Source organism: Dryobates pubescens, chromosome Z (genome assembly GCF_014839835.1).
Source record: "Dryobates pubescens isolate bDryPub1 chromosome Z, bDryPub1.pri, whole genome shotgun sequence".
Lineage (NCBI taxonomy): Eukaryota > Metazoa > Chordata > Aves > Piciformes > Picidae > Dryobates > Dryobates pubescens.
The window spans coordinates 585518-1147522 of NC_071657.1; the positions used below are offsets into that span (position 1 = coordinate 585518).

The 562005-nt window shown below is 53.1% G+C and overlaps 6 protein-coding genes across 7 annotated transcripts in view; 3 read left to right on the forward strand and 3 right to left on the reverse strand.

The window, feature by feature from the left end:
- MAPK4 (mitogen-activated protein kinase 4) overlaps nucleotides 1-11054 on the reverse strand; it is a 78912-nt gene extending 67858 nt beyond the window's left edge. Inside the window, exon 1 of one of the 2 annotated variants that reach the window (XM_054178831.1) lies at nucleotides 10938-11054. The gene's annotated coding sequence lies outside the window, so the exon portion shown is untranslated. Of the gene's footprint in view, nucleotides 1-9556; nucleotides 9654-10937 lie in introns of those variants that run through there. The other variant, XM_054178832.1, reaches the window with a different exon arrangement.
- Nucleotides 11055-52384: 41330 nt separating this feature from the next.
- SKA1 (spindle and kinetochore associated complex subunit 1) lies at nucleotides 52385-71366 on the reverse strand. The gene is made up of 6 exons (XM_009903620.2): nucleotides 71174-71366; nucleotides 69456-69580; nucleotides 69085-69173; nucleotides 64242-64379; nucleotides 55997-56166; nucleotides 52385-52533 (listed from the first exon to the last, which is right to left on the reverse strand). Exons 1-6 carry the CDS (start codon nucleotides 71364-71366, stop codon nucleotides 52385-52387), a joined length of 864 nt encoding a protein of 287 aa, XP_009901922.2.
- Nucleotides 71367-75080: 3714 nt separating this feature from the next.
- LOC104303044 (uncharacterized) lies at nucleotides 75081-103293 on the reverse strand. Its single transcript, XM_054178682.1, has 9 exons — nucleotides 103019-103293; nucleotides 85980-86187; nucleotides 84535-84609; nucleotides 83370-83465; nucleotides 81920-82072; nucleotides 79806-79889; nucleotides 78951-79006; nucleotides 76102-76162; nucleotides 75081-75326 (listed from the first exon to the last, which is right to left on the reverse strand). Exons 1-9 carry the CDS (start codon nucleotides 103291-103293, stop codon nucleotides 75081-75083), a joined length of 1254 nt encoding a protein of 417 aa, XP_054034657.1.
- Nucleotides 103294-122625: 19332 nt separating this feature from the next.
- Nucleotides 122626-144311, forward strand: CFAP53 (cilia and flagella associated protein 53). The gene is made up of 8 exons (XM_054178490.1): nucleotides 122626-122711; nucleotides 123475-123704; nucleotides 127838-128011; nucleotides 134128-134431; nucleotides 138765-138983; nucleotides 140437-140653; nucleotides 140845-140947; nucleotides 144024-144311. Exons 1-8 carry the CDS (start codon nucleotides 122649-122651, stop codon nucleotides 144259-144261), a joined length of 1548 nt encoding a protein of 515 aa, XP_054034465.1. The 5' UTR covers nucleotides 122626-122648; the 3' UTR covers nucleotides 144262-144311.
- A 21271-nt stretch (nucleotides 144312-165582) lies between these two features.
- MYO5B (myosin VB) lies at nucleotides 165583-421091 on the forward strand. Its single transcript, XM_054178698.1, has 42 exons — nucleotides 165583-165667; nucleotides 166400-166410; nucleotides 198286-198396; nucleotides 210964-211135; nucleotides 214493-214637; nucleotides 242926-243082; nucleotides 246719-246862; nucleotides 248309-248390; nucleotides 257937-258044; nucleotides 263050-263159; nucleotides 266723-266988; nucleotides 275783-275864; nucleotides 278022-278162; nucleotides 284360-284482; nucleotides 287121-287204; nucleotides 297408-297557; nucleotides 298224-298321; nucleotides 307799-307885; nucleotides 327347-327458; nucleotides 331292-331503; nucleotides 338676-338832; nucleotides 341887-342126; nucleotides 348624-348863; nucleotides 357048-357132; nucleotides 359402-359550; nucleotides 360172-360291; nucleotides 363287-363424; nucleotides 365846-365908; nucleotides 376959-377204; nucleotides 380288-380385; nucleotides 391963-392040; nucleotides 397959-398157; nucleotides 399765-399858; nucleotides 401691-401711; nucleotides 402503-402625; nucleotides 410775-410926; nucleotides 411015-411104; nucleotides 413235-413385; nucleotides 414633-414918; nucleotides 416221-416395; nucleotides 419725-419805; nucleotides 420683-421091. Exons 1-42 carry the CDS (start codon nucleotides 165583-165585, stop codon nucleotides 420833-420835), a joined length of 5619 nt encoding a protein of 1872 aa, XP_054034673.1. The 3' UTR covers nucleotides 420836-421091.
- An 8149-nt stretch (nucleotides 421092-429240) lies between these two features.
- On the forward strand, nucleotides 429241-455116 carry ACAA2 (acetyl-CoA acyltransferase 2). The gene is made up of 10 exons (XM_054178980.1): nucleotides 429241-429320; nucleotides 434642-434808; nucleotides 435788-435916; nucleotides 437257-437373; nucleotides 439011-439158; nucleotides 441799-441974; nucleotides 446635-446764; nucleotides 450445-450515; nucleotides 452019-452173; nucleotides 454513-455116. Exons 1-10 carry the CDS (start codon nucleotides 429305-429307, stop codon nucleotides 454595-454597), a joined length of 1194 nt encoding a protein of 397 aa, XP_054034955.1. The 5' UTR covers nucleotides 429241-429304; the 3' UTR covers nucleotides 454598-455116.
- Nucleotides 455117-562005: the final 106889 nt, after the last annotated feature.

Here is a 562005-nt window from a genome sequence, read left to right on the forward strand (position 1 = left end):
CCCAGCTTGGTTGCCCTTCCCTGGCCCTGCTGCAGCTCCTCAAGGTCCTTCTTGCAGTGAGGAGCCCAGAGCTGAGCCCAGCACCCAAGCTGTGCCCTCCCCAGTGCCCAGCCCAGGGGCACCATCCCTGCCCTGCTCCTGCTGCCCACACCATTGCTGCTCCAGCCCAGGCTGCTGGTGGCCTTCTTGCCCACCTGGGCACCCCCTGGGCTCACCTCCAGCTGCTGGCACCCAGCACCCCCAGGTCCTTCACTGCTGGGGCAGTTTCCAGCCACTCTGCCCCAAGCCTGGAGCATTGTAGGAGGTTGCTGTGACCCAAGGGCAGGACCCAGCACTTGGCCTTCATTCCCCCTGCTGCACTTCATTTTCTCATAGGAATAAGTTTCTCTTGGGGTCTGGAGACTATCTGCAGAGCTTCCTTTTGGGAAGGGATTTTGGCTGGAGGGTTTAAGAAGCCTCCAGGGGGAAGCAGCCTGCACACTGGAGTTAGGTCAGGCTTTTAACCTTAGTTTACATAACTAAGTGTTGCAGGTTTATCAGTTACTGCCTAATTAATGCTGTTGTAACACCAGGTGTAGCCAAGAACTGACTTGTGCAAACAATCCAAACAGCTGGGACAGATGGACACCAAGCCACACTAGCCCAGGGGGTTGTTTGCTCTTCCCTGAGTCTGGATGGAGCTGAAGCACATCTAAACCACTTCCCCATGGATTCATTTGGACTCCTACAGCTTCCCAACACTCGGTCTGGGAGTAAGGGCTCAGCACAGCGCTCCTGCTCCTGTGAGCATCCCCACCAGTGACAATTCATACCACCAAGGAAGCTCACAGCAACACCTAGAATCACCTAGAATTGTCAGGGTTGGAAGGGAACTCAAGGCTCAGCCAGTTCCAACCCCCCCTGCCATGGGCAGGGACACCTCACACCACAGCAGGCTGCTCACAGCCACCTCCAGCCTGGCTGCAAACACCTCCAGCCAGGAGGCTTCCACCACCTCCCTGGGCAACCTGTGCCATACCCTCATGGGCAACAACTTCTTCCTCACATCCAATCTCAATCTCCCCACTTCTAGTTCTGCTCCATCCCCCCCACTCCCTGACACCCTCCAAAGTCCCTCCCCAGCTTTCCTGCAGCCCCCTGCAGATCCTGCAAGGCCACAAAGAGGTCTCCTGGGAGCCTTCTGCTCTCCAGACTGAACAGCAGAAAGCTTCAGAGAGCTTTTCCCCCTGGAGTTCCCCTGCTCCCTCCCTTCCTCCCAGGAGCAGCCCGGGGATGGGAGGCATGAGGCAGGGCTGCTGCAGCGGCGTGGGCTGGCCAGCTTCCTACAGAGATGACTGCGGTGTATAATATAGAAACTGAGCTGCTTGTTCCAGGCACAACCACGCTGGATGCTTTTTAAAGGCAGGCTTAGCTGCAGGAACAAGCAGCACTAATTCCCACTGCAGCCCCTAAGACAGGGGGAGGTCTGTTGTTGGTAGGGAGATTTGGGAGCTTGTCCTGCTCCTGACCCCGGTCCTGGGCACACAGGGAGTGCCTGCAAGGTCACCCTGGCACCTTCCAGCGGGGCTGAAGTTGGCTGCTGTAAATCCTCACATGCAATTCCACCTGGAAAGCCCTCAAAGCAGATCACTGTTTAATCTTGCCCTGGCATGGATCACAGGATACAAGCCATGGCTACCCCCGGTGCCAAGCCTGGGCTGCGCTGGCACAAAGGAGGACAGCGTCTTAGAGAACCATTTCAGCTGCAAAAGACCTTCATGAGCATCAAGTAACAACCAGTGCCCAACTCTGCCAAGGCTGGTGCTAAATCACATCCCTCAGCACCACACCTCTGTGTCTTTAAACCCCACACAGATCCCTGGAGTGCCAGGCTGGAAGGGACCTCAAGGATCACCTCGTCCAACTTTTCAGGGTAAGGATATAGTTTAAATGAGGTGCCCCAGCACCCCGTGCCTCCAGGGATGGGGATTCAACCAGCTCCATGGGGAGCCTGTCCCAGTGTTTGAGAACCCTTCCAGTGAAGAAGTTTCTTCTAATTCATGAGGTCTGTGGTGCCAGGTTGGACTTGATGATCTTTGAGGCCTCTTCCAACCTTGGTGATTCTGTAATGTCCAACCTAAATCTCCCCTGGTGCAACTGGAGGCCAATTCTTCTTGCCTTATTACTTGTTCTTTGGGAGAAGAGACCAAGCCCCACCTGGCTCCAGCCTCCTTTCAGGGAGCTGTAGAGAGTCAGAAGATCTCCCCTCAGCCTCCTCTTCTCCAGGATGGACAACCTCAGGTACTCCTCACACTTGTTCTCCAGACCCTTCACCAGCTTCATTGCCCTGGACCTAGTGCTCCAGTACCTCCAACAGGCACGAAAGTGAACCCAGGATTCAAGATGTGGCCTCACCTGTGCTGAGCACAGAGGGACAACAACTTCCCTGCCCTGCTGGCCACACTACTGCTGACCCAAGCCAGGATGCTTGACCACTATTTGTCACATACACACACACCCCCAAAGAGGCAAACAAAAAGACCACATTGATGATAATCAATAATGAATAATCAATAGGAAAACCAAGGAACACACTGGTGAGTCTTTCAGCTGAAAAGCCACTGCTGCCACTTGGAGTAGCTCACATTTCAGCCTCCCCTGACCATGGAGCAGCAGCAGATCTACGTGACAAGGATGGAGGAGCAAAACTGAGCTGTTGTGGCCTCTTTCATTAGAGCTTCTCTCTGCTTCTGTGCTAGGCACAGAAACGAGGAGCTCAGAAGCTAAAAGCAATCATTAATCCCCACTGAGAGAGGGACTCACTTGAAGCTTCTACCAAAAGATCCTAAAAATCCCCAGCCTGGAAAAGCAGCAAGAATTAAATCAGGGAGGAGGGAGGGGACAGGCTCTGCTCACTTGCTCCCTGTGATAGGGCAAGGAGCAATGGATGTAAGCTGCAGCACAGGAGGCTCCAGCTCAAGATGAGGAGGAACTTCTGCCCTGGGAGGCTCCCAGAGGCCTGGAGCAGGCTGCCCAGAGAGGTTGTGGAGTCTCCTTCTCTGGAGCCTTCCCAGCCCTGTCTGGATGTGTTCTGTGTGCCCTGTGCTGGGTTCTCTGCTCCTGCTCTGGCAGGGGGCTTGGACTGGAGGTCCCTTCCAACCCCTGACATCCTCTGAGCCTGTGATCCTGTGAAAAAAAACCCCATTGTGGTAAAAAAAAAGAAGAGATGAGGAAAATTCATGGGAATGTGTGCTCTCTAAAAGGCAAAGGGAGAGGGAGAGGGGGGAAAAGGGAGAGGCAAAAGAAATGGCACTGAAAAAGGAAGATCCAGGGTTGGTGACTGATGAGGGCCTCTGAAGGAATCCATTAAATCCAACAGAATTAATTGTGAAGGAAGGCAGGTTTTGAGCACGCTGGGAGCAGAGAATTAGATAATCAGATCATTAGAATCAGTAAAAGTGGAACTGAGTCCCCGTGCTGCGGACGAGATAAAGCACCACAGAGGGTGAGAGAAACTCGGTCTAGGGATTGGCCATGTGCACAGGCAAGGGCTTTCCCAACAACCCCCAGCACCACCTGCCTTGAAACCCCCTGCAGGACAGAGATCTCAGTCAGAGAATCAACAAGGATCAGAGCTGGGTCCCATCCTGTTCAATATCTTCATTGATGATCTGGATGAGGGCATGGAGTCCATCATCAGTAGATTTGCAGGTGACACCAAGCTGGGGGCAGGAGTTGATCTGCTGGAGGGTAAAGAGGCTCTGCAGAGGGACCCTGCAAGGCTGGGCAGAGGGGCAGAGGCCAAGGGCAGGAGATTGAACACATCCAAGTGCCAGGGGCTGCACATTGGCCACAACAACCCCAGGCAGTGCTACAGGCTGGGGTCAGAGTGGCTGAGAGCAGCCAGGCAGAGAGGGACCTGGGGGTGCTGGGTGATGGTAGGCTGAACATGAGCCTGCAGTGTGCCCAGGCAGCCAAGAAGGCCAAGGGCATCCTGGCCTGCATCAGGAACAGTGTGGCCAGCAGGAGCAGGGAGGTCATTGTGCCCTGTGCTCAGCACTGCTCAGGCCACACCTTGAGTCCTGTGTCCAGTTCTGGGCTCCTCAGGTCAGGAAAGAGGTTGAGCTGCTGGAAGGTGTCCAGAGAAGGGCAACAAAGCTGGGGAGGGGTCTGGAGCACAGCCCTGTGAGGAGAGGCTGAGGGAGCTGGGGTTGCTTAGCCTGCAGAAGAGGAGGCTCAGGGGAGACCTTCTTGCTCTCTCCAACTCCCTGAAGGGAGGTTGTAGCCAGGTGGGGGTTGGTCTCTTCTCCCAGGCAAGCAGCACCAGAACAAGAGGACACAGTCTCAAGCTGTGCCAGGGGAGGTTTAGGCTGGAGGTTAGGAAGAAGTTCTTCATGGAAAGAGAGATTGGGATGTGCTGTCCAGGGAGGTGGTGGAGTCACCATCACTGGAGGTGTTTAGGAAGAGCTTGGATGAGGCCCTTGGTGCCATGGTTTAGTTGATGAGATGGTGTTGGGTGATAGGCTGGACTGGATGATCTCAAGGGTCTTTTCCAACCTGGTTAATTCTATTCTATTCCATTCTAAGGTTGGAAAAGACCTCAGAGATCATCCAGTCCAACCTATCATCCAACACCTCATGACTAACTAAACCATGGCTTCAGGTGCCACATCCAATCCCCTTCTGGCCAAGCACCTGCCAAAATAAAGCACTTTAAAACCAGAGGGAAACTTGGTGTTGTTGCAGTGCCTTCCAACCACAGAAAAAAGAGAAAAGGACAAAAGGTGAAAGGCAGGAGGAGCTCAAGCAGCAGGACAGAAACCTCAGGTAAATACACAAACTGGAGGCTGGAAATGCAATTCCAGTCAGCCAGCTGAGTTTCCTGGAATCAGAGCTATTCAAACAAGTTCTCCTCTTCCCTCTGGCAGCCAACAGGGCTGCAGGACACAGGCAGATGCCTCTGCACAGTTGTTCCTCCAAAGCACATCACATTTGGAGGATGAATCTCACACCAAAACCAACTCCACAAAGCCTATGGGTTGGGGGTGCCAACAACAGCCCCAAGTGCGGCTGGCCACCATCCCTGGAGGTGTTTAGGAAGAGCCTGGGTGAGGCACTTGGTGCCATGGTTGAGTTGATCAGATGGTGCTAGGGGATAGGTTGGACTTGGTGATCTCAAAGGTCTTTTCCAGCCTGGTTGATTCTGTGTTCTGGTGGTTGGGGTGACACCAGGGAAGGAAGCCCATGCATGGCCCTCAGGGATTTTTCTCCCTCCCCAGCCTCCTCTGTGATTCCTTCTTGGGGGATTATATTAAGTGTAAAAATAAAAACCCCATTAACTAATGGGTGGCTGACTGGGGAGACAGCTGCATGGAGACCCAAATCACCTTGGTGGAAGGCACAGTCCAGCAGGCAAAGTAATACACATTCCTGTTACAGGAAGGATCTGGAGGGGCTGGGAGGTGTCCAGAGCAGGGCCAGGAGCAGGAGCAGAGGGCTGGAGCTGCTCTGCTGTGAGCACAGACTGAGGGAGTTGGGGTTGTGCAGGCTGGAGAAGAGAAGGCTCCCAGGAGACCTCATTGTGGCCTTCCAGGATCTGCAGGGGGCTGCAAGAAAGCTGGGGAGGGACTTTGGAGGGTGTCAGGGAGGGATAGGACTGGGAGGGATGGAGCAGAACTAGAAGTGGGGAGATTGAGATTGGCTGTCAGGAAGAAGTTGCTCCCCAGGAGGGTGGTGAGAGCCTGGCACAGGCTGCCCAGGGAGGTGGTGGAAGCCTCCTGCCTGGAGGTGTTTGCAGCCAGGCTGGAGGTGGCTGTGAGCAACCTGCTGTGGGGTGAGGTGTCCCTGCCCATGGCAGGGGGGTTGGAACTGGCTGAGCCTTGGCTAGAGCAAAGCCAAGCAAGACTGGTCCTTGAAGGTATAACAGGAGATCAAATTATAGATTTGTTTTGGTTGGAAGACACATTTAAGATCAAGGCCAGCCATCAACCCAGCACTGCCAGGCCACCACTAAACCACATCCCTCAGCACCACACCTTCATGGCTCCAAAAGCCTTCCAGAGATGGGGACTCCACCACTGCCTTAGGCAGCCACTTCCAGGGCTTGGCAACCTGTTTGGGGAAGAAATTGTTCCTCCTGCCCAACTTAACCCTCCCCTGGCACAACTTGAAGCCATTTCCTCTTGTCCTATCGCTTGTTACTCAGGAGAAGAGACTAACCTCCACCTGACTCAAGGTGAGGAGGAAGTTCTTCACAGAGTCATTGGCCATTGGGATGGGCTGCCCAGGGAGGTGGTGGAGTCCCCATCCCTGGAGGTGTTCAAGAGGGGATTGGATGTGGCACTTGGTGCCATGGTCTAGTCATGAGGTCTGTGGTGACAGCTTGGACTTGATGATCTTTGAGGTCTCTTCCAGCCTTGGTGATACTGTGAGACTGTGCCTCTAACCTCCATTCAGGGAGCTGTAGAGAGCCAGATCTCTCCTCAGCCACCTTTCCTCCATGATCAAGAACCCCAGCTCCCTCAGCTGCTCCTCACCAGCCCTGTTCTCCAGACTCTTCACCAGCATCATTGCCCTTCTCTGGACCTGCTCCAGCACCTCAATGCCTTTCTTGTAACGAGGTCCTTCAGAAGCTGGAAAGCAAGCTGACACCAACACATGACATTGCAGAGGTCACAGCTGCATCTAGACCTGGAAGATGTGGTCACACCAGCAAAGTCCCAAGGGTGGCCACAAAAACCATACACAGCAGAGCAGGAGCCTCTCAGTGTGAGGCTGTAGGGCCTCAAACACTTCCCCCTCCCCCCTGAGAAGCGGGTGAAGAGGTGACCTGATCACTGTGTGCAAGGAGCTGGGAGAGACAACTCACCTTTGTGACAAGGGCACAACAACATCCCCTCTCTGCAAGTCAAACCTAAGAAGTTCAACCTTGAAACGAGATAGCATCTCCCCAGAGTGAAAGCAATTAACTCTTGGCACAAGGTATGGGAGGGAGGTGGGGGGGGAAGGGGAGGAGGGGCTCACCATTGCTTAGAGCCACTGAAACAGAATTAAACAGGCTGGTTTGCAACCCAGCCTTCTGTGCCTGCAGGAGGATGAGCTGCAAGCACTTCCCTGCAGTTGCATTTCTGCAACACCTCCCACCTGGGGAGGTGGAAAGTTTCTGAAGCATAATTTATGGCTCCAAAAAGGCCTGGATGGTAGTAGGACAACAGGGTCATGCTAAAAAAAACCACCACCACCATCACCACCAAGGAAAAAGCTCAGTGAAAGGACTGAAAACCGAGGTCTGAAAGCACTGGGTGAGATTCATCTCAAATTCAGACCTTTCAAAATCAAATACCCGAAGCAAAACCAGCACCCTGAAAGCCATTTGCCTGCTCTGTGTCCTAGATTTACTGCAGGGTGAAAAAAATCAACCTCATTTTGAAGGTGTCTGTCCCCTCTGCTTTGAGGGAAGGGGCAGCTCAGGCTTTTAGATGCCCAAGTGGGGGGCAAAGAAACTGTAGACACCAAGACAGCTTTGACTCCATGCAAGCTGCCTCACACCACCTGGAAGATCAAGAGGCAATGTCAGCTGATAATGCCAGCCTGGGCAATTTTGCCTCCTTCAGCACCCAGGAGGCAGAGGCAGGATGAGAAGCTGCTCCAGCACCTGGCACCAGGTCTTCATAGCTCTAGTATGAAGAACAGAGGAAACAGAGACCTCCTCCACGAAGCACTCCACCTAAACAGCTCGAGGGTGGGCCAGATGCTCAGTGCTCTGCATCCTTCTGAACATGAGTTCGTGTTTAGTTGGGATTTCAGCCCTCACCAGTCCTCACTAACAGGCTGGGTTCATCTGGAGGAGGGACAGGGCTGAGGTGACCCTGACTTTCCCCTGCTTTGTCTCCAAGGCCAGGCAAGAGGCTCACTCCCAACCACAGGAGGATCAGTGGCACAGGGGTTATCACCCTTTCACCTCTCACCTTTGACAGGGAGGGGGAATGCTGATGCTCATCTGCTGAGCATGAGATTTATCCTCAGACTATTCAGGGCAGCTCCAGCCTGTGATATCCTCACTCTAGCCCTCATCTCTGTTTCACTACACACCTCCAATGTGGTGTCCTCATCACCTTCAACCTGATGGGCATCCATCCATCCATCCAAAAGTAAAGGGCACTGCAAATCCGAGCCTCAGCTGCATGCCTTGGTCACGTCCAAGGTGGTGAAACAGACGTCACTGTCCCCAGGCCACGTTCTGCAGGAGGCAGAGCTCCTGCTGCAGACCAGGAGAGGCAAAAGCGCTCTGCCCCTCCCGGGAAGTTCCCAGCGCTGGGTAGGATTAGATGTGCCTAATTAAGAGCGAGCAGCAATCAATGCAGAGCTCAATGCCGGGACCGAAAGCCCTCTCAGCAGGATCCAAGCGGTGTTATCTCCAAAAGCCACGCCAGCTGCTTCATCAAGAGAAAACCTTGGCGCTCCACATCACCTTCTCCGGGCACGGCATGCCCCCCCCCAAGCAGGCAGAGACCAGACGGGCTCAGGGGATGGGCAGCAGAGGTACCTGAACACCTCAGAAAAGCTGAGTGCCGAACATCAGACTCGTGGGGACCCCTCTCCCCTAACCCACTCCACACCTTGGGGCCAAGCAAAGGTGCTGTGCAGGGACAGCCTGTCCGAGCTGCTGGGACTTCGGGGTTCTCTTTCTGGTACACTCACACTACACCCACCAGAGATAAATCTTCCCCAGGCGCTGCGTTCACCACACATGGAGCATGTTTGATGCCATTAAAGCCTGGACCACTGCCACCTCCCATCTCTAGCGCACACTCTCAGACCCGAGAGGCGAATAAATCACGAGGAGTAGATAAATAAGGAGTAAATAAATAAGACCAAGAGCAAAAGCAGCCTGTCTTGGAGGGCGGCGGGGGGGAAGACGAAGAGGAGCAGGTTCCACTCTCTAGATGCGGGGAAGGGAGTCAGGGACCCGCTGGACAGGCTGACAGCAGCTCGGCTGCGAGCAGATGGAGCGGTGCAAGCCCACAGGTCTGCATGTGTGAACACACAAAGCACGTATATAAAGCACGTATATAAAGCGCCTATATACACTTAAAGCACATAAATCCTCAGAAAGCACCGATACAGATACATAAACCTGGGGAGCAGCAAACGTAGATGTGCTCGCTCGCCCTCCCGGGCATCAAAACCCGGCTCTACAGAGCCGCAGCCCCCCCCCCCCGTTCCAAGGAGGGGGTCTCCGGCAGGCCAGGGGCCGGGCTGGGCTGGGCTGAGTCCCGGGGAAGGGCGAGGCGACACCGGCAGGGGCACCGGCACGGGCTGGGCGCTTCCAGGGAGGGCTCTCCCGGCGCAGGCGGGTCCCGGCGAGCTCCTCACCGCCCACGCCGCGCTCCGGTCCCGCATGGGGCAGCGAACCCGCCTCGTCTAGCTCCACCGTAACCGATCCCCCGCAACAAAAACCCCACCGCCGGCGCCGCCGCCGGGCTCAGCCCGAAGCACCGGCTCGCCGCAGGGGAGAGCGAGGAGCGGCGGCGGAGCGGGGCGCGGACCAGGGGGCGAGCGCAGGGGCCGCACTTACCGGGGTCGCTCCGCTCCCGCTCCTCAGCGCCATGGCCCGGCGCGGCTCCGCGCACCGGCACCGCACGCCCGCCCCCGCCGCTGACGTCACCCACCGGCTCCGCCGCTGCGCGGGGGCCACCTGCCGGGGGAGGGGCTGGGGAGGGGGCGAGCCCCGGGGGAGCTGCGGGAGGGGGTTGGCTTCCCCCTCACCGTGCCCGGGAGGAGCCGCCCGAGGGGGTCTGGTCTCCCCTTACCGTCCCCAGGAGACGCCTGAGGGGACCCCCTTCCCCCTCATCATCCCCGGCAACAGACGCCCGAGGGGGTCTGGTCTCCCCTTACCGTCCCCAGGAGACGCCTGAGGGGACCCCCTTCCCCCTCATCATCCCCGGCAACAGACGCCCGAGGGGGTCTGGTCTCCCCTTACCGTCCCCAGGAGACGCCTGAGGGGACCCCCTTCCCCCTCATCATCCCCGGCAACAGACGCCCGAGGGGGTCTGGTCTCCCCTCACTGTCCCTAGCAGGAGCCGCCTGAGGGGGTCTGGTCTCCTCTCACTGTCCCCAGGAGGAGAAGCCTGAGGGGAGCCCCCTTTTGCCCTCACTGTCCCCGGCAAGAGCCGCCCGAGGGGGTCTGGTCACCCCTCTCTGTCCCCGTGCGGAGCCGCCCGAGGGGGTCTGGTCACCCCTCTCTGTCCCCGTGAGGAGCCGCCCGAGGGGGTCTGGTCTCCCCTCACTGTCCCCAGGAGACGCCTGAGGAGACCCTCTTCCCCCTCATCACCCCCGGCAACAGCCGCCTGAGGGAGTCTGGTCTCCCCTCACTGTCCCCGTGAGGAGCCGCCCGAGGGGGTCTGGTCTCCCCTTACCGTCCCCAGGAGACGCCTGAGGGGACCCCCTTCCCCCTCATCATCCCCGGCAACAGCCGCCTGAGGGGGTCTGGTCTCCCCTCACTGTCCCCAGGAAGAGAAGCCTGAGGGGAGCACCCCTTTCCCCTCACTGTCCCCGGCAAGAGCCGCCCGAGGGGGTCTGGTCACCCCTCTCTGTCCCCGTGCGGAGCCGCCTGAGGGGGTCTGGTCTCCTCTCACTGTCCCCAGGAGGAGAAGCCTGAGGGGAGCCCCTCTTCCCCCTCACCGTCCCCGGCAAGAGCCGCCCGAGGGGGTCTGGTCCCCCCTCACTGTCCCCAGGAGGAGAAGCCTGAGGGAACCCCCTTCCCCCTCACTGTCTCCTTGAAAAGCGACCTGAGTGGATCCGTCTTCCCCTCACTGTCCCCGGTAAGAGACCCGCTGAGGGGATCCAGCCTTCCCCGGCTACCCTCTCACTGGCCCCAGGAGGAGCCTCCTGGTGGGCTCCGCTTCCCCCTCCCCGTCCCCGGCGGAGACGCCTGAGAGGGTCCGGTCCCTGCTCACCATTCCTGGCGGAGGATGCCTTGAGCGGATCCGATCCTCCCAGCGACTCCCAGCTGTGCTCGGGAGGTGCCGTCTGAGGGGACCTGGCCCCTTCGCCGCCGTCCCTGGGAGGAGCTGCCTGAAATGGATCCATCCTCCCGGCTACCCACCGCCGTCCCATGGGAGGAGCTGCCGGAGGCGACCCGGTCCCTCCCCACCGTCCCCGGCAAGAGCCACCCGAGATACCGTGTGCGTGGATCCCGCTCAGCCCCTCTGAGGAGCCTCCGGAGCGCGATCGATCCCGCCTGCCCCCCGCCCCCCACCTCAAGGCATCCCGCACCGCATCGGGTGAGGGACGCGAGGTAAATCCTCTCGCTGTAAATACTGCCACCATCCCAGCTGGATTTCCTGCCCTTCCCTGCTCAAGGCCAATTTGTATTTTGATGGGTTACTGTGTGTCCTGCAAGAAGTCACCTCAGCAAATCTGCTTCCCTACCCAGCATTTTGGTAGGTTAATGATGAGACCATGCCAAGGTCTCCTCCTGCTCCAGGAATCCCTGGAGTGCAGCAGCATCCTGGTGCATATCTGCTCCTGAGCTCAGTCCCAAGCAGCAAGGTGTCAAGGACCCTGAGTGGTGTCCCAGGGAGCTGAGCTCTGTCCCCAGCAGCAAGGTGTCATGGATCCTGAGTGGTGTCCCAGGGAGCTGAGCTCTGTTCCAAGAAGGAAGGTGTCATGGATTTGGAGTGGTGTCCCAGGGAGCTGAGCTCTGTTCCAAGAGGGAAGGTGTCATGGATCCTGAGTGGTGTCCCAGGGAGCTGAGCTCTGTCCCCAGCAGCAAGGTGTCATGGATTTGGAGTGGTGTCCCAGGGAGCTGAGCTCTGTCCCCAGCAGCAAGGTGTCATGGATTTGGAGTGGTGTCCCAGGGAGCTGAGCTCTGTCCCCAGCAGCAAGGTGTCATGGATTTGGAGTGGTGTCCCAGGGAGCTGAGCTCTGTCCCAAGCAGCAAGGTGTCATGGATCCTGAGTGGTGTCCCAGGGAGCTGAGCTCTGTCCCAAGCAGCAAGGTGTCATGGATTTGGAGTGGTGTCCCAGGGAGCTGAGCTCTGTCCCAAGCAGCAAGGTGTCATGGATTTGGAGTGGTGTCCCAGGGAGCTGAGCTCTGTCCCCAGCAGCAAGGTGTCATGGATTTGGAGTGGTGTCCCAGGGAGCTGAGCTCTGTCCCCAGCAGCAAGGTGTCATGGATCCTGAGTGGTGTCCCAGGGAGCTGAGCTCTGTCCCCAGCAGCAAGGTGTCATGGATCCTGAGTGGTGTCCCAGGGAGCTGAGCTCTGTCCCCAGCAGCAAGGTGTCATGGATCCTGAGTGGTGTCCCAGGGAGCTGAGCTCTGTCCCAAGCAGCAAGGTGTCATGGATCCTGAGTGGTGTCCCAGGGAGCTGAGCTCTGTCCCCAGCAGCAAGGTGTCATGGATTTGGAGTGGTGTCCCAGGGAGCTGAGCTCTGTTCCAAGAGGGAAGGTGTCATGGATCCTGAGTGGTGTCCCAGGGAGCTGAGCTCTGTCCCCAGCAGCAAGGTGTCATGGATCCTGAGTGGTGTCCCAGGGAGCTGAGCTCTGTCCCAAGTACCAAGGTGTCATGGATTTGGAGTGGTGTCCCAGGGAGCTGAGCTCTGTCCCCAGCAGCAAGGTGTCATGGATCCTGAGTGGTGTCCCAGGGAGCTGAGCTCTGTCCCAAGCAGCAAGGTGTCATGGATCCTGAGTGGTGTCCCAGGGAGCTGAGCTCTGTCCCCAGCAGCAAGGTGTCACGGATTTGGAGTGGTGTCCCAGGGAGCTGAGCTCTGTCCCAAGCAGCAAGGTGTCATGGATCCTGAGTGGTGTCCCAGGGAGCTGAGCTCTGTCCCCAGCAGCAAGGTGTCATGGATCCTGAGTGGTGTCCCAGGGAGCTGAGCTCTGTTCCAAGAGGGAAGGTGTCATGGATCCTGAGTGGTGTCCCAGGGAGCTGAGCTCTGTTCCAAGAGGGAAGGTGTCATGGATCCTGAGTGGTGTCCCAAGGAGCTGAGCTCTGTCCCCAGCAGCAAGGTGTCATGGACCCTGAGTGGTGTCCCAGGGAGCTGAGCTCTGTCCCCAGCAGCAAGGTGTCATGGATCCTGAGTGGTGTCCCAGGGAGCTGAGCTCTGTCCCCAGCAGCAAGGTGTCATGGATCCTGAGTGGTGTCCCAGGGAGCTGAGCTCTGTCCCCAGCAGCAAGGTGTCATGGATCCTGAGTGGTGTCCCAGGGAGCTGAGCTCTGTCCCCAGCAGCAAGGTGTCATGGATTTGGAGTGGTGTCCCAGGGAGCTGAGCTCTGTCCCCAGCAGCAAGGTGTCATGGATTTGGAGTGGTGTCCCAGGGAGCTGAGCTCTGTCCCCAGCAGCAAGGTGTCATGGATTTGGAGTGGTGTCCCAGGGAGCTGAGCTCTGTCCCAAGCAGCAAGGTGTCATGGATCCTGAGTGGTGTCCCAGGGAGCTGAGCTCTGTCCCAAGCAGCAAGGTGTCATGGATCCTGAGTGGTGTCCCAGGGAGCTGAGCTCTGTCCCAAGCAGCAAGGTGTCATGGATTTGGAGTGGTGTCCCAGGGAGCTGAGCTCTGTCCCCAGCAGCAAGGTGTCATGGATTTGGAGTGGTGTCCCAGGGAGCTGAGCTCTGTCCCAAGCAGCAAGGTGTCATGGATCCTGAGTGGTGTCCCAGGGAGCTGAGCTCTGTCCCAAGCAGCAAGGTGTCATGGATTTGGAGTGGTGTCCCGGGGAGCTGAGCTCTGTCCCAAGCAGCAAGGTGTCATGGATCCTGAGTGGTGTCCCGGGGAGCTGAGCTCTGTCCCAAGCAGCAAGGTGTCATGGATTTGGAGTGGTGTCCCAGGGAGCTGAGCTCTGTCCCAAGCAGCAAGGTGTCATGGATTTGGAGTGGTGTCCCAGGGAGCTGAGCTCTGTTCCAAGAGGGAAGGTGTCATGGATCCTGAGTGGTGTCCCAGGGAGCTGAGCTCTGTCCCAAGCAGCAAGGTGTCATGGATCCTGAGTGGTGTCCCAGGGAGCTGAGCTCTGTCCCAAGCAGCAAGGTGTCATGGATTTGGAGTGGTGTCCCAGGGAGCTGAGCTCTGTCCCAAGAGGGAAGGTGTCATGGATCCTGAGTGGTGTCCCAGGGAGCTGAGCTCTGTCCCAAGCAGCAAGGTGTCATGGATCCTGAGTGGTGTCCCAGGGAGCTGAGCTCTGTCCCAAGAGGGAAGGTGTCATGGATCCTGAGTGGTGTCCCAGGGAGCTGAGCTCTGTTCCAAGAGGGAAGGTGTCATGGATCCTGAGTGGTGTCCCAGGGAGCTGAGCTCTGTCCCAAGCAGCAAGGTGTCATGGATTTGGAGTGGTGTCCCAGGGAGCTGAGCTCTGTCCCAAGAGGGAAGGTGTCATGGATCCTGAGTGGTGTCCCAGGGAGCTGAGCTCTGTCCCAAGCAGCAAGGTGTCATGGACCCTGAGTGGTGTCCCAGGGAGCTGAGCTCTGTCCCCAGCAGCAAGGTGTCATGGACCCTGAGTGGTGTCCCAGGGAGCTGAGCTCTGTCCCAAGCAGCAAGGTGTCATGGATCCTGAGTGGTGTCCCAGGGAGCTGAGCTCTGTCCCCAGCAGCAAGGTGTCATGGATCCTGAGTGGTGTCCCAGGGAGCTGAGCTCTGTCCCCAGCAGCAAGGTGTCATGGATCCTGAGTGGTGTCCCAGGGAGCTGAGCTCTGTCCCCAGCAGCAAGGTGTCATGGATTTGGAGTGGTGTCCCAGGGAGCTGAGCTCTGTCCCAAGCAGCAAGGTGTCATGGATTTGGAGTGGTGTCCCAGGGAACTGAGCTCTGTCCCCAGCAGCAAGGTGTCATGGATCCTGAGTGGTGTCCCAGGGAGCTGAGCTCTGTCCCAAGCAGCAAGGTGTCATGGATCCTGAGTGGTGTCCCAGGGAGCTGAGCTCTGTCCCAAGCAGCAAGGTGTCATGGATTTGGAGTGGTGTCCCGGGGAGCTGAGCTCTGTCCCAAGCAGCAAGGTGTCATGGATTTGGAGTGGTGTCCCAGGGAGCTGAGCTCTGTCCCCAGCAGCAAGGTGTCATGGATTTGGAGTGGTGTCCCAGGGAGCTGAGCTCTGTTCCAAGAGGGAAGGTGTCATGGATCCTGAGTGGTGTCCCAGGGAGCTGAGCTCTGTCCCAAGCAGCAAGGTGTCATGGATCCTGAGTGGTGTCCCAGGGAGCTGAGCTCTGTCCCAAGCAGCAAGGTGTCATGGATTTGGAGTGGTGTCCCAGGGAGCTGAGCTCTGTCCCCAGCAGCAAGGTGTCATGGATTTGGAGTGGTGTCCCAGGGAGCTGAGCTCTGTCCCCAGCAGCAAGGTGTCATGGATCCTGAGTGGTGTCCCAGGGAGCTGAGCTCTGTCCCCAGCAGCAAGGTGTCATGGATCCTGAGTGATGTCCCAGGGAGCTGAGCTCTGTCCCAAGCAGCAAGGTGTCATGGATCCTGAGTGGTGTCCCAGGGAGCTGAGCTCTGTCCCAAGCAGCAAGGTGTCATGGATTTGGAGTGGTGTCCCAGGGAGCTGAGCTCTGTCCCCAGCAGCAAGGTGTCATGGATCCTGAGTGGTGTCCCAGGGAGCTGAGCTCTGTCCCCAGCAGCAAGGTGTCATGGATTTGGAGTGGTGTCCCAGGGAGCTGAGCTCTGTCCCCAGCAGCAAGGTGTCATGGATCCTGAGTGGTGTCCCAGGGAGCTGAGCTCTGTCCCAAGCAGCAAGGTGTCATGGATTTGGAGTGGTGTCCCAGGGAGCTGAGCTCTGTCCCCAGCAGCAAGGTGTCATGGATTTGGAGTGGTGTCCCAGGGAGCTGAGCTCTGTCCCCAGCAGCAAGGTGTCATGGATCCTGAGTGGTGTCCCAGGGAGCTGAGCTCTGTCCCCAGCAGCAAGGTGTCATGGATCCTGAGTGATGTCCCAGGGAGCTGAGCTCTGTCCCCAGCAGCAAGGTGTCATGGATTTGGAGTGGTGTCCCAGGGAGCTGAGCTCTGTCCCAAGCAGCAAGGTGTCATGGATCCTGAGTGGTGTCCCAGGGAGCTGAGCTCTGTTCCAAGAGGGAAGGTGTCATGGATCCTGAGTGGTGTCCCAGGGAGCTGAGCTCTGTCCCAAGAGGGAAGGTGTCATGGATCCTGAGTGGTGTCCCAGGGAGCTGAGCTCTTTCCATGCTGAGCATGCCACGCTGAGCAGCCTTGATGTGAAGCAGTTCCCCCTGCACTGTATTTACTGTGTGCAAGAACAATTAGAAGCAGCTGCTCCAACAGGCTAAGTGGAGGAAGCGCAATCGTTCGATGGTTATTGATCGCCTCCAGACAAGCTTTGTTAGAGCAGGAGGAAATGAACCTCCCTCATCTTGTGCAGGGGAAATTAAGCCCCCAGGGAATTAGGCGGGGGGGGGGGGGGGTAAATGAAGGTGTGTGACAGTTTTTTGGTGGTGTGGTAATCTCTGACAGGACCACTCCGCTGCTTCATGAGCGTTCAATTGAGCATTCTCACCCGGGAGCAAGAGGGGACTGAATTGGTGCTTGTGCCTGGGAATGCAAGGGGAAAACAATCAGAGGGAAGAGGAGCAGGAGCATTAGCAGTAATTGGCAACATCTCCCAGGGAAACTGATTTCGTGTGCCCTGCATTGCTGTGAGTTTCGGTGCTGCTTCCCAGAGCCTCTCAGAGGGAAGTGTGGAGGTGATTCATGGAGTCGTAGCACACAGCCCTGGAATCGCTCTAGCTGGAAGAGGCTGAGGGGCAATGCTTGGAAATTAAAAGAGCAGCTGAGGCTGAATGTCAGGGGGAAGTTCTGCACCATGAGGGATCACTGGAACAGGTGTCCCAGGGAGGTGGTTGAGGCTCCATCCCTGGAGATATTGAAGGTGAGGCTGGACAGGGCTCTGGGCAACCTGATCTATAGTGGAGGATGTCCCTGCTGACTGCAGGGGGGTTGGACTGGATGAGCTTTGGAAGTCCTTTCCAACCCAGACCATTCTGTGACTCTGTGATTAAGCCCAGCTGTTAACCCAGCACTGCCAAGGTCACCACTAAACCATGTCCCTCAGCAGCACACCTGCACAGCTTTGTAATTGCTCCAGGCACTGCCCCGGGCAGCCTGGTCCAGGCCTTGACAACCCTTTCAGGGAAGGCATTTTTCCTAATGTCCAGCTTAAACCTCCATAGGTCCAACTGGAGGCTGTTTCCTCATGTCCTGCTAAGACACAGCCCACCAAATCCTCTCCCACTGACTATCCTGGGCTGGTGTTCAGCACTGAGCAGGCTGTCAGCTCTGCCCAGCTCCAGTGCCAAGGGCCATATGGGAAGGGAAAAGTAATGAGAACCCCAGCTGTGGGGTGGGACCACCCTCTGCATCCACGCTGTCTGAGAGCAGCCTGGGGATTTGAGGGCTTTGCTTTTGCAGCTCTGTACTGATCCTGCTTATCAAGTAGGCCAACCATCTCCCTCTTGCAAGGAAGCAGCCAGGCTATGCCCACGCACACAAACACACACACACATTAAACTGGGGGGAGTGGCTGGCACACTGTCAGGCTGAGCTGCCATTCAAAGAGACCTGGGCAGGATGGAGAGCTGGGGCCCACATCCTCCACCATGCTGGGATGCTGTCACTGGAGACAGAGCAGCATGAGCAAGTGTTTTGCAGGGAGTTGCAATGGCATCATTATGCAAGCTGAGGAGAGAGCCATACCTGGGCAGGGTGTCAGCCCCCCCACCACAGGCTGATTGCCACCCTTGCAGGTTCCAGCCTCTTTACCTGCAGAAGGGGTGAATTAGGCTCTGCATTACATGTGATTAGGCAACAAAAATGCCTCTTTCTCTCTACAGAAATAAGAAGTGCTAGGACAAGGGGTAATGGCTTTGAGATGGAAGAGGGAAGATTGAGACTGGAGGTGAGGAAGAAATTCTTGACAGTGAGGGTGGTGAGACACTGGAACAAGCTGCCCAGGGGGGTTGTGGATGCCCCTTCCATGGTGGTGTTCAAGGCTAGGTTGGATGAGGCCTTCAGCAGCCTGGGCTGGTGGGAGGTGTCCCTGCCCATGGCAGGGGGGGTTGGAACTGGATGATCTTTGAGGTCCCTTCCAACCCAACCCATTCCATGAAGTGCTGGACAAGGAGACAGCTGCACTTTGGCCACGGCAACCCCAGGCAGAGCTACAGGCTGGGGTCAGAGTGGCTGAGAGCTGCCAAACAGAGAGGGACCTGGGGGTGATGATTGACAGCTGCCTTAACATGAGCCAGCAGTGTGCCCAGGTGGCCAAGAGGGCCAAGGGCATCCTGGCCTGCATCAGGAACAGTGTGGCCAGCAGGAGCAGGGAGGTCATTCTTCCCTGTGTTCTGCATTGGTTAGGCCACACCGTGAGTACACCTCCCCTGGTGCAGCCTGAGACTGTGTCCTCTTGTTTTGGTGCTGGCTGCCTGGGAGAAGAGACCAACATCTGCCTGTCTACAACCTCCCTTCAGGTAGTTGTAGACAGCAATAAGGTCACCTCTGAGCCTCCTCTTCTCCAGGCTAAGCAACCCCAGCTCCCTCAGCCTCTCCTCATAGGGCTTGTGTTCCAAACCCCTCACCAACTTTGTTGCCCTTCTCTGGACTCGTTCCAGCAAGTCACACTTGGAGGTGTCCAGAGAAGGGCAACAAGGCTGGGGAGAGGCCTTGAGCACAGCCCTGTGAGGAGAGGCTGAGGGAGCTGGGGTTGCTTAGCCTGCAGAAGAGGAGGCTCAGGGGAGACCTCATTGCCCTCTACAACTACCTGAAAGGTGGTTGTAGCCAGGAAGGGGTTGGTCTCTTCTCCCAGGCAACCAGCACCAGAACAAGAGGACACAGTCTCAAGCTGTGCCAGGGGAGGTTTAGACTCGAGGTGAGGAGAAAGTTCTTCACTGAGCGAGTCGTTCGTCATTGGGATGTGCTGCCCAGGGAGGTGGTGGAGTCCCCATCCCTGGAGGTGTTCAAGGGGAGATTGGACGTGGCACTTGGTGCCATGGTCTGGTTGTGAGGTCTGTTGGGACAGGTTGGACTTGATGATCCCTGGGGTCTCTTCCAACCTTAGTTATACTGTGAGACTGTGAGACTGTGAAAACCACCTCCACCAGAGGGTATCCAACAGCCCAAGCCTGCAGTGGGAAGGCTGAACTAAGGCTGCACCTTTCTGCCTTTGCCTCACCTGTGCCTTCAGCTGTCTCACACGGGGAAGGGAGAGAGGATCAACAGCCACAGGGTGGTGGGGTGAAAATAAAAGAGATCCTTATAGCTGCCATCATCGGCACACGCTCCGGGCAGCAGCGCTGCCTGCTTTGATCGAGCGCCCCCAGCCCCTCCGCACCAATCACCCGCAAATTGATGCGGGCGCTCCGGCAGCTTTTGGAGCGCAGAGCCTCTGCCTGCCGCAGAAGAGACACAAGTCCTTGTCCGTGGAGGTGCAGCTCAGGCCTCCGATTACCTATTCAGGCCCCGTAGTGTTTAACTAAGTCACTTATTATGTTTGTCATCCCGGCGCTCCCCAGCCTGCTCCCAAACCCTCAGCCTTGCGGCCAGCTCCTGCCGGGAGCGTTAGCATTCGGGACCGGCCCCGCCGAGCCGCAGCACTTGTTGCTAGGCTGGCTGGTGTGCGAGCTGCTCCGGGAGGCCATTCACAGCGCTGCCAGGCTTTGCCGTTCCCCCAGCGCCGCTCCAGGGACGACTGCCAAGCTCCTGCGGGACACTGAGTGCTGCCCTGGTTTTCTGAACAGACCTGCAGGCTCTTCACCAAACCCAAACCCTGGCTGACCAAACCAGCACCCACCCCTCAGCGAAAGTCACAGCATCCCAGCACGGTGCCTGCTGGGAGGGACCTGCTCTGGAGCTCACCCAGCCCAAGCCCCCCTGCTCCAGCAGGGCACCCACAGCAGCTTGCCCAGCACCACAGTGCCCAGGGGGGGTTGGAAGCTCTCCACACCAGGACACTCCACAGCCTCTCTGGCAGCCTGCTCCAGCCCTCCAGCACCCTCACAACAAACAACTTTCTCCTCCTGGATTCCACTTTGTGCCCCTTGCCCCTTGCCCTGTCCCTGGGCACCACTGAGCAGAGCCTGGCCCCAGCCTCTTGCCCCCCAGCCTTTATCTCTTGCTGAGCATTGCTCAGCTCCCCTCTGGGGCTGCTCTGCTCCAGGCTCCACAGCCCCAGGGGCTCTCAGCCTTTCCTCCTCACAGAGATGCTCCAGGGTCCCTCAGCTGCTTTGTAGCCTCCCCTGGACTCTCTGCAGTAGCTTCTTGTCTCTCTTGAACCAGGGAGCCCAGACCTGGACCTGGGACTCCAGATGTGGCCTTGCATGACTTGCTGGCCACTCAGTGCAATAGAATGCACCCCAGGAGACCATTGGCCTTCCTGGCCATGAGGGAACATTGTTGGCTGATGGGCAACTTCCTGTCCACCAGCACTCCCAGGTCCTTCTCCACAGAGCTGCTTTCCAGCGGGTCACCCTCTCAGCTGTACTGCTGCTGGGGGCTGTTCCTTCCCAGGCACAGGGCCCTACACTTGCCCTTGATGAACTTCATGGGGCTCTTCCCCACACAGCTCTCCAGCCTGTCCAGTTACTTAGCCAAAACATTTAGGAAGTCTAATCAGAGGCTGCTGAAACAGACAGGGCCTGAGTGACCCAAGTGCCTACAGGACAAAGGAGTTTCCTAAGTGCTCTGCCAGCACTTGGTGGTGGTGGTGATGTGATACAAGTCAGCCTGGCACTGTCCTTCCCCATGGGATACAGGTTGCTGTGTCCACCAGTGACCTGCAGTAGCACAGCCTGGGATGAAGCATTGCTGCTTCCACAGATCCCTACACAGCAGGCAGAGAAGAGAGCCTCTTTTATTTTGCCTTTCCCCCCATAAAATTCCATACAATGAGGAGCTGGTGTGGAAGTGGCCACATTCCAGAGGTGCTGAGATCAGCTGCTGCACTTTGAGGGCATCTCAAAGTGGAGCTCCTCAGAGATCTGTACTGGGTCCAGTGCTGGTTTAACATCTTTGCCAGTGGCATGGACAGTGGCTTTGAGAGCACTCGCAGCAAGTTTGCCAACAACCAAGCTGTGTGGGGCTGGACTCAGCTGAGGGCAGAGATCCATCCAGAAGGATCTTCACTGGCTTGAGAAACAGCCCAGTGATCATTGCATGAGGTTCAGCAAGCCACAGTGCAAGGTCCTGCAGCTTGGGCCAGGCACAAATCCAGGCTGGGTGCAGAGTGGGTTGAGAGCAGCCCTGAAGAAAGAGCCTTGGGGGTGCTGGGTGCTGAGCAGCTCCCCAGGAGCCAGCAGTGCCCTCAGGCAGCCCAGCAGGCAGCTGTGTGCTGGGCTGCAGCCAGAGGAGTGTGGGCAGCAGGGCAGCAGAGGGGATTCTGCCCCTGGACTCTGCTCTGCTGAGACCTCACCTCCAATCCTGCCTCCAGTTCTGCTGTCCCCAGCAGGAGAAGGACACAAAGCTGCTGGAGGGAGGCCAGAGGAGGCCACAGAGATGATCCAAGGGCTGGAGCAGCTCTGCTGTGAGCACAGGCTGAGGGAGCTGGGGGAGTTCAGCCTGGAAAAGGGAAGACTCTGGGGAGACCTTAGAGCTGCCTTCCAATACCTGAAGGGCTCCTGCAGGAAGGCTGCAGAGAGACTTGGCTGGAGGGTGTCCACCAACTGGACAAGGGGGAATGGTTTGAAGCTGAGGGACAGCAGGGTTAGGCTGGAGCTGAGGAACAAGTTCTGCAGTATGAGGGAGGTGAGACTCTGGAACAGGCTGCCCGGGGAGGCTGTGGCTGCCTCCTCCCTGGGGGTGTCCAAGGCCAGGCTTGATGAGGCCTTGAGCAGCTGAGTCTGGCTGAGAGGAGTCCCTGCCCATGGTTGGAGGTAGATGGCCTCTGAGGTCCCTCCCCACCTGAGCCATCCTACGATCCTGTGATCTTGGGACCCACATCCAAGGATGGAAGGCTGTGTGGCAGGGAAGGGCATTTAGCAGAGTCAGGTTTCATGTGTGAGGCAGCAAAAAGAGAGCAGTTTGCTGCCCCAGAAGCCTCCCCTCCCCGCCGCGGGTGTACACACCGCTCACCAAATTCCAGCCTCCCTCAGCACTTTGAGCTCGCAGCCCAATTCCCTTCCCTCAGCTGCACCTATTAATCAGCAGGCTCCAAATTATGCTGCTCTAACCCATGTGCTTTTTTTGTGTTTTCAGCTGAAAAGCAGATAAATTGGTGCATAGTAAACAAATCCCAGCTTTAAGGCAGAAAGCACCCAACCGCCGCAGCGGAGCAAGGGGAGCCGTGGGTGCTGCAGGGCCAGGACAGCCAGGAGCTCATGGGCAACGACCTTGTCCAGGCTGGACCATCTTTTCATGGGATCACTGAAGTGTTTTGGTTGGAAAAGACCTCTAAGATCCTCCATTCCAACCTTCAACCCAGCACCACTGTGGCCATGTCCCCAGGTGCCATGGCCACAGGTCTCTTGAACACCTCCAGGGTTGGGGACTCCACCACCTCCCCGGGCAGCCTGACCCTGCCAACCCCTGACCACTCTTGCAGCAAAGGCATTTTTCCTCATCCCCATCCTAACCCTCACCTGGCACAATTCCAGGCCATTTCCTCTTGTTCTAACACCTGATACTAGGGAGAAGAGACCAACCCCCACCTGTCTCCAACTCATCTGCAATGCCTTTCAGGGAGCTGTAGAGATCACTGAGCTCTCCCCTCAGCAGAAAGCACTGAGAGGCTGGACAGAGCTACTCTTCCACCTCCACATTTCCTATTCAAGCAACACTGGCCTTCATAAAGGTCTGTTTCTCACCCTAGATCCAGTGCAGAACACACCAGTGTTGGCCAAGGAGAGAAGGAAAAACGCCTGATGGTGTTCAAGAGGGGATTGGATGTGGCACTTGAAGCCATGATTTGAGTTAGTCATGAGGTGCTGGGTGACAGGTTGGACTTGATGATCTCTGAGGTCTTTTCCAACCTTATTGATGCTGTGCTGGAAAAGCAGCTTGCTGGGTGTGGTATGAGCACAGCAAAGCGCTGCTGGAGTGTGGCCTGGCTGCACCAGCCACAGCAGCTCTGCTGACGTTACCCTGCTCGCAGCGGTTCCACCAGGGAAAGGTGGATTTCCCAGGGGGGATGTGTGACAGCAAGTGTCTGACTGGCTGCCCTGGACTCGCATTAAGGCACAAAAATGAAGTGGAAATGAAGCCCAGCAGGACAGGGAAGTGCTGCGAGGGGCAGGCTGGGGAAATGAAACCGCGCTCACTCACGGTGTGCGCTCTGATTTCTCCCCAGAGTGTTAGGAATCAGAGAGAGACCCAAATGTCGGAGCCAACAGAGCAGCTGGGCAGGCAAGTCCTGGCTGGTGGGGGCATGTTGGTGGAGGGAAGCAGCTCTCCACACACTGCTCACCCTGCAGCAGCTGCCTGCGCCCATGGAGCTGCAGCACCGCCGTCACCACCGTGCCCTTCCCCTTCCCACTGCACCTGCGGAGGTCAGGGTGAACGCAGACTCTCTGACGCAGGCACCACGCCTTCCTCCCGGCCTTGGCAGGTCAAGGGTTTGTAGTTTATATCTCTTGGAAGGAATAAGAGGCTGCTGCAGCCCTGGCTCACCTTTGTTCTCATGTAGGAGAGCTGGCTGGGCACAAACCCGCTTGCGCGGCCACCAAGCTGCCTGGTCGCCCACCGGGCTCTGCTGGGGGATGCCCAATGCCAGCTCAAGTGGTGGAAGCTCAGGCAGAGGAAGTGCCATGGAAACAGGAGGGAAGAATTATTTCCCTGTGAGGGTGGCAGAGCCCTGGAGCAGGCTGCCCAGGGGGGTTGTGGAGTCTTCCTCTCTGGAGCTATTCCAAACCCACCTGGCTGTGTTCCTGTGTGACCTGCTCTAGGTGACCCTGCTCTGGCAGGGGGCTTGGACTGGATGAGCTTTGGAGGTCCCTTCCAGCCCCTAACACTCTGTGATTCTGTCAAGCTACCTGTTTGCCCTCAAGCTGTGTGCTTGCCCACCTCACCCTGCCCACAGCATCAGTGAGTCCCTGGTTTGGGGCACAAGCTGTTGCTGGACACCAGAATGTCAGCCAAGGACACAGCAGTGAGTTGTCTGCTAAGGAAATAACCCCTAATATCCACCTCCTTGAAACAGGAGTGCTGCAAGGAGGAAGTCATAGGACCATAAAGGTTGGAAGAGACCTCCAAGATCATCCAGCTGAACCATTACCAAGTGCCAGAGCACGGGATCTACTGGGCTCAAGTGAAGCCTGACCCCAGACACCTCAGTTCCTCCAGTGCTGGGTGAGGAATGGAGGATGAAATGGAGGAGGAAGAGTCTGAGATACTTCAGAGCTGTGCTGAATCCAGGGTGGGATAACATGGCAGGAGACAGCATGGAGCAGCCATGTGGAAGAATGATCAAGCAGCTGAGCAGCTGTGACACCCTGACATCAAGCTCTTGGGGATGAGTCCCTGTGAGGACAGTGGTGTCAGCAGCACAGGCCATTTAGTTCCTATTGATTGCACATGGTGGGTCACCAGCTGGTGCCTGCAGAGCCTGTCTCAGCTGATCTCCCTCCATACCCCCAAGCAGGTCTCAGCAGCCTCTTTCCATCCTGAGATCACTGAATCATAGAACCACAGAAGGGTAGGGGGGGACCTCTGGAGATCATTGAGCCCAACCCCCCTGCTAAAGCAGGGGCAACCCAGGGCAGGTCACACAGCAGCACCTCCAGATGGGACTTGAAAGGCTCCAGAGAAAGAGGCTCCACAACCCCTCTGGGCAGCCTGCTCCAGGGACCTGTCAGCCTTACAATGAAGAAGTTCTAACTCACATTGAGGGGGAACCTCTGAGTTCCAGTTTGTATCCTTTGCCCCTCTACCACAGGACAGCACTGACAAGCCTGGGTACTGTGCCCAGTTCTGAGCCCCTCAGGTTAGGAAAGAGGTTGAGCTGCTGGAAGGTGTCCAGAGAAGGGCAACAAAGCTGGGGAGGGGTCTGGAGCACAGCCCTGGGAGGAGAGGCTGAGGGAGCTGGGGTTGCTTAGCCTGCAGAAGAGGAGGCTCAGGGGAGACCTTCTTGCTCTCTACAGCTACCTGCAGGGAGGTTGTAGCCAGGTGGGGGTTGGTCTCCTCTCCCAGGCAAGCAGCACCAGAACAAGAGGACACAGTCTCAAGCTGTGCCAGGGGAAGCTTAGGCTGGAGATGAGGAGAAAGTTCTTCCCAGCCAGAGAGACTGGCCATTGGAATGTGCTGCCCAGGGAGGTGGTGGAGTCCCCATCCCTGGAGGTGTTTAGGAAGAGCCTGGATGAGGCACTTGGTGCCATGGTTGAGTTGATCAGATGGTGCTGGGTGATAGGTTGGACTTGGTGATCTCAAAGGTCTTTTCCAACCTGGTTTGTCCTAGCCTAGCCTAGCCTAGCCTAGCCTAGCCCATTCCATTCCATTCCATTCCATTCCATTCCATTCCATTCCATTCCATTCCATTCCATTCTTGACACCCACCCTTCAGATATCTCTATCCACTGCTCAGGTCTCCTCTGGGGCTGCTCTTCCCCAGGGCTTTCAGCCTTCCCTTTACCAGACAGATGTTCCAGTCCCTTTGGCACCCTTGTCATCTCCATTGGACTCTCTCCAGCAGACCCCTGTCCCTCTTGGACTGGGGAGCCCAGAACTGGACACAATCCTCCAGGTGTGGTCTCACCAGGGCAGAGCAGAGGGGAGGAAGATCCTCTCTTGAGAACACTCTGAGGCAACACTCTTCATCCACTTCTTCCTCCCTCTTCCCACATCACATCTGATTTCACGCCGGCGTCGGAGCACCCACCCACAAAACTGCTCCCCCCAGCTAGGAGGGATCCCAGCCTGCTCCTCCCAGCTCCCTGACAGCTCCACCAGAGTCGAGAGCAAAGCTTTTGATTTCCCAAACTGTCACCAGTTTGGCAACAACTTCTTGAAGGTTTCCTCTCTTCCTTCTGCCGTATTCAGCTGACCTGAAACTGCCAAAGCAGAGAGAAAAGATGAAGCCTCTCTCGTGTCGTAGGCAGCCACCTTTGAGGATCCTCAGGATGAGCTGTCACAGCTCCCTGGTACAGGGGGATCCTGCTGGAGCTCTGCACACCCACATTTCCCCACATTTCCCAACATTTCCCACCCCCTGCTATTATTTCTCACCGTACGCCGCCGGCAGCCTGCACAGGCTGTGAATCTCACACCCAGGAGTGGAGGCAGAGCTGATCCCCAAGGAGATGACACCCACCCTCGGCTGCACCTGCTGAGGGGGCTCCAGGGATGGCCCTCAGAGAGCTCAGATTTTGCCACTGGGATTCCAAGGTTCTCTGCCAGCCCAGAGTCAGTTTGTCATGAGCAAGAAGCACTGGGACCTGCACACCAAACCCATCTGGTGCCCAGAGTGGTGTAATCGTGGAATCATTGACTGGTTTGGGACGGAAAGGACATTTAAAGGGCTCCAATCCAACCCCCTGCAGTCAGCAGGGACATCCCCAACCACAGCAGGCTGCTCACAGCCCCAAACCACCTCACCTGCAATGGTTCCAGCCATGGAGCATCTCCCACCCCTCCGGGCAGCCTGGCACAGGCTCTCACCACCTTCAGCATCAAACATTTCTGCCTTCCTTCCGCTCTCAGTCCCCTTCTTGCAGCTCAAACCATCACCCCTTGGCCTCTCACAACAGGCCCTCAGGAAAACTGTCCACAACTTTCTTCTAGGCCTTCTGAAGCACTGCAAGGCCACCAGAAGGTCTCCCTGGAGCCTTCTCTTCTCCAGGCTGCCCAAGGCCAACTCCTCAGCCTGCAGCCTCCCAGCAGAGCCCTTCCAGCATTGCTGTGGCCTCCTCTAGCCCTGCTCCAACAGCTCCAGAGCTGCCCCAGCACTGCAGGGGGGGTCTGAGCAGAGCCCAGCAGAGGGGCAGAATCCCCTCCCTGCCCCTGCTGCCCACCCTGCTGGGGATGAGCCCAGCACAGGGCTGGCTCTGGGCTGGCAGGACACATCTAAGCTCATCACCTCAATGCTGCTGCTTCTACACCCCTCAGGACGAGTCCCCTGCAGCAGTGGGATGCAGGCTTGGCTTTACCAACAGGAGCTGCCCCAGGAACAGCTCAGCTGCTCTCGTGGCTGCTGAAGTGTTTTACCAGCTCCCAGCCTTTGCATTCCTGCTGGTCTGCAGGACTGAGCCTGCAGAAGACAGGCAGCCAGGTTACTCTGCGCGGACCTTCGCAAAGCCCTGCTCCAAACTACCTGGGAGAAGCATGGGAAGCAGAAGGGAAATCAGACAAACAAAAAAAGTAAGTTAGCCCAGATCTTCTTGTTGAGAGGCTGTTTTACCCCTTAATTACAGCAGAGCAGGACGGGAGCAGCTTCCCTGAGGTCCCAATTAAGCGGGACGGCTCCGCGCTAGCCGCGGCGTGGATCCGAGGGCCTGGGCGCGGAGGGAGGGGGTGGTGGAGGATAATGAAGGAGCTGTTGGAACATGTGCAGGCAAAGTTCTCAAGTGACCTTAAGCAGCCCTCCTTGGGAAAGCTGGGCTGCCTGCACCAGCAGATAATATCTCCTCTGAGCACAGCCCAGCTGAGGCATCATCCAGCCCTTTGTGTCTCAGAGCCAGCATCCTGGGAACGCTTCAGCCCGACGCTGAGCGCACAGCCGGGCAATTACTTTGTTCCCAGGACCAGGCATCTCCTTGCCTTCCCTTCTAATTGGGCAGCCTGCTTTTGAGCTTAAAAAGGTGGTTTGGAAGTGATGCAAAACTGTCCAGCCCCTCAGATCCCAGGGAAGAAGCAGGAGGATCGTCCTCCTGTACTCAGCACCGGTGGGGCCACACCTGGAGCGCTGGGTTCAGGTTTGGGGCCACCACTCCAAGAAGGACATTGGGGAGCAGGTCTAGAGAAGGGCAGCACAGCTGGGGAAGGGTCTAGAGCATGAGTGTTGTGAGGAGCAGGTGAGGGACCTGGGGTTGTTAGGCTTGGAGAAAAGGGCAAAGAGGGCAGACTTCCTGGGTCTCCACTGCTACCTGAAGGGAGATTGGAGACAGGAGGAGGATTGGGCTCTTCTCCCATGGAATAAGATGAAATGGCCTCAAGTTGCACCAGGGGAGGTTTAGCTTGGGCATTAGAAGAAAGTTCTTCACTGGAAGGGTTCTCAGACTCTGGAACAAGCTCTCCAGGGAGGTGGCTGAATCCCCATCCCCGAAGTGATTTGCAGAGATGTGGTGCTGAGGGATGTGGTTTAGCAGCAGACTTGGTAGGCTTTGAGAATGGCTGGACTCAATGGTAGAATCATAGAATAGAACCACAGAATGATAGACTCACCAAGGTTGGAAGAGACCTCAAGGATCATCGAGTCCAACCTGTCACACAAGACCTCATGACTACCTCATGGCACCAAGTGCCACATCCAATCCCCTCTTGAACATCTCCAGGGATGGGGATGCCACCACCTCCCTGGGCAGCACATCCCAATGGTCAATGACTCTTTCTTTGAAGAGCTTTCTCCTCACCTTCAGCCTAAACCTCCCCTGGCACAGCTTGAGACTGTGTCTTCTTGTTCTGGTGCTGCTTGCCTGGGAGAAGAGACCAACCCCCACCTGGCTACAGCCTCCCTTCAGGTAGTTGTAGAGAGCAAGAAGGTCTCCCCTGAGCCTCCTCTTCTCCAGGCTGAGCAACCCCAGCTCCCTCAGCCTCTCACAGGGCTTATACTCGAGGCCTCTCCCCAGCCTCATTGCCTTTTCCAACCCAAATGATTCTCTGACAGACTGAAGCTGGGCAGCATTTAGCTGAGTTAGCTTTTTTACTGGGAGGTCATCTTGGGTTCACAGCTCAACCTGAAGCCCTCCCAAAGCTGGGAATGTAGAAGGGTGAGGAGCAGACGCTGACAACAGCCTCCTTGCGGGGATGTTTGGCTGGGAGCAGCATCTGGATGTCACACAGGGAGCACATTTGAGATAATGCCCAAGGTGGTTTGGGAAATTAGCTTTTAATTAACACAACTGTGCCTTTTCCAGAGGCTCTTAGCTGGGAGTTCAGCAGGGCTGGGCTGGCAGTAATGGGGCCAGACTCTGCTCAGTGGTGCCCAGGGACAGGGCAAGGGGCAAGGGGCACAAAGTGGCCCCCAGGAGGTTGGATGTGAGCAGGAGGAGAAAGTTGTTTGTTGTGAGGGTGCTGGAGGGCTGGAGCAGGCTGCCCAGAGAGGTTGTGGAGTGTCCTGGTGTGGAGAGCTTCCAACCCCCCCTGGGCACTGTGGTGCTGGGCAAGCTGCTGTGGGTGCCCTGCTGGAGCAGGGGGGGTTGGGCTGGGTGATGCCCAGAGGTCTCTTCCTACATCTATCCTCTATGTTTCTGTGATGCAGAGCTGCCCTCTTCCACTTTAAGCTGAGAAGATAGAGAATGCCATGAATCTGATGTGCTTATGATGCCTGCTTGGGGAAGAGCACTTCAGAAGAAACTCATTTAGGCCAAGATTACTCAGACCTTCACTCTGGTGGCATCTGTGCCACCTCAGACTGTCTCTGACACTCCAGGTTTCACTGCTCTCCCAGCAACAGCCTGAGGATGAGATGGGGGGCATGAGGCTTGTGGCTCAGTGGTGCCTGGCAGCTGGTGGCACACTGACCCAACATCACAGGCTCCAGGTCACCAGCAGAGCAGGAGACCTTGGTTGCTCACCAGGTGCTGTTGATAGCAGAGCTGTGAGATCCATCTCCCCCACCAGCCAGGTCCCCTCTGGCCATATGATGCTGGAGAAGCCTGCCAAGCCCTGGTCATCACTGGGGGTGTGTAGAGAGGGCTTTGTATGCCCTCATTCACCACAGGGTCATCCCAGCAATGCCACTGTTGGTGGAGATGTGTGGACTGCTTCTCATCCTCTCCTTTCTTAGGGGGCTGCAGGCAAAGGTTTGACCATGTTCTGGTGGGAAGCAGATTTCCCACACCCACCTTTTTCTGGTGGTCCCCAAGAAAAGGCAAGGCCTGGGTGGTTTCACCAGGATGTCTCTTTCATAAGGCTCACTGTGCTCCATGGCTGGGGAAGAGTCTGGATCACACACCCCTGCTTTGATGTGAGCTGCAGGAAGCATCAGCCCCAGCTCACCTGGCCATGCACAGCACTGAAGGCTTTTCCCATGCTGCTTTGACCTCCCTGGCCCTTCCAGGCCTGCAAGATGGGGAAGATGTTTCCAGCTGAAGGACAAAACCACAACAACCAGTTAGGCCTCCAGTCCCTTTGGGCTGCAGAGGACTCCAGCTGCCAGGCAGCTTCTGCAGAAGCAAGTCCTTGGATGATGGGAAGTGGAGCCCTGGCAGGGCAGAGGCAGCAGATGATGATGCTTGACCTCTGTCAGGCCAGAGGCAGAACCAGCTCTGGGCCAGTTCTTGGTGGCCCTGATGAAGGCTCATGTGGCTTCCTTGCAGAGTAATGCCCCAGGATGTCTGGGGGAAGGAGCAACAGCAGCACTTTTGAAACAGAGACAATCTCCTCCTCCCTGAGGTGTGGGGTGAAGGCCATCCTCTGGCACTGCCCCTCACATCCACCTGGAGCACTTTGAGCCTCCAGCTTTCCTCCTGAGAGGGCTGATTTGAGGGCAGAGGCCAGCAGTGAGTTTCATGCACACCCAAGGAAGCTCTGCTGGGGCTCTGCTGCCCCTTGTGCTCTTGCTCAAGGTTTCATCTCAGGAAGGCTGAGGTGGCCCCAGCTTCACCCACACATCCAAAGGGCCACCTCAACCCAAGCTGAGGCTGTTCCCACAGCCCCCACTACTTTTTTTTCTGCATGAAATGGGGCTGCAAACTTCCATCTGAATGACATCTGCCACCAGAGTCAAGCCACCTCATCCTGACTGTTCCCCACCACTCAAGAGCTGGTTGGCATCACCAAGACATCTTCTGGAACCCTGCCCTGTCATGGCACAGGTGTGGGCAGGGTAGGCAGTGGTGAAGGTCACACTGCAGCAGACCTTCAGGCAGGAGAACCTGCAGAAGGTGCAGGAGACATTGAGTGTCACACCTCAGTGTCACTGGCACTGAAGACCACCAGTGTGAGAGACAAGGCTTGAGAAGGAGAAAGAGGAGAAGGAGGAGACAGAGGAGGAGGAAGGTGCTGCAGGGTTTCAGAGGAGGCCTCTAAGATGTGTGCAACAGATGAATCTGATGTCTTCAAACAGGGAGATTTTGGTTCACCAGTTGAGGAGCTCTGTGGCCTATTGGTACACTGCCTGTGTGGTGGAGGGTTGTGTGCTCCTGCCTGACAGCTGAGACAAACAAAAGTCTGGCTGCAGCAAAAGAGAAGGCTCAAAATGCTCCCATGGAAAAGAAGGCTTGAAGAGGCTGAGGAGTTTTGTGTCTGGGCTCTGTCCTTAATCAAGCTAATTCAGATAAGTGGAGCCACTCAAGTGATATCAGCACCAAGAGCCAGAGCAAAATAATCAAGGATAAAGAGGTCTCTTGAAGATAGAGACCAGATTTCTGCTGTGAGCACTAGGACAGAGCCAGAAAAAACCAGAGGGGTTGAGGTTCTGGAAGCCAAGGGTGTGCTTCAGAGTGCAAGCACAGAGCTGCCCCCCACAGAGCAAGGAAGACCTTTCAGGGGCTGGATGTGGGGGAAGCCTGCCTGGGGCAACAGTGTCCCATCAGCCTGGTTAAGGAAATGAAAGGCTGGAGTCTCCTAAGCACCTTTCCTTGCCCCCTGGTCATTAGGGATTTGCTTGTCTGCATCTGGGCTCAGGAAACAGGGACAAGCTGTGGCTGGCCAACTCTGGAGCACCCCTGCAGCCAGTGCTGACACCATCACACTGGTCCCCTTCCAGGCATGGGCCCAGAGAAGAAACAGCATTTCAGTCTGGCCCTTTGCTGGACCTCTTAGGGTGAGGAGATGTGTAAAAGAGCCTTCAGAATAGAATAGACCAGGTTGGAAGAGACCTTCAAGATCATTGTGTCCAGCCTATCATCCAACACCACCTGATCAACTAACCCATGGCATCAAGCACCCTGTCAAGTCTCCTCCTGAACACCTCCAGTGATGGTGACTCCACCACCTCCTCAGGCAGCCCATTCCAATGGGCAATCACTCTCTCTGTGTAAAACTTCCTCCTGACCTCCAGCCTAAACCTCCCCTGGCACAGCCTGAGACTGTGTCCTCTTGTTCTGGTGCTGGCTGCCTGGGAGAAGAGCCCAACCCCCACCTGGCTACAACCTCCCTTCAGGGAGACGTAGAGAGCAAGAAGGTCTCCCCTGAGTCTCCTTTTCTCCAGGCTAAGCAACCCCAGCTCCCTCAGCCTCTCCTCCCAGGGCTGTGCTCCAGACCCCTCCCCAGCTTTGTTGCCCTTCTCTGGACACCTTCCAGCAGCTCAACCTCCTTCCTAAACTGAGGAGCCCAGAACTGGACACAGGACTCAAGGTGTGGCCTAACCAGTGCAGTGTACAGGGGCACAATGACCTCCCTGCTCCTGCTGGCCACACTGTTCCTGATGCAGGCCAGGATGCCCTTGGCCCTCTTGACCCCCTGGGCACATTGCAGGCTCATGTTCAGCCTACTCTCACCCAGCACCCCCAGGTCCCTCTCTGCCTGACTCCTCTCCAGCCACTCTGACCCCAGCCTGTAGCTCTGCCTGGGGTTGTTGTGGCCAATGTGCAGCACCTGGCACTTGGATGTGTTCAATCTCCTGCCCTTGGCCTCTGCCCCTCTGCCCAGCCTGTCCAAGTCCCTCTGCAGAGCCTCTCTACCCTCCAGCAGATCAACTCCTGCCCCCAGCTTGCTGTCATCTGCAAACTTACTGCTGATGGACTCAATGCCCTCGTCCAGATCATCAATGAAGATGTTAAAGAGGCTGGGGCCCAGCACTGATCCCTGGGGCACACCACTGGTGCCTGGCTGCCAGCTGGCTGTGGCACCATTCACCACCACTCTCTGGGCTCAGCCTCCAGCCAGTTCCTAACCCAATGCAGTGTGCTCCCATCCAGGCCAGGGGCTGACAGCTTGGCCAGCAGTTTTGTATCATCCCCACACCAGGGTTAGATGACAAAGGATGAAACCAGGAGAAGGGGTGATGCTCAAGCCACCTGATGGTCCCTCTGTCACCTCTCCAGGCTTTCTGTGCCTGGAGGTGGTATTTTGTGTTTTCCTCTGCCACCAAGGGGAGATCACCCCATGGGAGCTCTCCATCCTTCATGCCCCAGCTTTTCCCTGTGCTGCCAAAAAGCCAGGATCCATCTTTGAGTGGGGGAAAATATCCCAGCTGAAGGCAGCTACAGAGAAATAATGAAATTGGTGTCAAACAAGCAGCACAGAGATGATGGCATTTCCAACTTCTTCCCTGTTTCCCATTTCCTCCTTGCTTCTGGGCACAGGCAACTCAAAGCCCAGGCAACCATGGCCAGGAAAAGTATCCCAGCAAGGGGAAAAGCTCAGAACTGCAGGAAATGCACATCCCATGGGCTCAGACAAGGACCATTGCCAACCCAGAGGAGCTGGTGGAGTCATAGAATCATTTTTCTTGGAAGAGACCTTTAAGATCACAGAGTCCAACCATGAACCCAGCACTGCCAGGTCACCACCAAACCATGGCCCTCAGCACCACAGCTACACAGCTTCTGAACACTTCCAGGGATGGGCAGCCTGGGCCAGGCCTTGACAACCCTTTTGGGGAAGAAATTGTTCCTAAGTCCAACCCTAAATATCCCCTGGCTCTTTCCTTTTACCTTATCAGTTGTTTCCTGGGAGAAGAGATCATTCCAAGCTCCTTCCAGGGAGTTGTAGAGACCTAGGTCTCCCCTCAGCCTTCTTTTCTCCAGGATGAACAACCCAGACCCCTCAGCTGCTCCTCACCAGCCCTGACCCTTCATCACTTCCAGTCTGGGGCCCATGGCCATCAGTCCACTCTGTAATGCTTGACCCTACTAATACTGTTCCCAGATCCCATGGAATAAAGGGTGCCAATGCATGGCACTGGCACCCCTGACTGAGAAGATACCAAGTCAGAGCAGAGAATGAAGCAAAACAGGAACCAGGTCTTGCACCAAGCAGCTCCCAAGGATGGACACAAGGACAGGAGGGTTTTGCCATCTGTGGCTGGATTTAAGCTGGGTATTGGGAGAAGTTAGGACACAGTCTCAAGCTGCACCAGGGGAAGTTGAGGCTTGAGGTGAGGAGAAAGTTCTTCACAGAGAGAGTTGTTGGCCATTGGGATGTGCTGCCCAGGGAGGTGGTGGAGTCCCCATCCCTGGAGGTGTTCAGGAGGGGATTGGATGTGGCACTTGGTGCCATGGTCTAGTCATGAGATGTTGGGTGACAGGTTGGACCTGATGATCTTTGAGGTCTCTTCCAACCTCATTGATTCTATGATTCTAAGTTTCTTTCCATTCAGGTGGAAAGATCCAGGCCTCCCAAGCTGAAGAGACAAAGGTGAAGCCAAGTGGGTTTGACACTGAGCTTGGGAAGTCAAGACCAAAACACACTGCTCCTCAGAAAGGCATCTGCAAGGCAGGAGCTGGGGGGAGCACGGGGAGGTGAGAGCCAGGAGCGAAGCACTTGGCACTGCCACCTCCTCTGTCAGCTCAGGATGTGAACTGAGGAAGTAGTTCAGTGCCCTGAGGACTCATTTCCACCACCACCCCCTTTTGTACAATAGGAATATCAACACTAATCCATGCTTGGGAACCACTCCAGACACTAACATCAAAGCATAACCACAGGAGAAGCCTTCCTGCTTGGTGTTGCAGCACAAAATATTAATCACTTCTAGTCGCTGGTGGCAATTAGTTCAGGGTGGAAGGCAGAGGATCTCGTACAAGTGCTTGACAGAGAAGCTCAGCCCATGCCAAAGCAGCCCCATGAGCATGTCACTGCAGGTGGTGCAGCAGCCAAAGCACCTCACAGCTTCTGAACCCCAGGGTGAGGGGCTGCAGGGATAGAGGAATCGTAGAATCATTTTGCTTGGACAAGACCCTTCAAGGTCCTGCAGCTCAACCAGTCCCTGACTGTGAGCAGGCTGGTGCTACAACCATGCCCCTCAGCACCACAGCTCTGCATCTCTTAAACCCCTCCAGGGGTGGGGATTCAACCACCTCCCTAGGCAGCCTGTTCCAGTGTTTGAGAACCTTTCCAGTGAAGAACTTTCTTCTAATTTCCAACTTGAACCTCCCCTGGCACAACTTGAGGCCATTTCCTCCTGTCCTATCATTTAGATTAGAATAGATAGAATAGATCAGATCAGGTTGGAAGAGACCTTTGAGATCATCGAGTCCAACCTATCATCCAACACTATCTAATCAACTGAACCATGGCACCAAGCACCCCATCGAGTCTCTTCCTAAACACCTCCAGTGATGGTGACTCCACCACTGAGGGCCTAGTCCAGCCAAGCTGAAATGTCCACGAAGATAAGTGTCCCACCCAGCCTCTCCAGACAACCTGCTCCAATATTTAATTGCCTTGACTGTGAAGATTTTCCTCATGTTTGTTAGGTATGTAAAATTAGTTTTCAGATGTAGTGCTTGAAAGAACATTGGGAGAAGAGACCAACCCCCCACCTGGCTCCAGCCTCTCTTCAGGGAGCTCTTGAAGGTCTCCCCTCCTTTTCTCCAGGCTGAACACCCCCAGCTCCTTCAGCTGCTCACCACCAGCCCTGTTCTCCAGACCCTTCCCCAGCTTCATTGCTCTCCTCTGGGCCTGCTCCAGCCCCTCAACGTCCTTCTTGGAGGAAGAGGCCCAAAACTGAGCCCAGGATTCAAAGTGTGGCCCCAGCAGTGCTGAGTGTACAGGGGAACAATCCCTGCCCTGCTCCTGCAGCCCACATTGGAGCAGGAGTAGACTCAGGGCCGGGCACCACCAGCACGGAGACAACCCTCCGAATCTCCTACTCCCTATTAACAAAGCAGAGGTCCTGCCACACGGGGCTGGGCTCATTCTCCACATCAAAGTCTCTTTAAATTTTAATTGTCATGTGCACAGAGATCCACATCCCAGCAGCAACAGTCTGAGATGTTGCCATGGCATCCCCAGCCCCAAAGCACCGGCGTGCAGCTGCTGGATTGTTCGCGCCCGGCGCCGCTCAGCGCCAGCGGAGGAAGGCTCACGGCCAGGATGTGCCAAGCACAGGGGGAGGGGGAAACCAGCCCCTTCTTTACATTTATAGGGCTCTAAAGAATCAGTGGAAATTGCTGCTGTTCTGCCTAATTACCCACTTCATTAGCAACATGGGGGGGGGAAAGCAGCACCGAAGCTCCAGCAGCTTCCCAATTTCCCGGCTGCTGGGAGGGGAGGTGTGAGGAGCTGGGCAGGAGAACGTTCAGGATGCAGCCTGTGATGAGCTCCTGTGGGGTCAGCACTTGCCCAGCTGCCCACATATAGGTCCCCAGGACAGGTGAGGAGCTGACCTGCTGGAACCTGGGAGTGCTGGGGGACAATATTTCATCATAGGCCAGCAAGGTGCCCTCACGGCCAAGGAGGCCAACAGTGTCCTGGAGTGCACTAAGAATGCAGGCAGCAGGTTGAGAGAACTTCTCCTCCCCCTCTACTCTGCCCTGGTGAAGGCACACCTACAGTATTGTGCCCAGTTCTGTGCTCCCCAGTTCAAGAGAGACAGGGAACTGATGGAGAGAGTCCAGCAGAGCCTAGGAAGATGCTGAGCAGCTCTGGAGCAGCTCTGGAAGTGAGGAGCAAAGGCTGAGAGCCCCTGGGGCTGTGGAGCCTGGAGCAGAGCAGCCCCAGAGGGGAGCTGAGCAATGCTCAGCAAGAGGTAAAGGCTGTGGGGCAAGAGGCTGGGGCCAGGCTCTGCTCAGTGATGCCCAGGGACACAGCAAGGGGCACAAAGTGGTCCCCAGGAGGCTGCATCTGAGCAGGAGGAGAAAGTTGTTTGTTGTGAGGGTGCTGGAGGGCTGGAGCAGGCCGCCCAGAGAGGTTGTGGAGTGTCCTGGTGTGGAGAGCTTGCAGCCCCCCCTGGGCACTGTGCTGCTGGGCAAGCTGCTGGGGGTGCCCTGCTGGAGCAGGGGGGGGTTGGACTGGGTGAGCTCCAGAGGTGTCTTCCAAGCCCCAGCAGTCTCTCATACCACATCCTGCTGGGTGCATGTGGGGAGCAATCCAGAGCCTTTCTGTCTTTAGGCAACTGATCAGCACCCAGAGGGAAATGTTGCACAGAGCAAACACAGCAGTTGATGTGCTCCCAGCCTGTGGTACTTGTTTAATCTAACCCCCCCTGTTAAAATCAGTGTGATTTCCCAGAGGAAACAGGTATTTTAGTGACTCTGGTGGCTGGTGCTCACTGCAGCTCTTGTCAGGCAGGGAGGAGGCTCTGCCCCAGACCCACCTTACCCAGCAGCGATGAGAGGAGGACTATGGGAACCTAATTCCCTCTGCAGACTGACTACAGGGCCACCTTTGCTTTGTTGAGCCTTCCCAGGAGGCCACAGGAGCTGGTAACCCACAGCATCTTCATTCAGGCAGGCTTCAGAGTGGAGCCTTTGCACCCTGGGTGAAGTTCCTTGGGCGGTTCAGAGCCTTCAGAATCCTAGGAGAGGGCAGAAATACAATCCCTAGGCTTTGGGAAAGAGGCAGAGCATGCAGCTTGGATTGAAGCTCCTCTGGAGGCATTGTCTGCAAGGGCAGTTTTCCTCCTCACCTGGAGGACACAGTCCTGAACCACGGACTCAGTTGAAGGTGAGCAGGGTTCACTCACAGCATGTGTGGGTCTTGGGCAAAGAGAGACATCAGTGGCTCTCACAGCAGCAGGGTCTCACCACTGCAAGAGAGACAATGAGGGGCTGGAGCATGTCCAAAGATGGTTGAAGAAGCTGGGGAAGGGTCTGGAGTCCAAGTCTGGTGAGGAGCAGCTGAGGGACCTGGGGATGTTCAGCCTGGAGAAAAAGAAGCTGAGCTTCTGGCTCTCTACAGCTCCCTGAAAGGAGGCTGGAGCCAGGTGGGGGTTGGGCTCTTCTCCCAAGAAACAAGTGGAAATGGCCTCAAGTTGCCCCAGGGGAGGTTTAGGTTGGACCTGAGGAACAGTTTCTTCCCTCAGGGGTTGTCAAGACCTTGACTAGGCTGCCCAGGGCAGTTGTGGGAGTCCCCCACCCCTGGAGAGGTTTCAAAGCTGAGTGCTGCTGAGGGCCATGGTTCAGTGGTGACCTGGCAGTGCTGGGCTAACACTTTGGACTCAGTGATCTTAGGTTCTCAGGCTGCAAGAGACCTTTAAGAGGAGCATTTAAATTTGATCCATTACCTTACATGCTGTTGAGGCTGCAGGATGGGGCCATCAGACCTTCAGTCCAGGCTGCCAAGGTGCCCAACACAAGCATGCTCGTTCCAGATGGAAGCAGACAAGAGACTAGCAAAAAAACCCACCCCTGCTCTTAATTAAACATTTGTCTTGCAATTACATACTTCTGAGCAATTATCACCATCCAAGACAAACACCAACTGGATTACACAGAGAAAAGACAGATGGTAAAGGTTAATGGGTCTTTCTCTGCCTCTGCAGTTACTCCTGAGGTCTTGCAGGGAGAAGGGCAGGACATCCAGAGAGCAGCTCCTGCCACCAGGGAGGGACAACCTCACTCCAGTGAGGGACAAGCCCAGCCAAGGAAGAATTCATAGCATCACAGAAGGGTCTGGGTTGGAAGGGGCCTCCAAAGCTCACCCAGACCAACCCCCTCATGCAGTCAGCAGGGACATCCTCCACCAGATCAGGTTGCCCAGGGCCTCTTCAAGCCTTACCTCCAGTATCTCTAGGGATGGGTCCCCAGCCACCTCCCTGGGCAACCTGTTCCAGTGTTTCACCACCTTTTACTATGGTGAAGAATTTACTCCTAACACCCAATCTAAATCTGCTTCTCTCCATCCTGAAGCCAGTTCCCCTTGTCCTGCCCCTGCAGACCTTTGCAAGCAGTCTCTCTCTATCCTTCCTGCAGCCCCTGCAGGCACTGGGAGGCTGCTCTGAGGTCTGCCTGGAGCCTTCTCTTCTCCAGACTCAACACCCCCAGCTCCCTCAGCCTGTCCTCAAAGCAGGGCTGCTCCAACACCCTGATCATTTTCCTGGCCCTCCTCTGGACCCTCTCCATCAGGTCCAGGTCCTTCCTGTGTTGAGGGATCCATAGCTGGACACAGTACTCCAGGTGAGGTCTGACCAGAGCAGAATGAAGTGGCAATTGGCCTGAGCTGGCAGATTCAGGGGGGCTGAGAGGATGGGAGGTGATTCTTTCAAGGTCTTGCTCCTGGCTTGGCACAGCCTAGGCCATGGTCAACAGCCTCCAGTGGTTGTGCATCATCTCCCTGTAACACCTTCACGTGTTTTATTGTTCCCAAGCTCCATGAAGGTAAATCTAAAGCCACCACCGAGGGCCCACAGTGTTGCTGCAAGGTTTTGGGCTCTACAGACAGCAAGGTTGGAAGCCCTCAAAAGTGGCTTCTAATTACTGTTCTTGTCCCTCCTCCCACCCCTGTCCCTCTACCCTCACAGTGGGGTCAGCATAACAGCTTAGAATCACAGAATGTCAGGGGCTGGAAGGGACCTCCAGAAACCATCCAGTCCAACCCCCCTCCTCAAGCACCCAGGGCAGATCACACAGGAACACATCCAGATGGGTCCTGAAAGCCTCCAGAGCAGGAGACTCCACAACCTCTCAGGGCAGCCTGCTCCAGCCCTCCAGCACCCTCACACACAGAATTTTCTCCTCCTGTTGAGATGGAACCTCCTGGGTTCCAGTTTGTGCCCCATTGCCCCTTGTCCTGGCACAGGGCACCACTGCAAAGAGCCTGATCCCATTTTTTGACAGCCAACTTCAGGTGTTTGTGAACACTGACCAGATCTCCTCTCAGTCTTCTCTTTTCCAGACTAAATAGTTTCCTCAAACACAGCCTTGTCTCCCCTTGCATCATCTCTTTCTACAGTAAGTAACCCAAATTCTCCTCTTTGCCCTTAGACCAAAAGAGTTTCTGTTTGGTATACCCAGTTCTTATACATAGTTATTGGCTCACTGTGTGGTGGCCACACAACCTGATCCCTGCTCTGCTGGGATCACAGGGCCACAGAACTGTCAGGGTTGGAAGGGACCCCAAGGCTCAGCCAGTCCCAACCCCCCTGCCATGGGCAGGGACACCTCACACCACAGCAGGTTGCTCACAGCCACCTCCAGCCTGGCTGCAAACACCTCCAGGGATGAAGCTTCCACCACCTCCCTGGGCAACCTCACCAGGTCTCCTCCAACATATCATTAGAGTAGAACAGAGCAGAACAGAACAGAATAGAATAGAATAGACCAGGTTGGAAGAGACCTTCAAGATCACTGCGTCCAACCCATCAACCAATCCAACACCACCCAAACAACTAAACCATGGCACCAAGCACCCCATCCAGGCTCTTCCTAAACACCTCCAGGGGTGGTGACTCCACCACCTCCCTGGGCAGCACATCCCAAGGGCCAATCTCCCTTTCTATGAAGGACTTCTTCCTAACCTCCAGCCTAAACCTCCCCTGGCACAGCTTGAGACTCTGTCCTCTTGTTCTGGTGCTGGCTGCCTGGGAGAAGAGCCCAACCCCCACCTGGCTACAGCCTCCCTTCAGGGAGCTGGAGAGAGCAATGAGGTCTCCCCTGAGCCTCCTCTTCTGCAGGCTAAGCAACCCCAGCTCCCTCAGCCTCTCCTCACAGGGCTGTGCTCCAGACCCCTCCCCAGCTTTGTTGCCCTTCTCTGGACACCTTCCAGCAGCTCAACCTCTTTCCTGACCTGAGGAGCCCAGAACTGGACACAGGACTCCAGGTGTGGCCTGAGCAGTGCTGAGCACAGGGCACAATGACCTCCCTGCTCCTGCTGGCCACACTGTTCCCGCTGTATCCCTGCTGGCCAGCTCATCTCCATCTTGCTGTGGTTCCTGCTCCCTGTGGAGGTCTGCCAGTGTGTCAGTTTAGGCTGTGCCTTTAAGGAAAGGGTAGCTGCAGAATTCTCTAGCTGAATGTTTGGGCCTAAGAAGGAAAACAAAGATTAATTCTAAAGGGATTTCATTGGTCAGATGTGAGATGCACCATAGCAAATATCTCTCAGATGGTTTTCTCTCACTCACTCCAGCTTCAGCCTGTTCTGACTTTTCCTTTCTAGGCCAGAGAGCATGCAGCTGACTCTGGACTGAGACTGATAAGATAAAATAACTTTCTTAATAACTGCTTTGAGCTAATGAGTTTCCCTGGATATCCTTTTCTCCCTCTTTCTCCTTTCTCACCTGATTAACTACTAGGGGAAAGGGAAGGAGTGGGGGGGAGAGGTTTGGGGGGCACCTGAGGTGGGATCCCCCTGCAAAGGGGGATTCCTGTGTGTGTGTTATTCCCTGTAAACTTTGTATGATATTGCAAACACTGCATATTTGGTATACATTCATTGCACCATTGTAAGACACAGCTTTGCATTCCCTTCTCCAGCTGGGTTAGGCTGTGCTTCACTGTTGGTGCTGGTGGGGGCTAAAGCATCACACCACTACAGCCTGTCACCACCCCCATGGCAGGAGGAGAAGGTGAGGCAGCACTGGGTGCAATTCATCAGCCCAGCACCTTGACCTTGTGGATAATGCACAGTATCACACAGTATCACTAAGGTTGGAAGAGACCTCAAAGATCATCGAGTCCAACCTGTCACCACAGACCTCATGACTACACCATGGCACCCAGTGCCACACCTCCTCTTGAACACCTCCAGGGATGGTGACTCCACCACCTCCCTGGGCAGCACATTCCTTGCATCCAGCTGCAACTGAGGAGAAATGGATGCCCAGAGATGAGACTTCTCTGAGCAGACTAAGGTGAGATGCAGACAAGGAGATACTGGAGATACTCCTGGCCAAGCTGTCAGCCCCTGGCTTGGGCAGCAGCTCTCTGAGCTGGGTTAGGAACTGGCTGGAGGCTGAGCCCAGAGAGTGGTGGTGAATGGTGCCACAGCCAGCTGGCAGCCAGGCACCAGTGGTGTGCCCCAGGGATCAGTGCTGGGCCCCAGCCTCTTTAACATCTTCATTGATGATCTGGATGAGGGCATTGAGTCAGGCATCAGCAAGTTTGCAGATGACACCAAGCTGGGAGCAGATGTTGGGCAGTTAGAGGGAAGAAGGGCTCTGCAGAGGGACCTGGACAGGCTGGGCAGAGGGGCAGAGGCCAAGGGCAGGAGATTGAACACATCCAAGTGCCAGGGGCTGCACATTGGCCACAGCAACCCCAGGCAGTGCTACAGGCTGGGGTCAGAGTGGCTGAGAGCAGCCAGGCAGAGAGGGATTGTTGGGAAATGGTTTGAACATCTGTGCAAATTAGGCCTTGAAGGATTTTCTGTTATTAATATAGCAATGGAGTAGGAGTTGTAGAAAAGTTCTGATGCTTGGTATGATGAAGTCAAGCTGCCCTTGAGAAGGAAGGCAAACAAGATAAGAAGTAGGTGAAGATCTGGGAAAAAGGGCAATTAGGAAATTCCACAGAGTAGTGAAAATAATGATGTAACCTTTTAGAAAGTAACCAATAGTGTGTGTTAAATTAGAATAGAATTAACTATGTATAAGACTATAAATAAGGAAGTGTGGAACAATAAAGTTGAAGCTTGCTTATCGATCATATTGATTGCTGCGAGTCTTTCCCTCACCCCCCTCGCCGATGGATTTCTCTTCCCGACAAGGGACCTGGGGGTGCTGGTTGAGAGTAGGCTGAACATGAGCCTGCAGTGTGCCCAGGGGGCCAAGAAGGCCAAGGGCATCCTGGCCTGCATCAGGAACAGTGTGGCCAGCAGGAGCAGGGAGGTCATTGTGCCCTGTGCTCAGCACTGCTCAGGCCACACCTTGAGTCCTGTGTCCAGTTCTGGGCTCCTCAGGTCAGGAAAGAGGTTGAGCTGCTGGAAGGTGTCCAGAGAAGGGCAACAAAGCTGGGGAGGGGTCTGGAGCACAGCCCTGGGAGGAGAGGCTGAGGGAGCTGGGGTTGCTTAGCCTGCAGAAGAGGAGGCTCAGGGGAGACCTTCTTGCTCTCTGCAACTCCCTGAAGGGAGGTTGTAGCCAGGTGGGGGTTGGGCTCTTCTCCTAGGAAACAGAACAAGAGGACACAGTCCCAGGCTGTGCCAGGGGAGGTTCAGGCTGGAGGTTAGGAAGAATTTCTTCATGGAAAGAGAATTGGCCATTGTAATGTGCTGCCCAGGGAGGTGGTGGAGTCCCCATCCCTGGAAGAGCCTGGCTGAGGCACTTGGTGCCATGGTTGAGCTGATCAGATGGTGCTGGGTGATAGGTTGTACTTGGTGATCTCAAAGGTCTCTTCCAACCTGGCTGATTCTGTCCTCTGTAATGCAGTGAAGCAACTTCTGCCTTTAGTGAGATTTAGCAGCTGCATGCTCTGCTGTGGGAGTACCACAGAACTGCAGCAGCCTCCCTGACATCCCCAAACAGCTCAAGGTGGAGCATCACATAAAAAAACCCAACCCAAAATCCAACTGTTAAAACAAGCAGGAAACCATGGATTATGAAAACCAAACAGCTGGAATACATCTCACACAGCAACTGGCTTTAAGTCAGGATTACTGCCAGCTGCCTTGCTCAGGCTAACCACCCAGAAGCAAGCTGCAGGTCTCTCCCCTGCTCTGAAGAAATGATTTTTCTACTCCCAAAAGAAGGGCTGCATCCTTCCCAAGGGTTAGGGCTGGGCTGGCCACCAGATGAGTGCCAGAGACTCTCCTTGGACCCCTCTGGCTTCCCAGAGGGAAGAAAGGAGAGAAAGACTGATGGGGTTGGAAAGAAACAACCAAATGGGATGGAAAGAAGAGCAATGACATGGAATAAAGACACAGAGACACAAACCAGTGTGGAACCCAAGCCCTGCTGGCAATGGTGGCACCACTGGCAACACTGATGCTGGGGCAAGCACTGGGGAAGTCCCAGGCTGGACTCAGCAGCAGCAGATGGGAACTGGGTTCAGGAGCTGGGTTCTGGAACAGAGGGAGCAGGATCAAAGGCAGAAGGCACAGAGTCCCCCTGGGATACCAAAAAGAGGCCTGACCCTGGGGATGCCTCAGCTTGCTCCTGAAGATGCCACCCGTGGGCTGCAATCAGTCCCTTGCTGGGCAGCTGAGGGTCACCTCTCCTGTCTGCTCCTCCCCACAGCTGCCTCCTCTGCCTGGCTGCCCCCCAAGGTGTGGCACAAGCTGTGGTGTGCCCAGGAGCAAGTCTCAAGCAGAGCTCTTCTGCAGCCAGCCCTTGGCAGGAGCTCTCCCCCTCAGTGCGGTCACTGCCAGGAGCAGCCTCTGGCTGTGCCAACCTGCCCTGAGCTGCAGAAGGAGCCTCAGTGAGCAGGGTCTGGGCTGGGAAGGGACAGCACTGAGCAGAGCTAGCTCTGGCCCAGCTCAAACCAGGACAGACAGAAAAGCAAGGCCAAAGTTTCATGTGAGCTGCTAAGCCCCATCTCCATTACTAATCAGGGCTGTGGTTTCTGCTTGGGAATGAGCTCACAGCCACGGCTGTTACGTCAGCAGATGCCTCAAGCCAGCACAGCTCACATCCCTGCAGAAGCTGAGTGACTCCTGGCTTGCTCAGGCCACTGGGAAATTTAATTATTTAGGTTTCTCAGCTGCTGCATAACTATGAAACATAAAACACTGGCTGGTAATTGAAGTGCTGCTGCTCAGCACAGGGCGCAGAGACGCTGCGTCAGCAGGGACGGGCGAGATGAGATCTGTGGCAGCAGGGGCTGGGCTTTGCCCAGGAACCAATTCCATCTGGCACTGGGGAAAAGAGAAAACAGAAAAAAAGGGTGAAAGAGCTCATTTTGGACTCCTGCTCAGCATGAGGCAGGCTTGAAATGTTGACAGGAGTGCCCACTGCAGCTAGAGCTCACAGAGGGATGTATCGGAGCCCAGCACTGGACCCAAGACTTCAGATGAGGGCAGAGAAGAGGGGGAGGAGACCCTCCTGGACATGCTGGCCACACCTTTCTTGATGCCCCTCAGGACACTATTGGCCTTCTTGGGTACAACATCATATTGCTGGCTCATGGTGAACTTCCTGCCCACCAGCACTCTCAGGTCCTTCCCCACAGAGCTGCCTTCCAGCAGCTCAGCCTCTCCCCCATCCTGTGCAGCTTGTTCCTCCCCAGCTGCAGGACCCTACCCTTGCCCTGGTTGAATTTCATAAGGCTCTTCTCCACCCAGCTCTCAGCCTGCCCAGGTCTCACTGCATGGCAGCACAGCCTGAGGGGTGTCAGCCACTGCTCCCAGTGCTGTGCCATCAGCAGACTGCCTGAGGCTCCACTCTGCCCCTTCTCCCAGGCCACTGATGAAGGTGTTGAACAAGACTGGAGGAGTCCAGACCCCTAGGGAGCATCGCTTGTCACAGGCCTCCAACTAGGCTCTGCATCACTGATCACCACCCTCTGAGCTCTTTGTCCTTTATCCAGCCCTCAACCCACCTCTCTGTCCATTCACCTAACCCACACCTCCTAAGCCTCTCCAGGAGGATGTGATGGGAGACAGTGTCAAAGCCTTGCTGAAGCCGAGGTAGACAACAAACCTAAGTTAAGCTTTCCTGCTCCTCCATGCTGCTTCCTCAACAGGGGAGGTCCCTGCAGAGAGCTGAATGGCTTGGCAGCCTGCTCAAAACACAAAACCACGCTGGCCAGGTCCTGGATGCCAATTACCTTTGTCCTCACATGCTTACTTACTGGCCTTGCTCTGAGCAGAGCCGATCCAGCGTGGATGGCACAAAATGCTCCTGCTCACACCCTCCTGGTGGGCACTGTGAGAGGCAGCGTCTGAAGGAGCCTTCCGATGGAGATGACACCTCCTGGAATGACAGCTGAACACCCATCTCAGCACTCAGGGAAAGGAGTGCTCTGAGCACTGATTTCAGCTGGTATAACTATTTCCATCAGTGCTGCTTCCAAAGGGGAGTTAGGAGAGCAAGGACCAACAAAAGCATAACTGTGCTTTAAACCAACAAAACAACAAAGCCACAGGAACAAAGGACCCTTTAAGAAGCAGTTTTGTTTTGTCTCAGCATGTGTGGGGCCCCTGCAGGCACAAACCCTAACTCCCCTGGGACCTTCTGAGCAGTGCACTCAGGCAGCTCCTCACTCCTGCTCCTGCCAGGCTTGTGCAACGTTGCTTTATCGTTGTCAGATGGCATCTCTGTGTCCTCCAAACCCCACACAGGGCAGCAGGGTGCAGCTGGATCTCTGACCACCAAGGACATATTTAGGAGATGTTTCTTTCCACCTCTGCTCAGGACATTATAAGATCATAGACTGGTTTGGGTTGGAAAGGACCTTTTAAAAGTGTCCAACCCAACCCCCTGCAGTCAGCAGGGACATAGAATCATAGAATCAGTCAGGGTTGGAAGGGACCACAAGGATCATCCAGTTCCAACCCTTCTGCCATGGGCAGGGACACCCCACACTAGATCAGGCTGGCCAGAGCCTCATCCAGCCTGGGCTTAAACACCTCCAGGGATGGGGCCCCAACCACCTCCCTGGACAACCCATTCCAGGGCTCCACCACTCTCATCTGCAACTACAGCAGGTTGCTCAGAGCTGCCCAAACTCCCCTGGAATGCTACTAAAGATGGAGCATCTCCCACCTCTCTGGGCAGCCTGGAACAGGCTCTCACCATCCTCACCATCAAACATTGCTTCCTTCACTCTCAATCTCCCTCTTTCAGTTTAATCACCTCTTGTCCCCAGAAAAGCTCTGTCCCCAGCTGGTTTCAAGGTCCATTTGAGCACTGAGAGGCCACCAGAAGGTCTCCCTGGAGCCTTCTCTCCCCCAGGCTGCCCAAGGCCAACTCTCTGAGGCTGGAGCCTCCCAGCAGAGCCCTTCCAGCCCTGCCGGCATCGCTGTGGCCTCCTCTGGCCCTGCTCCAGCAGCTCCCTGCCTGTGCTGAGCACTGCAGAGCTGCCCCAGCACTGCAGGGGGGGTGTGAGCAGAGCCCAGCAGAGGGGCAGAATCCCCTCCCTGCCCCTGCTGCCCAGGGGCTCAGCCCAGCACAGGGCTGGCTCTGGGCTGGCAGCACTCAGCACTGGCTCATGGCCAGCTCTGCACCCCCAGCACCCCCAAAGCCTTCTCCACAGGGCTGCTCTCAATCCCATTCACTTGATATTTAACACTTCACACCAGATTATCACAGTCTCAGAATCACAGCATCACCAAGGTTGGAAGAGACCCCAAGGATCATCCAGTCCAACCTGTCACCACAGACCTCATGACTAAACCATGGCACCAAGTGCCACATCCAATCCCCTCTGGAACACCTCCAGGGATGGGGACTCCACCACCTCCCTGGGCAGCACATCCCAGTGACGAACGACTCGCTTGGGGAAGAACTTTCTCCTCACCTCCAGCCAGAACCTCCCCTGGCACAGCTTGAGACTGTGTCCTCTTGTTCTGGTGCTGCTTGCCTGGGAGAAGAGATCAACCCCTTCCTGGCTACAACCTCCCTTCAGGGAGTTAGAGAGAGCAAGGAGGTCTCCCCTGAGCCTCCTCTTCTGCAGGCTAAGCAACCCCAGCTCCCTCAGCCTCTCCTCACAGGGCTGTGCTCAAGGCCTCTCCCCAGCCTTGTTGCCCTTCTCTGGACACCTTCAAGTGTCTCAATGTCCTTCTTAAACTGAGGGGCCCAGAACTGGACACAGTCTCTGTTTTGTCCAGACCAGCCTGAGGAGGTGCCTTTGCTCACCAAATTCATCAGCCTCTGCTGTTCCTTATGCCTCCTGCTATGTACAGGGGGTAGAGAGCAACAGGTGTGAAACCATGAACCAAGCCCTGTCCTGAGGAGAAGAGACTGAGGCAGTGGGAAGATCATGATTCCTCTCTTGTGCATCAGGCACTTAATTAAGTTTGTGCTACCTCTGTTTCCAGGAGCTGAAATAACAAAGAGGCTGGCTTTTGGAGGGGCACAAGTTAGCACTGGAAAGCCCAAGTTAGCTCTGTTTGGAGGAGCATTACATTCAACCATCTGGCAGGGATAGCAGAAACACTTCTCTCTGATGCCACTGCCAACTGTGTGCTGATGAAAGATATGGGGAGCACTGGTCAGAAGGAGAAACAGGTAAACATTCATCTGGAGATAACCATCTTTTGATGCCACACCTGGAGGTGAACATTTTGTCCCTAGAGCACCACAGTGTCAAGCTCAACAGAGGAGACACAACTTGCTTGGCTCCTAGGACACCAGCAGCATTCTGCTCTCCCAGCTCAGGGTGAACTTTGTGAGGCAGGAAGGGGAAAGGGATGCAGCAAAGGACCACAATCCACAGCCAGCCTTCCTCAGGAGGAGTAGAACACAGCACTTAGGACAGGTGATTAACATAACGAGCCCACTTGTGAGAATCTGCCCCCGGGGGGAAAACAGTGGAGAGAATTAACAACCTCCACAGTAACAGCCTGAAAGCTGTTAACCAGCAGAGAGCTCATCACCAGCTGCAATCCCCACAACAACAACAACAACAACAACAGAGGAGTCACAGGCAGGAGAGAAATATTCCTGCGGCAGTCAAATGTAGCCAGATCCAAACAAGTACTAAGGAAATAACCATGAAAACCGACCACAGAGATACCCCAACAGGACAAAAACCCCAAAGAGCTTGTGATGGAACCCTCAGGATTTGACTGTGACCAGTCAAAGCCAAGGATGCCTGTTATACTCTCAGGTCTTGGGTTTGAATGCCTAGCAGAAGGCAACCTGTAGGATCCCAGCCTCAGCCTGAGCTGGCAGCAAGGGCTGTGGTGGGCACCATCATGGTGCATGTTGGTAGGAGCAATGCTCAGCCATGTTAGCAGCACAAGTTAAGGCTTTGGCTGCTGTTTGCAGCCCACAGATTCACAGGGTGGTTTAGGTGGAAAGGACCTTGAGGATCATCTAGTTCCAACCCCCTGCCATGGGCAAGGACACCTCCCACTAGACAACATTGCTCAGGGCCTCCTCCAGCCTGGCCTTGAACACCTCCAGGGAGGGCACATCCACAGCCTGCTTAGGCAACCTGTTCCCGTGTCTCACCACCCTCACTGGCAAGATTTCTTCCTGGTCTCCAGCCTAGCTCTCCCTTCTTACAGCTCAAAGCCATTGTCCCTCATCCTGTCACTACAAGCCTTTACAACTTAAACCAGTTGTAGAATCAAGCAATCACAGAACTGTTTTGATTGGAAAAGGCCTCAAGATCATCGAGTCCAGCTATTGAGCTAATCCTGTGCTGCCTGGTCAGCATTAAGCCATGTCCCTCAGCACCTCATCTACACAGCCTTGAAGTTCCTACAGGAATGGGGCCTCCACCACTGCCCTGGGCAGCCTCTTCCAGGGCTTCACAACCCTTTGTTACAAAGCCCAACCTAAACTTCCCCTGGCACAGCCTGAGGCCATTTCTTCTCCTCTTGTTACTTGGGAGAGGTCATCAACTCCCAACTAGCTCCAGAGGTGTGGAGAGCCAGAAGCTCTCTCCTCAGCCTCCTCTTCTCCAGGCTAAGCAACTGCAATCACTGCAAGATTGCCCAGCTTATGTTGCTCCTGCTCTGCTCCAGCCTTTAGATCTGCTCATGCTTGGCCAGAAGGTCCTGCAGAGTTGCTGCAGCTGTGTTTCTTCATCTAGAGAAGCCATATCAAGCCCAGGTACCACAGGGCTTTAATGATCCAAACCCCTGCTCATTGGAATAGTGAAGAATCAAAGCTTTGGGGGCAGTAACCTTGAAACAAAAGGCCTCTCATTCCCTGTTTATCATAACTGAAACATTAGATGAGTGTACCTCACTCTCATTTGCCCATCCCCTCCATGGCTTGGATGGGAGCACAGTGTTGGTTAGGAGCTGGCTGGAGGCTGAGCCCAGAGAGTGGTGGTGAATGGTGCCACAGCCAGCTGGCAGCCAGGCACCAGTGGTGTGCCCCAGGGATCAGTGCTGGGCCCCATGCTCTTTAACATCATTGATGATCTGGATGAGGGGGTTGAGTCAGTCAGCAGCAAGTTTGCAGATGACACCAAGCTGGGGGCAGGAGTTGATCTGCTGGAGAGTAGAGAGGCTCTGCAGAGGGACCTGGACAGGCTGGGCAGATGGGCACAGGCCAAGGGCAGGAGATTGAACACATCCAAGTGCCAGGGGCTGCACATTGGCCACAGCAACCCCAGGCAGTGCTACAGGCTGGGGTCAGAGTGGCTGAGAGCAGCCAGGCAGAGAGGGACCTGGGGGTGCTGGTTGATGGTAGGCTGAACATGAGCCTGCAGTGTGCCCAGGCAGCCAAGAAGGCCAATGGCATCCTGGCCTGCACCAGGAACAGTGTGGCCAGCAGGAGCAGGGAGGTCATTGTGCCCCTGTACACTGCACTGGTTAGGCCACACCTTGAGTCCTGTGTCCAGTTCTGGGCTCCTCAGTTTAGGAAAGAGGTTGACTTGCTGGAAGGTGTCCAGAGAAGGGCAACAAAGCTGGGGAGGGGTCTGGAACACAGCCCTGGGAGGAGAGGCTGAGGGAGCTGGGGTTGCTTAGCCTGGAGAGGAGACTCAGGGGTGACCTTATTGCTCTCTCCAACTACCTGAAGGGAGGTTGTAGCCAGGCAGAGTTTGGTCTCTTCTCCCAGGCAGCCAGCACCAGAACAAGAGGACACAGTCTCAGGCTGTGCCAGGGGAGGTTTAGGCTGGAGGTTAGGAAGAAGTTCTACACAGAGAGAGTGATTGCCCATTGGAATGGGCTGCCTGGGGAGGTGGTGGAGTCACCATCCCTGGAGATGTTCAGGAGGAGACTGGATGGGGTGCTTGGTGCCATGGTTTAGTTGGTTGGGTGGTGTTGGATTGGTTGATGGGTTGGACATGATGATCTTGAAGGTCTCTTCCAACCTGGTTAATTCTATTCTATTGTATTCTATTGTAGTCTATTGTATTCTATTCTATTCTATTCTACAAGTTCCACAACTGCCCTGTATACTTTGACCTCTTCTTGCAGAGTGTTGCCTTGGACATGGTTCTTCTGGATCCATTTGAGGTTGAACTTCTGAAGTTCAGGCCACATAATCACAGAGTAAATCACAGTGGAAAGGAAGTCGAGGTGTTGTAGATACTGAAAGAGCTTCTGTCCAACAGACCAACCTCCCTCTCGGGGCACCTAGACAAGGGGATCTCCTCCTGGTGCAAGCTGGAGGTGGTGCTGAGTGAGATGGTGAGAGGAGGGCAGGAGTAAACAGGGTAGTTTGGAGCCAGCCACACCTAACCATGAAATAATAGGCAACCCAGCAACAAAAAACTCCTTCGCCAGATCTGTCTTTATTAATCAGAAGTCTGCAAGCGCTAAAACTCAAGAGATTCTTAAGAGTACATGAAGATAGGAAGGGAAAGCACAACAAAACAGAAAGACATGAGGGTCCACAGACCCAAATCAACATCAAACAAGCTTTGGAGGAAACAGATGGACTCAAGTGACACCTGTGGAGTTCAGCATGTCCTGCTCTGCTGTGTGAAACAGCTTCCAACACCACGCAGCTTGGATCGAAGCACCCCAGAGGAGAAGACTAAAAACCACCCCAAAACTCCACAGAAAAAGGGAATCCAGGATTATTTAGCACTCAACAGGATCTCTTTAGTGGGAAAGTTCAGGGTTCACTCTGGGGGTTTTTGCTAGTTAAATTGTCACCAAGACTGACAGGGAACAAGAGGAGCTGTGTTAGATTAGATGGTGAGGATAGCAGCAGACAGAGACTCATGGAAGTTAAAAAACACAAGACCAGAGGTTTTCTTATCAAAATGGGTTTGATTACTCACTGAGTTGATATTCATCACAGTAAATCTGTTCTGGTGCTTACCACACTCAAAGCAACCTTCTCTAATGAAAACTGTGATGAGTCTGGCCAGCATTTTCACTTAACAAACCCCAGTGCTCTGCTGTTCCAGCCCTGAGAGTTGGTCTGAGGGGAAATCCTGGCTGCATGGTGAAGTCTGAAGGCCACACGGCTCCCAGAGCTACTGATCCTTGGTCTGGAAACATTTAAAGCACCTCAGCTCTTCCTGTTGGAGCCATGCAGGAAACTCCAAACCATACAATTAGGCTAAGAAAAAAAAGATGAAGAAGGAAAGGAAATCTGGAAATTGGTTGGAGGGATTAAATGCTTCTTGTGAGTAGCTCCAGAGGCTTCGACAGCCTCCGAGTTGTAAACACGAAGAAGGAACATTATTAACATGGGGAGAATTTAAACTCTCAAGAGCTGGCCTAAAAAATGTGATCAAAACCTCCTGTGAACACAGATGCACCGATTCCAATCTGGTTTCCATTTGTCATGCACTCAGGGACAGGAGTTCCTCAAACACACCACAAATAACCTCACGGTCATTTGACGTCGCCACTCCGAATTTCACAGAGAGAGAGAGAGAGAGAGGGAGAAAGCTCTGAGAAACACCTCCTGGTGCTCAGAAAATAAGAGAGACCCTGACCTGCAGACAGCAAACCCTTGGTGTGCCTCACAGCAACACTTCCCCCTGCTGCATCCTTGGGCAAGCAGAAGGTGGGAGGCTGCTCAGTAGATGATGTAGTGGACGAGCTTGGAGCTGTGGACTTCTCTCAGCCTGCGGCAGTGGCGCAGGATGCTGAGGATGATGTGGAAGCGTTTGTCCATCTTCAGCTCGGTGAACTCCTTGATATCAGCCTCCACAATGAAAAAAACACCTGCAAAACAAACAGGGACTGTGCTGTGGAAAGGGAGGGGTTTTAGGATCAAAGGATGCTAGGGGTTGGAAGGGACCTCCGAAGGTCATCCAGCCCAAGCCCCCCTGCCAGAGCAGCACCACAGAACCCAGCACAGGGCACACAGAACACATCCAGACAGGGCTGGGAAGGCTCCAGAGAAGGAGACTCCACAACCTCTCTGGGCAGCCTGCTCCAGGCCTCTGGCAGCCTCCCAGGGCAGAAGTTCCTCCTCAGCTTGAGCTGCAACCTCCTGGGCTGCACTTTCCATCCCTTGCCCCTTGGCCTAGCCCAGGGTGCAGCTGAGCAGAGCCTGGCCCTGGCCCCTGCCTCCTGCCCCCCAGCCCTCAGCTCTTGAGAGACATTGCTCAGATCCCTCTCAGCCTTCTCCTCTGCAGCCTGAACAGCCCCAGGGCTCTCAGCCTCTCCTCATAGGGCAAGAAACACTTCAGCACTTTACAACTACAGCAGAGCCTCTTCTGAACAGCCACAGACAACGATGGAACAACACAACCAGCACCAAGGCAGCCTCACAGTATCTCAGGACTTCATTCTGCTTTCTCAACTTCTCCCCAGGAGGCACCAACCTTCCCATTCAGATCACCCCACAGTGCCCACAGGCCCTGCACAGCGAGCTCCATCTCTTGGCAGCTCCATGAACTAACATCTCTCAACCCCTTTGTCCTCCTCTGTCAGGGCTCAGAGTCTGTAGGGGTCCCAAGCCACCATCCAGAGCCAGATATCAGATGTGCCACTGATGATGGTGCCAGAAGACATGAACACTAGAAGGTCATGGAAAACAAGTTCTCCATGAGGCAGCAATGTGGTCCTGTGGCCCAACAGAGCATTATCCTGCAGTGTATTAAGAAAACTGTGACCAACAGGTTGAGGGAGGTTCTTCTCCTCTACTCTGCCCTGGTGAGGCCACATCTAGAACACTGAGTCCATTTCTGGGCTCCCCAGTTCAAGAGAGACTGCAGAGAGTCCAGCAGAGGCTACAAAGCTGCTGAGGGGCCTGGAGCAGCTCTGGGAGGAGCAAAGGCTGAGAGCCCCTGGGGCTGTTGAGCCTGGAGCAGAGCAGCCCCAGAGGGGAGCTGAGCAATGCTCAGCAAGAGAGAAAGTTTGAGGGGCAAGAGGCTGGGGCCAGGCTCTGCTCAGTGGTGCCCAGGGACAGCACAAGGGGCAAGGGGCACAAAGTGGCCCCCAGGAGGTTGGATGTGAGCAGGAGGAGAAAGTTGTTTGTTGTGAGGGTGCTGGAGGGCTGGAGCAGGCTGCCCAGAGAGGTTGTGGAGTGTCCTGGTGTGGAGAGCTTCCAACCCCCCCTGGGCACTGTGCTGCTGGGCAAGCTGCTGGGGGTGCCCTGTGCATCTCTGTGAGGAGCAAAGGCTGAGAGCCCCTGGGGCTGTTGAACCTGGAGAAGAGCAGCCCCAGAGGGGATCTGAAGTTGTGTGAAAACTGGAACAACTTGGCACCAGGAAGAGGGAAAACCTGCAAAACTGCTTAAAATGTGGTTGAATACAGTTAGACAGAGACCATTTGCCATCTCCAGTGACAGGGGAGCACACCTACACCTTGTTAGGAGCCCAAAGAGAATGTGTGCAGTGGTTTTGCAGCCTGTGGTATCTGCCCTGAATCTGTGCAGAAATATAAAACTACTTCTTCTCTGTTCCAAGATTGAGGGCAGCAGCATTCAGCACAGCAGGATCTCCTTTGACAGGGAACCAAGAGCTGGATAAAGGATGGTGGTTTGGTTGGAAAAAAGTCAGTCCCTGCACCAAAGCAACTGAACCACCTTCCTGGCTGGAAGGTTACCCTGATAAACCAGGCAGCATCTTTTCTCATCTTGAAATCAGAGGACAAGGTCAGCTGGCAATAAGCCCAGGCTGAGAAACTGCAGGAATCCTAAGCAGGGAGACACTCACCGTAGAAATGCAAGCAAACAAATCAATGGATGCACAACCTCATCCTGAGAAATGCAAGGGATAAAGACATTCAATCATTCTGTGCTGGCCAGATAAGAACAGCCTGACAGGCTGACAGACTTTTCCTCTGGACTTCCCAGGTGATTAGTCACAACAAATGAAACAACAAACAAAAAACCCCCTACCACACAGACACACTCTCAGGTGCTGAATACCCTGGATTCACACAGTCCCAGCAGGGTGGAAGGGACCTCTGAAGATCATCCAGTCCAAACCCTCTGCTCAATCAAGGGCACCCACAGCAGCTTGCCCAGCAGCACAGTGCCCAGGGGGGGTTGGAAGCTCTCCACACCAGGACACTCCACAACCTCTCTGGGCAGCCTGCTCCAGCCCTCCAGCACCCTCACAACAAACAACTTTCTCCTCCTGCTCAAATGGAACCTCCTGGATTCCACTGGTTCCTGTTCAAATGGAGCCTCCTGGGCTGCACTTTCTGCCCTTTGCCCCTTGCCCTGTCCCTGGGCACCACTGAGCAGAGCCTGGCCCCAGCCTCTTGCCCCCCAGCCTTTATCTCTTGCTGAGCATTGCTCAGCTCCCCTCTGGGGCTGCTCTGCTCCAGGCTGCACAGCCCCAGGGGCTCTCAGCCTTTGCTCCTCACTTCCAGAGCTGCTCCAGGGCCCCTCAGCATCCCTGTAGCTTCTGTTGGACTCTCTCCATCAGTTCCCTGTCTCTCTGGAACTGGGGAGCCACTCCAGATGTGGCCTGACTAGGGCAGAACTGACCAGAAAAGGTGACTGGATTTTGTAATATCTACCTATTGCTGTATACCTTCATGTTTCTTATGGCATGTAATCTGAGCTGCAGACAGCTCTCATTGCTGTTCTCCTCCTCTTACATCAGAGGAGAACCAGAATTTTCATTGCTCCAGAATGTCACAGAATCACAGAATTGTCTGGGTTGGAAGGGACCTCCAAAAGCTCACCCAGTCCAACCCCCCCTGCAGTCAGCAGGGACATTCCAAACCAGATCAGGCTGCCCAGAGCCCTGTCCAGCCTCACCTTGAATATCTCCAGGGATGGGGCTCCAACCACCTCCATGGGCAACCTGTTGCAGTGTTGCACCTCCCCCATGATGCAGAACTTGTTCCTCACATTCAATCTCAACCTGCTCTGCTCTCATTTCAAACCATTGCCCCTGGGGCTGTCCTTGCAGGCCTTTGGGGACAGTCCCTCTGCAGCCTTCCTGTAGCCCCCTTCAGGTACTGGAAGGCTGCTCTGAGCTCTCCCTGGAGTCTTCTCTTCTCCAGGCTGAACACCCCCAGCTTCATCAGCCTGTCCCAACAGCAGAGCTGCACCAACTCTCTGATCATTTTCATGGTCCTCCTCTGGCCCCAATCCATCAGGTCCATGCCTTTCCTGTGCTGAGGGCTCCATAGCTGGACACAGCCCTGCAGGTGAGGTCTCACCAGAATCATCTCTGTGAAGTGTTTAGAGTTGGGTACCAACAACAGAAAACCAAACTACCTTTGGTGCCCTTTGTTTCTTCTTCCTTGAACCTGTGGTAAAGGTTTCTGGTTGCTGCATTCATGGATTTCAAAGGCTGCTGCAGGATCTTGCACTTCCTCTCCACAGCTTTGTTGATCTCATCCACAGTGGTGTTAATCTGCTCATAGGTGATACGACCTCTCATATACCTGCAAAGGAAAACACCAAGATCAGAAAGCCAGGAACAAAGTTCTGGGTTGATTTTTCCTCCTGAGCTGAGTGTGTTATCCCCCCTTCTCAGAGGCAGTTTCTCCTGCTTTGTGTTAATGAATAAACCCAGCAGCTGGTTTTGCTCATTTCCTCAATGCTGTAATGACCTGGAAGCCACAGCACAACCTAAACCAGAAAGAGGAAACACAGGGAAGCTAAATTAAGTAAAGAATACCCAGTGCTTAAGCTGTGAGGAGCATCCAAAGCAGAGTAAAGGTTGTTTTTGCAGTGTAACCTTAAACTACAGGCTCAGGGAGGGGAAAAAAATCAAGTGACTTTGCAGAAAGCATGGCATGAGGCAAAACTGAAGTGATCCTGCCTGAGAGTGCAGGTGGGTTTGTGTGGTAACCATAATTCACCTCTGTTTCATCTCACAGCTGCTCCTTGGGGGCTGTGTGAAGACAGACCCATTTTCAGCTGCTCTCTGCACGTCACTGAAGCTGCACAGACACAGTCTGGCACTACCAACTTCCACTTCTGAACCTTTCACACAGCAAGGACTGAAGCAAGATTTGTTGGTGACAGCCTGGAGGTGATTCAGAAAGCACTAAAGAGGAAAACAAAGGGCTGTGGAAGTAGTGGAAGGCTGGAATATTGGCAAGTGAGGTCCTTCTGAATTTATAGAAGGGATGCACTGAAGGAGAAAGGAAAGACACAGCCAGCAGGCTGTGAAGTCATGGCATGAAAATGAAACCTGAAACTCCTGTGCCAGGCCATAAGCTAAGCACAAAATCAAAGTCCAGAAGAACTGGAGACCTGCAGCTTCTTGTGCTTCCCAGGGGTCAGGACTGGGTCAAGTCTTCTTTAACACCTTCATCAGTGGCCTGGGTGAAGGGGCAGAGTGGAGCCTCAGGCAGTTTGCTGATGGCACAGCACTGGGAGCAGTGGCTGACACCCCTCAGGCTGTGCTGCCATGCAGTGAGACCTGGGCAGGCTCAGAGCTGGGTGGAGAGGAAGCTCATGAGGTTCAACCAGGGCAAGGGTAGGGTCCTGCAGCTGGGGAGGAACAGCCTCCTGCACAGGATGGGGGAGAGGTTGAGCTGCTGGAAACCAGCCCTGTGGAGAAGATCCTGGGAGTGCTGGTGGGCAGCAAGCTCAGCATCAGAAGCAATGTGCCCTCATGGCCAAACAAGCCAATGGTCTCCTGAGTTGTATGAAGAGTATGGTCAGCAGGTCAAGGGAGGTTCTGTTTTGCCTTGGTGAGGACACATCTTGACAATTCTGTCCAGTTCTGTGCTCCCCAGGGACAGGGAACTACTGGAGAGCTACAGGGATGCTGAGGGGCCCTGGAGCCTCTCTGTGAGGAGCAAAGGCTGAGAGCCCCTGGGGCTGTTGAGCCTGGAGCAGAGCAGCCCCAGAGGGGAGCTGAGCAATGCTCAGCAAGAGAGAAAGGCTGGGGGGCAAGAGGCTGGGGCCAGGCTCTGCTCAGTGGTGCCCAGGGACAGCACAAGGAGCAAGGGGCACAGATTGGAACCCAGGAGGTTGGATGTGAGCAGGAGGAGAAAGTTGTTTGTGGTGAGGGTGCTGGAGGAATGGAGCAGGCTGCCCAGAGAGGTTGTGGAGTGTCCTGGTGTGGAGAGCTTCCAACCCTCCCTGGGCACTGTGCTGCTGGGCAAGCTGCTGGGGGTGCCCTGCTGGAGCAGGGGGGGCTGGATGATCTCCAGAGGTCCCTTCCAACCTCCACCATGCTGAGACTCTGTCAAAACACTGCAGTAAAAGCCAGGGCAGCCTTGCCACTGGAATTATCAAGCACTTTTCAGCTGCTGGAAGGCAGCAACATGGTTGGCTGCTCATGTTGGGTTCAATGTCAGTTTGCAGATGGGTGAAATTAGATCAGTTCCTTCAAGAAAAAATGTTACAATTCCTTTTAAGAATCAATGATGTTCTTTAGGTGAGGCAGCTAAAAGCTGTGGTACAAAAAAAGAGTGAAAAGATCAGTGAACAGGACATTGACAGTTCAATTAATCCAGATTTAGTGTCAGGGGTGCAGCAGCTTCAATAAAAACTCAGCTCAGCACACTTCTGCTCAGACAAATGCAACGTGACCACCCCTGAGATGAGCCAGGCTCAGCATCAAGGAGCAACCCAACCCATGAGCACAGAAGGGCTTTGCCTGTGTGTACATTAACTGCTCTTTAATGCTCTGCCTGCCTCCCTCAGCCTGTTTATTGAGCCACAGGGGAGTGTGCAGAGCTATGAAGATTAAGGCCAGAGGTATAAAACTCCAGAGTTTAAGCTCCTGTGCTCCTGCTAGCAACAGAGATACAGTGATTCCACTTCCATACAGAGTGCAGCCTTGCTGAGCCTGCAGACAACACCAAATGAGGTGGGAGGGGTGGCCTGGTTGAGGACAGAGAGGATCTGCAGAGGGATCTGCAGAGGCTGGATTGGTGAGGGAGGCCAAATGGATGGGGTTCAACAAGGCCAAGTGCTGGGTCCTGCACCTTGGTCACAACAACCCTAGGAACAGTCCAAGCTGGGACAGAGTGGCTGCAAACTGGCAGGCAGAAAAGGACCTGAGAGGGTTGGTTGACAGCTGTTTGAAGATGAGCCAGGGGGTGCCCAGGTGGTCAAGAAGGCCACCAGCAGCCTGGCTTGGTTCAGCAGCAGTGTGACCAGCAGGAGCAGGGCAGAGATTGTCCCCCTGTGCTGGGCACATCTCAAATCCTGTGTTCAGTTTTGGGCCACTCACTCCAAGAAGGACACTGAGGGGCTGGAGCAGGTCCAGAGAAGGACAACAAAACTGGGGAAGGGTCTACAGCAAAAGTCTTGTGAGGAGTAGCTGAGGGACCTGGGGTCATTCAGCCTGGAGAAGAGGAGGCTAAGGGGAGACCTTCTGGCTCTCTACAGCTCCCTGAGAGGAGGCTGAAGCCAGGTGGGGGTTGGGCTCTTCTTCCAAGGAACAAATGATAGGAGAAGAGGCAATGGCCTCAAGTGGCCACAGGGGAGGTTTAAGTTGGGCACTGGAACAATTTCTTCCACAGGATGACAGAGCAGGCTGCCCAGGGCAGTGGTGGTGTCCCCAACCCTAAAGGGATTTCAAGGCTGTGTAGATGTGGTGCTGAGGGACTTGGCTCAGTGATGACCTGGCAGTGCTGGACTTGATCTTGGAAGTCTCTTCCAACCAAAGTAATTCACTGATTCTACAGGAGAACACCTTATCTCATCCAGAAGCAGAAGCACTATTTGGTTGCAGAAACCTGAGAACCAAGCTCTCCTAGAGAGGCCTTCAGGCATGCAAGATGCTCCCATGGGGCTAGCAGATGTGCTGGGGTTTGGAGAGCATTCAGCAACCAAAGATCTGGCAGCAGACACTAAAGCAGCTGCAGCAGAACCAGATGCTTTCTGTTGTCCCTGACTGCACTGACCAGTGCCAAGAGTGGCAGTGGGGCCATGGAGACAGCCTTCTCACAGAGCTTTAGATGCAGGCACCTGGATCTGAAAGCAAACTCTGTCTAAAGCAACTGGAAATGTTTTTTTCCTTCTGTGCACAACCAAGGATCACAGAAGCTCCAGGTGTTCCTGTCTCCTCATCTTTCTGTCTAGCCAAGGCCAGCAAACCTGTGAATGCTGACACCTACTTCAGCCCATGGATACAAAAACAACAGCTGAGAAGTTCCAAATTCAGTCCTTCAGGTTTAAAATAAAGGTAAAAAACAACACCCCAGCTTCCCTGCACCAAAAGCAGAAACCATTCAGAACTACCTTTCAATTTAAAACCAAGTGTCCCATTTTCCTTGTTTAAAGCCACAGAAGCCCTGTTCAAAATAGCCTTTCCCCACCCCCCACCCCCATAGGTGTGAAAAGCAAAGCACAGGGCTCTGTGCTTCAATGAAGTAACATCAGTGTATCACATATAATAGGTCTGGAGAAGAGATAAGCCTCTTAATGGCAAATGCTGCTCCCTCAAACATACATGAAAGAAATCTATGTGTCCCCCCGCCAGGTCACCCTCTCCTGAGACTATAGAGCTGGAACCACTGAATCACAGAATTGTTTTGGTTGGAAGAGACCTCTAAGACCATCCACTCCAACCCTGACCCCAGCACTGCCAGGGCACCACTGAGCCATGGCCCTCAGCACCACAGCTGCACAGCTTAGAAACCTCTCCAGGGATGGGGACTCCACCACTGCCCTGGGCAGCCTACTCAAGACCTTGACAGCTCCTGAGAGAAGAAACTGTTCCTCATGTCCAACCTAAACCTCCTCTGGGGCAACTTGAGGTCATTTCCTCTTCTCCTCTCCCTTGTTCCTTGGGAGAAGAGACCAACCCCCACCTGGGTCCAGCCTTCTTTCAGGGACTTGCAGAGAGCCAGGTGGTCTCCCCTCAGCCTCCTTTTCTCCAGGCTCCTCCCCAGCCCTGTTCTCCAGACCCTCCCCCAGCTTGGTTGAATGTGCAGATCCCAAGTGGTGAGGATTTCAGGGACAGAACAAAGCAAGTGGTTTCCTTTGCCTTGAATTCAAAGGTAACTCAGACATCTAGTGTGCCACTTCCTTTTTCTTCCTCCAGAAAGTGTCCTTTTTGCATCGCCAGATCTGAAGGCCAGAGACAATGTGCAGGTTTCTTACTGTGCAGGAGTGTTCTGTTTGATCAAGGCCTCCTCATCCCCACCTCAGTGCAGCACATGTCTTCATTCAGTACCTGCTGCAGAGTTCTGAAACTCAAGTCACTGCAGACTGTACTTTCAGTGCCCTGCTGATGTTAGGCAGAGATTCTCCTGCATAATCAGCTGCTCAGAATGAGTGAAAACAACCAGAATTTTCCAGTTCCAGCCTGTCACAGCTGTGGCAGGAAGGGAGAGAGGAAGGGGACTCAGATGGAAAACCAGGCAGGCACAGCTGGTGAGGGATTCAGACACATGGGAGGCATGGTTCTCTGTGAGCACAGCCACATGGCTCCAGGAGCTGCAGCAGAGTGCAGTTGTGTCCATGTCACCACTGCCAGCAGAGATGCTGCAGCAGGACCTGTGCTGACCTGGACAGCTGGGGGAGGAACCTTCTCCTCATTCTCCTAAGGGAATGTGTTAGGTGGGAGAAAATGTGGGTCACAAATATTTACTGCACTGATCTGATTGTGTCTCTGTGTGATGGTGCTCTTGTACTGGGCCCTGGTGAGGCTGAACCTCAAATCCTGGGTTCAGTTTTGGGCACCTCACTCCAAGAAGGACATTGAGGGGCTGGAGTGTGTCCACACAGAGGCACCAAAGCTGGGGAAGGATCTGGAGAGGAGCAGCTGAGGGAGCAAGTGTTGTTCAGCCTGGAGAAAAGGAGGCTGAGGGAAAACCTTCTGGCTTGCTACAGCTCCCTGAAAAGAGGTTGGATCCAGGTAGCAGCTGGTCTCTTCTCCTCTCTACAGAAAGATAGAGGTTGGAAAGGACCTCTGGAAATCATCTAGTCCAGCTCCCCACCAGAGCAGGTTCAACTGCAGCAGGTTGCACAAGGTGGGCTTTGAATGTTTCCAGAGGTGGAGACTCCATCAGCTCTCTGGACAGAGTGCTCCAGTGCCCCACCTCCCTCAGCATAATGAAGCTCCTCCTCATGTATGGAACTTCCTGTGCTCAGCTTTGTACCCTTGTCCTGTCCCTGGGCACCAAGTGATGGGATGAGAGGAAACAGCCTCAAGTTGCCCCAGGGAAGGCTTGGGTTGGATATTAGGAAAAATGTCTTCCCTGAAAGGGTTGTCAAGGCCTGGCTTAGGCTGCCCAGGGCACTGGTGGAGTCCCCATCCCTGGGAGGGGTTTCAAAGCTGTGCAGCTGTGCCTCTGAGGGACATGGATTAGTGGTGACCTGGCAGTGCTGGGTTAATGGTTTTACACTTGATCCTGAAGGTCTCTTCTAACCAAAATGACTCTGTGATTAAATAATGTGTGTGAAATCACAATCTTAGCAGACTCACCCCATCTTGTATTACAACACTGCCAGGCAACAGGGGGAGGAAAAAAACACACCCTGGTCCATGAATAGATCCATTTAAATTCATCTAACTCTTCCTCCTCAGAATGAAGATGCCTTCCCCTCCTCCAGAAAAACATTCCTGCAGCTCCCAGACACCACCAGCAAAGCACAGATCCAGCTGGACCCAGGCTCTCAAACCTTCATCTTTCAAGGAAAATGGAACACTTGAAGGAGCTACTGGCAAGGATCAAAGCTTTAACTGGAAAACAAAGCTCCCATTTCACTGGAATGGCTTCTGACTGCAGAGATAAAGACCAAAGACTCCTGTTGCTCCAGCTTGGAGTGTTGTCAGGGAACACACTGAACCTAGACTCTAGGTAACAATTTTGCCTACAGCTCCAAGAGATTTTTTTTCCCCTCCCTTTTGCAGAACACTTTGTCCTTGTCCCCAAAATGTCATTTGAGCAAAGTTATTCTTACATGACAGGCCTGAGACAAGGAGTTTTATCAAACAGGCCCTGGTGGCAGGGGAAAAAAAGGCCCACAGGGTTTTATGCCAGACACCAGTGATGTCTCAGTAGCTAGGGGGTTTATTTGGTAATGTGGTGCTTGCCTTTTGTTCCCCTCTCCCAATCAAGTCAAAACTTCAAGGGCTGTTTCTTATGAAACCAATAATTGGGCCAAAGAAAACCAGCACTTGTCATTATTTTTTCCTTCTAAGATGAACCACAGCTTTCCTCTTAGAAGGGGATGGCTCTGTTCTTTAAATGCCAGGTCTCAAAACAAGAGGAGGATCCAGCTGTTAGCCAATGTACTCCTGCATTTAAGCAGCCTTTGAGAGAAGAGGTTTGGATCTTCTGCATCCAGAGAAGGGCAATGAAGCTGGTGAAAGGTCTGGAGCACAAGTCTGGTGAGGAGTAGCTGAATGGAGTGGGGTTGTTTAGGCTGGAGAAAAGGAAGCTCAGTAGCAACCCTCTGGTTCTCTACCACTCTCTGAAAGGAGGCTGAAGCCAGGTGTAGAAGAGAGGAAATGGTCTGAAGTTGTGTCAGGGGAAGTTTAGGAACAATTTATACATGCAAAAGGTTATCAAGGCCTGCACCAGGCTGCCTAGGGCAGGAGTCCCCTGCCCTGGAGGGACTGAAAAGCTGCGTGGATGCTGAGGGACATGGTTTAGTGGTAGACTTAGCAGTGCTGGACTCAACAACCTTAAAGTTCTCTTAACCAAACTAATTCTATGATACACCTAAAAAAGGAACATCATTAGGTCAGTTAGTTTCATTTTCAATAGAACCAGACAATTATTTTGGTAGGAAAAGGCCCTTAAGATCATTGTGTCCAACCATTCTCTAGCTCTACCAAGCCTGGTGCCATGTCCTTCAGCACCACAGCTCTGTGTCTTTCAAACCCCTTCAGAGATGGTGTCTCAGCCACCTCCCTGGGCCCCTGTTCCAGTGTTTGAGAGCCCTTTCACTGAAGAAGTTTCTTTTCATAGAAACATAGAATTGTCAGGGTTAGAAGGGACCCTAAGGCTCAGCCAGTCCCAACCTCCCTGCCATGGGCAGGGACACCTCACACCACAGCAGGTTGCTCACAGCCACCTCCAGCCTGGCTGCAAACACCTCCAGGCAGGAGGCTTCCACCACCTCCCTGGGCAACCTGTGCCAGGCTCTCACCACCCTCCTGGGGAACAACTTCTTCCTGACAGCCAATCTCAATCTCCCTATTTCTAGCTTTGCTCCATTTCCCACCCGTCCTATCACTCCCTGACACCCTCAAAAGTCCCTCCCCAGCTTTCTTGGAGCCCCCTGCAGATACTGGAAGGCCAAAAGAAGGTCTCCTTGGAGCCTTCTCTTCTCCAGACTGAACAGCCCCAACTCTCTCAGTCTTTCCCATCATCCTAAAGAGCCTCTCACCAGCTTCCACGTCCAAGCTAAACCTTCCTGGGTGCAACTTTGGGTTCACTCAGCATCACAAACATGTGAAGCTGCTGTCATCCTGTGGAACATGTGATGCATCAGAACACCTCTGCCAGTCTCAGGGGCAAGGGCTCACTGTCTGAAGCTGACATTTGCCACCCCAAGTGGCATGGCAGGGTCTAAGAGCAGCCATGGTACTTACTCAGGAATGCCTCTGAATTCTTCTGCTGTTATCAATCCCACTTTTTTAGTGACCCTTGTCTCTTTGGTTGGCTTCTTTGCTTGCTTAGGGTTGACAGCTTTTCTTTGCTCTTTGTTTTTCACAGCTGGCATAGCAGTGCTGCAAAATGAATGAATATTAAGTGTGTAAACAGCAAAGGAGTAGTAAGGAACACCACCCCCACCCTTAGGTCAGCAGCTCTGCCTGCTCACAGGCTGGAGACCCAGCCCACCTGTGAGGCTTGGGTGAGCACAGTCCCTGCTCTAAGGAAAAGAAGGACAATGAGCCTGCTCTCTTTCAGACCCCACACTGGAGCTGAATTCATTCCTCTGCCACCAGGTGCAGTCCAGCTGCAGCAGGGTTCAGAGCTCACCGTGCTGTGACATCTCACAGGACATGAGGCCTTGTCTCTTACCAGATGAGCCACAGTGCAGAGCTGCAGACCAACAGAGGCAGACCTGAAACACTTCCCAAGCTCAGATCTTGTGAAGCCTGACTCATCCATTCAGCCTCTGAAGTGAAGAAATTCAACAGCATCCAGCAGCCTGGGATGTGTAATGGACACATTTTTTTTCACACAAGATCCCAGAAGCTGAGGAATTTCCTCTTTTGAGCATTGCTTTTAACTTCCTCCTTCCTCAACACCCTCACCTGAGAACTCCAACACCGAGTTACTTCACAGAAGTCCATCATGGTGGGGCTTGGGACCTCTGGAGCTCACCCAGTCCAACCCCCCCTGCTCCAGCAGGGCACCCCCAGCAGCTTGCCCAGCAGCACAATGCCAAGAAAGAGTTGGAAGCTCTCCACACCAGGACACTCCACAACCTCTCTGGGCAGCCTGCTCCAGCCCTCCAGCACCCTCACCACAACCAACTTTCTCCTCCTGCTCACATCCAACCTCCTGGGGGCCACTTTGTGCCCCTTGTGCTGTCCCTGGGCACCACTGAGCAGAGCCTGGCCCCAGCCTCTTGCCCCCCAGCCTTTCTCTCTTGCTGAGCATTGCTCAGCTCCCCTCTGGGGCTGCTCTGCTCCAGGCTGCACAGCCCCAGGGGCTCTCAGCCTTTGCTCCTTCCAGAGCTGCTCCAGGGCCCTCAACATCTTTGTAGCCTCTGCTGGACTCTCTTCAGGAGCCTCCCATCTCTCTTGAGCTGGGCACCCCAGAACTGGAGACAGTACTGCAGATGTGGCCTCACTGTGGCAGAGTAGAGGAGGAGGAACACAACTTCCCTCAACCTGCTGGCCACACTCTTCTGAATGCACTCCAGAACTTGTCAGCCACCCACCTCCTACTCATCTGCAGGACAGCAAGGAAGGTGCATTGGGCCAAATGCACTGACCTCTGACCACAAGGACAGGGCTGGGCTGAGAGGGACAACAGAAATCACTAAAGCAGTACCTGTCTACAAAGAACTGATCCTCTTCTTTGATCTCACTTTCCCCACAAGAAGCCACCTTGGTTGGAGGGCACCCCTGCAGGCATCAGCGCCCCATCTGCTGCCCTGAGGGCAGCACGGCTTGCTGTGACACCACTAAAGCCCCCTCCCCCTGTCCCCCTTTCCAGGGATGTGGAGGACAGCCAGTGCCACCTGCTGGGCTCTGCAACTGCTGCATGACACAGGGACAGGGCAAGCTGCTCTGGAGCCCTGCTGAAGTCTTGGACACCCACAAGGGAAAGTGTAAACACCTGAAAGACAAAGTGAGGCCCTGCACCTGACTCAGCTTGGCACCAGTCACAGGGAACACGAGCAAGGACGGGTGGGGGAGTTGTGGTGGTGGGTTTGGAGAAGAGGGATACACACAAGGAGGGAGGTGGTGTTTGCATCTTAAAACATGCTCCTCACTGCAAGAAAGCTCTTATCTGCTCTAGATAACACCACAGCCTGGGCTATTTCTGGTTTGGGGTCCCACCCACCCCACATTGCCTGTTGTTCTGCAAGCTGGCCTGGGCCATGAAGGCACCAAAGCCTGATTTTCAACCTGGCTGTCAAGCAGTGACAAGCTGCTCTCAGGGAACACCTGGAATCCAAAGCACTCAAGACACTGGACTTGATTTTTCACTGCAGGGAGGTAAGTAAAAACATCAAGGACACAGGAGTGAAACAACAGCTGGAGCCAAGTGTTTGTCTGTGTGGGCACTTTTGACCCCTCTGAGATATCAGCAGTGCTCAAGCACTCACTCTAGAGAGGGGTTCTGACCCTTTATGGCCTTCTCCTGCCCTTGCTTGATTGCCCACCCCACACCAGAGTGACCACCACGAAGTGACAAGATGGGGACAAAGGGTGCTGTGAGAATGGGCATTAACATGGAGTGGAAAACCCAGCAGCAAAACCTGGCACTGACAGGACAAGATTAGAAGGGAAACCAACATCCCAAAGAGTCTTTCTGATGCCAGAGGTGACATAATCACTCAGCAAGGTCTACCTCCATCTAAGCAATTCTCAGGAGCTAACAGACATAAGGCAGAGTTCTCCCACATGAAGGTGAGTTATCAGAGTTGTTGGGGTTGGAAGGGACCTTTACAAGGTCATCTAGTCCTACCCCACTGCACTCAGCAAGGACATCCCCAGCCAGAGCAGGCTGCTCAGAGCCACAACCAACCTCCCCTGGGATGCTGCCAGGCATGGGGCAGCTCCCACCTCTCTGGGCAGCCTGGCACAGGCTCTCACCACCCTCAGCCTCAAACATTTCTGCCTTCTCTCCACTCTCAATCTCCCTCTGGCACTTCAAACCATCACCCCTTGGCCTCTCACAACAGGCCCTGCACAAAACTCTGTCCCCAGCTTGCTTCCAGCCCCCTTGAAGCGCTGCAAGGCCAGCAGAAGGTCTCCCTGGAGCCTTCTCTTCTCCAGGCCGAACACTCTCAGCCTGACCTCCTATCAGAGCCCCTCCAGCTCTCCCAGCATTGCTGTGGCCTCCTTGGGCCCGACTCCAAGTTATGGAAGGAAGGCAGAACCCCAGTGATAATTTCTGAAGAACTTCTGTTCTTTCACACACAAACAAAAATGCAGCATCTGAACTGAACAGGAAGCTGATAAAGGCACAAGGCATCACCAGACACATCTCAGGAGGCTGTTTCCTAAACTGAGGGTCCATGTCTGAACAGGGGCATTCAGAAGAAAGCTTCTGCACAAGGCATCCCTTGACCAGCTGGGAGCAGCCCAAGCACTAGCCAGCACCTACTCACATGAGACTATTGCTACACAGAGTTCACTTTCATTTCTGTAACTCTATTCCCACATCCTTAGACTTCTACTTTGCTGGAACACATCCTGGAATGCTTGCAGCCTGAAGCCTGTCTGGCACCAGAGGCAAGACCAGCTAAAGCTGACAGACAGAGAAGGGGATCAAGAGGGCTGGGGCAGCCCCAGAGTGAATCTGAGCAAAGCTCAGCAAGTGTTAAAAGACCTCTGGGAGAGCAAGAGCCTGGGGCCAGACACTGCTCAGTGGTGTTCAGGGACAGGATAAGAGGCAAGGGGCACAAACTGCAACCCAGGAGGTTCCAGCTGAACAGGAAGAGAAACTTCTTTCTTGTGAGGGTGCTGGAGGCCTGGAGCAGGCTGTCCAGAGAGGGAAGCTACAGAGATGCTGAGGGGACTGGAACCCAGGAGGAGAAATTCTCTTCTGAGCCTGCCCAGAGAGGTTGTGGAGTCTCCTTGTGTGGAGAGATTCCAACCCCCCTGGGCACTGTGCTGCTAGGCAAGCGGCTGTGGGTGCCCTGCTGGAGCAGGGGGTTTGGACTGGGTGAGCTCCAGAGGCCCCTTCCAACCCCCTCCATGCTGGGGTTGTGGGGTATTTCAAATCCCCACAGAAAGATGGTTGAGCTAGAGGATTTTTATGTTTTCAAATGAGATGTGGAAGGGCACAGCCAAACTTCAGCTCTAGTGACCCAGCTCTTAGGCCACCAACTCAGCCTTCACTTCTCAGACACTGCAGCTCTCAAGTTGGTGCCTTTGCCATTCTAAAGCAAAACCAAACATGCTCAGATTAACCACAGAACTGACCTCCTACTGCACAGTCACATCTACCCCTCGAAGCTTCAACCTGGATAGCTTGGTTTTACCTGAGGGATTTGAGTGACCTGAGGTGCTGGCAGCAGCTTGGCAGTGAACACTCACAGAATCACATAATTGTTTTGGTTGGAAAAGAGCTTCAGGATCCCTGAGTCCAATCCTTAACCCAGCACTGCCAGGTCACCACCAAATCATGTCCCTCAGCACCACAGCTATGTAGCCCCTACAGCAGCAGTGACTCCTCTATTTCCCTGGGCATCCTGGTCCCTTGGCAACCCTTTCCATGGAGAAATTGTTCCCCATGTACAATCTAAACTACCCATGGCACAACTTGAGGCCATTTCCTCTTGCCCTATCCCTTGTCTCTTGGCAGAAGAGACCAATCCCCACCTGGCTCCAACCTCCTTTCAGGGAGTTGTAGAGAGCCAGAAGACTTCCTATCAGCCTCCTTTTCTCCAGGCTGAACAACCCCAGCTCCCTCAAATGCTCCTCCCCAGCCCTGTTCTCCAGACAGGAGGCCCTTCTCTGGACCTGCTCCAGCTCCTCACTGTCCTTCTTGCAGTGAGGGTCTCAGATTTGAAGACATAGCCTCACCAGTGCCCAGTGCAAGGGGATAATCCCTACCCTGGTCCTGCTCACCACACTATTGCTGGTAACAGGCTAGTAGAGAGCAAACTCCAGTATCAACAGATATAAACACCTGGACTCTCTGAAGGTCACAGTCAAGATAGAGTGGAAGGAGTAGAGCTGCAGAGTGCTGCAGCTGGGCACTGCCAGGAGCAGCCTCACAACTCCATGCCCAGGCAGCACCTACCCTGTCTGAGTTCGTTTAAGCGGCTGGGGAATGTTTTCACACAGGTGCTGTGCTTCCAGCAGATCTTTCTCAGCAGACTTCTGGAGGTCCTGCAATTAACATTTAAGACTGATCAGCAACCTGGCACTACTGAATGCCAAGCAAGTAACATGACTAGGGCAATACTAGAAGAATTTTTAACTTGATTAGGAAGTGTTCATCCAGTTAAACCAAGATGTGGTCCTCAAGTTGCTCTCTCCTCACCATCTTACATCCCTGTTCCACTTGTAAGCAGCCTCACACATTCCAGGCACATTGCTGAGGATCTAGAAGAGAACAGCTTACCAAAGATCCCCTTGAGTTAGGTTTTTAATAGCAGGAAAAATAATTACTTTTAGCATATCCCTCAGTTTTTCCTGATGGTAAACTTCCATTTCCAGTTTAATCAGGAGACCATGCAGGATAATCAGGTCCTTGCCTATTTTACTGAACACAGATTTCAGGACAGGCTCTTCAGCTGCCAAAGACAGAACATTAAATCAGAAAGCACACAAAAGAACTCCAACACAAACCCCAAATCCCATTTCCCTCCTCTCCATGAGCAGCAATTGTTTACTGAGTCTCTGCTCCCCAACCACCAGATCTTCCCAGGAGAGGCAGCAATATTCACTGCTCAAACAGTCAATATCCTACTCCATAAAGCACTGAGCTGTACCCACCACCACTGCAGGCTGCAGCTGGAGGACATGGGTCTCAGCTGCAGCCTGCCTTTCACAGCTGCTTGGCTGCAGCTGGAGGACATGGGTCTCAGCTGCAGCCTGCCTTTCACAGCTGCTTGGCTGCAGCTGGAGGACATGGGTCTCAACTGCAGCCTGCCTTTCACAGCTGCTTGGCTGCAGCTGGAGGACATGGGTCTCAACTGCAGCCTGCCTTTCACAGCTGCTTGGCTGCAGCTGGAGGACATGGGTCTCAGCTGCAGCCTGCCTTTCACAGCTGCTTGGCTGCAGCTGGAGGACATGGGTCTCAGCTGCAGCCTGCCTTTCACAGCTGCTTGGCTGCAGCTGGAGGACATGGGTCTCAGCTGCAGCCTGCCTTTCACAGCTGCTTGGCTGCAGCTGGAGGACATGGGTCTCAACTGCAGCCTGCCTTTCACAGCTGCTTGGCTGCAGCTGGAGGACATGGGTCTCAACTGCAGCCTGCCTTTCACAGCTGCTTGGCTGCAGCTGGAGGACATGGGTCTCAGCTGCAGCCTGCCTTTCACAGCTGCTTGGCTGCAGCTGGAGGACATGGGTCTCAACTGCAGCCTGCCTTTCACAGCTGCTTGGCTGCAGCTGGAGGACATGGGTCTCAACTGCAGCCTGCCTTTCACAGCTGCTTGGCTGCAGCTGGAGGACATGGGTCTCAACTGCAGCCTGCCTTTCACAGCTGCTTGGCTGCAGCTGGAGGACATGGGTCTCAACTGCAGCCTGCCTTTCACAGCTGCTTGGCTGCAGCTGGAGGACATGGGTCTCAGCTGCAGCCTGCCTTTCACAGCTGCTTGGCTGCAGCTGGAGGACATGGGTCTCAGCTGCAGCCTGCCTTTCACAGCTGCTTGGCTGCAGCTGGAGGACATGGGTCTCAGCTGCAGCCTGCCTTTCACAGCTGCTTGGCTGCAGCTGGAGGACATGGGTCTCAGCTGCAGCCTGCCTTTCACAGCTGCTTGGCTGCAGCTGGAGGACATGGGTCTCAGCTGCAGCCTGCCTTTCACAGCTGCTTGGCTGCAGCTGGAGGACATGGGTCTCAGCTGCAGCCTGCCTTTCACAGCTGCTTGGCTGCAGCTGGAGGACATGGGTCTCAACTGCAGCCTGCCTTTCACAGCTGCTTGGCTGCAGCTGGAGGACATGGGTCTCAGCTGCAGCCTGCCTTTCACAGCTGCTTGGCTGCAGCTGGAGGACTTGGGTCTGGCTGCAGCACCCTGTTGTCCTTCATGCCCTCCCTCTGTTTAGGTTCCCCTTCCAACAGGAGGTTAGCCTGGGTGATCTCTACTTCATGTTACACTCCTTGTCTAATGAGAGCATTCCCATTCTCTGCAAGGAGCTGCAAACCCAAAGCCACTCTTAGTTTCTTTTACCTATCCTTCTTAATTGAAGGGTCCTTGCAACAGTGGAAATCTTTGTGTTGATGAGAGAGCACAAGCTTGCCAGGTCTGAGGATGGCAGGTCTGAGGATGGCAGGCCTGAGGATGGCAGGCCTGAGGACGGCAGGCCTGCGGACGGCAGGCCTGCGGACGGCAGGCCTGCGGACGGCAGGCCTGAGGATGCCATGTCTTCTGTTCTTGTGCTGAGGAGGAATAAGAAGGAAATAGTTTAAGAAAGACCCAAGCTGCAAACAGCAAGTACAGAGGTAGAACTCTGTAAAGGACCCTGATCAGCAAATGAAGAAGTAGATGTAGCAGCTGCCTTCTATCTTACTGTGCTCAAAACAGGACTGAAAGCACAAAGGGACTGGCATTAGGCAGGACAAAACAGCTCCTCTAAACTCTGACGTATAAATCAGGATTTGTGAAACCAGATAAGTCTTTATCACAGAACCACAGACTCCCAGGTTGGAAGGGACCTCCAGGGTCATTGTGTCCAACTGTTCTTGGCAAAAGCACAGCCTGGACAAGGTGGCCCAGCACCCTGTCCAGCTAAGTCCTGGATATCCTGTGCTGGGGACTCCATCACTTGGCAGAATCATAGAATGGGAGGGGCTGGAAGGGGCCTCTGGAAGTCATTAAGTCCAACCCCCCTGTCAAGGTGACCTAAAGAAGGTCACACAAGATGTCCAGGTGGGTTTTGAATGTCTCCACAGAAGGAGACTCCACAACCTCTCTGGGCAGCCTGCTCCAGCCCTCCAGCACCCTCACAGCAAAGAATGTTATCCTCCTGTTCACATGGAATCTCCTGGGTTCTAGTTCATGCCCCTTGCCCCCTGCCCTGTCTCTGGGCACCACTGAACAAAGCCTGGTCCCATCCTCCTGACACCCACCCTTGAAGTATTGATCAGCATTGATGGGATCCCCCTCAGGCTGCTCTTCTCCAGACCCAAAAGCCCCAGTTCTCTCAGCCTTTCCTCATCAGAGCTGTTGCACTCTCCTCAGCATCTTTGTAGCCCTTTGCTGTGGCCTCTACAGCAGTTCCCTGGGGGGCCCAGAACTGGAGACAGGACTCCAGATGTGGCCTCACCAAGTCACAGCAGATGGGGAGGAGAACCTCCCTTGACCTGCTGGCTGCACTCTTCCTGATGCAACCCAGGATGCCATTGGCCTTTTGGCCATGAGGGCACACTGCTGGCTCATGGTCATCCTGTTGTGCACCAGCACTTGCCAGGTCCTTTTCCCCACAGCTGCTCTCCAGCAGTTCAGCCCCCAAGATCCATAGGGTTGTTCCTCCCCAGCTGCAGGACCCTACTCTTGCCCTGGTTGAACCTCATGAGGTTCCTCTCTCCCAGCTCTCCTCCTGCCCAGGTCTCACTGCATGGCAGCACAGCCTGAGGGGTGTCAGCCACTGCTCCCAGTGCTGTGCCATCAGCAGACTGCCCGAGGAGGTTATGCTCATTGCTAATTGTTAAGTTGCTCACTACTAAAGGAGTGGGAAATTCACTGCCATGTACAAGAAATACCTGGTTTACATCAAGCACTTCTAAAAGGCTCTCTCTCAGGGAGATTGCAACAGGTGATCAATATTTAAAGATATGTAATTAAGTAATTAGACAGGGGAAAAATCCTATCCTTGCTGGCTAGCTGAGCATGAGGTGGGGGCACAAAAGTATCATTAGATGATGGTTAGTGATATTTACAGGACAGTATTGACTCTGAGGCAGGAAATAATTGATAAAGAAAGCAAAACCCAGCTGAAATGCTTCTTCCCCAGGCACAGGGCAGCAAATCTCCTATGAGAGCCACATTGTCCCAGGTAGAATAGAATAGAATAGGTTGGAAAAGACCTTCGAGATCACCAAGTCCAACCTCTCACCCAGCACCATCTGATCAACTAAACCATGGCACCAAGTGCCTCAGCCAGGCTCTTCCTGAACACCTCCAGGGATGGGGACTCCACCACGTCCCAAGGGCTCAGGTCCAGCCAGCATGGATTCAGGCAGGGCAAGTCCTGCCTCTCCAACCTGATCTCCTTCTATGATCAGGTGACTGTCTGGTGGATGTGGGGCAGGCTGTGGATGTGGTCTACCTGGACTCCAGCAAGGCCTTTGGCACCATCCCCCACAGCAAACTGCTGGCCAAGCTGTCAGCCCCTGGCTTGGACTGCAACACTCTGTGCTGGGTTAGGAACTGGCTGGAGGCTGAGCCCAGAGAGTGGTGGTGAATGGTGCCACAGCCAGCTGGCAGCCAGGCACCAGTGGTGTGCCCCAGGGATCAGTGCTGGGCCCCAGCCTGTTCAACATCTTCATTGATGATCTGGATGAGGGCATTGAGTCAGTCAGCAGCAAGTTTGCAGATGACACCAAGCTGGGAGCAGATGTTGGTCAGTTAGAGGGCAGAAGGGCTCTGCAGAGGGACCTCGACCCACTGGACAGATGGGCAGAGGCCAACAGGATGGCATTCAACAAGTCCCAGTGCCAGGGGCTGCACTTTGGCCACAGCAACCCCAGGCAGAGCTACAGGCTGGGGTCAGAGTGGCTGAGAGCTGCCAAACAGAGAGGGACCTGAGGGTGCTGATTGAGAGCTGCCTAAACATGAGCCAGCAGTGTGCCCAGGTGGCCAAGAGGGCCAATGGCATCCTGGCCTGCATCAGGAACAGTGTGGCCAGCAGGAGCAGGGAGGTCATTGTGCCCTGTGCTCAGCACTGCTCAGGCCACACCTTGAGACCTGTGTCCAGTTCTGGGCACCTCAGTTTAAGAACTGAGTTCAAGTTTGAGACACTTGAAGGTGTCCAGAGAAGGGCAACAAGGCTGGGGAGAGGCCTTGAGCACAGCCCTGTGAGGAGAGGCTGAGGGAGCTGGGGTTGCTTAGCCTGCAGAAGAGGAGGCTCAGGGGAGACCTCATTGCCCTCTACAACCACCCGAAAGGTAATTGTAGACAGGAGGGGGTTGGTCTCTTCTCCCAGGCAACCAGCAGCAGAACAAGAGGACACAGTCTCAAGCTGTGCCAGGGGAGGTTTAGACTCGAGGTGAGGAGAAAGTTCTTCCCCGAGCGAGTCGTTGGTCACTGGGATGTGCTGCCCAGGGAGGTGGTGGAGTCGCCGTCCCTGGAGGTGTTCAAGAGGGGATTGGATGTGGCACTTGGTGCCATGGCCTAGTCGTGAGGTCTGTCGAGACAGGTTGGACTTGATGATCCTTGGGGTCTCTTCCAACCTTGGTTATACTGTGAGACTGTGATACCCCCAGGTCCCTCTCTGCCTGGCTGCTCTCAGCCACTCTGACCCCAGCCTGTAGCACTGCCTGGGGTTGCTGTGGCCAACGTGCAGCACCTGGCACTTGGATGTGTTCAATCTCCTGCCCTGGGCCTCTGCCCATCTGCCCAGCCTGGCAAGGTCCCTCTGCAGAGCTCTCCTACCCTCTAACAGCCCAGGCAGGCAGCGCACCCCCAGGCGGCCCTGTTGTGGCTACCGCCTCTCAAAACGAAGCTCTGATCTCGCCTGACTTCCATCACACCACAAACTGGCTGATAGCTGGACGCAGTCGTTAGAGATTTGCCCCTTTCCGCCGCCTCCCGGGCCTCAGCGGGAGCCGCTGCGAGCCGCCGCGGCCCCCGCCCCCACCCCCACCCCGCAGCCCAGTGCCCAGCTCTCACCGCCCCGATGACCGCAGCCCGTCCGATCGGAGCAGTGGAGAGGAAGGAGGCTGCCTGACGCAGAGTCCCGGCTGGCGCGGTGCGGCGGGACACAGGCCCCCGGGGGCCCTGCCGGAGGGCACCGAGCAGGGCGCGGCAGCCGCTCCGGTTTGAGCAGGCCGCGCTCTGACGCCCGTTGGAGTGCGCAGGCGCGGGAGGCGGGGCCGGGCCGGAAGGCGCTCAGGGAGGCGGGGAGGGCGGGAAGCGCTCAGGGGCGGGGCCGGGCCCGGGCCGGAAGGCGCTCAGGGAGGCGGGGAGGGCGGGAAGCGCTCAGGGGGCGGGGCCGGGCGCGGGCCGGCAGGCGCTCAGGGGGGGGGCGGGGCCGGGCCGGCAGGCGCTCGGGGGGGGGCCGGGCCGGCAGGCGCTCAGGGGGGCGGGGCGGGGCCGGCAGGCGCTCGGGGGGCGGGGCGAGGCCGGCAGGCGCTCGGGGGGGGCGGGGCCGGGCCGGCAGGCGCTCAGGGGGGCGGGGCGGGGGGCGGGGCCGGGCAGGGCGGAGTCGAGGCGAGCGTTGGGGACTGTTTAGGCTGCTCCCTCAGAGAAGGACATTGAGGAGCTGCAGCAGGTCCGGAGAAGGGCAAGCAGGCTAGGGAGGGGTCTGGAGAACAGGGCTGGGGAGGAGCAGCTGAGGGAGCTGGGGGTGGTGAGCCTGCAGGAAATGAGGCTGAGGGAAGACCTTCTGGCTCTCTACAGCTCCCTGGGAGGTTGGAGGGAGATGGGGGTCAGGATCTTCTCTCTAGTATCAGGTGAGAGGATGAGAGGAAAGGGCCTGAAACAGTGCCAGGGGAGGCTTGGGTCGGAGATGAGGAAGAATTTCTTCGCTGCCAGAGTGGTCAGGAATTGGCACAGGCTGCTGAGGGAGGTGGTGGAGTCCCCATGCCTGGAGGTGCTGAAGACATGTGTGGTCATGGCACTATTGGGATGTGGCTTAATGGCCAGGGTGGTCTTAGGTCACTGGTTGGACTCGATTGGAAAGGCTTTATTCCAGCTGAAACAATTTTGTGGTGCTGTGATTTTTATCCCTTTCCCCCTGCCCAGAGCACTTTTCAGCCTTCTTCATCCTTTTCCTCTCGCAGAGGACTTCTTTCTTTCTCCCCTCCAGGAACTGGGATGCCCCCAGCCTAAGAACCCACCACAGCATTTGTTAACTGATTATACAAATCCAGTTTATTCAGGCATTCCACAGAAGACAAAGCCCTCAATAAAAATCAGGTCACTTTTTAAACACATACAGGGACTGGGTATGTCTCATACAGAGTATCAACATCATACATGGTCTTTGCTTTGTTATCTCTAGGGGAAAAGGAAGATAAGCAATTTACACTAAGCTCAAATTCCTTTTTTTTTTTCTTTCCTGATTTGCTGCAAATATAAAAGTTCATTTTTTATTGCTTTTAAAATAGAATTGAAGAGGCTGAAAGAGACCTTAGAAATCATCCAGCACGATCTAATCACTGTTGCTGTTTCCCCATTTCCTAATGAAGGAAAGCTCAGTTCCCTCCCCTCCTCAATTCCAAAACAAAGCCCTTAAAGAACTGAGAACTAAACTAACACAGCCACCAGTTAAAAGACCACTTTTAAAGCAGTGATGCAATCCAAGGCCTGACTGTTCAGAAGAACTTTAAGGAGAAGTAAAAACCAAACACAAACCCGGAGTGACAGGCTGCTGCTGGACAGTACAGGTCATTGAAACTTTTCATTACTGAAGCAATTTCCACATTTTCAGTGGTGAACTGCAGTCAGGGCATGAATGGATGCAGGAGTGGCTGCTCTAGCCCCTCCAGCAGTCCTGTCAATACAACCACCTCCAGCCAACCTGCCTTGTGACTCCCACCTCCTAGCTGGTAACTCTTTTTAACCTCCACAATGAACAGAGACAGAGGACATCTCTCAGCCAAACCATAAACACATCAGTAAGTGAAGAAGGATGCTTCAAAACCCTGCTTCATAAGCAAGGTTTGGTAGAAGACAATAATTAAGAGACAAAACCACAACACAATATGTCAGAGGTGTCCCAAGCACTAAAACTTGAAACATATATCCCCCTCGTCACCTGAGATTGTTCACATTTTGCTAACTGCCTAAAAATTAGCAACTCAGATGTCTGTTCTAGAGTTTTAACTTGGGGTTGTCTTGCACTAAGAGCCCCTGCAGTAACCTGAATTACAATGTAGGACCACAAAGGGGAAAAGCCACACCATTAGATATGGGGGGGGGGGGGGGGAAAACACCCCAAACAAAAACCACCCCAAAATACCCCAAACAACAACCAAAAAAAAACCACCCAACCCCACCCAACCAAAAAAACACCACAAAAAAACCCAAAGAAAATCCCAAACGAGACACCCAATCAACCAACCCAAAACCAACCCCCCCCCCAAAAACCCACCAAAAAAAAAACCCCAACCAAAAAAAAAGGGAAAAAAAGAACCCCAAACACAAACAAACAAACAAAACAACCCCCCCACCCCCCCCAAAAAAAACAAAACAGAAGTTATGTTAACTCCCTACAGTGATGGAACCCAGGTGAACCTGGCACTCCAAAGTTGCTGCTTAAGCACGTCATGGGAAGGGTCTGAGCTCTGTGCAGACAACTGGAACACCCTCCTGTGGTCTCAATCTGTTTAGTGACTAAAAATAACATTTCTCCCGCTGCTGCCTGAAGTCACAATATTCACATCAACAACAACCTGACCCCCAAAAAAAACCCCAAACACACAGGAAAGAAGGAAATCCCCAAACTTGCAGTATGCAAAAAACCAACCATCAGAGCGTGGTGCTGCAGGGCTCTGAGCAATGAAACTGCCATTGGTGGCAACTGCAAGGACCTTCCCCCTCCCCAGCCCCCCAAAAACCAATGCACAATGTTCTTTGTTCCATGTACACAGAATATTCAGCCGGAAGGTCACACAAGGTCCACTTAGAGTTCATCTTTGCAAGTCTTCTCATCAGGGAAGCAAAAATTTAAAGGTAACTATTCTGGATTAAGTGAAGACCACAGAGTGAAGAGGCTGATACCCAGATTCTTCTTTCTTGCAAGTAAGCACACAGACACTCAGCATGCTAAAGAACTGGAAAAGAGAGAGAGAGAGATTTAATTGAGTTCTGGCTGCATTTTCTTTAGAACAATGGAATTAAGCAGGTTGGAAAAGACCTCAGAGATCACCAAGACCAACCTATCACCCAACACCATCTGATCAACTCAACCATGGCACCAAGTGCCTCAGCCAGGCTCTTCCTAAACACCTCCAAGGATGGGGACTCCACCACCTCCCTGGGCAGCACATCCCAAGGGCCACTCTCTCTTGCTGGGAAGAATTTCTTCCTAACATCCAGCCTAAACCTCCCCTGGCACAGCTTGAGACTGTGTCCTCTTGTTCTGGTGCTGCTTGCCTGGGAGAAGAGCCCAACCCCCACCTGGCTACAACCTTCCTTCAGGGAGTTGCAGAGAACAAGAAGGTCTCCCCTGAGCCTCCTCTTCTCCAGGCTGAACACCCCCATCTCTCTCAGCCTTTCCTCATAGGGCTTGTGCTCCAGACCCCTCCCCAGCTTTGCTGCCCTTCCCTTCCCTTTCAGTCATCAGACCCAAGGTTCATTGGACCTTTTCACCATAGCAGGGGCAGTCTTTGCATACTAAAAAACACTGAGGAAACACATCTAAAGAAAGTGACTTTTTGCATTACAGCAGTAGCTCCAGCTAGACTTTTTTTCCTCTCATTAATTTAAGACACATTAATTCCAAAGTTATCTTACTGTGGGGAAAATATAGAGATGATGACAGGCAAGGTCCTGGTGTGAGGGTTCATCATGAATAGTAATGGGATGTGTAAAGGGAGTGTAGAACTCACCACTTCCACAGAGGGAAGGGAAATGAACAATGCTAAGGCCATGAGATCAAACAATCACCTCCCTGCTAGGGCCCAAATGAAAAGGGAAGTTTAATTAAGCCATGGGGATGACATTATCTGGACAGATCCTGGCTTCTGCATTGAGCTCAGGAGCAGGATGTTAAGCTGTACAGAGTGTTCTGCCCAGGTTCAGGTTACAGCTGCTCTTAAACAGAGGCCAGACAAAAACAAACTGCTTTGCTGTAATTAAATGGTTCAAATCTGTGTCAATGAGGAACAGGTTGTCAACCTGGGAGAAGAGGGAACAAGGACAAACCACCAGGTTCAAACTGATGGGTCAGAGCTTCACCAAGCTGTGCTGCTGTTTCTTGGAGGTGTCAGCTGTGATGAGTTTGGTCAAGGGAGGTGATTCTCCCCTTCTACTCTGGTGAGACCCCACCTGGAGCACTGTGTCCAGTTCTGGAGCCCCTAGTGCAAGGAGGATCTGGACAGGCTGGAGCGTGCCCAGAGAAGGGCCAGGAGGAAGAGCAGAGGGCTGGAGCTGCTCTGCTATGAGGACAGACTGAGAGAGTTAAGGCTCTTCAGTCTGGAGAAGAGAAGGCTCCCAGAAGACCTTCCTGTGGCCTTCCAGTATCTGAAGAGGGCCACAGGAAAGCTGGGGAGGGACTTTTGAGGGTGTCAGGGAGTGATAGGACTGGGGGGAATGGAGCAAAACTAGTAGGGAGATTCAGATTGGATGTTAGAAGTTGCTCCCCATGAGGGTGGTGAGAGACTGGCACAGGTTGCCCAGGGAGGTGGTGGAAGCTTCATCTCTGGAAGGTTTTAAGGCCACTCAGCTTATTGTAATACATACCAAATGACCAAGATGGATTCTCTGTTTACTCTCCATACCAAGAACCCTTACAAGCATTTTGGATCACTCCCCTTATTGCCAGACAGAAATGGAGACAGCTGAAATAAAGTGGGGGACAGAATACTGGGTCTAATTCAGAGCCAGAAAAAGGCTGTAGACTAACAGGACGTAAGAGAAGAGCCTCCAGATCGAAGGGCAAACAATGTTCCATCAGGAAAGAGACACAAATATTTACCTTCACAATAGCAAACCCCAGGATTACAAGCATAGCATAGCTGAAAACGCTCTGCAGGCCAGACTCCAGCTCCTCTGCACAGCCCTGCCAGGAAAGAGAGGTGAAAATAAGTTAGAATACAGCCCAAATTAACATCTATTTTTATCCTTTCTTCCTCCCTGACCCTTTAAAGGAAGAAGGACCTCATAGCATCTGCATACCTAAGGTCTTCCATGCTTGTCCTCCAGACCTCCTTCTGCTTAAGGAAAGGCACTCACAAACTAATTCACTTACATGTGCTGCTTCTCAGTCTTATCTAGCTGAGGTCACCTAAAGAAGTGCCCAAAACTCAGAGCCAGGAAGACCAGCAATGGTATGTCTAGAAGCCAACTTATGGGCAAGTATCTCAGGCTGAAGAACCTGGCACTCAGCTCTTCATTCACAGTCAGTCCTACTGAGTCTCTTCCCCTCCCTCAGTTCTGTTTGAACTAGGTGCCCACAGCTAGTGCTCTGGCCTTGCCATGGTGATTCTGTGGTAACATGAAATGGAAGCGTTATCATCAGACAAACAAGACCAAACATCAGGCTGGTGTCCCAGCATGGTGTAGGAGCTCTCACAGAACACAAAGAGAGAGTTGTTAGCCATTGGGATGTGCTGCCCAGGGAGGTGGTGGAGTCACCATCCCTGGAGGTGTTCAAGAGGGGACTGGACGTGGCACTTAGTGCCATGGTTTAGTAGTCATGAGGTGTTGGGTGACAGGTTGGACTTGATGATCTCTGAGGTCTCTTCCAACCTTATTGATTCTATGATTCTAAAGGAAATGTATAGGGAGAAAAGGGTTTGGGAGACCTAGGGTTAGATAAGTTCCAGCAGGAGTAGGGAAGCAATTCTACCTCTGTACTCAGCATTGATGAATCCACACCTCAAATATAGGGTTCAGGTTTGGGCCCCTCACTCCATGAAGGACATTGAGGTGCTGGATGAAGCATGTCCAGAGAAGAGCAACAGAGCTGAAGGGTCTAGAGGACAAATCTTATGAGTAGCACCTGAGAGAACTGGGGTTGTTTAGTCTGGAAAATAGGGGGTTGAAGGGATACCTCCTCACTCTCTACAGCTCCCTCAAAGGAGGTTGGAGCCAGGTGGGGTTGGTCTCCCTTCCCAATGAACAAGTGATAGGACAAGATGAAATGGCCTCAAGTTGCACCAGGGGAGGTTTAGGTTGGACCTGAGGAACAATTTCTTCCTCTCCCCAACCAGGGCAGCAGTGGAGTCCCCACCCCTGGTAGGATTGAAAGGCCACACACAGATGTGTAGCTGTGGTGCTGGGGGCCATGGTTCAGTGGTGACCTGGCAGTGCTGGGTTAGCAGTTGGACTGGATGATCTTAAAGCTCTCTTCCAACCAGCATGATTCTATGCTTCTATGTTATCCTTAAACCCTGCCTGAAGCACTTTTCCTCATTGGCTCTGTCTGTTTCAGAGCACAACCATGTTCTGTCTTTAAGGAGTGGAGAAAGAGAGGCTCCTTGATTCTCCTCAAAGGAACTGAGGAAAACTCCACACAGGATTGGATTGAAATACAGAATACACAGGAAGATTAAATGGAAGCGCTACTCATAAGCTACATGCTAGAGTGCAAAAGCATACTGAATGCACAAAATGCATAGCCTGGGCTTAACACAGAAGCCCACTAAGCCAAAGCTCTCCCAGCCTCCACCAAACCAGGCCAAAAATTCAGGCCTCAAATGCCCCCCCCTTGCCCATACTAAGCCTCTCTGCACCCTCATTACTGAACCCTTGTGACGCAGCTGTAATTTGGGTCGCCAGCTTCAGGACCCTGCCAAGGCTGCTCCAGACCAGGCTCCCACATGTTAGCAAGGATAAGGGAACCAGCCAGGAAGGGAGGAAGAGAGGGAAAGGGGGGAAAAGAAGAGAAAGGGGGAAGGAACAGCTTGTGCTGTCCCCTTATAAAAGCTAGCTGCAGGCATTCTGGGAATGAAACAAAAATCACGCTTCCCAGTCCACCTCCCGGACCTATCTCTGGACCTCCTGGAGGTCCTCTCTATGGTTCCTTAAAGGCACCCAGTCTCAAAGCCTGGCATGGCTCCACTGTGAACCTGTGCCCTTCATCCTCACCTGTGTATTGAGCTCCTGAGGCTGGTCCAGACGCCCTGTGCAGTTCCTCAGCTCCTGCCTGCAGCAGCTCAGGGGAACGCTGTTGTTACCGGTGGAATTGAACCACTGGGTGGTTGTCCAGTCGCTGTAGTTCTTCACCCCACAACAATGAAGCTGCCAAACACAACACAGTCTCAGGCACGTAGGAAGACACACAAACATAGATGCTGGATGTGAGGAAGAAGCTCTTCAGCATGAGGGTGGTGAAGCCCTGGAATAGGTTGTCCAGGGAGGTGGTTGAGGCCCCAGCCCTGGAGGTGTTTCAGCCCAGGCTGGATGAGGCTCTGGCCAGCCTGATCTAGTGTGGGGTGTCCCTGCCCATGGCAGGGGGGTTGGAACTGGATGATCCTTGTGGTCCCTTCCAACCCTGACTGATTCTATGATTCTAAAGTTGAGTTGGACCCCGCTCAGGAGGGCAAGGTCCATCTCCTTCCATACATTACTCCCTCCTGTGCCAGGTTACACCCAGCCCAGGAGAGGGTGGGCTAAAAAGAACCTAGCCCCCAAACAAAGAGACCTGACCCAAGTCAGCAGACAGGCTTGGTGCTCCCTCCCAGGTGGAGGGGTCCCCAGGTCCAAGTCTATTCCACTTCCTGTCCACAGCCTATTTAAGGGGAGCCATTTCCTGTCTCTCTCTCTTGCTCCTGCCCTCCCCTGCCCAAGATGCTATTCCATGCAGCTCCTGCTGCTGCTGTAACCACGTGGTGGGGCCTGCTCCATGCTGCCCCAGACTCCTAAGGACTGCATCTAAAGAGAATCCACATTGCACCCAGAGAATCCTTTGCCAGCTGAGCCTGGCTTTGTATGCATTTTTATTTACCCTCTTTCCTTACCCCTTTCTAACCTTCCTTTCACTCAAAAGCTTTTCATGTCTGGTCAAACCTACCTTTCTTTTCACTTCCAAATCAGTTCAAATCTGTTTCTTTTGTAGTTCTACCTCTCTTTTCTCCTGCCAAATTTGCTTTCCCCTACTAGGGAAAAAGGGAGAGGGGAGGCAATCTGGGTCTGTTCCACTTGGGCTTTTGGACTCTGGGAAAGCTTAAACCACATCACCTCCTTGTTCTCTGTGGAAGCTCCAATACTAAAGCAACAGGCTGTGGGACAGAGTCTTCTCTGTTTTACAGCACAGGACTGTCAGCAGCAGTCACTCATGTGAGCTCATTTGGGTTGATCCAACTGGCAGTGTCTACAAGGCCATTCATCTACAGCTTCACAGCAGGAGCCCAAGAAGGCCAAATCTGCAAATGGGGAACACCCTCCGTGGCCTTGGAGAGGCTGAACCGCTGCAGGGCCAAGCTCCAAGATACACCCATAAAGATCTACTTCCCCTTCTTTGCCAGGCAAATTCCTTGGCAAGGGCCCAGCTGTTCTTTTCTCAGCAACTCTCAGGTCAGCCAACATATTTTCTTACCTGTTCTTGCAAGTAATCCACAACAGTAGACTCAGGATTCTTCCCATCGTATCTCTCAAAGACTGAGCTCATCGTGCCTTGAACATCAGTTTTTACCTGTTCAGGGAGAAAAAACACACCCAGATTGGTTTAGGTGAAGTGTCTGTACCTACAAATGCAGTATGCTGGACCAGGCCAAGGTCAATGGCATGAGGTTCAACAAGGCCAAGTGCGAGGTCCTTCACTTGGGTCATAACAACCTCATGAATGATCCAGGCTTGGAGCAAAGCGGCTGGAAAATGCCCAGCGGAAAAGGACCTGAGGGTGGTGGTCAGCAGCTGTCTGAAGATGAGCCAGGGGGTGCCCAGGTGGCCAAGAAGGCCACCAGCATCCTGGCCTGGATCAGCAATGGTGTAGGCAGCAGGAGCAGGGCAGGGACTGTCCCCTTGCACTGGGCACTGTGAGTACTGGGTTCAGTTTTGGACCCTCATCCCAAAGTGCTGGTTAAGGTCCAGAGAAGGGCAACGAAACTGGTGAAGAGTCATGTGAGGGACAGCTGAGGGGACTGGGGTTGTTCAGCTTGGAGAACAGGAGGCTGAGGGGAGACCTTCTGGCTGTGTACAATTCCCTGAAAGGAGGCTGGAGCCAGGTGGGGGTTGGTCTCTTCTCCCAAGGAACAAGGGATAGGATGAGAGGAAAAGGTCTCAGGTTGTGCCAGGGGAGGTTTAGGTTGCTCATTAGGAACATTTTCTTTCCAAATGGTCCTAAAGTATTTATTCCTAACATTTACAACCTACATGACTGCACAGTTCCATTTATCTGATCTGGTGGAAAGTGCACAGGTCTGGGTCCCCACCAAGCCAGGGGAAAACAGAACTAAAAAGCAAAGATGATTTAGGTAAACTTCAGGTAGCACTTGACAAGAATCACATCTCTGGATCAAAGTTTGCCTCCTCTGATGCAAAAGCCTTCCTCTGTGAGCATCAGGAACTGGAGATCGTTGCCAGGTTCCTAATGTATCCCACATAGGCTGATCCATGTGCTGGGTGGTGACATCCCCCCTCCCACTTGCCCCTGCAGACTGCAGGATGGATGGAGTGCAAGAGCACTGGATGTACTCAGCTCTGACAGCACAGGACCTGTTCTTCCTTTCAAGTTAGCACAGAGAAGCTGATTCTCCACTCACCTTTTCTCTGTAAACAAATCCCAGGACGAAAGCAGATACTTCAGCAACAAAAATAACCAGGATAATAGCCAAGAACTGAAATTAAAAGAGAGAGAGAAACTCTTAAGGAAGAACTCCACAGCTTTTGAACTCCACAACTGCACATTAATTGATCATGCAAAGTTATCCTTATCTGCTCTTGTCTTTACAATCAAAATTGGTCCAGAAAACAATTTAGGAGATCACTGTGCATGGCTGGGACAGAAGCTCCCCAGGACCTGTGCCCAATGCAGGCAGCATCCTGAAAGCTGCTGTGATGTGAGCTGCACAAAGAAACACTCCACAAGGTGGCCAATCACATTTGCATAAATATGAGAACTGAAGTCAGCTGAAAAATAGATGGGAAGCAGCTCTGTGTGAAGGACCTGGGAGTGCTAGTAGACAAGGTCACCATGAGTCATCAGTGTACCCTTGTGGCCAGAAAAGGCCAATGATCTCCTGGGGTACATGAAGTAGTGTGGCCAGCAGGTTGTGGAAGGTTCTCTTCCCCTTCTACTATGCCCTAGTGAGGCCACAGCTGGAGAACTGTCACCACTTCTGGGTTCCTCAGTTGAACAGAGAGAAGGAGTGATTGGAGAGAGTCCAGGGGAGGCTAAAGATTCTTAGGAGCCTGGAGCAGCTCTGTGAGGAGAAAGGGTTGAGAGCTCCTGGGGCTGTTGAGCCTGGAAAAGAGCAGATCCCCAGAAGGGATCTGGGCAATGCTCAGCAAGAGATAATGGGTGGAGGGGAAGAGGCTGGGGCCAGACACTGCTCAGTGATGCCCAGGGACAGAGCAAGGGGCACAAAATGGCCCCCAGGAGGTTGGATCTGAGCAGGAGGAGAAAGTTGTTTGTTGTGAGGGTGCTGGAGGGCTGGAGCAGGCTGCCCAGAGAGGTTGTGGAGTGTCCTGGTGTGGAGAGCTTCCAGCCCCCCCTGGGCACTGTGCTGCTGGGCAAGCTGCTGGGGGTGCCCTGCTGGAGCAGGCGGGGTTGGACTGGGTGATCTTCAGCCTCTACCATTCTGCAGTTCTGTTTTGCTTGCTTTGGAAATTCACATCTGCCCCTTCACCACCAGCTTTCTTCTCTAAAGTGACTGCTCTCCACACTCACCTCCAGCAAGGCAGCCAAGGCAGAGCCACAAAACTGGCCATGGCTGTGGGTGTTTTGTTTCCTCAAGGCACAACTCATCATTTAGCCTGTGCCTTGCTCACCATCAAGCAGTGCCTCAAATATAACTCCCTTGAAGGAGCAGTGCTTCAGCATGGAATGATCTTGTACTTTCTGTTCTGTGCACCCTCAGAAGCTCTAGAGGAGCACCTCCCATATCACCCAACAGGTTTTTGTTTGGGAAAGACCTCTAAGATCAAGTCCAGAAGAGAATGAGGGTGGTGGTGAAGAAGAGGACGTGCAGAAGCGGGCAACACTCACCAGACCCAGGCCAACTCGAGACTCCCGGAAGGTGGCACAGCAGCCAATCAACCCAATGATGAACATCACCAGAGCCACACAAAGGATGATCACAGCTGGCAACAGAGCATACTTGTCCTGCAGAAAGTTGTCATAGCTCTTGTAGGTGTTGATGACATACCCTCCCACATAGCCGAGACCAGCTGATGCCGCCTGAAATGCAATAGAAGGAAGTTAATGACAGTTATTTATTAATATACACAGAATACACAGAATAGACCAGGCTGGAAGAGACCTTCAAGATCATCGTGTCCAACCCCTCAACCAATCCAACACCACCTAAACAACTAACCCATGGCACCAAGTACCCCATCAAGTCTCCTCCTGAACACCTCCAGTGATGGGGACTCCACCACCTCCCCAGGCAGCCCATTCCAATGTGCAATCACTCTTTCTGTATAGAACTTCTTCCTAACATCCAGCCTGAACCTCCCCTGGCGCAGCCTGAGACTGTGTCCTCTTGTTCTGGTACTGGCTGCCTGGGAGAAGAGACCAACCCCCACCTGGCTACAACCTCCCTTCAGGGCGTTGGAGAGAGCAAGAAGGTCTTCCCTGAACCTCCTCCTCTCCAGGCTAAGCAACCCCAGCTCCCTCAGCCTCTCCTCACAGGGCTGTGCTCCAGACCCCTCACCAATTTCATTGCTCTTCTCTGGACACCTTCCAGCATCTCAACCTCCTTCCTAACCTGAGGGTCCCAGAGCTGGACACAGTACTCGAGGTGCGGCCTAACCAGTGCAGTGTACAGGGGCAGAATGACCTCCCTGCTCCTGCTGGCCACACTCTTCCTGATGCAGGCCAGGATGCCATTGGCCCTCTTGGACCACTGGGCACACTGCAGGCTCATGTTCAGCCTACCATCAACCAGCACCCCCCGGTCCCTCTCTGCCTGGCTGCTCTCAGCCACCCTGACCCCAGCCTGTAGCACTGCCTGGGGTTGCTGTGGCCAATGTGCAGCCCCTGGCACTTGGATGTGTTCAATCTCCTGCCCTTGGCCTCTGCCCATCTGCCCAGCCTGTCCAGGTCCCTCTGCAGAGCCTCTCTACCCTCCAGCAGATCAACTCCTGCCCCCAGCTTGGTGTCGTCAGCAAATTTACTGATGATGGACTCAATGCCCTCATTCAGATCATCAGTAAAGATATTGAACAGGCTGGGGCCCAGCACTGATCCCTGGGGCACACCACTGGTGCCTGGCTGCCAGCTGGCTGTGGCACCATTCACCACCACTCTCTGGGCTCGGCCCTCCAGCCAGTTCCTAGCCCAAGCACCTGCCCAGGGAGGTACACATGGACCAACCTGGAACACAGCAGTCAAACAGTTCACCTGTAGAAGCAATGACTAGAGCATGCAGACACTCAAGCTTTAACCCAGAGAAGGCAAGTGAATCACTCCTCTACCCCTGAAACACCACCAAGGTGAATGTGGGACTCTCCTGACACGCATCAGCCACAGCCTCCCCATACCCAAGACCACCTACCCTCAACCCAAGACCACCTACCCTCAACCCAACACTGCACTTGAAGGAATCAACTCCTGAGATGGGCACCACAGGGATGAGCTGCTGGTCTTGGGGGCTTTTTCTGGGTTTGAGGATAAAGAAAGCCTCGACCATTTGGCTCTGGCAGCAGCTTTAACCACTGAGGCACAAATGTTCTGGATCTCAGGAACACAGCCCCTCCTTTCCCTGCAGGAAACAGATTGCTCTGTCCTCTCAAGCTCTCCTCCAAAAGGAAGTTTTGCAGGTTGAGGCCAACAGAGTGCACCAGTGACAACTGCCCTGCAAGTAACACTGATAAGACTCAGCAGTGCCCTGCCAGGGCCTCAGCAATGGCTTGAAAAAGGTCCCTGAAGAGTTGCAACAGCTCATCCCTGCTCTGCAGTCCTGTAGCAGAAGATGACATCTGTACAATGGAAGCATGGCCCATAACCATGTTCTGGAAGCTGGAGGGAGACCAGGCTGTTTGTTTTCCAGAGGCCTCAGCTGGATTTCATCATGCAGCTCAGGAGCAGTTCACTGCTTCCCTCAGTGCTGCACGTTTCAATTCAATCAAACACTCCTCACACTGGAGCTAGGACTTGCTAATTCCTTCACCTCCTTTGGCTTCTTCCCCTCCAGCCAGGTCTGGTTCCTGCCCTCCAATTACCTCCAAGCACAGGGGAGATATTTCAGACAGCTCTCACGTTCCTGGACACTGCTTGTAGTTTGAAATTACCAGGATCAGCTGCACCAAGAGATGAAACCAGGACCAAACTAACCCTTAGAGACATTTAGCACATAGAACCACAGACTGGTGAGGCTTGGAAAGGACCTCTGGGAGATCATCCAGTCCAATCCCTCTGCTCAATAAAGGGCACTCACAGCAGCCTGCCCAGCAGCACAGTGCCCAGGGGGGGTTGGAAGCTCTCCACACCAGGACACTCCACAACCTCTCTGGGCAGCCTGCTCCAGCCCTCCAGCACCCTCACCACAAACAACTTTCTCCTCCTGCTCACATCCAACCTCCTGGGGGCCACTTTGTGCCCCTTGCCCCTTGTGCTGTCCCTGGGCACCACTGAGCAGAGTCTGGCCCCAGCCTCTTGACCTCCTAAAACAATCTCAAACACATCTAAGATTATATACAAGGTTGCCAGGGTAATCCCAATAAATTCACACTAGAAATCGTTACTGACTTTTGCCTCCTGCTTGAAGTCTCCTTCTGGAGAGTTCAGTGCAGAACAGGATCCAGCAATGCAGGGTAAATAGAACAGAATTAACCAGGTTGGAAAAGACCTTCAAGATCATTGAGTCCAACCTATCACCCAACACCATCTCATCAACTAACCCATGGCACCAAGTGCCTCATCCAGGCTCTTCCTAAACACCTCCAGGGATGGGGACTCCACCACCTCCCTGGGCAGCACATCCCAATGGCCAAGCTCTCTTTCTATGGAGAACTTCTTCCTAACCTCCAGCCTGGCACAGCTTGAGACTGTGTCCTCTTGTTCTGGCACTGGTTGCCTGGGAGCAGAGACCAACCCCCTCCTGGCTCCAACCTCCCTTCAGGGAGTTGCAGAGAGCAAGAAGGTCTCCCCTGAGCCTCCTCTTCTGCAGGCTAAGCAACCCCAGCTCCCTCAGCCTCTCCTCCCAGGGCTGTGCTCCAGACCCCTCCCCAGCTTTGTTGCTCTTCTCTGGACACCTTCCAGCAGCTCAACCTCCTTCCTAAACTGAGGAGCCCAGAACTGGGCACAGGACTCAAAAGGCTTGGCCCGGTGCAGCTGGCACAAACCCTAGGGCAGGCAGCCAAGGGGTGGCAGGAGGTTGGTAGAGAAGAACCAGTTCACCTGGCCTGTGGGTCCCTGCCACTCCCTGCCCGTTGCTGGGCTCACCAGGGGTGGCCAGAACAGCCGCCTAACCCCGGCACTTCTGCCCCAAACATCCCCGACTGACTCATCGGGGCTGCAGGAAGTGCTGCTGGTGTTTGCTGACAGCACTGCAAGACAAAGGAAAAATGGAGAGATAAGGCAAGTGGAAATTTTGCAGGAAAGCCCCTGCCTGCAGCTGTGTGACAAAGCTGGCCCTGTCCCTGCTGTCCCTCCCACAGCTCGCATCCTTCAGGCGCCCCGCACCAGCGTTACATGCTCTTCTCATACAGAACCCCAGAAAGGAAGGGGGTGGAAGGCACCTCCAGAGATCAAGCCCTGCTAAAGCCTCCCTGACAGAGAGCAGAGGTCTTCAGTTGTTTGTGAACAGCCAGCTCCTTGCTGGGGACAGGTGAGAAGAAAGCACAGCTGTAACAACCTGGGTTCTCTAGACTGCTGCTCAGGCAGCTCCTGGGCTGGGTTACTCATGGAGCTGACTTCCCAGAATTATCAAATGGTTTGGGTCAGCAGGGACCTTCAAAGCTCATCCAGTCTGACACCCTGCAGTGAGCAGGGACTCTCTGGGCTCAGCCTCCAGCCAGTTCCTAACCCAGCTCAGTGCTGCTGGCCAAGCCAGGGGCTGACAGCTTGGCCAGCAGTTTGCTGTGGGGGACGGTGTCAAAGGCCTTGCTGAGGTGCAGGCAGACCACATCCACAGCCTGCCCCACATCCACCAGGCAGTCAGCTGGGCATAGAAGGAGATCAGGTTGGTCAGGCAGGACCTGCCCTTCCTAAACCCATGCTGGATTAGTTAGAGCACTGAGAAAAAATGAAAGCTCTTCAGAACAGGGGAAATTCACCAAACTAATGTGCTCAGGAAGACACAGCCTCTCCACAGTGAGATAACACAGCTCAAAAGATAAGGCCCTTTTTTTTTTGCCACATCAGTAGGGGACTTTCCCAGGGCCAGCTCTAACATCCTCCACAGCACAGAACTTGGACCTGGCTTGACTTTGCCCCATATCATTAACTTCTTATGGGCAAAGGAAGATAAAGAGTATTTATCTTTGAAGGCTAACAGCAGTTGTTTCCTGCACTGAACTACTACAAATACACACTCAGTATCCACACAAAGACTCTCTGAACTACTCCCCTCAAGGTCTTCACATGACCATCAGCTCTCAGAGGTGCTTTAGTTCATTTTTAAGACTTGGGGGAGGGGAGGAGGGGGGGGAAAAAAGAGCAAAAAACCCCCAATCTTTTTTCTTCCCCCCGCCCCCCCCCCCCAGTACCATTGCACAGTAGTGATTTAAGTCAGAGCACCTCTAACCCAGCACAACACCTGATGTATTTGAAGGGCTTTGCTTGTACCTCCACAGGTAAATCTTCTGCTTAAAAGGGTTTGCACAAGGTTTCCTCCATAAATAATTTGTTCTGTTACCCAGCAGCCAGCATTCATGACAAGGGGAATTGCTCCTCCTGGCCCCCTCGCTGCTTTATGGTGCTGCAAGTTGGAGCAGGGCCAGAGGAGGCCACAGCAATGCTGGCAGGGCTGGAAGGGCTCTGCTGGGAGGCTCCAGCCTCAGAGAGTTGGCCTTGGGCAGCCTGGAGGAGAGAAGGCTCCAGGGAGACCTTCTGGTGGCCTTGCAGTGCTTCGAGGGGGCTGGAAGCAAGCTGGGGACAGAGTTTTGTGCAGGGCCTGTTGTGAGAGGCCAAGGGGTGATGGTTTGAAGTGCAAGAGGGAGATTGAGAGTGGAGAGAAGGCAGAAATGTTTGAGGCTGAGGGTGGTGAGAGCCTGTGCCAGGCTGCCCAGAGAGGTGGGAGATGTCCCCATGCCTGGCAGCATCCCAGGGGAGGCTGCTTGGGGCTGTGAGCAGCCTGCTCTGGCTGGGGATGTCCCTGCTGACTGCAGGGGGGTTGGACTGGAGGAGCTTTGAAGGTCCCTTCCAACCTGAAGTATTCTGTGATCCCCTAAATTTCATTCTTCCCATTCACCACCAGTTTTCCAGGTCCTCCCTACCAGTTCCAGAGTCAAGGTGGTTTCTAGTGACTTCAGGGGGAAACAAAGGCTCTGAGCACTTCCCAGAAAGCTGCTTTCCTTCAGTGCTGCCATTAACGACTTCACAACTCCCGTTTACAACTCCACTCTGCCTACACACAGCACCCTTTGTCCTGACTGCCTCCCTTGGCCCGAGGCAGAGCTGTTTTTCCCCCCACTAGCCATAAGGTCCACCATAAGTCACCACTTCCCATCCCACTTGCACAGGTTCCTCTCCTTCTTCCTGCCCCAGCCAGCTGGGAAGGACCTCCTGGCTTCGGCTGCTGTTTTCCCACCCTGCTGACAGTGTTCATTTCTCTGAACATTAAATCAGTTATGGACTCATTTCCCTCATCTGGCTTCATCCAGGACAGGCTGGGACCTTCCACCAGTGGCACAGAGATGCAGACAGGCTGCAGCATGCCCATCAGCCAGCCACACAAACAACAGCTGTTACAAAGGGACTGTACCCACCAAGTGCTGCAGCTTCTGCTTCATGGCCACCACAGGCAGAGAAGGAGCTCAGAGAAGGGTTGGGGTGGGAAGGAATCACAGAACTGTCAGGGTTGGAAGGGACCTCAAGGCTCAGCCAGCCCCAACCCCCCTGCCATGGGCAGGGACACCTCACACCACAGCAGGTTGCTCACAGCCACCTCCAGCCTGGCTGCAAACACCTCCAGGCAGGAGGCTTCCACCACCTCCCTGGGCAGCCTGTGCCAGGCTCTCACCACCCTCCTGGGGAACAACTTCCTCACAGCCAATCTCAATCTACCCACTTCTACAAGTCATCTGGTCCACCTCATGACAAGCCAGCTAGAGCTGCTTGTCCAGGAACATGTCCAGATAGCTTTGGAGTATCTCCAAGGATGGAGGTTTCAACACTTTCCTGGGCAGCCTGTGCCAGTGCCCTATCACCCTCACAGTGAAAAGGTGCTTCCTGAAGTTCAGAGGGAACCTCTGGTGTTCCAGTTTGTGCATGCTGCCCCTTGCCCTGTTGCTGGGCCACCACTGATGAGAATCACAGAAGTCTCTTCCAACCTAGAAGACTGCAAGAGCTTTGGCCCATGAAGCCACCACCAAACCATGTTCCTCAGCACCACACCTCCAGGGCTTTTGGACCCCTCCAGGGATGGGGACTTCACTACTGTCCTGGGCAGCCTGGGACAGGCCTTGACAACCCTCTCAGGGAAGAAACTGTTCCTCATGCCCAACCTAAGCCTCCCATAGAGCAACTTGAGGCCATTTCCTTTTGTCCTATTGCTTGCTCCTTGGGAGAAGGCTGACACACACACCCCCTCTGGCTCCAGCCTTCTTTCATGAAGCTGTGGAGTGTTTCAGTTCATGCCCATGCCCTCTGGTGCTGCCACTGGGCACCAGAGAGAGAAGCCTGCTCCCATCCTCTTGGCACCATCCCTTCAGCTATCCAGGTATACAAGTAAGACCTCCCTGAGCCTTCTCCAGGATGAACTGTCTCAGCCTTTCCTCACAGGAGAGACCACAGAAGAATCTGGGCTGTAAAAGACCTCATCTAGTCCAACACCTCTGCAGTGAGCAGGGACATGTGCAGATGGTGCAAGATCCTCAAAGCTCCCTCTGACCTGGACTTGAACCCTTCTGAAGAGGAGGCATCCACAATCTCTCTGGGCAGCCTGTTCCAGTGCCTCACCACCCCCCAATGAAGAATTTCTCCCTAATACCTAATCTAAACCTACCCTCTTTCAGTCTGAAACCATCCTTTCAAGGTGCTCCAGGTCCCTTCATCCCCTTTGCTGCCCTCTCTCCAATATGTCTCTCTCTTCTCATGGGAACCCAGCACTGGATCCAGCCCTCCAGACATGGCCTCACCACTGCTGAGCAGAGGGGAAGGACCACAGTATCACTAAGGTTGGAAGAGACCCCAAGGATCATCGAGTCCAACCTGTCACCACAGACCTCATGACCAGACCATGGCACCAAGTGCCACATCCAGTCCCCTCTTGAACACCTCCAGGGACGGCGACTCCACCACCTCCCTGGGCAGCACATCCCAGTGACGAACGACTCGCTCAGTGAAGAACTTTCTCCTCACCTCCAGCCTAAACCTCCCCTGGCACAGCTTGAGACTGTGTCCTCTTGTTCTGGTGCTGGTTGCCTGGGAGAAGAGACCAACCCCCTCCTGTCTACAATTACCTTTCAGGTGGTTGTAGAGGGCAATGAGGTCATCCCTGATCCTCCTCTTCTGCAGGCTAAGCAACCCCAGCTCCCTCAGCCTCTCCTCACAGGGCTGTGGTCCAGACCCCTCCCCAGCTTTGTTGCCCTTCTCTGGACACCTTCAAGTCTCTCAATGTCCTTCTTAAACTGAGGGCCCAGAACTGGACACAGGACTCAAGGTGTGGCCTAACCAGTGTTGAGCACAGGGCACAATGACCTCCCTGCTCCTGCTGGTCACACTGTTCCTGATGCCATTGGCCTTCTTGGCCCCCTGGGCACACTGCTGGCTCATGTTTAGGCAGCTGTCAATCAGCACCCCCAGGTCCCTCTCTGTTTGGCAGCTCTCAGCCACTCTGACCCCAGCCTGTAGCTCTGCCTGGGGTTGCTGTGGCCAAAGTGCAGCCCCTGGCACTGAGACTTGTTGAATGCCATCCTGTTGGCCTCTGCCCATCTGTCCAGTGGGTCGAGGTCCCTCTGCAGAGCCCTTCTACCCTCTGACTGACCAACATCTGCTCCCAGCTTGGTGTCATCTGCAAACTTGCTGCTGACTGACTCAACCCCCTCATCCAGATCACCAATGAAGATGTTAAAGAGGATGGGGCCCAGCACTGATCCCTGGGGCACACCACTGGTGCCTGGCTGCCACCTTTCCACCTTTCCTCCATCTGATAGCAACACTTCTCCTGATGCTTCCCAGTGTGCTGCTGCCTCATGGTCAGTTTGGTGCCCAGCAGGACCCCATCCAGGAATTTCTCTGCTCAGATGCTTCCCAGGAAATACACAGCTCTGCTCCTCAGTGTCCCACAGCTTCTTCAGCTTCCGAGGTCTTGGAAGCCCACAGCTTCAAGTCTGACCTGGCAGTGCTGGGTTAACTGTTGGACTTGATGATCTTAACAGCTGCTTTGGTTGTAGGAGGCCTTTATGATTTTCTAAGTCTTTCCCCACCTTTTTCTAGTGGAAAAAACCCATAAAGGCAATGAAAAACAAACCAAACAACAGCCAACCACACTTTCTGTATTCCCACAGACCCTCAAGCTGTGAAAACACTGAACTGCCAAAACAGTGAGAAACAGCTCAGGGAGCTGGCTTTGGATTGGAGCATGAAGCACCCAAACTGTGAGCTCCCACAACGCTGTCCTCCACCGCCAGCAGCACCAGCAACCCTAGGAGAGACTGCCCACTGATGCTGTGAGGGTCATCAGCCACAGCTTAGAAACCTTTGAACAGCCTCCTCCTGCGAGGTGCAGAGGTGGGACCTACCTGACAGAGCTGTACTGAGCCTACAAAGCCATGGGAGGCTCTTCAGAGAAGCTTCTCTCTCAACATTCAGCCCCCATGCGTGGCTACAGGGCATGTTTCATCCTGCCTTCAACACACACCACAAAGCTGCTCAGCAGGTACAGTGGGAAGAGTTTGCTTTTTCCCTTTCCTTCCTCAAATCAAAACAAGCAGCAGCAGCCAAGAGGCCCTGAAAACCTGTGGCTGTCTTTCAGGGGGTGGTAGTAAATACCCAAACCAACATCCAGTTGGAGTTTTAACATGCTGCAAACCCACACACCCAGCAGGGGATCCTGGTTGCAGTGGGTTTGTTTTGAAGCTATGTCAAATACATTTCTCCTTAGAGTTGCCCAAACATGTATTGCCCTGCACCAGGCACTGGTGAGGCTGCACCTAGCATCCCGGGGTCAGTGTGGGTCCTCTCACTCCAAGAAGGACACTGAGGGGCTGGAGTGCATCCAGAGAAGGGCCACAAAGCTGGGGAAGGGTCTAGAGCACAAGTCTTGTGACAGGCAGCTGAGGGACCTCAGGGTGTTTAGTCTGGAGACAAGAAGGCTGAGGGGAGACCTTCTGGCTCTCTACAGCTCCCTGAAAGGAGGCTGGAGCCAGGTGGGGAGTGGTCTCTCCCTGCTTTTTCTTGGAAAGAAAAGTGTAGGTTGGACACAAGGAAGAATCCCAAAAGGGTTGTCAAGGCCTGGCCCAGGCTGCCCAGGGCAGTGGTGGAGTCCCCATCCCCGGAGGGGTTTCAGAGCTGTGTAGTTGTGGTGCTGAGGGCCATGGTTTGGTGGTGACCTGGCAGTGCTGGGCTAGTAATTAAGACTCAATGATCTTCCAACCAGAATATGTCTCCTTCTGCTCCCCAAGCCTAACTACATGGTTATTTTCCATCCCTAATAGCCAGCACACATCCTCTGGTGGGATGTCCTCATGCTGACACCACACACCAGCGGAAACAAGGGATCCTGCCCCAAGTTCTCTGACTCCTAATGCTTAAACCTCTGCCCTGGGGTCAATGTGCTGCTGCTCCTCAAAATCATGGGAGCATCACACACACCACAGGACCACCACGGGGAGAAAGCAGCACCCCCCTCTTCACCCTTCCCCTCAAACACAGACTGCAGGGCAAGAGGTTCCTGTGAGCACAACTTCAGCTCAGCACAAATGGATTTAATCAGCTGCTGCCAAGCTGTTTAGGATCAGAACAGCCAGTTCTGACACAGGATCCCTTCAGTTCAGTATCTGCCTTCAGAAACACCTCCTCCTTTCTTCAGAAGCTGTTCCTGGCTCAGATACCTGACTGCATCAAACAGCCAAGTGCACTGCAGGCACAGCAGAGCGAGTAACAAAGCCTGGGGAAAGTTCTGGGGAGGTGGTGACAAAGCAGACACCTCCTTATCTACCCTGACACATTGCCAGGTAAACAGGGTGGGGGATATGGGCAGGGAAGCCACATGGTTGTGTGCCTCCTCCTGCAAGGAAAGGCACAGGCTGAGGTTCTCCAGACACAAAAGGACCCTTCCAGTTCCATGGTAAAGCAAACCCAGCTTGGTGGTGCCACGCTTTGGGGGAAAACAGAGGAAATGCCCAGTTCTTAACTCTGGAACACACCAGTCTCTGCTGCCCCTGGATGAAGAGTCCTCCAGCTCTGACCTTCTCACAGAGGGGCAACAAAACAGGACCTCTCAAGCAGCTGTAATCATCAGAGGCAATTCTACATCAGACCTCTGGTTTCAGAGATATGCAAACTCTCAGACTTGTGATGAGACCAACATGAATTACAAGCCAGATCCACAACCTGTCCATCCAGCAGGTCTCCTCACAGCCTCAGGAACTGCTGGGGACAGCCAAGGCTAAGCTTGTTTCTCAAGAGGTGAGCAGGGGAGGGTAAAGCTTCTCACAGCACAGCTGCATCACCAGCTGAACGCTTCCCTTTCCCTGACCACACTGAGCCACACCTTGGTCTCATGCAGCCTGGGAGGCCCCTGACACACAGCAAAGCACATTTTCCTGGAAGTCACTTAAGTTCTGCTTCCTGGGTCTGGGCAGAGCAGCTCTCAGTAAGGAGGAATTGCAGAACCACAGAATGTCAGGGTTGGAAGGGAACTCAATGGCAGGGACACCTCACACCACAGCAGGCTGCTCACAGCCACCTCCAGCCTGGCCTTCAAAACCTCCAGGCAGGAGGCTTCCACCACGTCCCCGGGCAGCCTGTGCCAGGCTCTCACCACCCTCATGGAAAAGAATTCTTCCTAACATCCAATCTGAATCTACCCACTTCTAGTTTTGTTCCACCCCCTCCCCCAGTCCTATCACTCCCTGACACCCTCAAAAGTCCCTCCCCAGCTTGCTTGGAGCCCCCTTCAGATACTGGAAGGCCACAAAAAGGTCTTCGCAGAGCCTTCTCTTCTCCAGACTGCACAACCCCAACTCCCTCAGTCTGTCTCCAGGGCACAGCAGCTCCAGCCCTCTGCTCCTCCTCATGGCCCTGCTCTGGACACCTTCCAGCACCTCCAGATCTCTCTTGTACTAGGGGCTCCAGAACTGAACACAGTGCTGCAGGTGTGGTCTCACCAGAGTGGAGCAGAGAATCTTGATGCACACCCAAGTGGATCACACCAAAGCACCAGCTCCAATACCAAGCCCTGGCATCAAGCCCTGGCATCAAGCCCATCCAGTGCCCACTCTGGCTCATGTAGCTGTTTTTACCCCCTCCGTGGTTCAGCAACAAGTTCACAGCAGAGCTAGAACAGAACTCACCACAGCCCACCCAAAGCCCCCCACACTGGGTCAAGACATCCCATAGCTCTTCCCAGAGGATCACAACCAGTGCCATGACTCCCTCCAAAGGGGCATAATCAAGGAGCCTGGGAGAAAACCTGTCCTGAGCTCTTTCAGAAGTGGGTGAACAACTGTTACAGGTTTAAGACCAATGTCTTAATTGTAAGCAAGAGTTTTCTAGAGAATCCTAAAGTCCAGGGGCCTCAGTGTCTTGGAGGGGGGTGAAGAGCATGTAAGAGAGATCTTCATCCCATTCCACTGGTCTGCAAAACCTCTCCATAACCTGAAGCACAGCTTGCTCCTGCCCTCTTCTGCTTTCCCCTCCCTGTCTCTTCTGACCTTGCTGGCTTGGCTTCCTCACCTCTCGTTGGCTTATGGTGAAAAACAGTGGTGGGGATGAAAGAGAAGCAACCTGTCAGCTGGCAGTAGCCCCCTGGGCTTTGTCCAGGGGGGCTCTGAGCTTTGTTGGAGTCTATGTATGTAGATGGATACACTTACTGCCTTTCATATTCAGTGTACTTCTGTATTTAATCTACTTTTGTAAACATGACTTTCATGCAGCTTCCAAGTTCTGAGCACCTGTGGTTATTGACCCTCCTGGGGCTAATTCCACATTCTGGTGTAGAAACAAAAAAGAAACACCAAGCAAAACAGTACCACCAGCACAGCTTTACTTGCTGGATGTGCTAAAAATAAAGCAAAGCTCTTGATTAAGCAGCTTTTTCCACTGCTGTGAATCAGACTGACCCTGTGCCCCACCAGCATCATTTCACAGGGTCACAGGATGTCAGGGGGTGGAAGGGAGCCAAAGACATCACGCAGCCCAACCTCCCTGCCAGAGCTCAGGTCACAGAGGAACACATCCAGATGGGCCTTGAAAGTCTCCAGAGGAGACTCCACAACCTCTCTGGGCAGCCTGTTCCAGGCCTCTGTGACCCTCACAGTAAAGAAGTTCCCCCTTACGTTGAGGTGGAACCTACTGTGCTGCAGCTTACATCCATTGCTCCTTGGCCTATCCCAGGGAGCAAGTGAGCAGAGCCTGTACCCTCCCTCCTGACCCCCAGACCTCAGATGTTTATACAGATTTATTAAACCCCCTCTAAGTCTTGAGACTAAACAGACCTCAGCCTCTCCTCATAAGGCAATGCTCCAGTCCCCTAATCACCCTCGCAGCCCTCCGTCGGACCCTCTCCAGCAGATCCCTTGTCCCTCTTGAACTGGGGAGCCCAGAACTGAACACAACCCCTCCCTGACCTGGGGCTTGGAGGAGACCTTCCCCAGCACTCCCACTTTGCTGTCAAGTAGCAACCCCAGCAGACCTGCCTGTCCCCCACTGTCACAGCTACAGGCAGGATTAAGGATTTGCCCAAGAACACATGGAGGAAAGGTGAGAAACAGGTCACAGGGCTACTGATGCCCAGACATCTGCTCATGCTCTGGAGACTCTCTCCATCCTTTGCTCCTCACCACAACTTTAATCTCATTAAGGGATTAAAAATTTATCCTCTCCACTGGGATGGATTTTTATGATTGTTACTATTTAAGCTGATTTCCCTCTGACTGAGGTTTAAAGGACACCCATTACCAGCACAAGTGATTTCAAACCACTCAGCAGAGATTGCAGGAACCTTGTTTTTTCTTTTTTAATGGATAAATTTATGCCTCCTAGTAACTAATGATGACTACAAAGTGACACCACAGGAATACTGTGATTGCTTGAGCTTCCAGTGTGCTCACAGCCTCACACATCTTGTGCCTCTCGCAGCACTCAGCACACCACCCTCAGTTTGAAAACAGGTAGCTTTGGGTCTTGGAGGCAGCAAGGACAAAGGAGGCAAGATTAAAACACAGAGCACACAGACATCTAGACTGCCTCTTCTCAAAGCAGGCATGACAGTAGCACCCCAAAATACATTTAATTCATGCTCCTTGGAAAAGTCCTGGGTCACAAATCCAAAGATACTTGCCAACAAAAACCCACCTGAGGTAAGCTGGTGGAGAGGGTGGAGAAGAGAGATGGGGGACACCATGAGCTGAAGGTCTTCTCACCAAGGAGCAGGTGGAAAGGCAGCACCCATCTCTACACTCCAGCAACCATCTGGAGGCAAATCCCCACACAGAAACTTAGCAAAGGGGCAGAACCCAAGTGAAGTGCTCTTCTAAAGAGCCTTAAGAACCCTTCTGGAGAGTCAACAAAGCTCCTGAAGCACCTGTGACAGGCTCCAGCGCACCCCAGGAGCGTGTGGATGCAACAGGAGCCAGGGACAAGCTGGGGAAATCCTAGTCCTGGCTTCATCTCCCACAGGAAGAGCAGGAATCTTCCACCTAGGTTGAGGATTCTCAGTCTCTTCCCCTTGACCAGCAGGCACTTCACCTGCCTCCTTCAACAAGCACCATCCTGCCAAGAACACTGGAGCCTCTTCCCTCCCTCCCTCCTCTCCCCCTCTTCCAGGTGATCAGAGTCAAACCAGCACCCCTCAGTCTTCAGCTCCAGCAGGCCAGCACCCAATGACCAAGATAACCACACACTTGGACCTAATTAGTAGGTGCTGAAAAGCAACACAGGAGGTGGGCAGGTCTCCCCCAGCTTGAAGCAACACCTTTGGTAACTGTGTAGTTGAAACAGCCTCAATCCATGTCCCATTTGGGGGTGGGGGGAGGGTGTTACTCACACACCACTCCCCCAATCTACCCTAGATATGATACTGAGCCCTGTAGATAGCAGAGAAGTTGCTTTCCCACTTCCTTTAGAAAGCCCCTACTTGTTGTACAGCAAAAATCTGTCTTCACTCCTGCACTCTGATAAGGATCAGCAATCCACAACAGCTTTTCTTTACCTTTTTAGGCCATTTCTAAGCAATAACCTTTGTCAAAGCAGCAGAGCCACACCAGGTGGTGAATGGTTTTCCATAAACACTTCCAAGCTGGGCAAGATTTGCAGCATGTGATGCCCCAGCACAAGCTGCTCCTCAGAGAAAGGCTCTAATGTTCTTTGCAAACACTGTGTTTTGATAAGGATCTGGAGGCTCATAGAGCCCCAGCTGTTTAGAAATGCTCTGAAAGAGTGCAGAAATAAGCCAGTTCCACCTTCCCCACCTTCCTAAAACCTGAATTCCAGGTTCTGCAGTTCTGCTGCAGGAATGCAATTAACAATGGTAATGGTAGTGGGCAGTGCCTGAACACCACAAGCTTGGGCAGTACCTAGGATAAAAACACAGGGCTGGTCTGGGTCACCCCAAACTCAAGAGGCTACAGGCAGGGAGAAGGGTAATTACTAAAGGTCTGTGGATCCAGAATCTCTGGCCAGGCTCTGCTCAGCGGTGCCCAGGGACAGGACAAGGGGCACAAAGTGGAAGCCAGGAAGTTCCACCTGAACAGGAGGAGAAAGCTGTTTGTTGTGAGGGTGCTGGAGGGCTGGAGCAGGCTGCCCAGAGAGGTTGTGGAGTGTCCTGGTGTGGAGAGCTTCCAACCCCCCCTGGGCACTGTGCTGCTGGGCAAGCTGCTGGGGGTGCCCTGCTGGAGCGGGGGGGTTGGACTGGGTGAGCTCCAGAGGTCCCTTCCAACCCTCACCATGCTGGGACACTGTAATAGCTTCAGTCATGACCAGAGAGCTCCCCTACAGCAGAAGAAAAGAGACCAGAGACACTTCTAGGAGGACATGAGGCACTTTCACAAGCCAAGCAATGAATGCTAGTCTGAACCACAGCTCAGGACACCTCCACACACAACCAGCAGGATTCCCCCCTCAACCCCGTGTTTCTCTCCAGGTATTTCAAGAAACCTTCACCAAACAAAGGGAGTGAGAGCAGGTCCCCCGAGGTCCATCAAGCAAACACAGCCTCCAGCACTGCAAAGGCTGGGGATGCTTTCCAGACTTGCCCCTTTCGCTTCCCAGAGTCAACCTGGAAGCCCAGCACAGCAAAAAGCGGTGCTGAGGACCCCACAAAAGGGTGCACAGGACCGGAAGGGGACAAGCTCCTCGAGGGCACAGCACCCAAACCACACGCCCAGCACGCACAGGGTTTAAGCAGGGCCCTCCTCCAAGAGCAGCAGCAAGTGCTTGGCTGATGACAGGGTGGTTGTGCAAACTTCCCCAGGCAGGAGGAAAGCCACAGCCTGCTGAGCAGAATAATCTCTCCTGAGCAGCCTCCCACCCCAGGCCCCACTGAGCACCCCACGGAGGTGCTCAGGAGTCCACAACTCCACCGTCCTTCCTTTCGATTTCACTGATTGCTGGCAAGTGTTCATTGAGGAAGCAATCTGGAAGAGCATCAAGAGCAGAAAAGCGTCGTGGGAGCAAAGTTCTCTGACTTCTCTGCCCCACAGCTGGGGAGGGCAGCCCCTGCCCAACTACCCTCACCCCACCGCAACCAAACAGCTCCGGGCTCCCAGCCACAAGCAGGAGCTTCTGGGATCTCTTAACAGCCTGTCCTTTAAAGGCTGTCTGAAAGGATACTGCCCCCCCAAACCAGCTGCTTACCACACAGACCCCCCCCAACCAAGCTGCTTACTACCCCACACAGACACCCCCAAACCCAGCTGCTTACTACCCCCCACAGACCCCCCCAAACCAAGCTGTTTACTACCCCACACAGACCCCCCCCAAACCAGCTGCTTACCACCCCACACACACCCCCCCCAAACCAGCTGCTTACCACCCCACACACACCCCCCCCAAACCAGCTGCTTACAACCCCACACATACCCCTCCCCAAAGCAAGCTGATTCCTACCCCACACAGACCCCCCCCAAACCAGCTGCTTACAACCCCACACAGACTCCACCAAACCAGCGGCTTACTACCCCAAACAGACCCCCCCCGCAAAAAGTTGGTTACTAAGTGAAGCAGACACTCGCCCCCCCCCCCCAAACAAAGCTGCTTACTATGTCAAACAGAGCCCCCCGAAGTTAGTTACTACATCAGGCAGACACCCCCCCCCGCAAAAAAAAGACCTGCTTACTACGTCAGACTCTCCCTGAAGTTGGTTACTACGTCAGACGCCCCCAAAAAAGCTGCTTATGACGTGAGGAAGACCCCCCCCCAATAAAAAAAGCGGCTTACGACGTGAGGCAGACCCCCCCCAAAAAAAGCTGCTTCCTAAGCCAGACCCCCCCGCACAAAAAAGCTTCTTCCTACGCCAGACCCCCACCCCAAAAAGCTGTTTCCTACGCCAGACCCCCCCCAAACACACCCTGCTATCTCCAAAATACTCCCCCCCAAAAAACCCCCAGCCAGACTCTCAAGAGGACACCAAAACCAATCTCCTGTCTAAAAAACACCCTAAAAACCCAACCCAACACAGCCCCAAAGCAAAAGCAGCGGAAAAAAAGGCAGGCTCCAACCCCGGGGGGGTTTAACACACAAACATCAAAAAGCACCAAAATCGGAACTTGTTGTGCTTTGAAGTGCATCGGGGCGGGGAACAGAGCGGCACAACAGCAACTGAAGGCTCGGGCCGCTCCGCACACCCCCGGCAGAGCAGAGCCAGGGCCCGCAGCACCGGCCCCACCACCGCCGCCCCCCGCCCGCCCTTCACCCCAGCCGACACAAGCCCCGCTGCCTGCCCCCCGTCCCGCCCAGCCCCTCTCGCTACCCAGAAGCCGAGGCTCAGCAGCAGCAGCACGCTCTTGGAGGTGACGACGCCGCAGTCCATGTCGCCGACGGCACAAAGCGGCTCCGCACCCCCCGAGCGCGCAGCGGCTTTGCAGCCTGCCCGGGGGCCGCCCCCGGAGCCGCCCGCCGAGCCCGGACCCGCCCCGCCGCTCCCCGGCCAAGGGGAGGAGGGTGCTGGGTCTCCCCCGGAGGACAACCAACTACTTTCCCAAGGGGGAGGCTTGCCAAAGGCGAAGGCAAAACGCCGAAGCCACTTAGTTGTTCGCTTCGCGGCTCGGGGTCTTGGCTTTGCTTTAGTTTGGGTTGGCCTTGGGTTTGGGGGGGTTTGGGGGTTTTGGGGTTCTTTGCTTTTTCCTTTTAACTTTCAGGCTCAGGGAAACGGAGCTGTGTGAAACACTCCCAACAGCTTTGCATCAAGTCTGCCTTCCAAATTCTAGACCTGAGCTGGCAAGCCCAGAGCCAGCCCTGTGCTGGGCTGAGCCCCTGGGCAGCAGGGGCAGGGAGGGGATTCTGCCCCTCTGCTGGGCTCTGCTCACACCCCCCCTGCAGTGCTGGGGCAGCTCTGCAGTGCTCAGCACAGGCAGGGAGCTGCTGGAGCAGGGCCAGAGGAGGCCACAGCGATGCTGGCAGGGCTGGAAGGGCTCTGCTGGGAGGCTCCAGCCTCAGAGAGTTGGCCTTGGGCAGCCTGGGGGAGAGAAGGCTCCAGGGAGACCTTCTGCTGGCCTCGCAGTGCTTCCAGGAGCCTAGAAGCAAGCTGGGCACAGACTTTTGAGCAGGGGCTGTTGGGGCAGGACAAGGACTGATGGCTTGAAACTAAAGGAGCAGAGTTGGAACCTCTCAGAGCAGAGAGAAGAAATGTTTGATGCTGAGGGTGCTGAGAGCCTGTCCCAGGCTGCCCAGAGAGGTGGGAGATGTTCCCATGCCTGGAACCACTGCAGGTGGCATTGCCTGGGGCTGTGAGCAGCCTGCTCTGCGTGAAGATGACCCTGCACAGACCCCCCCAAACCAAGCTGCTTACTGCCCCACATAGACCCCCCCAAAGCAAGCTGCTTCCTACCCCACACAGAACCCCCCCAAATCAAGCTGCTTACTACGCCACACAGACCCCCCCCAAACTAGCTGATTACTACCTCCCACAGACACCCCCAAAATGAAGCTGCTTACTACACCAGACCCCCCCCCAAACCAACGGCTTAATACCCCCACAGACCCCCCAAAGTAAGCTGCTTACTACCCCACACAGACTCCCCCAAAATGCTGCGTACTACGCCACTCAGACCCCCCCGAAACAAGCTGCTTACTACCCCACAGACCCCCCCCAAACCAAGCTGCTTACTACCCCACTCAGACACCCCCAACCAAGCTGCTTATTACCCCACACAGACCCCCCCAAACCAAGCAGTTACTACCCCACTCAGACCCCCCCCAAACGAAGCTCTTACTACCTCACACAGACCCCTCCCATATCAAGTTCCTTACTACCCCACACAGACCCCCCCCAAACTAGCTGCTTGCTACCCCACTCAGACCCCCCCAAACTAGCTGCATACGCCACTTAGACCCCCCCAAAGCAAGCTCTTTACCACCCCTCACAGACCCCCCCAAACCAAGCTGCTTAATACCCCACACAGAACCCCCTGAACCAAGCTGTTTGCTGCCCCACTCAGACCCCCCCCAAACTAGCTGCTTACTACCTCACACAGACCGCCCTCAAACCAAGATGCTTCCTACCCCACACAGACCCCCCCAATCCAAGCTGCTTACTACCCCCACAGACCCCCCCAATCCAAGCAGCTTACTCCCCCACTCAGACCCCCCCAAACCAAGCTGCTTGCTACCCCACACAGACCCCCCTCAAACCAAGATGCTTCCTACCCCACACAGACCCCCCCCAAACCAAGATGCTTCCTACCCCACACAGACCCCCCAAACAAAGCTGCTTACTACCCCACACAGAACCCCTCAAACCAAGATGCTTACTACCCTAGAACCCCCCAAACCAAACTGCTCGCTACCCCACACAGACCCCCCCAAACCAAGCTGCTTACTATCCCACACAGAACCCCTCAAACCAAGATGCTTCCTACCCCACACAGACCCCCCCCAATCCAAGCTGCTTACTACCCCACACAGACCCCCCCCAAACCAAGGTCTTGCTACCCCACACAGAACCCCCCCAAACCAAGCACCTTACTTCCCCACTCAGACCCCCCCAAACCAAGCTCTTACTACCCCACAGCTGCTTACTATGTCAGAGCCCCCCAAGGTTGATTACTACATCAGACCCCCTCCCCAAAAGCTTAATACGTCAGACCAGCCCCCCCCAAAAAAGCTTACTACGTCAGACAGAAACCCCCCGAAGTGAGCTACTACGTCAGGCACACATCCCCCTCCCAAAGAAAAATTCTTACTGGGTCAGACCCCCCCTGAAGTTGGTTACTACGTGAGACGGCCCAAAAAAAGCTGCTTACGACGTGAGGCAGATCCCACCCCCCACACAGCTGCTTACGACGTGAGGCAGATCCCACGCTCCAAACAAAAAGCTGCTTCCTACGCCAGACTCCCCCCCAAACACACCCTGCTATCTCCAAAATACTCCCCCCCCAAAAACCCCCAGCCAGACTCTCAAGATGACACCAAAACGAATCTCCTGTCTAAAAACTAACCACCCCAAAAAGACTTGCTACGTTACACAGCCCCACCCCCCAAAAATAGCTGCTTACTACGTCAGACAGAGCCCCCCGAAGTTGGTTGCTACGTCAGACCCGCCCCCCCCCCAAAAGCTTGCTACGTCACACAGCCCCCCCTCGAAGTTGGTTACTACGTCGGATGCCCCCAAAAAAGCTGCTTCTGACGTGAGGCAGCCCCCCGCTCCACAAAAGGGTAACAGAGGCCCAACACCAACTGAATGCTCGGGCGGCTGCTTACCCCCCCAAACCAAGCTACTTACTGCCCCACACAGACCCCCCCAAACCAAGCTGCTTACTACCCCACACAGACCCCCCCCAAACCAAGCTGCTTACTACCCACACAGACCCCCCCAAACCAAGCTGATTACTGCCCCACACAGACCCCCCCAAACCAAGCTGCTCACTACCCCACACACACCCCAAAAGTAAGCTGCTTACTACCCCACAGACCCTCCTTACTATCCCACTCAGACCACCCCAAACCAATCTGCTTTCGACCCCACTCAGACCCCCCGAAAACTAAGCTGGTTAATACCCCAGTCAGACCCCCCCAAACCAAGCTGCTTACTACCCCACACAGACCCCCCCCAAACCAAGCTGCTTACTACCCCCCACAGACCCCCCAAAACAAGCTGCTTACTATGCCACACAGACCCCCCCCAAACTAGCTGATTACTACCTCCCACAGACACCCCCAAAATGAAGCTGCTTACTACACCAGCCCCCCCTCCCAAACCAACGGCTTAATACCCCCACAGACCCCCCAAACCAAGCTGCTTATTACCCCACTCAGACCCCCCCAAACTAGCTGCATACGCCACTCAGACCCCCCCAAAGCAAGCTCTTTACCACCCCTCACAGACCCCCCCAAACCAAGCTGCTTAATACCCCACACAGAACCCCCCGAACCAAGCTGTTTGCTGCCACACTCAGACCCCCCCCAAACTAAGCTGCTTACTACCCCATACAGACCCACCCCCAAATCAAGATGATTTCTACCCCACAAAGACCCCCCCAAATCAAGCTCCTTACTACCCCACTCAGGCCCCAACAAACCAAGCTGCTTACTACGCCAGTCAGACCCCCCCCAAACTAGCTGCTTACTACCTCACACAGACCGCCCTCAAACCAAGATGCTTCCTACCCCACACAGACCCCCCCAATCCAAGCAGCTTACTCCCCCACTCAGACCCCCCCAAACCAAGATGCTTACTACCCCACACAGACCCCCCCCAAACCAAGCTGCTTCCTACCCCACACAGAACCCCTCAAACCAAGATGCTTACTACCCTAGACCCCCCCAAACCAAGCTGCTTACTACCCCACACAGACCCCCCCCAAACCAAGCTGCTTACTACCCCACACAGACCCCCCCCAAACCAAGCTGCTTACTGCCCCACACAGACTCCCCCCAAACCAAGCTGCTTACTACCCCCACAAACCCCCGCAAAAGTAAGCTGCTTACTACCCCACAGACCCTCCTTACTATCCCACTCAGACCACCCCAAACCAATCTGCTTTCGACCCCACTCAGACCCCCCGAAAACTAAGCTGGTTACTACCCCAGTCAGACCCCCCCAAACCAAGCTGCTTACTACCCCACACAGACCCCCCCCCAAACTAAGCTGCATCCTACCCCACACAGACCCCCTCTAACCAAGCTGCTTACTCCCCCACGCAGTCCCCCCCATACCAAGCTGCTTACTACCCCACTCAGACCCCCCCCAAACCAAGCAGCTTACTACCCCACACAGACCCCCCCACAAAAAGCTTACTATGTCAGAGACCTGCCCATAAAAGTTGGTTACTAAGTGAAGCAGACCCCCGCCCCTCCCGCAACAAGCTGCTTACTACCTGAGGCAGACTGCACCCCCACCTCCCCCACCCCCCAAAAAAAAAGCTGGTTATTATGTCAGAGTAACCACCCCAAAACAGCTTACTGCATCACACAGACACCCCCCAAAAACGCTGCTTACTACGTCCGACAGAGCCCCCCGACGTTGGTTACCACGTCAGACACCCTCCCAAAAGCTTCCTACGGCAGACCCGCCCCCCCCAAACAAGCTTACTACATCAGACAGCCCCCCCCAGAGTTGGTTACTATGTCAGACAGACACCCCCCCCCCCCCCAAAAAAAATCTGCTTACTCCGTCAGACCCCCCCTGAAGTTGGTTACTCCGTCAGACCCCCGCAAAAAGCTGCTTACGACGTGAGGCAGACCCCGCCCCAAAAGCTGCTACGACATGAGGCAGACCCCTCCCCCCCAAACGCTGCTTACGACCTGAGGCAGACCCCCCCCAAAAAAGCTGCTTCCGACGTCAGACCCCCGCAAAAAGCTGCTTAAGACGTGAGGCAGACCCCGCCCCAAAACTCTCTTATGACGTGAGGCAGACACCCCCGACCTTAAAAAATCTGCTTACGACGTCAGGCAGACCCCACCCCTAAAAAAAAGCTGCTTGCCACCTGAGGCAGACCCCCCCCCAAACAGCTGCTTACGACGTGAGGCAGACCCCAGGCCCTAAACAGCTGCTTACTACGTGAGACAGACCCCAGGCCCCAAACACCTACTTACGACGTGGGGCAGACCCCACCCCCAAAACGCTGCTTACGACCTGAGGCAGACCCCTCCCCAAAACTCTGTTTATGACTTGCGGCAGACCCCCCCCCAAAAAAGCGGCTTACGACGGGAGCCAGACCTCCCCCCCAAAACGCTGCTTACGACGTGAAGCAGACCCCACCTCCCCAAAAAAAAGCTGCTTACGACGTCAGATCGCCCCCAAAACAAACTGCTTACTACGTCAGACCCCCGCAAAAAGCTGCTTACGACGTGAAGCAGACCCGCCCCCCAAAAAAAAGCTGCTTCCTACGCCAGACGCCCCCAAAAAGTTGGGTTACTACATGTGGCAGACCCCCCCAAAAAAAGCTGCTTCCTACGTCAGAACCCCCCCCCAAAACACACCCTGCTATCTCCAAAATACTCCCCCCCCAAAAAACCCCCAGCCAGACTCTCAAGAGGACACCAAAACCAATCTCCTGTCTAAAAAACACCCTAAAAACCCAACCCAACACAGCCCCAAAGCAAAAGGAGCGGAAAAACAGGCAGGCTCCAACCCCGGGGGGGTTTAACACACAAACATCAAAAAGCACCAAAATCGGAACTTGTTGTGCTTTGAAGTGCATCGGGGCGGGGAACAGAGCGGCACAACAGCAACTGAAGGCTCGGGCCGCTCCGGACACCCCCGGCAGAGCAGAGCCAGGGCCCGCAGCACCGGCCCCACCACCGCCGCCCCCCGCCCGCCCTTCACCCCAGCCGACACAAGCCCCGCTGCCTGCCCCCCGTCCCACCCAGCCCCTCTCGCTACCCAGAAGCCCCCACGCAGGGGGGTTGGAGCTATACATGATCTTGGAACTACATGACCTTGAAGGTGCCTTCCAAGCCACTCAATGCTATGTGTCACTCACTGAAATGGGAGGCTGATCAGCTGCAGGTGACTCCAGAGGGCTGCAGCTGTTGCTTTATTACCTTGAGCTCAGCCTCTTGCTGTTAAAAACACACCACAAGAGTTAGGGTCATCACTGAGGGGCTGTTTAGCAAGGCAGACCTCTGCCAAGCCAGACTGAGCTGAAGCCAGCTCTCTGCTGAGCTGCAGGATGCAGCAATGACAAGTTTCCCATCTTTGCCCCCTCCCAGCAAAAATAGAGGTGAGCTGGTTTCCTCTGGGGGTGTGGATTTGGGGGGCATGGTGCTGAAGCTGCATTGCAGCAGGATATCATGGCAAGTGGGATTGTGGACAAACCAAACCAAGCTGCTTACTACCCAACACAGACCTCCCGCCCCCGAACAGCTCCTTACTACCCCACACAGACCCCCCCTAAACCAAACTGCTTACTACCCCACACAGACCCCCCACAACCTCTCTGGGCAGCCTGCTCCAGCCCTCCAGCACCCTCACAACAAACAACTTTCTGCTTCTGTTCAGGTGGAACCTCCTGGGTTCCAATCTGTGCCCCTTGCCCCTTGGCCTGTCCCTGGGCACCACTGAGCAGAGCCTGGCCTCAGCTTCTTGCCCCCTACCCTTTCTGTCTTGCTGAGCATTGCTCAGATGCCCTCTGGGGCTGCTCTGCTCCAGGCTCCACAGCCCCAGGGGCTCTCAGCCTTTGCTCCTCACAGAGATGCTCCACAGCCCCTCAGCAGCTTTGTAGCCTCCTCTGGCCTCTCTCCAGTCCTCTCCCAGTCTCTCTTGAACTGGGGAGTGCAGAACTGACATGAGGACTCTAGATTGTGGCCTCACTAGGGGGAGAAGAGAACCTTTCTTCTGACCTGCTGGCCACACTCCTTAATGCGCCCCGGGAGACCTGGGACCTTACTGGCCCTGAGGGCACATTGCTGGCTCTTGGTGAACTTGTTGCCCATTGTCACTTCCAGCTCTTTGTCCACAGAGCTGCCTTCCAGCAGGTTAGCCCCTCAGCTCTACTGGTGCAGGAGGTGGTTCTTCCCCAAAGGCAGGACCCTACACTTGCCATGGTTGAACTTCATGAGGTTCCTCTCTGCCCAGCATTCCTGAAGTTAAAGCCCAAGAGAAGTGGATGCAGAAGCACAGGCAACAGCAAGCATCAGGTGACTGTCTCTGGGCTAGTCACCACTCCTGACAGGCAGAGGGCATGAAGCTGCCATGTGGTGCAGGGAGGTGCTAAAGGCCTCCATCACATGCCATTCACTTCTTCTGTCCTCACTGGGTCTGTGATGCATCACAGGAGGAAATGAGGTTAAGTGAAACCCTTTGTCCCTGACCAACCTCTGCTGGTTGGCCTTCATCTCTGTATTCTGAGTTGCTTACAACTGATTTCACACATAGTCCACAGTCCTGATTTCTTCTTTTTCCCCAGGGGCTGAACTGAACCAACTTCTAATTCCCAGTTTAAAACTGAGCCTATATTCCACCTGTCTCAGCCTGCCAGCACCTCAACTCCCTCCCTCCCTAAACTCGCCCTGCAAACAGCTCCGCGGTGGCTGGAAACACTCTGAAAGCCCTCCAGGATGAAGTCCATCACCCCAAGCTCCCTGGAGAGCCATCAGTTCATAAAAACTCAGCATGACCTTCCTTATCCTCATCATCCTGTTGACTCATCCTGTTGAATATAACCCCATGCAGAGCTACAGGCTGGGGTCAGAGTGGCTGGAGAGCAGCCAGGTGGAGAGGGACCTGGGGGTGCTGGTTGATGGTAGGCTGAACATGAGCCTGTAGTGTGCCCAGGCAGCCAAGAGTGCCAATGGCATCCTGGCCTGCATCAGGAGCACTGTGGCCAGCAGGAGCAGGGAGGTCATTGTGCCCCTGTACACTGCACTGGTTAGGCCACACCTTGAGTCCTGTGTCCAGTTCTGGGCCCCTCAGGTTAGGAAAGAGGTTGAGCTGCTGGAAGGTGTCCAGAGAAGGGCAACAAAGCTGGGGAGGGGTCTGGAGCACAGCCCTGTGAGGAGAGGCTGAGGGAGCTGGGGTTGCTTAGCCTGCAGGAGAGGAAGCTCAGAGGTGACCTTATCACTCTCCACAACTCCCTGAAGGGAGGTTGTAGACAGGCGGAGGTTGGTCTCTTCTCCCAGGCAGCCAACACCAGAACAAGAGGACACAGTCTCAGGCTGTGCCAGGGGAGGTTTAGGTTGGATGTGAGGAAGAAGTTCTCTACAGAGAGAGTGATTGCACATTGGAATGGGCTGCCTGGGGAGGTGGTGGAGTCGCTGTCATTGGAGGTGCTCAGGAGGAGACTTGATGGGGTGCTTGGTGCCATGGGTTAGTTGATTAGGTGGGTTGGACTGGTTGATGGGTTGCACACGATGATCTTGGAGGTCTCTTCCCACCTGGTGTGTTCTATATTAGTATCTTTATCCCTGATTCCCCTCTGCCAGCTGTGGCAGACGTTTTGGAGAGCGCCGGTGCAGCGGAGAAGGAAGATCTCCGCTCCTGTGGTTGGCATGTGAGGGTGACACCAGAGCAGCTTTCACAGGGGATGATCTTATTTCTCAGCATCAGTTGGGTCTTCTGATAAGCCTTGTGCAAAAATGACAGGAAGGAAAGAGCAGTCAGCAGAAAGGGCTTTTTAGTTAAGAAACACTGAAATAGTCTTTTAGGCAGACCACAAAATTAGCAAAAGTGAAGTCTGACCAACTGGAACTTCAAACACTTTCAGTTCCTCTTGAAATGCTCCAGCTGGTGACTCCCAGTGGTGAAGAAATGTGATTCCCAGCGTCAAGGTCAGGGTTGGGCTGGCCACCAGATAACCAGCAGAGGCCCCACACATCCCTCTGCCTTCCCAAAGGGAAGAGAGAAGGAAGAAGGGAGAGAGGCTGATGGGGTGGGAAAGAGACTAACCCAGCTGGGATGGAAAGGAGATCAATGCCATGGGATAGAGACACAGAGACACAAACCAGTGTGGAAGCCAACCCCTGCTGGCAATGGTGGCACCACTGGCACCACTGATGCTGGGGGCAGGCACTGGGGGAGTCCCAGACTGGACTCAGCAGCAGGTGGGAAGCAGATTCAGGAACACAGGGAGCAGGATCAAAGGCAGAAGGGACAGAGTCCTCTTCTGGCAATTGAAGAAGAGGCTTGACCCTGGTGATGCTTCAGCTTGCTCCTGAAGATGTCATCCATAGGCTGCAATCCCTTGTTGGGCAGTTGAGGGTCACCTGTTCTGTCCTCTCTTGCTCACAGCTGCCACCTCTGCCTTCCTGCCCTCCAAGGTGTTTCACAAGCTGTGGCAGTGCCCAGGCACTGGGGAAGTCCCAGACTAGACTCAGCAGCAGGTGGGAAGCAGATTCAAGAGCAGGATTCAGGAACACAGGGATCAGGATCAAAGGCAGAAGGGACAGAGTCCTTCTGGGCCACTGAAGAAGAGGCTTGACCCTGGGGATGCCTCAGCTTGCTCCTGAAGATGCCACCCATGGGCTGCAATCCCTTGTTGGGCAGCTGAGGGTCACCTCTCCTGTCTGCTCCTCCCCACAGCTGCCTCCTCTGCCTGGCTGCCCCCCAAGGTGTGGCACAAGCTGTGGTGTGCCCAGGAGCAAGTCTCAAGCAGAGCTCTTCTGCAGCCAGCCCTTGACAGGAGCTCTCCCACTCAGCGTGGTCAGCCTCTGGCTGTGCCAACCTGCCCTGAGCTGCAGAAGGAGCCTCAGTGAGCAGGGTCTGGGCTGGGAAGGGACAGCTCTGAGCAGAGCTAGCTCTGGCCCAGCTGAAACCTGAACATCCAGCAACAAATATTCACATTTTCTTGTTTTTCCACTGGGGAAGTTGTTCCCATGTGGAATTTAATTAGGAAGGCAAGGACTCAGCGTGGCTCTCCATCCTACAGCAGCAGAGAGCCTGCCACAGCAGCTCCATTCCCTGGAGCATCCATGTGCAGCTTAGACCTTGCCATGGCACAAGACATGGCATTTGGATTTCTGCCATAGAATCAGACTGGTTTAGGTGAGAAGGAACCTTTAAAACTCACCTAGTTCAAGCCCCTGCAGTCAGCAGGGACTTCTGCAACCAGAGCAGGCTGCTCACAGCCCCAAACAACCTCACCTGGGATGCTGCCAGGGATGGGGCAGCTCCCACCTCGCTGGGCAACCTTGGCCAGTGTCTCACCACCCTCACAGTGTTTCATTTCTCCCTTCTCTCCAGTCTGAATCTCCCCCTCCTAGTTTAAACCATTACTTCATAGTCTGCTGAGTAGGTTCTACAGCTAACAACTGCACCAACCCCGAGACAGGAGCAGTTCCAATCCTCACACTCCACTCCATCCACCCTGATGTGCTGGGTCCGGGTGTTTGGACCAGACCATCAGTCTTACCTCACTTGCTGATCCAGGACATCCAGGTGATGAAAGCCTGAGACATGCCTGGTTAGTTCCTCTGTCATATTTCATTACAGTCACAAGATAGAGCTCAAGCAACTCAAAGATGTTTTGGTCCCTGGATCTCAGTGTGAAAGTTTGACACCTACAAGCAGGTGAGGGTCTGGGGGGGGGAAGTCCAGCTCAGGACTCAAACCAGTAGATCAGAAGGGATAGGCATGCTGGCAGCAGTGAGCACTGGCAAGCCCAGGCAGGAGGAGGGAGGACAGAGTCTTCCCAGTGAAACCTGGAGGAGAATTTTGTTGAGGAGAGCATTGGCAGGTCAGCTCTTGGGGCAGGGAGGGAGAGGACAACAGGTGGAAGTGCTGGGTTCATCACAGGGTGTAAATCAGCTGGTGGGGAAGCCCTGAGATGCACTGTCCATGTTCATGATGAGATTATTCACCCCTACTTCGCTTTTCGTGTGTGTGTGTGGTTACTCTTTGCTCTTTCAAGGCTGAGAGAGAAAGAGAAGAACATGAGGAGAGGCTGAGGGAGCTGGGGTTGCTTAGCCTGGAGAAGAGGAGGCTCAGGGGTGACCTTATTGCTCTCTACAACTACCTGAAGGGAGGTTGTAGACAGGCAGAGGTTGTTCTCTTCTCCCAGGCAGCCAGCACCAGAACAAGAGGACACAGTCTCAGGCTGCACCAGGGGAGGTTTAGGCTGGAGGTTAGGAAGAAGTTCTACACAGAGAGAGTGATTGCCCATTGGAATGGGCTGCCTGGGGAGGTGGTGGAGTCACCAGCACTGGAGGTGTTCAGGAGGAGACTGGATGGGGTGCTAGGTTGCATGGTTTAGTTGGTTGGGTGGTGTTGGATTGGTTGATAGGTTGGACAGGATGATCTTGAAGGTCTCTTCCAACCTGGTTTATTCTATTCTATTCTATTCTATTCTATTCTATTCTATTCTATTCTATTCTATTCTATTCTATTCTATTCTATTCTATTCTATTCCATTCTATTCTAATTCCACTCCATTCCATTCCATTCCATTCCATTCCATTCCATTCCACTCTACTCTACTCTATTCTATTCTATTCCATTCCATTCTACTCTACTCTACTCTATTCTATTCTATTCTATTCTATTCCATTCCACTCTACTCTACTCTATTCTATTCTATTCTATTCTATTCTATTCTATTCTATTCTATTCTATTCCATCTCCTAGCCCATGGGTGTGGAGAGAGGAGAGCAGCTGACATTTTCTCCCACTCACCTATGCTCTGCAAGGTAGGGGTGAAACAAAGAGCATTTTTCTGAGGGCACCTGGATCAGGTGTGCTTGGGGAAGCACTCTCTGGTCTTTGCACCTCAGCAGGTACACCACAGTGACCAGGCATGGCCCGTGGCACCACCAGCCAAGGCCAGACATGGGTCAGACCATCAGCTGCCTCCTCAGGAAGTTCAGAGATCTCTTTTCAGCTGCTCAATATTAGGAAAAAATATTAAGAAGAAATTCCCCCTAATGTCCAACCTAAACCTCCCCTGGGGCAACTGGAGACCATTTTCTCTTGTCCTGTCTCTTGTTACTTGGGAGAAGAGCCCAACCCCCACCTGGCTCCAGCCTCTTCTCAGGGAGCTGTAGAGAGCCAGAAGGTCTCCCCTCAGCCTCCTCTTCCCCAGGTCCCTCAGCTGCTGCTCACCAGAGCTGTGGTGTAGACCCTTGACCAGCTTTGCTGCCCTTCTCTGAACACACTTTGCTCCCTGAAAGTCCTTCTTGGAGTGAGGGGCCCAAAACTGAGCCCAGGATTTGAGGCACTGGAGGCATGTTTGTGTGGCTCTCTCCCCATTCTTGACTCAGCCAGTCATGTGGATCTGAGCCAACAGTAAACCCTTGAAAACAACAAAGTAATAGCTGTACCCAAGAGACACAAACTCCACAAGTCATGGTTTCCCTAAGCAAGTATTCTGAGGATTGCTTGAAGGTGCTGGCAGGAAGGATCAGAAGGGAGCATGACTGGAGGAACCTGATGGAGTCTGGAGTGTGACTGGTGAGGAAACCCCAGGGGAACTCAGAACCAGACAGGAACTGGCAGCTTCTCACAGCCCCAGCCTGGGAATCCCAGGGCACCTGCTGAGGGAGAGAAGCATGTTTGGTCCTGTAGAAAGAAGGGGCCTGGCACAGCCAAGTGCTGGCTCCTGGGGCCACCACAAACCCAGACAAAAGAAATGGCCACTGCAGGCAAAGGCTTGGCTTTTATGAGGGGTGGGGATGACTTCAGTTCCCTTAAATGGAGTTAATTGTTATTCTGCAAGGAGAAAACGTTTCTTCTGTTGCTATCAACCAACTTCTTGCACTCCCTCAAAGAGCACAAAGGTCCCACTGTCCTTGATGGATTTTCCCACCACAGATTTGCTGAGGTGCTCTTGCTCATCACATGGTGCTGCCCTGTTCCTGACTCATTTCCAGCCCTTCCCTCGTGCTGACCTTACTGTTCTTACAGCTGAGCCCAGGCAGATCAAGCCTGAGCAGCCTCTTTCTCTCACTGGTAGGGATTAGCTACAGTACTGGGCCCCATCCTCTTTAACATCTTCATTGATGATCTGGATGTGGGGGTTGAGTCAGTCATCAGCAAGTTTGCAGATGACACCAAGCTGGGAGCAGATGTTGGTCAGTTAGAGGGCGGAAAGGCTGTGCAGAGGGACCTCGACCCACTGGACAGATGGGCAGAGGCCAACAGGATGGCATTCAACAAGTCCCAGTGCCAGGGGCTGCACTTTGGCCACAGCAACCCCAGGCAGAGCTACAGGCTGGGGTCAGAGTGGCTGAGAGCTGCCAAACAGAGAGGGACCTGGGGGTGCTGATTGACAGCTGCCTAAACATGAGCCAGCAGTGTGCCCAGGGGGCCAAGAGGGCCAATGGCATCCTGGCCTGCATCAGGAACAATGTGGCCAGCAGGAGCAGGGAGGTCATTGTGCCCTGTGCTCAGCACTGCTCAGGCCACACCTTGAGTCCTGTGTCCAGTTCTATAGAATAGAATACATAGAATACATAGAATAAACCAGGTTGGAAGAGACCTTCAAGATCACCGCGTCCAACCCATCAACCAATCCAACACCGCCCAAACAACTAACCCACGGCACCAAGCACCCCATCAAGTCTTCTCCTGAAGTGATGGTGACTCCACCACCTCCCCAGGCAGCCCATCCCAATGTGCAATCACTCTTTCTGTATAGAACTTTTTTCTAACATCCAGCCTGAACCTCCCCTGGCGCAGCCTGAGACTGTGTCCTCTTGTTCTGGTACTGGCTGCCTGGGAGAAGAGACCAACATCTGTCTGTCTACAACCTCCCTTCAGGTAGTTGTAGAGAGTAATAAGGTCACCCCTGAGTCTCCTCTTCTCCAGGCTAAGCAACCCCAGCTCCCTCAGCCTCTCCTCGTAGGGCTTATGTTCCAAACCCCTCACCAACTTTGTTGCCCTTCTCTGGACTCGTTCCAGCAAGTCAACCTCCTTCCTAACCTGAGGGGCCCAGAACTGGGCACAGTACTCGAGGTGTGGCCTAACCAGTGCAGTGTACAGGGGCATAATGACCTCCCTGCTCCTGCTGGCCACACTGTTCCTGATGCAGGCCAGGATGCCATTGGCCCTCTTAGCTCCCTGGGCACACTGCAGGCTCATGTTCAGTCTACCATCAACCAGCACCCCCAGGTCCCTCTCAGCCTGACTGCTCTCCAGCCACTCTGACCCCAGCCTGTAGCTCTGCATGGGGTTGTTGTGGCCAATGTGCAGAACCTGGCACTTGGATGTGTTCAATCTCCTGCCCTTGGCCTCTGCCCATCTGCCCAGCCTGTCCAGGTCCCTCTGCAGAGCCTCTCTACCCTCCAGCAGATCAACTCCTGCCCCCAGCTTGGTGTCGTCAGCAAATTTACTGATGATGGACTCAATGTCCTCGTCCAGATCATCAATGAAGATGTTAAAGAGCAAGGGGCCCAGTACTGATCCCTGGGGCACACCACTGGTGCCTGGCTGCCAGCTGGCTGTGGCACCATTCACCACCACTCTCTGGGCTCGGCCCTCCAGCCAGTTCCTAACCCATCGCAGTGTGCTCCCATCCAAGCCATGGGCTGACAGCTTGGCCAGGAGTTTGCTGTGGGGAACGGTGTCAAAGGCCTTGCTGAGGTCCAGGTAGACTACATCCACAGCCTCCCCACATCCACCAGGCAGTCACCTGATCATAGAAGGAGATCAGGTTGGTCAGGCAGGACCTGCCCTTCCTAAACCCATGCTGGCTGGGCCTGATCCCTTGCCCATCCTCTAAGTGTTGTGTGATTGCACTCAGGATGACCTGCTCCATAATCTTTCCTGGCACTGAGGTCAGGGCCCCTCAGTTTAAGAACTGGAGAAGAGAAGGATCAGAGGTGACCTCATTGCCCTCTACAACTACCTGAAAGGTGGTTGTAGACAGGAAGGGGTTGGTCTCTTCTCCCAGGCACCCAGCACCAGAACAAGAGGACACAGTCTCGAGCTGTGCCAGGGGAGGTTTAGACTCAAGGTGAGGAGAAAGTTCTTCACTGAGCGAGTCGTTCGTCATTGGGATGTGCTGCCCAGGGAGGTGGTGGAGTCGCCGTCCCTGGAGGTGTTCAAGGGGAGATTGGACGTGGCACTTGGTGCCATGGTCTGGTTGTGAGGTCTGTTGGAACAGGTTGGACTTGATGATCCTTGGGGTCTCATCCAACCTTAGTTACTGTGATACTGTGAAGAAGGAAACTGAGAGACTTGAAGGTGTCCAGAGAAGGGCAACAAGGCTGGGGAGAGGCCTTGAGCACAGCCCTGTGAGGAGAGGCTGAGGGAGCTGGGGTGGCTTAGCCTGCAGAAGAGGAGGCTCAGGGAAGACCTCATTGCCCTCTACAACTACTTGAAGGGAGGTTGTAGCCAGGTGGGGGTTGGTCTCTTCGCCCAGGCAGCCAGCACCAGAACAAGAGGACACAGTCTGAAGCTGTGCCAGGGGAGGTTTAGGCTGGAGGAGAGAGCTCTTCCCCGAGCGAGTCGTTCGTCACTGGGATGTGCTGCCCAGGGAGGTGGTGGAGTCACCATCCCTGGAGGTGTTCAAGAGGGGATTGGATGTGGCACTTGGTGCCATGGTCTGGTCATGAGGCCTGTGGTGACAGGGTGGACTCGATGATCCTCGGGGTCTCTTCCAACCTTAGTGATTCTGTGATGCTGAGCTGATCCATCAGAGTGGGGAGAGAAAGGGGACATGACTCCCTCTTCTTAAAGTGGTTTGAAACCTCAGGCTGCATCTAAAGCTCTGATTGTTTTTTGCAGTTGTTGACACCCAAGTGTCAAATGGAGGGGTTTGCCTTTAAAGTTCCTCTTTAGAGAGAGGTTTCAGGAAGGAGAATCCAAGCCAGAGGAGGCAAAACACTACATATATCCTCCCTATATATATCCCCAGGTGAGGAAGCCATGGAGAATACTGCAGTGAACAGGATCCTCTGTGGCACATAAATTAAGGGGAGTCTGTGGAATAAGCTCAAAGCCAAAAGCCACTTGTCAGACCTTGGGAGCCAAATGAGCTTTTTCAGGAGGGGATGGTTTCAAAGCTGGAGGTTTTGTGTCAGTGTTAAGATAAGGCAACAATTCTCATCCACCATCCCATAAAACACTAGGTAAGACTGTAATATACCCAGACATTCAGCCCACCCAACACTGAAATATCAAAGTTTTCAGAGGGAAAAGACACAGCTCCTGGCTGGGAAGTCATTTCCCTCTCCCAAACACCACAGGGGGTCAAAAAGGACCTCTGGAGATCACCCAGTCCAACCCCCCCTGCTCCAGCAGGGCACCCACAGCAGCTTGCCCAGCAGCACAGTGCCCAGGGGAGGTTGGAAGCTCTCCACACCAGGACACTCCACAACCTCTCTGGGCAGCCTGCTCCAGCCCTCCAGCACCCTCACAACAAAGTTTCTCCTCCTCTTCAGATGGAACCTCCTGGGTTCCAGTTTGTGCTCATTGCCCCTTGGCCTGTCCCTAGGAACCACTGAAAAGAATCTGTCCCCATCCTCTCAACCTCTGCCCTTTAGCAACTGATGAGCTATTGGTGACAGATGCCTTCCAACCCCACTGTGAAGGTTCCCTCTCAGGCTGCACTTCTACAGGCTAAGCAGCACCAGGTCTCTCAGCCTTTGCCTGTCACTCAACCCTATAAACATTGACCTTCCTTTATCTGGATAATTTGTTTAACTTGCTGTTATCCAAGTCCTGATCATCTGCAGTAAGCTAAGTTCTTAGCAGTATCCTGCTAAGCATGTTCCTGGGCTTCAAAACATCAGCAGCAGCTTTGTTCCTGTGACTTCTTTGTGGAAAAGGAACTCAGAGCAATTGCTGCCCCACATCCAATGCTTCATTCCCCATTTTTCTTCACCCTGGGCAGCTCTGGAGTCCATCACCAAGACAGGTACAGAGGCCTGTTGATCCTGACCAGGGAGCTGATGCTGTGGGGTTCACACAGGGACCATCAACCTGTAGGCATGGGGAAGGAGAAGAGGAAGAGGAAGAGGAAGGGGGAAGGGGGAAGGGGAAAGGGGAAAGGGGAAAGGGGAAAGGGGAAAGGGGAAAGGGGAAAGGGGAAAGGGGAAAGGGGAAAGGAGGAGGAGGAGGAGGAAGAGGAGGAGGAGGAGGAGGAGGAGGAGGAGGAGGAGGAGGAGGAGGAGGAGGAGGAGGAGGAGGAGGAGGAGGAGGAGGAGGAGGAGGAGGAGGAGGAGGAGGAGGAGGAGGAGAAGGAGGAGGAGGAGGAGGAGGAGAAGGAGGAGGAGGAGAAGGAGGAGGAGAAGGAGGAGGAGAAGGAGGAGGAGAAGAAGGAGGAGAAGAAGGAGGAGGAGGAGGAGGAGAAGGAGGAGGAGAAGGAGGAGGAGGAGGAGGAGGAGAAGGAGGAGGAGAAGGAGGAGGAGAAGGAGGAGGAGAAGGAGGAGGAGAAGGAGGAGGAGAAGGAGGAGGAGAAGGAGGAGGAGAAGGAGGAGGAGAAGGAGGAGAAACCTCCATCTTTAGCAAAGCTCCCCTGGGTTTACACTAAATGTAACATTTACGTTCTGGGATCCATCTGAGAGCCAAAATGGGTCAGCTGCCCTGGCTGACTCCAAACTGTACTGGCCTGTAGACCAAGGCTAGCCTAGGATTCTGTCCCAGCAAAAAACCAGAACATAACTCAAAGCTTTTGCAGTCTTGTACCCATCTGTGCCAGCTTCTGCTCCCACTAGATGTCACCAGCTGCATGAGCTGGCACAAGGGAAAACACATAGCCATGGATGAAACACAGAGTAATCACCTTCTCCTTACAACAGAGTCTGGGGAATCTCCTCAGCAGCCCCAGGGTGGAGGCACACAAGTGGGGATGCTGGAACTGTGGGGCTTGGTACATGCTGGACAGCAAAAAAGGTTTCAAATGTGTTGCTTTTGCCTGTGAAACAGGGATTGTTGAATGTGTGCTTTGTGACTGTGTGCAAACGAGTTCAAGGGTGTTGGCTGACAGCCAAGTGGAGGTGAAACAGCTTGTGGCCAGGAGGACATAAAGGCCACCAGCATCCTGGCTTGGATCAGCAAGAGTGGCCAGAAAGAGTAGGGCAAGGATTGTCCCCCTGTACTTGGCACTGGTGAGGCCACAACCTTGAATTCTGAGTTCAGTTTTGGGCCCCTGACTCCAAGAAGGGCACTGAGGGGCTGGAGAAGGGTAGACAAACTGTGAAGGGTCTAGAGCCTAAGCCTGGTGAGGAGCAGCAGAGGGACCTGAGGTTGTTTAGTCTGGAGAAAAGGAGGCTGAGAGACCTTCTGGCTCTTGACTCCCTGAAAAGAGGCTGAAGCCAGGTGGGGCAGGGGAGGGGGCTTGTCCCTTCTCCCAAGGAACAAATTATAGGACAAGAGGAAATAGCCTCAAGTTGCACCAGGAGATATTTAAGTTGGACTTGATGAACAATTTAAAGACTGTGTAAGCCCTGTCCCGGGCTGTCCAGGCCCGCAGGGGCAGTCTCTATCCCTGGAAGGACTTCAAAGCTGTGTCCACGTGGTGCTGAGGGACGCGGTGTAGTGGTGACCGGGCAGTGCCAACGGTCGGGCTTAATCGTGTTAGAGAAACGACTATGTGACCCTCCCCAGAGCAGGGCAGGAATCTCAGGCGTTTGGTAAAGTGCCTCCGAGTCTGTCACAGGCCTGAACACGGATGCGTTCTCTCTCAGTCACAGAAGGCTACGCAAGGACAGCATCTGTGTTTTGGCCCAGCTGCAAGACACTCCACCGTGTTTACAAACTCCCTCGCCGACCTTCCCTGAAATTCTCACGGCAGCGCCTCACACCGCGCTAACGCTACACTTACAGGGGGGGCACCAGGCGCTGCGGGGCCCTTACCTAACGCGCGACCGGGCCAGAACAGCGCGCGATCTACTATGCCCGGAGGACCAGCATCCTCAGAGCCCAGCGCCCACACAGCCGCAGGGCTAAGTGCCAGGACAGAACGCAGACCGAGGCCGAGAGCCGGAGCCGAGGCCGAGAGCCAGAGCCCAGGCCGCCACAACAGCGCCACCTGCCCCCTCAACCCGCCCTCAGCGCTCAGCACTTCCTCCCTGCGCATGCGTCGGTGGCGTCATGCGATCACTTCCGCCGCTTGCCGTCGCTATAGCAACACATGGCGAGTCCAACAGGCACGGCCCGCTGGTAGAGGCCGCGGCTTGGGCGTCATGAGATCACTTCCGCCGCCCGCCGTCGCTATAGCAACGTGCGGCACGGCCCTGCCCGCTGGTACAGGCCGAGGCGTTGTCCTTACAACGTCACTTCCGGCGCTCGGCGTTGCCTTAGCAACGCGTGGCGCGTCGCGGATGCGCTGCTCGCTGGCGCAGGCCGCGGCCATGGCGGCTCAGCGGCAGGTGTTCCGGGAGGTGCCTGGGCCCTACCCGCACTTCTTTGCAGTGGTGAGAGGCTGCCCCGGAAAGGATGGTGCGGGCTCCTTTAGCCTCAGCGGGTGGCGGTTGGGGCAGGGCCCTCTGAAAGGAGCAGGGAGTGCTGCGGCGTGGTGGGCTTCCCTGGCGATGCTGGTGCCAGATGGGCTGAGGAGGAACTGCCCCTGAAGGAACTGATTTAACTGTGGCCGTGAGGGGCAAAGTCGCGCCTCTGGGGGGCTCGGGGGCCCTGCGTGTGTGCAGTGGGGTGATGCTGTGCATCAGGACCTCCAGGGAGCTGTGCTAGAGATGGAGGTGGATGGAGGTTCACAGGATTACAGGATCACAGGGTGTCGGGGGTTGGAAGGGACCCAAAGAGATCATCAGAGAGGTTACCAGTGGGGAGAACATTTGATATGCATCATAGAATTGTTTTGGTTGGAAAAGGCCTTTAACACCATAGAGTCCAACCATTCTCTAGCTATACCAAGTCTGGTGCTCAGCCATGACCCTCAGCACCATATCTCTGCCTCTTTTAAACACCTCCAGGGGGAAGGGATCCTGTCAAGCAGACAGTAAGCAGACTGTAGTACCCCCTTGGATGTGTAAGGTAAGATTTAAGCTGTAGTCTGGGCAGTAGGAGGGTGCTGGCAGCTGAAGGTATTTCATAGTCTTGTAGTGCTGGTAAGCTGCTCTCAACTCCCAGCATTTGGTGTTAGGGACATACTTTTCAACTGAAAACCAGCCCAGAATACCAGGTGATGTTTTCACTGCTGTCCCATGCTTTCTCTGACAGAGAGCCAAGCCTCTGAAGGAACACAGAAAGGAAGATCTTTTCCTGGCCCAGAGGGAGAAGGATGAGGAACTCCTGGAACAGGCCAAGCTGCTGAAGCTGTACCAGCAGTGCCGCAGCGTGCAGGAGTGGCACCAGAGGACCCAGCAGAAATGGCTGCACTGTGCTGTGCAGAGGAAGGTGAAAGCCACAATGCAGCAGTACCAGGCAGAGACTGAGGAGAGACGAGAGAGGTAGCAAACCCATAGCTGCCCTGCTGTGTTCCACTTTACTGTGTGCTTTGGGGAAAGCTCAGCTCTGTATGCTGCACTGTGCCTTGTGGAGTGGTGCATTCATTGGTAACAGAAAGAGTGGTGGGTGCAGACCTGGCCAGGAGCCAGCACTGAGCACTGCCAGCCCAGAGCCAGCCCTGTGCTGGGCTGATCCCCAGCAGTGTGGGCAGCAGGGGCAGGGAGGGGATTCTGCCCCTCTGCTGGGCTCTGCTCAGACCTCCCCTGCAGTGCTGGGGCAGCTCTGCAGTGCTCAGCACAGCCAGGGAGCTGTTGGAGCAGGGCCAGAGGAGGCCACAGCGATGCTGGCAGGGCTGGAAGGGCTCTGCTGGGAGGCTGAGAGTTGGGCTTGGTCAGCCAGGAGAGGAGAAGGCTCCAGGGAGACCTTCTGGTGGCCTGCAGTGCTTCAAGGGGGCTGGAAGCAAGCTGGGGACAGAGTTTTTCTGAGGTCCTGTTGTGAGAGGCCAAGGGGTGATGGTTTGAAGTGCAAGAGGGAGCTTGAGAGTGGAGAGAAGGCAGAAATGCTTGAGTCTAAGGGTGGTGAGAGCCTGTCCCTGGTTGCCTCATGGGAGAAGAGACCAACCCTCACCTGACTGACCTCTGCTGACTTGAGAAACTGTTCCTCATGTCCTCCCCTGGCCAAACCTGAGGCCATTTGCTCTTGTCCTATTGCTTGTTACTTAGGAGAAGAGACCAACCCTCACCTGACTGACCTCTGCTGACTTGACTTCCTGGCTTCATCTTGGACTTCATCACCACACACCTGCCCAGGCATTTGGACTGTTCAGTGACCTCAGCTAGTGTCAGCAAATTTGTTCTGCTCTGTTTCTTCAAGCACAGGCAGGCTCTGGTCAGGCTCAGCAACAGACTTGTCTGCCCTGCTCTCACTTTTGGCTCCTGGCTCACCTTCTCTCCTGGGAACAGCACACCCTTGCTGCTTCCTCCCACTGCACTGCCATGATGATTATACAGAAGGCCTGGGGAGACCTTCTGGTGACCTTTCAGTACTTAAGGGGTCCTGGAAGTAAGCTGGGGACAGAGTTTTTCTGAGGGGCTGTTGTGAGAGAACAAGGGGTGATGGTTTGAAGTGCAAGAGGGAGCTTGAGAGTGGAGAGAAGGAAGAAATGTTTGAGGCTGAGGGTGGTGAGAGCCTGTGCCAGGCTGCCCAGAGAGGTGGGAGATGCTCCTCCTTGGAACCACTGTGGGTGAGGTAGTTTGGGGTTGTGAGCAACCTGCTCTAGATGCAGAGGACCCTGCTCAGTGGAGGGTAGGGGTTGGGCTGGATGACCTTCAAAGGTCCCTCCCAAGCTAAAGCATTGTAGGATTCTGTGATTGTATGAAGCAAATTGCATTCATTTTTAGGTCCTGCAGGTAATGCTTTACAGGACAAAAGCATTTTCTTGTGTTCAGATGGAATTTCACCTTCTTTAATTTGTGCCCATTGCCTCTTTGTGTCACTTGGCTCTTCTGAGAAGAAGCCATCTCCCTTTCCTGTATTCCTGCCCTGCAGATATCCACATCCATTGCTAAGATCCCCCTCAGCCTTCTCTTCTCCAGGCTGAACACTCCCAGCTCTCTCAGGAGAGAGGGTGCTTCAAGAGAAATTCTCTTTACAAGAGCAGTAGTCCAGTCCCTTAATCATCTTCCTGGCCTCTCACTTGCTGGGCACCACTGGCCTCATCCTCTTTCCCCCCCACTTGCTGGGCACCACTGGCCTCATCCTCTTGCCCCCCAGCCTTTATCCCTTGCTGAGCATTGCTCAGCTCCCCTCTGGGGCTGCTCTGCTCCAGGCTCCACAGCCCCAGGGGCTCTCAGCCTTTGCTCCTCACAGAGCTGCTCCAGGGCCCCTCAGCAGCTTTGTACCCCTGGCTTATGTTCTTACTTCATGGTAAAGAGAATGAGATTCATCTCCCAGATTTGGTCAGTCTTTGGCTTTGCTGCTGTGACCCCACCAGCAGTGCCAGAGCAGGTCCATACTACTGTTGCTCATACAGCAGCAGGGACACCCCATAGCATGAAAGAGTCATTTCCTAGGAGCTGCTGTGGCATTTGGGATGGAATTATGAGTTCCTGGAGAAGAGAAGGCTCCAGGGAGACCTTCTGGTGGTCTTGCAGTGCTTCAAGGGGGCTGGAAGCAAGGAATTATAGAATCATGGAATTCTTAGAACCATAGAATCAACAAGGTTGGAAAAGACCTCAAAGATCATCAAGTCCAACCTCTCACCCAAGACCTCCTGACTACTAAACCATGGCACCAAGTGCCACATCTAATCCCCTCTTGAACACCACCAGGGGCAGTGACTACACCACCTCCCTGGGCAGCACATTCCAATGACTAACAACTCTCTGTGAAGAACTTTCTCCTCACATCCAGCCTAAACTTCCCCTGGCACAGCCTGAGACTGTGTCCCCTTGTTCTGGTGCTGCTTGCCTGGGAGAAGAGCTCAACCCCCACCTGGCTACAGCCTCCCTTCAGGGAGTTGCAGAGAGCAAGAAGGTCTCCCCTGAGCCTCCTCTTCTGCAGGCTAAGCAACCCCAGCTCCCTCAGCCTCTCCTCCCAGGGCTGTGCTCCAGACCCCTCCCCAGCTTTGTTGCCCTTCTCTGGACACCTTCCAGCATCTCAACCTCTTTCCTGATGTGAGGAGCCCAGAACTGGACACAGGACTCAAGGTGTGGCCTAAGCAGTGCTGAGCACAGGGCACAATGACCTCCCTGCTCCTGCTGGCCACACTGTTCCTGATGCAGGCCAGGATGCCCTTGGCCTTCTTGGCCCCCCAGGGCACACTGCAGGCTCATGTTCAGCCTACCATCAACCAGCACCCCCAGGTCCCTCTCCACCTGGCTGCTCTCAGCCACTCTGCCCCCAGCCTGTAGCACTGCCTGGGGTTGCTGTGGCCAATGTGCAGCACCTGGCACTTGGATGTGTTCAATCTCCTGCCCTTGGCCTCTGCCCATCTGTCCAGCCTGGCAAGGTCCCTCTGCAGAGCTCTCCTACCCTCTAACAGGCAGCCAGTACCAGAACAAGAGGACACAGTCTCAGGCTGTGCCAGGGGAGGTTTAGGTTGGATGTGAGGAAGAAGTTCTACACAGAGAGAGTGATTGCACATTGGAATGGGCTGCCTGGGGAGGTGGTGGAGTCACCATCATTGGAGGTGTTCAGGAGGAGACTTGATGGGGTGCTTGGTGCCATGGGTTAGTTGATTAGGTGGTGTTGGATTGGTTGATGGGTTGGACACAATGGGGGGTCTCTTCCAACCTGGTGTATTCTATTCTATGTATTCTATGTATTCTAACAGATCAACTCCTGCCCCCAGCTTGGTGTCATCTGCAAACTTACTGATGATTGACTCCATCCCCTCATCCAGATCATCAATAAAGATATTGAACAGGCTGGGGCCCAGCACTGATCCCTGGGGGACACCACTGGTGCCTGGCTGCCAGCTGGCTGTGGCACCATTCACCACCACTCTCTGGGCTCAGCCTCCAGCCAGTTCCTAACCCAGCTCAGAGCTGCTGTCCCAGCCAGGGGCTGACAGCTTGGCCAGCAGTTTGCTGTGGGGGACGGTGTCAAAGGCCTTGCTGAAGTCCAGGCAGACCACATCCACAGCCTGCCCCACATCCACCAGGCAGTCACCTGGGCATAGAAGGAGATCAGGCTGGAGAGGCAGGACCTGCCCTTTCTGAATCCATGCTGGCTGGACTGCCCAGCCAAGGAATTGACAGCTCTACATGTATAGAGGAGAGTGTTAAACAGCAGGGAGGGACTGTGCTGAATGACAACAGCAGCACAAGATCAAATTTACATCCACTTGGAAATCAGGTTTCATTTACCAGGGGGTTGGAGTGGTAAGGCAGCACTGGAAATGCATTTGTAGGAGCTTCAACTGTGCTGTGCCAAAATCACCTCCATGTGATCCCTCCACGGGCAGGGATCCAGGAACAGTCCCTGGGTTAAACTTGATGCTCCATTCTTCAGCACTGGCCAGAAGTGCTGCAAGGAGCACCCTGCCCATTTTGTCCTCCTCACAGATGAAATGGCTCTTTCTTCATCCCACACTAGGGCTGCTTTAGCTTTGATTTCAATGTTTCCATTACAGGCTTCGTGAGCTGCTGGAGGCAGAGGAAAGCAGGTACTTTGCTGAGATGGAGGCACTGGAGGAGACAGTGGAGGAGAAAAAAGTGAAGATGAGGGAGAGAGCAAAACTCCTGAGAGAGAAGAAGGAGAGAGAAAGGCAAGAACTGGTGGCTGAGAAACAAGACCAGCAATTCAGGTATCTTCTCAAGGAGAGTTTGGGTCAAGTGAAAACACAGAGGCAGTTTGTCACTTAGGTCACAGCAACCCCATGGCAAGTTACAGACCTGGGGATGTGTGGCTGGAAAGCTGCAACTTGGAGAGGGACCTGGGGGCTGCTGGTTGGTAGTCAGCTGAACATGAGCCAGCAGTGTGCCCAGGTGGCCAAGAAAGCCAGTGGCATCCTGGCTGGGATTAGAAACAGGGTGGCCAGAAGGGACAGGAGGTGGTCATCCCCCTGTGCTCAGCACTGGGGAGGCTACAGCTTGAGGGTTGTGTTCAGTGCTGGGGCCCTCACTACAGGAAGGACATTGAGGGGCTGGAGTGTGTCTGGAGAAGGGCACTGAGGCTGGAGAAGGGCCTGGAGCACCTGGGCTGTGAGGAGCAGCTGAGGGAGCTGGGGGTATTCAGTCTGGAGAAGAGGTGGCTGAGGGGAGACCTCATTGCTCTCTGCAGCTACTTGAAAGGGATGTTGGAGCATGGAGGGGGCAGCCTCTGCTCCTTGGTGTCAAGCAACAGGACCAGAGGAAGTGGTCCCAAGCTGCACCAGGGGAGCTTCAGGATGGATGCTAGGAAATATTTCTTCACTGTAAGGGTTCTCAAACACTGGAATGGACTGCCCAGGGCAGTGCTGGAGTCTCCATCCCTGGAGGTGTTTTAGCAGCCTGTGGTGCTGGTGTTTAGTGTTGACCCTGCAGTGCTGGGTTGAAGGTTGGACTGGGTGAGTTGGACCAGATATATTCTGTGATTCTGTGAAGGTGACAGTAATAAACTGAATGAGTATCTAAAGCTCTCCATGGACCCTACTGCCCTCCCAAACAGAAGAGAAAGGGAAGAAGGGAGAGAGGCTGATGGGGTGGGAAAGAGACTAACCCAGCTGGGATGGAAAGGAGATCAATGTCATGGGATAGAGACACAGAGACACAAACCAGTGTGGAAGCCAACCCCTGCTGGCAATGGTGGCACCACTGGCACCACTGATGCTGGGGGCAGGCACTGGGGGAGTCCCAGACTGGACTCAGCAGCAGGTGGGAAGCAGATTCAGGAACACAGGGAGCAGGATCAAAGGCAGAAGGGACAGAGTCCTCTTCTGGCAATTGAAGAAGAGGCTTGACCCTGGTGATGCTTCAGCTTGCTCCTGAAGATGTCATCCATAGGCTGCAATCCCTTGTTGGGCAGTTGAGGGTCACCTGTTCTGTCCTCTCTTGCTCACAGCTGCCACCTCTGCTTTCCTGCCCCCCAAGGTGTGGCACAAGCTGTGGCAGTGCCCTTGGTGTGCCCAGGAGCAAGTTTCACCCAGAGCCTTTCCGCAGCCAGCCCTTGGCAGGAGCTCTCCCCCTCAGTGTGGTCACTGCTGGGAGCAGCCCCTGGGCTCTGCCAACCTGCCCTGAGCTGCAGAAAGTGCAGAGGAGAACTCTGTCCCTTCTGTCTTTGTTCCCAAACTGTCTGTTCCTGGATGTAGTTCCCAAATCCAGCTCCTGATTGCTATCTGCTGCTGAGTCCAGCCTGGGACTTGCAGTGGTGGTTGGTGTCACTCCCCCAGTGTGTGATGTACATTTACAAGCCATGTGCCAAACTCTGCCTTATTCCAGAGCACTAAAGCCAGCTCCTTCTCAGCACCCATGTGGCTTCCTTTGCAGCCTGAGGACTTAGATTTAATTCTTCTCAGTCCTGATGTTGGCCAGGAAGACTCCTTTGTTACACTGTCCTTGGACCACTGAGTCCTGGTGGAATTTATCCTCATGAAGGGCTCCCAGCTTGTTTGGAAGGATATTCAGCCTGAGGCCACATTCATCATTGGGATCTTTAAAGTAAATTGCAAGGCCTTAAAATTAGCATAAAGCCAAAATTACACCCTCTTTCTAGTGATCACATCAGAAGCATCCACACAGGGGAAGTGGTTACCACAGCAGCTTTGTACTGCAGCCATACAATGAATTAAAAAGAATAAATAAATGGGGGGGAAGTGGCATAAATGCAGTTTGTCTTTGGGAAGCAGCAACATCCAGGCACAGTTCTGATGTTAAGAGGCTTAGGGCAGCAAAGTGAGGAAGCAAAGCAGCCATCTGGGGGAGCAGATGTTTATAGGTTGCTGTGAAAGCTGCTTTGAAGGAATTATTTTGATGAAATCAAGCAATTACAAGGTGATTTTTCTATTGAAATTCTATCCCTGCCCAGCTTCTCTTCAGCTTCTCTCCCCCTCTGGGAATTCAGTTGAATTCAGGCAGGTTGATAAGGGTGGGAAAGAAGCATGGATTCTTTATTCCTTCACTGCTGAGAGAGCTTTGAGCCCATTGTGCTAAGGGAACATTGGTAATGGTAGAAGGCTTCAAGGCTGGATAACAATGTGTTTCCCTCAGAGCAGCTGAGGAATGTGCTCTTCCCCAACACTAACTGTTACAGTGGTCTGTAATCACCACTACCTCCTGCCCACCAGCTGGGAGACAGATCCCAGTGTCAAAAGGTAGGAAAACTGGCAATGGTCTAATACTTTGTTAACCTGCTTGAAGGCAGAGGCAGCTCCTGGAGTGGCTCCAGGCATGAGCCTCCTCGTGCTGCCTTCTGCTGCTGTTGTGGGGACAGTCTGTACTCAGGAGGTTACCCTCTGACACAAGGAAGTAAAACAGCTGTGCTAGTGTAGCCAGCAGGTGAGGAGAGGGGCTTCTGCCCCTCTGCTGGGCTCTGCTCAGACCCCCCCTGCAGTGCTGGGGCAGCTCTGCAGTGCTCAGCACAGACAGGGAGCTGCTGGAGCAGGGCCAGAGGAGGCCACAGCGATGCTGGCAGGGCTGGAAGGGCTCTGCTGGGAGACTCCAGGCTGAGAGAGTTGGCCTTGGGCAGCCTGGAGGAGAGAAGGCTCCAGGGAGACCTTCTGGTGGCCTTGAAGTGCTTGAAGGGGGCTGGAAGCAAGCTGGGGACAGAGTTTTTCTGAGGTCCAGTTGTGAGAGGCCAAGGGGTGATGGTTTGAAGTGCAGGAGGGAGATTGGGAGTGGAGAGAAGGCAGAAATGTTTGAGGCTGAGGGTGGTGAGAGCCTGCGCCAGGCTGCCCAGAGAAGGTTGTGGATGCCACATCCCTGGCAGCATTCCAGACTTGATATCCATGAAAGGGGACTCAACAGATCACAGTTAACTGTTCCTGGCTGAGAAGAAGCAAGAGATTAGAAAGGCCTTCTAGATATCAATCAAATCAAGCAAAAGAGACCCTTCAAGATCATTGAATCCAACCATGAACCCAGCACTGGCAGGTCATCACCAAACCATGTCCCTCAGCACCACAGCTACATGGCTTTGAAAGTGCTCCAGGGATGGGGACTCCACCACTGCCCTGGGCAGCCTGGGCCAGGCTTTGACAACCCTTTTGGGGAAGACATTGTTCCTCATGTCCAACCTAAACCTCCCTTGGTGCAACTTGAGGCCAGTTCCTTTTGTCTTGTCACTTGTTGCTTGGAAGAAGAGCCCAACCCCCACCTGGCTCCAGCCTCCTTTCAGGGAGCTGTAGAGAGTCAGAAGGTCTCCCTTCAGCCTCCTTTTCTCCAGGCTGAACAACCCCAGCTCCCTCAGCTGCTCCTCACAGGATTTGTGCTCGAGACTCTTTGAGATGTGAGATCTCTGCTTCTGCATGGAATTAGAGGTGAAGCATTGTGTTCTCTGGCTGTGCCTCACTCCTGCTGGAGGTGTCTCAGTACTTCCCCTCCACCATCAGAGCTCCACTTTTGCTCTCTTGCACTGTGAGTGTGGAGTTCTCACTGTGACACCAAGAACAGGGTCAGGCTGGCTTTTGGCACTGTGTCAACAGCTTCTTGAGCTGCTTCTTCACCAGAGGAGGTCTGTCTGGGGAAGGGCTCTTTGTGGTTTATAAGCCCTAAGACATTTATATTGGGCTGGATCAGCATGGAGCTTCACTGGGAAAGCCTCAGATCATAGAACCATAGAATTGTCAGGGTTGGAAAGGACCTCAAGGCTCAGCCACTTCCAAGCCCCCTGCCATGGGCAGGGACACCTCACACTGCAGCAGGTTGCTCACAGCCACCTCCAGCCTGGCTGCAAACACCTCCAGGCAGGAGGCTTCCACCACCTCCCTGGGCAGCCTGTGCCAGGCTCTCACCACCCTCCTGGGGAACAACTTCTTCCTATCATCCAATCTCAATCTCTCCACTTCTAGTTTTGTTCCATCCCCCCAAGTCCTGTCCCTCCCTGACACCCTCAAGAGTCCCTCCCCAGCTTTCTTGGAGCCCCCTGCAGATCCTGGAAGGCCACAATGAGGTCTCCTGGGAGCCTTCTCCTCTCCAGCCTGCACAACCCGAACTCCCCCAGTCTGTCCTCAGAGCAGAGCAGCTCCAGCCCTCTGCTCATCCTTGTGGTCCTTCTCTGGGACACCTTCCAGCACCTCCACATCCTTGTAAGGTCTTGTAAGCCAAGACATGATGATTACATGCTGGTAGTTACCTCAGCCACAGGTTAATGACATCAGGAGTGGTGCTTACTCTCTGCTTGTTAGTAGGAGGTGACCCAGGGTCAGTGTCACAGAATCCCAGCATGATGTGGGTTGGAAGGAACCTCTGGAGATCATAGAGTCATAGAATTGTCAGGGTTGGAAGGGACCTCAAGGCTCATCCAGTTCCAACCCCCCTGCCACGGGCAGGGACACCTCATACCACAGCAGGTTGCTCAGATCATCTAGTCCAATCGCCCTGCTACAGCAAGGGCACCCACAGGAGCCTGCCCTGGGTCATGTCACGGCTGTAGTTATGACAAGCCAATAGTTCTGGTGCTGTGGAGACTGACAGTGCTGTGAGGCAGTTAGCTGATGAATAATTAATGTTTCTGCTATGCAGGGTTGTCAGCTAAACGTGGTGTGAAGGGGTAGTGTTTGACCTTGTACAAGCAACAGCTGCTGTCATGCACTGCTTCGAGAGTCAGTCAGTGATGTATTGAGGTGTCTGCTCTTGTGGACAAGTTCACCATCAGCCAGCAGTGTGGTCTGGCGGCCAGTGGGCTCCTGGGGAGCTGCTGACAGCAGGTCAAGGGGAGGTTCTCCTCTCCCTCTTACTCTGTCCTACTGGAGCTGCATCTAGCATCATAGAATTGTTAGGGTTGGAAGGGACCTCAAGGGTCACCTAGCTCCAGCCCCCCTGCCATGGGCCCAGATAACTGGGTCCAGTTCTGGACTCTCTGCTTGAAGAGAGAGTCAAAGGAGGCTCTGAAGATGCTGAGGGCCCTGGAGCAGCTCTGGGAGGAGCAAAGGCTGAGAGCCCCTGGGGCTGTTGAGCCTGGAGCAGAGCAGCCCCAGAGGGGAGCTGAGCAATGCTCAGTAAGAGATAAAGGCTGGGGGGCAAGAGGCTGGGGCCAGGCTCTGCTCAGTGGTGCCCAGGGACAGCACAAGGGGCACAAACTGCAACCAGGAGGCTGCATCTGAGCAGGAGGAGAAAGTTGTTTGTTGTGAGGGTGCTGGAGGGCTGGAGCAGGCTGCCCAGAGAGGTTGTGGAGTGTCCTGGTGTGGAGAGCTTCCAACCCCCCCTGGGCACTGTGCTGCTGGGCAAGCTGCTGTGGGTGCCCTGCTGGAGCAGGGGGGCATGGACTGGGTTATCTCCAGAGGACCCTTATAACCCCTCACCATGCTGGGGTGGTTGTAATCTGTAGAACAGGCTCTCCACATGGAGTGGTGAGGGATCCTTGTACTTCACAGCATCCATGTGTGTCTATCACACATCCTGAGAGCTTGTAGATCCTTAACACTTGTAGATCTTCACCACTGTCTGCTAGTTTCACATTTGGGTTGTATGAATGTGTGTGTCCCACTGCTTACAGAACAGAATTGAAGTGCCTGTGTGTTACCCAAGCTGTGTATTGGTTTGGCAGCACAGGTTGATCTCCCTGGTGCTTTGTCTGCACAAACAGAAGCAGAGCCTGCAGGCAGCGTAGTGTTCTTCACCATGGTGGACTTGGAGTGCTGGGCTAAGGGTTGGGCATGATGATCCTGAAGGTGTTTTCCAACCTGAACCTTGGGGTGGGTTTGTGTATTCTGAGCTGGAAGCCTCCATCCCTCACCCCCTTCCAGGGCTGCTTCTCCTTCTGAGACATTGTGCTGTGGCCTTTCAGAGAGCAGTGCGAGGAGCTCCGCGTGCAGCTGGTGAAGAAGCATCGGAGGGAGGTGTGTGAAGACCAGCTGGCACAGTTAGCCCTGAAGGAGGAGCTGAGAAAGCAGCAGAAGAAGGAGGAGCAGATGTTTGCAGAGCTCTGGGAGGAGGACAGGCTGGCTAAGGAGAGGCGCGAGGCAGCCGAGCTGCAGAAGGCAGCAGAGGAGAGCCAGGAGGTGCTGAGCGCACTCAGTGCCCAGGTAGCAGAGCTCAGCCTGCACAGAGAGGAGGAGAGGAAGCTGAAGGAGGAAGAGGCTCGCCTGCTGGTAATGTCCATGCCCCTCTCAACCCAGGGCTGTGTGTAAGGCCCTCCTCATGACAGGCTTACTAGGCACTGAGCTTAATCCATACCTTCTCTGTGTCTTCACTGATTTCATTAGTATCTGAGAATGTCCTGTTAGGATAAGCCTCTTGCCCAGAGCTGTGGCAAATGTGTTCCTGTTCACAAAGGGGAAAATACATCTTTCAGAACAGCCTTGTGAAGGATTTGGGAGGTCAAAGCCTCTCAGAGCCTTTGTGGGAGATGTTTTTATGCTTTTGCCAAACATCTTTGCAGTTTTCTGATGTCCAGGTTCCTGTGGGGGAGCTGGAGAGTCCTGTGTCCCTGCTGTGATGTGAGACACCAGATCACAGACCCTGGCACAAAGAATGGTTTGGGATGGCAGGAACTTCAGGGGTCACATAGTCCAGACCCTCTGTAGTCAGCAGGGACACCTGCAACTAGAGCAGGTTGTTCACAACCCCAAACTACCTCACCTGCAGTGGTTCCAAGGAGGAGCATCTCCCACCTCTCTGGGCAGCCTGGGACAGGCTCTCACCACCCTCAGCCTCAAACATTTCTTCCTTCTCTCCACTCTCAAGCTCCCTCTTGCACTTCAAACCATCACCCCTTGTTCTCTCACAACAGCCCCTCAGAAAAACTCTGTCCCCAGCTTACTTCCAGGACCCCTTAAGTACTGAAAGGTCACCAGAAGGTCTCCCCAGGCCTTCTGTATAATCATCATGGCAGTGCAGTGGGAGGAAGCAGCAAGGGTGTGCTGTTCCCAGGAGAGAAGGTGAGCCAGGAGCCAAAAGTGAGAGCAGGGCAGACAAGTCTGTTGCTGAGCCTGACCAGAGCCTGCCTGTGCTTGAAGAAACAGAGCAGAACAAATTTGCTGACACTAGCTGAGGTCACTGAACAGTCCAAATGTCCAAATGCCTGGGCAGGTGTGTGGTGATGAAGTCCAAGATGAAGCCAGGAAGTCAAGTCAGCAGAGGTCAGTCAGGTGAGGGTTGGTCTCTTCTCCTAAGTAACAAGCAATAAGACAAGAGGAAATGGCCTCAGGTGCAGCCAGGTGAGGTTTAGGCTTGACATGAGGAACAGCTTCTCCACCACCACCCTGCCAGGCTGCCCAGGGTGGTGGTGGAGTCCCCATCCCTGCAGGGATTCCAAGGCTGTGTGGCTGTGGTGCTGAGGGACATGGTTTAGAGGTGACCTGGCAGTGCTGGGTCAGTGGTTGGACTCAATGATCTTAAAGGTCTCTTTCAACCAGAATGATTCTGTGATTCTGTGAGGAAAGGCTGATAGACCTGGGGCTCTTCAGCCTGGAGAAGAGCAGCCTGGGAGGGGAGTCCTCCACCATGCTGGGTTTCTGTGGTGGTTTAAAAGAGCAGTGGAGTGCATATCTTCTCAACATCAGCTTCTAGTGCATAACAGAGCAGCCTGGGTGGTCATCCAATCACCACAAATTGAATCCCAGCATGGTGGGGACTGGGAGGGATCTCTGCAGATCATCCAGTCCAACCCCCCTGCTAAAGCATCTTGCCATCACAATGGCAGGGTGGGTTTGAAGCTCTCCAGAGAAGAAGACTCTACAACCTAGAGGGACCTGGGGGTGCTGGTTGATAGTAGGCTGAACATGAGCCAGCCCAGGCAGCCAAGAAGGCTAAGGGCATCCTGGCCTGCATCAGGAACAGTGTGGCCAGCAGGAGCAGGGAGGTCATTCTGCCCCTGTACACTGCACTGGTTAGGCCACACCTTGAGTCCTGTGTCCACTTCTGGGCTCCTCAGGTTAGGAAGGAGGTTGAGATGCTGGAAGGTGTCCAGAGAAGGGCAATGAAGTTGGTGAGGGATTTGGAGCACAGCCCTGTGAGGAGAGGCTGAGGGAGCTGGGGTTGCTTAGCCTGCAGAAGAGGAGGCTCAGGGGAGACCTTCTTGCTCTCTACAACTACCTGAAGGGAGGCTGTAGCCAGGTGGGGGTTGGGCTCTTCTCCCAGGCAAGCAGCACCAGAAGAAGAGCACACAGTCTGAAGCTGTGCCAGGGGAGGTTTAGGCTGGAGGTCAGGAAGAAGTTGGAGTCAACATCATTGGAGGTTTTCAGGAGGAGACTTGATGGGGTGCTTGGTGCCATGGGTTAGTTGTTTGGGTGGTGTTGGATTGGTTGATGGGTTGGACGCGGTGATCTTGAAGGTCTCTTCCAACCTGGTTTATTCTATGTATTCTATGTATTCATGGAAAGAGAGATTGGCCATTGGGATGTGCTGCCCAGGGAGGTGGTGGAGTTTAGGAAGAGTCTGGATGAGGCACTTGGTGCCATGGTTTAGTTGATCAGATGGTGCTGGGTGACAGGTTGGACTTGATGATCTCTGAGGTCTTTTCCAACCTGATTGATTCTATGATCCTATGAACCTCTCTGGGCAGCCTGCTCCAGGCCTCCAACACCCTAACAACAGTGATTTTTTTTCCTCCTGTTGAGATGGAACCTTCTGGGTTCCAGTTGGTGCCCATTGCCACTTGTCCTTGGGCACCACTGACAAGAGTTTGGCACCTTCCTCCTCACATGTGTCCTCAGCTATTGATCAGCATTGAGAAGATCATTGATGCTAGCATTTAGACTCATAGAATAGACTCATAGAATCAATAAGGCTGGAAAAGACCTCAAAGATCATCAAGTCCAATCTGTCACCACAGACCTCAGTCCCCAGGGATGGGGACTCCACTACCTCCCTGGGCAGCCCATCCCAGTGGCCAATTCAAGGCTTGGCAATATGAAATGCAAAGCTCTGAGGAGCTGGGCTGCAGGGCAGTGTGCTCCTCATTCCTAGCTAGGCTGTAGAATTTGACATGCTTCAAAACAAGCAGATTGAAATTGTTTTCTTCTAACAGCTGTGAGGTGCTGCCAAGCCTCCCAGGCAGAGAACCATTCTCCTTAACTGAGCTTTCCAGAAAGATGCTGTTAGAGGAGAGGAGTTTGGACTTGCCCTGAAGACAGCTGCCTTGGGCTCTGCTGTGGAGACAAATTTCTGGTGGAGTGGTTTAAGTCTGTGAAAAAGCAAACAAACAAACAAAACCCTTTCTTCAAAGGGCCCCTACATGAGAGTGTCTGTATGGTAAATGGGATGCAATCATAGACTCACAGAGCTGTCAGGGCTGGAAGGGACCTCAAGGCTCAGCCAGCTCCAACCCCCCTGCCATGGGCAGGGACACCTCACACCACAGCAGGCTGCTCACAGCCACCTCCAGCCTGGCTGCAAACACCTCCAGGCAGGAGGCTTCCACCACCTCCCTGGGCAGCCTGTGCCAGGCTCTCACCACCCTCATGGGCAACAACTTCTTCCTCACAGCCAATCTCAATCTCCCCACTTCTAGTTTTGCTCTGTGCTCCCCTAGTCCTATCCCTCCCTGACACTCTCAGAAGTCCCTCCTCAGCTTTCCTTGTACCCCTTTTCAGATCCTGGAAGGCCACAATGAGGTCTCCTGGGAGCCTTCTCCTCTCCAGCCTGCACAACCCCAACTCCCTCAGTCTGTCCCCATTGCAGAGCAGCTCCAGCCCTCTGCTCCTCCTCTAGTAATCATCTTTCAGCAGGAGAGGGATGTGGCAGATGGCCTCATTACAAGTGTTATTTTGGTGCAGAGTTGTTTGATGCTGAGGTGTTTCACCTGCATACAGGACATGCTATGGACAGCTTGGCATCTCTTTCTAGAATGGCTGTTTTGCAGCCTGCTGTGGGTGCCCCAGGGAGCTGGACTGGATGATCTCCAGAGGTCCCTTCCAGACCCCACCCTGCTGGGATTCTGTGATTCTTCTGGGTGTTGCAATGGGCATAGATCACTCAAGGATGCAAAACTGCTTCCTTCTGTGTGCATCAAGGTATCTCAGGCTGGATGACAAAACAAAGGCAGCAGTTCTTGCATTAGCTGCATTTAGACTCGAGGTGAGGAGAAAGTTCTTCCCCGAGCGAGTCGTTCATCATTGGGATGTGCTGCCCAGGGAGGTGGTGGAGTCCCCATCCCTGGAGGTGTTCAAGAGGGGATTGGATGTGGCACTTGGTGCCATGGTTCAGTCATGAGGTCTGTGGAGACAGGTTGGACTTGATGATCCTTGAGGTCTCTTCCAACCTTAGTGACACTGTGTTGCTGTAATCAGTGAGAGCAACGCTCAGTGCTAACGAACAACACGCTCTGAGGGGGCTAATGGATGGCACTAATTTCCTCACCACAGCCAGAAAGGCTTAAATATTTATCTTTGTTTGTCAGTGTTCCAATTACACTGCTCCCAGCTCTTGCTTTGCTTGGAGCTGTGCAAGGGTGTTACAAGCTGGCTGCTTCCCCCCTCCCAGGAAGAAGAGCAGCGGCTGCTGAGGCTGGAGAACGAGCAGCTGCGGAGGGAGAGACGGCAGAGGCAGAAGGAATGCAGGGACCTGCTGCTCAGTGCAGCACAGGAGAGGGCAAATCGGCTCAGTGAAGAGAAGAAAGGTGAACTGGCCTTGGAGAGGAAGCTCCTGGAAGAATCTCTTCAGGACCCCCAGAAGGAGGCTGAGGAGAAAATGAGAAGAAAGGTAAGAGCCAGAGGTGGTCATTGTGAGGTTAGAATCGTGTAGGTTGGAAGTGACCTTCTAAGATCATCAGGTCCAGCTGTTAACCCAGCACTGCCAGGGCACCACTGAACCCTGTCCCTCAGCACCACAGCTACACAGCTTTGAAACCCCTCCAGGGATGGGGACTCCACCACTGCCCTGGGCAGCTTCTTCCAGGCCTTGACAACCCTCCTGGGAAAGAAATTGTTCATAATGTCCAACCTAAACTTTCCTTGGCACAACCTGAGGCCATTCCCTCTTGTCCTATCTCTTGTTCCCTGGGAGAAGAACCAACCCCAACATGTCTCCAAACTTCTTTCAGGGAGTAGTAGAGAGCCAGGTGGCCTCCCCTCAGCCTCCTTTTCCCCAGGCTGAACAACCCCAGGTCCCTCAGCTGCTCCTCACCAGACCTGTGCTTCAAACCTTTCCCCAGTTTCATTTCCCTTCTCTGGACCTGCTCCAGCCCCTCAATGTCCTTCTTGGAGTGAGGAGCTCAAAACTGAACCCAGGACTTGAGGTGTGGCTCATGGAGGTGCAGGGCACTATCTCCTCTAGACTAACTGTTGTGGCCTTTCATGAACTGCACAGTGTAAATGAGGTCTAGAAGCCATTTCATTTTCTCAGGTGAAGTTGCATCTGTTGTTCCATAGCCTGTTGCCTTTCCTCCTGCCATCACTTTGCTTCTCTGAAGAGGCTCATTATCTTTGAAATCCCTGAGGGGATTTAAAAGTTGCTTAGATGTGGTGCTGAGGGACTTGCTTTAGTGGTGACCTGGGAGTGCTGGGTTAAGAGTTGGGCTTGATGATCTTAAAGGTCTCTTCCATCCAACAATGCCTCTGTAATCCTCCAGATGCAAAAACCTCTCTTTAAACATGAAACCTTGGATGCCTGCATTTAAAACAAGTAGCTTGTCTAACTTCAGGGTGACAACAGGTCTCAGGGCCACTGTGACAGAGCAGGAAACTGCCTTTGTTGTTCTGCTGATAGTATTTTAAGTAGCTCATGTAGGTTAGGAAAGCTCTATCAGCTTCCTGCTAGACCTTGGCTGACAGTTAGGGGAGGTGATATTTACTGCTGTTTGTTATACTCTGTTGGATCCCAAGTGCAGGTGATGCTGAAGAAGCCTGGTCAGCTGTGAGACTAAGATGCCTGTGGTGTAGCTGAGCTGCTCTGGGGGAAATGATTTGCCCTGTTTTATTTGTCCTGCTCTTGAGCTGTTGTCCAGGCGCTGCCAGCTGACCAGGAAGAAGATTCTGCACAGCCCTTTCCCATGGCAGGGTTTGGAGTGCAGCTCTAGGCTCCCAGTTCCCACACTGGCAGCAAACCACCACTTCTCTTCACTTTTTGAGCTCCAAAAGTCTCTCTTTTTTTTTTTTTTTGCATCTTCTGTGATTCTGTGATTCACTCAGATCTGCCAGTGTCTGTGTGTTTGCAGCAAGAGCTGCTCAAGGAGCAGCAGACGTACCTGGCACACCTGGCTGAGCAGCTGGAGGAGGAGAAACGGCGACAAAAAGAAGTGGACAAGTTCATTGATGAAGAGATGGCCAAAATCTGGGCCAAGAAGGCTGAGCAGATGAGGTTACAAAAGGAGGCTAGAAAGAAGCTACTGAAAGATGTCCTGAACACCAGGCAGGAGCAGATAGAGGAGAAGTGTAAGTAACAACTCCTTGTCTGTGCACCATAGCCACCTCAAAGGTGCTGGCCTTGGCACATGGAGCACAACACCCTGCTGTCAGCAGCACCCTTTGGGCCAGCACAGTTCAGGCTGTATGGCTGAGTGGACAACCACCACATCAGGCTGCTTCATTTTCTGAAGTGGGTGGTTTCCTTTTTCTTGTTGCAGTGCAGAGAAATGCAAAGGAGCAGGAAGAGGTTGCCCAAGAGAGGAAGTTATTAGCTGAGGTGGCTGCAGAACTTGAGCATCAAAAGGAAGAGGAATATGCAAGGTATTTTTCTTCTGCACCATTGGTTCATTTCATTGCACATCTGCTAAACTCTTCAGTAACCTCCTTCTTGTTTTCAGGGGACTTTAAGAGCACTGGGTGGGCTTCCTTCCCTGTCACAGAGGCTCTGCCACTGTCCAGCTGACCAGCCCTGACAATAGGGTGCTGGAGGACATCCAGAGATGGGCAATGAAGCTGGTGAGAGGTCTAGAGCATAACCCTTGTGGTGGAGCAGCTGAGGGATCTGGGGTTGTTCAGCCTGGAGAAAAGGAAGCTGAGGGGAGACCTTCTGGCTCTCTACAGCTCCCTAAGAGGAGGCTGGAGCCAGGTGGGGGTTGAGCTCTTCTCCCAAGGAACAAGTGATAGGACGAGAGGAAATGGCTTCACGTAGGGCTAGGGAAGGCTTAGGTAGGACACAAAACACAATTTCCTCATGGAAAGGGCTGTCAAGGCCTGTCCCAGGCTGCCCAGGGCAGTGGTGGAGTCCATGTCCCTGGAGGGGTTTCAAAGCTGTGTATCTGTGGTGCTGAGGGACTGGGTTCAGTGGTGCCCTGGCAGTGCTGGGTCAATGGCTGGACTTGGTGACTCTCTGATAGGGATCTTGTAGGTCTGTAGGTCTGTAGGTCTGTTCCAAACTTAATGTTTCCATGGCTCTGTGATTCTGAGTTGCTCCATAGCATAGAGTCACAGAATTGTCAGGGTTGGAAGGGACCTCAGGGGTCAGCCAGTCCCAGCCCCCTGCCATGGGCAGGGACACCTCACACCACAGCAGGTTGCTCACAGCCACCTCCAGCCTGGCTGCAAACACCTCCAGGCAGGAGGCTTCCACCACCTCCCTGGGCAGCCTGTGCCAGGCTCTCACCACCCTCATGGGCAACAACTTCTTCCTCACAGCCAATCTCAATCTCCCCATTTCCAGTTCTGCTCCATCCCCCCCAGTCCTATCCCTCCCTGACACCCTCAAAAGTCCCTCCCCAGCTTTCTTGTAGCCCTTTTCAGATCCTGGAAGGCCACAATGAGGTCTCCTGGGAGCCTTCTCCTCTCCATCCTGCACAACCCCAACTCTCTCAGGCTGTCTCCAGAGCAGAGCAGCTCCAGCCCTCTGCTCCTCCTCCTGGCCCTGCTCTGCACACAGGTTTTATTTTATTTAATAAAAACACGTTTTCAGCTTTGTTGGTATTAAGTCACTAACTCTGATCTCATCATGGTGTTTCCTTACACATCCTTGTGTTGCTCTGTGTGGACCATCACAGGACTTAGATCTCCCATGTTTATTAAACACATCCCCTCATGCTCTGAGCTGTTACTGGGAATGGCAGAGCTTTGGGGAGCAGGGCTGATGAAAGGTTAGCTCTGCAGTCAACCTAGGGCAACTAGCGTGCCCAGCCTGACTGCTGAACTGCACCCACACACAGCCCTTAAACGATCACACCGGCTCACCAAAACACCGGGACCTGGCCAGACGGGGTTCTCCTCACCTTGCCGTACCTCGGAGCGAGTACAGTTACATGCAGTAGCTGAAACGTTCCTCTGGGTGTCACGCAGAGCCCAGGGCAAAGGGCCTCATTTCACTCAATTTCCTGTTTGTGCTCCTGCCCCTTCCCCACCCTTCTCTGTGGGAGGCAATTTGAGTCGCTCCTTCCACGACGAGTATGTACCTGTTGTGTTTTCTGATGGCCTTGTTGGTTACCATCGCCTGGAAATGACAAAGGTCTCCTGCAGGAAAGGTGCTGGGCTTCACTATGGATATACACCTCGCTCAGCAGGGATGGCATCCAGTGGTGTTAGGAAGTGTTTGTGGCTCAGGAGCTTTGGGGTAGTGCAGAAGTCTCGACTGGAGCATTTTAATGGTGTGTAGGAGTCTGTGTGGCTCCTGCTCCAGGGGTGCCTAAAATTTAGGTAGGCTTCCAGTGCTGCCCCAGATGGTAGGGAAAGGAACATGTGAGGTAGAATGGAGTCACAGAATCCCAGCATGGTGAGGTTGGAAGGGACCCCTGCAGATCACCCAGTCCAACCCCCCCTGCTCCAGCAGGGCACCCACAGCAGCTTGCCCAGCAGCACAGTGCCCGGGGGGGTTGGAAGCTCTCCACACCAGGACACTCCACAGCCTCTCTGGGCAGCCTGCTCCAGCCCTCCAGCACCCTCACAACAAACAACTTTCTCCTCCTTTTCAGATGGAACCTGCTGGGTTGCAGTGTGTGCCTCTTCCCCCTTGTGCTGTCCCTGGGCACTACTGAGCAGAGCCTGGCCCCAGCCTCTTGCCCCCCAGCCTTTCTCTCTTGCTGAGCATTGCTCAGCTCCCCTCTGGGGCTGCTCTGCTCCAGGCTCCACAGCCCCAGGGGCTCTCAGCCTTTGCTGAGACCCCTCACAGCAGCTTTGTAGCCTCTTTGGACTTTCTTCAGTGGTTCCCTGTCTCTCTTGGAGGCCCCAGAACTGGACCCAATATCCTAGATGTGGCCTCTCTAGAGCAGAGTAGAGGGGGAGAAGAACCTCTGTTGATATGCTGTTGACACTCTTCTCAATTCACCCCAAGACACCATTGGCCTTTTTGGCCACCAGAGCACATTGCTGGCTCATGGTGAACTTGCTGCCACCAGCACTCCCAGATCCTTCCCCACAGAGTTGCTTTCCAGCAGGTCAGCTCCTAACCTGTCCTGGTGCAGGAGGTTGTTCCTCCCCAGCTGCAAGACCCTCACACTTGTCTTTGCTGAAGATGATGAGGTTCCTCTCCAGCCTGCCTGAGTCTCACTACATGCAGGAATGATTTCTTCTGACAGCCACTTCCCAGAATATCTGTGCCATGCTGCAGCAGGAGCCTGCACCCAGCCTCCCCCAGTCAGCAGTGACTTGTTATCTTCAGAGAGAGGGATTGGAGATGGGGCATGGAGCTGCTGCAGCAGCCAGCTTGAGCTGGCTCTCTGTCCTCTCATCAGCACTGCCAGGGGCTCGCTGGTTACACCCGAAGGAGTTTTGAGTGGTTCTTCAGTCTGAGGTTTAATGCTAGCAGATTAAATGCTTGCTTTATCTATTTATGTATTAGACACAATTCATAAGTAAAGTGTTTTTGTGTCACTTCCAGAAAAGTAAAGGAAGCTAAAGAATACCAAGAGCAGCTCTGGGCTCAGATTGCCTCCCAGCAGCAAGCCCGGGAGGCTGAGGAAGAGGAGGAGCAGCGAGACTATGAGCTGGGCCTGGCAGCAGAGAGAGCTTACCAGAAGAAGCTGCAGGATGTCCTGCTGAGGCCTGAGAAGCCAGCAAAAATCCACCCCTTCAGGAGACAACTCATGTCCAGCTCCCCAGAGGATCACTCACAGTGATTATTGCAGCTCCTTAAAAGCACTCTGTAGGAGTGTTCATGACTGACCCCTCTCCCACTGTGCTGCTCAGAATGTCTAACTGGAAAACCAAGGTGGTGGTGGTGGGGGGGTGGAAAAAAAAAACACCCTAACAACATAACCATAATAACCAGGAAGGTTATTTCTCTTTTTCTCTGTGGACTTTTAATGACAAAGCATTTGACTTTTTAATGCAAGAGTGCTCTGTCTTCTCTGCAGCACGTTGTTGTGACACAGCTGCTTTGTCTCCCTGTGCTGAGGGTGTGTGTAGAACAGCTCCAGCAGGCCCTGCATTAAAATGCCTTTCAAATTCCAAACACTTGCAACATGTTGTTATTTGGACCAAAAAGTAGTACTTGGAGGTCTTCATTTTCTTGTTAACTGAAAAAAAACAACACCCAACTGTGACTCTGTTTTATTATGGGCTGGAAGAGGAAGAGCTATTTGCATGTGTCCTGGTAGGTGTTGAAACGCTCTGTGGAGTATCACAGTCACCAACCTTGTTTGTGGTGCCTCTGTGTGGACAGAGTTAATTCTACAGGGCTGGATTTATGATTTTTTTGGGGGGTGGGGGGAAAGAAAAGGTTTATTTTCTCATTTTCATGGCAGGTTTGTCTCTGTGGACACCAGTGAAGACACAGAACGTGGGGGGACAGAGCACCGATGTTTTGTGATGGAGCAACACAACGGGTGGGCAGATGTCAGCAGGAAGGTCTCAGAAGGGGTTTGGCAGTGGGGTGAAGTGACACCCCCTTGCTGGTCTCTCAGCCCCCCCTTGTGATGCAAGAGGAACAGCAGGTGAGCCTAGGAGGGTCCTTTTCTTCTCCAGCTTCCACCCCTCAATCAGTACTTCCTCTATATCTTCCTCCTCTCCTTACCTTCCCCTTTGCAGTGTTTGGCTGCTGCTGGGCAGTACCAGGACTCACGTGGGGGTTTTGTGTGGGAAGGAGGATGGATGCAAAGCCAGCCTGTTGGAGCTGGCCCAGAGGAGGCCAGGAGCTGGAACCCTTCTGCTGTCAGGTCAGGCTGAGAGTGTTGGGGTTGTTCAGCCTGGAGGAGAGAAGGCTTCAGAGAGACCTTCTGGTGGCCTTTTCAGTGCTCAAATTGACCTAGAAGAAAGCTGGGCACAGGCTTTTTCTCAGGGCCCATTGTGACAGGACAGAGGGTGATGGTTTGGAACTAAAAGAGGGAGATTCAGACTACAGAGAAGGGAGAAATGTTTTCTGCTAAGGGTGGTGAGACCCTGTCCCAAGTTGCACAGGTGGTAGATGCTCCATCTCTGGAAGCATTCCAGGCTGGGTCAAACAGGACTGTAAGCCACTTGCTCTAGCTGCAGGTGTCCCTGCTGACAGCAGAGAGGCTGGACTAAGTGTCCTTCAAGGGTCCCTTCCAACCCCAAACCAGCCTGCAATTCTGTGAGTGCAGAGGAATTCAGAGCTGCTCCTGTTGTGCAGGTGGGAGAGGCCATCCCAGACAACAGAAATAGTTCCATCAGTAGTCCCGAGAGCTCAGGTAGTTACAGATCTCTGCTCTCACCTGCTGGGTCAAATTGCAGCAGAATGATTAAGAGACTAATTTCCTATCTGCTGCAGGCTGCTGGTGTGGCTCTGCACAGGCAATGCAGATTTTCCTTCACTACTGTGCCCTGCCTTTGAAAAATGAACAAAATAGGACCTTCACCATTCCAGGATTAATTAACCCGTGTTACTAAGAGCTGTGACACTGTTGCTGGGTGCAGCCAATATCTGAGGGAATAAAAGGGCCAACACTGGTGAGCTCAGTGAATTTGAGCTGTCCAGAACTGTAATAAATCTGTTTTTTAATAAAATAATAACTCAGAAGAGGTGGTCAGAGCTATCAAAGCATTGACAAAATGTCTGAGATCCTGCTGCTGGAGGCAAAATTCCTCTGCCATGGGCATGAAGTCGGCACAAAAGTGAAAGATCAGGCTGGGAGAGCTTTGCCTTCAGCAGAAATGAACTCCCATGGGATAACTAAACTCTTCAGAGAGGAAACTCATGGTTGAGGAACGTGTTGGTGCTGCTGAGTGCTTTGGTAGGCTTCAGGTGTGTCTAGAACTAGAGTGGACAAGGCTCACTGCAGGCTGCTGAGTGGATGGGAGGGCCGGCAGGCTCCTGCAGGAGCAGCCCTCCCTGCTCCTAGCAGATGAACAATGCAGTGAGAATTAATTTCTGTGTCAAGACTACAGAGTTTCCTTATCTTAGTGATTTCCCTCTTCTCCCAGCTCCTTTCTCACATTAAACTGGGAAAATCAGGGCACTGAGTAGCACTCGCTTGGAAGTGTGCTTGTGTCCCTGCCTAACTCTGACCAACATATTAGATGTGTGACTTGAAGCACCAGCAAGCAAAATGGATCCAAAATGGTGGCTTCCAAGAGCCTCAGGAGCATTTGCTGCTGCTCATGTGTGTGGTATTTCCCTCCTGAGTGAGCAATCCTGGAGCCAAACCGTCCATTAAACCCAGGGTGCAGGGACACTGCCGAGAAGTGGAGCAGCCTGGGCCATGGCTGGGTGAACTCACAGGCTCAGAGGATGTTAGGGGTTGGAAGGAACCTCCAAAGATCATCAAGTCCAAGCTCCCTGCCAGAGCAGGACCATAGAATCCAGCACAGGTCACACAGGAACACAGCCAGATAGGGCTGGAAAGGCTCCAGAGAAGGAGACTCCACAACCTCTCTGGGCAGCCTGCTCCAGGCCTCTGGGAGCCTCCCAGGGCAGAAGTTCCTCCTCAGCTTGAGCTGCAACCTCCTGTGCTGGAGCTTATATCCATTGCCCCTTGTCCTACCACAGAGTGCAACTGAGCAGAGCCTGTGCCCTCCCTTTTGAACCCCAGCCCTCAGATATTGGTAAACATTGATTAAATCCTATCTCTGTCTTCTCTCCAGACTTAACATCCCCAGGACTCTCAGCCTCTCCTCCCCAGGCAGTGCTGCAGTCCCTTCAGCATCCTGGTAGTTCTCCCTTGGACTCTCTGCAGCAGATCCCTGTCCCTCCTGAGCTGGGGAGCCCAGAGCTGGATGCAATATTCCAGGTGTGGCCTCACCAGGGCAGAGTAGAGGGGGAGGAGAACCTCCCTCAATCTGCTGGGCACTCTCCTCTTCATGCACTCCTCTCTGCACTGGGGCTGTGAGGAACCCAGAGATGAGGCCACTGCCATTTAAACCCCAGGAAGTGACAACCTTTCCATTTATCCAGGCTCTGGAGCTTTGCAGAGTGCTCTTTATTTTGATATGAAGTTTTTTATGTTGATGGAGGAAGCACAGAGAGGAGGAGCCTGCAGGTGGCAGAGCTGGTAACACCAGTCCCCAGTCTCACCATGCCAGCTTTGAACCCCCAGCACTTGCCAAGGCCTTAAGACCTTCCTGCACCCACCCATCAGCCCACGAGGGCTTTTAAACTGGTCCCAGGAGTTCCCACAGTGATGCTTTTGGCCACACACCAGGCACTGAGTTGGGAAGTGGTTCCTGGTGCCCTGTGGCATGGTGCTGGTTTGATCCCCTCTACCCGGGGCTGGGCTGCAGGAGCACCTTGGGGCTGGAGGCTCATGGCAAATCTGCATCCAGCCTGGGACAAAATCAGTTTTATTTGCAGGGAAATCTTCCTCTGTTAATGATTAATTTCTTTAGCACCTTCATTAGTTATTAATTAATGCAACTAGGAACACTTGCTGCAGAAGCAGTCAGTGCCCAGACACCACAGGCCAAACCAGACCTGAGGATCATGCCCAGATGTAGCATGTGAGGACTTCTACACAGCCCAGGACGCCTCCTGCAAAGTATTCAGGACCTGGAGTTGTGTTTAGCAACAGCCAGCTCAGTCCTGATGACTTTTGGAGGTGTCAGGACTGATGCTCTAAACCTTTCCCTGCAAACTCTCACACACATGCAGAGAGCTTGAGGATTTCACTCTGTGATTTCTGGTTTGTCCTGCCTGTCTCAATTCAGTGCCAAACTTCACTGCTCCTCTACCTAAATAAACCCCCAAGCTACAGTGCAATGATGGGGTGCTTGCTGCACAGAAGGTAACTGCTCCCAGCCTCTAGCACCAGCACCCTGCCTGACTCACTGATTCCTCCAGATCCCACTGCATGGTGTCACTCATCCTATCCATCCCATCCATCCACCCATTCATCCATCTATCCATCTACTCATCCATCCACCCACCCATCCATCCATCCACCCATGCATCCACCTATCCACCCATCCATCCACCCACCTGTCCACCCATCCATCCATCTATCCACCCACCCAACCATCCACCCATCCATCTATCCACCTGTCCATCTATCCACCTGTCCACCCATACATCCACCCAACCACCCATCCAACCACCCACCCATGCACCCATCCATCGACCTACCCATCCATCCACACACCTGTCCGTCCATCCATCCATCCATCCATCCATCCATCCATCCATCCATCCACCCACCCACCCATCCATCTACCCACCCACCCCTGGGGGTTTTTTGTGTTGTCACACCAGGAAAAGGCTGGGATTGCGAGCACAAGGATGAGAACCTGGAATCCCAGCCTAGAGAGGGATGGAAAGGGCATTACGGAGTCCAACCCCCCCTGCTCCAGCAGGGCACCCCCAGCAGCTTGCCCAGCAGCACAATGCCCAGGGGGGGTTGGAAGCTCTCCACACCAGGACACTCCACAACCTCTCTGAGCAGCCTGCTCCAGCCCTCCAGCACCCTCACAGCAAACAACTTTCTCCTCCTGTTCAGCTGGAACCTCCTGGGGGCCACTTTGTGCCCCTTGTGCTGTCCCTGGGCACCACTGAGCAGAGCCTGGCCCCAGCCTCTTGCCCCCCAGCCTTTATCTCTTGCTGAGCATTGCTCAGATGCCCTCTGGGGCTGCTCTGCTCCAGGCTCCACAGCCCCAGGGGCTCTCAGCCTTTTGTATGTCAGATGCTCCAGTATCTTTACAGCCCCCACACACCTCCAGCAGCCATCCTATCCTTGTAAGGAAGACACCAGCTCTTATTAGTGGGAAAAGAAAGTGGTACTTAGTTCACTTGCACCTTTAATTACCTTTAATGCAACGTAACAGGTGGCACCATGAAATGCTATGCAAGAGCTGGTGCTTGTTAAACATTATGATCCACACGAGTTTTAATTCCCATATGGAAAGAAGCTTCTGCCTTCTGGAAGAGACAATTTCCAGCAACTCAGCACTTGGGACACACTTCAGGGATTTTGTGTGATCTGGGGGCTTTTAATTTCCACCTTTAATTACATTTTGAGATGATGACAAATCTGATGGGGGGGGGAGACAAAAAAAAAATCATCACACCCAGCACCAGGTGGCATTTCATGGGAATGGCTGTGCTTTGCCTCTGGGGCTGTCACTTCCACCCAGGCTTCACTAAAGCCTTTGCTCCTGGTTGCCTCTGTGCTTCACGAGTTGCTGCTGTAGCTGATGTAATAAAAATGAAAGAGCAAGTTTTGTTTCCCTGACAAAGTTCTCTTGGAGGCTTTGCAGAGACTATGAATCACAGAATTGTCAGGGTTGGAAGGGACCTCAAGGCTCAGCCAGCCCCAACCCCCCTGCCATGGGCAGGGACACCTCACACCACAGCAGGTTGCTCACAGCCACCTCCAGCCTGGCTGCAAACACCTCCAGGCAGGAGGCTTCCACCACCTCCCTGGGCAGCCTGTGCCAGGCTCTCACCACCCTCATGGGGAACAACTTCTTCCTCACATCCACTCTCATTCTCCCCATTTCTAGATCTGCTCCATCCCCCCCAGTCCTATCCCTCCCTGACACCCTCAAGAGTCCCTCCCCAGCTTGCTTGGAGCCCCCGGCAGATACTGGAAGGCCACAATGAGGTCTCCTGGGAGCCTTCTCCTCTCCATCCTGCACAACCCCAACTCCCTCAGTCTGTGCTCACAGCAGAGCAGCTCCAGCCCTCTGCTCATCCTGTCAAATACGTTACCCAGGGTAATTTCTAGACAGGGTAGAGGTTGGTCTCCCCCTCTGCCCCTTCCCAAACTGCCCCCAAAGCCACCTGCAATCCAGCTGGATTCACCAAGGACACCAGAAATGGGGGAAAGGAAAAGAAATAAGAGGAAAGAGGTTTGATGCTGGCTGTCCTCCCAACAGGCTCCAGGGAGGATTAAGGGGAAAATATTCTAAAGGTGAAAAAGATTCCAAAGGTGGGGTGCAGCTTCACCCCCCCCCCGGGAACAAGGAGCAGGAGGGTGAGATGCCACCAGTGAGGGCTTTAAAGGAAAGCTGTGGGTGCCTGCTGAATGGCACAGCCTGAAACCACAGGAGGGAGAGAGGGAGGGAGGGATCCCTGCCTCCAGAGTAAACAACCGTGGCAGAGAATAAAGCCCCGCTGAGGACATTTTCTGCCTGCTTAGTTAATATGTAAAATACCTTGAATGAGAATGAATAGCAATAGCGATTAATTAGGAATGCTTTGCATCCGCATCATCCTTCCCGGGCTCAGAAGTGCCTTCTAAGCACGAACTGAAGCGCGGCTTGCTCCCCAGGGGACGGAGGGGAGCAGCGCGGCTAGGGGCTGCCGAGCTGGCCACAGGTTTTTGGTCTTTTCTACCCCAGAAACAGTTCCTGGGGTGGGGGGGGCGGGGGGGGTGGGGGGGTGTAGGATGCAGAAGGTGCAGAAGCTGTGCTGGTGGTGGGGAATCCAAAACCACTTCCCAGAAGGAAGACAGGGAAATCCCCGTCCCTGGTGTTTTCCTTCAATGTCTTTCTAGTGGGTTCACGAGGGCTGTGCTGTCACCCCCTGACACAGGCATGTCCTGGCACAGGCCACCCCACGAAAGCCATTTCTTGCACCCCAATGTATGTCTCCTCATCTCCAGTGGCTGTGGGAGATGGCAGAGCCCCAAACCACCCAGGGACACTGCTGTGGCATCATAGAATCAACTATGATTATTATTATTCCGTGGGAAAGGCAGGAGGAGGGTAGGAGGCAATCCCCTCACCCCCAAACCCCACAATAGACACAGTGAGCTCAGGTGCCTCAGGTAAGGGAACCGAAGCAGCTCCCTCGGGGCTCTGCGCCGAATTGGGGGCAGGCTCCTGGGAACCCCGTGGGAAGCAGGAGGGGAAGGAAAAATGTGTATGAAAGGGGGGTTTAAAAATAAGTAAATAAATGAAATGAAAAGGCGATGCAAGCCCTGAAGCAGAGCGCGACCCCCGCCACCGAACCCGGCGGCGGAGAGAGGGAACCCAGCCGAGCGCGGCCGAACCGAGCAGAATGCTGCCGAACCCAACCGAACCGCAGCGGAGTCCAGCCGGACAGAGCCGAGTCCGCCCGAGCCGTGCCGAACCGAACCAGCGCAACCCCAGCCGAGCCTATCCGAACTGAGCCGAGCGCAGCCGAGCCGCCCCATACCTGAGCGGGGCGCGGCGGGGGCGGAGCGGTGCTGCCTCCTCCCCCTGCACCCACCCGCCCCGGCCGCGCCGCTCCCTTCCCGGTGCCCGGCCGGCGGCGGCGAGTGTAAAGGTCGCTCGGTCGGTTTCTGTGTCCGGCGGCCGGTCTGTCGGTCGGTCCGGCGGCCTCGCTCGCTATCTGCTGGCCTCATGCCCCGAGCCTAGCGCTGCCCGGCCCGGCCATGTCTGTCGCGGAGCTCTACACCAAGGTGAGCGGGGCTGGGGGCTCGGAGCGGGGTGCGTGTGTGCTTTCCGTATGTTTTGAGTGAGGTTGTTTCGCAGTACTGGAAGGGACCCCCAATTTTCCCCCCCTCCCCCCGGGACGGTACCCTGGGAGCGGAGGGCACCCCCCTTGCCCACGCCTCGCCTTCCCCGTCGCTACCGGGCTGCCTGGGGCAGCCGGGACGGGTCTCCCCGTGGGGGTGAACGGCTTCTCCCGGGGCTTCAGGCAGGACGACGCGGCTGGTTGTGTGCGGGGAAGGGTGAACTTCGCCCGGGGGTCGAGGCGTGGTGGCAGCTTCGGCTTGGTGTTTCCTGGGGTCTCTCACCTGAGCGGGGGAAACCCGCAGGGGAGCACCCTCCAGCTTCCCCCGCTCCTTACGGGGTTATTTCCACCCCCCTCCCCGTCGTCTATCCTGAAACAAGAGGCTGGAGGGAGAGGGGAAAACACTCCTGATAACTGCCGTAACTGACCGAAATGCTCCCGAGCCGCCCGCTTTCCCGAGTCCCTTGTTCGTTCGTTTGGGTTTGGGTTTTTTCGTTCCACAACTCCCCGGCGTAATCCCCTCGGCAGGTGTCGGACTGATCTCGCCGCTTCCTGATGGCGAAGGGAACATGGCTGGTGCCCTGGCAGGGCGTTGCGCACCTCGCTGTGCCGTGCCGCCCGGGGGGCACCTGGCTGCCCTCCCCGTCGGCTCCCCGGAGAGAAACTCAGATTTCCTCTGGGGGAAAAAAGAACGGCAAGCAAGTTGGGTGCCGATTTTTAAGCGGAGCCTGTGATCTAGACAAGCTACTACCTTCCCCCCCCCCCCCCCCCCCTTCCTTTCTTTCTTTCTTATTATTTTGTTCCCCTTATTAAATTATTCGTTGGCTGTGGGATACTTGGGGCTCACGGTGTAGGAGTACCCTGGCCAAACTGGGTTGGCAATGCCCCCCGCATGGTTTGGGGCTTTATGTCCTCATCCCAGCGAGGGGTTTGTGCGGAGAGAGGTCTTTGCCGTTCGGCTCTGCTCGGGGAAATCGCTCCTCGCACGCAGCTGGGGGATCCACAGCAATAAGTGGTAGGGGGAGAGCCCTCTCCCCGCGCTCCGCATCTTCCCGAGGCTTCCCGGGAGTGCTGCGGGCGGCCGGGATCCGGGGAGTGTGCTCAGTAAAAGCTACATCGGTGATGCTAGGCAGAGGCTCGTCAAGAAAAGTGCTTGGGCTTCAGAACAGGCTTTGCCGAAAGGCTCTAAAGTGCCGGCGTCATCCACTGTAATAACGAGAATTTTAGTGTTCTAAATTCTTCCTCTGACCGTGGTCAGAGTGGAGATGCTGCCAGGCTGGCAACAACCTTCTCGGTGCCAGTCTGAACTTTGCTGCAGATTTCTGCTTCTGTAACTCGTTTTGCAGTCAGATTTTATGTAATGGTGGGGGTTGACACTTACTTATTTCTTCGGCTGCTGAAATCAAGTGGATGCAGGATGAGGTGTGGATCTGCTTTGAACCTCTGGGAATTTAGGAAGCCCTTGTCTGTGAGCAGGCTGACCTCAGCCCTTCTTGGGAGTGCTTCAAAAGCAAGGAAGGCTCAGGGCTGGGAAAAAAAAAAATAAATCTTTTTGCCTGGAAAAGCTAAATGGGAGCAGGAGGAAAGCTGTGGCTGAGCAGCTCTGAGGTGCCAACCACAGCATCGTGTCAGATGAGTGCAGGGAGGCGATGGGAAGCATCCCTGGGGAGGAGGGAGGCTGGCTGCCAGTGCTAGGTTATCCCTATCGATGGGCTGGTTACAACAGCCTGGTTAATTGGTTCTTAACTTGCTGATCAAGTAATTGACCTGTGTCATGTGTTTGTGTGACCCTGGTTGGGTTTATACTCCTGTTCCTCTGCTGAATGGGTGTAAGGTGTCCTGCTGCTGTGCTGGGACTGGTGGGTGAGGCTTTTGGGCAGCGACCAGGATTGGTGACAGTCTGTGAGTATCATTAATACCAGCAAAGACGCTTGGTGTTTCAGCACTGCTCCTTCTGATCTCCTCCTATGATCAGGTGATGCCTGGTGGATGTGGGGAGGCTGTGGATGTAGTCTACCTGGACCTCAGCAAGGCCTTTGGCACCGTCCCCCACAGCAAACTCCTGGCCAAGCTGTCAGCCCATGGCTTGGATGGGAGCACACTGTGATGGGTTAGGAACTGGCTGGAGGCCGAGCCCAGAGAGTGGTGGTGAATGGTGCCACATCCAGCTGGCAGCCAGGCACCAGTGGTGTGCCCCAGGTGGGCCCCATGCTCTTTAACATCTTCATTGATGATCTGGATGAGGGCATTGAGTCCATCAGCAGTAAATTTGCTGACGACACCAAGCTGGGGGCAGGAGTTGATCTGCTGGAGGGCAGAGAGGCTCTGCAGAGGGACCTGGACAGGCTGGGCAGATGGGCAGAGGCCAAGGGCAGGAGATTGAACACATCCAAGTGCCAGGGGCTGCACATTGGCCACAGCAACCCCAGGCAGAGCTACAGGCTGGGGTCAGAGTGGCTGAGAGCAGCCAGGCAGAGAGGGGCCTGGGGATGCTGGGTGACGGTAGACTGAACATGAGCCTGCAGTGTGCCCAGGCAGCTAAGAGGGCCAATGGCATCCTGGCCTGCATCAGGAACAGTGTGGCCAGCAGGAGCAGGGAGGTCATTCTGCCCCTGTACACTGCACTGGTTAGGCCACACCTTGAGTCCTGTGTCCAGTTCTGGGCCCCTCAGTTTAGGAAGGAGGCTGAGCTGCTGGAAGGAGTCCAGAGAAGGGCAACAAAGTTGGTGAGGGGTTTGGAACATAAGCCCCACGAGGAGAGGCTGAGGGAGCTGGGGTTGCTTAGCCTGGAGAAGAGGAGACTCAGGGGTGACCTTATTGCTCTCTACAACTACCTGAAGGGAGGTTGTAGACAGGCAGAGGTTGGTCTCTTCTCCCAGGCAGCCAGTACCAGAACAAGAGGACACAGTCTCAGGCTGCGCCAGGGGAGGTTCAGGCTGGATGTTAGGACAAAGTTCTATACAGAAAGAGTGATTGCACATTGGGATGGGCAGCCTGGGGAGGTGGTGGAGTCACCATCACTGGAGGTGTTCAGGAGGAGACTTGATGGGGTGCTTGGTGCCGTGGGTTAGTTGTTTGGGTGGTGTTGGATTGGTTGATGGGTTGGACGCGGTGATCTTGAAGGTCTCTTCCAACCTGGTTTGTTCTATGTATTCTGCTGCTGCCCTCCTGTCTTGCAGGGGCATTTTAGGGACACAGCTGGTGTAATAGGTGGTAGGGCCACGGGTGGTCCCTTCAACCCATATGGGTCATAGCTGGGGCTGAGTGCTGGTGTTGCACTGACATTTAGGAAGTTCCTGCTGGGTTTTCTTCTGTGTGGGGCTTCTGTGCCAGCTTGGGGCTTTGAAGCAGCAGGGAAATGTTTCCTGTGACCCTGAGAGAAAGAACAAAGAAGGCTTTAAAAACCACAACAAACTCAACAGCCTTAAAATCATAGAATCATGTTGGTTGGAAAAGACCTTGGAGATCAAGTCCAGCTCTAGCCCTCCCAAATCTGGTGCTAAACAGTGTCCTTCAGCACCACACCACTGTGCCTTTTGAACACCATCAGGGATGGGGATTCAGCCACCTCCTTGGGGAGCCTGTTCCAGTGTTTGAGAACCCTTTCAGTGAAAAGCTGCTTCTAGTGCCCAACCTCAACCTCCCCTGGTGCAACCTGAAGGCAGTTTCCTCTTGTCCTATCACTTGTTCTTTGGGAGAAGAGACCAACCCCTTCTCCTTACAGGGAGCTATAGAGAGCCAGAAGGACTCCCTCTCATCCTCTTCTGCAGGCTGAACAACCCCAGGTCCCTCAGCTGCTCCTGTTCTCCAGTCACTGAGCTGATGAGTCTGATGGTGCCAGTTGCTGGTGGAGATCCCCAGGATGAAGCAGACGTGTTCCTCTCCAGCCTGCTCTTGAACAGCATAAAGGAGAGTCCTGGTGCTCACTTGCACATCAGCTTTGGGGATGTGGTTGTTGGTGGCCTGCCCTGGGCACTTTCCTCTAATAGTGGGTGGAGAGCACAGTGTGGAGAAGATAACCTGCTGCAGAGGGCTGCCCTGCCTCAAGCAGCTGGGTGTTGATGCACCCTCTGCTGCCAGAAGATGCTCTTAGGAAGTGACTCGTGGTGGTGGTGAGCAGGGGAGAGGAGCAGAGAAGAGCAGGAGAGCTTCAGTGTGCTGTTGTGGTTCGGGAGATGGCTTTTCCAGGTGCAGAAGTGGGGCTTCCTGGCTCACCTTGCCGGCAGGATGAGGCTTGTGGAGGGAGGATGTGGAGGGAGGGAAGGCAGATGATCCAGCTCCCTGGAATCAATACAGCTGAAAGCTTATTGATCCGATGTGCAGCGTTGCATTAGCACAGCCACAACGATACCTCCCTCGCAGCACTTCCTCCTCCTCCAGCTGCTGAGGAGCAAGTAGCTGAGTGGGACTCCTCAAGTCCCCAGAGAGGCTGTGGAGTCTCCTTCCCTGGAGACTTTCAAGACCCATCTGGATGTGCTCCTGTGTGACCTGTGCTGGATTCTGTGGCCCTGCTCCAGCAGGGGCTTGGACTGGATGATCTCCAGAGGTCCCTTCCAGCCCCTAACATCCTGTGGTCCTCTCACATTGCCTTTCCTGCTGGGCTGCAGTGGGAGCTGCTGTGTTCTGTGTAGATAGCTCTTCTGCTTGATGCAGAACATCTCCTGGGACCTTGTGGCATTTTCTTGGGTGCTTAAGTTCGTGCTTGTTAAGTCATGCTGGTGACTTTGCTGTGTTAAACTCCACACTGCCCTGAGAAGCTCTTAAACTGGAGGGGAACCCACCCTGCAAACCCCAGCAGCTGGGAGTTGCTGGTCTCCACCATGGGATGGCCCCCTCCATGGGATGTCTCATCTGGGTCACTTTAGGAGCAGGGATGACTGGTGTGTTAATAGCCCCCATCAAGCCAGCTAATTAACATCAGCACCTAATTATGAACATGAGAGTAGCTGCAGAGCAGCATCAACCTTCAAGCGTGTAGGCTGTAAATGGCTATGGGGAGATCACTGTAATTCTCTTGGAATCAGGCTGGTTTGGGTTGAAAGGGGTTTGTAAACCTCATCCAGTCCAACCCCCCTGCAGTCAGCAGGGTCATCTGCAACTAGGGCAGGTTGCTCAGAGCCCCACACAACCTCACCTGGGATGCTGCCAGGGATGGGACATCTCCCACCTCTCTGGCAAACCTGGCACAGGCTCTCAGTGCCAAATATTTCTTGCTACTCAAAATCATTCCAGGGATGGGGCCATCTTCTGCCTCTCTGGACAAGCTCTTCCCACCCCTGATACAGCTCCTGGGGACTTTGGGATTGTCTGGCTGTGGGTTTTATTTTGTTGCAGAAGAAAAATGGGAGTTTAGTGTGACTTTTGTCCCAGCAGAAGAGGAGCTGTATGGTGAAGGGTGCAGACCTGGTTGTGGAGCCACTGACACCAGTACATACAAGAGGACTAGGGGATGTTGTAGCGTGGAGGACTCTGGCTTCCAAAAGCCTCTTCCAGATGGAGAAGTAGTAGAGCATCCCCTAATGTGTGCACCACAAACATATGTTTAAGGCTAATTGGAGCCAGTCCTACTCCTGCCATCTCCTTGAGGCTCCTGCTGGAGCGTGGCAGTGGTGTGACATCCCCAGCCAAAGTGGTTGCAGCTGGGCAGGGGATTTCTTTAGCTGCAGCAGGAGGCAAAGGCAGCTGCCTGCTTGCCATGCTCCAGAGCCCTCCAAAGAAACCTTTTGCTGATGCAGCTGAGCTTACAGTCCAGTCCCCATCAGCCTGTTGCAGATACCAGCAGTAAGGAGATAATGGGGCTGCTCTGCTCCTCTGAGCTGGGTGCTGGGCAGCGTGGAGGGAAGACAGGGCCTCTGGAAGATGCCTCCTCCAAGCAGTGGTGTCATTTGCAGCACTGAAGTGGAGCTTAGGCTGGTTTGCATGGGTGGCCTTCATTGTAGAGAGGTGAAGCTTCAGCTCTGGAGCTCCCAACACAAGAAGGATGTGGATCTCTTGGAAAGGGTCCAGGGGAGGTCATGAAGAGCATCTCCTCTATGGGGACAGGCTGGGAGAGTTGGGGCTGTTCAGCCTGGAGAAGAGAAGGCTCTGGGGAGACCTTAGAGCAGCCTTCTGCTGCTACCTGAAGGGGCTATAAGAAAGCTGGGAAGGGACTTCAGATGAGGGCTTGTAGTGACAGGATGAGGGGCAATGGCTTTGAGCTGGAAAAGGAAAGGTTGAGACTGGAGATTAGGAAGAAATTATTTACAGTGAGAGTGGTGAGACACTGGAATGGGTTTCACAGAGAGGTTGTGGACACCTCATCCCTGGTGGAAGTGTTTAAGACCAGGCTGGAGGAGGCCTTGAGCAACCTGCTCTAGCTGGAGGTGTCCCTGCCCGTGGCAGGGGGTTTGGAACTAGCTGATCAGCTTTGAAGTCCCCTCCACCTCAAGCCATGCTATGATTCTTCCTATTGCTGTACCAGGTACCATTGCTGTTGCTCCTGGGTGTTCTCCCTTAAAGGTGCTTCATAAAGAGTCTTAACTGTTCACTTGAGTGTGATGAAGAAGTGCTTCTGCCAGGCTGGTGGGGGGGATAAGCTGTGCCTCTATTTATTTTGTCTGCTCCTGGGGTGTTGTGCAGCCCAAGATAGACTCCTGAGAAGGCTTCAAGCTCGGGGTGAGTGAGAAACCCAGAGTATTTATTTCTGGTCTCATTTCTTTTCCTCTCCTTGTGCTAAATGGCTTCCCCTCCCCCCCCCCCCCTTTTTTTTTTTCCCCTCCCCAGCAAGTTATTTTTTTAATAGGTTCTAGGGCTTAATGCATTAAAAAGAAATAATAAAATCCTTTTCTGTAGCACTGGGTGTAGGGAAAAACTCTCTGGTTTTCACTTGGAAGTTGTGTTAAATAAAGTAGCTGGAATGAATTGGTGGTTTCTGGCCCCGGGGAGAAGCTTTTCAAAAGCAAATAAATATTGCCAGAGTGATCACAGGCTGATTGAGTCAATGAATTGGCAGAAACCTCCGGCACAAAACCTTCTGGAAAGTGATTTATCCTTCAAGGCTCGGGGAGGAGGCATCCTTAGCCTTGTGTGGTGGATCGGGGTTGAGGCGCAGCTGGGCAGGGGAGAGGCTTTGTGGGTGTTCTGGTTGGGGATTCAGTGTCAGGGAGGACACCCATGGGAGCTCTGCCACAGAGCTCCTGAAACCCTGTTGGGAAAAGCAGGTTGTACTTGGAGGGGTTTGGTGTGGTTTTTTTTTAAGGTTGGTTTTCCTCTTGGTTTTTAGCTCCTGAGAACCTGTCTGGGTCACACCACAAAGGGCAGGGGAGGGCTCAGAAGCCATGCTGGGGGTTTTTTACTGAAGGATGGGGCTGCCTTGCTGTAGGAGCTGGATCTGTTGGCATACCTCAGTCCCCTCCTGATCTTGCCTCGTTGTTATCTGCAGTGGCAGAGAGGGAAGGGGGAAAAAAAAATCATCATTGAAATGTAAAATGTGATTGCTGCAGCCTGCTCTCTGCAGCTGGGGACTGTGCCAAGGGCATGGCCACCTCCACAGCAGCTTGGGGCCCTTCTTAGCCTCCCCAGGACAGCATGGAGGAGGGAAAAGCAAAGCCAAACTTGCAGGTTTAAATACAATATCACAGTATCACTAAGGTTGGAAGAGACTTCAAAGATCATCAAGTCCAACCTGTCACCACAGACCTCATGCCTAGACCATGGCACCAAGTGCCACATCCAGTCCCCTCTTGAACACCTCCAGGGATGGGGACTCCACCACCTCCCTGGGCAGCACATCCCAATGGCTAGCAAGTCTCTCTGGGAAGAACTTTCTCTTCACCTCCAGCCTAAACCTCCCCTGGCACAGCTTGAGACTGTGTCCTCTTGTTCTGGTGCTGGTTGCTAGAGAGAAGAGGCCAACCCCTTCCTGGCTACAACCTCCCTTCAGGTAGTTGTAGAGGGCAATGAGGTCTCCCCCGAGCCTCCTCTTCTCCAGGCTAAGCAACCCCAGCTCCCTCAGCCTCTCCTCATAGTCCCTTGGTTATATGGCTTTGAGTAGGTAGGAGAGGGGTGAGATGGATGCTGGTGCCTTTGTGGACAGGTGCCCCACCTGGATGGCCAGGAGGTGGCTGAAGTCTCCCCCATGCAGTGCTGGTGCTGTGCAGGTGCAGGTCCTGCTGCGGGGCTGTGTGCTGCAGAAGAGTCTCTGCCTCGATCCTGTTTTGAGAGTGGGGAATGTGTGTGGGGAAATCCCCATGCACACACCCTGGCTTGCAGCCATCTGCTGGGCTAACTCCAGGGTGAAGGATGGGAAGCCTGAGGGAAGCCAACAGGTCCTGGTTCTGGTGGGGTGGGATGGGGTGAGTCATTCTTACTCCCTTTTTCTCTCTCACCTTAATGAGGGAGCTTGACTGGGGGGCATTTGTCACATGCTGTCTGCTGTTGAGGAATTTATTTACAAGGGAGGATTTTTGCTTCATTTATTCATCTCTGCTACCAAATAACCAGGTCTAGGAAGTAATGGCCCTGAATGTGACCCTTCTGGTGGCCAGGAAAGAAGCCTGCACGTGTTTGTGTTTAATCCACGCTCGTGTTTGAAACTGATCTTGGCTGTGGTGGTGCACAGTCTCACAGTGTCTCCAAGGTTGGAAGAGACCTCGAGGATCATGGAGTCCAACCTGTCTCCACAGGCCTCATGACTAAACCATGGCACCAAGTGCCACATCCAATCCCCTCTTGAACACCTCCAGGGATGGGGACTCCACCACCTCCCTGGGCAGCACATCCCAATGACGAACGACTCGCTCAGGGAAGAACTTTCTCCTCACCTCCAGCCTAAACCTCCCCTGGCACAGCTTGAGACTCTGTCCTCTTGTTCTGGTGCTCCTTGCCTGGGAGAAGAGACCAACCCCCACCTGGCAACAACCACCTTTCAGGTAGTTGTGGAGGGCAATGAGGTCTCCCCTGAGCCTCCTCTTCTGCAGGCTAAGCAACCCCAGCTCCCTCAGCCTCTCCTCACAGGGCTGTGCTCCAGACCCCTCCCCAGCCTTGTTGCCCTTCTCTGGACACCTTCAAGTCTCTCAATGTCCTTCCTAAACCGAGGGGCCCAGAACTGATGTGCAATGTGGCTCTAGGCACGTTGGGCTTGTAATTTACATACCCACTAGCTGATAGCTGTGGCCACAAAAAGGAGCAGCTTGCCCTCACTCCTGATAGCTGTCTGGGAAGGAAGGTTGAAGGAGTAGCCTGGGTTTAGCACCAAGGCAGACTTTGGACCTGGGTTAGCTGGCAGTGTCGCATGGGTGAAGCCCTGAGCTGGGCTGCCTGTTTTTCTTCCCCTGTGGTGTTGTGGGGCTGTTCTTTGACCTGCTCTGCAAACAGAGATATTTTGAGGTGGTTGAAGGAATATCAGCATGAACTGCAGTGCAGGCCAGGAAGATGGACTGCTTTTATTGCAGCGAGACCTCCAGCTCTGGCAGGCGCCTGAAGTGTTTGCAAAACATCCTGGTGCAGAATTTCCTCTTCAGCAAATGGGGAAAGGAGAATTCACTCCCCTGTGAGCTTTGTGTGGCCTGAGATGGTTGTGTAAAGCAGTGCCCTTGTATGCCTCTGGCCCTGCTCTGAGAGACACACTTTGGGAGGCTGGGTTTGGGCTTAGCCTCCAGAAGAGAGCTGAGAGGTGTTTGGAGCCGGTGGCAAGGCTGGGAAGAGCCAGAGGTTGATGAGTGATGGACTTCAGGTAGCCTGCCTTGTTTGAATGCTTTTTGATACCTGGGCCGTGGTAAACTCATTCATTTTACTAATGAGGCTAGCAGGCATTTGGCATTCCTGCTCCTTGCCCTTCCTGGAGAGGAACATCCCTACAGGAAAGAGCTTGCAGCCTGGAAATGGGATTTTTTCCCCCAGCCATGCTTTCATAGCATCAGTCACAGAATGGTCTGGGTTGGAAGAGACCTCCAAAGGCCGTCTGGTCCAACCCCCTCTGCACAGAGCAGGGACATCCTCAACTAGGTCAGGTGCCCAGAGCCCTGTTGAGCCTTGAGTATCTCCTTGATACTCAAGTTGAACCTTGAGTATCTCCAGGGACGGAGCCCTAACCACCTCCCTGGGCATCCTGTTGCAGTGTTCCACCACCCTTGTAGTAAAGAACTTGTTCCTCACACCCAATCTTCATCTGCTCTGCTCTAATCTGAAGCCATTGCCCCTGGTGCTGTCCCTGCAGGCCTTTGGGGACAGTCTCTCTGAAGCCTTCTTGTAGCCCCTTCACATACTGGAAGGCAGCTCTAAGGTCTCCCTGGAGCCTTCTCTTCTCCAGGCTGAACACCCCCAGCTCCCTCAGCCTCTCCTCATAGCAGAGGTGCTCCAGCCCCCTGATCATCTTTGTGGCATCTTTGTGCCCCTGCTCCATCAGGTCCATGTCCTTCCTGTGTTGAGGGCTCCACACCTGTACACAAGTGCTCCAGGTGAGGTCTCACCAGAGCAGAGCAAAGTGGCAGAATCACCTCTCTGGAACTGCTGCAGTGCATCTTGTGATGTGATTTGCTTTCTAGACTGCAAGCTCACATGTCCAGCTCCTCCCCAGCCAGCACCCATAAATCCTTCTTCTCAGGGCTGCTTTCTATCACCTCCTCCCCCAGCCTGTGCTGACAGAGAGGATTGTTCCAGCCCAGCTGCAGGACCCTGCCCTTGCTCTTGTTGAACCTCCTGAGGTTCACCTGGGCACCACCTCTCCAGCTGGCCCAGGTCCCTCTGGCTGCCATCCTGTCCCTCTGCTGTATTGGCAACACCACTCAGCTTGGTGTCAGCTGCACACCTGCTGAGGGTGCCTGGATCCCACTGCCTATAGCAGTAATTAAGATATTAAGCAGTACAGGTCCCAGCATGGATCCCTGAGGGACACCACTGCTGCTGCTCTCCATCTGCACTTCAGGCCATTGAGCACCACCCTCTGGATGTGACCATCCAGCCAATTCCTCATCCACTTGCCTTTGGTCCTTGGTTTGTCTGTGTCCAGAGTATTCTCTGGCCAGCTGAAACCTGTGACTTGTCAGGCTGGTGAGGCACTGGAACAAGTTGCACAGAGAAGTTGTGGAGGCTCCAAACCTGGATGTGTTCAAAGCCAGGCTGGATGGGGCACTGAGTAACCTGGTCTAGTAGGAGGTGTCCCTGCCCATGGCAGGAGGGTTGGAACTGAATACATAGAATACACCAGGCTGGAAGAGACCTTCAAGATCATCGTGTCCAACCCCTCAACCAATCCAACACCACCTAAACAACTAACCCATGGCACCAAGCACCCCATCAAGTTTCCTTCTGAAGTGGATGCTCCTGAAGGTCTCTTCCAACCTGTGACCGTTTGAGGCTGTGCCTTTAAGAAACAGGCAGTGCAGGGAGACTCTGGCTGAATGTTTTTGGTACTGGAACAAAACCACTCTGATATTCTAAACGAATTTCATTGGTGGGTGGGCAAAATGCAGCTTTAAATTGTAGGGCAGTGGGGATTTTTTCTCAGTTTGGGTTTCAGCCTGTCCTCCGTGCCAGCCTGAACTGCTTCTCTCCCTGCCTGCTTCTCAGCAAACTAAGTGGAGCTGACCTTGAGATCAGCAAACTAATCCTGCAGGGGCTTCTGAAGCCTTATAACATCTCTTTTCCTTACTAACTGCCTTTCTCTCTCTCTAACCCCTTTTTGGGGAAAAAAAGGGAGGTAGTGGGGGAGAGAGGGGGTTACAGGGAGGGAGACCCTCCTCCCCGAGGAGGGATTTTTGCTGTGTTGTTTCTCTTTGCTGTATATTTCTGTGTATATATTGTAAATACCTGTATATATTGTGTTATATATAACCTGCTTTCCATATATGCTTGTGAATATAGCCTGCCTCTCCGACTGAGCCAGCTGTGGTTTCCTTTCTCTGTGGGGGAGGGAGAGCTAGGCCCTCTCTCAACCTACCACACAACCCAAACTGTTCTGTGGAATGGGTTGAACTTCTCAAAGGCTGTCTTGTGGGACAACAAGAACTTCAATCATAAGAGGTCTGTAAAACCCTTACTGTAAGGAGTATGCAAGCTCTTAATTGCAAGGTATGGCCCCAAGCTTGTGGTTGGTGGGGGATGGTGGTGTGCAGCTCCTCCAGCAGTGTGGTGTTCTTCTGACCTGCCAGGCAGCCTTTCTTCACCATGTTTAACCAACTCCCATGTGACTGTTTAAAAATGGGTTTATCTCCTCGTTTTCTCCTCCACAAGCTGGGTTTTGTTTGGGATTCTAGCCCCTGGGCTTGCCTGTGTGAAGCTGGTGGTGCTGTTAGTACTGTCAGAACCTGCTCTGGACCATTGATGCTGTCTAACAAGTCTCCATGCCCTCCCTACCTCATGGGATAGTTTTGGCTGGAAAAGACTTTGAAGGTTGATGCCAGCTGTTAAGGTGCAGGGGAGGCTGTAGGATACCCTGACCATGTCCTCCTTAATGCACAGCTGCTTCAGTCCATGTTGCCTGGTCCCTTGTGGTCATTAGTGGTGGTACCCGTGGGGTGGTTTGGTGTGTCTGGATGCTAGGAGCTGGGGGTGCTTCAGGAGCTGGGGGTGCTTCAGGAGCTGGGGGTGCTTCAGGAGCTGGGGGTGCTTCAGGAGCTGGGTTCTCCTCAGCAGGAGATGTGTGCTGTGCCCACCTGCCCATCCTGCCTTTTGGATGTACCCATTGGGTCTCACACATCCTTCTGAGTCTCTCTTTGCCAGCTTAGTTCCTCCTTGAGAGCACTTTCTGCATGCTTGAGGTTGACTAATCCTTTCAACTCATGCCCACTTCCCACCCAGCTGAACAATGGGCAGCCCCAGGGGGGGCTGATGGGCTCCATGAAGAGAGGAGTCTCACTCGGTGCCACCACTGACTGCTGTGTGGAACCAGCACAGGTTGGACTCGATGATCCTTGAGGTCTCTTCCAACCTCGGTGATACTGTGATACTTTAAAGCCAGCTACTCCATGCCTTCAGCCCTCTGTGAGTCATCACCCGGGCTGCCCCTGTGAGGGTGCTGCTGAGGTGTGAGGTGCTGGTAGGATGTTTGCAGGGCTGTTGAGGGCAGGATGCACTGCGGATGAATCACAGCCACTGCTCACTCAAATGACACGTTAGATTGCAGGGACACGTCCTGGCGAGTCACCACTCCTCAGAGGGAGGGGGGAAAAGAAGACCCTTAATAGTTGAAAGATGGCTCTTAAGCAGAGGGAGGGGGGAGGTGATGGGAACGTCTGGTTTCTTCTGAAAGCCCCACAGGGGTGATTGGAGGTGGCTCAGGCAAACCTCCAGCTGCCAAATGCTCGGGCAGGCTGGATGCGAGCAGGCAGCCGAGGCTGCCAATGTGTGTCTTAGCAAATTAGTGCTGAAAACTGTTTGAAACAAACCAACCCCCTGCCCCAAAAAAGCCTCCCCAAGCCCCACCCAACCCCCTGACTGGTGTGTGTGAGTCATGCCTGGGGTGAAGCTGGTCCTTGGTGCTACACCCCAAGCAAACAGTGCTGGTGTAAGCGTATCTCAGCGAGCGGACTCGGAGGCGCTGAGGTGATGGAAGCTCTAATTTGCAGTCTAATTAAGTTGAGTAACTTCCCTTGTGGATTTATGCTTCTTCATTACTCTGAGCCCTGATAACATGGCCTTCCCGTGGCAGTCCTGGGCTGCTGGGGTCTTGGATTGGTCCCATGTCTCCTCGCAGGACCGTGTGGACCGTTTGAGAGGTGAGGTGGAGGTGCAGGGGAAGATCCTTCTCCAGTCTGACGCAGATTTCTTGTCACCTGCCCTCACTGCCACCTTGGAAGGTTGGAAGTAGTGTAGGGAATGAAAGCCCAAGTCCTGCTTGTCCAGTTGGTGCCTTAATGTCACCACGATGTCCCCTTGCTGTCCTGTCCCCACCTGGCCTTTGAAGAAGTCAGTGTTCTCCTCTGCTGGACCATGAACACCTGCACTACCACAGGATGTTTTGGGTTGGAAGGGGCCTTTCAAGGCCACCTAGTGTCCCCCCCACCCCTGCAGCCAGCAGGAACATCTTCCACTGGACCAGGTTGCTCAGAGCCCATGTTGTCCAGCCTGGGCTGGAATGTGTTTCAGGGGTGGGGTATCACCCATCCTGCAGTTAAGGAAACCAACAAGCCAAGTTTTGGCTGCAGCAAGACCTTTAACACCACTGAATGCTCTTTTGGAAGCTGTGCCAGCTCGGAGTGTGAGCCTTTCACCTGTGAGCTGGGGGGGAGCTGCCCTCAGGAGCATCTGCTGAGACTTCCCTCCTCACATGTTGGGGGTTTTCCTCCCCAGGTCGTGGTGTGGCAGGGATGCAGTTTGCTCTTCTCCTCCTGTGTGGTTGTGGCAGCTTGGGGACACCTTGTGTGTGGCTGGGTGGCTTTCTGGGGGATGGATGCCTTTGGCTGAAGGACTTTGCTTTTGGGCTGGACCTGCCTTTGGCTCTCCCACAGCCTATTTTATGGTCTGGGTGTCACAAAGATCCAGGCCAGAGAGATACAAAGGTCATGGCTGGCTTCTGTAGAGCCTCAGATTACTAGATCTGAAATCTCTTTCTCTTTGCTTCTTGTCTCTTTCCTTTCTAAGGCCTTTGTTTTTGTTTGGACCTGGCCAACAAATCTGAGTTCCAGAAGATACTGGTGGTGAAGATTAAATGTGCTTTGGTGCAACTGGTGGCAGGAACAGCTGTTGGATTTCAGCTCACCAAGTCCAACCTATCACCCAGCACCATCTGATCAACTAAACCATGGCACCAAGTGCCTCATCCAGGCTCTTCCTGAACACCTCCAGGGCTGGTGACTCCAGCACCTCCCTGGGCAGCACATCCCAATGGCCAATCTCTCTTGCTGGGAAGAATTTCTTCCTAATCTCCAGTCTAAACCTCCCCTGGCACAGCTTGAGACTGTGTCCTCTTGTTCTGGTGCTGCTTGCCTGGGAGAAGAGACCAACCCCTTCCTGTCTACAACCACCTTTCAGGTAGTTGTAGAGGGCAATGAGGTCACCTCTGATCCTTCTCTTCTGCAGGCTAAGCAACCCCAGCTCCCTCAGCCTCTCCTCACAGGGCTGTGCTCAAGGCCTCTCCCCAGCCTTGTTGCCCTTCTCTGGACACCTTCAAGTGTCTCAATGTCCTTCCTAAACTGAGGGGCCCAGAACTGGACACAGGACTCCAGGTGTGGCCTAACCAGTGCAGAGCACAGGGCACAGTGACCTCCCTGCTCCTGCTGGCCACACTATTCTTGATGGAGACTGAATGCCCCAAGCTCCCTCAGCCTTTCCTCATATGACTTTCCCTCCAGCCCCCTCACCTCATAGTCCCCAAAGAGTGAGCTACCTGAGCATGGCTGCACTGATGTTAGCATCCCCTGTCCCAGTGTCAGGCAGTAAAACCAACACTGCTTTTACCCCAAAGCAGCTTCCCTGGGGCCCCTTTTCCTGTCCAGGGAACGGTGTGGTGCCCCAATCAATACCTATTTTAAAACCAATCTGTTCTCAGAGTATGCAGTTTGGCAGTGCCTGAATGTCTTTACCCTCCAGGGTTTCACTTCTATTTTCTTTTTAATACAATTTTTATATGTTGCCTATCTTTTTAACTGTTCAAGAGGTGCTGTTTCCTGGCAGCCTTTGCTCAAGTACAAAGTGTCAGTGCTGGAAGATCACATGAAGTAAATCAGCAGAATGCAACCCCTGCTCTTGCTAGACTTTGCCCAGATCTCATCTAATCACTGACCTGAGAAGTTCTTAGGAGCTTTATTTTTTCCCCTGCAAGAATGGAGCTCAGCCCTAGCTCCAGTTGCAGCTGTGTCCCCTCCCTTGGCATCCTCCTGCTCCAAGGGATGATAGAATAGAATAGAATTAACCAGGTTGGAAAAGACCTTTGAGGTCACCAAGTCCAACCTCTCACCCAACACCATCTGATCAACTCAACCATGGCACCAAGTGCCTCATCCAGGCTCTTCCTAAACACCTCCAGGGATGGGGACTCCACCACCTCCCTGGGCAGCACATCCCAATGGTCAATCTTTCTTTCTATGAAGAGCTTCTTCCTCACCTCCAGCCTAAACCTCCCCTGGCACAACTTGAGACTGTGTCCTCTTGTTCTGGAGCTGGTTGCCTGGGAGAAGAGACCAATCCCCACCTGGCTACAACCTCCCTTCAGGGAGTTGGAGAGAGCAAGAAGGTCTCCCCTGAGCCTCCTCTTCTGCAGGCTAAGCAACCCCAGCTCCCTCAGCCTCTCTGCATAGTTGTAAATGCTGGGTCTTAGGAAGAAGTTCTTCAGTAGGAGGGTGGTGAGGCTCTGGAACAGGCTGCCCAGGGAGGTCATGAATGCCTCCTTCCTGGGGGTGTTGAGGGCCAGGCTGGATGAGGCCTTGAGCAGCTGAGTCTGGTTGAGAGGTGTCCCTGCCCATGGCAGGAGGCTTGGAGTAGATGAACTCTGAGCTCCCTTCCAAGCTGAGCCATTCTGTGATTCATTCTATGGTTCTGTGCTTTGGATCCAAGTGATATCTGCAGCCTGCTGTGGGTGACTCTGCCTTGGCAGGAGAGCTGGACTAGCTGATCCCCAGAGGTCCCTTCCAAACCATTCCGTGGTTGAAATGATATTCTCTTCTTTTCTTGACTATCAGGTCTGGTGTTTTTTTATCCTTTTTAGTCTCAGAGGACTCTGCTTTAATATTTGATCATTTGTGAGACATTACCTAAATTTAGGCTGTTGTTAATCACAGAATCCCAGCATGATGGGGGTTGAAAGGGAGCTCAGCAGCAGCTGGCCCAGCAGCACAATGCCCAGGGCGGGTTGGAAGCTCTCCACACCAGGACACTCCACAACCTCTCTGGGCAGCCTGCTCCAGCCCTCCAGCACCCTTACCACAAACAACTTTCTCCTCCTGCTCAGGTGGAACCTCCTGGGTTCCACTTTGTGCCCCTTGTCCTCACCCTGGGTACCACTGAGCAGAGCCTAGCCCCAGCTCCTCACAGGTCCTTTATCTCTTGCTGAGCCTTGCACAGATCCCCTCTGGGGCTGCTCTGCTCCAGGCTCAACAGCCTCTGGGTTCTCAGCCTTTGCTCCTCACAGAGATGCCCCAGGCCCCTCAATGTTTTGTGCAGCCTCTGCTGGACTCTCCAGTAGCCCTGTCTCTCTTGTACTGGGGAACTCAGAACTGGACACAGTGCTCCAGGTGGGGCCTCCCTAGGGCAGAGTGGAGGGGCAGGAGAACCTTCTTTCACCTGCTGTCACACCCTTCTGACTGTATCCCAGGAGATCATTTGCCTTCTTGGCCATGAGGGCACATTGCTGTCTTATGGGCAACTTGCCATCCATCAGTCCTACTCCATCAGCTGCTTTCCAGCAGGTCAACCCCTGAGTCTCCAGTGTGGTGGCTTTGTGTGTGAAGAGCAGGCTGGACATTGTGGCTGGTGGAGAATCATGGAACTTCTAGGGTTGGAAGGGATCTCAAGGCTCAGCCAGCCCCAACCCCCCTGCCATGGGCAGGGACACCTCACACCACAGCAGGTTGCTCACAGCCACCTCCAGCCTGGCTGCAAACACCTCCAGGCAGGAGGCTTCCACCACCTCCCTGGGCAGCCTGTGCCAGGCTCTCACCACCCTCATGGGGAACAACTTCTTCCTCACAGCCAATCTCAATCTCCCCACTTCTAGTGCTGCTCCATCCCCCCCAGTCCTATCACTTCCTGACACCCTCAAGAGTCCCTCCCCAGCTTTCTTGCAGCCCCCTGCAGATCCTGGAAGGCCACAATGAGGTCTCCTGGGAGCCTTCTCCTCTGCAGCCTGCACAACCCCAACTCCCTCAGTCTGTGCTCACAGCAGAGCAGCTCCAGCCCTCTGCTCCTCCTCGTGGCCCTTCTCTGGACACCTTCCAGCACCTCCAGAGCCTTCCTGGCACAGAGGCTCCAGAGCTGGCCCCAGAGCTGCAGCTGTGGTCTCAGCAGAGTGGAGCAGAGGGGCAGAATCCCCTCCCTGGCCCTGCTGGCCACACTTCTCTTGCTGCAGCCCAGGCTCTGCTTGGCTCTCTGGGCTGCAAGCGCAGCCCCAGGATTTCAGTGCACAGAAATGTTTCGAACCCTCAGTCCCTGCAGTTTAAGTTAATGAGGTTTCATCCTTTTAGCACCTTCTGGAAGCTGTTTGCTGTCTCCCCATGGTCAGTGCTCAGGGCTGGATGTTTCTGAAGTGGGAGGGTGGTGGTGGGGAGGGTGCTGGGTAGCATTCTGGGGACAATCTGCTGGCGACCGCTTTATCCGGCGCTCCGTCTCTCGCCTCCTAACCCTCTTTGATGTGGCTCATTCAGGGGAGAAATGGCATTACCCACTGCCTCAATCACTCAGATGTCAGCCAGGACTAATCAGGGGAAATTTGGGAAGGTTTAGTAATGCCAGGAGACATGACCCACTTTCAGACAAGTGCTTTTCAGACAATAGAGGTTAGGACGTGGAAACCTTGGCGGGGTGGAGAGGTCTAACACTGATTTGTTGTGTTTAAGTGCTTGCTTTGTTGTGCTGACCCTCTCCCAGCTTCAGGATGGGTTGGTTTGCTGTTCTGGTGGTGTTTTGGAAGAAGAAAACGCTGGCTCTTGCTGGTTTGGAGGAACTCTGGGTTACCTGGAGACGTCCACCCCCAGGCTGCAGGTGCCTGTCCCCTCGGGGATGCTTCCTTGGCCACAGGGGCGGCTGGTGGGTGTTGTGATAGTGGATGCTGTGCTGCAGCTCTGGTCCACCTGTGGGAGACCAGTGTGCTGTGGCTCAGGTCTAGCTGCTGGCAACCAGCATTAGCTGAGGAACCCATGGGGGAGTTTGCCTTGAGTGTCCTAGCTCATGAAGGTGTCATATAGAATGTTAGGGTCTGGAAGGGACCTCCACAGCTCATCCAGTCCAACCCCTCTGCCAGAGCAGGAGCACCTAGAGCAGATCACACAGGAACACAGCCAGGTGACTCTTGAATATCTCCAGAGAGGGAGACTTCACAACCCCCCTGGGCAGCCTGTTCCAAGCCTCTGTCACCCTCACAGGGAAAAAATGTTTCCTCCTGTTTCCATGGCACTTCCTCTGCCTCAGCTTCCACCACTGCCCCTGGTGCTGGCATTGTGCATCCCCCAGCAGAGCCTGGCTCCAGCCTCTGGGCACTCACCCTGCACATCTTTATCACCAGCAATGAGGTCACCTCTCAGGCTCCTCCTCTCCAAGCTCCAGAGCCCTCAGCTCCCTCAGGCTCTCCTCACAAGGAAGATCTTCCACTGCCTGCAAGCAGCTTTGTGGCTCTGTGCTGGACTCTCAAGCAGTTCCATGAGGTCCTTGAGCTGAGGGGCTCAGACCTGGACACAATACTCCAGCTGCAGCCTCACCAGGGCACCAGCTGATGAAGTACATCTGGCAGAAGGGTGTGAATCCATGAAGCCAAGTTTCTGTCTGTTCTTCATGCCACAAACCTTACGTATGGTTCATCCCTGCCCCAGTGCTCTCGGGGGGCCTCTGGCTGGAACAGCAACAGAAACTGCAGAGCTGAAGCACTGTGATGTTGCACAACTGTGAGAAAGCCAAACCTCGTGCTTAGCTTTGTCATACACCACCTTTTTGTTCTTCAAAGAGAAGAAAGGAGAGTTCTTGAAGTGGTAGCCACCTAATTTTCAGCACTGCAAGTTCTGTCAAGCAACTTGAGGCCATTCCTGTGTGAAGCATTTTCCCTTTGCTGAGCCAAACCAACTTGAGCCTTAAAACTTCTGAGAACCCTTTATTAAAACCAACTTTGTCATCCTTCCAGAGTATGGCCACAGCACTTGTGTCTTAATTTCATGTTGGAGCTAAGCTCTGCCTGCCTCTTGCAGTTTGCCCTGCTGGTATCAGTGTCCAATGTGATGGAGCAATGTTGGAGCCCACATCAAAATGGGAAGATGCTGTTGTGTGGGGGAAAAACTGCACCCTGGGGTGTGTGTGTGTCAGTGTTGGAACTTCTGCTGCATCCTGGAAGGTTGCCCAGGATTTCAACCAATTGCTGTTAGCTTCCAACACAACTGTTTTTGAGTGCTCATTCAGGTGTTTTCTAAGGTTCTGCTTTTGCTTCTGGTCATGGACTCCACTGCTTCTCTTCCATATTAAAAACCCCCAATCAAACAAGCAATAAAACCCCACTCTTGCTTTCTGAGTGGTTCCCCACATTCTGTTCTTGTAAGAGCCACATTTATGAGAGTATCACAGTACCACCAAGGTTGGAAGAGACCTCAAGGATCATCGAGTCCAACCTGTGCTGGTTCCACACAGCAGTCAGTGGTGGCACCGAGTGAGACTCCTCTCTTCATGGAGCCCATCAGCCCCCCCTGGGGCTGCCCATTGTTCAGCTGGGTGGGAAGTGGGCATGAGTTGAAAGGATTAGTCAACCTCAAGCATGCAGAAAGTGCTCTCAAGGAGGAACTAAGCTGGCAAAGAGAGACTCAGAAGGATGTGTGAGACCCAATGGGTACATCCAAAAGGCAGGATGGGCAGGTGGGCACAGCACACATCTCCTGCTGAGGAGAACCCAGCACCTGAAGCACCCCCAGCTCCTGAAGCACCCCAGCACCTGAAGCACCCCAGCACCTCAAGCACCCCAGCACCTCAAGCACCCCAGCACCTCAAGCACCCCCAGCTCCTGAAGCACCCCAGCACCTGAAGCACCCCAGCACCTGAAGCACCCCCAGCTCCTGAAGCACCCCCAGCTCCTGAAGCACCCCAGCACCTCAAGCACCCCAGCACCTCAAGCACCCCCAGCTCCTGAAGCACCCCCAGCTCCTGAAGCACCCCAGCACCTGAAGCACCCCAGCACCTAGCATCCAGACACGGCTTCAAGCACCTCCACCATTTGCCTCGCCCTGAGGTCTTGCTGCTTCTGCCTTGAAGCCTGTAGACTGGCAGGTTCTTGGGTGCATCTCTGCTGGCAAACAGTGCTTTGCCATTCTGTTAGCTGGAAGCTGTAGCCCTGGTGCTTGTCTAGATGAACCCATTTCCTTTGCACCTACCCCTGGCTGAACTGGGCACTGGCATAGCAGACAGCTTGCCCAGGCAGGTGCCCCATGCCTGGAACCACTCCAGGTGAGGCTGTTTGGAGCTGTGAGCAGCCTGCTCTGGTTGCAGATGTCCCTGCTGACTGCAGGGGGCTTGGACTAGATGGCCTTTAAAGGTCTTTTCCAACCCCAAAACATTCTATGTGTCTGTATTCATGGGGGCTCTGAAATCCAAATCATCCTTGTGTCCCATGAAATACTCAAGTGGAATTTCTGAGGTGTTAGCAGTGGATGTTGAAGCCCTGCTTCAAGTTTGAATGTGATGCTGAGAGCTTCTGTGTTCTTTGGGTGTGATGGGCAGGAAGGTGGTCTTGCCTGCTTGCTCTCACATGCCTGGGAAGCAGCTGGAAAAGTTGAGAGGAGCTAACAATACATCTAGGATCTGGCCAAACCTGTCCTGCAGTCAGGCAGAGCTTCAGTGTATTTGGTGTGTCTGGGAGTGAGGAGGCTGTTTTGGAAGGACATGGCTGCACTCCTGCTGCTAACACAGAACACTTGTAATTTAGCAAGTCAGGACAGAGCAAAATGCAGTGGCCAAGCCCTGAAAGAGCCAGCCCCAGCCCAGCAGCAGCTGGACATGAATGCAGGTCTGAACCGTGGCTCACTTGGTGAGGAACACCCAGGAGATGTTTCAAGAGGAGGCCCTGGCTGCAGCCACCTTACCTGATCCAACCCCTTAAGCAGCACTGCTCCTGGTGTCCCACGGGTTCTGTAGATCATAGAATCATTTTGGTTGGAAAAGACCTTTAAGGTCATTGAGTCCAAGTGTTAACCCAGCTCTGGCAGGTCACCACTGATCCACATCCCTCAGCACCACAGCTACTTGACTGTGAAAGGGGAAAGCTTTCAAAGCTGTGTCGATGTGGTGCTGAGGGATGTGGTTTGGTGTTGTCTTGGCCATTTATGTCAGCTTGAGAAGCTGGCTTCAGCCTAAAGGCAGTTGTGCAGGGTCCATGGGTCAGGCTTGGAGGAGGCTCTTGGGAGTCACCACATCCATCTAGAGGATTCATGTTAGCTGGCTGAGTTGGGGTATGTTAAGGATGTTGTTTTGTGGAAGGAGGCCAGTTAAAAATGGAGAGCTGGGTTTTACTTTATTAAGCCTGATTTCCAGGCAGAGATTAAGAAAAGCTGAAGCAACCAGAGAATCATGATCATAGTATCAGTCAGGGTTGGAAGGGACCACAAGGATCATGGAATCTTAGAAGGTTTTGGGTTGGAAAGGACCTTTAAAGGTCATCTAATCCAACCCCCCTGCAGTTAGCAGGGACATCTGCAGCTGGAGTAGGTTGTGAAGAGCCTCATTCAACCTCACCTGGAATGGTTCCAGGGATGGGCATCTCCCACCTCTCTGGGCAACCTGGATCAGGATCTCACCACCTTCATTTCTTCCCTCTCTCCAGTCTCAATCTCCCTCTTCAAGTTCAAACCATCACCCCTTGTCCTGTCACAACAGGCCCTGGGGATTTAAACAGTTCCTGGGGATGTGCCTTGTGTTTGATTTCTGCAGGCTGCAGTGTGTGATGCTGGGATCAGTCTGCTGTGGTGGTAAAGAACACACTAGGGCTGACCATCAGACTTAACTGTGGGAGTCTGTGTAGGTCCTGGAGCAGCTCCTATCCTTCTGTGTCTTGTGGTGAGAAGAGAATTATGGCTTGTTTTGCAGTGCAAAACCAGGTGTGGGCTTTCTCCCATGCATGCAGCCCCTAGAGGGAGTTCAGAAGCACTGGAGAAGCAGGGAAATCCCAGCTTGTGAGTTTTCCCAGCTGGTGTTTCTGGCTGGACACAGGCAGGTTTGGTCACCACAGAATGGTTGATGTTTAAGGGACCTTTGAAAGTCATCCAGTCCAACCTCCCTGCAGTCATCAGGGGACATCTGCAGCTAGAGCAGGTTGCTCACAGCCTCAGAACTGGAACAGTTCCAGGGATGGGACATTGTCCCACCTCTCTGGGCAACCTTGGACCGAGTCTCACCTCTCTCAGTGTGAAACATTTCTTCCTTTCAATCCAGCCTGGTTGCTCCCTTTCAAATGAAGCCCAACCCTTTGACACTGGAAACTGGGTGTGAAGATTTCTGGGCACAGGCTGAAATACCCTTTTAAACAAGTTAAGTAGCTTTGCTCTGAAAGGAGCTGTTGTGAAAACCAGTCCCCTGGGGGTTCTCACTGGGACGTCAGCCCTGGCACCTGAGCTCTGTTTGTGTCTGTGCTGTGCCCATCCTGGTTACAGCCACATTGTTCCCTGCCCCTGCATTGCTTGCAGACCTTGCAGAGACCTGGGGTTTAACTGAGCTGGCTTCTCTGAAATCCATTAGGATGGAGCTCAGATCCCATGGCTGGAAGGGGACCTACAGGAAGGCTGTGGGGGGCCTGTTTAGAAGGGCTTGTAGAGCCAGGATCATAGAATCACAGAATGGCTCAGGTTGGAAGGGAGCTCACAGATCATCATCTCCAGAGTTCCTGCCTGGGACTCATGCTCAAGGCCTCAACCAGCCTGGCCCTCATCACCCCCAGGGAGAAGGCATCCATGACCTGCCTGGGCAGCCTGTTCCTGAGTCTCACCACCTTCCTACTGAAGAACTTCTTCCTCACCTCCAGTCTAACCCTGCTCTGCCTCAGCTTCAAACCCTTCCCCCTTGGCCTGAGTCCAGACACCCTCAGGAAAAGTCTCTCTGCAGCCTTCCTGTAGCATCCCTTCAGCTCCTGGAAGGCAGCTCTAAGGTCCCCCTGGAGTCTTCTCTTTTCCAGGCTGAACACCCCCAGCTCCCTCAGCCTGTGCTCACAGCAGAGCTGCTCCAGCCCTTGGATCATCTCTGTGGCCTCCTCTGGCCTCCCTCCAGCAGCTTTGTGTCCTCCTTCTGCTGGGGACAGCAGAACTGGAGGCAGGATTGGAGGTGAGGTCTCAGCAGAGCAGAGGCAAGGGGCAGAATCTTGTCCCTTGCCTTGCTGCCCACACTCCTCTGGCTGCAGCCTAATATGAGGGACACTGGTTTGAAAGTGGAGCAGGGGAGGCTTAGGTTGGACATCAGAAGGAAGTTCTGCACAATGAGAGTGATGAAATGCTGGAACAGGTTGCCCAGGGATGTGTTTGAGGCCCCATTCCTGGAGACACTGAAGATCAAACTTGGTGTGTGCCTGAGCAGCCTGATCTAGTTAGTGATGTCCCTGCTCACTGCAGGAGGGTTGTACAAGATGGCCTTTGAGGGTCCCTTCCAACCTGGTTCAGTCTGGGTATCTGAAATGCCAGCAGTGGAGGAGCATGGAGCTGTGGGGACATCTTCATCACCTCCATAGGGGAATGATTGAAGGCATCAGGGACAGGTGATCAGCAGGTCCCCAGGGTGTTTGGCTGAGCTCATTTTGCTCTGCAGGGTAGCTTGGCATGTGGCTTTCCAGCTAATGCTGGGGACATAGACTCATAGAATCCTAAAATTCTTAGGGTTGGAAGGGGCCTCAAGCATCATCCAGTCCCAACCCCCTGCGATGGGCAGGGACACCTCACCCACAGCAGGTTGCTCACAGCCACCTCCAGCCTGGCTGCAAACACCTCCAGGCAGGAGGCTTCCACCACCTCCCTGGGCAGCCTGTGCCAGGCTCTCACCACCCTCATGGGCAACAACTTCTTCCTCACAGCCAATCTCAAGCTCCCCACTTCTAGTTCTGCTCCATCCCCCCCAGCCCTATCCCTCCCTGACACCCTCAAAAGTCCCTCCCCAGCTTTCTTGGAGCTCTTTTCAGATCCTGGAAGGCCACAATGAGTTCTCCCTGGAGCCTTCTCCTCTCCAGCCTGCACAACCCCACCTCTCTCAGGCTGTCTCCAGAGCAGAGCAGCTCCAGCCCTCTGCTCCTCCTCCTGGCCCTGCTCTGGACACCTTCCAGCCCCTCCAGAGCCTTCCTGGCACAGAGGCTCCAGAGCTGGCCCCAGAGCTGCAGCTGTGGGCTCAGCAGAGTGGAGCAGAGGGGCAGAATCCTCTCCCTGCCCTGCTGGCCACACTTCTCTTGCTGCAGCCCAGGCTCTGCTTGGCTCTCTGGGCTGCCAGTGCTCCCTGCTGGCTCCTGCTGAGCTTCTCCTACAGCTTTGCATCTGGAGTGTCCCCAGTTTGCAAAAACAAAACAGGGAGGATGAGGGAGAGCAGGAGAGAGCAAATATTTGCATTTCTGCTGGTGAATCCATCTTGCTGATGCCCTGATAGGCCCTGTCCCCCTCTCTTCTGAGTCTCTGCTCTTGCTGAGGTGTTTCTGCCTGTCCCATCTGTTGACAGAAAGCTGCTCTTATCTCCAGCCTGGCTGGGAACAGGGAAGCTGTGCTTTGGCAGTAGCTTTAGTGACACTCTGATCAAAGGGCTCTCTGCCCTCCTTGCAGGGAGAGCCTGCTTGGTGGGGAGCAGCAGGGTGAGAGGTGCCAACAGAGGGGACAGCTGAAATGGTGGCAAAGAATGGTTGGTGTTTAGCAGCCTGCTTGGCTGTGGGTGGAAGGGATGAATGGGTTGGTGGTGGAGTTAAGTCAGGGAAGCAGCTGTGCAGGTCTCATCTCAGGTTTCCTGGTAAGGAGGTGACTCCTGGTCAGAAAGGAATCCCAGTGACTGCTGTGTTTGGCAAGTCTGAGGTGGTTTTGTTCCTCCACTGTTCTGTGCTCAGGTGGGGCTGAGATTGCTGTGGGAGTTTTCACAGGGTTTCTTCATCTCTGGGGTTTGTGTGGGTCACATTTGGCTTAGGGAGAACAGCAGCAGCATCTCTTTAAGCTGAACTACCAATGGAGTGTAAATGTGTACGTGGAAGGTAATGGAAGGTGCTTTTTGTTCTCCCCAGGAGCAAGTGACATGATGAGAGAAAAAACAGCCTCAAGTTGCACCAGGGGAGGTTTAGGTTGGACATATGGAAAAGTTTTCCCCCCACAAAGGGTTGTCAGGGCCTGGAAGAGGCTGCCCAAGGCAGTGGTGGAGTCCCCATCCCTGGAGGGGTTTCAAAGCTGTGTGTCTGTGGTGCTGAGGGACAGGGTTCAGTGGTGTCCTGGCAGCGCTGGCTTAATAGAATAGAATAGAATTAACCAGGTTGGAAAAGACCTCAGAGATCATCGAGTCCAACTTATCACCCAACACCATCTGATCAACTCAACCATGGCACCAAGTGCCTCGTCCAGGCTCTTCCTAAACACCTCCAGGGATGGGGACTCCACCACCTCCCTGGGCAGCACATCCCAAGGGCCAATCTCTCTCTCTATGAAGAACTTGTTCCTAACCTCCAGCCTAAACCTCCCCTGGCACAGCTTGAGACTGTGGCCTCTTGTTCTGTTGCCTGGGAGAAGAAACCAACCCCCACCTGGCTACAACCTCCCTTCAGGGAGTTGCAGAGAGCAAGAAGGTCTCCCCTGAGCCTCCTCTTCTCCAGGCTAAGCAACCCCAGCTCCCTCAGCCTCTCCTCACAGGGCTGTGCTCCAGACCCCTCCCCAGCTTTGTTGCCCTTCTCTGGACACCTTCCAGCAGCTCAACCTCTTTCCTACCCTGAGGGGCCCAGGACTGGGCACATGGTTGGGCTTTGGAAGTCTGTTTTAATTTTCTCCTTCCGTTTGGCATGTTTTCCTGGGTGGACACTTCCTTGTTTCGTGGGAGCTGTGCCTGAGCTGCCATGGGAGCGTGTGTTTGTGTGCTGCTGGGGCAACCACCCACCTGAGGGGAAGAGATAACCTTGGATTTGCCTAACTCATGGGGGGTACATTGCCAAGTCATGGATGAAATTCAAACCAGAGGGTAAAGGCTGGAGGAGATGAATTGAGAGCCCTTCATGCAGAGCACAAACAATCTCCTCTAGTAAGTGTAGGGGAGACTACAGCTTACATAAGGCAGGACAGTGAAAGACACATCTCCATCAGCCCCGGAATTTTGAGTTGCAGGAGGACATTAAGAGGAACAACTTCCTTGGAAGGGTTGTGAAGGCTTGGACCAGGCTGCCCAGGGCAGTGATGGAGTTCCCATCCCTGGTTTCAGAGCTGTGTAGCTGTGGTGCTGAGGGCCATGGGTTAGGGTAGTGGTGACCTGGCAGTGCTGGCTTCATGGTTGGACTCAAGGATCTTAAAGGTCTCTTTCAACCAGAATGATTCTGTGACTCAGGGGATAGTCTTCTAGGGAGCTGCTGTGAGGTGTTGATGAGAGGCTACAGGATGTCAGTGCTGGAAGGTGTGGAAAGCTGCAGTCTCAGTATTTATCACTGGGCAGCTGGTAGGGAACTGAGGTGAGGAAGGTAGCTGCCTCTCTGCCTGTGCTGTGTCACCCATTCCCCACAGTGAAAAATAAACCTTCCTCTGTGTGAGTTTCCTCAGCTGTGTGACACCTGGCCCCTGGCATGCTGGGCAAGCTGCTGTGGGTGGCCCTGCTTCAGCAGGGGGGTTGGACTGTGCGATCCCCAGAGGTCCCTTCCCACCCCTGCTATTCTGAGTTGTGAAGCAGTTTCCTCCTCTTTGAGCTGGTTGTCTTTGTCTCACTGGGTGGAAGAGGCAAAATACCTGTGTGAGCATAGAGTTAACTGATCAGAGAAGTGCACATCTATAGTCTGGCACATGGATGGTCCTGGGAGGAGTAGAGCCCAGCTCCAGTGACCTGCAGATTGTTGCAATACCATGGAAGTCCAAGGGCAATCCCACCCTGCAGGAGGCCCTTTCTCTGCCCCCCCTATTCCTAAGCAAATAATGGTGTGTGAATACTTGTTCATTGCTTCTTGAAGGAGTCCAGAGAAAGGCACTGAGGCTGGTGAGAGGCCTGGAGCACAGCCCTGTGAGGAGAGGCTGAGGGAGCTGGGGTTGCTTAGCCTGCAGAAGAGGAGGCTCGGGGGAGACCTTCTTGCTCTCTACAACTATTTGAAGGGAGGTTGCAGCCAGGAGGGGGTTGGGCTTTTCTCCCAGGCACCAGAACAAGAGGACACAGTCTCAAGATGTGCCAGAGGAGGTTTAGGCTGGAGGTGAGGAGAAAGTTCTTCCCAGCAAGAGAGATTGGCCATTGGGCTGTGCTGCCCAGGGAGGTGGTGGAGTCACCATCCCTGGAGGTGTTCAAGAGGGGATTGGACGTGGTACTTGGTGCCATGGTTCAGTAGTCATGAGGTGTTGGGTGACAGGTTGGAGTTGATGATTGCTGAGGTCCAACCCTATTGATTTTATGATTCTATGAAATACTTCAGAATAGAATAGGATTAACCAGGTTGGAAAAACCAGAAGGTTCCATCTCAACAGGCGGAAAAAATATCGTTGTTAGGGTGTTGAAGGCCTGGAGCAGGCTGCCCAGAGAGGTTCATAGAATCATAGAATCAGCCAGGTTGGAAAAGACCTCAGAGATCACCAAGTCCAGCCTGTCACCCAGCACCATCTGATCAACTAAACCGTGGCACCAAGGGCCTCAGCCAGGCTCTTCCTGAACACCTCCAGGGATGGAGACTCCACCACCTCCCTGGGCAGCACATCCCAATGGCCAATCTCTCTTGCTCCAGCCTAAACCTCCCCTGGCACAGCTTGAGACTGTGTCCTCTTGTGCTGGTGCTGGTTGCCTGGGAGAAGAGACCAACCCCCACCTGGCTACAACCTCCCTTCAGGTAGTTGTAGACAGCAAGAAGATCTCCCCTGAGCCTCCCCTATCCCAGCTTTGTCTCTTGACCACTGCTGCTGTTCTCCAGGCATCTTAAAAATCTCATTGACAAGCTTTAATGCAGGAATTTTCTCGATTGTAAGCAGTAAAATGCAGCTTACTTATACCCCTGGTAATCAATTTGCTTTCCTTCAGCTCCTTAGAAATGAAGAGGACAGGCAGGTGGCCCTGGGGATCTTTCCAACATACCCCTCTGCTTAGAAAGTGCTGAAGAGACTTCCCATGAATCAAACTCTAGGTCAAAAGCCCTTTGAATTAAGCATGCACAGAGTGATACTCCACAAGGGTTTTCAGTGCCTGAGTTCTGGCAAGGTGAGGACTAACTGTACAGGTTGATTAATCCAATTACTTCTTCCTAATGAGGCTGGAAGTCCAGTGGTGGAGAGCTTCCTCTGCTATTAAAGGGAGGTTTTGGTGGTGATGTTTTGGCATAGCAGTGCCTGGTGGGGAGGACAAGCTGCTCTCTTGCCCAGCAGGCGAGGTAATATCTACTTTGAGTTTCAGGAGGTGCTTGTGACTGCAGGGATGCCAGCCTCTGTGACCAGAGTTACAGACCAGGAGTGATTTTCACTTTTCCAGCTGAAATTGCTGCCTTTCCCCTTGCTGCACCCAATGGTTGTGGCAGCCTTGTGCTGCTGAGCCTGGCTCCCCCCAGGATCATTTTCATCTTAACTGTTATATATTAATATCAATGATCTCAGTGCTTAACAATACCTGAAGGGGCTGGGGCCAGACACCTCTCAGTGATGTCCTGGGACAGAATAAGAGGCACAAACTGGAAGCCAGGAGGTTCCACCTGGAGAGGAGGAGAAAGTTGTTTGTTGTGAGGGTGCTGGAGGGCTGGAGCAGGCTGCCCAGAGAGGTTGTGGAGTGTCCTGGTGTGGAGAGCTTCCAACCCCCCCTGGGCACTGTGCTGCTGGGCAAGCTGCTGGGGGTGCCCTGCTGGAGCAGGGGGGATTGGACTGGGTGGTGTCCAGAGGTCCCTTCCAGCCCCCTCCATGCTGGGACTCTGTGTGACTACATGATAGTCCTCCTCTTCCTCCTCCTTTGAGGTCAGGTATTTCTAATTAATTCTGCTCAATGACCTGACTTTTACACCCTGCTGGACTGGATGGTCTGCAAAGGTCTCACCCAACCCCCCCCCCCAGCCTGTGATTCTGTGATGAAAGTCACTTCATGGATGGTGGGGGGAAGGGATGTGGTCATGGGTCTCCCTAAGGCATCACAAGGCAGCGTTACAGGCAGAGGACTGAGAAAACCTGGGGTGAAAGGGCATTTTTAACTGTTCTGTTGGCAATCAGATGTCCATGGTGTATGCTGGGCATGAGTTGGAGCCTTCCTCCAGGTGCTGATGTGGAGCTGAGCTGATCAGCAGGACTGCAAAGAGAAGCTGACACCGGAGCGCTGCTCGGGGTTTTGTGTTGAGCTGAGAATCAGGAGAGAGAGAGAAGGAAGAGTAATTAGTGCCAATCAACAGGGATTTGCAGAAGGCAGCCTGGAAGGAGTTGACTTCTGCACTACCACAGGCTGGTGAAAGTCATAGTCTGCAGGCACCTGACCCCCTGTGTGGGGATCTTAATTAAAAGAAGGCAGGAAAATCCCAGGTCTGTACAACCCCAGTAACACTCTGACAGAGCAGAAGTTGTCTGGGTAGTGGAGCTAGGAGCATGCATCTCCTCCTGATTTCCCCTTGAAGATCAGGTCAAGGAGTTTTCCTTCTCTTCATCCTGTGCAATGTGGCAGCTTCTTCATCAGTGGTTTGATGAAGGGATAAGAAGCACAGGAAGCGCTGGGGTAGGTAGGTGGTGCTGGAGCGTGGCTGTGAGTGTCCTGTGGGTGCTGGCTGGGTGCAGGGGAGATGCTTGGGAAGGGGCTGTTGAGTCCTCTGCTCCAAACTGCTGCTCCCCTCACGTCTGCACTTCTTCCAGGAGCAGCTGCAAGTGAAGTGCACGGTTAGGGCTTTTCAGTACTTGAAACAGGGCTTGTAAGAAAGCTGAGGACAATCTGTTCATCAGGGCCTGTGTTGACAGGGCAAGGGGTGATGGTTTAAACCAAGAGAAGGAGATTGGGAGTGGAGAGAAGGCAGAAATGTTTGAGGCTGAGGGTGGTGAGAGCCTGTGCCAGGCTGTCCAGGGAGGTGGGAGCTGCCCCATCCCTGGCAGCATCCCAGGGGAGGCTGTTTGGGGCTGTGAGCAGCCTGCTCTTGTTGCATGTGTCCCTGCTGGCTGCAGGGGGGTTGGACTGGGTGATCTTCAAAGGCCCATTCTGTGACTCTGTGACTGGGTTGACTTTAGCACCAGGCTTCCTGTGCTTCCCTAGGGGCTCTGCAGGGGTTTGTGGATGTGTGGAGATTGTGTTTTCCTGGCAGCATGGCAGAGGCTGAGGGGTGATGGCAAGTGTCTTGTGGAGCACATGGTGAGTTTAGTGATGTGGTTTAGTGGTGGACCTGGTGGTGCTGGTTTAATGGTTGCACTTGATGACCTTAAAGGTCTTTTCCATCCTAAGCTATTCTGTGGCTCTGTCTTGCAGAGGTGAGCCATGATTGACAGAGGATCAAGTTGCTGCTCTCTGGGGTTCATTGGGATGGTGATCGATGGGACCAGGACCTGAGGAAGGGCCTCTCACACAGCAACTGCAGCTCTCTAAATGCTGTTGAAGGGGTTTTTTTTGGGGGGGGGGGCTTTGTCAGGGTTGGTTGCAAATCAGTGGAGCACATGCTTCAAATGCAGCTTTAGACATCCCTCCCTGCCTTGTACTCTGTGATCTCATCCCAGCTGCATCCTCACGGCAGGCAGCCTGTCCCGCTGCTGGCGCTGGGCTTCAAGGCAAGGCAGAGGCTCCTGTGCTCGGCCTGGAAAGGCACCACTGCAGAAGGAGGAGTCAGGCAGCAGGACCCCAAGTGCTGCCAGCTCTGATTAAAGAGGCACAGATCTCCTGCTGCAACAGCTTAGGCTGCTGTGTGACGGTTTGTTAGCGCAGCCACGGCAGGTGAGTCTCCTGAACCCTCCCAGAGAGGTTTGGGTTTGTTGTGTTGAGAGAGTAGAGGAGCAGGGTCACAGCCTAAGGGGTTGCTGCACTGCCCAGAGCAGACCCAGTTCTCTCAGCCCACCTGGAAGTTGCTCCCCAGCCCAGGAGGGGCTTTTCCTGAGTGGTTTGTGCCACCCCAAAGCGCCTGGGGGGGTCCTACCTGGTTTTGCTAGACTTGCTGTGAGAGGAATTTTGCTTCTCAGCCCGTTGCTGTGTGGAGAGCAGGGCTGTGTGTGCCCAAGACCTTGACTCTGAACCTGTCAGTCTTAATTAAGCCTGCAGTAACGAGCACTGCTGGGATGTGATGGTGAAATGGTAGGGGAGAGGGTGAGAAGAGAGGAGTTGGCTGTTAGTTATGTGTGAGGCTATTGATCAGTTCTGAGCCAGCAAGGTGCCCTTGTGGCCAAGAAGGCCAGTGGTCTCCTGGGGTGCATGAAGAGATGTGGCCAGCAGGTTGAGGGAGGCTCTTCTCTCCCTCTCCTCTGTCTTAGGGAGGCTGCACCTAGAATCCTGCATCTAGTTCTGGGCTGTCCAGCTCAAGTGAGACAGGGAATTAATGGAGAGAGTGCAGCAGAGGCTACAAAGCTGCTGAGGGGCCCTGGAGCAGCTCTGTGAGGAGCAAAGGCTGAGAGCCCCTGGGGCTGTAGAGCCTGGAGCAGAGCAGCCCCAGAGGGGATCTGTGCAAGGCTCAGCAAGAGATAAAGGCTGGGGGGCAAGGGGCTGGGGCCAGGCTCTGCTCAGTGGTGCCCAGGGACAGCACAAGAGGCAAGGGGCACAAAGTGGAAACCAGGAGGAGAACAGGAGCAGAAACTTCTTTGTTGTGAGGGTGCTGGAGGGCTGGAGCAGGCTGCCCAGAGAGGTTGTGGAGTGTCCTGGTGTGGAGAGCTTCCAACCCCCCCTGGGCATTGTGCTGCTGGGCAAGCTGCTGGGGGTGCCCTGCTGGAGCAGGGGGATTGGAGTGGATGTCCCTTCCAGCCCCAGAGGTCCCTTCCAGCCCCTACCATGATGGGAATCTGTGAAATCACCCTGGAAATCACATTTCTTTAGAGCCTTCAAGCATATCTCCAGTCTTTGTATCCTGGTATTGGGGCTCACCTTGCTTGGTGCCAGTTTTACCTCTGCACATGGTGACTTGAAGCTGGTGCAGTGGTGAACCAAAGCCTTTTAATCCCCCCTCCTTGGTTAGAGATGCTGCCAATGAGGCAGTGGATAAATGCTGCAGATTCTGCTTGTCTGAGGCACTGCTGTGACTCCTTATGCAGATCATCATCTGAGCTGATTTGGGCAGTGGGAATAAAACTCAGCCAGGAGAAACACAGCAGATTTAGTGCTGGTGGGAGATGTGGAGCCATCCATCACTGTCACAGCTCATCTGGGCAGGGGGAGGAAATGATCCCTGGACCTTGGAGGCACCCAGCAAAGCGTGTGCTTTGCTAGCACCAGTCCAGGATGTGTCTGGATGAGCAGAGATGCTCCCCCAAATCTAGGAGCCCCAACCTGACAGGGTCGTGGTCTGGGTGGTGTGTTTGTGTGCTTTCCCTGGATCTGTCACTGGGAGGATGGGGGATGGGAGGTATGCTGTAGATGACCTCCTCTGCCTTGCCTGTTTGGCTTTGGTGTGTCTCTATCAGCCCTGGGAAGCACACAGGTTGCTCCTCCTCACACTGAGGAGCTGGAGGTGCTTGTGCAGCGTGCTCTGGTCTTTCCTTTTGCATTTAGCTCTCTCAGTGAGTTACATTTGCATTCTGTGGCTCAAAATGATGTGTTTGGTGGGGCTTTTTGTGTGTGTGTTTAACAACTAAAACACAGTGTTTAATTTGTTTACCCTGCTCCTTGAGCATATTTGTGTCATGTGTGTCCCTTGCTGGCTGTTGAAATGTTGATTTGCCAGTCACAGCCTCTCCCTTCAGCATTTTTTGGGGTTTTATGGAGAGGAAGAATTGGGTCTTCTCCTATTAGAGGTCTCTGTGCTGTGTAGGTGGAAACTCTGGGGCTAGATTGGAGCTTCTGGGCTCATGCTGCAGGTGCTGGGGATGCTGAGCTCTTGCAGACATCCCAGCATCAGGTACCAGTGCAGCAGTACTAGGGGTTGTACAGATAGGGGCTTGACCTGCTGGAAAGCAGCTCCATGGAGAAGGACCTTGGTTGGAGTGCTGGTGGGCAGCAGTGTGCCCTGGTGGCTGAAAGGGCCTGGGGCACATTCAGAAGAGTGTGGGCAGCAAGTCAAGGGAGGTTCTCCTACCCCTTCCACTCTGTCCTAATGAGGCCACATGTGGAGGAATGGGTCCAGTTCTGAGCTCCCCAGTTCAGGAGGGACAGGGAGGCACTGGAGAGAGTCCAGCAGAGGATGCAAGGATGATTAAGGGACTGGAACATGTGGCTGATGAGCCCTGGGTCTGTTGAGACTGGAGAAGAGCAGCCCCAGAGGGCATCTGAGCAATGTTTATCATTGTCTGAAGGGTGGGTGTCAGGGAGGGGCCAGGTGGTGTCCTGTGACAGAGCAAGGAGCAGTGGATGCAGACTGGAACTGGTCTGCCTTAACATGAGGAGAAACTTCAAGCTGTGAGGGTGCTGGAGGCCCTGAGCAGGCTGCCCAGAGAGGCTGTAGAGTCTCCTTCTCAGCAGCCTGAGAGGGGAGCTCAGGGGTGAGGGGTGAGAATGGGGCTACACTCTCTTTAGTGGTGCCCAGTGACAGGACAAAGGGAAGTGGGCAAAAAGTGGAACCCAGGAACTTCTGTCTGAACAGGAGGAGGAAATTCTTTGGTAGGAGAATGCTGGAGGTCTGGAGCAGGCTGCCCAGAGAGGCTGTGGAGTCTCCTCCTCGGGAGACTTTCAAGACCTGTCTGGCTGTGTTCTTGTGTGACTTGCCCTGGATGACTGTGCTTTGGCAAGGGGCTTGGACTCGATCTCTGGAGGTCCCTTCTAACCCCTACCATTCTAGGTTTCTGTGATTGAGGCAGTAGAGGGATGTGCAGCACTGGAACATCCCTACCTGCTCTGTCCCCAGCAGTGAAACCCTCTGCCATCCCTCCCTGACTCTTCTGAGGGTTTGGTGTCCAAAGAGAGCAGCCAGCATAGGGGTCAGTGGGTCCTGGAGTCATGGCACAGCCTGGGGAGCCCTGACCTGAATATGATCTTCCCTTGTAGAAGAGAATAGAATAAACCAGGTTGGAAGAGACCTTCATAGAATCATTGAAACAATCATTTTGGAAGAGACCTCAGAGATCATCAAGTCCAACCTATCATCCAACACCATCTGATCAACTAAGCCATGCAACGAGGCACCCTAGCCAGTCTCCTCCTGAACACCTCCAGGGATGGGGACTCCACCACCTCCCTGGGCAGCACATCCCAATGGCCAACAGCTCTCTCTCTATGAAGAACTTTTTCCTCACTTTCAGCCTAAACCTCCCCTGGCACAGCTTCAGACTGTGTCCTCTTGTTCTGGTTCTGCTTGCCTGGGAGAAGAGACCAACCCCCACCTGGCTGCAACCTCCCTTGAGGGAGTTGCAGAGAGCAAGAAGGTCTCCCCTGAGCCTCCTCTTCTCCAGGCTAAGCAACCCCAGCTCCCTCAGCCTCTCCTCACAGGGCTGTGCCCCAGACCCCTCCCCAGCTTTGTTGCCCTTCTCTGGACACCTTCCAGCAGCTCAACCTCTTTCCTAACCTGAGGAGCCCAGAACTGGACACAGGACTCAAGGTGTGGCCTAACCAGTGCAGTGTACAGGGGCACAATGACCTCCCTGCTCCTGCTGGCCACACTGTTCCTCATGCAGGCCAGGATGCCATTGGCCCTCTGGGCACACTGCAGGCTCATGTTCAGCCTACTCTCACCCAGCCCCCCCAGGTCCCTCTCTGCCTGGCTGCTCTCAGCCACTCTGACCCCAGCCTGTAGCACTGCCTGGGGTTGCTGTGGCCAATGTGCAGAACCTGGCACTTGGATGTGTTCAGTCTCCTGCCCTTGGCCTCTGCCCATCTGCCCAGCCTGTCCAGGTCCCTCTGCAGAGCCTCTCTACCCTCCAGCAGATCAACTCCTGCCCCCAGCTTGGTGTTGTCAGCAAATTTACTGCTGATGGACTCAATGTCCTCGTCCAGATCATCAATGAAGATATTAAAGAGGATGGGGCCCAGCACTGATCCCTGGGGCACACCACTGGTGCCTGGCTGCCAGCTGGATGTGGCACCATTCACCACCACTCTCTGGGCTCAGCCTCCAGCCAGTTCCTAACCCATCGCAGTGTGCTCCCATCCAAGCCATGGGCTGACAGCTTGGCCAGGAGTTTGCTGTGGGGAGCGGTGTCAAAGGCCTTGCTGAGGTCCAGGTAGACTACATCCACAGCCTCCCCTCATCCACCAGGCAGTCAGCTGGGCATAGAAGGAGATCAGGTTGGTCAGGCAGGACCTGCCCTTCCTAAACCCTCCCTAAGCCATCCTCTAAGTGCTGTGTGATTGCACTCAGGATGACCTGTGCCATAATCTTGCCTGGCACTGAGGTCAGGCTGACAGGCCTGTAATTCCCTGGCTCATCCAAGGGACCCTTCTTGTGGATGGGCACCACGCTGGCCAGCTTCCAGTCGTCTGGGACCTCTCTCTGTCAGGCAGGGGAGCAATCACTCCTGGCATGAAGATTTCATTCAGAGGATGGGAGAGGGGGGGGTTATGGTTTGCCATCTGTCCTGCTGCTCAGTGTTGTGAGCGGTAATACCAAGCTGAAGAGCCCACAAGTCCCTTAGCCAAGGATGGCCAAGCACCTCGCCTGTGCCTTGCTGCATCATGAAGATTTTTTTCCCTCCTGAATCACTGCCAAGTGGGGCAGAAGGGATTTTTAAGGCTGCAGGAGCCCAGGAAAGCCCTGGAGCTGCTGCTTTTCTGTGCCCTCCTGTCGACAGCACCCACGGAGCAGCTCTTCCTGGCATGGAGGAGCACAGTGGTTGGCACAAGGGTGTCTTAATACAGCTCAATAACTCCATAATTAATTACCTTTTAGTCATGGGAAAATAAAAGTGACATCCACACTCTGAACCCTGCTGTCTGGTGTGATCTTCTGGTGGGAAGCAGAGAGAGCATTTTACTCTTTTCACTGGGAAAGGACAAACTGGGGAGCACTGTGGTAGCAGAGGGTTGGTGAGAGCTGTTGGGTGGTTATTGGCCTGGTTCCAGTTAAGCTGCTGAGCCATTCCTGTGCTGTATTATGAAATGCAAATATTCTTGGTAAGCCAGGGCTGAAGCTCATGCTCTTTCCTTTTCCATATGCATGTCTGTCCTCTTCAAGAGCATCCATTAGCACTGCACCATGTTACCCCTCTGAAGAGGCTGGCAATAAACCCACTGCAAAGAGGGAGGAGAAAAATGCACAGATTTGTCCCAGACTTCACCTCTCTTTTGGCTGCTATGGGTTTTCTAAGGGGCACATCACCATCTCTAGGTACAGTGTGGGTCAGGCAGTGAGGTTGAGAATTGGCTGAAGGACAGAGCTCAGAGGGTTGTGATCAGCACTGCAGGGTCTAGCTGGAGGCCTGTGGCTTGCAGTGTTCCCTCGGAGTCAGGGAGCAGCCTTGTTCAGCACCTTCATCAGTGACCTGGGTGAAGGGGCAGAGTGGAGCCTCAGGCAGTTTGCTGATGGCACAGCACTGGGAGCAGTGGCTGACACTCCTCAGGCTGTGCTGCCATGCAGTGAGACCTGGGCAGGCTCCGAGCTGGGTGGAGAGGAAGCTCATGAGGTTCAACCAGGGCAAGGGTAGGGTCCTGCAACAGAACTGGTGTGAAGGATCGAGCTGCTGGAAGGCAGCTCTGTGCAGAAGGACCTGAGGATGCTGCTGAACAAGTTCATCATGAAGCCAGAAATGGGTTCTTGTAGCCAAGGAGGCCAGGGGTCTCCTGGGGTCCTGGCCAGCAGGTTGAGAAAGGTTCTTGTGCCCCTCTATTCTGTCCTGGGGAGGCCACAACGAGTCCTGGGTCCAGTTCTGGGTTCCCAGTTCAAGAGAGACAGGGAACTACTGGAGAGAGTCCAGCAGAGGCTACAAAGGTGCTGAGGGGCCCTGGAGCAGCTCTGTGAGGAGCAGAGGCTGAGAGCCCCTGGGGCTGTTGAGCCTGGAGCAGAGCAGCCCCAGAGAGGATCTGAGCAATGCTCAGCAAGAGTGTGGGGCCAGAGTCTTGTCAGTGTCCAGTGACAGGACAGGGGGCAGTGGGCACAAGCTGGAACCCAGGAGGTTTTTTCTGGACACTTCCTTGCTGTGAGGGTGCTGGAGGCCTGGAGCAGGCTGCCCAGTGGGGTTGTGGAGTCTCCTTCCCTGGAGAGCTTCCAATCCCCCTGATTGTGGACAAGCTGCTGTGGGTACCCTGCTTCAGCAGGGGGGTTGGACTGGATGATCTCCAGTGGTCCTTTCCATCCTCCACCATGCTGGGATTCTGTCTCCAATTCGTACTCAGGTCCTTTCTGAAGTTTTCTTCAGCTGTGTGGAAGAGCCTTGGATGTGGGATACTGAATCTTCGTTATTGAATCCCTAATTGCTGGGCAGCTGGTGCTCTTTTCTTGCCAGTGTCGTGGGTTCTCTGCCCTGCAGTCCACTTGGAAGGATGCTCCTGGAGGAGTGCCCCTGAGCCAGGAGCTATGAAAACTTCCTGGGGTCAGCCATGAGTGTTGTCATTCCTGGAATAACTTGGGGGATTAAAGCCCAGTAATAACAAAGGTGGATTTACTGGCCTCCAGCTTGCCTCCAAGACTTGGAAGCACCAAACAGCCCTGGATGAACTGAGATGGAAGCAATTTTTCTGGCTGATTTAATGGTTGGTTGGTGTAACTTGCTCCATGGCAGGCCAGTATCTCCTCCTGCTGTGATGGAGCCATCCACTGAGCAGGTTGCCCTGGAGCTTGCTGGGAGGGCCTGAGAGCTTCTAGGCAGCAAAACACAGCCCTGCCTCTTCTCATTTGGTGTTGGTTTTAATCTGCATCTGCTAACAGCTAAATCAAAGCAGGGGGTGGGGATTGGCTTTACTAAGCTTCTGCTTAAGCTGAGTGGGGTAAAGCAAGGAGCTTGGGAAGGACTGAATTGTCTTGGCTTTATTGGGAATGTGGTTACACAAAAAAGCAACCCCAGAAACCCAAACAAAACCCCACCAAAAAGCCAAACACAGATTGGTTGTGTTTTTCCTGGAGAGGCTGAGAAGGTAGAACTCCTTTGGATCATTCAAAGGTGTCCCTGAGGATCAAGGATGTGGAGCAGGGCTAGAGGTGGCCACAGCAATGCTGGCAGGGCTCTGCTGGGAGGCTCCAGGCTGAGAGAGTTGGGCTTGGGCAGCCTGCAGAAGAGAAGGCTCCAGGGAGACCTTCTGGTGGCCTTTCAGGATTTGAAGGGGCCTACAGGAGGGCTGGAGAGGGACTTTTTACAAGGCAGGGTGAGGAGTGATGGCTTCAAACTGGAAGAAGCTGGGTTGAGATGAGACATTGAGAAGGAGGTGGTGAGGCACTGGACCAGGTTGCCCAGCAGAGCTGTAGGGGCTCCAGTTCCATTCAGTTGCTTGTGCCCTTGAGCAACCTGGTTTAGCAGATGATGTCCCTCCCCATGGCAGAGGGTTGGAGATGTGATGATCTCTAAGGTCCTGTCCAACCCAAACCATTTCATAATCTGAAGAAAGGCTTTTCATTCTGCCCAGCTGGATGGAGACACTGGAGCAGTGGCAGGTTAAGTGGTCTGCCCAGGGTTGTTGTGTCTCAAGACCCTGAAATCAGGGTGGTCCTCCTTTCCCAGGGCTTTGAGACAGACCTGCCTGCCCCTTGCCCTTTGTAGCAAGCTCCTCCAGAAGGCTGAGAGGTTGATGAAGCTAACAAAGCCAGGACATGGCACACAGAACCAGGGAGCAAACAAATGGTTTGGGTTGGAAGAGATCTTCAAAGCTCATCTAGTTCAACCACCCCACAGGGAGCAGGGACTTCTGTAGATGGATCAGGCTGCTCAGAGCCCTCTCCAGCCTGACCTGGAGAGTTGCCAGGGACGAGGCATCTACCACTGTGCAAAGTGGAACAGTTATGCTAGAAGTGAGTCTGTGGAAGTAGAGGTTCACTGAGATCCTATCATGGAATGGTTTAGATTGGAAAGGACCTCAGAGAGCATCTACTGCAACCCTCCTGCCATGGGCAGGGACTCCTCTCAACCAGACTCAGCTGCTCAAGGCCTCATCCAGCCTGGCCTTGGGACACTCCCAGGGAAGAGGCAGCCCCAGCCTCCCTGGGCAGCCCATTCTAGACTCTCACCACCCTCATACTGAGGAACAACTTCCTCAGCTCTAGTCTGACCCTGCTCTGCCTCAGCTTCAAACCCTTCCCCCTTGGCCTGTCTCCAGACACCCTCAGGAAAAGTCTCTCTGCAGCCTTCCTGCAGGATCCCTTCAGCTACTGGAAGGCAGCTCTAAGGTCCCCCTGGAGTCTTCTCTTTTCCAGGCTGAACTCCCCCAGCTCCCTCAGCCTGGCCTCACAGCAGAGCTGCTGCAGCCCTTGGATCATCTCTGTGGCCTCCTCTGGCCTCCCTCCAGCAGCTTTGTGTCCTCCTCCTGCTGGGGACAGCAGAACTGGAGGCAGGATTGGAGGTGAGGTCTGAGCAGAGCAGAGCCAAGGGGCAGAATCCCCTCTCCTGCCCCATCTGTTGGGTGCCTGGGGACGTGACTTTGGTGGCCTGGTGGCTCTCATCTGTATGAATTCAACCAGCAAACAGCTTTGGAGGAGGCAGGTTGCAGAAGCTGGAGGCAGGTAAGGCAGGCAGTGTGAAGGTGGTGCTCCAGCATGCCCCCACCACTGGTGTAATTAACACTTGCCTCGTAAAGACCTGAGAATGACAAAGTGCTTTTACTTCAACCCTGTGTGCTCTGACATGTTTGGGATTTATGGGTGAAAGGCAAGGGTCAGATGCAGGTTTGTGCAGCAGCCTGCCCAGCCTGGGGAGTTGGCTTCTCTGCTGGAGCAGGGCAAGGAGGGGAGGAGGGTGAAGATGCAGAGCAGAAGTAATGGGGATCTCCTTTCTGGATGCCTCTGTGTGTGCACATGAGAGGACAGCATTATGGATGCCTGGGGAGATGCATTCATCCCAGCCTGTCCTAACAGCCTGCAGACATCTGGCAGGGTGGGAAGCACTTGGTGCTGGGAGCACTTAGGCCGGAGTGGTGATTTCATTCAGGATCTCACAGCTGAGGAATAAGCTGCCCCAAAGGCTCCTGAGAGGCTCCTCTTTGCTCCACTGCCCTCTGTCCTGCATGATCCCTTGCACATGGGGGAAAATCAGTTCTGTTACAAGAAGTCTCTGTTTTGGTGGTCAGGGTAGCTGGTGCAATGTGAAGTCTTCCACCAGCAGGTTGAAAATCCGTCCCTGGGTGACGGTTGCTGAGAGCTGCTACCTTCCACCAGCAGTTCCCAGAGTTTGCCTGCCTCTCAGATGGCTGCTGGCCATGGTTGGTGATGAGCTGCTAGAAAGGCTTGATGTGACCTTTGACAGCCTTTGACACCGTCCCACCCCACATCCTGGTCTCCAAGCTGGTGACACAGGGGTTTGATGGGACCCATGGGTTGGAAGGGACCACAAGGATCAGCCAGTTCCAGCCCCCCTGCCATGGGCAGGGACACCCCACACTAGATCAGGCTGGCCAGAGCCTCATCCAGCCTGGGCTTAAACACCTCCAGGGACAGGGCCCCAACCACCTCCCTGGACAACCCATTCCAGGGCTTCACCACTCTCATGGGGAAGAACTTCCTCCTCACCTCCAGCTTCATTCCATTCCCCCTAGTCCTATCACTACCTGAGATCCTGAGCAGTCCCTCCCCAGCCTTCCTGCAGCTCCCTTCAGATGCTGGAAGGCCACAATGAGGTCACCTGGGAGCTTTCTCTTCTCCAGACTGAACAGCCCCAACTCCTTCAGTCTGTCCTCATAGGAGAGGTGCTCCAGCCCTCTGCTCATCCTCCTGGCCCTTCTCTGGACACCTTCCAGCACCTCCAGATCCCTCTTGTCATAGGGGCTCCAGAACTGGAGGCAGTACTCCAGGTGGGGTCTCCCCAGAGCTGAGCAGAGGGGGAGAATCACCTCCCTTGCCCTGCTGGCCACACTTCTCTTGCTGCAGCCCAGGCTCTGGTTGGCTTTCCGGGCTTCAAGTGCACTCTGAGAGCTCCTGGTGAGCTTCTCCTCCACCAGCACCCCCAAGGCTCTCTCCTCAGGGCTGCTTTCCAGCCAGTCCCTGCCCAGCCTGGATTTGTGCCTGGGATTGCCTCCACCCAGCTGCAGGACCCTGCCCTTGGTCTTGTTGCACCTCCTGAGGTTGGCTTGTGCCCAGCTCTGCAGCCTGCCCAGGTCCCTCTGGATGGATCCCTTCCCTCCAGCTGTCTGCTGCCCCACACAGCTTGGTGTCATCAGCAAACCTGCTGAGGCTGCACTCAATGCCACTGTCCATGGCACCCACAGAGATGTTGAACAAGCCTGGTCCCAGGACTGATCCCTGAGGGACTCTGCTTGTCCCTGGCCTCCACTGACAGCCACTCCCTGGGTGCAGCCATCAAGCCAGTTGTGTATCCATCTAGTGGTCACCCCTCAAACCCATGTGTCACCAGCCTGGAGACCAGGATGTGGGGTGGGACAGCCTCAAAGGCTTTGCTTGGGTCCCTCAGCTGCTCCTCACAAGATTTATGCTCTGGACCCTTCACTCTCCTTTGGACACCTTTGTGGGCTGCTTTGGGGTCAGCATGTCTCTCTGCATCTGTTTTTCCAGGCAGGGCCATGGTTCAGCCCAGCCTAGCCCTGTGTGCAGGTGGAGACTTTGTAGGACTCCAGACACAACCAGCAGCATCTTGGTTTTGAGGCTGCCTTGAGCTGGGTACATCCTGATCCCCGACTATTTCAGGCATTTCTACAGCATGTTTGATCTCTTTTGTGCCAGGAGAGCTGGCACTGCATGAAACCACAGTGGTGGGGATGAAAAGGCAGGCAAGGTGCTCTGCAGAGCTGCAGCAGTGCTCCATGAAGTCCTTCCCATAGTGCTGGAACTTGGAGAAAGTGGGACAAGACTCAGGGTAAGCGGAGAGCTGAGTGTTGTGTTGCCACCTCACTATCTGCCCCTACTCCTTTCATGCTTCAGCCACATCTGGGGCACATCCTGGCCATGCTGCAAGGGTGTATGATGACAGCAAGCTGGGGGAGGGAGTTGATCTGCTGGAGGGTAGAGAGGCTCTGCAGAGGGACCTCGACAGGCTGGGCAGATGGGCAGAGGCCGAGGGCAGGAGATTGAACACATCCAAGTGCCAGGTGCTGCACATTGGCCACAGCAACCCCAGGCAGAGCTACAGGCTGGGGTCAGAGTGGCTGGAGAGCAGTCAGGCAGAGAGGGACCTGGGGGTGCTGGTTGATGGTAGGCTGAACATGAGCCTGCAGTGTGCCCAGGTGGCCAAGAAGGCCAAGGGCATCCTGGTCTGCATCAGGAACAGTGTGGCCAGCAGGAGCAGGGAGGTCATTGTGCCCTGTGCTCAGCACTGCTTAGGCCACACCTTGAGTCCTGTGTCCAGTTCTGGGCTCCTCAGGTTAGGAAAGAGGTTGAGCTGCTGGAAGGTGTCCAGAGAAGGGCAACAAAGCTGGGGAGGGGTCTGGAGCACAGCCCTGTGAGGAGAGGCTGAGGGAGCTGGGGTTGCTTAGCCTGCAGAAGAGGAGGCTCAGGGGAGACCTTCTTGCTCTCTGCAACTCCCTGAAGGGAGGTTGGAGCCAGGTGGGGGTTGGGCTCTTCTCCCAGGCACCCAGCAGCAGAACAAGAGGATACAGTCTGAAGTTGTGCCAGGGGAGGTTTAGGCTGGAAGTGAGGAAGAAATTCTTCCCAGCAAGAGAGATTGACCATTGGGATGTGCTGCCCAGGGAGGTGGTGGAGTTCCCATCCCTGGAGGTGTTTAGGAAGAGCCTGGCTGAGGCCCTTGGTGCCATGGTTGAGTTGATCAGATGGTGCTGGGTGATAGGTTGGACTTGGTGATCTCAAAGGTCTCTTCCAACCTGATCTATGCTATGCTATTCTATGCTATGCTATGCTATTCCTATCCTATCCTATCCTATCCTATCCTATCCTATCCTATCCTATCCTATCCTATCCTATCCTACTGCTGCTTGCTGGTGGGGACAGAGGAGATTGGGCTGGGTGTTCTGAACCAGCCCCTTCCCCATGGCACCTTCCTTTCTTTGTGGCATGGAAAGCACTGAGGGCTGGTGGTGTGCTGGGAGAAGTCCACCTATTTCCCCTGCCTGATAAAACTGCTGCTCTGGCAGCACCTTTGTGGCAGCACCTTTCACATCTGAAGGTTCCCACTGCTGGAGCTATTGAGCAGCTGTGAAAATAATTACAGAGGCTGCTCTTGCAGAGACTACTGCTCTTTGGCTGCAGAACTGGACATTAGGTAGCAGCTGCTGCTGCTGCAACTCCTGGGTCCCTCTGAGTGTTACTTGGCCAGGGAATGGGTTTTAAGAGGAGGGCCAAACCCATCCTTGGTGCCACGGTGCTGGTGTTGTGTGGATTTGCTAGGAGTTTTGTCTGAGAGGAAGTTCATAAGGCTCTTATTTCCACCACCAGGAAGGGTTGAGGCAGGACATGAGCCCCCATATACCAGTGGATGATTATTGAAGGGCTCCTGTTGACTCACTGTTGAATGGCTGAGTGCAGCTTTCAGGCTGGATTTGTGGGTCCATGTCTGGCAGCAAAAGCCTGACTCAAGGTGACCTCTGCAGAGGTTGACACACTTTGTAGTTCATAGTTTTATAGTTCTTAGGATTATACTCTTGAAGCCCCATGGGTAGAGAATCAGCATCAGAGACAGGTTGGAAGGGACCTTTGAAAGTCTTCTTGTTCAACACCCCTGCTCCAGAAAGAGGTAGAGGCTGAGGGAAGCTGTGCACGGAGGAGGCAATGTGTCCCAACTCCTGAGAGCAGAGATCTCAGTGCAGCAAGAGTGACTTGCTGGGCCTGGGCAGTCATAGAATCATTGAATAGTTGGGGTTGGAAGGGACCTTAAAGCTCATCCAGTCTAACCCCCCTGCAGTCAGCAAGGACATACCCAACCAGAGCAGGTTGTTCACAGCACCCAAACAACCTCACCTGCAATGCTGCCAGGGATGGGAACATCTCCCACCTCTGTGGGCAGCCTGGCACAGGCTCTCACCACCCTCAGCCTCAAACATTTCTGCCTTCTCTCCACTCTCAAGCTCCCTCTTGCACTTCAAACCATCACCCCTTGGCCTCTCACAACAGGCCCAGAAAAACTGTGTCCCCAGCTTGCTTCCAGCCCCCTTGAACCACTGCAAAGCCACCAGAAGGTCTCCCTCGAGCCTTCTCTTCCTCAGGCTGCTCAAGGCCAACTCTCTCAGGCTGGAGCCTCCCAGCAGAGCCCTTCCAGCCCTGCCAGCATCGCTGTGGCCTCCTCTGGCCGTGCTCCCTGCCTGTGCTGAGCACTGCAGAGCTGCCCCAGCACTGCAGGGGGGGTGTGAGCAGAGCCCAGCAGAGGGGCAGAATCCCCTCCCTGCCCCTGCTGCCCAGGGGATCAGCCCAGCACAGGGCTGGCTCTGGGCTGGCAGCTCTGCACCCCCAAAGCCTTCTGCACAGGGCTGCTCTCCAGCCCTTCATCCCCAGCCTGTGTTGGTAAAGGGAATTGCTCAACCCAGGTGCAGGACCTTGCACTTGGCCTTGCTTAAGCTCAAGAGCTTCTCAGCAGCCCACTCCTCTACCTTGTCCAGATCCCTTTAGGTGAATCCCGTTCCTCAAGTGTGTCGACCACACCACTGGACTTGGTGTCATCTGCCAGCTTGCCGTGGGTGCATCCCACTGGTCTTTACCTCTGCATCATAGGAGGAGATTAAATCTCATTAGCAGGTTTGTGGCAGCAGGTGTGACTGACGTGGTGGTGTTGTCTGTGAGCAGTGCTGCTGGCTCCAGTCTTTGATCCCTTCATAGGCACCTTTGGGATTCCCTCTTGGAGCCATAAAGGTGACCTGAGCTTTGGAGGTGCTAAAAACATCAAATATCTCATCTCAAACAGTGCTTTATGAAGCCTTGAAGCCTGTTTGCATGTTCACCTCCCACCAGAGAAGTTGTTCCTGGTGTCTCCTGTTGCCTGCTTAGCTCTGTGGGTGGTGGGTTTGAGTTAGGGCGGGCAGCAAGCTCTTGTTTGCTCTGTGCAGAAGACAAACATTGATGGATGCTCTGCTGGGGGAGGGAGTGGTGTGGTACAAGCTTGTGGAAAGGTGGTTGCTTGGGTTTGTTGTGCTGGCTTTTGTTGTTTTGTTTTAATCCAGGGAAATCAAAACTTCACATTTACCTTGAATCTGTATCAAGGCAACAAGCTCGGGGCGCACCTCATCCAGGAGAAGCCTGATTGAAAGTCTGATTGAAAACCAACCCTTCTGCTCTATAATTTACCCCGAGCCCTCAAATCAGAACATTTGTTGGTTGGTTTTGGGGTTGTTTTTTCAGGGGGGGTGGGGCTGGAATGAGTGGTTTCTGCAGCGCTGACTTTGCAGCGAGCGTGGGATTGTAGCCACGGCGAATTAAGGTACTTCTGATTTAATTTCCTGAGGTTTCCTGGGGTTTAAGCTGTTTCTTTCTTCCTGGTGTGTAAGCTATTCCTTTCTTCCTTTCCTCCCTCCCCAGTACTCCAGAGTTTGGATTCCTGACCCTGATGAAGTTTGGAGATCGGCGGAAATTACCGAGGATTATAAAGAAGGAGATAAAAGCCTTCGTCTGAAACTTGAAGATGAAACTGTAAGCTTTGGGGTGTTGGGTTTATTTTTTTGGTTACTCTTTTCAGTCCTTCCAGGCTTTGAAATAATGCATGAAGAAGCTGGAGACATCTCAGATATTTTGGGAAGTGTTTTTGATGTGGTTTGTTGGCCTTGACGCTTCCATCTTCTCCCTGCCCGCTCCCTCCCCAGACGCTCGAGTTAAAGCAGGCTCGGTGAGAAAAGCCCTTGACCCCTCTCAGCTCTTCTCATCCTGTGGGCAAAGTTGGAACAGTCTGTGATACCAGGATGAGAGGGGTTTAGAGTAGCACTATGTTGGAATTAGCAGGTTGATGGGTTTTGTGGCTGAACAGATTGGAAAGGGGTGATGGCACCTGCTCCACCTTGGGTCTGGAGAAAACAGCGCTGGTGAGGAGCAGCTGAGGGACCTGGGGTTGTTCAGCCTGGAGAAGGGGAGGCTGAGGGGAGACCGTCTGGCTCTCTCAACAACTGCCTGAAAGGAGATTTGAGACAGGTGGGGGTTGATTTCTTCTCCCAGGCAACAGAACAAGAGGACAGAGTCTCAAGCTGCACCAGGGGAGGTTTAGGCTGGAGGGGAGGAAGAAGTTCTTCACAGAAAGAAGGGATTGGCCATTGGGATGTGCTGCCCAGGGAGGTGGTGGAGTCCCCATCCCTGGGGGTGTTCAAGAAAGGCTTGGATGTGGCACTTGGAGCCATGGTTTAGTTGTCACGAGGTGTTGGGTGACAGGTTGGACTTGATCTCTGAGGTCTTTTCCAACCTTATTGATTCTGTGATTCAATGAAAAGGAGGCTGAGGGGAGACCTCTGGCTTTCTACAACTCCTGAAAAGAGGCAGGAGCCAGGTGGGGGTTAACCAACTTCTCCCAAGTTACAAGTGACAGGACAACAGGAGACAGCCTCAAGCTGCAGCAGGAGAGGTTTATGCTGGGTGTTAGGTGAAACTTCACTGAAAAGGTTCTCAAACACTGGAGCAGGCTGCCCAGGGAGGTGGCTGCCCCTCTCTGGAGGTGTTCAAAAGCTGCAGGGAAGTGATGCTGTAGCACCAGACTTGGTGGAGTTGGGAATGGCTGGACTGGGTGACCTTAAAGGCCTTTTCCAACCAAAATCACAGTACCACAGAATCACCAAGGTTGGAAGAGACCTCAGAGATCATCGAGTCCAACCTGTCACCACAGACCTCACGACTAGACCATGGCACCAAGTGCCACATCCAGTCCCCTCTTGAACACCTCCAGGGATGGGGACTCCACCACCTCCCTGGGCAGCACATTCCCATGGCTAACAACTCTCTCAGTGAAGAACTTTCTCCTCACCTCCAGCCTAAACCTCCCCTGGCACAGCTTCAGACTGTGTCCTCTTGTTCTGGTGCTCCTTGCCTGGGAGAAGAGAGCAACCCCTTCCTGGCCACAACCTCCCTTCAGGGAGCTGGAGAGAGCAATGAGGTCTCCCCTGAGCCTCCTCTTCTGCAGGCTAAGCAACCCCAGCTCCCTCAGCCTCTCCTCACAGGGCTGTGCTCAAGGCCTCTCCCCAGCCTTGTTGCCCTTCTCTGGACACCTTCAAGTCTCTCAATGTCCTTCTTAAACTGAGGAGCTCAGAACTGGACACAGGACTCAAGGTGTGGCCTGAGCAGTGCTGAGCACAGGGCACAATGACCTCCCTGCTCCTGCTGGCCACACTCTTCCTGATGCAGGCCAGGATGAATGTTTCTGTGGATCTGTGATTAGCTGCTGGTGGAAAAATCACAGAGCGCAGAATTTGCTGCTCTGCAGCAGCTTTCTCCACGCCTTAGTTTTTCTCTCTTTAAGTCTAATCTTCTCAAAACCCCCCCTTTTTTTTTTCCCTTTCTTTTCTTTTTTTTTTCTTCCCCACAGATTAAAAAAAAAAAAGAAAAGTATAAAGGCCAAAAAATAAAATAGGAGAAAGTCATTTGAATGTAGATGTTTCTTGGCAAGTGCTGCTTTCAAATGCACGAGCAGTCAGAGCGTGTGCAGCCGGGCATAAATCATCCCCAAAGCAGGATGGAGGCTGGGGAAGGGCAGCTGCCTTCTGTCCTGCACAAAAGTCTCAGGGATGGGGGCTGTCAGGTGGCAGGGTGGGATTGCAGACGAAGCTCAGGGTGGCATTTGCATCAGCTGCAGAGTTTGTGTGGTTCATGGGAAGGGAGCAGCCATGCTGGGTGCCCACCGCGAAGTTATCTTCACTGATGACCTGGATGAGGGCATTGAGTCCATCATCAGTAAGTTTGCAGATGACAGCAAGCTGGGGGCAGGAGTTGATCTGCTGGAGGGTAGAGAGGCTCTGCAGAGGGACCTGGACAGGCTGGGCAGATGGGCAGAGGCCAAGGGGGGCAGGAGATTGAACACATCCAAGTGCCAGGGGCTGCACATTGGCCACAGCAACCCCAGGCAGTGCTACAGGCTGGGGTCAGAGTGGCTGAGAGCAGCCAGGCAGAGAGGGACCTGGGGGTGCTGGGTGATGGTAGGCTGAACATGAGCCAGCAGTGTGTCCAGTTGGCCAAGAGTGCCAATGGCATCCTGGCCTGCATCAGGAAGAGTGTGGCCAGCAGGAGCAGGGAGGTCATTGTGCCCTGTGCTCAGCACTGTTCAGGCCACACCTTGAGTCCTGTGTCCAGTTCTGGGCTCCTCAGGTCAGGAAAGAGGTTGAGCTGCTGGAAGGTGTCCAGAGAAGGGCAACAAAGCTGGGGAGGGGTCTGGGGCACAGCCCTGGGAGGAGAGGCTGAGGGAGCTGGGGTTGCTTAGCCTGGAGAAGAGGAGGCTCAGGGGTGACCTTATTGCTCTCTGCAACTCCCTGAAGGGAGGTTGTAGCCAGGTGGGGGTTGGGCTCTTCTCCCAGGCAGGCAGCAGCAGAACAAGAGGACACAGTCTCAGGCTGCACCAGGGGAGGTTCAGGCTGGATGTTAGGAAGAAGTTCTACAAAGAGAGAGTGATTGCCCATTGGGATGTGCTGCCCAGGGAGGTGGTGGAGTCACCATCATTGGAGGTGTTCAGGAGGAGACTTGATGAGGTGCTTGGTGCCATGGGTTAGTTGTTTGGGTGGTGTTGGATTGGTTGAGGGGTTGGACTCGATGATCTTGAGGGTCTTTTCCAACCTGGTGTATTCTATGTATTCTAAATGCAGCTCCCATGCGTGGTGCCTGCTGTAGCAGGAAGAGTCACTTAACTCAGGTGTCTGACACTGTCAGGCTGAGAGACCAGGGCAGGCTGGAGTGGAGAAGAACCTCAGGAACTTGAAAAAAGGGCAAGTGTAAGGTCCTGCCCCTGAGGAGGAGCTGCCCCCTGCACAGGACGGGTGAGGGGTTGGGCTGCTGGAAAGCAGTTTGGTAGAAAAGGACCCGGTGGGTAACAAGTTCACCATGAGCCAGCAATGTGCCCTTGTGGACAGGAAGCCAAATGGTGTCCTGGGTTGTATGACGAAGAGTGTGGCTAGCAGGTCAAGGGAGATTCTCTTCTCCTTCTTCTCTGCTGTAGGAAGGCCAGCACTGGAGTCTTGAGTCCCATTCTGTGCTCCCCAGTTCAAGAGGAACAGGAAACTGCTGGAGAGAATCCAGGGGAGGCTACAAAGATGTTGAGGACTGTGGAGGATCTCTGTGAGGAGCAAAGGCTGAGAGCCCCTGGGGCTGTTGAGCCTGGAGAAAAGCAGCCCCAGAGGGGATCTGAGCAATGCTCAGCAAGAGCTGAAGGCTGGGGGGCAAGAGGCTGGGGCCAGGCTCTGCTCAGTGGTGCCCAGGGACAGGATAAAGAGCAATGTGAACAATCTGGAATCCACGAGGTTTTGTCTGAGCAGGAGGGGAAAATTCATTGTTGTGAGGGTGCTGGAGGGCTGGAGCAGGCTGCCCAGAGAGGTTGTGGAGTGTCCTGGTGTGGAGAGCTTCCAACCCCCCCTGGGCACTGTGCTGCTGGGCAAGCTGCTGTGGGTGCCCTGCTGGAGCAGGGGGGTTGGGCTGGGTGATCTCCAGAGCTCCCTTCCCACCCCCTGCATGCTGGGGTTCTGTGGCTGCTCACTCATCAGGTAAGGTTTCCTTGAATGCCTAGAGGGTGATCTGCTCAGTTGCTTAAAACAGTTAATAGAAGCCACTTCCTCCAAATTCCAAATGCTCCCAGGAGGGTGAGTAATTCACATCCCTGGGCAGCCAACCATTTCCATACTGCAGGGAGGGTTTTTTCTGTTTTCTCCCATTAGTGAATGGGAAGATGGAGCAGAGGAATGAGGCACGCTTGATTAAGCTGTTCATCCAAAGAATTCTTGCAGAGCAGCACAAGCACAGCCCTTCTGCAGCACATGAATGTGCCAGGCTGGCCAAGAAGCTCATTCATGCTGACATCTGCACCCTCTGCATGGTGCTGCTGACCCTCCCTCAGTCAGGATCACCTGCCTTTGTTGTCCTCCCCAGTCTGCCATTTCATAGACTCACAGAGCTGTCAGGGCTGGAAGGGACCTCAAGGCTCAGCCAGCCCCAGCCCCCTGCCATGGGCAGGGACACCTCACACCACAGCAGGTTGCTCACAGCCACCTCCAGCCTGGCTGCAAACACCTCCAGCCAGGAGGCTTCCACCACCTCCCTGGGCAGCCTGTGCCAGGCTCTCACCACCCTCCTGGGCAACAACTTCTTCCTCACATCCAATCTCAATCTCCCCACTTCTAGTTCTGCTCCATCCCCCCCAGCCCTGTCCCTCCCTGACACCCTCTAAAGTCCCTCCCCAGCTTTCTTGGAGCCCCCTGCAGATCCTGCAAGGCCACAATGAGGTCTCCTGGGAGCCTTCTCCTCTCCAGCCTGCACAACCCCAACTCTCTGAGTTTGTCCTCAGAGGAGAGCAGCTCCAGCCCTCTGCTCCTCCTCGTGGCCCTTCTCTGGACACATTCCAGCCCCTCCAGATCCTTCCTGGCACAGAGGCTCCAGAACTGGACAGAGTGCTTCAGGTGGGATCTCACCCAAGCAAAGTACAGGGGGAGACTCACATCCCATTCAGCACAGGGTAGATCTTAGAATCATAGAATCAGTCAGGGTTGAAAGGGACCACAAGGATCATCTAGTTCCAACCCCCCTGCCATGGGCAGGGACACCTCACAAAGAATCATAGAATTAGAATCATAGAATCAATAAGGTTGAAAGATCATCAAATCCAACCTGTCACTTTAAGGAGGGTGAAGGGTGAAGAGTGAATCATGCTCCTCTTGGAGATACACTTTTTTCCCCCCTCCATCATGATAAATCTGGATGAGGAGATGCACAGATGCCACCTCTCTGTCCCTTGGAAGTACCCAACATGTTGCTGTAGCCTTTGCTGCTTGGTGGGCTTCTTGCCTGGTAGTCCTGTGTCTGGACCTCCTGAATTCACCATCCTGAATATTTTAGTCCCTGTTCCAAGTCCTGTCAAATCATCATATCACTGGCTCAGGGCAATCCCAGGCACCAGTGTAGGCTGGGCAGGGACTGGCTGTAGAGCAGCCCTGAAGGAAAGGCCTTGGGGATGCTGGGGGAGAAGAAGCTCAACAGGAGCCAGCAGTGAGCACCTGCAGCCCAGAGAGCCAAGCAGAGCCTGGGCTGCAGCAAGAGAAGTGTGGCCAGCAGGGCAGGGAGGGGATTCTGCCCCTCTGCTCCACTCTGCTGAGACCACAGCTGGAGCTCTGGGGCCAGTGCTGGAGCCTCTGTGCCAGGAAGGATCTGGAGGGGCTGGAAGGTGTCCAGAGCAGGGCCAGGAGGATGAGCAGAGGGCTGGAGCTGCTCTGCTGTGAGCACAGACTGAGGGAGTTGGGGTTGTGCAGGCTGGAGAGGAGAAGGCTCCCAGGAGACCTCCTTGTGGCCTTCCAGGATCTGAAGGGGGCTCCAAGAAAGCTGGGGAGGGACTTTTGAGGGTGTCAGGGAGGGATAGGGCTGGGGGGGATGGAGCAGAACTAGAAGTGGGGAGATTGAGATTGGATGTGAGGAAGAAGTTGCTCCCCATGAGGGTGGTGAGAGCCTGGCACAGGCTGCCCAGGGAGGTGGTGGAAGCCTCCTGCCTGGAGGTGTTTGCAGCCAGGCTGGAGGTGGCTGTGAGCAACCTGCTGTGGTGTGAGGTGTCCCTGGCCATGGCAGGGGGTTGGAGCTGGCTGAGCCTTGAGGTCCCTTCCAGCCCTGAGAGCTCTGTGACTCTGTCCTCATCTGAGCATATCCTTAATGATGTGCTGCTTTGTGTTCATGATGCTCTTGATGGGCATCTTCCTACCATTCCGCTCTTCCCAGCTTCTCCCTGCCTAGCAATGACAAGGAGGTTTCCACGAGGTGACCCTTGCTGCAGGTTTTTTACATGCTTTCACTCTTGCTTCTGTTAGAAACCTTGGAGAAATCAAACAGCATTCACAGAGTCTCAGCCTGGTGGGCGGTGGAAGGGACCTCCAGAGGTCATCTAGTCCCACACCCTCCACCAAACACAGTCACCTGTGCTCCAGCCTTTGCAGGAAGCTGGTGATAGATGTCAAAAGCACTGCAGGCTTCCAACTCTAGGGCAGGCTTCATGAACAGCACTAATGGGTGGCCTTCTTGGGGTGCCTGGGTGCAGGTGGGTTCCCATCTCATGCACAGCACCTCCTGCCTGCCACTGAAGTGCAGCTGCCTATGTTGCTGAGCACTTCAAGCTCCATCTGTCTTCTCTGCTTGATGTGTCTGGCAGTTTTAGCACTGGGGGAGGAGGGTGGGGAGAACCTTTTTCTCTTTAATCTGGATATTTCCCTGGAATCCAAGGAGGTTAAGAAGTCTTGCAGAGCTTTTGTCCAGCTGAGTTTAGGGTCAGCAACATGAAAGTAGAAAGAGATTAAAGGATTGTTGGAGCAGGTCCAAAGAAGCGAAGCTGGGGAAGGGTCTGGAGAGCAGGGCTGGGGAGGAACAGCTGAAGGAGCTGGGGGTGCTGAGGCTGGAGAAGAGGAGGCTGAGGGGAGACCTTCTGGCTCTCCACAGCCCCCTGAAAGGTGACTGGAGCCAGGTGGGGTTGGTCTCTTCTCCCAAGGAACAAGCAACAGGATGAAAGGAAATGGCCTCAAGTTGCACCAGGGGAGGTTTAGGCTGTCCCAGGCTGCCCAGGGCAGTGCTGGAGTCCCCATCCCTGGAGGGGTTTCAAAGATGGCTGAGTGGTGGGCTTAACAGTCCACACTGGGTTAGTGGTTGGACTTGAGGACCTTGGAGGTCTTTCCCTACCTTTATGATTCTATGGTATGACTCCATGCTATTCTGTGATTAGCAGGTGTTGTCTGTGGTAGCTTAATAAGCACTGAAGGAACATCTCTGACCACTGCTGAGTGCAGATGCTCCCTTAGACCTCTGTTTGATGCTCTCTGAACAACAGCCCTGCCTGGGCCCAAGTCTGAAAAGCTTCACTGAAGGGGAACAGGGCAGACGTGTGCATCAGATGGAGACACCAAGCCCCATGTCTTCAGGGGATGGAAAGCTGTTGAGAGCCTTTTGTTCCCAAGAGCCAGCATGCATTACCCAGCTGTTTAGTGCTTCTCTTTTGTCCTTGTGCTGTCAGGGAATTTTCATGGGGCTTGTGGTTGCTGGCTGCACTCTGCATGCAGGAGCAGGCTTCTGCATGGAGAGCTGGATTTTAAATGCCAGCAGGGATCCCTGGTGTCTTTGCCATTAAGAGGTGAGACTGGCTGCAGCCTCTTGCAAACTGGTGTTGGAAACATGGCACTGGAGCATGGAAGAAGCCTGAGGTTGTCAGACATGCCCTGTGTGTGAGGCTGTCCCTGTCTCCTTTTGTCAGCTTCTCTCATGCTGTGTGCATGGGCAGTGATCCACTCATGCAGTGCTGGTGGAAACTGGGGTTCACAGAAGGGACCACTGGAGATCATCCAGTCCAAGACCCCTGCCTTAGCACCCACAGCAGCTTGCCCAGCAGCACAATGCCCAGGGGGGGTTGGAAGCTCTCCACACCAGGACCCTCCACAACCTCTCTGGGCAGCCTGCTCCAGCCCTCCAGCCCCCTCACAACAACTTTCTCCTCCTGATCAGCTGCAACCTGCTGGGTTCCAGTCAGTGCCCACTGCCCCTTGTGCTGTCCCTGAGCATCAGCCTGGCCCCATTCTCTTGTCCCCCAGCCTTTATCTCTTGCTGAGCATTGCTCAATGCCCTTCTGGGGCTGCTCTGCCCCAGGCTCCACAGCCCCAGGGGCTCTCAGCCTTTGCTCCTCACAGAGGTGCTCCAGGCTCCTCATTGCCTTTTGGCTCTCCACTGGACTCCCACCAGGAGTTTCTTGCCTCTCTTGTACTGGAGATCCCAGAACTACACTCAATAGATGTGGCCACACCAGGGCAGAATAGAGGGGGAGGAAAAACCTCCTTCAGCCTGCTGGCCACACTTCTTCATGCACCCCAGGAGACCATTACTCTTCCTGTCCATGAGGGCATCTTGCTGACTGTGGTGATCATGGAATCACAGAACAACCAGGTTGGGCAAGACCTCAGAGATCATCAAGTCCAACCTACCACCTGATACCTAACACCTCCTGACAACTAAACCATGGCTCCAAGTGCCACATCCAATCCCCTCTTGAGCACTTCCAGGGATGGTGACTCCACCACCTCCCTGGGCAGCACATTCCAGTGGCCAATCTCTCCTGCTGGGAAGAACTTTCTCCTCACCTCCAGCCTAAACTTCCCCTGGCACAGCTTCAGACTGTGTCCTCTTGTTCTGGTGCTGGTTGCCTGGGAGAAGAGACCAAGCCCCATCTTGTTGGCCACCAAGAGCACTCTTCCATTCTGCTGGGAGCTGAGCATCAGGACCCATTTGAGATTCCCTACGGGAAGGAACCACCCAGGGGTTTATTTTATTTCCCCTCCATTGTGAATGAATAAAATTCATCTTTTCCTGTGGCTGGTGGCAATGCTGCTGGGTTGGGGATGAGTCAGACACAGCATATGGGCAGCCTTCTGCTTCTAGCCACCGAACCTGGCTCTTCAGGTAGCCAAGCAGGAGGCTCCCTGTGCTTCTCCTTGTCCTCCTCTGCCTGAAGGGGTGTAAGATTTTGAGCATGAAAGTGTCTTGCATTAAAAAAGGAGTTGAGAAGTTGCTCAGATGGGAGGGATCTGGTCTGGTGTGAAATGAGGCTGCTCTACAAAGAGCTGGAAGGTTCTCTGGTCAGGTGAGGCTGTTACTGCTCAGACCTGGCTGAAGCTCACCTGCCTCTGGAAACAACTTCAGTGTGTGTGTGGACTATCAGTGTCCAGCAGGACCATCTGCTGCTAAGGTCAAAGCTATTTTCCAAGGGGATTTCCTGTCTTCTGGCAGTGTGGGGGGACATACAGCATTTAGTCTAAAGGGACTGCGTGAGGCTCAACAAGTCACAGTGCAAGGTCCAGCATTTAGGCTGGGCCAGCCCCAGGCACAAATCCAGGCTGGGTGCAGAGTGGGTTGAGAGCAGTCCTGAAGAAAGAGCCTTGGGGGTGCTGGGTGCTGAGCAGCTCCCCAGGAGCCAGCAGTGCCCTCAGGCAGCCCAGCAGGCAGCTGTGTGCTGGGCTGCAGCCAGAGGAGTGTGGGCAGCAGGGCAGCAGAGGGGATTCTGCCCCTGGACTCTGCTCTGCTGAGACCTCACCTCCAATCCTGCCTCCAGTTCTGGTGTCCCCAGCAGAAGAAGGACACAGAGCTGCTGGAGGGAGGCCAGAGGAGGCCACAGAGATGATCCAAGGGCTGGAGCAGCTCTGCTGTGAGCACAGGCTGAGGGAGCTGGGGGAGTTCAGCCTGGAGAAGAGAAAACTCCAGGGGGACCTTAGAGCTGCCTTCCAGTAGCTGAAGGGATCCTGCAGGAAGGCTGCAGAGGGACTTTTCCTGAGGGTGTCTGGAGACAGGCCAAGGGGGAAGGGTTTGAAGCTGAGGGAGAGTAGGCTTGGACTGGGGCTCAGCAAGATTGCAGTTTGAGCTGGGTGCCCCCCTGGTGTGTTCACTTCCTGTGTCCAGAAGTCCAGCCCAGAGGGATGGACACAGGACATTGTGTGTATTTCCTACCATGATTCTTTGCACCACTATAAGATCCAGTGCGGGGTCTGGCACCTTCTCTTTGCTTCCTCCTCCGCCAGCCGGTAACTGGGGGAGATGTCTGCTGGCTTTGGGCCTGGCTAGGCCCAAGGCCACGGGGGGATGGGCAGTCTCAGGCCTGGCCAGCTGAGACTAGCCCAGCAGAGGGAGGGGGAAGAAGGAGCCCTGAGGGTCTCGGGTGTACCCTCAGGTGGGAATGGGATGCCTCTGGGTTTGCTTTGGGATCTTTGTCACTGCGCTTTGGGTTCTCTGTAACATTCACTGCTTTCTATTGAAACTTTCATCACTTTTGCAATCCCTTTGTCTGAGTGTTTTATTCCTGCCCGTGGTGGGGAGAGAGGGGGCTGCCTCAACCCAGCACATTCTTGGTAGCAGAGGATGGTTGTAGTGGGGAGGGGGTCTGCCTCTAAACCCACCACAGCCAGGCAGGAGAGGAGTTTTGCTATTGTGCATTCTGCAGATCGGATTGCAAAAGATAAGAGAGTTTAAATTTAGTTCTGGGCGTCGTTCTGGTTCTCTGGCAGTTGGGGCTCAAGTGTTGTTGTTGTTGGGGCGATTGTGCGAGTTCTCGTGGATTGCCGGGGGGCACCTGGTGCGTAGCCGGTGGCACGGAGCCCCTCCTGCTATTTCAAGCAGGGGTGGCTCTTAACCATCGGAACTGGGGCTTCGCTTAAGAATGCGGGACCTGCCCCTCCTCCACCTTTACTCTCTGCGGAGCGGCAGAAGCGGCGGGGGGTGAAGTGGGGGAAGGGGCAGCGGCGAGCAGATCAAAGTCGGGTCCGTTCTCGCTGCGGGGTAGGGCCAGCCGCGGCGGAGCAGGCGAGCCCGGCTCCCGATACCCAGGAAGGGCGAACGGGAACTCAGTTCGAAAGCTGTTCTCAAGGGCCCTGGGGACGCGTTTATGGCTTTCGCTGGAGGAGCCGTTTGAATGCCCGAGGGGTGGAGGCGATTTTGATTCTGTACCCCGGCGGTAGAGGTGGCTGGAGCCCTGCTGTATGCTCGGGCTGCGGCGGCTGAGGGCCGAGCCGTGCGCTCGGAGCGGCGGCGGCGGCGGCGGCTCGGGCCGTGCACTCGGAGCGGCAGCAGGGCCAGCCCTGTTCTCTTCCCCGACGTTTTCGGACGAGTTCCGAAAATGGCGCCTAGCACCTGGCTCCACCTTCCTTCTTCTCAGCAGGTTGTGGAGCAGCCCCTCCTCTCCCGGGGTGGGGCTGTGTACTTGGAGCTGCCACATCTGCGGTATGCGAACGCCCAGTGGAGGGGCGGTGTACCTGTGGCATGCGTCTGTGGAGCCTCGGGCCGCGGCTGGAAGCGGTCAGCACTGGGCTTGGATAGGTCCGTGCACTGTTGAGAGAGGCTCAGCGTGCTATTTCCTGGAGGGGTGGAGAAGCAGCAGACCCTGGATTGTTCTGACTGGCTTGCCCCAGGGGTGGAAATATGCCGCTGAGTAGATAGAGATGGGAATGAAGGTTTGGTTGAGAAGTTGTGAGGTTCTTTCCAGGTGACCAGGATGTCCAACGGATCCATGAAGAGTGAACTCTGCATCGCGGGAGGTTCCGTTAGATGAGAGGAGAAGGACTGGAATGGACTGACACTTGAGCCTAAATGAGAGACTGGTTGAGTGGATGCCCAGATGAAGATGAGGACTTCGCCGGACATGTCATCAGGAGATTTCTGATTTGATGATGTGTTTAGGTGCAGAGATTATGGTATGAAATACAGGGGTGGCGTGTTGCAGTTTGAGCTGGGTGCCCCCCTGGTGTGTTCACTTCCTGTGTCCAGAAGTCCAGCCCAGAGGGATGGACACAGGACATTGTGTGTATTTCCTACCATGATTCTTTGCACCACTATAAGATCCAGTGCGGGGTCTGGCACCTTCTCTTTGCTTCCTCCTCCGCCAGCTGGTAACTGGGGGAGATGTCAGCTGGCTTTGGGCCTGGCTAGGCCCAAGGCCACGGGGGGATGGGCAGTCTCAGGCCTGGCCAGCTGAGACTAGCCCAGCAGAGGGAGGGGAAAGAAGGAGCCCCGAGGGTCTCAGGTGTACCCTCAGGTGGGAATGGGATGGCTCTGGGTTTGCTCTGGGATCTTTGTCACTGTACTTTGGGTTCTCTGTAACATTCACTGCTTTCTATTGAAACTTTCATCACTTTTGCAATCCGTTTGTCTGAGTGTTTTATTCCTGCCTGTGGTGGGGAGAGAGGGGGCTGCCTCAATCCAGCACATTCTGAGAGTGGTGAGACTCTGGCACAGGCTGCCCAGGGAGGCTGTGGCTGCCTCCTCCCTGGGGGTGTTCAAGGCCAGGCTGGATGAGGCCTTGAGCAGCTGAGTCTGGTTGAGAGGAGTCCCTGCCCATGGCAGGGGCAGTTGGAGTAGCTGAACTCTTGAGTTCCCTTCCACCCTAAGCCACTCCAGGATTCTAACTTCACTGCAGACAGAGCAGGAAGGGCAAGTCTTGACCCTGTCAAGCTGAAGATTCCCTTGGTTTATAAGGCACTGAAGGAGCTGCTGGGTTTTGTGTTCTCACCTTTCTCCTCTGTGTCTCCTCAGCCCTATGAGTATCCCCTCGACCTCCAAGGCCACGAGCTGCCTTTCCTGCGCAACCCGGACATCCTGGTGGGGGAGAATGACCTGACAGCCCTCAGCTACCTGCACGAGCCTGCAGTCCTCCACAACCTCAAAGTCAGGTTCCTGGAGTCCAACCACATCTACACATACTGTGGTGAGTGCCTGGGCCACACATTCAGCTCCTGGAAGGCAGTGGGTTAGAGCATGTCTGCATAGAAACCCTTTGAGTGCGCTAGCCAGAGGCTCTGGCAGGAGGAAGGTCCAGGGGCTGTGAATGTAGGGTGGGTGGGAGGCACAAATGTGTGCCAACAAGCTTTAGGTTGCCAAATGAGAGGTGGATTTAGAGGGTTGGTGTCCTCTGAACTTCCCAAGTTCATGATCCCCTTGGTGGAAATCCCTTGCCAGATAAGTCTGGGGCCAGCTTTGCCATCTCCTTGGTGGTGAGAAGCAAAAGATGTAGGACCTAGCAAACCACTGCAGAACAGCAGCATGCCAGGAAGATGCAATCTAGCTGAGACAGGACCACAGCAGGGTTTTATCCTGGGAAAAACCTTCCTACACTGTTGTTTCCTGCCTTTTCTTAGTGACACTGGAGTGATCTACCTCTTAAATTCAAACCAAGATGGCTTGGGTTTGTCATTCCTTCCCAGCAGCACCCTGGCTTGGATCAGCAATAGTGTGGCCAGCAGCCCTAGGGCTGGGATTGTTTGCCTGTACTCAGTACTGGTGAGGCCATACCTTGAATCCTGGGTTTAGATTTGAACTGCTCACTCCAAGAAGGACATTGAGGAGCTGGAGCAGGTCCAGAGAAGGGCAGCAGAGCTGGGGAAGGGTCTGGAGAACAGGGCTGGTGAGGAGCAGCAGTTGTTGAGCCTGGAGTAAAGGAGGCCAAGGGGAGACCTTCTGGCTCTCTGCAACTCCCTGAAGGGAGGCTGGAGCCAGGTGGGGGTTGGTCTCTGCTGCCAAGGAGCAAGTGATAGGACAAGAGAAAATAGCCTCAAGTTGCCACAGAGGAGGTTTAGGTTGGACATGAGGAGCAATCTCTTCTTCAAAAGGGTTGTCCCGGCCTGTCCCAGGCTGCCCAGGGCAGTTTTGGAGTCCCCATCCCGGGAGGGGTTTCCAAGCTGTGTAGCTGTGGTGCTGAGGGCCATGGCTCAGTGGTGAGCTGGCAGTGCTGGGTTAAGGGCTGGACTTGGTGATCTGAAAGGTCTCTTCCAACCAGAATGATTCTGTGATCCTGTGTCCCTTCCAAGCCCATTCAAGGCAGCTGTTACCTAGGAGTGGATGTCAACAAACTGCAACCTGAGGACAAGGCAGTGGCAATTCAGCTACTTCCATTGAGTTACCCTGGGGAACACTGGACATGGAACCCCCTTGCTGGCACTCCAGCTGACCTTGCTAGCAGTGGTGCAGACAGATGGTTCCCCCACTGAACAGCTGCAACACTACAGTGAAGTGCATGAGATGATTTCTGTGGCTCGTGTGCACACCTGTGAGGAAGCATTGCCACTGCTGCTGAGGAAAGGCTGGGCAGGAGGAGACTCCTTAATGCCTGGGACATCCATGGCTGTAGGAGCTGTTAGTGGTGGTGGCTTTCCTTCAAGCTGGGAGTGATGTGTAATGTTGGACCCTGGTATCACAGCATCACACAGTATCACTAAGGTTGGAAGAGACCTCAACGATCATCGGGTCCAGCCTGCCACCACAAACCCAAGTGTGACTTGCAGCCTTCTACATGTGTGCTGCCAGTCAGCTGCAAGCCTGTTTTCATCCTAAACCAGTCAAGTTTCATTAGTGCAGCTCCTCATGAGGGTTTTATGATCACCTTAGGCACAGCATGGTGCAGATGAAGATACACAGGTTTGGGCTTAGCAAGGGTGAGCTGCATGGGTGCATCACAGCTTCTGCTTTGGTTACAGCTGTGTCAGGAGGGGGAGCAAAGTGCTGATCTGGCAGCAGGTGTTGAGGCACCTGGAGACCTTCAGCATTGTGGCTGCTAGTTTTTGGTGACTAAAGAGACTCATGACCCTGAAAGAACCAAGCTGTGAGCAGATAGGAGTAGGGCTCGGTGAGGTGAAGCTGCTGGGTGGATATCCTGTGTAGGCAGGTGGTGAGGCTTAGCTGGCCTTTGCCTTTTCACATGGCTTAAGTTCTGTGTCTTGGTGTTTGCTGGCAGTGAGAGGTGTTTTGCTGCAATTTGAGCATACCCTGAGCCCTGGCTTGGCCAGGCTGGGAGCACAGCACCCACTCCCACCAGCCACAAGCTCTCCAGAGCTCCTGGTAGCAGAATCATAGAATTGTTTTGGTTGGAAGAGACCTTTGAGGTTATTGAGTCCAACCATGGACCCAGCACTGCCAGGTCACCACTGAACAATGCCCCTCAACACCACAGCTACATGGCTTTGAAATCTCTCCAGGGATGGGGACTCCACCACTGCCCTGGGGCAGCCTGGGCCAGGCCTTGACAACCCTTTGGGGGAAGAAGTTGTTCCTGAGTCCAACCTGAACCTTCCCTGACACAATTCGAGGCCATTTCCTCTCATCCTGTTGGTTCTTCCTTGGGAGAAGAGACTAACCCCAACCTGGTTCCAACCTCCTTTCAGAGTGTTGTAGAGACCAAGAAGGTCTGAACACCCCCAGCTCCCTCAGCTGCTCCTCCCCAGCCCTGTTCTGCAGACCCTTCCCCAGCTTGGTTGTCCTTCTCTGGACCCACTCCAGCCTTTCAGTGTCCTTCTTGGCCCTGACACTGAACCTGGGATTTGAGGTGTGGCCTCACCAGTGCTGAGTAGAGAGGGGCAATTTTAAACCCCTTTTAAACCTTCAAAACCTGAAGGTGCTTTTGAGGTGGAACTTGAGAGTGCCTCAGTTTTGCAGGGTGCAGAGCAGCTCCCTCAAGCTCAGGGGCAGCGCCGTGCGTGGCTTTGCCTCGTGTTGATGCAGTGCCTCATCCAGGCAGACAAGAGCCTTCCTGGAGCTGGAGAGGAAAGGGACTTGAGAGCTTTGCTGCAGGCCCTGGCATTCCTTTCCTGTGATTGATGCCTTTCATTCTGGTTTGAGTGCATGCTTTGTTAGGAGCTTTGACTCAGAGTTTAAGCCAGGGAAAAATCCAGGATATTTGTTGGGGTCTTGCAGGGCTTTGGTTGCAAAGGAATTGCTTTTCTCAAGTGGTGGCTCAGGCACTGTTTAGCTCTCCTCTCCCCTCCTGCAAAATCCAGCTTCACACAATGAAGATTAATGAATTTTTGCTCTTCTCACCAATTCTATTTCCCCTCTCTGTGGCTGTGCAGGAGCTTATTGCCTCCTGTCCAAGCACAGTGCTTTGAAGGAGATGCTGAGATAAGAATTATGAGTCCTTCCCCATTCCCTTCTCATCCCCTGTGGTTTTTTTTTTCCCTCCCTTCCAAGCATCATATTTAAAAAGAATTGATTGGAACAGCTAATATGAGCCCTGAAAAGCCTGAATTATTAACTCTGCTTGGTTTGTAACCTCTCTCTCTTTATCTCTTTGAAGGTATTGTGCTCGTTGCCATCAATCCATATTCACATCTGCCCATCTATGAACAGGATGTCATCTATGCCTACAGTGGCCAAAATGTGGGGGATATGGATCCCCACATCTTTGCTGTGGCAGAGGAAGCCTACAAGCAGATGGCCAGGTAAGCAGGCTCTCTCTGTCAGCAAGGTCAGAGGGAACCATCAGATCAAAAGCAGGCAAAGACTCAGCTAAATATTGCAAGTTGTGGTTGGACCTGGTGATCCCAAAGGTCTCTTCCAAGCAAAATGATTCCAAATAAGCAATTAAAGTGAAAATGCAGAAAAGACTCTGAAGCTTCCAGATCCTCATCAGTGATGAGAAAATGGAGTTGTCTGTCGTGCTTTTGTATCCCCAGGTTGGTTTGGTATCTCCTCATTGTGGTGGTTATCTTCACCCATGAGTGCTGTAAGCTCTGTCCCTGTTCTGCAGGACTTGGTTCCTGCCGGAGCCTCCCTTGCAAAGTTCTTTCACAGTGAAATGAACTTGAACTGGGCTCCCCAGTTCAGGAGAGACAGGGAACTACTGGAGAGAGAGTTCAGTGGAAGCTAGGAAGATGCTGAGGGCCCTGGAGCAGCTCTGTGAGGAGCAGAGGCTGAGAGCCCCTGGGGCTGTTGAGCCTGGAGCAGAGCAGCCCCAGAGGGGAGCTGAGCAATGCTCAGCAAGAGAGAAAGGCTGGGGGGCAAGAGGCTGGGGCCAGGCTCTGCTCAGTGGTGCCCAGGGACAGGGCAATGGGCACCAATTGGAAACCAGGAGGTTGCATCTGAGCAGGAGGAGAAAGTTGTTTGTTGTGAGGGTGCTGGAGGGCTGGAGCAGGCTGCCCAGAGAGGTTGTGGAGTGTCCTGGTGTGGAGAGCTTCCAAGCCCCCCTGGGCATTGTGCTGTGGGTGCCCTGCTGGAGCAGAGTGGGTTGGACTGGGTGGTGTCCAGAGGTCCCTTCCAGCCCCCTCCATGCTGGGATTCTGTGTGACTACATGATAGTCCTCCTCCTCCTTTGAGGTCAGGTATTTCTAATTAATTCTGCTTAATGACCTGACTTTTACACCCTGCTGGACTGGATGGTCTGCAGAGGTCTCACTCAACACTCACCAGCCTGTGATTCTGCCATTGTCATGGGGTGCTGAGTCTGCTGGGCAGGCTGGGCTGGTGGGGGTCTGTCTGGTCCTCATGGGTTCAGTGCAACTGTGGTTCAGAGGATCCTTCTCCTGTTGCTGCTTGAATGAGCTTCCTGGAAGAAATTCAAACCACTCTGCAAATGTCATGTTTAATAGCTTGGAGGAAGCCATGTTTGAGATAACTGGGTGAGATAATCAGGCTGAACCCAGAAGCCCATGTTAGTTGTTTTTATGGAGACACTGTGATTGAGGTAGTGATTGGGAAACATTTGGAGGTATTTATAGGTCCTTTAAAGCATTGTCTTCACCAGAGTGTGAGTCTTACTTCTCTTTGTTGTGGTATTGAAGGCTGATGAAGGATTTCACTCTTACCAGGTAAGAGGAAGCTCTAAATTGTTCTATTGTGGCTGTGTGGCCTCACTCAGCTCTGACTTGTACACAGCTCTGGCTTTAACAACAGGAGTAAGTCCTGAACCACTTAAGGGAGAGTTGCAGCCTCTTTTCTGTGGTGTCTGGGCTGAAAGTGGTGAGTTAAGATCCATTTCTAACCAAAGGTGAGCTGGGGTTCAATCCAGAGATGCATCTAGAGGGGCACTGCCATGGGTAGGGATCAGATGGGTTGTACCCAAGCTGCCTCCAGACTGTAATTCAGCCCTTTTGCAAATGCTTCTGGTTTGGATCAATCTGCTTTGAGAAGAATGTGGAGAGGTAGAGATCTGCCTGCTGACAGAGGGAGGTTTAAGACTCTGTCTTTGTTTCATGCATCCAGGCTAAGCAGCAAGCTGCACAGGCTTTTTTTTGTCAGAAGATGTGAGGGTTTTGCTGGCCACTGTGGACAGGACCCTGGGGTTTTCATGGGCATATCACTTTTCTGATGAAGTCTGTGCCAGAGAAGACTTGGTGGTTTCCCACTTCCCTGTGTCAGTTTGCAGGCAGGACGTTAACAGATGGCTCTAGCCTGAGATGCTCAACTCTGCTCTGCTCTTACATCAGAGTAAATCTGAGTGGTGCAGTTGACACACCTGAGAGCAGCCCTGTGCAGAAGACCTTGGGGGTGCTGGGGGTGCAGAGCTGGCCGTGAGCTGCCATCCCAGAGCCAGCCCTGTGCTGGGCTGATCCCCTGGGCAGCAGGGGCAGGGAGGGGATTCTGCCCCTCTGCTGGGCTCTGCTCACACTCCCCCTGCAGTGCTGGGGTAGCTCTGCAGTGCTCAGCACAGACAGGGAGCTGCTGGAGCAGGGCCAGAGGAGGCAACAGCAATGCTGGCAGGGCTGGAAGGGCTCTGCTGGGAGGCTGCAGGCTGAGAGAGTTGGCCTTGGGCAGCCTGGAGAAGAGAAGGCTCCAGGGAGACCTTCTGGTGGCCTTGCAGTGCTTCAAGGAAGGAGCTTTTAAGCAAGCTGGGGACAGAGTTTTTCTGAGGTCCTGTTGTGAGAGGCCAGAGGATGATGGTTTGATGTGCAAAAGGGAGATTGAGAGTGGAGAGAAGGCAGAAATGTTTGAGGCTGAGGGTGGTGAGAGCCTGTGCCAGGCTGCCCAGAGAGGTGGGAGATGTCCCAACCCTGGCAGTATTGCAGGTGAAGTTGTTGGAGGCTGTGAGCAACCTGCCCTGTTTGGGGATGCCCTTGCTGACTGCAGTGGGGTTGGACTGGATGAGCTTTGAAGGTCCCTTCCCAGGCTAAAGCATTCTGTTGTTCTTTGAAATCTACTTTTGACAGCCTCCTATAATTGATTACTGCTGTCCCAGACGATTAGCAGCGCTGTGCTTGCAAGGGGACGTGGAAATAAGCACCTTCCAAGCTCTTACACAAGATGCTGGTTGTTCAGCCCTGCTCTTGTGCTTTCTGGGGCTGGTATTATGGTAATTGCAGGCTTGGGCACAAAAGAGTGATTCAGATGGGGCTTGAGAGGAGATTGGAACCTGATTATAGGGATCTGCTGGGTTATTTGAAGTGTACCTTAAAATGCAGCACACTATGTTTAAAGTCTTAAAAGCTTCTGGGTGGACATTGTGTTCTCTGCAGCTTGATCCAGGCTTTTTTTCCTCTACAGGGCTGAAGGGAGCTCCTGGAGCAGGGTGTGTGAATGGTGCCTGTCTCCTGTCTGGTGGAAGGTAGTGCCTTGAGGAGGAGTTCTTTAGTTAAGGTTTAGATAGTTTCTCACAGCATCCTCCTGCAGAACCTGGCTGCTCATGGCTTGGGTGGGTGGATGATTCACTGGGTGATGGCCAGGCCCAGAGAGCTCTGGTGAATGGAGTTAACTCCAGCTGGTGGCTGGGCACCAGTGGTGCTCCCCCCAGGGGAAGACAACATCTTTATCAATGATCTGGATGAGGGGATTGAATAGGATAAGATGGAGTAGGATAGGATGGACTAGAATAGGATGGACTAGAATAGAATAGAGTAGAATAGAATAGAGTAGAATAGAATAGAGTAGAGTAGAATAGAGTAGAATAGAGTAGAATAGAATAGAATAGAATAGACCAGGTTGGAAGAGAGCCTCAAGATCATCAAGTCCAACCTATCATCCAACACCATCTAATCAACTAACCCATGGCATCAAGCACCCTGTCAAGTCTCCTCCTGAACACCTCCAGGGATGGTGACTCCACCACCTCCCCAGGCAGCCCATTCCAATGGGCAATCACTCTCTCTGTGTAAAACTTCCTCCTAACCTCCAGCCTAAACCTCCCCTGGTGCAGCCTGAGACTGTGTCCTCTTGTTCTGGTACTGGCTGCCTGGGAGAAGAGACCAACCCCCACCTGGCTACAACCTCCCTTCAGGTAGTTGTGGAGAGCAATAAGGTCACCCCTGAGCCTCCTCTTCTGCAGGCTAAGCAACCCCAGCTCCCTCAGCCTCTCCTCACAGGGCTGTGCTCCAGACCCCTCCCCAGCTTTGTTGCCCTTCTCTGGACTCGTTCCATCAAGTCAACCTCCTTCCTAAACTGAGGGGCCCAGAGCTGGACACAGGACTCAAGGTGTACTTGAGGCACCCTCAGTTAGTCTGCAGATGACACCAAACTGGGCAGGAGTGTTGATCTGCTTGAGGATCAGGAGCCTCTACAGAGATCTGGCCAGGATGGATCAATGTGCCAAGGCCAACAGGATGAGGTTCACCAAGTCCAAAGGCTGGGTCCTGCACCTGGGTTGCAGCAACCCCATAAAGGCTCCAGGCTTGGGGCAGAGTGTCTGGAAACTGCCCAGCAGAAAGCAGCTGCAGGTGCTGGGTGACAGCAGCTAGATATGAGCCAGGGAGTGCCCAGGTGGCCAAGAAAGCCACCAGCAGCCTGGCCTGGAGCAGCAATGGTGTGGCCAGCAGGATAAGGACAGTGATTATCTCACTGTACTGGGCTGGTGAGGTCATGCCTTGAATCCTGTGTTCATATTTTGGGCCACTCACTCCAAGAAGGACATTGAGGAGCTGGAGCAGGTCCAAAGAAGGGCAACAAGTCTGGGGAAGGGTCTAGAGCATGAGTGCTGTGTGGAGGAACTGAGGGACCTGGGCTTGTTCAGCCTGGAGAAAAGGAGGCTGAGGGGAGACCTTCTGGCTCCCTACAGCTCCCTGAAAGGAGGCTGGAGCCAGGTGGGAGTTGGGCTCTTTTCCCAAGGAAGAAGTGATGGGACAAAAGGAAATGGCCTCAGGTTGCACCAGGGCAGGCTTTAGTTGGACATGAGGAACAATCTCTTCCCCTAAAAGGCTGGCAAGGCCTTGGGGGTGCTGGTGGAGTCACTGACTCTGATTGAGTAGATGGCCAGGAGACATTGCCCCAGATTTCTGTGTGAAAGGAGAGGAGTGGGAGACTGTTAGAGCCTTTAATTCTCCAGGCTCTGTTACACCATTGCCATGTGGGGACAGAGTGCCAGCACAGAACTTGAGGTGTGTGCTGGTGTGCCAGTGTTAGTGAAGCTGTCCTGTGCTTTCTCCCCTGCCTCAGGCTGACAGTGTCCATGAGGTGAGAATGGAGACATCTCCACAGGTGGCTGCAAGTCTCTGCAAGATCCTGTGCCTGCTGTTACCTCATCATCAGGGAATGTCAAGTCCAAAGGGGCAGGGAAAAGAACAACAGGGGAGAAAAGCCCTGGGAATCAACTGGACAAGATGCTGCAGAGGTTGTGCAGCAGCATCTGGTCCCTTTTTGGGGGGAGAAAACAGTTCACAAAGCATCTAAACATCTACTGTGATTTGGACATGGGTTCAAGCTCTGCTTTGGATGGGAGCTTCTCCCAAAGTGGATGCTTTGCATCTCAAACAGCTTGAAAAAGGGCAAGTGATTAAAATTCCTACGTGACAGCCTCTAATTGTCCCCCTGGCCAGCAAGTCTGAAGCTCCCAGCAGTACCCACTGTTGGGCTTGGAGCACTTGGTGGAGTCAGCTGGCTCCAAGTAGCAGCAACTGCCTCCCAAGTGCTCCTACCAGAGGTGATGGAATCAGGTGCTGAGGTGGTGGATGGATGGCATTTCCTGATGGACCACTAAGGGAGGACCAGGGGGCTAGAGTCTTTCCAACTGTAAGGTAAGATCAGGTTCAGGACCACCTGAGGAAGGTGAGCATGACCTGATGGGATACATCCCAGAGTCCTGAAGGTGCTGGTTGCTGAAGTTGCCAAGCCACTTTCCATGGTGTTGGAAAAGCCCTGGCTGTCAGGGTGGGTCCCTGAGAGAAGGGAAATTTTGTCACCATTTGAAAAATGGTAGAAAAGAGGAGGCTGGGGATTACTGACCTGTCAGCCTCACCTCTGTGCCTGGGGTGATCATGGAACAGAGCCTCCTGGAAGCTCTGATAAGGCACATGGAGGTCAGGGAGGTGATCTGAGACAGCCAGCAGGGCTTCACCAAGGGCAGGTCCTGCCTGACCAGCCCAGTGGCTATCTGCAGTGGAGTGACTGCATCAGAGCACAAGGGAAGAGCCACAGGTGTCATCTGCCTGGGCTGCTGCAAGGCCTTTGACACATCCTCCACAATATCCTTCTCTCTGAGCTGCAGAGATGGATTTGGTGGGTGGAATGTCCAGTGGACAAGGACCTGGCTGAATGATTGCATCCAAAGGGTAGTGGTCAGCAGCTCAGTGCCCAGGTGGAGCTGGGTGCCAAGTGGTGTCCCTCAGGGGTCTGTGCTGGGACCAGTGCTGTCCAATCTCTTCATCAGTCTGTAGACAGTGAGGTTGAGGCACCCTCAGCAGGTCTGCAGGTGACACCAAGCTGAGTGGGGCAGGGGAGAAGACCGAGGGACAGGATCCATCCCCAGGGACCTGGGCTGGCTGGAGGGGTGAGCTGAGGAGAGCCTCAGGAGCTTCAGTCAGGCAAAGTGCAAGGTCCTGCAAGGGCAACCCTGGACATCAATCCAGGCTGGGGGTGATGAGCTTGAGAGCAGCCCTGAGGAGAAGGACTTGGGAGTGATGAGCTTGAGAGCAGCCCTGAGGAGAAGGGCTTGGGGGTGATGAGCTTGAGAGCAGCCCTGAGGAGAAGGGCTTGGGGGTGATGAGCTTGAGAGCAGCCCTGAGGAGAGGAACTTGGGGGTGATGAGCTTGAGAGCAGCCCTGAGGAGAAGGGCTTGGGGGTGATGAGCTTGAGAGCAGCCCTGAGGAGAAGGGCTTGGGGGTGCTGGTGGGGAAGGAGCTGGGCAGGAGCCAGCAATGGGCACTGGCAGCACAGGAGGCCAAGGGCAGCCTGGGCTGCATCCAAAGCAGGGTGGCCAGAGCTGGAGAGAGGATCCTGCCCCTCTGCTCTGCTCTGGGCAGACCTCACCTGCAGGGCTGGGGCCAGATATGGAGCCCCCAACACAAGAGAGACCTGGACCTGCTGGAGTGGGTCCAGAGAAGGCCACAAAGATGATCAGAGGGCTGTAGCACCTCTGCTGTGGGGACAGGCTGAGAGAGTTGGGTCTGTTCAGCATGGAGAAGGCTCCAGGGAGACCTTAGAGCAGCCTTCCAGTACCTGAAGGGTGTCTACAGGAAAGCTGGGAAGAGACTTCAGGAGAATCAGTAGTGACATGATGAGGGGCAGTGGTTTGAAACAGGAGCAGAGCAGACTTAGATTGGGCATTAGAAAGGAGCTCTCTACTGTGAGGGTGGTGGTTGCCCAGAGGTGTGAGCAACCTGAGCTACCTGGGGCTGTCCCTGCTCGCTGCAGGGAGCTTGGACAAGATGTCCCTTCCAGCCTGACGTAGTCTGTGATCATTTGGTGACTGCTCATAGGTGTTTGAAGTGATTTGTGCTTTGGGACAGGAGAGTGCCACCATCTCCTGCCCTGATCTTGGTCTGTGTTGCCCTCACAGGGTGCCTTGTGTGTTGATGTCTTTATGTGCTGCAGAATCCCAGCACGGTGAGGGGTTGGAAGGGCCCTCTGGAGGCTGTCCAGTCCCAACCCTCCTGCTAAAGCTGGGCACCCACAGCACCTTGCCCAGGATCACATCCAGTCACTTTTGGAGTCTCTCCAGAGAGGGAGATTCCCCAGCCTCTCTGGGTAGCCTGCTCTAGTGCTGTCACCCTCAAAGTCAGGAAGTTTCTCCTCACAGCACCTCCTGGGTCCCGGTTTGTGCTGTTGTCCCCTCGCTGCGCACCGCTGACCACAGTCTGTCCCCATCCTCTTGCCCCTTTGGGATACTGACCAGCATTGTGCTACTGAAAGTGAACTAAAGGCCTGGAGGGAAGGTCCAGGTTGCCTGGGGAGCCAGCACAGCTGCTGATGCCCTGGCTGATTAATGCTTGCTTTTCTTCTAGAGAACAAAAGGTCCCTTGTGTGCCCCAGTCCCAGCGGTGGCTCTGATTTCCTTCTGTGTCATCGCTCTGCGCAGGAGCCTCCAGCCTGGCAGGAACTCCCCTTTCCAGCTTCATTTCTGCTGCAGTCAGCCTGACCAGCAGCCTTCCAAACAGGAGCAGGGATTGCTTCTCACTTCTCCCCCTCACCCACACTCCTCTTCCCTTGATGAGTTTGTCCCCTCACTTAGGTGATGGGGCAGGAGAACGAGCCCTCCAAAAGCATTCTGAGGCCCTCAGTGGGTGCTCAAAACACCTTTCAGAAGTGAGGAGCAAGAACTGGGGGATGGCCTCCTATCATAAACCAAACCTTGAGAGCATCATAAAGCTCTAGCTGCATATTCTGTGTGCTTTCCAGTTGGCACATCTGGATCTTACAGTGATAGCAGTGTCATATCGTGCATGTGGACCTCTTCCCTGTCAGGATGTGGCAGCATCTAGAGGCAAAATAAGAGCCATGCTCAAGTCTGAGAGTGAAAAAGATCTTGGGCAGTAAAGGACTTGCAAAAGCCTCTTAAGAAATGCATGGGCTGGGAGAAATGCCACAGTCTTTGTTCACAGGCTGCTGTTGTCCCAGATGCAGGTGAATCTCTGCAAGAAGGACTTTGAGGTGCCAGAGCATGTCCAGAGGAGGGCAGTGGAGCTGGTGAAGGGTCTGGAGAACAGGGCTGGTGAGGAGCAGCTGAGGGACCTCGGGGTGTTCAGCCTGGGGAAAAGGAGCACAAAGGGAGACCCAGACCTGTACAGCTCTGGGAAGGGAGGTTGGAGCCTGGTGGGGGTTGGTCTCTTCTCCCAAGTCACAAGAGACAGGACAAGAGGAAACTGCCTCAGAAGGCTTAGTTTGAACATGAGGAACAGTTTCTTTCCAAACAGAGTGGTTAAGCATTGGTCAGGGCTGCCCAGGGTGGTGGTGGAGTCCCCATCCCTGGAGGGCTTTCTAAGCTGTGTAGCTGTGGTGCTGAGGGCTGTGGTGTGGTGGTGACCTGGCAGTGCTGGGTTAATGGTTGGACTTGATGATCTCAAGCATCTCCTCCAACCAGAAGCACTCTTATGGTTCTCTGCCTACAAGCTGTTCCATGTGGCCAGGCAGAAGTATCTTGCTGTGGTCCTGGCATAACTCTGCTAAATCCAAAATGCAGAATGTTTGAATGTGAAAAGGCTCTGCAGGCCTTGACTGACCCTTGCAGTGCTGGTAGAAAAGCAGATGTCTTGGTAACCTGCTGGTTAGACTGGGGTTCCTCATTACCATGGTGAGAATCATAGAGTCATAGAATCAACCAGGTTGGAAAAGACCTCAGAGATCACCAAGTCCAACCTATTACCTAATACCCAACACCTCCTGATCAACTAAACCATGGCTCCAAGTGGCACATCCAAGCCTTTCTTGCACACCTCCAGGGATGGTGACTCCATCACCTCCCTGGGCAGCACATCCCAATGGCCAAGCTCTCTTTCTATGAAGAACTTCTTCGTAACATCCAGCCTAAACCTCCCCTGGCACAGCTTGAGACTGTGTCCTCTTGTTCTGGTGCTGGGTGCCTGGGAGAAGAGCCCAACCCCCACCTGGCTACAACCTCCCTTCAGGGAGTTGCAGAGAGCAAGAAGGTCTCCCCTGAGCCTCCTCTTCTGCAGGCTAAGCAACCCCAGCTCCCTCAGCCTCTCCTCACAGGGCTGTGCCCCAGATCCCTCCCCAGCCTTGCTGCCCTTCTCTGGATGTGTTGTTGGTTTTTCCTAGAGAAGACAGAAATTAAGATATGGAAGAGTGGTTTGGTGGAAGGCTGAGTTCAGCTTCTGTCTGTCAGGGCTGCAGGTCTTGCCTGCAGCTGGCTGGATACTGGATAATGCCCACAGATGATCTGTGTCCTGATGGAGGTGCTGGTGAGGCTGAGGATGGCCACAACCATTCTCCTTCCTGCTGGAGCTTTTGGAAGAAGAGCAGAAATTGCTTCATTGACTCTGCCCATAAGCTAACAGAGGAGAGGAGGAGGGGGCTGGGCACGGTGGGGGATGTCCTTTGGTAGCACTTGAAATTTCAAGCTTTACAAGAGGATTTAAAACTGTACAATGAGAGAGCAGACAGGAGTTAAAAGAGAGATTAACCCCCGACAGAGATGCAAGAAGAATCAGACAGGCTCCATAAATAGGGCTGGATGCTGTCTCCTATTAGAGGCAGGGAAGGCTTTGTGGCTTCTGGGGAATGAGACTGGGGTGGGGTTGCTGTTGCTCAGCAGGGCTTTGTGGCAGGTTCCATCCTAAAACTAAAGCTCTGGTCAGGAAAACAGGGTCAGAAGAAAACCCCAATGTCCTTGAATTAGTGCAGCCCTGTGCAGAAGGCCTTGGGGGTGCTGGGGGTGCAGAGCTGGCCATGAGCTGGCACTGAGCACTGCCAGCCCAGAGCCAGCCCTGTGCTGGGCTGATCCCCTGGGCAGCAGGGGCAGGGAGGGGATTCTGCCCCTCTGCTGGGCTGTGCTCACACCCCCCCTGCAGTGCTGGGGCAGCTCTGCAGTGCTCAGCACAGGCAGGGAGCTGTTGGAGCAGGGCCAGAGGAGGCCACAGCAATGCTGGCAGGGCTGGAAGGGCTCTGCTGGGAGGCTCCAGCCTCAGAGAGTTGGCCTTGGGCAGCCTGGAGAAGAGAAGGCTCCAGGGAGACCTTCTGGTGGCCTTGCAGTGCTTCAAGGGGGCTGGAAGCAAGCTGGGGACAGAGTTTTTCTGAGGTCCTGTTGTGAGAGGCCAAGGGGTGATGCTTTGAAGCGCAGGAGGGAGATTGAGAGTGGAGAGAGGGCAGAAATGTTTGAGGCTGAGGGTGGTGAGAGCCTGTGCCAGGCTGCCCAGAGAGGTGGGAGCTGCCCCATCCCTGACAGCATCCCAAGTGAAGCTGTTTGGGGCTCTGAGCACCCTGCTTTAGGAGGCTTGGACTAGATGAGCTTTAAAGACTCCTACCTCACCCATTCAATGATTGTTTGGCTCTGTGTTCAGGATGCTTTACCCTGAGAAACTCACTCAGCTGTGCAAGAGGGAGACTGAGAGTGGAGAGCAGGCAGAAATGTTTGATGCTGAGGGTGGTGAGAGCCTGTGCCAGGCTGCCCAGAGAGGTGGGAGATGTCCCACTCCTGGCACCATTCTAGGTGTGGTTGTTTGAGGCTCTGATCAACCTGCTGTGGTTGGGGATGTCCCTGCTGACTGCAGGGGGGTTGGACTGGATGAGCTTTAAAGTTCCCTTCCAACTCAGACCAGTTTCTGATTCTGCAAATTTGAGAAGTGGCCAACCCAAGAGGGATCTTTTCAGTGAGATGGGCAGAAGGGTTTGGAAGAACTACCCCATAGACATGCCTGTGCCTGGTGTTACACCTCAGGGTTTGCAAGAGCAGCTGGACACAGCTTTTCCAGAGGTGATGTCAAAGGAGATGAAAACAAGAGAGAGACTCCAGGTAACATCTCACAAGAACCAGAGGCCCTTCAGTCTTACTTGGTCTGCTGTGTGTGAGGACAGCTATCCCCTTAGGAATAGACTAGACTAGACTAGAAAAGAATATAATAGAATAGCAATAGCAATAGAATAGGAATAGAATATAATAGGAATAAGAATAGGAATAGAATAGAATAGGAATAGGAACAGGAATAGGAATAGAATCAAGAATAGGAATAGGAATAGCAATAGAATAGGAATAGGAATAGCAATAGAATAGGAATAGGAATAGAATAAGAATAGGAATAGCAATAGCAATAGAAATGGAATAGAATAGAATAGGAATAGGAATGGAATACAATGGGAATAGAATAGAATAGGAATAGCAATAGAATAGGAATAGCAATAGAATAGGAATAGCAATAGAATAGGAATAGGAATAGAAATAGGAATAGCAATAGAATAGGAATAGGAATAGAAATAGAATAGGAATAGAATAGAATAGGAATAGGAATGGAATAGGAATAGAATAGAATAGGAATAGACTAGAATAGGAATAGGAATAGAATAGAATAGGAATAGCAGTAGAATAGGAATAGAATAGAATAGGAATAGGAATAGAGTAGGAATAGGAATGGAATAGACTAGGAATAGGAATAGAATAGAATAGGAATAACAATAGAATAGGAATAGCAATAGAATAGGAATAGCAATAGAATAGAATAGAATAGGAATAGGAATAGAATAGGAATAGGAATGGAATAGACTAGGAATAGGAATAGAATAGAATAGGAATAGAATAGAATAGGAATAGAATAGAATAGGAATAGCAATAATATAGCAATAGAATAGAATAGGAATAGCAATAGAATAGAATAGGAATAGCAATAGAATAGGAATAGAATAGAATAGGAATAGGAATGGAATAGAATAGGAATAGAATAGAAGAGGAATAGGGATAGGAATAGCAATAGAATAGAATAGGAATAGAATAGAATAGGAATAGGGATAGGAATAGCAATAGAATAGGAATAGAATAGAATAGGAATAGGAATAGAATAGAATAGGAATGGAATAGAATAGAATGGGAATGGGAATAGGAATAGAATAGGAATAGGAATAGGAATAGGAATGGGAATAGGAATAGAATAGAATAGGAATAGGAATAGAATAGGAATGGAATAGAATAGAATAGGAATGGGAATGGGAATAGGAATAGAATAGGAATAGAATAGAATAGGAATAGGAATGGGAATAGGAATAGGAATAGAATAGAATAGGCCAGTTGGAAGAGACCTTCAAAACCAACCAACTAAATGTTCCCTTTTTTCCCTTTCCTTTTAGTTTCTTTCCTTTTTTTTCTTCTTCTTTTTGAGAGTTTGGAATGAGGACAATACCATTTGCTAACAGCTTTAATCATAAATGAGACATCCCTCACAGGAAGGAAAAAAACCCAGTCATAAATATACATAATGGGACAGCACTGGCAGGGGAGAGCTTCAGGTCCTGGAAGGTCAGCTCCTGACTCAAGAGTAATGATGGTGTGTGAAATATCACCAGCTTGGAAGTGGCTGTAAAAGGCTACACCAGACAGGTAATTACTGCTGCAGGACAGCTGTTGGAGCTCTGATGTGTGAAGGGTCCAGCACCAAAAGTCATCACACCTGATGACTTTTAGCCTGGGGAGGAGGAGGCTCAGGGGAGACCTTGTTGCTGTCTACAGCTCCCTGAAGGGAGGTTGTAGCCAGGTGGGGGTTGGTCTCTTCTACCAGGCACCCAGCAACAGAACAAGAGGACACAGTCTCAAGCTGTGCCAGGGGAGGTTTAGGCTGGCTGTTAGGAAGAAGTTCACTGGAGGTGTTCAGGAAGAGCCTGGATGAGGCACTTGGTGCCATGGTTTAGTTGATTAGATGGTGCTGGGTGATAGAATCACTCAGAGAATCACCAAGGTTGGAAGAGACCTCAAAGATCACCAAGTCCAACCTGTCACTGCAGACCTCATGACTAAACCATGGCACCAAGTGCCACATCCAGTCCTCTCTTGAACACCTCCAGGGATGGGGACTCCACCACCTCCCTGGGCAGCACATCCCAATGGCCAATCTCTCTTTCTATGAAGAACTTCTTCCTCACCTCCAGCCTAAACCTCCCCTGGCACAGCTTGAGACTGTGTCCTCTTGTTCTGGTGCTGGGTGCCTGGGAGAAGAGACTAACCTCCACCTGGCTACAGCCTCCCTTCAGGGAGTTGGAGAGAGCAAGGTCTCCCCTGAGCCTCCTCTTCTGCAGGCTAAGCAACCCCAGCTCCCTCAGCCTCTCCTCACAGGGCTGTGCTCCAGACCCCTCCCCAGCTTTGTTGCCCTTCTCTGGACACCTTCCAGCAGCTCAACCTCTTTCCTGACCTGAGGAGCCCAGAGCTGGACACAGGACTCAAGGTGTGGCCTAACCAGTGCAGACTACAGGGGCACAATGACCTCCCTGCTCCTGCTGGCCACACTGTTCCTGATGCAGGCCAGGTTGGACTTGATGAACTCAAAGGTCTTTTCCAACCTGGTTGATTCTGCATTCTGATTACAATGCTCCCAAACACTGCTGTGGACATCAGGGCACAAAGATTTGCAGCTGCTCTCGCTCACATCCCACCCACTGCTTGCCATCCTGTGTCCTCAGTGAAGCTGTGGAGAACCCACAAGGATGGTCCCACTGGTTCCTGAAAGTCCTTGTGTGCCTTCCTTAGTGCAGATCAGCTGTAATTGATTTGGATGGTTGTGTAGGAGTTCTGAAAGTGTTGGTGGCTGGTGGTGGTTGAGTTGATGAAGGGTCTTCATTCTGGGAAAGCCATGGAGTGGAAGAGCATCTGGCTTGTCTTGCTGGTGTCCACAGAGCTGAACAGCTGGTGTAGCATCTCACAGGCTTGGGGAAGAGGAAGCCTCAGAGGGCCTGGAGCAACCTGCTCCAGCGGCAGATGTCCCTGCCCGTGCTGGAGGGGTTGGTTCCAGATGATCTTGGAGGTCCCTTCCAGCCCAAACCATTCTATGCTTCTTGCCCCTGTGGGATGCTTTTAAACTGAATGCTGGACCCAGGGCAGTGGTGGAGCCCCCATCCCTGGAGAGACTTCAAAGCTGTGTGGCTGTGGTGCTGAGGGCCCTGGTCCAGTGGTGCCCTGGCAGTGCTGGGTTCAGGGTTGGACCTGGTGATCTCCGAGATCTCTTTCAGCCAAAGCCTTTGTATGATTTGAGGACACAGTACAAAGCCTCCTCCCTCTGCAGGGCTCCACAGGGGCCAGCTGCTCGTGGGTGGGTTGGGTGGGTGCCAGGGATTGCAGAAAAGAGCATCAGGGTGCCAGGGAGCCGGTAAAGTTGGCGGTGTGCTCGTTCCCCCTCCCGCTGGAAACGGCGCACAAAGGAATCGCTGACCTCGTTTCCACGCGGCCGAGGACCTCCCCCTCTCCGGGGGGCTGTGCAGGGCATAAATCCTGGGAGGAGGTCATCCCTCCGTCCTGCCTGCCCTCAGGAGCTGGCTGGAGGGGGCTGCAAGACAGCTCAGCATTTAGCAGGAAGTTTGAGAGCAGGCAGGAGCTTTCTTCCCTCGTCGGAGGGGCATTTCCAGCCGGCTGCGCAAAGCCCTTTGGTGAGGAAGTGCCTTAATGAGCTGCGACCAGTGGGACTCCCACTGCTCTTTACAGGAGCACTGACTGGTGTGCTGGAGCATGGCATAAACCACACTCTGACCTCTGCAGGGACATCTTAATTGCAGCTTGGTATTTGATCTCAGCCTTGGAAACGTCAGGTTGATAATGTGTGTTAAATAGCGTTGCACAGAGGGGAAGGGAACGCACTGCACCGCTGCTGAATGCCACAGGAGAGGTTAATTTGTGCCTTACCCCTGCCTTGAGCACGACTCTTTGTGCCAAACCTTTCCCATTTAGGGCCAAACTGGTATTTTTAGGCTTTTTTCCCCAGTAACTGAGAGATGCAGACTCATGTTTTCTCTCTGGCTTCTTGCTGAAACCTAAGTGTCTGGGAGCAAATCAACTCAGCAGTTGCACAGGACAGAGCCTGGGTGTACCTCACTCAGCACAGCACAGACTGTTGGAGGCCACAGCAATGCTGGCAGGGCTGGAAGGGCTCTGCTGGGAGGCTCCAGGCTGAGAGAGTTGGGCTTGGGCAGCCTGGAGGAGAGAAGGCTCCAGGGAGACCTTCTGATGGCCTTTCAGGACATCAGCGGGGCTGGGAGAAAGATTGGGACAGACATTTGAGCAGGGCCTGTTGTGAGAGGCCAAGGGGTGATGGTTTGAACTGCAAGAGGGAGATTGAGAGTGGAGAGAAGAGAGAAATGTTTGAGGCTCAGGGTGGTGAGAGCCTGTCCTAGGTTTCCCAGAGAGGTGGGAGCTGCCCCATCCATGGCAGCATCCCAGGTGAGGCTGTTTGGGGCTCTGAGCAACCTGCTGTAGTTACAGATGTCCCTGCTGACATCTGTAGAGTAGATGACCTTTGAAGGTCCCTTCCAAGCCAAACCACTCTGTGATTCTCTGATTCTACAGCATCCCCAATGCATCCTCTTGAGTAAAACCCTAGATGGGATATGCATGGCCCAGCATCCCCCAGGGACACCCCCAGCAGCTGAGGCTGCGCTCACCTGCAATACCAGGCATGAGTATTGGGACAAATGACCTCTAAAGGTCCCTTCCAGCCCAAACCACTCTGTGATTCTCTGACTCTACATCATCCCCAATGCATCCTCTTGAGTAGAAGCCTGGAGGGGCTGTGCAGGGTCTGACACCCCCTGGGGACACCCCCAGCAGCTGAGGCTGTGCTCACCCCTGAAGCCAGGAATGTGTTACTCTAAAAATGAATCCCAATGAGTAAAACATGCTGCTGCCAGCCTTGCCAGTGAGACTGCTCCAGCCTGCAGTTTGTTGGGGGTGGAGGAGAGGGGGTTGGTGCAATCCAGTGCTCATTTAAGTTCCTGCATTTTGGTTTGTTGCTAACAAATCTCAGAGCTGCTTTTCAGCCGGGGCAGCGCCGCGCTCCAGCCCGTCGTGCACTGGGGCTTTGTGACTGTTCTTCTTGTGGCCAGGCTGGATGTCAGACTGCAGCACTTGCAGCATTTTTAATCTTCAGATGGCTTTATGAGCACTAATCCTCCAAGCAGCCGGGAAGAAGTAGGTTAAATATGATTTCCACTCTGCAGAGACTCATTGACTGCGTTGTGCGACGTGGAGAATTAGTGTCGGAGCTGGGATTAGAGCTGGAGTGACCCCTGATCATTATTTGCAGGGTCTGGCTCTGCCTTCATTTGCTTTTATTTTCTCTTTCCACCCCCTCTCAGAGGAGCCATGGCTTTGGTGCAGCTGGTTTTGCTTTTGCTGCTGAGGTCAGGATAAAGTTGGGCAGTGGTTTGATTAAGTGGCTGCTTAAGCGGCCGTGATGGTTTACTGAAAGGGATGCTGGTTCAACAAGACCAGCTGCAGGGTCCTGCATCTCTAGCTGTGCCAGGGGAAGTTTAGGCTGGAGGTGAGGAGAAAGTTCTTCCCAGAGAGAGGTGTTAGCCATGGGAATGTGCTGCCCAGGGAGGTGGTGGAGTCACTGTCCCTGGAGGTGTTCAAGAAGGGGTTGGACGTGGCACTTGGTGTCATGGTTTAGTAGTCCTGAGGTCTGTGGTGTCAGGTTGGACTTGATGATCTTTCAGGTCTCTTCCAACCTTATTGATTCTGTGATCTGGGTGGGGACAATCCCAGGCACTGATACAGGCTGGACAAGTGACTGGCTGGAGAGGAGGGCTTGGGGGTGCTGGTGGATGAGAAGTTCAGTATGAGCTGCCAGGGTGCACTTGCAGCTCAGAGAGCCAAGCAGAGCCTGGGCTGCAGCAAGAGAAGTGTGGCCAGCAGGGCAGGGAGGGGATTCTGCCCCTCTGCTCCACTCTGCTGAGACCACAGCTGCAGCTCTGGGGCCAGCTCTGGAGCCTCTGTGCCAGGAAGGCTCTGGAGGGGCTGGAAGGTGTCCAGAGCAGGGCCACGAGGAGGAGCAGAGGGCTGGAGCTGCTCTGCTGTGAACACAGACTGAGGGAGTTGGGGTTGTGCAGGCTGCAGAGGAGAAGGCTCCCAGGAGACCTCATTGTGGCCTTCCAGGATCTGCAGGGGGCTACAGGAAAGCTGGGGAGGGACTTTGGAGGGTGTCAGGGAGGGATAGGAGTGGGGGAATGGAGCAGAACTAGAAGTGGGGAGATTGAGATTGGCTGTGAGGAAGAAGTTGTTGCCCATGAGGGTGGTGAGAGCCTGGCACAGGCTGCCCAGGGAGGTGGTGGAAGCCTCCTGCCTGGAGGTGTTTGCAGCCAGGCTGGAGGTGGCTGTGAGCAACCTGCTGTAGTGTGAGGTGTCCCTGCCCATGGCAGGGGGGTTGGGGCTGGCTGAGCCTTGAGGTCCCTTCCAACCCTAACAATTCTGTGATGGGGGAAACGAGCCCTGTAACTTCCAAGTATCTTCTAGTGGGCTTGAGGTTGCTGCTTTGAAGAAGGTTGACTTTGGAAAACACCTGTCTGTGTTTGGGTCTGGAGAATGTTTGGCATCTGTTTGTCTTCAAATCCTGCTGCTTTCAGTCAATATTGGTGAAGACTAAGGGTCTTGGATGTCTGCAAATGCACTCAGAGTCCCTTGGCAGGCAGAAGGGTTGTGTGACCTGGTGATGGGAACCATCTCTGTCATAGAATCATAAGATCATTAAGGTTGAAGTATCATCAAGTCCAACCTTCTACCCAGCACCACTAGGCCATGTCCCAGAGTACCACATCTACTTGTTTCCTCAACACCTCCAGGGATGGTGACTCCACCACCTCATTGGGCAGCCTCTTCCCAGTACCTGACCAAATGGCTGCCCTTGGGCTCAATCCTGTCTCAACGTGCCCTGTGAAGGGAGGGCTCACAGAAGGTTCTTCAGTGTTACCCAAGGGGTGAAGGGAGGCAGACTGGCACAGAAGTGTCTGGAGGAACTGTGGATTTATTGGTGACACATCCCTGCAGATCACTCTGATACACGATTTCTCTACAGGCAGGGGAGGTGATCAACTGTATCATGCTAGGGAGTGAGAAAGAAAGGGTTAGTGAGAGAGAGAAGGAGGGGAGAGGAAAGTGAGATAAGACCAGAGATAAGAGGAGAGAATTATCACCACTCTGGGTTCCAGCAGTGTTTCATGTGGTTGATGTCTTCTTTATGGTGGCAGTGTGTGGTGCTGTCTTTTGTCATGGAATCCTGCAGTCATAGCATGATTTGGGCTGGAAGGGACCTCCAAAGCTCATCCAGTCCAACCCCTCTGCAGTGAGCAGGGGCATCCTCCACTAGATCAGGCTGCCCAGAGCCCTGTTGAGCCTCACCTTAAGTATCTCTAAGGATGGAGCCTCAGCCACCTCCCTGGGCAACCTGTTGCAGTGTTCCGGCAGCCTCCAGGTGCAGAACTTGTTCCTCACATCCAATCTCAATGGCAGAGTTCTCAGTTGTTGGAAGAGTCAAGAGGGGGGTCAGAAGAACTGCCCCCTGGGACTTCCCTGAAAGGAGGTTGTAGTGATGCGGGGGGTGGTATCTTCTCCCTAAGATCAGGTGGTAGAAGGAGAGGAAATGGCCTGAAATTGTGCCAGGGGGAGGGTTAGGTTGGAGATTGGGAAAAATGATTTACTGTGAAAAACAGCCAGGGATTGGAGCAGGCTGCCCAGGGAGGTGGAGGAGTCACCATCCTGGAGGTGCTCAAGAAACCTGTGGCCATGGCAGCTGGGGCCATGGGTTGGTAGCCATGGGGGTGTTGGGCTGACTCCATGATCTCAGAGGTCTTTTCCAACCCAAACAGTTCTCTGACTCTGTGAAAGAAGAGTGTGGCCAGCAGGCCAAATGAGGTTCTCCTTCCCCTCTACTCTGATGTAGTGAGGCCACATCTGGAGTACTGTGTCCAGTTCTGGCTTCCCCACTTCAGGAGAGACAGGAGAGAGTCCAGCAGAGGCTCCAAAAGCTGCTGAGGGGCCCTGGAGCAGCTCTGGGAGTGAGGAGCAAAGGCTGAGAGCCCCTGGGGCTGTGGAGCCTGGAGCAGAGCAGCCCCAGAGGGGAGCTGAGCAATGCTCAGCAAGAGAGAAAGGCTGGGGGGCAAGAGGCTGGGGCCAGGCTCTGCTCAGTGGTGCCCAGGGACAGCACAAGGGGCAAGGGGCACAAACAGCAATCCAGAAGGTTGGATCTGAGCAGAAGGAGAAAGTTGTTTGTTGTGAGGGTGCTGGAGGGCTGGAGCAGGCTGCCCAGAGAGGTTGTGGAGTGTCCTGGTGTGGAGAGCTTCCAACCCCCCCTGGGCACTGTGCTGCTGGGCAGGCTGCTGGGGGTGCCCTGCTGGAGCAGGGGGGGATGGACTGGGTGGTCTCCAGAGGTCCTGTCTCTCTCACACCATACTGGGATTCTGTGAGTGTCTGATCTGTTTCACTGGGCTGGGTGCCTCACCCAGCTGCTGCTGGGTGTGTGACCAGGGCTGAGAGTCTTGATGGGTGTTACTCATAACATGACAAAGGTCTGCACAAGAGGAGATGAGTTTCTTACCTGCAAAGCAGCTTCTGAACAGGTATTGCTGCTTGGAGATGACACATTGAATTAGCAAAGTGAAGCAAAGCATTCAGGTGGCACAGGCAAACAACAGTCCATAGGCTGTGTCAGATGCCACCAAGACTGGCAGCCTTCAGCTTTTGATATGCTCTTGCCCCTTACATGGAAGAAATAATCCTGGCCCTTGTTCTGCTTAGGCTTCACTGTCTTGATGGCTTTGTCAGTGTTAGAGGGCTGGAGCACCTCTGCTCTGAGGACAGACTGAGGGAGTTGGGGTTGTGCAGTCTGGAGAGGAGAAGGCTCCAGGGAGACCTCATTGTGGCCTTCCAGGATCTGCAGGGGGCTACAGGAAAGCTGGGGAGGGACTTTTGAGGGTGCCAGGGAGTGATAGGGCTGGGGGGGATGGAGCAAAAGTAGAAGTGGGGAGATTGAGATTGGATGTGAGGAAGAAGTTGTTCCTCATGAGGGTGGTTAGAGCCTGGCACAGGCTGCCCAGGGAGGTGGTGGAAGCCTCCTGCCTGAAGGTGTTTGCAGCCAGGCTGTGAGCAACCTGCTGTGGTGTGACGTGTCCCTGCCCATGGCAGGGGGGTTGGGGCTGGCTGAGTTCCAACCCTGACAGGTCTGTGAGTCTATGATTCTGATGGATGGAGACTCTAGCTGGCATCAGCAGCTGGGAAGCTTGGACACCAAAGATGGGAAAATGTAGTCTGTGTTCTTGAAGCTGGAAAAGAAATATCTGAATGTTTCTTCAGTACAGACAGGAGCAGAGGAGGCCACAGCAATGCTGGCAGGGCTGGAAGGGCTCTGCTGGGAGGCTCCAGGCTCAGAGAGTTGGCCTTGGGCAGCCTGCAGAAGAGAAGGCTCCAGGGAGACCTTCTGGTGGCCTTGCAGTGCTTTAGAGGGGACCAGACAAGGAGTGATGAGACTAAAAGAGGGAGATTGATAGTGGAGAGAAGGGAGAAATGTTTGAGGCTGAGGGTGGTGAGAGCCTGTGCCAGGCTGCCCAGAGAGGTGGGAGATACATAGAATACATAGAATAAACCAGGTTGGAAGAGACCTTCAAGATCACCACGTCCAACCCATCAACCAATCCAACACCACCCAAACAACTAACCCACGGCACCAAGCACCCCATCAAGTCTCCTCCTAAAAACCTCCAGTGATGGTGACTCCACCACCTCCCCAGGCAGCCCATTCCAATGTGCAATCACTCTTTCTGTATAGAACTTTGTCCTAACATCTAGCCTGAACCTCCCCTGGTGCAGCCTGAGACTGTGTCCTCTTGTTCTGGTACTGCTTGCCTGGGAGAAGAGACCAACATCCGTCTGTCTACAACCTCCCTTCAGGTAGTTGTAGAGAGCAATAAGGTCACCCCTGAGTCTCCTCTTCTGCAGGCTAAGCAACCCCAGCTCCCTCAGCCTCTCCTCGTAGGGCTTATGTTCCAAACCCCTCACCAACTTTGTTGCCCTTCTCTGGACTCGTTCCAGCAAGTCAACCTCCTTCCTAACCTGAGGGGCCCAGAACTGGACACAGGACTCAAGGTGTGGCCTAACCAGTGCAGTGTACAGGGGCAGAATGACCTCCCTGCTCCTGCTGGCCACACTGTTCCTGATGCAGGCCAGGATGCCATTGGCCCTCTTGGCTGCCTGGGCACACTGCAGGCTCATGTTCAGTCTACCATCAACCAGCACCCCCAGGTCCCTCTCCGCCTGACTGCTCTCAGCCACTCTGACCCCAGCCTGTAGCACTGCCTGGGGTTGCTGTGGCCAATGTGCAGCCCCTGGCACTTGGATGTGTTCAATCTCCTGCCCTTGGCCTCTGCCCCTCTGCCCAGCCTGTCCAGGTCCCTCTGCAGAGCCTCTCTGCCCTCCAGCAGATCAACTCCTGCCCCCAGCTTGGTGTCGTCAGCAAATTTACTGATGATGGACTCGATGCCCTCGTCCAGATCATCAATAAAGATGTTAAAGAGCATGGGGCCCAGCACTGATCCCTGGGGCACACCACTGGTGCCTGGCTGCCAGCTGGCTGTGGCACCATTCACCACCACTCTCTGGGCTCAGCCTCCAGCCAGTTCCTAACCCAGCTCAGTGTGCTCCCATCCAAGCCATGGGCTGACAGCTTGGCCAGGAGTTTGCTGTGGGGGACGGTGTCAAAGGCCTTGCTGAGGTCCAGGTAGACTACATCCACAGGCTGCCCCACATCCACCAGGCAGTCAGCTGGGCATAGAAGGAGATCAGGTTGGTCAGGCAGGACCTGCCCTTCCTAAACCCATGCTGGCTGGGCCTGAGCCCTTGGCCATCCTCTAAGTGCTGTGTGATTGCACTCAGGATGACCTGCTCCATAATCTTGCCTGGCACTGAGGTCAGGCTCACAGGCCTGTATTCTATGTATTCTATGTATTAAGTAACCAAGTTCAGCTGATGATGCTATTAAAGAAAGACAAGCTCAAAGGAGGAAGAAACCTCTCAGGATGCCACCTGAAAGACCATATGTGATGAGAGGACTGTGAGTCTGGGTTTCTCCTTGGATAAGCAGCATGGTAGTTTGGTCTCTGCCTCCTCCAGGAAGGCACAGCCAAGTAGTTGATGCAGAGGAGTTATGGAAGAGGTCAGAATTGGCAATGAGAGGTCTTGATGGTGAATCTTAGAGAGAAGAAAAGAGGTTTCACAGAATGGCAGAACAGTCTGGGTTGGAAGGGACCTCCAAAGTTCATCTAGTCCAGTAAGCAGCAACATCCACAGCTAGATCAGGTTGCCCCAAAGTTGTTTCAAGACATGAAGCCAATTCACCTTTACATTTTGCCTGCATCAGGAACAGTGTGGCCAGCAGGAGCAGGGAAGTCATTCTGCCCTGTACTCAGCACTGGTTAGGCCACACCTTGTGTCCAGAGAAGGGCAGCAAAGCTGGGGAGGGGTCTGGAGCACAGCCCTGTGAGGAGAGGCTGAGGGAGCTGGGCTTGCTTAGCCTGCAGAAGAGGAGGCTCAGGGGAGACCTTATTGCTCTCTACAACTCCCTGAAGGGAGGTTGTAGCCAGGTGGGGGTTGGGCTCTTCTCCCAGGCAAGCAGCACCAGAACAAGAGGACACAGTCTCAAGCTGTGCCAGGGGAGGTTTAGGCTGGAGGTGAGGAAGAAATTCTTCCCAGCAAGAGAGATTGGCCATTGGGATGTGCTGCCCAGGGAGGTGGTGGATTCCCCATCCCTGGAGGTGTTTAGGAAGAGCCAGGATGAGGCACTTGGTGCCATGGTTGAGTTGATCAGATGGTGCTGGGTGATAGGTTGGACTCGGTGATCTCGAAGGTCTCTTCCAACCTGGTTAATTCTATTCTGTTCTGTTCTATTCTATTCTATTCTATTCTATTCTATTCTATTCTATTCTATTCCATTCCATTCCATTCCATTCCATTCCATTCCATTCCATTCTGTTTTTAGAGCTTCTTTTGCAGGGACAGTGCCTGCTGGCAGAGGTTGGTTGCCACCTGTTCTTCTCCCTCACCTCCAGTGATGATTAGTCTGTCCCTCCACACTTGCAGCCCATGCCAAAGCCTCTCTGCCTGCTCCTTCCCTCATAGCTGACGTGAGCTTTACGTCTTGCATTCTACTCATAGCCTGAGAGAGATGTCCCTGGCTGGACCTCAGCAAGTGGCTGCCCATGGAGATGATCAAACTTCTCTCTTCCTTGATTCAGAGAGAAACCACAATCCTGGCAACTGCTGCTGTGGGTTTGCCCACCATACTTCTCTACTTGGTGCTTAGTCTTCCTTCCTCACTTTGGGGCTGGCTGTGGTTTTCCCCTGCTGGGTTCCTCTGCCTGGTGGCTCTTGCTGTGAGAAGAGCTTTGTCTCGCCCCCACGCGAGCCTAAAGGTGTGAGACTGCCACACTGGCAGCCCTCTGCCAGGATCCTGCCAACTGGCTGCCTGCAGGGGAGTTGTGGTGGCTTTGCCAAGTCGTGTGGAGAGTGTGCAGCTGTGACTGAGCAAGTCCTGGGTGAGCTGTGGAGGCTGTCCCCACCTGAGATGAGTCACAGGGAGTGCTGGCTCCTGGTTGTTGGCTGCCTCGGTGAGGTTGTGCTGGGTTCACAGCTGATGTTAACTGCCTGAGAGCTGGGGCAATTGCAGCTTCCTCTGGCATTCCTGCTGGTGGATGCCCAGGAGAGCAGTGGAGCTGCATTAAGATGTACTTTATGAATACAGAATTAACCAGGTTGGAAAAGACCTTTGAGATCACCAAGTCCAACCTCTCACCCAACACCATCTGATCAGCTCACCCATGGGACCAAGTGCCTCATCCAGGCTCTTCCTAAACACCTCCAGGGATGGGGACTCCACCACCTCCCTGGGCAGCACATCCCAATGGCCAATCTCTCTTGCTGGGAACAATTTCTTCCTAATATCCAACCTAAACCTCCCCTGGCACAGCTTGGGACTGTGTCCTCTTGTTCTGTCACAGGTTGTCTGGGAGAAGAGACCAACCCCCACCTGGCTACAGCCTCCCTTCAGGCAGGTGTAGAATCAATCCATGAGGAATATAAGCATGTCTGGAGGTGAGACCTCCAGTCCTCTCTTGCTGGAACCATCACAGTGTTGTGGTTTGCACCAAAGTGTGGGTTGGTTTCTAGCTGCCCAGGGCAGTGGTGGAGTCCCCATCCCTCCAGGGGCTTAGAATACATAGAATACATAGAATAAACCAGGTTGGAAGAGACCTTCAAGATCACCGCGTCCAACCCATCAACCAATCCAACTCCGCCCAAGCAACTAACCCACAGCACCAAGCACCCTGTCAAGTCTTCTCCTAAAAACCTCCAGTGATGGCGACTCCACCACCTCCCCAGGCAGCCCATTCCAATGTGCAATCACTCTTTCTGTATAGAACTTTTTTCTAACATCCAGCCTGAACCTCCCCTGGCGCAGCCTGAGACTGTGTCCTCTTGTTCTGGTACTGCTTGCCTGGGAGAAGAGACCAACATCTGTCTGTCTACAACCTCCCTTCAGGTAGTTGTAGAGAGTAATAAGGTCACCCCTGAGTCTCCTCTTCTCCAGGCTAAGCAACCCCAGCTCCCTCAGCCTCTCCTCGTAGGGCTTATGTTCCAAACCCCTCACCAACTTTGTTGCTCTTCTCTGGACTCGTTCCAGCAAGTCAACCTCCTTCCTAAACTGAGGGGCCCAGAACTGGACACAGTACTCGAGGTGCGGCCTAACCAGTGCAGTGTACAGGGGCAGAATGACCTCCCTGCTCCTGCTGGCCACACTGTTCCTGATGCAGGCCAGGATGCCATTGGCCCTCTTAGCTGCCTGGGCACACTGCAGGCTCATGTTCAGTCTACCGTCGACCAGCACCCCCAGGTCCCTCTCAGCCTGACTGCTCTCCAGCCACTCTGACCCCAGCCTGTAGCTCTGCATGGGGTTGCTGTGGCCAATGTGCAGAACCCGGCACTTGGATGTGTTAAATCTCATGCCGTTGGACTCTGCCCAACTGCCCAGCCTGTCAGTGGCTTGAAAGCCATGTAGCTGTGGTGCTGGGGAACATGGTTTAGTGGTGGCCTGACAGTGCTGGGGTAACAGTTGGACTTGATCTCTTAAAGGCCTCTTCCAGCCAAGGTGATTCTTTGATTCTGGAGTTCTAATAGCTCAACAACAGGCTGGTTGAGCAGGTTTCACAACTAGCTGCTCATGTTTTGTTGAGAAGACCCTCAAAGTCTTGAGGGAAGGCTTTGGAAGGGAAATGAAATACAAAGTATTAGCAGCTGATGTTCAGCTGAAGCCTGCTGATGGCTCTCCAGACAGCAGCAGAGGTTTGTGGTTAGGGTGCCGTGAGGAGCAGTGCTGGGCTGCATGCTCCAGTGGTGGAGAAAGCAGCAGCTGTTCCTTTCCTGCTGTCTCTGCAAGCCCTTGGAGGTGTTCTGGAGGTGTTCAGAGTGTCACAGTATCACAGTCTCACAGTATAACCAAGGTTGGAAGAGACCCCAAGGATCATCAAGTCCAACCTGTTCCAACAGACCTCACAACTAGACCATGGCACCAAGTGCCACGTCCAATCTCCCCTTGAACACCTCCAGGGACGGCGACTCCACCACCTCCCTGGGCAGCACATCCCAATGACGAACGACTCGCTCAGTGAAGAACTTTCTCCTCACCTCGAGTCTAAACCTCCCCTGGCACAGCTTGAGACTGTGTCCCCTTGTTCTGGTGCTGGTTGCCTGGGAGAAGAGACCAACCCCCTCCTGTCTACAACCACCTTTCAGGTAGTTGTAGAGGGCAATGAGGTCTCCCCTGAGCCTCCTCTTCTGCAGGCTAAGCAACCCCAGCTCCCTCAGCCTCTCCTCACAGGGCTGTGCTCAAGGCCTCTCCCCAGCCTTGTTGCCCTTCTCTGGACACCTTCAAGTGTCTCGATGTCCTTCTTAAACTGAGGGGCCCAGAACTGGACACAGGACTCAAGGTGTGGCCTAACCAATGCAGAGCACAGGGCACAATGACCTCCCTGCTCCTGCTGGCCACACTGTTCCTAATACAGGCCAGGATGCCATTGGCCCTCTTGGCCACCTGGGCACACTGCTGGCTTATGTTTAGGCAGCTGTCAATCATCACCCCCAGGTCCCTCTCTGTTTGGCAGCTCTCAGCCACTCTGACCCCAGCCTGTAGCTCTGCCTGGGGTTGCTGTGGCCAAAGTGCAGCCCCTGGCACTTGGCCTTGTTGAATGCCATCCTGTTGGCCTCTGCCCATCTGTCCAGTCAGTCAAGGTCCCTCTGCAGAGCCTTTCTGCCCTCTAACCGACCAACATCTGCTCCTGACTTGGTGTCATCTGCAAACTTGCTGCTGACTGACTCAACCCCCTCATCCAGATCGTCAATGAAGATGTTAAAGAGGATGGGGCCCAGCACTGATCCCTGGGGCACACCACTGGTGCCTGGCTGCCAGCTGGCTGTGGCACCATTCACCACCACTCTCTGGGCTCAGCCTCCAGCCAGTTCCTAACCCAGCTCAGAGAGCTGCTGCCCAAGCCAGGGGCTGACAGCTTGGCCAGCAGTTTGCTGTGGGGGATGGTGTCAAAGGCCTTGCTGAAGCCCAGGCAGACCACATCCACAGCCTCCCCACATCCACCAGACAGTCACCTGGGCATAGAAGGAGATCAGGTTGGAGAGGCAGGACCTGCCCTTCCTAAATCCCTGCTGGCTGGACCTGAGCCCTTGGCCATCCTTCAGGTGCAGTTATTGCCTCCAGGATAATCTGCTCCATCACTTTCCCTGGCACTGAGGTCAGGCTGACTGGTCTGTAGTTTCCAGGTTCCTCCATCCGTCCCTTCTTGTGGATGGGCACCACATTGGCCAGTTTCAGTCACCTGGGACCTCTCCAGTGAGCCAGGGCTGGAGGAAAATGATGGAGAACCACCAGCAGAAAAGAGTGTTCCTAAACTATTGAGAAAGTGGCAGAACCAATGCAGTGGGCACCTCAGTGCAGGAGAGGTGTGGAGGTGCTGGAGCCAGTGCAGAGGAGGGCAGCAAAGCCAGGGAAGGGCCTGGAGAATAAATCTGGTGGAGAGGAACAACTGAGGGAGCTGGGGGTGGTTAGTTTGGAGGGGAGGAGGCTGAGGGGAGACCTCATGGCTCTCTGCAGCTACCTGAAAGGACATTGTAGAGAGGTTGGTGCTGGTCTCTTCTCACAGGTAATTAGTGATAGAACAAGAGGGAATGGCTTCAAACTATGACTGGGTAGGTTTAGACTGGACATTAGGAAACATTTTCCATGGCAAGAGTGGTCAGGGCTTGGAATGTGCTGCCCAGGGAGGTGGTGGAGTCACCAAGCCTGGATGTGTTTAAAGGTGGTTTGGCTGTGGTGCTTGGGGACATGGCTTAGGGGTGAGCCTTGCAGAGCAGGGCTCTGGGTTGGACTTGGTGACCCTGAGGCTCTTTTCCAACCTGGATGTTTCTGTGATTCTGTGAAATAAACTTATCTCTGTCAACTTGCTCAGCCTTGTGGAGAAATTCATCCTGCCCCTGGACTGAATCCTCTGGGGGGAAAATCCTCTAATCCTTATTTACAATTAAGCATAATCTTCAACAGCTGTAACAGATGTGAACAAGCTGTTAGCAGGCAGATCACAGGCTCACAGGATGCTAGGGGTTGGAAGGGACCTCCAAAGATCATCTAGTCCAATGCCCCCTGCCAGAGCAGGAGCAGAGAACCCAGCACAGGGCACACAGAACACATCCAGACAGGGCTGGGAAGGCTCCAGAGCAGGAGACTCCACAACCTCTCTGGGCAGCCTGCTCCAGGCCTCTGGCAGCCTCCCAGGGCAGAAGTTCCTCCTCAGCTTGAGCTGCAACCTCCTGGGCTGCACTTTCCATCCCTTGCCCCTTGGCCTAGCCCAGGGTGCAGCTGAGCAGAGCCTGGCCCTGGCCCCTGCCTCCTGCCCCCCAGCCCTCAGCTCTTGAGAGACATTGATCAGATCCCTCTCAGCCTTCTCCTCTGCAGCCTGAACAGCCCCAGGGCTCTGAGCCTTTCTTCACAGGAGGTGTTCCAGTCCCCCAGCCATGCTCATAGATGGGTTAGTGCTCAGAAGGTGTTTGTGTGCCCTCTGTCACGACAGGGACGAGCGGAACCAGTCCATCATCGTGAGCGGGGAGTCGGGCGCGGGGAAGACCGTCTCGGCCAAGTACGCCATGCGCTTCTTCGCCACCGTCGGCGGCTCCGCCAGCGAGACCAACATCGAGGCCAAAGTCCTGGCATCCAGCCCCATCATGGAGGTATGTGGTGCCTTGAAGTTACTCCCTTCCCCCACTGTGAAATGGCCACGTTTCAGCTGGCTTGGAAAGCAGGTGAGGCTGTGCTTGCAAGTGAAAGGACAGCCTAGAATCACAGAGTCACGGAAACCTTCACGTTGGGAGAGAGCCTCAGGATCACCAAGTCCAGCCCAGAGCCCTGCTCTGCAAGGCTCACCCCTAAGCCACATCCCCAAGCACCACATCCAGACCACCTTTAAATACATTCAGGCTTGGTGACTCCACCACCTCCCTGGGCAGCACATTCCAAGCCCTGACCACTCTTGCTGGGAAAACTTCTTCTTAATGTCCAGTCTAAACCTAGCCAGTTGTATCACAGTCTCACAGTCTCACAGTATCACTAAGGTTGGAAGAGACCTGGAGGATCATCGAGTCCAACCTGTCTCGACAGACCTCATGACTAGACCATGGCACCAAGTGCCACATCCAATCCCATCTTGAACACCTCCAGGGACGGTGATTCCACCACCTCCCTGGGCAGCACATCCCAATGACGAACGACTCGCTCAGGGAAGAACTTTTTCCTCACCTCAAGTCTAAACCTCTTGAGACTGTGTCCTCTTGTTCTGGTGCTGGGTGCCTGGGAGAAGAGACCAACCCCCTCCTGGCTACAACCTCCCTTCAGGTAGTTGTAGAGGGCAATGAGGTCTCCCCTGAGCCTCCTCTTCTCCAGGCTAAGCAACCCCAGCTCCCTCAGCCTCTCCTCACAGGGCTGTGCTCAAGGCCTCTCCCCAGCCTTGTTGCCCTTCTCTGGACACCTTCAAGTGTCTCGATGTCCTTCTTGAACTGAGGGGCCCAGAACTGGACACAGTACTCAAGGTGTGGCCTAACCAATGCAGAGTACAGGGCAGAATGACCTCCCTGCTCCTGCTGGCCACACTATTCCTGATGCAGGCCAGGATGCCATTGGCCCTCTTGGCCTCCTGGGCACACTGCTGGCTCATGTTTAGGCGGGTGTCAATCAGCACCCCCAGGTCCCTCTCTGTTTGGCAGCTCTCAGCCACTCTGACCCCAGCCTGTAGCTCTGCCTGGGGTTGCTGTGGCCAAAGTGCAGCCCCTGGCACTGGGACTTGTTGAATGCCATCCTGTTGGCCTCTGCCCATCTGTCCAGTCGGTCAAGGTCCCTCTGCAGAGCCCTTCTGCCCTCTAACTGACCAACATCTGCTCCTGACTTGGTGTCATCTGCAAACTTGCTGCTGACTGACTCAACCCCCTCATCCAGATCATCAATGAAGATGTTAAAGAGCACAGGGCCCAGCACTGATCCCTGGGGCACACCACTGGTGCCTGGCTGCCAGCTGGCTGTGGCACCATTCACCACCACTCTCTGGGCTCAGCCTCCAGCCAGTTCCTAACCCAGCTCAGAGCTGCTGGCCAAGCCAGGGGCTGACAGCTTGGCCAGCAGTTTGCTGTGGGGGATGGTGTCAAAGGCCTTGCTGGAGTCCAGGCAGACCACATCCACAGCCTGCCCCACATCCACCAGGCAGTCAGCTGGGCATAGAAGGAGATCAGGTTGGAGAGGCAGGACCTGCCCTTCCTAAATCCCTGCTGGCTGGACCTGAGCCCTTGGCCATCCTTCAGGTGCAGTTATTTCCCCCAGGATAATCTGCTCCATCACTTTCCCTGGCACTGAGGTCAGGCTGCCAGGCCTGGAGTTTCCAGGTTCCTCCATCTGTCCCTTCTTGTGCATGGGTTTCCTTCCATCAGTTCTCCTGCACTTGCTTGAGGCTCTTCACCTCAGGACAGGGGAATGGTGGTAGAAAGGAAGGCTGATGTAGCCACAGAGGGGAATGTTGTCCTTCTCTGTCCCTCTTGCATCACCATGAGTTGCTCCTTGGGCTGCTGGATGGATTCCCATGTCTGCAGTGCTGCATCCCAGATGCTTGTACAAGGGCTGGATTCTCCCCTCTGCTCTTTGCCTCTGCATGTGGCAGCATTAGCTGCCCAAGAGGTGACAGGTAGATGGTGGAGAGGTGCAGAGAGGCTTTGGCCACATCTCCAAATCCATGCACTGAAGCCTGAACCTCTGAAGGTGAACTGCAGCTAGTTCCTACCCTCTCACAGGGTTCCATCCCCCCCCAAGAAAGCTGGCAGTGATGGCTGTTGTTGAACAAAGGTGGGAGTATCCTGTGAGGCAGAGGAGGAGAGCTGTGGGTGTTGGGATGCAGGTGCTCTGATTAGGGTGCAAATATTGCTGTTTATATGCATTCTTCTTCTCTGAAAATTCTGGAGGCACCACCTTTTCACTCCAGAGCCCTCCCCCAAAGCCCAAAGTTGTTGCTCTGCTTTCTGCATCTGAGAAAGGACTTTCCCTCTCCCCCCACAGTGCTCCCATGATTATTTCTCTCACACTGATTACAAATGTAAATGTTAAAAAACAAACACAAAACAAAACCAAACTGTGCTCAGCACTGGTTAGGCCACACCTTGAGTCCTGTGTCCAGTTCTGGGCCCCTCAGGTTAGGAAAGAGGTTGAGCTGCTGGAAGGTGTCCAGAGAAGGGCAACAAAGCTGGGGAGGGGTCTGGAGCACAGCCCTGTGAGGAGAGGCTGAGGGAGCTGGGGTTGCTTAGCCTGGAGAAGAGGAGGCTCAGGGGAGATCTCATTGCCCTCTCCAACTCCCTGAAGGGAGGTTGTAGCCAGGTGGGGGCTGGTCTCTTCTCCCAGGCACCCAGCACCAGAACAAGAGGACACAGTCTGAAGCTGTGCCAGGGGAGGTTTAGGCTGGAGGTTAGGAACAAGTTCTTCATAGAGAGAGAGATTGGCCATTGGGATGTGCTGCCCAGGGAGGTGGTGGAGTCCCCATCCCTGGAGGTGTTTAGGGGGAGACTTGATGGGGTGCTTGGTGCCATGGTTGAGTGATCAGATGGTGTTGGGTGATAGGTTGGACTTGATGATCTCAAAGGTCTCTTCCCACCTGGTTAATTCTATTCTATTCTATTCTATTCTATTCTATTCTATTCTATTCTATTCTATTCTATTCTATTCTATTCTATTCCATTCCATTCCATTCCATTCCACTCTGTTCTATTCTATTCTACTTTATTCTATTCTATTCTACTCCATTCTATTCTATGCTACTTTATTCTATTCTATTCTACTCTGTTCTATTCTATTCCATTCTCTATTCTATTCTACTTTATTCTATTCTATTCTACTCTACTCTATTCTATTCTGTTCTACTCTATTCTATTCTATCCTATTCTATTCTACACTACTCTATTCCTATTCTATTCTACTCTATTCTATTCTATTCTACACTACTCTATTCCTATTCTACACTACTCTATTCCTATTATATTCTACTCTATTCTATTCTACACTACTCTATTCCTATTCTATTCTACTCTATTCTATTCTACACTATTCCTATTCTATTCTATTCTATTCTATTCTATTCTATTCTATTCTATTCTATTCTATTCTATTCTATTCTATTCTATTCCTATTCTATTCTATTCTATTCTATTCTATTCTATTCTATTCTATTCTATTCTGTTCTATTCTACCAAAAAACCCCAGCACCAACAACAAGAAAAGCAAAAGCCCCACCAGACAAAGCCCATTAGAATGAACTGAATGTTTGATTTTGTCTGATGCAGGCCATTGGGAATGCCAAGACCACGAGGAACGACAACAGCAGCCGCTTTGGGAAGTACATCGAGATCGGCTTTGATAAGGAGTACCACATCATTGGGGCCAACATGAGGACCTACCTGCTGGAGAAGTCTAGAGTTGTGTTCCAGGTGAGGAGTTGCCACACAACCCCAACAGGGTTGGGGGGTGGAAGGGAGCTCTGGAGATCACTCAGCCCAATGCCCCCCTGCTCCAGCAGGGCACCCACAGCAGCTTGCCCAGCAGCACAGTGCCCAGGGAGGGTTGGAAGCTCTCCACACAACCTCTCTGGGCAGCCTGCTCCAGGCCTCCAGCACCCTCACAACAAACAACTTTCTCCTCCTGTTCAGATGCAACCTCCTAGGTTGCAGTTTATTCCCCTTGCCCCTTTTCCTGTCCCTGAGCACCACTGGCCACCAGTCTGGCCCCAGCCTCTTTCCCCCAGCCTTTCTCTCTTGCTGAGCATTGCTCAGATCCCCTCTGGGGCTGCAGTTCTCCAGGGTCAACAGCCCCAGGGATTCTCAGCCTTTCCTCCTCACAGAGATGCTCCAGGGCCCCTCAGCATCTTTGTACTGGACTCTCCCCAGTAGGTGCCTGTCTCTTTTGAGCTGGAGGAGGCCAGACCTGACACAACCCTCCACTTGTGGCCTGCCTTGGACAGAGTAGTGGTGCTTTCTTCATTATTTCTTTTGGATGCTGTACTCCAGGGATTCATTAGGCTGAGCTTCTCTGTGGATTAAAATGGGTCACTTGAAGTGTGCAGACAAGTGTCTTGAGTTTTGAAGATGGAGGAGAGAGGCAGGAGAAGGGCTGAGGAGGCAGATTCAGGAAGGTTGTTCAGGAAGGACACTGAAGTGCTGGAGGATGTCCAAATAAGGCCAGTGAGGCTGGGGAGTGGTGTGGAGGACAGGTCTGGTGCCACTGGGGTAACTTGGGTTGCTTAGCCTGGAGAAAAGTTTAGGTTGGACATGAGGAACAATTTCTTCCCCAAAAGGTTTGTCAAGGCCTGGCCCAGGGCAGTGTTGGAGTCCCCGTCCCTGGAGGGGTTTCAAAGCTGTGTAGCTGTGGTGCTGAGGGACTTGGCTTAGTGGTGCCCTGGCAGTGCTGGCTTCATGGTTGGACTTGATGGTCTTCAAGGTCTCTTCCAACCTCAGCAATGTGATGACTCTGTGCTGCCTCTTCTGTTTGTTTCTTGTGCTGTGCTCAGGACAGAGTTTCTTGGTTGGTGCTGGAGATCTAGCTCAGAAGCTTACACAAAACACCTCCCAGCTGCAAAAATCCTGCAACCAAACAGCCCTGAGAAGCCATGAGTGCAGCCCTCCTCTTTTCACATTACTCTCAGTTTGCAGCCTGGTGTTAATTGTACAGTGCACCCTGGCCAGGGCAAGCCTTGGCACCTCCTTTCTTCCAGGTGGCTAAAAGTCTCTTGTCTTTCAATGGCACCAACAAGGTCTTGATAGTGGAAGGCAGGGGATGGAGTCAGGGTGGCCCTGGGTGAGTGGGCACTGGGCTGGTGGTGGCAGCACTTCTGTAACCTCTTCTTGCCTCTGTTAACTCAGTGTTTCCCCCCTCCCCAGGCAGAAGATGAGCGCAACTACCACATCTTCTATCAGCTTTGTGCCTCTGCAAGTCTTCCAGAGTTCAAGGACCTTGGATTAAGTGAGTGCTTCTACCTCCTGGCATGCTGCTGGCCACCTCCTGGGTTTGATAGCAACAGGAAAACATAGAATTGTGGAATTGTTTTGGTTGCAAAAGACCTCCAAGATTATTGAGTCCAACCATCGACCTAAGACCACCATGGCCACCAAACCATGTCCCCAGATGCCATGGCCACAGGTTTCTTGAACACCTCCAGGGGTGGGGACTCCACCTGGGCAGCCTGTGCCAATCCCTGACCACTCTTGCAGCAAAGAAGTTGTTCCTAATCTCCAACCTAACCCTCTCCTGGCACAATTTCGGGCCATTGCTTCCCTTCCCTTCCCTTCCCTTCCCTTCCCTTCCCTTCCCTTCCCTTCCCTTCCCTTCCCTTCCCTTCCCTTCCCTTCCCTTCCCTTCCCTTCCCTTCCCTTCCCTTCCCTTCCCTTCCCTTCCCTTCCCTTCCCTTCCCTTCCCTTCCCTTCCCTTCCCTTCCCTTCCCTTCCCTTCCCTTCCCTTCCCTTCCTTCCCTTCCCTTCCTTCCCTTCCCTTCCCTTCCCTTCCCTTCCCTTCCCTTCCCTTCCCTTCCCTTCCCTTCCCTTCCCTTCCCTTCCCTTCCTTCCCTTCCTTCCCTTCCCTTCCCTTCCCTTCCCTTCCCTTCCCTTCCCTTCCCTTCCCTTCCCTTCCCTTCCCTTCCCTTCCCTTCCCTTCCCTTCCCTTCCCTTCCCTTCCCTTCCCTTCCCTTCCCTTCCCTTCCCTTCCCTTCCCTTCCCTTCCCTTCCCTTCCCTTCCCTTCCCTTCCCTTCCCTTCCCTTCCCTTCCCTTCCCTTCCCTTCCCTTCCCTTCCCTTCCCTTCCCTTCCCTTCCCTTCCCTTCCCTTCCCTTCCCTTCCCTTCCCTTCCCTTCCCTTCCCTTCCCTTCCCTTCCCTTCCCTTCCCTTCCCTTCCCTTCCCTTCCCTTCCCTTCCCTTCCCTTCCCTTCCCTTCCCTTCCCTTCCCTTCCCTTCCCTTCCCTTCCCTTCCCTTCCCTTCCCTTCCCTTCCCTTCCCTTCCCTTCCCTTCCCTTCCCTTCCCTTCCCTTCCCTTCCCTTCCCTTCCCTTCCCTTCCCTTCCCTTCCCTTCCCTTCCCTTCCCTTCCCTTCCCTTCCCTTCCCTTCCCTTCCCTTCCCTTCCCTTCCCTTCCCTTCCCTTCCCTTCCCTTCCCTTCCCTTCCCTTCCCTTCCCTTCCCTTCCCTTCCCTTCCCTTCCCTTCCCTTCCCTTCCCTTCCCTTCCCTTCCCTTCCCTTCCCTTCCCTTCCCTTCCCTTCCCTTCCCTTCCCTTCCCTCCTTCCCCTCCCCTCCCCTCCCCTCCCCTCCCCTCCCCTCCCCTCCCCTCCCCTCCCCTCCCCTCCCCTCTGCTGCATGAAGCATGTGAAGTCTGTGATGCACTGGTGGGTAGGAGCTGCTGCTGGGGGTAAGCCATGGTGGATGAAAGCTCTGTGTGTGTGTTGTAGAAAGTGCCTGCAGAACCACAGTGAGCCATGGGCTGTGAGGAGATTGTGTGTGAGTGTGGAGTAAAGCTTGCTTAAAGATTTCTCTTTGACATGGAGTGGGAGTACAGGCAGGTCTGACAGCACCAGAGGTGTCTTCTCAATCTGTTATTTATTGGTTTGCTTCTTCCATGGGCCATGCTGGCCCAGCCAGCATGGGTTTAGGAAGGGCAGGTCCTGCCTCTCCAACCTGATCTCCTTCTATGCCCAGCTGACTGCCTGGTGGATGTGGGGCAGGCTGTGGATGTGGTCTGCCTGGACCTCAGCAAGGCCTTTGACACCGTCCCCCACAGCAAACTCCTGGCCAAGCTGTCAGCCCCTGGCTTGGATGGGAGCACACTGAGCTGGGTTAGGAACTGGCTGGAGGCTGAGCCCAGAGAGTGGTGGTGAATGGTGCCACAGCCAGCTGGCAGCCAGGCACCAGTGGTGTGCCCCAGGGATCAGTGCTGGGCCCTGTGCTCTTTAACATCTTCACTGATGATCTGGACGAGGGCATCGAGTCCATCATCAGTAGATTTGCAGATGACACCAAGCTGGGGGCAGGAGTTGATCTGCTGGAGGGCAGAGAGGCTCTGCAGAGGGACCTGGACAGGCTGGGCAGATGGGCAGAGGCCAAGGGCAGGAGACTGAACACATCCAAGTGCCAGGTGCTGCACATTGGCCACAACAACCCCAGGCAGAGCTACAGGCTGGGGTCAGAGTGGCTGAGAGCAGCCAGGCAGAGAGGGACCTGGGGGTGCTGGTTGATGGTAGGCTGAACATGAGCCAGCAGTGTGCCCAGGGGGCCAAGAAGGCCAATGGCATCCTGGCCTGCATCAAGAGCAGTGTGGCCAGCAGGAGCAGGGAGGTCATTGTGCCCTGTGCTCTGAACTGGTTAGGCCACACCTTGAGTCCTGTGTCCAGTTCTGGGCCCCTCAGTTTAGGAAGGAGGTTGACTTGCTGGAAGGTGTCCAGAAAAGAGCAACAAAGTTGGTGAGGGGCTTGGAACACAGCCCTGTGAGGAGAGGCTGAGGGAGCTGGGGTTGCTTAGCCTGGAGAAGAGGAGGCTCAGGGGAGACCTTCTTGCTCTCTGCAACTCCCTGAAGGGAGGTTGTAGCCAGGTGGGAGTTGGTCTCTTCTCCCAGGCAAGCAGCACCAGAACAAGAGGACACACTCTGAAGCTGTGCCAGAGGAGGTTTAGGCTGGAGGTTAGGAAGAAGTTCTACACAGAGAGTGATTGGCCATTGGGATGTGCTGTCCAGGGAGGTGGTGGAGTCACCATCCCTGGAGGTATTCAGAAGGAGGCTTGACAGGGTGCTTGGTGCCATGGGTTAGTTGATCAGAGGCTGTTGGATGATAGGTTGGACACAATGATCTTGAAGGTCTCTTCCAACCTGGTTAATTCTATTCTATTCTATTCTATTCTATTCTATTCTATTCTATTCTATTCTATTCTATTCTATTCTATTCTATTCTATTCTATTCCATTCCATTCCATTCCATTCCATTCCATTCCATTCCATTCCATTCCATTCCATTCCATTCCATTCCATTCCATTCTCGAGAGATCTCCTGGAAATGTATCTCAAGTTGGTTTTGGTTGTTGGGCTCCCCCTGCCCCACCATGATGCAGCAAAAATCTCTGTGGGATACCTGGATAAGAGGCTTTTCGCTTGCAGCAGGGGGCACAGAGATGTGGTGTTACTGATCATTTTGGCCTCCAATATTTGCTGTTGCTTAAAAAGAGTAGTGAGGCTTAAAACCAGGAGATGAAGCGTTTGAGATGGTGAGGAGAGCAGGCTGTGATCCCAGCATGGAGCAAATGCTGCTGCAGTCTCTCACACAGGTTTACATCATGGCCACAGAGAAGTGGCAGACTGAGAGAGAGGTTCACAGAGTCCTAGGATGGCTTAGGGTGGAAGGCACCTCAGAGATCATCTGCTCTAACTCTCCCTGCCAGGGCAGGGACTCCTCTCAGCCAGACTCAGCTGCTCAAGGCCTCACCCAGCCTGGCCTTGGACACCCCCAGGGAGGAGGCAGCCACAGCCTCCCAGGGCAGCCTGTTCCAGAGTCTCACCTCCCTCATACTGCAGAACTTGTTCCTCAGCTCCAGCCTAACCCTGCTGTCCCTCAGCTTCAAACCATTCCCCCTTGTCCAATTGGTGGACACCCTCCAGCCAAGTCTCTCTGCAGCCTTCCTGCAGGAGCCCTTCAGGTATTGGAAGGCAGCTCTAAGGTCTCCCCAGAGTCTTCCCTTTTCCAGGCTGAACTCCCCCAGCTCCCTCAGCCTGTGCTCACAGCAGAGCTGCTCCAGCCCTTGGATCATCTCTGTGGCCTCCTCTGGCCTCCCTCCAGCAGCTCTGTGTCCTTCTTCTGCTGGGGACAGCAGAACTGGAGGCAGGGTTGGAGGTGGGGTCTCAGCAGAGCAGAGTTCCTGGTTTCTGGGTGTTTCTGGGCCTGTGTGAATGACTTTTTGAGCTAGCTTAGGCATGTTGGCCACGCTCACTGAGGGTGGGTGCTGAAATGGAAGCACCTCTGCTCTTGTCCTGTTGTCACCAGTAAGCCTCAGTGCCCACCTGGTTGTGCCTACTCAGCCCAGTGGCACCCAACCACACAACCACACTGATGAGGTTGCTTAAGGTGCAAGATAACTTCTGAGGCTGCCTAGGTTTAACCTCAACATCCATCCCAGGACACCTGGGTGGTAAATGAGGGTTTTGCCTGGGCATCAGCTATAGTGTGAAGCCTGGCTCTGGAGGTCAGGGGTTGTGAAGGACCCTGGGGCTCCTTTTGACTCTGAAGGTCCAAAATCAGCCATAAAATGGAATCATTGACTTGTTTGTGTTAGGAAGGGCCTTTAAGATCATTGAGTCCAACCATCAACCCAACACTGCCAGGTCACCACTGCACCATGTCCCTCAGCACCACAGCTACACAGATTTGAAAGCTCTGAAGGGATTTTGCCACTGCCCTGGGCCGCCTGGTTCAAGGCTTAGCTGATCTTTCAGTGAAGAAATTGTTCCTCATGTCCAAACTAAACATCCCCTGGCACAAGGTGAGGGCAGGGGGCCTCCTCTTGTCCTGTCTCTTGATTGCCTGGGGGAAGAGACCAACCCTCAGCTCACCCCAACCTCTTCTTAGGGGGTTGTAGAGAGCCAGAAGGTCTCTCCTCAGCCTCCTTTTCTCCAGGCTAAACAGCCCTGGGTCCCTCAGCTGCTCTTCAGAATGCTTATGCTCTAGACCCTCTGTCAGCTTCATTGCCCTTACATAGAATACATAGAATACATAGAATACATAGAATGAACCAGGTTGGAAGAGACCTTCAAGATCACCGCGTCCAACCCATCACCAATCCAACACCGCCCAAACAACTAACCCACGGCACCAAGCACCCCATCAAGCCTCCTCCTGAAAACCTCCAGTGATGGCGACTCCACCACCTCCCCAGGCAGCCCATTCCAATGGGCAATCACTCTCTCTGTGTAGAACTTTTTCCTAACATCCAGCCTGAACCTCCCCTGGTGCAGCCTGAGACTGTGTCCTCTTGTTCTGGTACTGGTTGCCTGGGAGAAGAGACCAACATCCGTCTGTCTACAACCTCCCTTCAGGTAGTTGTAGAGAGCAATAAGGTCACCCCTGAGTCTCCTCTTCTCCAGGCTAAGCAACCCCAGCTCCCTCAGCCTCTCCTCCCAGGGCTGTGTTCCAAACCCCTCACCAACTTTGTTGCTCTTCTCTGGACTCATTCCAGCAAGTCAACCTCCTTCCTAACCTGAGGAGCCCAGAACTGGACACAGGACTCAAGGTGTGGCCTAACCAGTGCAGTGTACAGGGGCAGAATGACCTCCCTGCTCCTGCTGGCCACACTGTTCCTGATGCAGGCCAGGATGCCATTGGCCCTCTTAGCTGCCTGGGCACACTGCAGGCTCATGTTCAGTCTACCATCAACCAGCACCCCCAGGTCCCTTCTCTGGACACACTCAATGTCCTTCTTGTAGGGCAGTTTCAGATGTAATTCAGCCATGTAAAGGAAAACTAATTGGTACTCCTCTTAAAAGAGAAATGAGAATAAACTGAGTCATGACCTAGGTCTGTTGAGCCTGCAGAAGAGCAGACTGAGAGGGCACCGTGTCAATGCTCACCAATATCCAAAGAGTGGGGATCAAAAGGCTGGGGCCAGGCTCTGCTCAGTGGTGCTCATGGACAGGACAAGGGGCAGTGGGCACAAACTGGAACCCAGGAGGTTCCATCTGAGCAGGAGGAGAAAGTTGTTTGTGGTGAGGGTGCTGGAGGGCTGGAGCAGGCTGCCCAGAGAGGTTGTGGAGTGTCCTGCTGTGGAGAGCTTCCAAGCCCCCCTGGGCACTGTGCTGCTGGGCAAGCTGCTGTGGGTGCCCACACTTTAGCAGGGAGGTTGGACTGGGTGATCTCCAGAGGTCCCTTCCCCCTCCCCCTACTGTGACATTCTGTGATCTCATGACAGACCATTTCTGTGGCAGCCAGGTTTCCCCCATTCCAAGTGTGGAAAGGTGTCATAAATGGAAGTCTGCCAGGAAAAAAAAGATGCAGTGGTAGCTCAGAATTGTAACTGTGGAGCTGTCCTAGTCCCATCAGCCACTGCCACCCTTGGATGCATCTTGCAGAGTGATGTGCAGCAGCATCAGGCTGTTAAGCATCTGCTCCATTCAGGCTGGGTAAGCTCATGTTGTGCTGGGGGGACCAGGGTGGACATCAACCTTCTGACCCAGTCAGCATTTTCACACAGTCACAGAACTGTCAGGGTTGGAAGGGACCTCAAGGCTCAGCCAGTTCCAACCCCCCTGCCATGGCCAGGGACACCTCACACCACAGCAGGTTGCTCACAGCCACCTCCAGCCTGGCTGCAAACACCTCCAGGCAGGAGGCTTCCACCACCTCCCTGGGCAGCCTGTGCCAGGCTCTCACCACCCTCCTGGGCAACAACTTCTTCCTCACAGCCAATCTCAATCTCCCCACTTCTAGTTCTGCTCCATCCCCCCCAGTCCTATCCCTCCCTGACACCCTCAAAAGTCCCTCCCCAGCTTTCCTGTAGCCCCCTTCAGATTCTGGAAGGCCACAATGAGGTCTCCCTGGAGCCTTCTCCTCTGCAGCCTGCACAACCCCAACTCCCTCAGTCTGTGCTCACAGCAGAGCAGCTCCAGCCCTCTGCTCCTCCTCCTGGCCCTTCTGTGGCCATGTTCCATTCCCTGTTTCTTTTCCCCAGTGCTCCAGCCAGCAGCAGAGCTACTGACAGCTTCCAGGTCCCAGGGGCTTTGTGGTGGGGAGGGGAGGAAGGGGGAAACCAAAACCATTTTTACTTACAGCTAATGAAAAAGCTTGCAGGAGGCTAGGAAGGGCTGGGGACCTTCTGGTGGTGACATGAGTCCCCAAAAAGTGCAGATTACAGTGATTTTAAAGGTTAGCAGCAGGCTGGTGTGGAATGCACAGTAGGCTGTTTTTCTCATTATTTTCCTGGTGCTTGGGAAATGTGTTTGTGCATCTTAATGATCTTTCTGAGCCTTTCTTGCTGACTTGCTCCTATCTGGTTTGCAGCCAGCAGAAGCTGGTGCTGAGAGTCAGTTCTGGGTGGGGTGAGGAGGCTGCCCACCTCCCGGGCTCCTCCATCCCTCCCTGGGGCTAAGCCTGCTCCCACTATGGGCACAGCTTAATGGTTCTGGCCTGAAGGCAGGCATGGATTGGGGGAATGCCTGATAGCAGCACAGGCTGGGGATGAAGGGCTGGAGAGCAGCCCTGTGGAGAAGGTCTTGGGGTTGCTGGGGGTGCAGAGCTGGCCATCAGCTGGCACCAAGTGCTGCCAGCCCAGAGCCAGCCCTGTGCTGGGCTGATCCCCAGCAGTGTGGGCAGCAGGGGCAGGGAGGGGATTCTGCCCCTCTGCTGGGCTCTGCTCACACCCCCCCTGCAGTGCTGGGGCAGCTCTGGAGTGCTCAGCACAGACAGGGAGCTGCTGGAGCAGGGCCAGAGGAGGCCACAGCAATGCTGGCAGGGCTGGAAGGGCTCTGCTGGGAGGCTCCAGGCTGAGAGAGTTGGGCTTGGGCAGCCTGGAGAAGAGAAGGCTCCAGGGAGACCTTCTGGTGGCCTTGTAGTGCTTGAAGGGGGCTGGAAGCAAGCTGGGGACAGAGTTTTTCTGAGGTCCTGTTGTGAGAGGCCAAGGGGTGATGGTTTGAAGTGCAAGAGGGAGCTGGAGAGTGGAGAGAAGGCAGAAATGTTTGAGGCTGAGGGTGGTGAGAGCCTGTGCCAGGCTGCCCAGAGAGGTGGGAGCTGCCCCATCCCTGGCAGCACCCTAGATGAGCTTGTTTGGTCTGTGAGCAACCTGCCCTGGTTGGGGTTGTCCCTGCTGACTGCAGAGGGGTTGGACTGGATGATCTGTAGAGTTTCCCTCCCACCCAAGCCAGTCTGTGGTTCTATAAGCCTTGTTTTAAGGAGGGGCAATTGCATGTGAAGCTCTTTACAGTGGCTTCAGATCCTGTGATCTCTTCTTCTGGTGCCAGCATTTGGACTCTATGGAATTTCAGCTTTGTGTTGTCCTGAAATAACTTTGCAACAGCAAGGATGTTGAAATGGTGTAATGCTGGCACTGTGAGTCATTATCCATTCCTTTTGCTCCTGGGACTTAAAGCCTGGTGTGGGGAAGGTGTGAAAATATCTGAAGTGGTCCTGGGTGTGTAACACAGGATAGAAAAATCACAGAATGGTAGAGGTTGGAAGGGACCTCCAGAGATCATTGAGGTCAATTCCCCTGCCACAAGCAGCATCACCCAGGGCAGTCTGCACAAAAATGCATCCAGGTGGGGTTGGAAAGTGTCCAGAGAAGGACACTCCACAACCTCTCTGGGCAGCCTGCTCCAGCCCTCCAGCACCCTCACACCAAAGAAGTTTCTCCTCATGTTGAGGTGAAACCTTCTCTGTTCCAGGTTGTCTCCATGGCTCCTTGGCTTATTGCTGAGCACCACCCACAAGAGCTTGGCCCCCTCCCCTTGCCCCCCACCCCTCAGCTATTGATAGGCATTGATCAGATGCCTCTCAGCCTTCTCCTCTCCAGACTCAACAGCCCCAGGGCTCTCAGCCTCTCTCCACAGGGGAGATGCTCAAGTCCCCTCAGCATCCTCCTGGCTCTCCCTTGGACTCACTCCAGCAGGTCTCTGTCTCTCTTGACCTGGAGAGCCCAGAACTGTGCACAATACTCCAGGTGTGGCCTCAGCAGGGCAGAGTAGAGGGGAAGGGGTGCAGTAAGCTCACAGTCTGCACCCATGCTGTGGAGCAGTTGCTCAAATCCCACACCCACCACAGCTGTGCCCTGGTTGACCTTGCTTTGTGTGTGTGTGTAGTGGTTGGAAAGGAAAGGCTCTGCTTTCCCTCCCCCACTGAGAAAGAGACCAGGGCTAAACCCAGTCGGAGAAATGAGAGTATATTTTACAAGGAAACAGATTCTGTGTAACACAACAAACACAGGGATTTTACAATATATACAGGAGTATACAGCAAATGAACTCAACCAGAAACCAGACCCCCCACAGAGGGGGCTTCCCCCTGTGCCCCCTTCACCCCCCTACCTCCCTTCTCCCCCAAAGAGGTAGAAGAAAAGAGATGTGGACGGTTAACAGGGCAGGAAAGGAAGAAAGGCCTGGCACAGGGAGTTAGTTAGTTCTTATCTCTTGGCAAGAAGCCCAGAAGCAGATCCAGCCGAAAGGGACAGCGAAGGAAGGAAGACTGAGAGAAAGTTCCCAGCTCCCCTGGGTCCAATCTCACCTCCCACCTCCTTGGCCAATGAAATTCATTTAGACTACCAAAATATTGTATAAACATTTATCCAGTGTGCCCCTTCCTTAAAGGCACAGCCTCAAAGGGTCACAGTGTGGAAGAGGCTTCATCGCTGCAGGGAGTGGTTACAGTCCCTTACCAAGGTTATGCTTTGTCCATTGGGAAGGAAACCAAAGCTTAAAGGAGGTGGGGACCCTTCAGGGATGGGGGACAGGGCATGCTGTGGAAAACTACTGCTAGCTGATGTGTTTCTTCTCTTTCTCCTCTCCTAGCATGTGCTGAAGACTTCTTCTACACTTCTCAGGGAGGTGACACGTCCATCGACGGCATGGATGATGCTCATGACTTTGAGAAGACCAGGCATGCCTTCACCCTGCTTGGTAAGGGCTTGCTCTGCCTGGAGCCTCCCCAGCAGGGTCTCTCCCAAATGTTTGAAGTGTTTTGCCTACATTATCTGTCCCTCCTGACAGATTAAGGGGTGCAAAGCCAGGTTGCTGCTGGCCTTAGGTGGTTTTACCTTGTTCTTTAGTGTGAGCTGCAGCAGTGATTCTTGCAGCTGCCAGCAGAGCAGCAGTGAAAGGCAGGAAGATGGTGAATTTAGAAGATAAATAAAGGAGAGGGTTCTGTTCCTCTGCTGGGCTCTGCTCAGACCCCCCCTGCAGTGCTGGGGCAGCTCTGGAGTGCTCAGCACAGGCAGGGAGCTGTTGGAGCAGGGCCAGAGGAGGCCACAGCGATGCTGGCAGGGCTGGAAGGGCTCTGCTGGGAGGCTGCAGGCTGAGAGAGTTGGCCTTGGGCAGCCTGGAGAAGAGAAGGCTCCAGGGAGAACTTCTGGTGGCCTTGCAGTGCTTCCAGGAGCCTAAAAGCAAGCTGGGGACAGAGTTTTTCTCAGGGCCTGTTGTGGCAAAGGGTGATAGTTTGAAAATAAAAGGAGATTGAGAGTGGAGGGAAGGAGGAAGGTGAGGGTGGTGAGAGCCTGTGCCAGGCTGCCCAGTGAGGTGGGAGATGTCCCATCCCTGGCAGCATTGCAGGTGAGGCTGTCTGGAGCTGTGAGCAGCCTGCTCTGGCTGCAGATGTCCCTGCTGACTGCAGGGGGGTTGGAGTAGATGACCTTTAAAGGTCCCTTCCAACCCAACCCAATACAAACAAACCATTCAGGAGTCAATGCTGTGCTGCAGCTGGGAGTTGCTGTTTCTCACACAAGCAGGACAGGAGGTGTGACTCCACAATACAAACTGTGTTTGGGTTGTGGCTGATGCAGTTTCTGAGGCCATCATCATATTGCATAGAGGTTCTGGTTCCTGGAATACCGAGCTGGAAGCAGCCCTGCCATGCCCTGCATGCTGCACAGTCTGCTGCTGCTCCAACCTCCTGTGCATGCTGCAGCTGAGCAGTGCTGTATCCTTGCTGCAGCAGCAACTCTTTGAAAGGGAAACCCATTTTTGAAGGGGGAAACTTTCCCAGTTTCTTATTGTTTATCAGAAACCACATGTGTTAGCCTGGCAAGTCTCAGTGCACCTCCATCACGTTTACTGTGCTGGGAGAGGAGCTCGTGGTGATCACAGGTGAAGTGCTCCTGAGCTACTCTGTCACTGTGCTGGCAGTGAGCAGAGAGACTCATTTCAGGTGTGATAACTGCAAATGTTTCTCCCATATTGGTCCTCTTTGTGTTCCAGGTGGGCTCAGTCCCTCTTTCTTAGGGGTGATAGTTGGGCCCCTGCCCTCCTCCTGCCCCTGCCTTCCTCCTGCCCCTGCCCCTGCCCTCCTCCTCCTCCTGCCCCTGCCCCTTCCTTCCTCCTGCCCCTGCCCCTTCCTTCCTCCTGCCCCTGCCTTCCTCCTGCCCCTGCCTTCCTCCTGCCCCTGCCCTCCTCCTGCCCCTGCCCTCCTCCTGCCCCTGCCTTCCTCCTGCCCCTGCCCTCCTCCTGCCCCTGCCCTCCTCCTGCCCCTTCCTTCCTCCTGCCCCTGCCCTCCTCCTGCCCCTGCCCTCCTCCTGCCCCTGCCTTCCTCCTGCCCCTGCCCCTGCCCTCCTCCTGCCCCTGCCCCTTCCTTCCTCCTGCCCCTTCCTTCCTCCTGCCCCTTCCTTCCTCCTGCCCCTGCCCTCCTCCTGCTCAGCCTGTGTGTCTTTTCTAACTATTAACTACCCCAAAACACCCACTGGTTGCTCCAAGCTTGCCCATGGGACTGTGATCCCCAGAGAACTCTCTCCTCATGTCCTTGACACATGCAGGCTCTCTTTGGACCCCTTCTCTGCCCCCTCAGCACCCCCTGTGTCCTTGCTGGTCCCTTTGAAGCACTACATGACCTTCTTCCTCCACTGCCAGTTTGATGATGGTTTCCTGCTCTTCACAAGCTTCCTCTGGCTCTGTCTTCCCTCACTTCCCTTCAGTGGATTTCAGCTCTGTCTGCTTCTGTTCAGGGCCTGGTGAAATGCCTGCTACCCTTCCTAGCCTTGCCTTTTTCATGTGTGATGAGGAGAAGTCAGATTTATCTGCAAATCCCCACCCTAGCCAGGCTTAACTCCAATTAAGAGTGCCAAGTACCAGCAGAGCACTGCTCCTTTTGGTAACCTTGAAACATTTCTCACTGTGCTGATAACAGAAAAGTCCCCAGAGAGGGAGAGGAGAGCTCTTGATAATTCAAAAGCCAGCAGGTGATGTCTGAGACCTTGGGTGGATAATTAGGACACCAGCACTGAACAGAAAAAGGGACACAGGAGCCCAGTTGGGATGTCAGACTGCAAGATGTGGCAGGAAGGCCATGTGCAGCAGAGCTGCTGCTGGGAGTGCTTGCAAGAGCCTGTGGGAAAAAATAACATCAAGTGATAACATCTTACAGCCCCAGTGAAGATCCACAGCACCTAGCTCCTGGTGGGGCACTGGGGAGCACAAGGCAGAGCTGCACAGCACCTCCCTGCTGACCCTGCCGCGGCAGCAGGCTGGAGGCTTTAACTCCCACTTCCCGTGGTGGGGCCCTGGCAAGAGGTGGTGATTTATCTGCTTGGGTTGTCAGCAGGGTCTGCTGGCTGAGCTGTGAGCACAGAGGAGTGACTCCTTCTCCTGCAAAAGCTGCAGAGGCTCTGTAGCTCTGTGCCCGTGTGATTGTTGCACAACCCTTTGGGCTGTTGGAAGACAGCTTTAGGATCATCAGGTCCAATCCTTAGCCCAGCACTGCCAGCTCACCACTACACTATGGGCCTCAGCACCACAGCTACACAGCTTTGAAACCCCTCCTGGGATGGAGACTTCACCACTGCCCTCAGCAGCCAGGCCTTGATTAGCTTTTTTTGGGAGGAAATTGTGCCTCATATCCAACCAAAGCCTCCCCTGGCACAGCTTGGGGCCATGGCCTCTTACCCTGTCATTTATTCCTTGGGAGAAGAGGCCACCTGGCTTCAGCCTCCTTCCAGGGAACTGTAGAGAGCCAGAAGGTCTCCCCTCAGCCTCCTCTTCTCCAGACTAAACACCCCCAGGTCCAGCAGCTGCTCCTCACCAGCCCTCTTCTCCAGAGCTTCCCCCAGCAGCTGCTCTTCTCCAGAGCTTCCCCCAGCTTGGTTGCCCTTCTCTGGACCTGTTCCAGCTCCCCAATGTCCTTCTTGAAGGGCCCAAAACAGAACCCAGAATTCAAACTGTAGCCTCACCAGAGCTGAACTCAGGGGGACAATCCCTGCCCTGCTCCTGCTGGCCACACTATGGCTGCTCCAGGCCAGGCTGCTGGTGGCTTTCTTGGCCACCTGGGCACCCCCTGGCTCATCTTCAGCTGCTGTCAGCCAACTCCCCCAGGTGCTTTTCCACCAGGCATTTCCAGCCACTCTGCCCCAAGCCTGGAGCCTTCATGGGTTGTTGTGACCCAGGTGCAGGACCCAGCCTTTGGCCTTGTTGAACCTCATCCCCTTGGCCTTGGCACATTAATGCAGCCTGGCCAGACCTCTCTGCAGAGCTTCCCCAGATCAACACTCCTGCCCAGTTTGCTGTCATCTGTACATGTACTGAGGGTTCCTCAGTCCTCTCATGCAGCTCACTGATAAAGATGTTGCACAGAGCTGTCCCCAGCACTGAGCCCTGGGGGAGCACCACTGGTGCCCAGCCACCAGCTGGAGTTAACTCCATTCACCAGAGCTCTCTGGGCCTGGCCATCACCCACTGAATCATCCACCCACCCAAGCCATGAGCAGCCAGGTTCTGCAGGAGGATGCTGTGAGAAAGTGTCACAGGCTTTAGAACAGAACAGAATTAACCAGGTTGAAAGAGACCTTTGAGATCATGGAGTCCAACCTCTCACCCAACACCATCTGATCAACTCAACTATGGCACCAAGTGCCTCATCCAGGCTCTTCCTAAACACCTCCAGGGATGGGGACTCCACCACCTCCCTGGGCAGCACATCCCAATGGCCAATCTCTCTTTCCATGAAGAATTTCTTCCTCACCTCCAGCCTAAATCTCCCCTGGCACAGCTTGAGACTGTGTCCTCTTGTTCTGGTACTTGGGAGAAGAGACCAACCCCCACCTGGCTACAACCTCCCTTCAGGGAGTTGTACACAGCAAGAAGGTCTCCCCTGAGCCTCCTCCTCTCCAGGCTAAGCAACCCCAGCTCCCTCAGCCTCTCCTCACAGGGCTGTGCTCCAGACCCCTCCCCAGCTTTGTTGCCCTTCTCTGGACACCTTCCAGCAGCTCAACCTCTTTCCTAACCTGCGGAGCCCAGAACTGGACACAGGACTCCAGGTGTGGCCTGAGCAGTGCAGAGCACAGGGCACAATGACCTCCCTGCTCCTGCTGGCCACACTCTTCTGCTGCAGGCCAGGATGCCATTGGCCTTCTTGGCCCCCTGGGCACACTGCTGGCTCATGCTTAGGCATCTGTCAACCAGCACCCCCAGGTCCCTCTCTGCCTGGCTGCTCTCAGCCACTCTGACCCCAGCCTGTAGCTCTGCATGGGGTGGATGTGACCAAGGCACCCAGCGCCAGAACAAGAGGACACAGTCTCAAGCTGTGCCAGGGGAGGTTTAGGCTGGATGTTAGGAAGAAGTTCTTCTCAGCAAGAGAGATTGGCCCTGGGAATGTGCTGCCCAGGGAGGTGGTGGAGTCCTCATCCCTGGAGGTGTTCAAGAGGGGATTGGACCTGGCACTTGGTGCCATGGTCTAGTAGTCATGAGGTGTCGGCTGACAGGTTGGACTTGATGATCCTTGAGGTCTCTTCCAACCTTATTGATTGTATGATTTCTGAGCCATTGCTCAGAACCTCACCCAGTGCCAAGGGAGAGGTTTGATGCCTCTAGAAACCAGGAGCCTGGGAAGGAAATCAAACACCAGAAATGAACACCCAGACCTGCAGGCTTTTAGGGTGGTTTTTTTGTTCCTGCTTTGACCATCAGCTGTCAATTCTGCCTGCAGGGGTGAAGGAGTCTCATCAGACCACCCTTTTTAGGATCATTGCTGCCATTCTGCACCTGGGGAACGTGGAAATCAAAGCGGAACGAGACGGCGATGCCTGCAGCGTGCTGGTAGGTCGCCAGCAAGGGTGGGCTGTGCAGGGGGCTGTGTGCTCTCAGGAATCAGGTTGGAGGAGACCTTTCAGACCATCAAGTCTAACCACTAACCCAGCACTGCCTGGCCACCACTACACCCTGTCCCTCAGCACCACATCTCCACAGCTCTGAAATGCCTGCCAGACACAAATCCAGGCTGGGCAGGGACTGGCTGGAAAGCAGCCCTGAGGAGAGAGGCTTGGGGGTGCTGGGGGAGGAGAAGCTCACCAGGAGCTCTCAGAGTGCACTTGCAGCCCAGAGAGCCAACCAGAGCCTGGGCTGCAGCAAGAGAAGTGTGGCCATCAGGGCCAGGGAGGTGATTCTCCCCCTCTGCTCAGCTCTGGGGAGACCCCACCTGGAGTACTGCCTCCAGCTCTGGAGCCCCTATTGCAAGAGGGATCTGGAGGTGCTGGAAGGTGTCCAGAGAAGGGCCAGGAGGATGAGCAGAGGGCTGCAGCACCTCTCCTGTGAGGACAGACTGAAGGAGTTGGGGCTGTTCAGTCTGGAGAAGAGAAAGCTCCAAGGTGACCTCAATTGTGGCCTTCCAGGATCTGAAGGGGGCTCCAAAAAGGCTGGGGAGGGACTGCTCAGGATCTCAGGTAGTGCTAGGACTAGGGGGAATGGAATGAAGCTGGAGGTGGGGAGATTGAGGCTGGAGGTGAGGAGGAAGTTCTTCCCCATGAGAGTGGTGAAGCCCTGGAATGGGTTGTCCAGGGAGGTGGTTGGGGCCCTGTCCCTGGAGGTGTTTCAGCCCAGGCTGGATGAGGCTCTGGCCAGGCTGAGGACACCCCAGTGTGGGGTGTCCCTGCCCATGGCAGGGGGGTTGGAACTGGCTGATCCTGGTGGTCCCTTCCAACCCTGACTGATTCTATGATACTATGGAGACTGCTCTGGGCAACATCTTCCAGGGCACCCCTTTGGGGAAAGCAAATGTTCCTCATGTCCAGCCTGGACTTCCTCTGCACAATTTGAGGCCATTTCCTCTTGCCCTGTCACTTGTTCCTTGGGAGAAAAGACTCAACCCCCTCTTGGCTACAACCTCCTTTCAGGGAGCTGCAGAGAGTGAGGTGTCCCTGAAGCAATGTCCCCACGTGTTGCTGCTATGAAGCTCATCCTTTGTAGGAGAACCTTTTCCTCCAGGTTTTCCTTGAGGGCACCTGGTAGCTAGTCCTGGTAGCTTTTCTTTTGCTCTCTGGAAGATGATGTGTCTCTTTTTCCCTCCTCTCTACCCAGCCCATCAGCAGGGTGATTCAGTGGTTGATGACTTCCTTAAGTCCCAGCCCCTCTTTAACTGCTTTCCTCAAAGACTTGTCAGACAGATCTGGGGGAGAGGGGGGAACAGTGAGTCCCACCCAGCTAAAGGTGTGATGCTCTACAACCAGGTTGCTACAAGCAGAGCCATTACTCTTATTACTCAGCACTGGTTAGGCCACACCTGGAGTCCTGTGTCCAGTTCTGAGCCCCTCAGGTTAGGAAAGAGGTTGAGCTGCTGGAAAGTGTCCAGAGAAGGGCAACAAAGCTGGGGAGGGGTCTGGAGCACAGCCCTGTGAGGAGAGGCTGAGGGAGCTGGGGTTGCTTAGCCTGCAGAAGAGGAGGCTCAGGGGAGACCTTCTTGACTCTCTGCAGCTCCCTGAAGGGAGGTTGTAGCCAGGTGGGGGTTGGTCTCTTCTCCCAGGCAAGCAGCACCAGAACAAGAGGACACAGTCTCAAGCTGTGCCAGGGGAGGTTTAGGCTGGAGGTGAGGAAGAAATTCTTCCCAGCAGGAGAGATTGGCCATTGGGATGTGCTGCCCAGGGAGGTGGTGGAGTCCCCATGCCTGGAGGTGTTCAAGAGGGGATTGGATGTGGCACTTGGTGCTATGGTCTGGTCATGAGGTCTGTGGTGACAGGTTGGACTCGATGATCTCTGAGGTCTCTTCCAACCTTGGTGATTCTGTGATTACTTTAATGTGGCCAATCCCATATCTGAAGGAGCACCACACACAGCTAATTACCAACAACAAATAACAGTAAAAATGCCTTAGTGGTGTGGTTTTATTCCCTCTGATTCTTTGTTTGTTCAGGAGAGGGGTAGAAAAAAGCAGCTGATGATATAGAAAACACCATCCTGTCCATTATCTGTGAGCCCCAGCCTGGGTTGTTTGCTCCTCATTAGAATATTAAAATGGGTTGTGTGCACACGTTTTTGGTGGTACCCTTGAGATAAAGTGATGTGTAATTAGTAGATACTGGGGGTAATTTGCTTGATTTTTGGCAACACAGGCTGCTCTGATAACACTGAGTTCTGTAATGGAGGTCATACTTAATTACCTTCAGATGGAATTGTGTGGTACTAAATCAATCCTCTTGTGACCTGGTCAAAAAGTTCTCCTAGTGGTGAAGCATCCTAGAGGTGCATTTTGTGGCCTTGGAGTTAGTGTCATGAAGAAACACAACCCAGGCTTAAACTTAAAGCCTGGGCAAGGAGCTTGTAGCTGCAGCTCAAGGAGGAGTAAAGGAGGGTGGTGAGACACTGGAACAGGTTGTGGATGCCTCCTTCCCTGGAGGTGTTCAAGGCCAGGCTGGATGAGGCTTTGAGCAGCCTGAGCTAGCAGGAGGTGTTCCCTCCTCGTGGCAGGGGGTTGGATCTAGATGGATCATGAAGGTCCCTTCCAACCCAACCCATTCTGTGAGTCTGTGAAAGTGCAGAGTCACTTTGCTGTCAGCAGCCTCTGTGGAAATCTGCTCTGTGTGGGCAATCAAGCCCTTAAGGACAGCCAGAGCAGAGCTAAGCTGTGGTTGTGTGTTCCACCATTCAGAGCTCCATGAGCTGTGTCATCCATGTCCTTGAAGACTAGATGAAGTGCTCAGTGCTTTTCTGTTTCCTGTCAAGCACAGAGAACCACAGTTATTTCCCTGGAGAGCAGGACATGCTGCTCAGTTCTTGCACTGATCTGGAAAGCCTCCCCTGCTGCTCTGTCCCAGTGAGGTCAAGTCTGCAGTGTGCAGTTCTGGGCTCCCCAGTTCCAGTGAGACAGGGAACTGCTGGAGAGAGCCCAGTGGGGGCCATGGAGATACTGAGGGGCCCTGGAGCATCTCTCTGAGGAGCAAAGGCTGAGAACCCTGGGGCTGTTTAGCCTGGAGAAGAGCAGCCCCAGAGGGGATCTGAGCAATGCTCAGCAAGAGATAAAGGCTGGGGGGCAAGAGGCTGGGGCCAGGCTCTGCTCAGTGGTGCCCAGGGACAGCACAAGGGGCAAGGGGCACAAAGTGGGACCCAGGAGGTTGCAGTTGAGCAGGAGGAGAAAGTTGTTTGTTGTGAGGGTGCTGGAGGGCTGGAGCAGGCTGCCCAGAGAGGTTGTGTGGAGAGCTTCCAACCTCCCCTGTGCATTGTGCTGCTGGGCAAGCTGCTGTGGGTGCCCTGCTGGGGCAGGGGGGGTTGGACTGGGTGAGCTCCAGAGCTCCCACACCGTGCTGTGATTCTGTGAACCTGCTGTGTTAAAACTCCTTGTGTTCCAGAGTGTCACCAGCCTGCTGGCTTGACATCTTGTTCCCCCTCCACAGAGCGAGGACAAGAGCCTGAACCACTTCTGCGTCCTGCTGGGCGTGGAGCTCAGCCAGATGCAGCACTGGCTGTGCCACCGCAAGCTCGTCACCGCCGCCGAGACCTACGTGAAGAGCATGTCTGTGCAGCAGGTGGTCAACGCCAGGAGCGCCCTGGCCAAGCACATCTATGCCCAGCTCTTCTCCTGGATCGTGCAGCACATCAACAAGGCCCTGCACACCGGCGGCAAGCAGCACTCCTTCATCGGCGTCCTCGACATCTACGGGTAGGCAGCGGCTGCTGCTGGCCAGCCTGCTCCCTAGGCCCTGCCTGCTTGCAGCTCCTGGTGTAGGGAAGATGTTGAGAGGCTGGAAGGTGTCCAGAGGAGGGCAACAAAGCTGGGGAGGGGTCTGGAGCACAGCCCTGGGAGGAGAGGCTGAGGGAGCTGGGGTTGCTTAGCCTGCAGAAGAGGAGGCTCAGGGGAGACCTTATTGCTCTCTGCAACTCCCTGAAGGGAGGTTGTAGCCAGGTGGGGGTTGGGCTCTTCTCCCAGGCAAGCAGCACCAGAACAAGAGGACACAGTCTCAAGCTGTGCCAGGGGAGGTTTAGGCTGGAGGTGAAGAAGAAATTCTTCCTAGAAAGAGAGATTGGCCATTGGGATGTGCTGCCCAGGGAGGTGGTGGAGTCACCATCCCTGGAGGTGTTTGGGAGGAGGCTGGATGAGGCTCTTGGTGCCATGGTTGAGTTGATCAGATGGTGTTGGGTGACAGGTTGGACTCCATGATTTCTGAGGTCTCTTCCAACCTGGTTAATGCCATCATAGTATATCCAGGAGCCAGTCCCTGACCTGGTGCAGCTCCTGAGGTTGCTCATCCCCAAATCCCATGTGATGGCAGACTCCTCATAAGCTCTGCCAGCTCTAGGTGAATCTGAAGTGCAGAATGAGACCCTGCCACGTGGCTCTGGGTCAGCTGCAAGAAGCTTTTGTGGCTCTTAAATGAGCTCCTGGAATTGGATCTCAAGTGTCAAACCTCTTGTGGGGTTTCTGCAGCTACTGCTGTTTGGGGTGCTGCTTTTAACATCTGCTGGGCAGCCACAGCAGCAGAAAGGGTGACAGGAGCCCAGTGCCTGCCCATCTGCCTCAGAAAACTGCTGCCATACTCGAGGTTTTCAGGAACACTTGCACCAAGTAGGGTGCCAGCACGATCCTCTTTGTTTTGGGGTGCTAGTGGGATGGCTTGAGGTGGAGAGGTTGCCCTCAGAGGTTTGCATGTGTCTGGGCTTCCCTTGGTAACGTAGCATAAGACCTGGGACATCTTCAATCATTATCTGGGAGTGGCAGAGCCTGATGTGAGGACTGTGAGGTAGAAAAAGCTGCTCCTGATCATTATCTCCACGGACAGAGACTTCTGCAGGCTGGGAGGTGATGAATAAAGCTCTGAGAGGGAGCTGCCTGGACAGTAGTGGGTCACTGCAGAAAATTGGATGTCTGAGGAAACCAGACACTGGGCTTTCAGAAGTCAGGCTCAGAGGAGACTTGAGGATAACGCTCATGAAAGATTAAACTGGGCTTGAAAACCTGTTAGTGTGGAAGGGGGGGAAAAGAAACACCCAAGCCAAGCCTCCCCGAGCCGCCGGTCTGCGCGTCACGTCCAGCGCCTGGGCAAGGAGGATGCTCTGACAGCACTGCTGTCACCAGGGAGCACAGCACCTTGCCTGTGTCACAGGGACCTGCAGCTCCTTCCTGCTGAGGGAGGGGGAAGGGTATCACAGTCTGACAGTATAACTGAGGTTGGAAGAGACCCCAAGGATCATCGAGTCCAACCTGTCTCCACAGACCTCATGGCACCAAGTGCCACATCCAATCCCCTCTGGAACACCTCCAGGGACGGTGACTCCACCACCTCCCTGGGCAGCACATCCCAATGACGAACGACTCGCTCGGGGAAGAACTTTCTCCTCACCTCCAGCCTAAACCTCCCCTGGCACAGCTTGAGACTCTGTCCTCTTGTTCTGGTGCTGCTTGCCTGGGAGAAGAGACCAACTCCCTCCTGTCTACAATTACCTTTCAGGTGGTTGTAGAGGGCAATAAGGTCACCCCTGAGCCTCCTCTTCTCCAGGCTAAGCAACCCCAGCTCCCTCAGCCTCTCCTCACAGGGCTGTGCTCAAGGCCTCTCCCCAGCCTTGTTGCCCTTCTCTGGACACCTTCAAGTGTCTCAATGTCCTTTCTAACCTGAGAGGCCCAGAAGTGGACACAGGACTCAAGGTGTGGCCTAACCAATGCAGAGTACAGGGGCACAATGACCTCCCTGCTCCTGCTGGCCACACTCTTCCTGCTGCAGGCCAGGATGCCATTGGCCCTCTTGGCCCCCTGGGCACACTGCTGGCTCATGTTTAGGCAGCTGTCAATCATCACCCCCAGGTCCCTCTCTGTTTGGCAGCTCTCAGCCACTCTGACCCCAGCCTGTAGCTCTGCCTGGGGTTGCTGTGGCCAAAGTGCAGCCCCTGGCACTTGGACTTGTTGAATGCCATCCTGTTGGCCTCTGTCCATGCTGCAGGCTGTAATGCTTGTGTGTGTCTGGTCCCATCAAGAGAACATAAATCCCTTCCAGAAGGGCTGTTGCAGGCTGAATGCTGAGTAATTAACAAGCACACAATTGTTCTGGTTGGAAGAGGTCTCTGTGGTCAAGTCCAACCACTAACCCAGCACTGCCAGGTCACCACTGACCCATGGCCCTTAGCTACACAGCCACACAGCTTTGAAACCCCCTCCAGGGATGGGGACTCCACCACAGCCCTGGGCAGCCTCTACCAGGGCTTGACAACCACCTTCCATCTAAAAAATTGTTCCTCATTTCCAACCTAAACCTCCCCTGGTGCAGCTTGAGGCCATTTCCTCTTGTCCTATCCCTTGTTCCTTGGGAGAAGAGACCAAGCCCCACCTGGCTCCATCCTCTCTTCAGGGAGCTGTAGAGAGCTAGAAGGTCTCCCCTCAGACTCCTTTTCTCCAGGAGGAGAATTCAGGGACCTTGAATACTAAGTTGGAAAGGCAGGAAGTTTACAAGCAGCCTTCACTACACATCTTGTCATCTAAGAGCACCTCTGCTCTGGCAGTTCTGTGGGAGGACTGTCTCCATGGGTGGGATTTCTAAGGATGAGATCCAGATGAAGTGTGCAGAGGCTGTGGGGGTTGTCTCCTCTTTCTCTGCTGCTCAACTCTCTGTCCTTAGTTCTCTCTTGAGCTGAGGTGAGAGGCTGCAGTATTAAAGAACCATTTTTGTATTCATGTCCAGAGAAGGGCAATGAAGCTGGTGAAGGAGAACAGGTCTGGTGAGGAGCAGCTGAGGGAGCTGGGGTTGTTTAGCCTGGGGACAAGGAGGCTGAGGGGAGACCTTCTGGCTCTCTACAGCTCCCTTCAAGGAGGATGGAGCCAAGTGGGGTTTGGCCTCTTCTCCCAAGAAGCAAGTGACAGGATGACAAGAAACAGCCCCCAGTTGTGTCAGGGGAGGTTTAGGTTGGACATTAGAAGGAATGTCTTCCTCAGAGGGGTTGTTAAGGCCTGTCCCAGGCTGCCCAGGGAGTGGTGGAGTCCCCATCCCTGGAGGGGTTTCAGAGCTGTGTAGATGTGATGCTGAGGGCCATGGCTCAGTGGTGCCCTGGCAGTGCTGGGTTTGTGGTTGGACTTGATGACCTTAAATTAAAAAAACATCTGGGGAGGGGTCTGGAGCACAGCCCTGTGAGGAGAGGCTGAGGGAGCTGGGGCTGCTTAGCCTGCAGAAGAGGAGGCTCAGGGGAGACCTCATTGCTCTCTCCAACTCCCTACAGGGAGGTTGCAGCCAGGTGGGGGTTGGTCTCTTCTCCCAGGCAACAGAAGAAGAGGACACAGTCTCAAGCTTTGTAAGGGGAAGTTTAGGCTTGATCTTAACAAGTTCTTCAAAGAGTTACTGCCCACTGGGATGGGCTGCACAGGGAGGTGTTGGGGTCAGTGTCCCTGGAGGTGTTTAAGAGGAGACTGAATGAGCTGGCCAAGCCGCTCTCCATCATTTTCCTCCAGCCCTGGCTCACTGGAGAGGTCCCAGGTGACTGAAACTGGCCAATGTGGTCCCCATCCACAAGAAGGGACAGATGGAGGAACCTGGAAACTCCAGGCCTGGCAGCCTGACCTCAGTGCCAGGGAAAGTGATGGAACAGATTATCCTGGAGGCAATAACTGTGCACCTGAAGGATGGCCAAGGGCTCAGGCCCAGCCAGCATGGATTTAGGAAGGGCAGGTCCTGCCTCTCCAACCTGATCTCCTTCTATGATCAGGTGACTGCCTGGTGGATGTGGGGAGGCTGTGGATGTGGTCTGCCTGGACTGCAGCAAGGCCTTTGACACAAAGTTGGTGAGGGGCTTGGAGCACAGCCCTGTGAGGAGAGGCTGAGGGAGCTGGGGTTGCTTAGCCTGCAGAAGAGGAGGCTCAGGGGAGACCTTCTTGCTCTCTCCAACTCCCTGAAGGGAGGTTGTAGCCAGGTGGGGGTTGGTCTCTTCTCCCAGGCAAGCAGCACCAGAACAAGAGGACACAGTCTCAGGCTGCACCAGGGGAGGTTTAGGCTGGAGGTTAGGAAGAAGTTCTACACAGAGAGAGTGATTGCCCATTGGAATGGGCTGCCTGGGGAGGTGGTGGAGTCACCATCCCTGGAGGTGTTCAGGAGGAGACTTGATGGGGTGCTTGGTGCCGTGGGTTAGTTGATCAGGTGGTGTTGGATGATAGGTTGGACACGATCATCATGAAGGTCTCTTCCAACCTATTCTATTCTATTCTATTCTATTCTATTCTATTCTATTCTATTCTATTCTATTCTATTCTATTCTATTCTATTCCATTCCATTCCATTCCATTCCATTCCATTCCATTCCATTCCATTCCATTCCATTCCATTCCATTCCATTCCTCTTCCAACCAGGATGATTCTGTGATGGAAAATCTCTCCTCTGCTGCAGCAGCAGCAGCAGTGCTGGAGTCCATCAGAAGAGTGTACCCACGTGGATTCCCGGCCTTGGAGAGGGGAGTGTGTGTTCCCTGTCTTGCCATGTGAAGGGAAGTGTGAATGCCCAGGCAGCCAGCTGTGTGCTGGACTTATTTATGAACCTTAAATATTTCAGCATAAACCCCAGAGCTGCAGCAGGTCTAGGAGGTATCAGCCATGCAGCAAAATAAGGAAGAGGAGAAAGGCCAAAGCACAGCTTTAGCCTCTAGTGTGAGGTGTCCCTGCCCCTGGCAGGGGGCTTGGAGCTGGCTGATTCTTGTGCTCCCTTCCAGCCCTGACAATTCTGTGAGCTTATGATTCCTGACACCTGCTCACAAGAGCTGTCCCTGAGCTGGGATGTGCCTTCCTGGGATCCCTGGGTGGGATCAAGTGCTGAACAGCCCTTGCAGGACCTCCTGGCAAGGGCATGTGTGTAGCTGGTGACCAAGCCACTCCCTCAGTTAGCAAATTTAGCTGACAGGATCCCCTTAATTAGCAACTTAATGATGTTTCCCTTGGAGGTGATGTGGTTCAGCTGCTTTACCCTCAGTCAGCACTTGCTGAGAGGGTTCATAAATCTCATCTGGTGTCTTTGAAGTGAAAAAAAAAGGAGTTGCTATTCCCATATCTTCTCCTCCTGTACCCTACCCCTCTTCTGTTGTGTTTTCCCACCTAGCTTGCTTTGCCTCTCCAGTGTGCATTAAAGCTTTTCTTGCTCCATTGCTCTGCTGATGAGCCTGCAGGCATTGGTATTTCCAGGGAGTCCTGGGAAAGTCATGGCCCTGGAGTGGTAAAGGCTGAAGGTGCTGATCTGCACAGGACAATGGGCATGCCACCAAGATCAAGCACAGAGAGAGTTCTCCAAGGGCACATTCAACACTGAGGCTCTGGCCAGATGTTTAATGTAAACATTCCTTCTGCCCAGACACCTGGCTTTGTTGTGCCAAGCACTGTAAAGCTCGGTTGCTGGGATGGAGGAAGGATCTGGAGGTGCTGGAAGGTGTCCAGAGCAGGGCCATGAGGATGAGCAGAGGGCTGGAGCTGCTCTGCTATGAGGACAGAGTGAGGGAGTTGGGGTTGTGCAGGCTGGAGAGGAGAAGGCTCCCAGGAGACCTCATTGTGGCCTTGCAGGATCTGCAGGGGGCTCCAAGGAAGCTGGGAGGGACTCTTGAGGGTGTCAGGGAGGGATAGGGCTGGGGGGGATGGAGCAAAACTGGAAATGGGGAGATTGAGATTGGCTGTGAGGAAGAAGTTGTTCCCCATGAGGGTGGTGAGAGCCTGGCACAGGTTGCCCAGGGAGGTGGTGGAAGCCTCCTGCCTGGAGGTGTTTGCAGCCAGGCTGGAGGTGGCTGTGAGCAACCTGCTGCGGTGTGAGGTGTCCCTGCCCAGGGGGCTTGGAACTGGCTGAGCCTTGAGGTCCTTTCCAACCCTAACAATTCCATGATTCTCTGATTCTCTGCTTGGCACAGGCTGCATGAGCTCCAGAGGCAATGCCCACCCTGGGCAGGTTGAGGGGGAGCAGTCCCAGGTTGCCTGAGCACAGAAATTGCTTCTCTTTCCCATTCTCCTTTTGCTGTTGTGTTTTCACATCACCCTTCCCCAGGGCCTCAGGGATGTTGTGTAGTGAAGGCATTACCACCCAGCAATGCCTCAAGAGTAGCTGCATCACCCCAGCTTGCTTCTAGGCTCCTGGAAGCACTGCAAGGCCACCAGAAGGTCTCCCTGGAGCCTTCTCTCCTCCAGGCTGCCCAAGGCCAACTCTCTGAGGCTGGAGCCTCCCAGCAGAGCCCTTCCAGCCCTGCCAGCATCGCTGTGGCCTCCTCTGGCCCTGCTCCAGCAGCTCCCTGCCTGTGCTGAGCACTGCAGAGCTGCCCCAGCACTGCAGGGGGGGTGTGAGCAGAGCCCAGCAGAGGGGCAGAATCCCCTCCCTGCCCCTGCTGCCCAGGGGATCAGCCCAGCACAGGGCTGGCTCTGGGCTGTAGTAGAGCTTTCTTTGGTACCATGAGGCTGCTGTCCCAGCTCCTCCAGCACCCATTGTCCTGGCAATTATTTCATTGCCCCTTTATCATCCCAGCATCTTCTTCCTTAAGCACAGAGAGCCTTTCCTCTTCCTCTGATAGTTTAATCCTTAACAGTCATGTGTCAAAGACTTCTTTCTTCCCCCCTGTTTCCATGTTCCAACAGTGTCTTAAAAATAGAACTACAGCTATCATAATTCCCTGTGGTAGCTGAAAAATGTTCCCTTTGTGAAGAACAAGCCTGGCTCTGTAGGTGTGGTGTGCTTCAGCCCTGGGGGCTCCACTGGTTCTCTGCTGCTTGCCTGGAGTTTGTGTTACTAAAGCTGCATACTTTTTCTGTTGTCATTGTGACTAGGAGGCCTCTTTTGACCTTGTTCTAGGGATCTGTTTCGGTGGGGAGAGCTTGGGAAGGCCAGGGATCTCCTAGACCAGCACCAAGCTCCTTCTAGGGAAGATGTTGGAAGCACCATTTCTCCCTCTGCCTTCCTGAAGTCATTTCCTGACATGCATCTGATTTTGGTGCTGTCAGGAATGTGATACAGAGACTGTAATTATGAATTTAATATCTTCTTTCTCTGCTCTGTTGAGCTGCATTGAAAGTATCATGTTGGATCTTCTAAGGCAGCAGTGATTGTTTCTCCATCAGCATGCTCCATGCTCTTTAACATCTTCATTGATGATCTGGATGAGGGCATTGAGTCCATCATCAGTAAATCTGCAGATGACAGCAAGCTGGGGGCAGGAGTTGATCTGCTGGAGGGTAGAGAGGCTCTGCAGAGGGACCTGGACAGGCTGGGCAGATGGGCAGGGGCCAAGGGCAGGAGATTGAACAAATCCAAGTGCCAGGTTCTGCACATTGGCCACAGCAACCCCAGGCAGTGCTACAGGCTGGGGTCAGAGTGGCTGAGAGCAGCCAGGCAGAGAGGGACCTGGGGGTGCTGGTTGATAGTAGGCTGAACATGAGCCTGCAGTGTGCCCAGGGGGCCAAGAAGGCCAATGACATCCTGGCCTGCAGCAGGAAGAGTGTGGCCAGCAGGAGCAGGGAGGTCATTCTGCCCCTGTACACTGCACTGGTTAGGCCACACCTCGAGTCCTGTGTCCAGTTCTGGGCCCCTCAGTTTAGGAAGGAGGTTGAACAGCTGGAAGGTGTCCAGAGAAGGGCAACAAAGCTGGGGAGGGGTCTGGAGCACAGCCCTGGGAGGAGAGGCTGAGGGAGCTGGGGTTGCTTAGCCTGCAGAAGAGGAGGCTCAGGGGAGACCTCCTTGCTCTCTGCAACTCCCTGAAGGGAGGTTGTAGCCAGGTGGGGGTTGGGCTCTTCTCCCAGGCACCCAGCACCAGAACAAGAGGACACAGTCTGAAGCTGTGCCAGGGGACATTTAGGCTGGAGGTTAGCAAGAAGTTCTTCATAGAGAGATTGGCCATTGGGATGTGCTGCCCAGGGAGGTGGTGGAGTCCCCATCCCTGGAGGTGTTAGGAAGAGCCTGGCTGAGGCACTTGGTGCCATGGTTTAGTTGATCAGATGGTGTTGGGTGATAGGTTGGACTTGGTGATCTCGAAGGTCTCTTCTAACCTGATCTATTCTATTCTATTCTGTTCTAATGTATTAAATTCTGTTCTATCCTATTCTCCCCTGAGCCTCCTCTTCTGCAGGCTAAGCAACCCCAGCTCCCTCAGCCTCTCCTCACAGGGCTGTGCTCCAGACCCCTCCCCAGCTTTGTTGCCCTTCTCTGGACACCTTCCAGCAGCTCAACATCTTTCCTAACCTGAGGGGCCCAGAACTGGGCACAGACCTCGAGGTGTGGCTGTTCCTGCTTGGACAGCAGCTACAGTTGTACCAACAAATCTCATTCATGCATGGCAGGGGAGACCTCTTGAGTCACTGGAGCTGTGACAAGGAAATGCAGGCACTGTGGGGAAAGGGGAAGGATATCAGGGGGTGCAAAGAGGTGGTTGGGTAGCTGGTGCTCCCCATCACACAGAGGACACCACTGCAGGGGAAAGGAGATTTGGAGATGGAGCAATGCTTAATGCTGATTTATTCATTGCTTTGCAGGTTTGAGACTTTTGAAGTGAATAGCTTTGAGCAGTTTTGTATCAACTACGCCAATGAAAAGCTCCAGCAGCAGTTCAACTCGGTAAGGTCAGCTTGGAAACCTTCCAAGGCACTGAGCAGAGGCTGTAGCAGGGCTGGGCTGGTCTTTGCTGTGCTCCTGCCTAGTGGCTTTTGCCTGCAGCCTGACCAGCGTGAACACAGGCCTTGGGATACCATCTCTCCTCAGCAGTGACTGTGTGTGTTGGAGCTGGAGCAGATATTCTCAAGCCCAGCCCCATGGAGAAGGCCTTGGGGGTGCTGGGGGTGCAGAGCTGGCCGTGAGCTGGCACTGAGCACTGCCAGCCCAGAGCCAGCCCTGTCCTGGGCTGATCCCCAGCAGTGCGGGCAGCAGGGGCAGGGAGGGGATTCTGCCCCTCTGCTGGGCTCTGCTCACACCCCCCCTGCAGTGCTGTGGCAGCTCTGGAGTGCTCAGCACAGACAGGGAGCTGCTGGAGCAGGGCCAGAGGAGGCCACAGCGATGCTGGCAGGGCTGGAAGGGCTCTGCTGGGAGGCTCCAGCCTCAGAGAGTTGGGCTTGGGCAGCCTGGAGGAGAGAAGGCTCCAGGGAGACCTTCTGGTGGCCTTGCAGTGCTTCCAGGGGGCTGGAAGCAAGCTGGGGACAGAGTTTTGTGCAGGGCCTGTTGTGAGAGGCCAAGGGGTGATGGTTTGAACTGAAAGAGGAAGATTGAGAGTGGAGAGAAGGAAGAAACCTTTCATGATAAGACTGGTGAAACACTCCCCTGTGTGTCCCTGAGAAACTGTGGATGCTCCCTCCCTGGAAGTGTTCAAGGTGTTTAGGGATCTGAGCCACCTGCTCTAGTTGCAGATGTCCCTGCTAACTGCAGGGGAACTGGACTAGTTCCAGCACTGGGATCATTGTGACCTCCTCTGGCCCTGCTCCACCAGCTCCCTCCCTGCCTGTGCTGAGCACTGCAGAGCTGCCCCAGCACTGCAGGGGGGGTGTGAGCGGAGCCCAGCAGAGGGGCAGAATCCCCTCCCTGCCCCTGCTGCCCAGGGGCTCAGCCCAGCACAGGGCTGGCTCTGTGCTCTGGGCACATGTTGTCAGCTCACATCCTACTTTTTACCCACCAGGACTGGACACACTCCCCATTTGACCCCTGAACATGCCTCACAAAGCCCTGAATTTCTTCAGTGTTGTTAACTACAAGCATTTAGCTGTGGTGGAAATTAATCCAGCAGTAGGTTATCTTCTGCTTTTGTTGTTAGCACAGGAAAAAAAAAGTGCTTAATTTTGGGGATAGAAGGGAGAACTTGTTAAAAGTTGAGCAGTTAAACCCCTGAGCTGTCTGAGGCCTTATTATGTGCATGGAGATGAAGATTTGCAGTCTGTCTCCTGCACCAGATTGCTGCTGCTGTAAATGAAAAAGTAAGTTATGGATTGTGTTGGCACTCTTCACATCTTTCTTAGCTTGTCCAGCTATCACTTCTGAGGGCTTCCCACTTCAGACTCAGAGATGATATCTTTGAAGAGATTTAAAGGGAAAAAAAAACCCACCCCAAACCCAGCCCCATCTTTGAAGTGGCAAAAAAAAAGTTGTGTTTGAAAAGTGATTTTTCTAATGTGCTTAGAGGATCTCAGAAATAGCCAGAGACAATTTATCTCCTAGGGCAGAGGTCTGGGATCTATAAGCCATGCAAAGATTTATGTCTTTTAATGAGGATCTGCAGCAGAAGTGCTCCTGAGTCAGTCAGAGCCTGCTGCTGTTTGCCCTTCTAGGCCATTGGGTGCTCTCTGGGAGGCTCTGCTTGCAGATGGGGACACAGAGGACCAGCCCTGGCTGGGCTCCCAGCTCCTGACCCTGGTGCAGGTCACTGGTTTAATCAGCAGAGAGCTAAAGGAGAGAGGGATTTTTCTCAGCCTGAGAGATAGATGTGTCATTGCCATTTCAATTTGTGGCTTCCACCTAGATGGAGTGACAGCTTCACTCATTTTCAGCTGACAGTCACTTAAAGCCTCATGTCTTTTTACCTCCTGCCCCACGGTTTCCTAGGGTAAAGCTTTCATTATCCTTGCCAGAGGCTTGGTGGTGTACAGCAGGGCCTGAGCAAAGCTGTACATGGGGGCACCTAAAGTTCTGTGGCTTCTGGGTGTGCTCTGCTCCAGTGGGTGAATGGGGAAGGGGATGGTGCTGTGCTGGCTTGGGTCACAGTCATTAATTCTGCTCTTTTTCCACTCTCAGCATGTGTTTAAGCTGGAACAAGAGGAGTACATGAAGGAGGAAATCCCTTGGACTCTAATAGACTTCTGTGATAACCAGCCCTGCATAGACCTCATTGAGGCAAAACTGGGTATCTTGGACCTGCTGGATGAGGAGTGCAAGGTAAAGAGCACCAGCTACCTTTTCACTGGCATGTCACTTTGGGTAGAAGGTTAGAGAGTGGGATTCAGCCTTGCAAGGGCACAAACATCTCTTTTCACATCCACTGCTGGAGTGCTCATGGCTAGGATGAGCTGTTGGTCTTTGCTCTAGGACCTCTCAGAGCCTCCTTGGAAGGTGTTTTCTTCCAGCCTTCTTGGTACCTGGCCTCGAGGTGCTGTTGCCAGAGCTCATGTTTCTGGCTTGGCTCTGCTTAGGGGTGGTCCTTGCTTACAACTTTTGATGTCCTCAGTGTTATCCAGGAGCTGGAGTTCCTCCTTGTCTCACAGGATGCCCAAATCCTCTTGCAGTAGCTACCTGGGCTAAAGTTGATTGTGTTTCCTGCACAGACTTCAGATGCTGTGGTGGGTTGGCTGTAACTAAATTTTAAGGGCACAGCCTAAACCCACCTCAGATGCTTGTGTCATTGAGGAGCAGTTTACTGCCTTTGGCCTTCTATCTCAAACCAGACTGGATTAAATCCTCCTTAAAAGCAGAGAAGTAAGGCCAGAACTGCAAACCTTCATGAGCACCCAGAAGAAAGGTTGGACTCCTTGTTCAGTCATGAATTACCAGATACCATGGAATCACAGACTGGTTTGGATTGGAAGGACCTTTACAGCTCATCCAGTCCAACCCCCCCTGCAGTCAGCAGGGACATCCTCAACCAGAGCAGGTTGCTCACAGCCCCAGACAACCTCACCTGGGATGCTGCCAGGGATGGGGCAGCTCCCACCTCTCTGGGCAGCCTGGGACAGGCTCTCACCACCCTCAGTGTGAATCATTTCTTCCTTCTCTCCACTCTGGATCTCCCTCTTCTAGTTTCAAACCATCACCCCTTGTCCTGTCACAACAGGCCAAGCTAAAAATGGGAGATTTTCTTTAGAAGTGTGAAGAGTAGGTGGAAAGTCCAGAGTCTAGGTACAGTCATGTCACCAGCAGAGCTCAGTGTAATGCCATGATGAATAAAATGCTCCTGCCCTGGGTAGGGCAGCTCAGATCTCATCCAGTTTTGGACAGTGGTGATGAGGAGACACTGGAGGGAGTGTGGTCATTTCAAGCTTGTCAAACATTGTGATACTGCAGATGAAGAAACTTGAGCACTGCACATGGGTGGTTGCAAGTGATCATCAGTGGGGAGGGTGTTCAGGCCCTTTGACACTAAAAGCTCTGCCATGCAGTAGCTGGAAGTTGAAGTTAGACAGAATGAACCATGAAATAAGTATTTCTTTAGTGCTGAGAACAGCCTGCTGCTAGGTTGTGGTGGCTGCTTTCAAGCTGAATGTGGTGGCTGCTTTCAAGCTGAATGTGGTGGCTGCTTTCAAGCTGAATGTGGTGGCTGCTTTCAAGCTGAATGTGGCTACCTTGTGGAGCCTCAGGCTGGTTTTGCCATGATGCCTTCAACAAGTTGCCTTTGGGAGGAGTTTCCACCAAGCTGTGGATAAATTCTGTGCCAGGAAATGTCTTTTCTGATTGGGCTTTGAAGGCTTTTACATAAGGGCAGGGAAGAGTGAGGCAAGGGGTGTGGGGGAAAGGTGAAGCAGGGATGGAGCCCTTCACCATGGTAGCCAAGGTGTTGAGGAGGGCACAGTGAATTCTTGCTGGCTCTGGGGGGATCCATCAGAGTGGGACAGAGCTGGTGGCCTGAGCACAGGAGTGCTGTGTTGCATCAGAGGGAAAGATTTTTGGATCCATTATTTAGATGACTATCCCTGTTGGGATTTAAGGAGGTGTGTGACCTGTCCTTGTCGGGGAGAGGTGGCTTGTCAGCTGGCTGCTCTCTTAGCAGCAGGGCCATCTTCTAGATGTGACAGGGCTGTCCCAACCTGCTTCTCCCAAGAGCTCAGCCCTCATCTGGGGTACAGACATTCCAACTACCTCTTTGTGATGAGCTGGACTTGGGGCTTTCCCTTCCTCAAATCCAATCTTGGGAAGACTCATTAAAATGAGAACAAATGAAACTTAGTTTGATGGCCTTAAACCCAGCAGCTGGGCCAGTGCTGGCTCAGAAGGAGGTCAGATTATTTGCTTGATCTTCAGCACCATTTAATTTGGTCTTTGTGCTATTAAGCCTTCAGGCTCAAACCAGACCCTGGGTGTTGTGAGGACCATATAGGAAGTTCCCTTCATGCCATGTTGCCCCTTTGCTGCTCTCTGAGGCACCTGGCACTGGTTGTTACTGATACTGTCAGCTTAGATGGAGCTATCCTGTTGATCTGCATGGTGATAATTTCTTCATCTATGGGTTCCTTTTTAGCCCAAAACCCCCACAAGATCTGTTCCCCTGCAGACATCAAGCTCTAATGAAGGTCAGAGAGTGGTTTGGGTTGGAAGGGACCTCCAAAGCTCATCAAGTCCAACAACTGTGGTGGTGAATGGTGCCACATCCAGCTGGCAGCCAGACACTAGTGGTGTGCCCCAAGGATGAGTGCAGGGCCCCATCCTCTTTAACATCTTCATTGATAATCTGGATGAGGGCATTGAGTCCATCAGCAGTAAGTTTGCAGATGACACCAAGTCAGGAGCAGATGTTGGTCAGTTAGAGGGCAGAAGGGCTCTGCAGAGGGATCTCGACCGACTGGACAGATGGGCAGAGGCCAACAGGATGGCATTCAACAAGTCCCAGTGCCAGGGGCTGCACTTTGGCCACAGCAACCCCAGGCAGAGCTACAGGCTGGGGTCAGAGTGGCTGAGAGCTGCCAAACAGAGAGGGACCTGGGGGTGCTGATTGACAGCTGCCTAAACATGAGCCAGCAGTGTGCCCAGGTGGCCAAGAGGGCCAATGGCATCCTGGCCTGTATTAGGAATAGTGTGGCCAGCAGGAGCAGGGAGGTCATTGTGCCCTGTGCTCTGCACTGGTTAGGCCACACCTTGAGTCCTGTGTCCAGTTCTGGGCCCCTCAGTTCAAGAAGGACATTGAGAGACTTGAAGGTGTCCAGAGAAGGGCAGCAAGGCTGGGGAGAGGCCTTGAGCACAGCCCTGTGAGGAGAGGCTGAGGGAGCTGGGGTTGCTTAGCCTGCAGAAGAGGAGGCTCAGGGGAGACCTCATTGCTCTCTACAACTCCCTGAAAGGTGGTTGTAGCCAGGAAGGGGTTGGTCTCTTCTCCCAGGCAAGGAGCACCAGAACAAGAGGACACAGTCTCAAGCTGTGCCAGGGGAGGTTTAGACTCGAGGTGAGGAGAAAGTTCTTCCCCAAGCGAGTCGTTCGTCACTGGGATGTGCTGCCCAGGGAGGTGGTGGAGTCCCCATCCCTGGAGGTGTTCCAGAGGGGATTGGATGTGGCACTTGGTGCCATGGTCTGGTCATGAGGTCTGTGGTGACAGGTTGGACTGGATGATCCTTGAGGTCTCTTCCAACCTTAGTGATACTGTGAGACTGTGATGCTGTGAGTACCCCCTGGCAGCTAGGGGGACAGTGCATGGAGATGGGAGGTGCTGCTGGCTGGGGTTATGCTTCCTGACTTGTTTCATGTGGAGGGAGGATGAAGGCAGAGGAGCAATGAGCTGATGAAATTACTGCTGTGAGGTTTTTCCCATTTGGGGATTTCCATCCAGTACTTGCAGAGAGTCAATTTCCTCTTCCCTGGCCCCTGATGAAGGATTCAGCTGATGAGATAGTCTCTAAATAACTTTCTCAGGGGCTCTAAAGGCCTTAATCTGCCAAGCCAATACCAAAAGCTCTTCTAATAGCACAGATAACAGCCCTGTGTTGGGTCTTATCTCCAGGACCTGGTCCCTATCAGGTGCTTCTCAGGCAACTAAAAATACCCTTGCAGCACAACAGTGTGCAGGGAGCAGAGCAGGTAGGGACAAACCCTCTTTCTGGGGGGCAGGGCTGTGGTGGCTGTGAAGGGTTTTCAGCAGAGACTGGGGCTGGGAGAGCTGCTGCAGCATAAATCTGCTCCCTGCAGCATCTGGGTGCTTAGGATGTTGTGGTGCTCCTGCTCTGCAGCTTGCTCCTGAGCAAGAGGCACTTAATGATAGCTCCAGAAGGGATGGGTTTTACATCTAAACATGAAATGCAGCTGATGGAACTAAACCCATCTGCATTTATCTAACTCTGTAATTTAAGCAAGCCTGCCTTGTCTCCCATAAATAAATGATGTATATAATTGCATAAATAAATGCCTTTTAATATTTATATATAGAGAGGGTCCTGTTTCTGTGTGGATCCATAACTGACTTCACTTAGCCTGCAAAACAGAAATAGAATCATGGAATTACAGAATGGTTTGGGTTGGAAGGGTCCTCTAAAGGGCATCCAGTCCAACCCCCCTGCACTCAGCAGGGACATCCCTAGCCAGAGCAGGCTGCTCACAGCCCCAAACAGCCTCCCCTGGGATGCTGCCAGGCATGGGGCAGCTCCCACCTCTCTGGGCAGCCTGGCACAGGCTCTCACCACCCTCAGCCTCAAACATTTCTGCCTTCTCTCCACTCTCAATCTCCCTCTTGCACTTCAAACCATCACCCCTTGGCCTCTCACAACAGGCCCTGCACAAAACTCTGTCCCCAGCTTGCTTCTAGGCCCTTGATAGTCCTGCAAGGCCACCAGAAGGTCTCCCTGGAGCCTTCTCTCCTCCAGGCTGCCCAAGGCCAACTCTCTGAGGCTGGAGCCTCCCAGCAGAGCCCTTCCAGCCCTGCCAGCATCGCTGTGGCCTCCTCTGGCCCTGCTCCAGCAGCTCCCTGCCTGTGCTGAGCACTGCAGAGCTGCCCCAGCACTGCAGGGGGGGTGTGAGCAGAGCCCAGCAGAGGGGCATGAAGGCCACACAAGTGTACCTGGGACAGTACTGCTTGCATGGTGGCTGCTTCATTTGCTTCAACAATTCTTCCAGTAACAGAGCAGGATGGGCAGGAGATGCTTGTCCCCACGTCTGTAGTCCTCTTGATGTGTTTTGGTTTGCTGTCATGAAGTCAAAGGCTGTTTTGGAGCCTTTGGGAGCTGTCCTGGAGCAATACTTCCCTTCTGCCTCAAGTTTTCCTTCTTACTCTGATTCCTCTGTCACTTCTGATCTAAAGGCCTGTGTGAGGATCTGCTGGATGATCACAGAAACAGTTTGCTTGTGCCTTTTTTCCTTGCTGTGATTCTCTCAAGGCCAGGCCCATGTAGGTCTTCCACCCTGATTCTAGTGGAAGTTAGGATGCAGAAGGAGAGTTTGGCATCCAGAAGATTCATGATGCAGAGGGGACATGGAAATCACTTGGCTGTGGTTGGGGGAAGCACGAGCATGTGAAAGCCCAACTATGAGGTTAATGCCTCCTTCATTTGGGATCCAAGTGATCCCAACCAAGCCTGCTGAGATGCAGAAGCTGCTTGAAAATCACCATTTTATTGCTGTTTTTTATGGTGCTGGTTTAGAGTTGCCCTTTTATTGTCATGGTTGCTTCAGTGACATACAGAGCACTCTTCTCCCAGAGCCTTCCTCACAGATTCCTGTAGCCCACATGGACTCCAGGAAGCCCACCAAGGATGGTTCCCCCCAAAACCATAGGATCATAGAATTGTCAGGGCTGGAAGGGACCTCAAGGCTCAGCCAGCCCCAGCCCCCCTGCGATGGGCAGGGACACCTCACACCACAGCAGGTTGCTCACAGCCACCTCCAGCCTGGCTGCAAACACCTCCAGGCAGGAGGCTTCCACCACCTCCCTGGGCAACCTGTGCCAGGCTCTCACCACCCTCCTGGGCAACAACTTCTTCCTCACAGCCAATCTCAATCTCCCCACTTCTAGTTTTGCTCCATCCCCCCCAGTCCTATCCCTCCCTGACACCCTCAGAAGTCCCTCCCCAGCTTTCTTGGAGCCCCCTGCAGATCCTGCAAGGCCACAATGAGGTCTCCTTGGAGCCTTCTCCTCTCCAGCCTGCACAACCCCAACTCCCTCAGTCTGTCCTCAGAGCAGAGCAGCTCCAGCCCTCTGCTCATCCTCATGGCCCTGCTCTGGACACCTTCCTGCACCTCCAGGTCCTTCCTTGAGCAGAGGCTCCAGCACTGGCCCCAGAGCTCCAGCTGTGGTCTCAGCAGAGTGGAGCAGAGGGGCAGAATCCCCTCCCTGGCCCTGCTGGCCACACTTCTCATGATGCAGCCCAGGATGTGATGTGTCTCTTGATGCCTAGCCTAGCCCACACCTCCTTTTCCATGCCTGACCATGACTTTTTGGTCCCATCCAGGTTCCCAAAGGCACTGACCAGAACTGGGCACAGAAGCTCTACGACCGGCACGCCAGCAGCCTGCACTTCCAGAAGCCTCGCATGTCCAACACCTCCTTCATCGTCCTGCACTTTGCTGATAAGGTAACTGGGACTTGGATCTAGAAATGGGAAATGCCTGGGTGGGGGGAAAAAAGACCCATGTGAAGGGAAGGTGGAGTGTGTGCAGAGCAGGGTCATGAGGATGAGCAGAGGGCTGGAGCTCTTCTTGTATGAGGACAGAGTGAGGGAGTTGGGGTTGTGCAGGCTGGAGAGGGGAAGGCTCCCAGGAGACCTCATTGTGGCCTTCCAGGATCTACAGAAAAGCTGGGGAGGGACTTTTGAGGGTGTCAGGGAGGGATAGGACTGGGGGGGATGGAGCAAAACTAGAAGTGGGGAGATTGAGAGTGGATGTGAGGAAGAAGTTGTTCCCCATGAGGGTGGTGAGAGCCTGGCACAGGCTGCCCAGGGAGGTGGTGGAAACCTCCTGCCTGGAGGTGTTTGCAGCCAGGCTGGAGGTGGCTGTGAGCAACCTGCTGTGGGGTGAGGTGTCCCTGGCCATGGTAGGGGGTTGGAAGTGGCTGAGCCTTGAGGTCCCTTCCAACCCTGGCAATTCTGTGGTTCTGTGAAGATGTGTTTGTAGCACTGTTGAGCTGCTTCCTGGTGATTAAGATGGCTGGTTGTCAGCAATTTTGGTTCAGTGCTGACTTCTAGATCAGCTTGGAGGACTTTGTGCTGAGCTTTAAATAGTTGTGCTTTCCAGAGGAGAGGAGAATCCTCTTTCTGAAAGCTGTGGGCAAAATGACTTTCTGACTCAAAGTATATTGGAAGAGGGAATGATTGTGTGAAGAGCAGGGTCTGTGAGCCTCAGCAAGGCACATGGTGGTGTGGAGCACGTGAGAGGTGACCCTGGGCTGACCCTACCTATCTGAGGAAGAAGACACTGATTGTGAGACTCTAAAGTAGTTGCCTGCTGCTGTAGGGTCTTGCTCATGGGCTCCAGCTTCACTGAAACCCGAAGGTGACAGGTGCCACTCACAGCAAAGAAGGATGTTGAAAGCTTGCAATGAACCAAAACACCTTTATTAGACAGGGCAGTGTGAGACCAACCTGGGGATGTGTCCAGGGAGCCTGACAGTGTAGAATCACAGAATTGGTTTGTTTGGAAAGGACCTCTAAGATCAAGTCCAACCATTAACCCAGCACAGCCAGGTCACCACTAAGCCAAGTCCCTCAGCACCCCAGCTACACAGCTTTGAAATACTTCCAGGGATGGGGACTCCACCACTGCCCTGGGCAGCATGGGCTGGGCCTGGGCCACCCCTTCAGGGAAGACTTTTTTCCTGATACCCAACCTAAACCTCCCCTGGTGTAACTGGAGGTCATCTCCTCTTGTCCTGTTGCTTCTTCCTTGGGAGAAGAAACCAACCCCCACCAGAGGCCAGAAGGTCTCCCCTCAGCCTCCTCTTCTTCAGCCTCAACACCCCCAGCTCCCTCAGCTGCTCCTCCCCAGCCCTGCTCTCCAGACCCTTCCCCAGCTTGGTTGCCCTTCTCTGGCCCTGCTCCAGCTCCTCAATGTCCTTCTGGGAGTGAGGAGCCCAAACCTGAGCCCAGAATTGGAAGTGCCTGTACCAGTGCTAAGTTCAGGGGCACCATCCCTGCCCTGCTCCTGCTGGCTGTGCCATTGCTGCTCTGGGCCAGGCTGCTGGTGGCCTTCTTGGACATCTGAGCAATGCTGACTCATCTTCAGCTGCTGTCAGCCAACACCTCCAGGTCCTTTCTGCTGGGCAGTTTCCAGCCACTCTGGCCCAAGCCTGGACCCTTCATGGGGTTGTTGTGACCCAGGTGCAGGACCCAGCACTTGGCCTTGTTGACCCTCATCCTGTTGGCCTCAGCACATTGATCCATCCTGGCCATACCCTCCATATCCTCCCAGCTTAGTGTCATCTGCACACTAACTAAGGGTTCCTCAATCCCCTCACCCAGCTCAGTGATAAAGATGTTACACAGAGCACTGAGCCCTGGGGAACACCACTGGGGACCAGCCAGCAGCTGGGAGTTAACTCCATTCCCCACCACTCTCTGTGCCTGTCCAGCCAGCCAGCTTTTTACCCACCTGAGAGTACCCCTGTCCAGACCATGAGGATCCAGGTTCTCTGTGAGGGTGCTGTGGGAGGCAGTGTCTAAAGCTTCTCTGAAGTCTCTGTAGTCACCATCCACATGCAGCAGGTGCTGTGCAGCTCTGGAGATGCTTTCCCTAACCAGCCTTGCCCTGGATGTGAGCTGCACTTCATGTGGCAAAGTTGTCTTCCGTCCTCTCTCAGTTCTTCCTCTGTACCCTGACTCCCTATAATTTCAAATCCAAGAGAGCTTATAAAGCCAGGGCCTGTGTGGAGGTTTGTTGATTAGCTTGTGAGGAGCTCAGGAGGGAATAAGAGAGTTGTGTAGTGGTGCTGATGATCTTTTGTATGGTCACCCCTTGCTTCTCCGAGGTGTGGATGGTGACCATGCAGAGCAGTTGAGTGAGCAGGAAACAATCTGTGTTTGCAGGAGGGCTTTTGCTTTGGTGCAGCTCCACTTTCTGTGATAAAAAGGGACCCCTAAATTCAAGGGGTTTGCCCTCCCTTCTTCCTCTCAGGTTTTCCAGGGGTACTCCAGACAGCAGGCGAGTGGTGGGACGCAATACCTTGCCCCTCTGTGGTTGGCCTTTACCCTCTGAGCTTCTTCCTTTGTCTCCTGCCAGGTGGAATACCAGAGTGATGGATTTCTGGAGAAGAACAGGGACACTGTGTATGAAGAACAGATCAACATCCTGAAAGCCAGCAAGGTAAAAGCACCTTGCTGGGAGATAACCAGCACTGCTGCTGCTGTCCAAAGTGGGATCTTCACCCTTGTGACCCTCTGCTGTGCCACAGCAGGATGTGTCTGTTGGAGGCACTCACATGAACAGCAGCAAGAAGGGAAATGCAATGGGACCAGTTCTGGAGCCTCTGTGCCAGGAAGGATCTGGAGGTGCTGGAAGGTGTCCAGAGCAGGGCCACGAGGAGGAGCAGAGGGCTGGAGCTGCTCTGCTGTGAGCACAGCCTGAGGGAGTTGGGGTTGTGCAGGCTGGAGAGGAGAAGGCTCCCAGGAGACCTCATTGTGGCCTTTCAGGATCTGCAGGGGGCTCCAAGAAAGCTGGGGAGGGACTTTGGAGGGTGTCAGGGAGGGATAGGACTGGGGGGGATGGAGCAGAACTGGAAATGGGGAGAATGAGGTTGGCTGTGAGGAAGAAGTTGTTCCCCATGAGGGTGGTGAGAGCCTGGCACAGGTTGCCCAGGGAGGTGGTGGAAGCCTCCTGCCTGGAGGTGTTTGCAGCCAGGCTGGAGGTGGCTGTGAGCAACCTGCTGTGGTGTGAGGTGTCCCTGCCCATGGCAGGGGGGTTGGAACTGGCTGAGCCTTGAGGTCCCTTCCAACCCTGACAAATCTATGATTCTGTGATTCTATGATGTGGAGAGTGGGAGAGAAGAGAGAAGCCTGTGAGGGTTGTGGTTGTACCCAGGTGTGGATGTGTGTGTTCCTCAGATCTCCTCCACCCAAGTGTTGGTATCCTGTCATGAAATTCTACACTACAAGAGTGGCAAGACTCTGGAATGGATTGTCCAGAGAGGTGGTGGATGCCCCATCCTTGGAGATGTTCAAGGCCAGGTTGAATGGGACCTGGAGAAAGTTGATCTAGTTGAGAGGCATCCCTGCCCATGTCAGGGAGGCAGGATTAGATGATCTCTGAGGCCTCTTCCAGCATAAGCCATTCTGTGATTGTATGGTAGATGGCACAAACCCTTTCCAAACCTGCTGATCCTCTTTTTTTGGTCAGTGAAAGCAGAAATCAGTAACAGCCAGTTAGGGAATAGCATAAATCCTGCTTAACTCTTGCTCAGAGCACCTCACTCATCACTTGGCACTGAAAGTCTTCTCAAAAACACATGGGGCCAGAAGTGATCCTGTTCCTTCCCTTCTCACCCCTCTGTGACAAGAGTTTATCCTTGTTCCTTCCCTTCTCACCCCTCTGAGACAAGAGTTTATCCTTGTTCCTTCCCTTCTCACCCCTCTGTGACAAGAGTTTATCCTTGTTCCTTCCCTTCTCACCCCTCTGTGACAAGAGTTTATCCTTGTTCCTTCCCTTCTCACCTCTCTGTGACAAGAGTTTATCCTTGTTCCTTCCCTTCTCACCCCTCTGAGACAAGAGTTTATCCTTGTTCCTTCCCTTCTCACCCCTCTGTGACAAGAGTTTATCCTTGTTCCTTCCCTTCTCACCCCTCTGTGACAAGAGTTTATCCTTGTTCCTTCCCTTCTCACCTCTCTGTGACAAGAGTTTATCCTTGTTCCTTCCCTTCTCACCCCTCTGAGACAAGAGTTTATCCTTGTTCCTTCCCTTCTCACCCCTCTGTGACAAGAGTTTATCCTTGTTCCTTCCCTTCTTACCCCTCTGTGACAAGAGTTTATCCTTGTTCCTTCCCTTCTTACCCCTCTGTGACAAGAGTTTATCCTTGTTCCTTCCCTTCTCACCCCTCTCTGACAAGAGTTTATCCTTGTTCCTTCCCTTCTCACCCCTCTGTGACAAGAGTTTATCCTTGTTCCTTCCCTTCTCACCTCTCTGTGACAAGAGTTTATCCTTGTTCCTTCCCTTCTCACCCCTCTGTGACAAGAGTTTATCCTTGTTCCTTCCCTTCTCACCCCTCTATGACAAGAGTTTATCCTTGTTCCTTTCCCCTCCTGTGTCTTGCACACAAACAGTTTGTGGTCACCTCATTGCATTGATGCCGACAGAGATGTGCTGACTGCTCTTGATTATGAAAGCTCCTGGTAGTAAGCCTGTTGGCAGCTGGAGTTCAGTGTCTCCCATCAGTGCCCAGGGCTGGGCATTTGGTGGACTGTTGGCAGCAGAGGAGTAGCTGTGGTGCTCTGCAGGCTTTGGTGTGGGTTGTCCCTGCAGTAAATGATTGCTTGGCAAGCTGGCCTCAGGATGGAGGGGTCCCCACTTGCTTTTCTGAATGTATATGGTTTTATGCTGACCCTGCATCCCCATGAGCATGCATCTCACCTAGGTTGGGTTAGAAGTGCCCTTTCCAGCTCTTGTGCTTTAAAAACAGACCAAAAACTTTCCCCTGGCAACCTTGAGTCTTTTGTTGTGAGTTAAGATGTTGAGGCTTTAGGCCACCTTAGTCAACCCTCCAGGGGTAGCTCAGACTAGTTGTGAAGAAGCTGGGCCCTGCAAAGCCCAACACAGCATCCAGCAGCCAAAACAGAGGCTGCCTGACTCCGGGGCAGTGCTGTTTCCACCATGATGTGGTGCAGAGAAGGCACAGATCTGCTTTTCTCCAAATCAGTCAGCAGCCTCCACCAGCAGGGACTAGCTTGATAACTGGTCATCCAGTCCAGCCCCCCTGCTCCAGCAGGGCACCCACAGCAGCTTGCCCAGCAGCACAATGCCCAGGGTGGCACAAGGAGACTCCACAACCTCTCTGGGCAGCTTGCTCCAGCCCTCCAGAACCCTCACAAGAAAGAAGTTTCTCCTCCTGTTCACCTGGAGCCTCCTGGGTTGCACTTTCTTCCCCTTGTCCTGTTCCTGGGCACCACTCAGCTCCCAAACAGAAAGGGACCTGGGGGTGCTGATTGACAGCTGCCTAAACATGAGCCTGCAGTGTGCCCAGGTGGCCAAGAGGGCCAAGGGCATCCTGGCCTGCATCAGGAACAGTGTGGCCAGCAGGAGCAGGGAGGTCTTTGTGCCCTGTGCTCAGCACTGGTTAGGCCACACCTTGAGTCCTGTGTCCAGTTCTGGGCTCCTCAGTTCAGGAAGGACATTGAGAGACTTGAAGGTGTCCAGAGAAGGGCAACAAGGCTGGGGAGAGGCCTTGAGCACAGCCCTGTGAGGAGAGGCTGAGGGAGCTGGGATTGCTTAGCCTGCAGAAGAGAAGGCTCAGGGGAGACCTCATTGCCCTCTACAACTACCTGAAAGGTGGTTGTAGCCAGGTGGGGGTTGGTCTCTTCTCCCAGGCAACCAGCAGCAGAACAAGAGGACACAGTCTCAAGCTGTGCCAGGGGAGGTTTAGACTCGAGGTGAGGAGAAAGTTCTTCCCAGAGCGAGTCGTTCGTCATTGGGATGTGCTGCCCAGGGAGGTGGTGGAGTCACCGTCCCTGGAGGTGTTCAAGGGGAGATTGGATGTGGCACTTGGTGCTATGATCTAGTTGTGAGGTCTGTTGGGACAGGTTGGACTTGATGATCCTTGGGGTCTCTTCCAGCCTCAGCTATACTGTGACACTGTGATACTGTGACAGTGACAAGAGTCTGGCCCCATCCTCTTGCCCCCTGCTCCTGAGCTCCCCTCTGGGGCTGCTTTTCTCCAGGCTCAACAGCCCCAGGAGCTCTCAGCGCTTCCTCCTCACCAAGATGCTCCAGGGCCCTCAGCATCTTTGTAGTCTCTACTGGGATCTCTCCAGTGGTTTCCTGTCCCTTTTGAACTGGGGAGCCCAGAACTGGACCCAGGACTCCAGATGTGGCCTTCCTAGGACAGAGTAGGGGTGGAGGAGAACCTCCCTCTGTGACCTGCTGGCCACACTCTTCTTCATGCACTGAAGGAGACTGTTGGCCTTGGCCATGAGGGCACATTTCTGGCACATGGTGAGCTTGCTGTTCACCAGCACTCCCAGGTCCTTCTCCATGGATCTGCTTTCCATCAGGTCACCCCTCTCCTGTCCTGATGTAGGAGGTTGTTCCTCCCTAGCTGCAGGACCCTACACTTGGCCCTGCTTCAATTTCAGAAGGTTCCTCCCAACCCAGCTCTTTAACATGTCCCTGGAGCTGTTCAGAAAGGGATTGGATGTGGCACTTGGTGCCTTGGTTTAGCAGTCAGGAGGTGCTGGGTGACAGGTTGGACTTGATGATCTCTGAGGTCTTTTCCAACCTGATTGACTCTGTGATTCTAGGTGGCACATCCAGATTCCTCCTCTGTGTGCCACTCCTCCTTCGTGTTTGCAGCTGGGCCTGACCCTCCAAATGCAACCTTAAATAAGGGGCAGGGTGAGAAGGGGAGGAGGAGGAGGAGGAAGAAGTATTAGGAGTATTTCAAGCAGGAATTGGTTCTTGCCAAAGCAAGAGATGAGAGCAGCAAATTAGCAGAGGGTTGTCAGTGGGTTTCCCTGCCTCTCAGCAATGAATCCATGTGAAGATGGCAAGATGTGTGGTTTTTCTCTTTCATGAGGGCAGTTGTGAGCCTAAGAACCATGGAGCTGGGCTTTAGTAAGACCTCAATCAAGAGCTCTCCGTGTTTGGGAAGCTCCCAGATTTCCCAGGGTGAAAACTGGGTGTGATTGGAGCACCCTGGTGACCTGCAGGAGTAATTGGTGCTGTGTGAGGAATTATTTAGACAGTGCTGAAGCTGCTGTTGGAGGTGGTGCTGCAGAACTGGCCATGTCTGGTAGGGATTTCTGTCTGACTTCCCCCTTGTGCTGCAGAAGGGAGATGGAACTCCCTGGAGCAGTGTGGTGTGGAGTGCTGGGGATGGCTCCACCTGCAACTCAGTCCTTAAAAAAGGAAATGAGAAGCTAATGTTGAAGTGGATTTGTTAACAGCATCTCCTTCTCTTCTCTCTCTGCTGCATTCAGGACCATATATAACACAGGAGCAAGCTGGGCTTTGCTTTAAGAGCAAGAAAGACAAAACCCTGCTCCTTGCAGCTCGTTTGCTTGACGTTGGAAAACACTAATGCAGGTTCCTCAGAGCCAGGGGTTTGGGTGTTCATGGCCTGCAAACTCAGCTACTGCTCCTTTGAGCCCAATCTCTTTTCATTGGCTCCCAGTCACAGGACAAGGGCACAGCTTGTAACCCAGGAGGTTCAACCTGAACTGGAGGAGCAAATTTTGTGGTGTGAGGGTGCTGAAGGCCTGGAGCCAGGGACAAGATCAAGAGAGGATTGGATGTGGCACTTGGTGCCATGGCTTAGTCATGAGGTCTGTGGTGACAGGTTGGACTTGTTGACCTTTGAGGTCTCTTCCAACCTTGGTGATTCTGTGACTATTGGAGGGAGCTCAGCAGAGGCTACAGATCTGCTGGGGGTCCTGGAGCATCTCTGTGAGGAGCAAAGGCTGAGAGGCCCTGGGGCTGTGGAGCCTGGAGCAGAGCAGCCCCAGAGGGGAGCTGAGCAATGCTCAGCAAGAGAGAAAGGCTGGGGGGCAAGAGGCTGGGGCCAGGCTCTGCTCAGTGGTGCTCAGGGACAGGCCAAGGGGCAAGGGGCACAAAGTGGAACCCAGGAGGAGAAAGTTGTTTGTTGTGAGGGTGCTGGAGGGCTGGAGCAGGCTGCCCAGAGAGGTTGTGGAGTGTCCTGGTGTGGAGAGCTTCCAACGCCCCCCTGGGCACTGTGCTGCTGGGCAAGCTGCTGTGGGTGCCCTGCTGGAGCAGGGGGGGTTGGATGGGGTGAGCTCCAGAGATGCCTTCTCAGCCCCATGCTTGGATGCTGTGATTCCTTGGGATCAGGCATTCAGACCTCGTCAATTCATGGTAGTGGCTCTGTAGGTGAGACCAACATCCCTTTTTGTGATCTGGCTTAAAAACGCTCCAGTGAGCTTTGCTCTCAGGATCCTCAGGGCATAGTTTGGTGAACTTCTGCCTTTGATCCATGTCTTCATCAAGGTGGGAGCAGTGGCTGCCATCAGTATTCACTGTGTTCTGCTTTGGATTCCCACCAGAGTGATGTGCAGGCTAAGGGGGAACACTCAGTTTAACCTGCAAGGACGTGAACACCTCCGTGTCAGCAAGTGCTTAGCTGCTGGAGCCCTCCCAGCAAGGCAAAACTGCCTTCTGCTAATGAGAATGCAATTGCTGCCATCAACAAGGTGGTGAAAGAGGCAGCTAATTAGTTTTGTTAGTGCTGGTCACCTAAAAGAGTTGAGAGTTGGTGTTCCTTGAGTAGAGGAGGCTGGTGTGAATAGCAGTGGGAAGCATCAGGGCATGCTGTACAGATCCTGTTCTCTGTGATGACAAATAATACACCAGCACTTGCACTCTGCCAGTTGGGAAGGGGAAATCTGTCCTCCTCACTTACCCCTCAGCATCCCTGGAATAGATCCTGGGCTGCTACAGATTCATAGAATGGCTTGGTTTGGAAGAGACCTTCAGGACCATCTAATTCCAACCCCCCTGCCATGGGCAGGGACACCTCCCACTAGACCAAATTGCCCAAGGACCTCATGCAGCCTGGCCTTGAACACCTCCAGGGAGGAGGCATCCACAGCCTCCCTGGGCAGCCTGTGCCAGTGTCCCAGCACCCTCACTCTCAGCAATTTCTCCCCAGTCCCTAGTCTAAGTCTCCCCTTTTCCAGCTCAGAGCCACTGCCCCTCACCTAGCACCAGAGGCTCTTGTAAAAGGTCCCTCCTTTGAGATGCTTCTCAAACATTTGTGCAGGAGCAGTCATGGAATCACAGGATGGTTTGGGTTGGAAGGGACCTCCAAAGCTCATCCAGTGCCACCTCCTTGCAGTCAGCAGGGACATCCCCAACCAGAGCAGGTTGCTCACAGCATCATGAACCTCACCTGGGATGCTGCCAGGGGTGGGACATCTCCCACCTCTCTGGGCAGCCTGGGACAGGCTCTCACCACCCTCAGCCTCAAACATTTCTTCCCTCTCTCCACTCTCAATCTTCCTCTTTCAGTTTCAAACCATCACCCCTAGTCCTCTCCCAGCAGGCCCTGACAAAAAGATTATTTGCAGCTTTCTTTTAGGCCTCTTGAAGCACTGCAAGGCCACCAGAAGGTCTCCCTGGAGCCTTCTCTTCTGCAGGCTGCACAACCCCAAGCACTGCTGTTGCACCCAGCAAGCAGGTGCAGGGGTTGCTGCCAGTCACAGACCCCCTGGAACCTGAAATTACAGCCAGGGGTTTTACTGCCATGTCAAGCTCAGGATAGCCAGCTGGAGCCTGTCTTGGGTGTCTTCAGCACCAAGCATGTGCTCCCCAAGCATGCTGTGCCAGCAGGAGCAGGGAGGTCATTGTGTCCTGTGCTCAGCACTGCTCAGGCCACACCTTGAGTCCTGTGTCCATTTCTAGGCTCCTCAGGTTAGGAAAGAGGTTGAGCTGCTGGAAGGTGTCCAGAGAAGGGCAACAAAGCTGGGGAGGGGTCTGGAGCACAGCCCTGGGAGGAGAGGCTGAGGGAGCTGGGGTTGCTTAGCCTGGGGAAGAGGAGGCTCAGGGGAGACCTTCTTGCTCTCTCCAACTCTCTGCAGGGAGGTTGTAGCCAGGTGGGGGTTGGTCTCTTCTCCCAGGCACCCAGCAGCAGAACAAGAGGACACAGTCTCAAGCTGTGCCAGGGGAGGTTTAGGCTGGAGGTGAGGAAGAAGTTGTTCCCAGAAAGAGAGCTTGGCCCTTGGGATGTGCTGCCCAGGGAGGTGGTGGAGTCCCCATCCCTGGAGGTGTTCAGGAATAGCCTGGCTGAGACACTTGGTGCCATGGTTGAGTTGATCAGATGGTGCTGGGTGATAGCTTGGACTCCATGATCTCAAAGGTCTTTTCCAAACTGGTTCATTCTTTTCTATTCTATTCTATTCTATTCTGTTCCGTTCCGTCCCGTCCCGTCCTGTCCTATCCTATCCTATCCTATCCTGTCCTATCCTATCCTATCCTATCCTATCCTATCCTATCCTATCCTATCCTATCCTATCCTATCCTATCCTATCCTATGCTATCCCTAGCCTAGCCTAGCCTATCCTAGCCTATCCCTATCCTATCCTATGCTGTTCTGTGTTGGTGTTTCAGTGCTGGGCCTGTTGTGCCACAGGTGAGGGAAGTGTGATGCTGGTGCTGTCTCCATGGGTGGTGAGGAGTGGGCGCTGCTGTTGGTCTCATGCCAGCAGGGCTGGCATTGTGGATGCTGTTGCATTGTCACTGGGCTGGGGGCCAGCTCAGCTTGGTGATAAGTAAAATCCCACCTGGTGAGAGCAGCTTTCCTTGGGTTGAAGGAGTCACAGTCTGAGTGTGACTGTGGCTGTAGTGAAAGCTGGCGTGGGGGCGTCACTGGGCTCCGGCTGTGGAGATTGAGCAGCCCTGCTGCACAGACCAGATGTACTGTGGCTCAGAGTGATAGACCTGTTTAGCTTGGGAGACACCTCCAAGACCATCAAGAGCAACCACTAGCACACCCCTGCCAGCTCACCACTGATCCATGTCCCTCAGCACCACAGCTACACAGCTTTGACACCCCTCGTGGGATGGGGGCTCCAACACTGCCCTGGGCAGCCTGGTGGCACTTGGGGGGAAGAAATTGTTCAACCTAAATCTCCCCTGGGGCAACCTGAAGCCACTTCCTCTTATCCTATCACTTGTTTTCTTGGGAGAAGAGCCCACCCCCCACCTGGCTGCAACCTCCTTTCAGGGAGTTGTAGAGAGCAATGAGGTCTCCTCTCAGCTTCCTTTTCTCCAGGCTAAACACCCCCAGGTCCCTCAGCTGCTCCTCCCCAGCTCTGTTCTCCAGACCCTTCCCCAGCTTCATTTTCCTTCTCTGGACACACTCCAGGCCCTTCTTAGAATGAAGGGCCCAAAACTGAGGCCAGGATTCCAGGTGTGGCCTCACCAGTGCTGAGCACAGGGGCACAATCCCTGCCAGGGTCCTGCTGGCCTGTTGAAGTTTCCCAGCCTAATGCAAGCTTGAAGATCCTGCTCCTTAAAGGAATTAGGCAAAACACATGAACTGCATCTGCCAGCTCACCTGTGCTCCTGTTCATGAGGCAGAAATGTTGTTCCTGGCCTGCCAGGAACCCCAGGCTTGGGGGATCTGAGGAGCTAAATGTGGAGCTTTCAGGGCTGCTCCTGCCATGCTTGCTCATGCTGAAATGCAGGTAATTAATGAGGAAGTGCTGCTGTCTCTTAATTGTTTGGAAAAATGAGGGTGCCTCTGGGGCCATGGTGGGAGCAGGCTGCTGCCTGTCCTCATGGAATCATTGTGGTTGGAAGAGAGCCTTAAGATCATGTAGTCCAACCAGGACCCCAGCACTGCCAGGTCACCACTAAACCATGGCACTCAGCACCACAGCTGCAAGATTTATCCTGTGATTATCAATCACAGGGTCACAGAATGTGAGAGGCTGGAAGGGACCTCCAAAGCTCATGCAGTCCAAGCCCCCTGCCAGAGCAGGGTCAACTACAGCAGGTCACACAGGAACACAGCCAGGTGGGTTTGGAATATCTCCAGAGGGAGACTCCACAACCCCCCTGGACAGCCTGCTCCAGGGCTCTGTCACCCTCACAGGGAAATAATTCTTCCCTCCTGTTTCCATGGCACTTCCTCTGCCTCAGCTTCCACCACTGCCCCTTGTGCTGGCCTTGGGCATCCCCCAGCAGAGCCTGGCTCCAGCCTCTGGGCTCTCTCCCTGCACATCTTTATAACCAGCAATGAGGTCACCTCTCAGTCTCCTCCTCTCCAAGCTCCAGAGCCCTCAGCTCCCTCAGGCTCTCCTCATGAGGAAGATCTTCCACTCCCTTCATCATCTTTGTGGCTCTGTGCTGGACTCTTTCAAGCAATTTCCTATGGTCCTTTCTGACCTGAAGGACCCAGAACTGGACCCAATACTCCAGCTGCAGCCTCACCAGGGAGAGACCTCATTCCTGGGGGGGACACACTGTGCAAGGCAGCCTCCTTGCTGCCATGAGGACTGCATGAGTAGCATGAATTGAAGCCTGGGAGCAAGAATCACTTCACATTCAGGAGGTTTTATGCCTTGGACAACCCCTCAGCAGCACAGCCCTTCAGCTCACCCCCTTCTTTCTGTTGCTTGTTTGGTTCAATGTGCACAGTTCAAGGCCTGATGAGCTGCAGAGCTGAGTGGCAGTGGTGCTGCTGATGTGGTTTGTGGAGGCAACGCTCCTTGATTGCACTTCAGTGACCTTTTAATTCCCCTTCCTGGTTTAAGAAGGTGGTGTGTGGGGGGGATGTGGTTGTAGAAATGTGGTTTCATTCAGCAGGGAGCAGGGCCAGGGGTGCTCAGACATTGTCTTTCCTTTCAGTATCAGATGGTAGCAGACTTGTTCCAAGACGAGAAGGATGCTGCAGCCACCACTCCCATGGGAAAGGGAGCGCCCAAGATCAGCGTCCGTTCTGCCAGACCAGTGATCAAAGCTGCCAACAAGGAGCACAAGAAAACAGTGGGGCACCAGGTATGGCATGTGAGCAAGTGGGCCCACAGCAGGGAGGGGCACAGGGCAGAGGAACCCAGGTGCATTTCCAGAGTTAAGACTTGAAGCAGAGTGAAATCAAAAGGGTCTAGAAGGGGGGGAGTGAGGAGGCATTCCTGTGCCCCGTGCTATAGGATGGGTTCAGTTGGGCTGTGGCATTTTGGATACCTTCCAGTAGCATCTCTGGAAGAGCCAGACTCAAGGGGACATGATTGGAAGCAGATGAGACCTAGTTTAAGAAGGGTGGAGGTCACTCTGGAGTTCACTGGATGGTGTCTGTGTGTGCTGTGGTGCTCTTAACTGGAAACAACTGGAGAAAAGGAGCATTCCTGCCCCTGTTTGGACAGTCAGGCTGAGCAACACAGAATCCCAGCATGGTGGGGTTTTGGAAGGGAGCTCTGAGAATCATCTGTTCTGGCTGCCCCTGCTGAAGCAGCTTCAGACACAGACCCAAGGAAGCCTGTGCTGCCTCCCCCCCGGGGAGACCAGCTGGGTAAAACCCCGTGCAACTGGTCGTTGCTCTTCCACCTGCCTGAGCTGCAGGCCTTCCACACACGTCTCTGGATGGCTCTTGCTTGTGCCTGGGCTGATGGGGAGGTTCACCTCCCTTCATCCCTCCTCAAAATGAGTGGATTTTTGCCTTCTCAGTTCCGCAGCTCTCTGCATTTGCTGATGGAGACCCTGAACGCCACCACCCCGCACTACGTGCGCTGCATCAAGCCCAACGACGAGAAGCTGCCCTTCAGGTGGGTGAACACTCAGATCATAGAATCACCTGGTTTGGGCTGGAAGGGACCTCTAAAGCTCCTCCAGTCCAAACCCCCTGCACTCAGCAGGGACATCCCCAGCCAGAGCAGGCTGCTCACAGCCCCAAACAACCTCCCCTGGAATGCTGCCAGGCATGGGGCAGCTCCCACCTCTCTGGGCAGCCTGGCACAGGCTCTCACCACCCTCAGCCTCAAACATTTCTGCCTTCTCTCTGCTCTCAATCTCCCTCTTGCACTTCAAACCATCACCCCTTGGCCTCTCACAGCAGGACCTCAGAAAAAGTCTGTCTCCAGCTTGCTTCTAGGCCCTTGATAGTCCTGCAAGGCCAGCAGAAGGTCTCCCTGGAGCCTTCTCTTCTCCAGGCTGCCCAAGCCCAACTCTCTCTCAGCCTTATAGCGAGGCTGTGAGCAAATGTGTTCAGTATTACACCAACAAAGCAAGCTTTAGGCTTTTCCTCTTGATAAAAGGATTGCCACCTTCATATTCACAGAACTGTTTTGAGTGGAAGAGACCTTTAAGACCATCAAGCCCAACCATAAGCCCAGCACTGCCAGGTCACCACTAAGCCATGGCCCTCAGCACCACAGCTGCACAGCTTTGACACCCCTCCAGGAATGCAGACTCCACCACTGCCCTCAGCAGCCTGGGCCTAAACCTAAACCTCCCCTGCTGCAGCTTGAGGCCATTTCCTTCTGTCCTGTCCCTTGTCCCTTGGGAGAAGACACCAACCCCCAGCTGGCTCCAACCTCCTTTCAGGGAGTTGTTCCTGTGGTGTTGCCACAACTGGAACAGTTTGCTGCAGTCCCTGCTGCTGGGTTTCATTGTGTGGTTTCTTTGCCCCTGGTATGAAGATTAGTCCAGGTCCTTGCAGTCCACAGACACACTCTGCTCATGCTGAACGTTCTTGCTTTGCAGTCAGTGTCTTTGCCCAGATTCATCTTGGAACCACTCTGACTAAAGTAATTGCAGCACCAAACAGTGAAAAGCAGGGAGAGAACAAGATGAAGAAGCAGGGATAAGTAATGTGCTTGGGAAGGGAACAAAAATGCCCTGGTGGCTCCCAAGTGCATGTGGAAAAAAGTGAAGATGCCACTTGGATCAGTGCCAGGCAGGTTTCCAGGTGAGTGAAGAGTGGAAGCAAAAAGCCAAGGTGGATCTTCCTCTGTAGCTCAGGGATGTGTTGCAAGCTCTGGGCATGGTGAGCAAGGCCAGCTGCTGGCCTTGTTTGACCTCTTGGTGCTGTATCTGTACCCAGTTTCCTTCCCTGTAACTCCAAAAGAAACTGGCTTCATTCTGCAGGGACCTCCACAGAGCTCCTTGTGATCTCTTCTGGCACAAGCAGGAGGTGGTGACATTTCAGAGAGCTGTGTTCTAATTGTAACCTCTCACAGGGCAGTGTTGTGCATCCTGAGAGCTCCCTGTGTGCCTGGTGCCACCTCAGAGAGCAGTGACAGCACCAACAGCATCCTGCAGGGGAGGCCAAGCATCTGTCAACAGGCTCCTCACCCCTGGTCATGTTCTGGTGGTGGATACCCAGCAGGAAGCTTCCTTGCCTTGACTCTTCTCCCCTGCAAAGAATATTAATGGTTAGAAGACATTCAGGAACTGGCCTATGTATTTAAATGGAGCCCTGGAGAAGGCTGAGAGAGTGAGAGGAAATGGCCTTAAGTGGCACCACAGGAGGTTCAGTTTGGACATTAGAAGAAACTCAGTTGTAGAAGAGCTGAAGTTGTACTGCAGAAGAAACTTAGTTTGTCCTCTGAAGATGTTATGGGTGGCAAATGTCAAGAGGGTAATTCTGCAGTCTGAGTGACCACAGCATCCCAGAGTGGTGAGGGCTTTAAGGGACCTCTGGAGATCATCCAGTCCAACCCCCCCTGCTCCAGCAGGGCACCCCCAGCAGCTTGCCCAGCAGCACAGTGCCCAGGGCGGGTTGGAAGCTCTCCACACCAGGACACTCCACAACCTCTCTGGGCAGCCTGCTCCAGCCCTCCAGCACCCTCACAACAAACAACTTTCTCCTCCTGCTCACATCCAACCTCCTGGGTTCCACTTTGTGCCCCTTGTGCTGTCCCTGGGCACCACTGAGCAGAGCCTGGCCCCAGCCTCTTGCCCCCCAGCCTTTCTCTCTTGCTGAGCATTGCTCAGCTCCCCTCTGGGGCTGCTCTGCTCCAGGCTGCACAGCCCCAGGGGCTCTCAGCCTTTGCTCCTCACAGAGATGCTCCAAGACCCCTCAGCATCTTTGTAGCCTTCCCTGGACTCCCTCTGGCAGTTCCCTGTCTCTCTTGAGCTGGGGAGGCCAGAACTGGACCCAGGACTCCAGGTGTGGCTTCACTAGGTCAGAGCAGAGGGAGAGGAGAACTTCCCTCAGCCTGCAGGCCACACTCTTCTGCATGCACCTGCACTGAGACTTGGTCTGCTGTGATGCTCCCCTTCTGGTGAATGTCAGAGCTGTCAAAGCTCAGCATTTTGGCCATGAGAGCCAACCAAAATAGACACAGGAGTGGTTCTGGAGAAGCAATGTGCAGATGTCTGCAACCAGCAGCATTGCAGGAGCCCTGGAAACAACAGGAAGGGGCTTTGGGGGGGGTGGTGGTGGTGCTGCCTCCCCACCTACAAGGCTGAAAGCAGAGGTTCAGGTGACTTTTCCTGGGGGCTCTTTGGCAAGAGATTCTCTCTCCCTCCTCACCCATCATGGGCTGAGGGATTCAAGGCTGTGATCTGGGAATCTTGGTCAGTGTTTATCTTACTACCCCCAGCTTGAGGAATTAGTATCACAGAATGGTTTGGGGTGGAAGGGACCCTTGAAGGTCCTCTAGTGCAGCCCACAGTCCGTGGTGTGTCTCAAATAAAGTCTCTTTGCTTCTGTGTAAAACTCAGGTCTGGGGAGCACTGGGATGGTTGTGAAGAGTCTGCATATCAGAGGCACTTGTGCTGAGAAATACCCAGTGCCAGAGCACCTTGGTGAGATGAAACATCAATGACAGTGCTGAGGTGGTCTCTTGTGGCCTGCAGAACACTCAGTGTTGTGTTTGTTGTTCAGTGAAGAAGCACAGAGCTTTCTCTCTTCCTGAAACCTCAGATCTTTCAGCTCACAGGAGCACACCAGCTCATGCTTTGCTTAAATGAGATGTTGAGCCTGGAGAAGAGAAGGGATGTCCTAGTCCAGTACCTACAGGAGCTACCAAGAGTTCAAACATGTGCTCACAGCCAGCTGGGAGGCTTGGCTGAGACACCTGAAGGCTGTGTGGCCGTTCAGTAAGGCTTGGACAGGCGCAGAGCTTGGCTGAGAGGAAACTAAAAAGGTTCAACAAGGATGAGTGCAGCGTCCTGCGCCTGGGCAGGAAGAATCAACTGCAGCAGGACAGGGTGGGAGGGGATCTGCTGGGGAGCAGGACCTGGGAGTGCTGGGGGGCAGCAAGGTCTGCATGGCACAGCAATGTGCCCTGGGGGACAAGAAGGCCAAGGGGGTCCTGGGGGGCATTGAGAAAAGTGTGGCCAGAGGTTGAGGAAGGTTCTCCTCCCCCTCTGCTCTGCCCTGGGGAGACCTCACCTGCAATATTGCATCCAGCTCTGGGCTCCCCAGCTCAGGAGGGACAGGGATCTGCTGCAGAGAGTCCAAGGCAGGGCTGCAAGGATGCTGAAGGCACTGGAGACTGCCTGGGGAGGAGAGGCTGAGAGCCCTGGGGCTGTTCAGGCTGCAGAGGAGAAGGCTGAGAGGGATCTGATCAATGTCTCTCAAGAGCTGAGGGCTGGGGGGCAGGAGGCAGGGGCCAGGGCCAGGCTCTGCTCAGCTGCACCCTGGGCTAGGCCAAGGGGCAAGGGATGGAAAGTGCAGCCCAGGAGGTTGCAGCTCAAGCTGAGGAGGAACTTCTGCCCTGGGAGGCTGCCAGAGGCCTGGAGCAGGCTGCCCAGAGAGGTTGTGGAGTCTCCTTCTCTGGAGCCTTCCCAGCCCTGTCTGGATGTGTTCTGTGTGCCCTGTGCTGGGTTCTGTGGTGCTGCTCTGGCAGGGGGCTTGGGCTGGGTGATCTCTGGAGGTCCCTTCCAACCCCTAACCTCCTGTGAGCCAGTGAAAGCCATGCTCTTCACAGCAGTGTGTGGTGGGAGGACAGGAGTCAGTGCCCACCAACTGACACAAGAGGTTGAGACTTCTTATCTCTGTATGTGATTTCTTATCTCTGCATGAGGACAGTCTGTCAGTTGCAGCAGGCTGCCCAGAGAGGTTGTGGTGTCTCTTCTTCTGGGGAGGTTCCAAACCTGCCTGTACAGGCTTCTGGACAGCCTGTTCTAGGTGGTTTATCAGGGTGGTTGTACTGGAGGATCTCCAGGGTTCCCCCTGCCATCCTGTGGCTCTGTGATTTTCCATGAGGACAACTCCATCAGTGCAGCAAGCAGCCCAGACAGGTTGTGCAAGCCCCCTCTCTGCTGATTTTCAACCCTTTGACTGGATAAAGCCTTGAGCTGTGGGTGTCCCACTCCCCCCATGGCTACTCCAGCTTTTGACTGTAGGAGTCTGACCTGGAGACCTCCTAAGGTCTCCCAACAACCTGCACCACTGGTTGATGGTAGGCTAAACATGAGCCAGCAGTGTGCCCAGGTGGCCAAGAAGGCCAAGGGCATCCTGGCCTGCATCAGGAACAGTGTGGCCAGCAGGAGCAGGGAGGTCATTGTGCCCTGTGCTCAGCACTGTTCAGGCCACACCTTGAGTCCTGTGCCCAGTTCTGGGCTCCTCAGGTTAGGAAAGAGGTTGAGCTGCTGGAAGGTGTCCAGAGAAGGGCAACAAAGCTGGGGAGGGGTCTGGAGCACAGCCCTGGGAGGAGAGGCTGAGGGAGCTGGGGTTGCTTAGCCTGCAGAAGAGGAGGCTCAGGGGAGACCTTCTTGCTCTCTCCAACTCCCTGAAGGGAGGTTGCAGCCAGGTGGGGGTTGGGCTCTTCTCCCAGGCAACCAGTACCAGAACAAGAGGACACAGTCTGAAGCTGTGCCAGGGGAGGTTTAGGCTGGAGGGGAGGAAGAATTTGTTCCCAGAGAGCTTGGCCATTGGGATGTGCTGCCCAGGGAGGTGGTGGAGTCCCCACCCCTGGAGGTGTTTAGGAAGAGACTTGATAGAATAGAGTAGAGTAGTTTAGCCAGATACGGCGACGACGGAGGTTCTTGGAATCAATACGGCTGACCAGTATGATCGGGTATTGATCCTTTATTGTTCCAGTATTGCAGGCCTATGGCTCAGGCCCATGGTGAAAGCAGGGCACAGTAAAGCATGGTAGGAGAGGAGACAGGACAGGCAGGAAAAGAAGTGCACAGCAAGGAAACTGCTACAGTTTATATAACCTTGGTGTGCCTTGTTGGCGTGGACTCATTGGTCCCCTGTGAGTGACCACACATCACACTGTTGTAGGTTATTGGTCCAGCTATGGATGACAGGCGAGGTTTGGTGATGCAGGGGCATGTCCTGCTGTCCCGAGATAACCTCTCCTTTCGCCTCGCCCTTCCCTTCCCTTCCCTTCCCTTCCCTTCCCTTCCCTTCCCTTCCCTTCCCTTCCCTTCCCTTCCCTTCCCTTCCCTTCCCTTCCCTTCCCTTCCCTTCCCTTCCCTTCCCTTCCCTTCCCTTCCCTTCCCTTCCCTTCCCTTCCCTTCCCTTCCCTTCCCTTCCCTTCCCTTCCCTTCCCTTCCCTTCCCTTCCCTTCCCTTCCCTTCCCTTCCCTTCCCTTCCCTTCCCTTCCCTTCCCTTCCCTTCCCTTCCCTTCCCTTCCCTTCCCTTCCCTTCCCTTCCCTTCCCTTCCCTTCCCTCCCTCCCCCTCCCCCTCCCCCTCCCCCCTCCCCCTCCCCCTCCCCCTCCCCTCCCCCTCCCCCTTCCCCTCCCCCTCCCCCTCCCTTCTCCCCTATTCTATTTAGCCTGCAGAAGAGGAGACTCAGGGGTGACCTTATTGCTCTCTACAACTATCTGAAGGGAGGCTGTAGCCAGGAGGGGGTTGGTCTCTTCTTCCAGGCAGCCAGTACCAGAACAAGAGGACACAGTCTCAGGCTGCACCAGGGGAGGTTTAGGCTGGAGGTCAGGAGGAATTTCTACACAGAAAGAGTGATTGCCCATTGGAATGGGCTGCCTGGGGAGGTGGTGGAGTCGCCATCCCTGGAGGTGTTCAGGAGGAGACTTGATGGGGTGCTTGGTGCCGTGGGTTAGTTGTTTGGGCGGTGTTGGATTGGTTGATGGGTTGGACGCGGTGATCTTGAAGGTCTCTTCCAACCTGGTTTATTCTATGTATTCTATGTATTCTATTCCTGCTTTACACCTTGCTGCTAATGCAAGCTTTGTTTCTTAGGGAGGTGAGAAGTGTCAGACTTCCAGCCTGGAGGAAGCAGTGGCAGGATGCAGTGGAGTTTGCTGTGTCTGAGGCTAGGTCTGTCATGCAGAAGACTCTAAGGAGAGAAGTGAGACTGGCTTGAGCTCCTACCTTTGGCAGTTTTCCTTCCAAATCCTGTTTCACGCAGGGTTTGTGGCCTGCAGAACTGGCAGAGGGAGCCAGGGAGCTGCATGGTTTCCCTGTGTTCCATGAGCAAGTGATAGGAGCTCTCCTCAGCAGCTTGGACCCCCACAAGTCCATGGGACCAGATGGGATCCATCCTAGGGTGCTGAGAGAGCTGGCAGATGAGCTGGCCAAGCCACTCTCCATGATTTTTCATCAGTCCTGGCTCACTGGAGAGATCCCAGCTGACTGGAAGCTGCCAACGTGGTACCCATCCACGAGAAGGGCCGGTTGGATGAACCAGGGAATTACAGGCCTGTCAGCCTGACCTCAGTGCCAGGAAAGATTATGGAGCAGGTCATCCTGAGTGCAATCACACAACACTTAGAGGATGGCCAAGGGATCAGGCCCAGCCAGCATGGGTTTAGGAAGGGCAGGTCCTGCCTGACCAACCTGATCTCCTTCTATGCCCAGCTGACTGCCTGGTGGATGTGGGGAGGCCTGTGGATGTGGTCTACCTGGACCTCAGCAAGGCCTTTGACACCGTTCCCCATAGCAAACTCCTGGCCAAGCTGTCAGCCCATGGCTTGGATGGGAGCACACTGAGATGGGTTAGGAACTGGCTGGAGGGCCGAGCCCAGAGAGTGGTGGTGAATGGTGCCACAGCCAGCTGGCAGCCAGGCACCAGTGGTGTGCCCCAGGGATCAGTGCTGGGCCCCATGCTCTTTAACATCTTTATTGATGATCTGGACGAGGGCATCGAGTCCATCATCAGTAAATTTGCTGACGACACCAAGCTGGGGCCAGGAGTTGATCTGCTGGAGGGTAGGGAGGCTCTGCAGAGGGACCTGGACAGGCTGGGCAGATGGGCAGAGTCCAACGGCATGAGATTTAACACATCCAAGTGCCAGGGGCTGCACATTGGCCACAGCAACCCCATGCAGTGCTACAGGCTGGGGGCAGAGTGGCTGGAGAGCAGTCAGGCAGAGAGGGACCTGGGGGTGCTGGTTGACGGTAGACTGAACATGAGCCTGCAGTGTGCCCAGGCAGCTAAGAGGGCCAATGGCATCCTGGCCTGCATCAGGAACAGTGTGGCCAGCAGGAGCAGGGAGGTCATTCTGCCCCTGTACACTGCACTGGTTAGGCCGCACCTCGAGTACTGTGTCCAGTTCTGGGCTCCTCAGTTTAGGAAGGAGGTTGACTTGCTGGAACGAGTCCAGAGAAGAGCAACAAAGTTGGTGAGGGGTTTGGAACATAAGCCCTACGAGGAGAGGCTGAGGGAGCTGGGGTTGCTTAGCCTGGAGAAGAGGAGACTGAGGGGTGACCTTATTACTCTCTACAACTACCTGAAGGGAGGTTGTAGACAGACGGATGTTGGTCTCTTCTCCCAGGCAGCCAGTACCAGAACAAGAGGACACAGTCTCAGGCTGCGCCAGGGGAGATTCAGGCTGGATGTTAGGAAAAAGTTCTATACAGAAAGAGTGATTGCACATTGGAATGGGCTGCCTGGGGAGGTGGTGGAGTCACCATCACTGGAGGTTTTTAGGAGAAGACTTGACGGGGTACTTGGTGCTGTGGGTTAGTTGCTTGGGTGGTGTTGGATTGGTTGATGGGTTGGACGCGATGATCTTGAAGGTCTCTTCCAACCTGGTTTATTCTATGTATTCTATGTATTCTCTTAATTGGGGTTCCAGGCAAAAACCAAAAACCTGCCAGGTTCTTCTGCCTGCCACAAGGAGGGAGAGGAGTCCATCCTAAGTTTTGTCCTACTTTTAAGCTCTTGGTGTTATCCTCAGCTGAGTGCTGGAGTTGTTTGCAAAGAGAGAGAGTCAGTCCTTGGCTTTCCACGCTGATGAATGCCTCCAGCTGCTCTGCTTACTGCATTTCACCCCCAGTGAGCAGGGCTTGGCCACGTTGCACAAAGCTCCCCTTGTGTACAGTGTGCATTGCCCTGGGGTCTTCCAGGGCTGAAGCTTCCCTGTCCATCCACCAGTCCTGTTCAGGATTTATTGTCGTGGAAATCCTGCTGCTGTGGACTCCTCCTTGAAGCAAGTGACAGCCAAGACTGATTTATTTATTTCCTCTCCACTCTGCATGGTGCTTGTAGTGTTGTGGTGAATAACTTGCAGTAGACTTGACAGGTCCAGGGGGTTTAAAAATGCAGGAAGCAGCAGGAGGCTCTTTCTTGTGCTGGCTTTGCACAGTGGGGGCCAAGCAGAATTATTCATGCTGCCTTGACCTGAGGGTGTGAAGACTTTGTGCTCTCAGGGAAGAAGAAGCAGGTACCTAGAAAGCCTTTGTTCCTCACCCTTGATCTGGAAACTCGGTGTAGCTGTGGCCATCTGCACCCATGGGTGCAGGGTAAGGGTTGACCTGCTGGAGAGTGGCAGTGTGGGGAAGGACCTGGCAGTGCCAGTGCATGACAAGTTCACTGTGAGCCAGCAGTGTGCCCTCATGGGCAGGAGGGCCAATGGTCTCCTGGGGTGCATGAAGAACGGTGTGGCCAGGAGATTGAGGGAGGTTCTTCTCTTGCTCTGTTCTGACTTAGTGAGGCCACTTCTGCAATCCTGTGTCCAGGAGGGATGGGGAGCTACTGGAGGGAGTCCAGCAGAGAGGCTGAAAAGATGCTGAGGGGCCTGGAGCCTCTCTCTGAGGAGGAAATGTGAGGGACCTAAGGCTGCTTGGCCTGCAGAAGAGCAGCCACAGAGGGGATCTGACCAGTGGTCAGGAAGAGCTAAAGGGTAGGAGTCTAGAGGATGGGGCCAGGGTCTTTTGAGTGATGCCCAGTGACAGGACAAGGAGCAACAGGCACAACCTGGAACCCAGGAGCATCCGCATGAAGGTGATGTAGGGTTTGCTTCCACCTCTCCACTAATGATGAACTTCCACCGCTTTGGAGCTGATTTCTGTTCCCAAAAGGAGTCCCTTTCAGGTGGGTTGATGGTGTGGGCTCCTCCTCAGCTGTGCTGACCTTGATCCTGAATCTCCTTGCAGGTTTGATCCGAAGAGAGTGGTGCAGCAGCTGAGAGCCTGCGGAGTGCTGGAGACCATCCGCATCAGCGCTGCTAGCTTCCCATCCAGGTACTGTGCTGGCTGTTCAGGGTGGCCTTGTGCTGCTGCTGGACCACCTCCATCCCCTGGGGGGCAAGGCAGGGAGAAGAACACAGTAGTGAAGTCAGGACAAAGAGGGTTTGTTGAGGTTGGTTTGTACCCAGGATAGATCCTTCCTTTTCCAAACCCACCATTGGGTCCTGGGCTCATTGTCAGGTAGTGAGCTACAAACTGAGGCTGCTGGAGGGTGTGTTGTGCTCTGTCCATCTGCTGGTCCTTTCAGTAGGGTCCTGAGAAGTAATTTGGTGTGGTGAGATCTCTGAAAATGCTGGGACATGGCAGATGAAGGAATGTGGTGTTGACCCCATAGAGAAACTGACAGCAAGCAGCAGAATAATGGCTCTAGATCCTCTGCATCCAGCTTGCCTGGGAGCTAGTGTTCTACTGTCATAGGACCATTGGGTTGGAGAAGACCTTCAAGACCACCAAAGCCAACCATTAACCCAGCACTGCCAGGTCACCACTGAACCCTCAGCACCACATCCACACAGCTTTGAAGACCCTCCAGGGATGGGGACTCCACCACTGCCCTGGGCAGCCTTTCCTTGAAGAAGTTGTTCTCATGTTGAACCTAAGCCTCCCCTGGGCCAACCTGAGACCATTTCCTCTTGTCCTGTTGCTTGTTCCTTGGGGGAAGAGACCAACCCCCACTTCACTCCAGCCTCCAGAACCAGTACCAGAATGAGAGGGCACAGTCTCAGGCTGCATCAGGGGAGGTTTAGGCTGGAGGTTAGGAGGAAGTTTACACAGAGAGTGATTGCCCACTGGAATGGGCTGCCTGAGGAGGTGGTGGGGTCGCCGTCGCTGGGGGTGGTCAGGGCGAGGCTTGACAGGATGCTTGGTGCCATGGGTTAGTTGATTGGGTAGTGTTGGATGATAGGTTGGACACGGTGATCTTGAAGGTCTCTTCCAACCTGGTTAATTCTATTCTATTCTATTCTATTCTCACAGAGTTGTAGAGAGTGAGAAGCTCTCCTCTTAGCCTCTTGTTTTTTGTCAGGCTGAACAACCCCAGGTCCCTCAGCTGCTCCTCACTGAACTTGTGCCCTAGACCCTCCACCAGCTTCATTGCCTTTCCTGGGACATGCTCCAGCACCTCAGTGTCCTTCTTGCAGTGAGGGGCCCAAAACTACAGGGCTTCTTCCCTGCTTTCCTAAAGCTCCCCATAAAAAAGCTTCTTGCACTGTAGTTTCTTTTATCTATCTATCTATATTGTCTTTTGTGGCTTCAGGAATAGTCCTTTCAGCTGCAAAAATGTGTGATGGTACTTGGAGAGAAGGAAAAGCAAGGGGTGTAAATAATTATTGCAGCCTTTCACACTGCTCATCCAAAGCCTACCAGGCTTCAGCATCCTGCATCTTAAAAAGGAAAGGTTGTGGGTGGTGTAGCCCTTGCTGATGGGGATACAAAATTCAGAAGAGGTTTTTGAGGGCCTAATAAATCTGAAAACATAAACTATAAATAAGCCCTGAAGATGACAAGGGCAACTAATTCTGAAAGTGCATCAATTGCATTTTAGTGCCAAGCAGCTTTGTGTTAATGTCAGCAGAGCCATCAGGCTTTGGTAGGGAACAAAGGGGCTATAAATACCCTCAGTGAAGAGCTGGCTGAGCCTGCTGCTGCACCCCAGGAGAAACTCCCTGTCCAGGTTCTGGGGAGGAGTGTGCTGCCCCGAGCAGTGACTCACATCTCCTGCAAAGAGCCTCTGACAATCAGAGTCCCAGCCAGCATGGTGGGGGTTGGAAGGGACCTCTGGAGATCATCCAGTCCAAGCCCCACAGCAGCTTGCCCAGCAGCACCACTACTCTCTTGCCAAAAAGCCCCCCATCTCTGAAGACATCAGAACCTCTGCTTTCAGCCGTGTAGGTGGGGAGGCAGCACCACCACCCCCTCACCCCAAAGCCCCCTCCTGTTGTTTCCAGGGCTCCTGCAAGCACAGAATCACAGTATCACCAAGGTTGAAAGAGACCTCAAAGATCATCAAGCCCAACCTGTAAATGCTGCTGGTTGCAGACATCTGCACATTGCTTCTCCAGAACCACTCCTGTGTCTATTTTGGTTGGCTCTCATGGCCAAAATGCTGAGCTTTGACAGCTCTGACATTCACCAGAAGGGGAGCATCACAGCAGACCCAAGTCTCAGTGCAGGTGCATGCAGAAGAGTGTGGCCTGCAGGCTGAGGGAAGTTCTCCTCTCCCTCTGCTCTGACCTAGTGAAGCCACACCTGGAGTCCTGGGTCCAGTTCTGGCCTCCCCAGCTCAAGAGAGACAGGGAACTGCCAGAGGGAGTCCAGCCTTTATCTCTTCTGAGCACTGATCAGTTCCCCTCTGGGGCTGCTCTGCTCCAGGCTCAACAGCCCCAGGGGCTCTCAGCCTTTGCTCCTCCCAGAGATGCTCCAGGGCCCCTCAGCATCTTTGTAGCCTCTCTCCAGTAGTTTCCTGTCTCTCTTGAACTGGGGAGCAAAGAACTTGACTGAGGACTCCATAGGTAGCCTTCTTAGGCCAGAGCAGAGGGGTAGGAGAACCTCCCTCAGCCTCCTGGCCATACTGTTCTGGATGCACCCCAGGACACCGTTGGCCTTCGTGGCCACGAGGGTGCATTGCTGGCTCATGGTGATCTTGCTGTCCCCCAGCACTCCCAGGTCCTTCTCCACAGAGCTGCTTCCAGCAGGTAGCCCCTCAGTTGTGCTGGTGCAGGAGGTTGTTCCCCCCCCAGCTACAGGACCCTACACTTGCTGTGGCTGAAGCTCTTGATGTTCCTCTCCACCCAACTTTCCAGCCTGTCCAGTGAGAACTGGTGGTCTCCAGCCTGGTGGTCTGCCAGCCACTCCTCCCAGTTTGGTAGCCTCATTGGTGGTGCAGACTACAACTTGCTGTCTACAGTTGCTGTTCACAACTCCCTGAAGGGAGGTTGTAGCCAGGTGGGGGTTGGTCTCTTCTCCCAGGCAAGCAGCACCAGAACAAGAGGACACAGTCTCAAGCTGTGCCAGTGGAGGTTTAGGCTGGAGGTGAGGAGGAAGTTCTTCCCAGAGAGAGTTGTTAGCCATTGGAATGTGCTGCCCAGGGAGGTGGTGGAGTCCCCATCCCTGGAGGTGTTCAAGAGGGGACTGGATGTGGCACTTGGTGCCATGGTCTAGTCATGAGGTCTGTGGAGACAGGTTGGGCTTGATGGTCTTTGAGGTCTCTTCCCACCTTGGTGATTCTGTGTGACTAACTGGTGGCAGAAGGCAGCTCATTAGCTTAAACCGCTTCAAATAGCAATGGAAAACACGGTCCTGGTGATCTTTGCTTCCCTCAGGTGCAGGCAATTTTCCTGCAGAGCAGGAAGGGAACCTTCAAAATGTTTTGTTTCAAGAGGAGTTTTTATTACAGAAATGTTTGATTTTTTTCCAGCCTATAGTTCTTACACCTGGATATTTGTTGGCACCTGGATATTTATTGGCACCTGAGTATTTACCTCTGAGTAGTTATTGACACCTGAATATTTACTTCCAGCTGAATATTTACTACTACACTTGAGTATTTACCTCTGAATATTAGCTGACATCTGAGTATTTATTGACACCTGAATATTTATTTGTATCTGAGTATTTACACCTGAATATTTATTAACATCTGAAGTTATTTACACCTGAATATTTACAGCTGAGTATTTATTGACATCTCAGTAGTTGTTTACACCTGAATACTTATTTGCATCTGAATATTTACAACTGAGTTTTTACATTTGAGTATTTATTGGCATCTCAATATTTATTCATACCTGAATATTTGTTTACATCTGAGTCTTTACATCTGAGTGTTTACAGCTGAGTATTTGTTGACACCTGACTATTGACACCTGAGTATTGACACCTGAGTATTTACAGCTGAGTATTTATTGACACCTGAGTATTGACACCTGACTATTTATTGACACCTGACTATTGACACCTGAGTATTTACAGCTGAGTATTTATTGACTCCTGAGTATTTAGTGACACCTGAATATTGACACCTGATTATTTATTGACACCTGAATATTTACAGCTGAGTATTCACTGACACCTGAATATTGACACCTGAGTATTTATTGACTCCTGAATATTTATTGACTCCTGAATACTTACACCTGAGTATTTATTGACACCTGACTATTGACACCTGACTATTGACACCTGAGTACTGACAGCTGAGTATTTATTGACACCTGAATATTGACACCTGAGTATTTGTTTATACCTCAGTATTTATTTGCACCTGAATATTTGAATCTGAGTATTTATTTACATCTGAATATTAATCTCCCATCATTCTGCCATGGGAGTCACTCCTGAGGACAGCTTTGGGTCAGAGGTCTGTGGGTAAAGCCACCTCCTGCTGTTACTTCATGCTTCTCCATCACACTTAACAAACTCTTTGGGATCACAGAATCACAGAATCGCCAAGGTTGGAAGAGACCTCAAAGATCATCAAGTCCAACCTGTCACCACAGACCTCATGACTAGACCATGGGACATGCCACATCCAATCCCCTCTTGAACACCTCCAGGGGTAGGGACTCCACCACCTCCCTGGGCAGCACATTCCAATGGCCAATCTCTCCTTCTGTGAAGAACTTCTTCCTAACCTCCAGCCTAAACCTTCCCTGGCACAGCTTGAGACTGTGTCCTCCTGTTCTGGTGCTGGCTGCCTGGGAGAAGAGACCAACCCCCTCCTGGCTACAACCTCCCTTCAGGGAGTTGGAGAGAGCAATGAGGTCTCCCCTGAGCCTCCTCTTCTGCAGGCTAAGCAACCCCAGCTCCCTCAGCCTCTCCTCCCAGGGCTGTGCTCAAGGCCTCTCCCCAGCCTTGTTGCCCTTCTCTGGACACCTTCAGGTGTCTCAATGTCCTTAAAATGAGGAGCTCAGAACTGGACACAGGACTCAAGGTGTGGCCTAACCAGTGCTGAGTACAGAAGCAGAATGAGTTCCCTGCTCCTGCTGGCCACACTGTTCCTGATGCAGGCCAGGATGCCATTGGCCTTCTTGGGCCCCTGGGCACACTGCAGGCTCATGTTCAGCCTACCATCAATCAGCACCGCCAGGGCCCTCTCTGTTTGGCAGCTCTCAGCCACTCCGACGCCAGATGGAGAACTGAATGTTTGGAGCCTTCCATAAAAGAGGGCCAGTGGCATCCTGGCCTGCATCAGGAACAGTGTGGCCAGCAGGAGCAGGGAGGTCATTCTGCCCCTGTACACTGCACTGGTTAGGCCACACCTTGAGTCCTGTGTCCAGTTCTGGGCCCCTCAGTTTAGGAAGGAGGTTGAGCTGCTGGAACAAGTCCAGAGAAGGGCAACAAAGCTGGGGAGGGGTCTGGAGCACAGCCCTGTGAGGAGAGGCTGAGGGAGCTGGGGTTGCTTAGCCTGGAGAAGAGGAGACTCAGGGGTGACCTTATTGCTCTTTACAAGTACCTGAAGGGAGGTTATAGACATGCAGAGGTTGGTCTCTTCTCCCAGGCAAGCAGCACCAGAACAAGAGGACACAGTCTCAGGCTGCACCAGGGGAGGTTTAAGCTGGAGGATAGGAGGAAGTCGTATACAGAGAGAGTGATTGTCCATTGGGATGTGCTGTCCAGGGAGGTGGTGGAGTCACCATCACTGGAGGTGTTCAGGAGGAGACTTGATGGGGTGCTTGGTGCCGTGGTTGATTAGATGGTGTTGGATGATAAGTTGGACTCGATGATCTTTAAGGTCTCTTCCAACCTGGTCTTTTCTCCTCTCCTCTCCTCTCCTCTCCTCTCCTCTCCTCTCCTCTCCTCTCCTCTCCTCTCCTCTCCTCTCCTCTCCTCTCCTCTCCTCTCCTCTCCTCTCCTCTCCTCTCCTCTCCTCTCCTCTCCTCTCCTCTCCTCTCCTCTCCTCTCCTCTCCTCTCCTCTCCTCTCCTCTCCTCTCCTCTCCTCTCCTCTCCTCGAATCTCCTCTCCTCGAATCTCCTCTCCTCGAATCTCCTCTCCTCTCCTCGAATCTCCTCTCCTCTCCTCGAATCTCCTCTCCTCTCCTCGAATCTCCTCTCCTCTCCTCGAATCTCCTCTCCTCTCCTCGAATCTCCTCTCCTCTCCTCGAATCTCCTCTCCTCTCCTCTCCTCGAATCTCCTCTCCTCGAATCTCCTCTCCTCGAATCTCCTCTCCTCTCCTCGAATCTCCTCTCCTCTCCTCTCCTCTCCTCTCCTCGAATCTCCTCTCCTCTCCTCTCCTCTCCTCGAATCTCCTCTCCTTTCCTCTCCTCTCCTCGAATCTCCTCTCCTCTCCTCTCCTCTCCTCTCCTCTCCTCTCCTCTCCTCTCCTCTCCTCTCCTCTCCTCTCCTCTCCTCTCCTCTCCTCTCCTCTCCTCTCCTCTCCTCTCCTCTCCTCTCCTCTCCTCTCCTCTCCTCTCCTCGAATCTCCTCGAATCTCCTCGAATCTCCTCGAATCTCCTCTCCTCGAATCTCCTCTCCTCGAATCTCCTCTCCTCGAATCTCCTCTCCTCGAATCTCCTCTCCTCTCCTCGAATCTCCTCTCCTCTCCTCGAATCTCCTCTCCTCTCCTCTCCTCTCCTCTCCTCTCCTCTCCTCTCCTCTCCTCTCCTCTCCTCTCCTCTCCTCTCCTCTCCTCTCCTCTCCTCTCCTCTCCTCTCCTCTCCTCTCCTCTCCTCTCCTCTCCTCTCCTCTCCTCTCCTCTCCTCTCCTCTCCTCTCCTCTCCTCTCCTCTCCTCTCATCTCCTCTCCTCTCCTCTCCTCTCCTCTCCTCTCCTCTCCTCTCCTCTCCTCTCCTCTCCTCTCCTCTCCTCTCCTCTCCTCTCCTCTCCTCTCCTCGAATCTCCTCTCCTCGAATCTCCTCTCCTCGAATCTCCTCTCCTCGAATCTCCTCGAATCTCCTCTCCTCGAATCTCCTCGAATCTCCTCTCCTCGAATCTCCTCGAATCTCCTCTCCTCTCCTCGAATCTCCTCTCCTCTCCTCTCCTCGAATCTCCTCTCCTCGAATCTCCTCGAATCTCCTCTCCTCGAATCTCCTCGAATCTCCTCTCCTCTCCTCGAATCTCCTCTCCTCTCCTCTCCTCGAATCTCCTCGAATCTCCTCTCCTCGAATCTCCTCGAATCTCCTCTCCTCTCCTCGAATCTCCTCTCCTCGAATCTCCTCTCCTCGAATCTCCTCTCCTCGAATCTCCTCTCCTCTCCTCGAATCTCCTCTCCTCTCCTCGAATCTCCTCTCCTCTCCTCTCCTCGAATCTCCTCGAATCTCCTCTCCTCTCCTCGAATCTCCTCTCCTCTCCTCGAATCTCCTCTCCTCGAATCTCCTCTCCTCTCCTCGAATCTCCTCTCCTCTCCTCGAATCTCCTCTCCTCTCCTCGAATCTCCTCTCCTCTCCTCTCCTCGAATCTCCTCTCCTCGAATCTCCTCTCCTCGAATCTCCTCTCCTCGAATCTCCTCTCCTCGAATCTCCTCTCCTCTCCTCTCCTCGAATCTCCTCTCCTCTCCTCTCCTCTCCTCTCCTCTCCTCTCCTCTCCTCTCCTCTCCTCTCCCCTCCCCTCCCCTCCCCTCCCCTCCCCTCCCCTCCCCTCCCCTCCCCTCCCCTCCCCTCCCCTCCCCTCCCCTCCCCAAACCCATCACACAGAGAAATGAAGTTCTGGTAGCATTTTTGGTGCCCTCTGTCCCGTGGAAGCCAGTGATGTGTTCCTGCTGAGCCCTCTGGCTTCGCTTCGTCCCTTCCACGCCGCGCTGCACTCTGCCACTCTCTGAAGCAAACTGAAAATGTGTCATTTGGTTTGAAATGGTGCTGCAGCAGTTAAGGGATGTATCCCCTTGCCTGCTCATAAATGACTGTGATGAATGGACTGTCTGAGATGTGTAGATAGTAAATCTATCATCAGCTTCTGCTGGGGGGGGAGAGCAGAGGAGATGTCTCTGTGCTACAGAGCTCATTCATCTTCTGGCTGCGTTAAAGATTAGTCTGTGGAGGATTAATTGGTGCTGATCTCCATGATTAACAAAGCACTCTCTAAAGCAGGCCTTCTTTTCACTTGCATTTTGTCAGACCTCCACTCTTTATCCCCACCCCTCCCCCCCCGTGATGGTGCCGGGGGGATGGAGACAGTGAATCCCCCCACCCGTGCAGTTGCTCCCAACAACGTGGTCACAGCAGCTGCTCCAAAATACTTTTCACTTGGAGTTGTTATGCATGAAATCTGTGGCTGAGGGATCCTTGGCATCTTGGCTGCTTCCTCTGGCTGCTTGGAGCTGTCTGTCAGATGCAGCACCTTCGGAGCAGTCCGGGATGAAACCGCAGCTGCTCAGCTCCACAAACGTGAACCATTCACAACTGAAATGTGTCCTGAGCACCCCTGGGTGTGAACTCATGGGATTCCAGCTCTTTTTTGTTGTTGTTGTTGTTTTGCAGTCATTCCAGGGAAACAAAACCACTTCTGTTTGCCCACTCCCTGCAAAGGAGTTATGTAAATAGAGAGAGTTGTTCCCCACCCCCCCTTCATTCTACTCTTTGAATTATTCCAGCTAATTTCAAGCCATGACAGCCTGCCTTGTTTCTGAGCTAATTGAGAGGCAAGTCTGTTGTCCTGCACTGAGCAAGGCAAGAGAAATACTCTCCCTCAACTGCAGTTTGTGTAATAATTTCATGTCAGGCTGTGGCTCAATTACTCAACCTGCCTGTCCCCAGCCAGGCTCCAGCTCCTCTGGAAAGATCCACACAGTCCAGCTCCTTACTGCTTTAATATTGTTCCCTGCAGGGGATACCACCACAGGGTGCTGGCAGGCTTCCTGACACACAGTTGGGTTTGCTCAGCACATTGTCCCTGGGGTGGTCTTGGATAGTGGGGGGTGTGACTGAATGTATTTACCCTCTGTAATTCATTTACCCTTAATTTATCCATGGAAGGGAGCTTGGGGTAGATGATCTCCAAGGTCCCTTCCAAGCTGAGCTATTCTATGATGCATTCAGTTATTTTAGGCCACTGAAAAAAACCCCAAATGTTCAGTGGTTCAGTCATAACAAGTTCAAGCTCTTACTGCATCCCTCTCAGCTCTTCATTCAGTGCTGCTGAAATGCCATTGCTGTGATCACCCCAAAACAACAGGCTGGAGCTATTTTGGGCAGCTGCTGACTCCTTGAAGAGGTGCTTTAGAGAGGCTTCCTCAGAATTTCACCCCAGGTTTAGTAGTGGGGGCAGCAGTATGCCCTTGGGGACAAGAGGGCCATCAAGGAAAGTCTGTCCAGCAGATCTAGGGAGGTTCTCCTCCCCTTCTACTCTGCCCTGCAGAGACCACACCTGGAATAGTGTCCAGTTTGGGCTACCCAGGGCAATGGAGACAGAGACTTGCTAGAGAGAGTCCAGTGGAGGCTGTGAGGATGAGTGGGAGACTTGAAGAAAGATTCAGAGCCCTGGGGCTGATAGTCTGGAGAGCAGCAGGCTGAGGGGGGATCTGATCAATGTCTGTCAATAGCTGAGGGGTGGGGGTCAGCATGGAGGTGCCAGGCTCTGTTTGGTGGTGACCAGGGACAGAACAATGCACAGCAGGTACAAGCTGGAGCCCAGGAGGTGTCACCTCCACATGAGGAGACACTTCTGTAGTGTGAGGGTGCTGGAGGGCTGGAGCAGGCTGCCCAGAGAGGTTGTGGAGTGTCCTTCTCTGCAGACCTTCAAAACCCACCTGGATGTGTTCCTGTGTGACCTGCCCTGGGTGTGCCTGCTTTGGGAGGGGGTTGGACTGGATGATCTCTGTAGGTCCCTTCCAACCCCTGACATTCTGTGATTCTTACTTGAGCCCTTCCCTTTGTTAGAATTGCACAATCACAGGATGGTTTGTGTGGGGAAGGACCTGTAATGGACCCTAGGTAGTCCAAGCCCCTGCTGTCACCTTGGCCATCTGCAACCACAGCAGGTTTCTTACAGCCCCAAACAACCTCCCCTGCAATGCTGCCAGGGATGGGGCAGCTCCCACCTCTCTGGGCAGCCTGGCACAGGCTCTCACCACCCTCAAGGTCAGACATTTTCTCCTTCTCTCCACTCTTTAATCTCCCTCTTTTAGTTCAAACCATCACCCCCTGGCCTCTCACAACAGGCCCTGACAAAAAGTCTGTCCCTGTCCTTATCAGAGGCCCCTTTCAAGCACTGCAAGGCCAGCAGAAGGTCTCCCTGGAGCCTTCTCTGAGCCTGGAGCCTCCCAGCAGAGCCCTTCCAGCCCTGCCAGCATTGCTGTGGCCTCCTCTGGCCCTGCTCCAACAGCTCCCTGGCTGTGCTGAGCACTCCAGAGCTGCCCCAGCAGTGCAGGGGGGGTCTGAGCAGGGAGGACTGGAGGATGCAGGTGTTGAACCTTAGCAAGGCATACGTGTGCAGAGCAGCAAAACAAGTTGTATGCACCAGATCCTCAAGTTCAGTAGGTCTGCACCAGGGAGATCTCCCTTGCAGGAGTCGGGGATCATGTTTGTTAGGTCATTGTACCCTGCTTGAACCAGAAGTGATTTACCCAGGCAGTTACATGATACTCAGCTGCTTTCTCTCTTCCTTTCTCTGGGGAGGGTCCTGTAACAGCACCTGTGAACCTCTGCAGCTTTCTTCTGCTTGTGAACTGGGACTGCAGTGAAACTCCTGATGGCCCAGCTGAGTCCCAGTGTGGCAGGGCTTCTGCCTTGGTTTTCTGTGGACATGTAGCCACCAGTGTGATCACAGCATGGGTTTAGGAAGGGCAGGTCCTGCCTGACCAACCTGATCTCCTTCTATGATCAGCTGACTGCCTGGTGGATGTGGGGCAGGCTGTGGATGTAGTCTACCTGGACCTCAGCAAGGCCTTTGACACCGTCCCCCACAGCAAACTCCTGGCCAAGCTGTCAGCCCATGGCTTGGATGGGAGCACACTGCGATGGGTTAGGAACTGGCTGGAGGCTGAGCCCAGAGAGTGGTGGTGAATGGTGCCACAGCCAGCTGGCAGCCAGGCACCAGTGGTGTGCCCCAGGGATCAGTGCTGGGCCCTGTGCTCTTTAACATCTTCATTGATGATCTGGACGAGGGCATCGAGTCCATCATCAGTAAATTTGCAGATGACACCAAGCTGGGGGCAGGAGTTGATCTGCTGGAGGGTAGAGAGGCTCTGCAGAGGGACCTGGACAGGCTGGGCAGATGGGCAGAGGCCAAGGGCAGGAGACTGAACACATCCAAGTGCCGGGTTCTGCACATTGGCCACAGCAACCCCAGGCAGTGCTACAGGCTGGGGTCAGAGTGGCTGAGAGCAGCCAGGCAGAGAGGGGTCTGGGGGTACTGGTTGATAGTAGGCTGATCATGAGGCTGCAGTGTGCCCAGGGGTCCAAGAAGGCCAATGGCATCCTGGCCTGCATCAGGAGTGTGGCCAGCAGGAGCAGGGAGGTCATTGTGCCCCTGGACACTGCACTGGTTAGGCCACACCTTGAGTCCTGTGTCCAATTCTGGGCTCCTCAGTTTAGGAAAGAGGTTGAGCTGCTGGAAGGTGTCCAGAGAAGGGCAACAAAGCTGGGGAGGGGTCTGGAGCACAGCCCTGTGAGGAGAGGCTGAGGGAGCTGGGGTTGCTTAGCCTGCAGAAGAGGAGGCTCAGGGGAGACCTTCTTGCTCTCTCCAACTCCCTGCAGGGAGGTTGTAGCCAGGTGGGGGTTGGGCTCTTCTCCCAGGCACCCAGCACCAGAACAAGAGGACACAGTCTCAAGCTGTGCCAGGGGAGGTTTAGGCTGGAGGTGAGGAAGAAGTTCTATACAGAGAGAGAGATTGCCCATTGGAATGGGCTGCCTGGGGAGGTGGTGGAGTCACCATTATTGGAGGTGTTCAGGAGGAGACTTGATGGGGTGCTTGGTACCATGGTTCAGTTGATTAGGTGGTGTTGGATTGGATGATAGGTTGGACAGGATGATCTTGAAGGTCTCTTCCAACCTGGTCTCGTCTCGTCTCGTCTCGTCTCGTCTCGTCTCGTCTCTTCTCTTCTCTTCTCTTCTCTTCTCTTCTCTTCTCTTCTCTTCTCTTCTCTTCTCTTCTCTTCTCTTCTCTTCTCTTCTCTTCTCTTCTCTTCTCTTCTCTTCTCTTCTCTTCTCTTCTCTTCTCTTCTCTTCTCTTCTCTTCTCTTCTCTTCTCTTCCTGCAGCAGCAGTGTGGGATAGCTGCCTAGCCTACCATGGGACAGGAAGGCAAGTTGATTTAGCAGCTTCAGGACCAAGGTCTAATCTGATAGCCTCCTACAAAGGCATGGCCAGATGGATAAATGAAGGGAGGTATCATCTGTCTTGACTTCCACAAGGGTTTTGGCACTGCCTCACGTAACATCCTCCTAGGCAGACTGAAGAGCAGTGGGTTAGATGATTAGGCCATGAGATGGGCTGGTAACTGGCTCAACAACAGAGTTGTGATCAGCAGTGCAGAGTTCAGCTGGAAGCCTGTGGCCAGTGGTGTTCCCCAGGGATCAGTGCTGGGTCCAGTTTTGTTCAGTATCTTCATCAATGACCAGGATTGAGTGGACCCAAAGCCGTTTCACTGATGATAGGAAGCTGAGGGGGTGAGTGACACCCCTCGGGCTGTGCTGCCAGTCAGTGAGACCTGGACAGGCTGGTGTTGGGTGAAGAGGAGCCTCAGCAAGTTCAATAAAGACAGAGCAGAGTCCTGCATCTGTGGAGGAACAACCCCAGGCACCAGTACAGGTTGGGGGCTGCCCTGCTGGAAAGCAGCTCCATGGAGACAGTCCCTGGAAGCCCAATGGACAGCAGGTTCTGCATGGGACAGCAATGTGCCCTTGTGGCTAAGAGGAGCAAGGGTGTCCTGGGGTACACTAAGAAAAGTGTCCAGCAGGTCCAGGGAGGTTCTCCTCCCCGCTACTGACCACACCTGGGATACTGTGTTTAGTTCTGGGCTCCCCAGTTCAAGAGAGACAGAGAGTTGCTGGAGAGAGTCCAGTGGAGGTTATAAGGATGACTGGGGGACAGGAGCATCGCTGCTATGAGGAGAGACTGAGGGAGCTGGGCTGCTTAGTCTGGAGAAGAGAAGGCTGAGGGGGAGCCTGTTCTAGTGGTTGAGAGCCCTTTCAGTGGAAGTGGTGATGTGGTGCCATGTGTTCTGTTTGTGAGGAGTTTCACAGAATGTTAGGGGTTGGAAAGCACCCCAAGAGATCATCAAGTCCAACCCCCCTGCCAAAGCAGGGCAGGTCACACAGGAACAGAATCACAGAATATATCTGGCTGGAAGAGACCTCAAAGGTCATGCAGTCCAACCCTCAACCCAGCACTGAAGGGTCAACACTAAACCGTGTCCCTAAGTGCCAGGCCCACGTGCTGCTAGGACACCCCCAGGGATGGTGACTCCACCACTGCCCTGGGCAGCCTCTTCCAGTGCTCCAGCAGCCCCACCATACTCAAGTTTCTCCTTGTGTTGAGGTGGAACCCTTTGGTCTCCAGCTTGTCCCAGCTGTTCTTTGTCCTGTCCCTGGGCACCACCAAACAGAGCCTGGCACCTTCATCCTGACACCCACCCCTCAGATGTTGATAGACATTGATCAGATCCCCTCTCAGCCTTCTCTTCTCAAGACTAAAGCAGCTGTGGGATCTCCTCCTCTGCCTCAGTTCAGGGAGGTGATGAATTTTGCTGCCTTCTGCCCAGCTTGAGCCCAAGTCCTCAGTTAGGTCCTCTGCCTCTTCACCATCTGCTCTTTGCTGGAGGAGCCCGTGTGGCACATCCAGGGTGAATTTTTTCCCTCCAAATGGCAGCAGTTAATAGCATCCATCCCTAAATTGACCCTGCAGGTTCATGGGCATGCTCCTTCCCTCCCTTTTCTCCCTCCCACCAAGCTGTCCTTGGCTTGAGTAACACCTGAGCCAGGCAGGAGGTCTCCAGCATCGCAAGCTTGGCTGAGTGCCTCGGGCACTGCACGCTCTGCTTCTCCTATCAGGTCTGATTTGGGGCTGCATAAAGCCTCAAACATGCTTCCAGTGAGAGGGGGCTTGATTTGCACCCAGCCAAAGGTGGGAAAACAGGGCAGGTGACTATAAAACAGAGGCACCTGGGGAGCCAGGTTCAGCTCAAACCCTGCATGGCACAAGCCTGTAGTGTTGCCTGGTGAGCTGCACCTCACCCCAGAGGGAGTTCCCATAGCAAGTGTCTGGTTTATTTTAGTGCTAATCCAGTACTTTTGGCCTTGGCAAGGTGCTGAGGTGGCCAAGAAGGCCACCAGCAGCCTGGCTTGGGTCAGCAATAGTGTGGCCAGCAGGGCCATGGCCAAGATTGTCCCCTTGTACCAGGCACTGGTGCAGCCACAAGCTGAATTCTGGGTTTAGTTTGGGGCCCCTCACTCCAAGATGGACATTGGGGAGCTGCAGTGTGTCCAGAGAAGGGCAAGGAAGCTGGTGGAGGGTGTGCAGAACAGGTCTGAGGAGCAGCAGCTGAGGGACCTGGGGTGGTTCATCCTGGAGAAGAGGCTGAGGGGAGACCACCTGGCTCTCTACAACAGCCTGAAAGGAAATTGGAGGCAGGTGGGGTTGGTCTCTTCTGTCTGGTGATAGAATGAGAGGAAATGGCCTGAAATTGTTCCAGGAGGGTAGTAAAAAAATTCTTTGCTGCAAGAGTGGTCAGGGGTTGGCACAGGCTGCCTAGGGAGGTGGTGGAGTCCCCATCCCAGAAGGTGTTCAAGAAATATGTGGCTATGGCACTTGGGGACAGGGCTTAAATGGCCATGGTGGTGCTGGGTTCGTGGTCAATGATCTCAGAGGTCTTTTCCAACCAGAACAGTTCTGTGATTGTGTGATTTCAGTGTGGGTGGGCCCCAGGGCTGGCCCACGTGGATTTCTTCACTGAAAGGGTTGTCAAGGCCAGGCCCAGGCTGCTCAGGGCAGTGGTGGAGTCCCCATCCCTGGAGGGGTTTCGAGGCTGTGTAGCTGTGGTGCTGAGTGCCATGGTTTGGGGGTGACCTGGCAGTGCTGGGTTAGCAGCTGGACTCAATGACCTTAAAGCTCTATTCCAACCAAAATGATTCTGTGACAGGGAAGACACTTTGACTCAGTCTTGCTTCTCCAGAGCTACTCTGGGCCATCTGTGTGTGGGAAGTCCTCTCATCACAACTCCTTTCTTGATTCTGTCTCCTGGGGCCCTCCATCCTTCCTTTTAGAATACATAGAATACATAGAATACATAGAATAAACCAGGTTGGAAGAGACCTTCAAGATCATCCTGTCCAACCCATCAACCAATCCAACACCACCCAAACAACTAACCCACAGCACCAAGCACCCCATCAAGTCTTCTCCTGAACACCTCCAGTGATGGTGACTCCACCACCTCCCCAGGCAGCCCATTCCAATGTGCAATCACTCTCTCTGTATAGAACTTTTTTCTAACATCCAGCCTGAACCTCCCCTGGCGCAGCCTGAGACTGTGTCCTCTTGTTCTGGTAGTGCTTGCCTGGGAGAAGAGACCAACATCCGTCTGTCTACAACCTCCCTTCAGGTAGTTGTAGAGAGCAATAAGGTCACCCCTGAGTCTCCTCTTCTCCAGGCTAAGCAACCCCAGCTCCCTCAGCCTCTCCTCACAGGGCTGTGCTCCAAACCCCTCACCAACTTTGTTGCCCTTCTCTGGACTCGTTCCAGCAGCTCAACCTCCTTCCCAAACTGAGGGGCCCAGAACTGCACACAGTACTCAAGGTGTGGCCTAACCAGTGCAGTGTACAGGGGCAGAATGACCTCCCTGCTCCTGCTGGCCACACTGTTCCTGATGCAGGCCAGGATGCCATTGGCCCTCTTAGCTGCCTGGGCACACTGCAGGCTCATGTTCAGTCTACCGTCGACCAGCACCCCCAGGTCCCTCTCAGCCTGACTGCTCTCCAGCCACTCTGACCCCAGCCTGTAGCTCTGCATGGGGTTGCTGTGGCCAATGTGCAGCCCCTGGCACTTGGATGTGTTCAATCTCCTGCCCTTGGCCTCTGCCCCTCTGCCCAGCCTGTCCAGGTCCCTCTGCAGAGCCTCTCTACCCTCCAGCAGATCAACTCCTGCCCCCAGCTTGGTGTCGTCAGCAAATTTACTGATGATGGACTCGATGCCCTCATCCAGATCATCAATAAAGATGTTAAAGAGCACAGGGCCCAGCACTGATCCCTGGGGCACACCACTGGTGCCTGGCTGCCAGCTGGCTGTGGCACCATTCACCACCACTCTCTGGGCTCAGCCTCCAGCCAGTTCCTAACCCATCGCAGTGTGCTCCCATCCAAGCCAGGGGCTGACAGCTTGGCCAGGAGTTTGCTGTGGGGGACAGTGTCAAAGGCCTTGCTGAGGTCCAGGTAGACTACATCCACAGCCTCCCCACATCCACCAGGCAGTCACCTGGGCATAGAAGGAGATCAGGTTGGTCAGGCAGGACCTGCCCTTCCTAAACCCATGCTTTTCCTTCAGGAGCAGCATTGAGGAGTTTTGCCACTTCCATATTCTTTGCAGAAGGCGTCCTGGGTGCAATATGTCCATGCAGGAGTTGTGTGTAGCACTTCCCTAGCTTTACCAGTCCTGGCTTTTTCTCTCCTCATTCTGCATTTTCTTCTTCTGTGCTCTTTTAATTAGAGTGTTGCTTTTTATCCAACTGGCTTCCCTCCCCTGATGCCTTTTCTGGGCTGATGGGAAACTGCTGGCCATCTCTTTTGAAATATGTGCTGTATTTCTGGTATGTTGATCTAATGAAATGTCCCAGCTTCCAGCCTTCAAGAGCTTCCATTAGAGATGAAGTATCTCCCAGAGTCCTGAACATAAGAGGTGCTCAGGTAGTGTGGCCTCACCCAGGAAGAGCTGAGTAGAACATGCCTACAAAAGGCACATGTGGGGCCTGGAGGGTGGAGGAGGGACGTTTTCTGTAGGTCTGCTCTTCACACAGTGTCTTCTCATCTTGGCATCCTTGCTTGGGATTAGAAACAGGGTGGGCAGCAGGGACAGGGAGGTGATCATCCCCCTGTGCTCAGCACTGGTTGAGGCCACACCTCGAGTGCTGTGTTCAGTTCTGGGCCCCTCACTACAGGAAGGACAATGAGGGGCTGGAGAGTGTCCAGAGAAGGGCAGTGAGGCTGGAGAAGGGCCTGGAAAGCAGAGGGAGCGGGGGGTGTTCAGCCTGGAGAAGAGGAGGCTGAGGGGAGACCTCATTGCTCTCTGCAGCTGCCTGAAGAGAGGTCTCGGTGAGGAGGGGGCAGCCTCTGCTCCTTGGTGGCAAGGGACAGGAGCAGAGGAAATGTTTCCAACTGCACCAGAGGAGGTTGAGGCTGGATATGAGGAATTATTTCTTCACTGAGGGATTTGTCAAACACTGGAACGGTCTGCCCAGGGCAGTGGTGCAGTCACCATCCCTGGAGGTGTTCAGGCAGCCTGTGGACCTGGTGCTCAGGGACGTGCTTTAATGTTGACCCTGCAGTGCTGGGCTGAGGGTTCAACTGGATGAGCTTGGAGGCCTCTTCCAAACAGCTGTATTCTGTGATTTATCAGCTATCTGGACAGGAGGATCCAGTACATCTGGAGGTGAGCCCCAGGCCTGGCCTGCGTAGATTTCTTCCCTGAAGTGTTTGTGAAGAGCTGGACCAGGCGGCCCAGGGCAGCGGTGGAGTCTCCATCCCTGGAGGGGTTTCAAAGCTGTGTAGCTGTGGTGCTGGGTTAGTGGTGACCTGGTGGTGCTGGGATACCAGTTGGACTCCATGAACTTACAGGTCTCCTGCAACCAAAACGATTCTGTGATTCTCTGGCTTCATTGAGTGAGAGCAGGAATCGAAGTCTCTACAATTCCCCTCCACCTTCCTTTGGTGTTTGTTGCACCTGGGTTTTTTTGAAGCAGTGATGGCCCCACTTGACCTTGCTGGAGACTCCTGGTGCTTCAAATACAACCTCAGGTTCTGAGGGGCCCAGAGCTTGCTGCCTTAATTTGGAGGAAGCTGGAACTTGGCAGATGCTGAAGAAGCTTCAGGAGCCAGTCTCCAGGCTCTACATCTAACAGCAGCAGCAGGAGATGATATTTCTTAGCAATAAGCTGTAGTGCTCTAGTTCCTTCAATTAGTGTGAAGTGTTTGGAACCTTTTCTGATGGTGACAGTGAGGAATCTTCCAAGTGGCTACTTTGTCTTTTGAGAGTCCAAGGGTTTTGGGTTTGTTTTAAGGGTCTTGGCTGCAGAGCAGAGCGAATGCCTTGAGTCAAAGTCATATTTAACTGAGTTTGAAAAGCAAAATAGGGAAGAATCTCTGTTTGAGTCATTCTGTGTCCTCTTACCAAGATTGGTTTTTTGATGGGTTTTTTTGGCCAAATCAGGAGATCCATGATCTCTTCAGAATTAACATGCCTTTTCCAAAGGGAACTGCATCATTGAACATCTCTGCTGTAAGGAAAGGCTGAGAGCCCTGGGGCTGTTTAATCTGGAGAGGGGAAGGCTGAGAGGGATCTGATCAGTGTCTGTCAATAGCTGAGGGGTGGGGGTCAGCATGGAGGTGCCAGGCTCTGTTTGGTGGTGACCAGGGACAGGACAAGGCACAACAGGTAAAAGCTGGAGCCCAGAAGGTGTCACCTCCACAAGAGGAGACAACTTCTGTAGTGTGAGGGTGCTGGAGGGCTGGAGCAGGCTGCCCAGAGAGGTTGTGGAGTGTCCTTCTCTGCAGACTTTCAAAACCCACCTGGATGTGTTCCTGTGTGACCTGCCCTGGGTGAGCCTGCTTTGGGAGGGGGTTGGACTGGATGATCTCTGTAGGTCCCTTCCAACCTGTAACACTCTGTGACTGACTTGAGAGGTAAAATGACCTCTGAGGAATCACATCAGGAGAAAGGGAAACAACTTGCTCCAAGCTGGAAATGCACAAAGGTTGTTCAGGGGCAGGAGGGAACTGAGACTCAGGGTCAGGTCTGCAGTGACCTCACGTCTTTCAGGTGGCTTTGGTCCTGACAGAACATTCTTCAACAGAAGACACTTTTAAGGAGGGAGGGGACAGGCTCTGCTCACTTGCTGCCTGTGATAGGACAAGGAGCAATGGATGCAAGCTGCAGCACAGGGGGTTCCATGTCCACACAGGGGGGAACTTCTTTACTGTGAGGGTCACACAGCACTGGAGCAGTCTGCCCAGAGAGGTTGTGGAGTCTCCTTCTCTGCAGACTTTCAAGGCCTGTCTGGATGTGTTCCTGTGTGACCTGAGCTAGATGGTATATCTGGCAGGGAGGTTGGACTTCATGATCTCTTTGGGTTCCTTCCAACCCCTGACATCCTGTGAGCCTGTGATCTGGACCATCTTGTCTAGACCACACTTTTTGCCAAGAATGGTTGGGTCAGATGATCCTTGAGGTCCCTTCCAACCCAGGACTCTGATTTTATGATCCATGCTGAGAGTAGTGTATGAGTTTCATCCTTTGAACTCATTTGTGACTCCCAAGGCTTTATTGAAGGAGATGATACCCATCATGAAGGCTAATCCTGTCTCTGCTTTGCTTTCAGGTGGTCCTACCATGACTTTTTCAATAGGTATCGTGTCCTTATGAAGAAGAGAGACCTCTCTAAGAGTAACAAGAAGCAGATCTGCCAGAACCTCTTGGAAGAACTTATTAAGGTGAGCTGGGGCCAGGTCTTATGGCAGTGATTTTGACAGTGTGAAAGCTTGTGGCTTTGGTAAGACCTGAATTGCTCTTCCTGCTCCTACTTCACCTGCTGCTCATGTAGGTGCTTCTTCAGCCTAGGCAGCCTGGGGCTTGTTCCAAAATGAGAGCCTCTTGCAAGGAGGAGGAGAGAGCAAGTGTGACAAGGGATCTCTTGATTGCAGTCAGGCTGAATACATCATTTCATACCAGCATACCCCTGGAGGGCCACAAGGATGATGTAAGGGCTGGAGGGGCTCTGCTGTGAGGCCAGGCTGAGGGAGTTGAGGTTGTTCAGCCTGGAGAAGAGAAGGCTCCATCAAGACCTTCTGGTGGCCTCTCAGTGCTTCAAGGGGCCAAGAAGAAGGCTGGGGACAGAGTTTTTCTCAGTGCCTGTTGTGACAGGACAAGGGATGGTGCTTTGAGACTGAAAGAGGGAGATTGAGAGTGGAGAGGAGGGAGAAAAAAACGTTTGACACTGAGGGTGGTGACTGCAGGAGGGTTGGACTAGATGACCTTTAAAGCTTCTTCCCAGACCAGTCCATGGTCTTTAGTCCAACATTAAATGCCTCTGTGCACAAATGGGTGTGAATTGGATGCACTAAACTGCGCTATCTTGATGTGTGGGAGACTTTTAAGAGCCACCTATGTGCAGAAAAAGCTTCCCATAGATGGGACTTGATTCTCTTAAGCAAACAAGAAGCTTGTACCACCTCCCCTCACCCAAGCTGTGCTACCCAGACTTGTGCATGAGGTTTAAATCACAAATTTCCACCCAGAGGGTAGCTTTAGATTAGATAGGAGAGAGAAATTCTTCACTCTGAGGGTGGTGAGACACTGAAACAGGTTGCACAGAGAGGTGGTGAATGCCCCTTCCCTGGAAACGTTCTAGAATGGGGGTCTCAGCAGCCTGCTCTAGCTGAAGATACCTCTGCTCATGGTAGGGGGGGGTGGGATTAGATGATCTTCCAAGATCCATTCCAACCCAAACCATTCTGTGAAGTCCCTTCCAACCCAAACCATTTGATGATTCTATGGAAGGTTCCTTCCTGTTGTGTGGCTGTTGAGCAGCCCAGAGTGTGCACAGCACCTGAGCATATGTTGTAATCTTTGATCTCTGTTTTCCTTGTGGGATTGGGAGGAATTTCCTCATCTGGGTTCCCCTCTGCAAAGACCTTATTCTCCTTATGCACCAAGAGTTTCCTTAGCTGCAGAGCCATATGCAGTGCATCTATGACTGTGCAGGTGGAAGCTTTCCTCTATCTGGACCCAGGCCTTTTGTTGAAGGCCTCTGGGGGTTGTGTTGTTCTATTCAGCATTAGGAGACAGCCCCCAAACTCCCCAAAAGCTGCCCAAACCCTACCCTAAACCCAAAGAAACCATTCCAGGTTGGTGTAAACACATGGAATTTAAGAGTGAGCCCTAGTGTTGCATTCCTCAGTGGGTATGAAGCAGCTCAAGTAGTTTGGAGTCTAACAATATTCACTTCAGATTAAAAAGGGAAAAAAGGCAATGCAATTAAACTTCCCAGGACTCCACCACCTCCCTGGGCAGCACATTCCAATGGCCAATCTCTCTTGCTGGGAAGAACTTCTTCCTAACCTCCAGCCTAAACCTCCCCTGGCACAGCTTGAGACTCTGTCCTCTTGTTCTGGTGCCTGGAAGAAGAGCCCAACCCCCACCTGGCTACAACCTCCCTTCAGGGAGTTGGAGAGAGCAAGAAGGTCTCCCCTGAGCCTTCTCTTCTCCAGACTAAGCAACCCCAGCTACCTCCCATGGCTGTGCTCCAGACCCCTCCCCAGCTTTGTTGCCCTTCTCTGGACACCTTCCAGCAGCTCAACCTCTTTCCTAACCTGAGGGGCCCAGAACTGGACACAGGACTCAAGGTGTGGCCTAAGCAGTGCTGAGCACAGGGCACAATGACCTCCCTGCTCCTGCTGGCCACACTGTTCCTGATGCAGGCCAGGATGCCATTTGTCTTAACAAGGTGGGGTCAGTCTCTTCTCCCAAGTAATAGGCAATAGAATAAGAGGATGTGGCCTCAGGTTGCTCCAGGGGTGGTTTAGGTTGGATGTTTGGAGAAAGCATCACCAAAAAGGTTGTCAAGCATTGGAACAGGAGTCACCATCCCTGGGAGATTTCAGAGACTTATAGATGTGGTGCTGAGGAGCATGGTTCAGTGGTGGCCTGGCAGTGACCCTGGGTTAAGGGTTGGGCTTTAGAGTCTGAAATGGTCTCTTCCAACCAAACCAGTTCCATGATTGTGTCAATGTCTGTGTCACCCAATTAAGAAAGGGCTGATAAATTTGAGGGAAAGTGGGATTATTTATTTATTTTATTCATTTATTCATTAATGTCTATTGAGCTATAAATGATCTGAAACCCCTACTGGTGTGGTTTGGAATGTTGTGGTTTGGACCACAACATTCTGTGCTGGATTAGGAACTGGCTGGAGGCTGAGCCCAGAGAGTGGTGGTGAATGGTGCCACAGCCAGCTGGCAGCCAGGCACCAGTGGCATCCCCCAGGGATCAGTGCTGGGCCCCTTGCTCTTTAACATCTTCATTGATGATCTGGATGAGGGGGTTGAGTCAGTCATCAGCAAGTTTGCAGATGACACCAAGTTGGGAAGAGATGTTAGTCAGTTAGAGGGTAGAAAGGCTCTGCAGAGGGACCTTGACCGACTGGACAGATGGGCAGAGTCCAATGGGATGGCATTTAATAAGTCCAAGTGCCAGGGGCTGCACTTTGGCCACAACAACCCCATGCAGAGCTACAGGCTGGGGTCAGAGTGGCTGAGAGCTGCCAAACAGAGAGGGACCTGGGGGTGCTGATTGACACCCGCCTAAACATGAGCCAGCAGTGTGCCCAGGTGGCCAAGAAGGCCAATGGCATCCTGGCCTGTATTAGGAATAGTGTGGCCAGCAGGAGCAGGGAGGTCATTGTGCCCTGTACTCTGCATTGGTTAGGCCACACCTTGAGTCCTGTGTCCAGTTCTGGGCCCCTCAGTTCAAGAAGGACATCGAGACACTTGAAGGTGTCCAGAGAAGGGCAACAAGGCTGGGGAGAGGCCTTGAGCACAGCCCTGTGAGGAGAGGCTGAGGGAGCTGGGGTTGTTTAGCCTGCAGAAGAGAAGGATCAGAGGTGACCTCATTGCCCTCTACAACTACCTGAAAGGTGGTTGTAGACAGGAGGGGGTTGGTCTCTTCTCCCAGGCAAGGAGCACCAGAACAAGAGGACACAGTCTCAAGCTGTGCCAGGGGAGGTTTAGACTTGAGGTGAGGAAAAAGTTCTTCACTGAGCGAGTCGTTCGTCATTGGGATGTGCTGCCCAGGGAGGTGGTGGAGTCCCCATCCCTGGAGGTGTTCAAGGGGAGATTGGACGTGGCACTTGCTGACATGATCTAGTTGTGAGGTCTGTTGGAACAGGTTGGACTTGATGATCCTTGGGGTCTCTTCCAACCTTAGTTACTGTGATACTGTGATACTATGTGATACTGTTTGGTCCTTTATGCTTTTGAGAAGGACCCAGACAAGTTCCAGTTTGGATGTACCAAGATCCTTTCCCGTTGACCCTGGGTTAAGGGTTGGGCTTTAGAGTCTGAAATGGTCTCTTCCAACCAAAACAATTCCATGATTCTATGAATGCCTTTTGTCACCCAGTTAAGGAGGAGATGATAAATTTGAGGGAAAGTGGGACTGTTTATTTATTTGTTCATTTATTCATTAATGTCTATTGAGCTATAAATGATCTGCAACCCCTACTGTTTGGCCCTACATTAAACTCAGTTTCCTTTATGCTTTTGCAAAGGACCCAGACAAGTTCCAGTTTGGACGTACCAAGATCTTTTTCCGTGCAGGCCAGGTGGCATATCTGGAGAAGCTACGAGCAGACAAGTTCAGAGCTGCCACCATCATGATCCAGAAGACAGTGCGTGGCTGGCTGCAGAGGCTCAAGTACAGGAGGGAGAGGCAAGCTGCAGTCACCATCCAGCGCTACGCCCGGGGCCGCCTGGCCCGCAGGTGGGTGCCCTGCGACGCTCTGGGGGGCTGAAGGTTTCCCCCAGCATTAACTTCAGCCACAATAACTCAGCTAGAGGCAAATGGAAGCTGCAGTTACAAGCAAAAACTGCACTCCACAATGGAATGCAGGGAATGCATCCTGGCCTGCATCAGGAGCAGTGTGGCCAGCAGGAGCAGGGAGGTCATTGTGCCCTGTGCTCAGCACTGCTCAGGCCACACCTTGAGATAGTGTTGGGTGATAGGTTGGACTCAATGATCTCAAAGGTCTTTTCCAACCTTGGTAATTCTATTCTATTCTAGTCTAGTTTAGTCTACTCTACCCTACTCTACCCTACCCTACCCTACCCTACCCTACCCTACCCTACTCTACTCTACCCTACCCTACTCTACTCTACCCTACCCTACTCTACTCTACCCTACTCTACCCTACTCTACTCCTACTCTACTCTTCTCTACTCTACTCCTACTCTATTCTACTCTACTCTGCTCTTCTCTACTCTATTCTACTGTGTCCAGTTCTGGGCCCCTCAATTTAAGAAGGACATTGAGACACTTGAATGTGTCCAGAGAAGGGCAACAAAGCTGGGGAGGGGTCTGGAGCACAGCCCTGTGAGGAGAGGCTGAGGGAGCTGGGGTTGCTTAGCCTGGAGAAGAGGAGGCTCAGGGGAGACCTTCTTGCTCTCTCCAACTCCCTGAAGGGAGGTTGTAGCCAGGTGGGGGTTGGGCTCTGCTCCCAAGCACCAGGCAGCAGAACAAGAGGACACAGTCTCAAGCTGTGCCAGGGGAGGTTTAGGCTGGATGTTAGGAAGAAATTCTTCCCAGAGAGAGTTGTTAGCCATTGGAATGTGCTGCCCAGGGAGGTGGTGGAGTCCCCATCCCTGGAGGTGTTCAAGAGGGGATTGGATGTGGCACTTGGTGCCATGGTTTAGCAGTCATGAGGTGTTGGGTGACAGGTTGGACTTGATGATCTTTCAGGTCTTTTCCAACCTTATTGATTCTATGATTCTATGAATATGTACAAACTACACAGGATTTACAGTATTATAGAGATATTTACCATTAGCAGATAACAAGGAAACCCCCCTGGTCCCAAAGACCAGGGAAGCTGCTCCATTGCCCACCCCAGAAACTTCCCAAATCCTCCCCCCTGTTCCAGAGAGAGAAAAGAGGAGTTGAGAGAAAGCAGTGTTAGCCTTACCTCAAAGTCAGCCAGAAGCCTCCTGGGCAAAGCAGAGCAGCCAAGGTCAGAATGGGAGAGAAAAGGAATGGGAATGGAAGTGAAATGTGAAGACTTGTTATGATACAGCTCCTTTTACCCCAGACATTTATCCAATGAATTTGTTCAGAATAATCTTTAGTTTTCCTCTTTACACCCAGCAGTGATTTATTTATATTTTCCTACTTCTCTGCTCCAAATCTGCAGCTAAATTGTAAAGGCATTGCTTAAACCTGCCACAGAAGGCCTCTGAGGGTGGGCTGGGTGGGGAGGTCAAGTAGGGGAAAAAAAACTCCACACTTGTGGGCACTTCCATTCTGAAGCTTTTCCATGGCAGAGATTCCATTTAAACTCATCCCCACCTCCTTTCTTGGTAGATTTCAAGGAGCAGCATCACAGTGCCCAGAGGCATGGGTGAGCTGCCTGCTGTCCCTTGCCCACACACCCTCTGCCCACCAGCATCAGGGAAGAAGCTAAAGTGAGATGCTTTGAAAATGGAAAGGGAGATTTCCACCTGTGCTGTGGGAAAGGACAACCCCATGGAGCAGGCTGGGTTGGGGACTGAGCTGCTGGAGAGCAGTGAAGGGGAAAAGGGCCCTGGGGGTCCTGATGGGTGGGAGGTTGACCATGAGCCAGCAATGTGCTCTGGTGGCCAAGAAGGCCAAAGGCATCCTGGGGTGGATTAAAGGGGATGTGACCAGGAGGTCAAGAGAGGTTCTCCTCCCCCTCCACTCTGCCCTGGTGAGGCCACATCTGGAATATTGTGTCCAGTTCTGGGCCCCTCAGCTCAAGAGAGGCAGTGAGCTGCTTGAGAGAGTCCAGCACAGAGCCACAGGGATGATGAAGGCAGTGGAACATCTCCTGTATGAGGAGAGCCTGAGGGAGCTGAGGGCTCTGGAGCTTGGGGAGGAGGAGACTGAGAGGTGACCTCATTGCTGGTGATAAAGATGTGCAGGGAGAGAGCCCAGAGGCTGGAGCCAGGCTCTGCTGGGGGATGCCCAATGCCAGCTCAAGGGGCAGTGGTGGAAGCTGAGGCAGAGGAAGTGCCATGGAAACAGGAGGGAAGAATTATTTCCCTGTGAGGGTGACAGAGCCCTGGAGCAGGCTGCCTATGGGGGTTGGGGACTCTCCCTCTGGAGCTATTCCAAACCCACCTGGCTGTGTTCCTGTGTGACCTGCTCTAGGTGACCCTGCTCTGGCAGGGGGGTTGGACTGGATGAGCTCTGGAGGTCCCTTGCAGCCCCTCACATTCTGTGACTCTGTGAAATGCTCTTTCTTCAGCAGCCCAACAGCCAGGCTGTGTTTGACAGCTCACAGGCTCAGAGCACCCTGAGCTTGAACTCACACTTGTCCCAAGATGATGGAGGTGTGGAGGGGCTATGAGGGATGGAAATAGCCTGACTCTTTGGGAAGGGGCTCACACATAGCAGTGCTAACCTCAATCAGGAGGAATTTGCTCTCTCTTCTGTATCTAGGTAGGAAAAGAAAATAAGCTGGGGTTGGTCTGGATGATTTCTTGAGGTCCCTTCCAGCCCCTAACCTTCTGTGATTCTGTGACCTTGCAGACATTGAGTTTGGGGGCTTTGCATGAGCAGCTTTGAAAAGGCTCTTCATGAGGTGTAGCATTTCAGCCCTGTGAGAACAAGGCCCATATTATGCATGCAGGCACCATGGTGCTGAAGGTGTCTCTGCTAAAGTCAAGACTCATTCCTGGCCCATCTCCAGCTTTATTCAAGGGCAAGAGATGAGAATCCTCACTTTGATTTCATAGTGCATTGATTTAATTTGTAGGTGCTGAGCCAGCACCAAGACAGGTGAGGGGCTGACCCACTGGAAGGTAGTTCTGCTGAGAAGGACCTGGGAGTGCTGGTGGAAAATTAAGTTCACCATGAGCCAGCAATGTGATTTTGTGCACAAGAAGGCCAATGGCCTTCTGGGGGCCACCAAGAAAAGTGTGGCCAGCAGGTCACAGAGGGAGGTTCTCTGCTTTCTCCACGCTGCCCCAGGAAGGTCACATCTGTTGTGACCACTTCAGGGCTCACTAGTTCAAGAGAGACACCAGCAGAGGCTACAAAGCTGCTGAGGGACCTGGGGCATCTCTGTGAGGAGCAAAGGCTGAGAGCCCCTGGGGCTGTTGAGCCCGGAGCAGAGCAGCCCCAGAGAGCATCTGATCAGTGCTCAGCAAGAGAGAAAGGCTGGGGGGCAAGAGGCTGGGGCCAGACAGTGGTGCCCAGGGACAACACAAGGGGCAAGGGGCACAAAGTGGAACCCAGGAGGTTGCATCTGAGCAGGAGGATAAAGTTGTTTGTTGTGAGGGTGCTGGAGGGCTGGAGCAGGCTGCCCAGAGAGGTTGTGGAGTGTCCTGGTGTGGAGAGCTTCCAACCCGCCCTGGGCACTGTGCTGCTGGGCAAGCTGCTGGGGGTGCCCTGCTGGGGCAGGGGGGGTTGGACTGGATGGTGTCCAGAGGTCCCTTCCACTGCAACTGAGTTATAATCAGATGACTGAAGCACTCTGTGATTTTGGGGTGGAAGTGTTTCACAGAACCAATATTTTTCTGGTGTCTGGCTTGGCCAGGGAGCTCTTTGCTAGTTGGTATGCACTCCAGTTCTGCAGGCCTCAGGTTTGCACTTCCTTGATATCCAAGAGGAGTTCTCAGAATTGATTTGCTGGATGCTTTGTGATGAGAAACATCACTCCAAACCACTGGCAGTGGGCTTATTCACGGCACAGAGGAAGGGAGCCCAGTGTTTAACTCTCCATCTGCAGGAGCATCAGGATTCCTCACCTTGGGGGCCTGCTGGGATTTCTGCAGGCACTGCCACGCTGGAGGGCAGGCTGCTGGTAGCAGATGTGGGGTGGGAGGGAGGCACCAGCCCAGCAATGTAGGAGCATCCCAACACACAGGTCATCTTGCATCTTGTGCCCCTTATTCATGTCAGATGCTGCCTGTTCTCCTGCATCTAGCCAAGGTGGCTTCAGGCTCTTCATAGGTAAGAACAAAGAGTAGCTTTAGGTCCTTTCAGCTCTGTTTCCCTTCTGCTTTTCTGCATAGAGGAGCTGTGGTGTGTTAGCTGTGTGCTTTGACTTTGAGCAGCAATGTTCTCCCTGGTTCTCAGTTAACCTCTACAAATCAGCAGTGGTGCTGCCTCAGCTGCAGCCCAGTGAGCTCTGCTAGCCTGTGGGCCATGTGAGATGCTACCTGTATGCTACAAGGCTCCTGAACACTCACTGCTTCATTCATGACCATAGAATCATTGAATGGTTTGGGTTGGATGGGACCTTTAAAGGCCACCTAGCCCAACCCTCCTGTAGTGAGCAGGGACATCTGCCACTAGAGCAGATTGCTCAGAGCCCCACACAACCTCACCTGGGATGCTGCCAGGGATGGGGCATCTCTGTGGGCAGCCTGGGACAGGCTCTCACCCCAGTCAGTGTAAAATCTGTCTTCATCTGATCTAGTCTCCATCTTCCCTCTTTCAGTTTCAGACCATCACCCCTTGTCCTGTCACAACAGACCCTGCTCAAAAGATTGGACCCCATCTCTTTTTCTGGGCTCCTTTAAGTATTGGAAGGCTGCAAGGAGGTCTCCCAGACTGAACTGCTGCACAGAAGTCAATTTCCATCAATTATTCAAGCAGCTAAAGGTGAAGAACTTCCATGTTGCTTCCAGGAATCCCTCTGAATCATGCTGCATCTTGGAAGAACATCAGACTTCCTAATGGATTTTCTGGTGTTAGTTGTGCTTCTGACAGAGAAGGGCTCAAATAAGCCAAGCTGGGCACTTTGGTGACTTACTTAAAACTGAGCACAGCTTTTTCTGCCCTTCAGAGGCTGATCTGCTTCTCTAGGCCCATAGCTACAGAGCCTTCTCAGCAGTCCTTGAAGCTCACTTGAAGACAAAGCAAATGAGACCTAATCAATAAAAGGGAGGTTAAGACCAAGAGGGTAGGAGATTAACTTTCGCCTCCCCACCTGCACATCTACAGACTTGGATTCTCCTTCTGGGGAGAGCTTCTTGTGGCTTGTCAGTACTTAAAGGACTCCAGAAGAAAGCTGGGGACAGACAGGGCCTGTTGTGACAGGCCAAGGGGTGATGGATTGAAAGCAAAAGTGGGAGATGGAGGGTGGAGAGAAGGGAGAAGTGTTTGAGACTGAGGGTGGTGAGAGCCTGTCCCGGAGAGGTGGGAGATGTGCTATCCCTGGCATCATTCCAGGTGAGGTTGTCTGGGGCTCTGAGCAACCTGCTCTACTTGCAGATGTCCCTCCTCATGGGGATGAGGTAGGTGATCTTTAAAAGGTCCCTTTCCACCCCAAACCATGCTGTGATTCTGTGGTTTGGCTTTTCATCAGTCAAGCATCCCTGTAAGAAGAAGAAGAGGAAACCCTCTGGATGTCACAGTGACAGGGTTATTACCTACAAGAGAGGCTGTGAAGCCAAAAAACACCTGCTGCAGGCTTTCTCCAGCATGGTTTTTTGAGTTCACCTCCTGGTGTAGGTTTCATGGATGTGGATGTCACCTGAATTACTGCCTTGTCCTCTTTTTGGATACAAACCATCCCTCATCCTCCCTAGTGCGCCGTGGTTGAGTGGGTCCTAATGAGAAACCATCACCCTCAGACAAAAGCAGTGTCTAAGCCAATCCCATATGGTTCTGACAGTGCTGTTCAGGAAACAAAGCAGTGGGTCAAGTTATCTGTGTGATGCTTCATGCTGGGAGCAAGAGGCAAGTCATAGATTCGGGCCCCAAACAAGCTAATTCCCAAACCTAAGGGAGGTTATTGATGGACGTTTGTTTAACTGCGTAACAGCAAACTGAACACGGATTCTGCTGTGGAAGGAGAGCAGCCTGGCACAGGGCTGACCACATCCCCTCATTATTTACTCTGTGTGAACTGCTGGAGGCCCTGCTGCTGAATGTTGCCAAACCAGTGCACACCAGTTTAAATGTCAGCTTGGATTTGCTGCTGCAGTCACTGAGTCGGCAGATAGCCTCTGTGACGCTTGGTTCGTTAGAGACAGGGAGGGGACGGAGCCAACCTGCACCTTGATTGACTCTAAGAGTGTTCAAGGCAAGGGAAAGAAGTGGAAGAGGCAGGTTTGGTGCTGTGTTGGAGTGCTGAGGTGTGTAGATTCCTGGCTCCAGTGCTGCTGGGTGCCATGGACACTGTCTCATGGACGCACACGTCCCCATTACTCTGATGGAGACATGCCACCGGCTGCTCTTCCCTCAGCCCTGCTGCTGGGGTGCTCTTTGTTAGAACTGTTGAATTGTTTGGGTTGGAAAAGACCTCTCAGGTCAAGTCCAGTCATGAAGCCAGCACTGCCAACTCACCACTAAACCATGTTCCTCAGCCTCCACATCTACACAGCTTCCAGAGGCCCAAAACTGAACCCAGGATCCGAGGTGCAACCTCACCAGTGCTGAGCACAGGGGCACAATCCCTTCCCTGCTCCTGCTGGCCACAACATTGCTGCTACAAGCAAGGATGCTGGTGGCCTTCTTGGCCACCTGGTCACCCCCTGGCTCATGTTCATCTGGCTGTTGGCCAGCACCCCCAGGTCCTTTTCTGCTGGGCAGTTTCCAGCCCCAAGCCTGGACCCTTCACGGGGTTGTTGTGACCCAGGTGCAGGACCCAGCACTTGGCCTTGTTGAACCTCATCCCACTGGCCTCAGCTGTGCCTCTGTAGAGCCTCCCAACCCTCAAGGAGCTCAGCACTTCTCCCCAGCTGCACTTCTCCCCAGCTGCAACCTCATTAAAGGGTGCTTTGCTCCCCTCATCCAGACAGTTGATAAAGACATTAAAGAGAACTTGGAGCCCTGAGGAACAGAAGAGTCTGAGGCGTTCCTGCATGACCTCAGTCTCCTGTTGGACAAAAGGGGGTTTGGTTTTTTTTGTCTCTCAGAAAAGAAGTGGAGCTGAGGTTTCCTACTAACCTTCTTGCTGTGCTCTACAGACTTGCTGAGCACCTGAGGAGGAGCAGAGCTGCCATCGTCTTCCAGAAGCAGTACCGCATGATGCAGATCCGCCAAGCTTTCCGGCGGGTCCGCAGCGCCACCATCACCATTCAGGCCTTCACTCGAGGCATGTTTGTCAGGAGGCTCTATCACCAGGTATGGCCCCACGGGGTGGCTGTGCCCTGGGGAAGAGCTGGGGCAGCCTTCATCTGTACTTCCAGAGGGCTGGAGCACCTCCCCTATGGGGACCGGCTGGGGGTGTTGGAGCGGTTCAGCCTGGAGAAGAGGAGGCTCCAGGGAGGCCTTCAGAGCAGCCTGCCAGTACCTGAAGGGGGCTACAGGAGAGCAGAGGAGGGACTGTTTACAAGGGCTTGTATTGCCCCTCATCCTGTCAATGGATTGAATCATAGAATTGTTAGGGTTAGAAGGGACCTCAAGGATCATCCAGCTCCAACCCTGCTGCCATGGGCACGGACCCCTCATGCTAGAGCAGGCTGAGGAGGGCAGATTTAAACTGGAGATTAGGGAGATATTCTTGACAGTGAGGGTGGGGAGACACTGGAACAGGTTGCCCAGGGAGGCTGTGTATGCCCCTTTCCTGGAGGGGTTCCAGGCCAGGTGGGACAAGACCTTGCTCAGCCTGCTCTCGTGGGAGGTGCCCCTGCCTGTGACAGGGGGGGTTGGAACTCGATGATCTCTTAAGGTCCCCTCCAACCCAATCCATTCCCACTGGCACAGCAGTGATGTATTTATTGCTGTGGCCCTTGTGATGTTTTCTGAAGCTGACTGCCTCTGGTGCTTCTGGAGAGCCCATGGTGAGGGCCATTTAGAGCCACACAAGCAGAAAGGATTCTGGCAGTGGCACCTCAGTGGAGCAGCTAAATGGAGTTAGTCACTCAGGTGCTGGGAGGCATTGTGGAAATCTGGAAATGTCACTTGAGCTCGCCCAGGCTCTGCAAAAACCTCCCTGGCAAACCCAACTTGTGTCTGAGCTGTGCTGCAGGTGCCCTTTCCAGCACGGTGGGAAGACCAATAGGGTCTGTCATGGAAGGCTGCAAGTCATTCATTGATAGAAATCCCTTTTTAATTAGTGCTCTCCATTAGCTTTCTGTGTCAGACCAGGAGCTGAAAGCAAGGAAGGAAAGATTTGATGGCAGCAAGTGGTACAGTGAGAAATCATCTATCGAGGAGCTGAGAGCAGCTCTGGGCAATCTTCTGTCTGCTCCTCAGATCCAGCCTGACTTTGGTAGTCACTTAAATGTGTGCCTAGCTGTGGTCACAGGGATAGTCTGGATTCTGGTTCAACTTACAAAGCCTTTTTCAGCCTAAATAACTCCATGATGCTTGAAGGAGTCAGAGGTGGTGATGAGCTAGGAGGGGTAGGCCTGCCCCTGGAGATGATGGAGGTTACCTGGGCACCTGCTGAGCTGGCCAGGGAGATCAGGGCTGTGCTGGATGCTGGTGGTCAGGAATTTGTGCTGCCACTGCTTTTTCACATAGTGTCATAGTATCAGTCAGGGTTGGAAGGGACCACAAGGATCATCTAGTTCCAGCCCCCCTGCCATGGGCAGGGACACCCCACACTGGATCAACCTGGCCAGAGCCTCGTCCAGCCTGGGCTGAAACACCTCCAGAGCCTGGGCCCCAAGCACCTCCCTGGACAACCCATTCCAGGGCTTTACCACTCTCATGGGGAAGAACTTCCTCCTCACCTCCAGCCTGAATCTCCCCACCTCCAGCTTCATTCCATTCCCCCTAGCCCTAGCACTACCTGAGATCCTGAGCAGTCCCTCCTCAGCCTTCTTGTAGCCCCCTTCAGATGCTGGAAGGCCACAATGAGGTCACCTCAGAGCCTTCTCCTCTCCAGACTGAAGAGCCCCAACTCCTTCAGTCTGTCCTCACAGGAGAGGTGCTGCAGCCCTCTGCTCATCCTTGTGGCCCTTCTCTGGACACCTTCCAGCACCTCCAGATCCCTCTTGCCATAGGGACTCCAGAACTGGAGGCAGTGCTCCAGGTGGGGTCTCCCCAGAGCTGAGCAGAGGGGGAGAATCACCTCCCTGGCCCTGCTGGCCACACTTCTCTTGCTGCAGCCCACATCCGCTCTTCAAATCAGAAGCCTGTGCAGGGCAGCCACCAGGTCCAGCATTTAAGCTCTCTAGAGATTCAAGGCAACCCATCATCTTAACAGGATGTAGAAGCTGGTTGAAAGTCAGGCTGCTCAGAGCTGAACAGCCTTAATGCCTGGAGCAGCTGGGTGTAGGAGTTGGATTCATAGATTCACAGAATGCTTTGAGTTGGAAGGGACCTTAAAGATCATCCAGTTCCAACCCATGGGCAGGGTCACCTCCCACTAGCCCAGGCTGCTCAAGGTCTCATCCAACTTGGCTTTGAACATCTCCAGGGAGGGGGCATCCACAACCTCTCTGGAGAAACCACTCTGAAGAACTTTCCCATGAGAGATAAGGTTGAAGTTCTCCCTTCCCATGTGTGAAAGGGGACACAAAATAACAGCCTGTCTTTCCACCCATCACCCCCTGCACTTCCCAGGACACTTCTGCTTAAGAGGAGAATAGAAGTAGTTAGATTGAGATTGGCTGTGAGGAAGAAGTTGTTCCCCATGAGGGTGGTGAGAGCCTGGCACAGGTTGCCCAGGGAGGTGGTGGAAGCCTCCTGCCTGGAGGTGTTTGCAGCCAGGCTGGAGGTGGCTGTGAGCAACCTGCTGCAGTGTGAGGTGTCCCTGGCCATGGCAGGGGGGTTGTGGTTGGCTGAGCCTTGAGGTCCCTTCCAACCCTGACAATTCTGTGATTCCATGTTGAGTCATCATGGCTGGGGCTGTCTTGGTGAGCTGCTGACCAAGATGGGGAGGGGGAAGCAGTCAGACCATAGCAGGGACACCTTCCAGTAGAACACATTGCTCAAGGCCCTGTCCATCCTGGCCTTGAACACCTCCAGGGAAGGGACATCCACAACCTCCCTGGTGGTGGAAGCCTCCTGCCTGGAGGTGTTTGCAGCCAGGCTGGAGGTGGCTGTGAGCAACCTGCTGCGGTGTGAGGTGTCCCTGCCCATGGCAGGGGGCTGGGGCTGGCTGAGCCTTGAGGTCCCTTCCAGCCCTGACAGTTCTACAGTTCTATAAGATGACAGGGCAGAGGCTCTGAGTGCCACGTTGCAAGCCAAAGCAGTGACTGTCCTGTGTTGCCCACTCCCCTGCAGGTGCTGGCAGAGCACAAGGCCACCGTGCTGCAGAGGTTCGCCCGGGGCTGGCTGGCGCGGACGCGGTTCCGCCGGCTGCGGGCGGCCGCCCTCATCCTGCAGTGCTGCTACCGCCGCATGAAGGCCAGGCAGCAGCTGAAGGCCCTGAGGATCGAAGCTCGCTCGGCACAGCACCTCAAGAAGCTCAACATTGGCATGGAGAACAAGGTGGTGCAGCTGCAAAGGAAGATCGATGAGCAGGTGCGTGCCAGGGTCTGCCCGGACAGCTGTGGTCCTGCTGCTGCTGCTGTGCCTCTCTGGTGCTGTCCTTCCCTCACAGCTGTGGTCCTGCTGCTGTGCCTCTCTGGTGCTGTCCTTCCCTCTCACAGCTGTGGTCCTGCTGCTGCTGCTGTGCCTCTCTGGTGCTGTCCTTCCCTCACAGCTGTGGTCCTGCTGCTGTGCCTCTCTGGTGCTGTCCTTCCCTCTCACAGCTGTGGTCCTGCTGCTGTGCCTCTCTGGTGCTGTCCTTCCTTCTCACAGCTGTGGTCCTGCTGCTGCTGCTGTGCCTCTCTGGTGCTGTCCTTCCCTCTCACAGCTGTGGTCCTGCTGCTGTGCCTCTCTGGTGCTGTCCTTCCCTCTCAGCTGTGGTCCTGCTGCTGCTGCTGTGCATCTCTGGTGCTGTCCTTCCCTCTCACAGCTGTGGTCCTGCTGCTGTGCCTCTCTGGTGCTGTCCTTCCCTCTCACAGCTGTGGTCCTGCTGCTGCTGCTGTGCCTCTCTGGTGCTGTCCTTCCCTCTCACCTGTGGTCCTGCTGCTGCTGCTGTGCCTCTCTGGTGCTGTCCTTCCCTCTCACAGCTGTGGTCCTGCTGCTGCTGTGCCTCTCTGGTGCTGTCCTTCCCTCTCAGCTGTGGTCCTGCTGCTGCTGCTGTGCCTCTCTGGTGCTGTCCTTCCCTCTCACAGCTGTGGTCCTGCTGCTGCTGCTGTGCCTCTCTGGTGCTGTCCTTCCCTCTCACCTGTGGTCCTGCTGCTGCTGCTGTGCCTCTCTGGTGCTGTCCTTCCCTCTCACAGCTGTGGTGCTGCTGCTGCTGTGCCTCTCTGGTGCTGTCCTTCCCTCTCAGCTGTGGTCCTGCTGCTGCTGCTGTGCCTCTCTGGTGCTGTCCTTCCTTCTCACAGCTGTGGTGCTGCTGCTGCTGTGCCTCTCTGGTGCTGTCCTTCCCTCTCACAGCTGTGGTCCTGCTGCTGCTGCTGTGCCTCTCTGGTGCTGTCCTTCCCTCTCACAGCTGTGGTGCTGCTGCTGCTGCTGTGCCTCTCTGGTGCTGTCCTTCCCTCTCACAGCTGTGGTCCTGCTGCTGCTGCTGTGCCTCTCTGGTGCTGTCCTTCCCTCTCACAGCTGTGGTCCTGCTGCTGCTGCTGTGCCTCTCTGGTGCTGTCCTTCCCTCTCACCTGTGGTCCTGCTGCTGCTGTGCCTCTCTGGTGCTGTCCTTCCCTCTCACCTGTGGTCCTGCTGCTGCTGTGCCTCTCTGGTGCTGTCCTTCCCTCTCACCTGTGGTCCAGCTGCTGCTGCTGTGCCTCTCTGGTGCTGTCCTTCCCTCTCACAGCTGTGGTCCTGCTGCTGCTGCTGTGCCTCTCTGGTGCTGTCCTTCCCTCTCACAGCTGTGGTCCTGCTGCTGCTGTACCTCTCTGGTGCTGTCCTTCCCTCTCACCTGTGGTCCAGCTGCTGCTGCTGTGCCTCTCTGGTGCTGTCCTTCCCTCTCACAGCTGTGGTCCTGCTGCTGCTGCTGTACCTCTCTGGTGCTGTCCTTCCCTCTCACCTGTGGTCCTGCTGCTGCTGCTGTGCCTCTCTGGTGCTGTCCTTCCCTCTCACCTGTGGTCCTGCTGCTGCTGCTGTGCCTCTCTGGTGCTGTCCTTCCCTCTCACCTGTGGTCCTGCTGCTGCTGCTGTGCCTCTCTGGTGCTGTCCTTCCCTCTCACAGCTGTGGTCCTGCTGCTGCTGCTGTGCATCTCTGGTGCTGTCCTTCCCTCTCACAGCTGTGGTCCTGCTGCTGTGCCTCTCTGGTGCTGTCCTTCCCTCTCACCTGTGGTCCTGCTGCTGCTGCTGTGCCTCTCTGGTGTTGTCCTTCCCTCTCAGAGCTGTGTTCCTGCTGTTGCTGCTGTGCCTCTCTGGTGTTGTCCTGTGGCCTCCTCTGGCCCTGCTCCAGCAGCTCCCTGTCTGTGCTGAGCACTCCAGAGCTGCCCCAGCACTGCAGGGGGGGTCTGAGCAGAGCCCAGCAGAGGGGCAGAATCCCCTCCCTGCCCCTGCTGCCCACACTGCTGAGGATCAGCCCAGCAGAGGGCTGGCTCTGGGCTGGCAGCACTCAGTGCCAGCTCATGGCCAGCTCTGCACCCCCAGCACCCCCAAGGCCTTCTCCACAGGGCTGCTCTCTAGCCCTTTATCCCCCAGCCTGGATTGATACTGGGGGTTCTCAGACCTAAGGGCAGGACCTTGCACGTGGCCCTGTTGAACCTCATGATGTTCACACAAGGCACTTCCCCAGCTTGCCCAGGGCCCTCTGGATGGATCCCATCCCTCAGGTGTGTCCACTGCTCCACTCAGCTTGGTGTCATCTGCAAACTGCTTGCTGAGGGTGCACTTCCCCACCTACTCAGATGTTACTCTGACCAATACCCTCTGTGTTACTTCCCAGTGCTGTACAGAACACTTCAGGAATGAGTATAAACAATGCTGAGCAGGCCCCAGCTGTATCCACTGAGAGCAGTCAGGAACTTCTCATCCATCTGTAACCTTAAAATGCCCTTTTACAGGCAGGGGAATCATTCTCTGGTGGTTGGGATGCCTGCCTAAAGATGGAATGGCTTGGGCTGGAAGGGACTTTAAGCATCAACTGCTTCCAGCCCCCCTGTGCTGTTTAGTAATAGCAGTTTGTGTCTGGGATGTGCTCAGGAGCACTTACACATCACACATGGTTCCTGTGCCACTGTAAATCTCCCCCTGCATGACACCAGGGGTCCTTTGCCTGTGAAGATGATGAGGAATGACTCTGCTTTGGCTTAGCTACTTCATAGTCACGACAGCCAAGGGTTTGCCTTACACTGACCTCTCTCTCTCTGGTCATCACTGGCTCCAATGTGCTCACCCCAGTAGAATCTGCCCTAAACTGTGGTGTTTGGTTTTCACAACACCTGCTTGCCTGCAGGTATACCACAGCCTGGGAGCAAAAAAAAACCAAGCCCCAAACAACCTCAGGCATAAAGGTTTTCTGCATATTGGCACATCAGAAACCTGTCTGATGTGAGCCTTCTTCTGGAGAGGGTTTGGTGGAATTGATTTGGACAAGTCACTTCAGGTCCATGTTTTTGTGAGCAGAGTGTGGCCAGCAGGTCACAGAGGGAGGTTCTCCTCCTTCTACTCTGCCCTTGTGAGGCCACATCTGGAGTATTGTGTCCAGTTCTGGGCCCTCCACTTCAAGAGAGACAGGGAACTGATGGAGAAAGTCCAGCAGAGGCTGTGAAGATGCTGAGGGGCCCTGGAGCAGCTCTGTGAGGAGCAGAGGCTGAGAGCCCCTGGGGCTGTGGAGCCTGGAGCAGAGCAGCCCCAGAGGGGAGCTGAGCAATGCTCAGCAAGAGAGAAAGGCTGGGGGGCAAGAGGCTGGGGCCAGGCTCTGCTCAGTGGTGCCCAGGGACAGGACAAGGGGCAAGGGGCACAAACTGCCACCCAGGAGGTTGGATGTGAGCAGGAGGAGAAAGTTGTTTGTGGTGAGGGTGCTGGAGGGCTGGAGCAGGCTGCCCAGAGAGGTTGTGGAGTGTCCTGGTGTGGAGAGCTTCCAACCCCCCCTGGGCATTGTGCTGCTGGGCAAGCTGCTGTGGGTGCCCTGCTGGAGCAGGGGGGGTTGGAGTGGGAGATCCCCAGAGGTCTCTTCCAAGCCCAACACTTGCATGATTCTGTGGTTTGGGCTGGACTTGTGCAGTGAGCATGAACCTCTGCACTGGGTCTGCTGAACCAATGCTAGCTCCAGGAGGAGTGTGGGTGTGGAAGAGTGAAGAGAACCCAGTCTTTGGTGAATGCTGACCTTCCTGTCATGGATTCTGAGGTGCCAGCAAGGTCTGCTTTGGGGAAGGAGACGTGAAGAGCTTTTAGGCAGGCAGAAATAATGAGCTGGAGCTCAGTTTTGATCTCCCTCCAAGTCTGTGCAGTGCCTCTTGAAGGAGGTGCTTTGATGTTTTGTGTGTGTCTTCTGCAGGCCAGCACCACTGCTGTCTACTGCTGGTGGCAGCACGTCCAGTGAGCTAATTTTAACCACCCTTACAGGCCTGGGATGCTTTGGATGTGCTCATGAGCCCCCTTCCAGGGGACTTTCTTCTCAGTTTGTCACATCCTATTTTCCCTGCAGCATCCATTTCACTCCTGGCTCATCCATAAACACCACCTTCCAAACACCCCAGTTAAAGATAAGAAATACTCACAGCCAACCTGCAGTGATGTTAATTTCATGACTAATCATGGAAGAAAATGTTTGTCTGGGTTTTGGTTTCTTCTGTTTCTGCTACTTCAGCTCAGGCATGAGTGGAGAGATGCAGCACTCCCTGTGCCCCTGAGGAGATCTTGCTTTGAAAGCATTCAAGCCTCTGGTTTGCACATCAGCCTCTGCTCACCCACTGCAGCATCTGGGGCTGGGGGGATTTAGTTTGCACATCAGCCTCTGCTCACCCACTGCAGCATCTGGGGCTGGGGGGATTTAGTTTGCACATCAGCCTCAGCTCACCCACTGCAGCATCTGGGGCTGGGGGGATTTAGTTTGCACATCAGCCTCTGCTCACCCACTGCAGCATCTGGGGCTGGGGGGATTTAGTTTGCACATCAGCCTCAGCTCACCCACTGCAGCATCTGGGGCTGGGGGGATTTAGTTTGCACATCAGCCTCTGCTCACCCACTGCAGCATCTGGGGCTGGGGGGATTTAGTTTGCACATCAGCCTCTGCTCACCCACTGCAGCATCTGGGGCTGGGGGGATTTAGTTTGCACATCAGCCTCAGCTCACCCACTGCAGCATCTGGGGCTGGGGGGATTTAGTTTGCACATCAGCCTCAGCTCACCCACTGCAGCATCTGGGGCTGGGGGGATTTAGTTTGCACATCAGCCTCTGCTCACCCACTGCAGCATCTGGGGCTGGGGGGATTTAGTTTGCACATCAGCCTCAGCTCACCCACTGCAGCATCTGGGGCTGGGGGGATTTAGTTTGCACATCAGCCTCTGCTCACCCACTGCAGCATCTGGGGCTGGGGGGATTTAGTTTTCACATCAGCCTCAGCTCACCCACTGCAGCATCTGGGGCTGGGGGGATTTAGTTCTGGTTCCAGATCAGCTGAGGGGTTTGTTCTTGCACAGGCAAGAAAGATTTAACTCTGGTTTTGCTGTGAAATAGTCTGCCCTGGACCACTTTTTTTTTCTGGCCTCATGGGACCAGTGATCTTCTTTTTATTGTGCTTCTCAGCTAAGTGAGGGGCTTGGGGTGTTCTTCTGTTGTTGTTTTCAGTGTGTGTGTTTCAGCTGCCTGAGACACTTCTATGGCTGGCAACTAAGTTAGTGCTCATGCAGCCACAACTCACTGCATGAACTGTCTGTGACTAGCAGGATCCCTCAGCCTGGATGAGGCACTTGGTGCCACGGTTTAGTTGATTAGATGGTGTTGGACTTGATGATCTCAAAGGTCTCTTCCAACCTGGTTAATTCCACTCCACTCCACTCCACTCCATTCCATTCCATTCATTGGGAATAAAACCAGGCCCAGCCTTCCTGCCCTTCTCTGGACCTGTTGCAGCCCCTCAAGCTCCTTCCTGGAGTTAGGGGCCCAAAGCTGAACCCAGCACTCAAGCTGTGGCCTCACCAGTGCCCAGTGCAGGGGCACAATCCCTGCCCTGCTCCTGCTGGCCACACCATTGCTGATCCAGGCCAGGCTGGCATTGATCTTCTTGGCCTTGGGCACACCCTGGCTCATCTTCAGCTGTCTGTCTCCCAGCACCCCCAGGTCCTTCTCCATCAGCAGCTCTCCAGCCACTCTGCCCCAAGCCTGTAATGCTGCATGGGGATGTTGTGGCCCAAGTGCAGCACTCAACACTTGGCCTTGCTGAATCTCATACCTTCAGCCTCAGCTCCTTGACCAAGCCTGTCCACATCTCTCCAGGTTGCCTCCCCCACCAGATGTTGCAAACCAACTGCTCTAAGCCACCCTGCTTGGAACCTGTATTAATTAATGATGAGCACATGCCTGGAAATACTAATTACCAGAAGAGTGTCCCCCACCATGATCCAGCATTTTTAGTGCTTACTTCAGCCTGGAGAAGGGGAGGCTCAGGGCAGACCTTCTTGCTCTCTACAACTGCCTGAAGGGAGGTTGTAGCCAGGTGGGGGTTGGTCTCTTCTCCCAGGCACCAGAACAAGAGGACACAGTCTGAAGCTGTGCCAGGGGAGGTTTGGTCTGGATATAAGGAAGAAACTCTTCCCAGAAGGAGAGATTGGCCATTGGGATGTGCTGCCCAGGGAGGTGGTGGAGTCACCATCCCTGGAGGTGTTCAGGAAGAGCCTGGCTGAGGCACTTGGTGCCATGGTTGAGTTGATCAGATGGTGCTGGGTGATAGGTTGGACTTGGTGACCTCAAAGGTCTTTTCCAGCCTGGTTAATTCCATATGATTCTGTATTCTTTTGTTAGGCCTTCAGTGCTGATCTCATTGTTTCTCTTGTTTTCCTTTTCTCTTGCTGGCTGCAGAACAAGGAATACAAACTCCTGAACGAGCAGCTCTCCACACTCGCCTCAGCCCACTCCTCTGAGGTGGAGAAGCTGAAGAAGGAGCTGGTGCAGTATCAGCAGAGCCAGCAGGGGGATGGCAACCAGCTTGTCAGCCTGCAGGAGGAGATGGAGCATCTCCATCTGGAGCTTCAGAAAGCTCAGGGCGAGAGGAAGGTGGTGGAGGACAGCTACGTGAAGGAGAAGGACCTGCTGAGGAAGGTAGGTCCATTTGTCCTGGCTCCTGATGGGTGGGTGGTCCTGCTGAATTGTTTCAGCTGGGAAAGACCTCTCAGGTCATCCAGTCCAACTGACAACCCAACCCCACCATGGCCACCAAACCATGTCCCAAAGGGCCATGGCCACAGGTTTCTTGAGCACCTCCAGGGATGGGGACTCCACCACCTGCCTGGGCAGCCTGTGCCAGTCCCTGACCACTCCTGCAGTGAAGAAGTTGTTCCTGATCTCCAACCTAAACTTCCCCTGGCACAATTTTAGGCCATTTCCTCTCCTCCTGTCAACCTGAGAACAGGGAGAAGGGACCAGTCCCCCACCTCACTCCAATCTCCTGTCAAGGAGTTGTAGAGAGCAATGAAGTCTCCCCTCAGCCTCCTTTTCCCAGACTAAACAACCCCAGGTCCCTCAGCTGCTGCTCTTAAGATTTGTTCTCTAGACCCTTCACCAACTTTATGGGAAAGAATTAATTTCTATTCTTTAATTGCAATTTCCCCCCCTTTTTTGGCACTGAATACCCCTACACTTTGCCTTCTAACCAGGTCATAGGGCAGGTGGACACCTCTCTAGGAGCAGGGACTGCCTCTTGTCAGGAGGATGCTCTGTTTTGATGCCTTCTGCACTGCCAGCCACCAAGAACCTCCCTGAATTCAGAGCTGTCTGGGAATAAGGAAGCTTAAAAACCCATGGCCATGCCAGAGCTCCTTGTCCATAGAGTGGTTCCTCCTGGCATGTAAAGAAAAACACTGGAGAAGGCTGCTGCAGGCTGTCAGTGTTAGAAGATTGTCCCTCCTCAGCTCAGCCTGGAATGGGACATGAGGGCATGGCTTCTACCAGACAAGAGGTCTTAGGGGCTGGTGTTGCAGGTATCATACACTGGTGTGGGTTGGAAGGGACTTCTAGAGGTCACCTAGTCCAACCCTCCTGCCCTGAGCAGTGACTCTTCCACTAGATCAGCATGCTCAAAGTCCCCTCCACCCTGGGCTTTGAACTCTGCCAGGGAAGAAGTATTCATAACTTCTCTGGGCAACCTGTGCCAGTGTCTCACAGTGAAGGACTTCCTCACTTGTATCTGGTCTGACTCTCCCTTCTTTTGGTGCAGATCTCACAGTGAAGAACTTCCTCACTTGTATCTGGTCTGACTCTCCCTTCTTTTGGTTCCAATCTGTTACCCATTGCCCTGTCACTACATGCCCTTGTTAAAAGCCCCTCCTCAAGGATCAGAGCATACAGAGTGTGACCTGTGTGGGGACCAACTCATCCCTCCTTGGCAGAGGCACAGCTCCAGCAGGATCTAAGCTGGTGGTTGTGAGCTTTCATAGAGCCTGGAGCTATCATGTAGACTAAACTCCCATGCTGTCTGTATCTTAAAGTGGAGGTGGTGCAGTGCTGCCATCATTAGACCCAAAACTGAGAGGAGGAGTCCAGAATGGTGCTTGTTGTCTGGCAGCCTTGAACCTCAGTCACTTCTGGAGGTGTTTGGTTTCTGTTTGGCTTGTTTGATTATTTTTTTTTTAATTAATGTGGAATTAGCTGTGTTTTTACTGTTGTGGAAGAGTGCCCAGGTGAGGATCCTCTGAGTCACCTCCCTCAGCAGCACCTGCCCTGAACAGCTTCCCACTATGGATAGCTCTCAGATGTTGAGGCTGGATGAGAAGCTGTCAGGACTATGAGGCAGGAATTGGGGGTGCTGGGGGGTGCAGAGCTGGAACTGAGCACTGCCAGCCCAGAGGCAGCCCTGTGCTGGGCTGATCCCCAGCAGTGTGGGCAGCAGGGGCAGGGAGGGGATTCTGCCCCTCTGCTGGGCTCTGCTCACACCCCCCCTGCAGTGCTGGGGCAGCTCTGCAGTGCTCAGCACAGGCAGGGAGCTGTTGGAGCAGGGCCAGAGGAGGCCACAGCAATGCTGGCAGGGCTGGAAGGGCTCTGCTGGGAGGCTCCAGGCTGAGAGAGTTGGCCTTGGGCAGCCTGGAGAAGAGAAGGCTCCAGGGAGACCTTCTGGTGGCCTTGCAGTGCTTGAAGGGGGCTGGAAGCAAGCTGGGGACAGAGTTTTGTGCAGGGGCTGTTGTGAGAGGCCAAGGGGTGATGGTTTGAAGTGCCAGAGGGAGATGGAGAGTGGAGAGAGGGCAGAAATGTTTGAGGCTGAGGGTGGTGAGAGCCTGTGCCAGGCTGCCCAGAGAGGTGGGAGCTGCCCCATGCCTGGGATGCAGCATCCCAGGGGAGGCTGCTTGGGCTCTGAGCACCCTGCTTTAGGAGGCTTGGACTAGATGAGCTTTAAAGACCCCTTCCTACCTCACCCATTCAGTGATTCTTTGGCTCTGTGTTCAGGATGCTTTACCCTGAGCAACTCACTCAGCTGAAATGTGATTTTTTTTTGCTGAGCTGCTTAAAAGGATGATCAGCCTGTAGATGTGTTGTCTCTTGGCTGGATCAAGAGCTGTTAGGCTGCTCTTTCCTTGTGTGTTGCACCCACACAGAGACATGAAATCAGGGGTTTTTCTTTTCTCCAGCCCTCAGTGAGAGGTTCCCTTTTGGCTCAGGGCTCAGTTCCTTTGCTGGTTGCAGCAGAGGCTTTCAGAGCCTGGCAGCAAGCTTGGTTTTGAAGGTGATGCAGCTGGGGACGAACTGCTTCTCTTTGCTCCTCATTGCAAGTCTGCTGTGAGCACTTAGAAGAAAGGTTGATTTAATGACCAGTGAGGTGCTTCCAAAAGGCAAGAAAAGAAAGGAAAGGCTTCCCCTTGCTGTGGAGGTGCCTACAGCAGAGCACAGGCTGGGTACTTCACTGAGACAATGAAAGGTTTGATTATAAACCATTTCCACTGAGCAGTGCAGGCTCCCATTTCAGTTGCTTCCTTCCGTTGCTTGTCAGCAGGAGCACAGAGAAGACCTCTCTCACAGACTCCTGGAATCATTTTGGTTGGGAAAGACCTTTAAGATCATGAGTTCAAACAGTTACCTAATTCTGCCAAGGCTGAGGCTGAGCCATGCCCCTCAGCACCATGTTTCTGTGTCCCTTAAACACCTCCAGGGATGGGGATTCAAGCACCTCCCTGGGCAGCCCTTTGCCAGTGTTGGAGAACCCTTCCAGTGAAAAAGTTTCTTCTAATGTCCAACGTAAACCACCACTGGTGAAGCTTGAGGCAATTTCCTCTTGTTCTATCACTTATACCCCTGGAGAAGAGACCAACTCCCCCCTGGCTCCAGCCTCCTTTCAGGGAGCTGTAGAGAGCCAGAAGGTCTCCCCTCAGCCTTCTCCAAACGAAGCACCCCCAGCTCCCTCAGCTGCTCCTCCCCAGCCCTGCTCTCCAGACCCTTGCCCAGCTCCATTGCCCTCCTCTGGCCCTGCTCCAGCTCCTCAATGTCCTTCTTGGAGTGAGGAGCCCAGAACTGAACCCAGCACTCAAGGTGTAGCCTCACCAGTGCTGAGTACAGGAGGACAATGCCTGCCCTGCTCCTGCTGGCCGCACCATTGCTGTTCCAAGCCAGGATGCTGGTGGCCTTCTTGGCCACCTTGGCTCATTTTTGGGTGGCTGTTGACCAACACCCCCCAGGTCTTTCCAGCCACTCTGCCCCAGGCCTGGAGTTTTGATGGGGTTGTGACCCAAGTGCAGGGCCCAGCACTTGGCCTTGTTGAATCTCATCCCCTTGACCTCAGCACACTGATCCAGGTTCCTCTCTAGACCTTCCCAGCCCTCAAGCAGATCAAGACTCCTGTCCAGCTTGGTGTCATCTGCCAGCTCACTGAGGGTGCCCTTGATCTCCTCGCCCAGATCACTGATAAAGATGTTAGAGGAGGGATGGGATGAGGTTGGTTTTGGTGCAAAATGGTAAAATCAAGCCTGAGTTAGATTAGAAATAGAATAGGAATAGGAATAGGAATAGAATAGAATAAACCAGGTTGGAAGAGACCTTCAAGATCATCATGTCCAACCTATCATCCAACACCACCTAATCAACTAACCCATGGCACCAAGCACCCTATCAAGTCTCCTTCTGAACACCTCCAGGGATGGTGACTCCACCACCTCCCCAGGCAGCCCATCCAATGTGCAATCACTCTCTCTGTGTAGAACTTCCTCCTAACCTCCAGCCTAAACCTCCCCTGGCTCAGCCTGAGACTGTGTCCTCTTGTTCTGGTGCTGCTTGCCTGGGAGAAGAGCCCAACCCCCACCTGGCTACAGCCTCCCTTCAGGGAGTTGCAGAGAGCAAGAAGGTCTCCCCTGAGCCTCCTCTTCTGCAGGCTAAGCAACCCCAGCTCCCTCAGCCTCTCCTCACAGGGCTGTGTTCCAAACCCCTCACCAACTTCATTGCTCTTCTCTGGACACCTTCCAGCAGCTCAACCTCCTTCGTAAACTGAGGGGCCCAGAGCTGGACACAGTACTCAAGGTGCGGCCTAACCAGTGCAGTGTACAGGGGCAGAATGACCTCCCTGCTCCTGCTGGCCACACTCTTCCTGATGCAGGCCAGGATGCCACTGGCCCTCTTGGCCCCCTGGGCACACTGCAGGCTCAGCCTACCATCACCCAGCACCCCCAGGTCCCTGTCTGCCTGACTGCTCTCAGCCACTCTGCCCCCAGCCTGTAGCACTGCCTGGGGTTGCTGTGGTCAATGTGCAGCCCCTGGCACTTGGATGTGTTCAATCTCCTGCCCTTGGCCTCTGCCCATCTGCCCAGCCTGTCCAGGTCCCTCTGCAGAGCCTCTCTGCCCTCCAGCAGATCAACTCTTGCCCCCAGCTTGGTGCAAACTTACTGCTGATGGACTCAATGCCCTCATCCAGATCATCAATGAAGACGCTGAAGAGCATCTTTCAGCACATTCACACCACCACTGGCTCTGCATACCTCAGACTGTGAGGTGCTCTCTGTCTCCAGACTCCCAACGCTTTTTCTCATTCTTGGGCACTCAGAACTGTTTTGGTGTCCATAGTGTTGAGGATTTTTTTTCTGGCACCTTGAGACTTTGTGTGTTTCCAGCTGGTTTGTTTGGGTTTTTGAGTTGTGGGTGGAGGGTGTGCTGCAGCCAGCCCGTGGAATGGCATGCTGCTGGGATGATGTGTCAGTTTGTTCTCTTCCCTGACAGCAGCAGGCTGTTTTCACTTGGTGATGTGGTGGGGCTTTGGGTTCTGAGGGAACATCAGAGTTCCTGAGGATGAGCAAAATGGCATGGCTCAGTTGCTACCAGTGGCACTCCAGCCCTCTGGTTGTGACAGGTGGTCTGGCTTCCCTTTATTTTTAATAAAGAGGTAGTTAAATGAGTAAAAACCAAACAAACCCAAACCCCAACAGGATATTTTGCAGGGTTTGTTTTCTGTTTCCATCAGTTGGACAAGTTAGGCTCAGGAATGGGCAAGTCAGGCTCAGGAAAAGGGAGGTTAGGCTCAGGAAGTGGCAAGTTAGGCTCAGGAACAGGGAGGTTAATCCCTTGAAGTGGCAAGTTAGGCTGAGGAACAGGGAGGTTAGCCTCAGGAACAGACAAGTTAGGCTCAGGGAGAGGGAGGTTAGCCTCAGGAACAGGCAAGTTAGGCTCAGGAACAGGCTAGTTAAGCTGAAAAGAAGGCAAGTTTGCCTCAGGAACAGGGAAGTTAGGCTCATGAGCTGGCAATTTATGGTCAGGAATAGGCAAGTTAAGCTCAGAAGAAGGCAAGTTAGGCTCAGGAACAGGGAGGTTAGCCTCATGAGCTGGGAAGTTAGGCTCAGGAACAGACAAGTTAAGCTGAGAAGAAGGCAAGGTAGCCTCTGAAACAGGGAGCTGTGCCTCAGGAGCAGGCAAGTTAAGCTGAGGAACAGCCAAGTTAAGCTCAGAAGAAGGCAAGTTAGTCTCTGGAACAGGGAGGTTTGCCTCAGGAGCAGGCAGGATAGGCTCTGGAACAGGCAGGTTAAGCTCAGAAGAAGGCAAGTTAGGCTCAGGAACAGGCAAGTTAAACTCAGAAGAAGACAAGTTAGCCTCAGGAAGAGGCAAGTTAAGCTCAGAAGAAGGCACGTTAGGCTCAGGAACAGGGGAGTTTGCCTCAGGAACAGGCAAGATAGGCTCTGGAACAGGCAGGTTAAGCTCAGAAGAAGGCAAGTTTGCGTTAGGAACAGGGAGGTTAGCCTCAGGAGCAGGCAATTTAGGCTCAGGAATAGGCAAATGAAGCTCAGAAGGCAAGGTAGGCTCAGGAACAGGGCGGTTTGCCTCAGGAGCAGGCAAGTTAGGCTCAGGAACAGGCTAGTTAATCTCAGAAGAAGGCAAGTTTGCCTCAGGAACAGGGAAGTTAGGCTCAGGAGCAGGCAAGTTAGTCTCAGGAACAGGGAAGTTAAGCTCAGAAGAAGGCAAGTTAGGCTCAGGAACAGGGAAGTTAAGCTCAAAGTCAAGTTAGGCTCCGGAGCAGGTAAGTTAAGCTCAGAAGAAGGCAAGTTTGCCTCAGGAACAGGCAAGTTAAGCTCAGAAGAAGGCAAGTTAGCCTCAGGAACAGGCAAGTTAATCTCAGAGGAAAGCAAGTTAGGCTCATGAACAGTCAAGCTCAGAAGTAGGCAATTTAGGCTCAGGAACAGGGAGGTTAGCCTCAGGAGCCGGCAATTTAGGCAGAGGAACAGGCAAGTTAAGCTCATTAGAAGGCAATTTAGCCTCAGGAACGGGCATATTAAGCTCAGAAGAAGGCAAGTTAGCCTCAGGAAGAGGGAGGTTTGCCTCAGGAGCAGGCAAGATAGGCTCAAGAACAGGCAAGTTAAGCTCAGAAGAAGGCAAGTTGGGCTCAGGAATAGAGAGGATAGCCCAATGAGCAGGCATGTTAAACTGAGAAGGCAAGTTAGGCTCAGGAACAGGCAAGCTCAGAAGAAGGCAAGTCAGCCTCAGGAATAGGGAGGTTAGCCTCAGGAGCAGGCAATTTATGGTCAGGAATAGGCAAGTTAAGCTCAGACGTAGGCAAGTTGGGCTCAGGAACAGGCAAGTTAATGTCAGAAAAAGGCAAGTTAGGCTCCGGAGCAGGTAAGTTAAGCTCAGAAGAAGGCATGTTACGCTCAGGAGCAGGCAATTTAGCCTCAGGAACAGGCAAGTTAAGCTCAGAAGAAGGCAAGTTAGCCTCAGGAACAGGGAAGTTAATCTCAGAGGAAAGCAAGTCAGGCTCATGAACAGTCAAGCTTAGAAGAAGGCAAGTTAGGCTCAGGAACAGGGAGGTTAGCCTCAGGAGCCAGCAAGTTAGGCTCAGGAACAGGCTAGTTAAGCTCAGAAGAAGGCAAATTTGCCTCAGGAACAGGGAAGTTAAGCTGAGAAGAAGGCAAGGTAGCCTCTGAAACAGGGAGCTTTGCCTCAGGAGCAGGCAAGTGAAGCTGAGGAACAGGCAGGTTAAGCTCAGAAGAAGGCAAGCTAGCCTCTGGAACAGGGAGCTTTGCCTCAGGAACAGGCAAGTTAGGCTCAGGAACAGTCTAGTAAGCTCAAAAGAAGGCAAGTTAAGCTCCGAGGAAGGCAATTTAGCCTCAGGAATAGGCAAGTTAAGCTCAGAAGAAGGCAAGTTAGCCTCAGGAACAGGGAGGTTAGTCTCAGAAGACAGCAAGTTGGGCTCAGGAACAGGGAGGTTTGCCTCAGGAGTAGGCATGTTAAACTCAGAAAGCAAGTTAGGCTCAGGAACAGGCAAGTTAAGATCAGGAGAAGGCAAATTAGCCTCAGGAACAGGGAGGTTAGCCTCAGGAGCAGGCATGTTAAACTCAGAAGGGAAGTTAGGCTCAGGAACAGACAAGTTAAGCTCAGAAGTAGGCAATTTAGGCTCAGGAACAGGGAGGTTAGCCTCAGGAACAGGCAAGTTAAGCTGATTAGAAGGCAAGTTAGGCTCTGGAACAGGCACGTTAAGCTCAGAAGAAGGCAAGTTAGCCTCAGGAAGAGGCAAGTTAAGCTCAGGAACAGGTAAGTTAAGCTCAGAGGAAGGCAAGTTAGGCTCAGGAACAGGCAAGTTAAGCTGAGAAGAAGGCAAGTTAGGCTCCGGAGCAGGCAAGTTACCCTAGAAAGAGGCAAGTTGGTCTCTGTTTTCGCAGTGCAGCTCTATGCTTCAGCTGCTGAAGTACAAAGGCACAGCACAAGGTGACAGAGCTTTCAAGCAGGCAAGAAAGCCCCCACAAAGCTTCCTCTTTGGAGGCAGGTGAAATGCAATCCCCCTGCACTGACCCTGCCCTGCGGCAGCCCCTGACTCTCTGCCTTGTTCTGCAGCGCATAGCCGACTTGGAGGAGGAGAACGCTCTCCTGAAGCAGGAGAAAGAGGAGCTGAACAGCAGGATCCTGGGACAGTCTGAAGGTAAGGAAAACTGCTTAGGGCAGCATAAAGCCTCCACTCAAACAGGGGTTTTCTCCTGCAGGCTTTTGCTGCCCTGGGGAGCGTTGTCCTCCTGGGTGCTTGTGCCGTGGTCGGGTGGTGCAGGTGGTTGCGTCGCTGCTGTCCGCCTGGTGGATGGCAAGACAGAGACTGGGATGACTGTGTCAGCTTTGGGGCCGCTGAGGGGCTGGAGTGTGTCCAGAGGAGGGCAAGGAAGCTAGGGAGGGGTCTGGGGAAGAGCAGCTGAAGGACCTGGGGTTGTTTAGTGTGGAGAAAAGGAAGCTGAGGGGAGACCTTTTGGCTCTCCACAGCTCCCTGAAGGAGGCTGGAGTGAGGTGGGGGTTGGGAGCAAGTGAGAGGATGAGAGGAAATGGCCTCAAGTTGCACCAGGGGAGGTTTAGGTTGGACATTAGAAGGCATTTCTTCACTGAAGGGGCTCTCAAACTCACTCACTCAGTGTTCCAGTGAACAGGCTGCCCAGGGAGGTGGTTGAATCCCCATGCCTGGAGGTGATTCAAAGAGGCAGAGATGTGGTGCCGAGGGCCATGGTTTAGCCCCAGCCTTGGTCAAGCTAGAGAATGGTTGGACTCAATGATCTTACAGAGCTGTTCCAGCCAAACCAATCCTGTGACTCGGTCAGTTATGGAATAAAGGGCCTACAAGGGCATTTTAGTTCAGTTGTGTTGCAGCATCTGCTGCAGGTGGTGCTGGGGGTGGAGGGCAGGGAATGGCAGTGTCTGAAGACTGATGGATAAAGTATCCAAGCAGCAGCACAGGTAAGGACACTGAGCTGTGACAAAAGGATCTTCCTTGTGTGGCAGGACTCTGGAGTGCTCTTCAAAGCAGAGACTCAGACAGTGAGGCAAAGGGGAGAAGCCATCTGAGGGAATCCCAGGCTGTGAAGGCAACTCTCAGAGATGCCTTGAGCTTTTTCAGCTGTGATTTTGATCCACAAAGAGCATTGTGCCTGTCCCTGCTCTGTGGTGCCCATGAGGGACCCCTTGCTCTCAGCCCCATGCCAAACAAAGGAATGAAAATAAGATGTTAGAAAGAAACCTGCTGGAAGTATTTCTTATCTCTCAGGGCTTGCTCTAGGGGTATCAGAGCCTGGGGAAAGCAAGTGATCCAAATGGCAGAGGGACAGGGCTCTGAATATTAGAGGGTGATTTATGTGTTCTGGGTCAGGAATCTGTGCTGGGTGCAGCCTTGTTCAACTTCTTCTTCAGTGGCCTGGGTGAAGGGGCAGAGTGGAGCCTCAGGCAGTCTGCTGATGGCACAGCACTGGGAGCAGTGGCTGACACCCCTCAGGCTGTGCTGCCATGCAGTGAGACCTGGGCAGGCTCAGAGCTGGGAGAGAGGAACCTCATGAGGTTCAACCAGGGCAAGGGTAGGGTCCTGCAGCTGGGGAGGAACAGCCTCCTGCACCAGGACAGCTTAGAGGCTGACCTGCTGGAAAGGAGCTCTGTGGAGAAGGACCTGGGAGTGCTGGTGGGCAGCAAGCTCAGCATGAGCCAGCAATGTGATTTGTGTGGCAAATGGTCTCCTGGGGTGTATGAAGAGAAGTGTTGCCAGCAGGCTGGGGGAGCATCTCCTGTCCCTCTACTCTGCTCTAGTGAGGCCACATCTGGAGTCCTGCATCCAGTTCTGTGCTCCCCAGTTCAGGAGAGACAAGGAACTGCCAGAGAGAGTCCAGGGAATGCTACAAAGATGCCAAGGGGCCCTGGAGCAGCTCTGTGAGGAGCAAAGGCTGAGAGCCCCTGGGGCTGTGCAGCCTGGAGCAGAGCAGCCCCAGAGGGGAGCTGAGCAATGCTCAGCAAGAGAGAAAGGCTGGGGGGCAAGAGGCTGGGGCCAGGCTCTGCTCAGTGGTGCCCAGGGACAGCACAAGGGGCAAGGGGCACAAAGTGGAACCCAGGAGGAGAAAGTTGTTTGTTGTGAGGGTGCTGGAGGGCTGGAGCAGGCTGCCCAGAGAGGTTGTGAAGTGTCCTGGTGTGCAGAGCTTCCAACCCGCCCTGGGCATTGTGCTGCTGGGCAAGCTGCTGGGGGTGCCCTGCTGGAGCAGGGGGGGGTTGGACTGGGTGATCTGCAGGGGTCCCTTCCATCCCTACCTCCCTGGGATTCTGGAGGTGTAAAAGCTTTTGCCAGAGATCCTTTTGTTAGCTGTTGCTTTGTTAACCAGGAGTTCGTTTCAGACATAAAACCCATCACTTCTTCTGGTGTTTTGTTTCTTTTTTACCTTCCCTTTGTTTTGAAGGTGAGTTTGCACAAAACACAGCTGAGGAGAGCATGCAGATGAAGAAGGAGCTGGAGGAGGAGAGGTCTCGTTACCAGAACCTGGTGAAGGAGTACTCCAGGCTGGAGCAGCGCTACGACAACCTGCAAGATGAAATGACTATCATCAAGGTAATGGCCCTGGAATCATCCCTGCTCTCACCTGCAGCTGCTCTGGTGTCTCACTCATCCCCCACCCCCTTTCCCCCACTCCCACAACACCTCACAGAACTCAGAGTGCCATGCAGTTTGTGCTTGGTGTTGCCAGGAGTGAATTTCAACCCCCAACCCTCAAACCCCAGCCACCTGGACTCAGAATTTCAGCAGCCAAAGCTCTTTTAGGTTGAGCTTTGCTAAGTTCTAGGAAGGACTGCTGAAAAGCAGGTATTAACTTGTGTGGATTAGCTGGAAGGTTTGAGCATTTGAAGGGAGCCTCAGAGGGGGTGGTGAAGGGCATAATCTTGAGCTCCACTTTGTGTGCTCTCAATTCACAGGCACCTGGTGCCATGAAAAGCCTTTAATTCATGCAGAGTATTTAAACTGAGCTTCCCAGTTCGGTTTCAGCTGTTCCCCTGGGCTCACCTTGTGGTAAAGCAAAAGAACCAGGGAGGAGAATTCACTGTAAGGTGATAGCCAAGCCTCCTGCAAAGCTGAGCTTAATGTATAGACACCCACTCAAAAGAAAGATGCTTGGTGAGGAATCCTTCCTTATAAAGGCTGAAAGTGTTCTGTATCTGCATTGCTCCTTGGCAGCAGTCCCCTGGACATAGAAGAAGCCCATCCAACCAGAGCAGCTTGGAGTCTGATTCCAACTACCCATCCATATCACCCTCTGAGACAGGAGACACTGAGGATGTGATACAACAAGTGGAGGTACTGTGCATGGGGCAGGATCAGGGGGAGGAGGAGGAGGAGAGCCCTGCTCTGTGGGTCTGGGAGGGCATGGAGGAGGAGTGCAGGTTGGACTAGAAAGTGTGAGGGATTGTGGTGATTGAATTTGACAGAAGAAGAGGAAATGGCCTCAGGTTGCAACAGGAGAGGTTTAGGTTGGACATGAGGAGCAATTTCTTACCCAAAAGGGTTGCCAAGGCCTGGCTCAGGCTGCCCAGGACAGCGTTGGAGTCCCCATCCCTGGAGGGGTTTCAAAGCTGTGCAGCTGTGGTGCTGAGGACCGTGGTGCAGTGGTACCCTGGCAGGGCTGGGCTAATGTCTGGACTTTTGGTCATCTCTTCCAACCAAAACCATTCTGTGCTTCTGTGATTTCATCCTACAGAAAAGCCTGATGAATTTTGAGAGTCATTGTGGTGCAGCTGCAAATCCTTGTTCATGTGTGGGCTCAGACTTAAGCAGGGCTCTGAAAGTACTGCAGTGTTGGTTTTGGGGGCCATGCCAGCTCCACATCTGATGAAAACCCATCAAGGCAGGCAGCATTGTTCCATTAACAGCAATGGCAATGGCCCTGTAGCAGTGCTCCTCCACAGGAGCTCATTACCCCCTTGCCCCCAGCATCTGGAACTGGCTGGAGGCTGAGCCCAGAGAGTGGTGGTGAATGGTGCCACTGCCAGCTGGCAGCCAGTCACCAGTGGTGTGCCCCAGGGATCAGTGCTGGGCCCCAGCCTCTTTAACATCTTCATTGATGATCTGGATGAGGGCATTGAGTCCATCATCAGTAAATTTGCTGATGACACCAAGCTGGGGGCAGGAGTTGATCTGCTGGAGGGTAGAGAGGCTCTGCAGAGGGACCTGGACAGGCTGGGCAGATGGGCAGAGGCCAAGGGCAGGAGATTGAACACATCCAAGTGCCAGGGGCTGCACTTTGGCCACAGCAACCCCAGGCAGAGCTACAGGCTGGGGTCAGAGTGGCTGAGAGCAGCCAGGCAGAGAGGGACCTGGGGGTGCTGGGTGAGAGTAGGCTGATCATGAGCCTGCAGTGTGCCCAGGGGGCCAAGAAGGCCAATGGCATCCTGGCCTGCATCAGGAAGAGTGTGGCCAGCAGGAGCAGGGAGGTCATTCTGCCCCTGTACACTGCACTGGTTAGGCCACACCTTGAGTCCTGTGTCCAGTTCTGGGCTCCTCAGTTTAGGAAGGAGGTTGACTTGCTGGAAGGTGTCCAGAGAAGAGCAACAAAGTTGGTGAGGGGTCTGGAGCACAGCCCTACGAGGAGAGGCTGAGGGAGCTGGGGTTGCTTAGCCTGCAGAAGAGGAGGCTCAGGGGAGACCTTCTTGCTCTCTGCAACTACCTGAAGGGAGGTTGTAGCCAGGCAGAGGTTGGTCTCTTCTCCCAGGCACCCAGTACCAGAACAAGAGGACACAGTCTCAGGCTGCACCAGGGGAGGTTTAGGCTGGTGGTTAGGAGGAAGTTCTACACAGAGAGAGTGATTGCCCACTGGAATGGGCTGCCTGGGGAGGTGGTGGGGTCGCCGTCGCTGAGGGTGTTCAGGACGAGGCTTGACAGGGTGCTTGGTGCCATGGGTTAGTTGATTAGGTGGTGTTGGATGATAGGTTGGACAGGATGATCTTGAAGGTCTTTTCCAACCTGGTCTGGTCTATTCTATTCTATTCTATTCTATTCTATTCTATTCTATTCTATCTTCATGGGTGCTCTGCTGGCCAGCACATCCCTTGAAGCCCACAGCCTCTTCATGCAGACAAGAGGAGCAGGAATGGTTCCTTGGCTATCAAGCATCATGTGGAGAAGGCAGGAGTGGGCTGTACTTACATGTGCTTTCTAAGCTCAAGAGCCTCCATGGGGGGTGGGTGTTGCTAGGGTCTACCAGGACCCTGCAGTAACCTCCACTTCCCTTGGCTCTGTTAGGGTTGCTTCAGGATTTCTGAGCAGCTCTGGGAGCAGTTGTGGAGGCCAAATTCATCAATATTCTCTTCTCCCAGGCAACCAGCAGCAGAACAAGGGGACACAGTCTCAAGCTGTGCCAGGGGAGGTTTAGACTCGAGGTGAGGAGAAAGTTCTTCACTGAGCGAGTCGTTCGTCACTGGGATGTGCTGCCCAGGGAGGTGGTGGAGTCGCCGTCCCTGGAGGTGTTCAAGGGGAGATTGGACGTGGCACTTGGTGCCATGGTCTGGTTGTGAGGTCTGTTGGGACAGGTTGGACTTGATGATCCTTGGGGTCTCTTCCAACCTTAGTTACTGTGATACTGTGATACTGTAATATTGGCAATGCTGTGATGGAAAATATTCAGGGTGAAGCCAGTTAAAAAAACAGCTAATAAATATTAGGCTGGAAGGGCCTCAGTAGGGCATTGTTTTATGCTCTTAGCTGAGGTCCCAACCAACCCAGTTATGTATTGGCTTGTTAAACACTCAGTGACTTGTTAAACACAGAATTGTCAGGGTTGGAAGGGACCTCAAGGCTCAGCCAGCCCCAACCCCCTGCCATGGCCAGGGACACCTCACACCACAGCAGGTTGCTCACAGCCACCTCCAGCCTGGCTGCAAACACCTCCAGGCAGGAGGCTTCCACCACCTCCCTGGGCAGCCTGTGCCAGGCTCTCACCACCCTCATGGGGAACAACTTCTTCCTCACAGCCGATCTGCATCTTACTGCCCCTGTTTATTTGCTTTAAAAATAGCTGCTTAAAGTAGGGTTTGGGTGTTGGAAACTGTGCCTTTGAGGGGCTGCTTCTCTTACCAGCTGGTTGAGTCCCCATCCCTGGAGGGGTTTCAAAGCCATGTAGCTGTGCTGCTGAGGACCATGGTTGAGGGTAGACTTGTCAGTGCTGGGTGAGCAGTTGGGCTTGATGATCTTAAAGGACTCTTCCAAGCCACACAAATCTGTGATGCACAGTCAGGGTGTATCTGGCACTCTGCATGGCTATAAAACTTGACTGAGGTCTTCTCTTTGCCCTGCCCAGGAGGCTGGGATGGAGAAAGCTGCCATGGACATGAGCCTCTTCCTAAAGCTGCAGAAGCGAGTGAGGGCGCTCGAGCAGGAGAGGAAGAAGCTGCAAACCCAGCTGGAGAAAAAGGAGCAGGAGAGCAAGAAATCCCAGGTAAGAGATGTCCTTCCATGATACCAACTCTTCATGTTTTGCTGGTGACAGGGACAGTGGCATTGAGGCTCCCTCAGCAGGTTTGCTGGTGACACCGAGCTGTGTGGTGCAGCAGCCAGGCTGGAGGGATCCATCCAGAGGGACCTGGCCAGGCTGGAGGGAAGGGATCCATCCAGAGGGACCTGGACAGGCTGCAGAGCTGGGCCCAGGACAACCTCATGAGGTTCAATGAGAGCAAAGGCAAGGTCCTGCAGCTGGCTCAGGGCAATCCCAGGCACTGATAAAGGCTGGGCAGGGACTGGCTGGAGAGCAGCCCTGAAGGAAAGGCCCTGGGGGTGCTGGGGGAGAAGAAGCTCAACAGGAGCCAACAGGGAGCACTTGCAGCCCAGAGAGCCAAGCAGAGCCTGGGCTGCAGCAAGAGAAGTGTGGCCAGCAGGGCCAGGGAGGGGATTCTGCCCCTCTGCTCCACTCTGCTGAGACCACAGCTGGAGCTCTGGGGCCAGTGCTGGAGCCTCTGTGCCAGGAAGGATCTGGAGGGGCTGGAAGGTGTCCAGAGCAGGGCCAGGAGGATGAGCAGAGGGCTGGAGCTGCTCTGCTGTGAGCACAGCCTGAGGGAGTTGGGGTTGTGCAGGCTGGAGAGGAGAAGGCTCCCAGGAGACCTCATTGTGGTCCTCCAGGATCTGCAGGGGGCTCCAAGAAAGCTGGGGAGGGACTTTTGAGGGTGTCAGGGAGGGATAGGGCTGGGGGGGATGGAGCAGAACTAGAAGTGGGGAGATTGAGATTGGCTGTGAGGAAGAAGTTGTTGCCCAGGAGGGTGGTGAGAGCCTGGCACAGGCTGCCCAGGGAGGTGGTGGCAGCCTCCTGCCTGGAGGTGTTTGCAGCCAGGCTGGAGGTGGCTGTGAGCAACCTGCTGTGGTGTGAGGTGTCCCTGCCCATGGCAGGGGGCTGGGGCTGGCTGAGCCTTGAGCTCCCTTCCAACCCTGACAGTTCTGTGGTTCTGTTTCTGGCTGGCTTTGCTTGGCTGCCTGAGGACACGTGATGGAGGGTTTGAAGTCTGAGTGTGACAGGGTGCAATGAAGAGGCAGCAAGTGCCTTTTGGAAATACAAAATAAACCTTCTCTATTTGTTTCTTTGGCAGCTAAGGTCAGCTGGGCAGGAGACCTGATGGCTTTGTTATTGGGTTTTTTCCATAAGCTGATAACAGGACAGCATCTGGAGTATGTTGAAGGAGGTAGAATGAATCTTGGTGCATTTGATTCTGCTGCACTGATCCTGTTTCCTCTCTTTTGAGAAGTGTGGAATCAGTTCTGTTAGTGAAGGTCAGAATGAGGAGTGGGAACCTGAGGGTCAGGAGGCTCTGCAGAGGGATCTGGACAGGCTGGGTCAATGGGCTGAGGCCAGTGGGATGAGGTTCAACAAGGCCAAGTGCCAGGCCCTGCACTTGGGTCACAACCACCCCAGGATGGCTCCAGGCTTGGGGCAGAGTGGCTGGAAGCTGCCCAGCAGAAAAGGACCTGGGGGTGCTGGGTGACAGATGGCTGAACATGAGTGCATAGGTGGCCAAGAAGGCCACCAGCATCCTGGCTTGGATCAGCAATGGTGTGGCCAGCAGTAGGGAAGTGATGGTGGCTCTGTGCTGGGCACTGGTGAGGCCAGACAGAGAATCCTGGGTTCAGTTTTGGGCTCCTCACTCCAAGGACATTGAGGAGCTGGAGCAGGTCCAGAGAAGGGCAATGAAGCTGGGGAAGGGTCTGGAGAACAGGGCTGGGGAGGAGCAGCTGAGGGAGCTGGGGGTGTTTAGTATGGAGAAAAGAAGGCTAAGGGGAGACCTTCTGGCTCTCTGCAGCCCCTGAGAGGAGGCTGGAGCCAGGTGGGGGTTGGGCTCTGCTCCTGGGGAGCAAGTGACAGGACAAGAGGAAGTGGCCTCAGGTTGTGCCAGGGGAGGTTTAGTTTGGATGTGAGGCAGAGTTTCTCCCCTGAAAGTGTTGTCAAGGCCTGGACCAGGGCAAGAGGCTGTCCTCTGAAGCTTCACAAGCAGTGAAGAAGTCATCAGCAGTAATTACTTCCTTTCTTCACCAGACGTTCTTGCTGCTCACCTCTAGCCATTTGCAGGACACACAAGGAAGTGGGAAACTTCCCCAGCCTCATCCTAACTACAGAGACAGATTGAACACCTGCTTCCCAGCCACTGTGTGCCCCTGGTGTCATTGTTTGAAAGCTGCCAACATCTCAGGGAGACATCAAACTCTTTTCTCTGCCCTGCTAGGTGCTGCTGGGACCCTGCCTAATGCCATGTTGTGGTGGAGTTGGCTGGCAGTGCCACAACAGGGCTGGCTGCTGGTGGAGACAAGCCTAAGCCACCCTGTGCCATGTGCCATCTGGATGCTTGTAAATGTCAGTTCACTTCTTTTATCCATGCAGGTGATTGAAATGAAGCCTGAAGTGACTTCAGACCATGAAGAGACTGCATACAACAGTCTGAAGGTGAGTGAGGAGGTTCTGCTTTGTGTTGTCACCTATTCTATGTTGTCTCCTTCTATGCCCAGCTGACTGCCTGGTGGATGTGGGGCAGGCTGTGGATGTAGTCTACCTGGACCTCAGCAAGGCCTTTGACACTGTCCCCCACAGCAAACTGCTGGCCAAGCTGTCAGCCCATGGCTTGGACAGCAGCTCTCTGAGCTGGGTTAGGAACTGGCTGGAGGCTGAGCCCAGAGAGTGGTGGTGAATGGTGCCACAGCCAGCTGGCAGCCAGGCACCAGTGGTGTGCCCCAGGGATCAGTGCTGGGCCCCATCCTCTTTAACATCTTCATTGATGATCTGGATGAGGGGATTGAGTCCATCATCAGTAAATTGCAGACAACACCAAGCTGGGGGCAGGAGTTGATCTGCTGGAGGGTAGAGAGGCTCTGCAGAGGGACCTGGACAGGCTGGGCAGATGGGCAGAGGCCAAGGGCAGGAGATTGAACACATCCAAGTGCCAGGGGCTGCACATTGGCCACAACAACCCCAGGCAGTGCTACAGGCTGGGGTCAGAGTGGCTGAGAGCAGCCAGGCAGAGAGGGACCTGGGGGTGCTGGGTGAGAGTAGGCTGAACATGAGCCAGCAGTGTGCCCAGGGGGCCAAGAATGCCAATGACATCCTGGCCTGCATCAGGAACAGTGTGGCCAGCAGGAGCAGGGAGGTCATTGTGCCCCTGTACACTGCACTGGTTAGGCCACACCTTGAGTCCTGTGTCCAGTTCTGGGCCCCTCAGGTTAGGAAGGAGGTTGACTTGCTGGAACGAGTCCAGAGAAGGGCAACAAAGTTGGTGAGGGGTTTGGAACACAGCCCTGTGAGGAGAGGCTGAGGGAGCTGGGGTTGCTTAGCCTGGAGAGGAGGAGGCTCAGGGGAGACCTTCTTGCTCTCTACAACTACCTGAAGGGAGGTTGCAGCCAGGCAGAGGTTGGTCTCTTCTCCCAGGCAGCCAGCACCAGAACAAGAGGACACAGTCTCAGGCTGCACCAGGGGAGGTTCAGGCTGGATGTTAGGAAAAAGTTCTATACAGAGAGAGTGATTGCACATTGGAATGGGCTGCCTGGGGAGGTGGTGGAGTCACCATCACTGGAGGTGTTCAGGAGGAGACTTGATGGGGTGCTTGGTGCCGTGGGTTAGTTGATTAGGTGGTGTTGGATGATAGGTTGGACAGGATGATCTTGAAGGTCTCTTCCAATCTGGTTTATTCTATTCTATTCCATTCCATTCCATTCCATTCCATTCCATTCTATTCTATTGCGTGGCTCCAGCACCCCTAACAACAACCCCAAACCTCCTGGTGTGCATTCTGGCAGTTACAGAGAGCAGCTGGAAAGCTGTAGCTCTCCATCAGCTGGGTGGGCTCTTAGGGGTACCATCAGTTCTGCTCTGATCTACCCACCTGAGTCCTGCCCATGTATGGTGAGAGATGCTTCTCCTCTCTAGGATTTCCTTGGGTGTCCTTAGACCCTGCAGGTCTCAGCACTTGCTCTGCAGCAGGTGTGAGTTCTCATGGCTGAAGGCCAATTTATTTCTTCTTCTAGATCCCTGCTCTGCTTCTTACCTGCTTTGCATTCATCCCCTAGGTGCCACTCAGGTCAAGCCCAACTGAGCTGCAGTAATAGCCTCCACCTCTCACCACAGTCATCCTGTGTCCTCCCAGCTATTACCTTACCCTGCAATTCACCTTGTCCCCATTCTCCACATCCTTACAGGTCTGCCTCCCTCACATTCTCCCTGTGACATACAGAATGCCCCCAGCCTGCTAGGCTCCTGTTGTGGCTTGTGGGTTTTGTGTCCCCGTGCTTCAACTGCACCCAAATGCTTCTGGCCTTGACTTTTAGGTCAGATCTTATGTCCTGACCACCTGTGCAAAAGCAGTTTCCTGGGACAGGCTCTTTTTGTGTGGTGGTGATGGTTTGGTTTTGGTGGCATTTCAGATGCTGCTTCTGTCCCTGCCACCTCATCATATTTCATAGATTCACAGAATGGTTGGGTTGGAAGGGACCTCAAAGATCATCCAGTTCCAACCCCCTGCCATGGGCAGGGACACCTCCCACCAGCCCAGCTTGCTCAAGGCCTCATCCAGCCTGGCCTTGAACACCTCCAGGGAGGGGACAGCCACAGCCTCCCTGGGCAAGCTGTGCCAGTCTCTCCCCACCCTCACTCTAAAGAATTCCATCTCCAGTCTCAATCTCCCCTCTCCCAGCTCAAAGCCATTGCCCCTTGTCCTGCAACTGCAAACTCCTGTCAGAAGTCCCTCCCCAGCTCTCCTGTGCCCTCCTGCAGGTACTGCAAGGCTGCTCCAAGGTTTCCCTGGAGCCTTCTCTTCTCCCAGTTGAGCAGCCCCAGCTCTTGCAGCCTGTCCCCATAGGGGAGGTGCTCCAGCATGTGTGTTAGACTCTTCTCCCAGTGCCCCCTGTTGCAGTAGAGATGAAGAATCCAGAGGGTCATGTGCTAGCCAAGGTAAGACCACACTAACCCATCTGAGAGCAGTGGTGCCACAGCTACAGCTGTGTCACAGAGCATCTTGAGTTGGAAGGGACCCATAAGGATCATCCTCAGCTCCTCAGAGGAATGCAAACAAGCAGAGATTAGAGGCAGAGATGTGTGTTTGAACCTGTCCAAGAGCACCTCTCCAGCAGGAGCTTTTCCTGGCACCAAAGCCTGCCCAGCTTTAAGCCTCTGGGCAAGTTGTTGTCCCTGCTGTTTGTGGCTGAGGGAAGCCCTGCTGAGTTTCATTAGTGCCTCTGCACAGCCCACTGCAGTAGAAGCCTGGCAGGAGCTTTAAGATCATTACCCAAGCGTCCTCCACTTGGAAGTTTGAAGTTTCTTAACCTTGTGAAGCCAAGTGAAGTTGTAGTTGGGAAGGGGAAATCCCAGCACAGATGCACCACCAGCTTTTTTCTTGATGGCTTCTGGGGTCCTGACCTGAGGTCACAGATGGTGCTTTCTTCAAGCTCTAACCCAGAAGGCTCAGAATGGAAGTACTAATTTGGGGTTTTCCCACTTTCTGCATTCCTGACATAGTCCTAGCAATCTAACAAAGCTTCATGACAATGGAATGGAATGGAATGGAATAGGAATAGAATAGAATAGAACAGAACAGAACAGAACAGGTTGGAAGAGACCTTTGAGATCACCAAGTCCAACCTATCACCCAGCACCATCTGATCAACTCAACCATGGCACCAAGTGCCTCATCCAGGCTCTTCCTAAACACCTCCAGGGATGGGGACTCCACCACCTCCCTGGGCAGCGCATCCCAATGGTCAATCTCTCTATGAAGAACTTCTTCCTCACATCCAGCCTAAACCTCCCCTGGCACAGCTTGAGACTGTGTCCTCTTGTTCTGGAGCTGCTTGTCTGGGAGAAGAGACCAACCCCCACCTGGCTGCAACCTCCCTTCAGGGAGTTGGAGAGAGCAACAAGGTCACCCCTGAGTCTCCTCTTCTGCAGGCTAAGCAACCCCAGCTCCCTCAGCCTCTCCTCACAGGGCTGTGCTCCAGACCCCTCCCCAGCTTTGTTGCCCTTCTCTGGACACCTTCCAGCAAGTCAACCTCCTTCCTAACCTGAGGAGCCCAGAACTGGACACAGTACTCAAGGTGTGGCCTAACCAGTGCAGTGTCCAGGGGCACAATGACCTCCCTGCTCCTGCTGGCCACACTGTTCCTGATGCAGGCCACGATGCCATTGGCCTTCTTGGCCCCCTGGGCACACTGCAGGCTCATGTTCAGCCTACTATCAAACCAGTACCCCCAGACCCCTCTCTGCCTGGTTACTCTCAGCCACTCTGACCCCAGCCTGTAGCTCTGCATGGGGCTGCTGTGGCCAATGTGCAGCACCTGGCACTTGGATGTGTTCAATCTCCTGCCCTTGGCCTCTGCCCATCTGCCCAGCCTGTCCAGGTCCCTCTGCAGAGCCTCTCTACCCTCCAGCAGATCAACTCCTGCCCCCAGCTTGCTGTCATCTGCAAATTTACTGATGATGGACTCAGTGTCCTCCTCCAGATCATCAATAAGGATATTAATACTGTTAATATCCTTATGTTAATACTGTTTCATAACAACTGGTAGCATGTGCTCCCTCACAGCAACAACAAAATAAGCAGGGTCCTTTAACTTGGGAGCTTAAAACAGGTGGAAAAATGCCCTGGGAAGAAAACACACCTCAGAGCTTTTCATTGACACTGCACTGTTCAAGGCCAGGTTGGAGATGGAGCTTTGAGCACCATGATGCAGTGATGGATGTCCCTGTCCTTGGCAGGGGGAATGGAGCTGGATGACCTTTAAGGTGCCTTCAACCCAAACCAGTCTCTGACCCTCTGATGCAAGGGCCTAAGACTGGAGCAAGGTAGATTTAGGTTGGACCTCACAGCATCATAGAATTTCAGGGTCTGGAAGGGACCTTGAAAGATCATCCAGTCCAACCCCCTGCCAGAGCAGGATCACAGTCTCACAGTATCACTAAGGTTGGAAGAGACCTCAAAGATCATCCAGTCCAACCTGTCCCCACAGACCTCATGCCTAGACCATGGCACCAAGTGCCACATCCAGTCCCCTCTGGAACACCTCCAGGGATGGTGATCACCTACCCCAGATTACACAGGAGGGAGGAAGTTCTGCACAAAATGAAAGTGGTGAATCACAGAACAGTCTGGATTGGAAGAGACCTCCAAAGGTCATCTAGAGGGGGTCCCTCAGCAGGAAGCAATGAAATACTGGAACAGGTTTCCCAGAGATGTGGTTGTGGCCCCAGCTCTGGAGGCATTCAGGATCAGACTTGATGGGGCCCTGAGCAACCTGATCTAGCTGTCACCTGCTGACTGCAGGGGGGCTGGACAGGATGACCTCTAAAGGTCCCTCCTGAGCTGATGCATTCTGTTTGGGCTATGAAGCCTTCCTGGTGGGAGGTAGTTCCCTGAGTCATGCCTGCATGACAAGAAATTCCCCACTGCAAAAAATGCATTTTCTGGCTTATTCTTCTCCAGCTGGGAAATTGGGAGTGGGAAGGAAAGCACTGAGGAGCCCTTCCCTGACTGTGTTCTGAGCAGGAGCACGAGGCAGGGCTTCATTTCTCGCTCTTTGCATAGCTGGGATGTTTGTTTCATCCCTTAGACTTCAGAGCTCATCACAGGATCAACTTCTAGAGGAGTTTATTTTCTTTTCCTACCTAGAAATAGAAGAGAGAGCAAATTCCTCTCATGGCAGTGCTAACCTCTGATTGACACAGGCTCAGCCCTGCTGTGTGTGAGCCCCTTCCCAAAGAGTCAGGCTATTTCCATCCCTCTTAGCCCCTCCACACCTCCATCATCTTGGGACAAGTGTGAGTTCAAGCTCAGGGTGCTCTGAGCCTGTGAGCTGTCAAACACAGCCTGGCTGTTGGGCTGCTGAAGAAAGAGCATTTCACAGAGTCACAGAATGTGAGGGGCTGCAAGGGACCTCCAGAGCTCATCCAGTCCAAGCCCCCTGCCAGAGCAGGGTCAACTAGAGCAGGTCACACAGGAACACAGCCAGGTGGGTTTGGAATAGCTCCAGAGAGGGAGACTCCACAACCCCCCTGGGCAGCCTGCTCCAGGGCTCTGCCACCCTCACAGGGAAATAATTCTTCCCTCCTGTTTCCATGGCACTTCCTCTGCCTCAGCTTCCACCACTGCCCCTTGAGCTGGCATTGGGCATCCCCCAGCAGAGCCTGGCTCCAGCCTCTGGGCTCTCTCCCTGCACATCTTTATCACCAGCAATGAGGTCACCTCTCAGTCTCCTCCTCCCCAAGCTCCAGAGCCCTCAGCTCCCTCAGGCTCTCCTCATACAGGAGATGTTCCACTGCCTTCATCATCCCTGTGGCTCTGTGCTGGACTCTCTCAAGCAGCTCACTGCCTCTCTTGAGCTGAGGGGCTCAGAACTAGACACAATATTCCAGATGTGGCCTCACCAGGGCAGAGTGGAGGGGGAGGAGAACCTCTCTTGACCTCCTGGTCACATCCCCTTTAATCCACCCCAGAATGCCTTTGGCCTTCTTGGCCACCAGAGCACATTGCTGGCTCATGGTCAACCTCCCACCCACCAGGACCCCCAGGGCCCTTTTCCCCTTCACTGCTCTCCAGCAGCTCAGTCCCCAACCCAGCCTGCTCCATGGGGTTGTCCTTTCCCACAGCACAGGTGGAAATCTCCCTTTCCATTTTCAAAGCATCTCACTTTAGCTTCTTCCCTGATGCTGGTGGGCAGAGGGTGTGTGGGCAAGGGACAGCAGGCAGCTCACCCATGCCTGTGGGCACTGTGATGCTGCTCCTTGAAATCTACCAAGAAAGGAGGAGGGGATGAGTTTAAATGGAATCTCTGAGAGGAGCCCAGGATATGTGAGCTCTTGGGGCAGGGCTGTTGGCCATTAGTTTCTTTCCTGATCTTCCTGGCTTCATTCCTGGAGTTAGCAGTGTGGCTGAGCTATGTGAAGAAGAAAGAAATACAGAAAAGAAGAAGGAGAACCACCCCCACCCCCCCCAAAACAGAAAGGGGGGGGTTGGACTTGATGATCTTTGAGGCCTTTTCCAACCTTACTGATTCTATGACCTCTGGAGGTCCCTTCCAACCTCTAATGTGCTGTGATACTGTGGGAAAACCTACAATAATGACAACAAAACCAAACATACAAAGAAAGAAAAGCTCCACAAAACAAAACACCACAAAAACAAGAGGGTAAGTTAAATAAAAGAGAGGGGGGGAAAAGAGAGGAAAGAAAAGAAGGGGGGGGGAAGGGAGAGGGAAAAAAAAAGGGGGGGAAAATGAAGGAAAAAGGAAAGAGGGGAGAAAAAAGGAGGAAAAATGTAAAACTAAGGAATGGGAGAACAAGGGGGAGGAAAAAAGGAGGAAAAAGGAAAACTAAGGAAGAGGAGAACAAGGGGGAGAAAAAAAGAAGACTAAGGAAAAGCAGAAGAAGGGGGAGAAAAAAAGGAGAGGAAAGGAAAACTGAGGAAAAGGAGAAAAAAAGGGAGGGAAAAAAAGGAGGAAAAAGGAAAACTAAGGAAAAGGAGAATAAGGGGAAGAAAAAAAGGAGGAAAAAGGAAAAGGAAGAGGAGAACAAGGGGGAGAAAAAAAGAAGACTAAGGAAAAGCAGAAGAAGGGGGAGAAAAAAAGGAGAGGAAAGGAAAACTGAGGAAAAGGAGAAAAAAAGGGAGAAAAAAGGAGGAAAAAGGAAAACTAAGGAAGAGGAGAACAAAGAGGGGGGAAAAGAACCCCAAGGTCTGACCGTTTCCCTCTGGTGAGCTGTGGACAGCGTGGAGGCTTTGCTGCCTGGCAGCATCTCTTACCCTTACTGCTCTGTTCTACTGACAGAGTTTAGAAGGCACCTGAGTGTGTCCTGTCAGAGACAGGGGCCAGACAGGAAGCTCAGGAAGGTCAGTGAGGTGTAGGCTCCTTCCTGCACCTAGGGAGGAACAGCTCCCTGCACCAGCACAGGTGAGGAAGTGACCTGCTGGAAAGCAGCTCCATAGAGAAGGACCTGGGAGTGCTGGGGGACAAGAAGATCACCATGAGCCCTGGTGGTGGCCAAGAAGTGGTGTCCTGGGGTGCATCAGCAAGAGTGTGGCCAGCAGGTTGCAGAGAGAGGTTCTCCTCCTTGTCTACTGTGCCCCACTGAGGCCACATCTGGAAAGCTGGGTCCAGTTCTGTGCTCCCCAGTTCAGGAGAGACAGGGAACTGATGCAGCAGCTTAGAAAGATACTGAGGGGCCCTGGAGCAGCTCTGTGAGGAGCAGAGGCTGAGAGCCCCTGAGGCTGTGGAACCTGGAGCAGAGCAGCCCCAGAGGGGAGCTGAGCAATGCTCAGCAAGAGAGAAAGGCTGGGGGGCAAGAGGCTAGGGCCAGGCTCTGCTCAGTGGTGCCCAGGGACAGCACAAGGGGCACAAAGTGGCCCCCAGGAGGTTGGATGTGAGCAGGAGGAGCAAGTTGTTTGTGGTGAGGGTGCTGGAGGGCTGGAGCAGGCTGCCCAGAGAGGTTGTGGAGTGTCCTGGTGTGGAGAGCTTCCAACCCCCCCTGGGCACTGTGCTGCTGGGCAAGCTGCTGGGGGTGCCCTGCTGGAGCAGGGGGGGGTGGACTGGGTGAGCTCCAGAGGTCCCTTCCAGCCCCATCCATGCTGGTTGGTGTGATCCTGGTATTTGTTCAGCTTGGGGCACTCTGGCTGCTCCAGATGCCAGTTCAGCAGTGCTGCTCACAAGGCTGCTGTGACCAGATGTGAGCTCTGCTGTTTGTCATCTGTCAGGACTTATACCTCTGTTTCCCTATGGAAATGAGGTTTGCACAGCTGTGCCAGAGACAGGCTCTGCAAATTGCACTCAGTGTCCTCTACCCCACCAGACATTTGGTAGTTGCTCACCTCAGCCCAAGCTGATACTGAGGCAGGTAGCTAACAGGGATTGTGGAAGAAGGCAGGGGGGGAGGGGAGTGTCAGAACAAGGCCAAGTGCTGGGTCCTGCACTTGAGTCACAACAACCCCAAGAAGGCTTCAGGCTTGGGGCAGGTTGGCTGGAACCTCCACAGCAGAAAAGGACCTGTGGGTGTTGGCTGACAGCAGCTGGAGATGAGCCAGGGGATGCCCAGGTGGGCATGAAAGCCTCCAGCAGCCTGAGCTGGAGCAGCAGTGGTGTGGGCAGCAGGAGCAGGGCAGGGATTGTGCCTCTGAACTCAGCACTGCTGAGGCCACGCTGTGAATCCTGGGGTTAGTTTTGGGTCCCACACTCCAAAAATGACATTGAGGAGCTGGAGCAGGGCCAGAGAAGGGCAACCAAACTAGGGAGGGGTCTGGAGAACAGGGCTGGGGAGGAGCAGCTGAGAGCTGGGGGTGTTAAACCTGGAGAAAAGGAGGCTGAGGGGAAACCTTCTGGCTCTCTACAGCAACCTGAGAGGAAGTTGGAGCCAGGTGGGGGTTGGGCTCTTCTCTCAAGGAACAAGAGAGAGGACAAGAGGAAATGGCCTCAAATTGCTCCAGGGGAGGTTTAGGTTGAACAGCTGAAGAACGTTCCTCACAGAAAGGGTTGCCAAAGCCTGGCCCAGGCTGCCCAGGGCAGTGCTGGAGTCTCCATCACTGGAGGGGGGTTTCCAAGCTGTGTAGCTGTGGTGCTGAGGGCCACAGTGGTGCTGAGCTGGCAGTGCTGGGTTCTTGGTTGGACTCAGAGATCTTAGAGGTCTCTTCCAACCTAAAGGGAGTGGTGTGGCTCAGTTGGTAGCACATAAGACCCTTAATGGGAAGCTTGTGAGTTCAAGCCTGCAGTGGGCACTAGTGTCCTCCCTACTCTAGTCATGAGGTCTGTGGTGACAGGTTGGACTCGATGATCTTTGAGGTCTCTTCCAACCTTAGTGATACTGAATACTAAATAACTCTCTGGTTCTACAAAAGGCAGCACAGAGAGAGAAGCACTTGGGGCACAGTGGGGAAAGAGTTTGTGCTGTTGTGGACACTAGAAAATCCACTGTCCCTAGGGAGCAGTCAGACACCAGGCTCTGTAAGCTCTCTTGCAGGCACCTCAGGCTTTGCCATGCAACAGTTGGATGATGTTCCCTTTGGGTTTCATCACTGTCTGAGACACCTTGGTGCAGGGAGCTGGGATCAGTCCTGGGTGCCACCATGCAGCAGCTGGTGATGGAGGATCTGGTGCAAAGGAAATTGGGCTGTTGGGATTCAGGCCATGAGCAGGAGCCTGGGGGGTGTTCATCTTTATGCAGGAGAAGCAGCTGGTGTCAAACCTGTACAGTGCTGCCCTTTGCCTGTCAGATGCCAGCTGCTGACAGGATGTCAGGGCAAGAAAATCCTTCAGCTGCAAACTGAGCTCTCCTCATGCTGCCTGTCTGCCATGATGAAGGATCGTTGTCAGCTGGCTCCTTCCACCCTGTCTAATGAATATGGAAGACGAGCTAACCACGTGGGGCTTGTGGGGATCTCTTGATGGGTGGAGAGGAAACAAATGTGTTTGGCTTCTCTAATGGTTTGCCTTTGTGTTCAGAAAACGTTTCAACACCTCCCCTCTGTCACCCTGTAGAGCTGTGATCAGGCAGCAGCAGGCCGCTGGTGACAGCAGAAATCTTTCCTGACCCACTGGGCTGGCAGCAGTTCCAGACCCTGCCATGCACTGATTGATCAGCTGTGGCCATTGGAGATTGAGGGGTCTCAGAAGAGGGTCACAGAATCATGGACTGGTTTGGGTTGGAAGGAAGCCTGCAAGGTCACTTAGTCAAACACCCTGCAGTCAGCAGGGACCTCTGCAACCAGAGCAGGCTGCTCACAGCCCCAGACAGCTCCAGCTGGTTCCAGGGATGGGACATCTCCCACCTCTCTGGGCAGCCTGGCACAGGCTCTCACCACCCTCAGCCTCAAACACTTCTCCCTCCTCTCCACTCTCTCTTTCAGTTTCAAACCATCATCCCTTGTCCTGTCACAACAGGCCCTGCTCAAAAGTCTCTCCCCAGCTTTCTTTGAGGTCTGTCTGAGCATTGAGAGGCCACTAGAGCCTTCTCTTCTTCAGGCTGCCCAAGGCCAACTCTCTCAGCCTGGAGCCTCCCAGCAGAGCCCTTCCAGCCCTGCCAGCATTGTTGTGGCCTCCTCTGGCCCTGCTCCAGCAGCTCCCTGTCTGTGCTGAGCACTCCAGAGCTGCCCCAGCACTGCAGGGGGGGTGTGAGCAGAGCCCAGCAGAGGGGCAGAATCCCCTCCCTGCCCCTGCTGCCCACACTGCTGGGGATCAGCCCAGCACAGGGCTGGCTCTGGGCTGGCAGTGCTTGGTGCCAGCTCCTGGCCAGCTCTGCACCCCCAGCACCCCTAAGGCCTTCTCCATGGGGCTGCTCTCCAGCCCTGCATCACTCAGCCTGGGTTGATACTGGGGGTTTCTCAGACCCAGGTGCAGTTGTCCTTGTTGAACCTCATGATGTTCACCCAGGCTTGTGTAGATCCCTCTGGGTGGATCTGATCCCTCAGCCGCGTCCCTCAGCTCCAGGCACTGCAGGACAGTTCATCTGAACTGGTTAGTGGTTTGGTGTCTTCCAGAGGCAAGAGCTGGAGTCAGAGAACAAGAAGCTGAAGAATGAGCTGAACGAGCTGAGGACAGCTATTGCAGACAGGGCAACCCAGAACAACTGCTCCAGTGATGTTCAGGACAGCTACAACCTCCTCCTGAGCCAGCTGAAGGCGGCCAACGAGGAGCTGGAGGTGCGCAAGGACGAGGTGCTCATCCTGAGGTCACAGATCATGAAGGCAGCCCAGCAGAAAGAGAGAAACATGGTAACTAAGAGGGTAATGGATCTCCTTTTCCTCTTCCTGTTGTCTTGCTGGACATTCACTGTCTGCTTGAGCCATGCCATGCCTGCTCTGCTATGCTCTGCCTGGCAGGATGGGGCGAGGAGGCTACAGGTGGTTCTGCAGGGTGCTCGGAGGTCCTGCTGGTGGGTAGGATAACCCATGACAGCATTTCAGGCTGTCCAGGGCTAGATGTCCCCTGATGCTCTGTACTGCTGTAAGGGGTTTGACCCTGTACCCCATACCCACCAGAGAGCAGCATCTTCAGCCCTGCACAGAGATGGGTTTGACCCTGTACCCCATACCCACCAGAGAGCATCTCCAGCCCAGCACAGAGATGGGTTTGACCCTGTACCCCATACCCACCAGAGAACAGCATCTCCAGCCCTGCACAGAGATGGGTTTGACCCTGTACCCCATACCCACCAGAGAGCATCTCCAGCCCAGCACAGAGATGGGTTTGACCCTGTACCCCATACCCACCAGAGAACAGCATCTCCAGCCCTGCACAGAGATGGGTTTGACCCTGTACCCCATACCCACCAGAGAGCATCTCCAGCCCAGCACAGAGATGGGTTTGACCCTGTACCCCATACCCACCAGAGAGCAGCATCTTCAGCCCTGCACAGAGATGGGTTTGACCCTGTACCCCATACCCACCAGAGAGCATCTCCAGCCCAGCACAGAGATGGGTTTGACCCTGTACCCCATACCCACCAGAGAGCAGCATCTTCAGCCCTGCACAGAGATGAGTTTGACCCTGTACCCCATACCCACCAGAGAGCAGCATCTTCAGCCCTGCACAGAGATGGGTTTGACCCTGTACCCCATACCCACCAGAGAGCAGCATCTCCAGCCCTGCACAGAGATGGGTTTGACCCTGTACCCCATACCCACCAGAGAGCAGCATCTCCAGCCCTGCACAGGGATGGGTTTGACCCTGTACCCCATACCCCACCAGAGAACAGCATCTCCAGCCCTGCATAGGGATGGGTTTGACCCTGTACCCCATACCCACCAGAGAGCATCTCCAGCCCTGCACAGAGATGGGTTTGACCCTGTACCCCATACCCACCAGAGAGCATCTCCAGCCCTGCACAGAGATGGGTTTGACCCTGTACCCCATACCCACCAGAGAGCATCTCCAGCCCTGCACAGGGATGGGTTTGACCCTGTACCCCATACCCCACCAGAGAACAGCATCTCCAGCCCTGCACAGGGATGGGTTTGACCCTGTACCCCATACCCACCAGAGAGCAGCATCTCCAGCCCTGCACAGGGATGGGTTTGACCCTGTACCCCATACCCACCAGAGAGCAGCATCTTCAGCCCTGCACAGAGATGGGTTTGACCCTGTACCCCATACCCACCAGAGAGCAGCATCTCCAGCCCTGCACAGAGATGGGTTTGACCCTGTACCCCATACCCACCAGAGAGCAGCATCTCCAGCCCTGCACAGAGATGGGTTTGACCCTGTACCCCATACCCACCAGAGAACAGCATCTCCAGCCCTGCACAGGGATGGGTTTGACCCTGTACCCCATACCCCACCAGAGAACAGCATCTCCAGCCCTGCACAGGGATGGGTTTGACCCTGTACCCCATACCCACCAGAGAGCAGCATCTTCAGCCCTGCACAGAGATGGGTTTGACCCTGTACCCCATACCCACCAGAGAGCAGCATCTCCAGCCCTGCACAGAGATGGGTTTGACCCTGTACCCCATACCCACCAGAGAGCAGCATCTCCAGCCCTGCACAGAGATGGGTTTGACCCTGTACCCCATACCCACCAGAGAACAGCATCTCCAGCCCTGCACAGAGATGGGTTTGACCCTGTACCCCATACCCACCAGAGAGCAGCATCTCCAGCCCTGCACAGAGATGAGTTTGACCCTGTACACCAAACCCACCAGAGAGCAGCATCTCCAGCCCTGCACAGAGATGGGTTTGACCCTGTACCCCATACCCACCAGAGAACAGCATCTCCAGCCCTGCACAGAGATGGGTTTGACCCTGTACCCCATACCCACCAGAGAGCATCTCCAGCCCTGCACAGAGATGGGTTTGACCCTGTACCCCATACCCACCAGAGAGAGCATCTCCAGCCCTGCACAGAGATGAGTTTGACCCTGTACCCCATACCCACCAGAGAGCAGCACCTCCAGCCCTGCACAGAGATGGGTTTGACCCTGTACCCCATACCCACCAGAGAGCATCTCCAGCCCTGCACAGAGATGAGTTTGACCCTGTACCCCATACCCACCAGAGAACAACATCTCCAGCCCTGCACAGAGATGGGTTTGACCCTGTACCCCATACCCCACCAGAGAGCAGCATCTTCAGCCCTGCACAGAGATGGGTTTGACCCTGTACCCCATACCCACCAGAGAGCAGCATCTCCAGCCCTGCACAGGGATGGGTTTGACCCTGTACCCCATACCCACCAGAGAGCAGCATCTCCAGCCCTGCACAGAGATGGGTTTGACCCTGTACCCCATACCCACCAGAGAGCAGCACCTCCAGCCCTGCACAGAGATTTGGTGGCCTGAGATGTTCCTGGTGATGCTTTGTGACATCTGGTTTATTCTGCAAGGAAATGGGGTGGGGGGAAAAAGAGCTTCTGGCCCAGGTTGTGCTCAGTTGTTGGTGGGGTATGTAATGTGTTTCTGCTGTAGCTGCAATGTGATTCTACTCTAGCTCAAAGGCAAGAGGAGAGTCTGTCCCATCACACTCGTTTGAGGGCTCTTTTGTTTAGAGTCTGTTGTGATTGAAGAGGATATCTTCTGAACACTCTCTCCAGGGCTTTTTAGCTCTCTGCCTTATCATTCCTCAAGGTTTTGGGTTGTACTTCACACCTTCCTCTTATCTGCCTCCCAGTTTCACTGCATCCCTCTTCCATCTCCTAATCTCTGCTGCTCTGTTTGCACAGGAGTGAGTTTGTGGACGCTCTCCAGTCTGAGGGACACCCCAGGGAAGCTCTGTTGAGGGTGGTTGGGAGCTGTTGGTTATCAGGTGCTTTGGAAGACAAGAGGGGGATGTGCAGGATGTCATGCTGCAGTGTTTTGCATGTCACATTTAGGAGGGCATCACCACCAATGCCAGCTGGCCCAACAGTGACAAGCACATCGACCAGGAGGACGCGATTGAAGCCTACCAGGGGATGTGTGAGACCAACCGGTAAGTGTGGCAGGGATTCCTCCAGCTGTACAAGGTGCTGACCAAAGTGTTCAGAGGAGGGGTCCTGACCAAAACTGGCATGTTCTGTTAGAGAGTTACCAGCCTCTGGATTGTGTTCTGCCCCTTGGGTCAAGGATGGGCCATGAAGATGGGACCAAAGATGTGTATTGTGGGTGAGGAGCTGTTGCTGGGGCGTTGTGTCCTCAAGAGAGGAGAGATACTCAATCCCAGGCACAGATCCAGGCTGGGTGCTGAGATCAGCCCTGAAGGAAGAGATCTTGGGGTGCTGGGTGCTGAGCAGCTCCCCAGGAGCCAGCAGTGCCCTCCTGCAGCCCAGCAGGCAGCTGTGTGCTGGGCTGCAGCCAGAGGAGTGTGGGCAGCAGGGCAGGAGAGGGGATTCTGCCCCTTGGCTCTGCTCTGCTGAGACCTCACCTCCAATCCTGCCTCCAGTTCTGGTGTCCCCAGCAGAAGAAGGACACAGAGCTGCTGGAGGGAGGCCAGAGGAGGCCACAGAGATGATCCAAGGGCTGGAGCAGCTCTGCTGTGAGCACAGGCTGAGGGAGCTGGGGGTGTTCAGTATGGAGAAGAGAAGGCTCTGTGGGAACCTTAGAGCTGCCTGCCAATAGCTGAAGGGATCCTGCAGGAAGGCTGCAGAGGAACTTTTCATGATGGTGTCTGGAGACAGGCTGTGGTGGGTTTAGAGGGAGACCCCCTCCCCACTACAACCATCCTCTGCTACCAAGAATGTGCTGGGTTGAGGCAGCCCCCTCTCTCCCCACCACGGGCAGGAATAAAACACTCAGACAAACGGATTGCAAAAGTGATGAAAGTTTAAATGGAAAGCAGTGAATGTTACAGAGAACCCAAAGCGCAGTGACAAAGATCCCAAAGCAAACCCAGAGCCATCCCATCCCCACCTGAGGGTACACCCGAGACCCTCAGGGCTCCTTCTTCCCCCTCCCTCTGCTGGGCTAGTCTCAGCTGGCCAGGCCTGAGACTGCCCATCCCCCTGTGGCCTTGGGCCTAGCCAGGCCCAAAGCCAGCAGACATCTCCCCCAGTTACCGGCTGGCGGAGGAGGAAGCAAAGAGAAGGTGCCAGACCCCGCACTGGATCTTATAGTGGTGCAAAGAATCATGGTAGGAAATACACACAATGTCCTGTGTCCATCCCTCTGGGCTGGACTTCTGGACACAGGAAGTGAACACACCAGGGGGGCACCCAGCTCAAACTGCAACACAGGCCAAGGGGGAAGGGTTTGTAGCTGAGGGAGAGCAGGGTTAGACTGGAGCTGAGGAAGAAGTTCTTCAGTGGGAGGGTGGTGGGAGTCTGGAACAGGCAGCCCTGGGGGTGTTCATGGCCAGGCTGGATGAGGCCTTGAGCAGCTGAGTCTGGTTGAGAGGAGTCCCTGCCCATGGTTCAGAGCAGATCTCTTAGGTCCCTTCCAACCTAAGCCCTTCTATGATCCTGGGCAGGTAGAACAGCCAACATGGAAGTGAGCAGAAGTGGGTTTTGGCTTTGCTTCTAGTGCATAATCAGTATCAGGACTGGTCTGGGGATGTGTTTAAGAGTTTGATTTCCAGTTTGTATCCAAGAGTTTGAGTAAGTCCTCATGCTGTGCTGGGAAGTCAGTGAGGTTCTCCTCATTTTGCCAGAGATAAAAGCCCATGATGATGATCTGAAGCCACACTGGATTCTGTGGCAACACCCAACTCATTGGCATGTTTGTGTCCAGAGGCTTAATATGGTGAAGGAGTTCATGATGCTTTGCAAGGCCTTAAATCAGTCCTTGCAGGAGGACATCAAATAAGAGAGTAGTGCCCAAAGGATGTGGATTGAAGGGGAAGGTAATATATGAAGTAATATATGAAGTAAATATTTACAGGGAAATGGAATGTTCATCTCCTTCTCTTTTGACAGACACACATGCTTCAGGCTTTTTTTCCCTTAAGAATTTGCCCTCAGCAGGGTGCTCACAAGAGCTGTGGGTCAATAGCTTCTAATAGCCTTTCCCTCCTTGTAAGCTGGATGCAGAAGGCTGTCAGCAGTCCAGGCTGGGAGGGACCCTGCCTGAATGTGGAGCTGCTCCATACCTGTAGGAGTATGAGCAGAGGCAGGCTGTCTGTGGGTGCAGCAGGACCAAGTGTGAAGAGATGCTTGAGTCCTTCAGAACTGGATCAGGGAGTCACAGACTGTGAGTGGCTGCAAGGGACCTCCAGAGCTCATCCAGTCCAAGCCCCCTGCCAGAGCAGGGTCAACTACAGCAGGTCTCACAGGAACACATCCAGGTGGGTTTGGAATAGCTCCAGAGGGAGACTACACAACCCCCCCTGGGCAGCCTGCTCCAGGGCTCTGTCACCCTCACAGGGAAATAATTCTTCCTCCTGTTTCCATGGCACTTCCTCTGCCTCAGCTTCCACCACTGCCCTTTGTGCTGGCATTGGGCATCCCCCAGCAGAGCCTGGCTCCAGCCTCTGGGCATCACCCTGCACAGCTTTATCAACAGGAATGAGGTCAGTCCTTAGGTTCCTCTTCTCCAAGCTGAAGAGCCTTCAGCTCCCTCAATCTCTCCTCATGGTTGGCCCAGAAGGTGTGGTGAGAAATCCATTCTGCCTAGATGGATGTGCAGTGCATGGGTAGCTGTGACACCAGCTTTGTTCATCATGTCTGTGCTGGATGTCTCCCAGTTCCCTGCCACAGCAGGGGCTGCATTGTTTGAATTTGTACCCATTTCACCTCTTGAGGAGGCCCTGAGGAGCAGTGGAGATCTCTCTAGTTACCCTGGGTGAGTGCAAAGCTGGGGAGGCTCTAGGAGAAGCTGTGGAGATCTCTGTGAGTACAACATTGAGGAGGCTCTAGGAGAAGCTATGGAGATCTCTCTGTGAGTACAAGATTGGGGAGGCTCTAGGAGAAGCTGTGGAGATCTCTGTGAGTACAAGATTGGGGAGGCTCTAGGAGAAGCTGTGGAGATCTCTCTGTGAGTACAACATAGGGGAAGCTCTAGGAGAAGCTGTGGAGATCTCTGTGAGTACAACATTGGGGAGGCTCTAGGAGAAGCTGTGGAGATCTCTGTGAGTACAACATTGGGGAAGCTCTAGGAGAAGCTGTGGAGATCTCTGTGAGTACAACATTGGGGAGGCTCTAGGAGAAGCTGTGGAGATCTCTGAGTACATTGGGGAAGCTCTAGGAGAAGCTGTGGAGATCTCTGTGAGTACAACATTGGGGAGGCTCTAGGAGAAGCTGTGGAGATCTCTCTGTGAGTACAACATTGGGGAAGCTCTAGGAGAAGCTGTGGAGATCTCTCTGTGAGTACAACATAGGGGAAGCTCTAGGAGAAGCTGTGGAGATCTCTGTGAGTACAACATTGGGGAAGCTCTAGGAGAAGCTGTGGAGATCTCTCTGTGAGTACAACATAGGGGAAGCTCTAGGAGAAGCTGTGGAGATCTCTGTGAGTACAACATTGGGGAAGCTCTAGGAGAAGCTGTGGAGATCTCTGTGAGTACAACATTGGGGAAGCTCTAGGAGAAGCTGTGGAGATCTCTGTGAGTACAACATTGGGGAAGCTCTAGGAGAAGCTGTGGAGATCTCTCTGTGAGTACAACATTGGGGAGGCTCTAGGAGAAGCTGTGGAGATCTCTGTGAGTACAACATTGGGGAGGCTCTAGGAGAAGCTGTGGAGATCTCTGTGAGTACAACATTGGGGAGGCTCTAGGAGAAGCTGTGGAGATCTCTGTGAGTACAACATTGGGGAGGCTCTAGGAGAAGCTGTGGAGATCTCTCTGTGAGTACAACATAGGGGAAGCTCTAGGAGAAGCTGTGGAGATCTCTGTGAGTACAACATTGGGGAGGCTCTAGGAGAAGCTGTGGAGATCTCTGTGAGTACAACATTGGGGAGGCTCTAGGAGAAGCTGTGGAGATCTCTGAGTACATTGGGGAAGCTCTAGGAGAAGCTGTGGAGATCTCTGTGAGTACAACATTGGGGAGGCTCTAGGAGAAGCTGTGGAGATCTCTCTGTGAGTACAACATTGGGGAAGCTCTAGGAGAAGCTGTGGAGATCTCTCTGTGAGTACAACATAGGGGAAGCTCTAGGAGAAGCTGTGGAGATCTCTGTGAGTACAACATTGGGGAAGCTCTAGGAGAAGCTGTGGAGATCTCTCTGTGAGTACAACATAGGGGAAGCTCTAGGAGAAGCTGTGGAGATCTCTGTGAGTACAACATTGGGGAAGCTCTAGGAGAAGCTGTGGAGATCTCTGTGAGTACAACATTGGGGAAGCTCTAGGAGAAGCTGTGGAGATCTCTGTGAGTACAACATTGGGGAAGCTCTAGGAGAAGCTGTGGAGATCTCTCTGTGAGTACAACATTGGGGAGGCTCTAGGAGAAGCTGTGGAGATCTCTGTGAGTACAACATTGGGGAGGCTCTAGGAGAAGCTGTGGAGATCTCTGTGAGTACAACATTGGGGAGGCTCTAGGAGAAGCTGTGGAGATCTCTGTGAGTACAACATTGGGGAGGCTCTAGGAGAAGCTGTGGAGATCTCTCTGTGAGTACACAATTGGGGAAGCTCTAGGAGAAGCTGTGGAGATCTCTCTGTGAGTACACAATTGGGGAAGCTCTAGGAGAAGCTGTGGAGATCTCTCTCTGAGTACAACATTGGGGAGGCTCTAGGAGAAGCTGTGGAGATCTCTCTGTGAGTACAACATTGGGGAGGCTCTAGGAGAAGCTGTGGAGATCTCTCTCTGAGTACAACATTGGGGAGGCTCTAGGAGAAGCTGTGGAGATCTCTGTGAGTACAACATTGGGGAGGCTCTAGGAGAAGCTGTGGAGATCTCTCTGAGTACAACATTGGGGAGGCTCTAGGAGAAGCTGTGGAGACATCTGAGTACATTGGGGAAGCTCTAGGAGAAGCTGTGGAGATCTCTCTCTGAGTACAACATTGGGGAAGCTCTAGGAGAAGCTGTGGAGATCTCTGAGTACATTGGGGAGGCTCTAGGAGAAGCTGTGGAGATCTCTCTGAGTACATTGGGGAGGCTCTAGGAGAAGCTGTGGAGATCTCTCTGAGTACATTGGGGAAGCTCTAGGAGAAGCTGTGGAGATCTCTCTGTGAGTACAACATTGGGGAGGCTCTAGGAGAAGCTGTGGAGATCTCTCTGAGTACATTGGGGAGGCTCTAGGAGAAGCTGTGGAGATCTCTCTGTGAGTACAACATTGGGGAGGCTCTAGGAGAAGCTGTGGAGATCTCTGAGTACATTGGGGAGGCTCTAGGAGAAGCTGTGGAGATCTCTCTGAGTACATTGGGGAGGCTCTAGGAGAAGCTGTGGAGATCTCTCTGTGAGTACAACATTGGGGAAGCTCTAGGAGAAGCTGTGGAGATCTCTCTCTGAGTACAACATTGGGGAGGCTCTAGGAGAAGCTGTGGAGATCTCTCTGTGAGTACAACATTGGGGAGGCTCTAGGAGAAGCTGTGGAGATCTCTCTGTGAGTACAACATTGGGGAAGCTCTAGGAGAAGCTGTGGAGATCTCTGTGAGTACAACATTGGGGAGGCTCTAGGAGAAGCTGTGGAGATCTCTGAGTACATTGGGGAAGCTCTAGGAGAAGCTGTGGAGATCTCTCTCTGAGTACAACATTGGGGAGGCTCTAGGAGAAGCTGTGGAGATCTCTGTGAGTACAACATTGGGGAGGCTCTAGGAGAAGCTGTGGAGATCTCTCTGAGTACAACATTGGGGAGGCTCTAGGAGAAGCTGTGGAGATCTCTGTGAGTACAACATTGGGGAGGCTCTAGGAGAAGCTGTGGAGATCTCTCTGTGAGTACACAATTGGGGAAGCTCTAGGAGAAGCTGTGGAGATCTCTGTGAGTACAACATTGGGGAGGCTCTAGGAGAAGCTGTGGAGATCTCTCTGAGTACAACATTGGGGAGGCTCTAGGAGAAGCTGTGGAGATCTCTGAGTACATTGGGGAAGCTCTAGGAGAAGCTGTGGAGATCTCTCTCTGAGTACAACATTGGGGAAGCTCTAGGAGAAGCTGTGGAGATCTCTGTGAGTACAACATTGGGGAGGCTCTAGGAGAAGCTGTGGAGATCTCTGTGAGTACAACATTGGGGAGGCTCTAGGAGAAGCTGTGGAGATCTCTCTGTGAGTACAACATAGGGGAAGCTCTAGGAGAAGCTGTGGAGATCTCTCTGTGAGTACAACATAGGGGAAGCTCTAGGAGAAGCTGTGGAGATCTCTGTGAGTACAACATTGGGGAAGCTCTAGGAGAAGCTGTGGAGATCTCTGTGAGTACAACATTGGGGAGGCTCTAGGAGAAGCTGTGGAGATCTCTGTGAGTACAACATTGGGGAAGCTCTAGGAGAAGAGGCTGGTGACCTTGAGGAGTAGGAAGACTTGGGGTCCATCACTCTCATGACTCTCTTGTCACCTGCACATCCATTTCTGTCTGGATCAGGATCAGTGTTTGGAATGTTTTTCAGCTTGTTACCAGGAAATGTTTGCTCTCCTGAGGGGAACTTGCTGGTGCAGTTCCTGCCCCTGCTGCAGCGCAGGTGGTGAGGATGGATGTAACCATCACCTTTCTGGCAGTACATCAGAGGGGCTCAGTGTCCTGGCTACTGCAGGGTATGGGATTGTGTAACTTAATCACCTAGTGTCTGCCCACCTTCTCCTGGAGCTGTGGGCACTGCTGTGGAATGAGAGAAGCCATTATCAGGCCCAGCTTTCACCGAGTCCCAGCATGGTGGGAGTTGGAAGGGACCTCTGGAGATCATCCAGTCCAAGCCACCCTGCTCAAGCAGGGCACCCACAGCTGCTGGGGGACTCTGATCCTTCTTCTTCACCATCCTGGTTTCCAGAACCTTGTCTGGAGCTCAGCTCGTGTGCTACAGCAGCTGAAGCTCTGCAATCACCCTCATTTTCTGCAGTGATTAATCCATTGGCTTGTTAGTCACCACCACCTTCCCCCTTCTATGGATCTCCCTGCCTTCAGTCTGTGTTTTGGGTTGGTTTATCAGCTGTAGACCACTCGATGGCAATCAACAAGATGAAAACAATGCTTGGGGAGCATTGATCTCTGTTCTGGTCGATAGCAATTAACATTCCTTCCCCTCAGCACAAACCTGCATTTGGGCTTAGGCAGCTCTGTCCCCATGAGGAATAAAACTGCTTTCCCTTTCTAATCATGATCAATAAATGTTTTCAGGGAGACCTTTCCTGGTGGGCTTGCAATTCTCAAGTGGGATTAATAAGCAAGGGCCACTGCTTGCTCCCACCTGTGCTGCAAGAAGCACTCCTGTTTCTCCTTACCCAGGCAGCTCTGACTCTGTGGGTGGTTTCTAAGCAGGGTGGATGCCCTTCCATCAGGCAGGCCTGACCCATGTGGGAAAGCCATGTTCCAGCCTTGAGTCCCTCCTGGAATGAAGTCATCATGGCAAAAAGCAGAGGAGGTCAGACTGGGAGGAACCTTGGATGTCCAACCCCACTCCAGTCAGCAGGGACATCCCCAACCAGAGCAGGTTGCTCACAGCCCCAAACAACCTCACCTGCAATGCTGCCAGGGATGGGGCAGCTCCCACCTCTCTGGGCAGCCTGGCACAGGCTCTCACCACCCTCAGCCTCAAACATTTCTGCCTTCTCTCCACTCTCAATCTCCTTCTTTCAGTTCAAACCATCACCCCTTGGCCTCTCACAACAGGCCTCTATCCCCAGCTTTCTTCTAGGTCCATTTGAACATTGCAAGGCCACCAGAAGGTGTTCCTGGAGCCTTCTCTTCTCCAGGCTGCCCAAGGCCAACTCTCTCAGCCTGGAGCCTCCCAGCAGAGCCCTTCCAGCCCTGCCAGCATTGCTGTGGCCTCCTCTGGCCCTGCTCCAACAGCTCCCTGGCTGTGCTGAGCACTGCAGAGCTGCCCCAGCACTGCAGGGGCGGTCTGAGCAGAGCCCAGCAGAGGGGCAGAATCCCCTCCCTGCCCCTGCTGCCCACACTGCTGGGGATCAGCCCAGCACAGGGCTGCCTCTGGGCTGGCAGTGCTTGGTGCCAGCTCCTGGCCAGCTCTGCACCCCCAGCACCCCCAAGGCCTTCTGCACAGGGCTGCTCTCCAGCCCTGCATCCCCATCCTGTGCTGACAGCAGGCATTGCCCCAACCCAGGTGCAGGACCTTGCAGTTGTCCTTGTTGAACTTCATGGGGCTCACACAGGCCACTTCTCCAGCTTGTCTAGGTCCCTCTGGATGCATCCTGTGTTGGTGCCACCACTCAGCTTGGCATCACCTGCAGACTTCCTGAGGGTGCACTCAAGTAGCCTTAGCACTCCAGGCTTGGCTCAAATGCCTTAGCAGTCTAGGCTCGGGATGGAGCCTGGCTCTGTCCTGGTGGGAGAGAGAATAGAGCCAGGTGGGAAATAGACCTTCTGTTCCCTCTGTGGCTGTATAACCTAGAGCTTTTAAATACAGCAGGAGGAAAACAGGGGTAACTGCCAGGTGCTGCTAACCCTGCCCACCTATTGACTCTCCTTCTCCACACTGCTCTCCTGGAAAGCCTTTTGATGCCAGTTCAAGGGGAAATTAGAATTCAAAGCAGCCCCTTCAAAATAAGGTGAACTCAGCCTTTTTTTCCTTCCCTTTCCCCCTCCCCCCCCCTCCCCTTGCTGCATTTCAGCTGCTGAAGGGAAGAGCATCAAGTTACTCTCCAGCTAATTTCTTGCTTCACTAACTGAATGTAAAGCTTTGTTGCCCCTTTCAGGTCTTGGGGTCTTTCTTCCAAGCCTGTTTGATCTTGGTGGAAATGTAAAGTCAACAAAAGAGGAGGTGATGATGTTTGAGATAATCACCAGGCAGCTCAAAGCAGATCAGGCTTAGGCTTTGAAATTAACTCCTGTGATTAACTTCCAAGTGGTTTCTGTAGAGTACCTGGGTCCTGGGTTGTTTTTCCTTCCTCCTCAGTACTTCCCACCTGCAAGCTGCACACTGAATGGCTGACGCTGGCTTCACCTGGAAGATTGTGTTTGCAGTTGCTGCTTCTGCATGAAGGAAGAGTGCAGACAGCAGATCACAGAGGGAAGATCTCTTCCTCCTCTACTCTGTCCAGGGAGGCCACATCTGGAGTCCTCTGTCCAGTTCTGGGCTCCCCAGTTCATTAGAGGCAGGGAACTACTGGACAGAGTCCAGCAGGAGTTACAAATATGCTGAGGGGCCCTGGAGCCTCTCTGTGAGGAGCAAGGGCTGAGAGCCCCTGGGACTGTGGAGCCTGGAGCAGAGCAGCCCCAGAGGGGAGCTGAGCAATGCTCAGCAAGAGATAAAGGCTGGGGGGCAAGGGGCTGGGGCCAGGCTCTGCTCAGTGGTGCCCAGGGACAGCACAAGGGGCAAGGGGCACAAAGTGGAACCCAGGAGGTTGCATTTGAGCAGGAGGAGAAAGTTTTTTGTTGTGAGGGTGCTGGAGGGCTGGAGCAGGCTGCCCAGAGAGGTTGTGGAGTGTCCTGGTGTGGAGAGCTTCCAACCCCCGCTGGGTACTGTGTTGCTGGGCAAGCTGCTGTGGGTGCCCTGCTGGAGCAGGGACTGGGTGATCTGCAGAGCTCCCTTCCAACCTCACCATGCTGGGATTCTGTGGAAAGGCCATCAAGGAAAGGATTCCTATCTCTTCTCACCACTCAAATGTGGCTGCTCTTATCACTCCTTCCCACTCCCTCCTGTATCTCATCTGTGAGAGGCATTAGGTTGTGTTTCATCAGTTAGTGAGGAATCTCCTGTCTGTGTTTGAAAATGAAATGCACCTTTCCCTTTATGAAGGGCAGGTCATTATCTGAAGATACCTGAATTCACATCCCTGGGGTTTGGTGTACCAGCACCTCCTTTAAGCTCTTTGGAGGAGGGGAAGGAGGACTTTGAGTGGGAATTACTCTGAATCATGAAGGGACTCAGCAACCTGCTTTGGCTGCAGATGTCCCTGCTGACTGCAGGGTAGTTGGACTGGATGAGCTTTGAAGGTCCCTTCCAACCCAAACCATTCCATGGTTCAGAGAAGGCAGTTTGCCAGCTGCAGGTCACCAGCTGCTCTCCTGGTCCTGTACCTCCAAGATAAGGAGAAAGGAGAGAGGAAGCTGTGAGTCATGTCCTCTCAACTCCTTTCAGCCTTAATTGAGAGAAGGACCCAGCCAGCATTTTAGGAAATTATCTTGGCACATAGTAATTAATCTAATTAGCTAAAAAGGGCTGCTATTGACTTTTAATGTCTTGGTCAATATGAAAACTGGGAGAAGGGGATCTCGATGGTTTTTGAGCCAGTGCTTCAGTCAGGTGGACACAGGCTGAGTGCTTATTTCCCAGGCCTGCCTTATCTTAGGACACTGGCACCCTCTGGAGCTGCTCTCCTCCTTTGCCACTAGGCCTATGATGGGAAAAGAGGTGGCAGTCCAAGATTATCCAGGGGAAAATAGAATAGAACTGACCAGGTTGGAAAAGACCTTGGAGATCATCGAGTCCAACCTAAGTGCTGCTCATCCCGTGGGGGTTCCCAGGCTAATTTTGTGTCATGAATAGTGAGGATCCAGTTGTGCCAGGGGAGGAGTAAGTTGGACCTTAGGAAATAATTCTCTGTGGGAAGGATTGGCAAGGCCTGGAAGAAGCTTACCATGGCAGTGGTGGAGTCCCCATCCCTGGAGGGCTTTCATAGGCATGTAGCTGTGCTGATGAGGGATGTGGGTTAGTGGTGACCTGGTAGTGCTGGGTTTGTGGTGGGACTTGATGATCTTGAATCATAGAATTGTCAGGGCTGGAAGGGACCTCAAGGCTCAGCCAGTTCCAACCCCCTTGCCATGGGCAGGGACACCTCACACTGCAGCAGGTTGCTCACAGCCACATCCAGCCTGGCTGCAAACACCTCCAGGCAGGAGGCTTCCACCACCTCCCTGGGCAGCCTGTGCCAGGCTCTCACCACCCTCATGGGCAACAACTTCTTCCTCACAGCCAATCTCAATCTCCCCACTTCTAGTTCTGCTCCATTCCCCCCAGCCCTATCCCTCCCTGACACCCTCCAAAGTCCCTCCCCAGCTTTCTTGTACCCCTTTTCAGATCCTGGAAGGCCACAATGAGGTCTCCTGGGAGCCTTCTCCTCTCCAGACTGAGCAGCCCCAACTCTCTCACTCTGTCTTGCAACCAAAACGATTCTGTGATGCTAAATGGGAAAGAGTTTAGCCATGCAAGAAAAGAAAACTCAGGTTCTGGCTTCCAGGAGTTGGAACATCTCAGGGATGATGATAACCTGCCAGGGGGTTGGACTGAGTGATCTGTGAGGGTCCCTTCTAGTCTGAAAGGTTTTGGATTCCCATGCTGGTGTGGTGGGTCAGGGAGGAAAAAGCTGCATGAGGATACACCACACAGCTGAGGAGAGAGGAGAAGCTCCACGAGTTCAGGGTGGTTGTCCTCCAGGCTGTGACGAGGGCATGGCTCTCCTTCACCATGGTGGAAAAAGCAATGAAGGTGTGCTTTAAAAGAATGCTAATGACATGTATGTTGGTTCTCCACCTTTTCCCCTTCTTTGGCAGCTGACCTTTTCTCTTTCTCTGTCCTCTTGTTTCCTTTTCTGTCCTTTATTTCTAGCAAGACTGAGGACTGGGGGTACCTCAATGAAGATGGGGAGCTTGGGCTGGCTTATCAAGGCCTGAAGCAAGTTGCCAGGTCAAACACTTCCTTTTGCACTCATTGCTTCCTCTCCTCTCTCCTGCTTTTTGCTTGCTCTTTGGCTTCTTTCTCTTCCTCTACTGCTATCCTGTTGTCCTCTCTAGGACCCTTTGTCCTCTGTGGGGCCTGTTGTCTCCTCTCTGGGGGCAGCTGGGGCAAACTGGGGATTTGAGACCCTCACTAATATTCAGAGGAGTTGATGTGATGCTAATTGGGCATTGCTGATGGTCAGCAATGCCTGGGCTGTGCTTCAGTAAGAATGGTTACCTTGCTACATGATAAAGGTGTTGGGAAGCTGTGAACTCCAGGAAGCCCCCCCAGAAAACCCCATTTTAGATGGGTTTTTTCCCCCATGCACCTCCCTGAAGTATTTCCTCTCAATCCTTAACATCCCATAACGGGAGTCCCTGTGCTTGTGATGCTGCCTGCTTTGCATGCTCCCATTTTGCATGCTCCTAGGTATGAGGAGGAAAGTGCATGGTGGGCACTCAGTGCCATCCTTCAGCAGCATGGTCTGGTGGGCAAATAGCCCAGTGGGGCACCTTGGAGCCATACCTGCAACCTCCATATCCTCTGGAGGTGTTGGTCATTCTGTAGTGATGTCTTACCTCCAAGCTCATGAATGCTGAGACTCACAAACAGTCAGGAAAGCAAGGCAGAAGACTCCTGGATTCTTCTCCTGGTTCAACCTGGTGCTTGAAAGAGGAGATATTTAAATGTTAACCAGCCTGTGCTCTCCTGCAGGGTGGCTGCAAACCTTGAATATGTATGCTTTTAATAAAAACAGTGGGGAAAGAGCTGGCTGAGAGCACTGTAGAGAAGAGGAGGGAAAATAAAGCATGGCAGAAAGTCATCTGAAGTGGTCAGAGGACAGCCAGCTGTTCACAGGAAGGACAGCAGAGGTGGTTCATTTGCTTTTCAAAGCAGTGTAGGAAGCCAAGTTCATGGAAGGATTGTGTTGTTCTGGGGGTGGCTCACAGTTCATCCTGAGCCCACATGAGGAAATAAAATGAGAATTAAGTGCTTAAATACTTACTCCATGCTGAGCTTGTGTGTTCACAGCCTCTTAGGAACATAATTCCTGACAAGATGATTACCAGGCTGGCTCTGTTACTGCCCATGTTGCTGTAGTTGCAAGAGGTGCTTTTCTGTCTCCTGCTGGAAAATGTGTGTGCAGCTGGAGTTGTTTGGATCTTGAAAGAACAACAACAGAAAAAGCAATGTTTTTCACCCAGAAACCTTCCATAAAAAGCATATGGGTTTTTATACAAGCCTTATAACACACACCCCTCCCTCCCCTCCTCCCCCCCTGCTTAATTGTTCCTGCAGGGAAGCAGTTCACAGATGTAAATCTCCATGAATTTCCCAGTGGACTTGATGAGAGTTGTAGATTTGTTTGCCCCCACTGAATCAAATGGTTTGAGTCAGAAGGGAACCTTTAAAGCTCATCCAGTCCAACCCCACTGCAGTCAGCAGGACATCTGCAACTAGAGCAGGTTGCTCACTGCCCCAGACAGCCTCACCTGCCATGCTGCCAGGGATGGGACATCTCCCACCTCTCTGGGCAGCCTGGCACAGGCTCTCACCACCCTCAGGCTCAAAAACATTTCTCCCTTCTCTCCACTCTCAGTCTCCCTCTTTTCTCCCTCATCTTAGAATAGAATATACATAGAATACATAGAATAAACCAGCTTGGAAGAGACCTTCAAGATCACCACGTCCAACCCATCAACCAATCCAACACCACCTAAACAACTAACCCACGGCACCAAGCACCCCGTCAAGTCTCCTCCTGAACACCTCCAGTGATGGTGACTCCACCACCTCCCCAGGCAGCCCATTCCAATGTGCAATCACTCTTTCTGTATAGAACTTTTTCCTGACACCCAGCCTGAACCTCCCCTGGCGCAGCCTGAGACTGATCTTAACAGGCCCTGCATCAGGAAGAGTGTGGCCAGCAGGAGCAGGGAGGTCATTCTGCCCCTGTACACTGCACTGGTTAGGCCGCACCTCGAGTCCTGTGTCCAGTTCTGGGCCCCTCAGGTTAGGAAGGAGGTTGACTTGCTGGAACGAGTCCAGAGAAGAGCAACAAAGTTGGTGAGGGGTTTGGAACATAAGCCCTACGAGGAGAGGCTGAGGGAGCTGGGGTTGCTTAGCCTGGAGAAGAGGAGACTCAGGGGTGACCTTATTGCTCTCTACAACTACCTGAAGGGAGGTTGTAGACAGACGGATGTTGGTCTCTTCTCCCAGGCAAGCAGTACCAGAACAAGAGGACACAGTCTCAGGCTGCGCCAGGGGAGGTTCAGGCTGGATGTTAGAAAAAAGTTCTATACAGAAAGAGTGATTGCACATTGGAATGGGCTGCCTGGGGAGGTGGTGGAGTCACCATCCCTGGAGGTTTTTAGGAGAAGACTTGATGGGGTGCTTGGTGCTGTGGGTTAGTTGCTTGGGCGGTGTTGGATTGGTTGATGGGTTGGACGCGGTGATCTTGAAGGTCTCTTCCAACCTGGTTTATTCTATGTATTCTATGTATTCTATGTAAAAAGTCTCTCCCCAGCTTTCTTCTAGGTCCATCTAAGCATTGAAAGGCCACCAGAAGGTCTCCCTGGAGCCTTCTCTTCTCCAGGCTGCCCAAGGCCAACCCTCTCAGCCTGGAGCCTCCCAGCAGAGCCCTTCCAGCCCTGCCAGCATTGCTGTGGACTCCTCTGGCCCTGCTCCAGCAGCTCCCTGTCTGTGCTGAGCACTCCAGAGCTGCCCCAGCACTGCAGGGGGGGTGTGAGCAGAGCCCAGCAGAGGGGCAGAATCCCCTCCCTGCCCCTGCTGCCCACACTGCTGGGGATCAGCCCAGCACAGGGCTGGCTCTGGGCTGGCAGTGCTTGGTGCCAGCTCCTGGCCAGCTCTGCACCCCCAGCACCCCCAAGGCCTTCTGCACAGGGCTGCTCTCCAGCCCTGCATCCCCATCCTGTGTTGACAGCAGGCATTGCCCCAACCCAGGTGCAGGACCTTGCAGTTGTCCTTGTTGAACTTCATGGGGCTCACACAGGCCACTTCTCCAGCTTGTCTAGGTCCCTCTGGATGCATCCTGTGTTGGTGCCACCACTCAGCTTGGCATCACCTGCAGACTTCCTGAGGGTGCACTCAAGTAGCCTTAGCACTCCAGGCTTGGCTCAAATGCCTTAGCAGTCTAGGCTCAGGATGGAGCCTGGCTCTGTCCTGGTGGGAGAGAGAATAGAGCCAGGTGGCTCTGCACCCCCAGCACCCCCAAGTCCTGTCTCCACAGGGCTGCTCTCCAGCCCTGCATCCCCAGCCTGGGTTGATACCAGGGGTTGTCTCAGCTCAGGTGCAGGACCTTGCTCCATGTCTGTGGATGCTCTGGGATAAATGCTAAGCACCCAGCACCAGGGACTTCCTCAGCTTTGAGGGTTGCTGTTTGCATCTGATGCCTGAGCCACCTGTGTGGTGTCTGCATCTGTGCCCACAGAGTCCCTCCATTGGGTACAGCAATGACATGGCCTTGGTCCTCTTCCTCTTTGCCACAGTCACCCTGTGCAACCTGGGTTCTGTCTTGGTGGCTGTTCCTCATCCTTCTGCAGTCACTCCTTTTACTGTTCTTGAGAGAGCTGGAGTCCTCAGAAGGAGATTTCCATTAAGCAGGGGGTAGAAGAGAGCCTTATAAAAAATCAATCTCCATGCCTCTTGCCACGATTTTCAGCACAGGAGGGCAGTTAATGTCTCAGTGATGAATCATTCCTCCACTGGATTAATGAGGGTTTAGCTGATGGCAGGGTAATGTTCTAAATAAATACCTTAGTAACCCTTTAGCTCAACATTTCTCCCCTGGGCTTGTCAGAGCAAGGCTGGAAGGGGATCTGGTACAGGGAAAAGGAGGTAGGAGAGGGTAGCAGGAGGGATTGCTGGAGAAAAAGTTGAGTAAGCACCTCAGAGTGGGAGGAAGGCCATTTTGGTGACTTCTGTCAGCTCTGTATCACTGCATTGCCATTTTTATGTCATGGAGTAGAAGAAAACCAATGTCTTACCCACTGCTGAAGAGTCCTGGTGAGGTCAGCAAGGATGATGAAAGCAGGAGCTGGTCAGGATGGCCTTGTGCATAGCTCTCTGCAGGTAGTTCATGAGTTAAGATTGAGGTAGACACAAATATCCTGCTTTTTAAGCAAAGATAACTATCAGCTCTGCAAGCAGCTAGGAGGGAGCAAAGTGTTCCAGCTTCTGCCTTTTGGGGAACTCCCAGCAGTAGGAAGTGGAGCCTGTGGGCAGTCCAGCCCTGTGGGGCTCTTTGCAAGACACACAGCTCAGTTTCCAGGAGCCAGAACTGATGTCTGGGAGGAGGTGAGCACCAGAACTGATGCTGCAGGCATTGATCTGCACCACTTTCTTGCCATATGTTTGCTTTGAGGGAATGGGAAGAGTGGGGAGGCCTGTGGATGTCTACCTGGACTTCAGCAAGGCCTTTGACACCATCCCCCACAGCAAACTCCTGGCTAAGCTGTCAGCCCCTGGCTTGGACTGCAACACTCTGTGCTGGGTTAGGAACTGGCTGGAGGCTGAGCCCAGAGAGTGGTGGTGAATGGTGCCACAGCCAGCTGGCAGCCAGGCACCAGTGGTGTGCCCCAGGGATCAGTACTGGGCCCCATCCTCTTTAACATCTTCATTGATGATCTGGATGAGGGGATTGAGTCATCAGCAGATGACAGCAAGCTGGGAGCAGATGTTGGTCAGTTAGAGGGTGGAAAGGCTCTGCAGAGGGACCTCGACCCACTGGACAGATGTGCAGAGGCCAACAGGATGGCATTCAACAAGTCCAAGTGCCAGGGGCTGCACTTTGGCCACAGCAACCCCAGGCAGAGCTACAGGCTGGGGTCAGAGTGGCTGAGAGCTGCCAAACAGAGAGGCACCTGGGGGTGCTGATTGACACCTGCCTAAACATGAGCCAGCAGTGTGCCCAGGTGGCCAAGAGGCCCAATGGCATCCTGGCCTGTATTAGGAACAGTGTGGCCAGCAGGAGCAGGGAGGTCATTGTGCCCTGTGATCAGCACTGGTTAGGCCACACCTTGAGTCCTGTGTCCAGTTCTGGGCTCCTCAGCTTAAGAAGGACATTGAGAGACTTGAAGGTGTCCAGAGAAGGGCAACAAGGCTGGGGAGAGGCCTTGAGCACAGCCCTGTGAGGAGAGGCTGAGGGAGCTGGGGTTGCTTAGCCTGCAGAAGAGGAGGCTCAGGGGAGACCTCATTGCTCTCTCCATCTCCCTAAAGGGAGGTTGTAGCCAGGTGGGGGTTGGTCTCTTCTCCCAGGCAAGCAGCACCAGAACAAGAGGACACAGTCTCAAGCTGTGCCAGGGGAGGTTTAGGCTGGAGGTGAGGAAGAAATTCTTCGTAGAAGGGAGAGCTTGGCCATTGGGCTGTGCTGCCCAGGGAGGTGGTGGAGTCCCCATCCCTGGAGGTGTTGAAGAGGGGATTGGATGTGGCACTTGGTGCCATGGTCTGGTCATGAGGTCTGTGGTGACAGCTTGGACTGGATGATCTTTGAGGTCTTGCCCAACCTTGGTGATACTGTGAGACTGTGAGTCAAGGAACCCAAATTAGTGGTAAAGTTGCAGGACATAAAAACCCAAACCACTCTTGGATTTTTTTCCCTGCCTTTTATCTAAGAGATACAAACCCCAACCCCCAACAAACTCTTGGTCTCATGTCTCTGTTTTCAAAAGTGTTTAGTCTGTAATAGGTCAATCAACAGCTCTAATGTGGCAATAGTGGCCACAGAAGTTCTTTGCTCGTGTCAGGTTGATGGGGAGGTTGCCCAGGGAACCCAAGCTGCCTGGCTTTGAAGGATCTAAAGTCAAGACAGTGGTTACCAACAGGGTGCTGAGCCCACAGGATGAGTGGTCTGGCCCTTTTCTCAGGTTGCTGGAGGCACAGCTCCAGGAGCAGAGAAGAGAGCACGAGGAGGAGATGGAAGCTCTGAGAAACCAGGTGGATGCCATGCAAGAGGAGCTGGAGAAACAGCAGCAGGCTTTCCTGCAGAGCCTGCAGTTGTCTCCAGAGGTCCAGGTGGAGTTTGGACTTCAGCAGGAAATCGGACATCTCACCAACGAAAATCTGGTAAGAGGCTGCAGGCAAAACACTGCCAGAGGAAGAGGTAAAAGGAAAAGGCCTTGAGAGGAAGGAGGTAGGAAATGTGAAGGGCAGGAGAAGGCACTGGGGTTTCTTCCACCCCTCCTCAACTCTCTGCAGGATGCTGCAGCATCAGCTGGTTGGACTCAATGATCTCTTAAGTTCTTTGCCAACCAGAATGATTGTGTGATTCCCCCTGGTGGAGCTGAGAGCAGTGGGACTTGGCCTTGAGCTGCTGTCTGCTCTTCAGTGGCTCTGTGGCTCCACAGAGATCTGATTTTACATTTTTCATCCTCTTTCTTTTTTTTTTTTAAGCCTAATTTGTGGCACTGCCTCCCAAATGAGCTCGTTGGGGACCACTGTTTGATTTCAGGTGCAGCACAGTCCTTGCTTCTTGCTGGCATTTACTGGGAGTGGGCAGCTGCCATTCCCAAAAGCAGAGCTGGGTGGTCATGGCTTTCCCCTTTCTCACATCCTGTACCTGTGGTGCAAAGCCTGGAGTGAACCTTGGCCCCTCCTCACTTCAGCTAAGGGCTTCTTGCCTTCCTCCACATCTCTAGTGTCTAAAGAGTGTTGGAACTGTTTAGTTGTGATTAACAGCCAGCAGTTTGTTGTGAGCACTGCCTGCTGCAGGCTGCATCTAGAAAAAGCAGGCACACAACCTCCCCAGTCAGGGAATCAGAATCGTTTTGGTTGGAGGAGACCTTTAAGATCAGAGTCCTACCATGAACCCAGCACTGCCAGGTCACCACTAGAAAGTCCCTCAGCACCACAGTTGCATGGCTTTGAAACCACTCCAGAGCCCCACTGCTGCCCTGGGCAGCCTCTCCCAGGCCTTGACAACCCTTTCAGGGAAGAAACTGTTCCTCATATCCAACCTAAACCTCCCCTGGAGCAATTTGAGGCCATTTCCTCTTGTCCTATAACTTGTTAGATGGCAGAAGAGCCCATACCCACCTGGCTCCAGCCTCCTTTCAGGGAGCTGTAGAGAGCCAGAAGGCCTCTCCTCAGCCTCATCTTCTCCAGGCTCAACACCCCCAGCTCCCTCAGCTGCTCCTCACCAGCCCTGCTCTCCAGCCCCTTCCCCAGCTTGATTGCCCTTCTCTGGACTTGCTCCAACTCCTCAATGTCCTTCTTGGAGTGAGGAACCCAAACCTGAATGCAGTACTCAAGCTGTGGCCTCAGCAGTGCCCAATACAAGGGGACAATCCCTGTCCTGCTCCTGCTGGCCACACCACTGCTGCTCCAGGCCAGGCGGCTGGTGGCCTTCCTGCCCACCTGGGCACCTCCTGGCTCATCTTCAGCTGCTGGCACCCAGCACCCCCAGGGCCTTTTCCACTAGGCAGCTTTCCATCCACCCTGCCCCAAGCCTGGAGTGTTCATGGGGTTGTTGTGACCTAGTCTTTGTGGGGTAGGGAAGGGTCTCTCTGAGCAGCCCAGAAATAAGAGGGCTCTTCTTTGGCCCACATGCTGACACCATGCCATAGTGGTGCACAAAAGAGGTGCAGCTGGACTGCAGCCTCAGACCCACCTCAGATGAGTTGTTCTTGGGCTACATTTTCTTTCCTAGCCCCATGCATCCTTCTGTTTTTCAGGAGCTTAAAGAGACGCTGGAGAGGTTGGAAAAGAACGAAAAGAAGCTGAAGAAGCAGCTGAAGATTTTCATGAAGAAGGTCCAAGATTTTGAAGGTGATTTAGCTTTTGGGGGACAATGGGGTAGAGAACAGCACTCTGGGCTGCAGGCTTTCCTTTTCAGCTTTCTGTCAGAGGAAGATTTTGCTCATTCTGGCATTTAACTGGCACTGAGCTCATCCCTGGTGGGACAGCAGGGAACTGAAAGTCCAGATGAAGCTCCTGGGTCATGCTTAGGCTGCACTTGAGGAAGCAGAGCTGTGCTGCTGTAGTTTTAGCTTGTCAAAGTGGCTGAACTTGGCCTGCCTGAAAGAAGGTCCATGATGTGATGAGGGACAAGTTCTTGCTGGAGTTATCAGATTGATGCTTGGTGCACCTGCAATGGGAGAGTACTGCAGGAAGCCTTCCTGCTTTCCTTGCTTTCAAGACTGTGACCCAAGCAGAGAATCACAGAATCACAAAATTGCATTGGTTGGAGGAGACCTTTACAATCCTCAAGGCCACCCTTACCACAACACTGCCAGGTCACCCCTAAACCATGTCCCTCAGCACAACATCCACATGGCCTTGAAAACCCTCAAGGGATGAGGACTCCACCACAGCCCTGGGCAGCCTGGGCCAGGCCTTGACAACCATGTTGGGGGAAGAAATTGTTCCTCATGTCCAAACTTCCCCTGGTGCTATCTGAGGCCATTTCCTCTTGTCCTGTCACTTGTTCCTTGGAAGAAGAGATCAACCCCTACCTGGCTCCAGCCTCCTGTCAGGGAGCTATAGAGAGCCAGAAGGTCTCCCCTCAGCTTCCTTTTTACCAGGCTGAACAGCCCCAGGTGCCTCAGCTGCTCCTCACAAGACCTGTGCTCTAGACCCATCCCAGCCCCTCAATGCTCTTCTTGGATTGTGGAGCCCAACACTGAAACCAGGATTCAAGGAGGGGCCTCGACAGTGTTGATTACAAGGGTACAATCCCTGCCCTGCTCCTGCTGGCCACACCATTGCTGATCCAAGCCAGGATGCTGGTGGCCTTCCTGCCCACCTGGGCACCCCCTGGCTCATCTTCATCTGGATGTCTACCAATCCCTCCAGGTCCTTTTGTGCTGGGCAGCTTCCAGCCACTCTGGCCCAAGCCTGGAGCACTGCAGGTGCAACTTGTGATCCAAGAGCAAGACCCAGCACTTGAGCTTGTTGAGCCTCATCCTACTGGTTTTGGTCCTTCAATTCAACCTGTCCAGATCAGAGAGAGAGAACCAGGAGCTCACAGCTGATCTGGCCTCTTTTATTTGTTTGGGGTTTTGTTGGCTGGTTGGTTGTGTGTTTTTTTGGAGGAATTAAACCCAGGTAGCAATAAAATATATTGTATGCTCCCTGTGATCACAGAACACCAGAACTGTGTTCTGTGGCATCTGTACTGCATAGAAGGAGCTTCCCATTCTCTGGAGGCCCTGAGACTGAATCACAGCACCTTGTCCTGATGAGCTAATTCCTGCAAACAAGGCATGATGTGAAGTTAGGCTGAAGAGTGGAGGGTTTCCAGAGCCAGCACAGCTGGTCCCAGTGTCATTTGCATGCAGCAGGCTGCTGAGCACTGCAGTCCCTGCACACTGGCCTCTTCTGTTTCATTAAACTTTGATGGCAGCAGAAGGCTCCATGGTGTGCCACTGCAGAGCTTCAGCTCAGCAGCCAGTCAGAGGGTGGGATGCTGAGGTGTTTGTCCATTGCCTGGCTGGTTTTTCACCCCCACTGTGAAAATCATACACTGAAAACCTTCAGAGAATCATAAAATCACAGAGTAGTTTGGGCTGGAAGGGGCCTTTAAAGGTCATCTAATCAAACCCCACTGCAGTCAGCAGGGACATCCCCAGCCAGAGCAGGCTGCTCACAGCCCCTAACAGCCTCCCCTGGGATGCTGCCAGGCATGGGGCAGCTCCCACCTCTCTGGGCAGCCTGGCACAGGCTCTCACCACCCTCAGCCTCAAACATTTCTGCCTTCTCTCCACTCTCAATCTCCCTCTTGCACTTCAAGCCATCACCCCTTGGCCTCTCACAACAGGCCCTCAGAAAAACTCTGTCCCCAGCTTTCTTCTAGGCTCCCTTGAAGCACTGCAAGGCCACCATAAGGTCTCCCTGGAGCCTTCTCTCCTCCAGGCTGCCCAAGGCCAACTCTCTGAGCCTGGAGCCTCCCAGCAGAGCCCTTCCAGCCCTGCCAGCATCGCTGTGGCACTCTGATGGCTCATATAGCCTGCAGAAAATGAAAAGTCACAGAACCCCAGCATGGTAGGGGTCAGAAGGGACCTCTGCAGATCACCCAGTCCACCCCCTCTGCTCCAGCAGGGCACCCCCAGCAGCTTGCCCAGCAGCACAGTGCCCAGGGGGGGTTGGAAGCTCTCCACACCAGGACACTCCACAGCCTCTCTGACCAGCCTGCCCCAGGCCTCCAGCACCCTCACAGCAACAATATTTTCCCTTGTGACTTCATCTTCTCCTCTTTAGGTCCAATTTTTGCACTCTTCATTCCCAGTCAGAACTTCTGCTGGCCCTTTAATTCAGGACCTGATTTTGGTATTTTCATAAGTCTGTGCAGTCTGATGACATTGTTACAGATTTGATGTTTAATGCTTTCACCTTTTGTCTGGTCTGAAAGCCAGCAGAAGGTGTGAAGAGTTCTTGCTCACCAGGCACCCCTGCATCTCTCCTCTCTTCACAGCAGAGAGGAGGCAGCATGAGCTCAACATGCAAGTCACTGTCCAGAGGAAGGAGAAGGATTTCCAGGGCATGTTGGAGTATTGTAAAGAAGATGAGCCCCTCCTCATCCGAAACCTCATCACAGGTGAGGAATCTGCTCTGCTCCTGTGCCTGGCTCCTTCTTCATTGGCCTGGCAGAGTTTGTGACCTTGAGATCTCGAGACAGACAAACAGATCTTCTGCAGCTGAGCCCTTGTGTGGCTGCAGGCTGATGGGGAAAGCAGTGAGGGTAGGTAAAGGGGCACAGCACTAAGCAGGCAGACCAGCGTGGATGTAGTGATAGAATCACTGAATTGTTTTGGTTGGGGAAGACCTTTGTGATCATCCAGCCCCATGGTAACCCAGCACTGCCAAGTCCCCACTAATCCATGGCCCTCAGCACCACAACCACATAGCTTTGAAATCCCTAGAGGAAAGGGGACACCACCACAGCCCTGAACCGCCCAGGTCAGGCCTTGACAACCCTTTTGGGGGAGGAAATTGTTCCTCATGTCCAGACTAAACTTCCCCTAGTGCAACATGAGGCCATTTCCTCCTGTCCTGTTGTTTGTTCCTTCACAGCTTCAGTGCCCTTCTCTGGACCCACTCTAGCACCTCAATGTCCTTCTTGGAGTGAGGAGCCCAAAACTGAATCCAGTTCTCAAGCTGTGGCCTCAGCAGGATGCAGTACAGGGGGATAATCCCTGCCCTGCTCCTGCTGGCCACACCATTGCTGATCCAGGCCAGGCTGCTGGTGGCCTTCCTGCCCAGCTGGGTAGCCCTGGCTCATCTTCAGCCAGCTGTAGACCAACACCCCCAGGTCCTTTTCTGATGGGCAAGTTCCAGCTACTCTGCCTCAAGCCTGGAGCCTTCATGGGGTTCTTGTGACCCAAGTGCAGGGCCTGGCACTTGGCCTTGTTGAACCTCATCCCACTGGCCTCAGCCCATTGACCCAGCCTGTCTAGAGCCCGCTGTAGAGCCTCCCTACCCTCAGGCAGATCAAGACTCCTGCCCAACTTGATGTCTTCTGCAAACTTACAGTGCCTCAATCTGAGCCAGCAGATGGCCAAGGTGGCCAAGAAGGCCAATGACATCCTGGCCTGCATCAGGAAGAGTGTGGCCAGCAGGAGCAGGGAGGTCATTGTGCCCTGTGCTCAGCACTGCTTAGGCCACACCTTGAGTCCTGTGTCCAGTTCTGGGCTCCTCAGTTTAGGAAAGAAGTTGAGCTGCTGGAAGGTGTCCAGAGAAGGGCAACAAAGCTGGGGAGGGGTCTGGAGCACAGCCCTGTGAGGAGAGGCTGAGGGAGCTGGGGTTGCTTAGCCTGGAGAAGAGGAGGCTCAGGGGAGACCTTCTTGCTCTCTCCAACTCCCTGAAGGGAGGTTGTAGCCAGGTGGGGGTTGGTCTCTTCTCCCAGGCAAGCAGGACCAGAACAAGAGGACACAGTCTCAAGCTGTGCCAGGGGAGGTTTAGGTTGGATGTTAGGAAGAAGTTCTTCAACAGAAAGAGTAATTGGCCATGGGAATGTGCTACCCAGGGAGGTGGTGGAGTCCCCATCCCTGGAGGTGTTTAGGAGGAGCCTGGATAAGGCCCTTGGTGCCATGGTTTAGTTGATTAGAATACTTAGAATACATAGAATACACAGAATAAACCAGGTTGGAAGAGATCACCGCGTCCAACCCATCAACCAATCCTACACCACCCAAACAACTAACCCACGGCACCAAGCACCCCATCAAGTCTCCTCCTGAACACCTCCAGTGATGGCGACTCCACCACCTCCCCAGGCAGCCCATTCCAATGGGCAATCACTCTCTCTGTGTAGAACTTCTTCCTAACATCCAGCCTGAACCTCCCCTGGCGCAGCCTGAGACTGTGTCCTCTTGTTCTGGTACTGGCCGCCTGGGAGGAGACCAACATCCATCTGTCTACAACCTCCCTTCAGGTAGTTGTAGAGAGTAATAAGGTCACCCCTGAGTCTCCTCTTCTCCAGGCTAAGCAACCCCAGCTCCCTCAGCCTCTCCTCACAGGGCTGTGTTCCAAACCCCTCACCAACTTTGTTGCCCTTCTCTGCACTCGTTCCAGCAAGTCAACCTCCTTCCTAACCTGAGGGGCCCAGAACTGGACACAGGACTCGAGGTGTGGCCTAACCAGTGCAGTGTACAGGGGCAGAATGACCTCCCTGCTCCTGCTGGCCACACTCTTCCTGATGCAGGCCAGGATGCCCTTGGCCCTCTTAGCTGCCTGGGCACACTGCAGGCTCATGTTCAGCCTACTCTCACCCAGCACCCCCAGGTCCCTCTCTGCCTGGCTGCTCTCAGCCACTCTGACCCCAGCCTGTAGCTCTGCATGGGGTTGCTGTGGCCAATGTGCAGAACCTGGCATTTGGATGTGTTCAGTCTCCTGCCCTTGGCCTCTGCCCATCTGTCCAGCCTGTCGAGGTCCCTCTGCAGAGCCTCTCTACCCTCCAGCAGATCAACTCCTGCCCCCAGCTTGGTGTCGTCAGCAAATTTACTGATGATGGACTCGATGCCCTCGTCCAGATCATCAATAAAGATGTTAAAGAGCAAGGGGCCCAGCACTGATCCCTGGGGCACACCACTGGTGACTGGCTGCCAGCTGGCTGTGGCACCATTCACCACCACTCTCTGGGCTCGGCCCTCCAGCCAGTTCCTAACCCATCGCAGTGTGCTCCCATCCAAGCCATGGGCTGACAGCTTGGCCAGGAGTTTGCTGTGGGGGACGGTGTCAAAGGCCTTGCTGAGGTCCAGGTAGACTACATCCACAGCCTGCCCACATCCACCAGGCAGTCACCTGATCATAGAAGGAGATCAGGTTGGTCAGGCAGGACCTGCCCTTCCTAAACCCATGCTGGCTGGGCCTGAGCCCTTGGCCATCCTCTAAGTGTTGCGTGATTGCACTCAGGATGACCTGCTCCATAATCTTGCCTGGCACTGAGGTCAGGCTGACAGGCCTGTAATTCCCTGGCTCATCCAACCGGCCCTTCTTGTGGATGGGTACCACGTTGGCCAGCTTCCAGTCAGCTGGGATGTCTCCAGTGAGCCAGGACTGATGAAAAATAATGGAGAGTGGCTTGGCCAGCTCATCTGCCAGCTCTCTCAGCACCCTAGGATGGATCCCATCTGGTCCCATGGACTTGTGGGGGTCTAAGCTGCTGAGGAGAGCTCCTGTCACTTGCTCATGGAACACAGGGAAACCATGCAGCTCCCTGGCTCCCTCTGCCAGCTCTGCAGGCCAGCTGTCTGGTAGACGTTCTTTCCAGCTAGTAAAAACTGAGGTAAAGAAGGTGTTAAGTACCTCTGCCTTTTCTTCATCCTGTGTTACAACATTTCCCTCCATGTCAACCAAGGAGTGGAGGTTGTCCCTGCCCTTCCTCTTGCTATTAATATATTTATAGAAGGACTTCTTGTTGTCCTTCACATCAGAGGCCAGTTTAAGTTCCAAATATGCTTTTGCCTCCCTAATTTTCCTCCTACATGCCCTAGCAACCTCTTTAAACATCCCATGGGTTGCCTCACCTTTCTTCCAAAGATCATACACCCTCTTTTTTTCCCTTAGTTCTATTAAAAGTTCATTACACAGCCAGGCTGGCCGTCTGCCCCGGCGGCTCCTCTTCCGGCACACTGGCACAGCCTGCTCCTGAGCCTTCATCAGCTCTTTCTTGAAGCAGGTCCAGCCCTCCTGGACCCCTTTATTTTTAAGGGCTTTCTCCCAAGGAACCCTCTGAATTATTTCCTTGAGCAACCTGAAGTCTGCCCTCCGGCAGTCCAGAGTGGAGGTCTTCTTGCTGCCCCTCTTAGCTTGACCAAATACTGACAATTCAATTCTCTCGTGGTCGCTGGCCCCTAAACAGCCTCCGACCACCACATCACCCACCAGCCCTTCCCTGCTGGTGAAGAGGAGGTCAAGCATAGCCTTGCCCCTGGTAGGCTCACGCAGCACCTGGGATAAGAAGCTGTCCTCCATGCAGTCCAAGAACCTCCTGGACTGTCTCCTCTCTGCTGTGTTGAGATCCCAGCAGATGTCAGGCAGGTTGAAGTCGCCCATAAGGACAAGGTCAGGAGATCTTGAGACAGCCTTAAGCTGTCTATAGAATGTTTTGTCAACATCATCCTCCTGGTTGGGTGGTCTATAACATACTCCAACCAGGATGTCTGCCCTGCCGGTCTTCCCTCTAATTCTTGCCCACAAGCATTCAACCTGATTGTCCCTAATCTCTAGCTCAATGGCATCTAGTGCCTCCCTGATGTACATGGCCACCCCTCCACCCCTTCTTCCTTGCCTGTCTCTCCTGAAGAGCCTGTAGCCATCAATTGCAGCACTCCAGTCATGTGAGCTATCCCACCACGTCTCCGTGATGGCAACTACATCACAACTTTCCTGCTGCAACAAGGCTTCCAGCTCCTCTTGTTTGTTTCCCATGCTTCGTGCATTAGTGTACATGCACCTCAGCTGGGCTGCTGGTTTGGCCTCTGACCCTAGCTTACTGCCCCCAGACTCTTGCCTGAGGGGACTAGTTTCAGCCCCTTCCCCCTTCGAAACTAGTTTAAAGCCCTGTCGATGAGAGCTGCCAGTTCCCTCCCCAGAATCTTTTTACCTTTGGGGGACAGGCCATTCTCATATACTGTGACCTTTCCCCTTCTCTGGGACAGATGTACTCCATCTGTTGCCACGTGGCCTGGTGCAGTAGAAATTTTACCAAGATCAAAAAACCCAAAATTCTTTTGTCTGCACCAGCCTCTAAGCCACTTGTTGATTATGGCTGCTGTCCTGTTCCTTGTGGTATTCCCTCCTGCAACTAAGGGTATTGAGGAAAAAATTATTTGAGCACCTGACCCCTCAACCAGATCTCCCAGGGCTGTGAAGTCATTTTTGATAGCCCTGGGAGTTCTGGTTACAACATCATCATTCCCTATCTGCATAAGTAGCAAAGGATAATAGTCAGAAGGCTGTACCAGCCTGGGTAGCCTTCTAGTAACATCATTAATTTGGGCTCCAGGGAGACAACAGAGTTCCCTATGAGATGGGTCTAGCCGACAAATGGGGCCCTCCATTCCCCTCAGAAGTGAATCACCAATAACAATTACCCTCCTCTTTTTTTTGAGGGAGCAGGTCCTGATGCCAGGGGAGGGTTGTTTAACCTTAGACTGCTTTGCCTTAGGCCGTTTAACCTTAGGTTGTTTACCCTTAGGCTCTTTAGCCTCAGGGAGAACCCCAGATGGTGTGTCCTCTGGTAACAGGACCACCTCACCCTCGATCTCCAGTGCCCCATACCTGTTTGTCAAGAGCAGCGGGGAAGGTGTGGGAAGGCAAGGAGGCTTAACCTTGTGTCTTTTGAGAGGAACCTGTGTCCATTCCCCTCTGCTTTTTGGGTAACCAGCCTCTGCTGTGGGAGCCTGCAGAGCCTGCTTACTCTTGTTCATATCTTTCCCCCTCTGGTTTATCTCTTTCCTCTTCATGTTCATCTCTTCCCTACATTCCCTTACACTTTTAAGACTAGCAACCTCACCCTTTAGTCTGGCCACCAGACCAAGTAGGCAGTCAATCTGCTCACACCTCATGCAAGAGTTACCCCTACTACTCTGCATCTCAAGAGCCAGGCTCCAGCACTCTCTACAGCCAGATACCTGGACAGCTACCTGCTTGTGTTCTACCTCAGTCTGGGTCGACACTGACTTTTTTAGGGAGTTTTTGCTACAAGTTACTACCATGATTGTCCCTGACCACAGCACCCACTAGAAAAAGAAAGGAAAAAAAAAAACAACCAAAAACTAGTGAAACCGTGACAATATGGCTGCCCGACGGACGGACCCTCGCCCGCGGCGTGCTCAGGGGACGTTCTCAGCTCCGGTGACCCCCGCAGCCCAACAGGAGAGCGTCGGACGGTCCCCGGTGGCTGCAGGTCCCGGTGCAGTCCCGGCACGGCTGCCCGACGGACGGACCCTCGCGCGTGGTGCAAACCGCGTTTAAATCAGCCGGGGGTGACGCAGCGATCACGAGCCCCAGTGGCGCGAAGAGACGACTCCCGCCGACCTCGTGGCGTGCTCAGGGGACGTTCTTAGCTCCGGAGACCCCCGCAGCCCAACAGGAGAGCGTCGGACGGTCCCCGGTGGCTGCAGGTCCCGGTGCAGTCCCGGCACGGCTGCCCGACGGATGGACCCTCGCGCGCGGCTGCAAACCGCGTTTAAATCAGCCGGGGGTGACGTAGCAATCACGAGCCCCAGCGGCGCGAAGAGACGACTCCCGCCGACCTCGCGGCGTGCTCAGGGGACGTTCTCAGCTCCGGTGACCCCCGCAGCCCAACAGGAGAGAGTTGGACGGTGCCCTGTGGCTGCAGGTCCCGGTGCGGTCCCGGCACGGCTGCCCGACGGACAGACCCTCGTGCGGCTGCAAACCGCGTTTAAATCAGCCGGGGGTGACGCAGTGATCACGAGCCCCAGTGGCGCGAAGAGACGATTCCCGCTGACCTCGCGGCACGCTCAGGGGACGTTCTCAGCTCCGGCGACCCCCGCAGCCCAACAGGAGAGCGTCGGACGGTGCCCTGTGGCTGCAGGTCCCGGTGCGGTCCCGGCACGGCTGCCCGACGGACAGACCCTCGTGCGGCTGCAAACCGCGTTTAAATCAGCCGGGGGTGACGCAGCAATCACGAGCCCCAGCGGCGCGAAGAGACGACTCCCGCCGACCTCGTGGCGTGCTCAGGGGACGTTCTCAGCTCCGGTGACCCCCGCAGCCCAACAGGAGAGAGTCGGACGGTGCCCTGTGGCTGCAGGTCCTGGTGCGGTCCCGGCACGGCTGCCCGACGGACGGCCCCTCGCGTGCGGCTGCAAACCGCGTTTAAATCAGCCGGGGGTGACGCAGCGATCACGAGCCCCAGTGGCGCGAAGAGACGACTCCCGCCGACCTCGTGGCGTGCTCAGGGGACGTTCTCAGCTCCGGTGACCCCCGCAGCCCAACAGGAGAGAGTCGGACGGTCCCCGGTGGCTGCAGGTCCCGGTGCGGTCCCGGCACGGCTTCCTGATGAATGGACCCGATGAATGGTGTTAGGTGATAGGTTGTACCCGATGATCTGTTAGGTGATAGGTTGTACCTGATGATCTCAAAGGTCTTTTCCAACCTGGTTAATTCTATTCCATTCAAATCCCCCCATTCAAGTCATTAAGATATTAAATCCTAATGGACAGCAAAGAATGGATACCCAAGAGTCAACTGAGCATCTGAAAAGAGTTCTCTGAGCAATGCTAGCCCAATGCTGTGGGCTTTGAAGTCCCCCTGCTCAGACAGGCTCTTCCCTTAGAGGCTGCAATTTGCCACTGGGATTCATTATCTTGCTGGAATGTGAACTGCCAGGTTATGAATTCAGACTTCAGTGCAGCCAGTGCTACCCTTCTGAGCCCTTCTGCTGTGACTCTTCTGCTTTAGCCATCTCCAGCAGGTTCTACAGTTGTACCTCTGGTTATGTGTGCATGCTGCAGAGAGGGAAGGGAGTTGCAGAGCTGAAATCCCATCTACCACAGAGCTGAGGAAAGAGTGGCTAGCCTGTGACCTTCTCCAGCTCTGGTGTTCCCTGCTTCATCTAGGAGTTTTTGAGTTGTAAGAGAAAGCCAACTGTATCCTGGCTGCATCAAGAGAAGCATAGCCAGCAGGTTGAGGGAGGTGATTCTCCCCATCTGCTCCACTCTGGTGAGACCCCACCTGGAGCACTGTGTCCAGTTCTGGAGCCCCTGGTACAGGAAAGTGCTGGAGGTACTGGAAGGTGTCCAGAGAAGGGCCATGAGGATGAGCAGAGGGCTGGAGCTGCTCTGCTATGAGGACAGACTGAGGGAGTTGGGGCTGTGCATTCTGGAGAAGGCTCTGAGGAGACCTAATTGTGGCCTTCCAGTATCTGCAGGGGGCTCCAAGAAAGCTGGGGAGGGACTTTTGAGGGTGTCAGGGAGTGATAGGACTGGCGGGGATGGAGCAGAACTAGAAGTGGGGAGATTCAGATTGGATGTGAGGAAGAAGTTGTTCCCTGTGAGGGTGGTGAGAGCCTGGCACAGGTTGCCCAGGGAGGTGGTGGAAGCCTCCTGCCTGGAGGTGTTTGCAGCCAGGCTGGAGGTGGCTGTGAGCAACCTGCTGTGGTGTGAGGTGTCCCTGCCCATGGCAGGGGGGTTGGGGCTGGCTGAGCCTTGAGGTCCCTTCCAACCCTGACAACTCTGTGATTCTAAGAGGATTTTAAAAGTAAACCCCAAACCTTCCAGATCTGAAGCCCCAGGCAGTGTCTGCTACAGTTCCTTGCCTTCCTGCCTACATCCTCTACATGTGCATCAGGCACGCGGATTACATCGACGACGACCAGAAAGTGCATTCCTTGCTCACCTCCACCATCAATGGCATCAAGAGAGTGCTGAGGGTAGGTGTCCCCTTTTCTCTGCTCTTGGGCATGGGACAAGGTAAGGTGATTACAGCCAGGCTCACAGGTGTCCATTTTGCCCCTGCAGAAAAACAACAGTGACTTTGAGTTGACCTCCTTCTGGCTGGCCAATACCTGCCGCCTGCTGCACTGTTTGAAGCAATACAGCGGAGATGCGGTAAGGAACTCATCACTGATCTTTGGGATGTTGGATCTTCAGGCCTCCTGGGGCTCAGGGCTTCCTTCTGGCTGGGATGGGAGGTCATCTCAGCCTTTGCTCTTTTGTTCATTTGGATGTAACAGGAGGTGGCTTGTGGGTTCCTAGAAACGCAGGACAGCTTGGGTCCCAGGGGCCTTGAAAGGTCTCCTGGTCCGACCCCCCTGCAGACAGCAGGGACATCTGCAGCTACAGCAGGCTGCTCAGAGCCTCAGCCAACCCAGCTGACCATTTCCAGAGTGGGGCATCAGCCACCTTTCAGGGCAACCTTGGCCAGTGTCTCACCAGCCCCAGTGTAAAACATTTCTTCCTTCTCTCTGGTCCAAACTAGACCACGGGTTCATGGGGTGCATGAAGAAGAGCATGGCTAGAGAGCCGAGGGAGCCTTTCCTCACCCTCTTCTCTACTCTGTTGAGGCCACACCTGGAGTCCTGGGCCCAGTTCTGGGCTCCCCATTCCATTAGAGACAGGGAACTACTGGACAGAGTCCAGCAGAGGCTACAAAGATGCTGAAGGGCCTGAATCATCTCTGTGAGGAGCAAAGGCTGAGAGCCCTGGGGCTGAGAGCCTGCAGCAGAGCAGCCCCAGAGGGGATCTGAGCAATGCTCAGCAAGAGATAAAGGCTGGGGAGCAAGGGGCTGGGGCCAGGCTCTGCTCAGTGGTGCCCAGGGACAGGACAAGGGACAGTGAGCACAAACTGGAACCCAGGAGGTTCCATCTGAACAGAAGGAGAAAATGGGTGTGAGGGTGGTGGAGGGCTGGAGCAGGCTGCCCAGAGAAGCCTGGGGTGTCTCCTTCTCTGCCAGCCCCACTCTGGACACTCTTATCCTGGGCAAGCTGCCATGGGTGTCCCTTCTTGAGCAGGGGCAGATGGACTGGATGATCTCCAGAGGTTCTTTCCCACCCCCACCATGCTGGGATTCATGGGGCCTTGCACCAAGACATTTGAGAGCTGAGACCAGGACCCTTGGAACACAGCACACCACAGAGTGTTCTGAATTCCATACCCAGCTTGGACTTGCCTCAAGGGGGGATTTCCTTCTGATAGTTTGCTTTGGGAGGCCTGGTTTTAGTAGGCCCCACAACTTTTCATTACCCTAGGACTTCAAGCAGGGGGAAGCTGTTCCAGATCTTGCCATTTTCTTCTGCACATTTCTACTAATTTTTATTTCCCCCCTGTTCTGTCAAAAGCAACCAACAGTTTGAGGGAGCAAAACTGCAGAATCATAATGTCAGATCTCTTCCTGCCACCTCAGTAATGTTCCATAAACTGAAATAAGTCTGATGATAGCCAGTCCCCTCTGACAAAACCAGACCATCGCTGTCCTCTCAGTGCATCACACCCTGCCATATGCTCTAGGCATTGAAATGTTCAGCAGGAGCCAAATTGCAGAGTTTCTCATTTAATCCTGAGCAATCAAGCTTTAAGGGTAAAGATCAAGGCCTTCATGGGCTCAAATTAATTACTCAGGTCATTCACAGTTGTGTCTAAAACCTCAGTGCTGGACTTCCCAGGTTTGGATTAGACAAGTGATAATTTCTAGCAGTTAGTGCTCCTGTTTTGCCCTATTCTGCCTGGATCACAACATCACATTCTTAAAGGAAACCCCCACCCAGAAAACCAGAAGGGTGGTTAAAAAAGAACAGCAGCCCATCAACCAACACCCCACCAGCCTTAATTTTCACATTCTTTGCCATGATTTACTGTGTCTTTGAAAATCCTGTTGATGATTTGGTGCAAAAACAAAACAAAGGGGAAAAAACCCACCACCAGTTCTGAGCAGTTTGTAAAGTAAGCAGCTGTTTTCAGTTGGAAATTCCTCATGTCTGAGCACAGAACTTGGGGCTGCAGCATCTGTGTGGTAGAAAAATACCCTGCTGTGTCTGCAGGGAATAAAGGCAGCTACCTGGAGAGATTGCTAAGCTTCAGGTCAGTTTAAAATGCTGGGCTTAGGAGTCTTTTCCATAATGCTCGGAAAAGAATGAAGTTTGGTAACATTTGGGGGTATTGTACTCTTATTTTAACACAGTGTTTGTACTGGATTGTACAAAGGACAATGAAACCAAGTGTTTTCATCTCCTCCTGCTCAGGGTTTCACAACACAAAACACACCTAAGCAGAACGAGCACTGTCTGAAGAACTTTGACCTGTCTGAGTACCGCCAGTTGCTGAGCCACCTCTCCATCCAGATCTACCAGCAGCTCATTAAGATAGCAGAGAGCATAATCCAGCCCATGATTGGTGAGTTCACAGCATGTTAGCCTTTAGGAGAATACTTTTCTCCTGTAAATATCCACCCTGACCTTTGTGCAGTGATAGCATGGCATTCCCCAAAGGGAAAACAGCACTTGGAGGAGAGGTTCAACAAGGCCATTGGAATGGGCTGCCCAGGGAGGTGGTGGAGTCAACATCATTGGAGGTGTTCAGGAGGAGACTTGATGGGGTGCTTGGTGCCATGGGTTAGTTGTTTAGGTGGTGTTGGATTGGCTGAGGGGTTGGACACGATGATCTTGAAGGTCTCTTCCAACCTGGTTGGTTTTTTATTATTATCATCATCATCATCATTGTCATTATTATCATCGTTATTATTAAGGCCAGGTGCTGGGTCCTGCACTTGACTCACAACCACCCCATAAAGGCTCCAGGCTTGGGGCAGAGTGGCTGGAAACTGCCCAGCAGAAAAGGACATGAGGTCTGTGGTGACAGGTTGGACTCAATGATCTTTGAGGTCTCTTCCAACCTTGGTGATACTGTGAGACTGTGACCTGGGGGTGTTGGCTGACAGCTGGCTAAGGGTAGGCTAGCATGTGCCTAGGTGGCCAAGGCAGCCACCAGCATCCTAGCTTGGATTAGCAATGGTGTGGCCAGCAGGACCAGGGTAGTGATTGTGCCCCTCTGCTTGGCACTGGTGAAGCAACCCCTGGAATCCTGGGTTCCGTTTTAGAATCATAGAATCACAGAATGGTCTGGGCTGGAAAGGACCTCCAAAGGTCATCCTAGTCCAACCCCCAACTCTGCAGAAAGCAGGGGCAGCCTCAACTAGATCAGGTTGCCCAGAGCCCTGGCAAGCCTCACCAGGATCAGTTTGGGGCTTATCACTCCAAGGACATTGAGGTGCTGGAGCATGTCCAGAGAAGGGTAACAAAGCTGGTGAAAGTTCTAGAGCACAAGTCTGGTGAGGAGCAGCTGAGGGACCTGGGGATGTTGAGGCTGAGGGCAGACATCCTCAGTCTCTACACCACCAGCACCCCCAAGTCCTTTCCATCCCTTCATTCCCCATCCTGGATTGATACTGGGGGTTGCCTCTACCCAGGATTATCACAGTAAATCAATGGTTCTGTCCCACTTTCAGTCCTCCCAGCACCCACTGTGTGGCACCATGAGACTGCTGCATGTCTGTGACTGCCCCTGAGTGGATCAGCTCTTACTTCTAATGACTAATAGGTTGGTTCAGGCTTTCTTAGCTCTGTTTTTTCCCCCTTTTTCAGTGTTTTCAGTGTTGGAAAATGAGAGTATCCAGGGGCTTTCTGGCATCAAACCAATAGGCTACAAGATTCGCGTCTCCTGCATGGCAGATGGTGACCCCACCTACACCTTAGACACAATCATTCGCCAGCTGAACAACTTCCACAGCACCATGTGTGACCAGGGCATGGACCCTGAGATCGTGGAGCAGGTCTTCAAGCAGCTCTTCTACATGATCAATGCAGTTGCCCTCAACAACCTCCTGCTGAGGAAGGATGTCTGCTCATGGAGCACGGGCATGCAGCTGAGGTGGGACATGGGCTTTGGGCTGGGATGTACCTGCTCAAGAGAGTTTTGCTCGTTTATAAGGTGATGGGAAAGAGCAAGATGAAATGCTGATGGGTCTGCTGGTTTTACAACAACTGTTGTAGCGCTGAAGGCTCATTGAAGGATGGAGAGCAGCCCTGTGGAGAAGGCCTTGGGGGTGCTGGAGATGCAGAGCTGGCCATGAACTGGCACCGAGCGCTGCCAGCGCAGAACCAGCCCTGTCCTGGGCTGATCCCCAGCAGTGTGGGCAGCAGGGGCAGGGAGGGGATTCTGCCCCTCTGCTGGGCTCTGCTCAGACCTCCCTCCTGCAGTGCTGGGGTAGCTCTGGAGTCCTGAGCACAGCACAGACAGGGAGCTGGTGGAGCAGGGCCAGAGAAAGCCACAGCAATGCTGGCAGGGCTGGAAGGGCTCTGCTGGGAGGCTCCAGGCTGAGAGAGTTGGGCTTGAGCAGCCAGGAGAAGAGAAGGCTCCAGGGAGACCTTCTGGTGGCCTTCCAGTGCTCAAATGGACCTAGAAGGCTGGGGACAGATTTTTTCTGAGAGCATGTTAAAATGAGGGAGAAAAGAGGGAGATTGACAGTGGAGGGAAGGAAGAAATGTTTGAGGCTGAGGGTGGTGAGAGCCTGTCCTAGGCTGTCCAGAGAGGTGGGAGCTGCCCCATCCCTGGAACCATGCCAGGTAAAGTTGTCTGGGATTGTGAGCAACCTGCTTTAGTTGCAGATGTCCCTGCTGACTGCAGGGGGGTTTGCAGTAGCTGACCTTTAAAGGTCCCTACCTACCCAAACCTGGGGTGCCATGGAATTTCAAAGGGTGCCTATTGCCAACCTGCCAGAAAGGGGCTGTGAATTTTTATCAGCCCTGGCATAAATCTTTCAAGTTCCTTCTTGCTGTAAATGATTTAAACCTGCCTTTTGCTCCTCTCTCCCTTTCCCCTGGAGCCTTGGAGTGGGCCCAGGCAAAGGCTTTTTTTTTTTGGTGCAGATATTTTCAAAGGTGCTTGGGTACCTTGCAGGCTTTCTTTTTTCCCCTTTCCCCCAGCATCTCAAAACTTGCTCAAAGCTTGATGTAAATGTTCTTTGGAAACTGGGCTGCTGCAGGAAAGCACGTCCCTTGTGCTGCTCAGCTGCTGCATGGCTCATCTCTTTCCTGAGGAATGTGGAATGTAAATGTTTGTCTCTTGCTTTGTGCAGCACAGATGATGGCTCACAAAAATCCACATTTACCAGTCTCTTTCTTGACATGTCTGTCTCCCAGCTCACCTTTTCATCCCTTGGTTCTTGCTCAGGTTTAACATAAGCCAGCTGGAGGAATGGCTGCATGGGAAGAACCTGCAGCAGAGCGGAGCAGCCCAAAAGCTGGAGCCCTTGATTCAGGCGGCGCAGCTTCTGCAGCTGAAAAAGAAAACCTCGGAAGATGCTGAGGCCATCTGCTCCTTGTGCACATCACTCACAACACAGCAGGTAAGGGGTTAAATTAAGAGTTAAAGGGGTGGGGAGGGATGGTCTTCACACCTTCACTGCCCAGTCTGAGAGTGTCTTTCGCATAACAGGGACAATCTGTCCTCGTCAGGACTGATGTTAGGTTCTGAGCCTTGTCAGAGGTGGTCTCCTTGGTGGCTTCTCTCTTACAGTGCCACTGATGGTGCTGGACCTTCAGAAGTCTGCAAATAGCAAACCCAGCCCTAAGGAGTTCATGGCATAAGTCAGTGTGGTGAAGAGGGAGGTTATTACTTTATTACTTATGACTTATGATTTATGAAAATGAATTTTTAAATTATTATTATAAAATTGTCAATAACCGATGAATCACCAACTTATATACATGTTCTAGTGCACGTTCGTGAAATATATCCCATAACTGGCTTAGTATTATGATTAGAACTTATTTGAGCTAATTACAAGCTATTTCTATATTTATATACAAGAAGGGTGCAGTTCCGCCGCTTGGCCACCAGATGGCAACTCGATGGGACGTGCGCGGCTTCTGGTGGAGCTCAGAGGGAGCTCTGTCCTGTGTGCCGCCGGTTCGAGACTGGGGTCTCGCAGAGCTGGCTTGCACGAGAGGACGGAATGGCAGGGCTGGTCCGGAGACGAGCTGGTCCTCAGAGTTGATCCGTACCGCACGGCGGGACGGCAATCGCCGGCAGGCGTGCCCGGGGGATGCGGCGGTACGCGGGTCTGCAGGGGCGGCCCCGGGAGTGAGGAATATCGGCGGGGCAGGCCCGACAGGGGTCGGCCAGGCTCGGCAAGTTCTCAGGCAGCGACTTCTCATTCGCTGCTGCTTAGAGCAACAGCAGGATACCCGGAGCGGTCCGGGGGTTTCGGTGCAGTGTAAGCACGAATGCTGCTGAGTAATCCCTGGAGTTAACAGGGCTCGGAGCGGCACGTGGCGCTCTTCTCTCCACTATGGTGGGGTTAAGCAATTGCGCGGGGACCTGGCACGGTCGAGTCCCTTCTCCCCGATAATTAGGCAGATCTTACCCTCGGGGGTTGATCCAGTCCATGCAGTAGCGACGGGGGGGGGTTCCTCTCCCGGTCAGTGGGACTGGCTGTGGCAACGCTGGCTTCTCAGCTCAGCGTGGTGTCCTTCCTCTATGGAAATAATTCCTCCAGTCGCCTCTCACATGCAGATGCCTTGGGATGCGTGCATGTATGTAACAGAAGCTGAACAATAAACTCAATTGCAGAGGCAGTGGCTTGGACTTAACTCTCGAGCTAGCACAGAGACAGAAATGGAGGAGGAAGGCAGGAAGGCAGGAAGGCACTTGTTTGCTCACTGGGGTAATACTTATAGAATCCCTCGAGGCTAGGTTTGACCAATGGGCATTCTCATAAACAGCTGGCTTCAGCCTATGGGACAGCATGAAGCTAGAATTCTTCCACATCTGGGGAATGCACGAGCACAGCATGCACCAGCAGCGTGCTAGCCTGGCTTTTGTCTTCCTCCTGAGGGAGGGGGAGCTCGCCCACATGCTGGGGCAAGATTCAATGTCTCGGCACAATGTGCCTTCACCACAGTCAGACAGCATTTTAAACCCATCTTGTTCTTAGCCTCAGAATTAACCAGGTGGGAGAAGACCTTCAAGATCATCAAGTCCAACCTATCACCCAGCACCATCTAATCAACTAAACCATGGCACCAAGTGCCTCATCCAGGCTCCTCTTAAACACCTCCAGTGATGATGACTCCACCACCTCCCTGGACAGCACATTCCATTCCTTCTGTGAAGAACTTCTTCCTAACATCCAGCCTAAACAGCCCCCTGTGACCTCTTGAGACTGTGTCCTCTTGTTCTGATGCTGCTTGCCTGGGAGAAGAGACCAACCCCCACCTGGCTACAACCTCCCTGCAGGGAGTTGGAGAGAGCAAGAAGGTCTCCCCTGAGCCTCCTCTTCTCCAGGCTAAGCAACCCCAGCTCCCTCAGCCTCTCCTCACAGGGCTGTGCTCCAGACCCCTCCCCAGCTTTGTTGCCCTTCTCTGGACACCTTCCAGCAGCTCAACCTCTTTCCTAACCTGAGGAGCCCAGAACTGGCCACAGGACTCAAGGTGTGGCCTAACCAGTGCTGAGTACAGAGGGAGAATGACTTTGCTGCTCCTGCTGGCCACACTGTTCCTGATGCAGGCCAGAATTCCATTGGCTTTCTTGGCCCCCTGGGCACACTGCTGGCTCATGTTCAGCCTACTGTTGTTGTCCACTGCCAGGGTCTAGCCTGGCTAGGTCTTCTAGATGCCCACCAACAATTCATATTTGGGGCAGGAGGGTGAGAACTGCCAACCTAGTCTGGCCAGGTCCAACTTTAATAGATTCTCCATTCCAAGAGGATATGAGCACAAGCTTTTGCTGTGGGAACGAAGGAGCATCAGGAGAAGCATGGTAGAGATGGTATCTGTGGACTGGTCACCCACATCACCAAGTGCCATCTTGGTGGAGTCCCTGTTGTGTAAATCTCTTGCTCAACTCTGTTCCCAGTTTACAAATGTGACCATGAGAAGTGAGTCTGACAGGTCCATGGAGGCTGAACCGTATCTCATAGCAGGCAAAGGAACACCAGATGACACTTACCATAGAATCAGAGAATTCTTTGGATTGGAAGGGGCTTTAAATATCATCTAGTTCCAACATCTCTGCCATGGGCAGGGTTAAGGTCCACTAGGTCAGGTTGTTCAGAGCCCTGCCCAACCTGGGCTTGAACACTTCTAGGAATGGAACATCCAGAACTTCTCTGGGCATCCTGTTCCAGTGTCTCAACACCCTCACAGTGGAGAAATTCCTTCCTTATGTCTAATCTAAATCTACTCTCTTTAAGTTTAAAGCCATCACCCCTTGTCCTGTCACTACACACCCTTTTACTCCCTCTCCAGCTTTCTTGTAGACCACCTTTAGGTTTTGAAGGCTGCTAAAAGGTCTTCCTGGAGCCTTCTGTTCTCCCAGCTGAACAGTCCCAACTCTCTCAGCTTGTCCACACAGCAGAGGTGCTCTAGTCCCCATGATCACCTTTGTGGCCCTTCTCTGGATCTGCTCCAGCAGGTCCTCATGTTAGGGACATCTTCTCCAACATGCCCTTCTTATGTTAGGGGCCCCAGAGCTGAACACACAACTCCAGCTGGTCTCATGAGGGCGGAGCAGAATGGCAGAACACCCTCCCTCAACCTGCTGGCCAGGATGCTTTGGATGCAGAAGCTTCTCGTGCTGCTTCTGCTTCTCAGTAGTGTCATGAGAGTCTTGTTATGGCCATATTAAGACAAACTCTGAAAAACCTCATGCATTCTCTTTTGTTTTGTTCAACAGATTGTGAAGATACTTAATCTCTACACTCCTGTGAATGAGTTTGAAGAACGTGTGACTGTAACCTTCATTCGAGACATACAGGTAAGTGAAAGGAAGTGGAGGAGACAGTTCTGATGGCATCTGTAGGAAGTCATCACTTACTCAGGCATTCTGTAATAGCCATGCTGTTGCTTGTTGTCCTGGATTCAGTGCTCTGCATGTGCACATGCTTTCCTGCAACCTAAAGCTGCAGGGATGACCAGGGTGTTCATCACAAAGAGCAGTAAGCACCTAAGTTCCCAGCTACTAATGAAGCAGCAACTTCCCTCTTTAAGGACAACTCAGAAGTAAGGTTGCAGGAGTCAGTGGAGCATCATTGAGTTACTGCTGAGGTACAAGGCAGAAACTAACCACTAAAGGAAAAAAACCCCACTAAATTAAAACCAAGGAGGAGGCAGGAAGAGGAAACAGAAATGAGTTCATCTCTTCCACAACTAAGTGACTAGGTCAAAAGTGGTCTGCTACTATTGTGCAGCGCTGCTTTGGCTGTGCAAGGGGGCCATGTTGTTTGCAAGCCTTTGTGTGGACATACAGAAAATGTAGCCAGGTTCTTCTGAAATGGTGTTTTCCTGCAGTCTGTGTAGAAGTTCCTCTAAATACTTGCTCAGAGGAAGGCTTCTGAAATAGAGAACTAAATAATTCTCACTGTTTTCTGCAGTATCTCTGGAGCTGTTCCTAGATCTCAATGATGATGATAAACATGGTCAAACCTTTGGTGGTGGTAAACGAGGTCATACCTTTGATGATGATAAACTTAGTCAGGCCTTTGGTGGTGATAAACATGGTCCAACCTTTGCTGGTGATAAACATGGTCCAACCTTTGGTGATGATTAACATGGTCCAACCTGTAATGATAAGCCCCAGAAAGGCAAAGAGAAGGTGACAAACTGGTGCTGTTTTCTTCTCCCACCCCTCACAGATGCACTTGCAAGAGCGAAATGACCCCCCGCAGCTGCTCATAGACTTCAAGCACGTGTTCCCTGTTTCGTTCCCCTTCAACCCATCCTCCATAACCTTGGACTCAATCCATATCCCTGCTGCTCTCAACTTGGGATTTCTCAATAAGGTCTGAAGGAAAGTATGATTAAACCCAGTGCTCCCACCCAGAGATTTCCCCCCCCAGCAAAGAGAGAAAATATCACAGATGGAGTTTAAGGGACTCCTTAAATATGGACCAAACAGGTTTCTGGAAGAACCAACACACAGTGGTGAATGGATGATCAACTGTGCAGTCAAGAAAGAGACTAATCTGACCATACTGACTTTTGTATGGATAATGTACCTCAGGAAAGCACTACTGGGCATAAAAAGTAAAATTAAGTTACCAAAAAAAACCCAAAAGGAAGAAAAAAATAGCCCTCCAACACCCCAAATCACACAAACCAGGACACCACAATGAAACCAACACTTCAAACCTGAAGCCCTAACAAGAAGCATCCAGGACAATGCACAGCTTTATTTTCACCCAAAACGTGCTGTTTGGTTTGGTTTCCCCCTCCCCCCCGGCTTCTTTTTTATTCTTTATTGGCATCTTGTAGCTTCTCTTTCAGCTGGTAAAGCTGTTGTGGTGGCCTGTAGAAAAGAACATTAAACCTCAAGGCTGAATTTGTGTGCCATAAACTTTTCTGTCCATGCCCCACTGTGCCAAAAAAAAAGGAGATTTGTGTGAGTGAGAGGGTAACAAAATGTCAGCAAGTTGCAGAGTCGAAGCTGGTCCTGTTAACTGAGACTTTGAAACAAACAAGGTACCAAAAGCCCTTGGAAGATCTGAGCCTCCATTGGTGTGATTTGCAGAAGCTACGCTTGAAACAGCAGCTTCTTTTTTTATCAATAGTGAGTGGACAAAATGGTGCAAAATTATTCTTTCCCAGTCTATTGACTGGGAAAAAAAAATCAGCATTTTGCCCATTGCATCTAAGTATGACCTAATTACAATGAATGGTGTGGACTAGCTTGAGCCTTTCCCCAAAAACTTTACTGATTCACACATATATATTAGTCATAAATCACTTAAAGTTTTGGGGAGAGGGGTGTTCTTTTTAACCTTCCCTGAAAGAAGTTCTATCGATGTAGATGTTGAGCAAAGCAATCCAGAGGACAACTTCCCCAGCTGATTTCAATGCCAAGTGGACAAGGACTTGCAAATCAAGTTCAAATCAGAAGAAAAAGGAATTATCATCCAAAAAAAAATAAATAAATGTGCAATGCTTCTTTTGTTTGTTATGAGGAGTTTTTTGGGGATTGAAGTCTCATTTTACCTTAACAAGCAGGAAGCATAAGCTGCTGTTCAAGAAATTGCTACACAGGAGCAAACACCTGTAGATGAAATGCAACTGCTTATAAAATCTTAGTATTTTTCCCATTGTGAACGAATCTGTAAACTACACATTTGTTTATAGATAAATGCTTGTAATAGTCACTGTACTATTCATCTGGGGATATGAAAAACAAACAAAAATTTGTGAAATAAAGACTTTTGAAGAAACTGTGACTTTGGGTCAAAAATGGGGACATAGAAACACACCTTTTAGAGAATTTAATAGAAGAGACCAGGTTGGAAGAGACCTTCAAGATCATCGAGTCCAACCTATCAACCAATCCAACCCACCCAAACAACTAACCCATGGCACCAAGCACCCCATCAAGTCTCCTGAACACCTCCAATGATGGTGACTCCACCACCTCCCCAGGCAGCCCATTCCAATGGGCAATCACTCTCTCTGTGTAGAACTTCCTCCTGACATCCAGCCTAAACCTCCCCTGGCGCAGCCTGAGACTGTGTCCTCTTGTTCTGGTGCTGGGTGCCTGGGAGAAGAGCCCAACCCCCACCTGGCTACAACCTCCCTGCAGGGAGTTGTAGAGAGCAAGAAGGTCACCCCTGAGTCTCCTCTTCTCCAGGCTAAGCAACCCCAGCTCCCTCAGCCTCTCCTCACAGGGCTGTGTTCCAAACCCCTCACCAACTTTGTTGCCATTCTCTGGACTCGTTCCAGCAAGTCAACCTCCTTCCTAAACTGAGGGGCCCAGAACTGGACACAGGACTCAAGGTGTGGCCTAACCAGTGCTGAGCACAGGGCAGAATGACCTCCCTGCTCCTGCTGGCCACACTGTTCCTGATGCAGGCCAGGATGCCATTGGCCCTCTTGGCTGCCTGGGCACACTGCTGGCTCATGTTCAGCCTACTATCAACCAGCACCCCCAGACCCCTCTCTGCCTGGCTGCTCTCAGCCACTCTGACCCCAGCCTGTAGCACTGCCTGGGGTTGCTGTGGCCAATGTGCAGCACCTGGCACTTGGATGTGTTCAATCTCCTGCCCTTGGCCTCTGCCCATCTGCCCAGCCTGTCCAGGTCCCTCTGCAGAGCCTCTCTACCCTCCAGCAGATCAACTCCTGCCCCCAGCTTGGTGTCTTATTCCATGTAAACTCTAAAATGTCATCAAGTCCTTAGAACTGTTGAGGCTGGAAGAGACCTTTGAGATCATCAAGTCCAACTGCTCTTCTAGAGCTTGCAATCCCACCACTGCTAAGACACTGCCACTGAACCATGTCCCTCAGCACCACATCCACACCTCTCTGAAACACTTGCAGGGATGGGGACTTCACTACCTCCCTGGACATCCCACTCCAATGCCTGATAATCCTTTCTTTGAAGAAAGGTTTCCTAATATCCAGCCTGAACCTCCCTTGGCACAACTCGAGGTCATTTCCTCTTGTCATGTTGCTTGTTGCATGTGGTGAGACTGATCCCCACCTCATTCCAGCCTCCTTTGATGTAGTTGTAGAGGGAGATGAGGTCTGTCCTTAGACAGACAAAACTAAACAATCTCAGGTCCCTCAGCTGCTCCTCACAAGCCTTGTGCTCCAGATCCATCCCCAGCTTCACTGCCCTTCTCAGGACATGCTCCAGCCCCTCAGTGCCCTTGGAGTGAGTGGCCCAAAACTGAGCCCAGGACTTACAGTGTGGGCATATAATTTCTAAGTAGAGGAGGATGATCACATCCCTTCTCCTGCTGGCCACACATTCCCTGATCCAAGTAATGATGTTGTTGGCCTTCTTGGCCGCCTGGGCACACCTTTGGCTTATATTCAGATGGCTGTTGACCAACGCCCCCAGGTCCTTTTCTGCCAGGCAGTTTCCAGACACTCAGCCCCAAACCTGTAATGTTGCATGGTGTTCTTGTGACCCAAGTGCAGTACTCCACACTTGTCCCTTGTTGGATCTCATCCCATTGCTCTCAGCTTCTAAATCCAGCCTGTCCAGATCTCTCTGCAGAGCCTTGCTGCCCTCTAGTAGATCAATACCCAACTTGTTGTCATCTGCAAACTTACAGAGGGTGCATTCAATTCCCCCATCTAAGTCAGAGATGTTAAACAGAACTGGCCCCAGCATTGAGCCCTGGGGGACACCACTTTTATCTGGCCACCAGCTGGATTTAACTCCATTCACCACCACTCCCTGGGCCCAGCCATCCAGTCAGTTTTTCACCCAAGATACTGTGTCCCTGTCCAAGCCATGAGCAGCCAGTTTCTCCAGGAGGGTGCTGTGGGATAATATGTCAAAGGCCTCACTAAAGTCAAGGTAGATAGCATCAACAGCCTTTCTCTCATGCATCAGGCAGGTCACCTTGTCATAGAAGGAGATCAGATTGGTCAAATGAGATTTGCCCTTCATAAACCCATGTTGACTGGAACAAATCATCTTCTTGGCCCATGCATGATAAATGATGCCACTCAAGATGCCTTTCCCTGGCACTGAGGTCAGGCTGACAGGCCTGTAGTTTCCTGGATACTCCTTTGACCTCTTTTTGTAGATGGGCATCACATTTGATGACACCAGGGCTGCTGAAAAACGATGCAGAGTGGCTTAGCAAGCTCTGCTGCCAGCTCCTTTAGTACCCTTGGGTGGATCCCTTGTGGTCCCATAGACTTTTGTGTGCGGTGTAACAGGTTACCAAACATCTCTCCTTGGAGCATGGGGGCCTCATTCCTTTCCCCTTCTCTGTCTTCCAGCTCAGGGGGCTGGGCATTGATATTTACCTCTTTATATTGGGAACAGCTCTACTTGCAAGTTGCTGTCCAAACACCTCAGAACTTTTCAAAGTTCTCAAAACTTAAGACTTTGAAAGGTTTACACATTACATCTTCATTTCAGAGGTACTGGAATACTGCAAGCTGATGAGAAACCAACTGAGTGGGAAATCCTAAGTTCTTGAAGACAGATGAATGGAGAAGAAAGGATGTAGTGCCAGCCCCTGTGTAGGTGCTTAAATGAGAGAGACATCAACAGCAGAGAGAGAAAATACAGTGAAACAGTAAAAACACAGTAAAAGAGAAAAAATACAGTAAAACCCTCTGGGTTTTTTTAAAGACGAAGTTGCCTGTCATTGTGTGTTCCCTGATCTCTAGATTCACAAAGCCAGTGGAATCATGGAATGGTCTGGGTTGGAAGGGACCTGCAAAGCTCATCCAGGCCAACCCCCTCTGCAGTCAGCAGGGACATCCTCCACTAGATCAGGTTGCCCAGAGGCCTGTCCAGCCTCACCTTGAATCTCTCCAGGGATGGAGCCTCAACCACCTCCCTGGGCAACCTTTTCCAGGGTCCCACTACCCTCAGAGTAAAGAACCTGTTCCTAACATCCGATCTACATCTGCTCTGCCCTAGTTTGAAGCCATTGCCCTTTGTCCTATCACTGCAGGCCTTTGTAAACAGTCCCTCTGCAGTCTTCTTGCAGATTGCCTGCAGGCACTGGACAGTCATTACTATGTCTGCCTGAAGCCTTCTCTTCTCCCAGCTCCCTTGGCCTCTCCTCATAGCAGAGGTGTTCCAGCCCCCTGATCATTTTCGTGGCCCTCCCCTGGATCTGCTCTATCAGGTCCATGTCCTTCCTGTATTGAGGGTTCCAGAGCTGGACACAGTACTGCCTCCAGGTGAGGTCTCCCCAGAGCAACGTGGCAGAACCATCTCTCTCCATCTGCTGGCCACACTGCTGTTGATGCAGCCCAGGATGCCATTGGCCTTCTGGGCTGCAAGCTCACACTGAATGATGCAGGGAAGGCTGTAAAAGGAGTTTTTTTTAATCAAACCCAGGATTGTTCACAGTAGGTAGCTGTAGAGGGTGAGTGCAGAGGAGGGCAAGGAAGCTGAGAAGGGCCTGGTGAATATATCTGATAAAGAGCAACTGAAGGAGCTGGGGATGGGTAGTTTGGAAAAGAGGAGGCTGAGGGGAGACCTTAGTGCTCTCTACAGCTACCTGAAAGGACATTGTGGAGAGGTTGGTCTCATCTCACAGGTAATTAGTGATAGAACAAGAGGGAACAGCCTCAAGCTGCAGCAGGGCAGGTTTAGACTGAACGTTAGGAAATGTTTTTTCCCAGCAAGAGTGGTCTGGCACTGGAACAGGCTGCCCAGGGAGGTGGTGGAGTCACCAATTCTGGATGTGTTTAAAGGTGGTTTGGATGTGGTGCTTGGGGATATGGCTTGGGGGTGAACCTTGTAGAGTAGGGTTCTGGGTTGGACTTGGTGATCCTGAGGGTCTTTTCCAACCTGGATGTTTCTGTGATTCTGTGAGATGTCCTCTCAGCCTCCTCTTCTGAAGACTAAACAACCTCAGTTTCCTCAGCCATTCCTCATAACACCTTTCCTCATAGGAAATCCATAAAACTTATCATCAATGAAGACAAAGAGGAACTTTTATCTGTATGTGAAATAAAACCTTTCTACTGACTACTGTAGTGATCCTCCCATCTCCTGCCAAACAGTCTGAATTGTCCCACTGAAGTTTTAATGAACATAAACCTTACCTCACTGTGCATTTTTCAACCTTGGAAGTTTGGAAGGTGGGTTGTGTGGATCCTCGACACACAGCCAGGAGGTTGCAATGAATGGGTTCATGCAGCACACCAAAAGGCAAGTCCTACTCACAGACTCATTCTTTCTGAGGTCTGTGTCACTCCCATTTCATGTATAAATAAGCTCCTAACATGGATACACAATCACAGAATTGTCAGGGTTGGAAGGGACCTCAAGGATCAGCCAGTGCCAACCCCCCTGCCACGGGCAAGGACACCTCACACTACAGCAGGTGGCTCACAGCCACCTCCAGCCTGGCCTTAAAAATCTCCAGGGATGAGGCTTCCACCACCTCCCTGGGCAACCTGTGCCAGGCTCTCACCACCCTTCCAGTGAAGAACTTTCTAACATCTAATCTGAATCTCCCCTCCTCTAGCTTGGATCCATTCCCCCCAGTCCTGTCACTCCCTGACACCCTCAAAAGTCCCCCCCCAGCTTTCATGGAGCACCTTTCAGATACTGGAAGGCCACAAGAAGGTCTCCTTGGAGCATTCTCTTCTCCACACTAAGGAACCCCAACTCTCTCAGCCTGTCCTCGCTGGAGAGGAGCTCCAGCCCTCTGCTCATCCTTGTGACCCTTCCTTGTGTCCATATATTTCTTGTATTAGAGGTTCCAGGTTGGAAGAGACCTTTAAGACCATCAAGGCCAACTGTTAAGCCAGCACTCTCTGGTCACCAATAACCCACAACCCTCAGCACCACAGCTAGTCACTAGTGGTGTCCCCCAGGGATCAGTGCTGGGCCCCATCCTCTTTAACATCTTCATTGATGATCTGGATGAGGGGGTTGAGTCAGTCAGCAGCAAATTTGCAGATGACAGCAAGTTAGGAGCAGATGTTGGTCAGTTAGAGGGTGTGGAAAGGCTCTGCAGAGGGACCTCGACTGACTGGACAGATGGGCAGAGGCCAACAGGATGGCATTCAACAAGTCCCAGTGCCAGGGGCTGCACTTTGGCCACAGCAACCCCAGGCAGAGCTACAGGCTGGGGTCAGAGTGGCTGAGAGCTGCCAAACAGAGAGGGACCTGGGGGTGCTGACTGACAGCTGCCTAAACATGAGCCTGCAGTGTGCCCAGGTGGCCAAGAGGGCCAATGGCATCCTGGCCTGTATTAGGAATAGTGTGGCCAGCAGGAGCAGGGAGGTCATTGTGTCCCTGGACTCAGCACTGGTTAGGCCACACCTTGAGTCCTGTGTCCAGTTCTGGGCCCCTCAGTTTAAGAAGGACATTGACAGACTTGAAGGTGTCCAGAGAATGGCAACAAGGCTGGGGAGAGGCCTTGAGCATAGCCCTGAGGAGAGGCTGAGGGAGCTGGGGTTGCTTAGCCTGGAGAAGAGGAGGCTCAGGGGAGACCTCATTGCTCTCTATAACTACCAGAAAGGTGGTTGTGGCCGAAGGGGTTGGTCTCTTGTCCCAGGCAGCCAGCACCAGAACAAGAGGACACAATCTCAAGCTGTGCCAGGGGAGGTTTAGGCTGGAGGTGAGGAGAAAGTTCTTCCCAGAGAGAGTTGTCAACCATTGGGATGTGCTGCCCAGGGAGGTGGTGGAGTCACCGTCCCTGGAGGTGTTCAGGAGGGGATTGGATGTGGCACTTGGTGCCATGGTCTGGTCATGAGGTCTGTGGTGACAGGTTGGACTTGATGATCTCTCAGGTCTCTTCCAGCCTTGGTGATTCTGTGTCTCTGTGGCCAAATGGCTCCAGGGATGGGGACTCCACCACAGCCTGCTCCAGGCCTTGACTACCCTTCTGAGGAACAAATTGTCCTTCCTGTCAATGTAAACCTCCCCTGGCACAACTTGAGGCCATCTCCTCTTATCCTGTCTCTTGTTCCTTGGGAGCAGAGCTCAACCCCCACCAGGCTCCAACCTCCTCTCAGGGAGCTGTAGAGAGCCAGGTCTCCCCTCAGCCTCCTTTTCTCGACACTGAACACCCCCAGCTCCCTCAGCTGCTCCTCCCCAGCACTGTTCTCCAGCCCCTTCCCCAGCTTGGTTGCCCTGCCCTGGACCTGCTCCAACTCCTCCACGTCCTTCTCGGAGCGAGCCTCAAAACTTAACCCAGGGTTTGAGGCGTGTGCTGTACCAGGGTGTGCTCATTCTTTTCCATCCAACGCCAGAGAGAGCTAAGCCTTGGGGGCAGCGGCCGCCCTGTGCTCACCAGGAGCTGTGGAGCGGCTGAGCCCTGCAAACCTCCGTGAAAACCCCAGCGGAGGCTCTCAGGGGGGCGAGTTCCCCGCCGTGACGGTGAGGAGCTGTCCTCCGGGCTCTGAGAGGGTCTTATCGAGGCTTTTTCCGACCCAAGCGAGCCTACGATTCCCCCGCACAAGCTCCCCGCCGGCTGCCGCGGGGCTCGGGCCGGCGCCGCCCGCGCCCTGAGGGACGGCGCGGGACCCGCTTTCCCGCCTTCGCCGTCGGCACGGCCGAGCCGCACCTCCCGCTCGCAGATTCGCCAAACCCCGCGCCGCCCTTTCCAGGCACAGGGCAGGGCCAGGAAAGAGAAATAACATCAAGTAAAAGAAAAAGGGAAATACTTTTACTAATTTAGTGTTTTGGGTTTTTTTACCAATTTTTTTTTTATTTTTTTAATGTACATTTAGAATGACGAACGGCGCCTGGGCGTTCCCTGCCCGCCCCGCCCTCGGCGTGGCGAATGTGCGACGGGTGAGTGGCCGGGATCAGCGGACGGCGCAGGGCAGCGGACATGGCGTTGCTGCGCGGTGAGGCTCCGGTCAGCCCCCCCGGCGGGGCAGGCGGCTTCCCCACTCCGCGACGTGGGGATAAAGGGAGCTTTCAGCAGGGGTGGCCGCTCCCTGAGGGGCAGCGAGGCCCAGGCTGGCTCCGGTGGGGGATGGCGGGTGTGAGGGGAAGGTGACCGCCACGGCAGGCCCTGAGCCCGGTTTTAGTAGACCCGTAAACTTGTGTTGTCCGTCAGAACAGCCAAAGTGGGGCCTCTAAAGCCGGTCTTGGCTCTCCTGGGTGGGATTTCGTCTCGGCTCTGTGAGCCATCCGTGTGATAAACGCTGGAGATAAAGCCTTAAGCGCTGAGGGGCGGGGGGCGGGGAAGGTCGCAAGCCCCTGGGCTTTGAGCGCTATTCGGGTATTTATTGAACAGAGGATGTTTGACTTTCTGTAGTGCTTAAGTTAGCTGTGGTACGGGGGAACCCACAAAAGGGTGCATATGCGTGTTGGGTAACTGGCCGTGTCACTTGGTGTGGCACTACAGGTGTCAGTGACAGAGTTTCTTCTGTCACATCCAGCCCCTGCCTGTTCTAGCACCGACAGTGCAGAATAACTTCTTTCTGAGTGTTTTGTGTGAAGAAGTGCTTTAGGTCTCTCTTAAAAATGAGATAAATGCACCCTCTAATGCCTACTCTTGCTTAAAAACAAAGCTGAAATGCATCAAAAAGGGCATTTTTTGTAATCTGTTTAGCAATGCTTTGCTACTTAAGTAATATCCTGCCTAAATAATAGCATACCTGTAAGTCACAGTTTGAGCTTTCAGTGCCCAAAGCCTGTCTGGTCAGTGTTGCAGTAATTCTGTTTTGCTCTGCTGAAATGGATCATGCAGAGCAGCTTTGCCCATACTTGTTAGGTGATAATTTTCTGTGTCTGTTTCAGGATCTTCTTTTACCTCTTGACAGGGTATTTTTTTTCATATGCTCTTCTTGCTCCTTAACAGTTGGGGTTTAGGCATTAAAAATAGGATCTGAGGAAGAAAAATCCCATTTGAGAAATGCTGAAGTGTTGCTGTCAAACAGGAATCTGCTACTATAGATCTGAAACATTCTCAGACCTGTACTAGCAGATCCCTGTTTGCCAGCAAGTGTTTAACCACATGAGATCAAATGATGTCTTGAATTGAGTGTTTGATAAGGATTCAGAGTGACCTTTGCTTTCCAGCCGCCAAAGTTTCCACATCCTTATCCATTTGGAAGCATTCTGCTGTCACCCAGCATTGATCACCCTGGAAAACTGCAGAGACTTACCCAAGTCTTGTCTTAGTCATGTTGCACACTAATGGAGATTTAGTACTTCAGCTACCCCTTGTTACCCCTTCTGAAATTCTGTGGAGGGATTTATGTTTTAGTGCCTGCAATTATGCTTCATTGAGCAGCCAGAAGGTGAGCTTGGGTGCAGAACTGATCCACGTTAAAGTTAACCCCTCCTTTCCTACTGACTCTGGGTTAGTCTTCATCTCCTGCAGTTGTGTGATCTGCTCAGGTTTACGTTCTGGAACAGGCATGATGAAAGAGAGAGAGAAATGGTATTGTGAAAGGAAGGTTTAAGGGCAAAGTTCCATCCTCACCCCCAGAGCATTTGTTTGTATGTCAGCGGGACATATGTGATTCAGCAGATAATGTGGATAACCAACAACCTGGCCAAAAGGGAGGAGAGCAAGTTCTTTAAGCATGGGCAGGTCCACAGCAAAGCCTTGTTGGTGCGGTTTTGGAGGAGACAGAGGGGCAGAAATCCAGTGGGCAGGAGGAGTGGTGGCAAGATAAGTGTCAATGCCTGCTTTACTGCAGGGGAGAGAAGTTTGTGAACACGAGATTGTGCATAAAAGAGCTAGGGGGGCTGGTTTTGCAAGTGTTGTTAACATTTAATGAAGACTCAAAACAACTTCCCATCAATTATTGTCACCTTTTGGATAGATAAATGCAGATTGCTGCTCTAAATTTAAATCTGTAGCTTGAACTAATTCTGCAGTGACTGTGTTGAAAACTCTTTGTTTTCCACAAATATTAATCAGTTAAAGCATCCTCACCTCCATTAAGACACCTTGTGGTGGTTTGCACCTGGTGCCAGTTTGGGTTTTTTCAGTTTTTTTTGAAGAAAATACTTACTACCAAAGTAAAAACTGTTTGGTTAGCAGGTATCCCAAAAGGTAGGTATCAGAGGCAGCAGCAGGGTTTGAGGGTGTTCCTCTGTGTTGCTATCTTCATGGCTTTCCTGGTGAAAAAAGACCTTGAGGTGTTGGTCAACAGCCACTGAAGATGAGCCAGCATGTGGCCAAGAAGGTCAACAGGATTGTGGCTTGGGTCAGAAATAATGTGGCCAGCAGGACTAGGGCAAGAATTGTCTCCCTGTGCTCAGCACTGGTGAGGCCACAGCATGATTCCTGGGTTCAGTTTTGGGCCCCTCACTCCAAGAAGGAGGTTGAGGGTCTGGAGCATCTCCAGAAAAGGGTAGTGAAGGGTCTGGACAACAGATCTTGTGAGGAGCAGCTGAGGGACCTGGAGCTGTTCCATGTAAACATGAGGAAAGCTTTTTTCACTTTGAGGGTGATGGAACATTGGAACAGGCTGCCTGGGGTGGTGGGGTTCTGGAGTCTCCCTCTCTGGAGATAAGCAAAACCCACCTGGATGTGTTTCTAGGTGATCCTGCTCTGGTGGGGAGTTGGACTGGATGAGCATTTGAGGTCCCTTCCAACCCCTAACATTCTGTGATTCTTTGATTTTTGAGTTGTTCAGCCTGGAGAGAAGGAGGCTGAGGGGGAACCTTATGGCTCTCTATAGCTCCCTGAAAGGAGGCTGGAGACAGGTGGGTTTTGGTCTCTTCTCCAAGGAACAAATGACAGGACAAGAGGAAATGACCAGGGAGAGTTTAGGTTGGACATTAGGAACACTTGTTTTTACCCAGAAGGGTTGCCAAGGCCTGGACCAGGCTGCTTAGAAGTGTGGTGGAGTCCTCATGCCTGGAGGGATTTCAAAGCCATGTGGTGCTGAGGGATGTGGTTTATTGGTGACCTGCCAGTGCTGGGTCTTGAAGGTCTTTTCCAAACAAATAGTTCTGTGAAAGCCATATTGGTTTTTGCATTCACCTTTATCCTTCTAGCTGCAATTTTGGCTTAGTCTGCCTCAGGCTGTTTCATGATCTTCTGAGCATGTTAATTACCTGTTTCAGATCTCAACATTGTGTTCAAGTCCTTGTCAGTGATGCAAGCTTGACCTTCACCAGTTTGGAAAGTCCTTTTCTATAAATGAAGCAGCCTGGGATCCAAATATGTATGAGACAGAGGAGCACCCTCTCCCTGAGAAACCAGGCAGAGAATGTGGCTCACGGGGTCTGAGGATGGTGTTCATGAGTAGCTTAATGAAGAGGCATTTCCATTCTTAGGTCTATATTTGTCCTTCCAGTGGTGCTCAAAATAACTGTGGATGTTTCATGGCAGCTGTAGAAAAGGGATGTGTGAGCTCTGTTGTTCAACTGGGTGAAAGTTCACAGGCTGCTTCCCACGTGTTTCTGTGCACAGAAGCAGGGAACTGCAGCAACAGGCAGTCTGTAGCAGTAGAGGTTGGTTCAGAGACACCTTCTCCCACCCTGAAGTTCTTACAGACCACTTCTGACCACTGTATTTCTATGCATGTGTTTGCACCTGCTCTCCTGGCTATTGAAAATTGGATTTTCTTCCTCAAAAATTAGGAGACTGATGGCTAATGCACTTTAGGTCATAGGATTTCAGCATGGTGGGGGTTGGGTGGGGCCCCTGGAGATCATCCAGTCCAACCCCACTGCTAAAGCAGGGGCACACACAGCAAGCTTGCCCAGCAGCACAATGGCCAGGTAGGTTTTGGAAGCTCTCCAGAGGAGACTCCACAGCCTCTCTGGGCAGCCTGCTCCAGGCCTCCAGCACCCTCACAGAAAAGAAGTTTCTCCTCCTGTTCACACGGAACCTCCTGAGTTCCAGTTGGTGCCTGTTGTCCCTTGTCCTATGACTGGGCACCAGTGACAAGAGCCTGCCCTGTCCTTTTGACATCCTCTGTGGTGTGACAGCCTCTTTTGTCCACCCAGTATTCAAAATACCTGGTTTGGTTTTGAAAACTCTCTGCTGAAGAGAGGTACCTCTGCAATCTTCCCAGCTTTTCACCCTGAATGCTGACTCTGCCTACCTTCCCTGCCCATCTGGATAACTGCTGGCTAAGCTGTCAGCTCGTGGTTTGGACCGCAACACTCTGTGCTGGGTTAGGAACTGGCTGGAGGCTGAGCCCAGAGAGTGGTGGTGAATGGTGCCACAGCCAGCTGGCAGCCAGGCACCAGTGGCATCCCCCAGGGATCAGTGCTGGGCCCCATCCTCTTTAACATCTTCATTGATGATATGGATGAGGGGATTGAGTCAGTCATCAGCAAGTTTGCAGATGACACCAAGCTGGGAACAGATGTTAGTCAGTTAGAGGGTAGAAAGGCTCTGCAGAGGGACCTTGACCGACTGGACAGATGGGCAGAGTCCAATGGCATGGCATGTAACAAGTCCAAGTGCCAGGTGCTGCACTTTGGCCACGGCAACCCCATGCAGAGCTACAGGCTGGGGTCAGAGTGGCTGGAGAGCTGCCAAACAGAGAGGGACCTGGGGGTGCTGATTGACACCTGCCTAAACATGAGCCAGCAGTGTGCCCAGGTGGCCAAGAAGGCCAATGGCATCCTGGCCTGCATTAGGAACAGTGTGGCCAGCAGGAGCAGGGAGGTCATTGTGCCCTGTACTCTGCATTGGTTAGGCCACACCTTGAGTCCTGTGTCCAGTTCTGGGCCCCTCAGTTTAAGAAGGACATCGAGACACTTGAAGGTGTCCAGAGAAGGGCAACAAGGCTGGGGAGAGGCCTTGAGCACAGCCCTGTGAGGAGAGGCTGAGGGAGCTGGGGTTGCTTAGCCTGCAGAAGAGAAGGATCAGAGGCGACCTCATTGCCCTCTCCAACTACCTGAAAGGTGGTTGTAGACAGGAAGGGGTTGGTCTCTTCTCCCAGGCAACCAGCACCAGAACAAGGGGACACAGTCTCAGGCTGTGCCAGGGGAGGTTTAGACTCGAGGTGAGGAAAAAGTTCTTCACTGAGCGAGTCGTTCGTCATTGGGATGTGCTGCCCAGGGAGGTGGTGGAGTCGCCGTCCCTGGAGGTGTTCAAGGGGAGATTGGATGTGGCACTTGGTGCCATGGTCTAGTCGTGGGGTCTGTTGGGACAGGTTGGACTTGATGATCCTTGGGGTCTCTTCCAACCTTGGTTATACTGTGATACTGTGTGATACTGTAACTCCTGCTTCTCTTTTAGGTGTCTTCATTGTTGCAGCAAAGAGAACTCCTTTTGGGTCCTATGGAGGACTGCTGAAGGGCTTCACAGCCACTGACCTGACAGAACATGCAGCTCGAGCTGCCTTGGCTGCTGGCAAGGTCTCTCCTGAGATCATTGACAGTGTTGTTGTCGGCAATGTCATCCAGGTTGGTAGCACAGAAGATTTACTTGGCAGGAATTATCTGTGTCATCTTGCCCTATAGATATTTCCCTCTGCATTGCAGCCAAGAGTAAGCCAAAGGGACAGACGTGAAATGGGTGAGTACAATCACACAGTGGTTTCAATTGGAGGGGACCTTTAAAGGTCTTCTAGTCCAAGCCCTCTGCAGTCAGCTGGGACATCTTCAATTAGAGCAAGTTACTCTGAGCCCTGTCCAGCCTGGAATGTTGCCAAGGATGGAGCATGTCCCACCTCTCTGGGCAGCCTGGGTCAGTGTCTCACCACCCATTTCTTTCTATCTGGTCTAGATCTCCCTTTTTTAAATCCATCACCCCTTGTCTAAAGTAGAGCAACAAAACTGGTGAAGGCTCCAGAGCACAAGTCTTGTGAGGAGCAGCAGAGGGGCCTGGGGTTGTTAAGCCTGGAGACAAGGGGGCTGAGGGGAGACCTGGCTCTCTACACCTCCCTTAGAGCAGGCTGGAGCCAGGTGGGGGCTGGTCTGTTCTTCCAAGGAGCAAGCAATAAGACAAGAGGAAATGGCCTCAAGTCACAGCAGGGGAGGTTTAGATTAGTCATTACAAGAAACTTCTTCAGTGAAAGGATTCTCAAACACTGGAACAGGCTCCTCAGGGAGGGAGGTGATTGAATCCCCATCCCTGGAGGGGATTAACAGCCATGCAGTTGTGGTGCAGAGGGACATGGTTTAGAGGTGACCTGGCAGTGCTGGGTTAACTGTTGTACTTGAACCTAAAGGTCTTTTTCCAGCCGGACCGATTTTGTGTTACTGTGTGGAGACATTGGTCTCTTTTGGTCATACAGGAAGGTGTGGTTATGAAGCTATTCCTAGGGGCCCAGGATTTCTGTTGAACATACACTGTGATGCAGTGACACTGACTTCCCATCCAGACTTTCACTTCCTAGAGATGCTGGAGTGTAGCAAAACCTCCTCTTGGTTCTCTCCGCAGACCGCCGCAGACGCCATCTACATTGCACGACACGTTGGTTTGCGAGTGGGAGTTCCTGTCCCAGTTCCAGCCCTCACTGTCAACAGACTCTGTGGCTCTGGTTTCCAGTCCATTGCCACTGGATGTCAGGTACAAAGGTCTTTTTTCTTTCCTCTCTGTTAGTTGTAACCTTTATCAGACTTTAACATGAGAGAAGAGATGGGTGTAGAAATGTGTTCTTGGTGTTTGGGATGAGCCATGATGTGGATTTTTAGCTCCCACTGTTCTTGTCTCTAGTCAGTTCTGCAAAGGTTTTCCACACTTTGATCTGCACTGAAAAAAATCTGTTGGAGAATTTGGCCCCTCAGATCAGAAAGTGTGGTTGTGAGGTCTGCTCCAGAGGTGGTGTTTTATCACTGCAGCTAATGTTTCTCTTCTTTCCTGGTGCACAGCAAAGCTGCAAGCTTCTCTTCTGACCTGCTTAAGCATGCACAAAATTTGTGGTAGCCACAGAAAGCATCCCAGCAGGTACTCTGAAAATGAGTCATAATAATGATTAACTAGTCATCTCAAATGTGTATCACAAGTTACTGTCTGTCAAGGGTCAGGGCTGAGCTGGCCATCAGAAAAATGACAGTTGCACTTCATGGACTCCCTTGAGACAGGGAAGAAGGAGAGAGTCTTCTGGGATGGGAAAGAAATTAAACCAGCTGGGGTGTAAAGGACAACAATGCCATGAAACAGAGACAAAAAGACACAAACCAATATGGAGCACAACCCATCATGGCACCATTGGCACCACTGATGCTGGGGGCAAGCACTGGAGAAATCCCAGACTGGACTCAGCAGCAGATGGGAACTGGATTCAGGAACTGGATTCAGGAACTTGTGGGTCAAGATGGAAAGCAGAGGGGACAGAGTCCTCCTGGGACAGCAGCCAGTGAAGAAGAGGCTGGACCCTGGCGATCTCTCAGCTTTCTCCTGAAGATGCCACCCATGGGCTGCAATCAATCCCTTGTTGGGCAGTTGAAGGTCACCTCTCCTGTCTGCTCCTCCCTGCAGATGCCACTTCTGACTTCCTGCCCCACTAGGTGTTGCACAAGTGCCCTTGGTGTGTCCAGGATCAAGTCTCAGGCAGAGCCTTTCTGCAGCCAGCCCTCGGCAGGAGCTCTGCCCACCAGCATGGTCGCTGCTAGGAGCAGCCCCTGGCTGTGCCAATGTGCCCAGAGCTGCAGAAAGTGCCTCAGTGAGCAGGGACTGAGCTGGGAAGGGACAGCACTGAGCAGGACCATTTTCAGGAAGCAGGACTTTCAGTGCTCTGAGATTGCATTTGTTCTCTGTGCTTTGCCACTGATGAATTGGTGCTTTTTGAGGCTTTCCTTTGATTTCATGCTGGGTGCATGGCTAGGTGACAAGGTCCTTTTCTAAAACAGGTGTCTTACAAACCCAGCAAATTAAATCCTAGATCTGTTGTGTTTTTCTTTGAACAGGAGATTTGCCTCAATGAGTCAGAAGTTGTCCTCTGTGGTGGAGCTGAGAGTATGAGCCAGGCTCATTATGCAGTCCGCAACATCCGATTTGGAACCAGATTAGGAGCAGAACTCAAGGTCTAGTATTTTCCCTTTCCTTCTTTGTTGGTTGCTTTTTTTTCCTCCTCACTGAAAAAGCCATTTTTATGTAGTGAAAGTAGCAGGCATATAGGCACTAAATCCTTGCAAGTGAAATTATTGGAGCTTAGATCCAGATTCAGTTGTTCAAAGCATTGATCTGTATTCAGACATTACTGATGTATTCAGACATTATTAGTATCACAGAATCATTTAGGTTGGAAGAGACCTTTAAGATGATCAGTTCCAACCATTAACCTAACACTACCAAATCAACAGTAACCCATATCCATCAGCACCACATCTGCACAGCTTTGGAATCTCTCCAGGGATAGGACCTCCAGCACCACACTGGGCAGACTGGTTAAATGCTTAACCACTCTTTCAGGGAAGAAATTGTTCCTAATGTCCAGCCTAAACTTCCCCTGATTCAACCTGACACCATTTCCTCTTGTCCTATAACTTGTTAGATGGGAGAAGTGACCAATCCCCACCTAGCTTCAGCCTCCTTTCAGGCATTTTTAGAGAGCCAGAAGGTCTCCCCTCAGCCTCCTTCTCCCCAGGCTAAATAGCCCTAGTTCCCTCAGCTGCTCCTCACCAGCCCAGTTTTCCAGGCCCTTCCTCAGCTTTGTTGCCCTTCTCTGGACCTGCTCCAGCCCCTCAATGTCCTTCTTGGAGTGAGGAGCTCAGAACTCCAGGATTCCAGGTGTGGCCTCACTGCTGAGTACATGAGGACAATCACTTGTCTAGTCCTGCTGTCCATGCTGCTTCTGAGCAGGATGCTGGTGGCCTTCTTGGCCACCTGGGTACACAGTGGCTCATGTTCAGCCAGCTGTCAACCATCAGCTCTAGGTCTTTTTCTGCTGGGCAGTTTCCATCCACTACCCAAGCCTGGAGCATTCATGGTGGTGTTGTGACCCAAGTGCAGGACCCACACTAGGCCTTGCTGAATTTCGTTCCAGTGACCTTGCCCCATTGATCCAGCCTGTCCAGGTCACTCTCCCTCGAGCAGATCAACACTCAATAAAGATACTAAACAGAACTGGACCCAATACTGAGCCCTGGGGAACACCACTTGTCACTGGCTACCAACTGCATCAGGTTAAGTGGTTCAACTCCATCAAGTTAAGTGAAGTTAGACTTGGGTGTTTTCTCAGCTGGGATGTTTTAACTGCAGAAACCTTTAACTCAAGTGAGGTCACCTGAGCTAAACTTGGAAAGAGATGTGAGTTTCCAAGAGGCTGCTGAATAATTAGGATGTTTCAGTACCTGAAGGGGGCTTACAAGAAGGAGGGAGAGAGAATGGTTACAAAGGCCTGCAGTGTTAGGATGAAGTGCAACCATTTCAAACTAGAGCAGGGCAGATTTAGATTGGATGCTAGGAATAAATTCTGCCCCATGAGGCCAGAGGAACACTGCAACAGGTTGCCCAGGGAGGTAGTTGAGGCCCCATCCCTGGAGATACTCAAGATGAGGCTTGACAAGGCAACCTGATCTAGTTGAGGATGTCCTTGCTGCCTACAGAGGGGGTTGGACTGGAGGTCCCTTCCAACCCAGACCATTCCACGATTCGATGCCATTGATAAATGTTAACATTATTGTGCTTTGCCATTTTCTTTCCATAATGCTCTGTGCAGTTGGAGGACACCCTGTGGGAAGGCCTAACAGATACTTATGTTAAGATACCAATGGCAGTTACAGCTGAAAACCTGGCATCAAAACACAGCATCACACGAGAGGACTGCGACCGCTACGCCTTGAAAACGCAGCAGAGGTGCAAAGCTGGTGAGTAAATCTGGGAGCAGAAGTGCCAGTCTGTGCTGGGTTGACATTTTCCCCCCAGTATGAACTGTGCCAGACTAGCCCAGTTGGAAGCAAATGAAAGCTGTATTCACAAGCCAAAACCCCAACCTACAATGGGATGCAATGAGTATGTACAAAATACCACAGTATCACTAAGGTTGGAAGAGACCTCAAAGATCATGGAGTTCCGATAGTCACAGGTGTTTGCAATTAACAAACAGCACAAGAAACCCCCTGGGCAAAGACATGGGGAAGCTGCTAGCTTCTCCCTCTCTGCCCCCTTAGCCCCCTTTACAAAAGAAGGGAGAAAGGATCAGAGGAAGGTTAATACCAACACAATGCAGCCAAGGTCAAGCAGAAGCAAGTTACTAGCTCTCCCCAGAGCCAAGAAGCAAGAAAAGAAGAGAAATTGGTTTGGCACAACCAATCTTGTGGTAGATATCTCTCCAATAGGATTGCCTAGAATTATCTTTGTTTTCCTTTTTACACCCAATAGTGATTTATTTGCATTTTACTACTTTTCTGCTCAAGATCTGTGAAAAATTTTAAATGCATAGCCTAAAACTACCACACAATCTGATACCAGTCAGTTTTTAGCACAGATGCTAATGTTTAAGTAGCTCATATGTCATGGTCTAAATCTAAATCCTTTTCCTTTTGCAAATCATATGCTGTTTGACAAGGAGGAGATGAAATCTGAAGGGGGGATGTTTGTGTCTGAACTGTTCTCTGGTTGGTTTGCATGACCAAAGACATAGTAGAGAAGTGCATACATGTAAACTTAATGAGGTTCAACCAGGGCAAGTGCAAGGTCCTTCACCTGGATTGAGCAACCCCCGGTATCAACCCAGGCTGGGGGATGCAGGGCTGGAGAGCAGCCCTGTGCAGAAGGATTTGGGGGTGCCGGGGCACTGAGTGCTCCTGGCCCAGAGCCAGCCCTGTGCTGGGCTGATCCCCAGCAGTGTGGGCAGCAGGGGCAGGGAGGGGATTCTGCCCCTCTGCTGGGCTCTGCTCAGACCCCCCCTGCAGTGCTGGGGCAGCTCTGGAGTGCTCAGCACAGGCAGGGAGCTGCTGGAGCAGGGCCAGAGGAGGCCACAGCAATGCTGGCAGGGCTGGAAGGGCTCTGCTGGGAGGCTGCAGGCTGAGAGAGTTGGCCTTGGGCAGCCTGGAGAAGAGAAGGCTCCAGGGAGACCTTCTGTGGCCTTTCAGGACTTCAGGGGGCCTAGAAGGAACCTGGGGCCAGACTTTTTGTCAGGGCCTGTTGTGACAGGACATGAGGTGATGAATGGAAATTAGAGAGATTGAGAGTGGAGAGAAGGAAGAACTGTTTGACAGAGAGGGTGCTGAGAGCCTGTCCCAGGCTGCCCAGAAAATGTGGTAGATGTCCCATCCCTGGCAGCATTGCAGGTGAGGTTGTTTGGGGATGTCCCTGCTGAGCGCAGGGGCGTTGGACTGGGTGAGCTTTAGAGGCCCTCTCCAACATAAACCATTCTGTGATTCTCTTGTACTATAGAGGCATTGGGTTGCTGTGAACTTGATTGTGTAGAGGATGGTAGGCCAAACGCCAGTAGAATATGTAATGGTCATGCTGGGGCTTCAATATCCATTACAACCCAAAGGGGAACTTGAGGAGCAAAGGTCTAAGCATGGTTTTAGATTCTAATGATGGTGCTTTTTATCATCCTTTTCTCTTGAAGGCAGATTCTGTATTTTTTCAATGGGAGTAGCAGAGCTTTTGTAACAACTGAGTTGTCTGTTACTTTCCCTCCTGATCTTCCAGCTAATTCCTGCCATTCCTTGAGCCTTTGATAGAAACTTTGTCCCTGAAGAGGCCTTTGCTTCTGTCTTGCTTTCTAGGATTCTACCTTGCTGTGTGTATTTGTTTCTTATAACCAGTTCGTAGAATCCCAGCATTGTATGGGTTGAAAGGGACCTCTGGAGGTCATCCAGTGCAAGGGCACACACAACAGGTTGTTCAGCATCACAGTGTCCAGGTGGGTTTGGAATCTCTCCAGAGGAGACTCCACATCCCATCTGGCCATCCTGCTTCAGGCCTCCAGCATCCTCACAGCAAAGAAGTTTCTCCTCATCATTTCATCTTATTCCACACTAAAGGGAGTCCTGTGGCTAATCAAGCAGGAAAAGGATTTTGTGGAATGTGTTGAAAAACTAAATAGCAAGTCCAGTATCTTTAGCTTTAAATCCTTTAAAGATTTGTGGAACAGTTTGAAGTGGCTGAGGGTCTTGGTTCAGGTTCTTGGAGGCAGGAATTGGTTTGGCTTTCAATCTACCCATTCATATAAACATTGTGGAGGCAGAAGGTAGCCTTCAGCTGCCTCAGTATTGGCAGCTAAGTGCCAACTGAGTTATGTAAAGCTGAAATAACACTTTCCTCTTTGAGACTTTGGAGGAGTTTCAGAATGTGTTTGTCAAGTTTTTGCCCAGTTTCTCAAAAAACCAAACAAACACTGAAACCCCCAAGCCAGCCTTTTTAAATACCATAAAGCTGTCCCTGACCTCTTGGTTAAAATAGAGCAAAAGTTGTGTGCCCATGAAGGCAGGATTGCTGCAACCCTCCTGATATTTTTATCAGAATCCTTTTATTTTCCTTTCTGCTTGCAGCTCAAGAAGCTGGTTACTTTAATGCTGAGATGGCACCACTCGAAGTGAAAACGAAGAAGGGGAAAGAAACTATGCAAAAGGACGAGCACCCAAAACCCCAGACCACTCTGGAACAACTGGCAAAACTCCCAGCTGTCTTTAAAAAGGATGGAACAGTCACAGCTGGGAATGCTTCAGTGAGTACGTCAAAGCCTTGGGTTGTGACACCCCTGAGGTTCTCCACTGTCAATGGTGCTGTGTTCATGTTGCACCAAGCCACCTTTGGCTGTCAGTGGTGTCTGCTGACCAAAGTGATTCCTCATTCTGCAGCTGACTGCCCCTCATTGACTCTTCCAGCTCCAGAACAGCAGATGAAGCTGGGGAGGGGTCTTCAGCACAAGCCCTGAGGCTGAGGGAGCTGGGGTAGCTTAGCCTGGAGAAGAGGAGGCTCAGGGGAGACCTTCTTGCTCTCTCCAACTCCCTGAAGGGAGGTTGTAGCCAGGTGAGAGTTGGTCTCTTCTCCCAGGCAAGCAGCACCAGAACAAGAGGACACAGTCTCAAGCTGTGCCAGGGGAGGTTTAGGCTGGAGGTGAGGACAATTCTTCCCAGCAAGAGAGATTGGCCATTGGAATATGCTGCCCAGGGAGGTGGTGGAGTCACCATCACTGGAGGTGTTTAGGAAGAGACTGGATGGGGTGCTTGGTGCCATGGTTTAGTTGATCAGATGGTGCTGGGTGATAGGTTGGACTTGATGATCTTGAAGGTCTCTTCCAACCTGGTCTGGTCTGGTCTGGTCTATTCTATTCTATTCCCCTAAAGTTTGCTCCTCTGGGTTGTCACTGAGGCATGGACACCTCCTCCTCATCCTTTAATTCTGCAGTTGGTGCCTGCAGTGGTGTGGTGGGTTGAACTTACACCCCAGATAAAATTTGCCAGACCAGCTCAGTTGAAAGCAAATGAAACTATTTACAAGCAAAACTACAGTCTAGAAATACAAAATGCAATGAGTATGTACAAAATATACAACATTTACATTTATTTGTGATGTATAAACAACACAAGACCCCCCCCCCGGACAAAACCAGGGGGTTACCAACAGCTTTCCCTTCTCTGCTCCCTTCCCCCCAGCCTAAAGAGAGAGAGAGAGAGCAGAGAGTACTTAGTCACAACAAGAAATGCAGCCAAGATCAGTGGCAGCCAAGCAAAAGCACCTACTAGTGTCAGCTAGAGCAAGGAAGTTGAAAAGAGGAGGATTTAGTTCACAAAAATGACTTTATGTTAGTAATGAGACCAGTGGGATTATTCACAGAATCAACCAGGTTGGGAAAGACCTCAGAGATTGTGCTTGGAGCACAAGCCCTATGAGGAGAGATTGAGGGAGCTGGGGTTGCTTAGTCTGGAGAGGAAGAGACTCAGGGGTGACCTTACTGCTCTCTACAACTACCTGAAGGGAGGTTGTAGTGAGGCAGAGGTTGGTCTCTTCTCCCAGGCAGCCAGCACCAGAACAAGAGGACACAGTCTCAGGCTGCACCAGGGGAGGTTTAGGCTGGAGGTTAGGAGGAAGTTCTACACAGAGAGAGAGATTGCACATTGGAATGGGCTGCCTGGGGAGGTGGTGGGGTTGCCGTCGCTGAGGGTGTTCAGGACGAGGCTTGACAGGGTGCTTGGTGCCATGGGTTAGTTGATTAGGTGGTGTTGGATGATAGGTTGGACACGGTGATCTTGAAGGTCTCTTCCAACCTGGTCTATTCTATTCTAAAGATCATAGAGTCTAACCTAATACCTAGCACCTCCTGATCAACTAAACCATGGCTCCAAGTGCCACATCCAAGCCTTTTCTGAACACCTCCAGGGATGGGGACTCCACCACCTCCCTGGGCAGCACATCCCAATGGCCAATCACTCTCTCTGTGTAGGACTTCTTCCTAACCTCCAGCCTAAACCTCTCCTGGCACAGTTTGAGACTGTGTCCTCTTGTTCTGGTGCTGGTTGCCTGGGAGAAGAGACCAACCCCCACCTGGCTACAACCTCCCTTCAGGTAGTTGGAGACAGCAATGAGGTCACCCCTGGGCTTCCTCTTGTCCAGGCTAAACACCCCCAGCTCCCTCAACCTCTCCTCACAGGGCTTTACACCTTATTATTTTCCCTTTCACTACCACTTCCCTGCTCAATCTGTGGAAAAGTTTTCCTAGGCATCAGCCTAAAACTGCCACAAGGGGATGTGTAGAATTAATCATCTGCTTCCTTTTGAGGGTGATTGATAAACATTTACTTCACAAACCATTTGTCATATTATCAGTGAAGCTGCTGCTGCTCATCTTTGTACCACAATGAGTATCCTCTCTAGTCCAAACCACCCTTTGCTCTTACCCAGAGCAGACTGAGTCCTTAAAGAGCATGTCATTACAGACAGTTCCTCTCACAATCATTATGTTAATCAATTAATCAATATTCTTTAAGCCACTGGGAGCATATCAGCTGAATTCCTGCCTAAAGCAGATCACAGGCACAATCAGTCTGTAAAGTATCTTTTATAATTAGCAGTACCATGTGCTGGTCACAAGTGGTGCTCCCTGGGGGTCAGTCCTGGGGCCAGTTCTCTTTCAGTATCTTTATCAAAGATCTGGATGAGGGAATCGGGGCATCCATGGTTAAGTTTGGAGATGACACAAAGATGGGCAGCAGTGTGCTTGAGGATTGGGAAGCTCTACAGAGGAATAGAATAGAATAGAATAGAATTGAATTGAATTGAATTGAATTGAATTGAATTGAATTGAATTGAATTAACCAGGTTGGAGAAGACCTCAGAGATCATCAAGTCCAACCTATCACCCAGCACCATCTAATCAACTAAACCATGGCACCAAGCACCCCATCCAGTCTTCTCCTAAACACCTCTGGTGATGGTGACTCCACCACCTCCCTGGGCAGCCCATTCCAATGGCCATTCTATTTTCTGGGAAGAACTTCTTCCTAACCTCCAGCCTAAACCTCCCCTGGCACAGCTTGAGACTCCTCTTGTTCTGGTACTAGTTGCCTGGGAGAAGAGCCCAACCCCCACCTGGCTACAACCTCCCTTCAGGGCGTTGCAGAGAGCAAGGAGGTCTCCCCCGAGCCTCCTCTTCTCCAGGCTAAGCAACCCCAGCTCCCTCAGCCTCTCCTCACAGGGCTGTGCTCCAGACCCCTCCCCAGCTTTGTTGCCCTTCTCTGGACACCTTCCAGCTGTTCAACCTCTTTCCTAAACTGAGGGGCCCAGAACTGGACACAGGACTCAAGGTGTGGCCTAACCAGTGCTGAGCACAATGACCTCCCTGCTCCTGCTGGCCACACTCTTCCTGATGCAGGCCAGGATGCCCTTGGCCTTCTTGGCCCCCTGGGCACACTGCAGGCTCATGTTCAGCCTACCATCAACCAGCACCCCCAGGTCCCTCTCTGCCTGGCTGCTCTCAGCCACTCTGACCCCAGCCTGTAGCACTGCCTGGGGTTGTTGTGGCCAATGTGCAGCACCTGGCACTTGGATGTGTTCAGTCTCCTGCCCTTGGCCTCTGCCCATCTGTCCAGCCTGGCAAGGTCCCTCTGCAGAGGTCTCCTGCAGATGCAACTCCTGCCCCCAGCTTGGTGTCATCTGCAAGTTTACTGATGATGGACTCAATGCCCTCATCCAGATCATCAATAAAGATGTTAAAGAGGATGGGGCCCAGCACTGATCCTTGGGGCACACCACCAGTGCCTGGCTTGGCCCTCAGGCAAGTCCACTGGATGTGGCCAGTGGGATGAAGTTCAACAAGGCAAAGTGCCATGTCCTACACTTGGGTCTTGAAAACCCTATGAAAACTGAGGCAGAGTGGGTGGAAAGCTGCCTGGCAGAGAAGGACCTAGGGGTGCTGGTGGACAGTCAGCTGAAGATGAGCCAGCATCTGCCCAGGTGGCCAAGGAGGCCACCAGTAGTCTGGCTTGGATCAGCAGTAGTGTGGCCAGCAGGACCAGAGTGTGCATTGCCCCCCTGTATTTCGCACTGGTTAAGCCACACCTTGAATCCTGGGTTCAGTTTTGGGCTCCTCACTCCATGAAGGACATTGAGGGGCTGGAGTAGGTCCAGAGGAGGACAATGAAAGTGGTGAAGGGTCTGGAGACCATGGGTGGGGAGGAGCAGCCTGAACAGTGACCTGGGGTTCAGCCTGAAGAAAAGGAGGCTGGGGGGAGACTTTCTGGCTCTTTACAGCTCCCTGAAAGAAGGCTGGAGCCAGGTGGAGGTTGGTCTCTTCTCCAAAGGAGAAAGTGATAGGACAAGGGAAAATGGCCTCATGTTACACCAGGGGATGTTTAGATTGGACATGAGGAACTATTTGTTCCTCAAAAAGATGTCAAAGCCTGGAGGAGACTGCCCAGGGCAGTGGAGGAGTCCCCATCCCTGGAGGGGTTTCTAGGCTCCCTGGTTGTGATGCTGAGGGCCATGGCTCAGTGATGGAAGTGCTGGGTTAATGGTTGGCCTTGATGATCTTAGAGGTCTTTTCCAGCCAAACTGATTCTTGTGTTATCCAGTATTTACAGTGTTAACTTTAAAGCCTGCAGAATGATACTGGGAGTGCCAGGAAGACTCTTTAAGTGGCCAAAAAAAAATTGCCTTCCTAAAACATTGACATTAAGTCAACCTGACATTAATTTGACTTCTTTTCATAGTCCACAGAAGAGTGCAAGGTTGTGGTTGCTTGGAGTAAACAATAATACAATTGTCTGTTAAGAGTACCTTGGGCTCAAGGGGGTTTTCTGAGCAGCATTATTTAATTTAAAAAGGGAGGGCTTTTGGTTTGTTGGTGGCTTTTCTCTGCTAAGAATGTTTTTCTCTCTCACTGCAAGGGGGTGTGTGATGGAGCTGGTGCAGTCATCATTGCCAGTGAGGCAGCACTGAAGAAGCACAGCCTTACTCCTCTGGCAAGAATTGTAGCCTATCACTCATCTGGCTGTGACCCTTCCATCATGGGCATTGGTAAGTCCTCATAAGGCACATTTTAGAGCATCCAGCAGCATTAAATGGGTGTTCTGGAGGAGGGAAAGCCTGCAGTGTGCTGAGTATCATAGCACTGAAGACATTTGTGTTGCTGAGGGGCTGTCCATTCCATTCCACTCTCTCCCATGCTTTTAAAAACTGTTTTTCCTCCTAAAACTCTTTTTAAGTTTTGTCAAGGGTTATGGCTGGGCTGGCCACCAGGCAAGTGACAGAGGCTCCATGAACCCCTCTGCTTTCCCAAAGGGCAGAAGGAGAGAGGCTGATGGGGTGGGAAAGAAACTAACCCAGCTGGGATGGAAAGGAGAATGATGCCATGGGATAGAGACACAGAGACACAAACCAGTATGGAACACAACCCCTGACAGCAATGATGGCACCATTGGCACCACTGATACTGGGAGCACGCACTGGAGAAGTCCCAGACTGGACTGGATTCAGGAGTTGAATTCTGAAACTGGATTCAGGAACATGTGGATCAGGATGGAAGACAGAAGAGTCCTTCTGGACCACTGCAGAAGAGGCTTGACCCTGGTGATCCCTCAGCTTTCTCCTGAAGGTGCCACCCATGGGCTGCAATCAATCTCTTGTTGGGCAGTTGAGGGTCACCTCTCCTGTCTGCTCCTCCCCACAGCTGCCACCTCTGACTTCCTGCTCCCCAAGGTGAAGCACAAGCTGTGGCAGTGCCCTTGTTGTGCCCAGGATCAAGTCTCAGGCAGAGCCTCTCTGCAGCCAGCTCTTGGCAGGAGCTCTGCCCACCAGTGCGGTCACTGCCAGGAGCAGCCCCTGGCTGTGCCAACCTGCCCTGAGCTGCAGAAAGTGCCTCAGTGAGCAGGGACTGAGCTGGGAAGGGACAGCACTGAGCAGAGCTAGCTCTGGCCCAGCTCAAACCAGGAGGAGTTTCCTGTAGGAAATTGCCCTGTGAAATGTATAGCTGTGAGTTGTCCTCCTCACCTCTTGCTGCAGGAGCTCTGGCCACGTGTACACCTCTCAGCACTTAGTTGCTCAGTCTAGGATTAGATTTGAGGACACATCTCTGCAGGTGTCACTTGGGTAAACCAACTGCTTCTCTTTCCTCCTTTGTCCCGTATTTTATGCTTCCTAATCAAGTCGCTGTTAAGGAAAACAAACCCTCAAAGCCAACCCAGACGCTGGGGTTTTCCCCTTCTGTTCAGTTGGTAGACGGCATTGTGTCCCGGCACTGCTTTTCCTTCTGGCCTTTCTGCTCAGAGAAGTCATTGTTGCCTGGTCCCCGGTGCCAGTAGAGATGCAAATGAAGCATTGTCAGGTTTGTTTTCCTGATCAGACTATCTGACTGACACAACCTTCAAAGCAAATGTGGAGGGAGGGGTTCTTTCGCTAGACTTCATGCTGTCGTTGCCCTTTCTAAACCAGCTCATTCATTCTAGGTCAGGCAGCTCTTTTAGCTTGTTTAAAAACTTCATAAATCATATGGAGGAACAGTGAGGATCCAAACTCCTTCACACCACAGCTTGTCCCCAGCCAGTGGAAAAAGCCTGATGGGATTCATCGACATGACAGCAACAGATCTGAGAACAGGATTTGAGACTGAGCAACTGCCCTTTCACATACTGATAGTGATGGGGAGTGCTGCTTCACAATGGCTGGTGAGAGAATTCTTTATTTGAGAGGGGAAAAAAACCTCTGCTTGGCTGTCATTAATGGTCTTTCTATTGTCCAAGTGAGGCCTTCCCATTGCTTTCACAAATAACAGCCCTGTGGAGACTCATCCCTAATGAGCTGCATTTAGAGCCTGGTATTAAGCTGCCCCCAGGCTTTCTGATAATCCACTGAGCTTTGAACTGGGCCTTTTCTTCCAACTTTTCTGTCTGTTCAGACACTTACCTACTTTTATGGGGTTTGTTCCATGAGCTCTTGAGCTGTCAACACCATTTTTGGGTGGTGAGGTGGCCTTTAGGGTCGTTAATGTTTCAGGTTTAGGGGATTTCTTGTTTAGCAGTCAGCCACCATTTAACATCTCAGTATCTTTGTCCTCCAAGCACATACTTCATTAACCCTTTGGAGTGTCTGTTTCCTTAGCTAGCTCCACCAGTGGATTTTACTAGGTTGTAGCTGTCAGGTTTCTTCCAGAGGAGTGTTTTGTTGCCAAACTCTGTCATGCTCTCCAAAACCAATAATCTTGCTGGCTTCCTCTGGCTGGACCTGGGTCCAAGTAAACACACATATATATGTATTATTTTTGTAAAAAAGAAGATTTTCAGGTAAATTATTGGAAGAACACAGAGTCACTGAATGGTGGGGGTTGGAAGGGACCTCTGGAGATCATCCAGCCCAACCCCCCTACTAAAGCATGGATATCCACAGCAGCTGGCTCAGCATCACAATGTCCAGGTGGTTTTGGAAGCCCTCCAGAGAAGGAGACTCCACAACCTCTCTGGCAGCCTGCTCCAGGGCTCCAGCAGCCTCACACTAGACAAGTTTCTCCTCCTGGAATCTCCTGGGTTTCAGTCTCTGCCCCTTGCCCTGTCCCTGGGCACAACTGGCAAGAGTCTGGCCCCATCCTCTTACTCCCATCCTTTATCTCCTGCTGAGCATTGCTCAGGTCAACTCTAGGGCTGCTCTTCTCCAGGCTCAACAGCCCCAGGGCTCTCAGCTTTTCCTCCGCACAGGCTCCAGTTCCTGTCAGCATCCTTGTAGCCTCAACTGGTCTCTCCAGTAGTTCCCTGTCTCTTTTGAACTGGGGAGCCCAGAACTTGACTAGGGACTCCAGATGTGGTCTCACAAGGGCAGAGTAGAGTGGGAGGAGCATGTTCCTCAACCTGATGGCTACACTCTTCTTAAGGTTCCCTAGGACACCATTGGCCTTCTGGGCCATGAGGGCACATTGCTGGCTCATAGTGAACCTGCCCACCAGCACTCCCAGGTCCTTCACAGAGCTCTTTTCAGCATGTCACCTCCTCACCTGCAGTGGTGCCTGGGGTTGTTCCTTTCCAGCTGCAGGAGCCTACACTTGCCCTGGTTGAATTTCATGAGCTTCTTCTCAGCCTGCCCAGGTCTCACTGCATGGCAGCACAGCCTGAGGGGTGTCAGCCACTGCTACCCAGTGCTGTGCCATCAGCAAACTGCCTGAGGCTCCACTCTGCCCCTTCACCCAGGTCACTGATGAAGATGCATTTATGAAGCTCCTGGACCCAGTCTTGACCCCTGGGGAATCAGCAAAGCAAAACCTAACCAGAACAAGACCACCAAAATCCTGAACAGCCTGCCTCTTTCTTGTGGGCATATCTGGAGGCTGCAAGCTATGAGGAGAGAGTGACCCTGAAGTAAGAAGGGAAGGAGAATGCCTCAAAACTGTCGTGTAGTCGTCTTACTCAGCTGTGAAGTGTCAGCTCTGTTGACTGGAGCTCTGTTTGTATGTACCAAGGTAGTTGTGCAGCAGTGATGACATTGCTGACTTTCCCTGGCAGTGTGTTGAGAAGACTGCCAAATAGTTTTGGGATTCAGAACTTCTCTCACCACCAAATAAAGCAGGTGGTATCCAGGGTGTTTGCAGAGTTCAGGGGCTATGCAGAAGCTCCTAGGAGTGGATTTGGTGAGGCTTTGTGAAGCTGTCTGATGTATTTAGAAGCCTTCATTTAATTGTTTTTACTTGAGTAACTGAACAAAACATTTCCAAACAGGCCCTGTCCCTGCTATTACTGAGGTGCTGAAGAAAGCAGGCTTGACCCTGAAGGATATGGACTTGGTGGAGGTAAGGAGTTTTAACATGAGCAGTGAGGTTGCTCCTCAGCTTTTTAGCAGAAACATTCTATTCATACCTGTAGCTCATGATCTCAAGGTGGATGTTTCTGGAGCCCACCTGCCTTAGCTCACATGCCTGACCCCTGGCCATCTACTTTCTACCACGTGGTTGCACAGTCATGACAAAAATCTTGGGCAGATGGAAGCTGAAAATGGCATGAGAGCATTCCATGGGGGGCTGAAAAAAATACTCTCATGTGACAAGAGGTTTGACTCTGTGGGCTGGACTGTTGATGTTAGAAGTTCTCCACACTTCTCTGTCTGTGAGCAAGCCCAGTTTTTTGTCAGAGCAGTGGGCACTTCATGAGCACACTGCAGCAGAATATTGCAATCCTCTGTTAGTATTCCACATACTTGCTTTGTGTCATGTGCCAGGAGGATTTGGGTTGGCCTGACAGTTTCTGTGTTCTCTTACACACTTTTATAAGCAAAATGTTTAGTATTTTTCTCAATCAAAATGGTCTGGATGGAGGGGCAGAGTGGACCCTCAGCCTATTTCCTGATACCAAACTGGGAGGAGTGGCTGATACCTTCTCAGTGCTGCCTTTCAGTGAGACCTGGACAGACTGAGAGCTGGGTGGAGAGGAAGCTCATGAAGTTCAGTAAGGGCAAGTGTAGGGTCCTGCAGCTGGGGAGGATCAACCCCAGGCACCAGGACAGGTGAGATGTTGAGTGGCTGGAAAGCAGCTCTGTGGAGAAGGACCTGAGAGTGCTGGTGGACACCCAAGTTCACCATGAGCCAGCAAAGTGCCTTCATGGCCAGGAAAGCAAATGATGTTCTGGGGTGCATGAAGAAAAGTGGTCTGCAGGTTGAAGGAGGCCCTTGTCACCTACTCTGCCCTATTGAGGCCTCCCCTGGAGTCCTGCATCCAGTTCTGGCCTCCTCAGTTCCAGAGACGCAGGGAACTACTGGAGAGAGTGCAGCAGAGGCTACAAAGATGCTGAGGGGCCCTGGAGCAGCTCTGTGAGGAGCAAAGGCTGAGAGCCCCTGGGGCTGTTGAACCTGGAGCAGAGCAGCCCCAGAGGGGAGCTGAGCAATGCTCAGCAAGAGCAAGGCTGGGGGGCAAGAGGCTGGGGCCAGGCTCTGCTCAGTGGTGCCCAGGGACAGCACAAGGGGCAAGGGGCACAAAGTGGAAGCCAGGAGGTTGCATCTGAGCAGGAGGAGAAAGTTGTTTGTTGTGAGGGTGCTGGAGGGCTGGAGCAGGCGACCCATAGAGGTGGTGGAGTGTCCTTGTGTGGAGAGCTTCCAACCCCCCTGGGCACTGTGCTGCTGGGCAAGCTGCTGTGGGTGCCCAGCTTGAGCAGGGACTGGGTGATCTCCATCAAGAGATCCCTCCATGCTGGGATTCTGGAGAGGAAGCACACCTTGTTTCATCTTGAGTGCACAGACCCTGCTGAACGCCTGTGTGGGAAGCCTGAGGTGAACAGCTGTGTTGTTTCTCTCATGTTTTAGGTGAATGAGGCATTTGCACCTCAGTATCTTGCTGTGGAGAAGGTGTTGGGCCTTGACCCTGAGAAGACCAATGTCAACGGAGGTGCCATCGCCATAGGCCATCCCCTGGGGGCTTCAGGATCACGGATCACAGCCCACCTGGTTCATGAGTTAAGGTTTGTATGTGGCTGAGAGCTGCTGGTAGTGACTGCACTGCTGATGAGTTTATGCCTGCCAAAGATTGTACTGGGGGACTAAAATCATAGAACCATGGAGTTGGTTTTGGATCAAAAAGACCTTTAAGATCATCAGATCACCAAGTCTAGCAGTTAGCCCAGCACTGCCAGGTCACCACTGAACCATGTTCCTCAGCACCACAGCTAGGGGAGACCTTATTGCTATCTACAACTACCTGAAGTACCAGAACAAGAGGACACAGTCTCAAGCTGTGCCAGGGGAGGTTTAGGCTGGAGGTTAGGAAGAAGTTCTTCCCAGAAAAGAGACTGGCCATTGGAATGTGCTGCCCAGGGAGGTGGTGGAGTCACCATCCCTGGAGGTGTTTAGGAGAAGACTGGATGGGGTGCTTGGTGCCATGGTTTAGTTGATTAGATAGTGTTGGGTGATAGGTTGGACTTGATGATCTCTGAGGTCTTTTCCAACCTGGTTCATTGTACTCTATTCTATTCTATACACAGTCTTGAAACCTCTCCAACAATGGGGACTCCACCACTGCACTGGGCAGCCTGGTCCAGGCCTTGACAACCCTTTAGGGGAAGCAATTGGTCATCATGCCAACCTAAACCATTCCTGGTACAACTTAGGGCTGTTTCCTTTAGTCCTGTTGCAGTTAACTAGGGACAAGAGACCAACCCCTACCTTGCCCCAACCTCTTTTCACAGAGTGGTGGAGTGAGAGGTGAGGTCTGTCCTTAGCCCTTTAAGCCAGTTAACTGTCTTAAAGCTCTTCTCACTGAGGTGTGCCTCTTCCTGTATGGATTTGGGACCCCTGTGTTCTAGTCCCAAGTCCTGCAGCTGGCCTCATACTCTGTCAGGGTTGGAAGGACCTCATAGTATCATCTAGTTCCAACCCCCTGCCATGGGCAGGGACCCCTCACACTAGATCAGGTTGTCCAGGGTTGCCTCCAGCCTGGCCTTCAAAACCTTCAGGGATGAGACTTCCACCACCTCCCCAGGCAACCTGTTCCAGTGTCTCTCCACCCTCATGGGGAAGAACTTCTTAATGTCTAATCTAAATCTCCTCTCCTCTAGCTTGGATCCATTACTCCCAGTCCTGTCACTATCCAACACCCTAAAAAGTCCCTCCCCAGCTTTCTTGTAGCCCCCTTCAGATACTGGGAGGCCACGATAAGGTCTCCTTGGAGCCTTCTCCAAACTGAACAACCCCAACTCTCTCAACTTGTCCTCCTAGGAGAGGTGCTCCAGCGCCCTCATCCTTTCTCTAGACCTGATCCAAGCCCACAGCAGTCAGCAGAAGGTTTCCTTTTGAAATGCCCTTTGTGCAAAGTCTGTTCTTTTCCAGATGGTGCTTCTAGAAGGCATTGTTCTAACCTGCTTCAGTCCATTTTCAGGACTCTTGACTCTTTTGGCTTGCTTGAACTGCTTAGCACCATTTTAACAAGAATGTTCTGCCCCTCAGGGCAGAGCTCACTGTATCATTTCGCTTGTACTTACAACACTTTTATTAGCATTCAGCCAAGAGGCCTCAGTTAGTCTGCACCTTGCAGAAAACTCTTTTCTTGGAGTGTGGCTGTAAAAAGCTTTCTAAAAATGACTTTGGCAATAAGACTGTGTTTTGCTTCCAGCAGTTTTGCTGTGCATTGAGAGTACTCCGTAAGTATGCTGTAATGTTGTCCCTTGCTGGGTTGTATTCCTGAGAACAACATTTCTTAGGTGGTGGAGGGCTCAGACCTGCAGCTCCTTGCTCTTCTACAGACATACTTCAACCTCACTAGAGGCTTCACGGTATTCTTCTAGAAAAAGAACAGCACTCACATTGTAAAGGTCCTGAGGGAGCTGGGGTTGTTCAGCCTGGAGAAAAAGAGGCTGAGGGGAGAGACCTTTCTGCTCTCTGCAGCTCCCTGGAAGGAACTTGGAGCCATTTGGGAGCTGGTCTCTTTTCCCTAGGGACAAGAGATAGAACAAGAGGAAATGGCCTGGAGTTGCACCAGGGGAGTTGTAGGTTGGACATGAGAAGCAATTTCTTCCCCACAAGGGTTGTCAAGGCCTGACAGAGCCTGCTCAGGGCAGTGGTGGAGTTCTCATCCCTGAAGCGATTTCAGAGCTGTGTGGCTGTGGTGCTGAGGGATGTGGTTTAAGGGTGACCATCTGTGTTAATAGTTGGGGCTCAATGATTTGATTTCTTCCAGCCTAAGTGATTCTAAACCATCATTTTCAGTAGTTGCTAGCTGATAACTGGTTTCCTTCCAGGAGGTCAGGACAACAGCTGGGAGGGTTGCAGCAAGGTGAATATCTTCCTCTCTTCCTTCTCCCCGCAGGCGTCGTGGTGGGAAGTACGCCGTTGGCTCAGCTTGCATTGGAGGCGGACAAGGGATTGCTCTCATCATTGAGAACACAGCCTGAGAGGTTCTGGGGTCTGCAGCCTTGCCCAAGCTGCTGCTTCCCTGAGAAACTCCTGTGACAGTGCATCACCACCACCTCCCTTTGTTCTGAGCCATTCCTGCAAGGTAAAGGAATAGCTGAGAAGTCTGAGTTGTGAGCAGAGCAGACTCGGTGATGCCTTTCTGACTGAAGGAAGCGCCACGGCGATGTAATTCCACACCAATCAAGTCTTTCCTGAAAAAGCCTCTTTCCAATCAAAGTTAAGGTATTTCTGTAGGCAAAATTCTTCCCCTTTCCTGAGGAAATTGCCTGTCAACCTTCACCAAACCTGCCTTAAAATAGCAGCTTCATTTTAAGCAAGCACTGCTTGAACTCTTCCTCAGCAGCTGCTGCTGCCTGCCACATGTCCGTCTTCTATGATATGGGGATAACTTAGAGACCTCCTGAAGTGTACACTAACAGTAGGTGGAGGGATAAGACAAGAGCCAAAGCTGAAATTGCCATTGTGCCTCCTAAAAGAACAATAAATCTTGCAGAAAAGAGAAACATAAGAAAAGGGCTTAGTGTTTGTCTGTTTGTTTTCAGAATAAATCCCTGTGGGAACTGCTGCCTCTTGGTAAGTCACTGGGTTTGGAGAGACTGGCTGTGTGGCCAAGGAACAACTGGTGGTTTACTGGGAAGCTTCTGGAGAACTCCAGCAAATCCACCAGCCTTTCAAGGAGGGGATGGCAGTTGTGCCTAGCTGTGTTGCTGCATACTTGCAGTGGCTTAACTTCTTCTGATGGTGCTGTCCATACCTCTTGTGTCACTTAAAGTGGCATTTGTGCTCATTTGAGCAGCACACAGCTGAGCAAGTCATCCAGCCTCTCACAGGCAGTGGAGTTCTAGTTATGAATCATTTGACATGAAAGACTCATGTGGATGAAACAAGATCTCCATTGACTCACTGAAGTCTTCTAGGCTCACTGTGCTGTCAAGAGTCTTTTGCAGCTTGCTCTGGTGTCCATCTCTACATCCAAGGGTCATAGAATCATTTTGCTTGGAAAAGACCTTCTAGATCATCAAATCCAACCGTTCTCCAGCTCTGCCAAGGCTGGTGTTAAACCATGTGCCCCAACACAGGATCCCAGGAAGTCAGGGGTTGGAAGGGACCTCCAGAGATCATTGAATCCAACACCCCTGCCAGAGCAGGACCATAGAATCCAGCACAGGCCACACAGGAACACATCCAGATGGGTCTTGAGAGTCTCCAGATGAAGGAGACTCCACAACCCCTCTGGGGACCCTGTTCCAATGCACTGTGAGCCTCACAGTGAAGAAGTTCCCCCTCATGTTGGGGTGGAACCTCCTGTGATGGAGTTTATATCCATTACCCTTGTCCTTTACACCACACCTCTGTGTCTTTTGAGCATCTCCAGGGATGGGGATTCCACCCACCTCCATGGGGAGCCTGTTCCAGTTTGTGACCCCCACTCTTATGCTATTTATCAGGACTGAGAAGGTCCCATCTCAGTCTTCTCTTCTCCAGGCTAAAGAGCCCAAGCTCTCTCAGCCTCTCTGGAGCAGCTCTCCAGGCCCCTCAGCATCGTTGCAGCCTCCACTGGAGTCTAATAGTTCCCTGTCTGTCTTGGACTGGAGAGCCCAGAAATGGATGCAGTACTCCAGATCCTCACAGCTTGCTGGAGGGATCCTGCGTCAGAAACAGAACGTGCTTCTTTGTAGCCTGCGCCTGCTGGGTGGAATAAAACAGTAGCAAAGCCTTTTTGCCCACTGTCAAAATGTTGCTTATTCACAGCTGGCTCTTCCCCACTCCACCGGTGTGAGCTGGGACAGCCGTGAAAAACAGCAGGCTCTTCCAACCTGACTGCCTCACCTAGCAAGAAATTCAGGTTAAGATGAGTTAGGATACAGCTGGTAGGTAGCAGCTGATGTATTCCCATCACTGTTGCTTGGGTTCAATTGGTGCATTTTTCTCTAATAACTGCAGGGATATTCAGTGTGTGTGTGTCCTGGGCTGATCCCCAGCAGTGTGGGCAGCAGGGGCAGGGAGGGGATTCTGCCCCTCTGCTGGGCTCTGCTCACACCCCCCCTGCAGCACTGGGGCAGCTCTGGAGTGCTCAGCACAGACAGGGAGCTGGTGGAGCAGGGCCAGAGGAGGCCACAGCAATGCTGGCAGGGCTGGAAGGGCTCTGCTGGGAGGCTCCAGGCTCAGAGAGTTGGCCTTGGGCAGCCTGGGGGAGAGAAGGCTCCAGGGAGACCTTCTGGTGGCTTTTTAGTACATGAAGGAGCCTAGGAGCTGGGGACAAACTCTTGAGTGTCTGTTGTGACAGGACAAGGAATGATGATTTGAACTGAAAGAGATAGATTGGGAGTGGAGAGAAGGAAGAAATGTTTGGCACTGAGGGTGGTGAGAGCTTGTCCCAGGCTGCCCAGAGAGGTGGATTCTCCCACCTGGCAGCATTGCAGGTGAGGTTGTTGGGGGCTGTGAGCTACCTGCTCTAGCTGCAGATGTTCCTGCTTAGTGTCTTCCAACCCAACCAGCCTGTGATTGTGAGGCATGGATTAAACAAAAGCCCAGCTGCTCTGAGGCAGCCAACCAGATGTTCACCCAGCGCAGTATCTGCTTTCCTTTATCTGCTCTTAGTCACTTTGGCTTTCTGAGGTTTCACTGTTCGATAATGCAGTTGGCACATCACTTTGACAGAGCAAGATCTTTTCTGTGCTGAGTTCCTTACATAATAACCAATAACTGATTCCCTCTTCCTTCTTGGCTCTAGATAAGCCCTGAACTCTTTCTTTTCACAAGAGCTGGCCACAGTTTTTTTGCAAGCTCTCATCCCTGTGTAGTAACAGTTCTCTAAGACTTCATCACTGCTCAGGGACTGTAGAACACAATTGCTTCCTGCACTTTATTTGTCACATAACCTTTCTTTTCCCCCTTTTATCACTCTTGGTTTTTTGTGTGTTTTTTTCTTTCCCCTTTTGAGATCCATGTGTAATTCTATCTGTGTGAGTTGAATTTGGGCATCCTGAATGATGTTCTTAAATGCATCATGATGTGCAGCTCACTTTACAGATAACTTATGGACATGTTATCAGCACAGACGTTGTGCATCCTGTTAGTATCCTTTCTGTGCTGTGTGAGCCAGCTGCTTATTCCCACCTCACTCCATTTGTATCCTGTTCATTTCCTCTCAGAACCCCTGGTGAGGGGCTTTGCCATTCTGAAGTGAAGCAGTTCAATCCCTTTGTGTGAAGACACTGGGGCTTGTGTGTTGCACTTCTAATACCTGCAACTTAGAATCGTCAGGGTTGGAAGGGACCTCAAGGCTCAGCCAGTTCCAGCCCCCCTGCCATGGGCAGGGACACCTCATACTGCAGCAGGTTGCTCAGAACCACCTCCAGCCTGGCTGCAAACACCTCCAGGGATGAGGCTTCCACCTGGGCAACCTGTTCCACAGCTTCCAGGTTTTCATGATCAGTGTTTGCTTTCACAGGGGCAGATTTAGCTGGAAGAGACCTCTAAGATCACCAACCCAGCACTGCCAGGTCACCACTAAACCATGTCCCTCACCACCACACCGAGAGGGATTTTGATGTGCTGCTTTCCTCTTTGGTAGTTCCTGATTCCACCTTCAAGCCTAGAGTGTGGTGCTCCCAGATCTGCAAACTCTGCTCCTGTGCAAGGTTGTGCAGCAACAGGATTTTCTGTGCTTCAGAATATTGGCTTTTCCTTGTCAAGCTACTGTTAAAGATGGCCAGCAGCTCAAGGGAGGGGATTCTGCTGCTTGGTCTGCTCTGCTCTGCTCTGCTCTGCTCTGGTGAGACCCCCAGCTGGAGCACTGTCTCCAGAAGGACCTGGACCCGCTGGGTCAGAGGAGGCCATGAAGATGGCACAAGGACTAGAAGCTGTCTGCTGGGAGGCTCCAGGCTGAGAGAGTTGGCATTTTTCAGCCTGGAGAGGAGAAGGCTCCAGGGAGACCTTCTGGTGGCCTTGCAGTGCTTCAAGAGGCTTAGAAGAAAGCTGGGGACAGTTTTTCTTGGGGGCTGTTGTGCCAGGACAGGGGGTGATGGTTTGAAACTAAAAGAGGGGGATTCAAACTAAACTATTTTACACTGAGGGTGGTGAGTCACTGTCCCAGGGATGCTCCATCCTTGGCAACATTTCAGGTGAGGTTGTTTGAGGCCCTGAGCAACCTGCTCTAGTTGCAGATGTCTTTGCTGACCAAAGTGGGGTGTTGGACTAGCTGACCTTAAAGGTCCCTTCCAGCCCAAGCCATTGTGTGATTCATGATCACAGGCACTGAGAACTGACTTCTAGAGACAGCCTTCCACAGTCTGTTGGGCTCCCAAGCCTTGAGGGTTTGGCCTGAACCTCTTTACTCACAAGTGCAATCACTTCTGACAGACTAACAGCAGCAACACCTACTCCTTGTGTTGTAGTTTGAGCTGGGTGCCCCGCTGGTGCATTCACTTCCTGTGTCCAGAAGTCCAGCCCAGAGGGATGGACACAGGAAATTGTGTATTTCCTACCATAATTCTTTGCACCACTATAAGATCCAGTGCGGAGTCTGGCACTTTCTCTTTCCTTCCCTCTCCGAGACTTGGTAACTGGGGGAGAGATCTCCCGGCCATGGGCCTGATTAGGCCCAAGGCCACAGGGGGATGGGCAGTCTCAGGCCTGGCCAGCTGAGACTAGCCCAGCAGAGGGAGGGGGAAGAAGGAGCCCTGGGGGGTTTGCATGCACCCTCAGGTGGGGATGGGATCTTTCTTTGTCACTGCGCTTTGGGTTCTCTGTAACATTCACTGCTTTCTATTTAAACTTTCATCACCTTTGCAATCCGTTTGCCTGAGTCGTTATTTCTGCCTGTGGTGGGGAGGGGACCTGCCCCAACCCATTACACCTTGCACATCACTCCCAAGCACATTCTCCAGTTTCCCGGACACAACAATGGCTGAACTGTGCTTTTGCCCTTGGGAGATGAAGACATCTCTGCTGTGAGCAGGTGGGACTAGGGGAATTGATCAGTGTCCTGGAAGGAGGAGAGGAGGGGGAAGGAAGGTGTGGGGCTTAGGGGGATGATTGCCGTGTGGTTTCCTCCTGAGTGCAGCTGTGGCTTTCTACCACTGGGTGGGGCGTTTTAAACACCTTGCAGATCTCCCTCCACCTCGGAGGCGTTTGTCCCGCAGCACAGCTCTCCTCCTAAGTGCGGGCTGGATTAGTCCTGAAACTGAAACACCCCAAATCTCAGCTCTCATTTCTCCTTTTAAGGGTTTCCAACGGGCTGGTGCCACCCTTCCAACAGCCCTTGGCTACCCTGCACCCTGTAGTCTTTGGTGCTGCCTTGATTGCAAGTGACTTAGAAAGCTTCTGATGTTTGACAGCGTGGGTTCCAGCTGCAGTTTGAGAGGGCTTGTTCAGCAAGGTGGTGACTGGAATGCTGTGTTAGGCAGAAGATGAAGAGGGGAATAGATTGGATGGGAGCACACTGCAATGGGTTAGGAACTGGCTGGAGGTTGAGCCCAGAGAGTGGTGGTGAATGGTGCCACAGCCAGCTGGCAGCCAGGCACCAGTGGTGTGCCCCAGGGATCAGTGCTGGGCCCCATCCTCTTTAACATCTTCATTGATGATCTGGATGAGGGCATTGAGTCCATCATCAGTAAATGTACAGATGACACCAAGCTGGGGCCAGGAGTTGATCTGCTGGAGGGTAGAGAGGCTCTGCAGAGGGACCTGGACAGGCTGGGCAGATGGGCAGAGGCCAAGGGCAGGAGACTGAACACATCCAAGTGCCAGGGGCTGCACATTGGCCACAGCAACCCCAGGCAGTGCTACAGGCTGGGGTCAGAGTGGCTGAGAGCAGTCAGGCTGAGAGAGACCTGGGGGTGCTGGTTGATGGTAGACTGAACATGAGCCTGCAGTGTGCCCAGGCAGCTAAGAGGGCCAATGGCATCCTGGCCTGCATCAGGAAGAGTGTGGCCAGCAGGAGCAGGGAGGTCATTCTGCCCCTGTACACTGCACTGGTTAGGCCACACCTCGAGTCCTGTGTCCAGTTCTGGGCCCCTCAGTTTAGGAAGGAGGTTGACTTGCTGGAACGAGTCCAGAGAAGAGCAACAAAGTTGGTGAGGGGTTTGGAACACAGCCCTGTGAGGAGAGGCTGAGGGAGCTGGGGTTGCTTAGCCTGGAGAGGAGGAGACTCAGAGGTGACCTTCTTGCTCTCTACAACTACCTTAAGGGAGGTTGTAGACAGGCAGAGTTTGGTCTCTTCTCCCAGGCAGCCAGCACCAGAACAAGAGGACACAGTCTCAGGCTGCGCCAGGGGAGGTTTAGGCTGGAGGTTAGGAGGAAGTTTTACACAGAGAGATTGGCCATTGGAATGGGCTGCCTGGGGAGGTGGTGGGGTCGCTGTCGCTGGGGGTGTTCAGGATGAGGCTTGACAGGGTGCTTGGTGCCATGGGTTAGTTGATTAGGTGGTGTTGGATGATAGGTTGGACAGGATGATCTTGAAGGTCTCTTCCAACCTGGTCTGGTCTGGTCTATTCTATTCTATTCTGATTCCTTTGCCCAGGAATAAATAAAATGCTGTCAAACCTTCATCATACTTAAGTGGGAGAGAGGAAGGAGGTACAGAGACCTGATGGAGTTAGATGCACTGCTGGACCAATTCCTGCACTACACATAGCAGTTCTGCTTTGCTCCTAGTGGAGCTCAGGGAATGAAGATGGGAGGTTGTGTGTCATCCTATTAAAGGAGAAAACCTGCATCTTGAAGCTGCTGAAGGGCACCATTTCAGGCACATCCCACCTACTTGTGAGTGTTATTTCTAGTAAGCCCTGCCTTGATCTGTAAATCCAGACATTTTCCATCTGGTGTGATGCTGGGCAGGGCTCTGTCTCGCCTCTCCACCTGGTAAAGTAAGTGTTGTCCAACTGGGTCAGCTGGCTGCTAGACAGGGGGGAGGATGAGAGGGAAGGTTAATCCTTCTGAAAGGTCACAGGCTGAGGGCTTAGCAATGAGGGTGCAGTTCTCATCCTCTGAAAACACCTACAAGGAGCTGGTGCTAGTGCTGTCTTTGCTCTGCTGGGTGTATCTCCATGAAAAACCAAATTGAAATGAAGGAGCTTGCAGCAGGAGTGGAGTCTGAATGACACATGTGGGTGGTTGGCTGGTTTGCTTCTCTGGTGGGCAAGTATTTCTTGTGGAAGGTGCGTTAGAATGAAAAAGTCAACGTTTTGGACCTGCTTGAAGGCTGCCCTTGGAGAACAAATGCAACTGGAGAGCTGGTAATGCTAGGTCAAAGTGCTGGAGCCACAGGAATTGCAGGTGTAAGCTCAGGCTGCTAATCCCACGGCTATTTGAAATCACCAGCATGAGAAATTCACCCTGGCAGGTATCAAGGCAGAGCAGCTATTGTTTTTCCTCTGGTGCTCACTCTCTTGGTCTGATTCAGCAGAAGTAGGGCTGTATGTTCACACCCTGCCTGGGCTGAAGCTGTGTTCTGAGAGCTCAGGAATTGCCCAAATGTGGCATTAAGCCCCGTTGTGAAACCACAGCTTTAATCTCTCTGAAAATCAGCGAGACAGCAAGCTGTTGCAGAGCTCTCCAGAAGCAAGCTCTGGTCAGGTAACATGCCTGGCCACAAAGAGATGGTCTAGACACCAACAGTGGGCACCCATCTCAGGTCCAGAGAAGGGCACTGGGTCCAGAGAAGGGCACAAAGCTGGGGAAGAGTCTGGAGAATAAGTCTTGTGAGGTGTGGCTGAGGGACCTGGGTTTGTTCAGCCTGGAGAAAAGGAAGCTGAGGAGACACCTTCTGGCTCTCCACAACTCCTTGACAGGAGGTTGGAGCCAGGTGGAGGTTAGTCTCTTCTACCAGGTAACAAGTGACAGGATGAGAGGGCACAGCCTCAAGTTGCCCCAGGGGAGGTTTAGGTTGGATATTAGAAGAAACTTCACTGGAAGTGTTCTCAAACCCTGCACCAGGCTTCCCAGGGAGGTGGTTGAATGCCCATGCCTGGAGCTGTTTAAATGACACTGATGTGGTGCTGAAGGACATGGCTTAGCACCAGACTTAGTGAGGTTGGGGAATGGTTGGTTTGTCTTGAAGGTCCTTTCTGACTTAGTGAGATGGGGAATGGTTGGCTTGTCTTGAAGGTCCTTTCTGACTTAGGTTAGAGAATGGTTGGCTTGTCTTGAAGGTCTTTCCTGGCTTAGTGAGGTTGGGGAATGGTTGGCTTGTCTTGGAGGTCTTTCCTGGCTTAGTGAGGTTGGGGAATGGTTGGCTTGTCTTGGAGGTCTTTCCTGACTTAGGTTAGAGAATGGTTGGCTTGTCTTGAAGGTCTTTTCTGACTTAGGTTAGAGAATGGTTGGCTTGTCTTGAAGGTCTTTCCTGACTTAGGTTAGAGAATGGTTGGCTTGTCTTGAAGGTCTTTTCTGACTTAGTGAGGTTGGGGAATGGTTGGCTTGTCTTGAAGGTCTTTTCTGACTTAGGTTAGAGAATGGTTGGCTTGTCTTGAAGGTCTTTTCTGACTTAGTGAGGTTGGGGAATGGTTGGCTTGTCTTGAAGGTCTTTCCCAAGCAAACCCATTCTGGTGGTGGTGGTGGTGGAAGGGAGCAGAGCTTGTCTGTGCTGACATCAGCTTGCATGGCTCGTTGCTGTCCCAAACACAGGTGGCACAGCAGGTCCTCTGCGTTAGTCCAGGCCACTTAGATACTTCTGATTACTTTTGTGCTTCTGTGAGCTAAAAACTGTGAGGGTGGAAGAAACAGGAAGAGAGGAAAGGTTTTCACAGAGTCCCAGCACGGTGGGAATTGAAAGGAACCTCTGGAGATCATCTAGTCCAATCCTGCTGCCAAAGCAGGGTCACCCAACATAGCTTGCCCAGGATAGTGTCCAGGTGGGTTTTGAAGGTCTCCAGAGAAGGAAACCTCTCTGGTTTGTGCTTTTATTTCCCTGTTGGTGCCTGATAGCCCACGTGAAACATTTATCCTCCCTGCTTGATAACTGGTCACTTCATGAAGCTTGGAAACACCATCTGACTACCTCTCAAAGGCAAACCCTTGCAAGGAGTTCTACTTCAGGAAATCCTAACATTGGCAGCAAGCTGGAGCTCAGAATTCTCATGGTGTTAGCTTTTTCTTCCTGCAAGTTCCTCACAGGCCTGTGTCCAAAGATGTCTCTTCAGTGTTGAGAGGAGGTCTTCCATTTCACAGGTTTCCTCTAGCAGTGTATTTATTATAGCTGGTGCCAGGGAGGAAGGACACACAAGGTAAAATCATTGGGGGTTTGGTTTTTCCTGTGAGAATATTTCACACTTAAGAGTGTTTGGTTGGTTTGGGTTTTTTTTAACCCCCTTCTGCTGCAGTTATTTATAATTAGGGATTGATCATATCCTGAGAAGGGATTTGCAAAAGCTAGAGTGTGAAGGAGAAGACAACAAGATTTAAACCTCACCTTTACATCCCCAGAAGCTTCTGCATCACAGGATCCTCAAATCATTTGGGTTGGAAGAGACCTGTAAGATCATCAAGTCCAACTTGATACCTCAAGAGTAAGACCAAGCCTGGTGAGATCCAGCAGGTCCACAGTTGGTCAGGTGGTAACAACCTGACTCATCTAGAGAAAAGTGTTTAACCTGGTGGTGAGCCAACAGGAGGGCTCAGCATACATGATGGCTCCTGCAGCAGTGTCAAGTGTCAGTCTTCAGATACTTAAGATTCAGGGGAAGGCAGTGAGGATGTAGAGGATGGAGTAGATGGGGTAGGGAGTAGATGGGGTAGGGAGTAGGGTATGGAGTGGGGCATGGAGTAGATGGGGCATGGAGTAGGGCATGGAGTAGATGGGGCATGGAGTAGGGCATGGAGTAGATGGGGTATGGAGTAGGGTATGGAGTAGATGGGGTATGGAGTAGGGTATGGAATAGATGGGGTATGGAGTAGGGCATGGAGTAGATGGGGTATGGATTAGATGGGGTATGGAGTGGGGTATGGAGTAGATGGGGTATGGAGTAGGGTATGGAGTAGATGGGGTATGGAGTAGGGCATGGAGTAGACGGGGTATGGAGTAGGGCATGGAGTAGATGGGGTATGGAGTAGATGGGGTATGGAGCAGACTGAGCATGGAGTAGATAGGGTATGGAGTGGACTGAAGTTGAGGGAAAGGGCAAGCATGGATCTGACTGTGGAGGTGCTGCACACACAGCACAACTACCCCCCACCAACACAAGCATTTATTCATTTCACCTCTTCCTCACCCAAAAGCAGAGTGACATTCAGGCACTGTGTGCTGTACCAGGGCCTCCGTACCTATTGCATACCTCCTGGGAACATCAAGTCCTGCTGCTCTGTGCAGAGTTCTTCTAGGAAGATCTTCCTGGGACATGGTGACCTAGTACTAAAGCTCCCAGAAGCCAGGTTCTCAAGCACTTCCTATTGCTCAATGCTGAGGCTCTCCTCAAATGACTTCCAGATACCTCACTGGTGGCCCTGTGACTCCTGTACTTCAAAGCATGTCTGCTCCTTGCTCAGGGCTTTGTTTCCTGTGTTGGAGGGCTGGTCACTGTCCTCAGCCAGCAGCTTCTGGCCTTTCTTGCTCTGCCCAGTGCCGTGGTGGGAGGGATGGTGACTGAGTGCCCTGGAAAAATGCAGTTGCATCTCTAAAAATAGATGCCCTGAGAATCATTTTAGAGCCCATAAACACCAAAGAGTCTGTGGTGTGTCACTACCCCCTGTGAGATTCCAGTCTAACTCCATGGCTTCTGAGGCAGGAAGGGTTTCACCATGGCCTTCCTGGGAAGGAAGAGGGATTGACAGTGACTCCCATCAGGGCATGCATGATGGAGCAGCTCTTACAAAGCTTTCCTTTCCCTTCCCTTCCCAAACCTTCCCTTCCCTTCCCTTCCCAAACCTTCCCTTCCCTTCCCTTCCCAAACCTTCCCTTCCCTTCCCAAACTTTCCCTTCCCTTCCCTTCCCAAACCTTCCCTTCCCAAACCTTCCCTCCTCTCCCTTCCCCTCCCCTCCCCATCCCCTCCCCCTCCATCACAGTACCTGTCACTTGGACATCAGTGCAATTAGGTGGTACCGCTTCCGGGGGTAGGAAGAGCAAAGCCAGAAGTGTCACTGCTGCCTGCATGATGTCTGCGTGAGATTGCTGTAGGTGTGCTGTAGAGCCCTGCACCTGGGGAGGAACAGCCCCCTACAGCAGGACAGCTGAGGGCTGACCTGCTGGAAAGCAGCTCTGTGGAGATGGACCTGGGAAGGTTGGTGGACAAGAAGTTCACCATCAGGCAGCAAAGTGCCTTTGAGGACAAGAACATCAGGTCAAGGGAGGTTCTCCTCTTCTCTGGCTTAATAAAGTGATGGTTGGAGTCCTGGGTCCAGTTCTGGGCTCCTCAGTTCAAGAGAGACAGGGAACTGTTGGAGAAAGTCCAGCAGAAGCTACAAAGCTGCTGAGGGGCCCTGGAGCAGCTCTGTGAGGAGCAAAGGCTGAGAGCCCCTGGGGCTGTTGAACCTGGAGCAGAGCAGCCCCAGAAGGGATCTGAGCAATGCTCAGCAAGAGATAAAGGACTTGTGGGGAGCAAGAGGCTGGGGCCAGGCTCTGCTCAGTGGTGCCCAGGGACAGGAAAAGGGGCAGTGGGCACAAGTTGGAACACAGGAGGTTCCATATAACCACAAGGAAAATGTCACTTAGAAGGTGACAGATCACTGCAGCAGGCTCCCAGAGAGGTTGTGGAGTGTCCTTGTGTGGAGGGCTTCCAACCCCCACCTGGGCATTGTGCTGCTGGGCAAGCTGCTGGGGGTGCCCTGCTGGAGCAGGGGTTGGACTGGGTGAGCTCCACAGGTCCCTTCCAGCTCCCACCGTGGTGTGGTTCTGTGATTCCATGGAGCAGATGTCAAACCCCAGCACATTTCCAATAACTCACCCAAACCTGACTTCCACATTCATGGCCCTGCTCTCATTTTCCATTCCACCCCTTAAGCTTATCCTGGCAGCAGGCTTAGGGGATGGCTGTTTCCCAACACGGACCTGAGCAATTGGAAGTCTGCTGTTGACATTGGCCAAGAAACAGGTTGCAGATGGTGAGCTGGGTGGTGTGATCCATCACCTGACATTCAGATCAGTCACATGCAGGCATCTCCAGCTGAAGCAGCTCTTGATCTGCTTGGTGATAAAGGCTTGCAGGCAACTGAAGGAGGATCCCCAGCTCCCCAGAAGCGTGGGGCTGTGGCGATTGCAACGCAGGTTTCAGAGCACAGGTTGGTCCTGGCTGGTTTTGTGCAACTGCTGCTTGATTCATCCTGACCTGGCACTTGGGCCCTGCTGCTGTACTTCTGCCCATCACACAGCAGTCTGCTGTCCCAGATGAGGTAAGATAAGGTTGTGTTGGTGTGTGTGCCATCCTCACAGAGCCTGATTAGGAAAGGAACACTCAGCAGTTGCTGAACCAATGCATTTGTGGGCTGTGGTGTTTGTCCTAGGAGAAGTTCTGTTTCTTGTGTAAATTCATCATTCCTGAGGCCTCTTGTGGCAAGCAGGGGTCCCCTTGGCCTGTTTGGAAGTGACCATCAGCTCTTTTGGAGCCTGGATTGGGTAGGAATGAAGCCCTTTGGCTCAGCAGCCACCATAAATACACTGGAGTTTATTAAGCTGTTCCTTAAACCACCTGCAAATGGAGCTCCCCCTGCCCCCTTTCTAGCCATGGGGAGTTTGTGATTGAAAGGCAAAAGGAGGACTGCTCCAAGGGGAAAATGATGTCCTAGAGATGCTGTGAATGTGGTTTATGGGATTTTGGGGAGGCAAGTGGTGTCCCTCAGGGTTCTGGGACCTCTGGGGATCACAGGATGTCAGGGGTTGGAAGGGACCTCTGAAGATCATCAAGTCCACCCTCCCTGCCAGAGCAGGACCATGTTTAATGTCTTCATCAGCTTGCAGATGACACCGGGCTGAATGGTGCAGCTGACATGCCTGAGGGATGGGATCCATCCAGAGGGACCTGGAAAAGCTGGAGAGCTGAGCCCATGTAAACTTCATGAGGTTCAACAAGGCCAGGAGAAGGATCCTGCACCTGGGCTGGGACAATCCTCATCATCAACACGGGCTGGGGAATGAAGTGAAGGAGAGCAGCCCTCTGGAGCCCTGCAGACCAACCTCAGATGTTTTGGGCCCTCCTGTGCCCTTGGTTTGGGGTGTAGCAGACACTGACCCCTTTGAAAATGTGACCTGTATTCAGGTCTGGATCTGAGAGCCAAAATCTGCAGATAGCTGGTGGTGTGTTTCTTTTGGTCAAGAAAACAAGTCATAATGCAGGCTGTGACTGTACCAAAGTGGGATGGACCTTCTTGATTGAGACCAAAAAGAACTTCATGGACATCCAGCTGCAGCCCTGTGCCATGGGCAGGGACACCCTCCACTAGACCAGGTTGCTCAGAGCCCTGTCCAACCTAGCTTTGAACAATTGAGGGATGGGGCAGCCACAGCTCCTCTGGGCAGCCTGTTCCAGTGCCTCACCACTCACATAGTGAAGAGTTTATTCCTTTCAGCTAACCTAAATCTGTCCTCTTTCAGTTTAAAGCCACTGCTCCTGGAGAGCACTACTACTGCTGGAAAGCAGTGAAGGGGAAAGAGACCTGGGGGTCCTGGTGGGTGGGAGGGTGACCATGAGCCAGCAATGTGCTCTGGTGGCCATGAAGGCCAAGGGCATCCTGGGGTGGATTAAAGGGGATGTGACCAGGAGGTCAAGAGAGGTTCTCCTCCCCCTCCACTCTGCCCTGGTGAGGCCACATCTGGAATATTGTGTCCAGTTCTGGGCCCCTCAGCTCAAGAGAGGCAGTGAGCTGCTTGAGAGAGTCCAGCACAGAGCCACAGGGATGAGGAAGGCAGTGGAACATCTCCTGTATGAGGAGAGCCTGAGGGAGCTGAGGGCTCTGGAACTTGGAGAGGAGGAACCTGAGGGTGACCTCATTGCTGGTGATAAAGATGTGCAGGATCAGTGCCCAGAGGCTGGAGCCAGGCTCTGCTGGGGGATGCCCAATGCCAGCACAAGGGGCAGTGGTGGAAGCTGAGGCAGAGGAACTTCCATGGAAACAGGAAGGAAGAATTATTTCCCTGTGAGGGTGGCAGAGCCCTGGAGCAGGCTGCCTAGGGGGGTTGTGGACTCTCCCTCTGGAGATATTCCAAACCCACCTGGCTGTGTTCCTGTGTGACCTGCTCTAGTTGACCCTGCTCTGGCAGGGGGCTTGGACTGGAAGAGCTTTGGAGGTCCCTTCCAGCCCCTGAAATTCTGTGATTGCTTCTCCAATCAGTCCATGCCCTTCTGAAACGTCCCTCCCCAATGTGGTGGGGCTCATCCAGTCTGAACCCTGAGGTTACATGCTAGGAGTGCAGTTCAGTACTGCAAAACAGGGGGGGAAAGATGGGATATAAGGAAAAACTTCTCTACTGCAAGAGTGTTCAGGCATTGGAACAGGCTGCCCAGGGAGGTGGTGGAGTCACCATCCCTGGAGGCATTCAAGCAATGTGTTGACACAGCACTTTGGGACATGGTTTAATGGCCATGGTGGTGTTAGGTCAAAGGTTCTATGATCTTGAGGAGACTCTTTTCCAACCAAAACAGTTCTGTGATTTTATGAAACTGTGTGATTTCAGGGGCCACCTGAAACACCTCAGCAACCTGACTTCTTCCTTGCCTTTCAGGGGGATGCCAACCCTTGTAGCCTGCTGTCTCCCTGTGGACTAGGGTTATACCTGCTCATCTTCCTGTGAGACAGCCAAAGAATCATGGGGACGAGGTCCTGTGCCTTTCCTGAGGCCTGGGGAAAGAAGGGCTCTTGTCTCTCTTGAGACAGAGCTATGCCACTGTCAGTGTCACAGTACCCCAGCATGGTGGGGACTGGAAGAATCCTCTGGAGATCCTCTAGTCCAAGCCACCTCCCCAAGCAGGGGCACCCACAGCAGCTTGCGCAGGATCACAATGGCCAGGGGGGGTTGGAAGAAGACTCCACAACCTCTCTGGCAGCCAGCCCCAGGCCTCCAGCACCCTTACAACAAAGAACTTTCTCCTCCTGTTGAGGTAGAACCTCCTGGGTTCCAGTTTGTACCCATCCCCCCTTGTCCCTGGGCACCACTGGGCAGAGTCTGTCCCTATCCTCTCAATCCCCACCCTTTAGATGTTGACCACCATTGAGAAGATCCCAAGACACTTATCCCTTTGATAAGCACTTGGAGCTGGCTTTGTGGTGGTCCCCTCTCACAGTCAGAGCAAATATGGAAGACCTGGGACCAGCATGGCCTTTCCCTGGGGTTTGTCCTCTTTGTTCTGTTGTGTAGATGTGCTTCAAACCCATGAGTGCCCTTCCAGGTGGCAGAGGTGCCTGTCAAGATGGTGTTAACTCTGCTGTAATGCACTTGAGGCTTCAACAGCCTGGCCTGGATGAACTGCTCCTCAGAGAACTGGATTTATTTTAGACCAGGTTTGAGCTTGGGTTTTGGTCTTACTCAGCAGCAAGCTCTGTCACCACCTCCTCAGCTGGTGTGAGGTCCTCTGGAGGCTGGGTGGCTGGGGGATGTTCATCAAGGGCTGAAGGCTCTGGGATTGTTGCTTTCAGCCAAGCAGGGCAGCAGGGGGAGGTCAGGATGTGCTGGAGTGTTCTCAGAGCTGCCAGAGTTCTTTGGGATGATCTAGGAGAGGTGAGATCTCAGGTTTAGCCCTCAAGATGCCCTGGATAGCTGCTGTAGCTGCTTTTGCAGGGCTGTCCATGTGGGCCACTGAGGCTAGTGGGTTCATAGCCATCATTTGTCCACAGCAGCACGCCCAAAGCAGCCTCTGAGAAGGCCCAGCTGGTATTGGCAGAGGAGATGAGCACCTCTGGGGTACTTTGGGCTCAGGAACATGCCATGTCTGGCATGGCCTGAGTGTGACAATGTGCAGCACCCATGAAACCTGTGTGTCCATGCAGTCACATCATGTGGCTGATCATGATGGCCTGAGCCTCTGCTGAGGAGAGCTCCACCATCTCCTACAAAGAGATGGCCTGCTGTCTAGCTGAGCTTTGCCCAAGGGCTTCTTGATGCCTGCAAGAGGACTGGCAGAGAGCTTGTGGCCTGGTGTTAATGTTTGGGGTGTTTTTTTCACCACTTATTTCAACAGGGCTGTGGTCAGGGTCGTCACAGACTCTTTGGATGAGCTGGATGCCTGCTGGGACCTCAGGGTTCATAGGTGGTCATCCAAGAGATGTATTTACGTCCATGCTCATCTTATTTTTGCACAAATTATGCAACCCACTCTGCAAGTTTCATTTCCACTCATCAGGGATCTCAAGGAGTGGAAATGAGGGTGACAAGTGGGTCTGGAGGGACAGAGCTCTCAGGAGCTGGGAGGCTGCCTGGCAGTGTTGCAATGGGCAGCCCTGGGGAGGTCTGGTGGAAAACAAGCTGATGAGGGATTTTTTTTTGCTCGTTGAGAACCTGCATTGTATCAGCCTGGCTTCAATGTTGTTGAGGAGGACCTGAGTGCTCAAATCAGGATAGTCAAAGAATCATGGAGGTATGTCCTAGCCATAGGGATGATGTTATCATTAGGTACAACACTGCCACTCCATGGCTTTGAAGTACCTCCAGGCATGAGGACTGTCCTGAGCAGCCTGGTCCTGGCCTTGACAACCTTTTGGGGAAGAAATTGTTCCTCATGTCCAGCATAAACCTCTCCTGGCACTATCTGAAGCCATTTGATCTTGTCCTGTTGCTTGCTCCTTGGAAGAAGAGCCCAACCCCCACCTGGCTCCAGCCTCCTCTCAGGGAGCTGTAGAGAGCCAGAAGGCCTCTCCTCAGCCTCCTCTTCTCCAGCCTCAACACCCCCAGCTCCCTCAGCTGCTTCTCACCAGCCCTGTTCTCCAGACCCTTCCCCAGCTTGGTTGCCCTTCTCTGGACCTGCTCCAGCTCCTCAATGTCCTTCTTGGAGTGAGGAGCCCAGAGCTGAACCCAGCACTCAAGGACTGGCCTCACCAGAGTTCAGGAGGACAATCCCTGTCCTGACCCTGCTGGCCACACCATTGCTGATCCAGGCCAGGATGCTGGTGGCCTTCTTGACCACCTGGCCACACACTGGCTTAACTTCAACTCCTGACCAGGACCTTTTCTGCCAGACATAGTTCTAACAACCCCTACAATGTTAATTATGGTAGTCCTTGCTTGTAGTTAGTGCACAGTCTTGGGGTGAGGAGTAGGAGGCTCTGTGGCAAAGGCAGAGACCTCTGAAGCTTAAAGGACTTTATAGCTGTTCCCAGCACCACAAGGTTTCTCTACCAAATTGTACTTAGTGTTTTAGGCTTCAAAGGAAACCACAGTGGAGAAAGTCCAGCAGAGGTTACAAAGATGCTGAGGGCCCTGGAGCATCTCTGTGAGGAGCAAAGGCTGAGAGCCCCTGGGGCTGTTGAGCCTGGAGCAGAGCAGCCCCAGAGGGGAGCTGAGCAATGCTCAGCAAGAGAAAAAGGCTGGGGGGCAAGAGGCTGGGGCCAGGCTCTGCTCAGTGGTGCCCAGGGACAGGACAAAGAGCAAGGGGCACAAAGTGGCTCCCAGGAGGTTCCATCTGAGCAGGAGGAGAAAGCTGTTTGTTGTGAGGGTGCTGGAGGGCTGGAGCAGGCTGCCCAGAGAGGTTGTGGAGTGTCCTGGTGTGGAGAGCTTCCAACCCCCCCTGGGCACTGTGCTGCTGGGCAAGCTGCTGGGGGTGCCCTGCTGGAGCAGGGGGGGTTGGACTGGGTGGTGTCCAGAGGTCCCTTCCAACCCTCACCTTTCTGTGTGGTTCTTTGCAAGCATGCTGCAGCCAGCTCCTTCAGCTGGCTCACTGTGCTCAGGCAGTGACACATCCACCCAGAGGAGGATTTTTCTGTGGCTCACGCCTCTCAGAAGACTCGACTGTGGTATTGGTGTCTGGCTTGGGTTTTCTGAGCTGTGGATTCAGCTGAGGCCACCATGCAGCCAGCTCTTCAGCAAGGCTGTCACTTTTGGTATGATTTCAATTCAAGTGGGTTTCTTCTGAAAGAGTGGCTTGCAGAAGAGTTTCCCCTTCATGCTGGCTGCTTCTGGAGTGTGTCCAGAGAAGGGCCACAAGGATGAGCAGAGGGTTGAGCACCTCTGGTATGGAGACAGACTGAGAGTTGGGCTTGTTCAGTCTGGAGAGGAGAAGGCTCCCAGGAGAACTCATTGTGGCCTTCCAGTATTTGCAGGGGGCTACAGGCAAGCTGGGGAGGGACTTTTGAGGGTGTCAGGGAGTGATAGGAGTGGGGGGGATGGAGCAAAAGTAGAAGTGGGGAGATTGAGATTGGCTGTGAGGAAGAAGTTGCTCCCCATGAGGGTGGTGAGAGCCTGGCACAGGCTGCCCAGGGAGGTGGTGGAAGCCTCCTGCCTGGAGGGGTTTGCAGCCAGGCTGGAGGTGGCTGTGAGCAACCTGCTGTGGTGTGAGGTGTCCCTGCCCATGGCAGGGGGCTGGGGCTGGCTGAGCCTTGAGGTCCCTTCCAGCCCTGACAGCTCTGTGGTTCTGTTGCACCAAGGACAAACCTGGGTTGGGAAATCCAAGGCTGATCTTGTAAAACAGCTTCCACTGTCCTCTGATTACAACAGAGGAGCAGCCACGTGGCAGCAGGAAACACAAAACTCTCCTGGCTGGGTGAAGAAAAGGAAAACAACCAAACAAGTACAAGACAACGAGAAACGGGGAGGGGGGGCTAAGAAAGAGAAAGCAAGAAAGGAAAGAGGACTTTGCAGCTAAGCATCGCTCCCCAGAAGGTGCAGGACTGGGCCGTGGTGCCACGCATCTGGTGCAGCTGAGGTCAGGCTCGCCGGGGCTGTGCTTCAGGCTCGTTTGGGATGTGTGCATTCCTCGCCTCGCCTCCCTCCAGCATCATCCGCAGCCGCCGGACCAGATTGGCTGCCAGCGAGTCAGCCCATATCTTACTAGAGGGAAACTTGAGACCCCACCAAGCCCAAATGTCAGATGCTGCTTAATCAGATGAATAGCGAGCACTCACCAGCAGCCAGCCCCGGCGCTCCCCGAGTTTCTCCAGGGGCAGCGGTTTTGTGTCCCAGCTTTGTTTCTCCATGTAACGTGGAGGGGAGGGGAGGGGTGGGGGTGGGGGTGGGGGTGGGAACTGGGGCTGGGAACACGAAGGGAAGAAAAAAAAAACCTGTGTGGAGCTGGCAGCGTTTGTGGAAAGCTGAAAACAATCCAGAACGGATGAGCTGCTTCCCCTCCCTGCTCCTCCTCTGGTGCACCTTCTCCTGACAGCTGGGTGCTGAGGATGTGACCAGTCGAGGCTGAAGCCATCTCTTCCAAGTGTGGAGGTGGGGGTTCCAGTGCAAGGCTCCAGCAGTAAAAATGGGGGCTCCTTCCCCACAAGCTGGGAGGCTGGAACTACATAATCAGGGCTCCTTCCAACCCAAACCATTCTATGGTTCTAGAAGGCTTCTCCTTCCCAGATGTTACCCCTGCAGCCCCCCTCTAGATCTCTGAATGTCTTCTGGTCACAGTCACTCACCCAGGAAGGCTTTTCTGGTAGCTGGGGGCTTTTGCTGCTGCTCAGCTACTCCCCAGAGCACCCTACACACACCTGTGTGGCCACACCATGGCTCTGGGGTGATGCTGGTGGGACACCCTTTGCCTGAGGCACCCAGCTAAGCATGAGGGTCATGCAGGGTGCTGCTGTCAGGAGGAGAAGCTGGTTTGATCAGGCTCTCTTCCCTTCCAGTTTGAGCATGACCTCAAGTATTTGCTTGCTTGAATGCATGATTGTTACAGTACTGTGTCACAGCAGGATCAAGTGCACCCTCAGCAAGTTTGCAGATGACACCAAGCTGAGTGCTGTCATCTGACACAGCTGAGAGATGGGATCCATCCAGAGGGACCTGGGCAAGCTGGGGAAGTAGCCTGTGTGAACCCCATGAGGTTCAACAGGGCCAAGTGCAAGGTACTACACCCAGGTTGGGGCAATTCCCTTTACCAACAGAGGCTGGGGATGCAGGGCTGGAGAGCAGCCCTGTGCAGAAGGACTTGGGGGTGCTGGGGGTGCAGAGCTGGCCAGGAGCTGGCACCAAGTGCTGCCAGCCCAGAGCCAGCCCTGTCCTGGGCTGATCCCCAGCAGTGTGGGCAGCAGGGGCAGGGAGGGGATTCTGCCCCTCTGCTGGGCTCTGCTCAGACCTCCCCTGCAGTGCTGGGGCAGCTCTGCAGTGCTCAGCACAGGCAGGGAGCTGCTGGAGCAGGGCCAGAGGAGGCCACAGCAATGCTGGCAGGGCTGGAAGGGCTCTGCTGGGAGGCTCCAGGCTGAGAGAGTTGGCCTTGGGCAGCCTGGAGAAGAGAAGAGAAGACTAGACTAGACTAGACTAGACTAGAGTAGAATTAACCAGGTTAGAAGAGACCTTTGAGATCTCAAGTCCAGTCTATCACCCAACACTAAACCATGGCACCAAGCACCCCATCAAGTCTCTTCCTAAACACCTCCCTGGGCAGCACATCCCAATGGCCAATCTCTCTATGAAGAACTTCTTGCTAACATCCAGCCTGAACCTCCCCTGGCACAGCTTGAGACTGTGTCCTCTTGTTCTGGTGCTGCTTGCCTGGGAGAAGAGACCAACCCCCACCTGGCTACAACCTCCCTTTAGGGACTTGGAGAGAGCAAGAAGGTCTCCCCTGAGCCTCCTCCTCTCCAGGCTAAGCAACCCCAGCTCCCTCAGCCTCTCCTCCCAGGGCTGTGCTCCAGACCCCTCCCCAGCTTTGTTGCCCTTCTCTGGACACCTTCCAGCAGCTCAACCTCTTTCCTAAACTGAGGGGCCCAGAACTGGACACAGTAAAGGCTCCAGGGAGACCTTCTGGTGGCCTTGCAGTGCTTCAAGGGGCCTCTAAGAAAGATGGGGACAGAGTTTTTCTGAGGTCCTGTTGTGAGAGGCCAAGGGTTGATGGTTTGAACTGCAAGAGGGAGATTGAGAGCAGAGGGAAGGAAGAAATGTTTGACATGGAGGGTGCTGAGAGCCTGTCCCAGGCTGCCCAGAAAATGTGGTAGATGTCCCATCCCTGGCAGCATTGCAGGTGAGGCTGTCTGGGGCTGTGAGCAACCTGCTCTAGCTGCAGATGTCCCTGCTGACTGCAGGGTTGTCGGACTGGATGAGCTTCCTCCGCCCCTGCAAAGCAGTCTGTGATTCCATGGCTCCCACAGAGCAATGCTGCATTGCCACAGGCCAGCAACATCCAGCAGTAAACATATCCCAAGCAGCTCTTGTCAGTAGAGAGGTTCAGTGTGCAAGCACTTTGCTTGCTTCCATATTTGTCCTTCCTTTTGAACCAAAGCAGATGGCCTCAAGTTGTGCCAGGGAAGGACTGGGTTGGATGTTAGGAACAATTTCCTCACAGCAAGGATTCTCAGGAGCTAGGTCAGGCTGCCTAGGGAGGTGATGGAATGGAATGGAATGGAATGGAATGGAATAGAATAGAATAGAATAGAATAGAATAGAATAGAATAGAATAGAATAGAATAAACCAGGTTGGAAAAGACCTTTGAGATCATCAAGTCCAACCTATCATCCAACACCACCTAATCAACTCAACCATGGCACCAAGCACCCTATCAAGTCTCCTCCTGAACTCCTCCAGTGATGGTGACTCCACCACCTCCCTGGGCAGCACATTCCAATGGGCAATCACTCTCTCTGTGTAGAACTTCTTCCTAACATCCAGCCTAAACCTCCCCTGGCACAGCCTGAGACTGTGTCCTCTTGTTCTGGTGCTGGTTGCCTGGGAGAAGAGACCAACCCCCACCTGTCTGCAACCTCCCTTTAGGTAGTTGTAGAGAGCAATGAGGTCTCCCCTGAGCCTCCTCTTCTCCAGGCTAAGCAACCCCAGCTCCCTCAGCCTCTCCTCACAGGGCTGTGCTCCAGACCCCTCCCCAGCTTTGTTGCCCTTCTCTGGACACCTTCCAGCAGCTCAACCTCTTTCCTAACCTCATTAGCCCAGAACTGGACACAGGACTCAAGGTGTGGCCTAACCAGAGCTGAGCACAGGGCACAATGACCTCCCTGCCCCTGCTGGCCACACTGTTCCTGATGCAGGCCAGGATGCCCTTGGCCTTCTTGGCTGCCTGGGCACACTGCAGGCTCATGTTCAGCCTACCATCAACCAGCACCCCCAGGTCCCTCTCTGCCTGGCTGCTCTCAGCCACTCTGACCCCAGCCTGTAGCTCTGCCTGGGGTTGCTGTGGCCAATGTGCAGCACCTGGCACTTGGATGTGTTCAATCTCCTGCCCTTGGCCTCTGCCCACCTGCCCAGCCTGTCCAGGTCCCTCTGCAGAGCCTCTCTGCCTTGGAGGTATTCAAAAGCCATGTGGATGTGGTGCTGAAGGATGTGGTTTAGTGGCAGTGGCTCAGCAGTTGTGGTAGGATTGTGAGCTCTAGAAAAGCCCTGGTGAGGCCACACCGGGAATATTGCATCCAGTTCTGGGCTCCCCAGCTCAGGAGGGACAGGGATCTGCTGGAGAGAGTCCAAGGGAGGGCTACAAGGATGCTGAAGGGTCCTGGGGCTGTTTAGTCTGGAGAGGAGAAGGCTGAGAGGGATCTGATCAATGTCTGAGGGCTGGGGGTCAGGTGGGAGGGAACAGGGCCAGGCTCTGCTCAACTGCACCCTGGGCTAGGCCAAGGGGCAAGGGATGGAAAGTGCAGCCCAGGAGGTTGCAGCTCAAGCTGAGGAGGAACTTCTGCCCTGGGAGGCTGCCAGAGGCCTGGAGCAGGCTGCCCAGAGAGGTTGTGGAGTCTCCTTCTCTGGAGCCTTCCCAGCCCTGTCTGGATGTGTTCCTGTGTGACCTGTGCTGGATTCTCTGCTCCTGCTCTGGCAGGGGGCTTGGGTTGGATGATCTGCAGAGGTCCCTTCCAACCCCTCACATCCTGTGAACCTGTGAAAGGCCTCTTCCAACCTGATGGTTCTATGGAATGGACCCCAGGGTGCTGTCCTGGAGGGTGCTGGGGGAGCTGCCCGCCAGCACGGCAGGTCGCTCCGCTCACCTGCCACGGCACCGCTGAGCCACCCTGACCACCTCAAACCACTGGGCAGCAGCAGCAGAGGGCTCAAACCCACCTCCAGCACGACAGCTGGGATTTTTCCAGGGGCTACAGCATGCTTTGGATCCAGGCCATGCATTCAGGAGCTGTGCTGAGGGTGGGACACCTCCGGTTTAATTTCAGCCCCCTATTTAAGCTCAGCACTCCGGTGTCGATGCTCAAGTTGCTTTCTGCAGCCTCTGGGGAGGGAGAAAGTGAGACCTGCACATAGCAGCAAGCTTAATCTGTGTTGAGAAAAAAGAGAAGCCAAGATGATTATCAGCCATTTAGTGTTTAGGTGGCTGATGTTAGGGGAAATGAATCCCTTCCTTTGCATCTGCCACTTGAAGAACAGAGTTGCTAATGTCTGCTTAAAGACCTTCAGCTTCTCCTCTCCCCTTCAGGGAGTGGGAACGTGAGGCAAGCCCCTGGATTTCAAATGTGACATTCTAGAGTTACAAAGGAGTGTTGTGGAGGCTTTTCTGGTGGCATGTCTCACTTCTGCAGGGCTGCATGCTCCAGGATTTTGGGTTGTTGGTTGGTTTGGGTTTTTTTTTCCTCCTGTGCATTACTCCCATGGAGTTTGTTCACTGCACGCTCTTGTTTTGTTTCTAACACCTTGTAGATGTGGAATACCAAACCTTAGTTAATGAGGAGCAGCTGAGGGAACTGGGAACTGGAGAAAAGGAGGCTGAGGGGAGACCTTCTGGCTCTCTGCAGCTTCCTGGTTGGAGCCAGGTGGGGCTTAGTTTCTTCTTCCAATGAAAAAGTGACAGGACAAGAGGCAATGCCCTCAAGTTGAGGTCTAGGTTGGACATGAGGAACAGTTTCTTCCCTCTAAAGGCTGTCAAGGCCTGGCTCAGGCATCCCAGGGCAGTGGTGGAGTCCCCATCCCTGGAGGGGTTTCAAAGCTGTGCAGCTGTGGTGCTGGGCCCCATCCTCTTTAACATCTTCATTGATGATCTGGATGAGGGGGTTGAGTCAGTCATCAGCAAGTTTGCAGATGACACCAAGTTGGGAACAGATGTTAGTCAGTTAGAGGGTAGAAAGGCTCTGCAGAGGGACCTTGACCGACTGGACAGATGGGCAGAGGCCAATGGGATGGCATTTAACAAGTCCAAGTGCCGGGTGCTGCACTTTGGCCACGGCAACCCCATGCAGAGCTACAGGCTGGGGTCAGAGTGGCTGGAGAGCTGCCAAACGGAGAGGGACCTGGGGGTGCTGATTGACACCTGCCTAAACATGAGCCAGCAGTGTGCCCAGGTGGCCAAGAAGGCCAATGGCATCCTGGCCTGTATTAGGAATAGTGTGGCCAGCAGGAGCAGGGAGGTCATTGTGCCCTGTGCTCAGCACTGGTTAGGCCACACCTTGAGTACTGTGTCCAGTTCTGGGCCCCTCAGTTTAGGAAGGACATCGAGACACTTGAACGTGTCCAGAGAAGGGCAACAAGGCTGGTGAGAGGCCTTGAGCACAAGCCCTATGAGGAGAGGCTGAGGGAGCTGGGATTGTTTAGCCTGGAGAAGAGAAGGATCAGAGGCGACCTCATTGCCCTCTACAACTACCTGAAGGGTGGTTGTAGCCAGGTGGGGGTTGGTCTCTTCTCCCAGGCAACCAGCACCAGAACAAGGGGACACAGTCTCAAGTTGTGTCAGGGGAGGTTTAGACTCGAGGTGAGGAAAAAGTTCTTCACTGAGCGAGTCATTCGTCATTGGAATGGGCTGCCCGGGGAGGTGGTGGAGTCGCCGTCCCTGGAGGTGTTCAAGGGGAGATTGGACGTGGCGCTTGGTGCTATGATCTAGTTGTGAGGTCTGTTGGAACAGGTTGGACTTGATGATCCTTGGGGTCTCTTCCAACCTTAGTTACTGTGATGTGATACTGTGATACTGTGAAGGCCATGGCCCAGTGGTGAGCTGGCAGTGATGGGTTAAGGGTTGGACCTGGTGATCTTGAAGGTCTCTTCCAACCAAAACAATTCTGTGATCCTGTTATCTCCTGTTTAATCATGTCTGCCTTGATTAAAGAAAAGCAAATGCAGATGTTTGGGGCTTGAGTGCATGTTTCCAGGGGCAGCATCTGCCTGCACCTGTGGCTTTCAGTTAGAAAGCAGCTGGAGAGGGGGTAGAGATGTGTGCAGAGGCAGTGGCAGCTCTGATGAGAGCAGTGACAGGCACCAAACTCTGTGTGTCTGAGTAGGAGGAGATAGCAAGTGTGTGAGCTGTGTCTTTTGGCACTTGAGCATGGGTGTAATTTGGTTGTTGCAACTCCCCTCCCCTGCTGTTACTTAATGTTTGGCCAACTCTCCTACCCAACCATCTCCTTGGAGAACCCTCCAGGACTTGCACAGAGCAGGAGAACATTTGTGAGCAGCTCATTTCCAACATACTGAGGGTTAATCAAGACAATCCTCTGGAGAAGATCATGTTAAAACACACAGATAATGTAGAATCACAGAATGGGTTGGGTTGGAAGGGACCTTAATGATCATTTCCCATGGCAGGGGGGGTTGGAACTAGGTGATCCTTGAGATCCCTTCCAACCCTAACAATTCTATGATCATCCTGCCATGGGCAGGGACACCTCCCACTAGACCAAGTTGCTTAGGGCCCTCTGTAGAAGAGGATTTCACAGGTTGCTTAGAAGAGGATTTCACAGAATCACACAGAATTATCAGGGCTGGAAGGGACCTCAAGGCTCAGCCAGCCCCAACCCCCCTGCCATGGGCAGGGACACCTCACACCACAGCAGGTGGCTCACAGCCACCTCCAGCCTGGCTGCAAACACCTCCAGGGATGAGGCTTCCACCACCTCCCTGGGCAGCCTGTGCCAGGCTCTCACCACCCTCCTGGGGAAGAACTTCTTCCTCACATCCAGCCTGAATTTGTCAAGCCTGGGCATCAGCCCTTCCCCAGGAAGCTAAAATCTTGGAGGCTGCATCATGTCCAGAGAAGGGCAACAAAGCTGGGGAGGGGTCTGGAGCACAGCCCTGTGAGGAGAGGCTGAGGGAGCTGGGGTTGCTTAGCCTGGAGAAGAGGAGGCTCAGGGGAGACCTCATTGCTCTCTACAACTACCTGAAGGGAGGTTGTAGCCAGGTGGGGGTTGGTCTCTTCTCCCAGGCAAGCAGCACCAGAACAAGAGGACACAGTCTTAAGCTGTGCCAGAGGAGGTTTAGGCTGGAGGTGAGGAAGAAGATCTTCATAGAAGGAGAGATTGCCCATTGGAATGTGCTGCCCAGGGAGGTGGTGGAGTCACCATCCCTGGAGGTGTTTAGGAGGAGACTGGATGTGGCACTTGGTGTCATGGTTTAGTAGTCAGGAGGTCTTGGGTGACAGGTTGTACTTGGTGATAGAATAGAATGGAATGGAATGGAGTGGAGTGGAATGGAATGGAATGGAATGGAATGGAATGGAATAGAATAGAATAGAATAGAATAGAATAGAATAGAATAGAATAGAATAGAATAGAATAGAATAGAATAGAATAGAATAGAATAAACCAGGTTGGAAGAGACCTTCAAGATCATTGTGTCCAACCTATCATCCAACACCACCTAATCAACTAACCCATGGCTCTGTCAAGCCTCGCCCTGAACACCTCCAGTGATGGTGACTCCACCACCTCCCCAGGCAGCCCATTCCAATGGGCAATCACTCTCTCTGTGTAGAACTTCCTCCTAACCTCCAGCCTAAACCTCCCCTGGTGCAGCCTGAGACTGTGTCCTCTTGTTCTGGTGCTGGTTGCCTGGGAGAAGAGACCAACCCCCACCTGGCTACAACCTCCCTTCAGGTAGTTGTAGAGAGTAATAAGGTCACCCCTGAGCCTCCTCCAGGCTAAGCAACCCCAGCTCCCTCAGCCTCTCCTCACAGGGCTGTGCTCCAAACCCCTCACCAACTTTGTTGCTCTTCTCTGGACTCGTTCCAGCAAGTCAACCTCCTTCCTAAACTGAGGGGCCCAGAACTGGACACAGGACTCGAGGTGTGGCCTAACCAGTGCAGTGTACAGGGGCAGAATGACCTCCCTGCTCCTGCTGGCCACACTGTTCCTGATGCAGGCCAGGATGCCATTGGCCCTCTTGGCCCCCTGGGCACACTGTTGGCTCATGTTTAGCCTACCCTCAACCAGCACCCCCAGGTCCCTCTCTGCCTGGCAGCTCTCAGCCACTCTGACCCCAGCCTGTAGCTCTGCCTGGGGTTGCTGTGGCCAATGTGCAGCACCTGGCACTTGGATGTGTTCAATCTCCTGCCCTTGGCCTCTGCCCATCTGTCCAGCCTGTCCAGGTCCCTCTGCAGAGCCTCTCTACCCTCCAGCAGATCAACTCCTGCCCCCAGCTTGGTGTTGTCTGCAAATTACTGATGATGACTCAACCCCCTCATCCAGATCATCAATGAAGATGTTAAAGAGCAAAGGGCCCAGCACTGATCCCTGGGGGGCACCCCACTGGTGCCTGGCTGCCAGATGGCTGTGGCACTATTCACCATCACTCTCTGGGCTCAGCCTCCAGCCAGTTCCTAACCCAGCTCAGAGAGCTGCTGGCCAAGCCAGGGGCTGACAGCTGGGCCAGGAGTTTGCTGTGGGGGACGGTGTCAAAGGCCTTGCTGAGGTCCAGGCAGACTCCATCCACAGCCTGCCCCACATCCACCAGGCATCACCTGATCATAGAAGGAGATCAGGTCTTTTATCTTTGAGGTCTTTCCCAACCTTATTGATTCCATGAAACCCCTGCCAGTTCTATCAGCTTAAGGCAGCAGCGAGCATGATTCCTGCACTTATCCTCCAGCTCCAAGAGCAGCTGGGATATTTTCCTGCCCTGCAGTGTTCTCCTTGCCTTCACCCACAGTTTATTAAAAAAAAAAAAAGGGGGTGGGGGGCAATGATTGATAAAATATAAGGGAGCTTTTACACAGGGGAAAAAAAAACCACCACCCAACCAAACAACAAAAAGAAAAGTGTTGCAACTGGCAATGTAAATAACCCTCTGTGTTTCTGGAAATTCAAGTACAAACTGCTGGCATGGGGCCACCAGCTGATGCATAAAGTCTCCTTGTTTCAAGAAATCAAGAGGAAATAAAACTATGTCTGATTTATTGGGGGGGGGGGGAAGATATTTTAGATGTCACAGAATGCTTGCAAAAGGGGGAAAAAAAAAAGATAAAATAATCCAATTTATCTCTCAAACTGAGGGGTTTTATGTGTGTGTGGAGTATAGACAGGAAGTTTCACTGCCAGGTTTTTTAGTAGAGAAAAAACTTTCTCCTTCTCTTCATGGAAATGATGGATCACAGGATGGTTTGGGTGGGAAGGGACCTTTAAAGCTCCTCCAGTCCAACCCCCCTGCAGTCAGCAGGGACATCCCCAACCAGAGCAGGTTGCTCACAGCCCCAAACAACCTCACCTGGGATGCTGCCAGGCATGGGATATCTACCCCATTTCCTGGGCAGCCTGGCACAGGCTCTCACCACCCTCCATGTCAAACATTTCTTCCTTCTCTCCACTCTCAATCTCCCTCCTTTAGTTTCCAACCATCACCCCTTGTCCTCTCACAACAGGCTCTCAGAAAAACTCTGTCCCCAGCTTGCTTCCAGCCCCCTTGAAGCACTGCAAGGCCACCAGAAGGTCTCCCTGGAGCCTTCTCTTCTCCAGGATGCCCAAGCCCAACTCTCTCAGCCTCCCAGCAGAGCCCTTCCAGCCCTCAGATCATTTTTGTGGAAGGAAAATGTCTCAAACAGTTAGGAGCAACGTGGAGTAGCAGCATCTACATTTCAGTATTGAGCCCTCCCTTGCTAGGAGCATCACAACTGTTAGTCTGTGAGGGAGAAATCTCCAGCAAGCCAGTGAATGAAGTGAGAGTTGCTGGGAGATGCCACATGCAAAAAAAATGGGGTGGGGAACCCTTCACTTACGTGTTTCAGAGGTGTGGTGCAGGAGGAAAAAGCTTGAGGTGGCAACTTTATCACAGATGAGGCTGGTGAACCAACAAGGGTGGGGAAAGACTGGCACAGGTTGTGCAGAGAGGTGGTAGATGCCCCATTCCCACAACCCTTCCAGGTGAGGTTGGACACAGCAATCTGTCTCAGCTGCAGATGTCCCTGCTGACTGCAAAGGGCTGGGGCTAGATGGCCTCCAAAGGTCCCTTCCAATCCAAACTATTCTGTGGGTTCTGCATTTTCCTAACACTGGTATGAAGTAGAGTTTAGAGCAAGGACAAGACCCCAAAGCTGATCCCAGGTGCCTTGCTCATCCCTGTGAGCCACCAGAGCTGTGTCTTCATGTGAAAGAAAGGATTAGAGAGTTTCAGCCAGAAGGAAGTGGTTCTGAAGACCCTTAAACATGAGCAGGGTTGTCCTCATCGCCCTTCACCTGCCTCAAGACGTGCTCTAACAGTGATGGCTGAGGAGCATAGATAAAAGCTGAGCCTAAACAAGATTTCCCAACTAAAACAAGTTCCAGTCACAGATAAAGAGGGAGTCATTCTGAGTGCCAGTCCCTCAGCCCTGTGTAATTCTGGGCTCTTTCCTCTTTGTTCATTAACATGGATAATCATGGAATCACAGAATGGCTCAGACTGGAAGGGACCTCAGAGATCATCTGCTCCAACCTCCTCACCATGGGCAGGGACACCTCTCAGCTAGACTCAGCCGCTCAAGGCCTCATCCAGTCTGGCCATGAACACCCCCAGGGAGGAGGCAGCCACAGCCTCCCTGGGCAGCTTGTTCCAGAGTCTGACTGCCCTCATACTGCAGAACTTCCTCAGCTCCAGTCTGACCCTGCTCTCCCTCAGCTTCAAACCATGCCCCTCTTGTACTGAATCTGGAAACCCTCATGAAAAGTCTCTCTGCAGCCTTCCTGCAGGTTCCCTTCAGCTATTGGAAGGCAGCTCTAAGGTCCCCACAGAGTCTTCTGTAGGCTGAACACCCCCAGCTCCCTCAGCCTGGCCTCACAGCAGAGCTGCTCCAGCCCTTGGATCATCTCTGTGGCCTCACTCCAGCAGCTCTGTGTCCTCCTTCTGCTGGGGGCACCAGAACTGGAGGCAGGATTGTAGGTGAGGTCTGAGCAGAGCCAAGGGGCAGAATCCCCTCTCCTGCCCTGCTGCCCACACTGCTCTGGCTGCAGCCCAGCACACAGCTGCCTGCTGGGCTGCAGGAGGGCACTGCTGCATCTTCAAGCTGGGAACCATGGAGGAAAACTAGAGTGTGAATAATGCAGAGATGAAGATCAGCCCTGATTCCTCCCCACTGGTAGAGCTGCATGTTGCAGTTGTATCTCTGAAGCACAAAGCTGCTGCTTTTACCAAGAGACCTTATTCTCAGAAAGTCCTTTGAGACAGCCAGCAACAGGGTTGTGATAATGGTGAGCTTGCTCAGTTGAATATCAGGATCAAAACTCCTTAGCTCCTCCTACCTCTTAGCCCACCACACCATTCCAGGATCTTGGAAAGGGGCTCTCTATTCATGCAGGAAGGGCAGGGAATGAGTCTGTGAATGTGTGTGTAATGTGGGGAAGGTGATGGAAAAAGACCTGAGCTGGGAGAACCTCGTGGCTAGCTGAGACCAGCCCCATCTGTGGTGGGCTGCGCTCTCAGACACCTCCATCTGTGGACCTATCCCAGCTGTTCCCAGCCACAGTGAGGGACTGGCTCCTTTTTTCTTTCAGCTTCTCTAACCACTCTGAAGATAAGGTTGGTCTTGCTAAAGTCTTTTTTAGGGCTTGATCGTATCATGGGGTGGTTGGGTAGGTGCAATAAGCCTGGGCATGGGCTGCAACTTGCACCCATCACACCTTGCACCAGTAGAACCTGCTGGTGCACCCCTCCTCCCCGGGGCTGGTTGAAGAACCAGTGGAGGCATATTCCCACATAAGGCAACATGGTTCACTGAAGCCTTGTTGCTGCAGTGGAGGAGATCCAAACTGTGTCAGGAATCCTTCTCTTTGGTGGCTGAAAAGGGCTGAGGTTTATCTGCTTGGTGACAACTGATTTCATACCTGAGATCTGGGGGGGGTTGAGTTGCCTGTGGGCAGTGGGTGGGTTTGGTGTCCTTTAATGCAGCTGTTGTGTGTGGGGGGGGGGAAAAAGGCTCTTTGCACTTTGCTGAGAGAACTTTCCTCTGCAGAGATGTTTTGGGTTTGCTTTGTTTTGGTTTTTTGTCTCCTAAAGCAGGTGAGTTTTATTCTGGATGCCACCAAATCTGTTAGCTGTTTTTGGTCTTAATAAATATCACTAAGACGAGGAACCCCAAGGGAAAGGTCAGGCAGTGCCCTCCAGCTATGAAATTTCTGAGGTTCACTCCACATTGATCAACCTACAGCCCCCTGAAAGGAGGTTTGTTACAGTTTTAGGGCTGTGCTTAATTGCAAATGAGGTTTTCCCAGAGGGTTAGAGTTTAGGGGCTGGACAGAACAGTGAAAGACAGATTTATTTCACCCCACTGGCCTGCAGAACTCCTGATATTTTGTTTTCTCCCTCTCTGGGCTCTCCCTTGCCTGGCTTCTTGCTTCTCTGTCTCTGCCTTGGACCTTGCTTGCATGGCTGGATGATTTCTGTTTTGTTTTGTTTTAATGTGCAGTGGGTGGATGGAGATAATTTAGCTGCACACAGCCCTCTGGACTTTTACATCCAGGGGTTTGTGGGGCTGTACAGGGGGGAAAGAGAGAGAGGTGGATTATTTGTACAAGGGGGTGTTGTGCTGTTGGTGAACTGTAAATACATGTAAATATATTTTGTATGTGTTTATTGTCTTTTATACTTTCATATTTAGTCTGCTGGGTGTTCATTTTACTTCCAAATTCTGAGTAAGTGGTGGTGAATTTACTCCTTGGGGTAAATTTCCTTATGGTTGTGTGGTGCAATCCAAACTACATCAAGGCTGCAGCCAGGTGGGGGTTGGTCTCTTCTCCCAAGGAGCAAGAGATAGGACAAGAAGAAAGGGCCCCAAGTTGCACTAGGAGGGGTTTAGGTTGGACATGAGGACCAGTTTCTTCATGGGGAGGGTTGTCAAGGCCTGGCAGAGGCTGTTCAGGCCAGAGGTGGAGTCCTCCTGCTTGGGGGAATCTCAAAGTCAGGTAGATGTGGTTCAGTGGTGAACAGGCAGTGCTGTGCTAAGGTTTGGACTCAATGATCTCAAAAGCATTTTCCAACCAAAATGATTCTGTGATACCTTCCTGTCCATGACCATCACAACTCATGGATCTGAGAGAGAAGCTTTGCCCACAGAGGTTGGTACAGCTTCCATCTGTGGAGACTTCTGTGACTCAGCTTGGATGAAGCCTTGAGCAATGTGGTATGGCTTCATCACTGACCTTGCTTGGAGCAAGGGTTTGGGCTGGAGACCTCCTGAGGCCCATTCCAGCCTGAATCACCCTGCCAGCCTGATGCTGAGGTTGCTAGACAAGCTTCATGATTACCTCTGGGTCTCTTCCTAAGGAGCAGCTGCTCATTTCCAATTCATATGATTTGGAAACTGGCTTCCTACTTCTTGTCTGTTGTCCAAACCCCTCATTCCTGTAAGCATTGCAGCTAGGAAGCCTGACTTCCTATGAGTTTCTGTCCTGAGGCTGAGTGACTTTGGCATTTAAGGAAGTATCATCTCTGACTGAAAGCCTTCTGAGAGCCAAGGCACTCCAAGGAGCCACTGGTCTGTGTTTCTCTAAGATACCAAAAAATCCCAGCATGGTGGGAGTTGTAAGGGTCCTCTGGAGATCATCCAGTCCATCCCCCCTGCTCCAGCAGGGCACCCCCAGCAGCTTGCCCAGCAGCACAGTGCCCAGGGGGGGTTGGAAGCTCTCCACACCAGGACACTCCACAACCTCTCTGGCAGCCTGCTCCAGCCCTCCAGCACCCTCACAAAAAAGAGCTGTCTCCTCCTGTTCAAGTAGAACCTCCTGGGTTCCAGTTTGTGCCTCTTGCCCCTTGTGCTGTCCCTGGGCACCACTGAGCAGAGCCTGGCCCCAGCCTCTTGCCCCCCCAGCCTTTCTCTCTTGCTGAGCATTGCTCAGCTCCCCTCTGGGACTGCTCTGCTCCAGGCTCCACAGCCCCAGGGGCTCTCAGCCTTTGCTCCTCGCAGAGCTGCTCCAGGGCCCCTCAGCATCTTTGTAGCCTCTGCTGGACTCTCTCCAGCAGTTCCCTGACTGTTTTGAACTGGGGAGGCCAGAACTGGAGCCAATACTTCAGCTCTAGTGTCACTAGGTCAGAGCAGAGAGGGAGAAGAACCTCCCTTGACCTGCTGGCCACACTCTTCTTGATGCACCCTGGGAGACCATTGTCCTTCTGTTCCATGAGGGCACATTGCTGGCTCATGGTGCCCTTGTCTACCACTCCCAGACCCTCCTCTGCAGAGCTGCTTTCCAACAGGTCCAGCCCTCACCTGTCCTGGAGCAGGGACTTACTGCTCTCCATGGCCACACAGGCTGGTTCTTACTCCAAGGGGATACCCTTTTGGGGTTTTCCTCTTCTCTCCAGTACAAACTTTCAGAAACCTTGTTTAGAAATAATTTTTTGGGGGGTTCACTTCTTTGTCCTCTCTGTGCAAGCACGGTGGAAGGAGTGGGATCCCAAACTTCTCTTCTACATTCACATGGAAAGCAGAGCTGCAGACAAGCCTCAGATGTCTTGGGCCCTCCTGTGCCCCTTGGTTTAGGATATAACAGACAGTGACCTCTTTGAAAAGTGTGACCTGTTTGGATCTGAGAGCCAAAACCTCCATTTGGTGTTGTATTTCTTTCAGCCATAATGTGGGCTGTGACTGTACCACGGTGGGATGGACCTTCTTGATTTAGGAGAAGATCAAAAAGAAAGCCAAGTGCTTTGTAGGAGGCACTTGGTGCCCTTTAGCCTCTGATCCTCCTCCCCCTCTGTCTCCTTCTCTTCCTTTTTTCCTTTCCTTTGCTTTCTTTGTTGCATTTTAGTCCTAGAATGTGCTGCTGAAAGAAAAATTAATATATATGAAGCTTTGTGCAGGGTAACTAGGGCTGTGTAGAGCAAAATCTCACCTTGCCTTCCCTTTTGGTGGCTCCACTCAACTGCTTTCTGCCATGGGTCAGGCTTATGACAGACTCTTGGTCACCAGAACACTGACATGAAACCCTGTGGTCTGTCCTAGAGTTCCCAGGGCTCCCCTTTGTGTGTGTGTGTGATGGTTTTCAGTGTCCCTCAGCTAAACTTTGTGTTTATTGACTATGATGACCAAAGCACAGGACAAGTCCTGGGCTTCAGGTGATAGCCTTGGGAATTGGGATCCAAATACCATGCTCCTGAGGCCATGAAGCCCTAGCATGAGCCTGGCAGTAGCAGTCAGTGTCTGAAAAGAGTGCTTTTACCATGGGCAGGAAGGATGTATGGTGAGTGAGGCTCCCTGGTGTCTCCCATGTAAGACATCAGGAGATATCTAAGCTTCAGCTCAGTGCCCCAAAGCATGATGAGGCCACACCTTTAATACTGGGATTGGGGCTTCTCACTCCAAGGACATTGAAGTGCTTGAGCGTGCCAGCAGGAGTAGGGCAGGGATTGTCCCCTTGCAGCAGGCACTGGTGAGGCCACACTGTGAATCCTGGGTTCAGGTTTGGGCTCCTCATGCCAAGAAGGACATTGAGGAGCTGGAGCAGGTCCAGAGAAGGGCAACAAAGCTGGGGAAGGGTCTGGGGAACAGGGCTGGAGAGGAGCAGCTGAGGGAGCTGGGGGTGTTGAGCCTGGAGCAGAGGAGACTGAGGGGAGACCACCTGGCTCTCTACAGCTCCCTGGAAGGAGGTTGGAGTCAGGTGGGGGTTGAGCTCTTCTCCCATCTAACAAGTTATAGGACATGAGGAAATGGCCTCAAGTTGTGACAGGGGAGGTTTAAGTTGGGCATTAGGAACAATTTCTTCCTGGAAAGGGTTGTCAAGGCCTGGACTTGGCTGCTGAGGGCAGTGGTGGAGTTTCCACCCCTGGAGAGGTTTCAAAGCTGTGTAGCTGTGGTGCTGAGGTGACCTGGCCCTGCTGGGTGAATGATTTGACCTGATGATCTTAAAGCTCTCTTCCAACCATGTGAGGTCATGAAGCCCCATACAAAGCACTATCACAGTATCACAGTATCACAGTATAAGGTTGGAAGAGACCCCAAGGATCATCAAGTCCAACCTGTCCCAACAGACCCCACGACTAGACCATGGCACCAAGTGCCACATCCAATCTCCCCTTGAACACCTAACTATGATGAGGTGCAAACCTGCAGACATTCCATGTCAGGTTGGATGGGGCTGTGAGCTACTTGATCTAGTTGAAGATGTCCCTGGGGTAGGACCTGATGACCTTTAAAGGTCCATTCCAACACAAAGCAATCTATGATCCCATGATCTGCAAGTCACTGATGCCTTCTTGTGAAGAAGAATTATCCATTATCCACTATCCATTACCATCCAGATAAAGGTAAGGAAGGAAAGAATATCAAGAAAACAAGGGTGAGGACCAAGATTTGCTAGGGTCTGGAGGTGCTGCCAGCTTGCACTTGGGTGGTTGTGCTGTGTTCCAGATCCCGAAGGCATCTGAGCGGCAGCAATCTGGCAGCACGAGGAGATGGCATGAAAACCCTGTACCTCCTGGAGAGGATAAAGGGCATTCTTGCCCTGCAGAATATCACATGTTCAGCTGTGAGATTTCAGGCAGACAGGTTTCTCTGCTGGGAGAGCCTGGATGGAGGAATGCAGCTTGTGTTTCACGCAGAAATGTGGGCTTGGTTACGCTCTGGCTCCTGCCACTCCAGGAAGGTCCCTACCTGCTGATGGGTCTAAGAGCCTGAGCAGCAACCTGCCCCCATTTACACACATTAAAATAAGTGTTTCAACAAAGAAGGCTGTGTTCTGGCTAATTCTCCATTCAGGGCCCTGGTCAGCTCTGAAATGCCATCAAGGAGAAGATTGGCCTCGCCAGGGAGAGGTCACAACTACAAAGAAGCAGAGGCAAGGATTTCTCCCAGTGCTGCAGATCAAGGGGGTTGGTCCCTCCCTGCTTCCCACGCTCTTTGTGTTGCATTCCCAAGAGGAATATGGTGCAGGAGGGTGGTGTGAGTCCAACAACAGGGCCTGAAATGGCAGTGGTGTGAGCAGGACTCCTGACGTGCTCCATGTTTTCAAGGCCAGGCTGCAGGTGGCTCTGAGTAACTTGGTCTAGTGTGAAGTGTCCCTGGCCATGGCAGGGGGGGATGGAACTAGATGATCCTTGAGGTCCCTTCCCACCCTAACAGTTCTAAGATTCTGTGATTCTATATTCTGCAAACCAGCAGAGAAAGCTCTCAGAGGAGAAGGAGTAGCCCCAGTTAGTAAGGGAAGTTGTGATACTTACATTGCAGTGGTGCCTGGGTCTCACACGTGGTTTTTAGTTTCACTGAGAGGCTTCAAAGCACTGCTAGCTAAGTGCTTCTGGGCTCCTGTAGCAGATAGGGAAACTGAGGCACAGAGCTTGGGTCTTTACTCCAGGTGAGGAGGTGGCTTAGTGCTAGAGGTGGAGACAAAACTGACTGCTTTTGTGGTGAGAACAGCACAGGCACCGAAAGCCAAAGCAGTTGTCCCAGTAGGGAGTGTGACCCACAACAAAGCCCAGGTGCCTGAGATGAGATTTACTGAATCCCAGCATGGTGAGGGTTGGAAGGGAGCTCTGGAGCTCACCCAGTCCAACCCCCTCTGCTCAACTAGGGCACCCACAGCAGCTTGCCCCGCAGCACAGTGCCCAGGGGGGGTTGGAAGCTCTCCACACCAGGACACTCCACAACCTCTCTGGGCAGCCTGCTCCAGCCCTCCAGCACCCTCACAACAAACAACTTTCTCCTCCTGCTCAGATGCAACCTCCTGGGTTCCAATTCGTGCCCACTGCCCCTTGCCCTGTCTCTGGGCACCACTGAGCAGAGCCTGGCCCCAGCTTCTTGCCCCCCACCTTTTATCTTTTGCTAAGCATTGCTCAGCTCCCCTCTGGGGCTGCTCTTCTCCAGTCTCAACAGCCCCAGGGCTCTCAGCCTCTGCTCCTCAGAGAGATGCTCTATGCCCTTTCCCTCTACTCTGCAGGGAAGTTGGTACTAGGGGTCAAAGAGGAGTGGAAATTCCCAAGGATAGATGGATGAAGGCTGAAAGGATGGCTGCCCTTTAGCTCTCTGCTTTGGCTCTCAGCCTTTCCTCCTCACAGACCTGCTCCAGGGCCCTCAGCAGCTTTGTAGCTTCTGCTGGACTCTCTCCAGCAGTTCCCTGTCTCTACTGAACTGGAGAGCTCAGAACTGGACCCAGTATTTCAGCTCTGGTGTCACTAGGCCAGAGCAGAGAGGAAGGAGAACCTCCCTCTACCTGCTGGTCACACTTTTCCTGATGCACCCTGCGACCCTGTTGTCCTTCTTGTCCACCAGGGCACATTGCTGGCTCATGGTGAACTTGCCCACCAGAACTTCCAGGTCCTTCTCCACAGAGCTGCCTTCCAGTAGGTCATTTGTCCTGGTGCAGGAGGTTGCTCCTCCCCAGCTGCAGGACCCTACATGCACCCTGGCTGAGCATCACCAGGTTCCTCTCCACCCAGCTCTCAGACTGTGCAGCTGTCACTGAATGGCAGCATTTTGGTGGAGTTCAAACCTGAACTTTATCATTTTGACCCCTACCCCATCCTGCTGCCTGGTACTGTCTTCTGGACTCATCCCACCTTGCTCCAGGCAGGTTCCCTCAATTGCACAGGGATTCCTGGAGGCCCTTCAGAGGAATTCCAACTCCAAGCCATGACAAAGCTCTGTCTGCAGACTGGGTTTGCAGGAAGCTTTCTGTGCCTGGCAACAAGCCCAGGCTTGAGATCTGAATACCCCCAAGCTAAGCCTGGTGAAACTCTTGCTCCTTTCTGGGCTGAAGCTGCACTCAAGCTGAGTTTTCCCCCTTGGTTTTTATAGGCTTGCTTGAATTTTATTGCAAGCTTGATGATTGGAAAACAGCAGTCACCAAGGCCTCTTGGAGCAGGTGGTGGCTCTCCAAAGAGGCCAGGAGTCCAGCCCCACCTGCAGAGCAAATAAACCTATGGGACATGTAACAAGGGTGCAGGTGATGGGGGAGGAAAAGGACCCACCTGGCACCTCCTGTCTGAAGGGGGTTTGGCTCTTCCAGCCCAAACGCCGCCGGATAACCTGTCAGAGCGGACAGAGAGACCTGAGGCCAGGATCCAAAGGGGAAGGATTCAAACCCTCCAAGCTGGAAGATCCATACCTGCTGCTCTCCTAACACAGAAACCATCTGTGTGTCTAAGCTGCTTCTAAATTCGATGCTGGCTGATGGAAAAAGTTGTCATCCCATAAAGCAGGCGGCTGGAGCAGCTGGCTGGCAGGGCTGCAGCGGGGAGCGGTGTCCAGCCTACATCATGTTTTGGCAAGTCCATCTCTGTTTCTAGCTGCCTTTGGAAGGGTTCCCAAGATATTTAGGGCTTTATGAATTAAAAAAAAAAAAAAGAAAAGAGAAAATTAAAAAAGAAGAAGGAACCTCTGTTGCAGGACATCACTCCATAAGCATCCCCCTGCAGTCAGCTGGAGTGAGGGGCCGGAGCAGGCAAACAGCTGTCTGCAGCAGACCGCTCGCCCTGGATTTCATCCAGCTCAGCAACCATTATCCCTCTCTTGTCTTCTGTGGACACCCTGAAAGAGAGATGATCTGACAACAAAATGCCTGGAGAAGGCTTTTATGGGCAAGGGAGCCCCACAGGCTGATGGGGTCAGGCGTCCTCGAGCGCTGGGAAGCCTGACCTCCGCTGCTTCAGCTTTTCTAACAAGCACCTAGTGATGTATTTTCCAATGTTCTGGCTGTTGCAGCTTGTTGAATGATTTATCTCACAGGTGAGTTGCAGCAAATCAAAGCCATGAGATGAGATTCAGCTGCTGGGAAGCAGCTCTGTAGGGAAGGACCTGGGAGTGCTGGTGGGACAGGAAGTTCGCGGGGAGCCAGCAATGTGCCCTCACGGCCAAGAAGGACAATGGTCTCCTGGGGGTGCTTTGAGAAGAGTGTGGCCAGCAGGCTGAGGGAGATTCTCCTGCCCCTCTGCCCTGCCCTAGTGCAGTCACATCTAGGGCATCATGTCCAGTTCTGGGCTCCTCAGTTCAAGAGACAGGAAACTACCAAAGAGAGTCCAATGGAGGCCACAAAGCTGCTGAGGGGCCCTGGAGCATCTCTGTGAGGAGCAAAGGCTGAGAGCCTCTGGGGCTGTTGAGCCTGGAGAAGAGCAGACTGAGAAGGGATCTTCTCAGTCAATGCTCAGCAAGAGACAAAGGTGGGGGGCAAGAGGCTGGGGCTAGACTCTTGTTCATAGTGTCCAGTGACAGGACAAGAGGCACAAACTGGAACCCAGGAGGTTGCATCTGAGCAGGAGGAGAAAGTTGTTTGTTGTGAGGGTGCTGGAGGGCTGGAGCAGGCTGCCCAGAGAGGTTGTGGAGTGTCCTGGTGTGGAGAGCTTCCAACTCTTCCTCGGCATTGTGCTGCTGGGCAAGCTGCTGGGGGTGCCCTGCTTGAGCAGGGGGGGTTGGACTGGGTGAGCTCCAGAGGTCTCTTCCCACCTCCATCAGTCTTTGATTCAATGAATCCAGGTGTTAGTACTGATGATCACTGCCTAGGCTTGAAGGGTTTGAGGCTTGTGTGGGCGCTGGAGTCTGGGAGCTTGTCATCAGGCCAGCCTCTTGCCTCTTTTGTTCTCCTATCCCCTCCTAAGACAGCAGCTGGTCAGTGAGGTTCAGGAGCTGCCCTGCTGAATCTCACACTCTGCAGGAGATGACAGAGGCTGGGGAATGCTGGCTGGGATTCAAGGCTCTGCAGGCTGTGGTGGAGGCTGCATGGTGACGTCTGCCCCAGCGTTGCCCAACCACTCACCACACACAGGTGACTGCAATCACAGCTGCTTGTAGGCACCTTTGGCTTCTCCTTGGCTGGATGACAAAGAGCTGGACAGGAGGATGGGACTGACTTTAGTGTCATCATGATGACCAAATATGCTTGTTTCTATTTCAGGCTGAGGGGTTTTTTTGGGGGGTGTCTTTTAATGGATGAGGGCTGCCAAGCTGTGGTAATTAAGCATTTTCTCCACTCCATGAGTACCCTGGACAAATATCCATCTGCATATCCTGCAGCTCCACTGACATCTCAAATAATTCTTTTTTTGGGGGGGGTGTTGTGTGCTGTTTGTTGTGTTTAAATGTCCCTTTGTTGAATGAAAGGGGTGTTTGCAAAAGGTGTCAGCACTGGGTTGGTGTTTGCCAGCCCTGACGTCCTTGTGGCTGACTGGGAGGCCAAATGCATTGTGCAAACACAGGAGGGAAGAAGTGGTGATGGGAGTGACCTTTGCTTCATGATAGGAAGTCCATAGTATTGTGAGCAGCCCACTGCAGCCAAAGCAGAGAGCTAAAGGACAGCCATCCTTTCAGCCTTCATCCATCTATCCTTGGGAATTTCCACTCCTCTTTGACCCCTAGTACCAACTTCCCTGCAGAGTAGAGAGGGAAAGGGCTTGGAGCATCTCTCTGAGGAGCAAAGGCTGCAGCCCTGGGGCTGTTGAGACTGGAGAAGAGCAGCCCCAGAGGGGATCTGAGAAATGCTCAGCAAGAGATAAAGGCTGGGGGGCAAGAGGACGGAGCCAGGCTCTTGTCAATGGTGCCAAATGACAAGGCACAATGGGCACAAGCTGGAACCCAGGAGGTTGCATCTGAGCAGGAGGAGAAAGTTGTTTGTTGTGAGGGTGCTGGAGGGCTGGAGCAGGCTGCCCAGAGAGGTTGTGGAGTGTCCTGAGTGCCCTTCTAACCCCCTCTGGGCATCAAGCTGCTGCGGGTGCCCAGCTTGAGCAGGCAGGGGTTATGATTTCCAGAGGTCTCTTCCAACCTCTACCATTTAGTAATTCTGTGAAAAATAGTCCACAGAGATATCTGCTCTGGCTAAATATGCACTGGTAACCTGAGTAACCAGCTTGGATGAGATGGACTTCAAGGGTCCCTTCCAACCCAAAGCATTCCACCATGCACCTAGATGCTGAAGGCCTTTGAGAAGCAGGCTAAGCAAAATGAAGGTTTCAGCGGGCTTCAGGGTCCCACAGGCTGCTTTTTATTCAGCCTGGAATAAATTGGAGGGAGGAGTAAATACATGCCAATCAGAAAAACAGAAGGGAAAAAAATGAAAGGAGGGTTACCTAATGTAATCCAGCATAGTCTTATGGAGGGAACACCCTGGGGATGTGTAGTTGGAAGGTAAAACAACCATATATATAATGTTATGGGAAGCTGTCAGCAAGTGGCTGTGTTCCACACAGACATCCAAGATGTTCTCTTTCATGTGTGAGCCAATTCTCAGCTTGGGGAGGACCAGCCATGGTGATGTTAGCTTTTTTATGATGTCCTGTTCTGCAGCAAAAAAGAAAAGCAAACCCAAACCAGGGCTTTGGAGAAGCAATTTATATCCATCTTTTAAATCTTGCTCCTCTGCACTCACTCTGAATTTTCTAACAAGCACCTGGTGTAAAAGTGTGATGGAAAGGAGCTGGGCCAGGCTGGTTTTGAGGGCTGGTTTCTGTTCCCCTGCAATGGTAACCTGGGAGGTCACCTGAAAGGAGCTCTGGTGCTGCTGGGACATCTTCCATGCAGCATAAACAAACATATTCATAGGGGACACTCCTCGAGGCTCAGGTATGTGTTGAGCTTGAAAACCAGGTGCTTATTATGGAGGCCAGAGTGAGATGTCTCTGTATGCCCCAGCCACAAGAGTAAGCTGGAACAGGGGAGGTTGAGACTGGAGGTGAGGAAGAAATTCTTTGCAGTGAGGGTGGTGAGGCACTGGAGCAGGCTGCCCAGGGAGGCTGTGGATGTCCTTTCCCTGGAGGTGTTCAAGGTCAGGTTGGGTGAAGCCTTGAACAACCTGGGCTGGTGGGAGGTGTCCCTGCTTATGGCCGGGGTCTTGGAACCAGATAATCTTCAAGGTCCCTTCCAACCCATTCCATGATTCTGTGATAGGAATAGTTTCCTCCTTAGCAGCTGACTCCATTCAGGGTTTGAATCTGACACTTTTGCCAAGCTGGACATTTCCTGGCTCTTACTAACCAGGAAGTTTCTCCCTTTTTTGCTTTCCTGGGCTGGGATATGTGATGACATTCACGAGCCTCTTACCTGCTCTGTGGCTTATGTGTGCAGCACACTGTCCAAGAGCCTGCCCTGGGACCCTCCCTCCATCTGCAGCTCTGGGAGAGGATAGAAGAGCAAGAGCTTGAGAGATCTTTGTACAATGGAGCAATTCAGTCAGTTTTAATGCTGCAGGAGCCCCAGCTCACCTTAAAATTGCCAGTGCTGAGCTGTGCAGCATCCATATGTATCAGCTTCCTTTAGGAAAATCACTTGCACAGCCCAGGTCTGACTCCAGAAATGTTCCTCAAATTCATTCACCTCAGCATTTATCTTCAGCTCAGGCACCATCTCCTACGTGGGACCTGACACTGATTCAAACCAGACTGAGGGTTTTCATCTATATGTATATATTATATTGTTTTTTCTTTAAGAGCACCATGCCAAAGCTGGATACAATTGAAGAAAATAGCTTTTCTTTTGGGTTAGAATCATGGAGTTGTTAGGGTTGGAAGGGACCTCAAGGCTCAGCCAGTTCCAACCCCCCTGCCATGGGCAGGGACACCTCACACCACAGCAGGTTGCTCACAGCCACCTCCAGCCTGGCTGCAAACACCTCCAGGCAGGAGGCTTCCACCACCTCCCTGGGCAGCCTGTGCCAGGCTCTCACCACCCTCATGGGCAACAACTTCTTCCTCACAGCCAATCTCAATCTCCCCATTTCTAGTTTTGCTCCATCCCCGCCAGTCCTATCCCTCCCTGACACCCTCCAAAGTCCCTCCCCAGCTTGCTTGGAGCCCCCTGCAGATCCTGGAAGGCCACAATTAGGTCTCCTCAGAGCCTTCTCCTCTCCAGCCTGCACAACCCCAACTCCCTCAGTCTGTCCTCACAGCAGAGCAGCTCCAGCCCTCTGCTCATCCTTGTGGCCCTGCTCTGAACACCTTCCAGCACCTCCAGATCTTCCCTGTACAAGGGGATCCAGAACTGGACACAGAGCTCCAAGTGAGGTCTCAGCAGAGTGGAGCAAGCAACTCCTGCAGCCTCAACCCAACAGCTGGAAAAAAGGGAGATATCAAGGGCTGAAGATACCTTAAACAGGATGTGGCTTATTGCTTATGAAGCTCTGAATCTACCCATTCCTACTTTTGCTCCATCCTCCCCAGTCATATCATTACCTATCATCCTAAAAAGTCCCTCCCCAGCTATCTTGTAGGCACACCCAGACCCTTTTTTTTTTGGCCTTTTCTGGGGGGTGTTTTGGTTTGTTATTTTTTTCCTTTTTTCCCCTCTTTTTCTTTCTTTCTTCCCCCCTTTTTCTTACTTTCCCCCCCTTTTTCTTTCTTCCCCCCTTTTTCTTTCTTCCCCCCTTTTTCTTTCTTCCCCCCTTTTTCTTTCTTTCCCCCCCTTTTTCTCTTTCCCCCCCTTTTTCTTTCTTCCCCCCCTTTTTCTTTCTTCCCCCCCTTTTTCTTTCTTCCCCCCCTTTTTCTTTCTTTCCCCCCCTTTTTCTTTCTTTCCCCCCCTTTTTCTTTCTTCCCCCTTTTTTCTTTCCTTCCCCCTTTTTCTTTCTTCCCCCCTTTTTCTTTCTTCCCCCCCTTTTTCTTTCTCCCCCCCTTTCTTTCCTTTCCCCCTCCTTTTTCTTTCTTCCCCCCCTTTTTCTTTCTTTTCCCTCACTTTTCTTTTTTTCCCCCTTTTTCATTCTTTCCCCCTTTTTCTTTCTTTCCTCCCTTTTCTCTTTCCCCCCTTTTTCCTTCCTTTTCCCCTTTTCTTTCTTTCCCCCCTTTTTCTTTCTTTCCCCTCTTTACTTTCTTTATTCCCCCCTTTTCTTTCTTTTTTCCCCCTCTTCTTTCTTTCCCCCTTTTTCTTTCTTTCCCCTTTTTCTTTCTTTCTTTCCCCTTTTTCTTTCTTTCTTTCCCCTTTTTCTTTCTTCCCCCTTTTTCTTTCTTCCCCCTTTTTCTTTCTTCCCCCTTTTTCTTTCTTCCCCCTTTTTCTTTCTTCCCCCTTTTTCTTTCTTCCCCCCTTTTCTTTCTTTTTTCCCCCTTTTGCTTTCCTTTCCACCCCCTTTTTATTTCTTTCCCCTGCCTTTTTCTTTCTTTCCTTCCTTTTTTCTTTCTTTTCCCCCTCCTTTTTCTTTCTTTTTCTCCCTCCTCCCCCCTCCCCTGTTTTTTCTCTTTTCCAGGCTTGCAGAGAGTTTCACTCCACATAAAACACTTTGGCTGTGAAAGTAGGAAGCGTGCCTCTACCAAGGGGAATTTCTGCTGGGGGGCGGGGGGGAGGAGAGGGAGAGGGAGAGAGAGGCCAGGCTGCTGGAGGATGAATGAATGAATGAATGAGTGAATGAATGAGTGTAATAACTGTGTGATACCAAGTATCTGGGGGGTTACTTGGAGTCAGTGAACTTCAACTGCAGCGTAGGTAACACCTCAGGCCCTGCCTTCCAATGGGAAACGGCTTCTGGCAGGGCGAAATCAGGAGAGTCTGTGCACCAATGAGCGCTGCCTGTGCGAGTGAGTCACATTCAGAACAGAGTTTCAAGTTTGTGGTCTGGCAGATCTGGAGAGGTGATTAAACCCACATAAAAGGCCATTATTAATAAGGGCTTCTGTAGCCCTGTGCCTGCATTGGTTCATTCAGATGGGGCAGGAGAAGCAGAGAGAGAGAGTGGGGGTGTGGGGAGGGGTGTTGAGGGGGGAAGGAGTAATGAAAAAGTCACTTAACCAAGCATGAGTCACAGCAATCCTGGGTGAAATACAACCCTGTGAGTGTTCCATGGGCTCTGCATACCTGCTGGCACTCTTATCATGGAATTCCTATCTTGGACAGAGACTGAAACTTTGGGAGTTGTGGAGCAGTTGGCCCAGAGGATTTTTTAGCCTTGGAGTTTATCTGAGGTGGCTTTGAGGAAGGTTTCCACCTCCTCTTCCTGGCTACTCAGCAGTGCCCTGCCTGCTGTCCCAAGCAGTGTTGCCTGGCTGGGATGGTGTGGGGTGGGACCCCACCACTATTTGGCACTGGAGGGTAAGGTCAGCCCCTAACAGCTTAGCCAGGGTTTTTCTGGAGCAGTACCCAGCTCTGCATGGCCTCCTGACAAGATGCTTCTTGTCTCTCCATTTCCTCCACCACAACCAATTAACTTGTTTCTGTTAACTTTGTCTTTCAATTTCATTTCATTTTTCATTTCATTTCATTTCATTTCATTTCATTTCATTTCATTTCATTTCATTTCATTTCATTTCATTATTTCATTCCTTTTCTTTTCTTTTCTTTTCTTTTTATTCCATTTCACAGAATGGTTTGGGTTGGAAGGGACCTTAAAGGCCACCCACTTCCAACCCCCTTGCCATGGGACGCCTCCCACTAACCCAAATTGCTCAAAGCCTCATCCAGCCTGGCCTTGAATACCTCCAGGGATGGGGCATCCACAGCCCACCTGGGTAGCCTGGGTTGGAATAACTGCTCCTGATTTCTGTCTCAGGAGAAGACAGACTTGGACCTGTTTTAGGGGCCACAGCAATGCTGGCAGGGCTGGAAGGGCTCTGCTGGGAGGCTCCAGCCTCAGAGAGTTGGCCTTGGGCAGCCTGGAGGAGAGAAGGCTCCAGGGAGACCTTCTGGTGGCCTTGCAGGGCTTCAAGGAGCCTAGAATAAAGCTGGGGACAGAGTTTTTCTGAGGGTCTGTTGTGACAGAGCAAGGGGTGATGGTTTGAACTACAGGAAAGAGATTTAGACTAGAGAGAAGGAACATTTTTGTTGGACTGAGGGTGGTAAGAGCCTGTCCCAGGCTGCCTAGAGAGGTGGGAGATGTCCCATTCCCAGGACTATTCCAGGTGAGGTTGTCTGGGCTGTGAGCAGCCTGCTTTAGCTGGGGATGTCCCTGCTGTCTGCAGGGGAGTTGCATGAGGTCCCTTCCTACCAAAATCTTTCTTTGATTGTGTGACTGTTAACATCAGTGTGGTGTCTCTAATGCTTCTACCCCTGGAAGCTCTCTATTAGAGGACATGTTTCTCATGATCAGCTGCAAGGTTGCTCAGTCTGGGAGATATTACAGGTTGGACTTGATGATCCTTGGGGTCTCTTCCAACCTTAGTTACTGTGATACTGTGATACTGTGATATTTCTGCCCTGCATTCCTCCTGGTGTGCATGAGGCAGCCTAGGACCAAACATTATGAGATCCCTGTTTTGTCTGCAGGAAAATGATATCACAGAGTAAAGGGAACTGCAGCCCCATCCATGGTAGCCCCCCCACCAAAAGCCACAGTCCTGCCTCTACCATCAGACCTTCATCCCCCATTCACAACACTTGTGGGGATGCCAGGAGATGTCTCTTCCTGCAGCCCATGCTCTGCCATCCTCTTGACCTACAATTCCTCCCTGCAGGAGTGAAACGGGTGCAATTCTGACACACCTTTGCTACCACAGCTGCCAGGGAAAGTGCAAGAAGTAATGATGAGGAGGATGAGAAGGTGGGGAAGTTAAGGAGTGTACCTCCTGATATCAGATTGTAAGTGGGAAAGAGAAGAGAAGGACACAGATGGAGGTTGGAGCTGCCTCCCTTATCTTGGGAAGGCCAAATGAGACAATTTCCCAGGAGAATTTGATCAAAACTTTGTCAGGAAGTGAAAGCATTCAGCAAGGCTGCAACCCAGATCTTATCCACAGCTGCTGGTTAGATCTTCAGATAGGCTCTTCTCGACCTGATGCAGATACCTGCAAGAGAGGAGATGTCTGTGGTCCTAATATGCTCTTTCTAAAGAGCAGGATGATGTTTTTTTTTTCTGTTCCATAGCCTTCTGAAACTCTTCTCCTGAAACTCTGACCCTTCTGAAAGCTCTTGTCTTGGCCTGAAGTTGGTGTTTTTTCTCCTTATCCCACACGAGTCTACAAACCATCACATCGCAGGCTGAGTAACACAGAGGGATGCCACAGGACACATTAAAGGTCAGGCTGGCCAAAGTTCTGAGAAGCCTGATCTAGTTGCAGATAGAATGGTCCAGAATGGAAGAAACCTCCAAAACTCATCTGGTCCAACCCCCTCTGCAGTCAGCAGGGACATCCTCAACTACATCAGGTTGCCCAGAGCCCTGTCCAGCTTCACCTTGAATATCTCCATGGTGGGCTCAACCTTCCTGGGCAACCTGATCCAGGGTTCTACTACCCTCATAGTGAAGGATTTCTTCCTGATATCTCAATCAGCTCTTCTCTAGTTTGAAGCCATTGTCCCTGGTCCTGTCCCTGCAGGCCTTTGGGAACAGTCTCTCCCTATCCTTCCTGTAGCCCCCTTCAGGCACTGGAAGGCTGCTCTAAGGTCCCCCTGGAGCCTTCTCTTCTCCCCAGCTCCCTCAGCCTGTCCTCATAGCAGAGGACATTTTTGTGGCCCTTCTCTGGACCCTCTCCATCAGGTCCATGTCCTTCCTGTATTGAGGGCTCCAGAGCTGGATGCAGTACTCAGGAGAGGTCTCACCAGAGCAGAGCAGAGTAGCAGAATGCCCACTCTCCATCTGCTGACAATGCTGCTTTGGATGCAGCCCAGGATGTGATTTGCCTCCTGGGCTGCAGGCCTACACTGCCTGCTCCTGTCCAGCTTCTCATCCACCAGCACCCCCAAATCCCTTTCTGCAGGGCTGCTTTCTAACACCTCTTCCCACAGTCTGTATTGATAGTGAGGGTTGTTGTGGCCCAGGTGCAGAACCCTGCACTTGCTCATGTTGAACCTGCTCTTGATGTCCCTGCTCACTTCAGGGGGCTTGGACTAGATGACTTTGAAAGGTCTGGTCCACCCCAAACCAGTCTGTGGTTCAATGACACCAGGTCTCTGCATTCATGGGGGGAAGTGTGAGCAAAACTACCTTCACCATCATCTTCCCAACCTGCTCAGGGGCTCTGCAAGGAGGTGCAAGGTCTTCATCCACCTCCAGAGCAGAAGGGAAAAGGGCTGCTTTGTCAGGTGGCCCTATGGGTATCTCCACCAGGCTGGTTGTTGAACCGGTGATCCTATCAGATCCTGGCTGGGGTCAGGCTATTCCTACCTGATTACATCCTGCAATTTTCTGCCTAGGAGAACAACCCCACACCAGCTTCAGGAAGAGCAGTCCCAGGATGAACTGAATGTTTCTGCATGCAGATACTGCTCTAGAATCTTTGGAATGAGACCTAATAAACAAACAAATCAGCCCTTCCTCAGGGCCTTGCTTGTCTCTCTTCTGCTGCCGTGCCAGGCTGAGTGTTATCCTGAGCTCTACTGACACTGATCCAACTCATTTCCCATCAGATATATGTGTCAGGAATGACAGAATGACAGAGATGTTTCAGCTGGAACAGGCCTTCAAGATCATTGAGCCCAACATGACTCTGCCAAAGTCTGGTAAACCCTTCTCCTTCCTTTGGCTTCCTGCTGAAGGAGCAAAGTGCAGCTGGTCTCTGCCATACCACCTGGGTCATTCATATTGTTATGACCTTTCATATGGAAAGGAGATAGGAAATCATTCTTGATCATGCCCCTGCCCCAAAGAATGGTCCAATCCTGCTTGTTCCACTTGGAGCTGATACACTTCAAAGGAGTTGATCTCTTCCCTGGGTTGAGGGTCTCCTGGACAAATAGCTCTTTGGATAGGCGCAGACTGATTCAGCATCCAAGCACAAGATGCAGCCAGGCCCACAGTGCAGCACATGGGTGGAGAAAGCCCTCTTTAATTACAGTTTGTGAGTGATAAGAGCTAGATCTGGGGTCAAGCACGTTCTGATCTGAAGGTATTGCTGCAGGCAACGCAGCCTTATGGGACTCAATTTGTGTCAGCTTCCCTGAATGGCTGGGGAAGCTGGGAGCACTTATCTGGACAGGGATCAGCTAACAGATTTAGCTAATCTCCATGTTGTTACCTCGTCCCCTTACTTATCACTCTCTGGCTGATGCATCTGTTTCACATTAGCTGGTAAAGGCTTGGGGCAGGGTCTCCACAGCACCTGGCTCTTCCTTGCAGGGCTCATGAGAAGGAGCTTTGGTTGGGAATGACAACCAGGCAGGTCACCACCAGGATCTGTCTGGTGAAAGCTTCACCTTGTGGTCCACAGAGAATTAGCTCCCCGTGGTCCAAAATCACTGTGCATGTGTGCTGCCTGTCTTTGAGGGACGCAACAGGCTGCCCAGAGAGGTGGGAGGTGTCCCACCCGTGTGAAGCATTGCAGAGGAGGGTGCCTGGGGCTGTGAGCAACCTGCTCTGGTTCGGGGATGTCCCTGCTGACTGCAGGGGGGTTGGACTGGATGGGCTTAAAAGGTCTTTTCCAACCCAAAAGATTTTATGATTAAAAAGGAAATAATTTCAAGGTAGGGTCATGTAAACACTGAAATAATTTCAAGGGAGGTCAGTAGAAGGATCTGCTGTGTTGTTGTCAGATTACAGCATTTATCTCATGGACATCAGCTACATGTGACCAGTCCAAAGCACCTGCCTAGCAATGTGGATTTGTGTGAGGGGAAGGGAAGAAAAAAGTGGGGGGAGGAGGAGAAAAAAAAGCCAAGATTGAGGGCACAGAGTTCTTCAGAATGGCAAAAATCAAGCAGGGTATTAAAAAGCTTCAATCAGCAAAACTAAGTGACATCAGGAGGGTTTAAAAGCTGTGCTTCTCTGATCATTCCTGGGCAGGGTGGATCTAGCTGATTCCCTCCCAAAGTCCTGTGTGGGACTGGATGAGCTTTGAAGGTGGCTTCCAACCCAAACCATTCTATGAAGGAGAGTGGCTGCTGAAGGTCCTTACCATGCCCCAAGGGGTGGGAAGGGTCCAGGTGAGAATGTGAGTCAAAACTGGCACTTGGGAACAAGGAGCTGCCCATCCCCAGGCTGGGCTGAGCCCTGCTCTGCCGGACAGGTTCTTTGCTGTTTGCATAAGCTGGGTGTTATGGGAACAAGGCAGCTGGTAACAGCCCCAGGTGCCCTTACAGCATCCTGCCCTGCCAGCTGGGAAGGGCTGGTGGGATCCCTGGGGAAGGGAAAGCCTTTCCTTGCACAAGGATCTGAAAGTAAAACCCAGCTACGAAGGCTTTCCTTAGGCAAATTCTGAGACGCTCTCTTTTTTGTTTGTTTGAGGTTTTTTGTGGTGTGTTTTTGGGTTTTTTTTGTGCACATGTTTGGGGGTTCACCCCCTTTTTATTTATTTTTGTTTGTTTGTTTCCAGAAAGTTTCTGCTTCTGCCAGACAGAGAGAAATTTCTCACTCTGGAGACAATTGTGATGTTTAATCACTGCTTTTCTTTTTGTTGTTGTTTTTCCTTGTTTGGATTTTTTTCTTTTTTCCTTTTTTTTTTTTCCTTTTTCTTTTTTCTTTTGTTTTATCTTTTCATTTTTTTATTTTTTTATCTTTTCTTTTTTCTTTTGTATGTTTTCTTTTTTCTTTTTTATTTTCGTTTTTTCTTTTTCTTTTTTTTTAATTTTTTTTTCTTTTTTCTTCTTTTCGTTTTTTCTTTTTTCTTTTTTATTTTTTTTTTCTGTATTTCTTTTTTATTTTTCTTTTTTTTTCTTTTTTTTTTTTTCTTTTTTTTTCTTTTTTCTTTTTTCTTTTTTCTTTTTTTTCTTTTTTTTTTTCCTTTTTTTTTTCCTTTTTTTTTTATTCCCCCTGTTTTCTTTTCCTTTTGCCTTCTGCCTTTTTCGGTTTTTTTCTTTTTTCTTTTTTCTTTTTTCTTTTTTCTTTTTTTTTTTCTTTTTTCTTCTTTTTCCTTTTTCTTTTTTCCTTTTTCTTTTTTCCTTTTTCTTTTTTCCTTTTTCTTTTTTCCTTTTTCTTTTTTCCTTTTTCTTTTTTTCCTTTTTCTTTTTTCCTTTTTCCTTTTTCCTTTTCCTTTTTTCTTTTTCCTTTTTTTTTTCTTTTTCCTTTTTTCTTTTTTTATCTCTTTTTAAAAAAATATTCTTTCTTTTTTCTTTTTTTTTTCTTTTTTTCCTTTTTCCTCTCTCCCTGCCCCCTCTCTCTCCCTGCCCCCTCTCTCTCCCTCCCCTCTCTCTCCCTCCCCTCTCTCTTTTTTCTTTTTTCTTATTTTCCTTTTCTTCTTTTCTTCTTTCTTTTATTCTTCTGGTTTTTTGGTGTTTTTTATTTCTTTCCAGGAAATTTCTGCTTCTGCCAGGCAGAGAGAAATTTCTCACTCTGGAGAAAAAAAACAGTGACGTTTCATCTTCTGAGAAAGCCTCAGAGCCCTTTCTGGGGAAGGAGGGATTTTTGCAGCAGTGATTTGGTGTCACCCTGCCTGGTGACACAAGAGGCTTGCAGCAGCGGCTGAGGCAGTTCTCATTTCCTTGAAGTGATAGCTGGGGAATTTGGCTGGGCTGCCACCAGCTGCTGCTCTTCAAAGTCAAAAAGCCCTCAGTGCAGCCTCATATTGAGAAAACATAAACCCCAAAATCTCTGCTGAGCCCTAGTCCCATGCCTGGGTCACTTGCCTGGGAGGTAGGACTTTGGGGGCAATCAGCTAGATCCACCCTGCCCAGGAATGATCAGAGAAGCACAGCTTTTAAACCCTCCTGGTGTCAGTTAATTTTGCTGATTGAAGCTTTTTAAGCCATTGCTTAATTTTTGCCATTCTGAAGAAAGGTTTTTTTAACTCCTCACCCCTTTATTTCTTCCCTCCCCCTTCCCCTCACACAAATCCACATTCCTAGGCAGGTGCTTTTTACATGTCACATGTAGCTGATGTCCATGAGATAAATGCCACCATCTGACAACAGCACAGCAGATCCTTCTACTCACCTACCTTGAAATAATTTCAATGTATACATGTATATATGTGTGTGTATATATATCACAGTATCACAGAATCACCAAGGTTGGAAGAGACCTCAAAGATCATCAAGTCCAACCTGTCACCACAGACCTCATGACTAAACCATGGCACCAAGTGCCACATCCAGTCCCCTCTTGACCACCTCCAGTGATGGGGACTCCATCACCTCCCTGGGCAGCACATTCCAATGACGAATTACTCTCTCTGGGGGAACTTTCTCCTCACCTCCAGCCTAAACTTCCCCTGGCACAGCTTGAGACTGTGTCCCCTTGTTCTGGTGCTGGCTGCCTGGGAGAAGAGACCAACCCCCTCCTGGCTACAACCTCCCTTCAGGGAGTTGTAGAGAGCAAGAAGGACTCCCCTGAGTCTCCTCTTCTCCAGGCTAAGCAACCCCAGCTCCCTCAGCCTCTCCTCACAGGGCTGTGCTCCAGACCCCTCCCCAGCTTTGTTGTCCTTCTCTGGACACCTTCAAGTGTCTCAATGTCCTTCTTAAACTGAGGAGCCCAGAACTGGACACACTGGACACAGTACTCAAGGTGTGGCCTGACCAGTGCAGGGTACAGGGCACAATGACCTCCCTGCTCCTGCTGGCCACAATATATGTGTGTGTGTATCTCTCTCACACTGAATCACCAAGGTTGGAAGAGACCTCAAAGATCATCAGGTCCAACCTGTCACCACAGACCATGGCACGTGCAGTCAGCAGGGACATCTGCAACCAGAGCAGGTTGATCACAGTCCTGAACAACCTAACCTGGGATGCTGCCAGGGGTGGGACATCTCCCACCTCTCTGGGCAGCCTGGCACAGGCTCTCACCACCCTCAGCCTCAAACATTTCTTGCTGCTCTCCACCCTCAGTCTCCCTCTTTTAATTTCAAACCATCACTCCTTGGCCTCTCACAACAGGACCTCAGAAAAACTCTGTGCCCAGCTTGCTTCTAGGCTCCTGGAAGCACTGCAAGGCCAGCAGAAGGTCTCCCTGGAGCCTTCTCTCCTCCAGGCTGCCCAAGGCCAACTCTCTGAGGCTGGAGCCTCCCAGCAGAGCCCTTCCAGCCCTGCCAGCATCGCTGTGGCCTCCTCTGGCCCTGCTCCAACAGCTCCCTGTCTGTGCTGTGCTGAGCACTACAGAGCTGGATGAGGTAGTCCAGATGAAGTTTACCAGAGGGGAACACAGAGTTTAGCATCTTTGTATCCCAGTCCTCAACCAACACAACATTGGAAGCTAATATTTTTGGTGAAATAGACACTTTACAACTTTTCCCCTCCCTCCCCCCAAAAGAAACCACAAAGTGTGTTGGAAGATGGATTTAATACTTTATAGAGGCAGAGCCATTCCTGGGTGCTATTAGTTTCTCATTTGGCTATCAGAATTTGGTTATCAGAATTTGGTTTGGTTTGGTTATCAGAATTTAAACTGAAAAAAAAAAAAAAGAGAGAGATTCCTGTAAAAAAGTTCTGTTGACCACAAATTATTGGCCTTTTTTTTGGTTGTTTTTCCCTAGGGAAGTAACTGTTGGGAATGGTCAAGTTCAGAAGAGAATCTGAAACATTTTGCCTCCCCAGTAGTTCTGTTTTTTTCACATGATGATGTCAGCCTGACCTCAGTGCCAGGCAAGGTTATGGAGCAGGTCATCTTGAGTGCAGTCACACAGCACTTACAGGATGGCCAAGGGCTCAGGCCCAGCCAGCATGGGTTTAGGAAGGGCAGGTCCTGCCTGACCAACCTGATCTCCTTCTATGCCCAGCTGACTGCCTGGTGGATGTGGGGCAGGCTGTGGATGTAGTCTACCTGGACCTCAGCAAGGCCTTTGACACCGTCCCCCACAGCAAACTCCTGGCCAAGCTGTCAGCCCATGGCTTGGATGGGAGCACACTGAGATGGGTTAGGAACTGGCTGGAGGCTGAGCCCAGAGAGTGGTGGTGAATGGTGCCACAGCCAGCTGGCAGCCAGGCACCAGTGGTGTGCCCCAGGGATCAGTACTGGGCCCTGTGCTCTTTAACATCTTTATTGATGATCTGGATGAGGGCATTGAGTCCATTATCAGTAAGTTTGCAGATGACAGCAAGCTGGGGGCAGGAGTTGATCTGCTGGAGGGTAGAGAGGCTCTGCAGAGGGACCTGGACAGGCTGGGCAGATGGGCAGAGGCCAAGGGCAGGAGATTGAACACATCCAAGTGCCAGGGGCTGCACATTTGCCACAGCAACCCCAGGCAGAGCTACAGGCTGGGGTCAGAGTGGCTGAGAGCAGCCAGGCAGAGAGGGACCTGGGGGTGCTGGTTGATGGTAGGCTGAACATGAGCCTGCAGTGTGCCCAGGTAGCCAAGAAGGCCAATGGCATCCTGGCCTGCATCAGGAAGAGTGTGGCCAGCAGGAGCAGGGAGGTCATTGTGCCCCTGTACACTGCACTGGTTAGGCCACACCTTGAGTCCTGTGTCCAGTTCTGGGCCCCTCAGGTTAGGAAAGAGGTTGAAATGGAAGGAAGAAATTTGCCATAGGAATGTGCTGCCCAGGGAGGTGGTGGAGTCACCATCACTGGAGGTGTTTAAAAAGAGCCTGGATGAGGCACTTGGTGCCATGGTTGAGTTGATCAGGTGGAGTTGGATGATAGGTTGGACATGATGAACTCTAAGGTCTCTTCCAATCTGGTTCATTCTATTCTGTTTCTATTCTATTCTATTCTATTCTATTCTATTCTATTCTATTCTATTCTATTCTATTCTATTCTATTCTATTCTATTCTATCCTATCCTATCCTATCCTATCCTATCCTATTCTATCCTATCCTATATTGTGGGAACATGTTGTAAATGTAGGACCCCAGATGGTGGGGGGGAAAGCCCAATGAACTGTAGAAATGCTTAGAGATCTTGATCTGGACTAGGAGCCTATCCCAGAAATTAAGATGTCTTCTCAAGCCTGTCCTCCTCACCTCTGCCTCATAAAGACATTGGAACCCAGTGTCAGTGTTTAGGCCTGGCTCTCTCCCTCGCATCAATTAACACTTAGTCACTTCCCTGCCTCTGCTTCCAAAGGCAGAAAGCTGCTTGAAATCACAGTGGCTTCTTTGAAACCATGCATTCAGGGAGGTTTGTTCACCTTTTCATTTCTGAGCTTTTTGATCATCGTTTTCCCCAGCATCCACAAGAAAGAGGGTTTGGGTTTGTGTTGGTGACAGCTAAACTTTTCCTGTAAGCACAGGAGCCAGGAGCAAAGATGTTGAAGAAACCACTCAGCACCACAAACCTCAGAGGGTGGTGAGAATCATAGAGTCATCACATGGTTTGAGTTGGAAAGGATCTTCAAAGGTCATCTGGTCCAATCCCTCTGCCATGGGCAGGAACTACCTGAAGGGAGGTTGTGGACAGGCAGAGGTTGGTCTCTTGTCCCAGGCAACCAGCACCAGAACAAGAGGACACAGTCTCAAGGTGTGCCAGGGGAGGTTTAGGCTGGAGGTTAGGAGGAAGTTCTATACAGAGAGAGTGATTGCCCATTGGAATGGGCTGCCTGGGGAGGTGGTGGAGTCACCATCCCTGGAGGTGTTCAGGAGGAGACTTGATAGGGTGCTTGGTGCCGTGGTTGAGTTGGTTGGGTGGTGTTGGATGATAGGTTGGACACGATGAGCTTGAAGGTCTCTTCCAATCTATTCTATTCTATTCTATTCTATTCTATTCTATTCTATTCTATTCTATTCTATTCTATTCTATTCTATTCTATTCTATCTTCAAGCAAATCAGGTTGCTCACAGCCCCAAACAGCCTCCCCTGGAATGCTGCCAGGCATGGGGCAGCTCCCACCTCTCTGGGCAGCCTGGCACAGGCTCTCACCACCCTCAGCCTCAAACATTTCTGCCTTCTCTCCACTCTCAATCTCTCTTTTGCACTTCAAACCATCACTCCTTGGCCTCTCACTACAGCCCCTGCCCAAAACTCTGTCCCCAGCTTTCTTCTAGGCCCCTTGAAGCACTGCAAGGCCACCAGAAGGTCTCCCTGGAGCCTTCTCTCCTCCAGGCTGCCCAAGGCCAACTCTCTGAGGCTGGAGCCTCCCAGCAGAGCCCTTCCAGCCCTGCCAGCATCGCTGTGGCCTCCTCTGGCCCTGCTCCAGCAGCTCCCTGCCTGTGCTGAGCACTGCAGAGCTGCCCCAGCACTGCAGGGGGGGTGTGAGCAGAGCCCAGCAGAGGGGCAGAATCCCCTCCCTGCCCCTGCTGCCCACACTGCTGGGGATCAGCCCAGGACAGGGCTGGCTCTGGGCTGTGAGCACACGCTGTCTGCCCATGTCCAGCTTTTCACCTGTCAGAGTGAAGAAGAGTGAGTCAGCTCTGATTTTATTTGGTGCCCCATCATGGAAGGCATCATCATGCTTTGGACACATAAGGCTCACCTTGTGAGTAATTCCAACACTTGGCTGCAAAGAAGGCACACAATGGAAGCAGAGACTTTCCCCCTGCTGTTTGATGCCTGCTAAATGATTGTGAAGGTCCTTTGGGCATGCTTCCAGCTCTGTGAAGGTGTGAAGAGTACAAGAGTACTGATGATTGTTAGGGCTTCAAGCCATAATGTGTGGTTTCCACGTGGAGAGGAGTGCTTGTTCTAAACATCCTCCCCAGGAGGGGAAGACTTCAGCCCCATGCAGAGCAGCCCTTCATTAGTCTTGTACCACCTTTGCTGAACAAATACAGGAGCACATGGATTTACAGGACAGTGCTTCAATCAGTTACTTAGCTGCAGTTTGAGTTCTGGAGAATATAGAATCATAGGGTTGGGAAAGACCTCTGTCAGCCCAACAACATCATGCCCACTAAACCCTGTCCCAAAGTGCCATGTACTCATGGGATTTGAATAGCTCCAGGGATGGTGACTCCACCACTTCCCTGGACAGCCTGCTATCAGAAATTTTGACATCTCAAATCACAGCTTAGACTCAAGGAATTAAGTTTATTAGAATCACAGAACAGTCAGGGCTGGAAGGGACCTCAAGGCTCAGCCAGTTCCATCCCCCCAGCCATGGGCAGGGACACCTCACACCACAGCAGGTTGCTCACAGCCACCTCCAACCTGGCTGCAAACATCTCCAGGCAGGAGGCTTCCACCACCTCCCTGGGCAGCCTGTGCCAGGCTCTCACCACCCTCCTGGGCAACAACTTCTTCCTCACAGCCAATCTCAATCTCCCCACTTCTAGTGCTGCTCCATCCCCCCCAGTCCTATCCCTCCCTGACACCCTCAGAAGTCCCTCCCCACCTTTCTTGTAGCCCCCTGCAGATGCTGGAAGGCCACAATGAGGTCTCCTGGGAGCCTTCTCTCCTCCACAGTGCACAACCCCAACTCCCTCAGCCTGTCCTCACAGCAGAGCAGCTCCAGCCCTCTGCTCATCCTCATGGCCCTGCTCTGGACACCTTCCAGCACCTCCAGATCCTTCCTGGCACAGAGGCTCCAGCACTGGCCCCAGAGCTCCAGCTGTGGTCTCAGCAGAGTGGAGCAGAGGGGCAGAATCCCCTCCCTGGCCCTGCTGGCCACACTTCTCTTGCTGCAGCCCAGGCTCTGCTTGGCTCTCTGGGCTGCAAGTGCTCCCTGCTGGCTCCTGTTGAGCTTCTCATCCACCAGCACCCCCAAGGCCTTTTCTTCAGGGCTGCTTTCCAGCCAGTCCCTGCCCAGCCCACATCAGTGCCTGGGATTGCCCTGAGCCAGCTGCAGGACCTTGCAGCTCCAGAACTGGAGACTGTGCTCCAGGTGAGGTCTCACCAGACTGGAACAAGTAAGTCCTTCAGCCTCAACCCAACAGCTGATATAAAGGGAGATCTCAAGGGCTGAAGATACCTAAACAGGATGTGGCTTATTGCTTATGAAGCTCTACAGGGCATGGATCAGTTTAGAAATGAACTACTGACATCTCAGGATGCTCATCCCCATTTTGAGCTCTTGAGCCCAACTGGTGAAAAGAAATCATGAGATGGTAGGTGGCTGCCCTGAGCTGTGGCTGTCAAAGACTAAGGGGTGTCCCTGGGGAGGAGATAGGGAATAGATCCATTGGGTGGCTTCCTAACATCATGCTGGTTTGAAAAGGCAAAAGCTCAAGCAAGGGGTTTGACCAGATGAGAAATTGAAGGTTTACACATGAAGTTGCCTCTTGTGGCTTGGTGGAGATGCAAGGCCTTATGTGTGGTAGATGCCTCATGTCGAGACAGATGGCAGTGAGGGAGCTGGACCAAAAATAGCCTTTAAAAGCTGGAGATCACTTCTGACCAGCATCAGCTGGTGTAAAACAGCATAGCCCTTTACTGTATCACAGGATGGTAGGGGTTGGGAGGGACCTTTGGTGATCATCCAGTCCAACCCCCCTGCTCAAGCAGGGGCACCCACAGCAGCTTGCCCAGCTGGTCAGAGAGGTTTGGAATCTCTCCAGAGAAGCAGACTCCACAATCTCCCTGGGCAGCCTGCTCCAGTGCCCTCAAAAGAAGGAAGCTTTTTCCTCATGTTACTTGATTTAGACAGAACCATTTCAGAGACCTCTGAGCCAAGGAGAATGTCAAGGTGTAGGTGAGCAGCAGTGATGTTCCTGCTGAGCAACCTGCAGTGATTAGGTGGAAAGCACTGCATGTCTCTTAAGGACCACGACTTCATGCACACGTTCCCCTGTCATGCTACAGCTCAGAGACACTTTCTTGAGGTTTCATGGTCACCAAATGCACTTTATTTTGGTTTTCCCCCCTCCCACATCTGACCAGCAGACTTTTGTGACCCAAGTGGTGTGTGACCTAAAGCAAACCTCAGTGCCCATCAAAGCACTGCTTGGAGGAGGTAGCACTAGAGGGTCACATCCTTGCAGCTCAGTTTGAAGAGCTGCCAGCCCCAGAGGAGAAGAATACCTTCTTGTGCCTCAGCTTAACTGCTCACCCAGCTGTACCCCTAGACAGGACAGGCAGATGAAAGAGTACTCGAGGCTGAAAACACAGATTTGGAGTAGAGGAAGAAAGATAAAAGGAGATAAAACAACAAAAATCTCTCCTTAAGGTTGTGCCTAATTACAGAGGTGGTGCTTAGCTGTCTCAGCACTTTGGCTGGCACATTGCTCCTTCTCCTGGAAAGAAGCTGGGATCACCCCCTCTTTCCTACAGAGACTAAGGCAGCTCTCACAGCTTTGTTTCTTCTCCTCTAGAAAAGGAAGAGGCCCTGACCCTTCCAGTTAACAAGCCCAACCTCAAGTACCCCTAGCTCTGTGTGTGTGTCTGTTCTGTGACTGTACAGTCATGGACTTGGGAGAGGGGAAGTCCTGTCCTCCTGAAGCCTTCTGTGAGTGTTTGTGCCTTAGTTAGCACTTCACTGGCTTCTGCCTTCTTCCTCCCTGCTCAGATGTACCAGATAAAACTCTTTGTATCTTGAGAGCATCCTGACTTCTCCAACTGAGTTTATCACTTTTCTTTCCTTCCTTCCTTCCTTCCTTCCTTCCTTCCTTCCTTCCTTCCTTCCTTCCTTCCTTCCTTCCTTCCTTCCTTCCTTCCTTCCTTCCTTCCTTCCTTCCTTCCTTCCTTCCTTCCTTCCTTCCTTCCTTCCTTCCTTCCTTCCTTCCTTCCTTCCTTCCTTCCTTCCTTCCTTCCTTCCTTCCTCCCTTCCTTCCTCCCTCCCTCCCTCCCTCCCTCCCTTCCTTCCTTCCTTCCTTCCTTCCTTCCTTCCTTCCTTCCTTCCTTCCTTCCTTCCTTCCTTCATTCCTTCCTTCCTTCCTTCCTTCCTTCCTTCCTTCCTTCCTTCCTTCCTCCCTCCCTTCCCTCCCTCCCTTCCTTCCTTCCTTCCTCCCTTCCTTCCTTCCTTCCTCCCTCCCTCCCTCCCTCCCTCCCTTCATCCCTCCCTCCCTTCCTTCCTTCCTTCCTTCCTTCCTTCCTTCCTTCCTTCCTTCCTTCCTTCCTTCCTTCCTTCCTTCCTTCCTTCCTTCCTTCCTTCCTCCCTCCCTCCCTCCCTCCCTTCCTTCCTTCCTTCCTTCCTTCCTTCCTTCCTTCCTTCCTTCCTTCCTTCCTTCCTCCCTCCCTCCCTCCCTCCCTCCCTTCCTTCCTTCCTTCCTTCCTTCCTTCCTTCCTTCCTTCCTTCCTTCCTTCCTTCCTTCCTTCCTTCCTTCCTTCCTTCCTTCCTTCCTCCCTCCCTCCCTCCCTCCCTTCCTTCCTTCCTTCCTTCCTTCCTTCCTTCCTTCCTTCCTTCCTTCCTTCCTTCCTTCCTTCCTTCCTTCCTTCCTCCCTCCCTCCCTTCCCTCCCTCCCTTCCTTCCTTCCTTCCTTCCTCCCTTCCTTCCTTCCTTCCTCCCTTCCTTCCTTCCTTCCTTTCTCCCTTCCTTCCTTCCTCCCTTCCTCCCTTCTTTCCTCCCTTCCTTCCTTCCTCCCTTCTTTCCTCCCTTTCTCCCTTCCTTCCTTTTCTTTCTTTCTTTCTTTCTTTCTTTCTTTCTTTCTTTCTTTCTTTCTTTCTTTCTTTCTTTCTTTCTTTCTTTCTTTCTTTCTTTCTTTCTTTCTTTCTTTCTTTCTCTCTTTCTCTCTTTCTCTCTTTCTCTCTCTTTCTCTTTCTTTCTCTTTCTTTCTTTCTTTCTTTCTTTCTTTCTTTCTCTCTCTTTCTCTCTTTCTTTCTCTCTTTCTCTCTTTCTTTCTTTCTTTCTTTCTTTCTTCCTTTCTTTCTTTCTCTCTTTCTCTCTTCCTTTCTGTCTTTCTCTGGAAGCCCTGCATGACAAAGTCCATGAGTACCTTGCTGGGGGCCCTGTGCAGGAAACGTGCTGCCAATTCCCCTACACGAGGCCAGGGGAAGAAAGCCAGAGGCTCAGGAAGTAACAGGACTTGAAAATGTTGGCCTTAGGGTTCATACCCATTATGTTAAGAATTAACAGAGCCGTGTGAACACCTCAGCCCACGCCTGTGGTTGGTAAGTGAAGGTTTACAGCTGACCAGATGACTGCTGGAGTCTGTTGAGCTTGCTGGGCTTCTGCTAGGGCTTTTAAAAGGCTGCCTTTTGCTTTTCAGCACTTCTCCACACCATGTGAGGCAAGTACCAACATCAAGGTGCTGAGGAAACCCAGCCTTGCCCCCTCTTGGCATCTCCATGGCTTGCAAAAGATGTGGTGGCAGTCTGATAGTGAAGGCACCAGCTGCGAGTGCAAACTCCTTGCATTAAGAGTAATGAGGTCTGTGGTGGAATACAAGTGCTGGTGATGTTGGGAAAGACCAGCATCAAAAGAGAAGACCCTAGGATAGCCTCCTGATCATTACTGGGTGCATCTGCTCATGCTTGCTTTGCATCCAACAGCAAGTGAGAGCTTGGTGGCTGCATGCTGAGCCTTGTGTATTGCCCAGGAGACGGTCGGTTGGCTGTTGGGTGGAGATGCTGTGGCAATGTGTGAGCTTGTGTATAAGGCCTCATCTGGAGACTTGCCAGCAGAGCAAATGAAGGCAGGATGCCCTCAGGAAGGCTTCACCCAGCCAATCCACTGAGGGTTGTGCTGGTCTGAAGAGCCCAGTGCTGGCCAGAGCTGCTCTGGGGAGGACTGTGGCACTGGAACCGATTTGTCCCAGATGAGAGGGAGGGAGCGTTTCAGCCTTCCCACTTCACAGTCATTCATCTGAAGATCAACTTTTTCTATGCCATCTGAATTTTCTAGGGAATTCCCCAAAGCATTCAGGTTGGCTGGGATCTGCTCAGCACCCAGAGCTTTCTCATGTCATGCTGGCTTCATTCTTCCCTCCTATCATCCATTATCCCGTACGTGCTCAGCTGCCTTCATGCCTTGCCTCCCAACATCGTTTACATAAGAGTAAAATTAGCAGCTTGAGTAATTATGAATAAGTCCCATTAGACAAAGAGGCCTTTAGGCTGAATGTGGGAAGCCAAAATGTCTGGCATTGCCAACCTTCAACACACCCAACAGCAGGGAAAAGAATCTCTTTTGGAGTTTCCCAGAGATTCCAAGGGGTTTAGGAACCCAGATCCCATGGATGCTGAGCAGAAGGCAGGTGCAGGCATGGGGGATGCTTAGGATGGAAATGTTCAAGCTGCCCAAGCTGGGATCTTTGCTCTGGCTTCACATTGGAGACCTCATCTGTGTAGGCTGGTTGTGTGTAACATCCAGCCATCAGCACCACTCCCATGTCTGCATCCTTCTAGGTTATTCTGCTGTGGTGCTGAACGTTGCTGACATGTTTCATAGAGTCATAAAAGTTGAAGAAGGCCTCCAGGATCGCTGAGTCCAACCATTAACCCAACACTGCCAAGCCCACCACTAAACCATGTCCCTAAAAGCCACATCTGTGCAGTGTTTCAGAACACTTACAGGGATGGTGATGCCACAGCCTGTTCCAGTGCTTGACCACACTTTCAGTGAGGAAGTTTTTCCTAACATCCAACCTAAGGAAATCTGAGGCCATTTCCTCTCATCAGGGAGGAATGAGAGGTACTTGAAGCTGTTGGTGAGAGCAAGGGGCTGGTCTTCAGCCAGCTCATCCATAGTTGAGGTCTGGGGAAGCAAAATTACACCTGATTTTGGGGGGGGGGGGGGGGTTGGGGCAAAGAAAGATAAAAGATCAGAGTCTGGGTTTGGTGTTTTCCACATTGAAGCCACATCTGATGAGGAGAAGGGGTGGTGCTGAGCTGAGGCCAGGACTCCAGCTGTTGCTAGTGAAAATAATGATTCTTTTCTGTTTTACTAGGAAAAAGCTACTCACCAGCAGCAGAGAGAGAGTTTTACTTGAGTAGAAACTGCAGGCCTGTCTCTTCCTAGCCATCTATATATATATATAAAAGAAGTCTTAAAAAGTCAGCTTGGAAAGAGCTTGTGGTGCTGCCTCCAAGGCATGAGGGAAAGCAAGGATGCTATTTCCATTTTTGCATGTCTTTGCACACTTCCTTGCATAAAACAGCACCTTCTTTAAAAGTATGTAAAAACACCCCATCAGGCCTATGGACAGCTTTCCAAAGAGAACCACCACAACCACCCTGGGAGTCGCCATACCTGCACTGCAACCAGCTGCAGGGCTGCAAACCCTCTGCCCCCAGAGCTCATTCGCATTTTAAGGTTTGAGCTGAGCACTGGAAGCCCACTGTGGAAAGGCAAAAACCCAGAGGTGACATCAGGGCACACACACAGAGAGAATCACAGAATTATTGAGGTTGGAAAAGACCTCTGAGATCATCAAGTCCCAGCCTGTGACCTGACACCACCACATCAGCCAAACCATGGCACCAAGTGCCACATCCAAGCTTTTCTTAAGACCTCCAGGGATGGTGACTCCACCACCTCCCTGGGCAGCACATCCCAGTGCCTAATCAGCCTTGCTCTGAGGAAGTGCTTCCTAACATCCAACCCAAACCTCCCCTGGTGCAGCTTCAGGCCATGCCCTCTTGTCCTGGCACAAGCTGCCGGGGAGCAGAGCCTGACCCCCACCTGACTGCAGCTTCCCTGCAGCTTCTCTGTGCCAGGAAGGATCTGGAGGTGCTGGAAGGTGTCCAGAGCAGGGCCAGGAGGAGAAGCAGAGGGCTGGAGCTGCTCTGCTGTGAGGACAGACTGAGGGAGTTGGGGTTGTGCAGTGTGGAGAAGAGAAGGCTCCCAGGAGACCTCATTGTGGCCTTCCAGGATCTGCAGGGGGCTCCAAGAAAGGTGGGGAGGGACTTCTGAGGGTGTCAGGGAGGGATAGGGCTGGGGGTGTGTGGAAAAATCTAGAAATGGGGAGATTGAGATTGGCTGTGAGGAAGAAGTTGTTCCCCATGAGGGTGGTGAGAGCCTGGCACAGGCTGCCCAGGGAGGTGGTGGAAGCCTCCTGGCTGGAGGTGTTTGCAGCCAGGCTGGAGGTGGCTGTGAGCAACCTGCTGCGGTGTGAGGTGTCCCTGCCCATGGCAGAGGGGCTGGGACTGGCTGAGCCTTGAGGTCCCTTCCAGCCCTGACAGCTCTGTGATTCTGTGACTGTGTTCTTGTCCTTGTTGAATCTCATGCCACTGCCCACTGACGCAGGCTGGCCACACACTGTCCTACACAGACCCACTGCTGGAGTGCCAGCAGGGACAGACTGACCCAAGCATCCAGCTGAGCCTCTGACCACCAGATTTCCATTGCAGCCAGTCTCATTTTTGTGTGGTGCTGGTTTGGTTTTCTTTTGTTCCATGCCATAAAGAGAGCCAAGTGCTTCCTCCACCCTTCATGTCTGATTCTGAAACGGTGCTCTTCCCACTTGGAAGCAGATGACTGGCTTACAGCTCACTGGATTTCAGTGTTACTCCCCCAAAACCTTTGAGAGCGCGATGTGTTTAGGGTTTTTTTTCCCCCTGCACCACAAGACCTTATTTGCATTTAGGTTTGTTTATTATTTTTTTCTTTTTCCCTTCACACCCCCCCCCCCCCCCCCCCCCCCCAGTTCTGGCCTCTGATTGCTTCCTGTTCCCTCCAAGCTGTCTTTCCCTCCCCTCCCCCATTACCATTTTGTATAATTTTGATAGATTTGCTCTGCCAGGGTCTCTGTTTTATCCCAGCTGTCATCTTTCTTCAGGATTTCAGTCAGCCTGGCCAGCTATAACATGTAGGGGCCAGAATAAAAAACTTTGTTTGGCAGAGGTGTTGAATAGCTCCTTGGAGAGACCACTTCACTGTACACAAAGACATCAGGGAGAAGAAATTTCCTTCTGGCTTTCTCCTTTCTTTTCTCAGCCTCCTCTTCCTTTACACTTGGTCTCCCAGGGCTGCTGCTTGTTGTCAGTTTGCTTCAAGGTTCATTTTACCATCTCTAATCCTCTGATTCTTCAACATTTCATGGGCTTGCTTCCTAACAAAAGGGGGGTTGGAACTTTCATTTCTGAGGTTTTCTAATTGCAGATGGGGTCCCACAGCCTTTCCTCTCCATTGCTTCATGTTTAAGAGATGATTTGAGCTGATATCACAGGGCAGGAATTTCCCCAGGTAAGCCTCACATTGGATGATATAACCAACTTGCTTTTATTTTGCTCTTCAATATTCCCACTTGATGCCTGTGAATTTTGTTCGCTTCAGTACCAGCTTCATAAAGAAGCCAAAAAATCTCCTTCATTTCACTACCAGCTTCATAAAGACACCAAAGATTCTCCTTCAGTTCACTGCCACCTTCCTAAAGACACCAAAGAATCTCTTTCAGTTCACTACCAGCTTCCTAAAGACACCAAAAATTCTCCTTCAGTTCACTTCCAGCTTCATAAGGACACCAAAAAAACTCCTTCAGTCCACAGCCTCCTTCCTAAAGACACCAAAGAATCTCCTTCAGTTCACTGCCACCTTCATAAAGACACCAAAGAATCTCCTTCATACATAGAATACACAGAATAAACCAGGTTGGAAGAGACGCTCAAGATCACCGCGTCCAACCCATCAACCAATCCAACACCGCCCAAACAACTAACCCACGGCACCAAGCACCCCATCAAGTCTCCTCCTGAACACCTCCAGTGATGGTGACTCCACCACCTCCCCAGGCAGCCCATTCCAATGGGCAATCACTCTTTCTGTATAGAACTTCTTCCTAACATCCAGCCTGAACCTCCCCTGGTGCAGCCTGAGACTGTGTCCTCTTGTTCTGGTACTGGCTGCCTGGGAGAAGAGACCAACCTCTGCCTGGCTACAACCTCCCTTCAGGTAGTTGTAGAGAGCAATAAGGTCACCCCTGAGTCTCCTCTTCTCCAGGCTAAGCAACCCCAGCTCCCTCAGCCTCTCCTCACAGGGCTGTGTTCCAAACCCCTCACCAACTTTGTTGCCCTTCTCTGGACTCGTTCCAGCAAGTCAACCTCCTTCCTAAACTGAGGGGCCCAGAACTGGACACAGTACTCGAGGTGTGGCCTAACCAGTGCAGTGTACAGGGGCAGAATGACCTCCCTGCTCCTGCTGGCCACACTCTTCCTGATGCAGGCCAGGATGCCATTGGCCCTCTTAGCTGCCTGGGCACACTGCAGGCTCATGTTTAGTCTACCATCAACCAGCACCCCTAGGTCCCTCTCAGCCTGACTGCTCTCCAGCCACTCTGACCCCAGCCTGTAGCTCTGCCTGGGGTTGCTGTGGCCAATGTGCAGCCCCTGGCACTTGGATGTGTTCAATCTCCTGCCCTTGGCCTCTGCCCATCTGCCCAGCCTGTCCAGGTCCCTCTGCAGAGCCTCTCTGCCCTCCAGCAGATCAACTCCTGCCCCCAGCTTGGTGTCATCAGCAAATTTACTGATGATGGACTCGATGCCCTCGTCCAGATCATCAATGAAGATGTTAAAGAGTTCACTGCCACCTTCATAAAGACACCAAAAAGTCTCCTTCAGTTCACTACCAGCTTCATAAAGACACCAAAGAATCTTTCAGTTCACCACCAGCTTCATAAAGACACTGAAAAATTTCCTTCAGTTCACTGTCACCTTCATAAAGACACCAAAGAATGTCCTTCAGTTCACTGCCACCTTCCTAAAGACACCAAAAAATCTCCTTCAGTTCACTACCAGCTTCATAAAGACACCAAAGAATCTCTTTCAGTTCACTGCCACCTTCCTAAAGACACCAAAAAGTCTCCTTCAGTTCACTACCAGCTTCATAAAGACACCAAAGAATCTCTTTCAGTTCACTACCAGCTTCCTAAAGACACCAAAAAATCTCCTTCAGTTCACCACCACCTTCAAAAAGACACCAAAAAATATCTTCCTTGCAGTATTTTGGCTTCTCAACAAGAAGCCATTTGCTCAAAACTCTCTTTCCTCTGCAAAGAAAACTTTAAGCAAGGTTGCAGGACTGCAGGTACTGCAAGGTCATGGGAACCCCTTGCTAAGATTAGTCCTACTTCTTCCTATCAATAGCTCTAAAGTGGTGTTAGAACTTTAAAGAGAGCACTGTGTGAGCATTAAAGAGAATTTCCTTCCCCCCAGCCCCCTCCAAGTACAGGCTAAAAAGCACTTTTATCCCATGGCTAGGGCTGGGTGCTAAACTGGAGCTCTATGGCTATGGGCTGATGTTTTCTATTCAGGGCCTCACAGAGAATGCATTGTTTGGAGAAGAGCTGAGCTGCAGAGGTTGGAACAATTTCATCAGCACAAAACTATCACAAGGTGTCTACCAGGAGCCTTCAGATGGAAGGCAAACCCTGTGATGGGGAGCATTAAGCAAGTGATATTTACACTGTACAGCTCCAAGCCTGGAACAATAAAGAACATTTTAAAACACCAAAGCTGGCATCTCACTTTCCTCAGGTCAGCCCCACAGAGTCCCAGCAGGGTGGGGGTTGGAAGGGACCTCTGGAGATCACCCAGACCCAACCGCCCCTGCTCAAGCAGGGCACCCACAGCAGCTTGCCCAGGATCACAGTGGCCAGCCGGGGTTGGAAGCTCTCCAGGGAAGGAGACTTCACAACCTCTCTGGGCAGCCTGCTCCAAAGAGGTTTTTCCTCATGTTTAGGTGGAGCTTCTTCTGTTCCAGTTTGCTCCTGTTTCCCCTTGTCCTGTCTCTGGACGCCACTGAGAAGTGTCTGGCCCCAGCCTCTTGATTCCTGTCCTAGAAATAAGGCCACAGAAAGCCCTCCCTGGAGCGTTCTGCAAGCTGAACAACGCAATGTCTCTCAGCCTGCTCTTGCACAGAAGGTGCTCCAGACCTTCCATGATCTATCAGACTTGTTCCAGGCTAACCAGCTGCCTAAGGAAAGGGGCTAGCAAATCAGCACCTGAAGTGCACTGATCCACAGGCATCTGCAGGCTGAGATCTTTTCCCACTGGAAGGCTGCACAGCAGACTCCATCTGGTTTTGGGTCCAAGGGCATCCTGCTGTCTGGTTTAGCAGAAGGAGGGCTGAAGCTCTGTGGTGTGCTGGACTCACCTGAGGGCAGGGATCCATCCAGAAGGATCTTCACTGGCTTGAGAAACAGCCCAGTGATCTTTGCATGAGGCTAAACAAGTCACAGTCCAGCATTTAGGCTGGGCCAGCCCCAGGCACAAATCCAGGCTGGGTGCAGAGTGGGTTGAGAGCAGTCCTGAAGAAAGAGCCTTGGGGGTGCTGGGGGGTTGCTGAGCCGCTCCCCAGGAGCCAGCAGTGCCCTCAGGCAGCCCAGCAGGCAGCTGTGTGCTGGGCTGCAGCCAGAGGAGTGTGGGCAGCAGGGCAGCAGAGGGGATTCTGCCCCTTGGCTCTGCTGGGACCCCACCTCTTATCCTGCCTCCAGTTCTGGTGTCCCCAGCAGAAGAAGGACACAGAGCTGCTGGAGGGAGGCCAGAGGAGGCCACAGAGATGATCCCAGGGCTGGAGCAGCTCTGCTGTGAGCACAGGCTGAGGGAGCTGAGGGTATGCAGCCTGGAGAAAGCTCTGTGGGGACTTTGGAGCTGCCATCCAATAGCTGAAAGGATCCTGCAGGAAGGCTGCAGAGGAACTTTTCATGAGGGTGTGTAGGGACAGGCCAAGGGGGAATGGTTTGAAGCTGAGGCAGAGCAGGGTTAGGCTGGAGCTGAGGGAGAAGTTCTTCAGTACCAGGGAGGTGAGACTCTGGAACAGGCTGCCCAGGGAGGCTGTGGCTGCCTCCTCCCTGGGGGGGTATTCAAAGCTAGGCTGGGTGAGGCCTTGAGCAGCTGAGTCTGGTTGAGAGGTGTTCCTGCCATGGGCAAGGACATGGGTTGGGGGAGATGATCTCTGAGATCCCTTCCAACTTGAGCCATTCCATGAGTCTATGATCACTTCACATGAGAGCCTGGACTGCAAAACATGTAAATAGGCACTGGTGGCCCCCAGCAGCTGGAGTCACACACTGCTAAATTAAGAATGAAGTGACAAAGCTTTGATTAACCACGTGGAACAGCCATCATGGGAGAGGATAGGTCTGCATTTCTTGCTGTCTTCAGCTCCAGACAGTGTCTTTCTCAATAGCATGCTTTAGCCAAACATGAGCTATTGTGAATAGTGGGGGTGGAAACGAGGAGGAACCAGATAATTTTCCTTTGCTGAAGAAGCCTTTGGCACCATGAATCAGCCTTTCAGTGGGAAGCCCTAAGCAGTACAAGAAGGATCCTCTGAAGCATGGTCTGTCCTTTTCAGAGAGAGAAAACCCTCCAAAATCACATCTTGTTCTTCCTGCTGTGCTAGCCAGCCCTGATCCTGCTCAAGGGATGGCTTTGTCTCTCTCTCCAGCTGCAGCAGGATATTTGTCGGCACGGCACAGGAGAGCTTTTAGTAATTGCCTGATGCTTTAATCTCTCTCCTGCAGAAGTCAGGGTCCTTCCAAGCTGGTTTTACCTCCTCTTGCTAAGAGCCAAGCAAGTATGAGAGCACTCTGTGAGCTGGGCATGCCAACAAAGACCTAGAGGGAGCAGAAAAGCCACCAAGAAACACATTTAGACCTCAGTATGGGTAAGAATGCTCTTAACTGGAATCATCTGCCAGGGGTGCCCAGCAGGACTCAGGTTGATCAGCAGGGGGGCCCTGTGATAAAGACATGGTGATTCTGCCCTCTTCTCTGCTCAGCTGAGACCCCTCTGCAGTGCTGGGGCCAGCTCTGGGGTCCTTAGCACAGCCCAGATGTGGACCTGTTGGAGAGGGGCCAGGGGAGGCCACACAAATAAGCAGCCTTGTCTAGTGGAAGATATCTGCACCTGTATCAGGGAAGCTGGAACTAGATGGTCTTTAAGGTCTCTTCCACCACAAAACATTCTCTGATTTCATGCTCATCTCTCCTGCTTGGACTGTGAGCAGTCCTGACTGCAGGCAGGCTCAGGAGAGACTTGCATCCTGCTCTCCCCAAATTGCAGGTCTGGGGTGAGAGTTGTAAGGGCAGTTTGAGTCTGTTGGCACTTGTGCATTTGGGTGGCAAGTTCCCTGTGCATCGATGCCCACAGCTCCCCTTGGGCTCAGAAATCAGGTAAGTTCCATCCCCCCTGCTGTGGTGACACTGCAGACCCAGCCAGAGCTGCAAATGTCCCACCAAGGTGGGTGAATATGCAGCTGCATTTGCTTTGCAGCCTTCCTTTTGGTGCAGTGACCTGAAAATAGTTCACCTATCTGCAAAGAGAATCACAGAGTGACTTGGATTGGAAAGGACCTTTGAATGTCATCTAGTCCAAAGCCCCTGCAGTCACCAAGGAACATCTGCAGCTAGAGCAGGTTGCTCACAGCCCCAGACAACCTCATCTGGAATGGTTCCAGGGATGGGACATCTCCCACCTCTCTGGGCAGCCTGGCACAGGCTCTCAATCTCCCTCAGCGTCCAACATTTCTTCCTTATCTCCACTCTCTATCTCCCTCTTTTTTAGAGGCCCTTTGAAGCACTGCAAGGCCAGCAGAAGGTCTCCCTGGAGCCTTCTCTTCTCCAGGCTGCCCAAGGCCAACTCTCTGAGGCTGGAGCCTCCCAGCAGAGCCCTTCCAGCCCTGCCAGCATTGCTGTGGCCTCCTCTGGCCCTCCTCCAACAGCTCCCTGTCTGTGCTGTGCTGAGGGCTCTAGAGCTGGATGCAGTACTCCAGGTGAGGTTTCACCACACTGGATATAATGTGCCTAATCCTGTTTTTTTTTCTCCTTTCCCCCATCACTACCATTTCTCCCCTCCCTAACCCCTCCATATCACTGTGGATGCATCTGCAATGCATCACCGCTGCTCTGTCACTGCATCTGCATCTTTTCCAGCTGAAACCTTCCAGGACATCTTTTCCCACCACACAGATAACAGCTACAGAGGCAACTTCCCATACAGCTTGCTGAAAACAAGATGTGTCTGAATGTGTTTGGCTGGCTGAAGGTTCTCCACCAGTTCTGGGTGCAACTGCCCTGCCCTCAACGGTCGCTGCCCTCCTGCCAATGCTAGTATCACCCTGCAGATCTTATCAGCCTTGCTGGGTAGGCATGTTTCAGGCTCATTGATTAAAAAAAAAAAGGTCAATTAGCATTGCAATATTTCCCACCTTTAAAAAAAATAATAAATAACTTAGTGATTAATCAGATTTGAATCCAAATTCTTGAGATTCCAAAGCTGTGAGAGTCAGTCTCTCCACAGGAGTGGAGGCATGATGCTTCATGAAGGGAATTACATCTTGAGCTGGGAATTCTCATCATTCCTGCCCACCCTGGTATCTACAGGTATAATCTGTCCCATCACAGTACCTGTGGGGTAAATGTAGCTGCTGGGAAATGAGGATGTTTTGGTTGTGTTGTTTCTTCTTCTCCTTCTTCTGTGTTTTTTTTTTTTTCCCATGGAAAAATGTGCCATGCTCTGTAAGTGCTCCCCAAACCTTGCTGGCTTTCAGAGTGTGCCAAACAGCGTGGTGTTCTAAACCCTGAGAGGTATGACTCTTAATCTGAGCCTTCCCCTACCCAAATTCCTCACAGGTTCATCCAACCTAGGCTGCAGTAGTGGAAGTCTCCATCCCTGGAGGGGTTTCAAAGCTGTGTAGCTGTGGTGCTGAGGGCTGTGTTTCAGTACTGACCTGGCAGTGCTGGGGTAATGCCTAGGTGGCCAAGAATGCCAAGGGCATCCTGGCCTGCATCAGGAACAGTGTGGCCAGCAGGAGCAGGGAGGTCATTGTGCCCTGTGCTCAGCACTGGTTAGGCCACACCTTGAGTCCTGTGTCCAGTTCTGGGCCCCTCAGGTTAGGAAAGATGTTGAGCTGCTGGAAGGTGTCCAGAGAAGGGCAACAAAGCTGGGGAGGGGTCTGGAGCACAGCCCTGTGAGGAGAGGCTGAGGGAGCTGGGGTTGCTTAGCCTGGAGAAAAGGAGGCTCAGGGGAGACCTTCTTGCTCTCTGCAACTCCCTGAAGGGAGGTTGTAGCCAGGTGGGGGTTGGGCTCTTCTCCCAGGCACCCAGCACCAGAACAAGAGGACACAGTCTCAAGCTGTGCCAGGGTAGATTTAGGCTGGAGGTGAGGAAGAAGTTCTTCTCAGACAGAGAGATTGGCCCTTGGGATGTGCTGCCCAGGTGAGATGGTGGAGTCACCATCCCTGGAGGTGTTTAGGAGGAGACTGGATGAGGCACTTGGTGCCATGGTTTAGTTGATTAGATGGTGTTGGGTGATAGGTTGGACTTGATGATCTCTGAGGTCTTTTCCAACCTGGTTTATTCTATTCTATTCTATTCCATTCCATTCCATTCCATTCCATTCCATTCCATTCCATTCCATTCCATTCCATTCTATTCTATTCTACTCTACTCTACTCTATTCTATTCTATTCTATTCTGTTCTATTCTATTCTATCCTATTCCATTCCATTCCATTCCATTCCAATGCTCAGACTCAGTGATCTTAAAGGTCTCTTCCAATCAAAATGATTCTACAAAACTCATGCTGTAACACGAATGGAAAGCTCTGGGAGAGTCAGGACTGGGTAGATCAAATATTCTGTCCCTAAACTGAAAGAATCCTAAACTGAAAGAGTCCACCCAACAGCACTGCCACTGCTTCTCTTTGGGTACTCTTGTACTCAGTCACCACCAAGCATGCATGCAAGGCTTGGGTGCTGTCACAGGGCTCGTGCTGTCAGTGGTCACATTTTGCACCCTGTGAGTTCAGTGTTGGCAGTGGGATATCTTTTGGCCAAGGCTGGTATGAAGTAACCAGAGCAAATGTTTTATTGGCATTTAGCATACACCCTTCTGGGGGTGTGACTGCTCAACACCTACAGCCTGAATTTCACTCTGAATTCATTCCATGCACAGAAACTAGGAAAGCATTTGTGTGTGTGTGTGTGTGTGTGTGTGTGCATCAAAAGCACAGCCCAAAATGGAGCTGATGTAGAACAATACCCTGAAAATGTAGTTGTTTTTATCCTCCAGTTTAGATTTAGATCCTTTAGGTCTCTTCAGGAACCACTGAATGGTTTGGGTTGGAAGGGTCCTTGAAGATCATCCAGTCTCAACCCCCTGCCATGGGCAGGGACACTTCCCACCAGCCCAGGTTGCTCAAGGCCTCATCCAGCCTGGCCTTGAACAGCTCTAGGGAGGGGGCATCCACAACCTCCCTGGGCAGCCTGTTCCAGTGTCTCTCCTCCCTCACTGGAAAGAATTCCTTCCTAATCTCCCATCTAAATGAAGAAACACCACTGGGACTAATCTGGAGCTTTTCCTGCTGAAGTATTCCTTAAATGGGGACCAGCAGGTTGAATAAAATCACTTGAGGTTATCAAGAAAACAACTTCCACAGCCAAAGGAAGGAGACATCTGATCTTCTCTTAAACCTTTGTGCAGTTCCTTTTGGAGACAGGTGAGAGGCTGAGATCATTCCTATGGGAAGCATCATGGATGGGATGAGGTGAGATACATTTTACTGATGTCCTGCTTGGTTTTGTTTGGGTTGGGGTGGGGTTTTTTTTTTGCTTGTCTAGAGTGGACGAAGGAACTCTGGTAAAACTAAGGTATTCTTCCAGCTGTGGTAGCAAACTGTCAGTTCTTGATCAAGAGGCTGATATTATAAATCAGCAGTCATACTTCATCTGTTAAAGGTCTCATAGGAACCTAGGACCGTCTCACCTGAGGATTTTCTCATGCATAAAGAGGAGGGCAGGAAAAGTCCAGCTCCAAGGCACAAATGTGGCCCAGCCTGTGGAAATAGCAGCCCTCAGGGTAGCTCCAGGTCTTTTCTGGCAGCACAAATGGTTTGGGACTTCACAAATCCCAACAAACCCTGCCACTGATTCTGGTTTGGCTGAGGGACACCTGAATCATTGCATTCCCAGCGTGGCTGTGGCCTCTTGGGCTAACAATGCAACCTTTTGTTTCAGCCTGGCTTTTGAAGTCCAGTGTCAGTGCTCCCCAGATACTAAAGCTAAATTTTCTTTTAATGAGGCTTAAAGGAGCAAACAGGGTCCTTGCAGCTCTCACGCAGCTGTGCAACATCATTTCTCAACACCCTGTGCTGAACCCAGGGCTTCATTTCAGCCCTGAAGATGCCAAGGCACCTTCAGTGTTCAAGGCTTTGGCATAGCCAAGGGATGGGAAATGTGTTGGTCCTCAACAAGCCCCCCCCCCCCCAAAAAGGGCAACTTGGAGAAAGTTTAGCTCTTAACTTCTCCCAAACAGAGGAGTGGTAGACACCCCATCCCTGGCAATGCTCCAGGTCAGGTTGGATGGGACTCTAAGCATCCTGCTCTATCTCAAGATGTGCCTGCTGACTGCAGAGGAGTTGGACTAGACGAGCTTTGAAGGTCCCCAAACCATTCTGTGGGGCTGAGGTGCAGACAAATCCTGGTTACTTCATTGCTGTGCAGATCTTTCAGTCCAAGTTTTACATGGTGGAATACTTTGAGGACTCCCCAGGGTGAAGGTGCTGGGTCCACCTTTGCAAGGTCAGAGCGCTCCTTCAGTGCCATCTCCCAGTTGGGTTTGAGCTGGTTTGCACACTGGGAGCTGGATCCCTTCTGGGAGCCAAAGCAAGGGAGTGGGGACTTTTGAGTGTCACCTCAAAAAAACCACCCCTTACATTACATGGTGGAGTCACCATCACTGGAGGTGTTCAGGAGGAGACTTGATGGGGTGCTTGGTGCCATGGGTTAGTTGCTTGGGCGGTGTTGGATTGGTTGATGGGTTGGATGCGATGATCTTGAAGGTCTCTTCCAACCTGGTTTATTCTATGTATTCTATGTATTTCTGAGTCCCAAAGAAGCTGGGATGTGGACCAAGGGCCAAGCTCTGATTTACAGGCTCAGAGCAAATGTGGGTGTTCTGGTTGCTCCCAGATCCTTGTCCTCCCCCTTCGCCTGGGATCCCCATCTCTGGTGCACGGGTGGCTAAGCTCCCATGGAGCAGCTGCTCAACAGCTGCAGGTTACACTTCACATATGAAAGAAAGCCCAAATCTGTGTGAAATTTCCAGTGGTTTAACAGCTGTTGCTTGAGCCAGGCTGTCTGTGTCACGTATATGGGGACACTGGAAAGGAGAGAGGCAGGACAGACAGCTGGGAGCTGTAATTTCCCCAGCCCCATAGTTTTAATCTGCTTTTGCTCATGTCAGAGCCCCCTCAGTGAAAATTTGAGAATGGAGGAGCCTTTGGATTTATTTTCCTGCCTTTTCTCACCCTCTGCCTCATGACTGTGCTGAACCAAACTCTGTCATTAAGGGATTTATTTCTAAGGGGCCTTTTTTTTTTCAGTGGGATTTGTTGCAACTTGTTTTAGATAGCTGAGCAAGTCAAACCCTAGTTCTACTGAATGGAGAGCAAGCAGCATCCAGGTCAGTTCAGATGAATTCAGTGTTGATTTCATAGATTCATAGAATGGTTTGGGCTGGGAGGGACCTTAGAGATTGTTCAGTTCCAACCCACCTGCCCCAGGCAGGCACACCTCCCCTCAGCCCAGGTTGCTCAAGGCCTCATCCAACCTGGCCTTGGACACTTCCATGGAGGGGGCATCCATGACTTCCTTGGGCATCACCTTCACTGGAAAGAATTTCTTCTAATCTCCAGTCTAAATCTCCCCTCTTCCAGCTTCAAGCCATTCCCTTGCATCCTATCACTACAAGCCTTTGTCAAAAGTCCCTCCCCAGCTCTCCTGTACCCCCCTTCAGGGATTGGAAAGCTGCTCTAAAGTCTCCTTGGAGCCTTCTCTTAACCAGGGTGAACATTCCCAACTTTCCCAGTCTGTCCCCATAGGGAGGTGCTCCAGCCCTTTGATCACCTTTGTGGCCTCCTCTGGACCTGCTTGAGCAATTCAGAGCAAAACAATTTGCTTTCTGATGCCAGGAGTTGGTTGGAGTCAATGATCTGATCTTAGAGGTCTTTTCCAGCCTTAATTATTCTATCATCCTGTTCTGCTCTGACTCTATTTTGAGTCTTTTGACTCAAAATCCTCTTTCGGAGTTGATGATCTTAGAGGTCTTTTCCAGCCTTAATGATTCTATGATCCTGTTCTCCTCTGACTCTTTTTTTGAGCCTTTTGACTCAAAATCTTCTGTTGGAGTCAATGATCTTAGAGGTCTTTTCCAGCCTTAATGATTCTATGATCCTGTTCTTCTCGGACCCCTTTTTGAGCCTTTTGGCTCAAAGTCTTCCTGTTATTTTCCTTCCCCTCTTTTTTTCCTCCTTTTGTTATTTTTTTCCCCCTCCCCTTGCAGTGCTGAAGGTAGACTCCACCATGTGCTGGATCTTCTGGGCTGGTGTTCAGGAGAGATGAGAACCTTCTGAAGGAGAGGTGTTACTGAGAAAATCAGGAAGTTAGCTGTGGACTTAGGAAAACACCACACAGAGCAACCTGCCAAAGCATCTGCAGGGTGTTTAGAATGTCTCCACACTAATAGGCTGTGCTGTGACCAACTGACTAACATTGTTGGCCTGTGGAGAGGGAAGGTTTTTAAGCCCAGGACATAGCAGGAAAAGGTCTGGTTCACCAGAAGGGTTTCACTTACCTCAGTCAACAAGAAAGTGCCAGGATGAAAGTCATCTGTGGCACTGCTGGAGTTTATTCTGCAAACACCTGGTGCAAACACTTGTTTGTACTTCCCAACATTATGTGCTCTCTCTGCATTTAGAAAAACAAAGCATTCTTCATCAAAACCACTTGTCATTCTTTAATATTTATTTTATTTTGGTCACTAAAATTGTGTTTCTACCAGCAGTCCTTCAAATGGCCCTTAAACATCAGTTCTGGTTAACCAAAAAGGGAAGTGACTTTCAGCACTGATGCTGCAAAGTAAATCAGAACCCACACAGCACACACCGAGCAGGTTGTGACTTCCCAGCGCTGCTCAGCTCTAGCTTCACAGAATCCTCCTGTGGTGCAGGTTGGAAGGGGCTTCTGGAGATCACCCAGACCAAGCTCCCTGCTCCAGCAGGGCACCCACAGCAGCTTGCCCGGCAGCACAATGCCCAGGGCAGTTTGGAAGCTCTTCAGAGAAGGAGACTCCACAACTTCTCTGGGCAGCATGCTCCAGGCCTTCAGCACTCTCACAGCAAAGAATATTCTCCTCCTGTTCAGATGCAACCTCCTGGCTTCCACTTTGTGCCCCTTGCCCTTGTCCTGTCCCTGGGCACCGCTGAGCAGAGCCTGGCCCCAGCCTCTTGCCCCCCAGCCTTTATCTCTTGCTGAGCATTGCTCAGATGCCCTCAGATGCTCTGCTCCAGGCTCAACAGCCCCAGGGGCTCTCAGTCTTTGTTCCGAAGAGAAGAGAAGAGAAGAGAAGAGAAGAGAAGAGAAGAGAAGAGAAGAGAAGAGAAGAGAAGAGAAGAGAAGAGAAGAGAAGAGAAGAGAAGAGAAGAGAAGAGAAGAGAAGAGAAGAGAAGAGAAGAGAAGAGAAGAGAAGAGAAGAGAAGAGAAGAGAAGAGAAGAGAAGAGAAGAGAAGAGAAGAGAAGAGAAGAGAAGAGAAGAGAAGAGAAGAGAAGAGAAGAGAAGAGAATTAACCAGGTTGGAAGAGACCTTTGAGATCATTGAGTCCAACCTATCATCCAACACCACCTAATCAACTAAACCATGGCACCAAGTGCCTCATCCAGGCTCTTCCTAAACACCTCCAGTGATAGTGACTCCACCTCCTCCCTGGGCAGCACATCCCAATGGCCAATCTCTCTGTCTGGGAAGAATTTCTTCCTAACATCCAGCCTGAACCTCCCCTGGCACAGCTTGAGACTGTGTCCTCTTCTTCTGGTGTTGGTTGCTAAAGAGAAGAGCCCAACCCCCACCTGGCTACAACCTCCCTGCAGGGAGTTGTAGAGAGCAAGAAGGTCTCCCCTGAGCCTCCTCTTCTCCAGGCTAAGCAACCCCAGCTCCCTCAGCCTCTCCTCACAGGGCTGTGCTCCAGACCCCTCCCCACTTTTGTTACCCTTCTCTGGACACCTTCCAGTATCTCAACATCTTTCCTAAACTGAGGGGCTCAGAACTGGACACAGGACTCAAGGTGTGGCCTAACCTGTGCTGATGCTCCAGGGCCCCTCAGCACCTTTACAGCCTCCACTGGGCTCTCTCCAGCAGTTCCCTGTCTCTCCTGAACTGGGGAGCCCAGAACCAGGCACAGTACTGCAGATGGTGCCTCCCTAGGGCAGAGGAGAGGTGGAGGACAACCTCCCTCGACATGCTGGCCACACTTTTCTCAGTACATTCCATCTTGGCTGCTATTTCCCTGCTTTGCAGCTTGCCTGGTGACTCAGTATCTGCTCAGATAATGCCTGCACCAGGGAACCACATCTGGATTGAAGAGGGTCTCCTACAATGGGCAGGAGATGGCATTTCTCTCTCTCTAATTCTTGGCTGCTCTGGTTGAAACTGTAACATGAGATGGGCTTTGAGTACAAGATCAAAATGCTTGGGTATTAGTTTCCCAGGATGCCATTCCTGCACCCCAAATCTCCTTACACATCCAATGGCTCCACAGGGATGGGGTACCAGGAAGGGAGGGAGGTGGAGAGACAGAGGGGAGACCTTGAGCCAAATATGCTGGTGGAAGCCCTGCATCTTCCTGTGGCTTCCTGCAGCAGCTTGAACACAGCCTCAGGAACTCTCAAATCATAGAATCATGGAATGGTTTAGGTTGGAAGAGACCTTAAGGATCATGAAGGCCAGATGTTAACCCAGCACTGCCAGGTCACCACCAAACAATGTCCCTCAGCACCACAGCTACAGAGCTTTGGAACTCCTCCAGGGATGGGAGCTCCACCACTGCCCTGGGCAGCCTGGGCCTGGCCTTGACAGCCCTTCCCATGAAGAAAATGTTCCTCATGTCCAACCTAAGCCTCCTCTGCTGCAGCTATTGCAGTGCTCCACAAGCAGTGCTAGGTGGCTGTGGGCTGGAGCTGCAGGGCTCATGCTCAAGGATGGGTGGAGAGGGCCAGGATCGCTGGAGGCCCCCAGCCTGGTGAGACCTGGGCTGGTCCCCAGCAGCTGATGGGATGAGACTGTGGACATGCTGCCCATGGAGGGGAGAGCTGAAAACAGGTCTGCTCCTGCTAAGGTGGGGCTGTCGTCTTCCACGGCCCCTGCAAGTACTCTGGCATGCCAAAAAGCTCTCCTTGGCACAACAGTGTAGGAGAAAAGTGCCCCATGTTGTCCCCCACTCCCACAGCCACCCTCACTGTCCCACTCTGGAGCTCCAGGGGGTACAGGACACTGCACCTCTGAGATGGGTCCCACTGAGGCACACAGGGTGTGATGCCAGCAGGGGTACAGGAGACTGCATCTCTGAGATGGGTCCCACTGAGGCACACAGGGTGTGGTGCCAGCAGGGGTACAGGACACTGCAGCTCTGAGGTGGGGGCACACAGGGTGTGATGCCAGCAGGGGCACAGGACACTGCAGCTCTGAGGTGGGGGCACACAGGGTGTGATGCCAGCAGGGGCACAGGACACTGCACCTCTGAGGTGGGGGCACACAGGGTGTGATGCCAGCAGGGGCACAGGACACTGCAGCTCTGAGGTGGGGGCACACAGGGTGTGATGCCAGCAGGGGCACAGGACACTGCAGCTCTGAGGTGGGGGCACACAGGGTGTGATGCCAGCAGGGGCACAGGACACTGCACCTCTGAGGTGGGGGCACACAGGGTGTGATGCCAGCAGGGGCACAGGACACTGCATCTCTGAGGTGGGGGCACACAGGGTGTGATGCCAGCAGGGGCACAGGACACTGCATCTCTGAGGTGGGGGCACACAGGGTGTGATGCCAGCAGGGGCACAGGACACTGCATCTCTAAGGTGGGGGCACACAGGGTGTGATGCCAGCAGGGGTACAGGACACTGCATCTCTAAGGTGGGGGCACACAGGGTGTGATGCCAGCAGGGGCACAGGACACTGCATCTCTAAGGTGGGGGCACACAGGGTGTGATGCCAGCAGGGGCACAGGACACTGCATCTCTGAGATGGGTCCCACTGAGGCACACAGGGTGTGATGCCACCAGGGGCACAGGACACTGCAGCTCTGAGGTGAGTCCCACTGAGGCACACAGGGTGTGATGGCACCAGGGGTACAGGACACTGCACCTCTGAGGTGAGTCCCACTGAGCACACAGGATGTGGTGCCAGCAGGGGTACAGGACACTGCATCTCTGAGATGGGTCCCACTGAGGCACACAGGGTGTGATGCCACCAGGGGCACAGGACACTGCAGCTCTGAGGTGAGTCCCACTGAGGCACACAGGGTGTGATGGCACCAGGGGTACAGGACACTGCACCTCTGAGGTGAGTCCCACTGAGCACACAGGATGTGGTGCCAGCAGGGGTACAGGACACTGCATCTCTGAGATGGGTCCCACTGAGGCACACAGGGTGTGATGCCACCAGGGGCACAGGACACTGCACCTCTGAGGTGAGTCCCACTGAGGCACACAGGGTGTGACGCCACCTCGGGTGGCAGGGGACGAGGTGAGGTGACAGCACAGTGTGTTTATGCCTTCCCCATGATGGGATCCTCCCAACCCTGGTGCCAGAGGCTTGGGCACCACCAGAAAATCCAGAGCAGAGGATGCCAAGGCTGGATGGTCAATGGTTGGGTTTTGTTGCCTGGCTTTAAACAGCTCCCTGTGAACAACTGTTGTGGGTGAGGGGTGGGAAGGGGAGGGGGGTGTGGGGGAGGGTTGCCATGGCAAAATGGGATTTGCTGGGAATGAATAGCTTTCTTTTTCTGCCCTGGAATGAATGGGTTGCTAAGACCTCCCTGCATATGAAGGCTGTAGGTGCTACGCTGGGTGGAAGAGGCAGCGAACAATATCTGCCCCCCACCCCACCTCACCACCGGCTTTACCTTACCCACAGGCCTCTTAATACAACTCAATCTTATTACACACAGACACACACACACACAGGCACACAAAAAAAGTGATCTCAAGAGCAGATTGAGAGAGACAAAATGTTCCCAGTGGGATCTGGCCGTGTCTCTTCCCCAGTCCCCTCCAACAAGGGGGATTAGGGGCAATGTTTGCACTGACTGTAACTAGGACATAAAGACCATGGTTCATTTCTTCCCATTCAGCTAATTCTTTACATTGCAGACACTACAGGATCCATTTAGGTTTTGTTATGGGGTGGTGGTTTTGTGGGGTTTTTTGTTGGTTTTTTTTTTTTGCTTTGTTTTGTTGGTTTTGGTTTTTTTTTTCCTTCTTCTTCTTACTTTTGTGAAAGGAGGTTTGGGGAGGGGGGGGAGGAGAGCTGGGGAGGGGGGTGTGGGTGAGGGGGAGCTGAGGAAACTGTTGGTATCTCCAAAGAAAAGTCTCTTTTCAAGCTTCAGCCTGCAGCCCACAGCCCTTCTCTGCTGGGGGTGCAAGGAGCTGCTGGTCCTGGCTTGAGCAGTGGCTTTTGCAGGCCACCTTGCTTTGAGATGAGGGCCATGGTATACTCACCACCCCACCACCCCCCCCAAATAATAAATACCCCCAAAACCAACAACTTGTAAGAAATAAAGTGTTTTAAGCTGGCAGCTTTGACTTCCCCAATCGAGCTTGGGGGCTTTCATCCAGCTTGCTGACAGCCATCTCTCATTCCTGGCACGTATCCACCCCAAGGACAAACTACAGCACCAACTGTAGGTATGGTTTTATCATGGAACCACAGAGTGCTTTGGGTGGGAAAGGACCTTTAAAGCTCATCCAGTCCAACACCCCTGCAGCCAGAAGGGACATCTGCAGCTAGAGCAGGTTGCTCACAGCCACAGACAACCTCCCCTGGGATGCTGCCAGGGATGGGGCAGCTCCCACCTCTCTGGGCAGCCTGGCACAGGCTCTCACCACCCTCAGCCTCAAACATTTCTTCCTTCACTTCACTTCACTCTCAATCTCCTTCTTTTAGTTAAACCATCACCCCTTGTCCTGTCACAACAGGCTCCAGCTTTCTTCTAGGCTCCTTGAAGCACTGAAAGGCCACCAGAAGGTCTGGGTGACCTTTGTGAAGCAGAATCTGACCATGTGGGAAGGGTTTGGCCAGTGCCCTGGAGAGGAGGAGGCTCAAGGGAGACCTCATTGCCCTCTTCAATTCCCTGAAGGGAGGTTGTAGCCAGGAAGGGGTTGGTCTCTTCTCCCAGGCAACCAGCACCAGAACAAGAGGACACAGTCTCAAGCTGCGCCAGGGGAGGTTTAGACTCAAGGTGAGGAGGAAGTTCTTCACTGAGCGAGTCGTTCGTCACTGGGATGTGCTGCCCAGGGAGGTGGTGGAGTCGCCGTCCCTGGAGGTGTTCAAGAGGGGATTGGATGGGGCACTTGGTGCCATGGTCTAGTTGTGAGGTCTGTGGAGACAGGTTGGACTTGATGATCCTTGAGGTCTCTTCCAGCCTTGATGATTCTGTGACACTGTGGTTTCATCCATCTGTCTCGTTTTCTGCTTACACACTTTCCATTTCTGACCTGGTCATCATGGCAAGCACAGCTAAGTGTTTACATCTGTGGTGGTTCAGGCTGGGTGCCCCCCTGCTGCTGCTACAGGAGACACACCTCTGGTGTCCCGAGGGTCCAGCCCAGGGGGTGGACACAGGAAGCTGTGTATTCCATCCCATAATGTCCTGCTCCCTGCAAAAACCACCTGCAAAGTCCTGCACTTCTCTCTTTCTTCCCTCACTGCTCCTATGGAGATGCTCACTATCTGGTAATGGAGGGGGAGTCATGGCCTCTTGGGCCTGGCTAAGCCTAAGGCTGGGAGGATAAAAGGGAAGGGCAGTCTTAGATCTGGCCAGCTGAGATTAGCCTAAGGGGGGGGTCATGGGGGTGGGGGAAAGAAAGAGCCCTGGGGGTTTTTGGGATGCTTCTGGGTATGCTTTGGGATCTCCTTTGGTCACTGGAGAAGAGGAGGCTCAGGGGAGACCTCATTGCTGTCTACAACTACCTGAAGGGGGATTGTAGCCAGGTGGGGGTTGGTCTCTTCTCCCAGGCAATCAGCACCAGAACAAGAGGACACAGTCTCAAGCTGTGCCAGGGGAAGTTTAAGGGAGGAAGTTAAGGGAGGAAGTTAAGGGAGGATTTAAGGGAGAAAAAGAGGCTGTATCACCTTTGGAAGGAGGGGAAGGCTTCTCCAGGTATGTTCAAGGAAGTGGTTAGATTGTGTAGGAATAAAATTAGAGAGGCAAAGGCCCAGCTGGAACTGAAGCTGAGCACCTCTGTGAGAGACAATAAAAAGCATTGTTACAAATATATCAACACTAAAAGAAGGGCAAGAAGAACCTCCACTCCTTACTGCACCTGGAGGGGAACATGGTGACCGAAGACAAGGAAAAGGCTGAGGTCCTGAACACCTTCTTTGCCTCAATGTTTAACAGCAAGGCAGGAGTTCAGGATGAGTGGCCTCCTGAGCTGGGTAATAGGGTCGGGGAGCAGTGTAATGCCCCAGAAATCCATGAGGAATTAGTCCGGGACCTGCTGAGCCACTTGGACACCCACAAGTCCATGGGACCGGGTGGGATCCATCCTAGGGTGCTGAGAGAGCTGGCAGATGAGCTGGCCAAGCCGCTCTCCATCATTTTCCTCCAGCCCTGGCTCACTGGAGAGGTCCCAGATGACTGAAACTGGCCAATGTGGTGCCCATCCACAAGAAGGGACAAATGGAGGAACCTGGAAACTACAGACCAGTCAGCCTGACCTCAGTGCCAGGGAAAGTGATGGAACAGATTATCCTGGAGGCAATAACTGCACCTGAAGGATGGCCAAGGGCTCAGGTCCAGCCAGCAGGGATTTAGGAAGGGCAGGTCCTGCCTCTCCAACCTGATCTCCTTCTATGCACAGGTGACCCGTCTGGTGGATGTGGGGAGGCTGTGGATGTGGTCTGCCTGGACTCCAGCAAGGCCTTTGACACCGTCCCCCACAGCAAACTCCTGGCCAAGCTGTCAGCCCCTGGCTTGGCCAGCAGCTCTGAGCTGGGTTAGGAACTGGCTGGAGGCTGAGCCCGGAGAGTGGTGGTGAATGGTGCCACAGCCAGCTGGCAGCCAGGCACCAGTGGTGTGCCCCAGGGATCAGTGCTGGGCCCCATCCTCTTCAACATCTTCATTGACGATATGGATGAGGGGGTTGGGTCAGTCATCAGCAAGTTTGCAGATGACACCAAGCTGGGAGCAGATGTTGGTCGGTTAGAGGACACAAGGGCTCTGCAGAGGGACCTCGACCCACTGGACAGATGGGCAGAGTCCAATGGGATGGCATTTAACAAGTCCAAGTGCCAGGGGCTGCACTTTGGCCACAGCAACCCCATGCAGAGCTACGGGCTGGGGTCAGAGTGGCTGAGAGCTGCCAAACAGAGAGGGACCTGGGGGTGATGATTGACAGCTGCCTGAACATGAGCCAGCAGTGTGCCCAGGTGGCCAAGAGGGCCAATGGCATCCTGGCCTGTATTAGGAATAGTGTGGCCAGCAGGAGCAGGGAAGTCATTGTGCCCTGTGCTCTGCATTGGTTAGGCCACACCTTGAGTCCTGTGTCCAGTTCTGGGCCCCTCAGTTTAAGAAGGACATTGAGAGACTTGAAGGTGTCCAGAGAAGGGCAACAAGGCTGGGGAGAGGCCTTGAGCACAGCCCTGTGAGGAGAGGCTGAGGGAGCTGGGGTTGTTTAGCCTGGAGAAGAGGAGGATCAGAGGTGACCTCATTGCCCTCTACAACTACCTGAAAGGTGGTTGTAGACAGGAAGGGGTTGGTCTCTTCTCCCAGGCAACCAGCACCAGAACAAGGGGACACAGTCTCAAGCTGTGCCAGGGGAGGTTTAGACTCGAGGTGAGGAGAAAGTTCTTCACTGAGCGAGTCGTTCGTCATTGGGATGTGCTGCCCAGGGAGGTGGTGGAGTCACCGTCCCTGGAGGTGTTCAAGGGGAGATTGGATGTGGCACTTGGTGCCATGGTCTAGTTGTGGGGTCTGTTGGGACAGGTTGGACTTGATGATCCTTGGGGTCTCTTCCAACCTTGGTTATATGTGAGACTGTGAGACTGTGAAGTTTAGGCTGGAGGCGAGGAGAACGTTCTTTACTGAGAGAGTTGTTTGCCATTGGAATGTGCTGCCCAGGGAGGTGATGGAGTCACTGTCCCTGTAGGGGACCCTGGAGGTGTTCAAGAGGGGATTGGATGTGGCACTTGGTGCTATGGTCTAGTCATGAGCTCTTGGGTGACAGGTTGGACTCGGGGATCTTTGAGGTCTCTTCCAGCCTTGGTGATTTGGTGATACTGTGACAAGGGGCAAGGGGCACAAACCAGGAGCTTCCATCTGAACAGGAAGAAGAATTCTTTGTTATGAGGGTGCTGCAGGGCTGGAGCAGGCTGCTCAGATAGGTCATGGAGACTCCCCCTCTGCAGAGCTTCCAACCCCCCCCCCATGCCATTGTGCTGCTGGGCAAGCTGCTGTGGGTGCCCTGCTGGAGCAGGGGCTTGGTCTGGGTGATCTCCAGAAGTCCCCTTCAGCCCCTACCAGTCTGTGATTCTGTGAGGCAATTGCATCTGGAACACCTTTGTGCAAGTCCTGAATCCCCTCCATCCCTCTTGTGGGGCACAGATGTGGGTGAAGAGAAGGTTAACACTGCTGAAACTCCTTCTGGCTGACCCAAGAACAGGATTTGTCTGCTCCAAAGGCATCCATCCATCCTGCCTCCACAGACAAGCCCTGCTGATTCACAGCAGCTTCAGGGGAGGTTATATGGCCAAAAAAATAAGGATTATGAGGTGGAGGGGGAACTCACAACTCTTTTGAGGTGGAGGCCAGGCAGGGTTGTGTGTCACAGGCAGTGCTGGGACGCAGTGACCCACCTGTGCCTGATGGTCCCTTGCTCCTCAGTGCTGAAGGGGAATCCTGTAGACACAAGAGCTGTAGAGCAGACCTCAGGGCTTCAAAGTGTTGGCTGTGGTGTTTTATTTTCTGCTTTAATGGTAAACTTCCTGTCTCAGCAAGGAAAAGTGAAGAGTGTGGACACACCTCGTGTCTAAAAATTTGGCCTCCACAGCTGGAGGCCACAATGCCTGTGAGGAGCAAATTGTGCTTGTGCACAGACACAGAGAGGAAAAAGCAGATAACTGCAGAATCATTTAGGTTGGGAGAGACCTTTAAGATCACTGAGCCCAGCCATCAACCCAGCACTGCCAGCTCACCACTAAATCATGGCCCTCAGTGACACATATGGCTTTGAAAGCCCTCCAGGGATATACACAGCTTTCCAATCTCCCCAAGGATGGAGACTCCACCACTACCCAGGGCAGCCTGCTCCAGGCCTTGACAACCCTTTCAGGGAAGGCATTTTTCCTGACATCCAACCTAAACCTGTCCTGGTGCAACTTAGGGCTGTTTCCTCTCGTCCTATCTCTAAAGATGACCTAAAATTGCACTGTGCATCTCGGGTGACCTTAGCTAATGTGCCCCAAATGTGTGTGATGATATATCTTCCACTTCTCACCTCCATTCTTGGCTCTGGGAGAGCCAGCAGATGAATCTGATCTGTCCTTTGGGGGAGCACAGACTTGCCAAGAACTTCAGCACATGCTTGAAGTGGAGGATAATGCCTGAGCAGGTTTTCCTGCAGCACTCAGGAATATCCTAGGAATGGGCCAAGTGCTGAAAGGTGTTGCCTATTCCTGGGCTCCTTCCAGCAGAGTGAAGGCATGGATGGTACCTTGGAGAAAGTCATCTTCCTGCCACCTCAGCTTTTCTCATGAGGCACACTGAAAGGTGAAGAGGGTAGTCGTGGAAAGCAGAAAATAGCTGAGGATAAATTTGGTGGGGGAGAAGAATCCTGTAGTGAGCCAGATCCAGCACTGTCGTGAGGAATTCCATCCAGGGCAGCTGCTAGGAAGGACACAGGGGGTGGGATTCTGGTCCAGATTGCCTGAGGGAGCTGGGGTTGTTTAGCCTGGAGAAGAGAAGGCTCAGGGGAGACCTTATTGCTGTCTACAACTCCCTGAAGGGAGGTTGCAGCCAGGTGGGGATTGGTTACTTCTCCCAGGCAAGCAGCACCAGAACAAGGGGACACAGTCTCAAGCTGTGCCAGGGCAATTTAGGCTGGAGGTGAGGAGAAAGTTCTTCCCAGAGAGAGTTGTCAGCCATTGGAATGTGCTGCCCAGGGAGGTGGTGGAGTCCCCATCCCTGGAGATGTTCAAGAGGGGACTGGATGTGGCACTTGGTGCCGTGGTTTAGTCATGAGGCCTGTGGTGACAGGTTGGACTTGACCTTCGAGGTCTCTCCCAACCTTGGTGATGCTGTGATTTGGTGATTCTGTGAACCTAGATATGCACTGATGTGTGATATGCACACATGTGTGGTCACCCTCTGATTTCCTATCAGCTGGCAGAGAGCTAACCACTGTGGTCAAGCAGGTGGAGGATAACCCATAGCTGCTTTTAGAGTGAGCAAAGTGCTCTCCAGACTGCATCACCTGCATCAGCTCTTGTGGGAGCTCAGGTGTTTAGAGCTGACACAGACACCTCAATTCAGGTGTCTCTCATAGGATCATGTCACTGTTTTGAGTGGGGAAAAAACCCCTTTAAGATGATCAAGTCCAACCATTAACCCAACACTGCTAGGTCACCACTGAACCATGTCCATAAGTATCATCTCTCTTAGGCTGAGCCATTGAGCTACTCACACTGACAGCTTTGGTTCTGCTGACTGTTATTCACCAAAACTGTGCAGGACACTTGATCTGCCCATGCCAGGAATAACTATGGGTGCTACTCACCAAAGCTGCATGGTGTTAATCATGGTATCACAGAATGGATCAGGTTGGAAGGGACCTTAGAGATTATCCACTCCAGCCTAACTGCCATGGGCAGGGACACCTCTCAACCAGACTCAGCTGCTCGAGGCTTCCTCCAGCCTGGCCTTGAACACCCCCAGGGAGGAGACAGCCACAACCCCCCTGGGCAGCCTGCTCCAGAGTCTCACCACCCTCATTGTGAAGAACTTCTTCCTGAGGTCCAGTCTAAATATAGTGGTTTTCCTGATGACCAGGGAGGGATGGATGGATTAATCTGAAATTCATAGCATCCCAGCATGGTGAGGTTGGAAGTAACCTCTGGAGATCATCCAGTCCATCCCCCCTGCTCAAGCAGGGCACCCACAGCAGCTTGCCCAGCAGCACAGTGCCAAGGGGTTATCATAGTATCACTCAGGGTTGGAAGGGACCACAAGGATCATCCAGTTCCAACCCCCCTGCCATGGGCAGGGACACCCCACACTAGATCAGGCTGGCCAGAGCCTCATCCAGCCTGGGCTTAAACACCTCCAGGGACAGGGCCCCAACCACCTCCCTGGACAACCCATTCCAGGGCTTCACCACTCTCATGGGGAAGAACTTCCTCCTCACCTCCAGCCTCAATCTCCCCACCTCCAGCTTCATTCCATTCCCCCTAGTCCTATCACTCCCTGAGATCCTGAGCAGTCCCTCCCCAGCCTTCTTGTAGCCCCCATCAGATACTGGAAGGCCACAATGAGGTCACCTCAGAGCCTTCTCCTCTCCAGACTGAACAGCCCCAACTCCTTCAGTCTGTCCTCACAGGAGAGGTGCTGCAGCCCTCTGCTCATCCTCCTGGCCCTTCTCTGGACACCTTCCAGCACCTCCAGACCCCTCTTGTGATAGGGGCTCCAGAACTGGAGGCAGTACTCCAGGTGGGGTCTCCCCAGAGCTGAGCAGAGGGGGAGAATCACCTCCCTTGACCTGCTGGCCACACTTCTCTTGGAAGCTCTCCAGAGAAAGAAACTCCAAAACCTCTCTGGGCAGCCTGCTCCAGGGCTCCAGCACCCTCACAGTGGTCTGGCCACTGGACCACCTTCCTGTGTTAATTAATAAGGACAGGGGAAGTGTGGTGTCAGGCTCAGGGCTGTGTTAGCTCACCTCTCACAGTCCTGTGCTGGGTGAATAATTTGTCTCTTCACACCTAAAGAATTTGGAACCAGGGTTGAGTTTTATTCCCGTGGGATTAACACTTGTTCTCACTTTTGTGGAGTGGGAAACTAAGATGGATTCACTTCATAACTGCCAAGTGTGAGTGATGCTCTGGCTGCAGAAATGCAACAAACTTCTAACATTAGCATCATCCTGCTCCACCTTCTTCCTGGCCAAACAAAGAGGTCAGACCTTTGTGCTTCTCTAGAACAGGGAAGTGAATTGGTTTAAAGTGAGCTGAGGGTGTATTCACACTTACTGATTGGTGGTTAAAAAATCAGGTGAGGAGAAGAGCACATGCTGACATCAGGAGATGTTCTGAACCTCCCTGTGCTGATCAAAGATGTGCTGGAGATCCAAAAAAAAACCCCCAAACCTCTTACATTTTCTGTTGCAGAGGCAGAGAACATCACACCATGGGGAATCACAGAACCACAGGATTGTTTTGATGGGGAAAGACCTCTACAATCATCATTGGCCACAGCAACCCCAGGCAGTGCTACAGGCTGGGGTCAGAGTGGCTGGAGAGCAGCCAGGTGGAGAGGGACCTGGGGGTGCTGGTCGATGGTAGGCTGAACATGAGCCTGCAGTGTGCCCAGGGGGCCAAGAAGGCCAAGGGCATCCTGGCCTGCATCAGGAACAGTGTGGCCAGCAGGAGCAAGGAGGTCATTGTGCCCTGTGCTCAGCACTGGTTAGGCCACACCTTGAGTCCTGTGTCCAGTTCTGGGCTCCTCAGTTTAGGAAGGAGGTTGACTTGCTGGAAGGTGTCCAGAGAAGGGCAACAAAGTTGGTGAGGGGTTTGGAACACAGCCCTGTGAGGAGAGGCTGAGGGAGCTGGGGTTGCTTAGCCTGGAAAAGAGGAGACTCAGGGGTGACCTTATTGCTCTCTACAACTCCCTGAAGGGAGGTTGTAGCCAGGTGGGGGTCGGTCTCTTCTCCCAGGCACCCAGCACCAGAACAAGAGGACACAGTCTCAGGCTGTGCCAGGGGAGGTTTAGGCTGGAGGTTAGGAAGAAGTTCTGTACAGAAGGAGTGATTGCCCATTGGAATGGGCTGCCTGGGGAGGTGGTGGAGTCACCATCATTGGAGGTGTTCAGGAGGAGACTTGATGGGGTGCTTGGTGCCGTGGGTTAGTTGTTTGGGTGGTGTTGGATTGGTTGAGGGGTTGGACGCAGTGATCTTGGAGCTCTCTTCCAACCTGGTTGTTTATTATTATTATTATTATTATTATTATTATTATTATTATTATTATTATTATTATTATTATTATTATTATCATCATCATCATCATCATCAACCCAACACCACCATTAAACCATGTCCCCAGGTGCCATGGCCACACATTTGTTGGGCACCCCCAGGGGTGGTGACTCCACCACCTCCCTGGGCAACCCTGTTGCATAAGGGGAGAAGTTCAATATGCAGGACACGTTTCACTCATTTCACCCGTCATGAGACTTCATCTGGGGCAGAGCTCAAGTGTCAGGTACTACCTGTTCTGGTTTTGGCCAGAGGGATGGACTCAAATATACAACTTCAATTTTTGTTTAAATGGAGATCTTGTCCTTTCTTCCCCCCCTTCCTTTTTTGGATGAAAATCAGAGGAAGCCAGCAAACAGTTAGTTCCAGGTGGATTACTTTGGTTATCAATTAACCTGGAGGAGTTAGCTAAGAGTTTTTGCTTTCAGCTAAAAGCTATATCCCCTTATCATCCAAGTTATGCAGTGACAAAGCTGCTGCAGGTGCCTGCAAGCACTTGGAGCAATTAATTACCAGGGTATTTCCTCCCTTGGCAGGAGGAACGCTGGCTGCTGGCACTCTCTCAACTAACACCAACCTGGACAGCCTCAGCAGCCTGTAAATTACTGCTGGTTCCCACATCCAGAGCTACACAGGCATGGAAGTCAGTTCTTATCTTGGTATAAAGGAGCTCCCTTCTCCTTTCAGTGCAGGTGACCCTGAGAACATCTTCAGATTTAGTGCCTGAAGATGCAACTCACCTAAAAGGAGACTCATGAGTTGTTTCTGAGCACATCCACGATGGATCATCCAAAGTCTGCCAAGCCAAGGAGTGTCTCTCTTGGTCAGCTTCATTTCAGAAACTCAAATGTAATCCCAAAGCTCAGAAGAAAAAACCCAAAACCTTCACTGAAGATCTGGCAAGTCCACAGGAACATCATTGACCTCACCAAGTTCAGAGAGATGCATTCATCCCAAGTCCAGGTGGAAAAGGGGAGTTGTAGGTAACAGAATCTGAAAGGTAGGTGTTGGAAAGGATTTCTGGAGATCATTGAGTCCAACCCCCTTGCCAAAGCAGGATCACCTAGGTCAGGTCACACAGGATCATATCCAGACAGGTCTTGAAAGTCTCTGGAGAAGGGGACTGCACACACAGGTGGAGGTGGAAAGATAACCCTGGAGTAAAACCACAGCCCCAGTTCAAAAGCTTGGTCTTGGTTCCTCAGGTGGTTTCTCCAGAGGCCTTGGCCACAAGGACATGTGCTCTTGGTGCTGCCAGAGTAATTAGCTGGGACAGGTAATAAGTTAGGTTATGAGGTCATCTTCTCTATGCCAAACTTGTAAGAAACTAGGCAGTGAAGCTGGAACAGCACTGGGAGGGCAGCAGAAGAAGAAGCAGAAGATGGTTGGTGAAGCAATTCATCCCAAGTCCAGGTGGAAAAGGGGAGTTGAAGATAATAGAATCGGAAAGGTAGGTGTTGGAAAGGATTTCTAGAGATCATTGAGTCCAACCCCCTTGCCAAAGCAGGATCACCTAGATCACAGAACTGTCAGGGTTGGAAGGGACCTCAAGGATCAGCCAGTTCCAACCCCCCTGCCAGGGGCAGGGACACCTCACACTGCAGCAGGTTGCTCACAGCCACCTCCAGCCTGGCTGCAAACACCTCCAGGCAGGAGGCTTCCACCACCTCCCTGGCAACCTGTGCCAGGCTCTCACCACCCTCATGGGGAACAACTTCTTCCTCACAGTCAATCTCAATCTCCCTACTTCTAGTTTTGCTCCATTCTCCCCACTTCTATCACTCCCTGACACCCTAAAAGGTCCCTCCCCTGCTTGCTTATAGCCCCCTTCAGATACTGGAAGGCCACAAGAAGGTCTCCCTGGGAGCCTTCTCCTCTCCAGACTGCACAACCCCACCTCTCTCAGTCTGTCTGAGAACACTTCCAGCCCTCTGCTCATCCTTGTGGTCCTTCTCTGGACACCTTCCAGCACCTCCAGATCCTTCTGTTGTGTCTTCAAACCATGCAGTGGCTTAGGGGATGGTCTAAGGGTTTTATTTCCATCTGAGACATTCACTTCAGGGAAAGATGAGTCTTATTTCTATGGATTGTCTTCATGAGCACTCGCTGTGGCTGGTGGGGTTGTTATGCTGGAGGAGCAGGGAGGAAAACACAGTGGTGCAGATGGGCATGCAAGTAGTCTGTGTCAGGATGTTCTCCTGGCTCCTTCATGCAAGCTTGCTGTTGAATACTATCTGTGTGTAACCAAGGATACAGCATCTCTAGCTCTGGTAATGAGACCCTTCTGCATTTCATCTGTTTCTGACAGACTGTGGCTGCAAAAATAAAGAGTAGTCCTGCTTCCCTCCTCCTTCCCCCTTGTTTTTTTAGGGATCTTTGGAGTGGTGAAAAATGAACTAAGGGGGATTTTAATTCTTGGAGATGCTACTCTGCTCAGTTACTAGACTGGAGAAATGTTTCTTGGCTAAAGGTCCAATACAACTGTTGGTATGTGTCCTGGTTTGAGCTAGACCAGATCTAATCCTGGTCAGGGATTTGAGTTCCCAGCTCAGTCTCTGCTCAGTGATGGTGCTTTCTGAAGTTCAGGGCATGTTCTCACAGCTGAGGGCTGCTTCTAGCAGTGGCAACACTTAATAACACACACCAAGGGCACTGCCACAGCTTGTGCCACACCTTGGGGGGCAGGAAGGCAGAGGTGGCAGCTGTGGGGAGGAGCAGACAGGAGAGGTGACCTTCAACTGCCCAACAAGGGATTGCAGCCCATGGATGGCATCTTCAGGATCGAGCTGGTGCATCACCAGGGTCAAGCCTCTTCAATTGCCACAGGAGGACTCTGTCCCTTCTGCCTTTGACTCTGATCCTTGTGTTCCTGAATCCAGTTCCTGAATCCAGTTCCCATCTGCTGCTGAGTTCAGTCTGGGACTTCCTCAGTGCTTGCCCCCAGGATCACTGGTGCCAATGGTGCCATCAGGAGTTGGGTTCCACATTGGTTTGTGTCTCTATTTCATGGCATTGTTCTTCTTTCCATCCCAGCTGGGCTAGTTTCCTCCTCACCCCATCAGTCTCACTGCCTTCTTCCCTTTCTGTTCCCACTGGGAAGGCAAAGGGGCTCATGGAGAGCCTTTGGCACTTGTCTGGTGGCTGACACCCTTAAAGGAGCTGGAAAGTGTGATGTTTAGAAAACAACTTGTCATGAATTATTAATGCCCTGGGTTTCTTATTTTCCTGTTGTTTACCTTTCCTAGTAGGTGTTTCCTGTGTCCATGTGTTGGTATTCTCAGAGAATGCAGTGGGAGTGTGTATCTGGGGAGGGACTTTTCACAAGGGCTTGCAGTGCTAGGACGAGGGGCTATGGCTTTGAGATGGAAGAGGGGAGATTTAGACTGGAGATTAGGAAGAAATTCTTTACAGGGAGGCTGGGGAGACACTGGAACAGGTTGCCCAGGGAGGCTGTGGATGCTCCCTCCCTGGAGATGTTCAAGGACAGGTTAGATGAAGCTTTGAGCAACCCAGGCTAGTGGAAAGTGCCCCTGCCTATGGCCATGGGGTTGGAACTGGATGGTCTTTAAGGTCCCATCTAACACAACCCATTCCACTATTCTATGATCCTTAGAGTAATGGATTTCAAAGCCATGTAGATGTGGTGCTGAGGGACATGGTTTAGTGGTGGGTGGTGCTGGACTTGGTGGTCTTAGAGGTCTCCTGCAGCCAAAGCAACTCTATGATATTGAATTGTGAAGGGTACTATGGAAATTGAACAGCAGCAGAGGGAGAAGCATGAGTCTGGGTTACAGAAGGGTCCTGTTGCACCAAAGGAAGTGTTGGAGGGGATAAAAGTGGTCTTTGGTTGATAGCAAGAATGATAATGGTTCATGTCCAAGTTGTTTCATTGCATTTTACAAGGTTTTGTGTAGGAAGGAGAGAACTTCACTGATCTGGGATGGGATATGGAAGAACAACTGAGAAGCATGAGGGATGGATATTAATTTTAGGGAAAGCTGGGAGTGGGTGGGAGATAATTTAATACCACAGTGTGAACCCTTTTGGCCTTCAAGCATAAGGCTCGTCTGACAATATCTCCCTTTCTCACAGAATCAGCCAGGTTGGAAAACACCTCAGAGATCATCAAGTGCCTAACACCTCCTGACAACTAAACCATGGCTCCAAGTGCCACATCCAAGCCTTTCTTGTGCACCTCCAGGGATGGGGACTCCACCACCTCCCAGCTGTGTGATCAGCTTGAATCCATTCAGATCATCTAATGAAGAACCATATTCTGTGGCGGGGGGGGGGTTGGAACTAGATGATCCTTGAGGTCCCTTCCAACACTAACAATTCTATGATTCTGCTCTACAGTCAATCACTGAAGTTTTGTGGCACATCCATTTGGAGCTCAGCTTCTAACAGGGAGGAATCAGTCAGGGGAAATATTTACAGCAGCAGAATTCCATTCCCTCGCTAGGACAGGGGATGAAGGCAATGAATTCCAGAAGCTGTGCAGAGCTGGGAGTTTTGGAGGTGGAAGGATGAGCTCATTTCCTCATCTAGGGTCTTGCACCTTACCAAATCTCTTGATGTGCACGGTGCTCTGAGTACCAATAATCCATCCTGAGGAGCCTGGGGAGTTGAGGCACAGCCTTGGCTGAAATCCTTTGTGTGTGTGTTTGTTTGGGTTTTTTCCCCGCCCTGTTCCACAGACTTTTGTTACCAGATGCAAATTCTATTGACAATAAAATGATCTTTGATCTGATCTGTTGTCTGTGTCTCTTTGGCTGCTGAGGAAAGTTAATCATCCCACCTCTCTCTGCAGCTGCTGGAGAGAGACAGATCCAGGAATCAACTTGCCCAAGTTTGATGACTTCTTGGGGTTTTGGATTGGTTCTTTTTTGCTGTTGCTGTGGTTTCTTTGGGTTTTCTCTACTGGGGCAAACCTTCTCAAAGCAATTTGACCATGTACCTACCTACATCCTGCTTTTTATGTTGGGATGATCCCTCCTCTGGAAATGTCCTGCTGGCTGTGGGTGAGGCACTTCCATTGGTGATGGCTTGGAATGCGATGCAACACCACTTCCCATCAGTGTGCCCTGCCAGACTGCAGTGCTGGCACCAGAAGTTCCACACATAGAGCAGATGTGACTTGATTTGGATGTCCCTGCCTTGTTGGTTTCTTGAAGGAAGGCAAGGAGAGAGGAAGTGATGATGAGGCAGAGGGCAGTGTGTCTGGGGAGGAGGGGAGCGCAGGAGTGAAATGGAGAAGCAAGAAGAGGACCAGGAGGGCCTCTCAAGGGATGACCTCTTCATCCTGCCTTCTTGGCTCTTGGGCTGATTCTTTCATGTTATGCCTGTTATGGGCAAACCTGAGCTGAAGAGGGGGCAATGTGGCTTGAGTAAGTGGTTGCTGGCCAAGGATCTGTATGTGGGTCAGGAGCCCTCCAGCATGTTTACCTGACCTTGCAAGGATTTCCATGGGGAGGGAGGGGGTTGTGTGACCTGTAGTATGAGTCAGATGGGGAAAGAAAACAGAAAACTCACCTTGCAGAGACCTGTGAGGTCTCAGGGGAGACCTTATCACTCTTTACAACTGAGAGGGGGTTGTAAGGAGGTAGGGTTGGTCTCATCTCCCAAAGAACAAGTGACAGGTCAAAAGGAAACTGCCTCAAGTTGCACCAGAGGAGGTTTGGGTTGGATACTGGGTAAAATACTTTCCCCTGAAAGGGTTGTCAAGGCTTGAAGCAGGCTGCCCAGGGCAGTGGTGGAGCTTCCATCCTTAGGAAGATTGAAAAGCTGTATATATGTGGTGCTGAGGGCCACAGTTATCGATGAACTTGGCAGTGAAGGGTTAATGGTTGGACTTGATGGTCCTGGAATGCTCTTCCAACCAAAATGTTTCTGCAATCTTCTCTGAAGACTTTCTCCTTCAGCTTCCACCTCCATTTTGGGGCAGAAGCAGGAATTCTCCGCTTCTGGCTCCTTCTTTTGGCACTTGGAAAGTCCTCCTTTAGAGACTTTGTGGGCTGGGGAGGGAAGGCTACCCCTGTCTGTCAGTTTCAAATCCCCAATGTGAAATCAAACTTTCTTAGACAAGAGTATTTTCCCTCACTATCTTCCTTCCCAGGCATGTAACTGGTAGACCAAGAAGAGTGAAGATGGATGGATGGATGGATGGATGGATGGATGGAAGGAAGGATGGATGGATGGATGGATGTGGAGTACCAGGGCTGTGTTGGGAGCAGGCCTTGGGGTCAATACAGTCCTTTCAGGGGTGTGTTGGCTTCTTAGGGGTACCAGAGAAACTTGAGAGCTCCAAGGACTCCATCCCAAGGGAATTTGGATTAATCATAGAATCATAGAACATTAGAGGTTGGAAGGCATCTCCAGAGATCATCAAGTCCAACTCCCCTGCCAGAGCAGGATCACCCAGGGTAGTCCAGACAGGAACACATCCAGGTGGGTTTGAAAAGTCTCCAGAGCAGGAGACTCCACAACCTCTCTGGGAAGCCTGCTCCAGGGCTCTGTAACTCCCACTGTAAAGAAGCTGAGGTGAAACCTTCTCTGTTCAAGTTTGTATCCATTGCTCCTTGTCTTACTACTGCACACCACCAAAAAGAGATTGCTCCCCTCCACTTGACCCCCACCCCTCAGTCACTGGTAGACATTGATCAGATCCACCCTCAGCCTTCTCAAGACTAAACATCCCTGGGGGTCTCAGTCTCTCTTCACAGGGAAGAGGCTCAAATCCAGGAGAAGATCACCTCAGGAAAAGATCCCTGAGAGGTGACATCTTTGTGTATTAGCAAGACTGCTGGCAGCAAGGTTTGGCTGGAGCTCAGGGCCACCAGCTACAGCCACATGAGAAGAATTCTTCACCATGAACAAAACCCACTGCCTGAGTACTGATAAGGTGATGCTCTGAAAAGCAGGGTGAGACTTTGGGCCACGGTGGGAGACAGAAAACAGCTGGGCAAGAGGGGTCACCAGGACAGCCTGCCTCAGCCACTGCAGCTCAGCATGCTTTGGAGGTTTGTTTTATGGCTTATTTTTTAACAGCTTCACTTACTAAGGCTGAAACTACTACTGATTTCCTGTTTTCATGGTTTGGCTTCTCTTTTTCTTTTCATTTGAGCTGTGGGTTGAGGTTTGTTTTTTGTCAGAGGCAGAGTCAAATCTCCAAGCCTGCTTTTGCAGGTTGGGTGCCACCACACCAGTTAGGTGACACCATGCAAGACAGTATGGGCGCCTGGAGGCTTGACTGAAGGGATTTGCACCCCACTGAGAAGAGAGAAGCTCTGTGTGGCAAAGGAGAGGCAAAGAAAAGTGGTGTGAAGCTTGGCTCATCAGAGTCAACCAAAATCTGTCTGTGTGTCTCCTTTGATGGTTGATACCCCCAGCTCTGAAGCTGGAGACCGTTGCTGATTGGTGTTGCTGCCTAAAGCCCTGAGAACTGGAGCAGACAAAACAGGAAGCAAAAGAGCTTTGCAAATACACCAAGCATTAAGAAACTGTGAAGTGCTGGCGAGTCTTGCAGAGTGGTGGTGCTTTCCCCTCCCCATGAGTGGTGGGAAAGGAGCATGAAAAAAACAACCCAAGGGAATGTCCAGCTGCTTTTCCCAAGGGTGACTCTGCAGGGAGAAATCAATCCTCTGGGTTTTCTTTAACCTTATACCTAATATTGACACAGCTATGCCAAAACCATGATGGGTATTGACATCTCACCTTCACAGTCCCACAGAATCACCAAGGTTGGAAGAGACCTCAAAGATCATTGAGTCCAACCTGTCACCACAGACCCCACAGACCAAGTCCCATGTCCAATCCCCTCTTGAACACCTCCAGGGACAGTGACTCCACCACCTCCCTGGGCAGCACATCCCAATGACGAACGACTCGCTCAGTGAAGAACTTTCTCCTCACCTCCAGCCTAAACCTCCCCTGGCACAGCTTGAGACTGTGTCCTCTTGTTCTGGTGCTGGTTGCCTGGGAGAAGAGACCAACCCCCTCCTGTCTACAACCACCTTTCAGGTAGTTGTAGAGGGCAATGAGGTCACCTCTGATCCTTCTCTTCTCCAGGCTAAGCAACCCCAGCTCCTTCAGCCTCTCCACACAGGGCTGTGCTCAAGGCCTCTCCCCAGCCTTGTTGCCCTTCTCTGGACACCTTCAAGTGTCTCGATGTCCTTCTTAAACTGAGGGGCCCAGAACTGGACACAGGACTCAAGGTGTGGCCTAACCAATGCAGAGCCCAGGGGCACAATGACCTCCCTGCTCCTGCTGGCCACACTATTCCTAATACAGGCCAGGATGCCATTGGCCTTCTTGGCCACCTGGGCGCACTGCTGGCTCATGTTCAGGCGGCTGTCAGTCAGCACCCCCAGGTCCCTCTCTGTTTGGCAGCTCTCAGCCACTCTGACCCCAGCCTGTAGCTCTGCATGGGGTTGTTGTGGCCAAAGTGCAGTACCCAGCACTGGGACTTGTTGAATGCCATCCTGTTGGCCTCTGCCCATCTGTCCAGTCGGTCGAGGTCCCTCTGCAGAGCCTTTCCACCCTCTGACTGACCAACATCTGCTCCTGACTTGGTGTCATCTGCAAACTTGCCCTCATCCAGATCATCAATGAAGATGTTAAACAGGATGGGGCCCAGCACTGATCCCTGGGGAATGCCACTGGTGACTGGCTGCCAGCTGGCTGTGGCACCATGCACCACCACTCTCCACCTTGATTGTGTTTTAGCTGAAATATCCTAGAATTAGCAGTTACCTGCCAGTCTGGGTGCAGGAGGGAGAAGATGTTGCTCTTAGTGGAACAGGCATTGGCACAGGCTGCCCAGGGAGGTGGTGGAGTCCCCATCGCTGGAGGTATTCAAGAAACCTGTGGCCATGGCACTTTGGGAAGTGGTTTAATGGCCATGGTGGTGCTAGGTTAAAGGTTGGACTTGATGGTCTTAGAGGTCTTTTCCAACCAAAACAATTCTGTGGTTCTATCTGAGGAAACCAAGAGGAGAAGCACAATGTCATGGTGCATTCTTGGACCGAGGGTTGCTTCAGCAGCAGTGCTACCCACACCCAGGATGTGAGAGACGTGGTCACGGGAAAACATGGGCAGAAAGTGTGGCTGCACTTGGAAAAGAGCCTCTCTGCTCTTGCAGCCAGCCCTGCAGAGCTGAAAATCATAGAATCAAGAAGGTTGGAATGGGGGTGCTTAGTGAAGTCTTGCAAATGGGGTCAGATCTCTCCCTGCCTGTTGGGTTTGGAAGGGGTTTCAGAGCTATTTCGGGTTGACGCTGGCTCCTTAGATCTCCTAAAGGACAGGAGTGTGTTGTTCTCCTGCTTGCTGCCCACCCATCCCCCCACCTCCTGCCAAACCCTTCCCAAAACACCTTCTTGCATTGCAATGACATCATGATGTGCTGCAAGTGACCTTCTTCCCTCAACAGGCAGAGATAAACTTCTCTTTTTTTAGCTCTTTTCATTAACAAGGAGAAACTCCTCCTTTCTATGATCTCTGTGACCGAACCTCAGAGGTCAGCCCTGATGAGTGGGGTTTGGGGGTGGGGTTTTTTGGGTGGTTTTTTTTTTTTTTGGTCACATTTCCTGGAAAGTTTCTTAATTTATAGCCCCAGATTTCTTTGAGGAAAGACAAAAATGCTCATGCTGTACAAACCTCCGGGAAGCAGTCGTTGCTGTAAGTGCTGATAGAGCTGAGCTACAACAGTTTACATTCTGCAGATGGCTGATTTATGGGGGTGGCAAGTTGGTGTGGATTTGTTGTTTTGGGTTTCTTTTTCCACCACCCCCCCACCCCCCACTTCTTAAATGCAAGGTAATTTCCTGAGGTTGAGTATCTGTCACATGTACCCTGCCAGAAATAATGTTGTTTAAAGATGTCTCCAAAAAGAAGAGAGCTTAATGACCTGGATGTAGGCAATCCCTGCAAAGTCATGCTGGCAGTGAGCAGGAACTCTCCCTAGGCTGTGGATGCAATGAAGAAGCTGGGGAGACAGAATCATAGATCCTAGAGTCAATAAGGTTGGAAGAGACCTCAAAGATCATCAAGTCCAACATGTCACCCAAGACCTCATGACTAGACCATGGTACCAAGTGCCACATCCAATCCCCTCTTGAACACCTCCAGGGATGGTGACTCCACCACTTCCCTGGGCAGCACATCCCAATGGCCAACGACTCTCCCTGGGAAGAACTTTCTCCTCACCTCCAGCCTAAAACTCCCCTGGCACAGCTTGAGTCTGTGTCCTCTTGTTCTGGTGCTGGTTGCCTGGGAGAAGAGACCAACCCCCTCCTGGCTATAACGTCCCTTCAGGGAGTTGTAGACAGCAACAAGGTCTCCCCTGAGCTTCCTCTTCTCTAGGCTAAACAACCCCAGCTCCCTCAGCCTCCTCTCATAGAGCTTGTGCCAAACAGGATGGCTCCATCACAGTTCCTGCTGAACAAATGACACTATCAGAGAGACAGAGAACTGCTGGATAGTGTCCAGTGGAAGCTACAAAGATGCTGAGGGGCCCTGGTGTAGCTTTGTGAGGAGTAAAGGCTGAGAGGCCCTGGGGCTGTGGAGCCTGGAGAAGAGCAGCCCCAGAGGGGATCTGAGCAATGCTCAGCAAGAGATAAAGGCTGGGGGGGGGCAAGAGGCTGGGGCCAGGCTCTGCTCAGTGGTGCCCAGGGACAGGACAAGAGGCAAGGGGCACAAACTGGAACCCAGGAGGTTCCATCTGAACAGGAGGAGAAAGTTGTTTGTGGTGAGGGTGCTGGAGGGCTGGAGCAGGCTGCCCAGAGAGGCTGTGGAGTGTCCTGGTGTGGAGAGCTTCCAACCCCCCCTGGGCACTGTGCTGCTGGGCAAGCTGCTGTGGGTGCCCTGCTGGAGCAGGGGGGTGGACTGGATGCCCTCCAGAGGTCCCTTCTAACCCCACTAGTCTTTGATTCTGTACCAGGTGAAGATGCTTCCAGCTCCTGCTAAGCAAAGGTCCAATATCACAGAAACATTTCACCAAAAATTGACTCAATTAATGTCCTTAAACAATTATTTTGCACCCAACAAAAAGCTGCTCCTGTGGAAACAGGGATGTGTGTAAGCAGCACTGGGCAAGGAAAAAACACTGGTGCTTGTTCTGTAAAGGTTTCTTTAGCAGCTGGAGCAGTTCCCTGTAGTGGTATGCAGCTGAAGGCACTTGAGAATACTTTTATTTATCCATCTGCTGCTCCTCAACAGTAAACATTCTCTCTCCTTCACTAAAAATGGCTCCTCCACGTTTATATCCAGGGTAACACAAGCATTTCTGGCACAAATCTTGCTTGGGAATCTCATCTGCCTGAACTGCCACCACAGGAGGAAAAGAATCTGGGGAAAAACATTTGAAGGTTGAGCTGCTCCTTCCCTCAGAACATCAAACCTCCCCAGGTGAGGCAACAAGGGATGAGCACTGTGGGAGCTGCAGGCATCCCATTTAGGGCTCTGCTTGCCACCCTGTGAGTTGTCTCCAAGTTTTGATGCCACCCCAAAAACAAAACTAGCATAAAACCCCAACAGAAACAACTCCTCTTTTCTTATGGGGGGGAGGAATGGTGTCCCTAAAGAGCTTCTCAATGCTCTCCTGCTCTGTGCTTCCCTTCTCTGCTTCTGCATCCCTCTTTCTGTGCACATCATCAGACGGATTTAGCTGGATTTAAATGTCCACCTGGCTGAGATCTCTAATAATGACTCAGTGGCACTCTCTGGCTGTGCACAGGCCACTGCACGTCTCTAAGAAGAAGCTCCATGGTTATTTTTAGCTGTTCTGAGGAACAGAGATGCAAAAACCTCTTTGTCACTGTCAGCAAGTAACAGAAACACCTGAGAGCTAGGAAGGGGAAAGGAAAATGTGGTTTTTCTTTCACAGAAAGATAAACTCAGGGGAACAGAAGAAGAGCAACAACAATTTAACTGTGAAATAAACTCTGCATGACTCCCCAGAAGGGACTTCATTTAAGGTTCTTCCTCTCCAGCCAAAATGTGGTTTTTAAAGTAAAGAACCATCCCTCCACCCATGGAAGGGAGAATATTCCTGGACAGCACTGCCCAGCAGCTTTCCTGCAGTGTGCATTATTTAGGCTTCTCTTAGGTACAAGCTGCAGCATGCAGATAAAAAAAAATAAAGAGGAGGATTATCTGCAAACAGTTGATACTGGGACTAGAGCTGGTGGGAAATTCAGAGTATGCCTAAACTGCACCTTCAGAGCTGCACTGCTGTAGAAATGTCCTGCTGGAAAACACAGGGAGAACCTCAAGTTCATGGCCACCTTTAGATGAACAAAGAAACACACCCCACAAACAAACACACACCACCATAAAGGGAAAGACCTTTACAACTGAGTCCAACCATCCTCCGACTCTACCAAGGCTGGTGCTAAACCATGTCCCTCAGCACCACATCTCTGCAGCTATTAAACACCACCAGGGATGAGGATTCCACCACCACCAAAAAAACCCACCCCAAACAAAGCCCTTCTCTGTGTGCAGCTGATGATCATAGAATGGTCTGGGTTAGAAGGGACCTCCAAAGGTCATTGAGTCCAACCCCACTTAACTCCTGGTTGCTTGATGCTCAAAGACAATACTAATGGTGTGACCAGCGTGAGAACTACGCTGAAAATTAGTTTGGGGAAACATCCTGGGGATGAAAATGCTCTGAAATTCTTCCAACATTGCTGATGGTGAGCAGGGAAAGGAAAGGGGAAAAAAGGAGGCTAAGAAAAATGTGAACATTAATGCAGATAGAAGTAACTCCTTGCTCAGACGAGATAACATCTGAAATAAAGTGGCTTAAAGGTGGACTCCCCTCACATGTTCATGGTGAACTTCTCTGCAGGCAGCAGGGCCAGAGTGTCCCTCTTTCCCTAACAGAAGACAAAAAAGCACAAGATAAACACGAGATAAATCAGCTTCCAAAGTGCCCATTATCCCCACTGACTGCAGAAAACCTCTTGCTGAGACTGAAGTGTCAAACTTCTAGCAGCCTAAGATTAAGTGAGATGACTCCAACTTGGCGACCTGTGGAATATTTGTTTTAGCTCCTTTGTGGTGGATTACAGCGATGCCTCCCTCCTGGTGTGTCAGCTTTTGTCTCGCAGAGGAGGCTCGCACCCCCAGCACAGCAGCATCACCCAGCCTGCCGGAGTGAGAGCTTTCATGACATCCTGTGGTGGTTTTAAAGCGGGGGGGGGGGGGGGGGGGGGGGGGGGGGAACTTCAACCTACCACACATCCCCCAGAAGCTGCTTTCCCAAGGGTCCCACATGCTGGATTTCAGGAAGAGTGCTGAGATTCCTGGGTTTGGATGAAAATTATGGTGTGCTCCTCAACATGACAGGGGAATTTTGCATGAAGCAAATGTGCCCCGGGTGTTTGAACGTCACAAGGGAAGCATTTCTGTCTCCCCATTCCCTGGTGGTGGAGGGCCCGTGACTCACCCTTTTGGAATGCCTGGGATTAGCAAATCCCTTCTCTGCTCAGTTAGGGGTGGGTTTTCCCCCTGCTTTTATTCAGATTTGAACGTTGGCAGAGCATATGCAACAACATAGAAGCAACTTCTAGACAGTCAAGGACGTTCAAAGCTGCGTCTTAAGCTCTGTCCTTCAGAGGGGCTTTGTGTGCCCAGGCTGGATGCTCCAGCTGTCCTTTCTCTCTGTGATCTTCTAGGTCTAAGGAGGTAGCACAGAATGGTGGGGGGTTCTCCTTCTGGGTTCCAGTTTGTGCCCATTGCCTCTTGTCCTGTCCCTGGGCACCACTGGCAAGAGTCTGGCCCCAGCCTCTTGCCTGCCCCCCATTTATCTCTTGCTGAGCATTGCTCAGGTTCCCTCTGGGGCTGCCTTTCTCCAGGCTAATTAGCCACCAGGGCTCTCAGCCTTTCCTCCTCACAGAGATAATCAATTTCCTGCCAGCATCTTTGTAGCCTCCACTGGACTCTCTCCAGTAGTTCCCTGTCTCTCTTTGAACTGGAGAGCCCAGAACTGGACACAATCCTCCAGATGTGGCCTCAGCAGGGCAGAGCAGAAGGGGAGGAGAGCCTCCCTCAATCACCTTCTTAATGCAGCCCAAGGTACCATTGCTCCTCTTGGCCACAGGATCACATTTCTCAACCATGTCTTGATTCCTGCTTTGATTGCACCTGAGGAAGCTGGGTGAATCCAGCTCCTTCTCCTTTAGCAAGGCTCTGTCTGGGGAGTGCTTGCTGCAGCTGCTGCCTGGATGCTTTGGTATCTCAGATTTCAAGCCTTTTGTCTGCTCCAAATCATTGTCCTTTCATTCATTCGCCCTTGCTCATAAGAGACATCCTCACTGGGTTTTGGCAGCGCATCTTGTGGGCACCGTGACTTGCCTGATGTGTTCTGTGTTGTTTCAGATCCTGCTGCATCAGAGGCTGGAGATATTTGGCCACATAGAGAGGGGTGGTGTGGGCTCCACATGCTTTAGGGATGATCCTGCAGGTGATGTATGGTGTCAGGCCTACAGGTTAAGAGTAATGGGAGTCCTTGAATGGATGTGTTGGGTTGGGAAGACAGGAAGGGGAGAGGTCAGTTCAATTTTACTCAGCAAGTGTGAGCTATTTTGTAATCTTCCTGCCACAACGAGGGATTGAATCTGGATAAAGCCTATTAATGGAGATTTTGCAAGCATGGGAAAATCAAGGCCCTGAATGCCTCCCAGCTATTTATCCTGAGCAAATAATTTCATTTGTCCTGAGTCATCTCCACCTCCTCTTCTCCCTGAGGATGTTTCTGTGGTGTTTTACAGGAGAATCTGAGCAGCATCTCCTGCTTCCTGCTGACATGTGCTCAAAGGTCTCCTTCGTAAGCAGGAACCTTGGTTTGCTTAGCCACATGGTCAGTCTTTCTGTCATGGAATGGTTTGAGTTTGAAGGGACCTTTAAAAGGTCATCCAGTGCAACCCCCCTGCAGTCAGCAGGGACATCATCAACTAGAGCAGGTTGCTCACAGCCCCAGACAACCTCACCTGGGATGCTGCCAGGCATGGGACATCTCCCACCTCTCTGGGCAGCCTGGCACAGGCTCTCACCACCCTCAGCTTCAAACATTTTTCCTTTCTCTCCACTCTCAATCTCCCTCTTTTAGTTCAATCCATCACTCCTTGTCCTGTCACAACAACTCCTGAGAAAAAGTCTGTCCCTCTCCTTAACAGAGGTCCCTGAAGCACTGCAAGGCCACCAGAAGGTTTCCCTGGAGCCTCCTCGTCTCCAGGCTGCCCAAGGCCAACTCTCTCAGCCTGGAGCCTCCCAGCAGAGCCCTTCCAGCCCTGCCAGCATTGCTGTGGCCTCCTCTGGCCCTGCTTCAGGAGCTCCCTGTCTGTGCTGAGCACTCCAGAGCTGCCCCAGCACTGCAGGGGAGGTCTGAGCAGAGCCCAGCAGAAGGGCAGAATCCTCTCCCTTCACCATCATCTTTTTCTTTTCCAAACCCCATAATTAAGCCAATAACTGGTCAGACCACAGCCATGCCAGCTGAATGCTGGTCCCCTGTAGTCATGGCAAAAGATGGGGTGGGAGCAGAGGACACTTCTTTCTGACTCAGCCCTGGCCAGGAAGTCACCCAAACACTTTCATGGTGGAACAATTTTTGTCTAAGCATGAGAGTAACCTGTAATCTAGCTGATGTGGTCGGCTGAGTAATTCAGTTTAGTGGCCCAGAAGTTCCCTCTGCTGTTTTGGCTGGAATCTGGGATTTTCCTGCCCCATCCCCCTCTTTTAAGCAGGTGCTTTGTGTCATCTGGAAATAGCTACGTTTCAGCAGGGGGATCAAGTGGATTTCATGGGGAGGCTGCGACTTGCTTTCAAGCTTGGCTCATGTGATGTGAAAAGCCAGCTCTACATGTAATAAGCACTAATATTATTAAAGCACATTTCAGGGTGGGCAATGAGACAGGGAGGAAAAAAAAAACCCAACCCCAAACTCCACACACACACCCCCTCCAATGTATTATGACAAAATCAAAAGGGAATTGTGGCTTTGTGTTTGGGGGATTTTTTTTTTTTTAACCCCCCAATTTTGTTTGCTTTTGGGGGGTGGGGAGGGCTTTTCAGATCTTCTGTCATTGTTCCAAACCATGGAGCATTTGACCTCAGCCCAGAGTAATAAAAGTTAGATTATCTCATGGATGGGGGCAGGCTGGTGTGCCCATAACCAGGCTGTGCTGATAAAGGGGAGAACAAACACCCTCTGCATCTCACCTCCTCGGAGGAACAGGCTGTGCTCCCTCCCTAGCTCGCCATCAAGTCAAAGCAGGAAACTTGGCTGTGTGCATGAAAATGGGATGCCAGCAGACTCTTTTGTTTTGTTTTGTCTTGATTTGCCTTTTTCTTCTCTCTTTTTTTTTTTTTTTTCTTTTTCTGTTGGGTTGTTGTTTTTTTTTTTGCTTGATTTATGACTCCACCTGCAACATATTCCCAACCTGACATCTATATCTTTCCGGCGTTGTCATGGTACGGTGAAATAGGATCATGATTCCCCACCCTCCCCCCCACCCCCCAAAAAAAAACAAGAGCAGGAGGTGTGGTGTGTTCACCCTCTCTCTCCCTGTTTTTTTATGCATGAAAAGAGGTAGAGGGGGTGTGGGGGGGGGGGAGAAGTGAAAGCTTACTGAGGATAAAGATAGTTTTGTGTGTCACAGAGTTATTTGGGTTGTAAAAGGCATCTAAGATTGAGTCCAACCATCACCCTGAGACCACCATGACCACTAAAGCATGAGCGTTCTCCCTGATGGCAGGGGGGGAAAAAAAGGGTCTTAAATGACAAAACACTTAATTCCTCCATTTATCCCTTATTATTTCCCTTCCTTTGGAGCAGCTTGCCTGTGGCAGCATCCAGTGGAGCCCTGAGGAGCACGCTGGGTGAATGCACAATGAGGGGAGAGCATTGCTGCCGGCGTTACGTGGGCTCACGGCGCGTCTCCCCTGACATCATGCAATAACAACAACAAATCCTTCATCTCCTCTGCATCACAGCAGCACCTTCAAAGGGTTTAATTAGCTGTGAGGGTAATAAATTTTTATAGGAATCAATCTGGAGATGTTTTGAGGCATTTCAGTGCTGCAGTTTCCCAAGCACACCTTCCCGTGTTTTGTAATCACAGTCCGTGACGGATCCCCAGAGACTGCAGAAACTGGGCACACGCACCGTGCAATTGGAGGGAGGGAATGCTCACTTCCTCTCCCAGCTGCTGAGATTTGCCTAGCTCCCATCTCTGTTGCTTTCCAGAAAACTAAAATGACTCTTGAAGCTGATGTCATTTGAACTGCGCTTCGTGCAAGAACCCGAAAACGATTCCGAAAGGCTGCTGGTGTCACGGAATGGTTTGGGTTGGGAAGGAGCTCCAAAGCTCATCCACTCCAACTCCCCTGCAGTCAGGAGGGATATCCCCAACCACAGGAGGCTGCTCACAGCCCCAGACAACCTCATCTGGAATGCTGCCAGGGATGGGACATCTCCCACCTCTCTGGGCAGCCTGGCACAGGCTCTCACCACCCTCAGTGCCAAACTTTTCTTCCTTCTCTCCACTCTCAATCACCTCTTGTCCTGTCACAACAGGCCCTGAGAAACACTCTGCCCCTGCC

What these genes read in the sequence shown, in the direction of transcription:
- LOC104303044 (XM_054178682.1), bottom strand. Translation starts at nt 103,293, where the DNA reads ATGGACTGCGGCGTCGTCACCTCCAAGAGCGTGCTGCTGCTGCTGAGC. An exon ending in CTCAGGAGCTCAATACACAG is followed by an intron (nt 79,890 to 81,919) that starts GTGAGGATGAAG and finishes CTTTCCTGGCAG; the next exon opens with GGCTGTGCAGAGGAGCTGGA. An exon ending in TGGGGTTTGCTATTGTGAAG is followed by an intron (nt 79,007 to 79,805) that starts GTAAATATTTGT and finishes CTCTTCTCCCAG; the next exon opens with GTTGACAACCTGTTCCTCAT.
- ACAA2 (XM_054178980.1), top strand. An exon ending in GCAGCAGAGGTGCAAAGCTG is followed by an intron (nt 439,159 to 441,798) that starts GTGAGTAAATCT and finishes TTCTGCTTGCAG; the next exon opens with CTCAAGAAGCTGGTTACTTT. An exon ending in CACCTGGTTCATGAGTTAAG is followed by an intron (nt 452,174 to 454,512) that starts GTTTGTATGTGG and finishes TTCTCCCCGCAG; the next exon opens with GCGTCGTGGTGGGAAGTACG.
- MYO5B (XM_054178698.1), top strand. Translation starts at nt 165,583, where the DNA reads ATGGCCTTCCCGTGGCAGTCCTGGGCTGCTGGGGTCTTGGATTGGTCC. An exon ending in ACATCCTGAAAGCCAGCAAG is followed by an intron (nt 287,205 to 297,407) that starts GTAAAAGCACCT and finishes CTTTCCTTTCAG; the next exon opens with TATCAGATGGTAGCAGACTT. An exon ending in ATGAAATGACTATCATCAAG is followed by an intron (nt 359,551 to 360,171) that starts GTAATGGCCCTG and finishes GCTCCTTGGCAG; the next exon opens with CAGTCCCCTGGACATAGAAG.
- SKA1 (XM_009903620.2), bottom strand. Translation starts at nt 71,366, where the DNA reads ATGGCATCCTCAGGCCTGCCGTCCGCAGGCCTGCCGTCCGCAGGCCTG. An exon ending in GAATTCAGAGGCATTCCTGA is followed by an intron (nt 56,167 to 64,241) that starts GTAAGTACCATG and finishes TTTCCTTTGCAG; the next exon opens with GTATATGAGAGGTCGTATCA. An exon ending in AGAAACAAAGGGCACCAAAG is followed by an intron (nt 52,534 to 55,996) that starts GTAGTTTGGTTT and finishes TTTGTTTTGCAG; the next exon opens with GTGTTTTTTTCATTGTGGAG.
- CFAP53 (XM_054178490.1), top strand. Translation starts at nt 122,649, where the DNA reads ATGGCGGCTCAGCGGCAGGTGTTCCGGGAGGTGCCTGGGCCCTACCCG. An exon ending in AAACAAGACCAGCAATTCAG is followed by an intron (nt 128,012 to 134,127) that starts GTATCTTCTCAA and finishes GTGGCCTTTCAG; the next exon opens with AGAGCAGTGCGAGGAGCTCC. An exon ending in AGGAGAAAATGAGAAGAAAG is followed by an intron (nt 138,984 to 140,436) that starts GTAAGAGCCAGA and finishes GTGTGTTTGCAG; the next exon opens with CAAGAGCTGCTCAAGGAGCA.